General features: G+C 45.7%; 1 protein-coding gene across 1 annotated transcript; it reads left to right on the top strand.

The window, feature by feature from the left end:
* Positions 1-139,081: 139,081 nt before the first annotated feature.
* HAO1 (hydroxyacid oxidase 1) lies at positions 139,082-397,108 on the top strand. The gene is made up of 8 exons (XM_069234147.1): positions 139,082-139,242; positions 154,338-154,489; positions 263,154-263,409; positions 302,217-302,392; positions 338,248-338,339; positions 360,375-360,533; positions 360,614-360,683; positions 396,583-397,108. Exons 1-8 carry the CDS (start codon positions 139,106-139,108, stop codon positions 396,645-396,647), a joined length of 1,107 nt encoding a protein of 368 aa, XP_069090248.1. The 5' UTR covers positions 139,082-139,105; the 3' UTR covers positions 396,648-397,108.
* The last annotated feature ends 179,608 nt before the right edge of the window (positions 397,109-576,716 follow it).

The raw sequence follows: 576,716 nt of genomic DNA on the forward strand, positions 1-576,716 counted from the left end.
AAAGCCCCCTTCTGATCAGGCTCTCCTGCCTTTTCACCTTTTTCGAGCCCTTCGTCACCGTTACTTTCTTCTGGCTCTGTATCACTTTCAGCTGCTTCAGGTTCTTTGTCACCTTCAGCTGCTTCAGGCTTTTTGCTACCCTCAGCTGCTTCAGGTTCTTTGTCACCTGCAGCTTCTTCGTCGCTATCTGAACTTTCTCCTTGGCCTTCCCCAAGTGAGTCAGACTCTTCGCCCTCCAATAATATTTCCTTCTCTCCTGCTTCTGCTTGTTCGCTTTCAGTTCGCTCCCGTTCTTTCTCAGCACTCGGCACTGTTTTGTCAGGCACTGGTAGCTTCAGCGCTTCAACTTCCTCATCTGTGGGACACAACACCTTCTTTGTGTGACTGGCGTGAATCCAGTTGGGAACCCCTGCGCACTTCACAGCAGTAGTTGTCGTCAGGATCACTTGAAAAGGGCCTTTCCAACGGGGTTCCAGACACGATTTTCTCACGTGCTTCTTTATCACGACCCAGTCACCTGCTTTCAGTGCGTGTCCTGGACCTTGGATCAGTGGCAAGGTGGTCGCTTCCACCTGGTGAGAGAAAGAGCGAACCACGTCAGCCAGTCCTTTGCAGTAGTCTAACACCATATCATCTGTAATATTCAAAAGCATGTTTGCGGGAACTGCAGGAAGTCTCATAGCCCTGCCCATGAGAATTTCGTGCGGAGACAGTCCAGTTTTTCTATCAGGAGTGTTTCTCATTGACATTAGCACTAAGGGCAATGCGTCAGGCCATTTCAAATTTGTCGATGCACATATTTTTGCCATTCTCGATTTCAGCGTACCATTCATCTGCTCCACCAGTCCTGATGCTTCAGGGCAATAGCTACAGTGCAGCTTTTGCTCAATGTTCAGTGCTTCGCAAAGTAACTTTATCACCTCGTTATTGAAGTGACTTCCCCTATCTGATTCTAAAGAAATCGGGAATCCGAAACGTGGTATCAACTCCCTCAATAATAGCTTGGCAACTGTAAGGCTGTCGTTTCTACGTGTGGGGTATGCCTCAATCCAGTGACTAAAAATGCACACAATCACCAACACATATCTTAAACCTCCATGCACAGGCATCTCAATGAAGTCCATCTGCATACGACTAAAAGGCCCGCTTGTCCTACCAATGTGGCTCGCGTTCACAACTGTTCCCTTTCCTGGGTTCATCTGCTGGCAAGTGACACATCGATGGCAAACTGCTTCTGCAGCTTGACGAAATCTGGGATTAAACCAATCAGTTTTGAACAATCTTATCATGGCATCTCTCCCTAGGTGAGCCTGCCCATTATAGAACCGCGCAAGCTGCGATAAGAGACCATTTGGCAAAACAAATTTTCCCTCATGTGAAACCCATAGCTCGTCTTGTCTCTTTATACATTGTGATTTAATCCAGGAATCTCTTTCATCCTCCCTGACATTATTCTGTAGTGCTTTTAGTTCCTCTATTGTATCTACGACCTTCAAGGCAAATGCTTCAGCTGGTTCGAGTTCTGGTTCACTTATTGTATTCCAATCATCCCTTAGTAATATACAGTTCAAAGCACAAAATCTTGCGACTTGATCTGCATATGCATTTCCCAGAGACACATAGTCCTGTCCTTTCGTGTGAGCACTGCACTTTACCACTGCAACTTCAGCTGGCACTTGAATGGCATGTAACAATTCCCTTATTCTGTCCCCGTTCTTCACTGGGGATCCTGAAGAAGTCCGGAAACCTCTCTGTGACCATAGTTGTCCAAAGTCATGCACAATCCCAAACCCGTATTGACTATCAGTGTAAATGGTGACTTTCATCAATGCAGACAATTGACATGCTCTAGTAAGGGCTACAAGTTCTGCTACTTGTGCAGAATAGACTCCTTGAAGCCATCCCGCTTCCAAGACCCCTGTTACAGTACATACAGCATATCCTGCTTTCAAAATCCCCATCCCATCTCTTAGACATGAACCATCAACAAAAAGAATTTGGTCATTTTCATCAAGCTTAGTATCCTTGATGTCCGGTCGGGGTTTTGTGCAAAATTCAGTCACCTGAAGGCAGTCATGCTCGACGTCTTCAGCGTTCTCAATTTCAGCATTTTCTCCAGGAAGCAAGGTAGCTGGATTCAACGTAGTGCACCTTTTCAGCTGCACATTCGGTGAGCCCAGAATAATCGTTTCATACCTTGTGAGTCTTGCTCCAGTCATGTGCTGCGTTCGGGAGCGGGTCAAAAGTATCTCAACTGAGTGAGGGACCATGACTGTCACTGGGTGTCCCATCACTATTCCTTCACTCTGAGTGAGGCTGATACCAACTGCTGCTACGGCGCGCAAACACCCTGGGAGTGCTGCTGCAACCGGATCCAAAGTAGCTGAAAAATACGCTACTGGTCTGTTTACGCCACCATGGGCTTGAGTCAAGACAGATAAAGAACATGCATCACGTTCATGACAAAACAATGTGAAAGTCTTTGTGTAATCAGGCATACCTAAAGCTGGAGCCCTGCACATGCATTCTTTCAGTTCAACAAAAGCATCCATCTCGTCTCCTTTCAGCTCAATTTCATCCAAGGCATCCTTTTGGGTCAATTTCAGTAGGGGCTTTGCTAGAGACGAAAAGTTGGGAATCCACTGGCGACAATATCCCACCATTCCTAAAAACTTCCTCACCTCCTTCCTTGTCTTTGGTGGACTCATTTGGAGTATACTTGTAATTCTTTCCTTCATTATTCTCCGTGACCCTTTCTCTATTTGGTGACCCAAGTATTTCACTTTCTTCTGACAGAACTGTAATTTGGAAGGGGACACTTTATGTCCATTCCTTCCCAAATGATTCAACAGAGCAATGGTATCGGCTGTGCAGCCATTTTCCGTTTTGGATGCAACCAGTAAGTCATCAATGTACTGTACTAGAATTGACTCGTATGGCAATTCTAATTCTTCCAAGTCTTTCTTTAGAACTTGATTGAATATTGACGGTGACTCAGAAAACCCTTGAGGAATTCGACACCAACTGTACACTCTGTCTAGGAATTTGAAACAAAAGAGGAATTGGCTGTCCTCATGAAGAGGCACAGAAAAGAATGCCTGTGACAAATCGATGACTGAGAACCATTCAGCATCACAAGGGACTTGAAACATTATCACAGCTGGATTCGGCACGACAGGGCAGCACTTTATTATGATGTCATTTATTTTCCTCAAATCCTGCACGAGTCGGACTTTCCCACTTGGCTTTATTAGTCCCATTATCGGTGAATTACATGGGCTGCTTAATACTTCTTTCAGTACTCCCTGCTTGACGAATTCGTCAATAAGTTGGGCAACTTTCATGAGGGTATCTTGTGGCATGTGGTATTGTGGGGTCTGGGGAAAGATCGCATTGGGCTTTACCATCACTTTTACTGGTTCCACTCCTTTCATCAATCCCACCTCTTTCCCTGTCATGTCCCACACTTCCTTTCCGACTGTTTCCCGTAATTCTGCTGGGATATCTTCTTCAGTTATCATCGGGAAAAGACAAATCAGAGGATACTCTTCGTCGACTGTTTCCATCTCATCCCCCTCTACACTGTCCTCTTCTTCCCCATCATTGCTCGTCTGTATTGTTATTCCTTCGTTTGAACACATTATCGAGCAACCCAATTTACACAATAGGTCCCTCCCTAGCAGTGCTATCGGACTTGAGTCACATACCACAAACTGATGTACCCCTTGATAGTTACCAATGCTGACTGGTACCAGATCTGTAATTGGGTTCGTCAGATGTCTGTTTGCTACTCCCACCACTTGAACTGTCCTCCCTGAGAGTGGCAAATTTGGTACTTCACTGCTCTTAACAGTTGAACGTGTGGCTCCCGTGTCAACCAAGAATGAGACACGATGACCCATTACTCTTCCTTCTACGTACGGACCCCTTTGATCAACTTCTAGGGATGCCGCAAGCACACAATCTCCTTCCTCTTCTGAGCTTTCACTCTCCCATACATTGTTTATTCCACTCTCACTGTGTAATGGGAACTGTTGTACTGTACCGTTTGTACTCATTACCTGACCCGTTACCTGTGGAGGAACCATCACTTGCTGCTGACTCATTGGTGCCAAAGGTATTTGCATTTGCTGATTAGGTACCATAGGTAACTGCTCTTGCATCGGCTGCATTTGCGTCATCTGCATACGGGGCATCTGCATCTGCTGCGGCTGCATAGGTTGTAATCCCTGCAATTGATTTATGGTCTGAAAATTTGGGTTTGGACCTCTCATTTTCGGTCCTCTCATTGTCTGAAATGCATTGACATCATTGTTTTGCTGACCAACACCTACACCTGCACCTGCACCTTCCTGCACCACCATCGGGCACTCGCGTTTCCAATGACCTACATTTCCGCACGCGTGACACGGCATCACCTTCTTCATTGCCTGCACACCCGTCACAACAGTGTTCAAATCCGGACCATTATTCACAAAACCTCCTCTGCCTCTGCCTCTGCCTCTGGCCTGTGGTTGAAACGCCATGTTTCCCTGCAACTGCGGCTGCGGTTGCGATACCTGCTGTTGGAACCCTTGCATCCCTTGCAAACCTTGCAGACCTTGCAAACCTGTCTGGGCTGCCTTAAGCTGCATCATCATCACCTTCTCTTTCAGCTTTTTCTGTTTCACTTCAATTTCGTCGCTACAGTATTTCGCATAAGTCAAGACCTCATCAATCGGTTTCGACTGCCAGCAAATCAAATGCGATTTTATCATCTGACTTATCTCCGGTCTCAGCCCTTCCACAAATCTGAACACAAAATGAAGCATATCTTTCGCCTCGATTGCTTCCGTGCCACTATAATTCTTGAACGCCTTCAACAACCTTTCATAGTAACTATGAATCGATTCTTTAGCCTCTTGGGCAGTTCGATCAATTTTCTGCCAATCCACATTTTTCGCGGCAACCTTCGTCTTCAAATGCTCAATCACCTTATAGTACAAGCTCATCACCATAGGTGATGGTGCACCCGTCTCTCTGTCCCTCTCTGGTTCACTTGTCGGCCAACCTACAGCTCTTTTGCAATCCTCCCACAAATCTGCCGGAACCACAATCTCGAATAGAGTGTTCAGGTCTTCCCAGAGACATTTCGCAAGCTTCACAAACCTATCAGTCTGTTGATACCATTCAATCGGCTTCTCTCTCAGTTTGGGAAAATCATTCGTAAAAGACTGAATGTCGCTTCTGTGCCATGGTACATGTACTAATTTTCCCCCTGCTGTCTCCCTCATTGGTAACATTGTTACTGTATCACTACTCTGCGGTCCTTTCTCATTGTGTTCTGTAGCACTGTCCCTCCTCTTATCCTTCCTCTTTCCCCACCTGCTTTCCCACTTGTCTAAGCACCTCCACACTTGGGCACTCTGCAACAATTCTCTAAGGTGTGCCTTCATGCCTGCTGATCTCATGTGTTCAAAATCTGTGGTCCCAAAATCCAACCTATAGCTCCTGCTCAAGTGTTTCGTCTTGCCTATGTCAATCCCGTTTCTGTCCGCTACTTCCTGCAAACTTTTATGTACCTTGTTTACTTCTTTCGTGATCTTTGGACACAGATACCTCAGCTCTTCTTCCGTGTAGGACTCTAACCTATTCACACCCATATTCCCTTCCACCAATTCTTGTGCTTCCATGTTCAGCCTCATCCTATTCAAGTAATCTTCTCCTTTCCCACTGTCTGAACTTTGTGTGGAATTTAGACTGTTGAACCACTGGGTCAGCTGTTGCGCATTTACCCCCATCAGTGTAGCATTCACATCGACTGCCATAGATGGTTGCGGCAACTTTTCAGTATTCGATGTTAAAGGTATTATCAGTGGGGGCTCGACCTCACCAGTGTTGACTGAGCACATATGGGACTAAACTCCATCAGGGACCCAGACCCAGTTGGCTGAGCCGCTATCGGAGTTATCCCTGGAGTGTTTTCTATGCACCTTCTTTCTGTCCCATTCTGCAGCATTGATCCCTGACTGTTCAGACCCGAATTAGGCTGACTGTACAGAGGTACCGCTGGACCTACGGTAATGGGTAAGGATATCGCGTCTGGGTTCTGTCCATTCCCCATGTTCTGTGGCATGTTCATTCCCATACCATGGGTCATCATTGCCGGCATGCCCATCTGGCTCCCCGTCATTTGAGCATATGCGTTTCCTCCCTGCATCTGCTTTTGAGGCATCATAAACTGAGTTGATTCAGCTTGTGCTATTGTTGGGTTGTAACCATTCTGTACTCCCCTCACTGTTTGTCCTAGAACCATTCCTCCACTATTGTCACTGCTGTAGTACCCTGGCATCTGCGGTTGATAATTTTCTGCTGGTTTCAACACGGGCACATCTGGATATATTCTCCTAACCTGCGGTATCTGCGGGGTGAACAGCAGACTCGGGTCCTTAGACCCCGATGGTGCTCCTGAGCTCTGGGTTTCATTGTTCTGTACTAGTGTCTGAGGGGCAGAACTGGTACTTGGACCTTGTCCATTTTCTGCATAAGGTGGTGGACGGTCGTTCAGCAATTGTATTATTAACTCCTCATCCTCTAACTCCTCTTCTCTTCTCAACTTTTCCTCATCCTCTCTATCCTTCGAACACTTCCTGTCTGTTTTACAGGTAGCTTTCTTACCTGTCTCCTCTTCATCCTCAGTAATTGCGGGAAACAATTTTATTCCCTGCAATACATCTGACCTCCACACCTTCTGCGCATTATCCCACCTAGCATCCGCTAGTGTCTTTTCTACCTTCCTCATCCTTGTTTCAAACTTGTTCTTCTGTTGCTGTCTAGCCATTAATTCCCAGATGGCTAGAGCCTCAAACTGTGCTGGCCTTGGAGGCACCTTCATGTCGTACATCGCGAATCTCAAATTCTCTAGGATCCTTATATTGAATGTCCCATGTATCGGGAACGCTACGCTCCCATGTTTCTCTGTCAGTTTGTGCCATTGCTTTAGCCAAAGACACGGAGCTACCCCTTTCTCCTCCATTACGATGTAAGCTGGTGTACCTTCGGGTGGCGTCTCCTCTCCTACGCTCGCTTTAATGTAAGACTCCCCCTTCATCGCGCTCCTGAATGCTTTAAGGAATTTCATTTTCTCGTCTTTTATTTCACCAAGTTTATAGTCAATAGGTCACTTTTATTCCACAAAGTTTGTAATCAATAGGTGACTTTAATTCCCGGAATACTCTTCACCTGCCTTTCCCCTTCCAATCGAGTCCCACGGACTGCGTCCAATCCGTGCGCGACCCTTCTCTCCAACCAACCTATCCCAGCGCGGCTCCTAGTGACGTCACACTCACACACACTGCGGCTGACAAAGCCTCGCGGCTAGTCTTCCTTCACTCACCTCTTTTCGTAACAACTTCTTGCATATATTGCGAGCTACCAAAAACTAAAACAGATCTGTCGGTTTACTACAGGAAGGGTAACACAATCGCTTCAGGACCTTAGGGACTTTTCACTAGCCTCGGGACTTTTCACTAGCCTCTGGCCGCTATTCCGTCTTTCTCAGTCCCCCCATTCGCAAGCAAATCTGACCTGCAGACCTACTCTCAACTTGTCAATGATCTGTTCTAGTGCACTTAGAATCTTGTCAAAGCCCGAAGTCGAAGTTTCTTTCACTCCCTAACACACGTACCCACTCGTTGACCACGCCCGATCAACCTACTAAACCGCCCAGACCACAACATGGATCAACATACTCCGGAGTCTCTTGACCTCGCAGGGCCCGTCTCAACAACAACAACCACGTGGACCTTTTTATGCACAAAGCGCCAGACGCACATGAAGTTCGACGACTTCCCTACTCTCACACTCGGAGCCGCACCTCCGATATCTCTATGAAGTTCGACGACTTCTCTACTTCTACACTCGGAGTCGCACCTCCGCTATCCTTTAAAGAAAAAAAATCCTCGCAACCTTTTCACACACCCTGCGGCAATAAGCTGTGCAAGCGCAAAACCCTAACTTCACTCATACCATCACTAGTACCGCCAACGCTGTTTCCACATCTCCTTTCTCTCCATTCGCAAGCTCCGAGATCCCGGGAAAGTCGCGGTGGACCTAGCCCATCATCATTCTGTCAATCTGTTTTACCCAAGAAAAATCTAATTCAACTTCTCGAGTGGGGTCTCAAAAATGCGTAACCGCTAATCCAACACCATGTACTCTACTAGTACAGGGTCCCAAAAGACGTAACCGTTAATCCAACACCATGTACTCTACTAGTACAGGGTCCCAAAAGACAAAACCGTCCTCTGCTACCATCTACTGATAGAGCGAACCGTACTAATAATTTACCTGTGTTCGGACGCTCTTTAGGCCGATGAATCTTTTGACTTTGTGGAACACTCTGTACTCTTAATCGATCAGTCGCACCAGATCAATAATCAATAACGAACATAAGCAACACCTTGAACGACATAACACTTTACAATCAATCCAGAATACATTTCGGCGAACCCTGACCTTTCAGTCAGGAATAACCACACCAGTTTATTGCAAAGTTAGTGGATTTATTTCCCTATATTAACAAAGCTAGAACAATATAAATGTGTCTCAACACCAAATGATAAACATAAATGAACATTAATAGCTGTCCATAACGTCGAAACAAGTGTAATCTATGTAGCATTTGAATCACAAGACATTCGATAATGGCAATGCAAAGCACTAATACGATAATCTGTAATGAACTAATTGCGTACATTTAGTCAGCATAACAAGATCTTAAATTGCATCGTGCGACATACGGAATCCTCGTCTAACCTCAAATTAGCATCAGCATGTGGGACTTCATGCAAAAACAATTTAGCAACATAAATTTAGAAAACTCCTAGCTAGGGTCCTTATCAAAATCAGCAGTTGGTTACCTAAAAGAAACACAATGCAATTTTACAATTTCCTTTCATAATTACCAATTCCGATCAGCAATCAATGAAGTCTTCGTCTTACAGGTATCGTTTCTCAGTCAGCATGGGCACCGTTTCGATCGGCATGGGACTGGGCAAAGGGGCAGGGGTGAACGGGACAATTGCCTCACGGCGGCAAGGTAAAACTACTACTTCATGCAAAGGGACAAATCAAAGTTAAAGTCTCTAGGGCAAGAATCATTAAAGTCTCTTTCTCTCGATTAGAGAAAGCATCAAAGTCTCTCAAAATGGCGTCGCAGCAAAGTGGGCCATAATAGCTACGAAGTCTGCGAAATGGCGGGTATCGAGCTGGTAATGGCTACCTTCTTCTCGTGCACCTGGTTTTTATAGACAACAGTTCGAATCCAGTAGGGTCTCCATTGGAGGGTTCATAGGTTAGCTTCAAATTGACCAATCAAAAACGACAGTTCTCAAGCTTTTACTTAAGCATACATTATCCTTGGAGATGGGTACGCAAATCGCAACATTATCTCTCAATTAGCTCCCTTTCAGAGCCTCCATTGTCCGCACCTGCAAGTCGACCTTGAATTAAAGAGAAAATATGCCATGCTGGCACGAAACTTTAAGATAAGCATGTGAACAGTTTCTGTGGAAAAGTACAGCTTCAAGCAGAAATACACGTTTAATAGCACATTGGAAAAATACGAGCATCTAAACCGTGAGACCAGGCCACTAGGCCAAAGCCTCCGCTAAAGTAATGCTAAGCTAAAGCATTTCAAACAAGCAAATCGTAGCATACGTTTATGATTATGTCGGATTAGTGCAATTCTAATACACCACGTTACATAAAGCACTCATATAAATGTTGGCAAACTACTCTAAGGGCACATTTTGTCCCCGTACAATCTTTATTAGTTCGGTTAATGTCACACATGATTATCTCAGCACTACGTTTAAGCGTTAATAAATCAGAACCTTCATTTTCAGCTTCATCAGTTACATTTAGGAAATACATTTAAAAAAAACATTCAAAATTAATTGAAAAAAAACAAAGGTTACATGGACGTTATAGTTAGGCTCACATTTAACACGTACAAAACCAGTGAAATTCAGCAGTTATAATTACCTGAGCTAACTATAACTTGCACCCCCCGTAATGCACTGCATATGGTCTCACATATCACATCACTCATGACAGACACCACTGATGACATCTCAAATTAAATCACTGATTACATCATCCAGTGAGTGTAAGTTGTTGTGTGGCTGTGTGAGTGAGTATATGATTGAATGTATGGGTGACTGAGTGGTTGAGGCAATATCTGTTTGGGAGAGTGATTGGATGTGTAAATAGCTGTATGGGTGAATGTGTGGATTTGTGAGTGGCTTCAATGGTTTAGTGAGTGGGAGCGTGAGTGGCTGTACAGGTGAGTGGGTGTGTGAGTTCCTCTATGGGTGAGTGACTGAGTGTGTTTGTGACTGTATCAGTGACTGAGTGAGTCAGTGAGTGTATGGGTGAGTGAGTGGGTGAATCAGTGGCTGGATGCATAAGTGTGTGGCTGTGTCAGTGACTGTATGGGAGAGTGAATGGATGTGTGAGTAGCTGTATCAGTGAGTGAGTGGGTATGTGAGTGGCTGCATGGGTGACTAAGTGGGTGTGTTAGTGGCTGTACAGGTGAGTGGGTGTATGAGTGCTTGTATTGGTAAGTGTGTGTTAGTGACTGTATCAGTGAGTGAGTGGGGGGGTCAGTGAATTATGTGTGAGTGAGTGTATGACTGACTGTATACAGTTTTCATCCCTTTCCCTGCCCGCTAACAAGTGGGCAGGTAAAGACATGAAATGATTGGTCTTGCATGCAGGGAGCTGCTATTTGCACCAATGAACATGCGCTATAACTCATGCCCTCATCATGCATTGCTAATTACTCCACATATTACATCACTCATGACATCTTTGATAACATCATTTATGATAACCTTGTAACATTTGCAGTAAAATTATTGATGAGATAAGTGTGCATAACGAGGGCGCGAATTATGGTTACCATAGGGCACGAGTTACAGTTACTTGACCCTGTAAGGGTATATATATAACCCTGAAAGGATATATATATAAATATATATATGTCCACTAGAAGGCGTTAGCCGAAACGTGTAGTCATTTTGGTGGAGACAGTGTTGATTTGATTACGACTGATAATAAAGCTGATAATAAAGATGATGAACTACATTTGAAGAAATTGGTTTCTTCTGCCTCTTTTGATCGATGACTGATTTGGTGCAGCCGTCCGGTGAGCAGTCTCTCACCGTTTATGGATAATATGTATATATACATATATATATATATATATATATATATATATATATATATATATATATATATATATATATGTAAAAAATCCCAAACTTTTCTCTAAGTAATACAAAAAGTCCTCGGACAACAATGTATAATCAAAATTCTATATTTTTATAAAGCAAATACCACAACGCGTTTCAGCCGTAGCCTTGTTCACGTATGAAATAGTTTGTTCAGTCATCCTACAGCTATAAACACAGTCACCAAAACAAATAAAGGACTACCACTACAAATATACAACATTTCACCAATGCATTCTCTGTCTTTACAGAGCGCCATTTTGGAGAGTGGGACTCACTAAAGCATTTCAATCATAGTACATCTTAATTTTTACCATTAGTTCATATTTTTGACAAGCTGAATAGCACATTTTGTCAATATCAAATTACCTTCACATCTAATCACTCTATTAGAGTGTTTTAAGCATTATATAAAATTATATATATACACACACACACAGATATATATAAATGTATGTATATGTATTTCTATCTCTATATATGTATGTGTATATATATATATATATATATATATATATATATATATATACACACACACACACACACACATATATATATATATATATATATATATATATATATATATATATATATTTATATATGTATATATAGGGTTAGAGTGATGCATAAATTATGCAAAAAAAGAAGAGAAAACTCATGGTAGTTCCCAGGTTTAGGTGGAGAGCAGCTCCAGTAAGATGCACCCTGCAACACTAGAGACACTCTATATTTGCTCACCTCAAATGTCTCTTTTTCTAGCAACGTTTTTAAGCATAGGATCAGCACAGAGCTATCCACTCCGAGCTAGAAGGGAACAAAGTATTTTGCCATTTTTTCAGCAAAATCTTTGGGTATAGGATTGGAACAGTGCCATCCTTGCTGAGCTGTAAAATGACAAAAGCCTTTCACCACTCCAGGCAGAGTAAAACAACATTCTGGACAGCAGGAACAGGAAAAAAATACATGAGCATATGGAAGAACGCCTACAGAAAAACAATAGTACTGGCAAGACTACAGAAACGTTTTGTAATGTTTCTACATAATCTAAAGTTATTACTAAAAAGGTTAATAGGAAGCAGTTGATCAAGAGGTCACCATTAGCAGTTACTTAGTTTAACAAAGAAAATAGTGCCTATTCAACAAAAATATACAATGTCATAAGAACAGACAATATTAGAATTACCTTTCATTTCCAATGTATAAAATATATAAACTATGGAACAAACAACTAACAAGACTAAACGTTTGTGACATTTTTCAAGAAACTTAGAGACATACCTCAAACACTGAGCCATAATTTCATGAAGAGAATTACCATCAACAGAATAATTGTGCTACCATTCACATATGAAGGATGGTGTCATAAAGTGTTTCATGGAAATGTAATAGGGAAAGAAAAAAATGAAAGAAAATACAATATCTAGTGAAGGTTTTCAGGAAAAGGCAGAACCCACTATTTGAATGGAATTGTACTTCTATTTGTAAGATCTGAGACACATCTATTCAGAAGCTAAGAATACTTCTAATGACAATTAAAAAGTCATCACTATGTAAAAAATAACACTTCTCCAAAACATTGAGGTGTGTCCATATCTGATTATTACCAAAAATCAAGGACATTCTTTAGATTGTTTCAGAAATCCTATGTGTGGCTTTACATTCCATCATATCAAAATTCTTACTACACCTCATACAAAAGTCAGAAAACTTGTACAGGCATTATACTTGGGGAAAACACCATCATTTCAATTAAAATAAATAAATTATGCTTTACTTCATTTTAATCCACAAAAGCTAACAATATTACGACTCTATCCCTTCTTAATACTTAAATGCACTCTCTGACAACAATAACTGGCTACACTTTGGCCCTCATTCCGACCCTGGCGGTTTGAAACCGCCAGGGTGGAGGGCAACGGAAGCACCGCCAACAGGCTGGCGCTGCTTCCAGGGCTATTCTGACCGCGGCGGTAAAGCCGCGGTCAGAAAAGGGGAACCGGCGGTTTCCCGCCGGTTTTCCCCTGGCCCAGGGAATCCTCCATGGCGGCGCTGCTTGCAGCGCCGCCATGGGGATTCCGACCCCCTTCCCGCCAGCCTGTTCCTGGCAGTAAAACCCGCCAGGAACAGGATGGCGGGAACGGGTGTCGTGGGGCCCCTGCGGTCCCCTGCACTGCCCATGCCACTGGCATGGTCAGTGCAGGGGCCCCCTAACAGGGCCCCACCATGATTTTCACTGTCTGCTATGCAGACAGTGAAAATCGCGACGGGTGCTACTGCACCCGTCGCACTCCTGCAACTCCGCCGGCTCCATTCGGAGCCGGCTTCCTCGTTGTAGGGGCTTTCCCGCTGGGCCGGCGGGCGATCTTCTGGAGATCACCCGCCGGCCCAGAGGGAAAGTCAAATTGACCCCCATGGTCATTTGACCGCGGTGCGGTCTTTGGGCGGTTTCCACCCGGCGTGCGCCGCCCGCCGCCCGCCGGACTCGGAATGAGCCCCTTTGTCTTTAGTCAGAATGAATCAAAAATCCATTAATGGAATAAACCAATTACTAAATTGATATTCTATATTTCAAAGAAGCAATTTCTGAACTCCCTAATCAGATTTGCATTTGTTGCAGAACCACACTTTATAAGAATCAAGTAAAAGTAATTGATACCATTAAAAAAACTAAATTCTGGATAAATTGACATGGAGAAATCTAACTCTCTTTCTATTTGCAGAAGAAAGATAACAATCTCTGTTAATATCGTGTTATCTGCAATTACTGCCTTGGAACACTAGATCATAACTTCATGGCTTCAAGTGAAATTTATAAAAATTTAGAAATGTATCCAATCCCTTTAGAACGACTGCAGAATTTATATGAAATCATTTCAATTTAAATAGTGCACGTTTCTGAGATCCTACTTAGACTACAACCCAAATCTGGAAAATTTCAGCCACATTAATTAATACATGTACTGAAAGGAAAAGTTGTTTTCTGGTATTAAATTGCAACAAAAAGATGACCACTCTTGAAATTGAACACAAACTTAAGGAACTTTTACTGGTTTTAGTCACTGTAATAGTGTGAAACAAAAAAGTGGCAACAATTAATTGCCACAGAAAAGTTCAGAAAGCACTGCATTACCGTCATAAAAACAACATGAATCATACTGATTTTGATATAGCAAACTATAGCTTGTCTACATACTTACCATTTGAAAAAGAAAATCAAACAGGGCAATTTAAACAAATTACTGAAAAAGAAACTGTACAAATATATGAACACTATAGTGTAACCCCCTACACTCAAAAGACATGACAGGTGATGCTTTAAAACTGTATCACATGAAGGTCAGCTAAATGAGGGCCTATTAGTGTCTGGAAAAAAATACTAGAAGCAAGATGATATCCACATTCATTCCCCACTGGAAAAGGTGGATGATATCATGATTGCCCAGTCCACATGTATGTGAGTACTAAGCTACAAAATTATATTCTGCGGAACTACACTATCAACAAGATATTCCTTATATTTTCAGGCTACTATATGAAAGTGAACTTGCTGTTACCTCCTTTGCTGTTGAACATGTTATGTGAACTGTAGCTTGATTTAGTGATATTACAGCACAGGGTTTTATTGAAAAGATGCACAATAAAGATGATAATCTAAATATAACTTGTTCAAAATTATGGCATGTCAATGAAGGGCAAATGAATATTGGTTTCAAAGACTTAGAAATGTAAGTCCACCGACCTGGTTTATTACCTTAAGCTGTGCTAAATATACACTGGATGATTTGTATCAATTTTCTTGCAATGCTAATTCTAATATTCTACATGTTAACTTCAAAACAGCTGCAGAAATATGTTCTCTGGATCCTGCCAATGTTCGTGGATATTTCAATCACAAATTTCAAACTGTGCTCCACAACTTAACCAACAAAAAGAAAAATCCTGTTGGAGAAGTATTTAATTATTTCTGGCGGAAAGAGCATCAAACTAGTGGTGCACTACACATTCATATGCTTTTGTAGATCAAAGATGAACCTAAGTTTGGATACAACTTTGATGGATCTGTTAGAAATGGCATTGAATGTTGTGACTTGTGACATCCCAAAAAAAGATCAGACAAATAAACTATGTGAGCATTTTTTATGCTTTCAACCACATAAGTGAGGGAAATACTGCTTAGGAGAATATCAAAACACATTTAAATATTAGTCATAATGTCCCTTTGGATTTCCTAGACCAATTCTACACAAAGAAAGAGTCAACAATCTAATGTAATCTGTTTTATATGGGGCAGAGTCAGCTTCCATGCTGTAAGCAGTTTCTCGTGGGAGCTCCGTGGCTGCACCAGGGGCTCCTGCCTTGTTATGGTGGTTGGACCCTCCCAAAGGAAATTGGTCTCTGACTCGAAGATGTAGTGACCCACTTTTGGTGCCACAGACCTTTGCCTTTTCCTTACCACTATCCTTCCAGTGGAACACTGGCTGTGGCTGAGTTTAAAAGATGTTGGCCATGCTGGGGCTCAGTGCACCTGCCCACATGGGAGCTGTGTAAGCGCAGGACTGTGGTGCCATTGACTGTGGGTGCATCATGGGGGTGGGACCGCTACCCTCATCCCCACTTTACTGGTTCATCTCATTCCAGGTCAACTGTGGCCTTGGGATCTCCATCTCCCACTGGGACTTTGACAGCTGGGCACAATATTAACTTTCTAAGGGCTGACCCCTTTGTTTGCAGCTTCTCCCCTGCCACCCCTACCCAACAGCTGTGAGGCCTTCTGCAAGAGGCCTCTCTTCCCCTCACCTGTACCCAAGAGTTGATCACATGCTCTCACTTTCCCTATTGAAGATCCAACTTGGTGGAGCACCATGGGGCTTGGCCACTCAGAATGGTGACTCTAGGCGATCAGCTTATGGCCAACAACTACATTGTGAATCATTGAGTGCTGCTTCACACAGGGGTGTGTTCTCCAGCTGGCTCATCTGACTGCTTTTGCCCCATCCCTTCAACCCAGAGGGACCTGAGACCTTAAGGTCAGCCCCCAATTTCCACAACTGCCAGCCCTACTACCTTCACTCAGGTAGTACTGCATTGGGTGCTTCCCTCTTTGGGTTGTGCATTGGCCCTACAGAACTAAGACTTCAGCAAGCCACCCCGGGGGCTCCTGCACTAGCTCCATTGTTTCTGCCTTCACCACATTGGTGCTAAACTGCCTTGCTATGATTCAGCAGCAGCCCCTGGATCAGCCACTTCTGGGTACTGCCCTTCCTGGCTTGCTTCCTCCCTTTGTGTCAAACACCCTCTGCTTCTGCAGAACTCACAGCTGGGGGGAATGACATCAGTTGCATTGCTGATGTTGCTCTCAACAGGTCTCACTCTTTGCTTGCCACATCTCCGATTCAGAACACTGCCTGACTCTTCTACAATTGGATTGCAAACTGGGGATTAGTTGACACCTGGCAGGACCACCACCTACTGGGATCCTCCTGCTCATATTATTCTGTTTGTTTAGATACATTCCTGTACTCTGCCTCCTTACATACCCAAACCAGTGCTGAATACCTTGCTAAAACCCACACTGACCAAACCCTCTTGCTGTTGTCCGTTCCTGAGGTCGCGCCATATCCCCCATACCAACCTGTAAGCCTAAGCTCCTCACCATTAATGACCTTGTTTTTGGCATGGGCTGGGGGACACGATCAACAACTAATTCACTGACAATGAGGGAGACTTTCAAATTAGTGGTCCAAGGACATTATCTGGCTAACATGAGCTCAGCTCCATTGTCCTAGAAAATAAGCAGCAGGAGGCCCCCTAACAACTTTTTAGTTGCCCCTGGCCGGTGCCCCTGCCCCCAAGACTGCCTCCGAGCTGAACGTGAAAACCTAATGGTTTAGTTGAACACTTCTGCATTATTGATTTTAGGATGCCTGCCACTAGGACCCATAATGAGATGGACAAGACAGGGATTTTGTTGGTGTGATTACGCAACCTGGATTGACACGCTTTCCTATCCTCTGTTCGATTACATCCAATGATGGAGTGGTATTCACTCAAGCTAGAATCAATGAGGCCTTTGTGGCCTAGTATGTACAACATTGCACCTGATGGGAGGGGGCCTGCTTCCCACCTATGCATGATTATATCCTTACTGCTGAGATGCTGAGACTCCCTGCTGCATTGAAGCATTGCTGGGAACAGGGATGACAGAGCAGGAGGCATAGGGGGCAGTTGAGGCTCTGGCCTGGGGGAAGACTCCTGGGATGACTGGACTTCCGGCGATTTTTTTTTTTGGCATACATTGATACCCTGGCTCATATAATGGCAAAATATTTTAACACAGCATGGGACACCACCTTTCTCCTACTGACTTTATGCGAAGTGTTGGTAGTCTCCCTCCTCAAGAAGGATAAGCTTGAGGAGCTGATCAATTCCAATAGACCACTTTCCATACTGAATGTAGACTATATCATTTTAAGCATAGTCTTCTCCATGAAGATCAGTCGGGATTGATCTCTACACCTCAAATAATACACGCCCACTGGTACGGTTCCTGTACTCTGTTCCGAGCACCTACACAAAAGCTTTAGCGTTAGCAGTCGATATTTAAAAGGCTTCAGACTCTTTGTAGTGGGACTACCTAAACATGACAATGGCAAGCATGGGTCTGGGTAGTGGGTGTCCTTGCTGGACACACCTGTTGTAAACATTCCCGCTGGGCTGAGTAAAAATTTGCACCACCCTCGAAGTAGCACATGCAATTGGGAGAGGTACAGTCAAGGCTGTCCTCTTTCTACCATAATCTTTGTTTTGGCACTGAAACCCCTTGCCCTCATGCTTCATGCTGGTCACCATTACCAGAGGTTGCAGATAGATGGGACATCCCTTTATATCTCCGTCTATGCAGACAACCTACTCCTTTATACCCACTGTGAGTGCATCGATGTTGAGGGAGCAGTGGCCACTTTGCCAGAGTTTAGGCACCACTCTGGCTTATGGATCAATTGGGACAAACCTAACGCTTTTCTGCTATACATACCACAGACACGTGCCTCCCACCCGCAGTGGGTCAACCCTCTACTGGGAACCCAACACAATTTGATACCTTGGAGTTACAGTTTACCACACAGAGGCAGAGTTAATCGAGGAAAAATGTCAGGATGACACTTGTGGCACTACTTCACTCCTGTTCAGTTCTGGCTCGCCTTCCCCTTATCAGTCATGGATAGGGTTACTCTGTTGAAGATAATATTCCTCCCTCTGCTTTTCTAATATTTCACATCCCTCCCAGTACATCTTCCAAAACACGTTTTCAGCAAAATGGATAGCCTACTTATGCAGCTTATTTGGGGCTCAGGGTCATGTTATATTACCCTGAGTAAACTGCACCTTCCATCAGATGAGGGAGGGTTGGCAGTTTCTGATCTGGAGTTCTACTACCTGTCTGGGCAGCTGAAATGGGCAGTGCTATAGTGTAATGCACTCGGGAGGAGTGGAGCCTGGCAACCGCCTTCCTAGCCCCATGTTCTTGCCACTCTAGGGAGGTTGTGGGTCCTCTGCAGTCTAGTCTTCGCTTGACTTGGGCAGAAGCATTCCAGTGCACAAAGAAAAATCTTCCTTATGTCAGAGACCTCTAATCGGCATTACCGCGTTACTTCCTGCACACTGGGGATTGGTCTTTGTGAGTGGGAGTTTTGAGATTCACTTGACTCTGGGACTTGTATTTGAATGCCCAACTGTGGGACTTCTAGGACTTAATTGCTGAGTTTGATATTCCCCCTCATCAGTTTCTCTTATACGGCACAGTAGAGGCTATTGTTCGGCTAGTCTGGGATGCAAAGGGAATGGAACCTATGAAGCATGAGTGTCTAAAGACCATTTGCACAATGACGGGCCAGGCCTATGTGATCATGCTGCTAGATCTCTCTCTGCTCTCTTAGTGCAAGTGAAGCCTCTCTTCTTTACAGGATAACTGGGCCAGGGATGTGGGCTGGGAGCTGACAGATGGGAACTGGGCCAACTTCTGTTTTGTACTCCACAGACTTCCCGCAATGCCTCCTTTAAACTGATTTACTATTATTACTTGCAAAAGTAGTACTTGACTCCTAGTTGACTTACTAAGATATTCCTGGGGATCCAGGCAGGATGCCTCAGGTGGCAACTAGATGTCACTGACTTCATTCATGTGGTATGAAAATGCGTGACTCTTACCCCATTATGGGAGTCGGTGACAGCCATCATCAATACCGCTAGGGGCTGCACCCTTGAGAGCACACCAGTTGTGCTCCTGCTGGAATTGTTTCCCAGACCTCGATCCAGACTTGTCAGATCTATGTTTGGGATCCTGGCCTTTGTTCTAATGTACCAGAACATCCCTATGGCTGGGAGGTCTGTCGAGGGGCCCTTTCTACTGGAGTGGAGGCAGGAGTTGTGCAGATGGGCAGAATGTGAGAGCCCTGCTATGAAGCTGGAAGTAGAACAGGGCTGATGTAGTCCAGAACATGCTCAAGTGTGGGATCTCTTGCTACGGGATACCCCACTGGTAGATGTGGAAGACGCCTACTTCCCACTCCAGACGAGGCCCTGTCTGGCAAGAATTGATAATCTCCATCTGGTTAGAGTTTACTCATCCCATAAACTATGTAACTTCACATAACAATGTGCCGGCAAAGCCCTCTTATATCTTGTCCCTGACCCCTCTACCTCATGTCCCTCCCTGTTTTACCACCTTTCCAACTAAAAGATCCCAATGGTGCTCCTGCAACATCGTGCCCCCCTGTTCACCCTGTTGTTTGTTTGTTTATCTGATCCACCCTCTTTTGTCCCCTTCTTTTTGGTCATGATTCCTTTATATTGTTAGGACTCACTCTTAGTACTTATTTATTTCACCCATGTGGGTATCATAGCTTTTTCTTTGCATGTTATATCCTAGCTTATGAACCAGATAGGGTACTTTTTGAATTTTTTCAATGTGGGTGATTCACCTCTCTTGTCAGATGCATAAGTCGAGTTCACAGTGCATTACTTATCACTGTGACTATATATATATATATATATATATATATATATATAAATAAAGGTATATATATATATATATATATATATATATATATATATATATGTCCAGAGATGTTTGACAATATAAGGCATGAAATAATGAAAACGCCAAATAATTCTCTGTAGGTTGCTGACTTTGCTACATTCCACAATGACCTGTTGTGAGTGTGCTTTCGTTCAGGGCAACTCTTTTTTGTACAAATTTAACAGCCTGTCCAGCCGTGAAGGCAGCACCACTGCATAAAGGAGCAGTTCTAAGTGTGACTTTATGGATGATCACCTTCAGAGCAGCAGGTTGGAACGCTGGCAGCAAAAACGATTTTCTTCCTTTGAATTTGCCCACTGGGGTAATGAACTGTGTTTCATTATTTGGTTTGGCTTCAGCAACCCACTTGGGATATAATTTTATAATGTGCAGGACTACCTTTAACAGGATGCACTTTACAGCTCACTTGATGTCCACTGGGACAGAACTGGTATTCAACTGATATCAGGTGCCTGCAATTAAATCTGCTGAGCAGCCAAGCACTTGGCCTTTTAAACAGGAAGGAAATGTTTGTTCTCTGCTGATGAAGGAATGAACCCAGAAACACGTGTCCAGAGATGTTTGAAAATATAATGCCTGAATAAAGGAAAACGCCAAAGAATTCTCTGTAAATTGTTGACTTTGCTGCTGCATTCCACAATGACCTGTTGTGAGTGCACTTTCGTTCAGGACAATATATATATATATATATATATATATATATATATATATGTATATATATATATATATATATATATACGTATATATACATATATATATATATATATATATATATATATATATATATATATATATATATATACATATATATACATATGTATATATTGAAAATGGCAATAACGTTTGTTACAAATCAGTTAGACATGCTGTTACTGAGAAAATCACCAAAAAACACATACAATTTTTGAAGAACATAAGCAAAGAATCACAACAGATCAATGACTACAACCCTTTAATTCTGCAAATGTTGGATGATAACACAGATATACAATTTGTTGGCAACTCTACAGCTTTTGCATATTACATTACTTTCTACAGAACAAAGACCAAAAAACAAATATGAGTGAGTGTGGTAAGAAATATCTGCTGCACAAGCCTTAACTAAAAGTTTATACAGATTTAGCCTACAACTACTATCTCACTGTGAGGTATGTAGCTAAAAAGCATTTGACCGCTTAATTTACGCAAGCTTATATGGTAATCATTTGCCTCAGTTTAGCCTTGCCATCCTCATAATTAAGAGTTCTAAAAATTGAATACCTTGCACATTTTTATCCCACAAAGAAAGACATTTTGGAAACAAATACGTTGGACAGATACTACCCAAAAGAGAAGTCCATTGTTAGAAAAACTATCCCTCTATGAAGTTGCTCAGTTCTACACCTATAGAAGTAATGTGGCAGATAATATCAACACTGGAACTTTTTTAGTTGAAGATACCAATGGCTGTTTAATACCCATAGTAAACTAACTCTCATTAATCATTGTAAACAAAATTGTGACAGGAGGAAAGAGATAATTCTACTACTGAGCATTTTTTCAACTTTTTAAACTGTGGTCTAATGAGGGACTACTAATAGGTCGCGTTCAGTCTCATGAAAATGCATATAAGGTTTATAAGAATTACTTTACATTGCCTGAATTTCAGACATATTTACAAATGTTGAATCAAAAAAATATAAGAGAAAAATGTTAATGCAGAAATTCTATGAAATACTCTATCTACTCATAATACTTTGAGTTTCAAGACTGCTGACCCTCTTGAACAACCAATTATTTTTACTGAACTTATAGTTGCCATCAATGAGGTTCAAAGTGCAAAGGACTGAGTGAAAAGGACATAGGTCATTTAGAACATTTAGGACCTGATTTAGAGTTGGTGGATGGGGTACAAGCATGATGAACATCCCCTCCAGTGTATTACGATTTCCATAGGATGTTATGGAATCACAATGGGGGTCATTCTGACCCTGGCGGTAAAATCCGCCAGGGCCAACGACCGCAGGAGCACCGCCAACAGGCTGGCTGTGCTCCCATGGGTATTCTGACCGCGGCGGTACAGCCGCGGTCAGAAACGGAAAACCGGCGGTGTACCGCCGGTTTCCCGCTGCCCTGGGGAATCCTCCATGGCGGCGCAGCTTGGTGCGCCGCCATGGGGATTTCGACCCCCATACCGCCATCCTGTTCCTGGCGGTTTTGGCCGCCAGGAACAGGATGGCGGTAAGGGGTGTCGTGGGGCCCCTGGGTGCCCCTGCAGTGCCCATGCCAATGGCATGGGCACTGCAGGGGCCCCTGTAACAGGGCCCCACAAAGATTTTCAGTGTCTGCCATGCAGACACTGAAAATCCAGACGGGTGCAACTGCACCCGTCGCACCCCTTCCACTCCGCCGGCTCCATTCGGAGCCGGCATCCTCATGGAAGGGTGTTTCCCGCTGGGCTGGTGGGCGGCCTTCTGGCGGTCGCCCGCCAGCCCAGCGGGAAACCCAGAATACCCGCGGCGGTCTTTTGACCGCGCAGCGGAATTCTGACGGTTCCAGCCAGGCCGGCGGCTTCCGCCGCCGGCCGGGGTCAGAATGACCCCCACTATGATGGGATATCCATCACATTTGTGACGGAGTAACCCCATTCTCACAATTCTAAATCAGGCCCCTCAGTATTCAATTAAATAGTAAACAACTAGAAATAAACACAATTATGAAACAGATCATTGACTGCAACAATATACTACAAGATGAAATATATGAATGTCACATATGAACCTACATTACAATATGTGACCAGCAAAGCAGAAGCAGGGAAAAGCTTTCTTGTTAAAGTAATTACTGCTTATGTTCAGAAATTTACTAGCTCCAATTTATCTTGTATAGTTACTGCTTCTACTGGCTTAGCTGCTCTTAACATCAAAGGGATTATCTCACATCACCTACTTATACTACCTTTATAACCAATGGAAATACTTAAAATGATACATGCTAAGAACCTGGGAGAGTCCTTAGAAAAATAAAGGTTTTGACCATAGATGAAGTAATTGTGGCTTCCAACCTAATTTTGGTGTTTATTCATCTGCAAATGCAGGAGGCATTGACAACATTTTATGATGTGAGGTTTGGGGGCAAAGATGTGATTGTGTATGGAGACTTGCTACAACTAACACCTATAAAGGTTCAACTGGTTTTCAACAACTTTTTACAGGTCCAAACACAGAATTGTTTGGGACATGTAGGCAATGTCAACATTTAGTAGCATTTCAGAAACACAGATTTAACACAAAATATGAGGCAATCTAACAAAAAAGAATATGCCAAGTTATTGAAAAACATTCCACTTGGCATTGTAACAAATAAAGCAAAGATTATTCTAAGGCAATGAAACAAAATTTAATTATTTCCCAACCTTCACCCATCTGCTGAAGTTATGCATAATCTTCTTTCACAATCACAACCTGTTGCTTAAGCTAGTATGGCCAATCTGTAGTCATATTTGTAGAAAGAAATGCACATTTTTATTTTATGTAAACAATCTTTTCCACCTGTGTGTGTTTTTTGTATGCTTTTGGATTTTAAAAAAGTAGCTAACTATAAGTTTAAATTACGGACTATGTATTAATGTGTGTTCCTCTCAAAGAGGTCATGTCCAGGATGTTCCTGTCTTTGTAACGTTCAAGGTCTTTTGTGTGAGCCTTTTTCATGGGCTGTGCATATTGTTTCCCTGTATTACACATTCTTCATGTAATTTTTCCATTTGCTGTGCAGACATAATTCATTAATATGCAGTAGCAGTATGTGTTTCTAGATGTATTCTATTAAATGCATCTTATGTATAAGAATATTAATTGGTCTACTAGAATGCTACATTCCTGGTTCAACCCTGCTACGTTTCATCTCACCAGTGAATGCGTGTGACTTTTCTATTAAAAACCCTATATAAAATAATGTTTTTCAGATATGTGGCAGAATATTTTTGGGATTTACATGACTTTCTTTCCCTTTCTGAATGAGCAGACGTTTCAATGCTCGATGCTCACGTGATGTATGCTTAGTTTTTTCTGGCTTTCCTTTGGTGGCAAATTACATTGATTCTCTTGCTGTAGTATACTTAGTTCTGGCTGATTACATTCTTTGAAAGTATTAACAAACAGCTATGTATTAACAAACAACTTTTTGCCTTCTCTAATAATCTGAATTTTAAATAAAGCTATAAGGCTAAATATGTAACTCTACCTCGCTTACATTTATTTGTTTGGCTTGGACTCACTCAGCCTCAATCCTATATATCAACCTCTTTAAATATTTTAATTAGAGCATTGATGCAAGTAATGCTGACTAGCCAGCCATCCGGCTCTTCAGTGGCCAGTTTTCCAGCAAAACTCTACAAAACCCTTTGCATAATTGATGACTTACAGTCCCCTTATACAATGAATGCATCAGATCTGGATTTGATCCAAATCAATTTAAATGGGTCTGTCTCATCACATTGTTAAAAATATCTACATCAACCTCTCCAGTTTCTATCCAATCTCACAGCTCCTCTACATTTCTAAGCCACAAGAGAAAGTGGTTTTGATCAACTACATATTTATGTGGAGGGCAGCAGCTACCTCTATTCAATGTGAGCCTGTTCTCTGCCTGGATTTATTAAAGAGCACATTGTAATAGCTGACCTTGATGAGCTACACTGTTCTACCAATGAAGATCTTCTAAGCTGCTTTGATATTCCTTGATTTGTCAGCATTCTTTGACACACTTCACTACCAAATGTTGATGTTATGTTTGGGGAGATCAGTGTCAAAGATACTGTCTAGAAAATCTACTCAAATAGCAACCACAATTCAGGTCAGAGTGAAAAACAAGCACACCACAAATTAGGCTGTGCTTAACCTTCTGGTAGCTTGGCATAAAAACAGTAAGGCTTAACTTAAACGTAATGTTAAAAGTATTTATGCAGCACTTCAAACCATAATAAAGAGAAAACGCAACACAGTAAGAATCCCACACCAATTTAGAAAATGAGTAAAATTTAATAAAATGTTTGACACCAAATCGACAAAAAACTATAGGTAGAACCGGGTATATGCAATTTAAAAGATTTAATTAGAAATAGTGCTGAATACACAAATTGCCATGCCAACTGTGGTTATCTTGTTGTACCAGACTTGGACAAGATCACAAGTTCAGGCCAAGGCTGCTGGAGCACAGGCTAGATACACAGACCAAGTTAGGTCCGCTTAACAATGTACCTTTAATCCTGGTTGTGGAGCATTGCAAGGTCCCGTGTTGAGGATGAGTTGTGCAGTATCGGTTATGAGGAGCTACAGGGCTGCAAGTGAGGTCCTGCATTGAAGATGCATCACTCATTGGTGGTTCCTGGGGGCTGCAATATCCTATGTCGGGGATGCGTCACACAGTGACTGTTCCGATGCAGAGCTGCGAGGCATCTCTCTGTGTCGGTTCTGCTAGGACCATAGTTGGGCTAGCAGAGCACCTTCAGGACGATTTCCAAAGGTCCAGGATTGGGGTGGCACCACTCAGGGGACAGGACTCACAACAGGCAGAGTCCAGGTACAGGGTTCAGAGTGGTTGGAGCCTTTTCTGTCCCTGAGACTCTGATCAGGAGGCCAGCCAACTAGCCCTGGAAGTCAGTTTTGTGGTCATAGGTTGAAGCTGAAGGTACAGTCCTTGTCACTGAGGCAGAAGAGTAGCAATCCTTCTTACAGCAGAGCATCACATCTATCCTTCTTCTGAATCTTCCACAGGTCCAGAGATGTCCTGAAGAGTTTGGGTTCTTAGAGTCTGCTATTTATAGTTGGAGCTTGCTTTGAAGTGGGGATGCTTCTAGAATCCTCCCCTTGTAGAGGTGTCTGGAATTTCCTGTCTCCCTGACTAGTGTGAAACCCTTTGTGAGTGTGCTGAGGAAGAGTCTTTGTGATGTGAGTGTGGTAGGTGACAGCTCCGCCCCCCTATCAAGTCAGAGATGATCCATCCTATTCCCCATTTGTCTCACTGTCTGGGAGCAATACACAACTATCAACTGCCAGCTACACCTAGTGATGTGATCCAGAATGCAAGCAACAAATGTTTAGGACAAGAAAATGCCAACTTTCTAAAAGTGTCATTTTCAGAATTGTCACTTTAAATCAAACTTTACCATTAAAGAGTGTTTTAAAATGCAATAGAGATAAAACTCAACTTTCCTACCTGCTCCCTGCAGGCCTTGCAATAGTGAAAAAGAATTTGAGTGTTAATTACAAGGACATGCAAAACTTAAACATACATGTGTCACTTTTTAAATACACCGCACCCTGCCCTATGACCTGCTTAGGGCATACCCTATATGTGACATATGTAATAAAAAGGAAGGAGTAGGCCTGGCAACAGTTACTATAAACTCAAAGTCAAATTTATTAGCATAATTAATTAAAACCTTTGCATAATAAACATTCAAACTATCTTACTCTAAAAGAAAAAATATCATATTATTTTAACATTAAAATTGAAGTGTTCCAAAATTGTGTTATCTAACCAGTCATAAAAGTATTGCTATAAAAACATCTTTGTAAAAGAAAACTGTTAATATTAATTTAAACCTGTATACATAATTTTTTTTTTTTTTTTTAGATCAATAGGCTACAGACCTTCTTAGTTTGGAAAAGCACCTGTATCAACTGTTGTCCAGGCCTGCTGAGTCCTTTTCCTGCTGACTACTAATCCTTAACCCTAGGGCATGAAACAAAGTACCCATTAAGGTGCAAGCTCCTTATGCAAAGTAGTACTTAAAACATCGAAATTCTAAGCTAAGAAACTAGTATCTAAATAGACAATTTAATAACAATGCCCTAATAAGAGCAGGCTAGTGGGCCATTAAACACACAATTTATCCTAAAAAGCGATGAAGCACATTTTCCAAAATATATGTAAGTAGCTGACCTCTGAAGTGATTTGCTTGCACTTAAAGTTCGCACCTGACTTGCACCCGATATAGCCCATTCTTTTTAGACATTTCTTTGAGAAGCCACATTAAAAACTTTGCACCCCGTGCAAGCCAAAGGAATTCAGGTGCCACTTAACCAGTTAATCCCCGCTTGCCTGAACAAGAGGATGTACAAATTTATAATAATTTGTTTCAGATACTTTTTCTTTGTGCTGCAAGGACTGAACATACACAAAAAATTGGGGGTTTGTGGTTGAGATTTCCAGGAGGGGACAGACTCCTTTGTCTCATCATTCCAAAATAAAACAGCATGAGCTGGTGCTTCAGTACTTGCGAAAAATGAACTTAAAAGTACTTTTGGGGGCGCAAGTTTTAATATGAGGCTATCACGGTCCAAGCGTGCTGACTTTGTGCTAGAAAATTTTTATCTGTTAATTGGGACAGAGATCGGGTTGAAATATTTGTTAGGTGATTGAATGCTGATTTCCCCATCGTCTTCACCCAAGCGCATTGTGGGTCTAGTTCATGATTCTAGATTTGAATAGTGACCCTGGGAGCCTTTTAGATTACTTTGCTGTTGCTCCTTGTTAGACTTTTCATCCTTGGCGTGGTCTCCCTTAACTTTTTGCCTCTGTTCCCCAGGTTGTTGATGTGTGCTGGACTCTGATTTTACTGTTTTTGTTACTCTGGGCACTTAACCACTGCTAACCAGTGCTAAAGTGCAAGTGCTCCTTTACAAAATGTGTATGTGATTGGTTTATCCATGATTGGCAGATTTGATTTACTAGTAAGTCCCTAGTAAAATGCACTAGAGGTGCCAGGGCCTGTAAATCAAATGCTACTAGTGGGCCTGCAGCACTGGTTGTGCCACCCACATAAGTAGTTCTGTAATCATGTCTCAGACCTGCCATTGCAGTGTCTGTGTTAGCAGTTTTAACTGTAAGTTCGACTTGGCAAGTGTACCCACTTGCCAGGCCTAAACTTTCCCTTTTCCTACATGTCAGACACCCCTAAGGTAGGCCTTAGGTAGCCCCAAGAGCAGGGTGCAGTGTATGGTTAAGGTAGGACATATAGGGGGTTATTCCAACTTTGGAGGAGGTGTTAATCCGTCCCAAGAGTGACTGAAAAGTGACGGATTTACCACCAGCCGTATTACGAGTCCATTATATCCTATGGAAGTCGTAATACGGCTGGTGGTATATCCGTCACTTTACTGTCACTTTTGGAACAGATTAACACCTCCTCCAAAGTTGGAATAACCCCCATAGTAATGTTTTTTTTAAATGTCCTGACAGTGAAATATTGCTAAATTCGTTTTTCACTGTTGCAAGGCCTGTCCCTCCCATAGGTTAACATGGGGGATACCTTTAAATCTGATTAAAGTGTAGATTCCCTTTGGGAGCGGATGGACATGTGGAGTTTGGGGTCTTTTAAAAGCAGTTTAAAAATACATATTTTAGTAAAGTTGATTTTAAGATTGTGTGTTTGAAAATGCCACTTTTAGAAAGTGAGCATTTTCTTGCTTATGCCATTTCTGTGACTCTGCCTGTTTGTGGATTCCCTGTCTGGGTCCGTTTGACAGTTGGCCTGGTTGAACCTCACACTATTCAGTGACACAAAGGGAGCTGGGGTGTAGTCTGCATTTCCTGATGAGCCATCTGTGCTAGGAGGGAGGGAAGGAGTGGTCACTTACACCTGAAAGGGCCGTGCCTGTCCTCACACAATGCATTCTCCGACCCCCTGGTGAGTGTCTGGGGCCTGGTCTGGGCAAGGCAGGATTTCACATTCACTCGAGACTTTGCTTTGAAGTAGGCCTACTTCAAAGGAGAAATTGGGTATAAGAAGGGCACCCAAAACCACAGACTTTAGAACACTTCTGGAAACAAGAGGAACCTCTGCCCGGAGAAGAGCTGAGGAGAAGTGCTGCCCTGCCTGTGACTGTGCTTTTTGGAGCTATCCTGCAGTTGCTGCTTCTGCCAGAGTAAGAGGGCAAAGACTGGACTTTGTGTGCCTTCCATCTTGTGAAGAAATCTCCAAGGGCTTGATTTAGAGCTTGCCTCCTGTTGTTTGAAGTCTCAGGGACAGCAAAGACTTCTCTCTGCCAGCACCTAGAGTCTCTGGAGAGACTCCTGCTTTGACAAGTGGTGCCCTATCCAGTCCCTGGGCCCTTGAAAGGAAAGCTAGTGGAAATCCAAGGAAATCGACTTTGGACGACTTCGGACTGACGCCGCTGCTGAATACGGTGACGCAGCCTGCACCCGACACCGTGACATTCGCTGGAACGCAATGATCTTCGCAAGCCTGATGCCGCTGCAGCCCCACTGAAGTACGCGACTCTGAGGAAGTCGCTCCACCATGTCGTGACCGACGCCGCTCGAAGTGCGCGGATTCGACATTTTGCACTGATGCCGCGATCCCGACTTCGCGCATTGACTTGTTTTCACTCTTCACCAAAGGTGCTGTACTTGGGGGTCTACGCGACTCCGTGTGCGGCGCCGCTGGTGTCGACTTGTTGGGAACGACTCCGTCACAACGCTGTGTTAACACCTCATCGAAGCATTTTGTGTTTCTAAGCGCTATTTCTTAGTTTAATCTTTAAAAATTCATAACTTGACTTGTGTATGTTGGATGTTTGTCGTTTTGGTCCTGTTTTGTTTAGATAAATATTTCCTATTGTTCTAAACTGGTGTTGTGTTATTTTGTAGCGTTTTCATTAAGTTACTGTGTGTGTTGGTACAAATACTTTAGACCTAGCACTCTGAAGTTAAGCCTACTGCTCTGCCAAGCTACCAAGGGGGTAAGCAAGGGTTAGCTGAGGGTGATTCTCTTTTACCCTGACTAGAGTGAGGGTCCTTGCTTGAACAGGAGGTAACCTGACTGTCAACCAAAGACCCCATTTCTAACATTGGTGATCAGAGGTTGGGATTTGGACTTGCATTTGTACTTGACAGACAGTGATTAAGTGTACACTACTGTTTGAGTTCAGACCACTACGTGACCACATACTACTTGTTTGGTGATCTTTAGATTTTTTCTCTTTGGGACTGTTTTTGTTCTACTTCAATTTTTTTCGCTGATTCCTTGATTAACTTTCTTTGGAACTTCATTTGGGAACTTGTTTTTCTGCCTTTGGAACTTTGCACTTGTTTTTGAATCTTCATCATGTCTTAAGCTGGAGATGCATCAGTTGGAGCTGACTTTGACCTTGAGAAATTGGAGGGTTATACCAAGGCTCAGTTGAAGCAGTTCTGTAAAAGTTTTGACTGTCCCATTAAGAGCTTATCCAGGAAGGAGGAGCTGCAAAAGGCGCTGAGGGCCTGGGTGACAGCCAAGAGCACTGAAGGGCACACAGAGGATGAGGGAGATGAGGAGGAGGAGGAAGAGTGTTCAGTACACAATGGTATTGAGGGTGGGACTGTTATGTCCAGGGAGAAGGTCTCCAGGGCAGGTAGCAGTGTCACATCCAGGGGTCTGACACCTGAGGAGTTACAGGACAGACAGGCAGAAAGGGAGTACCAATTGGAGCAGAGAAGGCTAGCCCTTGAGGAGAGGAAGTTAGCGATGGCTCATGAGCTTAGCTTGAAAGAGATGGATCATAGAAGCCAGTCCAGTAGAGATGGAGGCAGCAACCCTACAGTGCAGCCTGAGAGTAGGTTGCACATTCCTAAAGAACATGTGAAAGATTACAAGAGGGAGGATGACATATACTTGTGGTTCAAGGGGTATGAGTCTGCTCTCCACATGAATCTGGTCCCTGAAGCTCATTGGGGGCGGGTCTGTGGAAGCACTTTGAGGTAGAGGGGAGGGATACACTAACAGCCTTAGGGGATGCTCAGAATCTCACCTACTCTAACATGAAGGATGCCTTGCTTACAAGGTATGGTCTTACCCCTGAGCAGTACAAGGATAAGTTTAGGTCCTACAAGAAGAAGGAATCCCAAACATGGTTGGAATTTGTTGATTCTTTTGCAGGTCACTGGATGATTGGGTGAAGGGCAGTAAGGTAACTACGTATGAGGGGCTTTACAATCTGATTGCTTGGGAGCACTTTTACAGTTTATGTTTTCCAGAGCTGCGCCAACACCAGATTGACGTCAAGCTGACTGACCCCAGGAAGCTTGCACACGAAGCGGACCGCTGGGAGAGCACCAGGGTCCAAAAGAGGTATGGGGGAGACCACGCCAAGGGTGGGAAGGGTCCCTCTTAGAAGAAAGGGGGGGTAAGGGTAAACAGGGGGAGTTCTCTAAAGGGACCCAAACTGATTCCCAGGGTAAGGATTCCCAACCCCCCAGTGAAAACAAGTCATGGTTCTCCAAAGAGAAGCCAGTGGCAGGTGGTCCCCTACGTAAGTGCTATGCATGTGACCAGGTGGGTCATGTGAGGGGGGGCCCCAAATGCCCCAAAAGTACACCGGCACCCACTGGTGCTCCGTCCCAGGGCTTGGCCAGTGTATCGCTTGGGGAGGAGTTGGTTTCAGGTGAGTGGGAACAAGCTGAGATTACCCTTGTCTCACTAGGGGTCAGTGAGATGGTCCAGAGAACCCTAGTGCCTGAAAACACTAAGAAATACAGGCAGTGGGTGACCATTAATGGACAGAGGATGGAGGCTCTGAGAGACACAGGAGCCAGTGTGACTACAGTGATGAGTCAGCTGGTGTCTGAAGAGCAGATTGATCCCCGGGTACTTCACCAAGTAGTTGCAGTAGATAACTCAGAGCACCTGTGCAGAGTGGCGCAGGTTCCCTTTGAATGGTGGGGTCTCAGGTTCCTTGAAGGTAGCTGTGAGTCCACACTAGTTAGGCAATGACCTGGAGGAGTCCCCTTGGAAGGAGGTGGAACACAGGTCTCACTTGGAGATGTTGGGTCTGCCTGGGTGGGTATCCGTATCCACCCAGTCAATGGCAGCCCGTCAGGGTAATCAAGAGCCCCTGGAGCCTGAAACAGTGGCCCAGGGGACTGCCAAGAAGAGGAAGGGAAGGGGGCGCGGGAAACCGGCCCCAGACGTTCCCACGGTTCGGGAGGAGGCGGAGCCTGAGGGTGACGCCCCGGAGCCTACAGGGGAACAAGTGGCTGAACTGGGGGAGGTCCCTGAGCTGTCGCAGTGGCAGCAGGAAGGGGGGCCCACCAGGGAAGCATTCTGTGCAGCACAGAAGACATGCCCTACTTTGGAAGGTTTGCGGCAGCAGGCTGCAGACCAGGCGGCTGGCAAGGAGCCAGCATCACACCTGATTTATTGGGAGGATGACCTCCTGTATAGCGAGCCTAAGGTTCCTGAGCCTGGGTCAGCCCGTTTGCTGGTGGTACCCCAGTGCTTCAGGGCCTTCCTACTGGGGTTGGCTCATGATGTGCGTTTAGCTGGACATTTGGGGCAAGACCTTTGAGAGGTTTGTCACCCACTTTTACTGGCCCCTAATGCGCAGGCACTCAGATGCACATTGCAGGTCTTGTCAGACTTGTCAGGCAAGTGGCAAGAGTGGGAGGAAATGTAAAGCTCCCCTCCAGCCTTTGCCTGTTGTCAGTACTCCCTTTGAGAGGGTAGGTATTGACATTGTGGGGCCTCTGGATCCCAAGACAGCCATGGGCAACAGGTTTATCCTGGTCTTGGTGGACCACGCCACCCGGTATCCAGAAGCCATTCCTTTGAGATCAATCACTTCCCCCATGGTGGGTCGTGCATTGATGGGGGTTTTTACCCGCATGGGGTTCCCCAAGGAAGTGGTATCTGATAGGGGTACCAACTTCATATCCACGTATATGAAATCTCTGTGGAAGGAGTGTGGGGTCACCTACAAGTTCACCACCCCTTACCACCCCAAAGTAATGGTCTGGTTGAGAGATTCAACCGCACCTTAAAAGGCATGATCATGGGCCTGTCAGAGCCCTTGAGGCGGAAGTGGGACGTCCTCTTGCCATGCCTTCTGTTCGCCCACAGGGAGGTGCCTCAAAAGGGACTTGGGTTTAGCCCCTTTGAGCTGATTTATGGCCATCCTGTGAGGGGACCGTTGAGTCTGGTTAAGGAAGCTTTGGGAAAAGCTCCTAGTAAACCCCCCCAGGATGTATTCAGTTACATGCTGGCTTTGAGAAACCAGACTGCCCGCTTCAGGAGTCTCGCTCAGGAGAACCTGGAACCAAGCCAGGAGGATATGAAACGGTGGTATGACCAGAATGCCACTCTGGTCGAGTTTCAACCTGGTCAGAAAGTGTGGGTGATGGCGCCAGTGGAGCCAAGGACGCTCTAGGATAAGTGGACTGGGCCATTTGTGGTGGTGGAGTGCAAGAGGGAAGTCACCTACCTGGTGGACTTGCGGTCTCCAAAGAACCCTTTAAGGGTCCTGCATGTCAACCGCCTCAAACCTCTCTTTGAGCGGACTGAACTGTCCATGCTCCTTGCGACAGATGGTGGGGTAGAGGAGGAGAGTGAGCCTCTACCTGACCTCCTATCTGCAGGAGAAAAAGATGGGTCAGTGCAGGGAGTGATCCTCTCCCCCTCCCTGACTGAGGAGCAGCAAGGTAACTGTCGCCACGTGTTGGGACAGTTTTCCTCACTGTTTTCCCAGATCCCAGGGGTCACACACTTGTGCACACATGATGTGGACACTGGGGACAGTACACCTATTAAACTGAAGGTTTCCAGGGTGACTGACAGGGTCAGGGCATGCAATAAGGATGAGGTATCCAAAATGCTTACCCTAGGGGTTATTGAGCACTCCAGCAGTCCCTGGGCCAGCCCAGTGGTATTGGTCCCAAAGGCTGCTGCACCTGGTGCCACTCCAAAACTCAGGTTCTGTGTGGACTACCGGGGACTCAATGCGATCAGCAAGACTGACGCACACCCCATCCCCCGAGCTGATGAGCTCATTGACCGGTTGGGAGCTGCCAAGTACCTCAGTATGTTTGATTTAACATCTGGGTACTGGCAGATTGCCTTAACTGAGGGGGCCAAGAAGAGGTCAGCATTCTCTACACCAGATGGACACTTTCAATTTAAAGTGATGCCATTTGGGATGAAGAATGCCCCTGCCGCCTTTTAGAGGTTGGTCAACTAGGTGTTGGCAGGACTGGTTGAGTTCAGTGCTGCCTACCTGCATGACACCTGTGCTGAAGGCACCTGACTACTCCAAGGAATTTGTTGTGCAAACAGATGCCTCAAAGCATGGTATTGGAGCAGTACTCCCACAGCTTAATGAAGAGGGCCTAGATCAACCCGTAGCCTTCATTAGCAGGAGGTTACTACCCAGGGAACGTAGGTGGAGTGCCATAGAACACGAAGCGTTTGCTCTGGTCTGGGCACTGAAGAAGCTAAGACCCTACTTGTTTGGGACTCACTTCCAAGTTCAGACCGACCACAGGCCCCTCAGATAGTTAATGCAGATGAGTGGTGAGAATCTAAAACTGTTGAGGTGGTCCATTTCCCTACAGGGGATGGACTTTACGGTGGAACACTGTCCTGGTACAGAGCAAGCCAATTCTGATGGTCTGTCCTGGTTCTTCCGCCTTGAAGATTTGAACTCCAACGAGGTTGGGTAGTTGCTCCCCACTTTCAGCTGGGGGGACACGTGTTAGACTTTTCATCCTTGGCGTGGTCTCCCTTAACTTTTTGCCTCTGTTCCCCAGGTTGTTGATGTGTGCTGGACTCTGATTTTACTGTTTTTGTTACTCTGGGCACTTTACCACTGCTAACCAGTGCTCATGTGCAAGTGCTCCTTTACAAAATGTGTATGTGATTGGTTTATCCATGATTGGCATATTTGATTTATTAGTAAGTCCCTAGTACAGTGCACTAAAGGTGCCCAGGGCCTGTAAATCAAATGCTACTTGTGGGCCTGCAGCACTGGTTGTGCCACCCACATAAGTAGTTATGTAATCATGTCTCAGACCTGCCATTGCAGTGTCTGTGTGTGCAGTTTTAACTGTAAGTTCGACTTGGCAAGTGTACCTACTTGCCAGGCCTAAACCTTCCCTTTTCCTACATGTCAGACACCCCTAAGGTAGGCCTTAGGTAGCCCCAAGGGCAGGGTGCAGTGTATGGTTAAGGTAGGACATACTGTACAGTAATGTGTTTTATATGTCCTGACAGTGAAATATTGCTAAATTCATTTTTCACTGTTGCAAGGGCTGTCCCTCTCATAGGTTAACATGGGGGCTACCTTTAAATCTGATTAAAGTGTAGATTCCCTTTGGGAGCGGATGGACGTGTGGAGTTTGGGGTCCCTGAGCTCACAATTTAAAAATACATCTTTTAGTAAAGTTGATTTTAGAAAGTGAGCATTTTCTTGCTTATACCATTTCTGTGACTCTGCCTGTTTGTGGATTCCCTGTCTGGGTCAGTTGGGCTGGTTGCACCTCACACTAGACAGTGACACTAAAGGAGCTGGGGTGTAGTCTGTATTTCCTGATGAGCCATCTGTGCTAGGAGGGAGGGGAGGAGTGGTCACTTACACCTGAAAGGGCTGTGCCTGTCCTCACACAAGGCAGTCTCCGACCCCTTGGTGAGTGTCTGTGGCCTGGCCTTGGCAAGGCTGGATTTCACATTCACTAGAGACTTTGCTTTGAAGTAGGCCTACTTCAAAGGAGAAATTGGGCATAAGAAGGGCACCCAAAACCGCAGACTTTAGAACACTTCTGGAAACAAGAGGAGCCTCTGCTTGGAGAAGAGCTGAAGAGCTGAGGAGAAGTGCTGCCCTGCCTGTGACTGTGCTTTATGGAGCTATCCTGCAGTTGCTGCTTCTGCCAGAGTAAGAGGGCAAAGACTGGACTTTGTGCACCTTCCATCTTGTGAAGAAATCTCCAAGGGCTTGATTTAGAGCTTCCCTCCTGTTTGAAGTCTCAGGGACAGCAAAGACTTCTCTCTGACAGCACCTGGAGTCTCTGGAGAGACTCCTGCTTTGATAAGTGGTGCCTTATCCAGTCCCTGGGCCCTTGAAAGGAAAGCTGGTGGAAATCCAAGGAAATCGACTTCGGACGACTTCGGAACGACGCTGCTGCTGAATACGGTGACGCTGCCTGCACCTTTGCTGGAGTGCAATGATCTTTGCAGGCCCGATGCTGCTGCAGCCCCGCTGAAGTCCGCGACTCCATGGAAGTCGCCGCACCACATCATGACCGACGTCGCTCGTAGTGCGCGGATTCAAAATTTCGCACTGATGGCGTGATCTCCGACTTCGCGCATCGACTTGTTTTCACTATTTACCAAAGGTACTGTACTTGGGGGTCTACCCGACTCCATGTCCGGTGCCGATGGTGTCGACTTGTTGGGAACGACTCCGTCACGACGCCGTGTTAACACCTCATCGAAGCAATTTGTGTTTCTAAGTGTAATTGTTTAGTTTAATCTTTAAAAATTAATAACTTGACTTGTGTATGTTGGATCTTTGTTGTTTTGGTCTTGTTTTGTTTAGATAAATATTTCCTATTTTTCTAAACTGCCGTTTTGTCATTTTGTACTGTTTTCATTAAGTTACTGTGTGTGTTGGTACAAATACTTTACACCTAGAACTCTGAAGTTAAGCCTACTGCTCTGCCAAGCTACCAAGGGGGTAAGCAGGGGTTAGCTGAGGGTGATTCTCTTTTACCCTGACTAAAGTGAGGGTCCTTGCCCGCACAGGGGGTAACCTGACTGTCCACCAAAGACCCCATTTCTAACACTCCTCAGTGTCTGCCCAACAGAAGTTACTGATAGAGCTATCCTAAGCAGCAAGGAATCTCCAACATAATTTAGTGTATGCATCCTTACGTTGGAATACTTGTTTTTTCATCCCAAATTCCAGTCATACTTGAGCTGGCGAAGCTGACTTTGGAATCCGTAACATGGATTTATAAACCCTTGTTTGAATTTTGTTTAAGAAGGCTATTTCGTTGCCCGGCATGACTTCTGCCCCATAGGACACTGTTGGCAATAGCTGGGCCATCATTACAGAGAGCAGATGAATAAATGATGGGCAGCACAGTTTCAGTTTCAGTAATTTGAACCCATATATAAGCGACAGAGCTTTAGCTTGATTTGCGGTGAGTTGATGTTTAAAGGTCATTTGCTGGTTGACTATAAACCCCAGGTATTTATATGTGAGGACTACTGTCACCTTTTTTCCTTTAATAACCCACACATAAGATTTATATTTAAAATCTACAAGCCGAATTACCTTGGTTCTATTCAAGTTTAACTCTAGTCCTTGCTTGTCCATATAAGTAGTTGAAGTGTTCATATTACACTGCAATCCAATCAGAGTTTGACACAGTAAGATGATGTTTTCTGTCTGTTGTAAACATTCTAATGCTTCACAAGCTAGCATGGGCAGATAGCTTTTGCAAAGCGGAACGAAACCTACCAAATCTGCAAGGCAGAAGTTAAAAGTGTTGGATCCAACACACATCCCAGTTTGAGGCCATTTGCTGCTCTAACTTTGTTCATGACTTGACCACCATCACCAATTTCAACCTGCGCCCAGGTTCCAGAGATTAGTTCAATAATTGCCTACGGGAGGCCACCAGGAAGGCTCCAGTCTTCCAGCTTTCGCCACAGTCGTGCTCGAATAACATGACCTAAGGCTGACTTGAGTTCAATAAAACATGCGGATAGCTGAGATTTCCTATATTTTGCCTTCTCAATTAAGAGGAATAGTGCTGTTAAACTAGTTAATGTGCATATCCCTGCTCCGAAACGGGCCTGATTTTGTAGTATAAGCTGTTTTTTAATTGCTCAAGCTGTTAAATGATGGAGTATGCAAGATGCATAGAGTTTTGCTTCAACATCAATGAGCGCAATAAGCCTGTAATTTTGTGGAAAGGAGGGATTTCCACCTTTATAAATGGAGTGAAAATATTGCCTTTCATGAGTCTGGTAATCGATTGGTGCGGTAAAGATAATTAAAAAGTAGTGCAAAGTAATAGGCCCAGTATATTACGTCTCCTCTGAATAATGCATTCGGAATCCCACTGGGACCGGCACCCTCTTCCAATGTCAATTTCTTTACAATTCCTTTCAGCTGTTCAATTTCCATGGCAGTGGAAGAATGCACATGATTTTTAAGGGCCTTTTGACTATCAGATTTCACTTCAAATCCGGTTAGCTGTAATCAAAGTTGTCATACTTTTAGTCGTTGGCTGCTGATTTTCCTTTATAATCTCCAACGCAGGCGCTAAATACATTGCAAGGACATGAGCTTCTCAAGTAATTTCCTCAATCTCTGCTTTGAACTGTCTGACTTTCTCCAGTGACAGCCCATTCACCAACTGTTAGAATTTTTTGCTATTCTGTGCTTTACTGGACATGAGGAGCTCAGTCCACAGTTCCTCTTGATGGTGTTTTTACTCTAACCAGCAGTTTTTCTTATATTGTGTTTTCATATAACAAAGTCTTGTTTTATCCGGATTTTTACAGAGGTTTAGCTCTTTTGCCATATTTCTTGTTTCCCACGTTTTCATAACTTACTTTGTTTTACTCCAAGGTTTATTTGCTTCATAGCCCAATTATATTTAGTGAAACAAAACACCGAGATGCCCCCTTTGGGGTGCCCACATTTCTGGGATTTTATTGCTGGTGCATAAAATCCAACATAGCCCACAATTTGTGTGGGCTCTGTGGACCAGGTTTCCTGCCTCAGGAAGATGTCATAATTCTGAAGAAAGACCCTCGCTTCTGCTTCTCGTAAAAAGTTCTTCAACCTGTGGGTGTTCCAAGATCAGATGCTTATGCTATCCTCCACCATTTCTGCCCTGAGGGACTTTTCATCAGGACCGACAAATGACTTGACCAATCAGAGGCCAATGCCCAGCACTGTTATTAAGCAATGAAGAACCTAAATACACTTGCTGAATTGGGCCCTGAAAGGGTGTACACAAGCATTTCACAATTGTTGGATTTTCAAATCTTCTCAGGGTATCACTAATTCCTACCGCTCCCCTTAAAACTGAGCTTCCTTTGATTGTTGTCGAAATCAGTGGACCCGGGTAGTGGTGGGGGGGGTCTATTCTTTGAAGCACAATTCCTCATTAATTGAGAATAGCTTCATTTGACAGAATTTGAGTTACTGTGTCCGGGGAGGCCCAGACTGTTAATGTTGCCTCTCTGTTGCTTTTATCTGGATGTGGTTTGAATTTCACTGATCACAAATCTACAAATGAGATACATGCTAAGGGCTGAATTTTGTTTATGAGTTTTCAGATAGTTCCTCTGTGTAGGATATCAAATGCCAACATCAAAATATAATAGGGAATTAACAATAGCTCACTAATCTCTGTGCACCCTCTTGTTTTCTGTGTCACAGAATCTTTAGACCTTGAAGACTCAGCCACTTGTAATTGTTGGCCCTTAACCAGCATTAGATGTTGCATCTGCCCTAGAGCACATGTAAATGTTTCAGCTTGTTGTAATTGATTAGTCCTCCAACTCATTGCTACAGTAGGTGATCTGTGGATCTGCTGAGCACTCTGGCCCTCAGGCTGTTAATAATTATTTTCCTGATCCAGGAACCAAATTGGTGCTTTAACCTGCAATATTTGGCTTGCTCCCCAACCCATTCCCCTATTTGATCTTCCTTTTTTGGATAGATGGTTTTGGTGACCTATGCTGTCCAAAGCTACTCTGTAAGTGATCCTTAGTACTTTCCTGCGTTTTAGCTCCATAATTCTTCTATTGATTTCTTATTTCCAAGTTAGGCTCCGACGAACTGCCTGCCACCTAAATGCCAAATCTAGATCATTTATTTGAGGCTCTGAGTTTTTTTTACCTGTACACTGGTTGTCACACCCAGGGAACTTGCAACTGTTGTTGTTTTACTTTCCTGCGTTTTAGCTCCATAATTCTTCTATTGATTTCTCATTTCCAAGTTAGGCTCCGACGAACTGCCTGCCACCTAAATGCCAAATCTAGATCATTTATTGCAGGCCCTGAGTTTTTTCTACCTGTACACTGGTTGTCACACCCAGGGAACTTGCAACTGTTGTTGTCCCCATTGGGCTATCATGCAAGTTTTCCTGTAAAGAAGCTTATGTTTTACTTTCCACCCTTTCCCCCCTCACTGGAATTGATGACCTGCGGGATTCTTGATTTTGAAAATAATTTCCAAGTACTACTTTGCGGCGCCACCTTGCCTTTAATATGAGCTTTCCTTTTCTTTTCCCCCTTGGTAATTAATATTCCTTTCTCTACTGCGTCTGTATCCACATGAACACTAATCTCCCTCTCGGTGACATCTACATCTTGTTTAGGGGGGGCTTGTTCCATTTTCAATTCTTATCATCCGGTCGCCTCAATGGAGGTGTGATTAGCATGTGAAAACAAATCTTTTGTCATTTGTAGATCTTTAGAGTCTTCTATATATTTCACATCTACTGTTTCTCTTTCCTCATGTTCTACAACTCGGTACCTATCACTGGATCTAGATGCTTGGGCCCTTACTTCTGTCAGAATGTCATTGAGAATTGATGACAATACTTGGAAATTGTCCCCGGAGAGCAAACACTGACATATGACTTGCTGGGCATATGAATGGTTTCAAGCCCTCCTTATCAAGTCATGAGCGCTTGCAGCTTCTTATCAATGCCCACTATGTGTACTGCCAAGATGCTAAGAACGTCCACCTAAAGTTCTTGTTTGTCTGCTTGATGGTGGATTGTTGTAGACATTGTGTCCATGGTAGACAGCAAGGCCCCCCACCTAGCCACTGGTTCGCTCATTACAGTAGGTTCAGAGATGTCCTTGCTAAATTTAACTGGAAGTAAAGAAGTGGAGGATGAACTACCCACTTCCTCTCGATGGTAGGAGCAATATCCTTTTGCTCACCCTACCTGTTCGAACTCCTGGAAGTTGCAGTGTCAAAGGCAGATTTCATCTTAACTGGGGAGCTAGTGCTACATGTAGAAACTTGACTTAAACTAACTCTAGTGATTTCTACGGGTCTCTCCTCCCCTTACAGGGGGACTTGAGGCAGTGCCAAAGGTAAATTAGTTGACCCTGAACTAAAAATCCTGCATACATAAATCTATTTCTGAAAGATCAATTAACAAGTGATCCTGAGACCTGGTGCCTACTGTTTGCCCCTGCTGATGGATTGAAGGTGACCTAGGACTGAGGTTATCCCAGTTACTAAGATCTAGAGATGGAAAAGACAAAAATTAATTTTCATTGTGAACATCCACTTGGATTGTTTGACTTGAGCTACTAGAATTAAGCTTCGGTGTTTTGCAAGCTTCAAACCATTAGTGACAACCTCATTATTGACAACCTCCTTTCACCGGAGAGGCCCCTTCACTTCCTGTTGGTATGTCTTTAGTTACTGGTCTTGATTTTGGATTTGGAGGAGAGCTGCTCGATATGGCAGAAGGGTTATCTAGAGTTTTCGAAGATATAAAATCTGATTTTTTTTCCCTATTTCTTATTTGTTGCTGTCATTTTTACTTTATTGGAGACTGCTATTGTGTGGGGCGTTTTCAAACCTGTGGAATCCCCCTGACATGTTGCTAGGTTCTCCTCTAATGATTCCGGGGGGAAACGTCCTTTATGCCGAAGTTTTTATAACAAAGTAGTGGTTAACGAAAGCGGAACAGCGCTTTCTTTAACCACGACTCCATTATTTAGTGCCTTAACTACGCATATCCTGAACAACGAACATGTGTGGTTAAGGTACAAACAAGGGAGTCGGCTAAGGAGGACGACGCTGGTGATGAGGGGACGACTAAGGTAAGTGGGGGTTTTTAGGTTTTGGGGAGGGGGCGGGGGTTAGGGGGTTTTAGGTTTAGGGGTGGGGTGTAATGTTTTAGGTTTTGAGGAGGGGGTGTGGGGTCAGGGGGTTTGGGGTGGGGTTGGGGGTGGGGCGTTTTTGGTTTTGGGGAGGGGTGGGGGGTCAGGGGGTTTTAGGTTTAGGGGCGGGGTTGGGGGGGTGGGGCGTTTTTAGTTTTGGGGAGGGGTGGGGGGTCAGGGGGTTTTAGGTTTTGGGGCGGGGTTGGGGGGTGGGGCGTTTTTGGTTTTGGGGCGGGGGTGGGGGGTCAGGGGGTTTTAGGTTTTGGGGTGGGGTTGGGGGGTGGAGCGTTTTTGGTTTTGGGGAGGGGGTCAGGGGTTTTTAGGTTTTGGGGCGGGGTTGGGGGGTGGGGCGTTTTTGGTTTTGGGGCAGGGGTGGGGGGTCAGGGGGTTTTAGGTTTTGGAGCGGGGTTGGGTGAGGGATGGAGGATCAATAGTGCCTATTACTAATGCTTTTATCAGGAATGCCTTTACAACGAAATATCGTTGTTAAGGCATTCGTGGTAAAGGCATTAGTATTAACAACGAGGTCGGTGTTCTGACCTCGTTGTTAAGGCACTCGTTGTTTCGGAAGTCGGTGTTCCGTCGTATAACCGATTCCGGGGAGCCTTGCCTCAGCCTGGTTTTTGCCTTGTACCTTGTCTGAGCCAATGTCATCCTTACTTTCCTGGACCTCATCCTTACATCTTTTCACTCAGCGATTTTGCAACTGCTAAGATGTGATGTCCCCGATGGGGTGATTTCCCAATTTATACCTGGTTATTATGCAGGAGATGGGGTTGAGGGAGGAGGAGGATTATATGGTTTTCAACTTTGTTTAGCTCAGGATCCTATTTTTCTGAGCACAATTTTATTGCCTCCAGATGAATTATACTGTGAAACAGACAGTGATTACACAGTGATTACAATAGGGCGGCGTCTCATTTCCAGGCTTTCCATTATTAAGCAGCCCTACAGGCATACACAAGCCGCACCGGTATAATGCCAACCACTTCAGTGCGATGCTTAGACTGGCTGCGGCCTAATGCCCTCATACCACAAGCACACCAACTCCTAATATCGCCCTCCACTACCACTCTTCACTTCAACCTTTCCTTAATGAAGGACTGCCTGTCCTTAAGCCCTTGGGTCCTCAAGTCCTTGTGGACTTGAATCCTTATATACTTTTACTACTGTGCCACTTGAATCCAGCACCGCCACACCCCCTCCGAGAACTCTGTAGCCACCTGAACCTCCTTGTCTCAGTCACTATACAAGTCCCGGAGGGGGACACGAGCGTGCTGTTAGTTGAGGGCTCACAAATTGAAGGAAGCTTACTTGAATGCTTGTTTGCTGTATCCTGGGTCGAGAAGCTGTATAGAAGGCTGATTTGATGCTGTATTGGAATTGCCCACTCTCGCCGTGGTCATGGTACAGGCCGCACCGGGACGCCGTGGAACAGGTGGCACACGCTCTGCACCGGGGGCTGGCTATTTGCTGCTGGCTTGCTGCTAACTGCCAGCTCTCCCTCCAGCCAGCACCCAGCCCACCAGTCTAACTGCCCGAATCTGCATCTGTGTGCCCTGCGGCTGTCAGTGGGTTGAGGACAGGGGTGGGGGCTGGGATCAAACAGATTTAGCCAAGGTAACTCAGAGCCAAGTCTCTGCCTGACTGCTAATACCAGCCTGTGACGTCCATGAAATGGGTCAACATCAGCGTCCACGCTAAAGGTTTATTTTGCCTGGTAGAAATGGGGATGTAAAACTGCACATACAGACTGCATGTTTGCCTGAGACATGTTTAAAGGGCTTACTAAATGGGTGGCACAGTAGGTGCTGCAGGCCCATTAATACCATTCGATTTACAGATCCTGGGTACAGGGAGTACCACTTTATTATGAAAAGCTTTGTTAGCGCATTGGTCCTTAATAAGTAAACTTACAAGGGGGCGCGTATAGGTCGATGAACCTTTTGACTCGTTTAAGATGTTCTTACCATAGTTCCAGAGCAGAAACAACAATCAATACACAATAATCAATGGAGTCAATAATTTTCACACACCATGACCTTTCAGCCATGAATAACTGCACCTTTAATTAAAGTTTAGTAAGTTTATTTCCCTATTATTAACAATACTAATGTCATGTTGCTTAGTCGCCAAGTCAAATCAAACGCAATTAATATTACTTGTTAACCAAAAAGATGCAAGAAGCATGATCTAATCAAGGCTTGAGTCACAAGACATTCCAGAGCATCAGCACAAACCATTAGTGAAACCAATTTCAATATTACTACGACATCCATAGTGTTCAGTAAAATAATTTGTCAACCATTTGTCCCTGCAATTTTTAGTCATCATGTGAATAGCCTTAACTAACTCAGATTAGCATCAGCATGTGGGGCTTCAAGCACAAACAATTTAGAACACAAATTTAGGAAACATCTAGCTAAAGAAAACTATTAAGACAGTGCAGTTGGTACCTAGAAAGAAAAGCCATAAAATGCAATTCAGTCACATTGTTATATCTACCTATCCACGGTATGGGTCAGCAAGCAGAATCAGTCTTCGTCCTCAGGACATCAATAGATCAGCAAAACATCAGGCTCTTAGTCAGAGAGTATGAGCCCAATGACAGAATCTCGAATCTCTTTGTCTCCCAAATATCGCATCTCATAACGGGGTAAGATCTAATCTGTCTGTCTTCTCCTCTGTCACATTGTTACATCAAATTCACCCAAACTATCCTCTAATTCCCAATTGGTCAATTCATCATATGTTACTACTCTGTTCAATAATTTTCTTATACCAAATCTATGAATTCTAATATTTCACACTTCACACATCGTTGATTGGTCTGCTTTACGATGTTCTCATCATCCCTCTCGTCAGGTATCGAATTTGTTGCATCTTCATCTCCAGTCAGTGTCTTCATTGTTTGCGTCCTGGGAAAGTACATCTCACACACATTACACACATTTTGATACATTACTAGAGACATCATCTCCTGTCCGTCGGCTCCCATAGAAAGCTTCGGTTAAGCATTTTAACAAGACAATGAGCATTTCACAGTTAGTTCACTCTGTCAGCATTTTTCATAAAATTTTAAGAAATACAGCTTCTGCATGAGGCTGGTCAAAACTAGGCCAAGACACTCACTAAGTTAAGGCCTATAATTAATAAGCTAGAACATATTTCATAACCCTTAATATGACATATTACTACATTAATATAATATATTTTAAATATTTCATGTGGATTAATCATTACTTAGTATATTTCATGAACACTGGTGGCCATTTTTCGAGGTCACTATTTCAAACGTTCACATTATTTGTCTATGTTATTCATTTTTCTACATAAGTCACTATTAAAAATACGTAAACATTCATTAATAATTTCTAATTAAGACATCTGCTTCAGCAGCTTCATGTTTTGGGATGTTTTCTTTTGGCCCCAGTCTATTGTTGCTAAACATAAACTTCCATCTTGTGTGAAATACTTCAGTGAAAATGTTGATTCTCCACATAATTTGTCCAACCAAGTAAAGTCAGTAGTCACCTTGTGTCTTTTGTCATTGCGTACCTTAAAAGAGATTTTAACTCTCTTTTTTTGCACAAAATTCAATTAAAGAATGCCCTAATTTCTGCCCATATTGATAACTGCAATACATGGGGCTTAATAGCAAGCTCCTGTGGCACAGATCAGCAGAGCAAGTGTCTTGCTGCTCTGCACCACCGGGAAAGAGCAGAAATGTGCTGTATCTACAAAATACAGCACATTGCTCTCCTCTCACCCTGCCCTGGCACTACAAATTAGCTGCCTAGCGCCAATAGGGGCACCCTTGCACCATAGTGCAAAGGTGCCTGCGTTGCAGGGAATGATGGCCTCTATGCAGGATGGTGTCCCTTCCTGCATATAAACAATATAAACAATCAATAATGGCAATTTGTTACACACATAGAAGTAGCAAACCATCTTTACAAAATGATTGTTTATGTGCAGGAAGAGACAGCTTCCTACACATAAACCATCATTAAAGGTATTTTGCTTTTTCTGTGTGTGCTGCAGAATGCACAGTGCCACTGGAGTATCACAGAAAGTGATGCTCGGGTTGTGCTAGGGGCATGCATATGAGCATCAATGTACTTAACTTTACCTTAACAGACTTACGATGAGTTTGAAAAGAAGTGAGCATATTTGTTTGGCATTGTCCATCATCCAGTGAGAGAACAAAGGGCCAGATCAACAAAAATGTGGAGCAGCACGGTGCTGCACTAAAATTGGCAGCACTGTGCTGCGTCACTTTAGAAACACAAGAATGCGTTTTATTTACTAAATTATGTTGCACACTTTGTTTCCCCTGCGCCGGCATTAAATTTAGCTGCCAGCATCAGTGAAACAGCCTTTCTCCATATTGCAAGTGTGTCTGCGTTGAGGAGAATGATTGTGAATGTGCAGGAAGGCATCCCTTCCTGCCCATAAACCATCTATAATGGTGATTTGGCACTTCTTTGTGTCCTGCAGAATGTCATTTTGAATGATTGTTTATGTGCAGGAATGGACAATTTCCTGCACATATACATTCATTAATGGCCTTTTGCTCTTTCATGTGTGCTGCAGCACACATGGAAAAAGCAAAAACGAGGAGGAATAAAAGTATTCCTTCTTCATGCTCCATGCTAATACCAACCTTGGGTTTTTGGCGCTGCCACAGATTTATGCCCTCTTGTAAATCATGGACAGCGTCAAAAGCAATGGGTGTTGAGGTGGAACACCCACAGCAATGCACATTGCACACCCCTCTGACACACAAAACTGTTAGAGGGGCCCATATTTACAATGTGGCGTTAAGCCACAAAAAGTGTAAATGTGGTGCACTGTGGCGCACTCCACAGAGCCACCAGAGTGTCACAAAAAGTGATGCTCCGATTGCACTATGGCCTTTTAAATCTGGAGCATACTCTTCCTACATCCTCAGGTCTTGTGCACAAAGTCCCACGACCATCTGTTATCACATTTGTCTGTTGGCACAACAGTGTCGCTATCTCAAATCAAAAGGAAGCATTTATACTCCAAATCCCCAAGGTGAAACTCACCTCTAATGGAAGAAGGGTATGTCTGCTCTTCCATTGCCTGTTCGCTCGGAATCGAATTTGATTAAATTAAAAAATCTCCGAAAACATTGCAGGTGTATGCTAATTATTTTAAAACCACGAAAAATACAAGTATTTTATGAAACGTGCTTCATACGAAATTACACATCTTACACATCTGACATCTGTGCGTTTTTCGAGCCATATACATTTGTTGTGGAGTGTATGCCTTGAGTGCAAAACCTCTGCTGGACTCGCTGTGCCTCACAGTGCAATGGTGAGCGTTTTGTAAAACACCCATTTTTAGCCTGAGCACAACGCACGAGCTAGCGACTCTCCCTACATCTGGTGTTGTGCTATTTGTTATTATTTGCGCAATGGAGCAACCTTTCACACAGAGCTTGCTAGCATGAAAGAGTAAGTCTATGCCTAAACAGTAGCTGAATTTTGCCTGATAATTTTTCATCAGGTTGAACTGTTTTCCGTCTCGTGGGAGCATATCGTTTTCTCTTTTTCATTTCTCCACCATACTTTCCGCACCCACTCTTTGAAATTGAAATATTTAACTTTAGGACCAATTTTTCTTCTCTTTTGAACTGTGCTTTGAATGCCAACTACAATAAAAACTGTTAAACTGATTTTCTCCTGACATCTAGTGGCGTTTTCTTGAAATTACATCAATAATTTCTGACTGGCAACTCTACAGAAAATGTAAATATTTTTAGCGCAATTGCTAGTACAACATAAGAAAATCCACTCCATGAGCGTACACAAAAGTGCACCAGAGCATCTGTATAGAAGGCACTGGCGATTTTTTAATTACCCCTGCAAAATTCTCTATATTTCTGATTAACCGGAAACGTCTTCAATACGCAACTTCACAAAAAGGTTTTTAACCCGAGCGCTAACCTCAGAATTAAACAGTCTTCTGAGAAACAAGAGGAAGAGGCAAGCAATGAGTGTTGCTGTGGTTGTTCCACAGCAACATCCATTGCATTTCCACGCTTCCCCAGATTTATGAGATTTCGTAAACCTGATGCAGTATTTTGCTCTTTCTATGTCTGCTGCATTCTGTAGCACACATAGAAAAACAAATTGCCATTGAAGATTGTTTTTTGTGCAGGTAGGTAGCACAAAAACAATCTCCCCTGCAACACAGCCATGGCACAAGGGTGGATGTGTTGGCGCTCCATCTAACTTGGTGCCGGCACAGGGGGAAACACAATGATGCGCCTTATTCTATCAAATGCGTTTCAGAAGTGACACATCTCAGCGCTGTCAATTTTGGTGCAGCTGCTGTGCTGCCCACTTCTTGTAAATATACCCCTACATCCGCTCAGAGAAAGAAATCTTATGTTACACTGACAAACCACATCTAGATACGAAAGTGTTATTTTGTTAAATGGGCTTGAAGTTCATGAAGTATCACCACAAACAAATCTGCAATTTGCTACAAGAGTATTCCTGACACAGCCGCCTTAAACCTTTTGCCACCTGATACCAAGTTAATCAGTGGGAAATGCACTAGCAGATATTATGAAACCTGTGTTAGTTAATGTACTGCAGAGGTCTGTATCTGTGACCAGAGCGCCAAAGAACTTGATCCTGGTTGGTGCAGTGGAGAATAGTGGCTTATCTATGTTTAGCGCTATGAGGATTCAGTCTGTGACAGAAAGCACCTTCAATATGTAAGTCATTATTTGAAACTTGCCTTACACACAGTATAAGGTATGCTGGTACAAAATGCACAAAATAAATTTAAGCTAAAAAGCCCTTTTAAAATATAGATTTTAGTAGTACCCAGACTGTACATAGTGCAACTTATTAGAAGTATTCTTTATAAGCACACACTTCACAGCTCAGCTGGTAACTCCCTGCAATACCACTGGAAAATGATAGACATGTGTCGTCAGGAAGCTTCAAGTGACTGCATCAATTAAAGCTAATACCGGTTTTCAAGCATCCTTTACATTTGCATGTTAATCAGTTGTGGACATTTATATTCTTTCAGGCTAACAGACACGCTTGCAAGCATGGTTGTTCCTTGTTTAGCTGTATGCCCCTCCTTTGTTTCACAGCACAGGAGTCTTCACAGCCTTACATGCCAGCTGAGGCTTTTCAGCTCTTGGATTTACCCATCCTGGGTTGGTTGTCTTTTCACAAAAACTAGAAGTACTGATTTTTTAAACAAAAAAAAGTATGGGCACGTCATGCCCTTCATATCCCACCCACTTCGACCACTGCTGCAACCCAGTCCTCTCCCACTCACATATTGCCATTGTTCTTTAAAGCCAGGGTCCGTTTGCACATGAAGGTGATTGATTGATTCTGTCCAGGTCCCCTAGCCCAGTGCTTTTCACTAGACAGCCATGCCTAGACAACTCCTTGTGCCTCTTCTGCCATCCTTCCTTTTGCACGCAGGACTTTAGTGCTAGATTCATTAGGCTACTGCTTGCACCATCTCTCCGTGAGTAGGAGAAGCAGGAAACAAGTTAGTAGATTTGTCAAGGGCAACTCCTCCATAATAGAGGAAGAGCATCACCCCCCTGCTCGGCACCAGGGAATAAAAAATAAAATGATAGTGAGACAATTTTACTATAATTTAATTTTTCATCCCCTGGACTGTGACTGAGTGAGCCACTGCTGCAAGTGTAGGGTGGGGTGGGGCTGGGCCATCCTCCATAGACAGCAGAGAGGAGGAGGAGTAGTGGGCCCGGTAAAGTGCACAAGTCGGTTTTGCCGGCCGTCTCAGGCTGGACAAACTGATATGCACACTTACATTTCTCCAACTTAGCTGTGTTACACAGCTGGGTTGGGGAAATGGCACAGGCTTCCTGTGCCTGAGCGAGCATCAGACCAGCCCACTCAGGCCAATCTCGGCGCTGCTCTCATGCTTGGTATAGCATGAGAACAGAGTCTGGATTGGGAGACTGTGCCCTAGTCACTGTCAGGAAGAAAGGACCGGTGAAGATGGTAGGCAGGGGGATGACAAGCCATATAAGTTTTAATTTTTTTTAAATGATTAATTCCTCTCACACCTCCACTCCCCCTAGCCCACATGCCTGCCCTGCTACCTGAGACTAGCGGCAGTCGCCACTGGGATTTGTGAAAGATTCTTGGCTAAATCGGCAAGGGGTTTGTGTCCAGATTGTGTGCCAATCACTGGACACAGCACTGCCAGGTTCAGAACTTGAGAGACCAACTACCACACAACCTGGACATGGTAGGTTGAGGGCAAGATACCACTGTGGACCTAATCTACGCAGTGATACCAGAAGCATTGAGCCTGTTCTCTACCATCCTCTGGAGTGAAGTGTCTTGCACCACCGTACAATGCCACTCGAAGAAGCTACAGACCCTAGAAAAATGTGGAACAACAGCCATAATAACTCTCTACCCTGCTATAACCAGCTGCACGCTCTGCAGGAGGAACAGTGTATATTCAACAGAAGGAGAGAGAGAGAGACATGAGTGTACATGAGAAGAGGAGATTGAAGCAGCTAGAGAGACGGGAGACCCAGAAAGAGACAGAATAGAAAGAGAGATCGAAAAGAGAGTCTGGTTCAGAGAGAGGACAAGAAGAGGAGAAGAAGAGAGGAGAAGTGGAGGGGGAGAAAGAAAGGGAGTAAGTGAGAGAGACTGCAATGTCACAAGTAATGATTTATTCTCTAGAAGTCCTATGTAAAAAAGTGTGGTTATTGATTGAGTGTGGTGGAAGCCCCACTCAGAGTCAATCACCACAATCTGTGTCAGGGTGAAGCACAAAAAGTCACTTAATTAAATTGTCCTTAACCCTCTGGTAGTTTGGCACAAAGCAGTCAGGCTTAACTTGAAAGTAATGTGTAAAGTATTTATGCAGCACATAAAAATGTAATAACATGAAAAACTGAAAAGATAATACAAAAAAAACACCAAACGAATTTCTAAACCAATAGTACAATTTAATAAATAAAATGATTCCAGAACAACAAGAATTCAATCATTAGAACAGGAGGTATTGAATTTAAAAATTTGAGGTAAAAATAAGATCAAAAGGCGCAAAGCGCCAACTGACGGCATCTAGGCACCTTTAGAAAAGGGGTCTCTATTTGGCAGTGCTTTGCACCCTCTCCAAGTCGGGACCCTCACTCTAGTCAGGGTAAGGGAGTCACACACCTAAGCTAACCCCTGCTCACCCCCTTGGTAGCTTGGCTCAAGCAGTCAGGCTTATCTCAGAGGCAATGTGAAAGCATGTGTACACACACACACACACACAGTTACACAGTGAAAACACTACAAAAGTACTCCACACTAGTTTTGAAAAATAGCCAATATTTATCTGTTTAAAAAAAAGACTGAAATTACAAAAATCCAATATACACAAGCAAAGATACACATTTTTAAAGATTAAATCTCAGTAAATCAATTAGAAACACTATGGCTCCCAATGGGGCTATCACAATGTCTTGACAGTGTCATTTCCAACACTCCAACGCCACTTCCGAGGGAGTGCCAGCTGGTCATGGAGTCGCATGGACTCCAAGTACAGTACCTTTGGAAAATGAGGAAACCAGGACATTGTACGGAGTCAGGGAGGTAAGGCGTCACTGGAGCCAGTGCTGTGCCAGTTCCTTACTGCTACTGGGGAGGTGAGGTATCAGTTCCTCACAGCTAGGGAGGGAAGGTGATGCTTTGGCTCCTCACAATTGAAGGGCAGGTGATGTGACATCGGTGGCAAGGCATAGTTTCCTTATGATCCACTAGGGTCTATGAATGTAGCTGGTCAAGATGCGAGGCATCGTCTTTGAGGTGTCGCAATCACACCTCGGGGGCATAGATGATACGGCGGAGTTGGAGTCGGGTGTCATGAACACCAGTGACACGGCACTCAGGACTCATGCTGTGAGAGGACTTTGGAGGTACTGCAGCAGTGTCCGGCCTGCAGCATCAATCGCAGCTGTTGCACTCAGCAGGAACCACAGCTCCGGTGCAGGCAGTCAGACAGTGGTGCTGGTTCCGAAGTCACTCTGCAGATGATGTACTTGGAGGCAGATTTATGAAATGTGGTGCTGCACTTAGTACAGCGCCACATTTCTAGCACCCCTTAGCGCCCCCCCGTGCCACCATGTGTGCACCATATTTAATATACGGAGCACCATAGCGGTAGTTAGGAACTAGCATTATAATTTTTTACGCTAGTTAGTCACTTTGCAAGATTAGCGTAAAAAATGTTGATGCTAATCCTGCAAAGCCCATTGAGGCCCATTGTAAACAATAGTGTGCCTCTTTTTAACACCTGCTCTGAGCAGGCATTACAAGTGCCCAAATAAATGATGCAAATAATTTTCTAGATTTCTTTGCACCATTTTTTTTGGCCCCCCAATGGGGGAATGCATTTTGTAGCACAAAGGTTTACAAAATGACGCAAAGCATGCATTGCACCACTTTGTAAACTTGGTGCTGTGATTTTGGTCTCGTTGGGCTACACTAGCATAAAAAAATAATGCTAATGTGGTGCTAGGGGCTCTTAAATATGCCCCTTGGTTTCTTCTTGGCTGCACCAGAACTTACTGCCCTGGGCCCAGGAACTGGATTTGGTACCACTTGGCAAGTCAGGACTCTCAGCAAGAGGGCCCAGGTGCTGGCAGATGAAGTATTTGGGGGCATATTTATACTCCTTTTGCGCCGGATTTGCGTCATTTTTTTTACGCAAATTCGACGCAAAACTAACTCCATATTTATACTCTGGCGTTAGACGCGTCTAGCGCCAAAGTCCATGGAGTTTGCGTCACTTTTTAGCATGGACACCTACTTTGCGTTAATGATATGCAAGGTAGGCGTTCCCGTCTAAAAAATTGACTCAGAGGCATGTGCGCTGTATTTACACTCCCGGGCAAAAATCACGCCCGGGAGTGGGCGGGTCAAAAAAAATGACATCCAGCCGCTTTTGCGTCGTTTTTTAGCGCCTGGTCAGGGCAGGCGTTAAGGGACCTGTGGGCTCGGAAGGAGCCCAGAGGTGCCCTCCCATGCCCCCAGGGACCCCCCTGTCACCCTTGCCCACCCCAGGAGGACGCCTAAGGATGGAGGGACCCATCCCAGAGAACATAAGTTAAGTTCAGGTAAGTAATTATATATTTTTTTTTTGTGGCATAGGGGGGCCTGATTTGTGCCCCCCTACATGCCACTATGCCCAATGACCATGCCCAGGGGACAGAAGTCCCCTGGGCATGACCATTGGGCAAGGGGGCATGACTCTTGTCTTTGCTAAGACAGGAGTCATTTCAATGGGGGTTGGGAGTTAAAAACAAATGGCGCAAATCGGGTTGAGGCGAAAATTTTGCCTCAGCCTGACTTGCCCCATTTTTTGGCGCCCAAGCTCCATATTCCCCTACGCCGGCGCTGCCTGGTGTACGTCATTTTTTTTGACTCACACCAGGCAGCTCCGCCGGCTAACGCCGGCTAACGTCATTGAATAAATACGGCGCCCGCATGGCGCTTCAGAATGGCGTTAGCCGGCGTTAGATTTTTTGACGCACAACTGCGTTGGCGCAGTTGTGTGTCGAAAAGTATAGATATGGCCCTTGATGTCCCTAAGATTTCTAAAAGGAGGCAAGCTGTTAGAATTGTGGTTTCTGGTTGGCTATGGTATGCACCTAAGCCAGGCAGAACCCACCCACTCTAGTCAGAGTAAGGGAGTTACACATCCAAGATAACCCCTGCTCACCCCCTTGGGAGCTTGGCATGAGCAATCACACCTAACCCGGAGGCAGTGTGTAAAGCGTTTGCACAACACACACAGCACATGTGACGCACTATCCCCACCACAAAGGAAACACAATACCAAGTTATATGAAAATATAATGTATTGTACACGACGCAATTTCTAGACCAAACATCACATATCAGTAGTATCCTGCCACCTTAGCAGTTGTTAGAACGTTACACATTAGTTAATCTGCAAACTAGCAGGAGTCACATATAACACACAGGTTACTCAGTATTCTGCACCATGAGCAGTAGTCAGGAAACACAGTATTACACTAAAGCTCTTGTCATAAGACTATCATAAACCCCCTTATTAGGAACATTATAAAACGTATGGCAAGTCAGAAAAACATATTATGCCCATAAAAGGAACATTTGCATACACATATGAAACATCTTAAAAACAGGTAGGCAACATATAAAGTAATAAACTCTCTAACAAGAACTTATGTTATATATATTGTCTCTTAGGAGTACCTGGTTTGGATGAGGGCACCTCCAGTGCCAAAAGAACGAAGAAGGGGCCTCTGGTGTTCCTCTGCGCAAAAAGGGGGCCTCCTGTGAGTTCTGTGGTAGAGGAGGGCAGCACACGACCCCTCTGCATTACTGACAGGCCCCTCCTGGGGCCTGCGATCACTGGGGGCCCCACCGGGCCTCCACCGGCCCTCACGAGGGGGGCCAAGATCAACAAATGGATTTGGAAAGGAGGGGGCACCACGCACCATCTCTGCTTTAAGGACGGGTCCCACCTGGGGCCTGTGATCACAAGGGCCCCCCCTGGGCCTCCACCGGCCCTCACGAGGGGGGCCAACGTCAGGCAGGAGTCCAAGGAGAAGGGGGGTGCCAGGCACCCCCCATTTGTTTTAATGACAGGCCCCTCCTGGGGCCCTCGAGCACTGAGGGCCCCCCAGGCCTTCACTGGCCCTCCGACAAGGGGGGGGGGGGAGCAACATCCAGGCACTGGCCCACAGGGGCCACACAAAAGGGACTGGCGGCGTGGGGCCTCTGATGAGGCTTCCGGACCGCCCGCGGTCCTGATGTGTCTCTCCTGGGCTCTGGCCAGGGAGGGATAGACTTCCTTTTCCCCTGCCCTTCCCAGAAAAGGAGAAAGGGGCCTGGTGGGGCAGGGGAGCATCCGTTGCAGCCTGCCCAGGCCGTTAGGAACAGCAGGCACCAAAGGAGATGCCTGCTATTCCCCCGGGGGACATCCACTGAGTGGGCTTCACCCCGGGGGCACGATAGGAGAATGCTTGCTCCAATCTTCAAATTTGTAGTTTTCCTTGTGCCCAGGCAGCACAGAAAGCAGCACGACTCCGTCGCTGCACTTAATACAGCCCGGGTCGTGGCGGTGATCTTTTTCACAGCGGTAAAAGCGCTCTTTAAGAGCTAACAGTATAAAAGAAGCAGTGCTTTCCTTCAAAAAGCACTAAAGTCTATTAAAGGTAAAGCGCTCTCCAAAACGATAAGTCTTTGTCCAATATTGAAGCACTCCTCATGCTTGACAAGGTTGCAGGGGTCAGGGACCACAGCACCATGCCCCTGGGGAGCAGAAATTACGGAGCAGGTCCACAGGTGAAGGGGCCCAGCAACAGGCCAGCACAAAGGGGATGCAAGCAGGTGGCAAGTCTTTACGGTGACCAAGCAGGTCACAGGTCAGCACAGCAGTGGCAGTCCATGGTGGTTCCTGGTGAGTCCTTCCAGCCTTTTGTGTCCCGTTCCAAAATGATTCCAAGAGTCTCCAAATTGTGGGGAAAACTCCCCTGTACTTATACTTAGTCCATACAGTGTTTTACAATGGTGGGGGAGAGGAGGTTCTACCAGTTACAACTGGTCCTGGGAGTGCCCCCTCTTTCCTCCTGCACAGGCTCCAAACATCAGTTGGGGGTAAACAACCCTATTGTGTGAGGCCAGTGCACAGGCTTTACAAATGTAGGTGTGCCTGCCTCTCCTTCTCTCAGCCCAGGAAGACTATTCAGTATGCAGATGCACCTCTGTGACACCTCCACCCTCCCTGCTGTCTGAAAAGTGTGCACAAAGCCCAACTGTAACTCTGCCCAGACATGGATTGGAGGCAAGCTGCAAAACACCAGTCATAAGCACAGAGAAAATGCACACTTTCTAGAAGCGGCATTTCTGTAATAGTAATAAAAAATACAACTACACCAGTAAGCAGCATTTATTATCACCATCACAACCATACCAAACATAAATCAGACAATACCCCTTACAAATAAGGCAGGGCATTTCTAATGCAATTCAAAGAGAAGGCAGCACTCACAGCAGTGAGACACCAAGTTAGGCTGTTTGTCACTACCAGGACAGGCCACACAACCTGGCACATGTCTTGTCTTCTACATACATGGCATCCTGCCCATAGGGCTAGCTAGGGCATACCTTAGGGGTGACTTACATGTAGTAAAATGGGAGTTCTGGGCCTGGCAAGTAAATTTAGACGCCAGGTCCCTGTGGCAGAAACCTGTGCACACAGGCCCTGCGCTAGCAGGCCTGAGACAGGTTTGAAAGTCTACTTCAGTGGGTGGCACAAGCAGAGCTGCAGGCCCACTAGTACCATTTAATTTACAGGCCCTGGGTATAGAGATACCACTGTACAAGGGACTTACAGCTAAATTAAATATGCCAATTAGGTATAAGTAAATCATACCAACTTTAGACGGGAGAGCACCTGCACTTTAGCACTGGTCAGCAGTTATAAAGTGCTCAGAGTCCTAGAGCCAACAGCGACAGGTCAGAAAAAATAGGAGGCAGGAGACAAAAAGATTGAGGTTGACCCTGCACAAGGAAAAAAGTCCAACACAAGCTCAGTCCAACCCCTTGGAGAACCTTTAGAAGCAGGATGTAGAAAGCAAAGTCTAGTTCTTTTACTCCCAGGATAGAAGCAGCAAGCAGAGGCCAGGACAGCACGGCAAAGCAACAAACAGAGTGGCAGTCTTCCTAGACCTTTCAGCTCTTCTTCCTGGCAGAATGTCCTCAGTCCACAAGGATTCCGAGGTCCAGTACTTATACTCATTTCTGCCTTTGAAGTAGGCAAACTTCAAAGAAAAGTCTTTGTAATGTACAAGACCCTACCTTTCTTGCCCTTGCCCCAGAAATAATCCAGGGGGTTGGAGGTTGTTTTGTGTAAGGACTGGCAGAGCGGTATTCAGGTGCAAGTGTCAGCTCCTCCCACCACTCTAGCTCAGGAAAACCCTTCAGGATGTGCAGGGCACACCTCAGCTTCCTTTGGGTGACTGTCTGGAGTAAATTTGCAAACAGCCCAACTGTCATCCTGACCCAGCCTGACCTAGATGTGTATTCCACAGACAGACAGAGTCACAAAATGGTTAAGCAATAAAATGCCCACAAACGAAAGGTAGTATCTTCAAACTTACAATTTAAAAACCAACTTTACTAAGAAATGTATCTTTAAATTGTGAGTTCAGAGACCCTAAACTCCACATCTCTATCTGCTCCAATGGGAAATTACACTTAAAAGATATTTCAAGGCAATTCCTATGTTATCCTATGGGGGAGATAGTCCTTGCAATACCCAAATTAGCAGTATTTCACTATCAAGACATGTAAAACACACCAGTACATGTCCTATCTTTTAAATACACTGCATCCTGCCCTTAGGGCTGCCTTGGGCCTACCTTAGGGGAGACTTACATTAGTGAAAAGGAAAGTTTGGGCCTGGCAAGTGGGTGCACTTGCCAGGTCTCAATGGCAGTGTAAAACTGCACAAATAAGGCCTTCAGTGGCAAGTCTGAGACATGTTTACAGGGATACTCATGTGAGTGGCACAGCCAATGCTGCAGGCCCACTTGTAGCATTTGATGTACAGGCCCTGGGTACACATAGTGCACTTTGCCAATACATTTTAGACAGAGAGCATATGCACAGGAAGAAGGCAAAATGTTTGGGGATAACCCTGCAAAAAGTGCCAGGTCCAACAGTCACAACGGACCAGGATAAAGTCACAAGTTCAGCCCAGCTGTGATGGAGCACGATGGGCCCAAGACCGAGGTCCACCTGTTAGGAATTGTACCTTATGTGTTTGATGCATGGTCTACATGGCATTGCTTTGAGAGGCTTTGTGATGCTCTGCGCTGATCCTGATGACGCTCTCGGGTGTGGAGCGAGGCTTATTGGTTCAGATGAAGCTTTCAGCTAGGCAGCGAGGCTTTGCAGGGCTTTGCTTTGGTTCCAATGAAGTGTCAGCTATGCAGTGAGGCATTGTGGGGCTTTTTTTCACTCTGCTTAGGTTAAGAAGAAGCTTTTATCTGAACAGCAAGTCTTTGCAGGAGTTCATGATAGATGGTGCCATATTTCAAGGAACCTTCAGTTAGGTAAGAAGGAATGCTCTCCGATGCCTGCCAAGGGTCCAGGACCTAGAGCTGGGGGCACCTCTTGGGGACCAGGAGTCACTCCAGAAGAGGCCAGCAGCAAAGCGCAGGTCCAGTTGCTGGTTCAGTTGCAGCAGGTATGCTGGGCTGTTGCAGGGAGGCCTCTGAAGCTTGTTGTGTCCATGTAGCTTACACAGGTCCACCAAATGACCCCTGGAGTCACTCTGGGCAGCCTGGGATGAAGGCAAGCAGGTCTAATCTTCCTTCTCAGACAGTAAGGCAGTCCTTTAATCGGCAGGATAGTCCTTCTTATGTAAATTCCACAGATCAAGGAGTGTTCTGATTAGTGGCTCTGGAGGTATAATAATTATACCTGGTGCCAGCCTTTGTGCTGCACGACGCAAGGCCCCTTGAAATTTAAGTGGGACTGGGTACAGTCCCTCCCTATGCATACAGCCTGATCACGGTATAAACAAAACCATATCTTTGAGAACCCCTTATCTGTACAATGAAGGAAAGGGAAGTAATAGCAACAAAGGGAGAGCTAAGATCAGAATGAAAGAGAATAGAAAGAGAAAATGAGAGTGAAATTAAAAGTGAAAAGGGGGGAAATAGAGGAACATTGCAGCTGTCAGATCACCAATATAAATGCAGGCAGTGTTAGATAGCATGAAAGGAGAGCATAACCATTGCATGGTTGTTAGAAATTGGGTCTTGGGTTGGCAGTCAGGTTACCCCCTGTCTAAGCAAGGACCCTCACTCTAGTCAGGGTAAGTCACACAGAATCCAAATTATCCTGTGCCCTCCCTCGGTTAGCTTGGCACTGAGCAGTCAGGCTTAACTTAGAAGGCAATGTGTAAAGTATTTTTGCAATAAATCATGCAATAAGATAGTATAGCACCACAAAAATACACCACACGGTGTTTAAAAAAATAGATAATACTTATCTGATAAGATACAGGTCAAAACGATTAAAATGCAATAAGTATATGTTGAGATATTACTGTAAAAGTGATATAAAGTGGCTTTAGTCTTTAAAAAGCAATAAATGTCTCTTTCAAGCACAAAGTACCTGGTTCGCGTGCAAAATCTCCGCAAAGAACTGCAGAGGAGGAGATGCGTGGAAACAAAGGGGGTGTACGTCGATTTCTCTGGCTGCACACGGCGATGCGTCATTTAGTTTTCATGCAGGATGGCTGTGCGTTGATTTCTGGTGCTAAGTCGTGGATCCTCTTTGGGTTGCGGGAGCAGAGGCCCTGTTTAAATACCTAAATGTGCCTTTGAAGTGGGGGAGACTTCAAAGAGTGGCTTAGAAGTGCACAAGGTCCACTTTCAGTTCAATCCTGTCTGCCAAGGTCCCAATGGGGGGGGTGGCAGTCCTTTATGTGAGAGCAGGCTACAGTCTTTTGACAGGAAAGTGTCAGGCCCTCCACCCTTCCAGCCCAGGAAGACCCATTCAAAATGCAGATGTATGCAAGTGAGGCTGAGTATCCTGTGTTTGGGGTGTGTCTGAATGAATGCACAAGGGAGCTGTCAACTAAACTCAGCCAGACGTGGATTGTAAGGCACAGAAGGATTTAAGTGCAGAGTAATGCTCACTTTATAAAGTGGCATTTCCAAAATAGTAATATTAAATCCAACTTTGCCGGTCAGGAGGAATTTGTATCACCATTCTGGTCATACTAAATATGACTTTCCTACTCCTTTCAGATCAGCAGCTACCACTCAAACAATATATGATGGCAACCCCAATGTTAGCCTATGAATGGAGCAGGCCTCATAGCAGTGTAAAAACTAATTTAGGAGTTTTACACCACCAGGGCAGGTAAACTACACTTGTACATGTCCTGTCTTTTGCCTACACCGCACCCTGCCCTTTGGCTTACCTAGGGCATACCTTAGGGGTGACTTTTATGTAGAAAAAGGGGAGTTTTAGTCTTGGCAAGTTCATTTAAATGGCAAGTCGAATTGGCAGTGAAACTGCACACACATGCCTTGCAATGGCAGGCCTGAGACAAGGTTAAGGAGCTACTTAAGTGGGTGGTACAATCAGTGCTGCAGGCCCACTAGTAGCATTTAATCTACAGGCCCAGGGCACACATAGTGCTCTTTACTAGGGACTGTTGGAAAATGGGTTATTGGTAGGGCAGCCTAGCAACAAGCCACTAACCTCCACATAGGTACAGTTAGGTCTCAGTAAATTAATCCCAGCTCAACCCTTGGTAGCTTGGCAACGAGCGTCAAGGCTTAACTTAGGAGACAAAGTGTAAAGCATTCAAATATCACAAAACAGTAATTAAATAAAACACAGGAAACAGTTTAAAAATCCAAAACCAATTTATAAAAAATAGTTTATATTTTTATCTTTAAAATGACACAAAAACGATTAAAATCGGTTCAGGGGAACCGGAGATATGAATTTTTAAAGAATTTTTACTTTTCTAGCGCTTAGAAACAAAAAGCGCCAATCGGGTCATCTGGTTGCACCTCGACCGGGGCAAAGTCAAACTTTCAGGCCGACCGCGATGGAGCCCTGTTCGGCTACAGGTCGCGGGAGGCCTCGGTTAAAAAGTTACCTTCTGACTTAGTCTTTATTTTGAAGTTTTTCTTCACCGGGACGAACCTGCCAGTTGAATCCGACCTCCTGGAGCCCTTGTCCGGATACGCGATGTGGGTTTCCTCGGTGGAGACTTTTACCTTCGGACTTAGTCGTTTTTTCGAGATGAAAATCCTTCGACCGGGGTAAACCTGGATCTTGATCCGACGTCCATGGAGCCCTTCTCGGATACGATGGCTGGGAGGTCCCGGTCAACTTTTTACGTTCGGACTTAGTCTCTTTTTTGGATGTTTTTCTTTACCGGGACGAACCACGAAGTCAGGCCGGGTCGCGGTTGAGGCAAGCCGGCTAGAATTTCCGCGGCGGGTCGGTCCCTCTCTGGAGCTTTTTTCCAAAAATTCTCAAATCTTTTCCAAACTTCTGGGGCTTCACCCAGATGTTCTTTTAAGGTTCTTTTGGGGTCCACAGCTCATCCCAAGGGTCCAGAAGTTCTGTGATGGTCCTTGGGGGTGCGGACTTCAACTCCCAGAATGCACCTGGCGCCAACTCCTTTTTGGCCACTGGACAGTGGTCAGCTGGTCACTTTCTTCAGGAGTTGGTGCAGGGGACTCTGGTTTAGCAATTTTTCATCTGTAGCAAACAGGGAGTCCCTCCTTGAACCAGTTGAAGCCAGGCAAAGTCCTTCTTGTGGTGAAGCCCAAGTGTGCAGCTGGTGCAGTCCTTCTGAGTGCAGGGTCCAGGTGCAGGCCAGGGGTCCAGCAGGGCAGTCCTTCTTCTTCTTTAGTTCCTTTCTTGTTGAATTCTGGAGGGGATCTGAGGCATGGGTGCAGGTCTGCCAGTTTTATCCTTGCTCCTGGGTGAAAAGCAGGGGGGCCCTGGTTCTCCAATCAGGGACAGGGTCGTCCCCCTGTGATGACCACTTCCTGGGAAGTGTGGCAAAAATCCATCCCTGAAGGCAACAGTCTCTAAAAATCCAACATGGATGAATCTGATTTTTGGAGGTTACATCTGGCTGAGCCCACCCACTGGTGTGGCTAAAAATCATAAACACACCCCTCTCCTGCCCTCTCCTAATCTAATCAAGGGGCACCTAATTGTCTGGGGTTGCAGGATGTGGGGGTGTTGCTGGGTGCTCCAAATGTCCTTCTCTGCCTTTGAAGACCAGTTTGGCAGCCCTCCCCCTTCCTGCCTCACCATCTGCTGAGGGGAGATTCTCTCCCCCAAGCACATTCCTTTGTGTGAAGTCAGGCCACTTCACACCTCATCAAGGTAGCCTGGCAGAAGCTGCTGCAGGCTGGCCAATCAGAGCACAGCAGCAAAAACAATGCAGAGCTGAAATTGGCAACTTTTTAGGTAAAGTCTAAACTTTTTACCTGAACTAGTTATATTAAATCCAACAACTGGAAGTTGTGGGATTTATTACAACAATCAATTTGATACCAAATTCTTGGTATGTAACATTTAAGGAGACTTTAAAATTTAAAATAAAGTCTGCCCATTCTAGCCTATGAAGGCCATTTACTTCAATGAGGGAAAAACGAATTTGGATGTTTTTACTTCACCAGGGCTTATAAATCTATTTTTATAAAGTCCCTGCTTATAGTTACATGGCACCCAGCCCTAGGGGCACATAGGGCACACCTTAGGGGTGACTTATATGTAAAAATAAGGTAGTTTAAGACTTTGGAAGTACCTTTAATTCCAAAGTCGAATTTGCATATAACTTTATTTTAAAAGCAGCCACCCAAAGCAAACTATCTCATCTAACAGAACGTTGAGGTGCAGCTGCGGATCGCGGATATACAGGGCGGCATCGTCCGCATACATGGAAATTAATATTGGACGCAGCCGGAATGCCAGGCCCCTGAAGATGCCAACTTTTCAACAGTGGCATTAGCACATTTGTGACTTAAAATTCATTCCTACCATTAAAGAGGATTTAAAATCACAATTCGTTTGAGTGTAAATAGAATATAACTATCTGCTCTCAATCTAAAGTTAGCACATATTAAATGTAATAAGGCACCCTGGTGTTAGTCTATTGGAGAGATAGGCCTTACAGCATTGAAAAACAATGTTAGGAGTTTTTCACTGCTGGGACATGTAAAACGTAAATACCTGTCCAAATATAATACACCCTACCCTTTGAACCATTAGGGCCAACCTTAGGGGTAGCTAATAGGCAATAAAAAGGAATCTTTATGCTTGAAAAAGCATTTATTTTGCCAGGTCAAAATGGCAGTTTAAACTTGTATTACAGAGAGGCCAGAGACATGTTTTAAAAGGCTACTTTAGTGGGTGGCGCTATGATTGCTGCAGACCTACTAGTATCATTTTTTTTTTTTATCCTGGACCTTTTACCAGGGGCTTATAGGTAAATTAACTATACCTACTGGGGATGAGCCAATGTTTCCATGTTTTAAGGAGGGATCATATGCAGTTTATCACTGATTAGCAGTGATAAAGAGCACAGAGTCCGAAGGCCAACAAAAACAAGATCAGATTAGCTTACAGCAAGTTAGTTATTCTGGAGGACAGTGGAGCTTCTAGCGTGTTATGGCATGAGAAGGCACCTCCTGCCACATAACCCTAATAAGCTCCAAAAATGTTTCACCAAAAGCGCAGCTCACCCGGGTGGCCCCTACAAATAGGTCAGGTCATGACCTAGGAAACAGCAGTGAGCAGGCTCAGGGTTCCATTGGACTGGCATGTTGTAAAAGAAAATCTCTCCACAAGCCAAATTGAGGTCTACAAAAGTTACTAGCTGAAGGCAAATACGTCTGTGAATCACAGGAATGGTTTGCAAGGGCATCTTCAGCACCATAAATAAACTGAAACTGCACAACAAACTTAAAGGGTTTCTTAGGCAGGGTTCCAGTGGAGATCATGTGAGCAAACTTAAAAAAAGACATCAGACATGTGTAGGCTTCCGAAAGTATGGAATGGAGCTTTACATGCATACAGAAGTGTAAGCTATTGCTGCTGAGCAAACTAATTTGAAATTTCTCGCCTTAGTTGCCTAATATGGAAACAAGGGTTTTCACATCATATGTGGGCACTACTGGAAGAAATGGTTAGGATGAACGGAAAGATGGCTGCAGCAGTTATTGTTACACTAAGGCATTTTTTTTTACTTCCATGCTGCTGAAATCCCGAGGAAAGATTTGCCATGAACCATTCTGAGGGGGGACAAGATGGCGAGGTCTAAACAGACTGTCACTAGTACGGATCCCTACAAAGAGCTGTGTACTGATGGAAAAACACATCATATCATAAAGACTCTACACAGAATGCCCAACACACTATTTGTTATAGTTAATCTGAAGTTATAAGCTATGTATAGTGCTGCATGGTGATCCCACATTAACAGAAACTATGAACGTCTGGAAGTACACAAAAGACTGCAATCACTTTACCTACTTTAGAGTCACCATCCCCACCTTCTTCGAGGAAAAGATGCTTGGAAACGTGTCAGATGGTTAGCTCAAATAATGTATTACTTGGAGGTACTCTGGAGGACGCACACAAAACTTGCTCAATGATCACTGAATGATTAACAAAACTGACTACCTTCTTTATGGTCAAAAGTTTGTTAAAGAAGTTGCATATGATTCTTTAGAATATTAGAGGACGTACAAGAACTATGTAATAGAGGATAAATATAACACACAAAAAATCATTGACTCCGCAAATGTCCACCAAATTCTATTATGTCTGACAGACTTTTTAGTTCTCAATTATAGACAGCAGAGGTGTAAGAAAACTTGAGGGGGCTTCCTGCAAAATACATGGAGGGCCCCCCTATGTTCGGAACTCAGTCAGGAGCTCTTAGGCCAGGGGCTTTCCCCCATGCATAGAGCAAGAGGGGCCTCTGGAGTTCAGGGGCTCCTCACCCTGCGGGGGCTTCACGAGCTACTGTTACACCACTGACAGACAGCTGTATCTGTCTCTAGGAAGCCCTATTGTTCCCAGTGCATCACATCTCAGTTGGCTGCTCTTTATTCAAAGGATTTCCTTTCTATTCTTGCATTTGTCCTGCAGAGGAGCATTTCAGTCTCACAGTGTACTGAGTGGATACATTTTGGGGCATATTTACAAGAAAGTGATGCATCGGGCCAGATGCACCACTTCTGTTGCGTCGCCCTTGTTCCACCTAACGACACCATGGTTGAGCCATATTTATGATACAGCACGCCATGGCGATCGTTACCACAACTGCGTCAATTTTTGACACTGCTGTAGAACTTTGTTGCACTAGTGTCAAAATTTTGAAGCTAGTGCAGCAAAGCACAGGAAGGCTTTTTGATTTTAATGTGTGTGTCAGTTTAATGCCTGCCTTGAGCAGGCGTTAAAAATGATGGAGAAAAATCGTGCAGTGAAATCTAATAAATTTAATTACACTATTTCCTTGGGCTTCTCTGCTTCGGAACTCCCCCGTGCATACATTATGCCGGGCTCAGGTATAATGTGGCGCAAGGGGGTGCTAATTGGCACGATACATGCATTGCACTACTTTGTAAATATGGCATGGAGAATGGGTACCTTAACGCCATCTTAGCTTCATAAAAATTACACTACGGCGACATTAAGGTGGCGCAAGGGGCTTGTAAATATGCCCTTTAAGCCTTCCATTGCATTCTTGATGGGATATTAATTGATATTTAGCACTTCATGGGAGTACATGTGTCTGCTTGCTCTCTCCCTATTTTCATTTCAACTCCCTTGCATGCTCTTTTTAGTCCTTCTAGCTGATGCTCCTTTTTTTGCTCCCTGTTATTTACATTTATTTTCTTGAATTTTGTTTTATGCAGCATCGGCACTTGAAAAGTGCTGCCGAGTTTTTTCGACTCCTAGTTTGTGCTGTTTCTTTTTTCAACTCCTCCCCAGAACAGCCAAGTAATTGATTTTTTTATTTGTTTTTACAGGGGCTGAAAGTACTGTCAGGTCGCTGGGTTCCTTATTTTTGCTTTTCTTGTGTCCTCCTGTTTTCTTTCTTTATATTTTATTTTACGATTCTGACAAGGCCATCTGCAGATACCAACCCACTCTATTGTGTGTCAATACATCTAAAAATGCTGCACTCAGAGCATGAAAATGCTCGTGCACCTGCAAGTCTTATGTACAACTGTGCATGGAAAATTCACACCAAAATCATTGACACACCAAATAAATCCCCGAAACCCTTTGCCATGGATAAGTAGCATGTCATATCTACACTTATAACCTTGTGATCAATGAACAACTCCGAGAGATAGATAGCATTACACGTGTACAGATTATAAAAAATGCATATCTGTTCAAAATCAATGAACTCTAAATAAAACAACCATTGGCAAAACCAACAGGTCCTGGCTTTTAGATACTGATTGGTCTTGCCAATGCTTGTTGATAGTGCTATGCAAACACATGGCTTTTAATCTTCGAACTGATTTTTTCTTAAGCAAGTCTGCGGAACATGAAACTATTCTTCAAGTCCAAAGTTACGCATTCCTTTGGTTGGAAAAATAAAATATTTCTGTAGCCTCACCAGCTCCTAATTATTCATACAAATGTGTGTGCTTGTTTACATACTTTCACAATTATAAATCATTCTTAATAATTTCGCAGCTTTTTATTTTATATCACTGCTGAGATCTGAGTGTTAAGTACAGGTCGCAGGTTCAAGTTCTGGCCGGGTCAACTAGACCGTGCATCTCACCGAGATTTATACATTAATAAATAATTATTACATTTGTTAATAGTAACGCCTGCTATTTACAGTACTATTAAGTGACAAAACCATGGCAGCAAGCACTAAATAAGCAAGTTAATAATGTATGCAGATGTGGAGTCTGGTACGGTAAATTACAATGAAAACATAAAAACATATGTAACCGGAAAAGCATTTCAGATCAAATCCCAGAGGACATATTTTAATCATTGTTGTAGCAGGAGATGAAGCACTCTACTCAGAGCAGTTATTGATTTGACTGCTGCTAACGTGTTTAGGAAGAGCCGGAGACATTCGGTTTACAAAGGTTCACAGCGAGAAAACAGTCGTTCTTTTTAGAAGAGCAAGATTTCCGAGTATGTAAAAGTACTCCCATGTGATAAAAGTCACAGAAACCTCTTGTTCATCCATTTAATAATTGCCGAGAGTTCCTATGCTCTGCCATCTGTTTTATTATGTAGCAATGTGTTTTGTCTGTCCCTAACATTAATTCTACCTTTGAAGAATTTGACTTGACTAATACTTTAAATGTAGTGGCAAATTTATGCCAGTGATTGGAAGCGGTGGAACATTTTTGGGCATAGGGGTGCGAGATCACAAAACCTTTTTGAGAGACGATGTCATGTCCTTGATGGTAAATTCAGATAGGGCTTATTCCAAACAACTTTTACCATTATAATATGAAATCAGGATTCCGAAGATGACAATGTATTACATCAATATCTGTGGCTGTTTGTTGTGCAGCATCTTGTTGTGGTTGTCATGTGTTCTGTTTTTTTGTACTGATGTGTTTTTGTGCTACACTCTTACAGAGCTATTTTGCCGTGTTGCACTTTTGTTTTTGTGTTCCATTGTGTTTTGACTTTGTTATTGTGCCCTGTTATGTTTTAATTATCTTGTTAGAGTGCTTTTTCTACCTCATTATGTTATGTTATTTATTTCAGAGATGTCAGCATTTCCAGCCAAAAGTAGCACACGCCTTGAGAATTCCTATGACACCTAAGAACTTACAATATCTAAGGTAGCAAAGAATAGCGCTGCTCCAGCTCTTCAACTACTTAAGATATCAGTCACGCCTATGCAATGGCAGAAACTATCTCACCTTAGCTCTCCCAGTGCTCACTGTATGTAATAGGGCGTTATTTTTCATTATCAAACTTTGCCCCTGAGCAATTGAGAAAAGCCATAAGGGGACAATCAAGGAGGGAGAGATAGACGGGTAAACATTGAAAATGGGAGAAAACAGGGATGAAAGAAGAACCTCTGTGCTTCAAGTGCCAATTTAAGAAACTGTGTCTGGCACAGTTTTAGTTTGACTGGTGTCCTAAACAGTTGAAGGGATGGAGCAGTGCTGTTCCACCAGCCTGAACAGGGGTAAATGGTTGTTTAACAGGCACACTTTAAAGCATGTTTTGCACTGGGCTGAGATTCAGCAGCGTTTGTCTACAAATCTAAAGTAAATAACATGCACAAACCACAAAATTAAAGCATGCCTTTGTATTCTGTAACCACGGCATTGGACAGCGCCTCTGATGGGTTCGTAAGAAAAACTTTAGGTTCCTGCTTTTATTTCTTTTCACGAAGCACTGTTTACATTTTACCTTATATTCAAAGATTGATGTCTTGTAAATATGTTCCACCTATATTCTTTCACAGGCTACACAGATTGATATAGTCTATGAATGCAACTGGTTGTTATTGGGATATACAACATTTCCACTAAGTGACCATTTTCTTATTGAAATAAACATGAAAAAGGTTTCCTCATAGCTTCATGGTGGTTGACGTACATATGTGTAAGAACATGGTAGTCCTGATTCACTTCACTGAACTCCTAACTATGCTGGTACTTCTTGCTTCGTTGCATACACTATTAGGCCCTGCTCTGTTTAGGTAGTAGTGGCTCCTGTAACACAAAATCACACATTTTGATGCCTTAGTAGTAATTGCTTCCTCACAAGTGCTCTATACCTGACTTGTTTGTGGTGTGTTTTTTAAGAATTGCTTTGTCTTTGCATTAAGAGTTTAACTCACGACCCCACTACGCTAGCCCTAAGCTACATCCATTCACAGGGATATTTTTCACCTAAGCAGGACTAAGGTGGTCTAATAGCTTGTTTTGCGGCAAAGGTTCATGATTAGTATTCACCATATGTTAATTTACTCATGCAAATGTTCGTTTTATTCTCACATATAAAATTTGTTAAGGGGTTAACTGAGGGTGATTCTCTTTTACCTTGGCTAGAGTGAGGGTCCTTGCTTGAACAGGGGGTAACCTGACTGTCAACCAAAGACCCCATTTCTAACATTGGTGATCAGTGGTTGGGATTTGGACTTGTATTTGTACTTGACATACAGTTATTAAGTGTACACTACTGTTTTGAGTTCAGACCACCACGTGGCCACATACTACTTGTCTTGTGATTCTGCTTTTTGTTCTCTGATGTCCTCCTGGGAACATTGCCAATATTTTTGGACTCTGGTATTTGTTTGTGAAGCCTTTGCAGAATGGCACCTATTTATCTATAAAAAGTCACAGCTTAAAGCATTCTGCATGGAAATGGGGACTGGCTGTGAGCAAGAAATCCAGAAAGGAGAATCTTGAGACAGCCCTGTTTCAGTATGAGTTGAAAAGTTGTCAGGCAACACCACCAAATGAGCCTGAGGAGGAGAACTACTCTGAGAAGGAAGACTACTCTGAGGAAGAGGGCAGTGGCCCTGAGGAGGGAACAGAAAGAGATGATTGGCTCCTAGCTCATATCCGGAGTCTGGAAGAGCTAGATGCAGAGTTTGAGAGGGCTGAGGAGAAGAGAGCCTTAGCCCTGGAAAAAGAAAGGATTGCAGCTCAAGAGCTGAGCTGTGAAGAGCTGAAGCTGGAGACCATGAGGGCTGAGTCCAGTTCAGATGGTGGCAGCAAAAATCTTTTATTTAGTACTGCTGAAGAAGTGCACATGCCCAGGGATGTGGTTCCCTACTTGAAGGAAAGAGGTAACACACACCAGGAGGTTCAGGGGTATGAGGTAGCTCCAGTGATGCACAGGGTCCGTGAGGTGAATTGGGGAACAGGCACGGGGAGTCATATTCCTACTGGTTGGAGGGACACTCTACTGACTCTAGGTGAGAGTGACTGGGAGAGGGGTGTACCCCAGGTAGAAGTCCTAGTTATGGAGTGTGAAGACATCCCAGAAGAGTGTGGGTTGAGTGTCAGGGACAGTCAGGTACTGTCTCACCAGTCTCAGGAGGGTGATGTGGGGTACTTTTTCAAGGCTGAGTCACTAGATAGTTGGGTGTGGGGTACTTTGGGTAATTCATGTGAGGGGCTGTGTGATGTAATTGCTGGAGAGCATATGTCTAGTACTTATTTTCCAGAGCTACGCGAACACCGGGTAGAGTGTGAGTTCTCTGACCCCCAGGGAACCTGCAATGGAGGCAGACCTTTGGGTGAGTACCAGAGAGTCTGAAGAGGCATTTGGGGGTGCTCCTGAGAGGAGTGGTCTAGGTATTTCCCAACCAGGTGAGATAGGAAAGGATTGTAGTGTCCCAGGTGGGTCCCAGTGTAGTGGGATGGGTAAGGGACCCCATGTCCAGTCTCAGAGGAGAGGGACTGGGGATGGGCTGAGGCCCAAGGTGCCCGAGATCCAGTCCTAGGTCCTGGAGGGTTCTATGAGGGAACACCAGGAGGGGAGCCTAGCCTATACCGTAGGGCCATCTGTTGAGGGAGACCCCACAGTGTCAGGGGAACTTGGGGGGTGGGAGGCTGTAGCCAGCGTCCCACCAGTCCTGGTGCCTGGCAGTACCACTCCTAGTGAGGGGGTGCAAAAGTCCAGACAGAGGGTTGAGAGGGGTGTGGGACCCCAGTGGAGAACCTGGAGGGTCAGGGGCCAGCTCTGAGAGCAGAGCCCCCCAGGAATGACCTTGGTGAGACAATTTCTGGTCCATCTGTCCATCTGTCTCTGTCAGATGGGCAGAGGTCAGGAGACCTGCGCCAGCCAGACTCTTGTGTGGTCCTTGGGGACGGTGTGTCCCTTGGGGGGGGTACGTGTGCCCCCCGGAAGTCCTGGTGTGCCAGGCAATGGTTTAACCACAGGGTGGTGACTCTGGGCTGAATAATCAGGTTCAGGGGTAAACTTTGTAGGTGTGCTCCCAAGGAAGTCCTGGTGTGCCAGGCAGTGGTTCATCCGCAGGGTGGTGATTCTGGGTTGGATGACCAGGTTCAGGGGGTAAACTCTGACCTGGTGAGGGGTAGGTGTGCCCCCAGGAAGTCCTGCGTTGCAAGGAAGTGGTCCAGTCTGAGGGTACAGACCCTAGACTGGAGGATCAGGTGCAGGGGGTAAACCCTGACCTGAAAAGGGGGGGGCAATTTGCCCAATCACCCCCCCGGTGTGATTTCTAGGGGTACTCTCCCTGAGGGGGGTGCAGAACCCTGAGAGTAGGGGCAGGGGAGAGAGAGACTCACCCCTAACCCCAGAGCAATCTAAGGGTACATACCCTGGATTGGAAGGCCAGGTTCAGGTTGTCCCCCCTGCCCTGGAGGAAGGGGCTACTGCTAACAGTGCCCCTACCATGTTGTCTTCTGGGGGGGCACTCCTAGTTGGGGGGTGCAGTACCCCAGAAGGGAGGGCAGGGGGAGGAAAGCCTCGCCCCTGGACCTGGTCCAACCTGAAGGCACAGACCCCAGGTTGGAGGACCATTTGCAGGTTAACATCCCTGCACTGGTGGGAGAATTCTGCAGGACTGCTTCTACAAGCACCCTGACAATTTTTGACTCTGGGGGTGCAGCTCCTGGAGGGAGGGTACAGAGCCCCAGAGGGGAGGACCAGGGTCAGGTTGTCATCCCTGACCTGGTGGAAGAGAGAGTGGTCAAAGGGTGCCAGGCACCTGGGGCTACCACCCCTCACTCTCCAGAGTCACAGTGGTTGGAGAGGCCTGAGGTCTGGCTCTCATCCCTGAAAGTTGCCAGGGGTCACTGTGGCTTGCTGTCCTGGTGGACAGGTTTGCCCCTGGGGGGGACGAGAGTCACATCCCGGAAGTGGAGTGGGCAACACCACTGTGTTGCCCCAGGTGGTACTATCTCCCCATTGGGATACAGCTGTGAGCAAAGTAAAGTTAGGTGCTGCACAGATGGTGTCTGCAGATGTGGAGAAGGGTTCCGCATGGGTTAGCTTAATGGGCCCTGAGAGTATGGACCGAGGGATCCAATTGGAGTCAGGAAGGCTTAGAACTGGAACATGCCCCTGCTGTTGTGGGCCTGGGTCCCTGTTCTATTGCCCCAATCAGGGAAGTACATCAAGGTATTGATTGTTCTCCCCTGGATTTAGGCTGGTAGGAGGTCGTATTGGACTTTTTTGCTTATGCAGGGTCATCCCCAATCTTTTTGCCTCCATCCTCCTATTTGTTCTGACCTGTTCTGTTGGCTTTTGAACTCTCAGCACTTTACCACTGCTAACCAGTGCTAAAGTGCATATGCTCTCTGTGTAAATTGTATGGTTAATTGGTTTATCCATGATTGGCACATTTGATTTACTGGTAAGTCCCTAGTAAAGTACACTCGAGGTGCCCAGGGGCTGTAAATCAAATGCTACTAGTGGGCCTGCAGCACTGATTGTGCCACCCACATAAGTAGCTCTGTAATCATGTCTCAGACCTGCCATTCCAGTGTCTGTGTGTGCAGTTTTAACTGTAAATTTGACTTGGCAAGTGTACCCACTTGCCAGGCCTAAACCTTCCCTTTTCTTACATGTCAGACACCCCTAAGGTAGGCCCTAGGTAGCCCTAAGAGCAGGGTGCAGTGTATGGTTAAGGTAGGACATATAGGCCCTCATTCCGACCCTGGCGGTTTCAAACCGCCAGGGTGGAGGACCGCGGGAGCACTGCCGACAGGCCGGCGGTGCTCCAATGGGCATTCCGACCGCGGCGGTAAAGCCGCGGTCGGACCGGCAACACTGGCGGTCTCCCGCCAGTGTACCGCCGCCCATTGGAATCCTCCAAGGCGGCGCAGCTAGCTGCGCCGCCGAGGGGATTCCGACCCCCCCTACCGCCATCCAGTTCCCGGCGGTTCTCCCGCCGGGAACCGGATGGCGGTAGGGGGGGTCGCGGGGCCCCTGCAGTGCCCATGCCACTGGCATGGGCACTGCAGGGGCCCCCGTAAGAGGGCCCCTAAATGTATTTCACTGTCTGCTTCGCAGACAGTGAAATACGCGACGGGTGCAACTGCACCCGTCGCACAGCTTCCACTCCGCCGGCTCGATTCCGAGCCGGCTTCATCGTGGAAGCCTCTTTCCCGCTGGGCTGGCGGGCGGCCTGAAGGCGGCCGCCCGCCAGCCCAGCGGGAAAGTCAGAATCACCGCCGCGGTCTTTCGACCGCGGAACGGTATTCTGGCGGCCCCCGACAGGCCGGCGGCGACCGCCGCCGGCCAATGTCGGAATGAGGGCCATAGTACTCTGTTTTATATGTCCAGACAGTGAAATATTGCTACATTTGTTTTTCACTGTTGCAAGGCCTGTCCCTCTCATAGGTTAACATGGGGGCTACCGTTAAATCTGATTAAAGTGTAGATTCCCTTTGGGAGCGGATGGACATCTGGAGTTTGGGGTCTCTGAGCTCACAATTTAAAAATACATCTTTTAGTAAAGTTGATTTTAAGATTGTGTGTTTGAAAATGCCACCTTTAGAAAGTGGGCATTTTGTTGCTTATACCATTTCTGTGACTCTGCCTGTTTGTGGATTCCCCGTCTGGGTCAGTTTGACAGTTGCACCTCACACTAGACAGTGACACAAAGGGAGCTGGGGTGTAGTCTGCATTTCCTGATGAGCCATTTGTGCTAGGAGGGAAGGGAGGAGTGATCACTCACACCTGAAAGGGCTGTGCCTGCCCTCACACAATGCGTCTCCAACCCCCTGGTGAGTGTCTGGGCCTGGCCTGGGCAAGGCAGGATTTCACATTCAAAAGAGACTTTACTTTGCAGTAGGCCTACTTCAAAGGAGAAATTGGGTATAAGAAGGGCACCTAAAACCACAGACTTTAGATCACTTCTGGACATCAAGAGGAACCTCTGCCAGAGAAGAGCTGAAGATCTGAGGGGAAGTGCTGCCCTGCCTGTGACTGTGCTTTGTGGAGCTATCCTACAGTTGCTGCTTCTGCCTGTGCAAGGGGACAAAGACTGGACTTTGTGGTATATTCCTGCTTGAGAAGGACTCTCCAAGGGCTTGGACTGAGCTTGCCCCCTGTGCTGAAGTCTCAGGGCCATCGAAGACTTCCTGTACCAGCACCTGGACTCTCTGCTGAGACTCCTACCCTGACAAGGGGTGCCCTATCCCGTCCCTGGGCCCTTAAAAGGAAAAGCTGGTGAAAAATCAAGGAAACCGACTTCAGACAACTCCGGACCGACGGCACTGCTCAATCCGGTGACGGCGCCTGCAACCGACTCCGTGATCTTCACTGGAACTCGACAACATTCGCAGGCCCGACACAGCTTTAGCCCCGCCAAAATCCGCGACTCTGTGAAAGTCGCCACACCACGCCATGCTGACTGCTGCTCGAAGTGCGCGGATTCAACATACGCTGCGATCCCCGACTTCGCGCATTGGCTTGTTTCTATTCTTCACCAAGGTACTGTACTTGGGGGTCTGCATGACTCCGTGGCCGGTGCCGCCGGTATCAGATTATTGGGAATGACTCCGTCACGACGCCCTGTTAACACCTCAGCGAAGCATTTTGTGTTTCTAAGCGCTATTTTGGAATTTAATCTTTAAAAATTCATAACTTGACTTGTGTATGTTCGATTTTTGTAGTTTTGGTCTTGTTTTGTTTAGATAAATATTTCCTATTTTTCTAAACCTGTGTTGTATCATTTTGTAGTGTTTTATTTAAGTTACTGTGTGTGTTGTTACAAATACTTTACACCTAGCACTCTGAAGTTAAGCCTACTGCTCTGCCAAGCTACCAAGGGGGCAAGCAGGGGTTAGGTGAGGGTGATTCTCTTTTACCCTGGCTAGAGTGAGGGTCCTTGCTTGAACAGGGGGTAACCTGACTGTCAACCAAAGACCCCATTTCTAACAAAATTACAACAGTATGGTGTATTTTGTGTGTAAGCAATCTATTCACCAGGGTACAGACTAGGCATTCCATGGTGAAGATGCCTTGAAAAGTAGATGAACACTCACAGTCTTGCATGTTTATGAGTATTCGCAGTGTATCCAACGGACATTCATCGCTAGTGTCATAGATTTTTGCTTTAGGTTTAAAGCATCAGGTTCCCATACATTCTGCCCAAGTTCTCAATGCTTTCTTTTTTATGATTTTAATTCACGATTGCCTGAATATTTAGTTCCTATTCTGAACACCGAAGGCAAAGTCCAATCGTGAAATAATGATAGCACCTACATTGAATGGTACTGAATAGCTGGGATGAAGGGAAACAAATAAAACATATAGGGGCATATTTATACTCCGTTTGCGCCGGAATTGCGTCGTTTTTTTTTACGCAATTTCGACGCAAAACTAACTCCATATTTATACTTTGGCGTTAGACGCGTCTAGCGCCAAAGTCCATGGAGTTAGCGTCATTTTTTAGCGTGGACACCTACTTTGCGTTAATGAGATGCAAGGTAGGCGTTCCCGTCTAAAAAATCGACTCCGAGGCATGTGCATCGGATTTATACTCCTGGGCAAAAATCATGTCCCGGGAGTGGGCGGGTCAAAAAATATGACGTACGGCCGCTTTTGCGCCGTTTTTTAGCGCCTGCAAAAGGCAGGCGTTAAGGGACCTGTGGGCTCTGAAGGAGCCCAGAGGTGCCCTCCCATGCCCCCAGGGACCCCCCCTGTCACCCTTGCCCACCCCAGGAGGACACCCAAGGCTGGAGGGACCCATCCCAGGGACATTAAGGTAAGTTCAGGTAAGTATTTTTTTAATTTTTTTTTGTGGCATAGGGGGGCCTGATTTGTGCCCCCCTACATGCCACTATGCCCAATGACCATGCCCAGGGGACAGAAGTCCCCTGGGCATGGCCATTGGGCAAGGGGGCATGACTCCTGTCTTTGCTAAGACAGGAGTCATTTCTATGGGGGTTGGGAGTGAAAAAAAAATGGCGCAAATCGGGTTGAGGCGCAAAAATTGCCTCAACCTGACTTGCCCCATTTCTTGACGCCCAAGCTCCATTTTCCCCTACGCCGGCGCTGCCTGGTGTACATCGTTTTTTTTAACGCACACCAGACGGCGCCGGCGGCTAACGCCGGATAACGTCATTCAATAAATACGGCGCCAGCATGGCGCTTCAGAATGGCGTTAGCCGGCGCTAATTTTTTTGACGCAAAACTGCGTTAGCGCAGTTTTGCGTCAAAAAGTATAAATATGGGCCATAGTTCATAATAACAGATATGATTAGTGAGTATACCTGGCATCTAAAATCATGTGTGTACAAAGCAACTCTAGACTATAGTCCATAAACTGAATGGATGGCAATGGTTATGCAAAGTCATCCAACAGAATCTTTGAACAGTGCAACATTTTATGACACTGGTCCCGTTTTTATTACAGAGATGACTCAGCACCCTTTCTGCAAAACTGAAAGCACTGATTGAGATGTTGTACTGGCACACTGGAATAGGAAATTCCATCAGTATAATGGAAGCATTCAAAGTGCAATGCAAGGGAACTGATTCAACAGGGACATCTTAAGGAATTTGTGGGTCCCGTAGCATACGTATTTTGGGCCCCCCTGTTCGGAACAGCTTTTCATTTATGACCCAAATTCAGCTTTTTAATGCCCTCATTGTCCAAGTCACTGACAGTGCACAGACACAGTTTTCCAAATTCCAATGGTGTATACATCTAATGTTCAGGGATAGTGACGTGCTGCAATGCAGCAGCAGCTCACTGCAAACAGGGGCATATTTACAAGCCCCTTGCACCTCATTGCGCCACATTAGACACATTTTTTTACGCTATATGGCATTAGATAGGCATTTCCGATGCACCATATTTACAAAGTGGTGCACCACTTTGTAACCTCTTGTACCACATTATGCCTGCATTCCACCACTGGGAGGCCCTAAAAAATGGTGCAGTGAAATTTACATTTCCCTGGGCCATTTTTCTGTCATTTTTAACCTCTCCTCAGAGCCATGGTGTGCCATGTTGTAAATATAGTGCAACCATGATGTTGTTAGGTGTAGCAGAGGCAATGCAAGAAAAGTGGTGCATTGGGACTGATGCGCCACTTTCTTGTACATATGCCCTACAATCTCTGTGACACCCTTCAGTTTCTCATATGTGAGGTCCTGTTTTGATCCACAAGAAATCTTTTTTCTGGATGTTGCATTAAACATAAACACATATTTCTCTGCAAAATGTCTGTAACAGACTTTCACACATCACCCATCACCCATACTAAAAGAAAGTAAAGGAAAATGGCATTTAAAACAATCTATTTAAGAGTTATTAAAGGTCATTAGGGCAGATCTCTGTGCAGAAACAGCTCAAGGGTTCCTGGGGGCTGAAAGGCTGGGCCCCTGGGTCAGAAACCACTTTGCCCATGCCTTAAAACTTTCTGATGATTCAGTGGTTCATGTCCCATTATGGCATGTGAGGTTTGGGAAGTACATTTCGCTAATGCACAATATAATGTAGTGTACTTCGAGAGTGGTCTGCCTTCTGCTTCCATCCAGTGTAAGATATTTGAAGAGGGATTGGAAAGTCCACTTAACTTTTCAGTGAAGCAGGTCAATGGGGAACAGTCAACATCCCATAAATTCTGTAAGGAAAGTCATGAAAGACTGATGGTTTGAGGCTGTGCATATTCTTGAGGGGGTCATTTTAGCAAGTTAGGTTGGGGAACCTGCATCTTATCATCTGAGTCAGAGCAGAGGGCCAACATTGTCTATTTTTTAGGTGTTTGGACTATTAGCTAAATATCTGCAACCTAAAGAAGCATTTAAATGTGATTCTGAATGAGTATTCCTTTTGGAATGTATAGTTTGTAGAACTGTTGTAGAAACCCAGTGACCTATTTTTATGTAATGGGCTCAAAAACTCCATCAAGATTGCACCTAGGGGAACCCATTTCAAGAAACAAATCATTTAAAATTGAAACTAATTTAGTAAAAAGAAACAAAGGTTAGTGTGAGAGTGTACATTTTTGTCAGAGTCTCGAGATCCTCAGGGTCTGCGAACGCTCCCAACACGTCCACCACAAGACAGCTCCAATACTCTGATTAGAATGTCACAGAGTCTAAGAGAGCCCAAGTGGGGAAAAGGGGATTAGGAAGGGAACAGCGGGGAAGGAGACCTGTGGGAAGCAAAAGATTAAACAACACAACATCAGATTCAAAACCACATTAGATTTATAAAAAAACTCTCTGTTGAATCTAGGGTTCAATGATACTTGGAACATGAAATAACACTCTATTGAGTCCAGAGTTCTATGACACTCGGAACATGAAATAACACTCTCTTGAGTCCAGAGTTCTATGACACTCGGAACATGAAATAACACTCTGTTGAGCCTAGAGTTCAGTGATACTCGGAACATGAAATAACACACTGTTGAGTCTAGAGTTCTGTGATACTCGGAACATGAAATAAAACCTAAAACTAAGGAAACATGAATGGCCTAGAACTAGACTCTAATTAGGCCTCACTAAATCTAGGTACCTGGAAAAGAATCAAAAATGGTTAGTACAATGTTTCATATGGAATTTTCATGAATTGAAACATACTGTTCTAGGAATACAAGAACCTTCCAGAACAATGTCCCAGAACAAACACGGCCTCATTACATGAGGATAAAGGCCATCCAAACATTCCTTGGAAAACAATAGGAATTGTACTAAAGACCTTACATGCACATAGAATATAAAATCCAGAATTCTAGCACTTTAGATTCTTAGAATGCAAGAACATGAATTGCGCACATTGCGGATTTCTACAAGAGTTTGTAAATGCCATAAAATAGTTGCACACAATGAATAACATGAATTAGGCACAAGAAATGAATCACGCATCTGGCCGATTTGAATGCCACCGTGGGAATGCCGTAAAATGGTAGCGCACACTGAATTTCATGAATTAAGCACAGGAAATGAATTGCGTGTCTTGCCGATTCGAAGGCCACCATGTGAATGCCAAGAAATGGTAACGCAAAATGAATATCATGAATTAGACACAAGAAATGAATTGCGCTTCTTGCCAATTCAAAGACCACCATGTGAATGCCAAGAAATGGTAGCACGCACAATGAATATCATGAATTAGACACAAGAAATGAATTGGGCGTCTTGCCGATTCGAAGGCCACCATGTGAATGCCAAGAAATGGTAACACACAATGAATATCATGAATTAGACACAAGAAAAAAATTGCGCTTCTTGCCGATATGAAGGCCACCATGTGAGTGCCAAGAAATGATAGCGTACAATGAGTAACAGGATTAAGCACAGGAAACTAATCGCGCGTCTTGCCGATTCAAATGCAACCTTGTAAATGCCATAAAATGGTTGAGCACAATGAATATCTAGATTTGTACTCGAGTAAAGAATTGCGCATCTTGCCGATTCAAATGCAACCTTGTAAATGCCATAAAATGGTTGCACACAATGAATATCTAGATTTGTACTCGAGTAAAGAATTGCGCTTCTTGCCGATTCGCAGGCCACTGTATGAAATGCCAAGAAATGGTAGCGCACACTGAATATCATGAATTAGACACAAGAAATGAATCGCGCTTCTTGACGATTCGAAGGCCACCATGTGAATGCCAAGAAATGGTAGCGTACAATGAGTAACATGAATTAAGCACAGGAAACGAATTGCGCGTCTTGCCCATTCAAATGCCACTAAGTAAATGCCATTAAACATCAAGCGCACTTTCACATGCACAAGAGCAAAATAGATTTATCATGCTAATTAGGCCTAAGAACTTGAAATCCTTCGAGAACGGGATCGGGGGCCCAGCCCGACCTCCGTCTTACCGCCTCTGAATAGTGAGCACATGGAGCCGGGCTGGCTCCCTTATATAGAGTTTTGGCCCAGCCAACAAACCACACCCCGGCATGCTGCAGGGAAAGCTTCTAGAAGGCCGTGGAAAGGGACCACACCCTGACACACTCTGAAAACCTGCAGCAATACATTGCAAATGAACAGTATTTAAAAGCACCTTGAACATAAGTCATCAGGATTAAACTCTGCAATGCAAAAGGTTAAACAAAAGCATGTCAGCACAATGCATAAATTACATTATCTTGAGAGTGCAAATCTTTTGCATTCCAGTCGCCCGTAGAGCGTGCACTGCCCAGATGTTGACAATTTTCTAAAATGTTTATCAATGATTTTGGTATACTAAATGTATAATGAATTAACGTGCAAAACGGGTGACTTTGGAAAATGGTTGCCACAATTCATTTTCTGTTCCTAACTGAGCAAAATTCTAACTAAATGTTGTGGTTATTTTCCATAATTCAATGCTTACATAAAAGTGTGTTTGGTGCTTTAATACTTGTGTCCACAGCTACCCCTAGTGGGTTACTACATTATGTCTTACAAGGCCATGCTTTAACTGAGCATTGCATAAGTTGAATGTTCAATTGTTTGAGAATGGAAGTGAAGTTTGCAACTGTAAAAGTTTCTTCCTGGGAAGAGAAGGTTAGATGAGATGGAACAATTGAGCTACAGACGAGGAGGAAGAGGAAAAGTTACTATTGAGAAAATGTTTTAGTTAATGTAGTATTGTCATATTTTAGGTTGTCAATTACATTTTCTATTGGCTGAAGCGTAACCACCCCATGAACTGCCAATCATAAGCTTGTTAGAGATTAGTACAACCAAGGTAGGATTTTCTAGAGGCAGATGATGATGAGAGATGAGAAGAGTCAGATGATAGATTGCAGATCGAGTGTTCCTGTAGCAGTGTGGGTTTAGCTGATGTTAAGCCCAATTCTACTGAAGACATATCTGATGGTGTCCCCTTGCTGATGAAGACTGCTTGTTGCTATTGTTTGGGGTAATGTATGACATTGTAATGTTATATGTGTCTCTTTTGCTTTCCAGGTACCAGCTGTTTTGTAACAAATGTATAGTTTTGGTTATGAGGATTTGTTTACATGGTTTAATTATGATAGTGATAGTTGCACATACATTAAAATAACATTGAAATAGGAAAACAGGATCTATAATGACTGTCATAAGGAGCATTAATACGATAAAAATAGGAAATTAATTTTGAAGATGCGTTGTGGAGTATGCTCCTCTAAAACTATTTAGTTGTGTACATACTAATACCACTTCAAAATGGCCATTACTTTCATGCGGCCGGTAGCGAACATCAATATGGACCAACAGATAAATAGGTGCTTTCTGAGATGGACTCTATGTGCAATAAATAAGATTGATTACGATACAATTTTGTTCAATTTATTTTGACCATCAATATTAATAAAAAGGTCAAATTACTTAGTCAGTTTAATTATAGATAACCATCACTTCAATATGGCCATTATAAATATACGGCCAGGAATCAATTGGATAACGGACCTGTTGAGGAGCATACGATCATTTATGCATATGATAACTTTCAATATACACATCATTTTAATGGCCCCCATAATAGTTTTTCATACACCAATAAAAACACTAATATCTGGTTTACATCAATTTTGACGATATATATTTTTCACAGCAATTTTAAATGTATAAGCACTCTAAGACATTCTTTTCTATGCTGGTATTTTGTATTTTATACTTAAAAATTAGATAGCCTATATATTTAATGAAATGGCAGTAATGGTTACATGACTGGGAGCGAACTTTGTGATGAACCTTCCAGATACAAGGAGACACATATAAATATATCAATATAAAGAGATATATGATGTTTCAAAATGACTATATATACATATTTCATTTGGTTAATATGAATTTTGATGAGTATATTATGTATTTTTATAATTCACACGGCATTTTCATTATATAGCACTTTAGGATTTAGGTATGTTTTCCATATTATTATTTTGAATTGTATATTTTATATTTATATTTTATAGCCCTGAAGAAGTCAGTTTGGATGAAGCGCGTTGGCTATGGAATTTGCAATTCTCAAATGGATTAAAATAATACAGTGAATTCACCTATTAGATTTTGAACCGTTTATTTGGGTGAACTCTGAAGACATGAATCAAAGTGCTTTTGCACATTAACAAACATATGGTTGTGCCGGGTCTTCCTTCTTTCAATGTTTAAAACCTATGTTTTTTTCGAGGCCTATGGGGTTGGCCCTCGGGACCTGAGCACCTATAATATTCTCTTTACCTGTGATCACAGATGAAAGTGTGGCAATTATCACCTCAACCCTGATGTTGTTTTGGAACAATATCTTTGATTATGTTGATTGTTGTTTATACTTACATTGCACATTGATGATATCCCCTCAAACCTACGTTGCTTCGATCCATTGACCTCTAGTGCAGAATCCACTACACAGTATAAATAATAGCTAGGATTCCATGGCGCTGTAGCAGTTTTTGGTAGCAGATTACGGTTACGTCATTGTTTGATGATGTCATAATAAGGTTACTGTAAGGTTCTCTTTGTGAAAATAAAATTTGTTGGGTTTTCTTTTTTCTAAAATGTTATGCGGATTTAACAAGATGAGTTGCTAGTTGCCTTAAGTGACTTTACATGGTTCTTGGAGACCCTCTAGGTTGAAGGGTATGTTACTAGCGGCGTTTGGTTGAATTGAGTGTAGTGATTTGTGCTTGCACAGCTTTAGCTAATTTGCAGATGATTGAGGTGAATATGTGTTTAGAGGAGTGGAGATACTCAATTAGAGTTTTAGATGGAGTGGGCATACTCGTATAGGCATGAGAGTAGGGAAAAGGCGTTCTTCATTTGAGTGTGGCGCTTGATGCAGGAAAAATTATCCACGTGGTTGATCATAACAGAACTAAGGAGAGAGGTCTGGGACTCCGGAGTATATAGACAAGTGTGGTGAGACACTTGGTATAAGTTGTAATTCGTTCATTTAATAGACCAATCCGGCGTGGTTGGTAAGTCGAGTTTGTGAGATGATGGGTGTGATTGGAACGATACTGAAGACTTGGAGAATACTAAGTGCACTAGGATGACAGTCCAAGGATCAGTTGAGAAGTGAAGTTCACAGGTCGAATTTTGCTCACGATTGTGGGAACTGTGAAAAAGAGCAGGCCAAAGCTGAATGTTATTTTGGAAGGTTCTGAAGCGATTGTATTACCCTACCTGAAGTAAAGGAGCAAATTTGTTTTCTTGGTTTAAGTTAGTTCGCAAATTAGTATTGCGTTGATTTTATGTGTGGGTTGTGAAAGGAATCGGTACAATAGGCTTTGTCAGTTTCTCAGCGAGAGAGCTGAGGAGGGGTGTATGTGTTTGTGTGACGTAAGTGGTGCTGCACTGGGATTGGTTGATTAGTGAGAAGAGTCGCGCACGGATTTGTCAATCAGTCCAACAATAGAGTAAGACTATTAGAAGGTGAAAGGGTCGAAGGGAATTGTGGGATCGTAGCCACTTTTCTTGATAGGCTGTTCTTTTTTTATTCGGTTTAATATTTGTATTTGCTTAGTTTAATTAAGTTCGGAAATAATTTTTGTTGTGGACATCAGATTTGAATACATTTCAGTTGAAAGTAAAGTTTTTCAAGGCTTTGAGAAGCGTGCTGAGAGGTGATGAGTGTATTTCGGCACTTGAAGGATAGGTTTGTCCGCCAGAGAATACTCCGGCATATATGTTTGAGGAGAAGGGAGCAGGAGCATGTCTTTGGTTGAAACATTGGGTCAAAATTACAATAAAAGAAGGTTGTTTCGCTTTTCCAGAAAATGGAACGTTCAATTTGAGAATTTTGGATAATTTGAGATTAAAAATGTAAAGTTTAAAACCTCCACTGAGCACAATACGAAGCTTTAGTGCTTTTGGAGCTGGTAGCCTGACATTAAAATTTGAAAAGAAAATTAGAAGAGTTGAAAAGACACTAGCGGAAGCTAGATGGGATGAAGAGCAGAAAAGGTGGAGAGTAGAAACATTACAGGGGATTAGATTATTTCCTGCAAGAACAAAGGAGGTGAGTATGAAACAAAAGATGGGAAGAAAAAGACAAAGGGTTCAACAGAGACTAAAGAACAAAATTTGAAGGACTTGAAACGTGTCATGTTTAATGATGATGGTGAGATGGGTGCAGATGAGATAGTTTCTCAGATTTTAGAGACTTATCATCCACCAAATGCGAATCAGCAAAGTGATAATGGATTAAATGGGAGTGGAATTAGTAATACAATTCCTACTGCACCATCCACATCAGAATTATCAAGGGGTATCTTGAACAACGAGAGAGTACAGATGCAAAGTGGTTTCAATGATTCATTGAACAACAGACAGCAGTTCAAAATAAACATTCCTGCAATACAACCAGAGCCTCAGATTGTGAGGATGATTACTAATTTGGTGTTGTCACAAGGTCAGCAAGGAATGAACATAAGAGAGCCTGTTCAAATACAGATTCCACAAATGCAAAGCATGGGTGCAGGACAGATGCAGAGGGCTGGATCCTTAACTAATTCAGATGCAATTACTGTACCTATTACGATGGGTCTGGTAACTCCATTATACACACGTGTAGAGAATAGTGGAGTGAGTTCATTGATTAATATTCAGAATGAAGTTTTGGAAAAATCTATTTCTAGACAAGGACAAAGCATGAATGAGACTAATTATTTAATAGATTTGTCTCCGGTTGAGAATTCTGGGACTATATACTATAATAATCAGGGACAGAGATTAATGGTTCTACAACAATGTGTGAGTTCAGAAAAAGAGCGAGATTTAGGTGCACAAGCTAATGGAGTTTCATTGAAAGGTTTGTCAGCACAGGAAATAACAAAATGGTTGGAAGATTTAAGTAATTAAAAAAAGCAAGAGAGAAAAGATAGAGAGGAAGAAACAATAAACAGAGTGAGATTGAACATGGAAGAAAATGGACTCTTGCAAGGGACCATGGGAATGAACAGACTTGAGTCCTATACTGAAGCTCAATTGAGATATCTATGTAAAATAATTACCAGAGGAGCAGAGAGGGTCTACCAGCAATTAGAAGAAGTAGCAGCCGATTATGACATTGATTTGTCAAAAATGAAAACTTTGAAAAGAAGTTACAGATTAAACATGGAGGAGGAAGATTTTATACACATGAGATCAGCTGGGATGAGAACACATGAGTGCATTAGATAAATGGGAAGGCACATGGGTCAAGAAAAGAGAAAGACCAAAGAAAGATGATGTGACACAGGTAGGAGAGACTGTTAAACTACTGCCAATGAGAGAAACACCAGGAGGGAATTTTATACATGTACCTTGGAATAGGAGTGATATTTTAAGTTTTACAAATAATTACCCGAGGTTGAGAGAGAAGCCAATGGAGTGGTACCAGCAAACAGATAGGTTTGTGAAACTTGCGAAGTGTCTGTCAGAAGATCTGAATAATCTCTTTGATAATGTTGTTCCAGCAGATTTGTGGATTGAATGCAAACGGAGTGTTGATTGGCCAAGGAGCAAACCGCAAAGAGATTTGAAAACAGGTGTGCCATCTCTTGAAGTAATGAAACATTACTATAAGGTCATTGAGTTTCTGCAAACGGGAGTCTTGCCGAAAAATGTTGATTGGCAACGCATAGATAGAACATCACAGGAAGGAAAGGAATCGGTTCATGCATATTATGAAAGGTTGTTGAAGGCGTTCAAACAATTCCGTGATGTGGAAACAATTGAGTAAGAGAGCATGAATCATTTGGTGTTCAGGTTTGTTGAAGGGTTGAAACCAGAAATAAATCAAATGATTAAGAATCACTTAATTTGCTGACAAGCAAAGCCGATTGTTGAGGTGTCGCAATATTCTAATATTGTAGTGATGAAATTGAGATGAAGCAGAAAAAGCTGAAAGAGAAGGCGATGGTGGTGCAGATCAAGGCTGCACAGACAGGGTTACATGGAAATGTTCAACAGCTGCTACAGGGAAATGGTTTGTTTCAGAGTCAAGGTCGAGGTAGAGGTGGAATGATGCTTCCGGTAGTTAATAAAAATGTGGATTTGAGTTCGGTGGTGATGCAGGATGAGCAGCAAAGGCGAAAGGTGTTACTTTGTTATATTTGCAGAGTAATTGGATATTGGAAGAGACAGTGCCCCAAGTTAAATCAAGGGGGAATTGTACAACAGACAAATTATGTCAATCCATATCAGAGCATGATAGGACCTAGGATGGCCGGGATCAAAATCAAAATTTCCAGAACAATGTGAATAATATGCAAGGTTTTCAGCCTTTATAGCCAATACAACAGGTACAGAATGCACAACATCAGGTACATCAGGTACAAATGCCACATATGCAACAAATGCAGCCACAGGTTCAGATGGTGCCTGTACAGCAAATGCACATGCCAATACAGGTTCAAAAGATACAGAGCCTTATGGATCAGCAACAGGTAATGTTTCGCAAATGGTCACAAATCAGGGTACGAACAAAAGTGTAAAAACAGCTGAACAGTTTCCTTTACACAGTGAGGATGAAATAAAAGCTGAATGACTGTTGGATAGCTCAGATGAGGAGGAGGACCTTATGTGAAAGGTGAAGTACATGGTAATGAGGTTAATTTTCTGGTCGATACAGGAGCGACACACTCAACAGTAAGAACTGTAGACGTTCCAGACATACTGATTTCAAAAAACACAGTGCAAATAGTAGGAGTTGCAAAGAAACATTTGGTCAATACTCTTACAGAACCAGTTCTTGTGAAAGTTGGACATTATTGAGTTTACCATAGCTTTGTTGTTTGTGATTCTTGTCCAGTGTCATTATTAGGAAGAGACTTACTGTGCAAAACAAATTGTTTGAATTTGTGTTCAATGAAAGGGATTGAATTGAAACAAACAGTGATGAAGAAGAATATTTGTCAGTTGATGTTGGAAATAAGACGGTGTCTCGAGAATTTGCTTTGCTAAATCTCGATGATCAGACAGATGAAAATGAACAGGCAAATGAGGATCACAATTCAGTAGATTTAATTAATTTCTTTCCATTTTTTTAAAAGAAAGATATGCGTATCGATCTACAAGAAAGAGTTAAGTCAAAAGTTTGGGACTTTTCAGGAAAAGATATTGGTTTGATTAAAGGAGTTGAAGGAGTTAAATTAACAATGTAAGAGAATGTAGTGTTTCTGCAGCCTGCACAATATCCAATGACAAATGAGGTGATTGAAGGGATAAGACTTTTGATAGAGTAGTTTTTGGAACAGGGAGTCTTGAAAGAAGTGATGCGCAGTCTGTGTAATTCACCAATAATGGGTTTGGAAAAGCCGAATGGGAAAATTCATCTTCTTCTGGATCTGAGGAAAATAAATGACATTGTGGTGAAATGTTGTCCAGTTGTGCTGAATCCAGCAGTGATAATGTTTCAGATGATTCCATGTGATGCAGAATGGTTCACAGTAATTGATTTGTGCTAAGCTTTCTTTTCAGTACCTCTACATGAGGACAGCAGATATCTCTTTTGTTTCAAGTTCCTGACCAGAGTCTATTGCTGGTGTAGAATTCCTCAAGGGTTTTCAGAATCACCATCAATTTTCAATCAGATTTTGAAAAAGAGCCTGGAGTCATTGGTAATACCTTACCAATCGACATTAGTGCAGTACATCGATGATTTGTTGATTGCATCAAAGACATAGGAAGGTTGTAGTGAGGATAAAAATGCATTGTTGAACTTTTTCGGAGCCAGTGGTCATAAGGTATCTCCTACTAAACTGCAGTACTGTCAGCAGGCGGTGAAATATTTGGGACATTTGATCGAGAAAGGGTCAAGGAGAATTTCAAGAGAAAGAGTAGCGGTAATAATGAAAATGAAAATACTGAGTTCACAGAAAGAGTTGAGGATGTTTCTAGGAATGGTAGGATACTGTCACCAGTGGATTCCAAAATTTTCAGCGATTTGTAAGCCACTGCAAAGATTGACACATGAGGATATTTCAGATCCGATAGTGATGGATGAGGAATGCATGAGAGCATTTACTGAACTGAGAGAGTTTGTGTCAAGCTCCAACTTTAGGTATGCCTGATTACACAAAATCTTTCTTGTTAATTTGTCATGAGCGAGATGGATGTTCTTTGTCTGTCTTGACACAAACACATGGTGGTGTCAATCGTCCGGGGCATATTTTTCAGCTACTTTGGATAATGTTGGAGCAGCCTTACCAGGATTCTTACAAGCAGTTGCAGCAGTTGAGCAGAGTATAACTCAAAGTGAAACAATGTGATGGGTTATCCTCTGATAATGATGGTACCTCATTCAATAGAAATTCTATTGACCAGCTCAAAAACATAATACCTGACAAAGGTAAGATTGACACGATCTGAGACAGTGATTCTTGGAGCACCAAATGTAATGATCAAAAGGTGCACAGTGCTTAACCTGGCAACATTGTTACCAAATGAGGGGGAAGATCCAAATAAAATAGATGACATTGAACATGATTGTTTGGTGGTGTCAGAACTGTGCACTAAACCAAAAGATGACTTTAAAGACACTTGTTTGGAAGATAATCACCAAATTCTCTTTGTTGATGGTTCTTGCTTAAGAGACAACAAGGGTGCCTTAAAAGCAGAATATGCAGAATCTACAGTTACTGACATACTAGAAGCTTTGTGGCTTAAAGGAGTAATTTCTGCACAAGTTGCAGAATTGGTTGCTCTTTCTATTATCAGACCAGATGAAAGTAACGATCTACACTGATAGTTAGTATGGATTTGGTATTATACACGATTTTGGGCACATTTGGTCACAAAGGGGGTTCCTGACTTCTTCAGGTTCACCTGTGAGAAATGTAGAAAGAATACATGATTTGTCACAAGCTGTACAGAATCCTGAGAAAATTGCTGTGGTGAAATGCAGTGCACACCAGAGAGGACAAGATTATGTAACATTGGGGAATGCTTATGCAGACCAGATTACAAAATGTTCTGCTCTGAATGGGATTTCATTCAAAGGAAATTGGGAATTGATGTCTGAAAATGATGAGGTGTATGCAAATTTTACAATGAAGATTGTTGAGACATTGGAGGAGACGAAAACCATACAGAACAATGTTCCGGAAGAAGAGCATAGGGATTGGATAAAACATTGTTGCATTCAAACGGAAGACAACATTTGGATGACAGTAGAGGGGAAAGTAGTCTTACCAAACAGTTTGTTGACACAAACGGCTAGATACTATTATGGTCAGACACACATAGGGAGAAATGCGTTGATCAGGAGTTTTAAACAGTTTTGGTACAATCCAAAATTCAGGCAAGTGGCTGAACTGATTTGCCATAGATGTGTAATTTGCCAGCAGATAAATGTCAGCAAAGGTTCAATTGTCAACATTAGACATATAGGTATGGCGGGAGGTCCATTCAGTGGAATGAAAATGGATTTTATTGAGATGACCGTGTGTGCTGGTTTGAAATACGTATTGGTGATTGTGTGCATTTTCGGTCACCGGATTGAGGCATATCCAACAAGGAGAAATGGCAGTCTTACAGTAGCTAAGTTACCTTTGTTACCTTTGCAAGAATTAACTCCACGTTTTTGTTTTCTGCTTTCAATTGAATCAGATAGGGGAACCCACTTCAATAATGAGGTGATAAAATTGCTTTTTTCAGCATTAAACATTCAGCAGAGACTACATTGTAGTTATTGCCCAGAAGCTTCAGGACTCATAGAACAAATTAATGGAACATTAAAATCATGATTGGCAAAAGTGTGTGCATCAACAAATTTAAAATGGCCAGATGCTTTGCCACTAGGGCTAATGCCAATGAGAAGTACTCCTGACAAGAAGACTGGGTTGTCTCCACACAAGATTTTGATGGGGAGAGCAATAAGATTGCCAGCAATACCTGCAAATACACTTGTGAATATTACAGATGATATGGTGCTAGATTATTGCAAAAGCCTAGCTGATGTGGTTCGATCTTTTTCTCATCAGGTGGAAGGAACAACAGTACAATAAACACAAGGTCAAGGCCACAGCTTGAGAGCTAGAGACTGGGTGCTCATACGGAAGCATGTTAGAAAGTCTTGCTTGGAACCACGGTGGAAGGGTCCATCTCAAATCGTGCTCATTACAACGACAGCTGTAAAGTGTGCAGGTTTACCGAATTGGGTGCATGCAAGCCACACGAGAAAAGTACACAATCCAACAGAAAGATAAGAAGAACTGTTGAGATTGCTAACAGTTGAAAACCCTGGGAGCAAAGAGGAAGAAAGTGAACAGAACATCAAACATGACAGAGGTGTGCCTACTCTTATAACAGACGAGAAAGAACAAAATACAAAAGAAGTTGAACAATCTGTAAAAGCAGTAGAAGAATCGGACCGAGAAGAAAGTGAAAAGACTGATTCTGACCCGAGGAGGGTGTACTCGAATGAGAATGATCAGAAAGAACAAACTGAAAGAAGATCTGCTCTGAGGAGGGTGTCCTCAGAAGCAGGTGGTTTGACATACCAAACTGAAGAAAGGACAGACCCCATTGGGAATTGAGGGTAGTCCCGCCCAAGTGGATTATACCCTTCCTGAACAAGTTGCCAAAACTTTCGAAGAAAAAGGTTCAAAGGCAAGTGAAGACTCAATCTTAAGAAAATTGTTGACGAAAAAGACATTGAAAGGAGACAATTGGCCAAAGAAAAGCTCAAAGAGTGGAAGGATTAATGTAGTTCCACCAATTCAAGAGGAAAAGGAAGTGTATGAAGGAGAAAATACTTTTTGGAGAAGACGGTAAAAGTGGCAGAAGTCGAAAAAAAGAAAAAGAGTTGCAAGCAAGAGATTTGCAGGGCCAGAATGGGTGTATTTAATTACAAATGACTGGCAAGAAGAATTTGTTAGCTATTGTTTTGAAAGAGACATTGACATTTTTACTTTGGCACGTGAAGAGAAAAGACTTTGGGAAAAGATATTGGAAAGTTATTTGAAAGTTACATTAATACTTACTGGAGTTGACAAATTAATAACTGGATTTGACAAGCTGCTATACTGAAATTGACAAGGAGACTGTCCAAAGTGAATTAATTTTTTTTTTGAAGAAAAAAACAAAAACACATCTTAGGAGGGATTTTTGATTGTTTGTTTTGATTTTGTTTATTTTTTTTAGTGATTTTTTTTTTAGACCATGGAAAACATGAGAAACTTACATAACCAAAACAGAAGAATTAGTTGTTGTAAAGTTCTAAGTATTGGATTGGCATTAGTGAGTGTGTCAATGTGTTTATTGTTGTTCATTGGGGTGGCTGTTTATGAGATGAATGGAGCCAACCAGACTCCGAAGATTGATAGTTCTTTGGCTATAACTGATATGTCACTAACAAGAGATACATTTTGAATAGATGTCAAATACTTACACGAAGAGAAAGAGCTTTCTTCTAATGTATTTTTGTCTTTTCTTTAAAAAAAAAAAATTATTTGGAAAAGAAAGAAAATTCATTTAACCACTTCGCTGCCAGGCCTTTTCCCCCTCCTGTGCCAGGCCTTTTTTTGCCTATTTGGGGCAGTTCGCGCTTAGGCCCTCATAACTTTTTGTCCACATAAGCTAACCAAGCCAAATTTGCGTCCTTTTTTTCCAACATCCTAGCGATTCTAAAGGTACCCAGACTTTGTGGGTTCCCCTGAAGGAGGCCAAGAAATTGGCCAAAATACAGTGAAAATTTCGTTTTTTTCAAAAAAATTGGAAAAAGGGGCTGCAGAAGAAGGCTTGTGGTTTTTCCCCTGAAAATGGCATCAACAAAGGGTTTGCGGTGCTAAACTCAGCAGCTTCCCAGCTTTCAGGAACAGGCAGACTTGAATCCGAAAACCCAATTTTTCAACACAATTTTGGCATTTTACTGGGGCATACCCCATTTGTGCAATTTTTTGTGCTTTCAGCCTCCTTCCAGTCAGTGACCGGAATGGTCATGAAACCAATGCTGGATCCCAGAAACCTAAACATTTCTGAAAAGTAGACAAAATTCTGAATTCAGCAAGGGGTCATTTGTGTAGATCCTACAAGGGTTTCCTACAGAAAATAACAGCTGAAAAAGAAAAATATTGAAATTGAGGTAAAAAAACATCAATTTTTCTCTACTTTTTACTCTGTAACTTTTCCCTGCAATGTCAGATTATCGAAAGCAATATACCGTTACGTCTGCTGGACTCCCCTGGTTGTGGGGATATATAGGGTTTGTAGGTTCATCAAGAACCCGAGGAACCCAGAGCCAATAAATGAGCTGCACCCTGCAGTGCGTTTTCATTCTATACCGGGTATACAGTAATTTATTTGCTGAAATATAAGGAGTAAAAAATAGCTATCAAGAAAACCTTTGCATTTCCAAAAAGGGCACAAGATAAGGTGTTGAGGAGCAGTGGTTATTTGCACATCTCTGAATTCCGGGGTGACCATAGTAGCACGTGAATTACATGGAATTTCTCAAATAGATGTCTTTTTTACACACACCCCTATATTTGGAAGGAATAAATGTAGAGAAAGACAAGGGGCAATAACACTTGTTTTGCTATTCTATGTTCCCCCAAGTCTCCCGATAAAAATGATACCTCACTTGCGTGGGTAGGCCTAGCGCCGGCGACAGGAAACACCCCAAAGCGCAACGTGGACACATCCTAAATTTTGGAAAAAAACAGAGCTGTTTTTAGCAAAGTGACTACCTGTAGATTTTGGCCTCTAGCTCAGCCGGCACCTAGGGAAACCTACCAAACCTGTGCATTTCTGAAAACTAGAGACCTAGGGGAATCCAAGGAGGGGTGACTTGTGTGGCTCGGACCAGGTTCTGTTACCCAGAATCCTTTGCAAACCTCAAAATTTGGCTAAAAAAACACATGTTCCTCACATTTCTGTGGCAGAAAGTTCTGGAATCTGAGAGGAGCGACAAATTTCCTTCCACCCAGCATTCCCCCACGTCTCCCGATAAAAATGATACCTCACTTGTGTGGGTAGGCCTAGCGCCCGCGACAGGATATGCCCCAAAACACAACCTGGACACATCACAGAAAACAGAGCTGTTTTTAGCATAGTGACTACCTGTAGATTTTGGCCTCTAGCTCAGCCGCCACCTAGGGAAACCTACCAAACCTGTGCATTTCTGAAAACTAGAGACCTAGGGGAATCCAAGGAGGGGTGACTTGTGTGGCTCGGACCAGGTTCGGTTACCCAGAATCCTTTGCAAACCTCAAAATTTGGCTAAAAAAACACATGTTCCTCACATTTCTGTGGCAGAAAGTTCTGGAATCTGAGAGGAGCCACAAATTTCCTTCCACCTAGCGTTCCCCCACGTATCCCGATAAAAATGATACCTCACTTGTGTGGGTAGGCCTAGCGCCCGCGACAGGATATGCCCCAAAACACAACGTGGACAAATCACAGAAAACAGAGCTGTTTTTAGCAAAGTGACTACCTGTAGATTTTGGCCTCTAGCTCAGCCGCCACCTAGGGAAACCTACCAAACCTGTGCATTTCTGAAAACTAGAGACCTAGGGGGATCCAAGGAGGGGTGACTTGCGGGGCTCGGACCAGGTTCTGTTACCCAGAATCCTTTGCAAACCTCAGAATTTGGCTAAAAAAACACATGTTCCTCACATTTCTGTGACAGAAAGTTCTGGAATCTGAGAGGAGCTACAAATTTCCTTCCACCCAGCGTTCCCCCACGTCTCCCGATAAAAATGATACCTCACTTGTGTGGGTATGCCTAGCGCCCGCGACAGGATATGCCCCAAAACACAACGTGGACATATCACAGAAAACAGAGCTGTTTTTAGCAAAGTGACTACCTGTAGATTTTGGCCTCTAGCTCAGCCGCCACCTAGGGAAACCTACCAAACCTGTGCATTTCTGAAAACTAGAGACCTAGGGGGATCCAAGGAGGGGTGACTTGCGGGGCTCGGACCAGGTTCTGTTACCCAGAATCCTTTGCAAACCTCAAAATTTGGCTAAAAAAACACATGTTCCTCACATTTCTGTGGCAGAAAGTTCTGGAATCTGAGAGGAGCCACAAATTTCCTTCCACCCAGCGTTCCCCCACGTCTCCCGATAAAAATGATACCTCATTTGTGTGGGTAGGCCTAGCGCCCGCGACAGGATATGCCCCAAAACACAACGTGGACATATCACAGAAAACAGAGCTGTTTTTAGCAAAGTGACTACCTGTAGATTTTGGCCTCTAGCTCAGCCGCCACCTAGGGAAACCTACCAAACCTGTGCATTTCTGAAAACTAGAGACCTAGGGGGATCCAAGGAGGGGTGACTTGCGGGGCTCGGACCAGGTTCTGTTACCCAGAATCCTTTGCAAACCTCAAAATTTGGCTAAAAAAACACATATCCCTCACATTTCTGTGGCAGAAAGTTCTGGAATCTGAGAGGAGCTACAAATTTCCTTCCACCCAGCGTTCCCCCAAGTCTCCCGATAAAAATGATACCTCACTTGCGTGGGTAGGCCTAGCGCCGGCGACAGGAAACACCCCAAAGCGCAACGTGGACACATCCTAAATTTTGGAAAAAAACAGAGGTGTTTTTTGCGAAGTGCCTACCTGTAGATTTTGGCCTCTAGCTCAGCCGCCACCTAGGGAAACCTACCAAACCTGTGCATTTCTGAAAACTAGAGACCTAGGGGAATCCAAGGAGGGGTGACTTGCGGGGCTCGGACCAGGTTCTGTTACCCAGAATCCTTTGCAAACCTCAAAATTTGGCTAAAATAACACATGTTCCTCACATTTCTGTGGCAGAAAGTTCTGGAATCTGAGAGGAGCTACAAATTTCCTTCCACCCAGCGTTCCCCCACGTCTCCCGATAAAAATGATACCTCACTTGTGTGGGTAGGCCTAGCGCCCGCGACAGGATATGCCCCAAAACACAACGTGGACATATCACAGAAAACAGAGCTGTTTTTAGCAAAGTGACTACCTGTAGATTTTGGCCTCTAGCTCAGCCGCCACCTAGGGAAACCTACCAAACCTGTGCATTTCTGAAAACTAGAGACCTAGGGGGATCCAAGGAGGGGTGACTTGCGGGGCTCGGACCAGGTTCTGTTACCCAGAATCCTTTGCAAACCTCAAAATTTGGCTAAAAAAACACATGTTCCTCACATTTCTGTGGCAGAAAGTTCTGGAATCTGAGAGGAGCCACAAATTTCCTTCCACGCAGCGTTCCCCCACGTCTCCCGATAAAAATGATACCTCACTTGTGTGGGTAGGCCTAGCGCCCGCGACAGGATATGCCCCAAAACACAACGTGGACATATCACAGAAAACAGAGCTGTTTTTAGCAAAGTGACTACCTGTAGATTTTGGCCTCTAGCTCAGCCGCCACCTAGGGAAACCTACCAAACCTGTGCATTTCTGAAAACTAGAGACCTAGGGGGATCCAAGGAGGGGTGGCTTGCGGGGCTCGGACCAGGTTCTGTTACCCAGAATCCTTTGCAAACCTCAAAATTTGGCTAAAAAAACACATGTTCCTCACATTTCTGTGGCAGAAAGTTCTGGAATCTGAGAGGAGCTACAAATTTCCTTCCACCCAGCGTTCCCCCAAGTCTCCCGATAAAAATGATACCTCACTTGCGTGGGTAGGCCTAGCGCCTGCGACAGGAAACACCCCAAAGCGCAACGTGGACACATCCACAATTTTGGGAGAAAACAGTGCCTACCTGCGGATTTTGGCCTGTAGCTCACCCGGCTCCTAGGGAAACCTACCAAACCAGTGCATTTCTGAAAACTAGAGACCTAGGGGAATCCAAGGAGGGGTGACTTGCGGGGCTCGGACCAGGTTCTGTTACCCAGAATCCTTTGCAAACCTCAAAATTTGGCTAAAAAAACACATGTTCCCCACATTTCTGTGGCAGAAAGTTCTGGAATCTGATAGGAGCCACAAATTTCCTTCCACCCAGCGTTCCCCCAAGTCTCCCGATAAAAATGATACCTCACTTGTGTGGGTGGCCCAGGTGCCTGCAACATAATAAGGCCCAAAACCTGAAGGGATAGAAGGGATAGCACAGCAAGTTTATAAGGGCATATTCTTTTATACATCTTTAGACGGACTCTGCTTTGGGGACCCACATAAGTGAGGTGTCATTTTACTTGGGAGACTGAGAGGAAAACTGGGGAGTAGGAATTTTGTGCTGGAGCGGTGATCCTACTAAGAAAAATCAGGAAAATATGCTTTTTTATGCAAATTGTGAGGTTTACAGAGGAGTCTGGGTAAGAAAATGTTGGGGGAGCCACACAAGCCACACCTCCCTAGACTCCTTGGGGTGCCTAGTTTTAAAAAGTTTCTGGGTTTTGTAGGTTTCCCTACATGACGGCCGCACCCAGGACCAAAAACATAGGTGGGCCCTCCCCCCCAAACACAGGTATTTTTGGAATATATCACTTTGATGTGTGCACATACGTCCATGATGTGCCAAACACTAAAATTGTGAAAAGAAACACACTTAGGTTATGTGAAGAAGACCCCTCACCCACCAACCAAGTTGGTGGCATGCTTCATCATCGGGGTCCCACCTGAGGCACCTAGCGTGTCTCAAGTGTGCTGCGACGCCTGATTACAGCGGAGCAGGTTTTGTCATTTGTACCACACATACTGGTTGGATTTGGCACGAGGGTGAGTGATGGTTCAGTAGATCAAATTTTATTAACAAGAGATTTCACAAAAGAGAAATGCACTGGTAATAACTGAAAGGCCAAAAAACTGAACCAATGACTCACAGCTCGTGAGCTGTAAAGCCACGACAAGGCACCAACCGCTTTACAGTCCATTCACACACCTTTCATACATGACATGCACTAGACCATTCACGCCGCCAGCCACGGGCCCAGCACATTACAAGACTCGCATCCACAGACAGCGCCAGTCAATGGCCCATCACTTTCATACGCCCACATGCCTGATACAGCAATCACACCAGCTGATGAGTGTGTGGACTGGCGTTTGGCCGGCACTGCCAGCCAAGCGCCACCCCACCCACACCACCAGCCAAGCGCCACCCCACACACACCGCCAGCCCAGCGCCACCCCACACACACCGCCAGCCCAGCGCCACCCCACACACACCGCCAGCCAAGCGCCACCCCACACACACCGCCAGCCAAGCGCCACCCCACACACACCGCCAGCCAAGCGCCACCACACCCACGCCGCCAGCCAAGCGCCACTCTACACATGCCATCCCCTTTTTTTTGTTTTTAAACAACAAAGAAACCACTAATCATAAATTAGTACAAAACTACAAACACAAAAGCTCTAACTGAATACATGACTAATGCCAACCGTGAAACCGAACATATAAAAATATAAAACACCAGTTTACGCTCACGGAATTTCCCAATAATTCTTCTGTGTGTGGTAGCTCCTGAAACAGCCACCCACACACAGCCCAGGCTTTGAAGGACAATCAGGGCAGTACATCCTAGTCTCCTTCCTGATACCTCTTCGAGCACAGACTCTACATCTCTTAGCAGGAAAGTTTTTTTTGGCCGTGGGAGGAATGTGCTCAGCAAAGTGACGATCTTTCAATCTAGCCACATCCTCCACCACTGCTTCTCTAGGAACTCTTGCCTGTTCCAGCACAACAAGGCTAGCTATGATAGACTCCTGAAATTTCACAAATGTCATCCTTGACTCTGGAGAACTATCCTTAAACACAACAAAAGCATTAAAAGTTGCCAAGTGGAACAAGTGAAGCGCTAATTTCTTATACCACACATAAGACTTACGAGCAACAGTGTAAGGTTCTAACCTCTTATCTACTCTATCAACACCACCCATGTGCTTATTATAGTCTAAGATGCACACAGGTTTGCGCACTTCGGCAACCTGACCCCAAACAGCCACAGGTGAAGTACTCTCATCATGGATGGTGCTTAGCATGTATACATCCCTCTTGTCTACAAATTTCAGAGCTAGCAGCTCATCATTCCGCAAGGCACTGCACTGTCCCTTCTCAAGTTTTTTACAGACAAGCTCTTTTGGATAGCCTTTCCGATTAGAGCGGATTGTGCCACAAGCAACAGTGTCCACTCTGAACAACTCCTTGAACAACCGAACTCCAGTGTAGAAGTTATCTACATATAAATGGTGACCTTTGTTAAACAGTCGTCTACCAAGTTCCCACACAATTTTCTCACTAACTCCAAAAGTGGGAGGACAACCAGGGGGGTCAATATTGGAATCCCTACCAGTGTAGACCCGGAAATTATAAACATATCCTGTACTACTTTCTGACAGCATATACAATTTAATTCCATACCGTGCCCTCTTGCTAGGAATGTACTGCCTAAAAACCAAACGACCCTTGAACAGGACCAAAGACTCATCTACAGATATTTCTTTCCCTGGAACATAGATCTCTGAAAACCGATCTACCAAATGATCAAGGACAGGTCTAATCTTAAAAAGACGGTCAGAATCAGGATGATCTCGTGGCAAGGCTAAAGCATTATCTACAAAATGCAACATCCGAAGAAGAAGCTCATACCGGTTACGACTCATGATGGCAGGAAATATAGCAGTTGCCATCAAGGGACTAGTAGACCAATATGAAGACAGCGACGGCTTCCTTATCAGCCCCATCAAAAAAGTTAAACCCAAGAACTTTTTCAACTCTTCCAGATTTGTGGGAATCCACCGGCTAGCTCTAGAGTGTGGCCTAAGTCTGGCAGCGTTGTCCCTCAAAAACTGCTCTGCATACAAATTAGTCTGCTCAACAATCTCTTCCAAAAATATATCGTCCATAAACAACTCAAAAAAGTTGACGGGCAAAAAGTTTTCCGTATTAACTCGACACCCTGGAAAACCAGTAAACGCAGGCAACTGTGGCTGCTCCATGTTTGGTGCAACCCATGCGTCAGGTCTTCCAATGGGAAGCCTTTCAGCCGCTGGCTCCTGCACCATTGGCACATCACTGTCCTCCTCTAAAACAGGCCCTTCATCAGCACTGAGAGTGGCTTCATCATCAGATGATTCATCTCTGACAGAAAATTAACTTCCAGAATCCTGCACTTCCTCCTCTGCCTCAGATGCAGAGTCAGTCTCATATTCATGGTCAGAAGATGACTCAAAAAGCACACTAACAACCTGCTGAGCGGTCATCCTACGGCTGGCCATGATCCTTCCTACTAAAATTAACTGGACAAATACACCACCAACAACCAGCACTGTGTAAGATAAGTAACAAAGTATAGGTTTATCACTAAGAATTATAAACTCAAAAACTATACTGCTCACTTGCCTGAAAAAGCTTGACTCACCAGCAACTACTCTGCACAGCCACAGCAATCACCAACGATATCCCACTAAAAAGAGAAAAAAAAAAGCAAATTAGACATAAGACAACACAATAATCATTGTGCATAACTCTAAGGACAATTTCACACACAATCCTGCATTCAGTACACCACCTACAAACATGTCATTCATGCATTGCAACAATACTCACTTGGAGTAAATTTATTTACTTACCTAAAACATGCAACTACGCAAACCGCAGGACAACTACTGCCAAAACTGCAACAAGCCACAGCAAAGTCAGCAAAAGCTTTGAACTAAAACAAAAAGGAGAAAAACTGTTATTATCATAAAAGTAAATACTTCGCCAGTTGACAAACACTCCGCCACTAACCATTTTTTCATTTTCCCGTGTCTAGTCTTCTCTGCTTGGGGGAAGATGGGCCTAAAAAAAAATAGGCCAATCTACCCCCAAGGGGAGGGGGCAGAAATCACCCAGATTACATTGCACCCTTTGGGGGGGGGCGACCCTTGCCCAAGGTGCCACACCCCCACACAAAGCACACACACACATACATAGTATCCCTGGCGCTATGGGGATTCTGCCCCCCTTGGGGACAGAAAGGCCTAAAAAATAGGCATATCTGCCCCCTAGGGGGGCAGAACTGCCCAAAAATACATGTGGGCCCCTGGGGGCGACCCTTGCCCAAGGGGCCACCCCCAACACAAAAAATAAAAATCAACAATAAAATCCCTGGTGTCTAGTGGCTTTCTGCCCCCCTTGGGGGCAGATCGGCCTAAAAATAGGGCCAATCTGCCCCCAAGGGGGGCAGAAACGACAATAAATACATTGCGCCCCTGGGGGGAGCGACCCTTGCCCAAGGGGCCACCCCCCAACACAAAGCACACATACATACATACTATTTCTGGCGCTATTGGGATTCTGCCCCCCTTGGGGGCAGAAAGGCCTAAAAAAAATAGGCCTCTCTGCCCCCAAGGGGGGCAGAACTGCCCAAAAATACATGAGGGCCCCTGGGGGCGACCCTTGCCCAAGGGGCCGCCCCCCAACACAAAAAATACACATCAACAATAAAATCCCTGGTGTCTAGTGGCTTTCTGCCCCCCTTGGGGGCAGATCGGCCTAAAAAATAAATACATTGCGCCCCTGGGGGGAGCGACCCTTGCCCAAGGGGCCACCCCCCAACACAAAGCACACATACATACATACTATTTCTGGCGCTATTGGGATTCTGCCCCCCTTGGGGGCAGAAAGGCCTAAAAAAAATAGGCCTCTCTGCCCCCAAGGGGGGCAGAACTGCCCAAAAATACATGAGGGCCCCTGGGGGCGACCCTTGCCCAAGGGGCTGCCCCCCAACACAAAAAATACACATCAACAATAAAATCCCTGGTGTCTAGTGGCTTTCTGCCCCCCTTGGGGGCAGATCGGCCTAAAAATAGGGCCAATCTGCCCCCAAGGGGGGCAGAAACGACAATAAATACATTGCGCCCCTGGGGGGAGCGACCCTTGCCCAAGGGGCCACCCCCCAACACAAAGCACACATACATACATACTATTTCTGGCGCTATTGGGATTCTGCCCCCCTTGGGGGCAGAAAGGCCTAAAAAAAATAGGCCTCTCTGCCCCCAAGGGGGGCAGAACTGCCCAAAAATACATGAGGGCCCCTGGGGGCGACCCTTGCCCAAGGGGCCGCCCCCCAACACAAAAAATACACATCAACAATAAAATCCCTGGTGTCTAGTGGCTTTCTGCCCCCCTTGGGGGCAGATCGGCCTAAAAATAGGGCCAATCTGCCCCCAGGGGGGGCAGAAACGACGTAAAATACATTTGCCCCCAAAGGGGAGCGACCCTTGCCCAAGGGGCCGCCCCCCAACACAAAAAATACAAATCAACAATAAAATCCCTGGTGTCTAGTGGCTTTCTGCCCCCCTTGGGGGCAGATCGGCCTAAAAATAGGGCCAATCTGCCCCCAGGGGGGGCAGAAACGACGTAAAATACATGTGCCCCCAAAGGGGAGCGACCCTTGCCCAAGGGGCCGCCCCCCAACACAAAAAATACACAGCAACAATAAAATCCCTGGTGTCTAGTGGCTTTCTGCCCCCCTTGGGGGCAGATCGGCCTAAAAATAGGGCCAATCTGCCCCCAGGGGGGGCAGAAACGACGTAAAAAGCATGTGCCCCCAAAGGGGAGCGACCCTTGCCCAAGGGGTCGCTCCCCTACACTAATATTCACTCACACACACACACATACAGAAATCCCTGGTGTCTAGTGGGCGCATGGAATGCTCAAAGAGACATCGAGGGAAAGGAAAACCCTTTCCTTTCCCTCGATGCCTCTCTGAGAGCACCCCCACCCCGCACGAAGGTGAAATACTCACCTTCTCCCTTGACGCGCTGGAAGCAAATGGCTTCCAGCGCGTCATTCCCCGTTTCCATGAAATCAGCGCGCGATCGCGCGCTGACGTCATGGGGGGGGGGGGGTGGGGGGGGGTGGTGGTCGTGAAAGGGATTCCCCTTTCAGCCCTGGCCTGGGGGTGTTGGGGGGAGGCCCTCGGGGGAAGCGCTAGCGCTTCCCCCGACTGCCAGTCCCTGGACGTAATGGTTACGTCCATGGCGCCACACGGGCGCTGCCATGGACGTAACCATTACGTCCGTGGCGGGGAAGGGGTTAAAAAACAATATGGAACAGGGAATTCAGCCAGTGAAGAAAACACAAATATATTCCAGTTCATAGCAATTCAAATCTACCTTACATATTTTTCCAAAATAAGCCATTAACATGTTCAAACCCATTCTCCAAAGTGCCCCCATATCTCCTGCTCCTTAATTCTTGCCCGCCTCCCCTTACGCTCATGCAGGGCAACCTCCAGATTATAAATAGATAACAATTTACCCAGCCACTGCTAACAAGAAGGGGGCCATGGATCCAGCTATGTAGATGATATGCATAATCGGTATACCACCATTGCCATAAATATAAAAATCCTATGTATTTCCCCCCCTTTCTCTGAAATCCATAAAAACACAATATCAGGGGTAAGCTCTACATCATATCCTACTACCCCCTTTAACACTCCCTGGGCCTCTTCTTTCAACAATGTCAGTTTCCCACAAGTAGCAAACATATGTATGATTTCTGCTCTGAATACTCCAGATCTCTGACAGTGGGTGCCCTCCGACCTTCCCCATTTAGCTATTTGAGCTGGGGTATAATATAGGTCATACAATGTCTTATAGTGCTGTGCCTGTTATGCTGAAGACAATAACATAGTATATCCAAGTAGTATCCCACTTCTTGCTGTATTTCTCAAGATCGTTATATTGTTCAGACATGAACATTGAATATATAGATTTTATTGATACCAAGTCTTTTCTATTATATTCTCCAAAAGAGGATTCTTTGCAAACCCCTGTACCCCCCCCCAGCTTTTTTGCTCCTGAAATCTCTTATATGCAAGTCCTTGAAAAAATCTCTCCACTTCAGTCCGAACTGCTCCCGGAGATCCTCAAATGACTTGACCGCTGAACCCTCGTAGAAATCTCCAAGTCTTTTTACCCCCAGAAGGGCCCATTTAGCAATATGATAATCTTTAAATATCGCGGGCAGGGAATGGGTATTATCTATTAACGTATAATGATTAAACCTCCCAAGTCCTGCCAGTTTCCGCCACGGTCACCAGCATTTATAGGTGGCTTCCAGTACCTTAAACCGTACTTTCTTATAATAACCGGGTTACATGAAGGCCAGCAAACCCCCATTAGCTATCGGACCAGTCAGCAGTTCATAGATATTTGGGGAGTATTCTGCCCCTGTCTTACCATGTTTCCCCACCAACAATGGGCGCATATATTGAAAAGCCGGTGCCATCAGGTATAGTTTCAGGTTCGGGAGAGACCACCCCCCCTTTTCTCTAGATAGAGACATATATTTGCTCATCGTTCTACACTTACCATATGCCCATTTAAATCTAATTACCAACTGATCCATCTCCCTAAACCGAGATTTTTCAAAAAACAGTGGGATTGCCCAAAAGAGATACAACTTGGGGAGAAAAATAATTTTAACCATATTACATCTCCCCATTATAGACATATGCAGATTATTCCACCTGTTAAACTCCTGCTTAGCTTTTCCTAGAATCGGGTCCAGATTTATATCTTCTAATATTTTCTATCGCTTATTGCATGAGTATGTTGATGTGATGGACGCAGAAGATTGTTATGTATGTACACAGATTCTGACTTAATTGGAAGAAGAAAGTACTTACCATTGTTTGCTTGTTACTTATGCTATAAGTTGCAGTCTTTTGCTTATGTGTTTCTATAATCAAGAAAATATCCAGTATTTCTATTCAAATTATGACATGGTATTATCATTTGTACCAGTCATAGGTTATTTGAATAGAATAGCCAAAGATAATAACATAGGGCCAGATGTACGAAAAAAGCAATTTGCGACTTGCAAATTGCGAGTCCCTGCGACTCGCAATTTGCAACTCGCAAATTGCTATGCAGTACGGTGTCTCAGACACCGACTGCAACTCGCAATGGGGTCGCAATGACCCACCTCATGAATATTCATGAGGTGGGTCGCAAATTGCGGCCCCATTGCGAGTATAGGCACTCGCTAACATGGAGGCCTGCTGACGTCAGCAGGCCTCCATGTTAGCGACCTGCTTGTCAATAAAGCAGGTTTTTTTTTTTTAAAGTGTAGCCCGTTTTCCCTAAGGGAAAACGAGCTGCACTTTAAAAAAATCCGAAACCTTTAGTTTCGGTTTTTCAGGGCAGGGAGTGGACCCTTGGACCACTCCCTGCCCTGAAAAATTAATATCTGGTCCAGTCACAGAGGGGAAGGGGTCCCATGGGGACCCCTTCCCGTTTGCGACTGGGTTACCATCCACTTCAAGTGGATGGTAACTGCGAGTCCATTTGCGGCCGCTTTCGCGGCCGCAAATGGAATTGCATACCAGTGCGAGTCGCTAATAGGAAGGGAACACCCCTTCCTATTAGCGAGTCTGAAATGCATTTTGCGAGTCGGATCCGACTCGCAAAATGCATTTCTGCATAGCAAACCCACGTTTGCGAGTCGCAAACGGCGATTTTCGCCGTTTGCGAGTCGCAAACGGGTTGCTACATCTGGCCCATAGTTATTATGAGAGATTTCTTTGAGCCTACTTTAACTTTTGGTATTGCCTTTGCTCACAGAAATAATTTGACATGTTTACTAACTCCTGTAGAAAATACATTTTTAGATAACACAGAAGATAGAAGAAGAGAAATAAAGGCAAAGATAGATAAGGGAATAATAAGTAGAAAACCTGGAGTTGATTATGCTTATACTGACATTATTAACAAGGAAAACTAACAATAGATGCTGAACACATGGGAAGACTTTGAATATTCAGACCTTGGAGTACGAATGAGAGAGTGTTTGTAGGAAAGAGTGAGTGTAGACATGTTTTTATGTTTAGGAGTGAGTGGGGTCTTATCATGAATGCACAGGACCCACCAGTACCTAAAATGTATTATATTTGTGGGAGAAATGCATTTTACCGACTTCCTAGAGGATGGTATGGAACATGCTACTTGGAAATAGTCTTTCCGAAAATGTATTAGTTGGAAGACTTCAGTAAGATTCCTGAAACAATGAAATTTCAAACGAGAGACAAGCAAGAATCAATTTCTAGCATTGTGAGAGGCATTTTTGGGGCTATAATTCCTTCAGTGGGAGTAGTCTGGAATTTGATCAAAATACAGAAGTTGTATACAATAGTGGATAACATGTTGACAAGATATTCTGGAGCTATTATTCTTCTAGACACAGAATTGGCTGCTACAAGAGCTATGGCACTTCAGAAACACCTTGCGTTAAATATTCTTTTAGCGAAAGAGGGCGTAGTTTGTAAATTACTTGGTTCGAATTATTGTTGCTCATTTATACCTGATAACTCAGGTAAGCTTAAAGAGTTGATTAAAAACGTAACAATCAATAAAGAAGATTTTAAAGAACTAACAGAAACTACAGTTTGGGAAAAAGCTGGCAAAGGAATTAAAGCTGTGCAAAATTGGTTTCGTAATGTGGGAAGAAGAAGTATTATTTTGACAATGGAACAATGCATGTCAATAATTGAATTTTGTCTAATTGGAATTTGGGGAACATATAAAATGATAAAATGTTTAAAAAGAAGAAAATTGGAAAAGAATAGAAGAAATTTTGAAATTCAAATGAAAAACTTTTATGGAGAAAATAAAAGGAGAAAGAAAAATAATGCTAAAATACACATTTTGAAAATTATTGATAATAAATGAATGTATTATAGGTTGATGTGATGACATAAATAATCATCAGAGGGGAGGGATTGTGAGAGTGTACATTTTCTAATATGTTTATTAATGATTTTGGAATACTAAATGTATCTAAATTTGTGTTTCTAAATTCTTTTTACATGAAGCCCAACATGTTGATGCTAATTTGTGGTTAGTGAGGGTATTAACTTAGAATGCTGATGATTTATATTGACATCTTTTGAGTATTGTACTAATATATACTTTGCCATTATTACCAGTTCTGGTATTATTAATAAGTATAATTCTTTTGGAGATTACTTGTTTGGTTGTTTTCATTAAACTTAGATATATAAGACGTTCTAATCAACCATTATTAATTCTATATGCTTACCATTTGTGTTTGAGAGTTATTTTCGTAACATTAGCGTTGTTAATCTAGGGGAATACATTTTATAATTCTTCTTAATAAACTGGTGTGGTTATTGACTGTGGTTCAATATCTTTGATTATGTCGATTGTTGTTGATGCTTACATTACACATTGATGACATCCCCTCAAACCTATGTCTCTTTGATCCATTGACCTCTAGCGCAGAATCCACTATACAGTATAAATAATAGCTAAGATTCCGTGGCGCTGCATCATTAGTGACCAAATAACACCAACAATGGCAAAAATGGGTTTAGGAAATCAAGGTTGTAGATTTGTAGAGGAAAAAAGCTTCTACAAAACACATTTGCAATCTAAACATCAATATTAGTCTCTGTGGCATATAATAAGGGGCCCTAAGCTCCTTTTGAGACTAACATGAAGGATAAAGAGCCTGGTAAACTTAGTGGTTCATCCCAGTCAACCGTTTTACCTTATAACTTCATTACCGAAGTCAACCACATAAAGGCATGAAGCTGTGGCCAGACAGAGCTCTATGAGATTGAGTATGTCGAATCCCAGGTTCAAAGAAGTTTTCAAGGTTGATGTCAAAATCTTCTTGTGTACAAACTTTAAAAATCTTGTAAAGTGTTGTATGTGAGGTTCACGGCTGTGATCACTTTGCACCCTTTACCACCATCCCATCCTTTTTCCTGTTAAGACTTGGTCAGTGTTTTGGAGGCCTAAATTTTTCAGTGGGGTATTCTGAGAGATTCGGCTGAGTAGAGGTTTGTGAGGTCAGATACTTGATTTCCGAAGTCAGTCACACAGGAGCCTTTAATCTTGTTAAACATATCTCAAGATGTATGAGCAAGGCAATCATTCCTGCCAAGAGTGCACAAAGAATAGATATTATTTGCAACTTGCACCGGTCCAGTCAGAATCCACAAAAACACCAAACTCCAACTGCACCAACCGTTGAATATTTTCTTCCGGGATGTATCAAGTTTTCTAAACCTTTCAGCAAAACTTCCTGGCACATCACTTCATGGATGTCAATGGGAGTTGAATTTTTAACCACTCTTTTCAAGGCCTCAGTCAGAGTTCCAATTCCAGCTTTTCCTGCTGTTTTCATCTAAGACAGATGACCCATTCTTTCCCATTGGCCTCAGGAAAAATTAGGGCACAACAGTGCCTCTCTAGGTTTAGTCCTAGATCTCACTTTTGGCTTAAAGGATTTGAAAGGGAACAGCTCTATTGGTCCTGAGAATGGCTTTCAGCTCTGGAGTTTCAAGAGGAACACCTTCTGTGGTGTCTTCAGCCTTCTACTAAATCTGTTACATCAAGGCTGAGAGTGTATTACAGTCAGCAAGCCTTTAGAGCGATACTGCAGTCAAACAGTGTGTTCTGAATGCATACTTGTGCTGGGCAACTCTATGGCCTAGATCATGCTGGTGTCTCCTCCATTGCCATTCTCTGGAGGGGCACTCAGCAACCTGCTAGATGCATTAGGTGAGAAGGATGTCACAGGAATTTTGAATATTGCACTGGGTGAAAGATTTCAAACTTGGGCTTCTTCCTTACATGCTTGGACGATGGAGTATTAGAAGAGAAGGGCTTGGCCAAACCTCATGAACCTCATGATCTGCCCAAAATGATGGTTGCTTCAGAGATTTTTGCATGAGGTTCGCAATCCAATCGGGGGCTCGAGGGCACTTCACCAAATAGTGCTTAGTAAATATAGTTTTTAGTGGTGTGTTTTAAAGTGCACTGTGCCATTAAAAACAAGAGGATAAAAATAGCATTCCATAGGCAAGAAGGGGGATTCACCCCAAGAATATTTTGGATGGTTAAAGGGGCAGCTTTAAAGATAGATATCAAAGAGAGATAATATAATTCTATTGTAAGTGGCACAAAAGTCTGAACTATGTCTAAATGTTACCTGGAGTCTGCAAAAAGTTGTTTCATTAGCCTACTTAAGAAACCACTCGTAAATGAAAGCCAATGTTTTTAAAAATGGTCTATGTAGTCTATATACCTAACCTTTCTGCAACATCAATGATATCAGCCGGGTCTGAACTAGTCTCACAGGAAAAATGGACCACGTCCAGTAGACTGCAGGTCAGAGCGAAGATTTTTCCATTTGGTGACACTTATGAATCTTGAGAAATCTAGGTTGCAGGGTTTCAGGGAAAACCGTTACAGGAACGCAATTGTAACAAGAGGAGCAGTGATTGCTTGTGCAAGGGAAAAGGGGTGGGGTGGTGCGGCACGGCATGTGGCGAGGAGAAATAAAATAAAATAATTCTTTTTAAACCCAAAATATACCTTAATGCCGCACCACCCTGCTCCGTTCCTCCGTCCTCGCTGCAGGCACAGGCTCCCAGCCTGCCCTGCGGCCAATCCTGACGCTGCTCAGAGCAGCATCAGGATTGGCTGGGAACACCCAGCCTGAGTGTTCCCAGGCAGGCTGGGAGCCTGTCCATGCTCTCTCCAGCCCGGCAACACAGTGCTGGGCTGGAGAGAGCCTACTGCGCATGTGTGTTTGGCTGTCCCGAGACAGCTGGCAAAACATACATGGACAGTGAGGGGGAGTGCTGCGCACTCCCCCTCAGTGCTTGGAAGAACTGTGGCCCGCCCCTTTTAATACAAAATGATAACAAACATAGTTAATTATCTTTTTGTATTAAAAGGTTTGCAACTGCTTTTGCTGGCCCTACGGAGGAGCTGCGCCTGAAGAGGAGTACTCTAATTTCTTGGAACCCATCTAATGCAGACCCAAAACTGGAAACCAGGTACCCCATTCAGCACTTGACTTTTACTTAGAAAGCTTGTGAAAGCTAGAGATTTTGAATATAGTCATAAAATTCAATCATACACAAGGTGGGCAAGAAGTAGGCATGGAAAGGGCTGAATTCCAGCATGTAAACGGGCAGAGGAGAATACATGTTAACTGGGCAGAATAGAAGAGTAATCTGCTGGGCAGTGTAGAACATAAATTTGACTGTGAAGAAGTTAGGTGGGCAGATGAATACTAAAGGTAGGTTGAACAGTGTAGGGCAGAAGGCTGAGAGACACTAGGAAAAGAAGAAAGGAAACTGAGACTCAAAAGGAGAGATGAAAGAAAGGGAAAAGATGAAACTGGGCACAGAAGTCTATTAGACAGAAGGAACGAGGAATCACGATGAGAAAAGAGATTTGAGAGACAGATGTGCAGAGATGTACAAGAATCAGATGAGCTGGTAGGGACAGCAGGTTGGCAGACACCAACCTTAGAACAGGACTTTTGTCAGTATACAGGAACAGGAAAAGAATGGGCAGAAAATGACCAAATGCTGGGCAGAATGTGGCTGTGCAGGTGGTAGCTATACACATGGTTAGGCACTGGGTGGCTCAGATGAACAACCGAGGAGTTCAGCTGGTTGTACCGGATTGTTCACCAGAGAGGGGCAACACTCTTCACAAACAGGAAAAACTGACATTTAATATGATTCAGGATCAATGAATTGTTAAGAAAAGACATGGTAGTGTATTTTCTATGTGTATCCAATCAAACGCTGTGTTTAAGTTTATCTTACCCAATGTTGAAAATAGTTTAAACAGTACAGATATCATGCTTTAGGAATTCTTTAACAGTAAATATATAGCACTTCAGATGAGAAGAAAGGGATTATTTTTGGATTTCAAATGTATTTAATTATAAGGTCTTAGTAGGACATAGTAAATGTATTATGGATCCTGTCTGACAGCACTACCTGTGCAAATAATAGGCTGACTAGTACATTGTTAGGCCTTGAGAGTTCCAGCTCAGCTCCATTTAAAGTAGAATCTTTCCATGAGTGGCATGAGGGTATTTACTGACAGCGGAGATGAAAACATCAGAAAATTCTAAAGGTGGGTGTGACCTCATACTCTTGCAGGGACCCTCACATTTTCAGAGCCTTAAATATCTCCCTGAGGTAGCAATACACCTATATGACAAGATACCTGCATGAGTTAATACTAGCTGTTGTTTTCTGGGCCATGTTAGAATTCTAGAATAACTCAGCATTTCATTGTTCTACTTTGGTAATTTCAGTATCATTGAAATAATTGAATAATAGTAACTCTCTGTTAGACCTGGCATTCTTGGTGTGGTTCCACCTGTTTTTGATAACTTTTATGTTGCTGGCCTTCTGATTCTGCACACTTTACTACTGCTTAGCAGTGCTAAAAAGCTTATACTCCTTTCCTAAAACATGGTAACTTTGGCATATACGCCAATTGACAAATGTAATTTACTTATAGGTCCCTAGTAATATGTACTACCTGTGCCCAGGGACTGTAAATTAAATGCTACTAATGGGCCTGCAGCACTGATTGTGCCACCCACTTAAGTAGCCCTCTAAACAGGTTTTGGGCCTGCGATTGCAGAGGATGCGTGAGCAGTTTTTAAGTTATTTTGACCTGGCAAATGAGTCTTTTGTCACGCCCGAACCTTCCTTTTTAATATACATAGGTCATCCCTATTGTAAGCCCAAGACAGCCCAGAGGGCATGTACTGGTGGTGAAATACTCTTAAATGTATTTTTCACCACTGCAAGGCCAATCTCTCCTAGGTTAACATTAGAATTGTGTTATTACACTTAAAAGGTGTAATTTCCAAATGGGAAGAGATAAACCCTTCAGGTTTGGTTTCTCTGGAATCACAATTTAGAATGCTAATTTATGATGATTGGATTTTAAACTGCAGTTCTAAAAATGTCACATTTAGAAAGTTGGCATCATCTTGCCTTAGAAATTTGGTGCCTGCAGTCTGTCTCTGGTCACTTGACTGGTGTAGTTAGCAGTCGGGCTTTGTTTATTCCTCCTAGACAGGCACACATAATGGGAGCTTAGGTTTGACATGATGTGTCATCTGTGACTTGATGACCAATACTGGGCAGGATGGCAGGGAGGAGCTGAACAGAGCCTCACTGAGACTGGAATAGTCTCTGTCCTGCCCCCAAACAAAGGGACGCATAGCCCCTTTAGTTAGTCTATAGCAAGGTCAAGGAGGGCAGAACATCTGTGCATTTCAAAGACTTGTTTCTGAAGTCTCCCCCACATCAAAGGCAGTACTGAGTATGAGAACTGGGCCTCAAACTCCACCACTTTAGTACATTTCTGGACCTGTGGATACTCTGCCAGGAAAAAGGACTGCCATGCTGCTGAAGAATTATAACTCTGCTGGACTGCACTCTGTTGGACTCTTGCTTTGCTGTGCTGATGTGTTGCTTGCTTCACTCTTGCCTGGATTGAAAAGGACTGGACCTACATCTCTCCAACCCAGAACTCCAAGGGCTAGTTGGCAGGCCTCCTGATCTGAAGTCTCAGGGACATAAAGGACTTCCAACCACCCTGCTTCTGTACCTGGACTCTGCCATCTGTGAGTCTTCCCTGCCAAGTGTGCCCCCCCAGTAAAGGCCCTTTGAATTGGCCCCAAGGGGCTTCCAAGCGGAACCAACACATCCTCTCCGCTGAGCGGCACATCTCTAAACAGAACCAACACATTTCTATAGCTGAGTGGTGCATTCTTGAGCAGAACCAACATATTGCTGCTGCTGCATATATTAGACCCAGCGCTGAAGACCTGCTTTGCCACCTCATTCCTTATCTTGGGTTTGACACATTGCCTCTGTGCAACCATTCCCTGGAGCAGGTCTTCACATTCTTCATCAGTGACAGCCTTGACATCGCTGCCAAAGCTCTGCATTACAGCCTCGCTGCTCACGAGAACTGATGCAAGTGAAGTGCTACTACATATACACAGGGACTATAAATGAAAGGCTACTAGTGGGCCCGCAGCACTGATTGTCACAGACACTTAACTAGCCTTTTAAAACATGCCTAAGGCCTGCCATGTCTCCGGCCTGTCACTGCAGCATGTGCATGCACTTGTAAACTGCAATTTCGTCCGGACAAAATAAACCTTTTAACATGCCTAAATCTTCAGTTCAAATACATATATGTCACCCCTAGGGTAGTATCTAAACAAACCATAGGGCAAGGTGTGGTGTATTTTACACGTTTGCAGTGTACTTTTAAGTTTTACATGCCCTTGTAGTGAAAAACTCAACATCGTTTTTCACTTCTGCAAGATCTACCCCTCCCATACAATAACATTGGACTCCCTTATTACCTTATGACATTTAATAAGTTATAACATTTGGTTGGGTGTAGGCAGGAATGTTGAGTTTGGTCTATAAAAATTGTAATTTAAAACTCTGTGTAATGATAAATTCAGAATTGAATTCACTGTTCTGAAAATAACACTGCATGTAAGTTATTATTTTCTTATCCTAACCGTTTGCTGTCTGAAGCCTGCTCCTGAGCCACATGACTAGGTATGAGTGGCAGTTGGCCTTTGTGTATTCCTTCCAGACAGTATCACAATGAAGGGCCTTGGTGTTGTCAGGATTGCTCACCCTGACTCAATCAGATCTTTTAGGCTCCTCCCTGGTGTCATATGCTGATGAATCACAAATCATAGTTTCAATTTCCAGGAATACAAATAAAACAGCAGATAGATTTTGCAACTGCATGGAAGAAGTGAAAAAGTGGATGGAGGAAAACTGTCTTAAATTAAACGTGGGCAAGACTGAAGCCCTATTTTTTGGCAACAAACCTGATGACTAGTCCCCCATTTGGTGGCCTCTGATCCTGGGGACACTGCCAACCCCTGTAAAACAGGTCAGAAATCTGGGTGTCATTTTTTACCACAAACTGACATTCAGAAGCCAGGTGAATGTACTCACCAAATCTGCCTTCAACACCTTAGGAACAGTACCTCTAGTGACATACTGAACATGTGACAGATTAACCAATGGGCCACCTAAGTCATGTATCCTCCCAAGGTCATCAATGCTGAGTACTCTTACTTTGCAATAGAGTTACAGTTGCTATTCGCATGGCTTGAACAGGCAGAAGTAAGGTACAAGTTCTGGATATTAATTAAATGACTATTGATATTATTCCTCTTATTATTACAAGTACTACTAGTAGTAGCAGTAGAAGTAGTATTACTATAATTAATATTCTGAGAAACTAGACACACTGCCTCATTATGAGTTTTGAGGTCCCACCACAGCACTGCCAAATCACTGGAAGGTTGCCGCGGCCCCAGCTGTGACGTTGTCCCTGAATGTATTACAATGTTCCAGCCGAGCTGACTGGTTGGAACAGTGCTAGGATATTGGCCTCGGCTCCCTTGACTGAGCTGAGGCCAATATCTTAAAATTCCAGGATCCTTGGAATGCACTGTCTGCAAAGCAAACAGTGCACATTCCAACAGTGCCCGACAGGGACCTCCTTCTGTCCCCTAGCACTTCCTTTCTGCCACCCTTTTTATGGTAGGCCTCCCACCATGAAAAGGTTGATGGAAAGAGGGGTTGTAATCAGCCAGGAGACACTGGTTGGCTGCCCACTGTCATGCAGTCGGGATCCATGTTCTCGGCGGGGACGGCAGTCCTTTGGCGTAGATGGCCATTGGACCAAAGGCCGCAGTCATCCGACCGCCACCATGAATTTGGCGGTCTCATGACTGCCAAACTCGTAATGAGGCCTACAGTGTTTTGTGTGGGGAGCAGTTAATGGTTTAAATCTGTTTTATTGTTATTTTGTACAACAAATACACAAGGTAAATATGCCTCATATTACATATCGTTCCCCAAGCACAAGGTCCCATAGCCCAATACGACAAGTCGAGTCTCAAGCGACATCAGGGTTTATAGTATAACAAAAGAAACATAATTACCAAAAACACAACCTCCCCAACTTCCCTCCCCCAGATCCAATGTTTGTAAGAAGAGAAAAGAACAGTTCTGGCACAGAGTAAGATCATTTCTCAGGAGTTAGCATTAAGGTTGGGCTGCATCCATCAAGTGTAGTACTGTCAGATATATGGGGCAGGTGAGTTCTCTATATTCCTGGAACAGGAAGTTGATACATGGCTTCCATGTCCTTTGAATGGAGATCTCCCAGTGGTCTAGGGTTGCTGTGAGATTCTCCTTCCCCAATCAATCAATCAATCAATCAGAGAACTTATTAAGCGCACTATGTACCCGTCAGGGTTTCGAGGCGCTGAGGGGGGGGGGAGGAGGGAGCTGCTAGCGTTCGAAGAGCCAAGTCTTGAGGAGTCTCCTGAAGGTGAGGAGGTCCTGGGTCTGGCGTAGCGAGGTGGGGAGAGAGGTCTAGGTCTTGGCGGCGAGGAAGGAGAAGGATCTGCCGCCAGAGGTCTTGCGCTGGATTCGGGGGACGATGGCGAGGGCGAGGTTGGCAGAGCGGAGATGACGTGTGGGGACGTAAAAGTTGGGTCTGGTGTTGAGGTAAGTGGGTCCGGTGTCGTGTAGAGCCTTGTGAGCGTGGATGAGGAGTTTGAAGGTGATCCTTTTTTCCACGGGGAGCCAGTGGAGGTCCTTCAGGTGGGGGGAGATGTGGCATCGGCGGGGTATGTCGAGGATCAGGCGGGCGGATGCGTTCTGGATGCGCTGGAGTCGTTTGATGTCTTTTGTTGGGATGCCTGTGTAGAGTGCGTTGCCGTAGTCAAGTCTGCTACTGACGAGGGCTTGAGTTACCGTCTTTCTGGTTCCTATTGGAATCCACTTGAAGATTCTGCGGAGCATTCGGAGGGTGTTGTAACAGGAAGAGGAGACGGCGTTGACCTGTTTGGACATGGTGAGAGCGGAGTCGAGGATGAATCCGAGGTTTCTTGCGTGGTTGGCTGGGGTGGGTGGGGGTCCGAGTGCAGTGGGCCACCAGGAGTCGTTCCAGGCCGAGGGGGAGCGTCCGAGGATGAGGACTTCCGTCTTGTCGGAGTTGAGCTTCAGGCGGCTGTTGTTCATCCACTCGGCGATGGATTTTAGTCCCTCGTGGAGGTTGGTTTTGGCGGTGAGAGGGTCTTTGGTCAGGGAGAGGACGAGCTGGGTGTCGTCGGCGTAGGAGATGATGCTGAGGTTGTGTTGACGGGCCACTTTTGCAAGGGGGGCCATGTAGACGTTGAACAACGTTGGACTGAGAGAGGAGCCTTGGGGGACGCCGCAGATGAGGTGGGTGGCTTTGGAGCAGAAGGGGGAGAGCCGGACTCTCTGGGTTCTGTCGGAGAGGAAGGATGAGATCCAGTTGAGGGCTTTGTCTTGGATGCCGGCTTCGTGGAGACGGGCCAGTAGGGTGCGGTGGCAGACTGTGTCGAAGGCGGCTGATATGTCGAGGAGGATGAGGGCTGAGGTTTCGCTGTTGTCTATTTGTTGTCTGATGTCATCAGTGGCGGCGAGGAGTGCGGTCTCGTACGACAATGCCATCTCCTATGCAGCAATCCCCAAAGTCATTGAAGCCACTCCCCATGTTCTGGGGCATTCTTTGTGTCACAAGGTGGAATTAGTAACTGTCTGGCCATACATTAGCCCATAGTTATAGTTTTTTTTCCTAAGGGATTGCAGTTGGTATGTCAGTGGATTGGGAAATCCCAGTATGGTGTATGTCGAGAATCATGGTATATCGGTGTGGAATATATCATCAATGCTCTTGAGCACTTCCGCCCAGTACTTGCTTACTCTGGGGCAAACTCATATGATGTGCATCAATTTTCCCGTTCCCTCACAGTTCCTCCAGCCAGCACATGGGGGGTGTGGTTGGGCACCATTTAGGTATATGTTCCGAGGTGTAGTACCAGTAATGTATCATCTTTAGGAGGACATCTTTGCCTGTACTACTAGTAGCTGAGATCTGTGCTCTAGTTTAGATGTTTTTCCATTCCCTATCCATCAGTTGTCGCTCTAATTTCTATTCCAATCACATTGTGCTGTTGAATGGTCTATTGCGATCTCATATCGCAAATGTTGATAGATGTCTGAGAGGATACATTTATTATCTAGATAAGCCAGGCCTTGAAGGGTACCAAGGCCCTACCTGCTGCACTTTTCATTGTAAGCTGCCTGACTCAGAGATGAATTTGACAGTAGTGTAACTATTCTGTCTCTGGGAGGTCATAGTCATGTTCTAATTGTTCAAAAGGTGTAATGCCTTCTGCATGGAATAGATCTCCCAACCTCTTGAAGTTGGCCTTTTGCCAGGCCATGTAGATAGCACTGGTTACTGTCAGTACAAAGTCAGGATTATCCAGTTTTGGGGTCATAGGAGGTGGCATTGCCGTACATCACTGGCCAGTGGGGCTCTTGCCCATGCTTCCACTGTTGATCTTCCAACTGGGGAAACATAGACACTTCGTGGTCTGTGTTTTTTCACTAGCCAGGGTACTTACCACATATGTTTGCCAGCTACTACTTGTCCATAAAGCACAAGTGCTTTTCAGAGGTGCGGCAATTACATTTGACCACATATTGAAGTTGTGTTGTGGGTTAGTAATCTGATAGGTAGGGAATTTCCGGACCTCCTCCTCTATTGCCTGGTAGGCCCTGCATCTCGACATGCAGGATTTCTTGCCCTCCCTATTTGTCACCCCCCCGATAGAGCAATCAGGATTGCTTGCATTACATACAATATTTTGGGGACATCAAGCTAATTCTAAATGGCCAAGCCATGCCAATCCCCCATTTCTCCAGTTATGAGCTACAGCACAGGTTGTCATGAGTAGTTTGTTGCCATTAAGTGTGACAGCCTTATTGATAGTAGGACAAATTATGATGCCCAGATATGGATATGGTTTTGTGCCCACAGCCGTAAGTATTTCTGAACAAGAGTGTCTTTCAGGTCCTGGGTTGTGTTAATGTTCAGGATATGGGATTTTAAAGCTAGGCACCCTGCTAAATCTTTTAAGTTCAGAATGAAATGCAGAAATGGTGGACTTGGGGTCTGTCAGTTTCACCATCACATTGTCTGCATAAAGCGCTGATTTTAAGTTGGTGCCTTCTGAACTGCACTCTTTTTATATTTTGATGTAATCATATTTCTCAGCCAATACGGGAAACGGGGTAATCCTGCCTCATTTCCCTACCCACTGCAAAGGGGCACAAGAGCTGGCCACTTACCCTAAATCTGGCTGAGGAGGCTGAGTAAGTGCTAAATATCCACCTCCTTAATTGGGGTTCCAATCCCATCTTTTCCAGAATCTGTACTAGACATGATCTGTGTACTCAGTCAAATGCCTTTTTTGGCATCAACAGACAGCATGAGCTTAGGCTGCCCTGTACATTTTACTTTGTCTGAGAAGTTGAGAATACATTTAGCTTTGTTGCTGCATCCCCTCTCAGAGATGAAGCCCATTTGGTCGGGGTCTGTCAACCGCTGCTTGTAAAGACCCAGTCGCTGGGCAAGAATCTCCATTAAAACTTATGTCCACATTCAATAATGACATGGGCCTGTATGTGAAGCAGTGTGTGGGGTCTTCCTTTGGCTTGGGTATAACAGTCACTATAACTTACAGCGTAGAAGGAGCCAGAGTGCTAGACTGTGTGAAGCTGTTACATTATTGTGTTAATATTGGGGCTAACAATGAACAGAACATCTTATAAAAAGCTATCATAAGGCCATCAGGGCTGGGCACCTTTCCTACTCACAGTCTGGTGATCACTGATATGACTTCTGCCACTGAGATATCTGCATCCAATGATTGTGCTTGTTTGGATATTATGGTTGGTAACATAACATCTGCCAGATAGGAGTGTGTGTCAGAGGGGCATAGTGGTTCAGCCGTGTATGGACTGGGTAGAAATTATTAAACATGTCTGCTGTGACACCGTAATGTCACTCACCTTCTCTCAAGAGCTTTGAGTTGTTGCTTGGCTTGTGTTTGTGTCGCCATGTGCGTTTGCATGCCATTTGCATTTGTGCCCTTTCTAGATCTGCAACTTTCCCTTCTAGTTCTCTAATCTAATTTCTTCGCTCCCTGTTTAAATGTGCTGCTTGTGAGATAAAATCCCCATAGGCCACTGCCTGTTAGTGATAAGAAAGTCAGTGATGACTGTTGCTATAACCTTGTTGTGTTTAAATAGGTTATCATTAAGTCTCCAGGTCTGAGTATGGGTATCTGTGGATGCAGCAGCATTGATTGTCATGGGCAAGTGATCTGAAAGGGCAGACGTTTCGATGTTGGTGGATATGGTCCTTGCATGTATGTGTGTGTGTGTGTGATGCAAGGAAAGTAGTCTAGCATAGTGTAGATTTATCAGGAGGCTGAAAAAAGGGTATAGTCATGTTGTGCAGGATCTACATTCTATTATATATTGACTATCCCCATGTCCATCATCCAGTTGAGGCTCCTTTTTTAAAGCATCCGGTTTGCCCCAACCTTTGGGTAGATCTGTCCATGTTTTTGTTGTTGACTATGATAATGTCTTCCCCAGTCAGTATGTCCCTGTCTGGGGATACCAGGACCTGTGTGAGGGCAGATTTAAGAAGTGATTCCTGGTTCTCGTTCAGGGCTTTTATGGTATCCATTATTAGGGTGGTGGAACCCATTAGTATGTGTACCACTAAAAGTCATCCTGGTATGTTAACAAATGTGTCTGGGAGTACATCCTTCAAATTTTTAGCCAGCAGAGTAGCCATTCACCTGAATGTTTTGGGTCAGGAAGAAAAAAGCCCCCTGGACAACCAGCATGAAGCCTTGGCCAATCTCACTTGTTGCCTGCAAGAGACGTATATCACAGTCAATATCTCTCAGGAAAGATAGCAAAAATCAGGTGCTTAACATGGGCATTCAGCTCTTTTATATTATAGCTTAGGACTTTCACCATTGCAGAATTGGAGGTGGAGTACAAGGACCCTTACGTGATCTAAGGCGTGATGTGTGTCTTGTCTAAGCATAAATGTTAACATTGTGAGTTTCACTCCCCCTTCCATGGAGTATCCAGTTCCTCAGTTTGGCTGAGAAGTTGGGCTCAGACTGTCCATGTCCAAGTCCCTTCCCCATCCCTCACCAGGGTGCCCCTCCCACTCCTGCCCACCTCTTACTGTAGTCATTTTACTTATTCCAATGCCTCACCCACTTCGGGTGCAGTTTGATGCGGCTGAACTATTCAGCAGTACTAAGGGCTGCTGCTTCAATTGAGTAACAGTCAACACTCAAACTCAATTGCACTGCTAGTTGCAGTGCTAACCAGTTACTTACCTGTAAATTACTCAGGACTGCTTGCCTCTCTGCTTGTTTGATATCAAGATTCAGCATCCTCTTTTCTGCTGCTCTAGTGTTCCAGTCCGTTGAGTGGTATCCTCTGGTGGAGGGCTGTCCAGTATGCCTGATGGGTCTAATACTGAGTGCTCCTCCGCTAGTCTGTGGATTGTATATGTGGAGCCGGAGACAGTGGACAAAAGGCAAATCAGAAGCTCCAATTAAAATGTATACCTTTCTCTGTGAGATACGCCATTACTGGGCAGAATTGTCACCAGTGTTGTAGGGTGTCTAAGGAAAGTTCCTTGTAGAGGTGCAAGGTAACCACATGAAATGAGATTGTTCCAACTACATGTGCTGCTGCCATGATCGCCTCCTTCTACTTGAAGTAGTGTACACAAGTGACTACGTCCAGTGGAGGTGTTCTAGAGTTTAATGTCTTGCCCACTCGTTGTGTGTGGTCAAGCTGGTCACCTCCTGCTCAAGGCCAGGGAGGACATGATGGAAGAGTTGCTTGATGTACTCTTCAAGTGCACTTGCTTCGATTTTACTGGGAATGCTCCATATTCAAATATTTGTTCTGCAGGACCTGTTTTCTAGGTTAGCCAAATGGCATGGGAGATTGATATTCTAGTCACAAAGTTCTAAGACCTCCCGTCTGACTGCTCTTGAGTTCTTATTTCCTGGAATCCCCTGCAGTTTTTAGTATGCAGTTTTGATTTCCCAAAATGCCCCAGGGCCTCATTTACAATCTTTTGGTGCAGGGCAGCCCCGCAAGTCTTCTCGCTGCACTGCCCTGCATCAAAAGAAAAGGGCAGGAATGCACCGTATCTATGACATACTGTTCATTCCTGTCATTTCTCCCTGCACTGGTGCACAATGGGCTGCCATGCAAAAATGCAGGCATAATTGCATCATGGTGCAAGGGTGTCTGTGTTGTAGGGGTGATTGTTTTTGTGCAGGAAGGGACACCTTCCTGCACAAAAACAATCAATGAAGCTGATTTCCTCTTTCGGTGTGTTGTGCAGAATGCAGCAAGCATAGAAAGAGGAAAGAATGAGGAGAAATATAGTTATTTCTTCTTGTTAAGCCCCCCCCATGGAGAAGCGTAGGCTTTTGACACATTACCAGGTTTACAAAATCTTGTAAGACTGGAAATGTGTCAAATGCCATGGGTGTTATGTGGAAATACCCACCATAACACCCATGACACAATTCCCCATCGCAGTGTGAGGCAACGCAGCGACTTGTCTAACTCCATATCTACAAGGACATGTAAAGCTATGCTTTTAATTGGTATTGTAGGTATGGATCTGCAGTGTGGATTTGCAGTGTCATAAAAGCGATGTTCCAGTTGCACAGAGAGGCTTGTAAATTAGCCTACTAGTTTGTTTTTTATCTCTTTCAATTCATTGGAAAAGTCATCCTGAAAGGTGGTGATGTTGTTCCATAGGTCACCAAAAAACTACTCCTTTAAGGTGCAGGTAAGAAGCGCCTCCTCTGTGTTTTATGACAGTCTGTGAGAGCTGCTCTGGCAAGAATGTCTTTCAGATTTGCATCTTTGTTTGTCTTTGGAGGAAGCCATGCTCAGTATGCCCTTACGGTGGCCGGTAATTCTGAGGGAGCCTGCACTGTGTGATGATGTGTCCCGTCTGTTGTATAATTGTTTTTTTGCAGCAATGTAGGGCTTGACACCTCAGTCTCATGCTGATTGAGGTCCGCTACTGTTATGTTCCGACTCTGCCATGGCCTGTCTTGAATATTTGGGGTTCTGATCCGAGTGAAGGAGCTTCTTCAGTCATTGTCACCCCTAAAGGTCCAGGAGGGACGAATATGCATGTTGGGCTTCCAGAACAGACAATTATTGCGTTATCTAGGGAGGAAGGTAATTGATACAATTGTTGGCTGCCAGAAAAGAGTGTCCCTGGGTTATCCCTCTCAGTGTTCCAATGTATTGAGGGCCGGTGCTCATATCGGCCTGGTCATATTTCGTGCTGGAGGGTGTCTCCACTCCTGAGCACCCTGGCCCATCAAGCACGAACAAGGACCGTTTCCAGCCCCCCTGCCTAGAACACTCATCTCACCACTGGGACCTCAGGCTAGAAGATGAAGGTAAGGTTGGTCAAAGGGGCTCTGCAGGATGTGGTCAGAAAAAAATCAAGGTAGAGGAGGAAGAGGCAAAGAGAGGTTGACTCAGCTTTCTCCTGCAATACCAGAAACACCAAAAGGGAGTGAAACCACACCACCTAGGAACCAGAGTTTCTTAACAAGTTGCATTGAGACCCTCACCCGCTCGTTTCTATCACTGGTGTATATGATCTCCACTGATGTACTTGTAATGGATCGTTTCATCATCAGTTCTTGCCTCCACCAGGAGGATACATTTCTTAGTATAGTATTATGGTGGGATCTGCAAGGGTAGAACAAAATGACCTCCTATGCCGAAGGAGTGCCAATTTGATACAACTGGAATGGTGGTAAGATTTAAAACGTTTAGATATGCTGGGGATAGGTTATTAATTCTTCACATCTCAATCATGGTCTACATGTTTCAGCCATCTTGCACTTAAATAGGTCATAGGCTTTCTTAGGATGACATTTAAGCTCTCTGCCACAGCAAAAACTGCTGAATTGAAATAAAGCATGAAGAGAGAACTCTACTTTACTCTAGGGTTGAGCGAAGAATTCCACTCCACCGGCAGAGTTGACAGAGTTTTGCCCACTCTGAGCAGAGCATGGAATTCCGAAAAACTCTGTGAAGCATTGTGGAGGGCAGTTTTTTCTATCACGCGGCTCACCAGCGCTAAGTTGGCAAGCGCAAGAAATCAATCAATCAATCAAAAATTTTATAGAATGTGCTGCTCACCCGTGAGGGTCTCAAGGCGCTGGTGGGGGGGGGAGGGGTAACTGTTTGAACAGCCACGTCTTGAGGGTTTCTCTGAAGAGCAGTAGGTCCTGGGTCTTGCAGAGGTTGGTGGGGAGGGAGTTCCAGGCCTTGGGGCAAGGTAGGAGAATGAGCTGCCTCCGGTGGTGGTGTGTTGGATGCGGAGGACTGTGGTGAGTAGGTCAGCAGAGCGGACGTGGTGAGTGGGAGTGTGGAAGGTCACTCTTTTATTGAGGTAGGTTGGACCAGTGTTGTGGAGGGATTTGTGTGCGTGGATGAGGATTTTGAAGGTGATCCTCTTTTCGATAGGAAGCCAGTGAAAGGATCTGAGGTGTGACGAGATGTGTTCATGGCGTGGGAGGTCCAGGATGAGGCGGGGGTCTGCGTTCTGGATTCTCTGGAGTTTGCGTTTGAGTTTGAGTGTGATGCCGGCATAGAGGGCGTTCCCGCGTCCAGACTGCTGCTGATGAGTGCGTGGGTGACAGTCTTTCTGGTCTCTATGGGAATCCATTTGAAGGTTTTTCACAGCATGCGGAGTGTGTTGAAACTGGAGGAGGTGACAGCGTTAACTTGCTGATTCATGGAGAGGGAGGGGTCCAGGATGATGCCGAGGTTGCGTGAGTGGTTTGCAGGGGTTGGTGGGGGGCCTAGGGCGGTGGGCCACCAGGAGTTGGTCCACATGGTTTTGTTGGGGCAGAAAATGATGATTTCAGTTTTGTCGGAGTTGAGCTTAAGGTGGTTTGCTGTCATCCATATGGCGGTGTCAAGGAGTACAGCGTGGAGGTTGGTTTTGGCAGTGGTAGGGTTAAGGGTGAGGGAGATGATGAGCTGGGTGTCGTCTGCAGAGGATATGATGGTGATTCCGTGTGGTTGGAGGATGTTGGCGAGCGGGGTCATGTAAATTTTGAAAAGGGTAGGGCTGAGGGAGGACCCTTGGGGGACTCCGCAGATGATTTTGGTGGCTGTGGAGTGGAAGGGAGGGAGGCAGACTTTCTGGGTTCTTTCGGTGAGGAAGGAGGTGAGCCAGTCTAGAGCTTTGTGTCGAATCCCTGCGTTGTGGAGGCGTGTGCGGAGAGTTTGATGGCAGACAGTGTCAAAGGCAGCGGAGAGGTCCAGGAGGATGAGTGCGATGGTAAGTTGCCGAGCGTAAGTGAGATTTCTCAATCCAGGAGATTGCGGAAGGCTGCTACCACTCACATTGAGGAAACTGCAGCTCGCATTGAGGAAGTTGCAGCTCAAGTAGAAAATCTGCTTTAGCAGCAGAAGGAAGTAAGCAACCTCTGGCGTTCTGTGTTCTGTTCATGCTGATTTTACAGTGCAGGAGAAACTCCTGGAGCTGAAAACCAGTACAATCAGTGCAACTTACCCGAATTCTGCCACTCGTGGAACTTCATGTAGTGCAACTGAGTTTTTTTAGCACTTCGCGGAGTCCCGCAAGGCAGACCTCCGTGAAGTTCACCCAGGCCTACTCTACTTTGAATATCAGCTTTTTAATAAAAAATAGTGGTTTCTAAAGTGTACATATTACAAAAAAGATGTATAGTTGACTTTGGATAGTTAGTTAATGAACTATCATAGCCATCCACCCACAAATCCTCTGCAAATCTGGGTCTGCAAAAAAATATGATTGAAACCTGTTGGCCCAATAAACATTTATTTCTTTCAATAACTGTGGGATATGAGGACCCAACTAATTGGGTGGCTGGTATTGAGAGATACATTTTGTTCATTGTCATGGTTAAATGCAAGGATATGTGGAACCAATGTCTTTAAGACAGAACTAAGGTGGTTAAAAGGTGTCAGGCAAAGCACACCCTGATCTCAGGAAGAAAGGATGTTTCCCCAAAAATGTAAAATAAAAGATATTTGCCACAGGGCTCCAGGAAAAGATTTCTACATCCAGCTACTTCTACTTTCATTGTACGTTTGCTAGGTTCATTAACCCAATAGCAAATCTGTGGCTTAACAAATATAGTGCAAGGTTATGACACAGAAGTTGTTCACAGTGCCTCCCTGCATCCCAGCTTCTGAAACCCACCCCCATTGTACAGGGCTAGATGCCATGTGTAAGAAATTGGGTTGTTGATTGACTGGGGTTGTGAGCCCTGGTCAAGCAGCAACCACAATTTATGTAAGGGTGACGCACAAGCAAACCCTAAATTCACCTATGTTCAGCCCTCTGGTAGCTTGGCACAGAGCAGATAGCCTCACCATAGAGGCAATATGTAAAGTTTTCGTGCAACACTTCAAACAGTAATGAAGTGATAACACCACACAAAAGCCATTCCACAAGAGCAAAAGAACAAAAATCCAATCAGTAGAACCAGAGATATGCACATTTAAAGATGTCACAGTAAATAGTGCCAAAAAGCACAAAGTGCCAATTGTAGGTATCTGGTTGCACCAGGCCGGGACAAGGTCACAAGTTCAGGCTGATCGTCAAGGATAAATCAGTTCTGAGATGCAGCAAGGCTGCAATGCAAAGTACTTAGTCGTCCTTAGGAGACCATTGACGAGGGTTTACAATGTGAAGTTTGGAAACAAGGATGCGTCTGAAGGCAAAAAGTTAAAGAGAAAACAATGCCGAGGATGCCAGGTTTAACACCATGTAAAATGGGGCCGGCCATTCAGTTCATAACTCACCCGAATGCTAGGACTTGGAGCCAAACCCTCCTATGCATAGCCAGAGGTCATGCGAAGTGCAGGTTAATTGCACTTGTACAGGGTCTGTCTACCAGAAGCAAACACCACTAACCCAGACCATGCACAGTGAGGGTTAACTCTACAACGGGTTAGGTCTAAGGGCTAGCTGCAGGGCCAGCCTCTGCAGCTCACATCTGAAGGCTGCATGCAGCAGGTGCTGCTTGCTTTCGCAATGCACTGCTAATTACCCCAGATATTACAGCACTCTTGACAACTTCTATAACATAATTAAAAATATAAATGAAGCAATGAAGCATTGGCAGTCAAATTAATGAAGAAAAAACTTGTATGGTGGGGGTGTGAGTTATAGTTACTTGAAATAACCCTGACTCCAACAGCTGGATTTCTATGGTTTTGAACAAGTAAATTCAGAAACTAACCATAACATCCCTGTAACCTTTGTTATTTTTTTTTTTTAAATAAAAAAAATAAAATAAAATAAAACATAAAAAGTGTATATATATATATATATATATATATATATATATATATATATATATATATATATATATAACATACTGGTGATAGCCAGTAGATATAGTTAGGACCAACTTTTTCCAAGATGGAGCGTTTTTATGTTTGCCACCAACTTTCGCACTATTCGACAAATATTCATGAAATTTTCTAAACTAGTATGACAGTCAGTTCAGCTGCTGGGTTGAAAGTGTTTTGGGTGACTCATCAGATAAACGGGGGGAGTCCCAAAACACTTTTCCCCCATTCTATGCCTATGGGATATTTTGAATTTCTGAGTACGACTACAGCCCCAAGCGCTGAATGGATTTACACCAAATTTGACTGGAAGCTAGATCTTGGTCCAGAAAGCATGGTTTTCATAATTTGGTGAAAATCCATTCAGCGGTTTTTGAGTTAATATAGATATCTAAGGACATAGATCCTTGGCGGATCTGAGGGGAAAAGGAAGGCCCTAATTGGCTGGCTGCAACATGAAAGGAAAGCTGCAGCAACCATTTTGTTTCTTGCACTGGCCTGGGGGAGGTAAAAAAAAATATAAGGGGGAAGGATACAGGCATTTTGACCCCATATGAAAGATGGAGGGGGCCCTTGTGAGCTGGAACTTGAGGACGGTGGTTCACTTCAGTGCCTGCTCTACTGCTCACTGGCTGAGGGCGTAAAGACCTCCCGCTGCTGCCTGCTGGACCCTTCTGTGCCTGTCTCACCCACTGCTCTTCCTTTTAATTCTCTGCTGGTGCCGTTCTTGTCAGTTGTACCATGGAGACCTGAGCCAAGCGTGGCAAAGTGCAGTGCGGAGTCTGCTGCAACCAGACCCTGCATGAGAATTTTACTATTAGGTTACCCGTTCATTGGCCATATGTCGGCAGAATCGTCACTCTATAGGGTAAGGGGGTGGTGTAAAAGATTTCTTTGGAAAAAAAGGGGGCTGCGAATGGACATACCTAAGGCAGGAATCCCAGTGTAACTAAAACTACAAACCTCAAAACTGTATGGAAAGGAATCTCAGTGTTACTTTTCTTCTCTTAAAGTGTACCTGGTGATGTAACAGTAAAAGCTTGGGTGTGACTGGAAGTTCGAAGGGGCTGCTCATCTTGTGATAACACAACAGAGAGACCAAGGGCCGTATTTATACTCTGGTTGCGCCGAATTTGCGTCGTTTTTTTCGACGCAAATTCGACGCTAAACTAACGCCAACTAACGCCATATTTATACTATGGCGTTAGACGCTTCAGGCGCCAAAGTGCCCGGAGTGGGCGTCATTTTTTAGCGTGAACCCCTTCCTTGCGTTAATGATATGCAAGGGAGGCGTTCCCGTCTTAAAAAATGACTCCCAGGCCTTTACGTGGTATTTATACTCCCGGGCAAAAATGACGCCCGGGAGTGGGCGTGGCCAAAAACGGCGCTTTTGCGCCGCTTTTTAACGCCTGGGTCAGGCATGGCGTTAAGGGACAAGTGGGCTCAAAATGAGCCCAGAGGTGCCCTCCCCTGCCCCCAGGGACCCCCCCTGCCACCCTTGCCCACCCCAGGAGGACACCCAAGGACGGAGGGACCCATCCCATGGACATTAAGGTAAGTCCAGGTAAGTTTTTTTTTTTTTTTTTTTTTGTGGCATAGGGGGGCCTGATTTGTGCCCCCCTACATGCCACTATGCCCAATGACCATGCCCAGGGGACAGAAGTCCCCTGGGCATGGCCATTGGGCAAGGGGGCATGACTCCTATCTTTACAATGATAGGAGTCATGTTGATGGGGGATGGGCGTCGAAAAAAAATGGCGCAAGTCGGGTTACGACGATTTTTTCGACGTAACCTGACTTGCCCCATTTTAAGACGCCCATACGCCATTTTCCCCCTACGCCGGCGCTGTCTGGTGTACGTGGTTTTTTTCCACGCACACCAGGCAGCGCCGGTCTGATTGCGCCGTCTAACGCCATTCCATAAATACGGCGCCCGCATGGCGCTTCAGAATGGCGTTAGACGGCGCAAAATTTTTTGACGCTAAACTGCGTTAGCGCAGTTTAGCGTCAAAAAGTATAAATATGGGCCCAAGACTGGCCGTTTTTTTCACTCGGGCTCAGTAGATTGTTGCTGGAAGGTGTCAACCCCGATGCTTGCTCTAGGAGTCTCATTAACTGAGTTTTCACGTGCTCTGGCCAGACCTGTCACCTTACAAAAGGAATCTTACAGAGCCCATATTGCTCACACAAACACACACACAAGTGAGACCCTTCCATCTGCAATGTGGTATTTAAAATACGCACGCACATCTGCAAATTAATTGTGAACACATGAAGAGTGCAGCCATGGCAACCGAAAACTGCATTCCAAACTTGTGCTTTTTACAGCAGCCAAAGTGTTGGAACTATTTTGCCTTGCCCACTGATGATGCTCTTTATCAAAAGAGTGTAAAAGGCAGCGCTCAGTGACACGGACTGTGTAGGCCTTGTGCATAGACCTTTGCTGTGCATATAGATGTACAGATGCTCTGTTGTGCTGCCTTGATGTAGAAATTAATCTCTCAGACATAATACAAGCTAGTATCAATGTCCCAATCCGCTTTGGGCAATTAGAAATGTCCTGTTATGTGTTATTATCATTCTTGAGTGCGGGGAGGGGACATGACTGAGGAGAGGCAAAGCTAATAAGAGGTACAGATTGAAATTATAAAGTTTAGGTTTTGTTTACCATTTAGGAATAAATTGCTGATTATAGTAATAGACTATTTCTTTACAGTGTTTTTGTAATGTGCTTCTTCACCTAGATGTATAAGACCGCTGTACATTATAACAGTATTTGCGTATTAAGTACACGAAAATGAATACAGAAAAGATGTCACACATAATAGCAACCAGAGTGTTGTTAGGTAAGGGGTATTGAGAGGGGTTCGAAAGACTATAAAGTACTTCAGTAAAATGATTAAGTATTTGACATCATTTTACATAATCATAATGGTCAGAACCTGTACCTTTATGGTGTTCTGTGACTAAGCACATGCCTTGCAATTATGGATTGACAGCATTTACGCATGATTTGCATGAAAGAAAAAAGAGCATGCACTGCTAACTATCCCACATAAGTTATGACATCCACTGTGACATCATTGATAATATCACTGTAGTATTTCGAAAAAACCTATTGATGAGAAAACTGTGCATGGCGGGGACATGAGTTATAGTTACCTTAGGGCATGAGTTATAGTTTCTTGAGATAAGTATAACTATAACTGCTGAATTTCCATGGTTTTGTGTCTGTAAAATTTGCAGTTAACTATAATGTCATTGTAACATTTGTGTTTTTTGTGTGAAAGAAAATACACACACATATATATATATATATATATATATATATATATATATATATATATATATATATATAAACAGGTTTAGAGTGACGCATGAATAATGCAAAAAAGAAGAAAGAACTCTGGGTAGTTCCCACATTTAGGTGGAGACTTTGAGCCTTCCTAGCTCAGCGTGGATAGCACTGTGCTGACCATATACTTAAAAACGATGCTAGATCAAAAGATATTTGAGGTGAACAAACCCAGAATGTCGCTGGTGTTGCAAGGTGCTCCTTACTGTGGCTGCTCTCCAACTCAACTTAGGAACTACCCAGAGTTCTCTCTGCTTATGTATACAACCTACTGGTGGTCGCCAGTGGGCACTTATAGTTAGGACCTAGTTTCCACAGGAAAAGCATTTTTTAACTTGCCTATATCTTTGGCACAGTTTGACAAATCTTCCCAAAATGTTTCTAAAAAGGTGCTCTCTAGAATCTTATATGGCATAGAAAGTTTTGGGGTGATCTGTCAAATGGGGAGCTAAAAAAAGTGGGGTCACAAAAAGTGTGGTTCCAATGTTAATTCTCATAGACTCTTTAGACACGTCTGCAGCCAGAACCGCTAGACGGAATTACACCAAGTTTGACAAAATGGTACAATTTTGTCCACAGATGATGTTTTTAAATTTTATGTTAATCCGTTCAGTATTTGTGAATACTCCTGATCTCATGCAGAGATCTGATTGGCTGCCAACACTTCAACCAGGAAGTGATGGCAGCCATTTTGAGACTTGACTTCAGCTGAGTCTAAAAAAAAAAAAAAAAAAAAGAAAAAGACGAGGGGCAGGGCACTGTTACCCTACCTCCGTAGCCTTGGTGCGGGGTTGCCGAAGGGACCACCACAGAGCTAACAAGCATTTTTTTTATTTTCATAGTAGTCAAAAATATTCATAAAGTTCACTGTGGATTCAAAAAAGAAAAGCAAGAGTGGTCTCTCATGCTTGCTTTTCATTTAGACCCTGGGTGGGCCAGGTCCCAGGGCATTGATAAAATATAAGAGGGGGACGCAGAGGCCCACTTCCTAAGGCCTATTTTAAACCCCCAGGGACCACCACTTCTCCATGGCAAGATAATTATAATATGTGGGGGCTGCATTCCCCTCCTGCACCCCGGGGACTGCCACCTCACCACGGCAAATGCTCATAAATCTATGCACTGTTGCCCACGAGGCCCCCAACGCCCCAGGGATTGCCACTGCCCTGGGGCAATCAAATATAGAGTATGCTTCTCCCTGCAGCCCTGGGGACTGCCTCTTCTCCAGGGCAATCAATATAATGTATGGGGGGATGCATGCCCCCCCTTCCCCAGGGACATCCACTTCTCCAGGGCTCAAAAAACTTAATGTAGGAGGTCTGTTGTGGACCACCACCTCGTCAGGGCTAAATTCACATGTTGGATGAGGGCCCCACGGCACCCCTCAGTGAGCCATAAATGGCCCTGGGGACCTCCACCACTTCTACCTCCTGAGGTGATCACCTTTGGGAAGTAGCTGTTTGCTTTTGCTTTGTGGGAGCACACAGCTCCCTCGAAGCAAAAGCAAACATAACTCTGCTTTCAGCAAGTGGAAGCTGTCAAATAGCTTCCTGTAACTGTGTTTTCATCCCTTTTCCTGCATGCAAATATGTGTGCAGAGAAAGAGATGAAACATTGCTATTTAAAGCAGCTCCCTGCTTGCAGGACAATGCCGGCTTCCACAGAACAGCGGGACCGTGGGGGCCTTGAGGCTCCCCCATGGTCCTATCACTTTGTCTCTCTCTCTCTCTCTCTCTCTCTCTCTCTCTCTCTCTCTCTCTCTCTTCCACCCTATAATGGGTTGGAAGAGAGAGAGACATTGTTATTGCAGTGGTCTCCCCATACTAATACTTAACAATGTCACACTAGCAAGATATTTGGATGTAATGTTATACTTACCTGTTGATGCACAGCCAAATAAAGTCACATCTGGCCTACTGGTAAAGCTCTTGGACTGTCACTCAGTAGGTTGAAAGTTAAAATCCTGGTATCTCAAGGAAGTGTGTCCGTTTATTTACTTGTGTTTTAAATGCTAATCATTCCTCGTCCTTGGTATGGAACATTTACGTCTTTTTCCCCATCATCCTCTTTAGCTTGAATGTCAGAGAAATGTCTGGACACTGTTTACTAAGGAATCACCTGTGGCAAAGTTGTTAAGGTCTCAGACCTATACAGAGAAGGTTGAGGGTTCCTGTCTAGGTGTGTCAGTTGTCATTTCTCAGCTTTAAATTCCTTTCAATTTCATAAATTTAAGGTACCTACAGAAAGGGTGTCCAACTCTTTTTACTTGTCAAATACATTTTTTTTCCTATTTGTCAGAATATTTATCATTGTAAGTGGTGCGGGGTTGGGTGGTTATAGGGGTAGGCAGCAGGGCCATGCCAGTGCCCTGCGGCCAACCCTCACCATGCATGGCTGAAGGCTGTGCGTGGCACAGGTTGGGTGGCTATAGCGGATTGGCCACAAGGCCTGGCCATGGACCAGGACCTGCAGCCAACCCCCACCGAGCACAGCTGAAGGGCAGTGCATGTTGTGGGGTTAGAAATTCACTGAAAAAAACAAAGGTTACAGGGATGTTATAGTTAGGCTCTCATTTTCAATGTACAGAACCATAGAAATTCATCTGTTAGAGTTAGCGTTTCTTCAAATAGCTATAACTGGTTCCCTATTGTAACTATAACTGACGCCCTCGCCATGCACTGCTAATTACCCAGATAATACAGCACACATGACACCTTTTATAACATCATTGATAATATCACTGTAGCATTTGTTGTACAATTATTCATAACAAAATTGTGTATGGTGGGGGCGTGAATTATAGTTACTGAAACAACTATACTAACCTTATTTGAGCCTAACTATAATGTCCCTGTAAACTTTGGCTTTTTAAATGAATGTCTATGTTATTTTGAATTCTATTTCCTAACTATAACGTCACCATAACCTTTGGTTTTGTCAGTGAAAAAAAAATATATACATATATTTTAACATATATATTACCTACCGGCAGTCAGGTAGTTAGGACCATGTTTCCATAGGAAAAGCATTTTTTGACTTGTCTATATCATTAATGCCATTTGATGGATCTTCACAAAATTTCCAAAAAAAGTGTGTCGATGATACCAGTCATCTAATTTCGAGTGTAATTGATAAATCATTTGGTTAATGGGATTGTGATTCAATTTTTTGTAATTAGATTGATCATTTAATTGTCTATATGCCTCAGCCATATAACTTTTTGTGTCAAGAATCACAATATTTCCACCTTTATCTGCGGGTTTAATTATGATGTTATTATTCTCGATTAATGATTTTAAAGCCAATCGTTCATTTTTTGTTAAATTTTCTGATTGTCCATGATGTCTGACATTTTGTAACCTTTCCAAATCTTCCAATACTAATTCCAAAAATATGTCAATCTTATTTCCAGGTGATAATACCGGGCACAATTTGGATTTTTCTTTGAAATTACTGAAGTGATGTTTATTAGTATCTATTTCCAATTCTCGTAAAAGACTTCCAATTCAGAAAATGTTTCGTCCGGCAAATCATAGTATAAATCAAATAATGTTTTCAAATCTTCAATTTGATCAATACACAAGTTCGATTGATTTAAATTGTCAATTATTATTTCATCCTGAGCTGTTTCAATTTTTTTTCGAATGCATAGAATGGTATTTGACCAATTTTAACTTGCGAATAAATTTGTAAATGTCAATTTGAGTATTCACATAAATAAAATGTTTTTCCGGGCAAAATTATAAACCTTTATTCAATAGTTGACGTTCAGATGATGTCAATTCATAATTTGAAATATTTATTACTAGTTCTGGCTTATCTATTATTGTTTCTTCTGGCTCCTGAGGGGATATTGTCTCTTTCCACTTTCTTTTGGGTCTTCTGATTTTTCTCTTCTGTTTTCTGTTTGTTCTATTTTTCTTCCACCTCCTCGGTTTCGATTTCTTCCTCTCCCCCTCATTAATCTTTGATCCAGATATAGTACTTGCATTTCCTCTAAAAAAGTGTTTCTACTTGACGTGTCCATACGTTCTGAGGAGCTTTCCCCTTCACTAATATCAGATTCACTCGGAGTATCTTCATTATTTGGAACAACCTTCAAATCCTTTCGTTGTATGTCAAATTTGAGACTCTCAAATCTTCTTGCAAACGTTAGAATCCTGCCATATTTATAATCTTTTTCATCCCGTATAAATTTATTTTTCTTACGTTCCTGTATTTCAGTCTCATATTTATCCAGTCTACTTTCCATATTTGTCCTAAATAATGATTGTTCATCTTTCTCTTCACTTTTATTAATCTTTTCTTCCACATCCTTGATTTGGTTGTAAATCTCTTCTAAATCTGATTTAGCGTATTTAATAAGAATTCTCATCATATTTAAGGAGCATTGTGTATTGTTTTCCTCCCATTCCTTAAATAATTCTGAATTTGCTCCTGAATATTTTGGTATGGCGTAAGCCTATCGGAATTCTTTTAACCGCAATATATTTCTCTAATGATAGAATTTCCCAGCTTTTCCTGATCTCCTTTTTGTAATGTTTTTCTAATTGGAAAAACAAATGTTTTAAAGATGAATTCCTCTGTGTTGGTGCATTTCCTGATATCGGAGTAGAAAACTCATTATCAAATAGTTTTGTGGCCACTGATAATCGTTTAGTTTGTCTTGCTTCCATATTCAAATGTATGGCTGTTAAAGTCTGTTTAGCTGGTTACAAATAGTACACCGAATGCTCGTCCAAATTATTTTAACTCCATTTTAAGGGCTGAACCGCCCATCCGTTAAGGGAAGGCATATTTCCTTTACACGAGGGGCCGCTTCGGCAGGTAACGAGTTTCAGTATGGACATAAAAGATATAAAAGTATCCGTTAACTGCGGTCTTACCCTGTAATTTCAGCTGTTTACCTGAACGGTGTCCTCCGACGCCGGTCACGCCAAGCTGATCCAGGGGCCGCTTCACTGGAGTAACTCGTAAGATGCCGGGCGCTGTCGTGTTAGTTCAATAATTCCAAACAAAGCATGCCAATGATTCCGACGCGCACTACAGCTGGTGCGAGGCAGGAGAGTTGGCCGAACCCTCATATATATATAAGTATATATAAATATATATTCATATTTACTGAAAAAAACAAAGGTTACAGGGACGTTATGGTCAGGTTCTGAATTTCCTTTCACAAAACCATAGAAATTCAGCAGTTATAGTTATGGGTAATTCTAATATTCTAATACCTATAACTTACGCCCTTAGGTAACTATAACTTGCGCCCCCAGCATGCACAGTTTTCTCATTAATAATTTTATTGCAAATGTTGCAGTAATAATATCAGTGATGCCATAGACATTGTCATCAATGATGTAATATGTGAGGTAATTAGCTGTGCATGGCACAGGCTCAGGTTATAGTTACCTTACTGCCCAGCCTTCCCACAAGTGCCCAACCCCTGCACCCAACCCCCCCCCCCACTGCACATGGCTGACCATTTTAAGGTCCTCTGACTTACAGGCTTTGCCAAAATCTATAAATATCAAATAATATTTTGCAGCACCACATCAACACATAAAGCATACCCAATGGCCTTGGCAATAGTTTCCAACAACTGTAATTAAACTTATATTACATAAATTCACACATTGCATTGTTTAATACAGATTATTGTTTCAATAATACTTTCAATAAAAACCTTTTAAAAATACATTAACATGTCTGAGTCTTTTTTAAAAAAAAAAAATTTTTCAGGTCATGCATTGCTGCCATAGAGCCATCCATTAGAGGTTGCTGCATTTCAGCTGAAGAGCATACAGCTCCAGCTCAAAGTGCTTTTAGAAAACTTGGTAAGCTCTTGGGGGGACTTAGGGGCATATTTACAAGCCCCTAACAGCACCGGAGCATTACTTTTAGAGACTCTCCGGTGGCGCTGTGCACTGCGCCATATTTACAAGGTGGTGCTAAGCCACTTTTTTTGGCTTAATGCCGCCTTGTAAGTATGGGCTCCTCCGATGCAGCTTTCTGTGGCAGAAGGGCGTGCAATGGTTGTTGGTGGGCATTCCACTGCAACACCAATTGCTTTCAACGCTGCTCCAGATTTACAAGGAATCTTAAATCTGAGGCAGCACCAAAAACTAACCCCACCCCAGGGGTGGCATTAGCATAGAACAATGAGGAGAAATACTTTTATTTCTCGTTGTTTTATGATTTTCCTATGTGTGCTGCATTCTGCAACACACATAGAAAGAGCAAATGGCCATTAATGATTGCTTATGTGCAGGAAGGTGAAACTTCTTGTACATAAACAATCTTTCAATAATGACGATTTGCAGGATGCAGCACACATAGAAGTGCCAAATCACCACTGTAGATTATTTATGTGCAGGAAGGCACACCTTCCTGCACATAAACAATCAATCCTTATAACACAGACACCCTTGCACTATGGTGAAAGGATGCCTGTGTTGGCACTAGCAGCTAAATTTAGTACCAGCCCTAGGGGAAAGACAGGGTTGCTCCATATTTTTGTAATGGGATGATTACATTGAGGCAGTTCAGAGGTTGAGCAAAAGGTTTATCGTACTACTAGTGTTTTACTGGAATGCTACAATTTCTTTAAAAGGACACAGAACTTAGATGAAAGTGTAGAACAGTACATTTCAGCCCTAATGAGTGTAGAATCTAACTGCAATTTTGCGACTTCGCTGGATGTTCACATGAGAGACCAGTTGTGTTATAATTGCTCATCAAAAAATATACAGGAAAGTGTTCCTTAGTTGTAGAGACCCATCATTCAATGAAGTGATAGATATGGCAAAAGAAATTGAATGTGCTATTGTTTCAAGCAAATGTATTACTAATGATATATCCAGTAGTGCGACATTTATTATGGTACAGGATAAAGATTCTGTTAATGTGCTTTCTTTCAAAGACAGGTCTACCAAGTCTATTCAGAAAAAAACTGGTACAGCAGGTTTCAGGTGTGGGTCATTTTATCACTTAAGCATTGGTCCGACATGCACCTCAATTGGGAAGAGATGCCCTAAATGTCACAGAACAGGACATTTCCAAAGTGTATGTAGAGGGAAGAATGTGATTCAAGTGAGCAATATACAAATAGATAGAGATGGTGAGCAACATTGTGCGTATGATGTTCACAAAACGGTACTTACTGTTGATGCAGGTCTTCAAATGGGTCAAAGAGGCAAAGGCCCATTTTGTGAGGTGACGATTGATGATTTAACATTGCACATGATGGCTGAATTGGGTGCTCCTGTTACTATAATTTTGGATGTGCTATATACTCAATATTGGTCTAATGGGGAACCCTAATAACTGCAGATATTCTACCAGAATTGTATGGTAACCAAGAAGTTGACATGTTGGATTATTTCTTAGAAAATGTGTCATGCCTTGGTAAATGTGACAAGACTAAGGTTAATGTAGCAGTGAAAGGCAAAATCATAGTGAGTTGGCAGGATTTAGCTAAAATGGGTTTAAAACTGTTGCCTGGGTCACAGAATCAGGTACAGTTGAATGACACATGCACTGCTCTTGTTAATGATTTACATGATGATGATGATTGAACAAACTTCTAGGAAGTTAGCCAGAGTGTTTGATACCAAAATTTTATAAATTACCAAGTTTTATCACTTAATCAAGCTTAAACAAAATGCCATTCCTTTGCTATGTAAGGTTACACCAATTCCACTTAGTATGAGGAAGTATCTCAAGAAATTGTTAAACAAATTGGTGGAAGAGAGTGTAATCATTTCCACAGATTTTTTAGAATGGGTCAGTACCATTGTGGTAGTCTAGAAAAAGACTGTAGATATTTGTTTGTGCACAGATTTACACACCGTTAATAAAAATATAGTGCTGGATTACCACCCACTCCCGAAAATTCAAGATCTGCTTACCATTATTGGAGATGCTAATGTTTTTAGTCTTCTAGACTTGAGGTCAGAATACTATCAGATCCCATTAGCACCCAACTCATGTGATCTTACCACCTTTGTAACACAGTTTGGGGCATTTAAATTTCTGAGATTACCCTTCGGATTATCCTCTGCGGCAAGCGTGTTTCAGAAACAACAACATTTTAGCAGGGATTATTAGTGTCTAGGCGTATTAGGGTGACATCTTGTTATTTTCTGAGTCAGTGACAGATCACAAAAACATTTTGAGGAAGGTGTTGAACATTTTTAAAGACGTGGGAATCACAGTTAAAGAGGATAAATGCAAATTGTGAACAGATACGGTGGATTACTTTGGACATACCATCACAACTTTAAGGATTAAACCCAAATTCTCACTCACTTAGGCCATTTTAGAGTTTGCTCCTCCAAAGGACAAAGAGGATCTCTGATTATTCCTAGGAACTAGTAATATTACTACAGGTTTGTTTCACAATGTGCCCAAGTGGACCACTCCCTATGCAACCTGTTAAAAAAGTAGTAACATTTAATTGGGATGTCATCACTGATGAGGATTTTCAGAAAATTAAACAATTAATTCTCAATAGTACTGCACTATCACCTTATACATCTCGTCAAAAATGTTTTGTCACAGTAGATGCCAGTCAGTATGGTAAGGGTACTGTTTTGTCTCAAAGAGTATCGAGCAGGGAGCATTCTATTGTCTTTTCATCAAGTTTTCTAAATCGAGTGGACGTTCACTACAGCACGTTTGGGAGAGAAGCTTTTGCCTGTTCATGGGGTGTAGAAAAATGTAAAACATTTAATGGGGGTCGAACGTCAAGATCTTTACAGATCACAAACCACTTTTGCATTTGCTTAATGACAATAAAAGAGACAATGCCTCGGCAAGGTTGGTGAGATTGTTATCACAGTTACAAGAATTTAATTCTGTGATTAAGTACATTTCTGGTGGATGCAATATAGGAGCATACTGTCTTTCTAGAATGCCATTAGAACTTGATTCACAGGATGAAGTTCAAGATGAAGTAGAGTGTATGGTAGACACTGTAGAAGACCGGCTTTGGTCCTGTGGTGTTGTGCAATGTAAGGATTGGTTGGATGCCCCACAAAAGGATTGTGTTGTACTCACCGACAAGGATTTGGTAAAGGAAGTTTTGCCTAAGAAGAGACCTTTGCCATCACCACTTAAATCACACTAACATATGACCACTGAAATATCCCATAGTGTTAATTTATCACTACTTTAAATGGGTCTATTTTAATTTCACATCAGCATCCATCACATTGGCAGCATAAAATCTTTGAGCAAAATCTTAAATATTGAAGGCACTTCCAAAGAATTGGTGATGGGTAATGACAAACATTAATACATTATTTGTGTCCTATCATATCAAACATCTGAGAGTAGCTCTTTATTCACTGTCATCCAATGGTCTAGTGGAAAGGGTGGGAAGGTTTTTGAAGGAGGGTATACAAACAGCTTTGGCCATCAATACTCTTGTGGAATTTTTTTATTACATCACTCCACACTCAACCACAGGAATCTCTTCACTTCAATTGTAAAAAAGGGATCCCAGCACCAATGTGTGTCCAGATTGAATCAAGGCATCGAATTCCAAGTCCAGTTGTTGTGCATGTGTTGATAAAAAGAAGATAATACACGCTACCTCTCAACAACGGTCACTACACAAATGTATTTTGATACCAGGCACAGAGCGAAAGATCAGAATTTTTCAATGGGAGACTGGGTTGTGATTAAAAGCCCGACTTTAGGTTAAAAAGGGGCTGTCTATAGTCTCTTCATCTGCTCAAGTCAGGAATGTATTGAAAGGTTCTTTGCTGTTCAAAAAAGGGGTGGTGGCTTTTAAAGTGCCTAGTCAAATTCTCACGCCAGCAGGCAAGGAGGATCTTGCAAGATAAAAATTTACAACATGAGAATTTGTTTGACAATCCCCACTGGTATGCCTCCAACTCAGTTTCTACTGCCAGGAGTGTTAGTGGTACTCCTGCTGAAAGCCTTAATCAGCCTGATCAGATTGAAGAACCAGGAACTCTACTACCACTGATGCACAGACAAGTTTGCAATGTGCTCCTGCAGATGAGCCACAACAGGTTGTGGTGGATCAATGTCCAGCTACTGGAGGAACAATGCAAAATGAGATGAAGACTATGACTAGAATGTTGCATGTTGCAATTCCTGTAAAATACAGACTTTTTCCTTCATTTGGTGTTTGTATAAAGTTCCTTGCTCTTTTGTTGAGGGGAAGAAGACGCAATGGTGCATATATATTGTTTGTCCTCCCTTCATTATTACTATGAATGTAATGGAACTGCTCCTTAACTTAGTGGCCCGTACTTGGGCACCCGCTCTTTGCAGTCCATGTTATAAAAGTGTTATGGTTTGACTTAATGGTCCATGGCTACCCGCCCGCTCTATGGATTCCCAGCGCTACCGCCAGGCAGTTGATACAGGAAATCACAGGACACTGAGGCACTCTGTGGACTTCTGCTTTTGCTCAATAAACTTCCTCTAAAAGGAATCCTTACTGCTTTGGTGATTTGCATCATCTTCACAGCAGTCTTACACAAATAAGTAAATACAGGTTCGGGGCTGATAGGAGCACTTCTCCATAATATTAACAGCTGTAAAAACAAGAATTCTGTTTTGGAGTAATTCTACAGAAACGAATTTCTGAATCGATGTCTTGGTATTCACACGTTTAATTTTGGATTGTGTGAAACTTACAGACAGCCTTAAGAAAAAAGGAGGTTTGCCAAAATGATTTCAATTTAAAGATCTTCGATCAAAGGGCTTCTTTTAATGGCCACTAGTACACATGCAGCAGATGTGGGAAGAATGCTGACAGTGTCCCTGCTATGACATCTCCCACATCCAGAGATAGAAATCACCGGTGTGCTCAACACATATTGTAATAACGTATTTAAATTGACACTTGCCTACCGTGGGACAGAGAATAAGCAAGTAGTTGTAATTAAGATGGGGTTACAAAAACCTATGTTGGCCCTGGTACTTTCTCTAATAGCAGCATGTGTAAGATAGAAAAATGACAAAGTCCAAAATAATGAGTGATGCTCTTTAGGTTGCGCAAGTAGAGTAAATAACTGAAGGACACACTTTGGAAGAATCTCCAATTAATTATTGACAGAGCAGAGTAAAAACATTCAGACAGACAGAAAAGGGCACCAAAAAACCCGACTCTCCTGGAGCATGGCTGGAAAGCTGCTTTCCGTGGATGATTTCGAGCAGTATGCAAAAAAGGCTCTTCCGAAATCAGTATATGATTATTATCGTTCGGGAGCAGACGACCAGCAAACTTTAGCAGACAATGTAGATGCCTTTGCAAGGTAAGATTAAATATATACATGAGGTAAATCCCTCGTTGAATTAAAGAAAATAATGCATGTGGACCTCGTAAAAGTCAAATACATGAGTCATTGCATAAAACAGAACACAACACAAGAACTTTACAGGTGCGTGTTCACACTCCTCAGTTCTAAGAGCAGCTGGTGACTCGTCTGAAAAACCAAAAGAGATTCTTCCCTTTTTAAATGTATTCTAATGATCTTGTCAGCCAGCATAAAAACAATGTTTCATCATCAGTGCGTAATAATTACTCACTTCTGAGATTGGAGCAACTCCCGATTTCTCTAGTGATATGATTGCATATTTAGTGGTGAAACCGAGCTACCGATTTTTCTTTCAAAAATGCAAAACGTCCTGAAAACAGTGAATGTAAAATAGGCCGAAACTGACGAATTTCAGTTGCAATCAGATGCAAAAAAAGTGATATCTGTTGTAGGTTTCCATTTGTTAAAACAGTTTGGAATGACATGGCGTGCAACAGCTTGGTGTGACACCTATCCATACAATCAGTAATTTGAAGTTGGAATTAGCATATAGGTACTCCTGGTTCACTGGTACTGAGGGCCTGATGGACCCTTTTTGTATGGGGACATCTTATTCCTCAATGATATCTTATTACTTTTTTTGGTAGGTGCAAATAGTACTACTAGCCCAGGATCCACTGTGTTTCCGATATCTGTTCATGTAGGTTAGTGTTTACCTGAGTTTGATGGGGCATACAGTGGCGTAGAAAAGCCTAACATACACACATAGATACAACTGATATTTCACATACAATAAGGAAGTACCTTACTTGGCAGAGGAAGAGGGATATATATCTGAGTTATGTATTAAGCAAATTAACGGTGTATACTCACTTATCGTGTACTGGCGGACAAAGAGTCTAGGGAAGTTTAGGCTCTGGATTTATGACATATTGCATATTGTGAAATGTCTCTTGAAGCCTGTGGACCAATGATATGCACAAGCCCTGAGTTTGTCACAGCATATGCAAATATAACTGTGGCAGTTCGTGAATTAAATTACTATGTAGGAATACAGACCACCAGTGTTTATTTCCCTGGAATATATTTTAAAGAAATAGCTACTTGTTTGATTACATATTCAAGGATCACCAATTTCATCTATTTCTCTAGAGATTTTGTATTTGGTGTTAGCGTTTCTCGTGAAAGTAAAGAACAAAATTCAATGTGGTATTTGCAGAAATATAGTAGTTGGGCCCACTCCAAGTGGCCAACCACTGCAGCACACAGTTTACGGCCATGCTCAGCAGGGGTTGGCTGCCTAGTATGGTCTACAGCAAAAACTGGAGGTGTCTCTATGAATTAACTGATGTCGGTTGGAAATGTTGGAGGAGAACCAATGAAGGACACTACTCAGGCTCAAGGCACCGGTGTGTATGAGGGTGGGATTGTCTATTACGTATAAGATAGCAGTCTTGGTGCTGTGGCATGATCTGAAGTCAGATTGGTAGTCACGTAGAGTAGCAATGAATTTTATGTTATGAATGTGCTTTTTTTATGGAACAGCCACCTTTTGAGGTGATGGAAGTATACAATTTCAGTAAATGAAAACCTACACATCTCATACTTTTTTATTGTTTTGGTTGAGTAAGAACACATACACAAAAACACAATCTGACCCAAGTACAAAAAGTGCCCACTTCCCCTATCGTGTCTAGAGTTTGAGTATTTAAGTATTTAAATTGATCCTGTAGTTACAACATACTCAAATGGTGGGTGCAATCCTCAAACCTTGTACAAAGTCTGCAAATTATGCAAGGTACCTGTACAGATACTGTGAACAACAGTAGAGAAACATACATGGATCCACAAGTTTCATAGTTTTAAGAATCCATCCCATCTTTTTTTTTTTTTTTAACTGGAGGAGGTTTGTAGCACCCATCAGGGATACTCACTATACTTGATCTTTTTCAGACTGGTGATTGATGTGGTGTGTGTTGCATGAACGATTTGGGGGTGTCAACCAGACACCTTCTCAATATGCAAATGACACTTTGTTGTACCTGAAGGACTTCATATTCAGATGACACTTTGTTGTACCTGAGATACCCAATTCAGTTGGCATCAAATCTTTGGCAAGGCAAGTGGATGAGGCTCCAGACCAACTGGACACAATCTAGGATGATCCTCACAAGAGGATGGGCATAGGTGCAATGTGTGGCATGGCCATTCCTTGGACAACAGTTTCACACAAGAGCACAACAAAACCTAAATATTAGTCTCACGTATTATACGAAGAAATACATTGACCAGAACCTGTGAAAGGTGATAAGTGGAAGTCGCGACTCCATACAGTTCTGGATGAGATTACTTCTCCCTATGATGGGCAAGATTGCCTTATCACAATGGTAGTACTGCCTAGATCGTTTTGGGGTTCAAGGGGTTATTCTCCGAAAATATTAAGAGAACTTGATAGCCTATTGAAATTCCTCATATGTGTGTGAACATGCCCATATCGTAAAGCTGAGAAGCTTTTGAGAGGGGAGACTGAGATTTCGGACCCGGATTGTATTTTCCTGATTTTAGACAACGCTGGCAGAGATGGGCAGCTGTAAACGGGCTGCCAATGCACTAAGGAACTTAAATACATGTTGCTGTGGGTTGTTAAAGGAGACCAGAATTTGATCTTCTTGACATGGCAAATCTATGAATGAATGACCAAACAGATTGTAAAAAAGACCCTTTTTGTGGGAGATGCCCCACTTTGGGGATCTAGGGGATTTTGTAAACTGTTTCAGGAAGCTAAGGCTGCATATTGGGTTGTGGTGGGGAAGGGATAAACAATGGCAACAGCCATGAGAGTGAGGCTATATGTATGTTGGGGAGGACAGTTAGCCTAGCGGAGTCCATGGGGACTGGTGAGGGTGGTGCATGACATATGGAACGTATTTCCAGGCATCAAATCAGTCATAGAGTCATGAAGCTGCTGTTCTTGATGCAGGGTAGATGGCCTTTGTCAACCCTCTATCACATGCTGAGTGGAAGCACCTGAAAAGTGATTTGAGGGTAAGAGCCAAGTGGAATGTGGAATGCATCTGATGGACAAAGAACGCGAAAGTGGGTTGATGAACAAGAATAACAAACAAGGTTTGATTCTGTGTCACACATTTTAAGAACTTGCCTTACTTCACCCTAACTCCTTTGAGTACACTGTACTGGGGAGCTGCCCAAGAGGTCACGAGGGGGCAGCAGACTGGTGTAAGAAAATGCCTCTTTTTGGCATAAACACCCCCATTTTTATGGACTGATTCTGCTCATTTTCTGACTCCCAAGGAGACCCCAGTGCATGACTCTGACCCCTAAAAACATGTTGAAAAATACTCCTATTTGGCCAATTTAACTTACCTATATGTCCTTAAGTCCTAGAGAAAGAAAGAAAGAAAGGAAGGAAGAAAGAAAGAAAGAAAGAAAGAAAGAAAGAAAGAAAGAAAGAAAGAAAGAAAGAAAGAAAGAAAGAAAGAAATAGAGAAAAAGAAAGAAAGACCACCCCTGCACCTGGCAGACATAGAAAACCCATTCCGGATCCTGCTCTTACCAAAAGTCGCAGAACCTGGTATACCAGAGGAAACATCCACCCCATGCACCCCACGAACCAGTCATCAAATAATTGGGCATGAAGAGACCCAACACTCAACAGGGCAACCAGTGCATCATACTAATTTATAGATATCCGCAGGGATGAATCACATGACTTACTCAGGAGAAAGTGCCAACACGCTCCTGTTAGAGTTTGGGGAAGTAACAACTTCAAATATCAGATATCTCTTCAAAAACCTGCAACTTGTCATTCTACTTATAAATTAGTCTCTAAAAAAGTGTCACATCGTATATTCTCTCCAGCCAGGTCTAAAATGAGGGGATGCAAGGTAACCTCCAGCGACAAAGGATTTTCATTTTGCTCATGCCTAGGGCTGTAAAGAGCCATCTGTTAAAATGTTGTGTCAAAGGAGAGAAGACTGTGAAATCAGGTAACAGGACCAGATTGATGGTCATCGGCCTGGACAATTGCAGCTCCCCTTTCAGAATGTTCCAAATTTGTTTCTAAATCTCCAGAAGTGAAAGTCTACACTGCCATGCCAGCAATGAAGAATCTTGAAATACCTATATTTTTAAGCTGTGCCTCTCTTAGCCCTTTTCTAGTGTCTCCCAAAAAGGTTTCCCACTTGTCCTACAGGAATTGTGAGTTAAGCCATGCTTTTCACCAAGTATGAAGTGATTCAGAAATTACATCAGAAAATAAATACTCAAAGTGGTGTACAGACCTTTTATGACCCCCACCAAAGTCTTTCCAGGTGTGGATGTAATGAGTAATGAGGGATTTGGGTAGATCAATTAGTTCTTCCCCAGAATAGCAAACAAAGCATGGGGCAATTGCAGTGTATTCACAGCACTTGGAGCTGGCAATGTCATACTTCCTTTGTAGATCCCGAAGTACATGATTTGAGGGAGCCAGGCTAGAGTAGGCCTTCAATATAGTAAATGCAATGCATTTTCTAAAAAAGACCAACTGATTCCCTCTCCCCCAATGGTAAAGGCTGCATTACATCCCAGCAGAACTTTGGAGTGCACTCGGACTGGGACTTCTATCACTGAGTGGGCCTCCTGTCAAGCCTATTGTGAAGCATGGATGATGGGGTTAGAGAGGTGGTTACAGAGGGGGGTTATAGTTGGGTTTGAAGTATAATATATGGCGAGATCTCCAGAGGTTTCCAATATATGCCACTCTGGTAAGAGCCAAATTGAAGCTGTTTGAAATGTGGGCAGCAGATACATTGAATAAGCCAATGTGGCAGATGCAGACCGCCCTTCACAACTATGGCAAACGGCTTAGCGTCCTTAAACCGTGGTCTGTTCGATTCCCAGAAAAAAACTGAGAAATGTTTAGTGTGATGCCCTGAAAGGTGGACTGGGGTATTCTAAGGGGGAGCATTCTAAATACATAGTTACATTTGGGGGTGACATTCACCTTGATGATTTGGTACTTACCTTACGAGGACAGATTGAGATTGTGTTTCATATTGTCTATAAATGGTTGAACATTTTTGAAGACCATAGCCCACAGTCCCTGGTTTATGTAAATCACCAGGTATTTCAGAGTGTTGTGTATCCACTTAAAAGGCAAAGCAGTCACAGAGGCACTCATAGTGGTACGTATTAGAGGTAGAGTCCCGCATTTGGACCAGTTTATTTTATATCTGGAGAACTGAGATAAGTAGCCCAAATGAGCCATCAAGAAAACTGCTGAGGATAAAGGCTGAGAGAGAGTCAGAAGAATGTCATCTGCATAATAGAAGGCCTTGACCTTCCCTGCTGTCATTGGACCATATGGCGGCTGCCAGAGGCTACGGCGCCAATAGGAACAATAGAAGGAAAGAAGGCACCCCTGTCTTGTGATGCGGTGTATAGGGAAGTATAGAGTAGAAGCCCCCGCAGAAAACTGAGGTAGTAGGGTTATACTACATGCCTTTGGCAAGGGTGAGACAATCCAAGGTGATACTAATCCTCTCTATGGTCCTAAAAAGGTAACCCCACTACACACAATCAAAGGTCTTTTTGGCATCCAGGGACAGAAGGACCTTCTTGTCCCTTTCCTCATGCACTTGTCAGAGTGCATGAGAGGGAGTGAACATGTGATTAGTGGAGGAACAGTTGGGCACAAAGCCCATCTAGGAAGGCATGTATTAGGCTGTGGTGACTTTATTCAGTCATTTCACTGGAGTCTTGGACAAAAGTTTAACATTAACATTGATTAGTGATATTGGCCTGTTTTTGGGAGTCACTGAAATCCTGGCTCTCAGAAAATATGTGGAAAAATGTCTTTGATCCTGAACCTCTTTGTATACCGAGCCAAGGATAGGGATGGTGTGAGACTTTGTGGCTTTAAAAAAATAACAACGGGAGCCATCCTCCACATGGCCTTGCTGACTGGCATGGCATCAATCACTGCACCAACTTCATATGCATCCCCAGTTCCTCCAATTGTGCTGAAGTCAGTTGTGGAAGAGTGATGTTTTGAAAGAAGCATCTGGGACAGAAGAAGCGACAGCGGTGTGTTACGATCACTAATTCCCACGTCCAAGCATGTACCTTATGTTCTCCAACTCATCACTTTATAATTCATGTAGCGGCTCCTATACCTCACACACCTGAAGTTGGGTATTTGTGCAGAGTTTGGTGTCACTGTTACATATACCAAACCTTTGGGTTATCTTCATGTTTGCAGTGTTCCATGTGATTGTAATTATCCCTATGTTTGACTAAAAGGCCTCATGTTTTTGTTCCACATGTTTGTACGTCTTGCTTCAATGGTGATCTTTATTCTGTTATTGTAATTATTCACATGCTTGATAATTATCCATATGCGCACAGTCAGGGACTTTCCAGAGTGATTCATGTGCCACCAATAAGGTGACTTTCCAGTCAGGGACTTTCCAGAGTGATTCATGTGCCACCAATACAGGGACTTTCCAGTAAGGTACTTTCCAAAGTGATTCATCTCCCACTAATATGGGGACTTTCCAGTCCGGGACTTTCCAGAATGATTGATGTGCCCTTCTAGAAAGTATTATCTAACTATAAATACTCAGTCAAACCCCACTTGGGTGCTTGGCTTTATTTTCCAAAAAAGAACCTTTATCCTTCCCACTCTCCTGGATCATCACACCCTCTTCTCCCTCGCCCAAGATTCCTACACCAACCCAGTGAAATCTGCGCCTGCAGTCATCTCTGAGCAGCTCATCGGACTTCTCTGATGCCCGCATTCCAGAAAAAACCTACCTTGAGCGACGGTGGGGAATCCTCTTTGTGGCTGCAGCCGTTCAGGAACTAGCACGTTGTTCATTCCAACATGAAAATTTCATGAATACATATCGCCGTTCAATATCTGCACAAGGATGGAGCATTCTGTACAGAAGGCATTTATGGACCAGGATAGCAACTCCCCATTTCCTTGGGAAGTGTTTCGCTCCTGATTTGCTCTCTGGTTGAACCAGGATATTGGTATCTATAAGCCCACCCAACCAGTCTCTCTGTAATTTATTGCTTTCTGATGAAGAAAGATGGGTCTCCTACAAGAGAGCTATATCAGGTTTACTCAGGCCGTGGAAAATGAGAATTTTCTTCTGCCAAACATTGCAGGATACCGCAATCAAGGCCCTCTGTAGAGGTTGTTGCATCTTGACGTTGGGTAAAGAAAAATGAGTTCTGTTATCTCCAGAGAAGGGAGGTGTGGCTGCAAGATCTGGGTGCTCCAATAGAGGTCGATCCAGTACAACCTTATCCATGACTAAGGACTAAAAGTGAAGGGGAGATAAGTGACCATGTAGTTCAGTGGTTCCCAAACTGTGCGCCACAGCACCCCTGTGCACCATCACAACTGGCCAGGAGCGTCGTGCAACAAGCACACAGATTTAAGGGAACATGTGACAACGCAACTGCTTTGGAAGCACTGGGATTTGCATCAGTGCTTGAAGGCACACCAAGCAGCCCGTTCTGAGGTAGAATTCGGGGGTCCTTGCAGCCTTTTAATTTATGCTTGTGTACCACCATAAACTCTCGAAAGAAACAAGGATCTGGTCCCTGGGGGCGCCTCAACAGCAAGAGAATTGAGCTCCCCAAGTAATTGAAATAACGTATGAAAGGATGCAATGGAAATGCGGTGCTGCAGATAATGCCTCTTCATTAGTATTTATGGGCCGCCTCATTAAATCATTTACAAAATAAAAGAATGTGACACAAGGAAGACCTCACGGACGTGCGTCTCCAATAAAGAACGGTTAAACTTTGTTATGCCAATGCATTTCTCTGTAGAGCCTGCCAAGTGTTATCTGTTCTGTGGGCGATGGATGTTTCACATTTCCTCCGCTTTACAACTGCATGTTTGGTTATTTTCTTAGATTGGGTCAAATTAGCAATTAAATCATTTTACAACATTTTTTACAATGGTATGTTCCATTTCTTTTAAAATGGTACCATACATGTACTTTTTTAAAAATAGAAACATAATTCTGCTTGCGTGAACATGTACTCTTTGCATTTGGCAGTTGCACTTATGTAGCGCAAATGAGGTGATGCACTGCCCTTCGCCGTAAAGCACTGTAGTGATGTAATCTGGATGAAACAGAGCTATATCTACGAAGACAGATAGACACACACACAGGGCAGAGTGAGGGCTTGACGGTGATTTATTTTAGAGCGGAACTGTAACTTTCCATTTAGTTTTTTTATTCACTATTTTGACAGTACTCTAGGGGCCAGATGTAGCAAAAAAATATTTTGCGACTTGCAAATTGCGAGTCATAGCGACTCGCAATTTGCAACTCGCAAAATATTATGCAGAAAGGTGTCTCAGACACCTTCTGCGACTCGCTATGGGGTCGCAAAGACCCACCTCATGAATATTAATGAGGTGGGTCGCAAATTGCGACCCCATAGCGAGTCCCTGCACTCACAGGAATGGTGGGCTGCTGGAGACAGCAGACCTCCATGTATGTGACTGCTTTTTTTAATAAAGGAAAACGAGTTGCAATTCAAAAAAATAATGAAACCATTTGGTTTCATTTTTTCAGAGTAGGCAGTGGTCCATTAGACCACTGCCTGCTCTGAAAAAATATTTTCAGCAACATTCTCAAAGGGGAAGTTGTCCCATGGGGACCCCTTCCCGTTTGCGAATGCGTTACCACCCACTTCAAGTGGATGGTAACTGCGAGTTGGTTTGCGACCGCTTTCGCGGTCACAAAGCAACTCAGCATCGCGATGCGGACGCAAATAGGAAGGGAACAACCCTTCCTATTTGCGAGTCGGAATCACATTTTGCGAGTCGGTACCGACTCACAAAATGTGACTCGCAGTTTGCGACGTGCAAAAGGCTTCCTACATCTGGCCCTAGGTGTTTTAAAATAGTGTTCCACAACATCATTGTGAGGACCATTTCATTGGTTGCGTGTTTAAGTTGTACTTTTACTAAATACTGGGAGTGTGAAAACAATAACTTTGGTGCTGAAATTATGTGAGAGTTTTGGTTGAAGATATTTTTGCTGCACAATAACACTCTTGGAAATAAAAATGAACTCAGGCACCTCATTAGATTTTCATGTATCACAGGGTTGAATAATAATACACCCTCATGTTAAAGCTGCAAGTGAAGGCTCACTTAGAGGGCAGTAAACAAACAAATAAAAAAAACACACAAGGTGAAAAGGTGCATCGAGAGTCTGCTCTAGGAAACCCCAGAAAATGAAGATGTTAGGGATTGTGGGGTAACTTGCAGGTGTGGTCTTAGATATGTGGACTTAATTACCGGGTATTGGGCGTGCTTCTAGGCTTTCAGGACGTATATGATTTTAATACCTTCATCATCTTCATCCCAGTTATTTTCAGAGATTAAAATGGAAGTACTACTGAGGCCGGGCTTATATTACCCCACTGCCCAAAAAAAAATTAACATAATGGGGAGCCGCGAACAACCTCCTATAGGTCAAGGGACCCGCAGGTTGAAAAATTTTGGGAACCTCTGATATAGTTGACAGAAAAGGAAGAGTCCATGGAATGGGGACTAGTGGGTGTGCAAAGGTCTCAGGCAGAATCTGAGGCTCCCCTAGACCCGGGGCCAACTCCTATGGTCTGAGAGCAAGAGAAAGGTCTGTCACCTAGAAGGGTGGGGGCCGCCCACCAGTATGTATACAGTAACAATGAACCGGCCAAAGGACAGGGTATCAAGCCCTGACGCGTTACAAACACTATATGGAGGAGGAACTGGGCTGTATGGATAAGTGAACCACTCCCTGAAAAAGACAGTAGATGAAATAGAGACAATAGAACATGCAGATGCACATACCTGCTCTCCCACTTCCAAATGTACCCCCTCATCCAGGCATCTTCAAAATATTGAGAAACAAAAAATAGGCAGGCAAAGGTGGAGGGGAGTAGACAAGACAGATAATATGAGGACGGATAATAGGATGACGGATAACACAGGAAAACAAACAATTCAAGATTTGTGGGGAGATCAAGATGTATCCCTAGGCTGAGCAACCTTACCAGACCATGGTCTGGTTAGCAGGGACCATTTTTGAGTAACTGAGTCCAAGCACTGCAGTTCTTCTTGTACAGAAGTATCTGGTCAGTTTGGGTCCTGTAGACTCACTAGCAGGTTTTTAGAGCATTCTTCACCAGATGCAGTGTCCACTGAGTTGTCATCCAGTGTGTCCAGAAATGCTTCCAGTTCATGTGGGTCATGATATTGCATTGTGCAGACCATGGAAGGTGATGATCATGGTGAATGGTTCCATTAGGCCATATTTAATGTCCTTTTCCTTTGTGAAGGTCAGAGAGCCAGGAACTGCTTCCTCTTAAAATTGGTGGGAGCCAAAAAGTCTTCCATAAAAGCTATTTGTGTGTTCCGTTACCCGTAGGGCATATGTTTCTTAATCTGTTGGAGGATTTGATGGGCCATTTGTTGTCTCAAGCAGCATGCCAGAACATGTTTTGGATGTGAGTCACAAGATGATCATCTGGAGCTCACTCTGTGGGCTTTGTGGAATTTGAGCTGAGGAGTAATATAACATTCATAAAGGTAGGAATCAAGGCAACAAGAAAATGAAACATCTTCCTCAGCCTGCTCCAGAAGGCTAATGATCAGTATTTTATCCCTTGTGACTATGATCCTCCAAGTCGATGGCTTTCTGTCAAAGGTGCCAACTCCCCTGCCCCCAGTTTGGCAAGGTGTCTAAGCAGGATTTCACATCTGCAATCCATTCTTCAGTGGTAGTGAGTCACGCTTGAAATTTGTTCATGTGTCCTTGTAGGGATTGCACTTCAAGATTAGTCCCAGTGACCCCTAAATTAATTCGTGTGGATGAGCCTTTGATATCTACCAATTCTTTCATGAGTGTTGTGAGGGTCATTTCTGGAATGTCTGGGGCAGGAAACAACTTAGAGGGCAATGCTTTCGGCAACCCACTATTCACCATGTCTTCTGAATTTGAGTGTTTGCATATGTGTTTGAATTTTGACATACGGCAGCCTAGTGAAGAGAAGGATACCAACAAAGGAAGGCAATGTGGTGTCAGGCATCCAAGACAGGGGATTAGGCAAATCAGCCCTGCTGTTCAAAAGGGATAAACCTAAGATAACTATTTAACCTGCTGTAGGAGTAGGAGAGCAGGACTTCAGGACATATCCAGCATGGGCGAGGTTGACAGCTCCTATACTAGTTCAATGGACAAGTAGACATTACAAGCCACAAATCTGGGTTATGGAACATTCAGGAGGAAGCAACAGGCTGCATACCGTATGGTGGACCAGCTCCCTGAATTGCAGTCAAGATTATCAGTAAGGCAACCTGTATCAAGTAATCAGCTCCCCTCTTCACAACCAAGCTGGCTCTTAGTGCCTATTGAGTGCAGTGTCCATCATCAAGAGGAGGTTCATATGCTGTAATATTCAGGTTTACTTAAGGGTCCAACATTCACTCACTCAAATCTAACAGGCTCCAGTGATCTCTTTTTCTGTCAAATATCCATATTACTGGTCCCAGCTCGCCATGTGTCCATGCTACAAGAAGATGGGTTCACCTCAGCAGAGGAGATGAGCCCTTATGTCAGAGGAACTTGAAGGGATGCCACTTACAGAGGGGACGTCACTGATGGTTTATGGATGCTCTATTAACTCCCCCTGGTTTAATAGTCACAGTCTCACTTGCCCGAGGGTCTATCAATTCAGTGAAACCATTCTTATTCATATGGTAGACTGGCAGTTTTCTTCTAATTCTGTAATGGATGCTTTCCTCTCATGTTGTGCCTTTCACTATGAGGATGGATGTTGACACCTTGGCCTGCCACCCACTAAGAGAACTACGGGTGTGCCACCATTCTTCCTACGCCATCTTGTATCTCCCAATTAGCTATTTTCACTGTAGCAGGGTTAACTGCTCCATAGGAAAGCATTGGAAGCAAATGTTTAAATTAAAGAATGCTATCTCCGCCTAGGAAGCAGATAAAAATGTACATCTTATTATAATATTTACTACATATACAATTCATTGGCATAGTCGGATTGTTGGCAAATATTTTACAAAAGGTACTTTTAAAAAGTTACCTTTAGCCTGTCTAAAGCCTCTATAAACCCATTTGTGTCAGTTTCTAACTGTCACATAATAAATAATGCATTTGTGCTGCATGAGGTTGATGAGAGTCAAAACCTTTTTTGATGGGAGGGAGGAAAAGGCATGACTATCGAGCCAATTTACATATTTTTTGACAAATGCTAGAAATTAGTCATCATGGACTTACTCTATGCACACTTTAGGTTTCTATCATTACACAAGCACCCGTGGATTGTCCACAGTATATGGTCTTAAGTGTTCTGAAAAAGTTGCAAATCTGCATCTCTCCTGTTCTACATTCTGCAGCCACATTGCGTTCTGTAGATTGGCTGATAAAAGGGAATGGGGGGAAAAGGCCATATTGCTTATGTTTTAATTGTGAATTTAAATTAATGCACTGGTGTTATGACAAATAGAATTCTAGCATTAAATTGTTTGTAGAAGGGAATAGATGTTCATTGAAACAAAATTGATGTAGGATTAATTGGTGCAAGCATTTTCTTGTCAATGTTCTTTGAACATGAACAGCCTATGCCAAAGTCGGTACACATAGCTCTTGAAATGTTGAACTTAATTGCATGCCACATCATTGTTGCAGAAGCTTCTGTTCCCTGATACAAATGACACTTCCTGATACGTTTCCTTATTAAATTCCAATTTCACTATGTTTTGCATTGTCTCTTTGTACTTGACAGACAATTCAACTTTCATCATAATGAAAAATCTCTATAATTGCTCTGTGATTTTCCACTAATTAAGACTTAGCTAACGCAGTTAGTACTTTACATTGAAATTGCTTTCTCTTTTGTCCATCAGATTGTTGTTTCAAATGCATTTAACAGCTCTCTAATACAATCAGACAGTTTGTTTATATGGGCATGAAAAATAATCTTTGTGGTGCCAGAAATGCAATAAAGCTCAAACTAAGGACCTGATTTATACTTTTTTTTGCGCCACATTAGTGTCATTTTTTGACACAAAAGCGGCACAAACTTACAAAATACTGTTGTATTTTGTAAGTTTGAGTCGCCTTTGTGTCAAAAAAAGACACAAATGAGGCACAAAAAAAGTATAACTATGGGCCTTCGGTCTTATTTAAAGTTTAGTGCCCAATAGAAATGCACCATAAAGTGGTTGATGTTAGCCTATTTAGAGGTCCTTAACCCTCTAAAAGGGTAGACATGGTGACGTAAAGTCCTACGGTCCAACTCTATTTTTAAGTAGGCCTAACTCCATCTTAGGTAATGGAAGTTCCCATCTTCTCAATTTTAGTTAATGGAAGCCACAATTTTTCTCAACTTACACAGAATCACTCTCATGTCTGTCATTGATGCAGATGCTGTTTGATGTTATCTTTCTAAGAACTGCGAAAGTCTTTTGGCTAATGAAATAGACATAACACCTGATGCATCATCAGTCTGGGATTACTTATCACTGTGTCAAGGTCAAGAAAAAAAAACAATTACAGTCAGATAACCACAACAGTGTAATCTGAATTGACTCTTTCCCTTTATATGTTCATAAGGAAACATCTAGGGTGTACACCTTGATGCACATAATCTATGTTAGACATTCCTAACGCTATATTAGAAATTTCAATCTCGGGTAACATGGAGTATGCGGACTGCCCCTTGACCACTTGTCAGGAGAGGTCCTTCACCCACATATTCACACAAGAACCTGCCAGAGACGGTCTCACCTACAGCTAATCCACTACATCTGCTACATCTCACCTGCTGTTGATAGAGCTGAGTCCTAGGAGAAGACTGCTACTGCAGCAAGTTTTTGCCCTTCGCAGGGAACACTGCTTTCACGCCTCCACTTATAATGGCAGCTCTTGTTGTCAAAAGGTATGCAGTGCATGTCTTCTCCCTAAGAAACTCTAGAGTGCAAATTGTTCTACTTTCCATGTTCTTTCAGTGTAGCACACAGAAGTAGGCTTTAGAGTGCTAGATTTTAGATTACATTTTGGCCATGTTAGAAATCTTCATTTTATTCTTGTTACTCACAAGGTACCTTCTTGCTGTTTTTTAAATTTCCCAAGTAGTCAATTTAGATGTCCTGAGAAACAGATTTATCCTGTTGTAATAAATGCTTTTAGTAGTCTATTTTTCATAGTGTACCATGTGTAATAGTGTGACAATAAAATAAGTATGTTTCTGTTACTACAGTGCCCATTGCAGGGATTGTAAGTAGCCCAAAAGCAATAATTCTACTTCAACAGTGTAATTGGTGAGGTTCTGTGGGGGCTACAATAACCTGTCTTTCACATTCAGCACTGGTGTATTGAACAGAGCTCACTTGGTCATCAGTGGGCGGGAAAGCAAACCTTTTAGAAGGTTGTAGTTTACGCAACAAGGATTTTTACTGTTGCAATAAATGCTTTGAGTAAAAACTGTCTATTTTCCATAGTGCAGCGTGCGTGTGTGATATTGTGAAAAATGAAATCTTTTTTTTCTTTTACCACAGTGTTCCTGATACAATTGCAGGGAAAGTCAGTAACCCAAAATAAATATTTCTACTTCAACAACGTAATGGGCGGGGTTCTGCAGGCTTACAGTAATCTGTCTTTCACATTCAGCACTGGTGCATTGAACAGAGTTCACTTGTGTCATCTGCATGTGGGAAAGCAAACCTTGTAAAAGGTCGTAGTTTACACAACAAGGGCATCTGAAAAGTTTTGATGGTTATCCCACATCCTACAAACTCTAAACAAGGCCCTGACATTTTTTAGTTTTCTGTGATTTTGTATGTAATACTTTACACTACTTGCAATTAGTAATTACTTGTTTGGTGATCTTTTACAAACTGATTTGTGCTTCTTCATGCCCTTCCTTACAAGAAAAATATGTCTTTGTGGAACTTTCTACCTATTTCATGCACAGTTTTAAATGTTTTGTACATCTTCATTTCTTCATGCATGTATTATAAATTATCTATGTTTTGGCAGGTGGAGATTGCACCCTCGGAGGTTGCGGGATGTGTCTTTATTAGACCTATCAACTTCTGTATTAGGACATAAGATAAGCATGCCAATATGTGTTGGAGCTACTGCAATGCAGAGAATGGCTCACCCTGAAGGAGAAACAGCTACTGTAAAAGGTATACATATTTTAGCACAAAATGCATTTCCAATATTGCAGTACACATCTAAGTAGTAATAATATTTTTTATCCAAATGCCTCCTTATCTGTCAAGGATGGAACAAGTTTGTGACAAATGGGAGGCCATTATCATAAAAAAAACATGCAAAGCTAATGCACTCAATCACTGAATTATTTTTAATCTAGAGACTATTTTGAGGGAAATGTAAAAAATTGGGGCAGGTGTTTGTGTGTAATGTAAAACCACAAACCTAGAAAAATAAGTAGATATAAAGATTGTGGTATTGATAAAATATGTTCTGCCTTTGCATTCATCCACATCTTTTCCAACAACTGGATGTTTTATGGATGAGGTGCCAGTATAGTGGTCACTGTTGTTAAAATGTCACCTTAGTTGTTTTTTTATTTTATTGAATCCCAAACCCTCCTGGTAAGCAAGACAGGACCTGATGATGGTCAGGGTCCCTCACAATTGCCACTCTAAACCGGGACTAGTTGTGTACAAATACCCTTGGTGCTGCTCCAGTAGAAATAATCAAACCTACATTTTCAAGCCAGGTACCATGCAGATGGGAACACAAGCAGCCCATGCCTGGTTCTGGACTATTAAGTCCTTTTAGTAAGGTGTATCTTGATTTCTATAGCATAGTGGGCCTTTGGCAGAAGTTTGTGCACACCTGTAGCATATACAACAGCACACCAGGGAAAAACGGTGATGTGTGGAATGCTTAATGTGAGAAAATTGGTTGCTGGTTGAGGGGGGTGTGAGACCTTCTCAAGCTGCAACCACAATTCTTGGCAGGGTAAACAACAAAAGTCACTAAGTTAACCTCTGCTTAACTTACTGGTACCTTAGCATGAAAGTAATCAGCCTTAACTAAGAGACAATGTGTGAAGTATTTATGCAGCACACAAATAGCAATAACGTGAAAACACAACACAAGAAAAATCCCAAACCAATTTTAAAAAATAGAGTAAAAATTATCAATATTTGACACAAAAACAACAAAAATATCATCAGTAGAACTGTAGATATGAAATGTAAATGTCTTAGGTAAACTTAAGCCAAGAAGTTTATAGTAACAGCTGTAGTTGTCTGGTTTCACCAACCGGGATAAAGTCACTGGTTCATGTGTTCGGACTGGATATAGAGACCAGGTTAGTCCCACTGATAACCGTACCTTATTTTCTTGATGAAGAGCAATGCATCGTCCTGAGTCGTTTTGATGAGGAGCTGCGAGGGCTGCAATACGTGGTACTGCATGAACTCTGTCACACTGCATCAGTTCTGAGAGGAGCTGTGAAATCTGTGATGCAATGTCCTGCCCCCCCTCCCCCAAAGTTGTGTCAGTTCTAAGGAAACCCACAGTTGGACCTGGAGGAGTACACTCTGATGCCCGTTAAGTGTGTAGGACCTTACATCACTTTTGGCAATCTGCACTCACTCTAGCAGAGGCCACCAGCAGGGTACAGGGAGTTCCAGTTGAGCCTCGGCAGCCGAGCAGATGCAGGGCAGGTCTCTGGAGCTTGTTATGTACCTGTAGCTCAGACCAGGATGCTAGTCAACTTGCCCTTGGAGTCACTCTGGTGGTTCTGAGTTCAAAGAGTGTCGTAGTTTGGACTCTTGCTCTGGGCAAGACTGCTGGTTTAAGGATGACAGTACTTATGTTTGTAGGCAACTATGCCTATCCTACAACAAGTCATGGCTGTCGTCCCAACCCTTCCGGCTCACTGGCAACACCTCACCAAAAACACAAACAGTAAAAGGTGATTTGTGGCAGCCTTTACGCATGGACTCGAGATTAAGACATCTCAGGGAGTGTTGTGGTTAAACGGAGATTACCCCGTTCTCACAGATACATCATGTCTCAACCAAACACAGGCAATACCGAAGATGCTGTAAAGTTTCAATAGTTTTTATTTAACACAACTGCACTTTGCAATAAGTTGCATGGGCTGCAATGATCAGGATAATGAACAGTGCAAGAAACAGAATTGTGAAGACAAGAGTCATTATTACAAAGACCCCCACCATCTTGCAATAGCACATAAAAGACATAAGATGTGTAATATGTCCTATTATCCTAATGTGATAGGCCTAACCTCTTACCTAAAGGAGAGCTGGGTTCGCTAAACCTAATCTGCCAATGCCATGTTCATGAGAGGAGCCGCCAACCCTCATTACCTTGGAATGAGGTCTCTATCTCAGACTCCGCAGGGACGCGAAGACTGGGTCAGCGTCAAGACGACGTGCAGCATCGATATCAGCGATGGTGGCAATGCCCTCTGGTAGGAATCCCTCTGATTATCTGTCTAAAGTGAGATGTATTTATACAGATCTACCAGGACCCCTGACGTAGGTGTGTTTCCAAACAATAGAAAACTGACATGCTTGAGGCGGCAATTATTATAAACAAATCCCTCGAAAGTATAGAGAGGGAAAGTCCCTAAGTGTGAACACCTACTGTTTGTTTGTTTTTGTCACTTGATCTTGATGCCTTAGCGTGGTGGCACTGATAATGCAAAGCATAACAAGTGGCCTACCTATAAACAAGGCAGCCATCTTAGATGAATTAAATATTTAAATGGGCTAAGACAGAGCAAGCTAAGTAGGTTAAAAGTCACTAGGTGACTGGGCACGGGTCTGCAGGCCAAAGGCTAAGCTAACTCCTGTTATCACATTCAAACAAGCTAGGATTCACTACAAGAGCAGGCCCAGTCTTCCTCAGGCTGCAGGCAATCCTTCTTGCAGGAGGGCAGCAGAGCAGTAATTCTTCTGAGTCTTCCACAGGTCCAGAAGTGATCTTACGAGTGAGTCTGAGTCTCTAATATTTTTATCTGGTGCCAGCTATGAAGCGGGAGACATTTCTGGAGGCTTTTCACCACAGATGTGCCTGGAGTTTCCCGCATTCCTGCCCTGGTCCCATTATGTCTAGAGTCACAAAAGGGCTAGTGTGAATTGTTTTGGGTCTGCCGAGGAAGTGTCTTTGAAGTGTAAGTGGAACTGTGCTCAACTTTGCCCCACAATCATACTTGAATGTCCCATCCTGACAACACCCAGTCCCTCTATTGTGGGGATGTCCAGGAGGAACACACAAAGTCTAACTGCCAATTAGACCTAGACATGTGGTGAAGAAAGAGGCTACAGACACCGAATGTTTAGGACAAGAACATGCTAACTTTCTAAAAGTGGCATTTTCAGTTTTGACTTAAAATTCCTTAGACACCAAACTTGAAATTTCCATCTGCCCCCAAAAAGAAGTTATTGCTTATTAAATGTAATAAAGTAACCACATTTTATCTCATGGGGGTAGGCCTCAAAGTAGACAAAAAAAAATTTGAGAGTATTTTCACCACCAGGACATGTAAAAAATAAACTTATACATATCCAACTTTTTAAGTACAATGCATCCTGCCCGTTGACCAACTCTAGAGGTGACATGTATTAGGAAGGTTTAGGCCTAACAAAGGTTTGTTTTGCTAGCTCAAAATGCAGTTTAAAACTGCACACATAGGCTGCAATTGCAGACACGAGACATGTTTACAACGGCTGTTTAAGTGGGAGGCATAATACGTGCTGCAGGCCAAATAATAGCATTTATTTACAAGCTCTGGGTACATGTAGTAACATTTACTATGGACGTATGATTAGATTATATGTGCCAATTGATTGTAACCCTATTTTATCATGTTGAAAGGAAGGAGCACAATCACTTTTGCACTGGTTAGCAGCAGTAAAGTGCATAGAGTCTTAAAGCCAACACAATCAAATTCAGCAGAACAGGAGGGGTGAAGGCAAAACGTTTGGGGTAACCTTGCTGAGAGGGCCAATCCCAACACTTTATTAATGCTCATTGCCTTGTAATTAATTGGGGTCTACAATCAGACAATTTGACAGAGACAGCTCTATGCAAATCAGCCTTGGTCATTCTCCAATAGAAGCAGTCCAGGTGAAACTGCCAGGTTGGGTGTCCCTTCCATGTGGGAACACAAGCAACCTAAGAGTAGTTTCAAATGTTTAAGGCGTCATTATTGAGGTAGATGAACAACGTCTTGCCATACCTATCAATTATAAACATGAATGTACACAGATTAACTTCTGGAAACTATTCTGACTATTAATGTTTGGTATGAATTGTCACCCATTGACAACAGCTATGCCTGCTGTTAAAATGATATCATTTGAGTTACAGTAAAATAGCAACATGTGGATGTCTGATATTTGAGATTGCGTATTTTATGATTGCTTTCGCCACAGAAAGATGGGCTGCAATGCTTATGAATTATGCCCTCATCAAAAGTTTACTTTTTGAAAATAAACAGGGAGAAACAGAAACAAATAGCAATGTTAAAAAGGCCAGTCAGTGAAATTGCAAAAGCCTAACCAATCTTACATGATCAACAGACACCAATATTAAGGCTTCTGGATGGTCCCTTTGTTTGATCAAGTCTCTTTGAATTGCAAAACTATTGAAACATCATTCTCTGAATGCCTAAGAAGCTGCACATTGCCCTCTGCCGATGTCTCGCTTTCATGTTCCCGATTTGATGGCTTGATGGTTTTTATCTCTATTCTTATGTGTATCTCTCCCAGAAGCATTTTGACCTTTCAGTGATTTGATGAGCTCTACCCTTTCACTACACATGTGAGTGGACTCGTTTCTTATTCATATTGAGCTCTCCATTGGAGTGTATGTGTTTCTGTGCTTTCCCTCACAGAAACATCTCAGTCTTACCTTCTTTCTATAAGCTGTCTGGGTGTATCCATCTGCCACCACAGGAAAGCATGAGGGACAACTTAACATCTAAAATGGACACTATTAGATGACTCCTTTATTTCATCTTTGCAATGTTTTCACAAAAAAACCTATTTGTGTGTTCGCACCTCCCTCTTGCCCTTATGAGTCCAAGCATTGTGTTTACTCCTCCCTCGAGACAGCATTAAGTCAGAAGACTCATTCTCTAAACATTATGAAAGTCATGGAAATCCTAGTCAACATCTTGCAAGTCCTTGAGATGAGAAAAATGGTGGTCAAGGTGAATTGATACCGCACCTTCTTCCTTAATTATATATATACAATTTATGGCACTTTTCGGTGCACGGGTCATGAGGGCCAACCCCCTAGACCTCAGATAGCCGTAGGCTCATAACATTGAAAAGGAGACCCAGCACGTCAAAGTGTCCATTGATATCCACAAATATATTATCACATTTCTTCACAAATCACATAATTCAATAGAGTTATTTTGAAAACTTTTTGTTCTTTGTTCATCCACAACAATAATTAATCCATCATAGCCAACACGTTTCGTCCTCACGGACTTCTTCAGGGCTATACACTTGCAAGTCCTCTTAAGCTTCCATGACCTCTAGTGAGGGAAAAATAAATTTAAACTGTCTTTTATTTAAATAACGCATTTGTTTTCCCTGGGTGTATGTAGTGTATGTTTATGGGTTTTGTAACTGTGTGAGTGTGGCAGTGTTGTAAACGTCAATAAAAGGTCTCCTTTTCTCTGCATATGTTTTATTTTTAGAACATTTTTTTTTAACCACATGGCATTTTAAATTCACTCATTTGTACTAGATATATGTGTTTATATTTTTTAGCGCATTCACCTCATTTGTGCACTCGTAAATATTTAAAGTTCCTTATGGCACAGCATGGGTCCCCTATTTTGTATATGTTTCTTTCTATAGTCTTTGAAGAAAGAATGGAAATTTCTTCATGCAACACAAAAAAATCTTGTTTATTTTTATCAGCTAATGTTCCCTGGAGGTACTACAAGTCATTCGTGCCCATAAAAAGAACAGTATGCTCTCTTAAAAATAAGCATTGGACAAGCTCCCAGAGGATTTGTGTAGAAAATTATTTTGCTTCACTGGCTCTCTACAACAACCCAACATAATACCTGTTGTATTTGCCTATGCTTATTTGGTATTTGGTATTGGGCATATGTTTCCTTCCTCTCTAACTCTGCTTTCTCCTGATCATAAGGGCCTCCAGTGCCCTCTTTTTACATCCTCATGCACTACATCCTGCTGCCTGCCTCACTTCCCATCCCGCTCCTTGTGTTACAGCAGTGGTTCCCAACCTGTGGTCCGGGGACCCCTGGGGTTCCGCAAAGCCTTCTCAGGGGGTCCGCGAGAGCCTAGAAAATTAAAACATATTAACAAATTTTGAAAAATTAGGTCCCCAGCTTCCAGTAATGACTCAGGCGGGGGTCCCCGGATTCCAATGATGATTCAGTGGGGGTCCCTGGGTTCCATTAATATTAAAGTAGGGGTCCACAGAACTCAAAAGGTTGGGAACCACTGTGTTACAGTATTTTTTTTTTTTTTAATTTGATGTATTTATTGTACACGGGCCCATCAGCTGCAAAGTACTGCAGGGTCACTCAATTCCTATTTTGTGTTTGTGTGCTTTATTTCACTTTTTAGTTTTCTTCCCTAGCATGGCCATCCACTGTAGCCCCTATGCAATTGCTAGTTTGCCAGCCATGTTAGACTTAACTGATGTGATGTATTTTCATGGCATTGGCAAAAATCATTAAAAAAGCCCATTGTTCTGCCTTGTAGTACCGAAACGCACTGGTTTTGCACTGACTTCAAGATCGTTAAAATAGTGAGTTAAATATGGCATATTTAAATATATTTATGTCTGTAAGAAATTCACCAGAATTCTATGGAACGCAGAAGTGAGTGACATCAAATGACTTTTGACTGTGAATCTTCCCAGGAAGGGATGTCACATGACCCTACCCCCATGACATCACAATAATTGTCATTACTGAAGTTCCTTTATAACTGCATGATTACTCTAAAAATGCAAAACAGACAAACGTTGTTTTAGATAGCACTATACCAGTACCCTAAAAAAGTGATTAGCCAGTGAAACATGACTCATTTTCCGTTGTATTATATAAAAAATGATGTGTTCACCTGAAGAGTATATACTATTACACACCACAGAACAACGCAGAGGACCTCAACTATTTATAGTATTATCATGGTTAAATAGTTTCATTAGTGCATACTGCAGGAAATATATTGATAAATCACCCAAGATGAAACAAAAGAGATTAAAAAAATGCATTTTTATTTATTATCATTTGGCGGCACAATCTTTTGAGTGAAGCTTTTATTCACACACATTACTTTCCTGTAATCACACACATGGCAACGACTTGTTTAAAATTTATTAGGATTTCAGTTCATTTTGTTGATTTAATATGAATTCTGTGTGTTACATTGCTGAATTGAGGGCTGGCTTTAGCGCTTGTGGCGCCCTGTGCGACAGACCTTTTTGGCACCCCCTCCAAGATCACCTCCTCGGATCCCCGCACTACCATCCAGCAAATGTGCCCCCCCTTCACATTCATTCCTTTGTTTTAAAGCACTTGTAACAGCTGACTTTACTAATCCAATCAGCTATCCATATAAAATATAGCTCTGTTCTTTGCAGCAGGCATATTAACTTACTAACCTACTCCATGGCGAGTCAAAGCTGCCGCTAGACAAACCTCCCTTTTCTCACCCTAGCAGGAATATTAATCACAAGAGGTATCTTGACATTTTAATTGCTTCCTAAAGGCTGGACGCAAAAGGCACTTTTCAGCAGGTGCTTTTAAATCGCATGTTTCCAAGTTATTGCTAAACACAGCGCCCCACTGAGGTCAGCACCCCCCCACACAGATCAGAACCCGGTGCGGCTGCACCTTTTGCATCGCTCTAAAGCCGGCCCTGGCTGAATGAATTTATTTTACAAAGCCCAAGCATAATGTACCTGTCACAGTGAAAGCTGCAGAAAGTATACTGCTCATCAAGACATTGTTTTCATTTTGTTCTTGCTGTGGGCTGGTGATCCTGAAAGTGATGTGGATTTCCCAGCTACCAAGGCTGCTTTTGGTTTTCAGTGAAATTACGAGCAGTGCGCATGGCGCGCTGACACCATTTCACTGAAAGCAAAAGTGAAATGAGCCAATCGTCTCATTTTACTTTCTCTGTGCTCAGGAGGCTATTTCAGCCCCTGAACACCTAAGCAGATGGGAGAGGTATCCCAGGAAAGGGTAGAATCTCTCCTTTCCAATGGTATCCTTCCATAGTGAATCACTGATTGGGGATCACTGCAGTAGAGTGATCTCCAAGCAGGGATCCACCCACTAGTCATTAGGGAGGGGGAGCAGCCACTTGGGCAAGGGATTTTGCTCCCTCTTACTTTTGTGCATATCATCAGACTTTCTGCCCTCCCACCCCAGGGGAACAGATGGAGGCTGTGAAGAGTAGTGAGAGAGTGATGCAATTGAAATTCTGGAGGGTTCTCTTAGAGAGAAATTCTTGAAAACATGGGATAACTTAGTATTTTTTAAATAATTTTACATGTAAATTTGCTTTACAAAAAAGCCATGGGCTCTTAAAGGGCACTCATTCAATACTTGTCATAGTATGCCAAGACAATGACCCCTGATCCTCCGTAGAAGTGGACCCACTTTTCTTTCAAAGTATGGTCTCATATGTTTGCCTGGTCAACTGCATCCTGTTTTATTATCAACACCTCATTAAAAACATCAGGGATAAAAAAGTAAATAGGCATGTTAGAATGCATTATCATGTTTCAAACCTAAACACCAATGCTTGTAGAGTTTTGACAAATAATCTATGGAATTGTCTCCCTTTGGAACATTGTTAGGTGGTAGATCATGCTAAAGATCTTTTTCTTAGGAAAGAAACTGACCACAATGTTTTTGTTTAATACTGCTCTTTCCTAATGCAAACGCTAGTCTGGGGAAGGGGTCACCCTTCCCTTTACATGTAAGCAACAACTAAACAAATTAAGTAATACATAAATGAATAAATAAATAAATATTAGTTTACTGACTCTGCATGATTATGAATTTAAGATGAGTTCTTGATAATATTTAGGAATGTTTATTAATGCCTCTTTACTTACATTCCTCATTAAATAAATATTTGTGGAGCTCTCCTGAAAGTACATTTAGTAGATAGCTGACTACCGCTGAGCTAGTTACAGAAGATTTGAAGGCATCTTTGAATACGTACTAGTACCTTCCCTTTTTCATTGTCTATATATGTTAGACTTGGCCCTTTTTGCAGGGTTATCCCCATTCTTTTGCCTCCTTCCTCCTATTTTTTCTGACCTGCTTTTGTTGGCTTTAGGACTCTGGGCACTTTACCCCTGCTAACCAGTGCTAAAGTGTATATGCTCTCTGTGTAAATTCTATTGTTGATTGGTTTATATATGATTGGCATGTCTGATTTACTAGGAAGTCCCTAGTAAAGTGCACTAGAGGTGTCCAGGGCCTGTAAATCAAATCCTACTAATGGGACTGCAGCACTGATTGTGCCACCTACATAAGTAGCCCTGTAAGCATGTCTCAGACCTGCCACTGCAATGTCTGTGTGTGCAGTCTTACACTACCAATTCGACTTGGCAAGTGTACCCACCTTCCTTTTTCATACATGTAAGGCACCCCTAAGGTAGGTCCTAGGTAGCCCTAGGGGCAGGGTGCAGTGTATGTTAAAGGTGGGACATGTACTTATTTGTTTTACATGTCCTGACAGTGAAATACTGCCAAATTCAGGTTTTCACTGTTGCAAGGCCTATCTCCCTCACAAATTAACATGGGGGCTGCCTTTAAATGTTATTAAAGTACAGATTCCCTTTGAAAGCAGATAGAAATATGGAGTTTAGTGTCTCTGAGCTCACAATTTAAACATTTTTCTTTTAGTGTAGGTGGTTTTTAGATTGTGTGTTTGAAAATGCCACTTTTAGAAAGTAGGCATTTTCTTGCTTAAACCATTCTGTGTCTCTGCCTGTTTGTGGATTCCCTGTCTGGGTTAGTTTGACAGTTGAGCTGTTTGCACCTCTCTCTAGACAGTGACACAAAGGGGGCTGGGGTGTAGCCCGGATATCCGGATGAGCCATCTGTGATTGAAGGGAGAGGAGGAGTGGTAACTCACACCTCAAGGGGCTGTGCCTGCTCTCAGACAATGCAGTCTCCAACCTCCTGATGTGTGTCTGGGGACTAGCCTGGACAAGAAAAGATCTTACAAACACTTGAGACTTTGCTTTGAAGTTTCCCAACTTCAAAGGCAGAAAGGGGTGTAAGTATTGGACCCAAAACCCCAGACTTTAGATTACTTTGAGAATTCAAGAGGAACATCTGCTTGGAGAAGAGCTGAAGAGCTGAGGAGAAGTGCTGCCGTGGCCTGTGACTGTGCTGTGTTGTGCTATGCTGCAGTTGCAGCTTCTGCCTGTGCAAGGGGACAGAGACTGGACTTTGTTGCATTCCTCCTTGAGAATTGAGTCCAAGGGCTTGGAGTAGAGCTCGCCTCCTGTTTTGAAGCCTCAGGGACAGCAAAGGCTTCACTAACCAGACCTGAGACTACTTGCTGTGGACTCTAGCTTGCCAGAGGGTGCCATTCCAGTTCCTGGACCCCTGGAAGTGAATTCCTGGAGAAAAAACAGTTTAATAACAACAGACAACACTGTGCGACTTCACAAAAGACACTGCTGCCCGGAACCACAACGCTGCTTGCCCTGAGGCCCTGGACCTCGTTGAGTGTGACGAATCCGATGATCCTGTGAGGTGACCCCGCTACCCCAGAACCATGACCTCACCTGCCCCGAGGCCGTGGACCTCCTAGAAGTCCGATGACCCTTTAGGCCTCACATCGCTGCAGCCACTGATCCCGCCCGACTTCACTGACACCGGAGTGTTGCAGGTACAACGTCCGTTATGCCCCAACGGCATCACAGTGCCTGCAGCACTGTGATGTCATTGTGACCCCGTGAGGTCATCCCGCAGCATCGTGGTTCTGCCAGACTTCACATCTGCTGAAACCGATGGACCGACTTGGCATCTGCTGCCATTTCACCTCCACCGCCCTGTAGTGAGGACCCGACGCCGCTGCGCGACGCCTCTGTTCTTCTGCCCTGTGGCACCTAAACCGACAATGCATCGGACCCAGCGAAGCCGCTCTCCCCGACTCCATGCACCGGCCTGTTTCCTACTTGTTTCTTAAGGTACTGTACCTGGGGGTCGAACAACTCCATGAACTGCGCCATTGACATCGCATTGTAGAAAACGAGTCCTTCACAATGCCACAGTTTTTTTTTATTTTAAGTGCTAAATATGTATTTTGTAACTGTACATTGTGGATTTTTATCGTATTTGGTCTTGTTTATTTAGATAAAATATTTACTATTTTGCTAAACCTGTATTGTGTAATTTTGTAGTGGTTCACTGTATTACTGTGTGTGTTTGTATAAATACTTAACACATTGTCTCTGAGTTAAGCATGCCTGCTCGTGCCAAGCTACCAAGGGGGTAAGCAGGGGTTAACTGAGTATGACTCTCCTTTACCATGACTAAAGCGAGGGTCCTTGCTTGGACAGGGGGTAACCTGACTGCAAACCAAAAACCCCATTTCTAACATTGATGATCTGCGGTGAGAATTTGAACTTGTATTTGTACTTGACATACAGGGGCTCATTCCCAGTCCGAGTTCCAAAGACCCACGACACCCGCTCCCGCCATCCTGTTCCTGGTGGGTTTTACCACCAGGAACAGGCTGGCGGGAAGGGGGTCGGAATCCCCATGGCGGCGCTGCAAGCAGCGCCGCCATGGAGGATTCCCTGGGCCAGGGGAAAACCGGCGGGAAACCGGCGGTTCCCCTTTTCTGACCGCAGCTTTACCGCCACGGTCAGAATAGCCCTGGAAGCACCGCCAGCCTGTTGGCGGTGCTTCCGTTGCCCTCCACCCTGGCGGTTTCAAACCGCCAGGGTCGGAATGAGGGCCACAGTGATTAAGCTTGCACTACTATTTTCAGTGCAGACCAGTACGTGACCACATACAGTTTTTCCTTTTTTGTTCTCTGCTTTCCTCCTGGATATATTGTTGAAACTTTGACTCTGGTTTTTGGTTGCACCTGTGAATCTTTTGCAGACTGGAAGACAACTTCTGGCACTTGGAGATCTATTCAAAGAGGGAGCTAAAGGTTTTCTGCAAGGAAAGGGGGCTGGCTGTGAAGAGAAGGTCCCAAAGTTGGGTTCTGGAGACAGCCCTGTTTCAGTATGAGATGAAACGCTGGGAGGCAAACATACCAGATGCTTCTGAGGAGGAGGACTACTCTAAGGAGAAGGGCAGTGGCCCTGAAAGGAGAAGAGAAAGAGAGGAATGGCTCCTAGCTCAAGAGCAGAGGCTGAGAGAGCTAGATGAAAAGCTTGAGAGGGCTGAGAGGGCCTTAGCCAAGGAAAAGGTATTGTGTGTAGCTCAGGAGATGAGCTGTGAAGAGCTGAAGCTGGAAGCCATGAGGACTGAGTCCAGTTGATATGGTGGCAGAAAAAGCCTTATGTTCAGTGCTGATGAAGAAGTGCACATGCCCATGAGACTTGGAGCCCAACTTAGAGGTGGAGATTTTCACACACCAGGAGGTTCAGGGGTAGGAGGTAGCTCCAGTGATGCACAGGTTTGCTGAGGTGGTTTTGGGGAATTGGCATGAGTAGTCACATTCCTTGAAGTGGGAGGGACACTCTACTGCCTCTAGGTGAGAGTGACAGGGAGAAAGGTTCCCCCCAGGTAGAAGTCCTGGTTATGGAGTGTGGAGACGTCCCAGAAGAGTGTGCGTTGTGTGTCAGGGACAGTCAGGTACTGTCTCACCAGTCTCAGGAGGGTGATGTGGGGTCATTTTTGCAAGGCTTAGTCACTGGATGGTTGGGTGAAGGGTAGTTTGGTTAATTCATGTGAGGGGCTGTGTGATGTAATTGCTGGAGACCATATGTTCAGTCCTTGTTTTCTAGAGCAACGCCAACACCGGTGGAGTGTGAGTTCTCTGACCCCCGGGAACTTACACTGGAAGCAGACTTCTGGGTGAGTATCAGAGAATCTGAAGAGGCATTTGGGGGTGTTTTTGAAGGGAATGGTCTAGGTGTTTCCCAACCAGGTGAGGTGGGAAAGGATTGCAATGTCCCAGGTAGGTCCCACTGTAGTGGGATAGGTGAGGGATCCCATGTCGAGTCTCAGAGGAGAGGGAATGGTGTGGGCTGTGTCCCAGAGTGCCCCAGATCCATCCCAGGAGGCTTCCATTAGTGAACACTAGGAGGGGAGCCTAGCCTGTACCATAGGGCCATCTGCTGAAGGAGACCCCATAGTGTCAGGAGAATTTGGGGGGGGGGGTCTGTAGCAAGCGTCCCACCAGTTCTGATGTCTGGCAGTACCACATCTAGTAAGTCCAGAAAGGAGGTTGAGAGGGGGTAGCAGGCCCCAGTGGAGAACCTGGAGGGTCAGGTGTTAGCTCTGAGGTCAGACCACCCCCAAACAATGATCTCAGTGATACCATTTCTGGGCTGGCAGGAACCCGACTCTGCCAGGTGGGCAGAGGTCAGGGGACCAGTGCAGCTAAACTCTCATGTGGCCCTTAAGAAAGGTGTTGTGGGGGGTAGGTGTGCTCCCCAGGAAGTCCTGGCTTGCCAGGCTGTGGTCCAGCCTGAGGGCACAGACCCTAGACTGGAGGGTCAGGTGAGGGGATAAACCTCTACCTGAGGGGTGGTGGTTGGCCCAGTCACCCCCAGTTGTGACTTCTAGGGGTACTTTCCATGGTGGGGGGGGGGGTGCAGTACCCTGGGAGTAGGGGCAGGAGAGAGAGAGAGAGACTCACCCCTGGCCCCACTTCAATCCAAGGGTACAGACCCTGGGCTGAAGAGCCAGGTTCCGGGTGTTCCCCCAGACCTGGAGGGAGGGGCTACTGCTAACAGTACCCCTACCATGTTGCATTCTGGGGGGTCACTCCTAGTGGAGCGGTGCAGGACTCCGGAAGGAAGGCCAGGGAGAGGGAAGCTTCATCCCTGGTCCAGCCTGAAGGTACAGACCCCAGGTTGGAAGACCAGTTTCAGGTTAACATCCCTGCACTGGTTTGAGAATTGAGCAGGACTGCTTCCACAAGAAGCCTGACAATTCCAGACTCTGGGAGTGCCGCTCCTAGGGGAAGGATACAGAGCCCCAGAGGGGAAGACCAGTGCCAGACTGTCATCCCTGACCTGGTGGAAGGGAGAGTGGTCAAAGTGTGCCAGACACCTGGGGCTAGTGACCCCCACTCTCCACAGTCAGAGTGGTTGGAGAGCCTTGAAAGGCCTGGGGCCTGGCTTTCATCCCTGACAGTTGTCAGTGGCCACTATGGTTTGCTGTCCTGCTGGACAGAATTCCAGTGGGGGGGACAGGAGTCACATCCCTGGGGTAGAGTGGGCCACACTACTGTGTTGGCCATGGTGGTACTGTCTGCCCCATGGGATGCATCTGTGAGCAGAGTAAGGTTAGGTGCTGCACAGATGGTATTCGCAGATGAGGAGAAGGGTTCCCCATAGGTTAACTTAGTGGGCCCTGAGAGTATGGACAGAGGGATTCAACTGGAGTCAGGAAGGCGTAGAACTGGAATATGACCCTGCTGTTGTGGGCCTGGTTCCCTGTTCTATCGCCCCAGTCAGGGAAGTCCATCAATTTGAGGTGGGGGGTGATGTGGCTGTGGCGGGGTGCGTTGGTGATGAGTCGGGCTGAGGTGTTTTGTATGCGTTGGAGCCGGTGGAGGTTTTTTGCTGGGATTCCTGCATAGAGTGCGTTGCCGTAGTCCAATCTGCTGCTGACGAGGGCGTGGGTCACCGTCTTCCTGGTGTCGGTCGGGATCCACTTGTAGATCCTGCGGAGGGTGCGGAGGGTGTTGTAGCAGGAGGAGGTGACGGCGCTGACTTGTCTGTCCATGGAGAGTGCGGAGTCGAGGATGAATCCCAAGTTGCGGGTGTGGTCGGTGGGCGTCGGAGCCGTTCCAAGAGTGGTGGGCCACCACGATTCGTTCCAGGCGGAGGGGGATGTCCCGAGGATGAGGATTTCTGTCTTGTCGGTGTTGAGTTTCAAGCGGCTATTTCTCATCCAGTCGGCGACTGCTTTCATTCCTTCGTGGAGGTTGGCTTTGGTCGTTGGTGAGGGAGAGGATGAGCTGGGTGTCGTCGGCGTAGGTGATGATGTTGAGGTCATGACGGTGGGCCACTTGTGCGAGGGGGACCATGTAAATGTTGAACAGCGTTGGGCTCAGGGAGGAGCCCTGGGGGACGCCGCAGATGATGTTGTTGGCTTCTGAGCAGTAGGGTGGGAGGCGGACGGTCTGTGTTCTGCCGGAGAGGAAGGATGAGGTCCAGGCTAAGGCTTTTTCCTGGATGCCGGCTTCTTGGAGGCATGATAGTAGGGTGCGGTGGCAGACCGTGTCGAAGGCCGCTGAGAGGTCTAGGAGGATGAGGGCGGAGGTCTTACCGTGGTCGAGTTGCCATCTGATGTCATCTGTGGCGGCGATGAGGGCGGTCTCGGTGCTGTGGTTGTGTCTAAATCCGGTTTGTGAGGGGTCGAGGTCGTTGTTGTCTTCGATGTGGCGTGTCAGTTGAAGGTTGACGATCTTTTCTGCGACTTTTGCTTCGTAGGGGAGGAGGGAGATGGGGCGGAAGTTCTTGAGGTCCTTGGGGTCGGCTTTGGGTTTCTTGAGGAGGGCGTTGATGTCTGCGTGCTTCCAGCTTTCCGGGAAGGTGCCTGTTTCGAAGGAGGCATTGATGATCTTGCGGAGTTGGGGCGCGATTATAGAGTCGGCTTTGTTGAAGATGTGGTGGGGGCAGGGGTCAGTCGGTGATCCAGAGTGGATGGAGTTCATGATTTTGCGTGTTGCGTCGTCGTCGACGTTGGACCAGGCGGTGATGGGGTTGGCGATGCTTGGGTTCGAGGTGGTGATGGAGGTGGGCGAGGTCGGGGTGTTGAAGCTGCTGTGGATGTCGGCGATCTTGCTGTGGAAAAAAGCGGCGAGGGAGTCGCAAAGTTCCTGAGAGGGCGGGATGTCGTTGACGTTGGCGCTGGGGGTGGACAGTTCCTTTACGATGAGGAAGAGCTCTTTGCTGTTGTGTTTGTTGTTGTCTAGGCGGTCTTTGAAGGAGGACCTCTTGGTGGTCCTGATGAGGTGGTGGTGTCGGCGGGTGGCGTCTTTGAGGGCTACGTGGTTGTCCGGTGTGCGTTCTTGGAGCCATTCCTTTTCCAGTTTCCTGCAGGCGCGTTTGGAGGCCAGGAGTTCGTCAGTGAACCAGGAGGCTTTCTTGCTGGTGAGGTTGCTGGGGGGTTTCTTCAGTGGGGGGAGGATGTTGGCGCAGTTGTTGATCCATTGTCTGAAGTTGCAGGCCGCGGTGTCTGGGTCGGTGGGCTCGTTCGGTGGGTTCTGGGAGAGGGTGCTGAGAAGTTGTTCTTCAGTGACTTTGCCCCAGTTGCGGCGGGGGAGTTGGCAGCTGTGGTGGTGTGCGGTGTTTTTGTTGTAGGTGAAGTGGATGCAGTGATGGTCGGTCCAGTAGGGTTCGGTGGTGTCTTTGAAGGTAACGTGGTCGCTGGTGGAGAAGATGGCGTCCAGTGTGTGTCCGGCGGCGTGGGTTGGTGACGTGACGAGTTGTCTGAGTCCGAGGTTCTTGAGGTTGCTGATCAGCATGGTGGAGTTGCGGTCGTTGTTGTTCTCGAGGTGAAAATTGAGGTCCCCGAGGAGGATGTACTCCGTGGAGGCGATTGCGTGGGTGCTTGCGAGGTCGGCGATGGTGTCGCAGAACTGGGCCCGTGGACCGGGGGGTCTGTAGACGAGCGTACCTCTGAGGGTGGTGTTGGGGTCGGTGTGGATCCGGAAGTGAAGAAGCTCTGTGGTGTTGAAATGCTCGTCGGTGTGGGTGGTGATCTTGAGGGAGGATTTGTGGACGATGGCGAGTCCTCCTCCGTAGCCGTTGGTGCGGTCCCTGCGGGAGATCTTGTATCCATCTGGGATGGCGATGGCGATGTCTGGCGCGGATGAGTCGTTCCACCATGTCTCGGTCAGGAAGGCTACGTCCGGGGTGGTGCTGTCGAGTAGGTCCCAGAGTTCTACGGCGTGTTTGCGTGCGGAGCGGTGTTGAGGAGTAAGCAGTGGAGGTGGTTCGGTCTGGTGGTCGTTGGTTTGGAGGTTCGGTCGCAGGAGAAGTGGCAGTTGCGGCAGGCGAAAGGTCCGTGGGTGTGCTTCGGGGCGGCTTGGTAGCAGTGTTGGTCTCGGCCGTTGTTGAGTGCATGGAGGGAGGCAGCGTCGTAGCTGAGCCTGGGTGGTGTGCGGTGCGGGGTGCGAGGTCCAGGGGTCTTGGCGCTGGGCGCGGGCCAGGCGCGGACGGGCGCAGACGGGCTTGCCTCTGGCGCGCCCGATGCGCGCGGTCGCGCAGTGACCTGCATTAAGAGGGGGTGGAGGGAGGGAGGAGGAGCTGGGGGCAGGAGGGGGGCGGGACGAAGCGGCGGGAAAACAGGCGAGGGAGCGGCGAGTAGGGGGGTGAAAAAAATGCTAGGTAGCTAGAGGGGAGGGGGAGGTGGGAGGTGGGAGGGCAGGGGGTGTAGGCTGGGAGAAAAGAGTCAGTGAAGCGGGCGGATGGCGCTGGATTGAGGGCGGGGGGTCAGAGGAGGAGGGAGACGCGCAAGGGGAGAGAGCAAGAAGCGGTACAACACACAAAATAACTAGACTACTAGGTAACAGATACAGATACTAGGACAGAGGGCACAGATGGAATAACAGTGAATAACAGTGACAACGTGATTACAATACAATACAGAGAATACACAACAGGGAGAGACGGTGAGGAAACAGAGACAGACACGACAGAGCAAACCTTACTGCTTCTGCTCCATCAAGGTATTGATTAGTCTCTCCTGGATTTAGGCTGGTGAGGGGTTGTGTTGGACTTGGCCCTTTTTGCAGGGTCATCCCCAATCTTTTTGCCTCCTTCCTCCTATTTTTTCTGACCTGCTTTTTTAGCTTTAGGACTCTGGGCACTTTACCACTGCTAATCAGCGATAAAGTGTACATGCTCTCTGTGTAAATTGTATTGTTGATTGGTTTATCCCTGATTAGCATATCTGATTTACTATTAAGGCCCTAATTCTAACCTTGGCGGACGGCGGAGGCCGTCCGCCAAGGTACCGCCGTCAGAACACCGCACCGCGGTCGAAAGACCGCTGCGTGATTCTGACATTTGCCCTGGGCTGGCGGGCGGCCGCCAAAAGGCCGCCTGCCAGCCCAGGGCAAATCAACCTTCCCACTAGGATGCCGGCTCAGAATTGAGCCGGCGGAGTGGGAAGGTGCGACGGGTGCAGTTGCACCCGTCGCGTATTTCAGTGTCTGCTAGGCAGACACTGAAATACTTTGTGGGGCCCTCTTACGGGGGCCCCTGCCGTGCCCATGCCATTGGCATGGGCACGGCAGGGGCCCCCAGGGGCCCCGCGGCACCCCCTACCGCCATCCTGTTCCTGGCGGGCGAACCGCCAGGAACAGGATGGCGGTAGGGGGTGTCAGAATCCCCCATGGCGGCGCAGCAAGCTGCGCCGCCATGGGGGATTCTAAGGGCAGCGGTAAACCGGCGGGAGACCGCCGGTTTACCCTTTCTGGCCGCGGCTGAACCGCCGCGGTCAGAATGCCCTGCGGGGCACCGCCGGCCTGTCCGCGGTGCTCCCGCCGACCCTGGCCCCGGCGGTCTTGTACCGCCGGGGTCAGAATCACCCCCAAAGTCTCTAGTAAAGTGCACTAGAGGTGCACTGGGCCTGTAAATCAAATGCTACTAGTGGGCCTGCAGCACTGATTGTGCCACCCACATAAGTAGCCGTATAAACATTTTTTGCATTAAAAGCCAAAACGCCAAACACAAGCCAGGAGGACCCAAGATGGAGAATGCGGGATAGGAGAGCTGCCAATGAGCCATGTGCCAGTCAGGATGGACGGACAGACTCACAGGAGAAGTGGAAAAAGAAGAGAAAGTGTTGCTTCAGTGAGGAGGAGAACAACATCTTGATCACAGAGATGACGGAGCACCAGCACCAGCTCTTTGTCACCTCTAAATTGCCAAAAGATAGGACAAGACCATATGGCAGTCCATAGTTCATAAAGTCAACAGTGTGGATGAGGTCAAGAGGACTGTGACCAATTGCAAAATGTCCTGGCATGATTGCAAGAGCAGAACAAAAGAGAAACTGGCCAGCAACCAAAAGGCAGCACTGCAGATTGGAGGTGGAAGTCCGGCACCCCAGGAACAGCTGGATGAGCTGAAGGAATTTGCGGGGGGCAATGTTGTAACTAACAAACGGCAGAAGGGGGACGCAAATAGGACCCACTGTATGCATGCAAAAGGGTTGCATGAGGGCATAATAATGGCTAACCACATGTAAAGTGCACTGACCCCCACCATAGGCACAGTCCATTTCTCAGCCCTCACACCACTCCATTCACTGTGGCAACTGCACCATCTTCCCTTGTGTAACTCTCCTTGGGCATAATGTACAAGGCTTGTTGCGCAGGGTGGGGCAGCAAGAATGGACACTAGTGGGAATGGGCAGAAATTTAATATACCCACAACATATGGGGCAACTATCTGCGTTGCTGCAAAGGTTGCTACCATGTACCCAGGCTGCAAGAGTACCTGTGTAGTGAGGGAGGGTTGGTGTCTTTTTGTCTCACTAGGGACTCTGGCGGTCATTCTGACCGCGGCGGTTGGCGGTCGCCGCCCGCCAAGCGGTTCCCGCCGAAAGACCGCGGCGGCCATTCCGGCTTTCCCGCTGGGCCGGCGGGCGACCGCCAGAAGACCACCGGCCGGCCCAGCGGGACAGCCCCTTCAACAATGAAGCCGGCTCGGAGTGGAGCCGGCGGAGTTGAAGGGGTGCAACGGGTGCAGTGGCACCCATCGCGATTTTCACTGTCTGCTAAGCAGACAGTGAAAATCTTTCTGGGGCCCTGTTATGGGGCCCCTGCACTGCCCATGCCAGTGGCATGGGCAGTGCAGGGGCCCCCAGGGGCCCCACGGCACCTGTTCCCGCCATCCTGGTTCTGGCGGTGGACACCACCAGAAACAGGCTGGCGGGAAGGCGGTCGGAATCCCCATGGCGGTGCTGCAAGCAGCACCGCCATGGAGGATTCCCTGGGCCAGCGGGAAACCGGCGGGAAACCGCCGGCTCCCCTTTTCTGTTGGCGGTGCTTCCGCCGCCCACCGCCATGGCGGTCATGGACCGCCAAGGTCAGAATGACCCCCTATATCTAGAAGGCCTGAGCACCACCCTAGCTTCATTTTTTTTACACTAATGTGTCCTTAAGGTACCCATTCTCCTTTGCCATATTAACAAAGCGGTACAATGCATGCATTGCTCCATTTTGTAAACCCTTGCGCCACAAAATGGCTGTGCCAGCCATAATGTATGAAAGGGGGCATTCCCACGTAGGGAGGCCCACAAAAATTGGGCATTGATAACTACAAGATTTCAATGCTCCATCTTTTAACGTCATTTTTAACACCTGACAAAAACAGATGTTTAAGTGATGCACCCATTGTAATCAATACACCTCCCTGTGCTCTGATGCACTAGCACCATAATTTATGATGCTAATGCAGCAAAGCACCACAATAGTGCCATAAATTGTGAGGCTAATGTGGAAATGACCGCCATGGTGTACCGTATTGTAAATATGGTGCTACCTTGATGTTGTTAGGTGGGGCAACAGGGGCGCAAGAAATCTGGCACATCAAGACCGATATACCACTGTCTTGTAAATAGGACCCTATGTGTGAAGCACAATCCAACACACATAGACATATTAAATTACTGGGATATACATATATCTCACCACTCTCTTGTCACTTCTACACTCCCCCTGAGTTGTTGGATAAAACTGAAGAAAACCCAAATGTGAAAATTTGTAAGGCATCAGAAGCTGGGTGAGTCACACATATGTTGCATGGGAATAGCCCCAGCAATAGACATGGTATGCCAACTACATGCAGTGTCAGGTGTGAAAGAGGCACATAGTTACCAGGGTGTGATATGACATGCAGGGGGCCTTTCCTTGGCATGGTAAATATAAGCTACTACACTGCACCACTGGAGTGTCATGTAAAAATATGCACTGGTGGAGCATTATGATGTCAGTGTCTGTGAAATGTGGCACATAGTTGCCCATATATGATGAAATGATGCAGAACAATTCAGCAGCCCAGCTTGCTGTGTTGAGCAGCATACTTTCAAATGTGCAGGGATGTGTGTTGTCACTGACATGTAATGCATCCCCGTACTACCCTTGGTGATGGGCCAATAAATGCTGCCCTATACTAACACAGGCACACATTCAGCATGGTGTAGGGGTGCCTCTGCTGCAGGTCTAAATGCACATGTGTGGAAAGGGACACATCCTGCAACATCAACTAACAGGAGTGCTGTCTGCCACTTACAATGACTGATGATGATTGCAACACACATTGAAAGATGCACAAACTAGGCCCACAACAATGTCAGTCCTTTGCAGCAGTACTACAGTGCCTCCCCTGAGGTGGTGTAGCAACCCTATGCATCCACACATGCACAAGATTGGAATTGTGTAAAGTCATTATGCCACCCCATATGTGCTGTAAGAGTGATGAAAGGGAGTTAGCTGTGCACATGCATCCTCCTTTTCACCTCAAGTCAAGTAGGATGTATGTGGACAGCTCACCCCCTACCATCACCCTTACAACATATGTGAGCTTGCAGAGGAATCTGACACTTAATCGAGAATCATGAACTGCTAATGCAACAGATTTCCTATGCTTCCATTGGTGTTGCGTGGAAAAATCCCAAACAACCGCTATGGAATGCAAATGTCACACAGTCAAATTAATTAAAGGGTTACATATGTAGAAGCCAACGAAAGGCCATGCAAGGTGGGCTTAACAGACTGGGTAATGGGGACTGGCAGATTGTGCCAATGGAGCGCTACAAAAAATGATGCTCTAATGTCACAGTGTGCCACTAAGGACCCATAAATGAGGGCCTTTATGTGTGGCTCTGCATCATGTAACTAAGGCACCAGGATCAAGAACCTGATGACTCATGTGAACAGCTACTACAGCCCAACAGACATATCACTATCACATTGTGGAGGATGATGCCTTACCTCCTGCCGAGCTGCCTGTCCTGGATTTCTCTGATGAAGTGGATGACCAGCTGCAGACCATCAATGCCAACACCCTACAGGACATCCTGGTTGCCATCCAGACACTATCTCCAGTTGCAGGGAGGACACACAGCATTGTGGGTCTCCATTTTACTCACCCAACAGAGAACACACACCACTGGCCACCCCAGCCACAGCCCTGGACTCCCAAAACCCAGATATTATCTTCCAAAAAACAGCAGTAGGATTCCAGCAGGAGCTGGCACAGCAAGCATGGGTGGGGATGGAGACCATAGCGGGTAGTCTAGCTTGAGTCCACAGGTGCCTCAGTCCGAATAAGGACAACTTTGCTGCCATCAGAGGCACACACTCTTCGCTATGTGGACACAAGTAGCCCCTGGCAAACATAGCTGGTATCCTTAGGTAGAGGGTTGAACAAATCCCCTCCTAAAGTGGCACCAGCATAACTGACAACAGGCTGGGGGCTATCCAAACTGTCCTGGAGTCAATGCAGTGGATGCTGGGCTCTCTCGGTGACAACCTGGCTGCCTTCCACTGTTACGTTGCTGCTGTGTTGCAAATCCAGCAGTACCTCCTTGCTGCAGTAATACCTTTCATCTTTCCATAGGTGACTGCTGCTGGGACCTTTGAATCCAGAACTCCAGCCTCTGATGTGTGCGTGCCCCCTCAACTTCAACACCAGCAACACCCATGCCATGGAAGGCACCACACACATCATAGGATGAAGATGTGGAAGGAACATCATTCACCTGAAAAAACACCTGGTAGCTACAGTCTGTGGCACATGGACAGTTTCTCCTTAGTTCTGAGCTTAAGATTGTGACGGTGTTGTGGCAACATCCCCTCTTCACTCTCCCACTGTTGATCTATCACACATGGACTGTCATTGTGGGCAATCCTACCTAATGGCAATGTGAACCCCTCCTCACTGATGCACTTCTCTCCTTCACATGTCTTATGACATGTCTCCTCCCACCCCCTGGACTCTGTCTGGACATCCAATGGCTTGGGATCTCTTATTGGGTCAATCTCCAGTACAATGTACATTATCACAAACAGAGCTTGCACATGTAAATTTGTGTTGAATTTGTGTCTGAGGCAGTAACTGTTTGAACTCTATGCATTGTAGGAAGCCAATACACTGAGGGCCTGATTACAACTTTGGAGGAGGTGTTAATCCGTCCCAAAAGTGACAGTAAAGTGACGGATATACCACCAGCCGTATTACGAGTTCCATAGGATATAATGGACTTGTAATACGGCTGGTGGTATATCCGTCACTTTACCGTCACTTTTGGGACGGATTAACACCGCCTCCAAAGTTGGAATCAGGCCCTGAGTACGTCCCAAAAGGATATGCGTGGATTTGTGTCAGACACCAAGCCACACACAATGACTGAAACATGATTGAGGTGACTGATAACTATGTGCACTTGGAAGTAGTTCCTGAGCCTCTCAAGCATGTCATGTAACAGGTAGTATGCATGTACTGCACTGGCTGTTATGAAATACTACACAAGAGGCTGGGTAAAGCAAGGATGCTAGCACCTGTACAACATTGATGAGAAACCCAAATCATACATGTGTATGACTGTGAGGGGCAGCCATGAGTGTGCCAGCAACAATTCCTAGATTTAGGTGGAGTGCAATGACAACAACTTTATAACAATGCAAGTTCCATTACTTACCAATGCAGAGAAATGGTGTAAGATATCCTGTTTTGGGATATGCATCCATGCACATCCAGAGTGTCACGCACATTGCTGAAGAATGCCTTGAGTGGCTGATGTGATACCATTGCCAACCTGACAGGTACTTGACCATAGGTGATACACATATTTACACATATAAATAACTACTTGTTGCAAAACCAAAGGAATGTGTTTAACCTGACCTGTGCAGACATGCTACCACACAGACAGCAAATTGAGGGAGACCACATAGTAGTAAATAACTAGATTTAATAATACTATAAATATCAGCCTTAAAAACCCTAAAATAACTCACCTACCTACACTAACCTAACCTATACTATTTTATCATAACTTATCCCAACAGCAAACTTATGTTATATTAACTTTTCCTATACATTTAACGCCAGATGATAAACATCAACCCAAACGCTCCCTCAAGAGACATCCTTATACAAGGACAACAGTAACTACAGCTAACCATTGACTAACTAAACATATAGCCTAAACAAAGATACATGTTTTCACGTGTTTTTTTTAAATGTGTTTTTTTAACAAACACACATACCCAAAACATTACCCACCCCCCTAAAAAAACAGGATTAGTAGATGCCCATAAACCCACCTCTCTAAGAATAAACACTATGGTGGTCTTTATGACATTGGAAGTCAGCTGACCTCCACGCAGGCGATGGCAGTAGTACCATCGGTAGGCAAGCGGTAATAACCATCGCGGTGATCCCTCCTATAGACAGCCAATGTACCACCCCAACCACCAGTGTGGTACGACCACTGAACACAGCAGCACCTTCAGGCAGGCGGAAGACAAGGATCCGCCCACGATATTATGACATAGCAGACCACCAGGATTTCTGGGGCGTTAGCAACGCCACCAAAAGCCTGGTGGAAACACATCATATAAAAGGAGACACTCACCTCCAAGGACATAGAGGAGTCCGCGGCCGCCATGGAACACAAACTGGAAGTCTTCCCGATGCTGTACCATGCCACGGCGGTCCAATAGCACCAACGGCAATGAAGACGACAACGGTGAGTACAGCCACCTAAGACACAAGGGAGGGAGGAGAGAGTCACACACACACACTCACAACACACACAATATACAAACATATACTCAGAGCAATCTGCAGAGTAAACAACAGCAACTTCAGCCAGTAGTAAAGAAAGCCAGGACACATGCCTTAGGTCCACCCTCTGTATTTCGCTGGATCAGCGCCCACAACAACTCAGTCAACTATATACAAAGGTCCATTGGCCAGTCCAATGTCAGCCATTAGCCGCAGGGCAATGTAAAAGGCCCAACTTGACTCCTGACAGCCCAGTCACTCCACTGGGCAGGGCATCATAGAGATGGTAGGTAGGCACCTCAGGGGATTGAGGTGGTGGGGGTTGGGGGGTTTCTTCTTGGGAGGGGGGTCCTTGGGCTTGGGAGGGGGTGGGTCCTTGCCCTTTTGTTTAGGGGGCAGAGGAGTGGCCTTGGGATGGGGGGCCAGAGTGCCACCCTTCTTCACCTTAGTGTCAGGAATACACTTAGGGGGAGGAACAGGAGTCAATTTGGAGCTGGAGTTACTGGGCTGGGGGGTGGGACTTTTCTCTTATGGGCGGGGGGGTGGAGGAGGGAAGAGGTCAAGGAGGGAAAGAAAAAGCTTCTTAGGACCAATGGGGTGGGGTGTGGGAAGAGGAATGGGAGTGGAGGTAGAGGGAGTGATTGTTGGAGAAGGAGGTGTGTTGGACTTGGGTGCAGGTGCATGGACAGTGTGCATGTGTGAGGTGGATGGCTGTTGGGGGTCTGAGTGGGAGCGTTTGTGTGTCTTTGGAGGGGACAGACAGGGTGGGGGAGGACAAACAGGATTTGTGGATGGATGTGGTGGTGCCTGCAAGTGAGGTGGGTGTGCTGCATGAGGTGGTGATGGTGGAGGTGGTGACTGTGGATGTGGTGTGTGGGGTGCATGTCTGCGGGTCTGCTGTTGTGGTGACTGTAGGCAAGGCTGTACAAGTAGCAAGATCAGGGACTGTTGATGCTGTGCATGCAGGTGTGAGTGCTGATGTGACTGTGAGGAAGGAGGAGAAGGCGGGGGAGACAGTGGAGACAGCGGCTGTGTGTGTGCTTGTGGAGTGAAGTGCGGTGCCTGTGTTTGTCTGTGTGAGTCCTGTCTGTTGTTTTGGGTGCATGCTTGATATGTGCATGGGATGGGTTGGAGTAGAGGAGACAGGGACTGGGAAGAGGTAGTTGGAGGGGGGTTGGAAGAAACAGGGACACTGGCTGCCATCAGAGAGAAGGCCAGAGCCTGAAAGGATCTCTGTAGGGCCACCAAGCCACTGTGAATGCCCTCCAGGAAGGCATTACATTGCTACATCTGGGATGCCAGCCCCTGGATGGCATTCACTATGGTTGACTGCCCTACAGAGATGGATCTCAGGAGGTCAATAGCCTTCTCACTGAGGGCAGTAGGGCTGACTGCGGCAGGGCCTGAGGTGCCTGGGGCGAAGGAGACACCCACCCTCCTGGGTTAGCGGCATGGGGGCATGGGCAACTGGGTGGGGGGCTACTGGGAGGGTGGTGTTGGTACGGGGGTTGGCGGAAGATCCTGTAACTGGGGTGGTCCCAGAGGGATCTGCCACCACCAGGGAGCTTCTATCGGAGGAGGAATCAGAATCAGTTGTATCAGCTCCAGTCTCCCCTGTGGTGGTCCCCTCGACCTCTGTCCCACTGGTCCCCTCAGGGTCAGTGGACCCTGCCTCCTGGGTCCCGTTGACTGCAGCTCCCTCACTCACTGGTGCCCCTGCTCCTACGCCAGATTATGCTAATGCCCACATGGACAGGATGACAAAAGGAGAGGGGGGGGAGAAAGGGAGCACAGGGTCAATGACAGCACCAACAGCACAGATGGCATACACATCACAATCAGTCCCTGGGACTAAGACTGGGCAGAATGGACCACAGTTACAAATCATTGCCTAGGTACTACAGCAGCTAAGAACCCAAACAATGCACACCTAGTGGGACAAACTAAGCCCTGTCTGCCATGGGAAGCTAGCTACCTAGCCATAACAAAACCCTACATAGCTAAGCAGGACCAGACAAGAATGTCTAAACCGGCATATTGGGGCATCCACTAACTAGAAGTGTGCACCCAAATCCCATGCTGGGCAACTAATAATGAATACCACACACACTGTACTCACCCCCTTGTGGCTGCTGTGTTGCCCTCAAGCGCCCATCCAACTCACGATTGGCCACTGCCAGTATGCTGACCATTAGGGGGGTCGGGCTCTGACGGGCACCCTCCCTCGTTGGGAGGCAGTCCCCAGCTGAGTCTCTGCGGTCTTCCGGGCCCAGTGTTTCAGTTTCTTCCACTGTTTCCTTCAGTGGGTTCTCTGCCGGCTATGGATCCCCAGGGTCCTCACGTCCTTGGCGATGGCACGCCTCAACCCCTTCTTCTCATGGGCACTGATCTGCAGAGGAAACAGACAGAAGGACACAATGAACCATACAATCCAGCCTGACACACAACTGGCCTACATACTCCATTTGCCCCTCATCAAGCACACACATGACCCGTATCTCTGCATTCACAATGCCTGCAGCCATACCCCCCAATGACACACTGCTAGCACACACTTACATCTACATGCAGCCATGTTGCATGCAACGTACTCACTTGTTGGTCTGGATGCTCATACTGGGGTAGGACCCCATCCACAAGCCTCTCCAACTCCTCCCGACGTGAAGGATGGGGCCTTCTCCCCTGTTGCACGGGCCAGAGCACGGGCCATGGCAGGTTCCAGACATAGGTCACAGCAGCACATGCAGTGGAGATGTCGTTGAGTGGAAAGTCAGGAATCAAGTGAAGTGGTAGAAAGAAAATGGCAGTCACGTTCACCCCTGGCGTTGATCATCATTGGTTCCTGAACTCCATAGAGCCCCAAGTTATCCAATGAGGAATTGCACGGCAGTGCAGACTGCCTTTTGCCATGACGCCTAACGCCGGCGGAGTGAGGTCACTTTCACCTGTCTCTGCATACAGGACAGGCGATTGCCATTTCCTACTGCTAGTACTCATGTGTTGAATTAAAATGTGCGTCATTGGTGTCGACTGTACACACCTAGACAATTCTAGTGTCCTACATACATACATGCTCTGTGTACTCTGATGTTGTGTGTCCATAGGTTCTGTAGTCACACCCATTTTACTTTTGGCTCACTTAGAAACCAACCACTGCAGGGGAATAGGAAGAGGAAGCAAGCACCCATGTACAGATCCGTTGTGGACTTGACTACACTGGAGGACAGGAACATCAGACTTACTTATTGTCTGGACAGGGCCACAATCACACAGCTGTGTGCACAATTGGAGCCTGATCTGCTACATGCTATCCGTTGCACCACAGTAATTCCCCCTCTTGTTCAGGTACTGTTAGTGCTCCATTTCCTGGCAACTGGTTCTTTCAAGGTGACTGTGGGCTTGGCTGCAGGAATGTCACAGCCAATGTTTTCGATTGTGCTTGGAAGGTTGATGATTTGCCCACTGTGAGAGCTGGATTCTACACCATGGGACACATACCACAAGTCATCGGGCCATTGACAGGACCCATATTGCCTTAGTTCCTCCCAGGGCAAATGAACAGGTGTACAGGAATAGGAAGAGTTTCCACTCTCTCAATGTCCAGACGGTGTGCCTTGCTGACCAGTACATGACCCACATCACTGCCATGTATCCTGGATCTGTGCATGATGCTTTTTTATTGAGAAAAAACAGCATCCCACAGGTGATGGCATGACTACAGACGCACAGCGTGTGGCTTATAGGTGAGCTTGAGTCCCCACCCAATGTATGTCAGTGTATGCCTACTGGAGTCATACACCATGCCATTGTGCATGGCTAATGTGTGTCCCTCACTTCTTCCAAGTGGCTCCGGCAACCCAAACCTGTCCTGGCTGTTGACCCCTGTTAGGAATCTGAGAACAGGGGCTGAAAGTAGGTACAATTATGCTCATGTGCATACCAGGGGGATTGTGGAACACATCTTTGATCTCCTAAAAGCCATGTTCAGGTGCTTCCATTTAACAGGTGGATCCCTATGCCTCTCCCCTGAGAAAGTCTGCAAGATTGTGGCTTTCTGCTGCATGCTGCACCATTGGCACTCAGATGCCATGTGCCCTATCTGCAGGAGGAGAGGGGGTGACAATGCACATGTGGCAGCAGTGGACACTGAGGACAGTGAGGAGGAGGAAGAGGAGGAGGATGTGGACAGCAGGACACATATCATTCAGCAGTACTTCCAATGACACTCAGGTAAGACTGTTTATCTATAGATTTCTCCATTTAAGTGATGTGCTGTGTGGCTGTAGTATTATGCCAGTCACTTCTTTGCATCCCAATTGACTGCCACCTATGCCTTCCTTTATTGCAGATGTTGGTGTGGTTACAGCAGTGTACTGATGTGATTCCTACAGACTGCTGCTACACATTTGTTGGATGGATTCACACATTACAGGACATTTGCACAGGATCATGCAGTTCAATACAGTTCAATACATTGCACATTTCTGTCTGATAAAGCACTATTACTCAAATTGTGTTCAAGGGTGTTTATTTGTATAACAAAAAACAATGGAAATTGCAAGAGAGTGGGGTGATGGTTGGGAAAAGTACAGTGTAGTGGCCCAGCCTGTTTGTAGCACAGGTCTAGTGTCCATGGGGCCATAGGAAGAGGAGCAAGGGCAGTCCAAAGTGAACAAGATGGATCAGTGGAACACAAGGGGGATATTCTGGAGGGCCTCATTTACTGGGGTGGTCTTGGTCTTGGCAATTGTTTCTAGTGTCTGGGTCGCAGGGAATGTTTGTGGGGTGGTTCACCTTCAGCAGGGGGAGGGGTGCTGGTGGCCTGTGATTCCTCTGGCAGGGCCTCCTGTCCACTAGCTGCAGCAGATTTGGAGGGATGGTCAGTACACTGGCTGGTGGTAGGGGCCCGCTGGTGTGCTGTGTACTTCTGAATGGTGTTCATCATGTCACTCAGCACCCCTGCAATAGAGGCCATGGTGGTATTCAAGGCCTGCAATTGTTGAATGACCTCCTGGTGGTGTTAACCCTGCAACCACTGGTTCTCCTGCATGATGTTGATCACCTGACCCATCCTGTCCTGGGATTGTTGGTGTGCCCCGAGGACTTTTGATAGTGCCTCCTGGGCAGTCGGTTCCCTGGGACTGTCCTCCCCCTGGTGCACAGCTGTCCTCAGGTGTTAAAAATCCCGGAAAAAATGAGGTGAAGAAATCTGTTAGATTTATTTGTGCCACTTTATGCCCCCCCAATGGGCTAACGCTCCTTTGCATACATTAAGCCTTGTGCAGGCATAATGTAGCGCAAAGTGTTACAAAGTGGTGCAATGCATGCAGTGTGCCACTTTGTAAATATTGCACAGGGTTTTTGACCTTCTAATGCCACATTAGCGTAAAAAAAATGACACTGATCTGGCACGGGAATGGTGCTAGGCCCTCTTAAATGTGGGCCTACGTGTATGATATGGCAAGGGCAGAAGTATGGACACACTGCTACAATGAGTCTACACGTGACAGGTTGTCTATGTGAGCATGTAGGGTGTTTTACTCACACATGTGAAACAGAGATGCATGAAACCACTCCCATATCCACTAAGCTCACTACATGGTGGGCTGAGCCATGACTACATGCATAGTCTTAGAGCAACTTAAAGTATTCCACTATGCTGTCCATTGCCTGTATATGTGCCAATAAGGTCAGGTCAGTATGTGGCACAACAACGGTCAGCACTGCCATCTCATATGTGGGTACATGCATGCCCCACATCTTATCTGCACAATGATCGAGCAACAGCACTGGCAAATACCGTTCATTGTGTGAAGCAGTTGCAATGACATCATGGACACTATCAGGACCAGACCTATCTGAAGATGTACGGAATACCGGCATTTAGATAGACAATGTTGTATGGACATCCCTCATGTCATACACACATGTCAAGATCTGTGAGGATGGTATGTGTTGGCAATTTGCCACATCCAACATAGAGTATGGGGTATAACACAACATGGGTTTCAATTCAAATGCAGTGTTCATATGTGGTATGTTGAGCACTGTCCTGACAATTTAAGGTGCTTATTTACAAGCCACTTGCTCAGCCGGTATGTCACTTTTCATATGTGAAAAAGTGACACACTGGTGGTGCAAAGGGCTTGATAATAAACCCCTTAGTGACCTATTCACACAGTTCTTAAACCTAACATGCCCTGAGTTACTGTGTGCTACGCATAGTACAAGTACTGTTACCAACATATTGCCACCCTGCATACATGTGTAGGACCCAGAACACCAGACACATGTCTTGACTGCCATCACTATGTTTGGCCTCGTGAACCATGTCCAACAATTACAAGGCCCTTGCAGCACACATTGCTGCTAGTTCATCATTTTGTTTTAATCCACTTCCCGTATGGACATACTGTCCATATCCAAGGATGGAAAATTGCCATACATGCACTTTTTCCATGGCACTGCACACATCATACAACATCACACACAACTCTTGCACTACACATTAGACATACAGGATTACACTTATTGGTAGCATCAGTGTCTGAAAAGCATGCCACCTCTCCAATGGTGTAGCGGGCGGGTCCACCTACAAGGCATAACATGAGACATAGCACTGTGAATGTTGAAGAAAACTACCATGGGTAACTTTTACACATTACACATGATTTGCTGATAGACATAGAAGACTTAGGTTAGGGAATAGTCAAGTGAGCAATTCGACATATCCCTGTGACAGCCATTGGTAGGCAGGCTACCATATACAGATATATGCTGGAACCATACATACATACATCCCTCAGCTACACTGGTAAAAGTTTACAGAGGAAAGTCCGCTGACAAGTTTTACAAGCATAGCCCATTGTAGTGGTACTCTGCACATACATGACTCGTGAAACACACTCATCCCTGACTCCCAATACTCCTGTGTCACTTTTGTCATCACAAGTACATGACCATGCAACATACTACAGTGGTCAGGCCCTTAATGGACATTGGCAGCTGTCTCTGTTACCCATGTACCCTTACACCACAGCACATGTGTGTTGGCATTGGTGCACATCAAAAACTTGTGGCTAAGCATAGGGAACAAAGACAGGAATATGCCATCTGTCTGACTGATGGTGCATTGCTGCTCCTGTCATGGATGCAGGTTGGCGCAGACACACTACTCGCAGCCCTGGCCTTTGTCGTGGCATGGTAAAGTAAGCCTCATGGCGAACAGACATGCAAATGCAAAGCAGGTATCAGCCACATATATGGTGTACTCACCCACAGTTCTGCCGACCTCAATTCTCAAGTGGCCCAGGAGGTCCTGTTCCCTGGCAATGAGGTCTGCCCACAGATGCTTCAGCTGGTCGTTGGTGCACTGGACATTGAATACGTGGGTGAGTTGGAAGAGGACCTTGCCCCAACGCAGCTCCCATGCCTCTGTTTTTAAGCCCCTGGCCACTATTTTAGGCAGGTAGTGGCTAATGAGCCATATAAGACCCCCAGCTAATCAGCAGTCATACAACATGCCCTTCCGTTCCCCACCATGTCCCTCCCAAAATCCACTGCACCCCAACACCCAAATAAAATACCCCCAACTACCCTAACAAACTAATCTACCCCAGAGACAGACATCCGACAATACACAGTTAAATACAACACATGATAAAAAACACTACAAAAAAAGATTTTAAGAATAAAACGCAGACAGCAGACAGACAAAAGACTCACTAAAACCACTTCTCACACCAGCACCACACAACTTCTCACAAGCATAGACTATAAGACTGTGAGGGTAAAATGAAAGTAACTTCACATTTTCTGGTTTGCAGCAAGGAAGTGCCATTGCATCACTTCTTGGGTCTATGCATCACGTTTTGATGTAATGTGTCATTTTTTTGGATGCATGATGGTCATGCCTGTATTTTTCATGGACGGCTGGCAGGGCACACTGTATTCATTTTGACACGTGGCTACGATGCATCATTTTATCGAAAAGGGGATGGCTGAAAATGACCACATGTGTGTTTTTTTTCTGCATATGGTCAAATGTGTGTCTTAATGTATGTTGGTATGTGGGATGCATGGGAGGAGTGACACGGATTGAAAGTGTGCATGCGTATGGTTCTATTTCCCACATTCCTGTCATGTGTACAATGTGTGTACTGTGAGTGTACATATGTGAGGGAACATGCATTAGTGGTATCACATTACGCAGATGGCACATTTCCTCTCTTTGTTTAGCCACGCAGCTTAGGATAGAAGGCCCATGTGCGAAACATGTTCATGCACATGATACCCTTGACAACTGTATACACAGGGATGCTGGTGATGTACCCCCAGACCTATGACAGTGTATGTGTGTGACAATCTATGGTGTGTCCCAAGTGGCAGACATCATGATGTAAATTACAGTTCCCTGTGCATGCATGTTTTTGGATGTGGTAGGCTGACATATGTCATGATTGTTTTTTGTCTGACATGCTGGTGAGTGGTATGTGTCCTTGATGTGTGATCTGTTCTGCCTACTACAGTGGTGTGTTTAGGGATGTCAGTTCTACAATCCTTTGAATTTCATGGGTAATTGCGCCCCTCAGAGGAAAATCTTTGCTCATATCTGTGAATGACATGTTTCCCTATATATACACATATGACCTGTATCTAAATGTTCAGAGGAGGTTTTCACAAACACCATGCCATATGTTGCAACTTTTATTCTGTCCATGCACAACTTTACAGGCGTCACAGAGCCTGGGGCACCTAGAGGGTAGATGAAGGTTGCATTTTCTGTCCATGTTGTTTGCACCTACACTTTGACTGTACAATTCCTCACCATGTAGTTTTGCACAGACTTCCCTTTTAGCACACAGTCTGCATGGCAGGGCTGCTGTCAGACAGGAATGGCAGGCTACACATCCGTGCACCAGTGGCATAATAAATACCCCTACAGTCCCCTTGGTGCTGGTGATGCCTCAAGCTCAAGGGGGTAGCCCCTCAGCACAGTCAACTGTGCACAGGCAACAGGCCCCTGACTGTGTACAGAGTTGATGGGTGGTTGGAGCCCCCTCAGGGGACTTTGTGGGGGGGTATCCTCAAATTTTGTAATGCCTTTGTAGTGCACAGTCAAGTGCAGGAATCCACCTAAACTCCCATGCCCTATTATGTACCAGGGACGTACAGGTTGTTGATGTCAGCCTTGCCCTATTATGCACTAGGGACTTACAGGTTGGTTATGTTGTACTCGTCTTAGCATTTACTAGAGATTTACATGACGATGTATTTTTAGTTGGTATTTGTTCCTCTTATGTTGTTAGGTCATTGGTAGATAGTGGAACAGGGGCATGTCTGCAGAACCAAAGTACAGATAGTATCAGTTCCCACTTGCCTCACTCATACTTATTTGTGCAGGCGAAGAACACAGGTGGAGTTGCTGACAATGATGTTTACTGTCCTACACAATGTGTGTGGCTGTGCATATATAGTTACACGGCTACAATGTTGTTTTGTGAAGTGAGTTTTTGACAGTGTATAATCATTCCCACACATTGAAGACAGATTGTATACTGTAGACTTCTAGGGCAACGTTGCTGGCACAGTTTGTGCAAATTGTCTTTGTTCCTCATCTTCCTTATCCTCACTCTCCAGTCCTTCATGCACATCATAGTATTTCAAACATGTGAAATTTACCAAAGGACATTGCTTGTTCTACAGGCTAAGCAATATTTACCATTCCATTTCCATTGTTTGGAAGATGGGAGACTGACACCCACACATCTCTCAACTCCAGCCACAGCACTTGTTTTGTCTGTTAGTCACCTCCACATATTGGCTGACAAAGTTAAGTAGAGGAGTGTCTCAGCTGTCCTTCCACATTTGTTTATTTCACATGAGCAGTCACACACAACTTCATTCACCATACTTTGTCACATGCACTATAAGTGTGGTTGGATTGTGTGAATAGTCTTGACAGCTATGAGTAGAACATACATGTTTCAACATGTCTGTGTCCTTATTCACACATACAGTTTGTCAAGGGTTTGTGACTTGCTGTGACATTGCTTGACATGCATGAACGATGACAACTGATTTGATCCTGACAGACCTAGACACACAGGTGCATTGTCCTCTATATGTAACTCACTATTATTAGTCATATATGTGAGTACCACTGAAGGGTATTTTGTAAGCTGTCACCTGTGATTGTAACATTCAGACATTGAGTTGTTACATAGCAGACACTGTCAAATCAAAATCAAATCAAATCATTAACATTTATAAAGCGCGCTACTCACCCGTGCGGGTCTCAAGGCGCTAGGGGAAAAGGGCGGGGGGGGTTACTGCTGCTCGAAAAGCCAGGTTTTTAGGAGCCTCCGGAATGCGGAGTGGTCCTGGGTGGTCCTGAGGCTGGTGGGGAGGGAGTTCCAGGTCTTGGCTGCCAGGAAGGAGAAGGACCTCCCACCCGCAGTGGAGCGACGGATGCGAGGGACGGCAGCGAGCGCGAGGCCCGAGGAACGGAGGAGACGGGTGGGGGCGTAGAAGCTGAGGCGACGGTTGAGGTAATCCGGTCCCTTGTTGTGGAGGGCTTTGTGTGCGTGGGTCAGAAGTCGGAAGGTGATCCTTTTGCTGACTGGGAGCCAATGCAGGTGTCTCAGGTGTGCGGAGATGTGGCTGTTCTGGGATACGTCGAGGATGAGGCGGGCCGAGGCGTTTTGAATACGTTGCAGGCGTTTTTGGAGCTTGGCGGTGGTCCCAGCAGAGAGGGTGTTGCCGTAGTCCAGGCGGCTCGTGACGAGGGCGTGGGTCACGGTTTTTCTAGTGTCGGCGGGGATCCAGCGGAAGATCTTGCGGAGCATGCGGAGGGTGAGGAAGCAGGCGGAGGACACGGCGTTGACTTGCTTGGTCATGGTGAGAAGAGGGTCCAAGATGAAGCCGAGGTTGCGGGCGTGGTCTGCGGGGGTCGGTGCGGTGCTGAGGGCCATGGGCCACCAGGAGCCGTCCAAAGCGGACGGGGTGTTGCCGAGGATGAGGACTTCCGTTTTGTCAGAGTTCAGCTTTAGGCGGCTGAGCCTCATCCAATCTGCAATGTCCTTCATGCCCTCTTGTAGGTTGGTCTTGGCGCTGGCGGGGTCCTTGGTGAGGGAGAGTATAAGTTGGGTGTCGTCGGCATAGGAGGTGATGATGATGTCGTGCTTGCGTACGATGTCGGCAAGGGGGCTCATGTAGACATTGAAGAGTGTCGGGCTGAGCGATGACCCTTGAGGTACGCCGCAGATGATCTCGGTGGGGTCTGAGCGAAACGGAGGGAGGTAGACTCTTTGGGAGCGGTTTGAGAGGAAGGAGGCGATCCAGTCCAGGGCCTGGCCTTGGATCCCGGTGGAGCGGAGGCGGGTGATTAGGGTGCGGTGACAGACGGTGTCGAAGGCAGCCGAGAGGTCGAGGAGGATGAGGGCGACTGTTTCACCGTTGTCCATCAGGGTTCTGATGTCGTCTGTCACTGAGATGAGGGCGGTTTCAGTGCTGTGGTTGGTTCGGAATCCGGTTTGTGAAGGGTCGAGCAGGTTGTTGTCTTCTAGGAAGGTGGTCAGCTGTTTGTTGACGGTCTTCTCTATTACCTTGGCGGGGAAGGGGAGGAGCGAGATGGGGCGGAAGTTTTTCAGGTCGCTCGGGTCAGCCTTAGGTTTCTTTAGTAGTGCGTTGACTTCGGCGTGTTTCCAGCATTCGGGGAAGGTAGCAGAAGAAACAGAGGAGTTGATGATGGCCTGGAGGTGCGGGGCGATGATGTTGTCGGCTTTATTGAAGATGAAGTGAGGGCAGGGGTCTGATGGAGCGCCGGAGTGGATCGAGTTCATGGTGGTTTTGGTTTCTTCGGTGTTGATGTGGGTCCAGTCGTTGAGGGTGATGGTCGGAGGTGTGGGTTTGGTGATGCTTGGTTGGGTCTGGTGTCCGAAGCTGTTGTGGAGGTCGCTGATCTTGCAATGGAAGAAGGTGGCGAGGGAGTTGCACAGATCCTGTGAGGGCGTGACGGCGTTGGCGTTGGCGTTGGGGTTGGAGAACTCCTTGACAATGCTAAAAAGTTCTCTGCTGTTGTGGCTGTTTTTGTCCAGTCTGTCGGTAAAAAAGTTCCTTTTGGCAGCGCGGATCAGGTGGTGGTGTTCGCGGGTAGCTTGAGGGCGGTCATGTTGTCAGCGGTGTGGTCCTTGCGCCAGGCCTTCTCGAGGGCGTGACAAGTTTTCTTCGATTCTTCGATTCTTTGAGGGTGTCAGAGAACCAGAGAGGTTTTTTGGTGTTGGCCTGTCGATGCGTGCATTTGAGGGGAGCAAGGTTGTCTGCGCAGTTGGAGATCCAGTTCGTGAGGCTGAGGGCTGCGTCGTTGGGGTCGGTGGTGAGGTTGGGTTGGTTGGCGGCGAGTGCGGAGAATAGTTGCTCTTCGGGGATTTTGTTCCACTGTCGACGAGGGATGGGTTGAGTGCGGAGGTGGCGGGTCTCACGTCGTAAAGTGAAATGTACACAGCTGTGGTCGGTCCAGTGTAGAGCGGAGGTGTGGCTGAAGAAGACATGTTTGCTGGCGGAGAAGATAGGGTCAAGCGTGTGTCCGGCGATGTGGGTGGCGCTGTCCTGCTGTTGTAGGTGCTGAATACTTTTTCCTACTTAGGCCAGACATCTGAACAGCAGTCATCACTTGTTTTTTCAATTTGGCTGCTGTCAAATGTAAACCAGACACACTTGTGTTATATGTGTGTTGCTATGTAACATGTATATTCAACAGGCAATGCATACATTACACCCGCACATCATATATGTAGTTGTTTGGTTTTCATGAGCGTGTTCCTAATTGATTTCCAAGTGTTGTGGCCTAGTCATGCTTTCCAAGATGTAGGAGAGTTGATTAGGCATGTGAATATGACAAAAGTACTCAAAGACAAATCTGTATTCAAGTGATTTATTAAAGGAATTGTGCTCAGTGATGAATGAAGTACAGTCTGTAAGTGAAGAAGTTGTAAACAATATTGTCTCCTCTGTGTGGTCCAGCAGCAGAGGTTTGTGCTTTCCCATCCTCTTGTTGTGCATCATTGCCCTCAACCTCCTCCCTGGTGACCTTGGTGCAAACACAGATTCTGTGCAAAATTGCACAGTTTAGTATTATTTTGCACACAAGGGGTGGTGCATATAACAGTCTTCCTCCAGATATATCAAGGCACTTGAACCTGGATTTCAGGACGCCGATTGTCCTCTCCACAATATTTATGGTCATTTTGTGTGCATCATGGTAAGCCTTCTGGGCATCAGTATGTGGGTTTCCGTATGGCGTCATGACCCAGGGCTGGATGCTGTTACCTTGGTCAGCTGTAGTGGACAAGGAAAGACAGTGTCAGACTTGCACTTGTGTTTCTTTCTAAATGGCCTGGCACAGTATTTGTCAATGGAGTAGTGAATCAGACATGCATCTGGTATTGTGTGAATTCCTGTTTGCATGCATGATTGTATTGGTATGTGGTGGTGCACTTTCGAGTCAAGGGTACAGTCTCACGGACAGGGTGATTGTTTGCTTTGTGTGGCATGAGAGTTCACTCATGCAGGATATGTGTGATGCTGCAGATAATTGTACATTTGTCCTATAGCTTATGACTTGCAAAAGAGTCTTGTAGTGTGAGTTAGAATCTATTTTGTGGGGTGTTTGCCATGAGACAGGTTTTGTGCCCTGTGTGTTGCATGTTAACTGCCCCCTTGGACATTGTACACCTCCCTTGCACACAGAGCTGTCATCAATATTTCATGGCTAGCATGCATGTGTATACAGACATCATGCAAAGTGTGGCATAGTAGCTTGAGATGTATTGCCATGTATGTGACTACTCTAGTACCCACTGTGGCACCGGACAGGGCATGAGGTGGTTTGCTGCATTGCCCTGCACCACCGATAAAGGCCAGCAATGTGCCATATCTCCCTGACATGGTACATTTCTGTCCTCTACCTGTGCGCTGGCAGTACATTTTCTGCCAAGATCTAATGTAGGCACCATTACAGCATGGTATAAAGATGCCTTCTTTGCAGAGTTGATTGTTTTTGTGTAGTGAGGTGTCCCTTCCTACACATGAACAATCAATGATGGCAATTTCCGCTATTTATACTGCAGTATGCAACATACATGGGAGAAGTATACACAATGAGAGTATCAAGTATTTTTCTTCATAGGTCAATGGTAATGACACCCCTAGGGTGGCATTATTTGTTGGTGCTGTCTTTGGCTTACAGATTGTTAAAAATGTGGGGCAGTGACAGAACTTCAAGGTGTGTTATAGTGCCATGCCCACTGCAAAACCCATTGCAGACCACTTCCACACTAAATGATGGGTGTGAAGTGGCCGTATTTTCAAGGCAGTGTTAGGACACAAGTAGTGGCTTGACACCACCTTTTAAATGTGGAGAGGGCATTGCTTCACTAGAGCATCATTAAAAGTGACAGTCCGGTGTAGCAAGGGGCTTGTACATGAAGCTGAATGTGAGGGTGATGTGTGTTGGATGTGTGGAGTGATGCATGTTGCATATGTGTTGCTCATCAGTCATCCATGCTTCCCTGTCCATGTGTATTGAGTGTGGTGTGTGTATTGTTTGCCCAATATATTTTGTATGTTGTATGTATCATGTAGTAGCTGCTTGCTTACCGACAAGTAGGCCATTGCCATATTGTCCATCCTGGAAGTGTTGGTTCATTATTGAGTACCTGAAGGTGTAGGCATCATGCATGCTGCCAGGATATTTAGTAAGGATGTTGTTGAATATCCTGCAATGGTCCACAGTGGCCTGCACATTAATGGAGTGTGTGTGCTTCCTGTTTCTATAAAGGTGGTGGGACAAGTTGGACATGAGTGCAATCGATTGCACCCAGCACATGCAGCAAGCCAGTGACTGGTAGAACCCTTGTTTTGTCTCCTGCTGCAGCTGATGGCTGTTGGGGAACAGGATGTGGTGGGGAGTGAGGCAGATGATGGTGTCCAGTACCGTAGGGAGGAAGGCAGAAAAGCATGGTTGAGAGATACCACCAACTTGTGCTGCAGTTTTCTGAAATGAGCCAGAGGACAGCATGGGGAGCACAGCCAGGAGCTGGTCAAGTGTGATATTGTTGTTGAACTTTCCACTCTTGCCGTGATGTCAGGAGCAATTTGTTAGAGCAGGGTACTATGGATTCCCACTTCAGACAGCAGTGTCTGATGTCCTCTTGTTCTCTGAGGCCAAGGATGGATGTCCGTTGATGCTGTCGTCGTCTCTGGGTGCCAAGCTGTAGCAATAACAGGTCAATGTTGTCCTGTTGTTTGCCAGAGTGCCTTCTGTGAGTGTTCCTTATGTACTTATGACTTAATTCCTGGTCTGACCAGGTGTTCAAACTTTAATGCAAGTCAGAGTTTGCGTCATTTTGCCTAAGCGATCCTAGGCGTGTGTTATTTTTCCTAAGGCTCGTAAATATGGCGCTAGCAGGTTAGCATCATTTTTCAAGAGGGAACACCTACCTGGCATATCATTGTCAATAAACGACGCAAGATAAAGCGGCGCTGCTAAAAAATGACGCAAGCCAAGGAAAAGTTGCCCTAGACAGCTCTAGCTCCACTTTATAAATATGGCGCTGGGTTAGCTCCGCCTTTGCCTCAAAAAAAAAAATGGCGCAACAGTGGCACAATATTTTCATAAATATGGGCCATAGTGTTTATGCGTTTTCCAAGAACTTGAGGTACCCAAAGCCAATAACTGAGCTGCACCTTGAAATTGTTTTCTGTTGTGTGCCAAGTATAGACCAAATCATATAGTAAAATATAAATAGAGAAAAATAGGTATCAAGGAAACCTATGTATTTCCGAAATAGGCACAAGATATGAAGTTTATAAACAGGGGGTATTGTCACAGTACCTTAATTTGATTCCCTCAGGAGCAGAAGATAAATCCTTAGTCCCAACCCAGACTACTCACAACAAAATAGATTCTCCGTGTTGAGCACCGTGGAAGGGGAAAGGGGAATGGGATTTAGAGAGACTGCCGCAGAGGGTTTCGTCAAATACTCGGTTTGCCTCCTCACTAGTTGTTTGACTGGATAACGGCACCTGAAAGATCACAATTACGATTACTAGGGACACACTATTGAATTATATTATTCTTTCTCACTGACTAACAATTAATTTCACTGACAAAAAATATCACACTCACTTACCCTGAGTTCTCTGAGGAATTGCCTCTCTCTTTCTGTGTAAATGTTTGATATTGAATAATAGATAATGAGTTCCTTAGAAATTGTTCTCAATTTAACAAGAAGATTAGTCTGCTTCTCAACCTTTGTGATTAAATGTAAATTTTGAGTTTGTTTGTCTTCTCGTTCTCAATTATTTTGAATGGTTGCTATATAAATATATATATATACATATAGTTAAGAGTCAATCATGGTTGTATGAAGCGTAGGAAGAATTTCCTCTAGTCAAGAATAAATTATATGCCTCTTTGAAGAAACGTTGTATTAAACTTCCTTCTGTAACTTTCTTGAACTCCTGTTGTTTGTATATTGATGACTAGATTATCAAATTGATCTTATTTAAGAGCCCCTAGCTCCACCGGAGCGTCACTTTTCGTGACGCTCCTCTGGTGCTAAGCACTGCTCCATATTTACAAGGAGGTGTAACGCCACCTTTTATGTCGCGTTACGCCTCCTTGTAGATATGGGCCCCTCCAAAGCAGTTTTCTGCATCAGAGGGGCATGCAATGGGTGTTGCTGTGAGCATTCCACCCCAACACCCAGTGATTTTGCACTAGTAATCGTAAATCTGTGTCAGAGCCAAAATCTTTCGCCACCCCAGGAGTGGCATTAGCATGGCAAAACGAGGAGGAATGCTTTAATTCCTCATCATTTTTTGCTTCTTCTATGTGTGCTGCATTCTGCAGCTCACATAGAAGAAGCAAAATGCCATGGACGATTGTTTTGTGCAAGAAGGGACACTCCTGCACATAAACAATCATTCAGAATGATGCTTTGGTACTTCTATGTGTGCTGCAAAGTGTCAAATCGCCACTATAGATTGTTTATGTGCAGGAAGGGACACCTTCCTACAGCTAAACAATCTATTCCCTCAAAGCAGACACCCGCGCACTATGGTGCGAGTATGCCTGCGTTGGCGCTAGGCAGCTTAATTCAGAGTCAGTGCGAGGGGAAAAGCAGCGGTGTGTTTGGCGCAGTTTCGTGCTGCACCTCTTTAGCATAAATCTGGGCCTTTGTGTTCGAACCTGTTGCATCTGACATCCTTAGCGTGGTTTTCCCAACACATTTTACCTTCAATCTTTTTGCTTTGCTAATTTCTTTTTTGTTGGCCTTAGAACTCTGAACAATTGAGCAATGCTAACCAGTCCTAACATGCTTGTTCTCTTCTCAAAGCATGGTAACATTGCCTTACACCCAAGTGGCATAATTAATTTACCTTTAAGGTCCCAGTGCAGTGGTACTACATGTACTCTGGACGTATGTATTAAATGCTACTAGTGTCCCTGCATCAATCAGTGTGCTCCCCTCATAAGCAGCACTTCAAATATGTCTCAGGTCTGCCATTGCAACTTGTGTGTGCGGTTTTAAACTGACATTTCGGCCTAGCCAAATAAACCTGTTTGCCAGGCCTATACCATAGTTTTTAATACATATAAGTCACACCTAAGATAGGCCCAAAATAGCCTATACAGCAGGGTGCAGTACATTTAAAATGTTGGGAATCTACTTTTAACTTTTACATGTCCTGGTAGTGTAAAACTCTTAAATTAATTTTTCACTAACGCAAGACCTTACTCACCCATAGTATAACCTTGAGTAAACCTGTTGCATTTAATAAAAGAGACCTTTCAAATGGGAGTTGCTGGAAATGTTCCTAAAACGTATAAATTAAGACCCTCTTTAATAGCAAAGTCACATTTTAAGTCACAAATCTAAAAATGTCACTAGAAACTCTTAGAAAGTCAGTATTTTCTTGTCCTAATCATTTGGTGCATGCAGCCTGTGTCCTGGATCACATGACTTTGTAGCTGTGTAGCTGGCAGTTGGGCTTCCTGTATTGCTCCCAGACAGTTGGTCAAAAGGGGAATAGGTGTTGACTTGATGAGGGGAAGGAGCTGTCACCTTCCACACTTGCACATCACAAATCCTCTGCCTGAGCACACTCACACATGTTTTTAGCACTAGTTTTTTGTGCCCCTAGACAAGCTAGGGCTATGGTATCAAGGCAGGAAATTCCAGACACAGCTGGGGGTGTAAGCCCTCAGAACCTTTGCTTACTTCAAAGTGGGCACCAGGTATGAATATTAGATCATCAGACTCAACACTACAGTACATCTCTGGACCTTGGGAAAGGCTCAGAAGAAGTGCTATGCTGTTCTGCATGAAGGACTGCTACTCTACTGCCATTCTGCAGGTGGAGTGCACACTGAGGTCTTCCTCCCACCTAGGATTCAGGAACCACTCACGTTCTGGTGAGATGCCACAACTTCTCCCATACACATTAGAGGTCGACCAGATATTTGGACTCAGTGAGGAGTGTGGTAATCAGATTCATTCAACATAAATCAATAACACAAGAAACCTAAACAATTTTAAACACCATGACCAATTTAATCTCAGAATCACGACTCCAAACTAAATAAAGTTTTGAAGCTTTATTACAACCACAAAGTCTGTGTAACATAAATGGTGCGCAAAATGAAGTTATAAACAGACATGAAAACCACAGGCTGACCAAAAAGTCTAAAACGATTAAACCCACTAAACATCAATACTGTTAAACACTCCAAGAGGATAAAACAAATGAACAGAACTATAATAAGCACGTAAAAATAAGATTTCAAAACAGATGCTGGTGAAATCCGTAAATCATCAAAATTCAAATAATACCAATTAGTTTTTGGGGCTGGGCAAAAATTTGGAAAACCATGTAACTAGGGTAATCTCACTAAATAAATATACTAGTGTAACCATCTAAGCCACATTACAGATTATACCTCTCCTCATGGGACAGCAGACTGGAAAGATTTGTCAATCCAGAGTGGTCACAGCTTCTTAGGATCAGTAAACAACAGCCTCAGGGGTAGTGCAGAACACAAGCTGCATATAGGGCTGGTCAGCAGTTTAAAAAGTTTAGGGCATATTAGTACCGAACAGCATAAGCAAATTGAGTAATAGGAAGGATGACTTTTAATTCTTCAGAAGACATCTAAAGGTCATAGGGATTCAGGAGAAGAGAGGGGGCAGAACCACATCAAGGGGTGATCAGCAAGACTCGACTCTACTTGTTTCTAAAAGTCTCAAAAGTCTCTCCCTAATTAGAAATGTACAAAAATGTTTGATTGGTCCTACATGTGGGCTCATCTTGCGCAAATTAATCAATATCCAATGGAAAATCATTGACGACATCAAGTTCACAACTATTCCGGATTTTCTTAGGGAGTGTGCAAAGTCATCTCGATGAATTCAGACAGTTCTGCCAAAATATAACACTTGTTCATCAATTGAAACTGTGCGATTCTTTCTCACAGTGCACAGGATGATTCTAACAGTTCTCATGTGAATGAAACAATACTTCCTGTCTTGTTCCACAGCTAGAACAAATACTGTTACCTTTGTTATTAATTAAAACATGTTCTCTTTAATACAATAGGACATTCACCAAAACATCAGCAACCTAGGAATTAATACAGGTCAAAGGAAACAGAATTAATTAGTACTTTTCCTCTACTGCTGCAATAATGAATCTTCAAGCCTAGTCTAGCTAAGAAGTCTTAAATACATATTGGTCCAACTAATTCATATAAATCCTATTGAGCACCTTATAATTTGAATCAACTATGACAAACAAAATATTTAATTGCAATGATTATTTGTGACGTTAGAAACAGTTTAACCTTGCATTTATTTTCTACACACAAATAGCTCACATTAATAAATCATTTATATCAATATAAGTATGATTCATTCATGTTTGTTTAATGTTCATAATATATCCTTCATCCCTACTGTTTTTTAAGCATAATACTTTTAATATTAATTAATGTCAGTAGTTCACTGGAATATAAATGCACAACATTTTTCATGGCAAAAGACAATGTCAAATAGAAATGGAGGTCACAATGTCCACCATGTTTCAAACATGCACATAATTACATTTCATGTTAATTTCTCTTTTAAGCTTTTAAATTAAGGTTTATAGGTCGCCATACGCTAACATTTATGCCACTAATATGTTAGAAAAATTTGATCTCTGTTACCTCACTGGTGCATGAGTGAGATGGACTGGACATGCATCTTGAACCCAGTACCACCAGAGTGAATCCAAGGGATAGTTGGCTGGTCTCCTAATCAGAGCCTCAGTGACAGAACAGGCTCCCTGCACCTGGACTCTGCCTGCTGCAAGTCTTGCCCCCTAAGTGGCATCACCCCAGTCCTGGACCCTTGGAAGTAGGCCTGAAGGTGCTCTACCAGCCAGCTGTGGTCCACAGAACTTACACAGTGCTATGCATTACTGCACAGCTACTCAGAAACACCACTACGCAATGCATCTCATCACAGCACCTAACATTGTAGCCCCACAGCTCTTGGGAAATGCTGCTGTGCAATGCATTTTGACACAGAGGGGGTCATTCTGACCTTGGCGGTCTTTTCGCAAGACCGCCGAGTTACCGCCGCGGTGAAGACCGCCGACCGCGGCGGTATGCCGCTGTGCGCATTCTGACCGCTGGGAGCGTTCCACCGGAAAACCGCCAGCAGCCACACTGGCGGTCGGCGGGAAAGTGGAGACTGGTCAACCTCCACCGCCACGCCAGCAGAACACCGCCCACAGAATTACGACCCACATTTCTGTGTGGCGGTCTTCTGTTGGCGGTCTTCTGTTGGCGGTCACCTCCCCATGGCTCCTGTCACCTCCCGGAGGACCAACGCACAAGGTAAGTTGATCGTCCGTGAGGGGAGGGGGTGGGGGGGTGTTGTGTGATGTGTGCGTGCATGGGGGTGTGCGTGTGAGTGTGTAGAGGGGGTGTGTGAGTGCGTGCATGCGGGCGGGGAGTGCTGCTGTGCCTATGGGCAATGTGTGTAGTTCGGCGGGTGCGCATGTCGGCATGTATGTGTGCGGGTATGTGTCCCCGTTGTGTATGTGTGTGTGTAGGGGGTGTGTGCATGTCGGGGTGCGTGTATGTGCATGTCGGGTGGGGGTGGGGAGGGGGTTCGTACCACCTCTGGGGGGTGGCAGGGGGGTGGAGGGTGTGGGGGGAGGACTCGGGGGGGCAGTGGGGGGTGGGGGAGACCCCTATCAGTGCCAGGGAAGGAATTCCCTGGCCCCGATAGTGCCTACCGCCATGGTTCGCATGGCGGTTCCCGAACGCCAGAAACCGCGGCGGTAAGCAGGGTCATGATACCGTTGGCGGTCTTGGGTCGACCGCCGGACCGGAGTGCGCAGACTCCAGCCCGTCGGTCATGACCGCCGTGGCTGTCGGAGTGGGGAAGTGGCGGTCGATCGCGGCGGTGACCGCCGCGGTCAGAATGCCATTTTTAATACCGCCGGTCTGTTCGCGGTCCGACCGCCGCCTCTCCGCCGACCGCCAAGGTCAGAATGAGGGCCAGAATCTAGTGTCACAGCCCCGCAGCTCATTGGAACTGCTGCTGCATGACGCATCCTCTATGCAGGACCTTGCAACATTCTGCAACCCATATCTAAAATACTTTGTTCAGCGGGCCTAACTTGTTCCCTCTCTCCAACCCATGCTCCATTTTGATCAACCTGAACATTGGGGTTCATTACAAGTTTGGCAGTCTATTGGCAAGACTGCCGGGGTGGCAGCCGCCAGGCCCTACTACGGACAACACCCCTGGATGTTCGGACACTGAGGATGAAGCTGACCCATCAGGGACACCTCGTCAGTCAACAACTGTCAACCTCACCTTGCCCACACCGACTCTTCCCAGCCCTGTTGCCTCCACATCACAGGCAACCATTCATTCCCAAACCTGTGTCCAAAGGACTGTTTCTACAATGTGTGTCCCCCAGTACAGCTACCTGAGTCTCCTCTTGTCACCCATGACAATGATGGTCCTGCCACCAGTGGGAGTGGGCACATTGTGCCAGGAGCCCAGGCACATGGGGGTAGGATGCATGGGAATGATGGTGTGTGCCAGAAGTATGGGAGCTCAAAGGGACAATATTGACCAGAAAACCATCTCCAAAGTCTTGGGAGCCTACGTAAATTCCCAAGGCATGATGGGCCAGGCAGTCACCATGATGAGGGAAATCCAACAGCTGTAGAGGGCCAACTACCAGGAAGTCATGCAGCAGTGGCATGCACAAAATGCCATCCTGGCTTCCATTGCTGGGATATTGAGGGACATCAACACTACCCTGAGTAGGTATGCCACACAACATCAGGCCTCTTCCACTAGTAATGAATCTTCCGGCCCTTCAACATCTGCGGCTGCTAGTGGAATGGAGGCCCTGCCAAGGGAAAGACATGCCTCAGACACCTCACCCTCTGTAGCAGAGGACCCCCCCCGCAAACATGGACGTCCACCAAGACATCCAGGAGGAGCAGATTCCAAAACCAAACACAGTGCCAGGAAGTGAACCTCTCCTGATTGTTTCCCCTTGAGTGCCATAGATACACCCTGTTGACTGTTAAAAAACCTAACTTCTTTTTCCTATGGTGCAAGGACACTGGACTTGTGTTTCCAAATGCTGTAGCAGCTACCCTGATGATTTCAGCCCTCACCATGACTGAACCATTCACTGTTTACTTTGTGTTATTTCTTTTTCAATTCATACATACTCCCCAATAAACACAACTTAAAAACAGGTTCTATATAAGTGTAATTTATCAACCATGGACAATTGTCATGTATGACAACTCTATTATCAATATGTCCCTCTTTATTGTACAACCTTTGTTATGGATATCACACATGTACTATATCACGAGGAGGCTCATTACATTGGGATTGTAATATAGACATAAGCCAAAACAGCTGTATTGGGCATCTCCACACATTTATTTCTAGATTTGCAAACAGAGGATAGAGTAGTACTTCTAGTGATATCAGACTGCCAGCTTTGGTGCCATACACTACTAATCTATAGGATACAGAATTTATCCTACAAGCCTGGAGTCATACAGATTGATCCTTTGTAAGTAAAGCCTTATTACATACCCCGACCTTATCTTCCTAATAATCATTCCCCTTGATACAGACAGAGATCAGTACTGATGTTCCCAGTCCTTGAACCTTTCACTTACCATTGTCACGTACCTGTAGGCTTGCCACTCACCTATGTCAGTCCACAAAGACATGCACATTGGTCTGCAAAGTAGTAACACAATGACAGCTATGTTCAATTTAGGTCACATACAACAGAAACCATTATGATGGTAGAGGCTATAGTTTAAGATTTTCACATGTGTCACACACATATGTACACACACATGACACCATTTGACCACCTCCAGTACCAAACAGGTCTTCCTGGTGGAAAAACACACTTCCACCTGAGTGTCCTGACAGTCGGGCCATATTAGTTACAATCCACATACTCATGTGAATCAGTACCTAGTTTCATTCATGTCCACTTCTCATTCTGTCTGCAATTCCCATCTGCCTCTGACACTGTCTGTGACTTGCCAATGATGAAGTCAGAAAAAACTCTGCAAATCTGTGATTGACTCAGGTAAGGCATATGACATATCTGTAAACAAACATCAATTCTGACACGTCATTTGTACAAGTGTGTCTTTGCTTGTGCAGTAACATCTCAGGATACTGTATCCACAATGTACTGTACACAATACTAACTTACCATCTACATGCATATCTGACTCATTGGCATTGGAACTAACTAAGACCTCACAGATGATGGTAAATAGGAGGTGACATGCCAGCCATCAATTGTAGGTTGCGACACGAAATCTTGCTATTAAGAAGACATCACATACCTAGAGTTATTTGAAGTACTGATCGATGAGATTTGCCCTGTAGTCTCCGACTTCATCTTCATCTGTCTCATCCTCACTTGGCAAATCTGCATTTCTACCCACAGGTTCTGCTGGGCTCCCCCTCATCTGGTCTGAATGTTATCTGATGTCTCATGGCAAGGTTGTGGAGCATGCAGCAGGCAACAATTATTTGACATACCTTTTTGGGTGAGAAGAAGAGGGCTCCCCCAGATATGACCAGGTAGCAAAATCTTGCCTTCGGGAGCTAAAAGTCCGCTCCATGACACTCCTTGTCCTTCCGTGGACCTCATTGTAGCAGACTTCGCCTAGCGTGGTTGGGTACCTCAACGGTGTTAACAATCAGGGTGGTTTGGGTAGCCAGAGTCCCCTGTAAAGAATAATTACAACAACACAAACATATACCTTTTACATGCACGTTTGTGATAGCACAAGATAAACTTTGCAAACACAAATGTCAAATGTGACTTACCAACCAGCCAGGCCCTCTCTGTGTAGATTTGTGCCATCAGCAATGGGATATTGCTGTTCTGCATGATGAAGGAATCATGGAATGGTCCTGGATGCTTTGCACAGATTTGTGAAATGTACTGGTCTGCCAAACACACCACTTGGAAGTTGATTGAGAGATAGTTTTTCCTGTTTCTGTATACCTGTTCATTGGCATTTGGGGGAACCAAGGCTACATGGGTGCCATCTATGGCTCCAACCACATGTGGAATGTGTCCAAAAGCATAAAACACTGACTACACATAGGCCAAATCTACACGTTGGGGAAACCTGATGTAGCTGCCCAGGTGTTTCAACAATGCACATGGTACATCCTTCAAAATCAGACTGAATATGGGCTGAGACATCCCTGCAGTTAGGGCCACTGTATTTTGAAAGGACCAGGTGGCCAGGAACTGTAGCACTGACATTACTTGAACAACAGGAGGCATGCTATTAGGATTGTGAATGGCTGGCATCAGATTTGGCTCCAACTGATCACAAAGGTCCATGATTGTAGGCCTATTCAGGTGACAGATCTGTATAATGTGTCTCTCCTCCATGGTGTCCAGGCCTACTAGTGGGCGGTACACTGGAGGTTGTCTTCCTCTCCTCATGCCAGGGTAACTATGTGGGAAAAAATTTGATTGTAGGAGACTTTGACAATGTACACATAATGAATATGTTCAAATAGAAGTCACACATATTTCCATATGATGTCAGATACAACGCATGACATTAGATGTACAGCATATTGCTATGCATCCTATGACAGTCCCCTTGGTTCACATTCCTTGGATCTCCTGATGTACTATACATGCATATTTATTTGTGACTGTTAGTGTTTGATAGTCCAACCCAGTTTATATGTGAAACAGATTTGTTGTACCTATATTCTGTTGTTGTCGCACATAGGATGTTGAGAATAGGTTATTATTTCCATTACCACCAATTCCTCTGTTACCCAGATTTCACTACTCACATGCACAATTAGACTACTAAACATGAAGGCAGCACTTACTAATAGTTCACACAATATATAGAATCATTAATTACGCAGATTTCATTACTTTTCCACACGTACAATTGCCTAAAAATGTCAGCTGCCTGACCTACTGTACTAGACATGAGGAAGTGACCTAACTCCGCCAGAGGATGTCGTCATTGCGGTAGGCGGTCACAATCGCGGTTCACATTGCCATTGGAACACATTGCTGCCTTTGGAAGACCTGGGCCAATGGCGATGTCCGCCGGCGGTGACGGTCATTTATATGTCTTCTGCAGTATTTCTCACTTGACTTCTGACACTGCTGCCATCAAGACCTCCACTACCAGAGCTGCTGTGTACTGCCTCTGTGAGCTATCATGCCACGTCCTTTCAGGTGACAGAGCCCCAGTTTTCACTCCTGAAGAGCTCAACAAGCTTGTGGATAAGGTTGATGTTGACAAATCATTTTGTGGAGGTATAGTTTGTGCTACAGCTGTACTGATAGTATGGTGAAGTAGTGGTCAGATAGTTGGCTTATGTTGTATGTGACATTCTTGTCATAATGGGTTGTGGAAAGCATGTTGTTGTGACATGATGTTGGCTCAAAATGGTCTCTACCTGGAAGTGTTTTACACATAGATGTGATGTTACTGTTGTGTATGGTGTAACGTATGTGCATGTTGAGAATGTGATGACCCTACCTCTCTCTGTGTTTCTCAGCATCAGCAGGAGAAGGAGATGGGGCACAGACAAGTGGGGAAGCTAATGGCCATGGGGCCCAAAGTCATGATACCACCGACACTGACACTCCTATGTGCAGCACCTACACCATACCCGCAGTCAGCACCCAGTCACCCACCCAACACGGCATCCCCCAGCACCTCCATCCCCTCTCAGTTCTGTACACATACACACTCTCACTCTCCCACCCAACAGACACCCACCACCCACAAGCATACCTCCCACAAATGCACAGCCACTACACCCACACATACATGTAAAAAAAAAACTTCCTCACTCTTCACACCCAAACCTCTTTCTGATGACCGCCACTGTGTGTCAAAAAAATTGTTCCTTTCATGTTTTAGCCTTTTCCCTACTTCCCTTCCCCACTATGAGACCCCTAAATGCTCTGTTTCCCTCCCCAGGCCCGTCCCTTCCACCTCCAAGGCCTCCCTTACCCCCCTACAGGTACCCATGTTCCTCCCCTGCCAAGAAGTCTACCCCTCCAATGAGAAACAAACCCTCCCCTAAGCCTAGACCTAAATGCCCCCTTCCAAGCCCAAACCCAAAGGATCCCCTCCTAAACTTAGCCCCATGCCCCCACACCCCTCTAATAATCCCTGAGGTGCCTGCCTGCCCCCTTGATGCCTCTACCTGTTGAGGTTACATGCGAGTCAGGAGTCAAGTTCCAGGTACACAGATGTGTATGGTGCATGTTGCACATTTTCAAATTGGACTGTCCTTGGACATTTCATTCATTTTATTATTATTAATACATCTTTGGATCAGGCAATTGTTGGTTTCAACGTTACATGTTTGTCTTGCATTTCTTTTCTTAGGGCAGATATGGGAATGGCTGACATTGTGTGTGAGTATTTGTGTGTAAGTGGTGCTTGTGCTCCTTGTTTTGCCTGGGCAGCATGTGAGGTTGTGTTCAGTGCTTTTGTCCCCCAGTTTATGGTGGATGTTGTGTGACAGGCATGTGTGTTTTGGGGGACATGTTGTTTTCATGGTATTAAGTGGTGTTTGTGTTGACATGTGTTTGTTGCAGTGTTGTGTGGCTTTATGTGCTTTGACTGTGTGTATGTTTGGTGCATGGTATGTCAGGTACGTTGTGATGTGGGTTTGCTGTTTATGTCGATTACTGCATTGTATGGTTGTGTTACTGTATGTGTTTGTTCCCTGTTGGTGGTATGTTGTGTTGTGTTTGTGATTTGTCCCTGGGTAGTGTCTATTGTGGGTGCTTGCCAATGCACTGATGGTGTTGCAGTTGTGGTGTTGCAGTGACACGTTGTGGTGTTGTGTTTTATTGTGTGTGACTGGGCTGGTGCTGTGTTTCTGGGAGTCGGTGGGTGTGTTTGACATGTTTGTGTGTGTGTGATGGCCGTAGTGTGTGTACTGTGTATGTGAGAGTGTGTATATGGCTGTCTGGGAGTGTACGTGTTAGGGTCAGGTTATCTGTGTGCATCGTCCTTATCCCTGTTCCTGATGGTATGTTGTGTGAGCTTCTGAACTTTGGCAATTTACAACAGTTAAAGGTAATTATGTGTACTTACGCTTGCTGTTGTCATCTTGGGTTGATTCTGGAGTCTCTGGCTGAGTAGGAGCAGCGGAATGACTTGGAGTTCTGGTTCCTTGGTGGCTTCGGATGAGTATGGATTCCTGAAGGTGAGTGCCCCCTTTCATGCAGTTTGTTTCTGCCTGGGTTTCTGTGGTAGTGTGACTGCAGCAGAAACCCTGGCGGTGTCCAGTGGAAACATGGTCTCTGCTGAGCTGCAGGTGGATACCGTCGTCCGTGGCAGCCATACTGCTGTGCTGGTGTCAGCAGCGCTTTGGTTGTATTCTGTTGTAAATACCGCCAATGTCATAATTTGGTGGTCTTCTCCATCAGCCTGTTGGCGGTATGACCACCATCGCCAACATACCACTCCTGTGACCACCAAACATGTAATGAGGCCCTTTGTCTTGGTACGACAAGATAAACACAGATGGTGTTTTGTGCTTCTAAATAAGGTTTTCAGTTAAATCTTTTAAAATTGAATATCGTGGCACTGCTAATTTATTTGTTGTCATTTTGATTTCAAATAATGTGTTACATTTTACTATATTTTTCTAAATTGGTATAGGATTTATTTTGTGTTGTGTTTTCACTTTGTTAGAACTGATGCACACATAATTTACACAATGCCTGACTGCTTTGGTGCCCAAGCTATCATAGGGTTAAGACCAGGAGGGTGTGATATTCCCATTATTGTGTATCGTTGTTGAGTTGTTTTGTTGGATTTAAGAACAACTAAATGTGGTGTGATGCTTCAGTGTCAGGTGTGCCTCTTACTGCAAAGAGGACAAATTGTAAGGGAATGATCACATTTATTATTGCTTAGTGATGAACTAGCAGTGTTCTTTTGTTTCTGACCTGTTTAGTTGAATTACAGTTTGTTGTTTTTTTTTCTGTGATTTGCTAGTTAGAGGGTCACAGAAGCAATGTTAAAATATGTTTGTTGTGACAGGCAGGAGAAAATTAGATTGGTGCTAATTATCCTCTGTGTGGTCAAAAGCTGTTTTTTTTTAGGATTAGTGCGCAAGTCAGAAATGCACTGTATCACTATTTGTTCTGTGGGTGAAGCAGGGATTACATTGCATATTACATATCCGTACTGAATAGAGAAAACGAAATACCTAAGTCTTTCCCGAGACTCAGCTCCAAATTAAAAAAGAGATGGTTATTACTACATCCAAATCTACTAATTTTATGTATATTGGAATGCTGAAAGCTAAGCGAAAAGTGTTTACATTTAAAAATAAGATGTACAATATATATAGACCAAACTTCACAATTCATCACACCTTGTTATTACACATGGATTAGAATGTGTGACCTACAGATTACAAGTGAATCTATGTACCTGCCTCTCATCTGCCCCTATACCCTTCAAAGTGACCTCATGGGATTGCAACTTGTCACCTCTTCTAGTGCCTGTAAGGATTTTTTTATAGTGTTAACTTGATGGCCACATCCACTGGTCGCACTATGGATATTACCCGCTCTCAAATTATCTATGAGCCTCTGTCAGACTTTCGTCACAATGAAATTTCGGCTACTTTCAGCTCTCTACTAGTTTCTAACAAACTACACTGCCTTCTTTGTCAGTTCAGTTCAGCTTTTCCGGTGCCCCTGCTGCACGAAATGTACATTTCATTGAGAAATGTGAACGTGTTTCAGCAGAAAGAAACTCCACTGTCAGTCCTACAATCAAGTCAGGATCCCCACTATATCCGTACCCAGTTCATAGCTTTCATCTTTTCCTCCCCACTTAATGCCCTGACACAAAGCTGTTCAACACCTCCTTACTGGCAGGCACTCTCTTCCACTGCTTGACACAGGCTCATCTTCTACTACTTCTCATAAATACACTCAGAACCGACTGTTCGGAGCAACTTCAAGCATATTTAAGCTCTACCTTCCCACTTCAAACTTTTAGATAAACAAGTCAATTGCCAACTCTCAAATATTTAGGAGCTCAATGATATTCTTGACTAAGTGCAATCAGGATTTAAAGTGCTCTCCTCTTCATTTTTAGAGATTCTGCATACTTCTTTGGTTGAAGAAGGTCCTGTTAGCTTCATTTTATTAGATATGGCATTGATAATCGATATGGTGGCTGTAGGCGGCTGGCTCAGATTATGGTGTACAACTATGCTTTAGCACCTTTTACTGAGTCCAGGCATAGTGTTTAGGTGTCCAGATAGCAAAGGCTCTCTAGGGGTAGATGTGGGGAGCAGCTAAAACCTATCCAGGGAGTTTAGAGCATTTGCAATACCATAATAGTCAGTCAGTGACTGTCACACAAGAAAGAACCACACAGTAGGTGTACTACTACTATACTAACATTGTTATATCTCCATTTGGAGATATCTAAACACCAAATATACACTTAGCAACTTGCAGGAAAGCATAGAAATACCTGGGACCCTTTGGCGGCAAACCATATATGAACAAAGTGGTATAAGAATGGAGGTGCCCAACCAAGGTAAGTGTGTTAGAATCCCAAGGGGGGGGGGGAGTACGGAATACCCAGAGGTAAGTATCAGAAATCCTACCCTGGGTGCAGAGTAGTTATTGGGACGGGTGTCCCATACGCTTACACAGGACTGTTGCGGTTGGAATTTAAAGGATTCAGGACACTTGCCAGAGAACCCAGAGGAAAACAGTTGGCACCCAAGAAGGTTGGCTAGTACCCCCATCCGTGGATACCCAGAAGATTGGAGTACCTACACCAGGGAGCCCAGGTGGATAGGGGTGAAGTGACACCAGAAACCCTTGTTGGAGTCAATGGGAGCCTCAGTTGTCCAGCTGCTGTTGCGACCCAGGGACCAGGTTGTGGAAGCCAATGGTGGAATCCAGGTGAGAAGAACCTGAAAAAGAAGAAAACAGTTTCCAGACCACTTGGAGATGTTGCGGCAGTGCAGGCAGGCAATGTGCACCCACCCAGAGGTGAAATTCCTGCAGGGCTGTGATGGAAGAAGTCCTGCTGTGGAGTTCAGGGGATGCACTGAGTCACCCACAAGCTGTCCGACGTCTGTTGTGGGATTGCAAGAGGTTCCATGGTCAGCAGGACCACCAACAAGCACTGGCAAATGCAAGAAGAAGTTGCAGAAAGTTTGCAGGATTTTTGGGACCAGCAAGGTCCAGAAGCCTCGACTCCTGCAGCGGGGTCAGGTCTGACCCTCAGCACACAGAAGAGCCAGAGGGATTCATTGGATCCACCATGAGTGACCCACAGGCAGCAGGCAGAAGGAGTCACAGGGAGGCTTCAGCAACACAAAAAAAGGAGTCCCATGTTACAGCAGCTGCATAGGGGAAGCAGAACTTGAAGTCACAGAGTGCTGGAGGCTGGGGCTTCTTGGAGTTTGAAGATCTCTTGTAGGAAGAGTCAGAAAGCCTTGGTAAGAGCAACAGTTGTTGTGCACAGGGGTTCCATTCCAGTGGCTGCTGCAAGGCCCCACTGCCTTTGAAGTTGGTCAGAGGACAAGATGGACCTGGAGAGAACCACAGAACCACCACCTGTGTAGCTGAGCCTTTCAATGTCCGTGGCACAGCAGGATCCATCAACCAGTTGTTGTTGTCTTAAGGTGCCTGCGGGTGAAGCAGAGTGACACCTTCCCTCCTATCAAGATTCCTCCTTGCTTCTTGGATGCAAACAGGGTCCCTTTGACCCTGGATGATGCACAGCCATGGATGTTGCAGAAATCTTGCAGAAGCTGGAGAAGCAATGTTCCAGTGGGAGCCCTCCCAACAGTATAGTCTTGTTTCAGTTCTAAAAGCAGACCAGCAGTGGTTCTGTGGGCCAGGAGCAGAAGATGTCTTGCAGAGAGTTCCTTGTAGAGCCTTGCTTAATGAATCTGAGGACCTACCCTCAGGGGAACCCTTAAATAACCGTAAAAGGGGGTTTGTCACTATCTTTAGTGAGCTACCTATCAGAGGGGGGCCAGGGACGTGATCCATCTGGCCTAATCATTCAAATGCTCCCAGGGGTCTCTGCAGATCTTGTATCCAAGATGGCAGAATCAACTGGTTACCTGGCAGACCTTTGTGCACCTCCATAGGGGAGGAGTTTGACAGGGGCATGGTCACTCCCCTTTCCTTTGTGTGGTTTCACACCAGAGCATGAACCGGGGGGCCTGGACTGGTGCAAACCAGTTTATGCCAGGAGGGCACAAAATGTGCCCTTCAAAGCAATCTGGTGGCCCTGGGAGGCCTCCCCAACCCAGCCCAGAGACACCTACTTCTAAAGGAGAGGAGGTCACACCTCCCTCTTACAGAAAACCTGTCAGGAATAAGGCCATGCGTGGTCCAGGTCTCGCCAGAAACTCCACTGCGCGGCTCTGCGGCACCTTCTGCGCACCACTTGTCATCCCCTCTTGCTCCAAAGGTGGCCATCAGCGTCGTCTGCCCTGTGACAAAGCTCATAGAGCTGCAGGTTCAGGACATTGGTGGACAAGATGCACTTATCAGTGCTATTCCGTGAAGGGACTACAATTCCCATGTTTTCAGAGGCAGCAGCCATCTTGGGGTGTGGCAGGCCTATAAAGCCCAGCCACACCCAAGCACGTTGCTCACTATTTTGAAGACTTCGATTCAGCCAGACCTCGTGGGGGTTTCTCTGAAGAAGAGCAGAGTTCCTGAATGGCAGAGTGGCATCCAACCGAAGTATCCTTGTTTCTATGGTGCTTATAAAAACGAGTAGGTCGTACTCGTAGCGGTAAGGCCTTGATGAATCCAATTTTGGAGGAAGTTGTTATTTCCAAAGGTAAAGCGTCCCTTAGCACAAAGAGCAAAGGCGTTTCAGTTCATAGATGTAAAGTGCTCTAGGCACAGCAATTCAAGTGCTTTCGTTCACAGATGTAAAGCGCTCTAGGCACAGCAATTTAAGCACTTTCGTTCACAGATGTAAAGCGCTCCTGGCACGGCAATTCAAGCGCTTAATTCACAGATGTAAAGCGCTCTTGGCATGGTAATTCAAGCGCTTCAGTTCACAGAGGCAAAGCGCTCTTGGCACGGCGATTCAAGTGCTTCAGTTCACAGAGACAAAGCACTCTTGGCACAGCAATTAAAGCACTTCAGTTCACAGAGGTAAAGCGCTCTTGGCACGGCAATTCAATCGCTTCAGTTCACAGATGCAAAGTGCTCTTGGCACGGCAATTCAAGCGCTTCAGTTCACAGAGGTAAAGCGCTCTTGGCACGACAATTCAATCGCTTCAGTTCACAGATGTAAAGCGCTCTTGGCACCATAATTCAAGTGCTTCAGTTCACAGATGTAAAGCGCTCTTGGCAAGGCAATTCAAGCGCTTCAGTCCACAGGTTTAAAGCGCTCTTGGCATGACAATCAAATGATCAAAGGTTTACGTTGTGAATGCATAGATGTTACAGGATTGATATTCTGAGTATAATCATAGTCAAAAGTTCTTGCCATCTCTTGATTCTGAGGTCATAGTTTACTCTTGTTCCATGTTTCAAAGAAGGGGCTTTGCCCACATTTCAAAAGGGGTCTCCATCTGATATCTCGGAGATGCATTTAGTCAAGAGTCTATTGATGAATTACATTTCTATGAATGAGTAAATGCATATTTGTTTTAACCTTTACTTTTCAGATCTCTCTCCCTGCTGTTCCCTACCCTAATTCCATTCCCCCGACTGGCTTCATCATAACTCTGTGCTATAATAGCTTTCTGAGTTGGTGATGCCGGAAGGTGGGCCTTTTGTTCAGCGACATGTAGATCCCGAGGAAAGGATACTGTGACAAAACCCTTTGTTCTGCATTACCCTCCTCCAGATAAGCTCAGCAACAGGAGGGCAGAACAGTGTCTGGACGACTGCAGCAGCACGGGCTGGCAGGCAGACCCAGCAAGGCTGTACAAGTAGCTCTGGGGAATCTTCTAAGGAACACCCAGAATACATGGTATCATGCAACTAACACTGGAAATTTTGTAGTTGCACAATTCCAACATGTTTGATACCAAACATGGCTAGGTTCAGAGAAGCCATTATGTAGTTGGACTATGCGTGCCGACCAGTGTCCACTATATACCTTAAAATGGCTGCCCCGTGCATACAAAGCCCAGGGGATGGAGTCTGGGGTTTGTTGGGGCACCTCTGCTCATTCAAGGGTGCCCTTACACTCAGGACCATGCACCCTGCCCTTGGACTCAAGGGCCTACCATAGGGGTGACTTAAGTGTCCAAGTGCAATGACAGTGATACAAGGTAAGCCTTATATCTAGAGTGAAAGGTGCATGCACTATTCCATGCAGACTGCAATAGCAGGCCTGCAGACACAGTTTGCATGAACTTCCATGGGTAGCATAATACATGCTGTTGCCCATGGGAGACCTCTGATGCACCAATGCCCTGGGTACCTCAGTACCATATACTAGGGACTTACATGGGTGCACCAGTGTGCCAAATGTGGGGTGTAAAATTTACCAAACAACTACATTTATAGACGAGACTACAGACACTGGGGTCCTGGTTACCAGGACCCCGCTGTACTACAGTTTAAACACACTGCCACCAGGCAAACAGTGGGGGTATCTTTGACAGAAAGATGCTACTTTTCCTACAGTGTCACACTTCTTCCTCCTTTATGGGCTGTCCAAGATCAGTGTTGAAAAATATCCCATGACTTGGATTGCTTCTTTCAAGGCTGTTGGTCAGGCTGTTGATGTTAACGGAATCAAAAGCTGTTGAAAATGAATGAAAGGTGTATGAAGTAGCCTTCTCTTGATACAAAAGAGAAATAACATCTAGAGGATTCTGTAACTGTCCTCAACACCATGAAATTGTTGAAACCAAATGGATTAAATGGAATTTTGTTATTGTCATTAGCCTATATCTCTAATTCATACATATTCAATTTAGCAAATCAAGCCAGATCAATTTCATGAATACCAATTAAATGAAGGTTAGATGGTAGTTGATGGGAGAGGTTTGTGAATCTGAAATGAAGTGGACCCAAGTCAACTATCTGAAGTTCCGTATCTGATCATACAGGACCTGAACCGGATAATATGCTGTAGGGCCTAGTACTTGTTTCTAAAGATTGATGTCTAAAGGCCATTCAGTCCAGGGGCACAATTTAGTTTAAAGGTGTTCGCAGTTTTAACTGTCATTTCATAAGATACCTCTATAGTGCTATGCCTAAGAGTACCACTATCAACATAAAGGGGGCATTTTAGACATATAAAATGATGAAATATAAGCATAATACATCTCCGGGGGATGCTAGTATTTGCTTCTGTACTCATACTATTCTTATCAAAGTGAATGAAATAGCACCATATTCAAAGAGAATCACTAGCTTGGTCCATTTCTGTTCAGTTGCCAAATTGAGTTTTAGTTTGGGCCTTTGTGACAGCTTTAGCTGTGTCTTCAGACTACTGTCTTTCAAGAAAAGTATACATAATGCATACAAGAAGGGCAGTCGCCAGTGTATTTTCCACCTTTTCCCAGTTCCTCTGGAGGCCTGGGCAGCACCATATAATATGCAGAAAGGAGCCTTCCATCCTGCAGTTTCTCTTGCATTTCGTGCTATCCATCCATTCTATCTTATATAAAAAGGTACGGGTGTAGTACACCGAGTGTAGTATTTTAAGCTGGATAAGCTGAAAACTAGATTTTATTGCCACCTTTTTAGGGAATTCCACTGCCTCTGCCCAACCATCCTCTTCTAGGTTCCCTGTATCTATTTCCCACCTCTCCCGCAGTTTCGGCAGTGTATCTTGTGTATTCCTCATCAGGGTGCCATATGTCAATGATAACAGTTCCTTGCCAACTTTCCCGCTTAGCAACCTGTTTTCCAATTGGGAATTCTCATGCGTCTCTTCCTCTGGGGGAATTCTGGTTTTCAGGGCATGGGATAGTTGTCTGTATTGGAGCCACTGATACCCGGTCATCTTATATTCTGTCTGCAGGTGTGAGAATGGGACTATCCCATTTGCATCCCATACTGCCACCAACGTGGATATGCCAATGTCATTCTATCCTTTGAAAACCTGCAGTGATGAGACCTCTTTCAGCCTTGTACCTTCCCATAGTGGGGTTGTGGGAGTTAGTCTCCCACCCCATCCCATATCCTTTGTCAGTTTCCTCCAGATATCAATCACCCTTTGTGTTGCCAGGTACATATTCAGAGGGGTTCCTCCCCCGTATAATGCAGGTAAGTAGCTGTGTGCCCCAATACCTAGTTTATCCCCCCAGAATGCTTGGTTATCGAGCTCCGTATAGGCCCAATCATTTACTACACTGACTTCCGCTGCTTCGTACTATTTCCACACATTGGGCAGTCAATTCCCCCTTCATACCTAGATCTCTACAGTGTTTTTAGAGATATTGTGGGTTGTGCACCTGCCCATAACAACTGTCTTATCAGGTTATCTATCTTAGTAAAGAACCTCTCTGGTATCTTATATGGTGTATTTTGTATCTCTTATAGCATTCTGGGGAGCGCCATCATTTTAAACATGGCTGCCTTTCCTAATAGGGATAGTGGCAGCGACTTCCAATGTTCCACGTCTTGTTCTAGTTGTTGCAGTAGGGGTGTCATATTTGCCTCACAATACTCAACTTCAGTATGCGGTATCCATATCCTTAGGTAGTTAAATTTGTTTCACTCCATGAGGAGTGGCAATCTGAGATGTGTACCATTCATATCATCTCCCAAGGGGAACACTAGTGATTTATCCTAGTTAAATGCAAAACCTGAATGTCTACCATATGTGTTGAATATTTGTTGGAGCCTGTACAACGTCTGCGTAATGTTGGACAAGTATAGTAGGATATCGTCTGCGTAAAGTGAAATGCAGTCCTCTGTTCCCTGATTAACTGGCCAGCACAAAATCAGGGGATCTACTCTTAACCAAGCGGACAGAGCTTCAATAGCCAATGCAAACAACATCGGCGATAGGGGGCAGCCTTGTCTGTAGCCCCTCATGATAGAAATCTTCCAGGACAGATGTCCATTGACTCAAACCCTGGCGATTGGATGGTCGTAAAGGAGTCTGACCCATCTTATGTAGTTCGGCCCAAACCCATCCCCTCTAAAACACCAAACAGGTAGCTCCACTCCACTGAGTCGAATGCTTTATTTGCATCTAGGGATGCAATTACTTTGACCACTGGTGCCTCTTGCGCCAGAGCCAGCTTATTGTGTAGGCACCAGAGGTTCAGTCTAGTCGATCATTCCGGCATGAATCCATTTTAGTCCTGGTGCACTAATTCTAAATTCAGCTTCTTCAGCCTGTTCGCCAATACCTTAGCCAATATTTTAATGTCCCCATTAATTAATGATATGGGCCTGTATGAGTCACATCTATGTGGCGGTTTCCCTGCCTTTGGGATTAATATCACCGTCACTGTGCTCAAGTCCTCTGGTAGTTTACCTAATCTGTATGCCTCTGTCAGGGCCTTGTGTAATGGGACCTTCACTTGTGTTTGCAGTCATTTAAGTAATTTGATTGGGAGTCCGTTCGGCCCGGGAGCTTTGCCTGATTGCATCTGTCCCAAGGCCTGTGTGATTTCCTCCACTGCAATATCTGCTTCTAAAGCTACTTTGTGGGTGTTACTCAGTTTCTTTATTGGGCAGTCAGCAATGAATGCCCGGATTTCGTTTCGGGAGCTGTTATGTGGGATTCATAAAAGCCTTCCAAATATGTAGCTAATTCTTCAGCTATCTCTCCGCTTGTGCGTGTCCGATTCCCTGATGTCTGCCTAATTTCTTTTCTCGTCATTTTGTCCCTTTCTTTTCTTCCCAACCACGCCAGAAGCTTACCTGTTTTATTTCCTCCTTCATAGATTCTTTTTTGCTTTGCTACGTAGGAGGTTTTTGCCTCATTTTTTGGCCAATATTTGGTATTCAGCTCTTTTCAAGTCATCTGTACTCTTGTTAGTGTGATCCCCCTTCTCCGTCTATGTCTCATCTAGGCGTGTGATTTTGTCCTCTAATTTATCCATTACAGCCCTCCTTGCCTGTCTATCCTGCATCTCCCCTGAAATAATTGTACCTCTTATTGTTGCCTTATATGCCTCCTATAATATTGTTTCGCTTTGTACTGAGTTTCTATTTTCAGTAAAGTAGACCTCCGTGGCCTTGGTCAAGTGTTTGACCTCTTGTTTATTAGTGAGTCACCATGTTTCCATTCTCCATGGTTGTTTGGGCCTTTGGGTTTGGAGATCTAACAATATACACATTAGGAAGTGATTGCTTATTCCTCTAGCCAAATATTTTGCCTCCCTAAATCTGCTGAGTGAGCCACCTGTGGTGGAAAAGTAGTTCAGACGTGAGTGCAGTGAGTGTGCCCCCGAGTAAAAGGAGTAGTATGTTTCCTCTGGGTGTAAACTTCTCCATATGTCACATAAACCTGTTGCTTGCGTGAACCCTTCTAGTCTACCTCTTGTCCCACTTCCCTATAACCAGGAGCTATTTCTGTCTCGGCTGGTATCCATGACAAGGTTAAAAGCCCCTTCCAGTACTACCAGGACGTATGGGGCCTCACCTAGTATTTCTAGTAAGCAACCTGTTTTGAAGGCCTGGTGAGGCATATACATTCATTAACAGTATCTCTTCTCCTTCCAGTTCCCCCAATATGGCCGTGTATGATCCCTGTCTGTCCGTCCAGGTTTGTTTTTCGTGAAATGGCAGTGACCTCTTGATCAAGTGAGCCACTCCTCTCGACCCAGAGGTGAACTGTGCCCAGCTGCCCAGTCTATATCTCCCTCTATCCATGCACTGATGTTATTGGTCTATTTAAGTGTGTCTCCTGAAGGAGCACTATATCCGTTTTTTGTCTATTGAGTGCTCCATTTGTCTCTGTTTCCCAGCCCATTAACATTTCATGTTTTTAGCGATATGCTTTGTGTCCACATCATGGTGGATGTAGTCCATATGTGTTTACGTGACCTCCTCTATATTTTGGTGTGGGACCATCTTTCATTTTGTTGTGAGACTGAACCAGTTTGTAACTTGCCTCCCCCACCTTACCGTATGGTGATTCCTGAACTAACCACCCCCAACTCACTGTATGTGTCATCCCCAACCTCAAAATCAAACAAACGTTTTGTGCTTTCATCACCTGGGCGTGGTGGCTCCCCTTTACGACGTGTCCATAAGGGGTGGTTCTCTACTTCCCCATTTTGTATCAAGCATCTATGTGTTCAAACCGTTTTGCCGATGGGGGTATCGGAGCCCGAGGCCTGATCCAGCTCTTTTCATCTATTCCAGTTCTCATCTTCTTTCTTTTTTGTTTTTTACCCCACGTGTTCTGATGTCATAGGTATCACTACAGGTAGTTGTTCCTCTTCTGTTTCCTAGCCTATTTCCGTGCAGTCAGTGTCGCTTTCATTGCTTTCAGGTGGCAGTACTCTCCATTTATTATCCGTTTGGGTAAGCATGTGCATTTGCAATCTTTTGACAACCTTATTCTGCATCTCTTTTATCTGTTTTTTAGTTGGTGTTGTGATGCTCCTTCTCTTGTCTTTGTCCCAGCGTTTGACTGATGTGCGGTTTCTCCCATCTCCCTTTTTTGTCCTCAGTGTTGGTCCTGTTCCCAAGCATTGGTCTTCTAGTCATGTACAAGCTTCCTGTTCAGTTTGCAGAAAGTATGTTTTCTCTTTTAATTCCATGCGTAGTTTTGCTGTGTAGATTAGGGAATATTTTACTCCTTGCTGTCGCAGTATCTTCTTTATTGGTAGATACTCCATTCTTTGGCGCTGCACCAGGTTTGTGTAGTCTGGATATATGTGGATTTCAGCATTTTCAATAGTCCACGGGCTGTGTTTCCTCACCATCTGTAGGATGACGTCTTTGTCCTTGAAACTCATCAGTCTTACAATAAATGGTCTGGGGGGAGCTCCTGGTTGCCGAGCCCTGGTTGGGATTCTGTGAGCTCTTTCTACGGAGAAAAATTTGGATGGCTTGCCTTGTAGTACATTATTTATTAGCCAGTCCTCCATGTACAACTCGATATTGTGTCCCTCTGTTTTTTCCGGCACCCCCAGTAGCCTTACATTGTGGCGTCTTGACCTTCCCTCTGCATCTTCCAGCCTGGTTGTCACCTGTTGTAACCCCAGTTCCAACGCCTTAGATTTCTTTATGAGATCTGCTACTTTGGGTATGGTCGTCGTTATCTGCTCCTCCGTCTCTTTGACCCAGTCTGTTAGTTTCCAATGGTCGTCTCGGACCAGACCCACTTTGCTTCCCACCGCTGAAAGTTGAGTCTCCAATGACTGTTTTGTGTCTTTGATCGCCTGTAATATAGTTTCTGTGTGGGTTTCCATCACTCCTTGCTCTGTCTCCTTGTCCATTTCACCCGCTCCCAGCGGTATACTTTTCCCTCCTTCTCGGGGTCTCACCATTTTGTTATGTGTCTTGTCGCCAGCTATTCATGACTATCTGGGAGTTTCAGGCCCCTGTGTTTACTCTTTGCCTGCTTAACCCCTCTCGCAAAGTTGTGCTCTGTGGTGCCGTGTTGTGTTCTCTCCCCCGAGGGCCCTCTTTTCCCCACCGCCGGTATGCGTCAGGCCTATTCGTCCGGTAATCTTCCCACTAAGGCCCGGGAAGTAGGTAATGTTGCGCTTCGTCTGTGTGCAGGTCGCATATTTCTGGTGCCTTCGAACAGCCGCAGGGGGCTCGGTATCCTACCTGCTTATGGCATTTGCAGAGCTTTCGCCTCTGTCTCACTCCTCTCTCCATGGCTCCAAGGTGTGCCAGGTAGAAGGGAGCACTCTCCAGGTGCCGCTGATCGCTGGGCGCACTCTCTCTGCCCCTCCTCACCTCTGGATCCCACAGTGCTTTCCTCTTTGGGGTATCTTGTCTCCAATTGCCAGCCTACTCACAGTTGTGCCCGTTTCCGTCTTTGACTGCTGCCGCTCCGTCCGACTTCACAGCGATGTCTCTTGGCGGCTGCCATATTGTTTTTTCCTTGCTGCCGGCTCCGGATCTCACTTTCCGTTTTCTCTCCTCATTCTCCAATACCACCATGTCTCCATGAAAACAGCTTGTTTTCAGAAGGCCAGTGTTGGAAAATGGGTTATTGGTAGGGCAGGTAGGTACCTACACCTAGCAACAAGCCACTAACCTCCACATAGGTACAGTTAGGTCTCAGTAAATTAATCCCAGCTCAACCCTTGGTAGCTTGGCAACGAGCGTCAAGGCTTAACTTAGGAGACAAAGTGTAAAGCATTCAAATATCACAAAACAGTAATTAAATAAAACACAGGAAACAGTTTAAAAATCCAAAACCAATTTATAAAAATAGTGTATATTTTTATCTTTAAAATGACACAAAAACGATTAAAATTGGTTCAGGGGAACCGGAGATATGAATTTTTAAAGAATTATTACTTTTCTAGCGCTTAGAAACAAAAAGCGCCAATCGGGTCATCTGGTTGCACCTCGACCGGGGCAAAGTCAAACTTTCAGGCCGACCGCGATGGAGCCCTGCTCGGCTACAGGTCGCGGGAGGCCTCGGTTAAAAAGTTACCTTCTGACTTAGTCTTTATATTGAAGTTTTTCTTCACCGGGACGAACCTGCCAATTGAATCCGACCTCCTGGAGCCCTTGTCCGGATACGCGATGTAGGTTTCCTTGGTGGAGACTTTTACCTTCGGACTTAGTCGTTTTTTCGAGATGAAAATCCTTCGACCGGGGTAAACCTGGATCTTGATCCGACGTCCATGGAGCCCTTCTCGGATACGATGGCTGGGAGGTCCCGGTCAACTTTTTACGTTCGGACTTAGGGGGTCATTCTGACCCTGGCGGCCGGTGACCGCCAGGGTCACCGACCACGGGAGCACCGCCAACAGGCTGGCGGTGCTCCCGAGGGCATTCTGACCGCGGCGGTTCAGCCGCGGCCAGAAAGGGTAAACCGGCGGTCTCCCGCCGGTTTACCACTGCCCTTGTGAATCCTCCATGGATTCTGACACCCCCTACCGCCATCCTGTTCCTGGCGGGTCTCCCGCCAGGAACAGGATGGTGGTAGGGGGTGCCGCGGGGCACCTGGGGGCCCCTGCAGTGCCCATACCCATGGCATGGGCACTGCAGGGGCCCCAGTAAGAGGGCCCCGCAAAGTATTTCAGTGTCTGCTAAGCAGACACTGAAATACACGACGGGTGCAACTGCACCCGTCGCACCCCTGCAACTACGCCGGCTCAATTCTGAGCCGGCGTCCTCGTTGCAGGGGCATTTCCTCTGGGCCGGCGGGCGCTCTTTTGGAGAGCGCCCGCCGGCCCAGAGGAAATGTCTGAATGGCCGCCGCGGTCTTTTGACCGCGGTGCGGTCATTCAGCGGCGGTACCTTGACGGACGGCCTCCGCCGTCCGCCAAGGTCAAAATGACCCCCTTAGTCTCTTTTTTGGATGTTTTTCTTTACCGGGACGAACCACGAAGTCAGGCCGGGCCGCGGTTGAGGCAAGCCGGCTAGAATTTCCGCGCGGGTCAGTCCCTCTCTGGAGCTTTTTTCCAAAAATTCTCAAATCTTTTCCAAACTTCTGGGGCTTCACCCAGATGTTCTTTTAAGGTTCTTTTGGGGTCCACAACTCACCCCAAGGGTCCAGAAGTTCTGTGATGGTCCTTGGGGGGTGCGGACTTCAATTCCCAGAATGCACCTGGCGCAAACTCCTTTTTGGCCACTGGACAGTGGTCAGCTGGTCGCTTTCTTCAGGAGTTGGTGCAGGGGACTCTGGTTTAGCAATTTTTCACCTGTAGCAAACAGGGAGTCCCTCCTTGAACCAGTTGAAGCCAGGCAAAGTCCTTCTTGTGGTGAAGCCCAAGTGTGCAGCTGGTGCAGTCCTTCTGAGTGCAGGGTCCAGGTGCAGGCCAGGGGTCCAGCAGGGCAGTCCTTCTTCTTCTTTAGTTCCTTTCTTGTTGAATTCTGGAGGGGATCTAAGGTGTGGGTGCAGGTCTGCCAGTTTTATCCTTGCTCCTGGGTGAAAAGCAGGGGGGCCCTGGTTCTCCAATCAGGGACAGGGTCGTCCCCCTGTGATGACCACTTCCTGGGAAGTGTGGCAAAAATCCATCCCAGAAGGCAACAGTCTCTAAAAATCCAACATGGATGAATCTGATTTTTGGAGGTTACATCTGGCTGAGCCCACCCACTGGTGTGGCTAAAAATCATAAACACACCCCTCTCCTAATCTAATCAAGGGGGCACCTAGCTGTCTGGGGTTGCAGGATGTGGGGGTGTTGCTGGGTGCTGCAAATGTCCTTCTCTGCCTTTGAAGACTAGTTTGGCAGCCCTCCCCCTTCCTGCCTCACCATCTGCTGAGGGGAGATTCTCTCCCCCAAGCACATTCCTTTGTGTGAAGTCTGGCCACTTCACACCTCATCAAGGCAGCCTGGCAGAAGCTGCTGCAGGCTGGCCAATCAGAGCACAGCAGCAAAAACAATGCAGAGCTGAAATTGGCAACTTTTTAGGTAAAGTCTAAACTTTTTACCTGAACTAGTTATATTAAATCCAACAACTGGAAGTTGTAGGATTTATTACAACAATTAATTTGATACCAAATTCTTGGTATGCAACATTTAAGGAGACTTTAAAATTTAAAATAAAGTCTGCCCATTCTAGCCTATGAAGGCCATTTACTTCAATGAGGGAAAAACGAATTTGGCTGTTTTTACCTCACCAGGGCTTATAAATCTATTTTTATAAAGTCCCTGCTTATAGTTACATGGCACCCAGCCCTAGGGGCACATAGGGCACACCTTAGGGGTGACTTATATGTAAAAATACGGTAGTTTAAGACTTTGGAAGTACCTTTAATTCCAAAGTCGAATTTGCATATAACTTTAATTTAAAAGCAGCCAGCAAGGCAGGCTTGCTTTTAAAATGACACTGGGCACCTCAGCAGTGCACCTAGGTGTGCACCACCTATGCTGTGATCCCTAAACCTACATGCCCTACCATATACTAGGGACTTATAGGTAGGTTAACTTAGCCAATTATAATTAGCCTAATTTGCATATCCATTTTACACAGAGCACAGGCCCTGGGACTGGTTAGCAGTACCCAGGGCACCATCAAAGTCAGGAAAACACCAGCAAAAAGAGGAAAATGGGGGCAAAAAGTTATGGGGCCTCTGCAATCAGCCCTGTTTTCTCACACAACCCCCCCCCCCAGCCCACACGCCCAGGAGACTCAGCCCAACCCTGGGAGAGTCTTCCTGGCTTGTTAGGCGAGGAAGACAGTGAAGAAAACTGGCTGTCCCTTTGCAGGGCCTACTCTGCCTTATATCATCCTGTCAGGGTCACTCCCTATGGGTAGTGAAGCCATCCCAACAGTAAAAGGACCCAACGCAAACTGAAACTTTCCTCTAGGGGGGTCTCCCTCCTTTCTCTCAGCCAACTTGGGTAGTGAGGTGCCCACCTCCCCTACTCCAAACTTTGCTAGGGCAACACCTATCTTACCCAAAGAGGTCACCCAACACTTGAGCAACCCCACCATGACCAATAGGGTCAGGGGGCCTACTTTGCTATTGGCCCTGGGGTCTGCCTCCCAGGCCAAGTACATTGCTGCCAGGAAGGCTAGCAACCAGCAGAGGCTACTGACAGCTGTCAGTACCCAGAACCACACCCTAAGCTCTCCACTGACAGGTGGCTGAGCTGCTTTAGGGGCTTCTTTGGGGTCCTGGCACCCCTCTTGCTGTCTAGAGTGGGGGGCTACCACCTCCTGTGGCAGACACCCTCCTTCCACTCTCCCTTCTGTCAGTGCAGGGGCAACACCTTGCATCTGGACAGCTGCCTGACTACTCAGGACTTCCTTGGGGTCAGGTGAGGCCTCACCAGTGCCAACTCTGGGCTCCCCCCTTACTGGGGCAGAAGGCCCTTGGCTCCCTGGAACTCTCTTTAAGAGTGGCCTACACTTCCTTTTCTTCTTTCCTTTTCTTGGGGACCCCTGTCTCCTAACTGTAGGGACTGACTCCCCAGGACTTTGGGTTGGGGGGGCGCCCTGGGCGACCACACCATCTGTGACCAGACTCACCTCTGGGAGGTCATTGCCCAGGATACAATCTAGGGGAAGGTCAGCACTGACTACCACCCTAATCCAGTCAAGGATACCCTCCCTCTCTAGGGGCACTATGGCTACAGGTTTGGAAGTGACCTCCCCTGTGGCTATCCTGACTTTCTTCGTCTTTCCTGGGACATACATGTCTGGGGTCACTAACCGGTCACTCACTATAGTGTGACTGGCACAGGTGTCTCTCAGGCCAGTGGTAGGGATCCCATTCACTTGAATGTGGTGGAAGTGCCTACTCCCACCCTCAGGGATCACCAGCTTACCATCTGGTCCTGTCTCCCAGCTCAATGCTAGGAGGACTTCATCATCTGAGGAATCCTCCTCTATGGCTACACTGGACAGCCCAGTGCTAACCACCTTCTTTGGACAGGCTGCATCTCCTCTGAAGTGACCTGTCTGCTGACAGTCAAAGCAAGCCCTACTGTCCAAGAGCTTTTTTAACCCTTGGTCTAACTGTCTCTGCTGGTCTGAGTGGGAGTGGGATTTACTCTCCTCCTTCTTAGGGTTCTGGGATACAGAGGGAGTCTCTGTGGTGGGCTTACCACCTCCCTCCTTAGGTTTTTGGGGACCTGTCCCCCCCTTCTTGGAGTCTCCCCCCTGGGACTTGACAACCACCCTGGTTCTCAACCACTCATCAGCTGCCTCCCCTAGCTCTCTAGGGTTGGTCTGCTTAGAGTCCACTAGATGCTGGCGTAACCTTTCTTGGGTACAATTGGTCAAGATGTGCTCTCTCATGATCAGATTGTATAACCCCTCATAAGTATCTACTTTGTTACCAATAATCCAGCCCTCTAGTGCCTTTAGTGAAATGTCCGCAAAGTCAACCCAAGACTGGGTACTGACCTTCTGGGTGTCCCTGAACTTCATTCTATATTGCTCTGGGGTCAGACCAAACTTCTTGGCTAAGCACCTCTTCATACTAGGGTATGAATCTGCCTCCTCCCCCCTTAAGGTCAGAAGCCTATCCCTCCCTGAGTTGGGGACCAACTCCCACAAAAGGGAACCCCAGTATTGAGGCCTAACCCTTCTCATTTGGAGTGCCCTCTCAAAGGCCCACAGCCACTTATCTATGTCATCCCCCTCTACATAAGCAGGAACTACCCCCTTGGGTAATCTGGGGCAAACTCCCCCACCCATGGACACCTCAGCTTCTTTATCGCTGCTTCCATCTCTTTTCTCTTTGTATGCCCACTTTTTCTTTTCTAGGGCCAGCTTCTCTGCTTCCAAAGCTATGTATGCTAGCTGGGCCTCCAGCTCTCTTTCTCTGATGGATGGGTTCTCTCCTCCTGAAAGGACCCCCTTCCCACCACTAGCTTTGGATCTGCCCCTAGTGACTGTATTTACTGAGGACCGTTCTTCCTCGTCCTCACTTAGGGTCAGATGCCTTCCCTCCCCTGAGTGGTTAGAGCTTGCATCCTCCCTTCTTTCTCCCTCTTCTGGAGCTTCTTCTGACTCTACCTCTTGGGCCTCAGCCCATGCTGTCAGGGATTTGATCAGGATTTGATCCTGAGATCAGTGGTTGCAGGCAACCCTCTTTCAATACACAACCCCCTAAGCTGGACTACTGTCAGTGTGGGTAGGCGAGCCAGATCAAGCTCCATGGTTCCCTAGTTTTGTGTCAACAAAAACTTTTTGCAAAAATTGGAAACAAGAATTTAGAAGAATTACAAAAATTCAATAATTGAAATGAATCCAAATTAAAAAAAAAAAAAATGTTGCACTAGGACAATTTAAAGGATTTTTAATTTGTTTTACCTAAAACTGTAACGTGATATTGAACACAAGTACAGGATCCCGTCGCTGCTTCCAATTATGTTGGAAAATGGGTTATTGGTAGGGCAGGTAGGTACCTACACCTAGCAACAAGCCACTAACCTCCACATAGGTACAGTTAGGTCTCAGTAAATTAATCCCAGCTCAACCCTTGGTAGCTTGGCAACGAGTGTCAAGGCTTAACTTAGGAGACAAAGTGTAAAGCATTCAAATATCACAAAACAGTAATTAAATAAAACACAGGAAACAGTTTAAAAATCCAAAACCAATTTATAAAAATAGTTTATATTTTTTATCTTTAAAATGACACAAAAACGATTAAAATCGGTTCAGGGGAACCGGAGATATGAATTTTTAAAGAATTATTACTTTTCTAGCGCTTAGAAACAAAAAGCGCCAATCGGGTCATCTGGTTGCACCTCGACCGGGGCAAAGTCAAACTTTCAGGCCGACCGCGATGGAGCCCTGCTCGGCTACAGGTCGCGGGAGGCCTCGGTTAAAAAGTTACCTTCTGACTTAGTCTTTATTTTGAAGTTTTTCTTCACCGGGACGAACCTGCCAGTTGAATCCGACCTCCTGGAGCCCTTGTCCGGATACGCGATGTGGGTTTCCTCGGTGGAGACTTTTACCTTCGGACTTAGTCGTTTTTTCGAGATGAAAATCCTTCGACCGGGGTAAACCTGGATCTTGATCCGACGTCCATGGAGCCCTTCTCGGATACGATGGCTGGGAGGTCCCGGTCAACTTTTTACGTTCGGACTTAGTCTCTTTTTTGGATGTTTTTCTTTACCGGGACGAACCACGAAGTCAGGCCGGGCCGCGGTTGAGGCAAGCCGGCTAGAATTTCCGCGGCGGGTCGGTCCCTCTCTGGAGCTTTTTTCCAAAAAGTCTCAAATCTTTTCCAAACTTCTGGGGCTTCACCCAGATGTTCTTTTAAGGTTCTTTTGGGGTCCACAGCTCACCCCAAGGGTCCAGAAGTTCTGTGATGGTCCTTGGGGGGTGCGGACTTCAATTCCCAGAATGCACCTGGCGCAAACTCCTTTATGGCCACTGGACAGTGGTCAGCTGGTCGCTTTCTTCAGGAGTTGGTGCAGGGGACTCTGGTTTAGCAATTTTTCACCTGTAGCAAACAGGGAGTCCCTCCTTGAACCAGTTGAAGCCAGGCAAAGTCCTTCTTGTGGTGAAGCCCAAGTGTGCAGCTGGTGCAGTCCTTCTGAGTGCAGGGTCCAGGTGCAGGCCAGGGGTCCAGCAGGGCAGTCCTTCTTCTTCTTTAGTTCCTTTCTTGTTGAATTCTGGAGGGGATCTGAGGTGTGGGTGCAGGTCTGCCAGTTTTATCCTTGCTCCTGGGTGAAAAGCAGGGGGGCCCTGGTTCTCCAATCAGGGACAGGGTCGTCCCCCTGTGATGACCACTTCCTGGGAAGTGTGGCAAAAATCCATCCCAGAAGGCAACAGTCTCTAAAAATCCAACATGGATGAATCTGATTTTTGGAGGTTACATCTGGCTGAGCCCACCCACTGGTGTGGCTAAAAATCATAAACACACCCCTCTCCTGCCCTCTCCTAATCTAATCAAGGGGGCACCTAGCTGTCTGGGGTTGCAGGATGTGGGGGTGTTGCTGGGTGCTGCAAATGTCCTTCTCTGCCTTTGAAGACTAGTTTGGCAGCCCTCCCCCTTCCTGCCTCACCATCTGCTGAGGGGAGATTCTCTCCCCCAAGCACATTCCTTTGTGTGAAGTCTGGCCACTTCACACCTCATCAAGGCAGCCTGGCAGAAGCTGCTGCAGGCTGGCCAAACAGAGCACAGCAGCAAAAACAATGCAGAGCTGAAATTGGCAACTTTTTAGGTAAAGTCTAAACTTTTTACCTGAACTAGTTATATTAAATCCAACAACTGGAAGTTGTAGGATTGATTACAACAATTAATTTGATACCAAATTCTTAGTATGCAACATTTAAGGAGACTTTAAAATTTAAAATAAAGTCTTCCCATTCTAGCCTATGAAGGCCATTTACTTCAATGAGGGAAAAACGAATTTGGCTGTTTTTACCTCACCAGGGCTTATAAATCTATTTTTATAAAGTCCCTGCTTATAGTTACATGGCACCCAGCCCTAGGGGCACATAGGGCACACCTTAGGGGTGACTTATATGTAAAAATAAGGTAGTTTAAGACTTTGGAAGTACTTTTAATTCCAAAGTCGAATTTGCATATAACTTTAATTTAAAAGCAGCCAGCAAGGCAGGCTTGCTTTTAAAATGACACTGGGCACCTCAGCAGTGCACCTAGGTGTGCACCACCTATGCTGTGGTCCCTAAACCTACATGCCCTACCATATACTAGGGACTTATAGGTAGGTTAACTTAGCCAATTATAATTAGCCTAATTTGCATATCCATTTTACACAGAGCACAGGCCCTGGGACTGGTTAGCAGTACCCAGGGCACCATCAAAGTCAGGAAAACACCAGCAAAAAGAGGAAAATGGGGGCAAAAAGTTATGGGGCCTCTGCAATCAGCCCTGTTTTCTCACAGCCAGACCTATGTTTTACGATCTACTTGTCCATATTTTCAGGCCCCCGTCTCCTCCCGGAGTTCTAAACTCTGCATGCTACTGCCCCTAGGAGTATGTAATTTTAACTATCACTTCATAAGATATCGCTGTTGTGCTATGCCTAATATACTACTATCAAACACAAAGGGGCTATTTTAGACTCATAATGATCTAATATAAGCATGAGACATCTCTGGGGGATGCTAGTGTTTGCTTCTGTACTCATATTATTCTTACCAAAGCAATTGAAATAGCACCTGTCTCAGAGCCCTTAATGAGACAGAATTGCTCATGATCATCCTTGTTTTCACTTAACATATGTATTACTTTATTGAGTTATTTTTTGCTTGTCCAAGTTTATAAATGAACATTCTTATATTTAGACTGGTTGATGAGTGTTAGGATTTAAGGCATGATTTAGATCTCGGCCGAGGGGTTAATCCGTCACAACAGTGATGGATATCTTGTATGCCAAAATCGAAACACGTTATAAAACGATGGTATTTATATTTTGGCGGACGGGCTATCTGTCACCATTGCGACAATGTATCCCCCTCTGCTGAGACCTAAATCGGGACCTGAGTGTTCTATTACAATTGGTGGGGCCAGGGATGTAGTTTCCATTGGTGTAGGAAGTGTAGTGCCACCAGGGCCCTAACGGACCCACCGAAGCCTGATTATTGCTGTATTTCATAATTTACCAGCATCCAGGCATCCATTTCCTTGCTTGTACTAGGGCCAATGATGCACTGGCTATGCTACTGGGTAGGGTGTGTATTAGGAGTACACTACCAAAGTCACGTATCATGGGATCCCAGGAGGCCTCATAAATGAACACTGTTGACTGAACTGTAACTTTGCCATTGCTGAGGTACAAATGTTTCAATCCAGGTTTGCATTTGATATTCAGTTAGAATCATCCATTTTATTTTCTTTAATTGTTCCACTTCCGCATAGCCCCCCACGTTCTATAAAAAATTGTTATTGACAATTGTCTGTTTATAGCAAACATTTAGGGCAGATGATCACTCTTATTTGCACTGTCATTTGACTTACTTCTGTGATCATACCAACTGACACAAATGTTTAGTCTAAAACAGCACTTTTAAATTTTGAGATGTGGTACAGCAAACTGGCATGTCAGTGGATGATTGTCCACTAGTGTACGCAAACCAATGCTGCACACTGTATTAAAAAAGGTTGCACCTATTTTCTCCTCCATTTGCACATACCTGACAAATAATGGGTTTTCCAGTATAAATTATCAACACAATACAGATCTTCAGGTTCTTCACCGTAGGTTAAGGTATAAATCCCCCATGATAATAATAATGCAGGTAGCACATTGATTTCTTAAACCTTCAATAAGTGTCAACATTTTTTGCAATGGCTGCTTAGGAACTTCGAGAGGGACTTTAATAGATATTATACAAAAACATAATGACATAGGCGGTCATTCCGACCGTGGCGGTCGGCGGTGAAGCGGCGGTAAGACCGCCAACAGGCTGGCGGTCTTTTTTCTGACATTCTGACCATGGCAGTTACCGCCATGGCCAGGCGCCGCTTCACCGTTCCGACCGCCACGGCGGTAACGACCGCCGGGCTGGAGACCTGGGTCTCCAGCCCGGCGGTCGTCACATACTGCCGGCGGTATTCCGACCCACCTGACCCCGGCTTACCTCCATGGATTTCATGCCGTTTGGGACCGCCATGAAATCCATGGCGGTAAGCACTATCAGTGCCAGGGAATCCCTTCCCTGGCACTGATAGAGGTCTCCCCCACCCCCACCCCAACTCCCTCCCCTACCCCCCCACCACCCCTGCCACCCCCAAAAGGTTGCAGGACCCCCCTCCCCACCCCGATCCCCAACATGTACACAGACATACACACATACACGCACGCATACATGCACACATTCATGCACATACACACACACCCCCCCGCATTCATGCACGCACTCTCAACATACACACACCCCCCGCATTCATGCACGCACTCTCAACATACACACACACCCCCCTGCATTCATGCACGCACTCTCAACATAAACACACACCCCCCGCATTCATGCATGCACTCTCAACATACACACACGCACACTCCCATGCACGCACACAACTCACAACACCCCCCCACCCCCTTTCCCTAACGGACGATCACCTTACCTGTTCCGGTGATCCTCCGGGAGGGAACGGGACCCATGGGGGCAGCTCCGCCGACACACCAACAGAACACCGCCACAGCGAATCACAAGTCGTGATTCGCTGGGTGGTGTTCTGTTGGCGTGGCGGTGGAGCTACCTCCACTTCCCCGCCTGCCGCCAGTATGGCTGTTGGCGGCTCTTCGTCCGGAAACGGGCGGAGTGCTGCCAACGGCCGTAATGGCCCGTGCGGAAGACCGCCAGCACTGGCGGTCTTCCGTACGGCAGTCCCTCGGTGGTCTACAAAAAAGACCGCCAAGGTCAGAATGACCAACATAATTTTTTGTGATACTCCACAGTGTCGTAGTTGGACTCTTGCTCTAGGCAAGACTTGGTTTAGGGATGACAGCACTTTTATTTGTAGGTGACTAGGCCAATCCTATAACAAATTGCAACTGTTGGCCCAACCCTCCCAGCTCACAAGTAGTACCTCACCAAAACCCCAAACAGTCAAAGGTGATTTGTGGCATCCTTTATGCATGGACTCAGGAGTGCGACATCTAAGGGGAGTCGTGGTTAAATGGAGATTATTCTTTTGTCACATGAGCAACAAGTCTCAGTCGTACACAGGCAATGAAGGAAATGAAGTGAAGTTTTCAATAGGTTCTATTAACAAGATTGCAATCTACTGTAAATTGCATGGGCTGCAATGATTAGGATAATGAACAATGCAAGAAACAGAATGGTAAAAACAAAATTCATGAATACAAAGACCCCCCACCATCTTGCAAGAACATGAGATGTAAATTAGGTGTGAAATAAATCCTAATCGCCTAGCATGATGAACCTAATCTCTAACCTAAAAAGAGCTAGGTCTGTTAAACCTAATCTGCCGGTACCACGTCCATGAGAAGAGTCCCCCCTCCATTGTTACCTTGGAATGAGGTCTCTAGATCAGACTTAGTGGTGACACGAAGGCTGCATCTGCATCAAGGCAACATGTAGCATAGATAGCGTTGATGGCGTCTGGTAGGAATCCCTCTGATAATCTTGTCTGTGTGAGATGTATTTATACAGATCTTGTAGGACCCTTAATGGAGGTATGTTCCCAAACAATAAATAAGAAAGCATGCTTGGGACGGAAATTATATAAACAGTTCCCTGAAAAGGTACATTATGTTACTGTCACACGAAAGTGGGAAAGTACATGATGTGAATACCTATGTATCTCATTTATCTTTGATGCACACAGTGACGCCTTTACAGAATGGCACAGATAACGTGAAACTAAAATATCTTCTTAACTATAAACATAGCAGCCATCTTGGAAGAAATAATTAAATAAATGTGATAAGACAGAGCAAGCTAAGTAGGTTAAATGTCACGAGGTGGTGGGGCACAGGCCTGCAAGCCAGAAGGCTAAGCTAATGTCCTGATTTCGATTAAAACTAAATAGGATCCACTACAGCACTGGGGCAAGATCCATCTCAATTTAAATATCAGGCTTAGACTTGCCAATACCCCATTTAAAATATCCTAGGCAGAATAAATAAGTACATAAAACAGTCTAGAGGGATTTCATTAAGTACCAGACCCTTTTGAAGGACTGATATAACAAAAATGGTTGCACATGTTGACAAACCAATATCACTTGTACTATTTGCACACTCTCAATTTTTCAAGTGCAGATTTTCAGGTTATTCTCTACACACGATTCCCTGATCTTAGTTTGTATTGAGTTGCTTACAAGAGAGAGTCCTGTTTTTCTCCCATTGGTTAAAGCTACTTGTTCAATCACCCATTTTCTCAAAGTTGGTCTAATTTTCAGTGGCACCTTTTTCCTCAAAAGCATAGACATTTTTTAATTTTCCTCCAAGTTTTTGTTTTCAGAGCTTTTGCATATTTCAGTATCAACAAATAGCCAGAATTTCTGATGCAACTTTATTGCAACTGTCTCATTGATAAACAGTGTCCAAGGTGAGATCTCATTGATTAGGGACCTTCAATAGCCTATAACCCCCTCTAATCCTGGGTTTAAAATAGCTTGAGTTTGAGTTACATATTTGGAATCTTTAATACCAGAACAAATGTGTGCAGTAAAGGAAATGCTTACAATTGCAATAGTGCAAAAATGACAGATTCCTCACATCCTTAAGTAAATGAATGACATTTCCCCTGATCAATACATTGAACAAACCTCTCCAAGAGGTTCAGTACATTTATAGTTTATTTTCATTGCCAGTTAGTTTTGAAATCTGCTTACTGGTTCCCTGAAGGTCAACTGTTCCAAAAAATGGTTCCCATTTAATGCATCATTTTATCATTTTGACAGGTCTACATCACTATCATGCAGGACTTGCATTACTTGGTGATTTGTCATTAAGCCTTGAGTACTGTTTTCTTACTGTGAGGTTTGATAACTGTAACCCAAGAACCAAAGATTATTGGTGTTATACTTTTTCAGTGTATATCTAGAGGCATTGTTGAAGAGTATGCTGGAGAGTATCGGAGTTGCTCTAAGTTGCACTCGTATGTTAATGGATGTAGGTACTTCACCTTGTCTATCTTCAACAATTACTGCCCAATTTGTTGTACTGCCGATACTCCTTTTTGCATCACTTACACTCTTGGGCGAGATGTCTAACAAGATATAGCACATTCCTGCTCTACCCATGTGCTTGGGCACTGTGTGCTGTATAACACTAATGTAGACACCCTTGCACTATGGAACAAGGGTGTCTGCGTTCCAGGCAGGATTGTTTTTGCGCAAGAAGGGACATCTTCCTGATCCAAAACAATCATTAGAGGCACTTTCCTCTTTCTAAGTGTGCAGCAGAATGAAGCACACTTAGAAAGAGGAAATAATGAGTGTTAGAAATTGGGTTTTTGGTTGTCAGTCAGGTTACCCTCTGTCGAAGCAAGAACCCTCACTCTAGTCAGGGTAAGTCACACACAATCCAAAATTAGCCTGTGCCCACCCTCTGGTAGCTTGGCACGAGCAGTCAGGCTTAACTTAGAAGGCAATGTGTAAAGCATTTGTGCAACAAATCATACAATACCATAATATATCACCACAAAAATACACCACACAGTGTTTAGAAAAATATATAATATTTATCTGGGTATTTGTAGGTCAAAACGATCAAAGATGCAATATGAATTTGTAAAGATATCACTGAAAAGTGATGTAAAGTGACTTAAGTCTTTAAAAAGCAAACAAAGTCTCTTTCAAGCACAAAGTACCTGGTTTCTGGTGGAAAATCTCCGCAAAGGGCCGCAGAAGAAGAGATACGTGGAAAAATAGTGTGTGCGTCGATTCCTCCCCAGCACGCACGGACTTGCGTCGTTATTTTTCACGCAGGGAAGTTGTGCGTTGTTTTCCCGCACACGGACAGTCTCTTTCTATGGGTCGCGGGATTACCAGATGTCCCGGGTCTGTGCGTGGATTCTCTGGCTTCTTTTCCGGCTGTGCGTCATTCTGCGGGGCTGGGCATTGCAGTTTCGCTCTCACGGCAGGCGTTGCGTCGATTGCTCCTCTGGAAGTCGGGCAGCGTTGTCCTTGCGAGGCCGTGCGTCGAAGTTCCGGTCGTCCCGAAGGGGTCGCGTCGATCAGCGTCAGTGTGCGGCGTTTTTCTCACCACGGAACAAGCTGTGCATCGAAAATTTCGGCGCACGAAGCGTCCAAGTGAAAAAGAGAAGTCTTTTTGGTCCTGAGACTTCAGGGAACAGGAGGCAAGCACTATCCAAGGCCTTGGAGAGCACTTTTACAGCCAGACAAGAGTTCAGCAAGGCAGCAGGCCAACAGCAAGGCAGCAGTCCTTTGTAGAAAAGCAGACAGGTGAGTCCTTTGAGCAGCCAGGCAGTTCTTCTTGGCAGGATGTAGTTTCTGGTTCAGGTTTCTTCTCCAGCAAGTGTCTGATGAGGTAGGGCAGAGGCCCTGTTTTATACTAAGTTGTGCCTTTGAAGTGGGGGTGACTTCAAAGAGTGTCTAAGAAATGCACCAAGCCCCTTTTCAGTTCAATCCTGTCTGCCAGAGTCCCAGTAGGGGGTGTGGCAGTCCTTTGTGTGAGGGCAGGCCCTCCACCCTCCCAGCCCAGGAAGACCCATTCAAAATGCAGATGTATGCAAGTGAGGCTGAGTACCCTGTGTTTGGGGTGTGTCTGAGTGAATGCACAAAGAGCTGTCAACTAAACCTAGCCAGACGTGGATTGAAGGGCACAAAAAGATTTAAGTGCAAAGAAATGCTCACTTTCTAAAAGTGGCATTTCTAGAATAGTAATATTAAATACGACTTCACCAGTCAGCAGGACTTTATATTACCATTCTGGCCATACTAAATATGACCTTCCTGCTCCTTTCAGATCAGCAGCTGCCACTTCAACAGTGTATGAGGGCAGCCCCAATGTTAGCCTATGAAGGGAGCAGGCCTCAGAGTAATGTAAAAACGAATTTAGGAGTTTTACACTACCAGGACATATTACCACACAGGTACATGTCCTGCCTTTTACCCACACAGCACCCTCCTCTAGGGGTTCCCTAGGGCACACATTAGGGGTGACTTATATGTAGAAAAAGGGGAGTTCTAGGCTTGGCAAGTACTTTTAAATGCCAAGTCGAAGTGACAGTGAAACTGCACACACAGGCCTTGCAATGGCAGGCCTGAGACAAGGTTAAGGGGCTACTGAAGTGGGTGGCACAACCAGTGCTGCAGGCCCACTAGTAGCATTTAATCTACAGGCCCTAGGCACATAAAGTGCACTCTACTAGGGACTTATAAGTAAATTAAATAGCCAATCATGGATAAACCAATCAATAGTACAATTTACACAGAGAGCATATGCACTTTAGCACTGGTTAGCAGTGGTAAAGTGCCCAGAGGTCAAAAGCCAACAACGACAGGTCAGAAAAAAATAGGAGGAAGGAGGCAAAAAGTTTGGGGATGACCCTGTCAAAAAGCCAGGTCCAACAATGAGGATAAATGAAAATATTTCTGCTCGTTGCATCTCTTGTGGAAAGGCATACAATTCTGATGGATTCTTAGGTTTACCAGTGTTGGTGCTTCAGAATACGTGGATGGAGTCATGGGAACACCAACAAGGTGGCCTTGCGTGGCTTGGAAAATCTCAGTCTAGTTTTTGCATTGCACTTTATGATTTTGTGAACTGCAACTTTGCCAGTGCTGAGGTACAAATGTTCCAATCCAGGCTTTAATTTGATACGCAGATAGGATCATCTATTTTCTTTTCTTTAATGGTGAAGTAAAACCTTAATAAATCTGGGCCCTATTGTCTACATCTGAAATTTCAGAAGTGACATAACTGTGTGTGACCCGCATGTTGTGAGATTCTTTCACATAAACTCAGTGCTTAGTTTGTAGACAAAAACGTGCTAGTGCCCAACACTCTCCTTTGAAACATGTGGCTGCTGCAATTAAATGTGCAAGCACAGAATACAGAGGCAGCATAATCCTAAAGCAATCTCGGGCCTCTTTAATCCATTTACAGCCACTCCCTTCCCCTTCAGCTCACTCTTGCTGCTTTCTGCTTTCTCCCTTTGTGACGCCTTTTCATTTTCCTCATCCTTCTCTTTCCTACATGCATCTTTTGCTCACAGTAAATTCCTGATCCTGTAAAATAAGTGCCGGCTCCAAAAATAAATGCTGTGCCCTCCACCGGAAACCACCGGCTTAAATTAAGCACTGCTTAAATGTTTTTACAATCATCAGGATTTCAGGTAGTAAAGATGGAATCTGTTTGTAAGAGAATAGTTCCAGTGAAAACTCTGGGGGCTTTGAGAAACTCAAAACCAAGAAATACCTTAGCTTCTTATGTCATATTTTTAAGCAGCAGAACTAAGTAATTTGAGTTATGTTATTTATATCCCATTTTTATTCTTTCCTGATTCTCTTTGAAATTCGATGTGCTTGAATGGGCACCGAACTGATCGAGCTGAACAGTTGTTCTTCACAGGAATATCCGAAAAGAGCTCGGGAACGATTGAGGCTCTCCAACTTATAAACTATGGTCATGTGTGTCACTATGATTGAAACATTTGATGGATTCAGTGAACATTTTTACCACCTCAGAAATCTTGAGTCCTTTTAATTTCTTTGTAGAAACTTATTGAAACTGGCCCCCGGCTGTAGTTTCCCCTTTGATGCTTCTTTTGTCTCAGGGGAGACTGAGGTCTTTGCATCACTGAGGTTGTCCTGCCCAAAAGTGTTGATGCAGTTCTATAGTGTAGTAGTCGCTGGGCATTGGGGAGTGTATTTTTAGACCATTATATGGTTAGTCATAATGGCTTCATGTTTATTCATATTTTATTTTAATCTGGCACCCCTGTTTGATTGATTTAATCATTCTGCCAATTTAAAATATACATATTGGGCCATGTTTATGGCCTTGTTCGCTTTGTGACACAAACCTTAAGTGAGGTTTATGGAGCCCTGCAAGGCTGCCTTGCATGGCCCAGCATGGCTTCATATATCTCATGTAATGTAACACAGCGCCAGGGAGGCGTTTACATGAGTGTTGCATGGGTGTTCAAATGCAACATCCATGGATTTTGATGCATTCCCAGATTTACAAGAACTTGTAAACATGGGAATACACCAAAAAGATATGCATCCCCACGAGAGGCTTAACAAGGAGAAATATGTTAATTTGTCCTAGTGTTATCCTCTATGTGTGCTGCATATAGAAAGAGCAAAAAGACTCTCAGGATTGTATTTCTGCAGGAAGGTATCCCTTCTTGCACAAAAACAATCCTGCATGCAACACAGGCACGCTTGCACCATGGTGCAAGGGTTCCTGCGTTGGTGCTAGGCTGCCAAAAGAGTGCAGCACAGGGGGAAAGCACAGGTATGCATATTTGATAAATACCGTGCATTCCTGCTCTTTCCCTGTGATGCAGGTCAGTGCAGCAAGGTGACTGCTGCACTGTTGTGTGCCATAAGACCCATAAATATGGGCCTTAGGGACTCATTTATAAGCCCCTTGCGCCTCCTGTGCATCAATTTTTACATGGAAAAAAGTGACACACCTGCGGCACAAGGGGCTTGTAAATAAGCCCCTTAGACCCAGAGAGAGCTGGAGAGCACCATATTCTCATACAAATGGAACTCTTCTCTCCTCTCCCTAGCGCCGGCGCTGATTTTAGCTGCTGTGCACCACCCACACACCTTAGCGTCACAGTGCTAGGATGTGTGCGTTAGTCTAGCATAGGCTTTGTACAGGATGGGTATCCTTCCTGTGCGAAAAACTATGCCTACATAAGTGCAAATGCTTTTCCCACTTTGTATGTGTGCTGTACAGTGCAGCACACGTTCAAAGTCAGAAGAGAAAGGAGAAATGAAAACATTTCTCAGTTTTGCACCTGATTTTCCTATTTGTGTTGGTTTGTGAATGCCAAAAAAAGTTTAGTGTTGGCTTAGCGTTAAAAAAAACAATTCTAAACCGACACTAGAGCCCTGATTTATTCAAAAGTGGTGCCAAAAATAGCAGCATCATGCTGCGCCACTTTTGAAATGCAGGGATGCACTGTATTTACAGGAAAACGGGGCACCTCAGTGTTTCCCCCTGCGCCAGCACTGAATTAAGCTGCCTGCGCCAATGCAGGCATCCTTGCACCATACTGCAAGGGTGTCTGCATTGAGGGAATAGATTGTTTATGTACAAAATTCAGCAGACATAGAAGTACCAAAGCGTCATTTTCGAATGATTATTTATGTGCATAAAGGGACACCTTCCTCCACATAAACAATCACCACTGTCATTTTGATCTTTCTATGTGTGCTGCAGAATGCAGCACACATGGAAAAAGCAAAAAACGAGGAGCAATAAAAGCATTCCTCCTCACTTTGCCATTCTAACGCTATTTGTTGGTGCTGCAACAGATTTACGATTTCTCGTAAATCTGGGGCAGCATCGAAAGCAATGTGTGTGGCGGTGGAACGCCCACTGCAACACCCATTGCACGCCCCTCTGACGCAGAAAACTGCATTGGAAGGGCCCATATTTACAAGGAGGAATAACCATCACCTTGTGAATATGTAGCAGTGGCGCGCTCCGGTGGCGCTAGGGGCTCTTAAATCTGCCCCTAAACCTCTGAGAATCTGGGCCTTTGTATTAATGCTTCTTATTATACACTTTGCAAATTGTCAACTGTAGTGAGTCACCTATTTATTTACGTTGCAGCATGTGGTTCTATACACAATGATACCGATGAGGGCACATCAACCTCTTCCACCTATCATCACGTTACTTCCCTTGCATCCCGCGTTTAGCCACCCTTTTTAGGTAGGGACACAGCGCTGCATAAGGTTTTACACGTGTTAACCATAAAGTTACGCTATGATTCTATTTATTTGAGCCTTTTTTCAGTTTTTATCATACACTTGACTCCATTTAGCCCAGTTTATTCTAACTTCGGTATGTGTTTGCAAGTTGTTTCAATCCATTCGTTCTGCCAAAGCCCCCCGTGTGATGCCCCTTACAAAGAGCATTTAGGGGTGATTGGTCTCATGTAGGTATATTTAAAAAACGCAAACAGACACACTACTAACAAAAAACATAAAACTGCCATTGGTAATGCAAGCCCTAAATCTGCTTGTTTCGCTCGGTCATTATATATTATATTTATAATGAGGATTGTTTCTTCATTTTGAACCATATTATCCCTAGCAATAGTGTTGTGTGCTCTAGGGGGTGCTATAACACTACAAATAGAATAATGCACGCGCTAGTTCTTTCACATCGCACTAGCTTTGCTATGCATAAAACAAGATCTGAAAGATGTTGCCTCAGAACTTTAATGGCAATACTACTCAGTGTCACAAGCACTTTGCCTTTTATGTGACACACAGGACTTTTACATTGTATTTTTATGTTTCTATTCGTGGAAGTATCGCCCATTTGTTTAATTACGGAACGTCCGCGTTAAATACCAACTCAGATGTAACTCTGATGCATCCTGACGTCTACTCTCCTTTTCCCCTTTTCACTACTTTTCTTGTTTGTGCAACCAGAGCCTCTTGAACACTTTGTAAAATCCCTTATAATACATTGGTGTTCCGTTTTCAGTAGTCACTACAGAGCAGTTTCTTTAGGTAGATGGTGTATTCTACGTCCCTTATGTTTCTCATACTTAAGTTGGTACACCCTTCTAGTTCCAGTAAGTCTACCACGGCAGATAGTTAAAGTCATCTAAAGCACATCATTCCATTGTTAGTCTTTGATTGGTGCTTTACCACTTTGTTTTGTACTTTTTAGTGATGCCGAATTGGCGCATCAGGTTAAGACTCCTTCTTACTGCTGGACCGTCTGTAATAGAACCATTGCCTTTCTAGAACTATGCTTGACAAGGCCGATGGAGGCAATAGAGAAAAACAAGCATTGGCAAAACCAATTGATCTGGCCTTTTACATAGCTACAGTGACCTCAAGTCATTGCTACGTGTCCCTCACAAGTTAAATCAACTTGCAGTTCCACTAGTCATCACCAAGTGTCCCTCAATAGTGTAATGGAAATGAATTAAAATCCTTCCATGAAGTTGTAGTTCCACAAATCAATCATAGGTGTTCCCTCTAGTAAATTGCAAACTCATTGAAATATTTTTCATAAAGCTGCAATTCCACTTGGTTTTAATAGAGGTCCAGCTGAAGTCAGAAGCAACTGCTTCAAATGGCCTGCACCAAGCCAAGGAGTGTGACTTTATTATATAAACTTGCATACATAATAATGAGTCCAAATTACAGAGTTCAATTCATTTCTTGGCTTTTTTAAGTGAGTGATCACACCCTATTGATAGGAATGCTCAATCATTGGTAAGTACAACACTATGAAATAGTTTATTTTGGTTGTTTATGTTTTGATGACAGGAACGTCTAATGCACTCCATGTGGACGTTTGCAGGAGTTTGTGATTATTTTTGTACTCTTCCCCTAGTGGCAAGTGGTGCTACTGCAGCCTTGTAAGGCTTCTTTTAGGGGTGAGTGGTTTTAATGCAGCCTTAGTGACAGTCCCTCTGGGGGTGAGTGCCAATACTACAATCTTGTAAAGAATGCCTGCACCAAGCTGAGGCAGTGTGGCTTTAGTATATAAATGTGCATACACACTTTTGCTATTTTAACCAGTCATACGTGTTTTCCATAGAGATTTTAATACATTTCTTGATTTGTTTCTTAAAGTTCATGCCCAACAATTGATGGGAACTTTAGTTCACTTAGAACTTCAACTCACTTAAATAGTTTATATTGTGTGTTAATGTTTTGGTGACAGGAAGGTCTCACTGCTCCATGTGGGTGTCTGCCATTATTTTTGTAATCTCTATCTGTGGGCAAGTGGTGTTAATGTAGCATTTTGAAGCTTTCTCTAGGGTTATTGACACTCCCTCTAAGGGTGAGTGGTATTACGGCAGCCTTATAAAGCTTCCTTGATGCTAACATTTGAAGCTCCCTCATTGTGAGTGCTCTAGCACTTTACTAGGCAGTATCCACTGGGTCGTCCCCCTTACTCCTCCACGTTAACAAATGTGTTCCTGACATTTTACATAATGAGACCTAACAGGTGCTGTCAACACTAGCAATGCTTAAAAAAAGTCTCACTTTGACTCTAATACTCTGAGTTCATGCAAGACTCAAAATGTCTGCTGGCCCTGCTTCAGTCTTACTTAGCTGTGGCCTGCAGAGGTTTTCAGGAGCTGTGGCATATCGAAGCACATATGGCGATGAGCGAGATACACCACAAGTGCAATTAACAATGCAGGTTTCCACTTATAGACTGTTCTCCCAGACAGTACATGTGACGAAGTGTCTGGTCTTTGGAATGAATGTTGTGGGTGTGGAGTCCTTTGAACTGCCCACTCTTCATTCCTAGAGGCATATTTATACTCTGTTTGTGCTGAATCAGCGTAATTTTTTTATGCTAATTCAGTGCAAACTCAACACCATATTTATATTTTGACGCTAGACCTGTCTAGGGTAAAAATATTGGTGTTAACGTCATTTTTCATATGCGTGAAACCTCCTTGTTTCAATAAGATGCAAGATAGGTGTTTCCATCCAAAAAATGACTCAAACACCCTAGTGCGGTATTTATCCACCCGGGCATAAAAGACGTAGGGGTGGGAGGCAGACCCAAAAAATGAGGTTTACACAGATTTGCATAAAAATTTAATGTCTGGGTCAGGGCAGGTTTTAAAATGAAACAAACACACCACTACTTATGGAGAACACACAGAAGCAACATTACCAACCCACAGGAGAAGATGGGGGTGATAATGATCCAGCTTGCAAGACAGCGCAGAGAACAGCAACAACTCCAGCAATCACCACCAGTACAACGCGGCCCACAAAGGCAACGCAGAAGGCAGAAGAGGGTCTTCAGAACCAGGACAACCCTTCTTGGCATCAGGGACCTGTTCATTATTAGGACCTACAGACTGAACGGGCAAGCCTTACTACACCTGCTGCCCCACATTCAGCCACAAATTACAGCCAGCCTGCAGACCCCACACAACATACCACCTGTGACAAAGCTGCTAGCTGTCCTGCACATGCTAGCAAGTGGTTCCTTCTAAACAACGGGTGCACTGATTGCTGGAGTCTCATAGCCGTCATTCTCTGCATTCTTGCCAAAGGTGTTAGACGTTATCATTTCTCTGACACACTGCCACATCAGCTTCCCCAACACCCAGCAAAAGTAGCAGGAGAACAAACAGAGGTTCTATCAAATCCATGGCTTCCCGCATGTGCTCATTGCAACTGACTGCACCCATGTCCGGCTTGTACCACCTGCAGCAACAGAGCACTTACACCAAAATCGCAAGCACACGCATTCCATTATTGTGCAGGGTATAGTGGACCACCGGCGACTATTCATAAATTTGTTGGCCAAGTATCCTGGGAGTGTCCATGACGCCTACATATTCCGGCACAGCAGGATCAATGAACAATTCTTGGATGGACAATTTGGAAACGGCCTACTTGTGGGTAAGTCTCCAAATCTAGCAATATACACACAACACACCAGCCCTGTCAGACACACAAGACATAAACCACTACAATAACACATGACCAGGACAACACACATGTGCAGGTGATGACACATAGGCACCACTCTGCAGTACAGCACAATCAGTGCACACCAGGAACACATACACCAACATGTGCGTAACACACTCACAACTTGACAGGCACACCACGGGAAGGACAGGTGCAGACATGTACCCTTTGCTAACAGAAGAACTACACAAACCACTATAAGTGCCCACAGGTTGCCTACTACATACTCTTCACATACAGTACACCAAACAAAGAATAGCACAGACATGTAAATGACATACACCATGCCCTTGTCATGTAAGTTCCATATAGGCACAGATCCCTCAAGTCATGCTGTGTAAATCACTGCCAGAACAAATATCAAATACCAGACAACATGTGTCTATACCAACCACATCTCATCAACACATACCTGACTTACCTGTAGTGTGCAGAGACATCTGCCTAACACATTGGCTCACACACACAAGTGGAATACAAGATCAATGCCCATCACATAACATGTTCCAAATGTGTGATAAGTGGTACCACACCTACTGTAGTGCCACCTCACATGCAACTCTCACTGATTCACAACATCATCATGTCTGTACCAGATACAACTAAATGGCCCAATACGGGGCAGAGTCTCTGTCAGACAGTGCAGATCATGGATGTCATAGTGGGACCCAATAGGAGAAAACAGGACATCACTGACCTAATATGCACACTGCCAAGGGACACATTTGCTAAGTAGCTGAGCTCCATCTCATAGCAGGCACTATGCATGTGTCGACAGTATAACTGCTGAGTAATGTTATGGAAGATAGAAGAGACACTGGTAGTTATGTTGATCATCCTGTAACAATGGGATATACACCCTTGGACACCTCATGGCTGTCACAAACATTAGCTGCCACTCTGGATCACTAAGGGACTGTTGTAATATCCCTCAGTACCATTGTCATGGCCTGCACTGCATGTACAACTTGGCAGATGACCATTTCATAATGACTTCAAGCCACATTGTAAATCGGCCACCCTCCCATGCTGTATGTAGTGTGGAAGGGGTTTGCAATGTGTGTTGCTGCAGCTCTGTCACGACAAGATACATAGCATGATGAAGCTGACTCACATGTAGCTGTCACCCAAAACCTGAGGAAGTGCCAACAACAAACACCACCCCAGGGTTGCTGTCTGCAGGTTGCAATAAGGAAGTAGACTGTGCTTTGAACTCAGATGATTGTGCCACCAATGCATGCTGCATACTGCTGCACACACAGAAAGAGCCAATTGGCCATCAAAAGAAACATTTGTATAGGGTGGTGTACCTTCCTGCACTGATACATCCACCTCCACAAGGTAGCTAGCCAAGTACCCTGGTGCAAGGTAGGTAATGTCGGTGCATGGCTGCATATGAGCACAGGGGACAACAAAGGGTTGCCAAGTAAAATGTCACACATGGGGCATTCTTATATGGGTGAAATGTTGCAGGACAGTGCAGTCAATTTTGGAGACGTATTGTGCTGTCTCACTTACCAATTTTAAAGGCCCTAAGTGTCACACATCACCTGCAATGACACATGTCAAAATGGATGGGATGTCCAGGCTCTGTAGTGCTACTATGTTGCTACCACATCTGACCCTATTCTGTTGTGAGGATGCGTCATGTCCCCTCTAGTGATAGCACACCGAGGCACAGGTGCACTACACAATGCATGGTACATACATTATGACCATCAGTTTGGAATCCAAATCATATGTCCCAGGTCTTTGAGCCAAACACAAGATTGTCATGTACAACAACCTAGTGCTGAGGAGACATTATACAAGGATAGGAACTCACACCATACCACAAATACATATGAGTCACAACCATCTCACAATATCAACTGCCATGCAACATGACATACCTGCTGCAAGCCCTAACAACTTCTTACTCCTTTAATCTTTTGCAGCGGATCAGGGTTATGGCATACAGCCATGGATAATGACTCCATTTCCCAACCCAAGCACAGCAGCAGAGTGTGCCTATAATGAGGGACAACGGATGACACAGACTATAGTGGAGAGGACATTTGACATTCTGAAGTCCAGATTCAGGTGACTGGACATCACAGGAGGCAGCCTCCTACATGCCCCACACATTGTCTGCAAGATAATTATGACATGTGGCGTCCTGCACAACATATGTGTGCGGATGATCATCCCCTTATATAAGCAGGTTGATGACCTGCCTGAGGAGGAGGAGGAGGATGGGTGAGAAAAAAATGAGGGGGAGCAGCACAACACAGCTGCTGGGATAACCCTCAGACTGCACATTGTTGAAAACGTCTTCACTTAATAATCACGTAACTCCCCTTGCACATTTTGTCAATAAACACCTCACTTATTCACAAACTACAGTTTTGGTCTCTTCAGTCTACACAACATATACCACAGGATTGTGAGTCAAACCTCAGGGAGCATGTCACAAACACTAATCTGCTGAGTACAGTAGCAACATCACATGTGATGTGTAAGATTCAACTGCTACCATGACACATGTTACAAATAGCCTCATCACTTGAATGTGACAACTGAAGGACACAATCTATGGACCACAGCATATTATTTACATCCATGTTGACAACTTGTACAACAATAGCTCGTCACACACAACGACAAAATGTCCAAATAGGAGGGAAACAAGAGGCTCACACATGAGGCAGTGGATGTCAAAATATGGTGAGACTGTAATGTTTGAGCAGACCACTGATACAACTCAGTGTGAGAGTTGCAATGGCTGCATGCAGCATGTGTGACAAGGGGGGATATAATTGGTGACAATGGTCATCATAATTAGCCCAGGTATGACAAGCAATGGAAGAAATTGAGCCTGTGCAGTACATCTATGGAAATCAGTTCTGCCACTGCCATGCCGCCCAGTCCTGACACGGGTACATATGACCTCACACTTTGCAAGGACACGTCTGTGGAATGCACATCAGGATGGATGAGAACTGTTAGAAATGGGGTTTCTGGTTGGCTAGGGTATGCACCTCAGCCAGGCAGAACTTACCCACTCTAGTCAGGGCAAGGGAGTTACACGTCCAAGATAACCCCTGCTCACCCCCTTGGTAGCTTGGCACGAGCAGTCAGGCTTAACCCGGAGGCAATGCGTAAAGCGTTTGCACAACACACACATACATGTGACGCAATATCCCCACCACAAAGGAAACACAACACCAGATTATATGAAAATACACTGTATTGTACACCACGTAATTATTAGACCAACATCACATAACAGTACTATCCTGCTACCTTAGCAGTTGTCAGAACGTTACACATTAGTTACTCTGCAAACTAGCAGTAGTCACACATAACACACAGGTTACTCAGTATTCTGCAACATAAGCAGTAGTCAGGAAACACGTTATCACATTAGCACACTTGTCATAAGAATATCATAAAACGCCCATAGTAGGAACATTAGAAAACCTATGGCAAGTTAAGCAAACATATTAGCAAGTCATGCCCATAAAAGGAACATGTGCACACATATGTAAACACATCATAGGACAGGCAGGCAATATAACATAATTACAAAGTCTGTAAAAAGAACTTTAAATCAACGTTACATTAGTCCGTTTTAAAGTACCTGAAAAATGATGAAAAGGCACCTCCAGTGCCTAAAACGAATAATGGGGCGGCACTTCCAGTGCCTAAACAACCAATGGGGCCCCCGGCGCTCCTCTGCGCAAAACGGGGGCCTCCTGTGCATATTTGGGCCAAAGAGGGGCGGCACGCACCCTCTCAGCGTTCCTGACGGGCCCCTCCTGGGACCCGTAATCACTGGGGGCCCCCCGGGCCTCCACCGGCCCTCCTGTGGGGGCCAAGGTCAGGGAAATCCTGAGGATCTGGAGGGGGGCGCCACGCACCCCCTCCACTCTGCGAACGGGCCCCTCTGGGGGCCCGCAAACTCCTGGGGTCTCCCGGGGCCTCCGCTGGCCCTTTCAGAGGGGAGACCCCTTCACAATTGCCCTGGGCCCACGAGAAAGCCGGCGGCACGGGCGAGCCTCCGATGAGGCTGCTGCCCCGCCCGCACGCGCCGAGAGAGCCCTCCGGGGCTGGAGCAGGTGAGGGAGAGGCGTCCTCCTCTCCCTCCTGCTCGCACACAACGCCGGCACCCGGTCGGGCCGGCCGGTGCCCCGGGGGCGCTCCTCGGAGCGATCCCTACCCCGGGGGCACCGCTAGGAGCAGGCTTGCTCCTTGTCACGTCCCAGGTGGATTTCTTGTGCCCCGGGGGCACGGAACGGAGCGCGATCCTCGCGCTTTACAGAATTAAGTTCCCCGGGCTGCGGCGGTGATTTTCTTTCACGAAGCGCTTTTCACAGCGCTTCCGAAAATTATGCAGCCTGGGCTGCGGCGGTGATTTCCTCTCAGCAGAAACGCGCTCCAGGAAGCGCAAGGGCACAATTTAAAAGCCCGGGCTGCGGCGGTGATTTCTTTTAGGAAAAGAAAAGCGCTTTCCAAGCGCTATAGTGCATCAGCAGCCCAGCACTTAAAAGAATGCCTGTTTCTCCTCCAGCATCCTGTCAAAGATGTAGAAGATCGTTGCAGGGGTCAGGGGCCACAGCACCCTGCCCCTGGGAACAACTTAACAAGAGGGAGCACAGGGCTGGTGGGCTCAGCTACAGGCCAGCACAAAGGGTGCAGATGGTGGCAGTTCCTCCTAGTGACCAGGCAGGTCACAGGTCAGCACAGCAGCAGCAGTCCATGGCGGTTTCCTGGTGAGTCCATTCATCAGCGTTCTGTGTCCAGTTCCAAGTTCCAAGAATGTTCAAATTGTGGGGAAAATTCCCCTGTACTTATAGTCCATTTTTACAGTGTTTTACAATGCCAGGGAGAGGAGGTTCCAGCCAGTTACAACTGGTTCTGGGAGTGTCCCCTCTCTCCTTTCAGCACAGGCTCCAAACATCAGTGGGGGGTTAACGACCCTATTGTGTGAGGCCAGGGCACAGCCTTTACAAATGTAGGTGTGCCCCGCCTCTCCCTTCTCTCAGCCCAGGAAGACTATTCAGTATGCAGATGCACCTCGGTGACACCTCCACCCTTCCTGTGTACAGGCTGTCTGAAAAGTATGCACAAAGCCCCAACTGTCACTCTGCCCAGACGTGGATTGGAGTCAAGCTGCAAAACACCAGAATCATAAGCACAGATAAATGCGCACTTTCTAGAAGTGACATTTCTGTGATAGTAATAAAAAATACACCCACACCAGTAAGCAGTATTTATTAGCACCATCACACCCATACCAAACACGCCTACGCTACCCCTCATAAATCAGACAATACCCTTTACACATAAGGCAGGGCATTTCTAATGCAATCCTATGAGAAGGCAGCACTCACAGCAGTGAGACACCAAGTTAGGCTGTTTGTCACTACCAGGACAGGCCATGCAATATGGCACATGTCCTGCCTTTCTACATACATGGCACCCTGCCCATAGGGCTAGCTAGGGCGTACTTTAGGGGTGACTTACATGTAGTAAAAGGGGAGTTCTGGGCCTGGCAAGTAAATTTAGATGCCAGGTCCCTGTGGCAGAAAACTGCGCACACAGGCCCTGCGCTAGCAGGCCTGAGACAGGTTTGAAAGTCTACTTCAGTGGGTGGCGCAAGCAGCGCTGCAGGCCCACTAGTAGTGTTTAATTTACAGGCCCTGGGTATAGAGATACCACTGTACAAGGGACTTATAGGTAAATTAAATATGCCAATTAGGTATAAGCCAAACATACCAACTTTAGATGGGAGAGCACCTGCACTTTAGCACTGGTCAGCAGTGAAAAAGTGCTCAGAGTCCTAGAGCCAACAGCGAGAGGTCAGAAAAACCAGGAGGAAGAAAGCAAAAAGACTAGGGATGACCATGCGTATGGCCAAAAGTCCAACAAGAACATATACAGCTAGGGCTGCAGGTCCACTACACAAAAATTAATATAACACTGCTAAATGTAATTACTTTGATCTGACTATTGTGTTCAAAACATGATATGGGTGGAATGAGGCAGAGTGTGTCAATCACAGTATGTACCAAATATGTACATATGTCAGACATATATGTAGTCCACACACAAGTCACTATACTCTCAAGATGAACATAGGGAGACAGTTATCGGGTAACATTTGCTAGATAGCATTCATTAGCCATCATCAACAATGCCCGAGCTGTTTATGTCGTCTGAAATGTAATGCTCTGCAAGACAACTACACACATCACATAAGTAAACACAATTCACAATCACATTCCATAACTGTTGCATAGTCCTGACTGCAATACATATGTGGATACACTGTTGTCACACATGCATACATATCCATGACGTAAATACATTTGCATTCTGTCGATTCTGTAACACACACATTGGTGTGACAGACCAATCACACTCAAATCACATTGTTGTTTGGACTACCACATGTGGCCATACACACAATGTCACACTGCAGCCAGCACATTCAATTTGTATGTTGATACAGGGTGCATCCATAGACAATGGACAAAATCACGCAATCAGGAATAGAGTAAAAAAGAAATGAGGCAAATGCGTTGAAAACATCTGCAGACACAAAGTATATGACCCATGGGCCATTAGCGTGAATTCCACCTTTGCACTCATCTCAATGCTGATTTACTGATAAATCGTCGCATAAAGTTAATGCATCAATAAACAAAGATGCACGTAGGTCATGCGTCAAAAATACTGACGTAAATATCAGATGTGTCAAATAAATACACGCATTACAGAAAACGTGACGCACGGGGACAGGAAGTGATGTAATAGGAAATCCTGTTGACAGGCATGGTACAGTGGGTTTTCTTCACTTTCTCTTTACAGTCTGTGCCGCTTTTGACTGTGTGGTTGTGTCTTGGAGTTGGTGGTGTGTTCTTGCTCTGTATTGTATCTTGTGGTTTTTCTCCTACTATGTTTTTTGTGGTACTTTATCCCAGTTTTAGTGAATGTGTGTGTTTTTTGTATTTTTCATTGTACTTGAACTATGGGGTGTCTGTCCCTGATAGTTAAGTTGAGTTAGTTGGGATTGTTATTTTTGGGCCTTAAGTTTCCTTTACTTAATTTTTGTTTAGAATCATCATTTTTTGTCAACCTGTACCTTAGAGATATGTCTAGTAGGGGGAAGCTTACTAGTATGGGGGAGGAGGAGCTGGCAGGCTTTGTGTGGCTGGTAGCCCACTACCTCCCATTAATTTTGGAGATGGGGGCCATGTGATCCAGAGCTACGGGACGGAGGCAAGGCGGCTGCGGTGGGGCAAGGTGCTCCACCACCTGAAGAGGGTGTACCGCAGCAGCCGCAACGAGCACCAGCTGAAGCATCGCTGGGCAGATCTGGTGGCCAGGGAGCAGGATCTGCTTGACTATCTTGGTGTGGTGATCGGTGGCCCTGTTGGTGAGTCTCCCATTGGCAAACTACTTACTGTTCACCACACTTGAATGACAGTAGCAGATGTGTTGCTGTGCTTCTTGCAATGCTTGTGGACAGGTTGCATGCAACCAGAATGAAGTGTAACTGCACCAGTATAGACATGGAGTTCACATATCCTACCATTATACCAATGCAAGTCAGATGCTTGGTGAGTCATGCACAACCATCACTAAAACATACATTTCAGGGGCCAGGGCAACACCTGTGCCCCAGCATAGTGTCATGTATGATAGGCCAAGACACTACCAGCATACCATATGTAACTGGATTGTGATAACAAAGTAGGGCAATCCATGTATGGTGTTACATTGTAATATTTTCACACACATCATTCCTGCCATTATGTTAGCAAAGGGGGCATACCCGCCTTAGGGGGCACTGGCAATGGTGCATTTGATACCATCAGACAACTTTCACACATCAGTCAAGGATTACTCAAGGCATGAACATTGAAGACTAAAACTTGAGCCGCTTGCCCTTCAGAAAGTGCCTCTGTGTGCCTTGAAGGACAAGCCACAATACCCGAGTCAGTTGTCTTGCAGAGCACCATGGTAGTGTCATGTATCTGTCACCCAACTTCCCCTCGTACCATGGAGTTCCGTCTTCTACAGATTGCCCACATATGGTTGTTGCAGGGTGTAGCACTACATGAGTCTCAGGTAACTGTGCAGATGTGTGGCTCTCCCTCACCTGAGTGTCAGTGTCATTGTGAGTTTGCAGTGGTGTGTCTGTTGCACTGTCCTCAACCTGGATAATTAGTTCACTTCTCTAAAATAGTACACACTGTAATACGTTGTCCACTAGTAGTGACAGCAATATGATACTAACCATGGTTTTCCATCCATATCTTACAGGTGGACCTGCCTCCTACACCATTGGCAAAGTGGCAAGATTTGAGGACCCACATGTATCCAGTACGTGTGATTATATCTGTCCTGTGTAGTGATTAAGGCTTTTATGTGAGTGAGTCATGTGTGTTGCACGCAATGTTAGAAGTGATGAGCTGTCAAATGATAAGATATCAAAGTAGGCTGGATGGTGACACTGTGTCCCATTTAAGAGTTCCCCATGCACGAGCAGAGAGTCATATCTTATGAGGCGTGTGGTGCTCAATGGGCAGCATTGTGTAAACAAGGTGATGACAAGCCACATGTAGGCCCATATGTGACTTAGATCTGCACCGTTGTGAAAATATTGGCACTGGGACACACTGTCATTCTCACAACACAGTGATGCACCATTTTGTACACAAATTGGTGCATCCCTGTATTGTAATGTACATGTTGTACTGGGAGGGCAATTATCCCCCAGCATGGTGTCACATATGTTGTACTCCACATACGTGACACTTATATGGAATGTAATAGGCGTGCATGCAGGTCAAGCCAAACATGTGCTTGCATGGATATCGGTGTGTAAGGAATGGTATTGGCTGATCAGGTATTGATGGGTGTCTACACCTGGACACATGAATATAGATGTGAAAGACCTATGGATACCAGCTTCGTAGTTGTCAACCCTTTTAACACATGGTGCACTCCCTGACTCCATGTATGAGTGAGCATGCCTTGGTGGATGACCTGGACAACTGAGATGATGAATTGCATGGCCATTCCACCTGAGGCACAGGGGGTGAGGACAAACACATTTGTAGGTAGATGTGATGCTCACAGTATAGGTGACAATCTTTTGGATCAGGCTAGCATGTCTACTTATCAACACTGACCCCTTATGGTTACCCACTGCATCCCATACTCCCAATAACAGATTCAAGCTACTGGTGATGTATGGTTGAAAACTGACACAGATGGCCCTGATCTATATGAAGCCTACGCTGCCTTTGCATTGTTACACATGACACAAAATCAATGCACATCTAATTTTGCTTGTTTCCTAATCTTGTTGTGTGTGACTTTGGTGTCAATGAAATGATGCTAAGGCAGCGTTTTCATTTCATTCATCAGGGCCATTGTATTATCCGGAATCTGAGTTGGAGTGCATGTGCAATTCGATTAACAGTGTAGGCAAATAATCTGTACATATTCCACATAATGCTGACACTGATGGTTGCCTGTCTCAATTTAACAGCTGCCAACTTCAACAACGAGAAACTGTGGGCTTTTCAGAAGAGGGCAATCCGCTATAGGCAGATACTGGCAGTGCAATTTGCCCACTATCGCACGGAGCAATCCACCAGGGAGTGGCAGACATTCACCCAATGGGGACCCACACTGCCCACACAGACCAAGCACCACAGCTGTGCAGGAGGCCACAGCTGCCACCATCACAAAAGCCCCCGCTGCTGCGCCCTCACCATCCGTGCCACAGTTGACCTCACCTGCTGCCATGGACATGAGTGCTATTAGGGACTTACAGAGGGATGTCAAACTGGTCCTCAGAAAGTTCGACACTCTTGAGAAGGAGGTAGAGAAAAACACAAAGAGACACAAATTTATCAAGAGAAAACTCAAGAGGGCCAATCTGTGAATGGCTTAATGACTCTCACCCCCCGTTCAGTACCCTCCCTCCTCATTTGTTTTAATGTTTTATAGTGAGTTTTAGGGGGTTAGTGACAGGTTAGATTAGGTTAGTAGTTTAGTTAGAATAAGTAGGTTTGGGGGTGGGTTTTCAACTTTTTACATTTTGCTATGTGGATGGGTGGGAGGGTTTGTGATGTTATGGCTTTTATGTGTTATAATAAAAATAAAAAGCTAAAAATTGAAAAAAATATATACCCCAAAAATATATGTTTGTTTAGTTATAGGTAGTATATGTGTAGTTTAGTATATGTTGTCCTGCATGTGTCTCGTGATATAAGGGGGATAAGTGGCCAATGTTTAGAGTGTGTCATTAAATGTGTTAGGTAAGTTTAGCATAGAGTAGTTAGGGTCAGTTGTTGGTTATGTATAGTTAGGATAGGTTAGGTTAGGTAGGATAGGTGTTCTTCATTCTTTTTAGTTTAGTTAAATTCTAATTAAAATTCTTTGGGTACTCCCTTACTTCATATATCTTTTGCATGGGTCTCAGGGCCTTCCCATGGGTGTACAGTGAAAATTGTGTGTTGGCCTAGGGATTCCATCCTGCCTCCAGATCCTTCTCTTGACATGTTCATCACCTTCTTACAACTGAGCTGTCACATTGGCAGCTACAACACATCTACGTGTCTGTGCATCTGCCATCCAGTGTACCCACCACTCAAGATGACTATGTTGACCATGTATAGGACAGGTAGGTATGGTAATTCAGCTGGCATTGTTTGGGTCCTGTGTCGGAATTTTGGGTACTGTGGGACATCTGACAACAGCCTACATTTCATATTTATCCTGCTAAACTGACCAGTGGCAATTACGATGAGGTTGAGTCCCTCTGTGTCACACCAATGTGTTCTACTGGTGCTCCTAGCTGACAATATTTCCTGAGAACTGTTTCACAGTCATTTCTGCCATATGTAGTGGGTGTAGCATACATGTGTTCAACATGTTTGACATACTCCGTGAATTGCTTTTAGGGGATGAGACCAGCATTGACGTTCATCATGTAGGTACTATGTGCATAGATGTGTGCCTGCATATTCATGCACACTTGTACTGATACTCTGTGACTAAAGACATGTTACACACATCACAATTCCTAAGCGTGGTAGATGTGTCACAACACACAAAGACATGCTGGTTGTGTAGGTGGTGTTTAATTACAAGTGTCGTAGTGCAATATTTACAATATCCAGGTCTGTGACTCTGTTCGTGGAATCCATCCAATTGTGACACAACACAAGTCTAGGGTTGAGGGACATGTCATGGGACATGCTTTGCTAAAGTGTCTCTCAGTGCAGGGGAACATAACTTGCAAATTGAAAAGTTAGAGACAATTGCAGTCCATAGCAGAAAGGTGAACAGTGTTTCGGTGAAGAGTGCCTATCTGCAACAGTGCTAACACTGACATGATGTCAAGCACAGGACAAAGGAAAACACTGCCCATGTGACATGGGCTAGTGCTACTGGGAGCGCCTACAGATGAAGATGATCTGTTCCACATCTTCATCCTTCGATGTGTGTGGTGTCTCCTCTAACTTCGATGGTGGTAGTGGGGAGGTGAAAGGGGGCCACACACAGTTCAGTGGTTGGAGATGTGGACTCCCAATTCCCGGCAGCTGCCTTCTGTGGAACTACAGATGGCATCACTGCAGCAAGTAGGAGCTGTGGATTTCTGAGTATAGCAGCAACATCCCTGTGGTAGGCAGCCATGTCTGCCCTGAGTGAGACTATTTCCCAGTGCATGGAGTCCATCTTGTCCTCAAGCACGCTGATGCTGGTTCGAGAGGGCAGTTGTTATGGCCTCTCCCTCATGGCAGTAGCTATGTCCCTCAGGCACTCCTGGACTCACTGCATTGGGGAGTGTGTTCCTCAGTTGGCTGCAGTCTGTTCAGAAGCCATAACTAAGCATGTGCACATCCCCTCCAGACTGGCTGCCATAGTTTGCATCCCCACCTCCCTGGCCAGCTCCCGCTGGACTCCTACCACTGTCCTCTCAAAGCTGGTCCCTGGGTCCTTGGAGTCCTCAGCTGTGTCGGTGGTGGCAGGTCGTACTATTGGGGTGCTAAGTGGGGCCTGTGGGATGTATGCTACATCAATACTCCTCCTTGTGACAGAAGGTGGTGTCTGGAGGTTTACAAGGACTTCTTGGAGAGTCTCTTGGCTGATGTTTGCCAGCTGGCCATCCAGGTCATCAGGGTACTCCAGGACAGGCAGATCCGCAGGAGAGCCATCATCCTCTGCAATGAGATGGTGTAAAATCAGTCTATCTGTGTTGTGGCAGTTCATATGTCACGCCACTGACTTGATATTTGAGGCTCATTGTCATCTTAGGGCCAGATTTATGAAAAAGTGGTGCAGCACGGTGCTGTGCAAAAATTTGCCAGCGCTGCGCTGCATCACTTTAGAAACGCAGGGATGCACCGTATGTAAGTGAATACGGCACACCCCTGCGTTGTCCCCCGCGCTGGTGCAAAATTCAGCTGCCAGCACCAACACGGGCATCTTTGCACCATTGTGCAAGGATGTATGCGTTGAGGAATGTGATTGTTTATGTGCATGAAGGTGTCCCTTCCTGTACATTAACAATCACTAGTGGCACTTTGGCACTTCTGTGTGAGCTGTAGAATTCAGCACACACAGAAGTGCCAAAGCGTCCTTTTCAAATGATTGTTTATGTGCAGGAAGGGACATTTTCACGCACATAAACAATAATTTCTGGCATTTTGCTCTTCCAATGCGTGCTGCAGAATTGGAAAAGCAAAAAATGAGGCGGTATAAATGTATTCTTCCTCTTTGCACCCTGCTAACGCCATCCCTGGGAGTGGCGTAAGATTTTGGCGCTGCCTCAGGTCTACAAAATTCCATTAACCTGAGGCAGCATCAAAATACAATGGGTGTTGCTGTGGCACGCCGACAGCAACACCCATTGCAGGCCCCTTCCACGCACAGTGAAGGGGCCATATTTACAAGGTGACATTAAGCCAGAAAAAGTGGGTTAACGCCACCTTGTCAATAAGGGGCAGTGCTTAGCATCACAGGAGCGTCACTGAAAGTGACACTTTTGTAGCGCTAGGTGCCTACGATGTTCCCCTTAGTACCAAAGGATTGTTCCTGTACATCATGGCTGCAGTCTACAGCCATATGCCCCACCTGCATGTCACATGAAGGGAAGCTCATTTGGCACAATTGGCTGCATCATATCTTCTAAGTGTGATGTCTATCCTTTTTGTGGCTTGACACCATCTTTTCATTATCTACCCTCCCTATACATCTATTTGCATGGTGAGGCCTTGCAATGGGTGTTGCTGTGCTCATGCCACAGCACCACACATGGCAATTTTCACCTGTCACAGTCTTACATGTTTCACATATACCATGCTGTGCTGAGACCCTGCACCGCCCCAGGGATCGCATTGCCAGGACACTATGCTCTTGTTACCATTGATGGCTCCTCATGTTGTTGTTTGTGTTTGTGTGCTATATTGCATGGCACTCATGGACCTGACAGAGTTGAGTTTCATCTTCTGTCTGTGTAGGTGTGTTTGCCTTACTAAACACCTATGTCCTCCCCCTCAATGCAGCGCTCCTTGCACTATGATACATGAGTGCAGCATGGTGACAGTACAGCTCATTTGACACAAGCACAGGGTTAGACCCAGGGATGGGCAGCATGGGTATGAAATCTCTGCTGTGTATATCATTCTGTATGCAACAGTGCGTGATGTTAAATGAGTCTATGGACATAGCCAGTTAACAGGAGTTGTACTTAGGTCAGGGCCTGAAGCTAGTTAAAGGTGACTCTGCAGGTAGACATACTGGTCCCTCATTTCAAGTGTGTCTGTCCTATGGGCGCCTAACTGTCATTGTGTATTTGACCGCCCCCAACAGCACAGGTGGTAGTGGCAACTGTTGTCAATGTGGAATGTCCCATGGGCCAATGGCCTGGACGTGGCAGATTTCCAGCAGCTTACGGACTGGCTATGCCATCTGTCCTGTGACACCAGACCAGTATTGCGTTCAACACTACCCTACAGGTCTGTTTCTGCATTACCACCAGCCTTTGCATGGCCGTGAAGCCCCCATGCAAAGGTTGTTGGTGATGTGGTATGGTGTGGCCCTGGGTGCCCCTGCACAGCCCATGCACTTGGCCTGGGCAGTGCAGGGGGTCCCATGCCCTGGCCCTTTGCCCTTTCCACTGCCTGATTTGCAGGGATGAGTGCACCGTGTCCTGTTACACCCAATGCAGCCCAGTAGTGGCACTGAGGGGGTCATTCCAACCCTGGCGGTCAAAGACCGCCAGGGCCGCGAATGACGGAAGCACCGCCAACAGGCTGGCGGTGCTTCCTAGCCCATTCTGACCGCGGCGGTAAAGCCGCGGTCAGAAAACCGGGGCCGGCGGTTTCCCGCCGGTTTACCCCAAGCTGGGCGAATCCGCCAGGGCAGCGCTGCAAGCAGCGCTGCCTTGGGGATTCTGACCCCCTTCCCGCCAGCCTGTTTCTGGCGGTTTTCACCGCCAGGAAGAGGCTGGCGGGAACGGGCATCCTGGGGCCCCTGGGGGCCCCTGCACTGCCCATGCCACTGGCATGGGCAGTGCAGGGGTCCCCTAACAGGGCCCAGGGCGGCTTTTCACTGTCTGCTTAGCAGACAGTGAAAAGCGCAACGGGTGCAACTGCACCCGTCGCACCGCCGCAACACCGCCGGCTCTATTCGGAGCCGGCTCCTGTGTTGTGGCCCTCATTCCCACCGGCCCAGCGGGAATGTCAGAATGCGGGAAGCGGTATTTTGGCCGTGTGGCGGACAAATGGTGCTTCCCACCTGGCGGGCGGCAACCGCCACCCGCCAGAGTTAGAATGAGGGCCTGAGTCTATTTGATCCATCAAGAATGATTTGCTAAGAGCAACACAGATCTACCACGAGCAGACAGATTTCCAGCCTCTATCCCAATGTGCGACTCATACTGCCAAGTGCAAAGGGTACACTGCACTGGCAGTCTTAGCAACACCGGACTTGCCCATTCACAATCCCCCGCCCGTCATAGTGGAATCATACACCATTATGTTCACAGTCATAGCCCATGTGTTGTATGTGTGTGTTTATTTCCCCATTCTCATGTGTCTGACATGGTTGTGTCAGAGTAGTTGTGGACAAAGCCTGTGACTGTTGTGACCTACTGTTTGCTATCTGTGGTACATATTTTCTGTAGTGTCACATTTCAGTTCAGCATTAAGATGTGTGGTTCAACACTACTTCAGTTTAGTTGGTCTGGGTAGTGGCATGTTACCAATGATACAGGTCCAGTCTGTAATTCCCCCAGCGCTTGTTCAGTTCATTGTTCCATGCACCCAGGGGACACCCTGACTGCATGATGAGTGGTGGCTGCCTCATGTGGATGTGTTGTCTGTGTGCGGTGTGGTGGTGCTACCGGCACATGCCTGGGTACTGTTGGGACAGTTGCAATGACTTGTGTGCTGTGAGATGCAGCACACATGTGTTTGGGCAATGAGGCAAGGCAGTTGCAAGGTGTTACTGCAAGGGACACCACTATGACGTAACCACAGGAATGGTATTGACTGACTACATGGTATCTGAGGTCTTGGTCGTGTTGGTGGCGTTGATATGACTACATGCAAGGGATGTTGTGATGACTCAACCAGTGGAACAGTGATTATATATGCCATCCATCCCATGTGCTGCATATGTACATGTAGGTATTTAGGCCTGGTGTTCAACATATGTCCAGGTTGTGTAAGTGTCATGGTGCATTGCACTACCAAGGAGCAGGTATGTGTGTAGCTTATGTCCGCATAGTACAACTTGCTTAATGTGCATTGTGTCCCTCTGAGCTCCTTTGACATGCATTGTGTGAGTCCTATGTGCCTCCCCCTTCTTGCACTTTATATTTTAGCATAGCTTTTCCCCATGCAACTTACCCTGAATGTGTGGTGTTTCCTGGTAGTCTGTGCTGTCCTGAGATTCCTGCAACCATCTCCTCCATCTCGTCCAAGTCCTCTTGTGGTGCTGGAGTCCCACCTCCAGTTTGCAGTGCTGCCTTCCTGTTCCTTGGCATTTTTTCCTTTGTCCTTCGCTTGCAGTCATGCCAGTGTTTCTTGCACTCAGTTACAGTTCTCCTGACCTCTGCCACACTGTTAATCTTATCCACTATCTGCTGCCAAATTGCCTCTCTCCTTCCAATTGGCAATTTTGAGGTGATGAAGAGTAGATTTTGATCCTCTGTCACCTTTCTTACCAGTTTTTTGTGCTCCTCTGCGCTGAAACAACACTTTCTCTTTTATTTCTCTCTCCCCTGGGTCTTGTCAGTATCCTCCTGGCTGGTTCCTGGTTGAATGGGGTCTCCTTGGGGTCTCTACTGGCTTCCTGGATCCATTTTGCCTCTCCTTTGCACTGTTTGCTCTGTTTGCATCTGTATTTGATGCTATTGTGGGCAAAAGTGGTGCAGTTCCATTTTGCGATGTGTTCACATGTCGTCAACCAGATTAGAGTCATTTTTCCTCCATTAACATCATTTTGCCTTACGACAAGGCACAATGGTTAACATCGTAAAAAATGACTCTAACCTATTTTTAGTGCCACCCAGCATCATAGTATAAATATGATGCCCGAGTGGCATTAAAAAATGGCGCTAGTCAGCGCTAACCTTTTAGACGCAAAACTACGTTAGCTCAGTTTTGCGTCAAAAAGTATAAAACTGGCACCTTGTCTTTCTCAGAGGGCAGTTGTCCCAGCATTGGTGGCATCAAAATTGATGGACCCACAACACTGAACATGGATACTGTTTCAGGGTCAAACCAGGTTGTCTGCTTCATTGTTGTACACTTCAGAAATGTTTAAGGGCCTAGCCTCCCTTTTTATGTATCTGTGTTTCTGTAGTGTCTGCATTATCAGACCCATGATCTACTATAGATGACACTGTTTCCAGACCCCACTTGTCAGCATCCTTCCTTAATTATAAAAACCTTTGATGTGCACAGAAGATGCTCTGCTCCCCTCCTTTCAGTGTATTCTCTTCAACGCCCCCAGGAATGTCAGCAATCCATTTCTCCTGTCTGGCTTTCCACTCCACAACTCCATCTTAGCTCTCCTAGTTTTCCTAAAACGGAAACCCCAAGCCTCCACTTGAGGCACACACATGCAACGCAAAACATGCATGCATTCATGCGTTGTAAGGTGCTACATACATTCACTGGGTAGGCCAAGGCAAGTTAAATGGATAGTAGCTGAACTTTACATGAGTGGTCCTGAAGGCAATACTGTTCTGGGTTATTTATTGGTGGTGTTCACTGTTGGAGTACTGTGTATGCTGGAATTAAGTATATGATTCCAGAGCTTGGGAGGATTCTAAAGAAAGCAGTTGAGACCTGGCTAAAAGGAGCTGTTAGTGGTGATTCATGAACTCTATCATGAACACTACTTTTACTTTCACTTCGAGTTGTGGTGTGATTAAACACTAGCGACAAGTGATGTCTGATTGGGGAATTATGCCATTCACCACCAGTTCTCATGGAATTTGAGGATCTCATTTCTGAGCCCACTTCACCTTCACTTCGACAGATGCAAATATATCTCAATATATTAACTGGGACACACTATAAATTACAGTGTACCTGCTAGTAATGGTGATGGATTAGATGTCTGGTTTTCATTGCGATTCAAATTCTGGTGCATGCTGACTGCACAAGACTTCTTCTAGCAGCAACATGTATGCATATGCTGAGCTTTGATACTAGGAGATCCACTTTTGTCACCAATGTTCAAAACCAACTTAATTAAGTTGGGCGGCTATATTGGCTTGGGATGAGGTTGACATATGATGCCATGCAAATTGTAGGGTGACACTGGTAGATACACTCACATCACTGCTATTATATGTGGCAGTCATCTTATACTGGGACGACTTTACAATTTAGTTTATGTGACAAAGCACAAGTTGCATTGTGTGGGTTTAACTTCACACATTTCTTTACACACTTTACAATTTGTTCCATTTTGGACTGGGCCCAGGATAGTCTTATGTATTTCACTGGAGCAATTACAAAAGCAATACAGGAGCAGGAATTCAGTCGTATGAACTCATCTTCTCTGCAGCTTAAGTCATATTACTCAACAACATTGTTGTTCAGCCAAGCCTTGTGGAGGTACTGTATAAGGCAGTAAATTACCTTTTTTTTCACCATCTATTGGAATGTCGGTGACTAATGTGTCTCAGTCCCCTGTGTTCTTCTCTGACAAGGATAACTACATATTACTGTGAAAACATTGGGGAAAATTATTTGATTCCTATTTCAATGCAAGCAGTGGGGAGAACATTTCTGCCGCAAGAACACATGTACATTTGTTGCATAACTGGGGGATTGAAGGGAGAAATATCTATGAAAGTATTGATGTAATACCTATTGGGAGTGGAAAGGTAGAACAAGCAGACATTTATGGAAGGTCATTGAAGATGCTTGAACAGTATTTTGCCCCCCTTATCAATATAGTTATGGTACAAATGTTTCCCCAACTCCAAGGAACATCTGAAAGGTTGGCTCCCTAATTAGTAATCAGTTGGTAAAGTGTCATAACTGTAATTGGGTTCCAGAGAAACTATTGGCCTGGAATCCCTATCTCATTGAAGCTGTGGAAATTGTGGAAAGTATGGGAAATATTTCTGTGCGAGTGAAAGAGATGAGAGGTCAGACGTCCAACAGTGGTAACTGTGAGCAGAGCAGCTTACATGTTATTTCTCAGGATTATGTTGATCCAGAGAATGAAGATAACATTCATAGAGTGATAGCTGGGGGTGTTAACACTAAAACCCCTCATGGATTTTCAGGACATAATGGTGAGTGCTACAGATGAGGCAGTTCTTCTCATTTATCTAATAGTTCCAATGCCTGGTTTTCCACTTGTAAGTATGAATTCAAAGCACATTATGTTTGTATGTCAGACCTTGTTCTCTGGTGCCAATTTATTTAGTGTTAAGGGTCTGTTTTCAGCATACCATACCACCAGGTAAGGCTCAATGAAAAGTCAAAATATTTAACTTCTTTTGTTACACCATTGGGCGCCTGCACATTTGTCAGGATGCCTTTGAAAAGTATAGGCTTTGCACAGTATAGGCTTTGCATATGGCTGTTGTCAAAGTATAATGCACATTGTCCTGGGAGGTATACCACAGGTGTTGCTTTTCCAGGATGACCTTTTAATCTTTGATAAAGATCAGTGCAAGCATGATGAGGTCGTGCTCTTAGTCTTGGGAAGATTATCTGAAAAGAACACCTGGCATTCTGCCACCCTCCTGTACCACACTCAGCATTAACCCCCTCCCAACATATTCAAAAAGTACCTGGTGTCCCGCCACCCATCCACATAAGCCACTATCCATTCCATCTTTTTTCACCCTTAATTCAGAACAATAATACCTGGTCTGTTGCCACCTACCCCGACCACCCTCTGTGCCTGGCCTTCTTATCCCAGTATGAAGCTTTACTCAGTGCACTCCATCAGGAGAGAGAGCTAGTGCTATATTGAGAGGCTCTAATGAGAGGCCTGGAGTGCTATACTATGTAGTAACAATGGAAAACAAATGTTGTTTCAGATTTGTGCTATGCAGGCACTAAATAATTCAAACTACTGGCTCACAGCGCATGCCATACCTGACATAGTTATTATGAATATGACAAAACAAAGACATAGGCACCTGTTCACAAAGGCATTTTGGAGTACACAAAACATTACTCCTGTGGGGCTTTTTAATATACTTTTGAATGCCTTTGTGAATTGGTCAGAAACATCCAGAATGGCAATATCCGAATAGAATGAATACAAATAGAAAGAACTCTGGTCTCTTTGTTCTTTTACTAATAAGGAGTTGGTCCTTTCGGACCGATTCAGAAAGCCATGTAGGTGCATGTAAAAGAGAACTCCTGTGGCAAAACGTACTTACTCATAAACGCTTTTGTAAATTGCACCAATACATTTTCGCTAGAAAATAATTAGGTATGTGACAGAGCTAGAATTTGTCTCCCAATCTTCTTACCTAGAGGACCGTTTTTTCCTCATTTTTGAATTTCAATGCACTTCGAGGTGAGAAAGCTAAAATAGAGTATGAGTGGCTTACCTCATATAAGAAAAGGAAATTGATATAAATGACGTAGCAACATTGTTTCTGTGTTTTGATGATACATTGGTCAAGAAGAAAATGTAATAACAGAAGAACTGAGGTGTTTTTAAGTTTTTTAAGACTGAATTTAAAGGTAATCATTTTTAGAAATTACATTTCTGAAATATATATCATTAGCTGAAAGTTGGAAGGCTACATAGCTCAGTGATAAGTAACTTTAAAAATAGATGTGGTCTGGCAGAATTGTTTGCACTATTTTGAGTTATTAAAACGTGTCTTTTAGCATTAGGAACACCGTGAGTCCTGAAGCATTGCCTGATTGTGTATAAAATAGTTTTCTTACATTTCTCATACATATATTGCAGTATTTTAAAGTCAGTGCAGAGTGACTTACTTTTTTGACTATCAATGTAGATCAGGTTAGCAAAGTTGAATAAGATGTACCTTTTCTGCTATCTGTTGTTAGCTTGCAGGTCTATTGGAACGGGAATGATGCTGAGTTCCTGGGCTACTTCTTCTATGGAAGAGGTTTCCGAAGCAGCCCCAGATGCCCTCCGCTGGATGCAGCTTTATATCTACAAGGACCGTGAGCTTACAAAGTCCTTGGTGCAGCGTGCTGAGAGAGCGGGTTATAAAGGCATCTTTCTGACTGTAGACACTCCGTACCTTGGACGGCGCTTTGATGATGTTCGGAACAGGTTTCAGCTTCCTCCTCATCTTAGGTATGATCAGATTCATTAAAGAATGCTTCATTTTGCACCTTTCTCTAATTAGATTTCTTTTTCAGTTTTTAATTGTATAGTGTATGTGCTACACACGTCGCATGTCATAAATCAAAGTTTTAGTCCATAGCGCTGAAATAAAGTTCGGCAGAGTTTTAACTCATAAATTGTTGGGGATCTCCCCTGGAAATCTGGACAGCCTCTCCACCACATTTCAACGCAGGGGATCTGCCAGGTTTCCGAAAGCCTTGACCCAGCAGTCTGACAGCTAAAACACTGTTGGGTTGCAATGGGTAGCTCTGCCCGGCACAGGATATAGGGTCATATGTACGAACACTTTTTCCCATAGACATAGAATGGGTAAAAAACTTTGCTACATCTGGCCCATAGTCACAATCACTTAATCTACTTAGTTTTGTTAAGTGTGTGGCTCTGATGTATAAGGAGAAAACATTCTCCTTGTCTAGGTCTCTCTTTGGAAGCTTGTTTGAGAAAAAGAAAAATGAATATCGAGTGGGTGAAAACAAAAGATGTCACCCATTAAGCATTTAGCTGTGCAGACATAGCATCCATCACGCCAATTAATGCACTGTAGTCACAGTGATTCCTAGCAGACACCGGGGATCTCTAAATATGGCAGGTTATCCTCTGCTAGTGGGTAGAAGTAAATACCTTTTCTAACCTAGTGGTCCTCTAGGCAGGACACCAAAGCCTAAATCAGCTTCTATACCTCATGGTTGTCCAATGTACAATGTTAGTTCTTAGTTCTTGATTTAGACTGTTGCAGTGATGGAAGTGTTTAGGTTAGGAGGTCTCCATGCCACCTCCATCCTATCACTCCTGTCACATCTGAACAACAGGGAAAGCATGTTGCCTCATTTAAGAAGTTAGCACAGTGGGCCCACCGTCTAGGTCCATGTGTAATTTTTGCTACATATTTGCATCATTATATTGCTTCCAATTATTGGGCTAGCCAAAGACCCTTTAATTTTCCCTTTCTCTTATGCTTCAACCAACCACATACCTTCCCTCTTGTGGTAGATGTGGGTTGAGCATAAATATCTCAAGACAACAGTGGAAATAAATGTGTTTCATGGCTACACATGCAGTTTATGTGAGAATTTTTAATGCTGCACATACCCAACCATATCAGCGCCTCAAGAAATCCCATCTTCCCATATCCTGACATGCTGGCAAGTTTAGGTAGAGGGATTTATTGAGGCTCCCTGTGCAGCCCAATTCTTTCTTTACTCTAACCTGCTATTTTTGGCACATTTGTTTGACAGACTTTCACTTTTCATACACTTTTGGCTCAACAGTCTTTGTAATCCTCTCTAAACAGAATCCAACTAGACCCTTGTTCTGATGATCAGAAGAACTACAAATGATCTTCTTGTTTATCATTTTTATTTGACATATATATATATATATATATATATATATATATATATATATATATATAAAAATATGTATATCTCTGAATGTAATTAAAATACAATTGTAAAAGGAAACAGTAATGCTAGAGGCCTAGTCATAAAAAGTATTTGGGATGTTTTTGATCACTTTTGCCCATCTCATGAAATGCAGTAGCAAACTAAAATGTTTAATTTTTTTCATTTTAAGAAGGGTAAGGGTAGCAAAATCAGGGAAGATGTATAAGTCTGTCTAATAAAATTAATACCTGCATACATGCTCCTTTTTAAGATCTCTTCTGAGTTGTTCTGATTTACTGAGAGGTTCAAATAGAACACCATACCTTATTCATTTTGCAACCGTATCACATAGAGGGTGAAGAGAGGCAGATTTGACCCCTCCACAGCTTGTCAAAGAACACAAAGTCCTACAAGTTACACCTTAACATGTGATGTGGATATCATCCTCCATACTCATTTTATCAGTATAGAATAAAATAGCTTGCAAAGAAAAGACCAATTTATTGCAATGATACATCAAGCAGCAGATTACATTTCTAAAATTATGATTCTAAAATGTAAACTCAGCAGTTATAATTCTGAAGTTAAGGTATGTTGTCTGCTCTGTGTTCAATACCTTTGTATCCATAAGCTTGCATAAAGTGTAATCTGCCTAAACTTAGCAATTGCTCAATTGCTCATCTTCTGATAAATGCAGGACCTCACAAAGCACAACAACTGGGTTTTGAGGTACTCTTTTTCTGTGGGCCTAAATGGGTGCTTTGCTCCATCCCGGTCGGCTTCAACTTGTGACTCTGTAGCGGTCTAGCATGACTAGATATCCATAGTTGGCACACTGTGCTTTTTGGTGCTATTTTCAGAGCATCCTTAAAAATTCATCTCTCCAATTCTACTGATTGAATTTTTGTAATTTTTGTCTTGTTTTATCCATTAAACTCTCCTTACTTTTCTGAGCTGGTGTGAGATCCCTTTTGTGGTGTGTTGTCATTTATTACCGTTTGAAGTGTTGCACAGGACTTTACACATTGTCTATGAGTTAAGCCTGACTGCTCTGTACCAAGCTACCTTAGGGTTTAGCACAGGTTAATTGCTTGCTAGTAACTTCACCCTGACAAAGGATTGTAGTTCCTTTTTGAGTAGGATTTCATCCCCTTCAGCCAGTAACTCAATTTCCTACACTGGTGTTCAGCTGTAAGGATTTGGACTTCTGCTCATGTAGTTCCATAGTCATTTTGTGTTGCACTACCATTCCATATAAATAACTTGAGACCCTAATCTTTCCCAGGTGAATGTCAGCAGCTAAAGCTGCCACAATGTACTAGGGGAAAAGTCCTAGTAAGTTAAGATATATGTGGATGTTGGTATGGAAATATCAAAATCCATTTGTTCATCTACGTTTAGATGACAGAAGTAATTTATTGTCCTTGAGAAATACTGATCATGGAGTACACGCTTTTCTTAGACTGATAAATAACGTGCCCACCACTAGGCAACTCGTTATAAGGGCCAATGTGTACTAGCCTGCATAGTCCCAAATTACTTTTTATTCTGACCCCTGCTTAAAAAGGCTTTCTCTTTTAAATTTTAAAGTCCTACATTAAAAAAAAAATTACAAAGATTTTACTGGAGTGATTTTTTGGTTTTGCTTACAGACAGCTTTAGCTGCCTTGTGAGAACTCATGTTACCACAAATCATACTCTCACAATACACAACATATACATATAGATACATGTACTTATACGTAGACACAGCAAGCGGCTTTTGGACAGCCCCTGTCAGCCATTAGCTGCTGTAAATCTGCTGGTGTTTGACTTTCGCTATATGGCTGTCCATCACCCTTGGAAACAGTCGAAGGCATTTTGAGAATATAAACACTTTTAAAGATGTTCACATACGAGTTATTTTTTATTACTGATATCTTTTTTAAGTTTTGGAGGACGCTTAAACGTTGGTCAAGTACAACCCCTTCAGCACTTTTCTCTTAGTGGCAGTGATTTACAACAAATAGCCAAGGCACAAAAAGTAAAACACACTCTTTCATTTTACATCATTTCTTTCAATCGTCTAGCACAGTCTCCAGCTTTTATCTTCCAAAACCATCTACCTCTTAGCCACAGAACATCAAATATATTAGAGACAATCCATTCATTTATAGTGAGATGCACTCATACACCCTGTCTATCAAACAAACAAGTTGCTGAAAATCAAATGGCCATATTGTCCAATGAAGAATGAAATGTCATCTCAGAGTTTTGTTTCCTGTACAATTTAATTTGCCAAGTTCAAACAGCATCACTCCAGAAGATGCGTTTTGTTCAATGGCAAGGGCAACTTTTCCAGGGCTCTAATTAATTCAGATGCCCAAAATCTTATGTTATATATCTGGTTTTATATTAAAATCTAGTTCCACACCTGTGACAACTTGAATGCTAGAACCCAATATAAAAAATCCATGTGCTCAGCGTATTACGACGTAAACATAATAGAAGAACGTCTTGCTATTTGCGATATGATAAATCATTCCCAATTCCATTGTCAATTTCTTAAGGTATACCTTCTACATTGTACATGTACTATATCAGACAAAACAAAACTAATTTTTTTCCAGTTCTAAAAGTGGCGATTGGCAATCTAATACATTGGTTTATTTATACATTGCATCATAAATACCGAAAAAAGATTAATGTGAAATGTTTGCATCACTACAGCATCCATGTTAAACATATTCAAATATACATTGCTTTGTCCACATTCACTGTTACTCTGACAATATTGCATCTAAATAGATAAGATATAGCAGATGCAAAACTTTGGTAGCCTAATTATTTCAATTAGAAAGCAATTCGAAACATACATAATATGTTGCACATGAATGACCTCATCCCCTAAATTGCAGTGTTCGGGACGATTGTACTATTAAAATGGCTTTGCTTTTTGTGGAAAAGAGTCAATTCTAGTCCATTTGTGTTAGAAATGGGGTCTTTGGTTGACAGTCAGGTTACCCCCTGTTCAAGCAAGGACCCTCACTCTAGTCAGGGTAAAAGAGAATCACCCTCAGCTAACCCCTGCTTACCCCCTTGGGAGCTTGGCAGAGCAGTAGGCTTAACTTCAGAGTGCTAGGTGTAAAGTATTTGTACCAACACACACAGTAACTTAGGGCCAGATGTAGCAACTTTGCAAATTGCGAGTTGCAATTTGCGAGTCCGAGCGACTCGCAAATTTCAACTCGCAATTTGCAATGCAGAACGGTGTCTCAGACACCGTCTGCGAGTCGCAAAGACCCACCTCATTAATATTAATGAGGTGGGTCGCAAATTGCGGCCCCATAGCGACTATGGGCACTCACGGGTATGGAGGCCTGCTGGGACCAGCAGACCTCCATGTCCGTGACTGCTTTGAGATAAAGCAGTTTTTTTTTTTTTTCAAGTGTAGCCCGTTTTCCTTCAAGGAAAACGATCTGCACTTAAAAAAAAAAAAAACGAAACCTTTAGTTTCGGATTTTTTCAGGGCAGGTAGTGGTCCCTTGGACCACTGCCTACACTGAAAAAATATTGGTGGGTCCACTCACAAAGGGGAAGGGGTCCCATGGGGACCTCTTCCAATTTGCGAGTGGGTTACCATCCACTTCAAGTGGATGGTAACTGCGACTCCATTTGCGACCGCGTACGCATACCAATTTGCGACTCTGAAATGCATTTTGCAAGTCGGTCCCGACTCGCAAAATACATTTCTGCATAGCAAACTCCGGTTTGCGACTCGCAAACGGCGATTTTTGCCGTTTGCGAGTCGCAAACTGGTTGCTACATCTGGCCCTTAATGAAAACACTACAAAATGACACAACACCAGTTTAGAAAAATAGGAAATATTTATCTTAACAAAACAAGACCAAAACGACAAAAATCCAACATACACAAGTCAAGTTATGAATTTTTAAAGATGAAACTCAAAAATAGCGCTTAGAAACAAAAATGCTTCGATGAGATGTTAACACGGCGTCGTGACGGAGTCGTTCCCAACAAGCTGACACCAGCGGCGCCGGACACGGAGTCGCGTAGACCCCCAAGTACAGTACCTTTGGTGAAGAGTGAAAACAAGCCAATGCGCGAAGTCGGGGATCACAGCGTCTGTGCGAAATGTTGAATCCGCGCACTTCGAGCGGCGTCAGTCACGACGTGGTGCGGCGACTTCCACGGAGTCTCGGACTTCAGCGGGGCTGCTGCGGAGTCGGGCCTGCGAAGAGCGTCGCGTTCCAGCGAAGGTCACGGCGTTGGGTGCAGGCGGCATCCCCGAATTCAGCAGCGGCGTCGGTCCGGAGTGGTCCGTAGTCGATTTCCTTGGATTTCCACCAGCTTTCCTTTCAAGGGCCCAGGGACTGGATAGGGCACCACTTGTCAGAGAAGGAGTCTCTCCAGAGACTCCAGGTGCTGGCAGAGAGAAGTCTTTGCTGTCCCTGAGACTTCAAACAACAGGAGGCAAGCTCTAAATCAAGCCCTCAGAGAGTTCTTCACAAGATGGAAGGCACACAAAGTCTAGTCTTTCCCCTCTTACTCTGGCAGAAGCAGCAACTGCAGGATAGCTCCACAAAGCACAGTCACAGGCAGGGCAGCACTTCTCCTCAGCTCTTCAGCTCTTCTCCAGGCAGATTTTCCTTCTTGTTTCCAGAAGTGTTCTAAAGTCTGTGGTTTTGGGTGCCCTTCTTATACCCAGTTTCTCCTTTGAAGTAGGACTACTTCAAAATAAAGTCTCTTTGGAATGTGAAATCCTGCCTTGCCCAGGCCAGGCCCAAGACACTCACCCGGGGGTTGGAGACTGCATTGTGTGAGGGGAGGCACAGCCCTTTCAGGTGCGAGTGACCACTCCTCCCCTCCCTCCTAGCACAGATGGCTCATCAGGATAAGCAGGCTACACCCCAGCTCCCTTTGTGTCACTGTCTAGTGTGAGGTGCAACCAGCCCAACTGTCAAACTTACCCAGACAGGGAATACACAAACAGGCAGAGTCACAGAAATGGTATAAGCAAGAAAATGCTCACTTTCTAAAAGTGGCATTTTCAAGCGCACAATCTTAAAATCAACTTTACTGAAAGATGTATTTTTAAATTGTGAGCTCAGAGACCCCAAACTCCACATGTCCATCCGCTCCCAAAGTGAATCTACACTTTAATCAGATTTAAAGGTAGCCCCCATGTTAACCTATGAGAGGGACAGGCCTTGCAACAGTGAAAACGAATTTAGCAATATTTCACTGTCAGGACATATAAAACACATTACTATATGTCCTACCTTAACTATACACTGCACCCTACCCTTGGGGCTACCTAGGGCCTTCCTTAGGGGTGTCTGACATGTAAGAAAATGGAAGGTTTAGGCCTGGCAAGTGGGTACACTTGCCAAGTTGAATTTACAGGTAAAACTGCAAACACAGACACTGCAATGGCAGGTCTGAGTCATGATTACAGAGCTACTTATGTGGGTGGCACAACCAGTGCCTCAGGCCCACTGGTAGCATTTGATTTACAGGCCCTGGCACCTCTAGTGCACTTTACTAGGGACTTACTAGTAAATCAAATATGCCAATCATGGATAAACCAATCACATACATATTTTGTAAAGGAGCACTTGCACTTTAGCACTGGTTAGCAGTGGTAAAGTGTCCAGAGCAACAAAAACAGAAAAATCTAAGTCCAGCACACATCAACAACCTGGGGAACAGAGGCAAAAAGTTAAGGGAGACCACGCCAAGGATGAAAAGTCTAACAATGATTCCATATAATAACTGTAAATTAGGAATATGAGAGAGTTATAATAGCCCATCAACGAATCTCGATAGCAGTAATGTGTAAGGCTTAAAAATGGTGTACAACTATGGGAAAAGGATGTCATCTATCTATGGACTGATGGTCCAAGAGTCATATAATTAAAATCAAAGGCACATAAAATTTGGACCTCATTCCCAAGCTTCATCTTTTACCCTTATCTGCATATTGTAAAGTAACTACTGTCTGACGCCTGGCACTGGTAGATCTTGACACCTCCGGGTAAATAAAATGTGCTTGCCAGTATAGACACTTTGCAGTTGTGCTCTCGCATAAATGTATCATTATACTGCAAATGGTGTTCAGCACTGCACTCGGGTTGAGAAGTGGGTTAGTTGGAACTTTGTAGTAAAACGTCAGACTGACCCTGATTATCAGAGCTAAAAGGCAGACATGACATTTCTCGAGGTGTAGAGAGGCTTGATGATGAAACATACCACAATTTGTGGGTTGAGGGCTGTTTGAAAATCTGTCTAAGGTGACTCAACATACACTAATTGGTTTCTAGGCCTAGCTATATCCATATGTAAGTGCTAGTTTACAAATACAGAGGAAGTAATAGCTGGATATTAATTTTCTCTCTTCTTATTTCTATACTGAGTGTGTGGCACAGGACAGCTGCTGGAGTATAAATACACAAATTTGGCTTTAGCACCATCTCTTACTAAACAATAATTAGGACAATCTAGTGATTGCCCAAACAACAAGAACTTGTGTATTGGGGGTCTATGGCTACATCCAATTTGTCTGCTCCCAGACTGATAGGAGAGACAGCCGTTTCTCAAGCAGGAAGAGGGTTGGCATTCCATCACTGATTTTGAGAGTATCTCTGATCAAACACTACTACTACAGCACTCTGAGGCCATGATCTTGGCAGATGGTGTTGTTCTTTCACAAGTGTGATGGATATTCATTTGACCGTATTACAATTCCATTATATCCTAGGGAAATTGTAATATAGGGGAGGAATATCCGTCACGTTTGTGATGGAGTATTCCATCTGCCTAGATCGTAATCAGGTCCTTAGTCACAAATGTGCATCATATCTTCCTGGATAGTATCGTGGTGTACAAGGGACTGGCTTATCCCTATTATAAACATTACAAAGCATTTATCCGTTTCCCTTTTGATAAAATGGAATATAACCACTTAAAGACTCATTCAGAAAAAAACTATTCAAAATAAACTGGAAGTCAATAGAGAGATGACTGAATTCAAATAATTCTTCACATAGCTGGAAAAAAAACCTACACCGCAAAAAGTCACGAGGAAGTTCCCACAGCAAACATCCCTATTGAGATGAATAATACTGCAAACAGTTATCAAAGATGACCTCATATAACTCTAATCAGAATACATCACATAGGGACAGCAGGTCCTCATGTCTACCAGTAGCAATAGCAGTGATGAGGCTAGCTACAAGGGAAGAGCTAGATTTCAAGCACATTTTTGCCAAATGTACCCTTCGCCAATAATGTACCTTCTACCAATGCACCAATGATCATTTTTTGGATGACCAGGAAATCTTTTGTTTTGATTTCACACCATGTCCATTTTAGTACATCCCTGAGGGAGGGGAACAGTAAAGCGAAACTGCCAAAAGAGGCAAAAGATACAAAGGGAAGAAGTAAACCAATGTATTACCAGGAGCATGACTTGAGACACCCAACCGTGGTTTGGCAAGTAGACAACGTAATAGTAAACTTAACTTCTTTGGAGTTTACCAACAAACAATGGATATTACTGAATAAAGGCACAGCTTAAGTCTCACAAATACAAGTGACACTGTCAGATGTGAATTACCAGGATTCTTCTGATGAATAAAATTCAAAGTGTTTTTTTTTGCTAACAAGCACACATATGAATTACAATCGAGTAATACAGGTTTGAGGAATAAATCTCTTTCTTCACCTCCACCCAGACGTATGCTGATTGCCACCGAGAATTTAGCCTTTGAACAAGCTATAACCCACACAGTTGAACAAGATGACCACAACAGAAATTATTCTTTTTTTCACCTCACAAAAAGTGAAAAACAGGCTTACACAAACTGAAATCAAATAGGGTCCTCATAATGAAACCTACTGGTTATCCAAACTAGAAAACATAAATACACCAATATGTTAGACCCTGGGTGACACGAGAAACTACAATATTCTCACATAGGATACAACTAATATCAATGAAGCAGTGATCAAAATGTGGATAGATGAAGCAATGGGCATTAACTAGAAGATGAGACAGACTTCCTGTTACAGAGAAATCCAAGAAGCCCTTACTTCTACTGTCTTCTGAAGAGTCACAAATTAACAAGACCACCACCCAAATGCCATAAGGTAACAAAAACTCACTCTCCCATTATGCACAGTTTTCTCATCAATCATTTTACAGCAATTGATGCCATAGAAGATGTTGTATGTGATGGGATATGTGGGATAATTAGCAGTTGTTAGAAATTATGGGCCAGATGTAGCTAGCCGTTTGCATGTCGCAAACTGCAAAAAATGCAGTTTGTGCCATGCAAACGGCCTCCTGAGATGCTCATTCCCAAATTGCGAGTCGGTACCGACTCGCAATTTGGGAATGCGACTCGCAAATAGGAAGGGGTGTTCTCTTCCTATTTGCGACTCGCATCACAATTCAGACTTGCTTTGTGACCGCGAATGCGGTCGCAAAGCAACTCGCAGTTACCACCAGTGTCACACTGGTGGTAACTCATTCGCAAAAGGGACCCCTTCCCCTTTGTGAATGTCGACAAAAATATTTTTTCAGAGCAGGCAGTGGTCCTATGGACCCCTGCCTACTGTGAAAAAAAGAAACCAAATGGTTTCGGTATTTTTTTCATTTTGCAACTCGTTTTCCTTTAAGGAAAACGGGCTGCAAAATGAAAAAAAAAAACTGCTTTATTTAAAAAGCAGTCACAGACATGGAGGTCTGCTGACTTCAGCAGGCCACCATCCCTATGAGTGCAGGGACTCGCTATGGCGTTGCAAAATGCGACCCACCTCATTAATATTAATGAGGTGGGTCTTTGTGACCCCATAGTGAGTCACAGAAGGTGTCTGAGACACCATTCTGCATATGCTTTTGCGAGTCTGAAATTGCGAGTTGCACCGACTCACAATTTCAGACTCGCAAAAGCATATCTTGCTACATCTGGCCCTAGGTCTCTAGTTGGTAGAGGTTTGCACCGTGTCCAAGTAGAGACCACAATCCTAGTAAGGGTAAATCAGATACACACCCTAAATGAACCTCTGCTCACCCCCTGGTTACTTGGCACAGAGCAGTCAAGCTTAAGTTAAGAGGCAATGTGTCCAGTATTTGTGCAACACTTAATTACAGTAACACAGAGAAAGACACCACAAAAAGACTCAATGCCAATTTAGAAAGATATATAATATTTATCTGATTAAAACAAGACCAAAATGACAAATATCCAATACGTAGATCCTGAGATATGCCATTTTAAAGATTTCTGTGAAAATAGTGCGTACAAGCGCAAAGCACCAATGGTTGGTTATCTGGTCATGCTGGACACGGACAAAGCCACAAGTTCAGGCTGACCAGGATGGAGTGCAGGCCAGCTACAGGGACCCACTGGGCCAACTGAACACATTACCTTAAATCCTGATGCACAGTCTGCACAGCATTGCTTTGAGAGTCTTTGCTTCATTCGGTGTTGGTTCCGAGAAACTGTGCTACAAGGCTTTATGTTGCTTCACGTTGCTTAGCGGCAGTTCTGATGAAAACCACAGAAGGCAGTGCACCTTAGGCCCACTTCCAAGGGTCCAGGACTGGGGTGGCACCACTTGGCAAGGTAAACTCACAGATGGCAGAGTCCAGGTGCTGTATCAGGTGAGTTAGAAGCAGTCTTTGATGTCCCTGGTATTGCAGAAGAACAAGGGGCAAGACAACAAGCCACTGGAGACTCTTGGATGCAAGGATATAGAGAACAAGTCCAGTCCTTCTCGCTGCAGGACAGAAGCAACAGGCCAACACAGCAGAACAAATAGCAAAGTGGCAGTCCCTCCTACAGTAAAGCACACTGCAGCAGTAGGCTGACACAGCAATACAGTTGCAGAGTGGCAGTCCCTCAATCCTTCTTCCTGGTGGAGTCTCCTTGGTTCCAGAAGAGATCTGCTTTGTTGGGGCTTAGGGTTCAGTATTTATACTTTGGTGTCCTGGTTCAGGAAGGAGGGAGATGCTTCCAGAAGCATGCCTTTGAAATGCACAGACGCCCTGTCTCTCCTGTCCTGGCCTTAACTGTCTTAGTGACATTACAGGGTTGTTAAGCCCTATCGTGACAAGACAAGTCTTTCCAGGTGGAAGTGAGGCAGTGCTAAGCTCCCCCCCCCACCAAGCCAGCTCATGGCCCATTACAGCCTAATCTCCCATTGTGTCTGGCTGTTTAGAGGGAATGCACAGAGCCCAGCTGTCACCTGACCCAAATGTATATTTTGAGGCAGGTAGAGGCAAGGAATGGTTAAAGTAAGAAAACACCAACTTTCCAAAAATTGCATTTTCAGATTTACAGTTTAAGATTCAACTTCACCATAAGTTGTGATTTCAAGCTGTGAGTCCAGAGACACCAAACTCCACATTTTTATCGTTTCCCAAATGGGAATTACACTTAAAAGATAGCAGGCAGGCAGCAGACACACACACAAAGGCAGGCAGCAGGCATGCACACAATGGAGCTGAGAGCCATGGAAAGCAGTGAGAAGGAGGGGCAGGCAGGCTACAGGCATCCATAAAATGGGGCTGAGACAGAGGGGCAGGCAGCAGGCATTCACACAACGAGGCTGAGAGCCCTTAGAAGGCGGTGAGAAGGGGCAGGCAGCAGACACACACAGCGGGGCTGAGAGCCCATGGAAAGCAGTGAGAAGGAGGGGCAGGCACGCACATAACAGGGCTGAGAGCTGGCAGAAAGCAGTGAGAAGGAGAGCAGGCAGGCAGCAAAGGCACACAAAATGGGGCTGAGAGCCTGGGGAAAGCAGCGTGAAGGAGGAGCAAGCAGGCAGCAGACATGTACACAACAGGGCTGAAAGCCTGCAGAAAGCAGTGAGAAGGAGGGATAGACTGACAGGAGGCATGTACACAGCAGGGCTGAGAGCCCGTTGAAAGTAGTGAGAAAGAGGAACAGGCAGGCAGCATGCATGCACACAATGATGCTGAGAGCCCAGGGAAAGCAGTGAGAAGAAGGGACTGGCAGGTATAAGGCACACACACAATGGGGATGAGAGCCCACAGAAAGCATTCAGGAGGAGAGACAGACAGGTGGTAGGCCATGGAAAACAGTGTAAAGGAGAGACAGGCTGACATCAGGCTGTACACAATGGGGCTGAGAGCCCACAGAGAGCAGTGAGCAGGAGGGACAGGCAGGCAGCAGCATGCACACAATGGAGCTGAGAACCCGGGGAAAGCAGTGAGAAGAAGGGGCAGGCAGCAGGTTCACACATACAACACAGCTGAGAGCCAATGGAAAAAAGTGAGAAGGAAAGACAAACAAGAAGCAGGCACACACACAACGGGGTTGAGAGCCCAGAGAAAACAGTAAGAAGGAGGGACAGGCAGGCAACAATATGAAGGACCGTGGATGCACAAAATGGGGGTGGGGAAGCAAGAAGAAAGTAGTGAGAATGAGAGAAAGGCAAACAATAGACAGCACACAACAGGGCTGAGAGCAACAAGAAAGCATTAAGAAGAAGGGAGAGTCAAGGAGCAGGCACACAGAAGATGGGGCTGAGAGCAAGGAGAAAGCAGTGAGAATGAGGGAAAGGCAAGTAGCAGGCATGCACAAAATGGGGCTTGGAGCAAGGAGAAAGCAGTGAGAACGAGGGAAAGGCAAGCAGCAGGCACGCACAAAACGCGTCTGAGAGCAAAGAGAAAGTAGTGAGAAAGAGAGAATGGAAGGCAGCAGGCACAAACAAAATGGGGCTTTGAGCAAGGAGAAAGCCGTGAGAAGGAAGGAGAGGCAAGCAGCAGGCAGCACAAAACAGGGCTGAGAGCAAGGAGAAAGCAGTGAGAATGAGGGAAAGTCAAGGAGCAAGCACGCAAAATACTGGTGGTGGGAGAAAGCAAGGAGAAAGCAATGATCCTGAGTCAAAGGCAAGAAGCAGGCACACACAACACCCCCATTTTTTGTGTGTCTTATCCTTGTTTTTTTCTCGAAGGCTGTGCACTGCATGCGGTTGGATGCACACACATGGGTTGTATGCACAAGGGGGTTAACTGCAGGGCCCTGTAGTCTATCCCTCTCTGTACATTAAAAAAACATAGAAATTCACTGAAAAAACAAAGGTTACAAGGATGTTAGGCTAAGGAAATAGAATTAAAAAACACCTTAGAAATTTACTAAAAAACAAAGATGTTATAATTAGGTTAGGAAATAAAAATAAAAAATACCTTAGAAATTCACTAAAAAAACCAAAGGTTACAGAGATGTTATAGTTAGGAAATATAATAAAAGCACCTTAGAAATTCACTAGAAAAACAAAGGTTACACATTATAGTTAAGACATAGAATTAAAGAAAACCTTAGAAATTCACAAAAAATCCCAAGGATACAGGGACGTTATAGTTATGAAATAGAATAAGACAAGTCTATCCAGGTGGAAGTGAGGCAGTGCTAAGCTCCCCCCCCACCAAGCCAGCTCATGGCCCATTACAGCCTAATCTCCCATTGTGTCTGGCTGTTTAGAGGGAATACACAGATCCCAGCTGTCACCTGACCCAAATGTATATTTCGAGGCAGGTAGAGGCAAGGAATGGTTAAAGTAAGAAAACACCAACTTTCCAAAAATTGCATTTTCAGATTTACAGTTTAAGATTCAACTTCACCATAAGTTGTGATTTCAAGCTGTGAGTCCAGAGACACCAAACTCCACATTTCTATCTTTTCCCAAATGGGAATTACACTTAAAAGATAGCAGGCAGGCAGCAGGCACGCACACAAAGGCAGGCAGCAGGCATGCACACAATGGAGCTGAGAGCCATGGAAAGCAGTGAGAAGGAGGGGCAGGCAGGCTACAGGCATCCATACAATGGGGCTGAGACAGAGGGCAGGCAGCAGGCATTCACACAACGAGGCTGAGAGCCCTCAGAAGGCGGTGAGAAGGGGCAGGCAGCAGACACACACAGCGGGGCTGAGAGCCCATGGAAAGCAGTGAGAAGGAGGGGCAGGCACGCACATAACAGGGCTGAGAGCTGGCAGAAAGCAGTGAGAAGGAGCGGCAGGCAGGCAGCAAAGGCACACCAAATGGGGCTGAGAGCCTGGGGAAAGCAGCGTGAAGGAGGGGCAAGCAGGCAGCAGACATGTACACAACAGGGCTGAAAGCCTGCAGAAAGCAGTGAGAAGGAGGGATAGACTGACAGCAGGCATGTACACAGCAGGGCTGAGAGCCCGTTGAAAGTAGTGAGAAAGAGGAACAGGCAGGCAGCATGCATGCACACAATGATGCTGAGAGCCCAGGGAAAGCAGTGAGAAGAAGGGACTGGCAGGTATAAGGCACACACACAATGGGGATGAGAGCCCACAGAAAGCATTCAGGAGGAGAGACAGACAGGTGGTAGGCCATGGAAAACAATGAAAAGGAGAGACAGGCTGACATCAGGTTGTACACAATGGGGCTGAGAGCCCACAGAGAGCAGTGAGCAGGAGGGACAGGCAGGCAGCAGCATGCACACAATGGAGCTGAGAACCCGGGGGAAGCAGTGAGACGAAGGGGCAGGCAGCAGGTGCACACATACAACACAGCTGAGAGCCAATGGAAAAAAGTGAGAAGGAAAGACAAACAGGAAGCAGGCACACACACAACGGGGTTGAGAGCCCAGAGAAAACAGTAAGAAGGAGGGACAGGCAGGCAACAATATGAAGGACCGTGGATGCACAAAATGGGGGTGGGGAAGCAAGAAGAAAGCAGTGAGAATGAGAGAAAGGCAAACAACAGACAGCACACAACAGGGCTGAGAGCAACAAGAAAGCATTAAGAAGGAGGGAGAGTCAAGGAGCAGGCACACAGAAGATGGGGCTGAGAGCAAGGAGAAAGCAGTGGGAATGAGGGAAAGGCAAGTAGCAGGCATGCACAAAGTGGGGCTTGGAGCAAGGAGAAAGCAGTGAGAATGAGGGAAAGGCAAGCAGCAGGCATGCACAAAACGCGTCTGAGAGCAAAGAGAAAGTAGTGAGAAAGAGAGAATGGAAGGCAGCAGGCACAAACAAAAAGGGGGCTTTGAGCAAGGAGAAAGCAGTGAGAAGGGATGAGAGGCAAGCAGCAGGCAGCACAAAACAGGGCTGAGAGCAAGGAGAAAGCAGTGAGAATGAGGAAAAGTCAAGGAGCAGGCACGCAAAATACTGGTGGTGGGAGAAAGCAAGGAGAAAGCAATGATCCTGAGTCAAAGGCAAGAAGCAGGCACACACAACACCCCGATTTTTTGTGTGTCTTATCCTTGCTTTTCCCTCGAAGGCTGTGCACTGCATGCGGTTGGATGCACACACATGGGTTGTATGCACAAGGGGGTTAACTGCAGGGCCCTGTAGTCTATCCCTAAAAACATAGAAATTCACTGAAAAAACAAAGGTTACAAGGATGTTAGGCTAAGGAAATAGAATTAAAAAACTTAGAATTAGAAATTTACTAAAAAACAAAGATGTTATAATTAGGTTAGGAAATAAAAATACAAAATACCTTAGAAATTCACTAAAAAAAACAAAGGTTACAGAGATGTTATAGTTAGGAAATAGAATAAAAGCACCTTAGAAATTCACTAGAAAAACAAAGGTTACACATTATAGTTAAGAAATAGAATTAAAGAAAACCATAGAAATTCACAAAAAATCCCAAGGATACAGGGACGTTATAGTTATGAAATAGAATAAAACAATCTTAATGCATGTCTTATGACCTCACATATTGCATCACTCATGACATGGTTAGTGACATCACTGATAACCTCACTCATGACATATCAAGTGACATCACTGATGACATCATTCAGTCTGTGTAAGAATGTAAAAAAAATGTTTATATGAGTTAAACATAAATACTAAGAAATTGCATCGGTTAAATTAGTACTGTTCCAATGCTACTGATCAGTGACAGTATGTAATGTATGTCATCTGAATCAATATGTGTGTCTGCATTTGTATGTGAGTGGTTATGTGAGTGGCTGTACAATGTGTCAGTAGCTGTTTTACTAACTGAGTAGGTTTCTGTGTAGCTGTATGGGTAAGCAAGTGGATGGGTGAGCAGTTCTATATGTGAGTGAGTGTTTTTTCAGCAGTTCAAGTGGAAAGTGAGTGACTGAGTGCTTCTATGGCTGAGTGAGTGACTGTTTGAGTGGCTTTATGATTGAATTAGAGGCTGTGTCAGTATCTGTATTGGCGAGTTAGTGGGAGTGACTGTATGTGTGAGTGTGTGTGTATCAGTGATTGTGTGGGTGAGTGTGTAGTTGTACCAGTGACTTTATGGGAGAGTGAGTATATGCACTAGTATCTATATGACTAAGTGAGTGGGTATGTGAGTAACTGTGTGGGTCACTGACTGGTTGTTTTATTTGTTGTATGGGTGAGTGAGTGTTTGTACAATTAGTTGTATGGGTGAGGGACTCATTGTCTGGGTAGCTGTGTTTGTATGACTGGGTGTCTGTGTCACTGTATTTCTGAGTACATGGGCGTATGAGTGGGTGTATGGGTGTGTGAGTGGCACAGTCAGTGGCTAAGAATTTGTGAAGATTGTGTCAACTGAGTAGCTGTCTAAATGCCTTTATGTGTGTATAAGTTGGTGTGTGAGTAATTGCTTGGCAAAGTGAGTGGTTATGTGACTGGCTACATGAGTAAGCGAATGGGTATGTGAGTGCACTTTACAGTGGGTGAGTGTGTAGTTGTATAAGTTTGTGAATGAGTGAATAGCTGTGTAAGGGTGTGAGAGTCTTTAGGTGAATGATGTCATCAGTGATGTCATCACTGTTGCTCGAAACACAATGTACCCGAAAAAATCAATAGACAATGGGCGCCTTGCAAAACAGGAATGGGATATTTAATTAAACATTATCGTCAGGACAGCAACTACAGAACCGGAGTTTGAGGACTGTCTCTCAATGTACATTGGATTGAAGCAGGTTTTTATACAGTTCTCTGAGTACAATAGAAGAATAAAAAAAAAATCTTTCTTGGTAAAAACTGAGTCATAAATATAGTTTCCAGATAGTAAATGCAGGTGGGCCTCGACCTGGCATGGACACAATGTGGAATAATGAGTACTTGTCCAGATTTATGGACAGGAGGTGCTTTGTAGATGCATGTGCTGTGTGTGCTGTGTCCTGATTGGCTAGGTGTCCCTAACTACATGCAACAGCTACGTTTATGCTGTTTTTAAGAATGCACGCATCCCTCTGGCCATTTGTGTTTTATTGGGGCCAATCTCCGGGGACCACTGTGGCGCTGCTGTGCCCATCTGTGGCATCTGATCTAAGTTTTCCTGTTTGTGCATTTGTCTGCCAACTAAGTGTTACCCCACCTGTGACCTTTTAGTTCTTAACTTTAGCCTCGGGTCTCAGAGGCTACCGACCATGTACCTAAGTGCCCGGGTTGGCAAACAGTTCACGAGATGGGAATCCAGTAATGATGATGCAACTTTGTTCGTGCTTACAAATGTATTGCTGTACGCATCAACAGTGATTAATCCAATATTAACTTCAGTGATGTCACTGACCATGTCATGAGTGACTTAAAATGTGAGGTCATAAGCAGTGCATTACTGAGGCATAAGTTATAGTTGGTAACTATAACTGCTGAATTCCTATGGTTTTGTGTGAGTAAATTCAGTACCTAACTATAACATACCTGTAACCTTTGTTATTTTAGTGAATTTTTAGATTTTTTAAATTGTATTTCCAAACTATAACATCCTTGTAACTTTTGATTTTTTTTAGTACATTTCTGAGATTTATTTTAATTCCATTTCCTAATTATAACGTCCCTGTAACCTTTGTTTTTTTTAGTGCATTCTTAAGATTTTCTTTGATTGTTTTTCCTAACTATAACAACCCTATTACCTTTGGGTTTCAGTAAAACAATACATATATATATATATATATATATATATATATATATATATATATATATATAAGCTCACTTAAAGAAACAAAGGTTACAGGGGCATCATAGTTAGGCTCACATTTTAAAAATACAAAACCATAGAAATTCACCTGTCATAGTTAGAGTTATCTCAAGTAGCTATAACTTGTGCCCTAAGATACCTATAACTTCCTGCCATGCACAGTTTTTTTGTCAACATTTTTACTGCAAATGTTACATTGATATTATCGATGCCGTTATCAAAGGTGTCATGAGTGCTGTAATTTGTGTTGTATTTATCAGTGCATGGCGAGGCAGGGGTTGACTGCAAGGCCAGAGCTACAGCCACACTCTGCAACCGACCCCCTGAGCCCCCAATCCCATGCTGCACACGGACTTTTGGCCATGTGTGGTGGGTGATCACTGCGGCCTGTCTTTCGGGGTGTGAGAATAGGTGTGAGAGGGTGTATCTGGAGGTGAGAGTGGCTGTGAAAGTGTCTGGTGTGAGAGTGGCTGCATCAGTGTCTTATTGGATGTGTGAGTGTCTGTGTAGGTCTGTGAGTGGGTGTGTGATAGTCTGAGTGGGTCTGTGAGTGGGTGCATGAGGGTCTGAGTGGGTCTGTGAATGGGTGCGTGAGTGTCTGAGTGGGTCTATAAGGGGGTGCAAAAGGGTCTGAGTGGGTGAACGAGTGGGAGAAAGACATCGAAAAAGAGAAGTTAAGAGAGAGAGAGAAAGAGAATGAGCAGGAGAGAGATAGAGAGTTTTTTAGGCTTTGATGAATGATATACTTAAAATTAGATATTTCTGAGCAAAATGAAAGAAAAATGTATTTGTCAATTAAAAAGAGTGAGATCACCATTCAGTATGAAACTTTTGAAGTTTAAAAGAAATTAAAAAAGGAACTTGACCAGGGGCACACCTGGAGTAGAACCCTCAACTTTCAATGTGAGGGTCTGTGATCTTAACCTTTAGGCCAGAGGTCACTCCTCACTTTGGTGGGAGCTGTCAGTTCCCACCAAGTAAAGAAAACAGCTATGTCCCGTGGGTGGGCACCCTGGGACATAGCAGGAGCTGGGCCTCTGGGGTTGTGGTCCCCAGGACCATTATTGGCTCCTTGAGGTGGGACATGTGGCCCCCCCTTCAATGAGCATTGCCCCAGGGAGGTGGTCGTCCCCAGAGCTGGAGGGTCAAAAACAGACCCCTTTTACTCTTTAATTGCAGCCCGGGGAGGTGGTGGTCCTGGGGTGGGCTGGTGTATGGGGCTGCACAGCCCCTGCATTGTATTTATTTAAAGCCCTGGGGTGGTGGTGATCGCCAGGGCTGTGGCGCCTTATGCAGGCATTAATAATAATGCTAAAAATGGTGCAGTGAAATCTAGTAATTTCACTGTGGCCATATTTTCCGTGCCTCCCTATGTGGAAACACCCCGTTGCATACATTATGCCTGGTCCAGGCGTAATGTGATGCAAGGGTTTAAAAAGTGCCACTTTGTAAATATTTAGCGTGGGAAATGCCACCTTAATGCCAAAAAAAGACACAAATGTGGCACAAGGGAGTGCTAGGGGAATCATACATATGCCCCTCCATCTTTTATGTTTGATCCCTGCACCCTTCAGAAATTCTTCCATCTCATATGAGACAAATTACACACAATTGCCAGTGAGCAGTTTAGAAAGAAAACCTTCTCTATCCAACACATCAGTGAGAAAAGTGATAACACTTCTGGTGCTAGGCTCAGAAATTAATTTCAATTCAAGCCATTTAGACAAATGGTCAATAAGGACAAGAGCAAAATGCTGACCTTGAGGCAAAACATGGAAAGGGCCAGGAACATTAATGCTCTCTCCCTCCAAAACCTTCTGAGGAATCTCAGGAATAGTCATCAGTGGAGGCACACACTTCAGACCTTAATCACTCGACAAACAGTTCATACATTTACAAGTCCAATCCTGCACATCCCTATCCATTCCTGGCCACCAGAAAGTTTCCTTCAGCCTCTTCATAGTCATTGTCAATACTAGCTGACCCTCATGACTTATACTCAATAGTCTCTCTCTTGGAGGAATTCATTTATCCATCCTGAATAACTGCTCATCCTCTAAAGAAAGTTGTACCTTGCTATAAGTTTGGAATTCCAGAGAAAGATTACCTTCCCTTGGCTAATCCTTCCAAGTGTATTGTATAACTTTGTTCAACACTAGACCCTGGCTGAGGACAGATCTCCATTCCTTTTCCTCGCTATATTTAGGGACATATTTAAGAGCCCCTAGTACCATCTCAGCACTGCCATATCGTCATTTGTTTTACACTAAGACAGCGCTAAAGTGACTTTTCTGCCACGCCATATTTACAAAGTGGTGCAATGCATGCATTGTGCCTCTTTGTAACCCCTTCTACCACATTATACCTGCACCAGGCATAATGCATGCAAGAGTTGCATTCCAGCACTAGAAGGCCCACAAATATGGTGCAGTGAAATTTAAAAGATTACACTGATCCATTTTTGGCATCATTTTTAATGCCTGCTCAAAGAAGGCACTAAAATGACACACTCATTAAAATCAATGGGACTCCTTGCACTTTGCTGCACTAGTGTTGGAATTTTTTACACTAGTGTAGCAAAGGGCCACAATAACGTCAAACAATTTGAAGCTATTGTACTAATGACCGCAACGTTGCACTGTATTATAAATACGTTCCAACCATGGTGTTGTTAGGTGACTGTAGGGGGGGCGCAAGAAATACACCATGTGTGCGCCACTTAATATTCTTAAGTATGGTCCTTAGGATTCAACCAAAATAATTTACCAACAAACATTCCAAATCCTGTTGGTCATCCACCTCTCCACCTTCCTCACTGTCACCTGGAATGAGTAGCGTGGATAGACAATCATGTTTTTTTATTCTTCCCACCTGGCAAAAGTTAAACCACAAAATCATATTCAAGTGGTTTTCACCCACACTCACCAATCTGGCAGTGGTTTTAGCCGCATGTACATTACTCCCAGTCAGTATAGGTATTAGTGGCTTATGATCTGACCTTAGTCTAAACCGAGGCCCTGCTTTATACTTTTTGGGGCAAAACAATTTCTGTGCACCAGCCGGGCACCAAATTAATGGAATGGTGCAAGCCGGTGCAAAGGGTAATGCTAGTGTAAAAAAAAAGTTACGTTAGTCAGGTGGGCTGGCAGCATGGAAGAAAGGGGGTTTGCACCAAAAAATGACGTTAGGCAGGTTAGAGTAAAACAAAAAAAATACTCTAACCTGCCTAGAGTCATCTTCTGATGCAAAACCATCCATACCACATGACTCCTGTCAAGCCCACCACCCCAATGGCCAGCACAGGGGACCAGGGTCCCCTGGGCATGGCCATTGCACCCTGTGCCATGTATGGGGGCCCATTTTTGGGCCCCATCTGGCACTTTAAAAAATAAAAACAAATACTTACCTGTACTTACCTGGGATGGGGCTCCCCATCCTCCGCTGTCCCTCTGGTATGGGTGGGGGTGTCCCTGGGGCCTGGGGAGGGCACATATGGGCTTATTCTATGGTGTTCCACTGCAGAAATAGGCCCACATGTCCCTAATGCCTGCCCTGACCCAGGCATTAAAAATGGGGCAAAGCAAGCTTTGCACCATTTTTTGACCCCTCATCCCTCCTGTGCACCATTTTTGCACTGGAGTATAAATATGGCGTTCAGGCCATAGAGTCATTTTTTGCATGGGAACGCCTACCTTGCATCTCATTAATGCAAGGTAGGTTTCCATGTCCAAAAATTACTTTAACTCCATAAATTTGACACTAGGTGGGTCTAGCGACAAAGTATAAATACGGAGTTAGTTTTGTACCGAATTAGAGTTAAAAAAAAATGAGGCTAATTCGGTGCAAACAGAGTATAAATATGCCCCCTAGTCTCCCACACATGTGCTCTAAAATGCTCCACCACCCAGACACATGTGAGCATTTTACATTCAATGACTAAATATTGTCTTTCAAGTGGCTTGAACATGCAAGATGCGAATGCAATGGTGCGCTCATTATCTCCTCTCCTCTGAGACATCACTGTTTTAATTAAAACTCTACTTGCATCCACATTTACAGTCAACAGCTCAACAGGTATTAACGGACTTAGCAGAGGCACATTTGCCAAACCATTCTTGATTTTTCCGAAAGCAAGCATTTGTGGCTCACTCCACACAAAGTTGACATTTATTTTAACACTGCTAGGAGAGGTTCAGCCACAGGGGAAAATATATCTTATAAATTTGACATAAAACTCTCACATTCCCAGAAAAGCTTTTAATTTCTCTTTGTCCACAGGAATAGATACTTTTTCAATAACTTTCAATAAACCATGGTGTGGGCCAATCCTCTTGCCAGTAATCACATGACCTAGATATTTCAATCAATCAATCAGTTTTTGCATAGTGCAACTATTCACCTGTAAGGGTCTCGAGGCGCGGGGGCAGACAGAGCCTCATTTGAAGAGCCAATTCTTGAGGTTCTTCCTGAAGATGGAGAGTGATTGTCTGAGGTGCAGAGGTAGGTTGTTCCAGCTCTTTGCTGCAAGGTAGGTGAAGGACCTTCCTTCGGCGGTGGTTTTCCGTATGTGCGGCATGGTGGCCAGTGCTTGCTGGGCAGAGCGGAGGGATCTGGCAGGAGTGTGAAAGGAGACACGGTGGTTCATATAGGCTGGTCCGACATTATGTATGGCTTTGGACATGTGGAGGGATCAGCTTGAAGGAGATTTCTTTTTCTATCGGGAGCCATTGGAGGGCCCTCAAGTGCTGGGTGATATGTTCTTGGTGTGGTAGGTTGAGGACAAGTCTGGCAGTGGCGTTCTGGATGAGTTGCATCTTTTTGATGTTTCTCGTCGTCGTGCCAGTGTAGAGAGTGTTGCAGTAGTCAAACTTGCTTGTGACTAGGGATAGGTGACTACCCTGTGGCAGTCTGCTGGGATCCATTTGAAGATTTTCCAGAGATTGTGGAGCATGTGCTAGCAGGAGGAGATGACTGAGTTTACCTGATGGGTCATAGATAGGGAGGAGTTGAGGATGATGTTTAGGTTGCGGCGTGCTCAGTTGGTGAGGGGGGCGTGCTGAGAGATGTGGGCCACCAGGAGTCGTCCCATGGTGAGGTGGCATTTCCAAAGATGATGAGCTCTGTCTTGCCAGAGTTGAGCTAGAGGCAGCTTTCTCTCATCCAGGTGGTGACGGCTTCTTTTCCTGAGTGGAAATTCCTTTCTTCTGTACCTGGGTCTTTGGTGAGGGAAATGGTGAGTTGTGTATCATCGGCATATGACACGATGTTCATTCCGTGGCTTTGGACGATGGCTGAGAGTGGGGTTATGAATATGTTGAAAAGAGTTGGACTCAGATAGGATCCTTGATGAACTCCGCAGCTGACTCCTGTGGGTTTAGATGCATAGGGAAGAAGCCTGACCCTCTGAGTTCTTCCGGAGAGGAAGGAGTGGATCTATTTCAGGGCTGTTCCGCGGATTCCTACGTCGTAGAGTCTGGTGCATAGTGTGCTGAGGGACACCATGTCGAAGGCCGCTGAGAGGTCGAGGAGTATGAGTGCTGCGGTGTGTCCTTGGTCTAGAAGTGATCAGATGTTGTTGGTGGCTGCAAGAAGAACTGTCTCTTTGCGGTGGTTGCTGTGGAACCCCGTCTGGGAGCTGTCCAGAGAGCTGTTGACCGTGGTGAAATTTCGTAGTTGTTTGTTGATGGCTTTCTCCAGTACTTTGCCGGATAGGTAGCAGCGAGATGGGACGGAAGTTCTTTAGTTCTGATGGATCAGCTGTGGGTTTCTTCAGGAAGGGGTGTACTTCAGCATGTTTCCAGGCCTCCGGGAAGGTGCCCATGTTGATGGAGTGGTTTATCGTGTTCCACACTCGGGGTGATGGATGTACTGGCTCTGATGTAGATGTGATGCGGGAAAGGGTCTGTGTGGGGCCCCAGAGTGGGTGCTGTTCATGATGCTTTCTGTTTCCTCCATGGTGATTGCGGACCAACTGTGGATGGTCTGGGTGGGTTTTGGGTGGATGGGCCTGTAGAAGGTTCTGGTGCTGGGTTGGTTTTCTGGGAGGAAGCTGTTGTAGCTGTCTTGGATCTTGCGGTGGAAGAAGGTGGCGAGTTTGTCGCAGAGGTCGTGCGACAGGGGGATGTTGGTGGCTTCAGAGGAGGGGTTTGTGAACTCGTTGATGACTGAGAAGAGTTCCTTCATGGTGTGTGTGGAGTTGATGCATTCCCGGAGTGCCTTCTTTCTTGCATTCTTGATGTGTCTGCGGTGGATATCGGTTGCTGCTCTGATGGAGGCGAGGTCTTCGCTGGTTTGGCTAACCCTCCATTTTTTCTCCAGGCACGGGTGCATTTGGATTCTTGGAGTTCAGTGGTGAACCAGCTGGCCTTCTTTGGTATGCTGTTGCCCAATGTCAGATGGAGGAGGGCTAGTGTGTCGGCGCATTTGGGGATCCATGGGTTGAGATTACGAGCTACGGTGATTGCATCTTTGGAGGAAGGTGGGAGGGATTTGCTGACAGTTTTGGTGAGTTGTTCATTGGTTGTTTTGTTCCATTTCCTGTGGGGGGCCCTAGGGGCACAGATGCAGCTACTGGTTGCAGTGATGTTGAAGTGTAGGCAGCGGTGGTCCGTCCAGTATGGGGTGGTGATGGTCTCGATGGTAATCTGGTTGCTTGAGGTAAAGATGGGGTCCAGTGTGAGTCCTGCAATGTGTGTGGGCACAGTGATCAGCTGTGGGTGGCGAGGTTGTTGAGCAGAGCAGTGGTGTTTGGATCATTGAGGTCCTCGAGGTGGAAATTCAGGTCACCGAGGAGGAGATAGTTGTCAGACGCCAGGGCCTGGGGGGGTCGATGTCTCCAATGTTGTTGATGAATGCTGGATGGGGGCCGGGTGGTCTGTAGACCAGGGTGCCACGGATAGAGGAGTTCTGATCGGGGTGGACCAGGAAGTGAAGGTGCTCCATGGTGGTGCACTGTTCTTCTGAGTTGGCCTTGATAAGTAGTGAGGACTTATGTACAATGGTGAGTTCTCCACCCGGGCAGGAGGGCCGGTCCCACCTTAGGATGCTGTATCCGTCCAGGATGGCGATGCAGTTGGTCCAGGTCTTGGTAAGGAACGCAATGTCCGGTTGGACGGTATCGATCAGATCCCAGAGTTCAGTGATGTGTTTGTGGAGGGAGCAGCTGTTTAGGAGGAGTCAATTGATGGGGGTGTGGGGGGTGTTGGTGTTTCCGGGTGTGGGGAGTACCTTCTGCTTGTTGTGGCTGGCACTGAAGTTGCAGTTCTTGTACAAAAACGGTCTGTGGGTGTCCTTAGGGAATGTGGTGCAGCAGTCACTTAGAGGTCCGGTGTTACGGCAGTGGAGGGTCACGGCATTGTAATGAATGCTGACCGGGGAATGGCTTGATGTCGATCCAGCGTTCCTGGCAGGAGAAAAGGAAAGAGTAATGGAGAGTTAGAGAGAGATATTTACTTGCTGATCACCACTAGACCACCAGGGATGAGGCGCAGGCAGGAGGTGGGCCTCAAACAGCAGCCAGAGGAGTTGGGGAGGGCGGCAGACGCTGATATTTCAGTTCATGCACCACAAAATCACACTTGTCTATCCTCATTTTCAAACTTCTCTCACCCAATGCAGTCAAAACACCATCCACTCCAGCCTGTTGCTCAACATGAGCCCTTCCAACAACTAAGACATCATCAGGAAAAACAAGCATGCCCTTTAAACCTTTCACTATTTCATGCATGAGTGGAAGCAAGTCCATAAAGCATCCTGCAAAACTGATACATAGCGTTGGATGTAACACTTTAGCACCAGATAAAGTACACATCATTTCCTCGATTTTGGGCAAGGGATTTCCGTTCTCCCAAATGGCTTGATTCAAACTTCTAAGATCAATACACATTCTAACTTCATTGTTCTTTTTCAGACCAACCACAATGGGTGATAACCAAATGAAACTATTGGTTCAATTAAACCATCTTTCCATAAAGTATCCAATACCTCATTCAATTGTCTCTCACACTCAATGGCTTCACAAGAACACTCCCCTCTTTTAACTTAATGACATGTTAAAAACCAATTGTTCTTTAAAGATATCCTTGTACTTCTTAAGTAAGCCTTGTAACGTGTTGACATGTATATATGGTTGACTTTCAGCAACAGTTAATATTTGATGCATGCCACCATGTTATTGTATACTACCTAAACAAGCTTGATGATGCTAGTCAATAATGTCTGGCTCACAATGCGAGACATACACTTTTCCTTGTACTTCACAACACCTGAAACACATCACAGTTTAAAAGAAACTCACCAGGTCAATCGTGGTGCGATTATATCCTTGAGGTGTGACATCAGGAGACAACAGTACCTCATTAATATTGTTATTCAGAGAAGTGTCTTTGGAAATTATGGTCAGTTTGGACCCGTTCATTAGGAAAAAACAGCGGGGGAGAAGTTGGGGAGAATATGGTGGCTGTTAGCTAGTGGCCGCGGGAGGAGCTCTGTGGGACTGCACAAGCTAAGGAGGGGAAATGAAGGAAGAAGCGAAGCAAATCTCGGATTGTGACGTGACTTTGGAAGGGTGCCTTACTTTTAGGAGGCACCGCTGTAGGAGCTGCGATGGAGGGGGCCTGAAGCAACGGAGGTCCAGGGTGAGCAGCGCTCTCAGGGAGAGCAGCCACAGACATTAGGAGAGGATGGGAGGCAGCTGCTAGGATTCCCCTCCGGGGGAAAAGTGGCAGAGTCAGCACAAGTGAATCTAGCTTGTGGGGGAGATCAAGGAAGGTTGGAGAAGCTAGTAGAGCTGTTAGCTCACTGCTGGATGGTCAAGGTAGTGTGCATACCCCTAAGGTTTTAGAGGAGCGGTGTTTGGGGTACATTGAATCCATTGGGGATCAGAGTACTGTAAGGTCCACAGGGAGACTGGCACCTATAAAATTAAAAGGGGAGGTAGTGGCAAAGAGGAGGTTTGGCAGGAACACTGTGTATGCTTTGAGCAGTAGTAAGAAACTTTTTGGGGTTAAGGAGAGACTGAGTGTTAAAGAGATGGTGAGCGAATCTTCAGAGGCCCCAAAAGGTGTTGGTGAGAAGGCAAGTGATAAGGGCGCACTCCCTTCGGATAAGAAGGGGTGAGAGCACATCTTAATAGCTTGAATAGGCTAAAAGTCACTCCCTCATTAAGAACATATTTTAGGGTGCTACCTAGGAGGTTCTCTTAGACCAAGCTGGGCAGCGTATTGCTGGCATAGAAATGGCTTCCTCTGGAGAAGGTGAGAGTGCTGGGGAGCTCTGCATGACTCTCATGGCAGGTACTTCAAATAGCTTTTTACCTCTGGCTGATAAGGAAAGGATGGAGGGGGATGAGGAAAGCCCCTCAGTGTTAGCGGGGAGCTGGTCTCTCGACAATAACTCCCTAGAATTTATGGAGGAACTAGCAGAGCTGTGGGGAACTCAAGAGCAAACATCCCTGTCAGGCGAGCCCCCCGTCTCAGAGGTACCAAGGAAGACCGGCGTCAGAGAGAGGCAGATAGCCCTCTTAGTCAATCTATCTAAAAAATGTTGAAACAGTTGATGCTGGGAATTAAGGAGGGGTTTTGAGCATCAAGCTCCAACCAATGGGTGACTAGAGGCCTATGCGAGGGGGGAAAATAAATTGATGATTTGGTAGGCAGGATGGCTGTACTTGAAGAGGAATTAGGCAGCTTAAAGGTGGCTGTGAAGAAAAATAAGGTGGTTATTCTAAGTTTGAGGGCTGGAGAGGAAAGTGTTGAGCAAGTTGGAGATGTTGGAGATTCACCAGAGAAGGAATAATTTAAGGTTTCTAAAAGTTCCAGAAGGGACAGAGGGCAGTGACTTGAAAGGCCTTGTGGTTCACCTGATTAAACAAGGGTTACAATTAGAGGAGGTAGAGACTGACATCATGAAGGATACAAAGAGTACACCAAGACCCCTTAAAAAATCATCAAACAGAGAGTCTCCGAGGAAAATTCTGGTCTGTTTTCACACATACTCAATTAAAGAAAAAATATTGATAGCAGCATTGAAAAAAAAATACTTTCGGCAGGAGTTTCCTTTGAAATCAGGTCAGATCTTTCAAGTACAACTTTCAGTAGGCCGTGGGAGCTTGGCAAGAGAATTGACGCCCTCCGGAGATTAGGTGCTACGGCCCAGTTAAAATTTCCAGCCTTATTGAGAGTGATGGTGAACAATAAAATGTAATACTTTAAAGAGGCAAGAGAGGTCGTTGACATGATAAAAACATTAGAAGAAGCCAGTTAAATTGGGGGTTATTGTTGCCCGTTATATTTGGTCTTCCCCTCCAAAATTTGCTCAGTTAAAGCTTTTTGTTTGGTTGTATGTATTAAGTTTTAAAGTCCCAGCAAGGCCCTCCCACCTTTCCCCCACCCCAAGGCGTTACGTCTAGAAGAAGAAGTTTGGGGGGTTCTCCCAAGAGGTTTTGGGGGGAAGGGAGAGGTAGCAAGGGGCAGAGAGGGGAATGGAGCAAAGGGTAGGGAGCATGTGGGAAAAAAGGAAAAAAAATGTCCTCATAGTGATGATCATTAGAGGAAGCCTAAGTGGGATAACAGCTCTTCTACTAATAAGTGGTGGATAATGGGGCAAAAGGAATTGAGGCTGCTAACTTCGACTGTGAATGGTTTACAGGTGGTAAATAGATAAAGGAAGTTGCTGCAATACTTGAAAGATGTTACAGCGGATAGAAGATCCACCTCTCTAGACAGGAGAGTTTTGAGCTGTTCAGGTCATGTAGATGGGTGTAACAGATAATATGCTCAGGAAAGACGGAGGTAGCAAGGAGGTTGTGGTTCTTATCAAAAATCATCCTAATATCTCCCTTCAGGAGGATCCGGTAGATAGGGCTGGAAGGTGGGTCATAGGGAGAATGGTTGCATTTAATAAGGCATTCACAGTGGTGAGTTACTGTGAGCCCAATAGGGATGATATTGTGCCATTAGTGGAATTATTTCAGCATTTATTACTTACGTCAGATCCTATTATTTGGATGGCGGATTATAATGTGGTATTAAATTATGGTTTAGCTAGGTCATCAGGGAGTAGATCTAGAATTAATGGGAAGATGCAACGCCAGGTACTGTTTATTATGTCCCAGTTGGGATTATGTGACATATGGAGAGAAAGGATTAACTCAGGGGTATACGTTAAACAAATATACAGGCATCAATCCAGGATCAATTATATTCTAATAGACAGGAACTTGGCACAAAGTGTGAAAGAGATAACTCATGTGGGAGTTCATTTATCCGATCATTCCGCCATCTGGGTGAATATTGGTCTGACAGGGTATAGGGATCGGGGCAGGTGGACGCTCGATAGGACCTTGCCGCTAGATGAGGTGCTGGTAGCAGAATTACAACCTGAGGTAAAGGACTTCTTCATGCTGAACGTTGACTCTACTTCCTCGGCGATGGTACGGGAACCCCTTTAAGGCGTTTTTACGTGGGAGGCTTAGAAGAATGGCCTCATTTAAGAGGCGATTGTATAATGAAGAGCTTTGTAATTTAGAAAAACAGATACAACAAATAGAGGAAAAATTTACACAGGTCAGACTTAAGGAAGAAGAAGAGAATCAGTTGTGCAGGGTAGATCGTAGGTTGCGGTCTGAATTGAATGCTGTGATTGAGAAGAGGATTAAGAATAGATGTGAGGCAAACAGGCTGGCCCATTTAGAGTATGGCGAGAATTGTGGTAAATTGTTGGCATGGAAATTAAAAGCTAACAGAGAAAGAAATATGGTGGTAGAGCTATGAGATCCGGTCTCAGGAAGTGTGAAGAGAGGTGACGAGGAGGGAGGCAAAGTATTCTGAGTCTTTTTTTCAAAATTATATGCAGAAGATCTAGAGGTACCCTAGGAGCAACGGTAAAGACCTGGTTAGAAGAGTTAGGCTTGGACTCCTTGAGTGAGGAACAGTGTAGAGGCCTTAACAAGCAAGTTGGGTTGGAGGAATGGGATTGAGTTTTAAAAGTAGGGAAGGTGGGGAAGGCTCCAGGCCTGGACTGTCTCCCATTGGAAGTATATAAGACCCTGGGAAGTACTGTAAATAACTTTTTGTGGGGCTCTGCAATGACATCTTAGAAGGTAGAAGAATGATGCCTCCATCCTGGAAGGAAGCAAGTATTACAGTGATTTTGAAGCCAGGGAAAGACCCAAGATCCTGTGATTCATACAGACCAATCTTCTTAATAAATAGTGACTACAACACTTTTGCAAATGTTATGGCAGACAGATTAAGCAGGGTTGTAGGCAAATATATGTATATATATATATATATATATAGGTCAAAGGAGCTTTATAAAGGGCAGATTAATGCACCAGCTGATGCACACCTTGATTGGCTTGATCGATTTGGCCACTACGTGTCAGGATCCGATGGCGGTAATAATGGTGGATGCTACTAAAGCATTTGATAGGGTTAATTGGGTTTACTTAAAAGCAGTCTGTGAGTTTCTTAAATTGGGTAGAAATTTCATTGGGGTGCTGCAGAAGATTTACCAAGGTCCTATTGCAAGAGTCTAGGTTAATGGTGTGTTAACTGACCCTTTTAAAATTTAAAGGGGAACAAGACAAGGATGTCTGTTGTCCCCGTTACTTTTTAATATCTATATAGATCCCGTGGTGTGTATGCTTAGGAAAGACCAGAGGATACTCCCTTTTCAATGTGAGAACTGGAGTAAAAAGATTTCCCTATATGCGGAAAACTTGTTAGTTTACACAGCAGACAGGTCAAGCATCAACAGCACTGGAAGAACTCACAAAGGAGTTTGGTAAAATTAGTGGTTTGCAGTTAACAGCGAAAAATCTGACGTTATGGTGTGAAATATGTGGGTGGATGGGATATCTGTGAAGAAAGAGGTGAAATATTTAGATATGACTATAAGTCAAGATAGAAGCAGAATTGCTGAAACTAATTTCAAGAAGGTTTTGAAAGAGTCCACCCAGTTAATGAAGAAATGAGTTAGTCTCCCTCTCACCATGATAGGATGGATTAATTTAGTCAAGATGGTGATTCTGCCTAAGTTTCTATTTATTTTTAATGCAATTCCTTTGTACTTTAGAAATGAATGGCTAGATAAACTTCAATGCAAAATTAGCAGGAAGGTTTTTTATATAAGTTTGGTAATCCTAAATTTCTCAAAAAAATAAAATTCAAGATGCTCTTGCACTCTTTAAAAATCTGGTGGAGTGTGAGGAAAGCCACTAAGTTACCATACTACAGCAAGTATGTGCCAGTGTGGAATTCTCCAGGCTCCCCTGAATGGACAAGAGATAAATTAGCTCTCCCGTTGAGGGAGGCAGCTTTTTTGGATGGGAGTTTACTTAGGGTTGGGGGTCTGGTCACTTTTGAGTCCCTCAGTGGGGCAATGGGGGGCAATTTTTCAAGGTTCAAATAGCTTTGAATAACTAACTAGCTGCAACATGTAAAAGAGAGGGTAGGGGTCTCAAATGACATTGAGTAATTTTTACAGTTAATTCCCCCCCCCCCCCCCAAGAAAGGAGGTTACAAAATTGTACTGGCTGTTGGTAGAGGTTGTGGATGGAGAGTTCACCCTTCCGGAGGAGACTTGTGGAGACGACTTGCCTGGACACCGGATGAGAGGCCATTGGGAAGTATCTAATTCGCTTCTATTTGACACAGTTCAGCCTGCGTCTTTAAGAAGGAATCATCTGTTTTCTATCCTTAGGACCTATTGGACTCTGGCTAAGTTATCTAAGATCGGACATGGAACTACAGTGGCGTGTAAGAAGTGCAGGCTGCCTAAGGCAGATGACCTGCATATGTTTTTGAGGTGCCCCCAGATTACATGTTTCTGGAAGGAGGTGGTGAAGGTAATAGAGGAAGTTTTCTCTATGGCTTGTCAGGTAAGCCCTTCCCTAGTTTGGGTTGTTGCAAAATCAGAACCAGTTGACAACTAAGAGGAACTCTGCAAAATTACTCCTTTATATGATTCTGTTGGCCATATGCGAAATTTGTAAGAAATGGGTGAGACCTTGCCCCCTGACAATTCAGGAATGGAGGGACGCACTTCTAGATACTTTAAATATGGATATTAAGAGGATAAAGAGGGGCCAGAAATTCTGGGCCCCTTTGAGAGGTTGGCTGGATAGAATTGAACAAGAGGTAACTGGTATTTGTTAGCAGGTACGGTTTTGTCCTATGATTATACTGCTTACTGACTCTTATGACTCTCTCTGTGGTCTCAAAGCAGCTCACGATCATAAACTCAGCTTTAACCCGAGACAGGACCCTCTCGCCAGAGAGTGGTATAGGGCAGAAGGGGGTCTCCCGGTTTTCTAAGGGTTAATCCCTTTTGAGTTAGATTGTGATGATAAATAAGGACAAAAAAAAGGATCATTAGATTTGGGTGCATCAGCTTCATGAACACATTACAATGAATTACTGATTTCAGTGATCACAGCCTCTTGCGTTAATACTGTACTCTCAGAACCATGACCATGTTGTTTTTGTACCCTCACACACAATAGCTAATTATTCATACCATCAGATAGGTTCTGGTCAGAATCTTCAGTTACAAAATTTCCTTTTCCTTTTTTGACAGTCAAAGGACACATTCTGGCAAAATGACATCTGAACCCACACATGTTACATTCTTTGGTGAGAGCTGCACATTATTTAAAAGTAGCAATATGGAATTTGGACCCACACCTATAACGCATGTTGCAATAAACTGAAAAGTGTCCTCCTACCAACAGTTTTGTTCTTATCCATTGTCTAGTTTAATTAAGACTTATTGCCTTTGATTATTAAAACAGCATCATCGGACATATTAAGTTGTTTAACAGAATCCTTTGAATCCTGGATCACATGGGCTATCTCTAGTGGCTCATCTAATGGTGTATTTTTACACGCGAGTAACCTTTCTTTTATCTTTTTGTTATGACATCTAGTCACTGGTTGATCTCTGATCAACTGATCAGTGAAATTTCCAAATGCACATTTAGCTGCCAGTACTTGCAAAGAAGCTACATATGTGTCTACAGATTCAGTAGCTGTTTGCTTCCTGGAAACTAACTTGTGTCTCCTTACCAATAAGGTGACATGGAAAAATGTTTCTCCAACTTCTTTATTACCTCCTAATACTCATCCTGTTCTTCATCATCCTCAGGCGTACATATAGGAAGATTAACAAATATTTCCTGACCCTCCAGACCCAAAGAGTGTTCAAGTAACCATCTCTTCAGGTTTGAAGTTACAACCATCAATATCTCCAACATACATAATAAACGCCCTAAACGACTCTTTCCAATGAATTGTGGGCTGCCCTGGTAATTGTAAAAATTGTGGAGTAGGATTATTAGTGTGCGTGGTAACAGTAATTACAAAATAGATAGAGGTTAAAAAAAGAACATGTGCAAAAAATAAATAAATAAATTCATATGTTCCAAACTGTGAATAATTGGGGTGAAGGACCTTCTGTAATCACTTTTTCACACTGGTGATTGACTCTGGTGACACAGCAACCCTATCTTAGGTTGTTAGTGATTCCAACAACATGCAATTATATTCCGTTGATGAAAGTTACTCTTTATGTTCACAAAGTAAAATATAATCTGAGAAGTAGGAGTTGAATGTCAGTTGTCATGAATGTAACTTGGACCCTTCTACCAATTATGACAGTAGCAGAGAGAGATATAGTTACACTAAGGCCACTGCCTAATAGCATCACCACGAAAGAGTGTCAGATCACAACATATACTCTCAAAATGACCTTTTTGTGTGGTGGAAGGGCAAGAATGACACAATGTTGTTTTGCTTAGGCCTCTGAAATTCTTGCAGTGTAATTGATGGAAGTTGGCATTAATTCAATTTTCTCCAATATAAATTATGTTTTAGACTTAATTTTCACATAAATGACAGCAGTTACCATGACATGCATGTTCCAATAGATGACCAGTAGATATGAATGCACATCATTTATATAATGCTCTTAATGTCTTCAACTCTTTGGAAAAAGGCGTGCACATGTGGTCCTAATGAGCGTTTTGCACACTTACCTCTGCGAGGTCCATGTTATATTTTCTGGTTCCTTTTATCAAAGTGGCTTTTTCTAGGTGAAACTTAGGGAACAGAAAAATCTAATATTCTCTCTCACATTACGCAGGCACACAACCCAATCAATGTATCACAGTTGTGCACATTGGGCATGCATGGCATTTGGGGAAAGCTGCATTGTTATATCCTCCTGCAGGGCCATACTTATTTTGAACCCTATTACAGTGCTTGGCATAATTATGTGGAAAAGCGTTTTGCTCTGACTACTGCTGTGTACTTTACTAATGAGGCTGATTGTTCATGTTTATGTTGTGGCTAACATTCACTTAAAAAAAAAAGTGTTTATCTGAATTGTGTGACTTACACTTACCTTTTGTTCCCAGTACCTGTGTTTTTACTTTACAGTCTGATGTGGAGTTTCCTTTTCTCCCTTTCTTTTCCCCCTCCTCCTCAGAGAGACAGCATGGGTGTTTAGATGAAGGTGCTGGATTGAGTGCCTTCCTGTTGTGTCTTCCCTGTCTATTCCTATTAACTCCTAGGGCCAGAGCCCTGATAGCACTACTTCTAGAGACAAAGATTTCAAAGAGCAGGGCGGTGCACAAGAGTCCTGTGCAGGCCAGTGCACAAGAGGCCTGAAACAGCAGCTTTTACTTTCTCCTGCCATGGTCGTTGGCAGTGAAAGCTGCCGTTTCAGGCCCTTTGTGCACTGGCCTGCCCCTCCGTATGCCTACAGAAGAGAAACAAAAATGAGGGTCTTACCTGGGTCCAGGTCGATTGCATGGTCCCCTTTGCCACTTGCCAGCGGTCTGGCTCTCTGCCTCCCTCTGCCCCCTGCTCCCGGGCGGAGGGAGGCCTGGATGGCATTTGGAAGTAGGTGAATGCAAGAATGAGTCAATGTGTAGACGAATAAGAACAAATATGAGTGTCATAACGCTTGGATTATGAATGAAAAGACAGATGGATTACCGACTGCAGCATTCAGCCACATACAGTAATAAGACAGACCTATGGTTTTCCGAATGCTTGCTAAAGAAAGAGCGAGTCCTTTTGGTTCTGTCAATGTTTATTTATTTGGCATGCGATCCTATAAATACTGCAACTTCCGATATGGCATGAAAACCCAAATCAGTGTTACAATCCTGCAGAGACGAGAGTTCAAGACAGAAGATTTAACTTAGTTCAGTTTCTTTTTATAATAAAAAGATTGTAATATTCAAACTCTTTTGCCTTCCCTGAATCACCGTTCTCTAAACTGGGTCTAATAACAAAATGTTTTTCTTGTGTGTCGTGTTTTATATTCTGGACTCCCCCAAGTGGAAATGCAAATAAGTACATCCCTTCCCTTACGGGAATCGCTCTTAATGATCTCAATTTGCATGCGGTATCAAATTATCTGATAACTTGCTCTTGGCCCCCAGCTCTCAGTTACATTTTACGACAGCAACAAGGTGCTGCTATGAACAGAAATTCATCTGAAGGCAACTTTCATTCATTCAAGTGCTGGTCTGTGTTTCCCAATCCAAGAACGACACCACTTATTCATACACTGTTTCCGTGTTTCTGTTTTTCCTACCCGCCCTCTCCAAACAAGCAAGGCTCAGATTCATCAAGGAAAGGTGGGGAAGCAGGCCTTTGAGTGATGTTGTTTATATCGTGCAGTGATAGCCAATACAGCAGATAAGAATGTTTCCTCTCAATCGTAAAAACGTTCTATTAAGAATGTCCATTCATAAATTGTAGATAATGGACACGTGTGAAACGTGAAACATAAATAACGTGAACATTCTGAAGTTTAAAATGTTATATTCATGGATTCCTAAACAGCAACAATCGTGAGCACCAGCTTTCAAAATCACTTGAATGTAAACAGAGTTAGATTTTTTAGGTTAATTCATACGACCAGATACAGAAACAGTGAAAAATAATAAAAACAATGATTGATCGATTAAAATGTAAAATTCCAAATGATAAAGGTATTAGTGCACCAAAGGTAAATTTAGGGTGGCATCCACTTTAAGGGAGTAAACTCACATTTAACATTTCAAAAACATTAATTATACTCATAAATTGATTTGTTTATGTGCAATACTATAATGGTATAACATTATATACAAGAAAATCTATTGCCAGGGACGAGTTATGGACATTCCAGAACAGGAATTCTTGTTTATGTGAAGAACCACAAAAATCGACCTTTTGGCACGCCCATTTGATCTCTGAATATGATTGAATAGTTATCCTCGCTTTTAGAACAGCAATCACAAGTAATTCCCAGTAGCTGGTTGAAAGTAGGGCAGTATGAAATTTTGATTACGCCAGCGAAATTTATAAATTTCACCCATTTTGGATTAAACAAAGCACACACATTTCAGAGAATTTCATAGGTGTTAATGTTTATTACCAAAAACTACCTGCAGCATATTGGGTTGAGGAGAAAATGTATTGCATAAGACAAGTATTAGGAGTAAATGGCGCACAATGATAGCATTTTTAGGAGGATGACAGGGAAACAATGACATGATCCCTGCCAAACAGTCGTCTTATAAATTCTGGACAAAAATCAAACAATCTTTATGGCAAGCTATAGAACTTACGGAGATGCCTGCCACTGATTGCGAATGTTAAGACAACTAAAGACAAACTAGAGTCTCTTGGTTGAGGCAGGCCATGCAGGCAGGCTATGCAGGCAGGACTGCAGCAAGTATTTTAGTAAAATAATTTTAAACTTGGTGCGGTCACATATAAAAAGTGTCATTGTAATTTAAAGGTAACTTTATGAGTGTGGTCTCCATGTTTGTCTTCAAACACCTTATGTAGAAGAAATGTTATTGCTACCCCTGACACCACAGTTATCATATATATGTGACAGACTTTGAATTTTGTTAATCAAAGTACTAATAGATTTGTTGTGAAGTGGTGCACTGAAAGCTATATTAATGTGCATTCACTGTTGGTTACTAGACTAAAGGGTTGTAGTATAACCTTTAAACTTTATGTTTACCCAGTTAATTCAATAATGTGTGAATCTGTATGATGTTACTCAATACTGTGCACTAAAACGATGAAAGAATCCAAGAGAGAAAGGTTTAAAGTATTACTTGCAAAAGTTAAAGTTTGCAGTTCTGAACCATATAACTGAGTTTTTTAGTTTTAGAGCTACTGTACCATGAACACTGGCAAAGATTACTAATGTTAAATTCATAATTTTGAAATACTTATTTTGCATCATTTTATGCGCAGTTTTAATTAATTTTACTTAGCCCAAGTGAGGCATGCATGGCCGTTTCCGGACTGTGCAGAAAATGTTTAGTCATTCTTGCTAACATGAACTCTCCTGTCAGACTTCCTTCCCATGAAATGCTAGCTTGGTAATAAATTATTTATTGTGATAAACATTGTGAGCCTGAGAAACTAAGCTTGAGCATAGTACATTCAGGAATTGTGGAACCGGACTTTGCATACATAAGTTTCAACCCATACATATGAGCTAAGGCTAATGCCATCTACATGATGGTAAAGGGAATCTTCATCGAAATTGCAGTTCTGTGTCGCATGACCGATTTTCGTTGAACAATTTCTCTTTTTTGCATCATGTGGAGTGATGGATGAATGAATCATCTTGCACTGTGAATTTTCATATACTGTTCCTTAGCTGGATTTGCAGCAGTCTTCTGGCCCTTCTCGTTAGGAGCTGACCCTTGGACTCTGAGAGGTACCGTCCTCTCTAACCTTACCCTTTATTCCAAAGTTTTGCTGAGACACCTTGGTCAACCCTTAGGGATGATTTATCTTTATAATTTTGTTTTGAGAATTTTCTATATGACTTTGAGTCTGAGTTTGTAGTAAAACCCCTTAACCCCATTTCAGACTGGAGTTTTCCTTGTGTGGCCAAATGGGCCATACTTTGACCCTAAATTGATTTGTTATGAAGTTTTGATGCCTCATGTCTCCACACCCTTATGCTGGGTGAAAAGATTTATTGACCTCGTTTAAAGCATGATCCAGAGTAGGAAAATGCTTCAGCACTCCCTATGAAATATTCTTATATAATAGTCTTGTTTTTTTTATTAGAATAGAGACAGGTAATGATGTCTAAATTTCTTCAGGTCTGTTTGTCAAAGCATCTTATAGTGTAATTCACAAACGTTTAAAAAAAAGTATTTATGTAGTTACCCATATCACAATTCATGCATTTTATTTTCATGAAAGCTGCTTTTGTCAATGTTTGTTTGAAAAGTAAAAAGTGCCAAAACGATTTAAATACATTTGAAAATTTGAATTCCCTGGATTCCATATGACTATTCTGGGACTGGCATGACATTTTTCACTTTCGTACTCATTTCATAGGCTTGCTATATTGGAATATGTGAATTCTTAAAACAATATGATTTTTATTTGCACTTCTAGAATGAAAAATTTTCAGACATCAGATTTAGCATTTGCTTCTGAGAAAGGCTATGGAGAAGACAGTGGCCTTGCTGTATATGTTGCTAAAGCAATCGATCCATCAATCAAGTGGGTTGACATTGAATGGCTAAGAGGATTGACTTCACTTCCAATTGTTGCCAAAGGAATTTTGAGAGGTTTGTTTTGTAACCTTTAAGGATTTTGTACCTAAATATGTATTGTTCTAAAGATGATTTATTATTTGTAGAGATAATTTTGATAAAATCTGTAAATGTCAACCCTGCATCCATAGACATGAGACAAATTAAATATCCTACAATTAATTGTAGAAGTAATTATTAATTATAATGCCTTCTATCATGCTGCATGCACAGTTTGCCAGAATGTCAGGAATACTCCTAATTTGTTATCCATTTTTTCAATGCTGTCTACTGTACTTCTTCCTTGCCATTCACGTTAGTTATAGCTGATATTGCATGTCCCACAATGTTTAGTTCCTTAGAAGAAATCATTACAGGACCCACAGACCTTGTGAGTGAGGCACTGTATTATGCCACCCTGGCCAGAAGGTACATGGAGCAGCAGGAAAGAATGTAGTAATAAGAAATCAGGAGTGCTTTACCACACATAGGGGCATATTTACAAGAGAGTGGAGTATCCGTCCTCATGCACCCTTTTCTTGCGTAGCCCCTGCCCCACCTAACGATGACATGGTTCCACCATATTTACAATACGGCTCACTATGGCAGTCGTTAGGAAATGGTGTCAACATTTTTGATGGTATTGTGGCTCTTTGTTGAACTACCGTCAATACTTTTGACGCTAGTGCAGCAAAGCACAGGGAGGCCCATTGATTAAAATTAGTGCATCATTTTAATTCCTGCACTGAGAAGGCGTTAAAAAATATCGGAAAAATGGCACTGTGCAATGTTGTAAATTTCCCTGTGCCATTTGTTTGGGCCTCCCTGCATCAGAACCCCCATGCATACATATATTATGCCCTGCACATGCATAATGTGGTGCAAGGGTTTACAAAGTGGTGCAATGCATGCATTGCTCCACTCCACTGTGTAAATACAGACGGGGAGAAAGGCCTCCTTACTGCTGCTGTAGCATAAAAAAAGAATGACACCTGGGCTGTGCAAGGTGGCCATAGGGGCTTGTAAATATGCACAATACTTACTCAAACTGGCATAGATCATGTGCTGTGACAAAAGAATGGATGTAGGCACAGAAGATACTAGTGGAATGTGAAGTGAGGTGGATTAATTTATCCACACAAGGAATTATCCTGAGATAAGGGTGAACAAAACAACACCCTCTAGCTACATTTTGTTTACTCATCATAGACCCTACTTCTAACTGAGCATGGCAGAACTACTTTGCAGATTAAAACACAAAGATGATCACATCAGTAAAATGTCTCCATTGCCATTGTCACTTTCTCTGGTAGTAAGCCCATGAGTACAGTAAAACTGTACAATACCACTTCGCCTTGTATGTGGAGTGCTCTGACTTTCCAATAAGCTAATGGTAAAGTTAAGCTGATCTATTCATTAGCCAGCACAAAGGAAAAGCTGAGGAAGCTTTTTGCCACAAAAGGCTACATTTTCTGCTGCTAGGCATGCGTATCTTCTCATCTTTGCTGCATACTCATTTCCCTTCTCTGTATACTTGTTCCTTTCTTTGTTTGGAACTGTCACTTCCTAAAAACACTAAATTGTGCCCCTTTGATAATTTCAAATATCATTTAATAGAAGTGTAACAAATCCCTATTCAACATTCCAAATATGCTAAACACTCATTCCCATGACTCTGCACAGTAGGTGAAAACAATGTAACTAAATCCAGGAAGAATTGCAAACCTTTTTTTAAATATGCAACTTAACTTTGCTGACCCCAGCATGCCCTTTAAAAAAGAAATGATGAATTACAAACTTCCCTTTAACTTTTAGGATGTGAATATTTTCAGTAGTCCAAAATGTGTATGCTATCTAAAGTTAATCTACTCTAATCAATCAAAATGTTGCTGCTGGTGATGGAATAATTATGTAAAGTACAGCAACAGAGACAACAAGCTTAATATGAATTCTATTTTATAGAGCAATAATTTTTCAGTCTTATGTTTTTATGCATGATTATAAGTTGAACATCAGAACATTTCAACTACTGCCCAAAATAAATAGAAGAATTTGGCTAAATATGTATCGCTTTTGCTACTGTTTTGTTTATGTCCGTCCGTTAGAGGTCTTAAGGGATAGAAACTGTCAGAATCCATTCAGAGGGCCACTGGAAAAGCAGGGGCTACTGGGCCTAACTGCAGGGGTTGAATCCTTATACTCTTGTAGTCACGAGGCCTGACCTACTATGGACCCTGAGCAACCGGGCAAATTAACCCTTCAATACTTGATTCTCGGTGGGTCGAACAGTCCAAGGCTTTTCAAGTGAGAGGAGAAGGTAGACATGAGGGGGAGGTGGATACAAGCTCAGAACTAAAAATTTGTTCAGCAGTAGCAATAAATGATTGTCCAGTCAAATACCTGATTTTGTGGAAAAAGGGAGTATTTATATATGCATACAAAGCAAAATACAGCATCCACAAACAATACACATATTTCCCTGAGGTCAGGGCTCTTTTACTTTATGGGCGACTAGAAGTCTGACTCTCAGGAGTCCTACTCTAACTCTCAATTAAAGTCAAAAGTGTACCAGCCCGAAGCACTATATTGCTGGCAGGTTCCCCCTGGGCTGTCTGGCCTTCAGAAAGCTGTCTGTCACAGCAAGAGTGACTCCAAGTCTTAAAGCCCCACAAATCAGGTCAGGAGAGGGAGTAGAGGTTTACACTTGAATAATGTTAGCGGGCAGCTGGTAACCTTAAAAAATGGTGAGGCGAGCAAAGTGCTCCACCACTTCCCAAAAATTAAAATGAAATACCGACTCTCTGAGAGCCCTTGATGAAACACCCTCTCCCTCAAAAACCCAAGATAAAATACCCTCTTCCTACAAAAGCCCATAATAAAACAACCCCTCCCTCCAAAACTCCAGCTTCAAAGTACCATGTTAGATTAAAATAAAAGGCACTTACCGACCACAGGACATCCTCATCGGTGTTCTGGAAACTGCAGTCTGCTATAGAGCTCCCTTGACCAATCCAGACACTGCTTTCATGCTGTTACCCAGCATGAGAGAAGAACCTCGATTGGATGGAGCGAGCAGGCTGTCTGGACGCTCCTTGAGGCCTTGGAGGTCAGTGTCTTAAGACAGCTGGGTTGAAAGCTTCAAAGTGTGCAAGTCACTTTGGCTGGTGGGAAACAGCCGGCCAAAGTGACATGCACACTTTGGAGCATCGAGCGAGGACACGCCTCCGTGTCTTTTGTTCAGGGGCACTGTCTATAGCACGCACATCTGGGAAAAAAATAAAATGGCAATGAAATAATTTCATTACCATTTTATGTTTGTCACCCGTGGTTCGAAGTGAGTGGGGGTGGCTGTGATGCTCCCCTGCCCTCCCAAAGAAACTGCTGCTGAATGTTAGCCACAGTGATCTGTGTATCAAAAGGTCAACCCAGGGCCTGATCCCTACTCTTTATTTTCTTATCAGACCCATCTCCTTCATGAGATGTGTGCTTAGGACCTTCTCAGTGATCATTCCTGAATCAAAAAGCACTTTTTGAAGTTGAAGAACACTGAAGAGCCTGGCTGTTCCTTCCTACAGTATGTCCTACCCAGCTCACAGGAATGCAGCAATCCAAAAACTCTGTCTTGGGGGATTCCTTTGTGTCCTGGTGTTTGTCCAGCTCAGCTAGCCCTGGGTCCCCCAAAATGGAACCCAAAATCTTCCATTTATTGTACTATTCACAGGCACGCATACACTCATCACATGCATTTAACATGCACACTGCACAGCACTGCATCATCCCTGCACTGTACTATTCACAGGCACACATACACGTAGCACATGTAGAACACATAGGCACTGTCCAGTACTAAACACAAAACCAATGCAGGTCATGGGTAAGTTAAGCACATAGCACTGGAACTATAAAGAAGTGAGCCTGCAGGCCTCACTCCAGTGATGCAGGTAAAAAGGCCTTATCTCATAGAGACATCTAGTTGCAGATTCCTTATCTTAGAATTACCCCCAGCTGTCAGTCTGGATCAGGAGATTTTGCTTGAGCAGTACTCCTGTGCACTGTTAGGTGGCACTGACCAGCTCCATGTCTGTCGTCGGCATTGCCTGCACTAAAAATGACATAATTGGTCCTATAATGGCAATACCCCAGTGCACTGACTTCAGTTCCTTTTGTTCTGTGCCAGCCAGCACTGATCTGAAGAGAGCTACTCCTCAGTCAATTTTTTATTGGCTTTTTCTCAACTTTTATTGAAGCTTTTTCAAGTTGTTTGAACTCCTGGTGTGTTGAAGATGTTCACAAAGATCAGGTTCAAGCCCTGGGGTTCCTGTCATAGTCGATGTCTGTGACGGATCCGCACCTCGTGTGTCTCTGGTGCCTGGTTGTGACCATGACCCAAAGTCGTGCTCCAAGTGTCGGGCCATGCATCCTAAGGCTTTGAGGGAGCGGTCCCTGAAGCTGATGGCGGGCTGATGTTTGACTCTGCACAAGTCAAGATCTTGGTTGAAAGGAAGGTTTCGGGATCGGTTGCTGAGTCCCCTTCATTGTCTTCACACTTCAACACTTGGGGATGATCAGATAAGTCAAGGCATAAGGAGGACTTGTAGAAGTCAAAGTGGTCTTGGATTTCTCCTCATCCATTGGCGAACGAGAAGAGGGAGAATCATTGTTCTAGGCCTTCCTCTGCAGATGCAAAAACAACAAGTGATGGACGGAATGCTGAACATTGTCAAACATTCACCCCCAGTCACAGATCTGGGTTTAATCCATCGTTTTTTTGCTGCCCATGCCATTCCAGTTTGGACCCATCCATATGCAAATCAGTCTTGACCCTGTTCCCCATGGGAACAGTCCAGCCCGAACTGCTAGGCCAGGTCTTCCCTGGACTGGAAACAAGCATCCTGGGACCGGTTTCGGGGTTTCACCCCTCATCAGCCAGGCTAGCTTGAATCCAGTGGCATGGGAAGCACGGGACCCACGTCTGGGCATACCCTTCCCACTTAGGGCGACAAATGCAAAAACAACAAATGTTGCTTCCCATGCCACTGGATTCAAGCTAGCCTGGCTGATGAGGGGTGAAACCCCGAAACCGGTCCCAGGATGCTTGTTTCCGGTCCAGTGAGGACCTGGCTTGGCAGTTCGGGCTGGACTGTTCCCATGAGGAACAGGGTCAAGACTGATTTGCATATGGCTGGGTCCAAACTGGGGTGGCATGGTGAGCAAAAGAACGATGGATTAAACCCAGATCTGTGACTGGGGGTGAGTGTTTGACAATGTTCAGCATTCCGTCCATCACTTCTTGTTGTTTTTGCTTCCTCTGCAGAGCCTGTATCTGTGCCGACTCTGTGCCTTGCCGAGTTTCTAGGACCCAGAGCAACTCCTGCTTAACTAAAGAGGTTTTATGAAGCCATGCGCCTCATTTGTGGGCAATCAAACACCGCTGGCATGTCTTCGGGCCCCACGGAGTCAGAAGGGGCCCCTCCAGGTTTTGCACCATCAACTTTGGGACCAAGGGGCATCCATGCATTTAGGCCTGGATCCAGACCGGCATCATTTGTGCCACCTGTGCCCCAAGCGTTACCACCCCCATTATTTTTGCCAACTCTGATATGGAGCCAGATGGGCACTTTACAATGCCATCTCCAGCACTGGCAGGTGCCTTGCCTTCTATGTTGGATACTGAGGGGGTTATTCCAACTTTGGAGGAGGTGGTAATCCGTCCCAAATGTGACGGATTTACCACCAGCCGTATTACGAGTTCCATAGGATATAATGGACTTGTAATACGGCTGGTGGTATATCCGCCACTTTACCGTCACTTTTGGGACGGATTACCACTTACTCCAAAGTTGGAATAACCCCCTGAGTCCCTTATCTATGGGCTCGGGTATGGAGAAGATGGTGAGGGGTCCCTGGACCCTTTAAAATACCAGCTCTAAGATCCTATGAACTTGCACACAGACCTGGGTGAGGCCGGCGGACTGGACACTGCTCCAGATTTTGGTATTCTTTATCTCCCTACCATGGCTATGTAGGAGGGAGCTTCATATTCAATGGTGGTGTGAAGAGCAGCTGCGGTCCTGGACCGTAAATTGCCTTCGGTGGCAGACAGGACTAATCTCCTGACAGAGGTGCTTCAACCTGGAGCTTCATCCTCCAAACCCATGCTCCCATTCAGTAAAACCCTCACAGATGGCCTACTGGGTACCTGCTCCAAACCTAGCCCAGGGGCTCCTGTGAACAGGACAATTGCCCGCTGCCATCACCCCGCTCTGGGGGACCCAGGGTTTCTGATGCAACACCCCAACCCTGAGAGCTTTGTTGCCCAGTCCTCCACTGCCCTGGGTGAGTTCCCTTCCACACCCCTGGATAGGAAATTAAAAAGCCTGGAAACACTTGGGAAGAAGATTTTTTCTTCCACCACCCTTGCATTGTGGTCCATGAACACTGTGTGTTTTTTGGGCCTTTATTCCTACACGTTGTGGGATATGGTTGTGCAGGTGCTGCCACAGGTTATAGAGGAGGCCTGGGCTGTACTCTGTCAAGCAGTTGCTGGTGGGAGAGCCTCAGTTCATGATCTGATGTGGACTGGAAATGACTGACTCACTGGGCAGAACAGTTTCATCAACAGTAGCCCTGAGGCACCAAGCCTGGTTGAGGGCATATGCCTTTTCTGGGGATGTCCAAACCATTCTGATGGACATGTCCTTTAATGACACCCATCTCTTTGGAGACAAGGCAGAGTTGATGCTCGGACTCTTCAAACATTCTTGTGCTAGGACCAGGTTATAGGGCCACGCGGTGGCCCCTTCTCCCCCTCAGTCTGTCTTTCACCTCTTTCTTGAATCAGAAAGGAGTGTCCAACTACATGCGTTCCTGATGAGCCACCATGCAATGCATGCAGTCCAGCCTCACAGTGGCCGGGGACATGGGACTCACTGACCTCATGGTCCAGGGAGCCAGCAGTTTGGCCAGTCCGCTGCCCCCCTTCTCCTCTGCAGCTGCCTCCAAATCTTCCTAGTCTGATGTTTCCCCACCAGGGACCAGTCAGAGGCAGGATTCACCATCAACTGCTCTGCTGGCAATCCATCACACAGACAGGTCGGTTTTGCAGATAGTCCGAAGGAACTACTCCCTCCCCTTCAAGGATACTCCTCCATCCATGCCACCATACTATGATCAGATGATGGAGGATCACTTGGCACTTCTCCTAGTGGAAGTAATGACTCTCTTGGCCAAGGGAGCCATAAAGAGGGTTCATGTGTCAGAAGTCGGTCATGGTTGCTATTCCTGCTACTTTCTGGTAACCAAAAAGAACAAAGCCAAACTCCCTATCCTAGACAAATGGTCTCTCAATCTCTTCCTCAAAAAGGAGAAGTTAAAATACTCAGTGTGGCTCAGGTTCTATCTGTCCTGGACCCAGGAGGCAGGATGGTAGCATTCGACCTGCAGGAAGATTTTTTGCATATTCCTATCCTGCCAGCCCTCAGACGTTATTTGCAGTTCATGGTCCACTGTAGGAGGTTAGCTCTTTGTATAGTATACATAAATTATGTGCACCATGCAGATAGTCCATGCAACCCCTCCTTGATATCCAGAAGAGTTAAGTAGACCACCTAATGCTCTTTTCAGTGGTAGGTTGGTCGAGCAGTTAGGCTAATCTTGTAGAAGTGCTAAGCATTTGTTGTACTCACAGTATCAATAAATGTGAACACATACTCAAAAGAATAACTCAAACCAATTTACAAAAATACTTCAGATTTTTGTAAAACGTTTAAGACAAAGATTATAAAAATTGGGTTAGTACTTTTTGAGTTAAGATTTTTCAAAGTTTGGCAAAAATAGTCTTTTTGTGCATAATTATGCACTGTAGAAATCAAGTACAGAAAAGTTTAAAAATGCATATAAAATCAGACAACTCTCTCACAAATGTCACCTTCTATTTTTAAGTTGAGGCCGTCAAGATGTCATGTAGGCCAGCCCGAGAAGTTTGGGTGGTTCCTAGTTCAAGCAGGAGCAGCAGCGGAAAGTCTTGGAGCTATTGCAGAACGGAGAAGGGCACCACTTGGAAACACACTGCACAGGAGGATTTAAAGGAAAGTCCTGTGGGCCTCCTTGGTGTGTAGAGGTCACAAGGAGTTGGGGACCCCTAAAGCACAGCTGGTTTTCTGATGCAGGGACCAGGGAGGCCAGGTGCAGCGCAGAAAGGGCAGTGAAGGGCTGTGCCTAAAGGAGCCTTTGGAACCATGGCCAGGACAAGTTGAGGGTGGATTGCAGGTCAGCAGGGCCACTCGGTGGGGTGGATCTTGGGAGTCCTAAAGTCCCTTGACTGGTGTTGTTTCAGGTCCTCAGAGAGTCCGGAGTGGACTTTGCTTCTGGGTTTCCAACATTGGGGGGGTCTGGTACTCCGGGCAATGGCATGTCTCGGTCACTGGAGATCACAGTGACACCAAACTTGGCACACTGGCATGGTTTGTCCTCTGAGTCCCTCAGGTGGAATTTGGTCTGGCTGCTGTGTCCAGTTCATTGTTCAGCTGCCGGTCAGTGAACTGGACTTCACTGGATCTTGCTTGCTGAGTGTAGGGAGTGAGGCCTTCACTCTGGAGGGAGGTTATTGGCAATTATTAGAAGGCTGGTGGTCCTCTGGGTTTTTTTAAAGTCTGTTTGTTGTCCAGTCAGCCTCTCAGCAATGACTGCAGAGTCCTGGTTGCATCCAGCAGGGTTTGGTGCCTTTTTCTTCTTGGGCCAGGACTTCTATTCTCAAGCCTTTGATCTTCCTTGTCACTAGCCTTCTTGTGTCCATCAATTCTGAGATGCAGGTCTAGGGATGCCCATTAAAGACTACATTTAGGGGAGTACCTGGTAGTGGTCAATGTGCTGCTTACCTTAGGGTGGCCACACTCACTATATGACCACTTCTTGTGGGAAGAGGTCACATCCCTAACTCTGATTTTCTTGCCATCCACAATGGAGGAAAATGGAATGGAGTGGTCACCTCACCTGATACACCTGGGGTTTGGTGCAAGTTGAGGGGGACCACTCCTCCTACTCTGACTAGGTTTTCCCGCTCAAAGTGGAAGAAAAAACCATTGGACAGCCATGTGCTGCTATCAGCAGAGTCAGAGGTCAGATTTCAAGGGTGTCAAAGCCTTTGAAGCTAACCGCTCGGCCTGGGTGCCTGCCTATGCTGGGAGGCGTAACACTTCCACCCAGGAAAGGATTTGTGTTCTGGCTCCTGAGAGCAGGGGCTATCACCCCACGAGTCCAGATCTGTGTCACGTGGTGGTAGATTGGCAAAAACCAGTTCAGCAACCATGTCAGGGCTGGTAGGTTTTGCAGGGGGCACCTCTACGTTACCCTCTGGGTACAGGTTATAATAAATCCAACACTGGTATCAGTGTGGATTTATTATTCTGAGTTGTTTGATACCAAACAACCCATATTCAGAGGGTCCATCATGTAGCTGGCAAACTTGTAATGACTAGTGACCAGCACATGTACTTGCTATGGAATCAATGTATACTTACTAAGAGGCATATCTGCTCATGCAAACATATGCCCTCACATGCATTATAGTGCACCCTGCCTTAGGTCTGTAAGGCTTCCCAGAATGGTGACTTACCTTTAGTACATGCAGTGTTAGTGAACAGGACACTCTTGGTGAGTGCCATGTCGAGTTTGCAACTTTTAAATACACCTTGTCATGCACTTCCAATGGCAATCTGTATGAGGCTGGTGTGGGGGCCTCTCAGATTGGTACAATTAGTGCTACAGCTCTGGGGGCCCTCTTCACTACCCATGCCTTGGGTACCAGGGGTACCATTTACTAGAAACTTACAAGAGTAGCTGAAGTCCCAATACATAATACAGTTTTGGTGTAAGAGATCTGAGCCTGGGATCCTGTTTAGCAGGTGCCCAGTGCACTTACAATTTTGAAACCAAATCATTTTCCAGGCAAAACGGGGGGGAGGGGGTCTAACCATGTCAAAAGAGCACTTTTCTCACAGTCACAAGCATTTTCAGTTCACATTGATCCTCTTTGGCCTTACCAGTGCCCCACTGGTGTTCACCAAAGTGATGGTGGTGGCCTCAGCTCATCTGTGCAGATCAGAGGTTTCAGTCTCTCTCTGCCTTGACGACTGACTGTTGAAGGCGAGCTTGCCCCACGCTATTGTCTCTGACTTCCAGACTACAGCAGACCTCCTGCATTCACTGGGGTTCACTATAAATGTTCTGAAGACACACCTGACTCCCTTTTAGATGCTCCTTTTCATCGGAGCTGTTCTGGAAACAGTGCATTTTCTGGCTTATACTCCTGAGTGGTGAGTCTAGGATATTCACCCTATTATATCAATGTTTCTGCCTCTTATCCTGGATTTCATGAGTGAATGCTCAGCCTCAAGGCCTCCTGCATCATGCTAGTGACACATGGCAGACACGATATGCGGGCTCTGACTTGGGGCCTTAAGCTCCAGTGGGTGCAGGATCAGAGGAATCTCTCTGACACGGTCCAGATCTCGGAGGGAACTGCATTTGATCTGAAGTGTTGAAGTAATGAACTGCTATTGGGTCAGAGGTAGAATCCTCTCCCTTCCCCAACCAGACCTGACAGTAGTGACAGACACGTCATTCCTGGAATGGGGTGGCCATCTCGGAGAGGAGGAGATCAGAGGCATCTGGCCTTCGTTGGAGTCCAGACTCCACATCAGCTTGTTGGAGCTCTGTGCAATCCGGCTGGCACTGAAAGCATTTCTTCCCTCTCTCAAGGGAAAGGTAGTTCAGATGCTCATGGACAACACCATCGCCATGTGGTACTGCAACAAGCAGGGCAGGGGAGGGTCGTAGACCCTTTGTCAGGAAACTCTGCACCTCTGGAACGGCTGGAACTGCAGGGCATATCTGTGGTTGTTCAACACCTGGCGTGGCCTCTGAACATCTGAGAGGACAAACTCAGTTGACAATGTTTAGCCGATCACTATGGCATCTCCATCTGGAAGTGTTACAAGGTATCTTTCGGCAGTGAGATGAGTCTTGTTTAGACCTGTTCGCCTCCGCAGAAAACTCCCAATGTGAGCAGTATTGCACTTTGGAGTTTTCAAGGTGGCAATCGCTCAAATTTGCTTTTCATCTTGAGTCGAACTCACGCCTCCGGCATGCCTTTCCACCTATACAACTTCTGCCCAGAGTTCTAAAGAAGATCAAAAACCACCAGGCCCAAGTAATCCTTGTGGCTCTAGTCTGGTCATGGAGAGTCTGGTATCCTGAGCTACTGAGCATGATCATCGATCCTCTGATCAGATTGCCCCTTAGGGAGGATCTTCTATAGCAGGAACAGGGGAGGGTTCTTCACCTGAACCTGTCCACTCTACGCTTTCTTGTGTGGAGACTGAGCAGTAACAGTTGATAGCCTTTAACCTTCCTCCTGAAGTCTTTGATAGAATCTTAGCAGTCAGGCGCCCCTCCACCGACACAGTATATTCCTATTGTTGGAAGAAATTTGTGGCATGGTGCACAGAAAAGTCTGTTGACCACCTTTGTGCCCCTCTTTCTGTTGTTCAGCCTTTCTGCTCTTATCTGCTATTTCTGCTTTTTTGAGGTTGCCTAATTAACCTTCTTTGTTTAAGTCTCCTATTGAAAATAGGTTCCTCAAAGGACTTGCACATATGTTTCTCCCTTCCCATTCATCATGCCTCATAAGAACTTGAATTTGGTTTTGACATTTCTGATAGGTGCTCCTTTCAAACTTCTCCCCAATTGTCCTCCCAGGCTTCTTTCTTTGAAAACAGCCATCAAACCTGCTTGCATGGTGTGTGAGATGCAGGTACGGTCATCTAAGCCCCCCTACCTTTCCACCTATTCTGACAAAGTGGTGCTTTGCACTAGGGCTTCCTTTTTGTCAAAAGTGGTCACCCCCTTTCATGTAGGCCAATCCGTCACCTTGCATACTTTTTACACACCCTCACATCCTTCTAAGGAAGAGGAAAGACACCACCACCTGGACCCAAAAAGAGCGTTGGTGTTGCATCTTGAGCGTACAAAAGCATTTTGTGATGGATGATCAAATCTTTGTCGGTTATATGGGTGTGAACAAAGGTCAGGCAGTGCAGAAGCAGACCATCTCCAGATGGGTCATATTCTCCATCAAGATCTGCTAAGCACTGGTCAAAAAGCAACCCCCTGAGGGTTTGCATGCTCATTCTACCAGTGCTAAACATGAAACCACTGTGTTAATACACAGAGTTCCAGTCCTTGACATCTGACAGGCAGTAACATGGGCATCTCTGCACAAGTTTACTAAGCGCTACTGCCTGGACAGTCAGGTCCGTAGAGATGGGCACGTTGCCATTTGGGCCTACAGGACTGTCTAGTATGGTATTGCTTAGGTATCTATTCTAAGATCAGATGAACAAGTTAATTACCTTTGCTAATGCCTTAGATGGTAGAGAAAATATCTAGTTACAGATTCCTTACCAACCCACCTATCCTCTCCACTACGTTTAATGATTTTTAGAGGCGGGGACTTCCCTTTCAGGGCCTGAGTTTTGACAGACCAGTGGTTAGTGTTCTTCATAGCTCTGTACTTCTGGCATGGAATGACATGAAAAGAAACTGACATCAGAACACTGGGGTGGTGCCTATAAAGGACCTGCAATGCTATTTCCAGCACAGTGATGCTGATGACAGATATGGAGCTGATCAACTCCTCCTAACGACATGGAGGGGTAATGCTCAAGAAAAGTCTCTTGATCCTGATTGATGCCTGGAGTAATTCTAAGGTACGGAATCTGCAAGTAGATATTGTCACTACCAGATAAAGGGCCTCATTATGACCCTGGCGGGCGGCGGAGGCCGCCCGCCAGGATGCCGCCCTCCAAAATACCACGCCGCGGTCAAAAGACCGCGGCGGGTATTACAAGTTTTCCCCTCGGCTGGCGGGCGGTTGCTGAAAAACCGCCCGCCAGCCCAGGGGAAAACGACCTTCCCACGAGGATGCCGGCTCGTAATCGAGCAGGCGGAGTGGGAAGGTGCGACGGGTGCAGTGGCACCCGTCGCGTATTTCAGTGTCTGCAAGGCAGACACTGAAATACTTTGCGGGGCCCTCTTACGGGGGCCCCTGCCGTGCCCATGCCATTGGCATGGGCACGGCAGGGGCCCCCAGGGGCCCCGCGACCCCCCCTACCGCCATCCTGTTCATGGCGGCTTTCCCGCCATGAACAGGATGGCGGTAGGGGGGGTCGGAATCCTCATGGCTGCGGAGCGCGCTCCGCAGCCATGGAGGATTCACACGAGCAGCGGAAAGTCAGCGGGAGACCGCTGACTTTCCGCTTCTGACCGCGGCTGAACCGCCGCGGTCAGAATGCTCGTTGGAGCACCGCCAGCCTGTTGGCGGTGCTCCCGTGGTCGGTGGCCCTGGTGGCCACCGGCCGCCAGGGTCAGAATGACCCTCAAAGTGTTACCAAAGGTAAGTAACTTGTTCTTCACTCCTACTGATCACTACATCGTATGCTGCCACCACAGATTTATGCTGGTTAACTCCTGGCAAAAGCAGTAGCCTTTTGTTATTATGAGGGGAGTGATTTGGGGCCCCTTCTAGTCCAAAAAGGCAGCAATCCATGAGAAAGGGCTAGGTCATGGAGCATATGCATGATCCGTGTTCACCCATGACAGCAAAAATTAGCATCACAGATTAAGATATGATTACAGTTGAGGCACTCAGGGCAAGATTGCACATCGAGCACCATATGAGGGATGCTTCTGTCCCAAGAGGAGCTGCTACCTATGGCTTGCACTTTTCTACCCTTGGTCTCAAGGCTGGAGGCAGCAAAAGGATCACACAGTGGCTAGTGATCTTAAGCCTTGATTCCAAGTACCCCAGAGAACTTGGTGTTGTTAACCACTACTGGTAAATGTTGATATTCTAGGGTTTAGAAGTTATCAGATGCAATAAATAGCAATATTAGAAAGTTTTATCCTAAAATGTGGCATAATATGTAGTTTTGGTGCAATCCACAGCAGAATCTGCCTGTCCCAGTACTTACCTTGCCTTTTTTTCCATTAAGTTTGGCATTTTAGAGGGTATGAACGTAACTGCACCACTTGCAAATGTGACAGAGATGGTTACTCTGGGGCAGCACTCAGTCAAGGTTGAAGAGCTCTGATTTTGGCTATGTAGAAATAGGGATGAAACCCAGCAGTGAGGTACTTACTGGGTGCAGTAGATATCATCTGTTCTGAGTTCCGTAGGATACAATGAGGTATAAATTGCTGAGTCAGTATTTATTGCATTAAAGTTCTTGTTTCACCTCCTTCACACACCTTCACCCACAATACATTTCTGCATGTTTGATCTTTCAAAATCTGTGTACAGAAAATAGAAGGGTGTGCTAATCATTGTAGAAAATCATCACACAACTGTGGATTCAGATAAATTTGCAGACATATTTATGTCCAAACTCAGAATCAGAGATCTGTTTACATTCTCACCTCCCACTCTGTTTCCTTTTAGCCCAGAGCACAAAGTAGGTTATTTTGTGAGGCTAGGTGTGAAACAACGGGTTCAAGAGTAGCAGTTCGACAGGCCAGTTGTTATTTTTATTCCAAGTGTGGGGCTCCAAATCTGCTATTCAAAAGAACTGTCCATTTCACAGTCTGTTGTGCGGCTACTCTGGATAAGGTATGAAATCCATCCCATTCCTTTTGTCCTATAGAACTACCAGTGTTTGTAGTTGGAATCACAATGCTGGAAATATCAGTAGGCTCCCAAACAAAGTGACCCAGTGTGCGGATTTGGGCAACCATGATGGGCACCACCAAGTGGTGGATCATGAGCACTTCTTTAAATGGCAGCTATCGGTAAGGCCAGATGGTCCACATGTAGCTACAGCCTTTGAAAGTATAATAGCTTTAAATCCACTCCATTGGTCACCATACTGCACCTAAGTTTTTTTAAGTACTGTGATAACAACTGCAGATTGTCTGTACCTCCTCCAGAACTGCTCCTAAAATTGCTCCAAGTACTGCTATTATGTGACTGTCTCTATTTTGAAAATTGTTCCAAAGGCTGCTCCTGGGTGACTGTCTCTATTTAAAAAATTGCTCCAAGGGCCACTACTGTGTGAATGTGTCTATTTTAAGAACTGACCAAGTGTTGCTACTGTGTGACTCTCTCTATTTTACCTTTTAATTTGGGGGGGATGTTCCTTTTGGGTGTACTTTGCGTTGCTAGGGGTGAAGGGCAGGGGACATTTATCTTTTTACTTAACCTGTGGCCATGTTCTATGCCACGGCATTCACTTCCTGGTTGTCACTCCAGCTTACATTGGCCCAGACTACTACTTAAGTGATTACGTGGTGCAGACATGAAGTGGATGAGTGCAGTGGGTGCGCAAAAGTCAAACCCATATGTGCCCTTTTATCTCTGGACGGGGCCAGGGGCCAGAAACTGTGCCCTTTTTTAAGATGCCTGTAATCTACATCTCAGACAAATTGCATTAAATTAAGACACAGATAACAAACAAATGCAGGAAGGTATTGCCTCTGCGAGATACTCCTACCATCTGCACCAACTGTAATTGAAAGGCAGAATACCTCACTACACCAATAGTTGGTACTAATCTTCCTAAACCATTGTATCTTTTAAATTGTAGATACCTTCCTAAACCCATCTCTGACCTGTTTATTTTCCTAGAGGAGAAGAGACTGGATGCTATGTTTCCAATGACAACATGGCTAAAAATGAGTCAACCCTAGCCATAGCTATGACTCTCCCATCAGGCTATATGATAACCAGTAAGATTATAGAAGACAAAGTCATCAAGGGGGTCACCATCATTTTCAAAAACAAATACACAGACAATTTAACTTATAATAGGTTGTGAGAGTCTCCAGTTCTCCCTGGAGTTTGCCCCTAATTTTGACCTTTTCTTGAATTGTAATGTACCACCTCACCTCTGGTGTCTCCTCTCAGTTTGCAGCAGCCTTACCAGAGTTGATGGTGGAGTGAGCCTCCAATAAGCTAACTTTACCCTACTAGGATACTTCAACATACAGTTTGAGCAAACTGAGAATGCTTCTGTTGAGGGGCTTATTCATGATCTCGAGGCACTACAACTTCATCTAATTGTAAAGTCTTACACACACAATAGAGGGCATCTAGACACTGTGTTTACAAACTTCTAGGTGCCTTTGGTCTAAACCTAATGTAAGGGAGTGGCTGGAAGCTTTTTGTGAGATATCTCTGGCTATAGAGGGGTGCATAAGCGAAAGATAAATAAAATTTGATCAATGGATAATTAACTCTTAAGAGCCTAGAGTCCCCATCAAAACCGCCAAATTAAATCCGACAAAAGACAGAGCATCCTGGTACATATCAGAGCTGACCTTGTTAAAGAGGGAAGGAAAGAAGAGGGAGAGAGAGTGGAGGAAAGATTATAATGTCAACAGAAAAAAATGCTATAGAATAGCCTTGAAAAATTATAAAAGGGAGATAAAGGCAGCAAGAATTGCTCATTTTGAGGGAAATATAGAGAAGGCCCTGAACTCCTCTAATGAACTCTTCAAAATAGTCAATGAAATGATTAACCTCCTCTTGTGCTCATCAGGTCCCCCACCCTCAGTGGAGCAGTATGACTAGTTTGCCGCCTTTTTCATTAATAAAGTTAACAAAATATTGTCATCTCCAACTATCAGCTCACAGAATAGCATGGCTCCAATAAAGCAAAGGCTGGGTCCTATCCTTTTTTTTTTTAAATATATTTTTATTGTTATATCACTCAACAGATAACACAAAAGAAAAATACAGGTAATTATAATGCGGTATAAGGGGTGATACACTCCGCTCTACCCTTGGCGGCCACATTCACCATTCCCGGGCTGGTGCCCCTCCCCCCGACCCCACACGCAATTGCGGGAGCCCCCGCATAGGTGCGCCCCAGGCCAAAGGGGCAGGGCCCGAGCGAAGCGTTATTCTAATTTACCTTGTGAAATAATAATCTACAAACAAGGGGGTGCAAAAGAAGAGCACAGTGAGAAGGTCGGGGGGCTTAGCGAGCACACACGGGGAGGGGGGAGTATGGGGGGGATATAGGAGTGAGAGGCCACAGACCCCCATTCATGTTCCCGCAATCCCATCCCTGAGCATTAGTTGTGCCGCCAAGCGCGCTGCCCGGGGGCAAGCAGAGGCCCCCAAGGGGACGAAGTCCACGGGCGGTTGGGGGTGGGGGGGGTATCCTCTGGCAGGCGAGAACGGCCAAGGACGCGGGTCTCTACAGGGCAGGTAATACTATAGTGTGCGCCCCCACGTAGTTGGTTCGGCCCTAGTGCTATCACTGTGTGGCCCTTTTTTTTTTTTTTTATTGTATGTTTATTTGCTGGTAGTGTGACTGGGCATCCACATGTGGCAGTGTCACATTGGGGGTCATTCTGACCCCGGCGGTCTCAGACCGCCGGGGCCAGGGTCGGCGGGAGCACCGCCGACAGACCGGCGGTGCCCCGCAGGGCATTCTGACTGCGGCGGTTCGGGCGCGGTCAGATGCGGGAAACCGGCGGTCTCCCGCCGGTTTCCCGCTGCCCTGCAGAATCCTCCATGGCGGCGGAGTGCGCTCCGCCGCCATGGGGATTCTGACACCCCCTACCGCCATCCTGTTCGGGTCTCCCGCCAGGAACAGGATGGCGGTAGGGGGTGCCGCGGGGCCCCTGGGGGCCCCTGCAGTGCCCATGCCAATGGCATGGGCACTGCAGGGGCCCCTGTAAGAGGGCCCCACAAAGTATTTCAGTGTCTGCTATGCAGACACTGAAATACGCGACGGGTGCCACTGCACCCGTCGCACCTTCCCACTACGCCGGCTCAATTCTGAGCCGGCGTCCTCGTGGGAAGGTTGATTTGCCCTGGGCTGGCGGGCGGCCTTTTGGCGGCCGCCCGCCAGCCCAGGGCAAATCCCAAAATACCCTCAGCGGTCTTTCGACCGCGGAGTGGTATTTTGGTGGGGGAAGTTAGAATCAGCCCCATTGTGTATGTTGGAATACGACTTTGTAGTATTTGTAGTGAAGTCTGGTAATTTTTAATGTGTTGATTGTAACTTTCGCCCGGGCGTTGCCGGTTAGAGAAATAACCAGGGAGGTCGCTCGTCGTCTTTGCTTTCTATAGCTATCACCAAGGAGTTCCAAGTATTTAGGTCTTTGTCCAAGAGAAGCTGCAGCATCTGCGCCTCGGCCTTGGCCCAGCGCAGCAGTTCAGCACGCCATTGATCAATGCCCGGAGCAACCGGAGCTTTCCAGTGCATAACTATGAGGAGTCTGCCACATCACCAGCGCTAGAGCTATGCATCTGAGTGTTTGTTTCCGTTTTTTGGGACATGGTCCTATTCCCAATAAGCATAATTTGGTTGTGGGGGACAGTGTGACGGCTGTACATTCAGCCAGCAATGTTATTATGTCGTTCCATACATTTCGGATTTGGGGGGCAGTCCCAAGTCATATGGAAGAAGGTGGCTTCGGTGGTTGCGCATCTGGGGCATGTCTGCGTCGATTGAGGGAACATGCGCGTTATGCGGTGGGGTGATAGATATGTTTGGTGCAGATAATTGAACTGAGTGTAACGGAAACACGGGTTGCGTGATACCTCTTTTATCATTTTCATAGCCTGATTCCATGCGGGCTGTGATAGGGGTTCTGACAGCATGCGGTCCCATCTATTTTTTGCTTGTTCTTGTCTATGTTCAAGGTGGGTGGTTAGGATTGTGTATGTTCTTGATACATTTATTGGGGCGACTATGCTTCCTAGCAAGTCGTGCAGTGTGGGGGAGACATTTGGTTCGGAGTTTCCGCATTTCCAGCGAGAGCATAGTACCTGTCGCACTGCTCCAAATGCTATAAAACTACCCAGGTTGTATTTGTCAGATAAAGCCTTGAAAGTTAGGAGGCGTCCTTCATTGTATATGCCGCCGACTGTGCGTATGCCCTTGTCGTACCACCCTCCCAGGCCCACCTTGGTAGCTATATTGTCGAGTTTCGGGTTGGTCAGTAGTGGAATCCAGGGAGAGTACTGTGGTGTTTTATCACCAGTTAGAGCGTGTCGGGCCCATATCCAGTGCGCGGTTTTCAATAAGATATTTCGCGGGTTTTTGGGGCACTCGCGATTCATGAGGTAATGCAATACTCCCGTGTTTCCCAAAGTCAAGAGGACCGACTGTGATTTTGCGCTATCGGGGCATCCAAGCCAGGTAGATATCCATTGCAAGTGAGCTGCTGCGTAATATAATTAGAATCTGGGTGCCCCTAGTCCGCCCATTATTAGTGGCTGGTATATTTTAGATAATGCCACGCGCCGCAGGCCATTGCCCCATATTCTAGCTGTTAATAAGCTATTTAGAGGTTTGAAGAAGGAGGCGGGTAATGCCAGTGGGAGGGCCATAAAAAAGTACAACAGGCGGGGTAGAATTATCACCTTTGCTATGGCAACTCTGCCCATAGGCGAGAGTGGAAGCGAGCACCAGAAGGGCAGGGAGCCCCTAATGGATCTGATCGCTTGCCCGAGGTTGCCGTCCCTCAGATCCCGTGCGTCGTGGTATATGTTTATTCCCAGGTATTTAAAAGTGGTGTAGCACCACTTCAGGTCGCCCGGGTTAGAGGGCAACCTGTGTGCTTCAGGAACTGGGTGCATGGGAAATATACATGATTTTGACCAGTTCACCTTCAGCCCAGCCAGCGAGGCAAATTTACGCAGTAGTTTCAGCAAGTCGGGCAGGGATTCAGTGTGATCTCTGAAAAAAATTAGTGCATCGTCTGCGTATAGGGACACTATACGGTATGCATGGTCATCGCGGACTCCCCACGACGGGGCCACCGCCCGCAGACGAGCAGCCAGTGGTTCGATGGCAAGAGAAAATAAGAGTGGGGATAATGGGCATCCCTGTCTGGTTCCTCTTTCTATATTGAACGATTGAGAGATCGTGTCACCTGTTTTGACCCTCGCTGATGGGCTAGTGTAAAGCACCTTTACCCAGTCAATGTATGTCCATCCGAAGCCCATGCAACGTAGTGTTTCCATCAGAAAAGGCCACCCTAGCTTGTCAAACGCTTTTTCTATGTCTAGTGACACTGCTACTTGGTGATAGTCGCCCTCTGGAGAGTTTGCCATTAGGCGTAATAGATTCCGAATGTTGCTGAAAGTATTACGGCCAGGTATAAAGCCGGACTGATCTTGGTGGACCAATTCTGAAATACATGGGAGTAGGCGATTGGCTAAGATTTTACCAAGTAGTTTGCAGTCTGTATTCAATAACGATAGCGGCCTGTATGAGCGTACATCTAGTGGGTCACGACCAGTTTTAGGCAGTACTGCTATCAGCGCCTCCCGGCATGTGTCAGGCAGCTGGCCACGGTTTAAGGCCTCAGATAGCATTGCAAGATATGGGGTTAATATTTGAGCCGGGAATGTGCTGTAATATTCAATAGATAGGCCATCGCTACCGGGTGCCTTGCCTTGTGACAGTTGTTGTAGAGCCCGTTGTATTTCTGTGATATCTATAGGCCTATCTAGGTCCGCTACCTGCGTGGCAGTTAGGCAGTTTAGCTCATACCATTGAAAAACTCGCTTAATAGTGCTGCTTGCTTTGTAGAGTGTGCTGTAATACTCCCTAAAGGCACTGTTGATATCTGCTTGGGCATTTACTATTGATCCTGTGTCAAAGCAGATGGCTCCTATGGGGGAATTCCGGCGTTCGTTGCGTGTGAGCCATAACAGTAGTTTGCCTGATCTATCCCCTTCCACATGCGCACGGGCCATGTAGTGGCGATAATCAAAGAGCCCGAGCCGATTATCTACTTCGTTCCATTGCAAACGTGTTCTAGTGAGCTCTGCCCGTGTGATTGTGCCCCTTGCGAAGTTGCACTCAGAGGAGTGAACTTCACTTTCTAGTTTTCGGAGCTCGCTTACTAGTGTTTGTCGTACTCCTACTGTCATTGAGATGCATGCTCCTCTTATGATTGCCTTGTGTGCGTCCCACTCGTTTGCTCTGGAGCTCGTTATCCCATCATTTTGGGTGAAGTAAGAAGAAATGTGTGCGGCTATCTCTTTTTTAAATGAAGGGTCCTGTAGTAGCTGGGTTTGTAGGCGCCAAGTTGGTATACAAGCGCGTGGTCTACCCCATCTGATATGGACAATAAGTGGGCAATGATCCGAGATTACCCTGGCAGTATATTCCGCGCCTGTTATTCTATGTGTTAGGTCCTGTGAGGTGAGAATGAGATCTATGCGGGTGTGATGGAGATGTACCGGGGAGTAATAGGAGTATTCCCTGTCCTGAGGGTGTAGGTGTCTCCATGAGTCTGTTAGGCGGCCGTCTGTCATCCATAATTGTAGCATCTGTGAGTTTTTAGTTATTGGGGTGGCCGCTATGGGGGGATGCGATCTGTCCATGTCTGTTTGTGGAACACAGTTCATGTCCCCTCCCCAGATGCAGGATGAGGGTAAGTCGTTTGATAAATGAGAGATCGTTCTTTGTAGAAATTCGCCCTGTCCGACATTCGGGACATATAGCCCGTTAATCACTAACATCTCCCCATCCAAGTGGCCCACTAATTGTATATACCTGCCATCTCTATCGGTTACGCTGCGTTGTACCACATAGGGGACCCCTGGAGCTATCCAGATCAAGACCCCTCTGGCAAAAGATGAATTTCCAGAGCCATAGACCTGTCCCACCCATCTCCTTTCTAGCCGTGGGATATCTTCAGGGGTGATATGTGTTTCTTGGAGAATGGCTATGTGAATATGGTGTCGTTTTAGATGTGTGTGTATTCTATTGCGCTTTTTTACTCCCGCCATTCCCTTCACGTTCCAGGTTATTATATTGTATATTGGTTCCTTATTCATTTTGTTGTATTGAGTTATGAAGCGCCATGTGTTGTGATCACAGCCCCAGTTTTGTCTGCTAATTGCCGTTAGCCTGTTACGCACACCCCCGTCCGCACCCCCCGCGTGCCCCGCACCCGCCCACCAACCACCCCGGCCCGAAGGGGGAGGGTAATGCAAAGATGGGATGGGAGGAGAGGAAAGAGAAAAGATAACAAAAAAAAGGATATTTCGGGTAAAGCCCGGACTTAAACAAAGTGGCACAACCGGTGCCTAAACTGCAGTCTGGGTGGTTAAGTTCCATACGGGTATAGTTAGGGTGGTGGGGAATGTGGATTGGTTGAGGCCGGGCATCAGGTGGCCCACCTCCAGGATAGTACTTTCCCTGTGTGCTCCTAGTTGTGGCCGCGTCTTCCAGTCGTGGTCCGATGAGGTTCCAACGGGGCGGCAGTCAGCCGGGCCTCATCCCGGGACAGTCACGAGCCTCCATGCGCGGCTACGGGGAGAGAGGGGCCCGCACCCATACACTTAGCACTGCAGAGGGTGCGACGGGCACATGCTCTGGGACCCTAAAGTTCGTCCGCCGAGCGCGGAGTGAGGTCGGGCTGACCAGAAGTGGGTAGAGGGATGGACTGGATTCCCCTCCGGGAGAGCCGCTGTCGGTGATGTCTGCTTCACTCCTGGTGTCGGTTTGTGATAGGGTGAATGTGCTGGTTTCCCTGAGAATTTGTGCTTGATCCGCTCCCATTTGTGATTTTGTTGGATGCAATGTTGCCTTGGCTTTTTTTTTCCTTCTGGCGCTGGGGGTGATCCATTCATCGGTTGCTGCCTTTTCCTTGGGCGAGCTGACCAGACTCTTAGCGTGGATCCATGTCCATGCGTCCTCCAGTGTGGGAAACATGAGTGTTTTCTCATTGGTGATTATATGCAGGCGGGCTGGGAACATAAGTGAGTAGGTAATACTATGTTCCGCAGAAGTTGTTTGATCTTGACGTATGATGCTCTTTTACGCTGCACTTCCATCGTGTAATCCGGGTAAGCAGATACATTGCTATTTTCCAAGCTGATTGGGTTAGAGGTTCTGAAGTGTTGGAGGACTGAATCTCTTTCTCTATGGTTTAGGAACCAGGGCTATCCGAGGACGAGGTGGTGCTCCGGGCCGCGGGGGTCTGCCCGGGATTCTATGGGCTCTCTCTATCACTGGAGCTTTGGTGGCGTCTTGTATTTTCATTATGTCTTTCAGCCAGTTCTCTATGAAATCCTCAGCTTAAGGTTGCTCCAAGTGTTCCGGGATGCCGATGAATCTGATGTTGTTGAGTCTTGAACGACCTTCCGCATCCTTGGCCCTACGTTGCAGCTGCTCCAGTTCCGTTTCCATTTGTTGGATTTTGATTTTCATTTCTGCCACATCTGGTTGAACAGTTTTTCACGCCAATTCTGTGTTGTGCACTCTATCTGTTAGTTTGCGGTGGTCAGTGTGAAGCAGCGAGACTTCCAATGCTGCAGCATCAATTTTCCCCTCTAGCGATGTTTTGGTCTCCATTATTGCTTGCATGATTTTGTCGAACTGTAGAGAGTGTATACGTAGTGTTTCGCTCAGTTGGAGCAGTCTTGAGGATTGCGTGTCAGAGTGACCTGCAGGAGGGGGGATCCCTGTCCATGGGGGACCCCAATTTGGGGTGTTTCGGTTTAACCATGTCGCCTCCCGAGCAGCCGGGCAGGACCGGGTTGTGCGAGGTCACCAGCGGGCCCAGACAGATCAGAACAGAGGGCCTGCGTGTGAAAACTGGATGATTTGTGGGGGGCGTAGGGTGTTACAGTGGTTGAGCTCTCATGAGGGCTGCCCGGAGCTTAACTTTTGAGAGTCACTTCTTGATGCTTTGTGTTCTTATTGTTTCTATGGGCCCTTCTTTTTCACCACCACCTGTTTAACCACTGGTGTCACCACCAGCCCCGCCCCAGTGGCAGTTGTTTCTCCTCGTTGTGGTTTGTTGGAGTATTTCTTGTTTCAATTGTGACCTTGTCCGGTCTCTCTAATATTTTTATTGATTTTTTTATTTTATTTGTATTTTTTATTTTTTTCTTCTTTTAGTTTTTTCCTGGGTTTTCTTTTCCCTTTGTATGGTTCTCCTCCTGGCCACCGCCGCGGTATCAGGTCGCCGCACCCAGCCCATTTTCCTCCCAAGGGCCATGGACAGGCCCGTTCAGTCCTCCGTTGTAGGGGTGGGGCGACCGCCACCAGCAGGCCGACACACCCGGCCCAGGCCCCAGCGCGCACAGCGCCCGTACCAGGAGGGGGCCCGGGAAGAAAGTCTGCGCAATCCCTCCGCAGAGAGAGCGCCCCGGCGGGCCACCCGGGGCTCAGGCCCCCCACAGGTGAACGCGCACAGTCCTTAGTTTTATGTGGGGGGGCAGCCGGCTCCGGCTGGCCAAAACGCCCGGCCCAGGCTTCAGCGCACTCAGCGCCCGCTCCAGTAGAGGCCCGGGACTCGCGGGGAGAGCCGCGCGAGTAGGCCACTCAGGGCGCCACCCCCTGATCGGAGGCCGCGCCCACCTACCTTGTACTCATCGATCCGTAGGCCACCCAGCCAGGGCGCGGTCGGGCTGGGGGTGCGGCGCTCGCGAGTCGCGCCCCACGGAGACGCCTCTCGGCACCGCCGTGTGGTTATTCGGGCGTCTCAGCCCCAGTGCCTAGGAAGAAGTTCGGGGAGGTCCAAGGGGGCTGCTCTGATGCTGAGTCGTCGCTGCTCCCTCCTCGGCTAGAGCAGCCGGTCCCCCGATCCGCAGCACCGACCGCGTTTCCCTCTGCACTACTCGGCGGGCCAACGCGGGATCAGCGGCCGCGGCTCAAGAGTCCTCAAGGCTACCCCCAGGCAGGGGGGAGAAGCCTACTTGCTAATTTGCACAGCAGGGAACAGGATGATTGTACAAAAGGTGGGCCGTGAACGGAGCTCTTTGTTCAAGCGTCAGCTCTGGCCACCATCTTGGCCACACCCCTAGGCTGGGTCCTATCCTGTCCAATTTTTTTTTGCTGACCCTCCAAAATGTGGAAGCCATAGTAAAATCTATCAAATCGGGGTCCCCTCTGGATCCAGCCTCATCCGATGTTTTAGGGAGAAGTGAGAAGATTCTCTAAACCATACTCCTGGAGATTCTCAATTATTCACTGGCAAGCAGCTGTATTTCTCAAGCTTGGAAACATGCTATAATATAGCCACTGCTAAAAAATACCACAGCGAACTCCCTCATGGCAGAGAGCTATAGACCTATTTCCTTGCTCTGAGTAGTCATCAAGATTATTGAAAAGCATGTAAACAAACACCTCTCCAGCTTCCTGGAAAGTCATGGTATTGTCCACCCTACAGGTTTTAAAAATGGGTAGGAGCACGGATACTGCACTATTAGTTGAAAATGAGGAAATTTTTGCTATTCTAGATCAAGATGGCTTGGCAGCAATGATAATGTTGGACCTTAGCACCACCTTCAATAGTGTGTAACATTGCATACTCATTCACAGAATGCAGGAAGTGGGAATCTCAGGGGATGCTTTCAAGTGGCTGAAAGCTTTTCTAGGGAACAAGAGTTTCCAGGTGTTTGAAGGTTTATTTCATTCTACCATCCACCACCCACACATAATTGGGACCCCAGAGCTCATCACTGAGCTCTTATCTTTTCAATTTGTATGTACAGCCTTTAGCAGAGATCATACAATCTCATGGCCTTAACTGTCATGGCACTGACCCCAGAGACTAGTCGGACCTCTGTACAATTAAATTATTTCACACAATAGATGCCTGGAAGTTGTCTAAATCTCAGCGGCAACAATACTGAGGTACTTGTGATCAAGAACAACAAATCTAGATGGTTGGAGCTGGGATGGCCTAAACAAATTGGAGAATCAACCAACCCTCTTTCTGCAGTCAAGAGTCTAGGCTTGCTTAGATAAGAAACTCACTATGAAAATTAATTCCAAAAATCTTGTGGGATCCTGCTTTAGGATCCTTTAATCCCTCAGGAAGCTCCTACATAGGTTACAACACTTCTCTAGAATTTTTTTGCCTAGTCTATGGAAACTCCCAAAATATGTGACAAAACAACTCCAAATTGTCCAGAACACAGCTGTCAGAACCATTTATAAAATACCGAAGCACCAATCTACCAGACCTGCCCTACAAGCCCTTCACCGGCCCTGGAGCTGAAAAAATAATTTGTTTCAAAGCAATATGTATTGCACATTAGTGAACACATAGGAAAGGCCGGTTATAATCTACAACCTACTGATCTCCTAAGTCCCTGGAAGGCCCTTTCACTTGAGCAATCAGTGGCTTTTGTCAGTGCCCAAAGACAAAAGAGCAAGAAGTGGTGGACGGTCCTTTGTCTTCCTGGTTCCCAGGCCTTGGAACACCCTCTCCGTCTCCATCAGAAATCAGCAGTCTAAACCCATTTTTAGAAAACTTCTTAAAACACAACTTTTTGAAGCCTAAGTTTGGTTAGAGTCCATACTGCAGTTTGGAGTGGTTGTTAGCAAATACTGGGAGGCCCAGGAGGGTAGCTAAGCACGTTCAGAAAACAAGTTTGAATTGAATTTAATTCAATTGACTCAACAAGTTTAAAATTCAAAATGATTTAAGATCCTTTCCACTAATTCTCCCTCAATCCTTAAAAGGTAAGAGCATGTTAATAGGATATATGACTCAGTAAATTAAAAGTCAAATTGTAAATAAGGAATTCGTTTGCACAACATGATTCTTGTAAATTGGAAAATTGCAGAAAGAATGTCATAAGAAATTTTGGCCCATATTTAAAAACAAATGGCACATCAGCTCTGATGCGCCAGTTTTTCTGTACCCCCCTACTGACACCTAATGCTACCATGGTTGTGCCATATTTAAAAAGCGCGATTGTGGAGCTTTGCTACACTAGCATGAAAAATGTTGACGATAGTGTACCAAAGTGCAAGATGGCCAATTGATTTTAATGTGTGCATCATTTCAACCCCTACTCAGAGCAGGAGTTAAATATGACCGAAAAAAATGGCGTAGTGAAATCGATAAATTTCACTGTGCAATTTTTTTGAGCCGCCAAGCGCTGGAACGCTTCACTTGCATACATTATACCTCGCACCGGCATAACGCGGATCAAGGGTTTACAAAATGAAATATGGTGCAGGAGAAATGGCACCTTAATGCCACATTTGTGTAAAATAAATTAGGCAAATGTAGTGCAAGGTGGCACTAGGGGCTTCCTAAATATGGCCTTTTGTGTGCTAGACGGTGCTGAATTCTACAGCCTCCAAACTACCTTTAGAGTGAGGAGGATAGAGTGGTCACATCCTTATATCAACAAGTGGAAATCCCTCTCATGCTTGCAAAAGAGCAATTTCCTTTTCTGGATTCTAATTTTGGTTGCAAGGGTAGAGTTCCCCCTTTTAAACAAGATTTTTTTTTTTAACGACAATCAGCTTGCCATACAGCTAACATCATCAAATATAAAAGTGAGAGCATTTGGAACTGCTGAACTGAAACCAAGGCCTGGCTTCAATCTGATCAGTGGCTGGGGGCAGTGTTTGCCCATAAGCACCAATTTTGATCAGAAAGGTTCGAGTGGCGATTCTGACTCCCCTTTTCAATAGTACCTCTCTCTAGTGGCTTCGGCTTCCTGTTCAGGGGTTTCTGCAGTAGGTCTATCCTAGTGAAGGAAACCACATCACTGGGCCTCAGCATTTGCCCAGGCCCCTCCTTATATCTGGGAGTCTTTCTGCCCCACACGGGGTGCATAAGGAATGGAATGAGGTGAAGGAGGCCTACCCTGTCCTTTGGAGACGTTTACAACCCCACACCTTAGGCAGTCTTTCTGTTCCAATAAAGAGTCTTTCTTCTCTCATAGGAGACCAGTCTGGAGGGTTCACTAAAGATGAGATAGAAAAAGTGAGTGGTGGGGCTAGCCAGTCTCTGACATTACAGACATACCTCAGTCCCGGTCACCATTCATTCTATCCATATTGGAAGGCAGAATGGTGGTTCATCCTCTCTCTGCCATTCCAAAAGCCAAAGCTATAATCGACAAAATTTCAGATTTGCTGTCAGTTTCCGTGGGGCATGACTGCAGTATTTTTTGACTCTGCCAGAATCCAATGCATTTGGAATGGGTGACACCGGGTGGACACAATGTAAGTGACAGCCCCACATACATAAACCTAGGTAATTCAGTCCTTTTAATGCCTGTCAGGTGTGTGAGTCATCAGACTCCACTGCCATGCCATGACTTCAGCATTTGGAGCTGCATCAGCCAACACCCACAGAACTCAACAAACACTGAACATTTCTAAAAACTAGAGGCCAAGGAGAATTAGGATGGTGTGGCTTGCATGGATCGTGGGACCCATGGAGCCCTGCAAATGTCAAAGGATGGATCAGGAAATGCACATTTTTATGTGAACGAAAACATGTTGTATTTTTAGAAACAATTCTTTTTATTTGAGTTAACATTTACACCTACCTTCAACTATCATTCAGCAGTGATCTTCATGTGCACAATCAGTTGAATATTGAGTTGAATAAGAGACAGAATAAACAAATAAATGAAGGAAACACATAAAGGAACAACCCCCTCCATCTCCCAGCCTCTTTGGCCAGTTAGGACACCAAAGCACACCCTGACATGAATATATTATCAGTAATGTGTTAACATTGTCATCTGAGTTATTCAGAGGCAACCTTAGCACTGGGTCCCCACAGCGAATATCCCACTGTGACTACCATTGATATCACTGATAATCTAGGAACCCTGAGATATTTGAGGCTCATGATTTTCCCTAATTCAGTGGAAAGGAGCATTAAGTATGTCTGATACGCTATATGTCAAAGAGTTATGATTAGGTATACAGGTTGTCTCACATGCAGCCAGAATTTTATGTTTTGCGCTTTCCAAAAGCACTAATGTAATTTTCCCCTTGGGTGATGTGAGAGGCTAAGTAAGTTAATCTGGCAGATTTAGAATTATATACACTGGGAATCTCAACAGTGTAGTTCAGAATAAGTTATCAATGTCATCTAATACTTACATTTTGACAGTGCCAAAGTAGGTGCAGAAACATACCTGTGTTCCCACAACCCCTTCAGCACTCCTTTGATCTAGTGTTAACCCATCTATATAGCCTCTTTGGAGTATAGTGCAAGTTTAGTGTTTTTTAATGAGTGTTTCTTGGATGGAGGTGCTAGATGAAGAGATCTTTACCTCTGATAGATGGAAGATCACTTTTTGGTGAACGGCTACGACCCAACTCTCTCCCCAATCTCTTCAGGCCTTCCTGTAAGTGTTGGTATACTTCTGTTAATGTACACTTGTCCTGCTTTTTGTTATCAGACCATTCTCAAAGGGTGTTGATGCATGGTTTGCTACCTTTTCTAGAGCATGCTGTGCCACCCAAAGCTGGATTTGAAAGTATCTATGCCTTTCTTTTTCAGATATGTTAAAGTCCACCTTGAGCTTTTGAAACATTTTAAAACCCTCTATGTCAAACAGATCTCCTATTTTGTGGCAGTTCTGCTTTTGCCAAATTGAGAATTCCATTCTTGTGGCTGCTGAGTCAGCAATCAATCAATCAGGATTTGTAAAGAGGAGCTAATCACCCACAAGGGTAACCTTGTGCTTGCACATCACGGAGAAAGCAGTGAAAATGAGGGAAAAGCAAGGAGAGGGCACACAAAAAAATAAAATTCCAAGAAGAAAGCAGTGAGAATGAAGGAAAAGCAAAGAGAGGGCAACAGTCTAGGTTGTCAACAAAAGAAGTGAATAGGGAGAGGCACATGGAAAGCTCTGTATTTATTATCACTGTGTCCCATTTTCTCAAAGTCATCTCTGCTACTAGTGATGAGTGAAGACCCTGGGGTCTATTTCACCTGGTCAACCAAGGTTCTCCTTGTAGGAACTCAAGCCACTGCCTGGTCCATGAAGCACCAGTGTTTATCACTCTTCTTGCATGCCCAATCCCTCTCTCCAGAATGAGTCCTCTCACTAGTCCAGTCCAGTAGTCCTGCATTGATTTAGTGATGATTGGCTTTCTCCTATTGTGTTGTAAAGATAATCCCATCTAGAATGGTAGTCATATCTGTTTCCTGTATATTTTCAGCATTAAAGAGTTGTTCAATATTTTGTCATCAGAGAGCTTGATTTGGGACTCCTCCAATGACTCTGTTTTAATGGTTGTTATGTGAATATGTGCTTCTTGAGCCCTTTTACCCTTGTGAAAATGTTTTTGCTTAATCCTCAGCGGATCAGAGTCTGTATTTGCATTTGTAAGTGCTGTTTTCTTTCACAGCGCTCTATTGTTCTTAACACCTACTAAAATTATTGTGCTGTGTATAGTAGCTGTAAGCACTTCTCATAACATTTGTATCTGTGTCTCCTCTTTATTCTTCACCAAAAAGAAATCCTTGAGTGCCTTTCTAATTTCATCTTTATTAGTTTTGCTAAAAAAAAGGTTCTCCTGGAGGCTCCAAGGGCACCCACAGGTTCATGTGTATCTGTGTGTGGTTTCAGTTAGTGGGGATGTATGTTGTCATGTGCATAGTTGGGGGTAGATGTCACCATGCATTCAGGAAGCATACATTTTTCATCCATTCTTTACCATTCTTTACCAGAAGAGGATATAGCGCTAACCTGTTCCACGGTTGTAAGAATCTATCCTGGTCACATCACTAAATTAAAATCAAAATGAAGTCCAGTTTACTGACTGGCTGCTGACCAAGGAACAAGACATAACAACTAGACCAAATTCCACTCAAAGAACCCTGTCAACAAAACCTGTAGGTGTGCTACGTTTGGTGGCACTGCAACCTCCAGTGGCTGAACTGTGCAATAGCCTGTGGTACAGTATCCCCAACGTCAGACCCTTAGAAGAAAAGTCCACTCTGGGCTTCCAAAGGACCAGAAGCAATCCCCAGTCAAGACACATAAGAACCACCCTCCAGAGTGGCCCTGATGACCTGCAATCCACGCTCAAAATTACCTGCCTCATGCTTGCAAGGGCTTCTTTGCGCACAGCTCTTGGCTCACCAATCTACTCTGTACCCTGCCTCCCTGGACCTTACACCGGAGAACCAGATGTGCTCTAGGGGGTCCCCCATCCCCTTGGGATCTCTAAACACCAAGGGAACCCACCAGACTCACCTTGAAGTCCTTCTGTCCATTGTTTCTCCAAGTGGTCCCCTGCAATGGTCTTGTACCAGCTCCAAGGACTTTTCTGCAGCTGCTCCTCCCGAAACCAGGAGCTGCCCAAACTTTCCCGGCTGGTCCAAGGACATCTCAAGGACCTCGACCTGAAAACAAAATGAGACATTGGCAAAAGCATTGCCTGATTTTATATGCATTTTTAACGTTTTCTCCCATTGATTCCTGTGGTGCACATAAAGATTATTTTTGCTAAACTTTAAAAAATCATAACTTAAAAAGTACTCACCCAATTTGATCATATTTGTCTTAAAAATGTTCTAAACATCTGAAGTATTTTTGTAAATTGGTCTCAATATATTCTTTTGAGTGTATGGCCACATTTATTGATACTGTCAGTAAAACAAATGATTAACACTGCTCCAAGATTGGCCTAAGTTCTCAACCAAGCTAACATAAAAATTAGAGCATTAGGTGTTCTAGTTTTTATCTCTGAAAACCAAGGTGAAGTTGCTTCAACTCTCTGATTCTACATTATATAGAGAGCCAGCCTCCTACACTGGTGGATAAGAATTTTCTTCTCCTTAGTCTCGACCTCTGATGGCTCCTCCAAGTTGACCCCCATTTTAGTTTCATGTACAAGCCCTGTGGTTATCTCCCCTTCCCTCAAGTGGTGCTACCAGTATAGATGCCTTTAGGTACTCAGAGGGTCACTGCGGAAACATAATTGTGTCTACAGGGTCTGCTGCTCCACTTCCAATATATCTTTCAACAGTTTTGGAGGACTCTGAATGTTCTTTGCCTGTATGAGCTACTTGGTTAGGGTGACTCACTTGTGGATCCTCAAAGTTGAACAGCTGACGGGCCACCGTCACAAATCTTAGATGGTGTTGCATGCCACACATGAAAATATAATGAGGAAGGGATGCCCCCATTTATATTTGACTTCTTTGCTTCTCAGGAAGTCAATGACCACTTTTACCTCCATTCTCTTCAATAGAGTGATGAAAGCTAGGTCTTGAAATAAAACAATTTTATGTCCTTCAAAAAGAATATGCTTCCTATTTCTGGCTGCTATCAAAATAGCCTCCTACTGTTGGAAATAGTGCAGACATGTCAAGATATCCTGGGGTTGACCTTCAGCGCCTTTTTTCAGCCCCACACAATGTCTGCAGACTAGTAGTATCTCTTCTTCTTTTAGGGTTGGAAGAATATTGTGGAAAAACTTTTTGACAAATGCTTCAATGCCCCATCCCTCTGTGTTAAGTGGGCCACCTCTTATGCAGATGTTCTGCCATCTCGATCAGTTCTCACAGTCTTCCTAGAGGAACTGAGAGTTTGTTATCTGGTCTTTATGCAAGAGCACCAGTGTCTCATTTGGCATATCTTTGTGATTTTCAGGGAACTGACTCTATCTCTGAGGTCCATGAGATCTTGTTTAAGAGTTTAAGGCCCAGATTTTAGAGGGCCTAGCGCCATCTTAACAACACATTAGCCTATTTTTTTTATGCTAATGTGGCATTAGATGGCCAAAAACGCTGCGCCATATTTACAAAGTGGTGCAATGCTTGCATTGCACCACTTTGTAAACCCTAGAGCCACATTATGCCTGCACCACGCATAATGTATGTAAGGGGGGCATTCCCCCATCGGGGGCAGGGAAATGGCACAAAGAGATCTAAGAGATTTACTTGTGTCAGTTTTATCAGCATTTTTAATGCCTTCTCAGAGCAGGTGTTAAAAGGAGGCTCCTGTTGTTTACAATAGACCTCTGGCTGCTTTAAAGGATTAGCGTCAACATTTTTTATGCTATTCCTGCAAAGCACCGAACTAGTGTAGAAAATTCTGTTGCTAGTTCCCTAAGTCCCACCATGGTTCATTGTATATTTAATATGGCACACACATGGTGGCAGTTAGGGGGGTGCTATGGGGCGCAAGGAAATGTTGCTGCACTAGGCGCAATGCCACTTTTCATAAATCAGCCCCTAAAAGCCTTGTTTATCCTCAGTTTTCATTCCCTGGAGGTCATAATGTAAGTTCTTGCACAAATCCTTCATAAAAGTACAGGTCACCAACGGTTCCTGAGATTCCCCATGAGAATTGGCTATGTGTGGGTAAGCTACCTGATGGTTTGGTAGGGGTGTTCTGTCTGTTCTGCCTGGATACTCCCAATTTGGACAACATATATCTAATAGAAAAGTATTTTTTTATATCTGGCCACTCCCAAGTTGTATGTTGTGAAGGATTCATCTGCAGTAGCTAGTGATTCACTTTTATAAGTCAGCCTTGAACTTCTCTTAACACCAAAAATTCAAGGAATCCTTGGTAGGGGCTCTGCCATGTGCCAGTTGGTCCTGTATACTACTTTCCATATGCACTGTGAACTTTGATGGACGATTTCACCCCTTTTCATTGTGGTCAGGGTGTTGCAATATGTGAATGTGGAGAGCCCTGTATCATGAAACTAGAGGAATTCCCACTATGGTCCCTCCTCAGGCCTCCAATGGACATCTGCACACTTGACGGAACATGTGCAAGAGTTATTTATGCCCCTAGATTGACCCCTCTGACCCTTCATCCCTGCAGAGGTGGCACAGTTTTGAGAAGCTTATAATTTAAATTAAATAGCACCCCTCTGGGTTCTATTTGCTGCTCCCTAGTATCCTGGGGTCTCTATATCATTCCACTAGTCCTTTACTTCTGATCTTCACAGCAGCCTAGGGCCCACTGCTGCACCGCAAAATTTGGGTTTGCTGCTCCCGTTACCCAGATCTACTTCAACCACCACAAAAGTCTATCTTATCCAAACATTATTTCCTCTCTTCTCATAGCCGTGTTTTGGGCCTTTCCTGTCCCTTGCAATAGTTCCAACTGAACATATGGGGTGCCCTTTTTTGTTGAGAGAAGTGTGGAAATGAATAATGGTGGGTTACTTATTATATGTTTATAATTGTATATCACTGCACAAAAAAAAAAACTTTTGAAAAAGAACCCTCAGAATGCTCTGTGGGATTATGAGTAATGCAATATTTGGAGAGGTAGAAACACTCCATGTCCTTAAGGTTAGACTCTTAGACACAGTTAAAAAAATGCATAAATTTTCCTAATACACATTTGCTAGTCATGTAAGCTTGACTTGTGTAATTACTTATGAAATATATCAGTCTCTACCGCAAAAACATACAAATGAAATGCATTTAATCTATTTCTCCTAATAAACTTCACTATTTTTATGTGAACTATGTTTTTTTGTGAGCAATCTAACAAATGACCTTTTGCATTTCATAATTATGTCTTCTTTTCCAAAAAGTATGGCTTTTCAGGCTCGCCATGGGTTCCACACTCATTCTTTAACTATTTGCGAGGAGGTATAAACCACAAAAAATAAAATATTGACCACCACCTAAAATTTTACAAACTGCTGAATTTTTTTTCCACTCTGTCTGTTTCTGAAAGTGGAAAGAGAGAGAGATATTAGCACAGAGAACTGTTTGCTTGTGCTATTTGTGGGAAAAATCACTTTCTTACAAAATACTTTGTAAAAAAAAAAAAAAAAAAAAAGAAACACCACATTTTATTTATTTTTCATATCCCTCCATATCCCTACAATTGTATTTTGTAAGTTTGCGCCGTTTTTGCATGAAAAAGTGGCGCAAATGCGGCGCTTAAAAAGTATAAATATGGGCCAGAATCCCCAAAGAGGGCTCAAATTTGGCCTTGATATCTTTTGCAGAAAACTCAGTTATGCAGGTTTAATGGTGGCATGTCCCATGTTAAAATCGGCTCTGCATTTAGAGGAGTAAACATCTGTTAACCCCATTTAAAAGGGTTTTTTATGCTATGTGGTCATTTCAGTTTCATTTGTAGAATGCATGTTCATCAAGGTTGGAGACAAGAGCAGACGATCATTTGGACAATGGCGGCCCATCATTAAGGAGGAAGAGCCCCACTTTCCACCTTTTGCACAGCCTGATGAGAATCTGTCAAACGTCACCTGACAGACATTCCTAATGGTCGGGTCAATCAGCCAGGTGCTGGATGCACATGTGCCTGGCAGCCTGAGCTAACCTTACCTGAACTGAAGCTTTCATAGCTCTGAGAGCTTGACCTAATCAGCCCTGCAAAGTTCTTTGAAATCCCACCCCACATCATGACAGCTAGTAACTGATAGCCACAGACCTCATGGGTGCTTCAGTTTTCCTCATGGGTGCTTCAGTTTCCAGTTGAATGCCTTTCCTGACGCCTTGCCACAGAATGGGTGTTAGCAACTCTCGCCAACCTCATCACACATTGTGAGGAGGTAGGAAAGGTCCTCCTCTCATTGGTGACCCCTGACAAGGTCAACCCATGACAGGAGACAGTGGTCTCATCTTCTTTTGAATCAGTCTGATTTCACTCCCACCGCCTGCTGGACCAGCAAGCACCTAGTAAGTATCTTTTTAAATGTTTGGGTGCATGCATGCATGTGCGAATGTCTATGTATGTGCACTTGCGTGCTGTGAATTGGTATGTGCATGAATACGTGCTTGTGAACAAACAATGTATGTGTGCACAGTGGTGAATAGATGTGTGACTGAGTGTGCAACTGAATGTGTGAGTATCTTTGTGCCCACCCTACCACTACGTCACACTACAGATCGTCGCTATATAAGGAGACTCATCTGTATAACAGAATGACAAAAATAAAACACTGAATGATAACAATGATTCTAACACTTTCCCGAAGTTCAAGACACAACAAGTAATTCCAGCATTAGCATAAATATTTTTCAACAGATAAAATCATTATAGTTTTGTAACTTTTCTTCCTCTAAATGCTGTCTCACATTCCATGGTGCACTCGCTAATGTGAAACATTAACCTATGTTTGTTACAGCGGACGATGCTCTGGAAGCTGTCAAACATGGTGTTGATGGGATACTAGTTTCCAACCATGGAGCACGTCAACTGGATGGAGTTCCTGCAACCGTGAGTAATCACAGAACTAGCACACAAGTATGAATATTTTGTCAACCAATTTAAAACACTGCTGTGTGTGTTCGTTTACTGTTCTTGTTTTTTAATTTGTGCAATATCTAGAACATTTGCACAGGTTTTCACTCCAGATTCATGCATTAACTTCTCATGAATTTCCGAGGATTAACTTCTCAGGTTCCTTATTCATGAAGTTGGGTTCTATCTGTATGTAGTCAGATTGAACAGCATATCGAAGACGCGAGTTTGCCACAGCCATGTAGGTTATATTTTAAGCTTTATGATTTTGCCCTGAGCTACCAACACTGACCCGTTCATTATGAAACTGAAAGCATGAGCCGTACAAAGTGTTTTGGATTTTTAACACTACAATTAAATCTCTTTCTACTACCCTGTAGAGAGACACCCTATGGCTTGCCTAAACTGGAGTCTGTGGGGTGTGGACTAGGCCTGTTTAGGACGCGCTCTTGACTGTCCATGTTAACCACACATTTGAAAGCACCATTCTAATGTTTGGATGTAACAGTAGGGTAAATATTCAAGTTCAGAAAGCTTAGAAGCTTAGATTTATTTTTCTTTATCCTAAATTAAAACAAACAAAATAAATTGAGAAATATACATACATATATATATATATATATATATATATATATATATATATATATATATATAAATACACTTAAAAACCCAAAGAAACTAAGGATACATGGATGTTAAGTTTGTCTCACATTTGACATGTACAAAACCTTGGAAATTCACCTGTTATGGAGTTATTTCAGGTAACTATAACTTGCGCCCATGCCATGCACAGCTACTTACCCCACAAATAGCAGCCTTCATGACATCTTTGAAAACATCATTGATAATGTCACTGGAACATGTGCAGTAAAATTATTGATCAGGTAATTGTGCATGGCGGGGCACAAGTTATAGTTACCTTAGAGCGTCGGTTATAGTTACTTGATATAACTATAACTATAACAGGTGAATTAGTATGGTTTTGTATGTGTAAAATGTGAGCTGACTATAACGCCCCTGTAGCACTTGGATTTTTAGGTAAATTTCTATGTTTTTTTAAATTCTATTTCCTAACTATAACATCACTGTAACATTGGTTTTTTTCCAGTGAATTTCCACATATTTTTTAACATAAAGTAACCTTCATTACTATACATTATTCCACCCACCACCACACACAGCCTTTGACTGTGCTCAGTGGTGGGTGGCCGCAGGACCTGCAGCCAACAACTATAATAACCCAGCCCCTAAAATAACCCATACCTGCACTGGCCATGGCCTTTGGTGGTGTGCAGTGGTGTTTGGCCGCTTGGCCTGCCCTGCAGCCAACTACTATAAAAACTCAACCCCATGCTGCTCACGGCCTTCACCCATACACAGAAAAGGTTGGCTGCAGGACCTGCCCAGTGGCCAACTCTTATAGCAACCCAACCCTGAGCTGAACGTGGCCTTTTGCAGTACCCAGCAAGAGGTGGCCACAGGGCCTGTAACCACCCAACCCTGTGCTGCACACAGCCTTTGGCAGTGGGGGTTGGCCACATAACCAGGCCCTGCAGCCAACCCCCATAACCACCCAACCCTGCACAGTCCACAGCGGGGGTTGACCACCATGCCTGGCCTATGGCCAGGCCCAGAGGCTACCCCTCCTGCATGCACCCAAACCTAAGCTGTGCCCTACCTTTGGCATTGTGCGTAGCATGAACTTTGATACAGTGGGTGATTTTTTCCATTTTTTTCCTGGATCCATGGATCAACTGGTGGATGCGCATAACGTAGATCCACAGATCCAGCTGTTAATCCATTGATCCACAGATTGGGTGAAAAAAATAATAATTTGACAAATGTTTTGCCCTAGAGAGGTCCCTAAGGGCCCCAGTTACGTGTCCTATGGGGTCAGGATACTTGTGTCGTGACCCCTTATGTGTTTTTTCACTGATCGTTTCCCACCCCCTGAGCCAATGCGACAAAAGAAAATGGCAGCCTCAACTTTTCTGCCAGGTTGTGGCCAGCCAATCACGGCCTTGCTTTTTACCCTGACCTGCAGATCTGGGGACATATATAGCTATAATATTTAAACTCTAATATCTCAGAAATTACTGAATAGACTTACACCAAATCACAAAAAGTGTGCTTTCAGGACCAAGATCTAGCTTTCTGCCAAATTGTGTCTAATTCTATTTAGCAATTCGGGCTGAAATCGTATTCAAAATTTTGAAAAATCCTGTTGACAAAGAATGAGAAAAAAGTGTTTTAGGGCCCCCTTTTTGCTCTGCTCCTGCTTAAAGGATCACCCCAAACCTTTTTGAAAAGCAGGTAAACTGGCCAAAGTATGAGTTTTTAAAGTTTCATGAAGATTCGTCAAGTGGTGCCAAAGTTATTGGCAAAACAAAAAAAGCTCAGTATACAGTAAAAAAAAGTAATTGCTATAACTACCTAGTTGGGACCGCCACTACTTAATATATGTGTGTGTGTGTGTGTGTGTGTGTGTGTGTATATATATATGCATTGAATAATTTATAGAAATTACAAAAAAAACTATTGATCTGAAATTAGCATAAAAGTAAACAAAATATTTAAACAGGATAAAATATTCAATTATTAAACCCCATTACATAATTTACACAATGATATAATCAATGTCCAAATAACATATATTGACATATTGTTAAAAGTATCCATTAAATAACTGAAATAGTTACATAATTATATTATTCACTTACAAACATGTATTATGAACAATTAAAAAAAATAAAAAATTAAAAACCTTCCCACCATATTCCCCTACAAACCTTACACTCATAAACATACTTAACATTAAAATAACTAATACCACAAAAAAAATTAAACCTGAAATAAAAAATGAAAAAATATACTATGTTTAACTACATTTAAAAGAATATATAAAAGATTTAAAAAATTGGTATTAATTCCTGCTATATTCTGTCCCATGATATTTGTGTTTCACAATATTTTTTGACATTGCTGTACTTTAAGAGAATACCTTATATGGAAGTGGTAAAAAGTAACTAGGTTGTACTTACTTTTGTTAATCACTCACTGGACAAGCATAAACATATTCCTGAAAATCAGAATTAACAGGTGACTACAAAAAAGAATGTAATGCTAAATCCAACATAGTGTTAACTCCTCTGTGCACAGAAATGGCAGTCATGGCACATTCTTAGCAAATCCAATAACAGTTCTTTAGTATAACTTTACTGGCTACTGGCTAGTATGAATATGGATGGCTTAAAATAGAAGTATTTGATTGTACTGAGTGTAAAAAAAACCTCTTCCATTCTATCATCCTAATGGAATGCTTTCTTCGTGTTTTAGCTATGCATAATTCTTTATGAACTGACAATACAAATGTGGGAAATGCAATTAACTTTGCGTCTGTGTTATATTAAAAGGTGAGTGTCAATCTAAAATCACTGAAACTTTCTACAAATCCTTGGAAATTGAAGAAGAAAAGCCATCTAAATCCACAATTTCAACTTCTACTTTCTCAGGTTTACTAAATTAACGTTACTGAAATCTTGCTTATACCAAATTCAAATGTTCTTGATGTTCACCAGAATAGTATTCAAATGGAGCTATTCTAACTGGTTCAAGACATCATACACTATTGAACACATAGTTCATTGGCAAATGACAGGCACATTAAAGGATTCAAATGCCATTACACCATAATCAAAATGCCTAACTTTGTTTTGAAAGGCTGTTTTTCACCTGTTGCCTTTTTTCATAACCAATAGGAAGATCCTTGTTTTCTAAAATGTTTTGCTCTGTGAACTATTTATAAATTTTCCTTTAAGTAAGGAATACCTATCCTTGATGGTGATCTAATGTAAACACTTATCATTGATAGATGGTCTTAATTCTTCTAACATACGAAAAAGATGCTTCAGTAGATGATCAGGGTTGTCAAATTTGCAACTGTTCCTGCAAATAAGGCTTCTATGTCTCCTTCTTCTTTTCAGTTAAAGGGTAAACACCCAGCAGGAGCAACAGCACTATGATCTGATTCCACATGAGGAGACGCAACCTTACATTTAAAAAACATGACAGTAAGCATACTACTGCAGTGCCATCAGTGAGATGTTAGCCACTATCAAATTCAAAGTAGAATCACTACTATCATCCGGAGGAGACAAAAAGTTTCCGTAAGCACAATTTTTTTTCTGACAAATCTGTGATGACAGAGATATTACTGGAGAAGACCAACATGCATACAGATTATTCTAATTTACTGGGAGAAACTGTCATTTATTAAGAGCTTGCAGTGAAAAATAGGCTTCATATATTGGATCTGGAATTAATGGTGAACCATCAACAGTTTGAAACATTTCAGGATACTTCTTAAGTTTCTGAGAAATGTTATTCTTAGCGGTCCAGTTTCTGATTAATCAACACTCCACAGCTGGCACTATCCTATAATGCAGACCCATTACCAACTTTTTTATTCTTCTGTCCTTATAGCAATTGTTAGAAGGAACAGATTATTATCAGTATCATCTATCATATGGAAGACGACACACTCATTTCTTCTTTTCCTTTTGATTGAACTCTTCCTGGAATTGTCTGAGGCCATTTATCACAAGCTGAATAACATGTCTGCATCACCACAATAGAGACACAGCCATACCTTTCACTAGCATTCCTTTCCTTCTTTAGTTCAAGGTCCTCAGACTGCCCCACTTTTGTTGTGGTCCTAGTTTGAGTGGAACCTCCGAACAAGAAGGTGAAAATTCTCTTGACATACTAGAATAATTAGAATTTCTTTCTTATTGTATGTCTTATAATCTAGGTTCAATTAGCAGTGATGAAACAATACATTGAGAAGAGGACTCAGGACATTGAGAATAAACCAGTGTACCCTTTCTTTTCGTCACTCAAGCCATTCTGTAACAAAGTAAGAGTAATCAACTTTCTTTCAACCCAAGTTGTTTGAGCAGCCAACTAACAAAAGGGACTCACATAAGTCAAAACATATATTCAACTTACGGGAAATTTGGCACAGGACTTCCTCATCAGAATACACCAAGTAAGCACAATCATGCATTGTTTTAAATGCTGAATTAATCACAAAAACATTGGCCCAGGACAACGCGGGTCCAGTATGGGAACCAATTAAAAATTCAACTTTTGCTTGATCTTGACTAAACTGTAAAGGGATGCAAAATACTCTGTGAGAGAAACTAAAACATCTCTTAACTTCAATGAATCTCCATAATAGTCTGAGGCACTTGAAGGAACTACTGGGTTATCAGTAGCCCCCTAAATCAAGGTTTGCTTTTAAACCAAGGTCCATATTTATACTCTGTTTGCGCCAGATTTGCGTTATTTTTTTTACGCAAATCCAGAGCAAACTTAACTCATATTTATATTTTGATGCTAGACCCATCTAGCGTCAAACATATGGAGTTTGCGTCATTTTAAGGATGCGTGAACCAGCCTTGTGTCAATGAGATGCAAGGTAGGCATTCCCGTCCAAAAAATGATTCAAACACCTTAACATCATATTTATCCAACAGGGTAAAAATGACGCACAGGTGGGAGGCAGACCTGAAAAATTACGCTAAGCCCGATTTGTGTCAAATTCTAATGCCTGGGTAAGGGCAGGCATTAAAATGAGGCAAATACACCACTACCTAAGGGAAACGCACACAAGCAACAGCATCGCTCAATAAGGACAACGTGGAGGTGCTACTGATGCAGCATGCTAGATGAGGCAGAGCACAGGACCAACAGCAGCAGCCACCACCACCCCAACATGGCCCCCAAAGGCAATGCAGAAGGCAGGAGAGGGTCTTCAGGACCAGGACAACCCTCCAGGGCCTCAGGGAACAGGACATCATCCGGAGGTAAAGACTCAACTGCAAGCCATCCAGCAGCTGCTGTGCCAAATTGAGCCACATATAACAGCCAGCCTGCAGACACCGCACAATATACCACCGGTGACCAAGCTGCTAGCTGTCCTGCACATGTTGGCAAGTGGCTACTTCTAAATAATGGGTGCCCTGGTCGCTGGGATATCACAGCCCCCCTTCTCCGCCTTCCTTCCCAAGGTCCTAGATGCCATCATCTCTCTCACATCCAGCCACATCAGCTTCCCAAACACCCAGCAGAAGCAGCAGGAGATCAAACAGGGTTTTTATCAAATACATGGCTTCCTGCATGTGTTTGGTGCAACTGACTGCACCCATGTCCGGATTGTACCACCTGCAGCAACAGAGCATCTATACCAGAACAGAAAGCACACCCACTCCATAAATGTGCAGGCCATAGTTCGACCACCAGGGATTATTTACCAACATCTTGGCCAAGTATTCTGGGAGTGTACATAATTCCTTCATCTTACCCACAGCACCATCAATCAGCACTTCCAGGAAAAATGAGATGGCAATGGCCTTCTTGTCGGTAAGTCCATTAACCTAGCAATATACACACGGCACAGCAACCCTGTAGGACACACTATACATACACCACTACATTGACAAGTGGGCAGGAAGACACTGAGGTGTGACACAGGTAGTTATGTTGTACACCCTGACACAATGGGATACACACCTATGGACAAATGACAGCTGCCAATAAAATTAGCTGCTACTCTGAGGTACAAAGGCCCAATGTCAATGCACACAGTGACAATGACATGGCCTGCACTGGAAGTACAACTTGGAAGACAAACCATTTTCTACTACAGCAGGTCACATTGTCAATCCCACGCCCTCCCAAGCAATATGTACCATGGAAGGGGTGTGCAATGTGTGTTGCTGTAGGTCAAACACCATGGGACACAAAGAATGATGATGCAGACTCACATGTACGTGAGATGGAAATATCGAGGCAGTCCCAACATCATATATCACTCCTGCCAGGTAACAATAAGGAAGGGGACTGTGCTATGAACACATATTGATGTGCCACTAATGCAAACTGCACACTGCTGTACACACTGAAAGAGCCAATTGTCCATCAAAATAACAGATGTACAGGTAGATGGCCTTCCTGCACAGATACATCCACCTCCACAAAGCATTCAGCCAGGTTACCTGGAGCAAGTTGGGTAAGGTAGGTGCACGGTTGCACATGAGCCACTGGCATAGGGAACTACAAAGGTTTACATAGAACCAAGTCACACATGGGACAGGTGTGCATTGTCAATACTGAACACCTCAGTGCTGCCAACTTATGGAGATGTGTTGTGCATTGTCACCAAGCCTAATCAAAGGTCCTCACTGTTGCATTTAATCTGCAATGACACATCTCCAATTGGATGGTAGTCCATGTAGTGCAGCCATGTTACCACCACATCTGAATCTGTTGTGTGGGTGTGGATGTTTCATGTCCCCTCCAGTGAAAGCACACTAAAACATGTTGCTCACTACAAAACGCATGGTACATACATACTGACCAGCAGTTTGGAAACAAAATCATAGATACCAGGTCAATGAGCCAAACACAAGTTGTCAAGTCAAACCACCCACTGTAGAGAAAACCTCACAGAAGCCCAGGATCTCACACAATACCACAAACACATATGAGTCACAGATGACACAAGATATCAGCTGCCATGCTACATGACATTACTGGTGCAAACACTAACAACATACTTACTACTATTTTATTTTTCAGCTGATCAGGGTTACTGGATCCAGCCATGGATCATGACTCCATTCCTCAACCCAAGCACAGCAGCAGAGTGTGCCTATAATGAGGCACATCGGAGGACATGCACCATTGTAGAAAGGACCTTTGGCATCCTGAAGTCAAGATTCAGGTTCCTGGACATCACAGGAAGCAGCCTCCTATATGTCCCAGAAATGGTCTGCAAGATCATATTGACTTGTGCCATCCTGCACAACATTTGTGTGAGGAGGAACAATCTCCCTATATGAACCCGAGCAAGAACAGCCTGAGGAGGAAGAGGAGGAGAATGGTGTCAGGGAAAATGAGGGGGAACATCCAAAGCTAGCTGCAGGAATGTGCCCCGGACAGCAAATTGTTCAAAACTTTTTTCACCAATAGTCACTTTAAACACCTTGTCAGGATATGTAATTAAACACCTCACTTTATCACACATTCCTGCTCTGGTTACTTATTTCTCCATCACATTTTCTTTAGGAATGTGAGTAATACCTCAGGGAGCCTGTCACAAAGACAAATCTGACTACTTCTGATGCAACATCACATGTGATGCATATGTTTGTTTAGCAAACATCACACACACATAAAAAAATAATCTTTTGAATTTCACATATGAAGGAAAAAATCATAGGACCGCAGCATATGACACACATTCCCGTTGCCAATATGGTCACTGTAGCATATGACACACAACTATGACATCTCCAATCATAAGGTAAATAAGCGCCTCATACATGAGGCAGTGGATATGAAATATCAGTAGTAACAGGAATGTATGAACAGACCCCTGACATTAGTAAGTGTGACATTTGCTATCTCTGCAAGGAGCTTTTGTGACAAGAGGTGCATCATTTCTGAAAATAGCATGAGTGTCCCAGGTATGACAAGCAATGTTCACAACACATGCCCTGAGCAGTCAATCCCTGGAAATAATTCCTGCCACTGCCATGTGTTACGTCTCTGTCCTCCCATTTGTAGGGGGAGCTGTAAATGGACTATCTGTACCCTCGGAATTATAATTAACACTCACCAGACTCCCATTCTGACTCCTGTTTGCTTCCCTTTTCCATATGGCATGCTATAGAAGAACTACATTAGCCTGCATGAACTTCACGTCCCATAACGCACTGCCTGGTAGTGGGTAAGACCTGTAATCTTCTGTCCATTTCCTCCTATGGGAAAAGTTAGGTTGTCCCTTTATACTGGATTCTCTCCTCCAGGACTTGTGAGAGACTTAAGCTGCACACACCTGTGACCTCTCTTGTGCAGCCCAGCGATGTGACTCTGCCCTGGCCATGCTGTTGCCTGGAACTGCTTAGAAGCTGCCATTCCCTGAAGCTCCTCGTCGTGCATTGGAGTACAATTCATTTGTGTTCCAGACCCCTTGTTGGATTGTGTTACAGTCCTGATTATGCCTGAACCTGCTCTCTGTTTACCCAGTGCTGTTCCTGCTTATTCCAGTCAGACTCTGCTCCCTGTTTCTCAGCCTTGTTCATGGTTGTTTCTGCCAGAACCTGCTTTCTGCTACCCAGACCTGTTCCAGCCTTTGTGTCAACCAGAGCCTGTTCCCTGTGCCTGGCTTTGCCTCCTAGTTGGTTCCCTTGCTTTCTGTTTCCTCTTGGGGTATCATGTCTGGTAAGTGTACTATCAGTCCTCACCTGCCTAGAAGTGTTTAACTTTGTATTTGTTCTGGTGCCTGGTTTCTAGGAGGCTACTCCAGCCCCCATCCATTGTCTAGTGTTGCATGTAGTCATTAGTGCCTAACAGTATCAGTGTGCTATGGCTGTAGTCCAGGAATTGTTACTGTGCCTCCAGCCAGACCAACAAGGGCTAGTCTCGTGTTGGTAAGTACAATCCTTGTTTGTGCCCTAAGGGTCCAGACACAGATTCACTTCTGCTGCCACCTTTCTATGGGGCTTGAGTGGTGAGTAGCTGTGAGATTAATCTGCACAGAGGGACTGACGTTCCCTGTTGCTGTGGGAAGTTCTGGGCCCTATCCTGTGTACAATCTTAGTGATAAGCCCTGCATGTTTGTCCATTACTGACACGTTCCATATTTGTCCATACTAAGGTTTCTCTGCATTCACTCTTCTGTATTATCTACCTTACCATAGCTGCCCTATCCCCTTGTATGCCTTTAGCTGTTCTTCTGCTTTGGTACACTTCTTCCTTCAAAGATACTCTGTGGACTCAAGGGTTGCCCCAACAGACTCCTGACTAGACCCGCAAGAAACCATAACACCATAGAGCCCAATCCTGACACAGGGTACACATGCCCACACACTTGAACAAGACATTTCTGTGGAATTCACATCTGAAAGTATGTGAACACATGCAGCCAGGGTAGCAGGTCCACCACAGCAACATGAGTAACATAGGTAATTTTCATGACTCAAACTGACATGCACCTAACAATTGTATGAGTGGAATTAAGGCACAATGTTGCAAACACTGTATGTAAGAAACATGTACAAATGGCTGACATATGGGTAGTTCACACACAAGTCACCACAAAGCCGTAGCCAACAATTAATGACATGTGAGGGGTAACATATCCGACACAGCCCCTATCAGCCATCCTCAATCATCCCTGTGTTTTGTTTGTTGTGTGAAATGTAATGTCCCCAATGTCTAACAACTAAACACATCAAATGAGTCAACACATAATACAAACACATATCATGACTGTTGTACATCACTGATGTAGATACCCATTTGTTACACATTCATACATGAGCATTACGTCAAATGTATTGCATGTCGTTCCTTCAGAAGCACATATATTGTTGTTACAGTTCATTCACACACAAAACACACAGGCCATGATTTATACTTTCGTAGCGCCGCATTGCCATCATTTATTAATGCAAAAGCGGCGCAAACTTACAAAATACATTTGTTTTTTGTAAGTTTGCCCTGCTTTTACGTCAGAAAATGAAGGAAATGCGGCGCAAAGATGGTATAAATCTGGGCCACAGTTGCATGCTCTACCACATGTGGCCAACCACTATACCACACACTGCAGGCCATACCATCCTATCTCCATCTTGATACAGGGACAATGCATGTTCATTGAAAATCACGCAAACACAGATTGAGTCAAAATATTTATGCAAATGCGTCGAAAAACAACGAAAACGGTAACTAAACATATATGGGCCCTTAGCGCTAATTCCACCAGCACACCTCACGCATGCGGATATCCATTCAAATAGAGATTTCCCGGTAATGCATGGTATTTTGCCACACATGTAGGTTATGTGTCGAATATATTCATGCAAACATCGTATGCATGAAAACAAATCCACGCAAGACGAAAAACTGGCCGCAAAGGGGACAGGAAATGATGTAATAGGAAATCCTGTTTACAGACATGGTACTGTGGATGTACTTTCACTTTACATCATGTGCTTTTTCTTGACTGTGTGGTTGTGTCTTGGTGTTGCTCGAGTCTGGATTGCATTTCTTGTATCTTGTGGTGTCTCTCTTTTGTATTTTTGTGTATTCTATTTGTATATTGTACTTGTTTAAGTGCTTCTGTGTAGTTTAGTGTTTTTTAGATTGTATTTGTATGGTTGGGTGTGTGTTTGGGGGTTACATTAGGTGGGTTAGTTGGGGTTGATATTTTGGGTTGTAAGTTTCCTTTTTTCAGATTTATTTTCCTTCCTTTTTCCCCTTTTCTGTTTAAATTGTTGTGCCTGAACATGTTGGGAAAGGTGAGGCTGACCTGCATGAGTGGGGAGGGGCTTGGGACCTTTGTGTGGCTGGTGTGCCACTTTCTGCCGATAATGCTGGAGATCAGTGGGCGTGTGATACAAGGGTATCACAATGAGGCAAGGCGGCTGCGTTGGGGCAAGGTGCTCTACCACCTCAAATGTGTCTTCAACACAAGAAATGAGCATCACCTGAAGCATCGCTGGGCTTACCTGGTGGCCCGAGAACAGGACCTGCTGGACCACCTGGGTGTGGTGATCGGTGGCACTGTTGGTGGGTATCTCATTGACAAATGTGTACAGTAGAATGTTCCTGAGTGACAGTAGCAGATGCCTTGAAGTGCTGCATGTAATGTTTGTGGCCATGTTGAATGCAAGTAGAACAAACTGTTAGTTTCCCAGTACTGAGATGTATTCCACATGTCTATACATGTTAACAATGCAGTCCTGTGCTTTGTTGAGTCATGTCCGACTATTACTTAAGGCCACATGTATCAATCTATTTTTAATTCTCACAAACGGCCTAGTTTTCAGATTTATTGTGTTTATGTCAGGAAGAATGTTGATTCAAATGTACCCCCCCAATGTTGCCATTCTGCTATCACATTGCCCAAAAACAAAACAGGGTTTGCTAGTGGCATTTAGGATGGGGCGTGCCTTTCCTATTATCGAGACGCAGTCCGCTGATTGATTCTTTCTTGACCGTAAATGCTGGCACTAGACAATTGCAGTTACCAGCCTTTTCTAGTTGGTGCTAACCCATTTGCTAAAGGGGAGGGGTCCCCATGGGATCCCTTCCCCTTTGTGAATGCATGTCCAAATATTGTTTCTGAGCAGGACGGTGTCAAACGGACCACTGACTGCTTCGAAAACATTATTTGAGTCGTAATATTGACTTTTGAAATTCTTTCTGTTTACCCCTGCTGAATAAAGACAGCATTTATGAAATGAAAATATACATCCCTATTTGAAAGCAGTCACAGACATTGTGGTCTGCTGAGCCCAGCAGGCCAGCATCCCCGTGAGTGCTGCCATTCCCAAGGGGTCTGCAAAATGAGACCTACCTCATCAAAGTTCATGAGGTAGGTCATTTGCTACCCCATTTGTGAAATTGCAAACAGTTTCATTGACAGTGCAGTACCTCAGATCATCCTACTTGCAAGTTGCCAGTTGCTAAGTCTCGCAATGTGTGACTCACAAAACCTGATCTTGGTACATGTGGCCCTGAATAAAACATTTCAGGTGCAATGACAACACCTGTGCCCATGCATTCTGTCAATGATGATCAGCTAAGACACTGCCAGCATACCACATTTCACTGTATCGGGACAGCAAAGTGGGCTATCCATGTTTACCGCTACCTTGTCATCATTAACACACATGATCCCTGCCATCATGTTGGCAAAGGGTGCATAGAAGGCTTAGGGGTCACTGCAAATGGAGCATTTGTTTCCTACATACAACTGTGCCACATCTGGTATGGATCACTGAATGCACAATAATTTCAGACTGAAAATTGACCCACATGCCCATCTCACAGTTACTCATTGTCCCTTGATACACAAGCCACAATACTGAGTCACTTGTATTGAAGTGCACCAGGGATGCGCCATTGAAATTGTCAACCAATTACAAATCATGACATGGAGTACCATCTGAAATGGAATAGCCACAAATGTTTGTAGTCAGGTTTATCACCACATGATTGTAAGGCCCAGTGCATGTGCGCATTTGTGTGTCTATCACTCACTGAAGTGTCAGTGTCAATGTGAGTTTGCAGTGGTATGACTGTTGGAGTGTATTTTGCACGATCAGCAGCTCACTCATATAAAATGTTACACACTGTGATGTGTTGTCCACACGTTTGTACAGTGATCTGACATTGAGCATGTTTTTCCTTTCCATGTCTTATAGGTGGACTGGCCCCCTATACCATCAGGGAAGTGGCTCGATTTGAGGACCCAGACGTATCCAGTTAGTTTGATAATGTCTGTCCTGTGTAGTGATTGCAGCTGTTGTGTGAGTGACTCTTGGGTGTTGAACTCATTGCAAGATATGATTAGCTGGCACGTGATCTGATATATTACTTGACTGGATGTTGACATAGTGTTCCATGCAAGGGTTAGACATTCACAGACAGAGAGTCATATCTTGGGAGTCTTGTGCTGTGCAATAGGCAGCAGCATGTGAACAAGGTGATTAGTAGCCACATGTAGGCCTACATTTGTCTTGGAAGCGCTCCAGTGTCAGAATATTGTCACTGAGTCACACCTCATTTTCACAAGACAGTGATGAATCAGTTTTCTGCACAGATTTGAGCATCCCTGTACTGTAATGTACATGTAGGACTGTATGGGTAACTGTCCCCCAGCATCTAGCCCCATAAATTGTAATCCATTTACGTGACACTTATGTGGTAGGTAATAGGCGTGCATGCAGGTCAAAACCAGCCTGGCATCAATGTGGGTGATTTTGGAATTGTGTTGGCAGATCAGAAGTTGATGGTTGTCCACAAATGGAAACATGAATGTAGATGTGATTGAGCTATGGATACCTCGTTCCTAGGTGGCAGCCCTCCTCACACGTGTTTCACTCACTAAATCCATGTACAAGTGGGCATGGCTTTGTGGTTGTCCTCGACAGTTGTGATGATGTATTACATGCCCTTACCCCCTGAGGCACAAGGGGTAGTGGAAGAACATATATGTAGGTAGATGTGATGGTCACAGTGTAGATGACAGTCATCTCATTCAAGCATGCATGTGTCCAAAACTACACTGACCCCTTATGATTAGCAACTGCATACCATCCTGCCAATTACATCTACAAATCACTGGTCTTGGGTGCGTTGAAGTTAACTCAGATGATAAGGTTTAGTCGGCCTGGCCCATGTGAAGTGCTTGCTGCATTTGCATTGTGACACATTGCACTACATCAATGCACAGATCACTTTTTTGGTACACCTCTTGTTGTGCTTTGATGTGTTGTTAAATAAGTGATGGATAGGCAGCGTAGCCATTTCATTCATCAGGTACATTATATCATCTGTACTGTGATTTGTACTGCATGTGCAATTTGAGGGAGAATGTTAGATTACTATCTGTACATGTATCACACAATGATGACACTGATGGTTGCCTGTCTCATTTTTACAGCTGCCAACATGAATGCAGCAGAGATCAGGGATTTTCAGAGGCCGGTATTGAGGTACAGACACATCTTGGATGTTGAGTCTGGGTTCTGGAGGATGGTAAGACACTATCGGAGAGAGAGAGCCACAGGAGAATGGCGGGCTTTCAGCCAAGGGGGACTGGCATTGGCCACAATGGATGGAGCCACCACCACAACTGCAGCCAGTAGCATAGCGGCCTCCATAATATCAGCCCCACCTTCTGCACCTTCAACCTCGGCACCAACACCCACCACACCTGCTGCACCTTCCACTTCAGCACCACCGACTACCACACCTGCAAGAGCAACTACGTCTGGAACACAGACCACCACATCTGCTGCTTTGGACATGGCCGCCATTTCACAGCTCCAGAGGGACATGCATAAAGTTATAAGAAAGCTTGACACTCTCCAGAGGGACGTGGACAGAAATAGCCAGAGGCTAAAATCTATAAAGAAAACCCTGAGGAGGGCAAACCTCTGAACTCCTGCCTTCGCTCACCCCTAATTCTGTCCCCTCCCTCCTTATTCCTCATCCAGTTTTGTAGTGGGCTTAGGGGGTGTAGTGATAGGTTAGAGTAGGGCAGTAGTTTAGATAGGATAAGTAGGTGGGTGTGGTGTTTTCATATTATTACATGTTAGTTTGTGGGTGGGTGTTAATGATTGGGCTTTTGTGTTTTTTAATAAAAACAAAATATATGTAAACATTTTGAAAAGTACTAAAAAATATATATTTGTTTAGTATTAGTTAGCATCTGTTTAGGTTAGTATATGTTGTCCTACATGTGTCTCGTCATATAAGGGGGTGGGGGCAAATGTTTGGAGTGTGTTGTTAAATGTGGTAAGTAAGCTTAGCACAGGGTAGTTAGGGCCACTTGTGGGTAATGTATCGTTAGGATAGATTAGGCTAGTATAGGTGTGTTACATAGTTTTAAGTTCTGTTTTATACATAGTTATTCAAGGTTTAGCTACTCTCTTACTGCATGTATCACATGCTTGGGGATCTGGATCTTTGCATGAGTGTACAGTGCCAATAGTCTGTTGACCTGTATATTGCATCCTACATCCACATCCCACTCTTGACATGTTAATTCCCACTTCCAACTGAGCTGTCACATTGGCAGCTACAACAAATCTAAGGGGGTTATTCTAACTTTGGAGGAGTGTTAATCCGTCCCAAAAGTGACGGTAAAGTGACAGATATACCACCAGCCGTATTACGAGTTCCATAGGATATAATGGACTCGTAATACGGCTGGTGGTAAATCCGTCACTTTTCCGTCACTTTTGGGACGGATTAACACCTCCTCCAAAGTTAGAATAACCCTCTAAATCTCTATGCATCTGCCATCCATTGTACCCACCACTCATCGAGACTATGGTTCTCATGTATTGGACAGGTAGGGGTTGTTTTGAAGCTGTCATCGTCTGGGTCCTGTAACAGAATGTTGGGCACTGTGGGACATCTGCCTGCAGCCTGACGTTCATGTGAACTCTGCTAAACTGAGTAGTGTCAATTTCAGGTGAGGTCAAGTGTACAAATGTCATGCCTATGTGTTTCAATTCTACTCCAAGCTTACGTTATTGGTTCAAACACTCTTACACAGCCATCCCTGCTGTATGTTGTGGGTGAGGTATTTACGTTTTTAAGCAAATGTCACATACACAATGACTTTCTTGTAGGGGATGTGGCCAGCATTGAGTTTCATCTTGTAGATACCTTGGCCCAGAAATATACTATTATTGCACTGGATTTCCCTAATTATTTAACGCAAAATAAGCCCAAACTTACAAATTACAATAATATTTTGTAAGTTTGTGCTGCTTTTACTTAAAAAATTAGGCATGTGCAGCGCAGAAGAATTAGAAGTCATGGCCCTTGTGCGTAGTTATCTGCCCACATTATTTCTGCACTCTGGTATTGACACTCTATGAACATAGATATGTTACATGCATCACAAATCTCCAGTGTTAGAAATGGGGTCTTGGTTGACAGTCAGGTTACCCCCGTTCAAGCAAGGACCTTCACTCTAGTCAGGTTAAAAGAGAATCACCCTCAGCTACCCCCTGCTTACCCCCATTGGTGGCGCCAGACACGGAGTCATGTAGACCCCCAAGTACAGTACCTTTGGTGAAGAGTGAAAACAAGTCGATGCGCAAAGTTGGGGATCGCACTTTGAGCGGCGTCAATCACGACGTGGTGCGGCGACTTCGATGGAGTCGCGGACTTCAGCAGGGCTGCAGCGGCATCGGGCCTGCGAAGGTCGTCACACTCCAGCGAAGATCATGGAGTCGGTTGCAGGCAGCGTCACCGGATTCAGCAGCGGCGTCGGTCCGAAGTTGTTCGAAGTCGATTTCCTTGGATTTCCACCAGCTTTCCTTTCAAGGGCCCAGGGACTGGATAGGGCTCCACTTGTTAGAGCAGGAGTCTCTCCAGAGACTCCAGGTGCTGGCAGAGAGAAGTCTTTGATGTCCCTGAGACTTCAAACAACAGGAGACAAGCTCTAAATCAAGCACTTGGAGATTTCATTACAAGATGGAAGGCACACAAAGTCCAGTCTTTGCCCTCTTACTCTGGCAGAAGCAGCAACTGCAGAATAGCTCCACAAAGCACAGTCACTGCAGGGCAGCACTTCTCCTCAGCTCTTCTCCAGGCAGAGGTTCCTCTTGTTTCCAGAAGTGTTCTAAAGTCTGTGGTTTTGGGTACCCCTCTTATACCCAATTTCTCATTTGAAGTAGGCCTACTTCAAAGTAAAGTCTCTTGTGAATGTGAAATCCTGCCTTGTCCAGGCCAGGCCCCAGACACTCACCAGGGGGGTGGAGACGGCATTGTGTGAGGACAGGCACAGCCCTTTCAGGTGTAAGTGACCACTCCTCCCCTCCCTCCTAGCACAGATGGCTCATCAGGAAATGCAGACTACACCCCAGCTCCCTTTGTGTCACTATCTAGTGTGAGGTGCAACCATCCTAACTGTCAAACTGACCCAGACAGGGAATCCACAAACAGGCAGAGTCACAGAAACGGTATAAGCAAGAAAATGCTCACTTTCTAAAAGTGGCATTTTCAAACACACAATCTTAAAATCAACTTTACTAAAAGATGAATTTTTAAATTGTGAGCTCAGAGACCCCAAACTCCACATGTCCATCCGCTCCCAAAGGGAATCTACACTTTCATCGGATTTAAAGGTAGCCCCCACGTTAACCTATGAGAGGGACAGGCCTTGCAACAGTGAAAAACGAATGTAGCAATATTCCACTGTCAGGACATATAAAACACATTACTACAGTATATGTCCTACCTTAGCCATACACTGCACCCTGCCCTTGGGGCTACCTAGGGCCTACCTTAGGGGTGCCTTACATGTAAGGAAAGGGTAGGTTTAGGCCTGGCAAGTGGGTGCACTTGCCAAGTCAAATTTACGGTTAAAAGTACACACACAGACACTGCAATGGCAGATCTGAGACATGATTACAGAGCTACTTATGTGGGTGGCACAACCAGTGCTGCAGGCCCACTAGTAGCATTTGATTTACAGGCTCTTGCACCTCTAGTGCACTTTACTAGGGACTTACTAGTAAATCAAATATGCCAATGATGGATAAGCCAATTACATACACATTTTGTAAAGGAGCACTTACACTTCAGCACTGGTTAGCAGTGGTAAATTGCCCAGAGTAACAAAAACAGCAAAATCAGAGTCCAGCACACATCAACAACCTGGGGAACAGAGGCAAAAAGTTAAGGGAGACCACGCCAAGGATGAAAAGTCTAACATCCAGCAAAGTAGATGTGTCACATTACTCAGAGACAAGGTGGTTGTGTGGGTGCTGTTTATTTTAAAGTGCTGTAGTGTAATATTTACATAGTCCAGTTTTGTGAGCCCATTAGTGTAAAGCATTCTATTGTGACGCAACACAAGTGCAAGGTTGAGGGACATGTCATTGGACATGCTGAGATGAAGTGTCATTCAGTGCAGAGGAACATGAATTGCCAATTGAGTAGTAAGAAACAATTGCAGTTCATAGTGGTAAGGTTAACAGTGTGTCAGTGAAGAGTGCATGTCACCAACTGTAGCAACACTGGCATGCTGTCAAGCACAGGACAAAGGAAAATCAGTGCCCATGTGGCATGGGCTGGTGATACCGGGTACTCTTATGGGTGAATATGATCTGTTCCACATCTTCATCCTCTGATGTGTGAGTCTTCTCCTCTGCCCTTGATGGTGGTTTTGGTGGGTTTGAGGGGGCAACACACACTTCAGTGGTTGGAGAAGTGGACTCCAAATTCCCGGCAGCTGCCATTTGTGGAACTAGATATGGCATCACCGCAGCGAGGAGGAGCTGCTGATCATTGAGTATGGCAGCAACATCCCTGTGGTAGGCAGCCAGGTCTGCCCTGAGGTAGTCCAGCTTGTTGTGATTCATGCAGCTGCACAATTGGGATGGCAGGTGTTGTAGCAACTCCCTTACAGCAGTGGTGAGGTCCCTCACACACTTTTGGACTCCTTTCAGTAGGGATTGTGTGACTTGTATCGCTGCTGACTGTTCTGCGGACATCATCATGCACATGCACTTCCCCTCAAGGCTGGCTGCCATAATTTGCATCCCCACCCACACTTCCTTGGCCAGTTCGCTCTGTACTCCCACTACTGTCCTTTCAAATCTGGCCCCAGTGTCATCAGAGTCCTCAGCTGTGTTTGAGCTGGCAGATCGTACTTTTGGGGTGGTGGGTGGGTCCTCTGGGATGGCTACAACATGTGTGCTCCTCCGTGCAACTGGAGGTGGTGTCTGGAGGATTCCCAGGACATCTTGGAGAGTTTCCTGGCTGATGGTTGTCAGCTGGTCATCCAGGTAATCATGGTTGTCCTGGACAGACTGATCCACAGGAGAGTCATCGTCCTCTGCAATGAGATGTTGTACAATTAGTGTGTCTGTGTTGTAGCAGTTGTAATGTGATGCCACTGACTTCCTATTGGTGATACATTGTAATCTTGGTTCCCGTGCATTGTTGCTGTCATGAGTGTTTGCAGTCTCTCAGCCCTATGACACACCTGCATGTCACATGCCGTTTGGGCAGTTTGGGGAATTGTCTGCGTCACATCTTCTAAGTGTGGGTTCTATCCAAATTGTGGCTTGTCACCTTCTTGTCCTAATCAACCCTCCCTCTGCTTTCATTAGCATGGTGAGGCCTTGCAATGATTGTTGGTGTGCTGATGCCACATGCACCACACATGACAATATGGCCCTGTCCCAGTCTATCATTTTTCACATACACATATATGGTGCTGATCCCTAGCACCATACCATGTATTGCATTTTCATGAAACAATACAGGTGTCACCATTGATAGTTTCTCATGTTGATGTTTGCGTATGTGTGCTACATTGCATTTCACTGATGGGCCTGGCAGAGTTCCATTTCCTCTCATGACTGTGTGGGTGTGTTTGCCTAACTACATACATATGTCCTCCCCCTCAATGCTGTTGCCTTGGCACTATGACACCTGAAATGTTGCATGGTGGCATTGCAGCTATTGTGACACAGGCTCAGGGGTAGACCCTGGTATGGGCAGCATGGGCATGAGATTACCACTTTGTACTTCATAATGTATGTGACAGTGCCTGATGTTTAATGAGTCTATGGACATGAGCAGTTGACAGGCGTTGCACTTGGATAGGGATTGATCACATAGTCATACTGATCCCTCATTTTGAGAGTGTTTGTGCCAGGGGCACCTAACTGCATTTCCTAAGTGACCAGCACACACAGCACAGGTAGTAGTGACAAGTGTTGTCAATGGTAAATGCCTCTTGAGCCAATGGCCTAAAGCTGAGCATTGTCCTCTAGTTTGCATTCTGATAATATCAGCTGTCCTGTGACAGCAGCGCAGTGTTACGTTCTACCATACCTTCCTGGTATGCTTAAGCAAAGGCTGTTGGTGTTGTGTTGTGCTGTGCTGTGCCCCTGGATGCCCCTGCTCAGCCCATGCACATGGCATGGGCAGTGCAGGGAGTCCTATGCCATGCCCCTTTGCTCTTTCCACTGCCTGATTTGAAGGGCTGACATGCATTATGTAGTATGTATGTGCCTCCCCTTTCTTGCACTTGACATTTAGGCATTTTGGTCCCCCATGCAACATACCCTGCATATGTGTTGTCTTAAGGTAGTCTGTGTGGTCCTGTCCTGTGAAACCAGTGACGATTTCCTCTGGGATGACGGCTGCAACCATGTCCTCCATTTCGTCCAGGTCCTCTTGCGGTGCTGGACTCCCACTTCCGGTCTGCAGTGCTGCCTTCCAGTTCCTTGCCATTTTCTCCTTTGTCCTGTGCTTGCAGTCATACCACCATTTCTTGCACTCCATGACAGTTCTCCGGACCTCTTCCAAACTGTTAATCTTGTCCACATATGTTGCCAAATTGCCTTTCTCCTCCAAATTGGCAATTTAGAGGTGATGAATAGTTGCTGCTGATGCTCCGTCACCTCTCTGACCAGTATTTCAAGGTCCTCTGCGCTGAAACGACACTTCCTCTTCTTCTTGTCTCACCCCTGGGTCTTGTCTGTGTCCTCCGACTGGTTCCTGTTTGTGTTGGGTCTCCCTGGGGTCTCTCCTGACTTCTGGGATCCATTTTGGGGCTCCTTAGCACTGTTTGCCGCGTTTTCGTCTCTTTTTGACGCTATTGAGGTGCAAAATGGTGCATATCGGTTTTGTGATGTTTTTCTATGTCGCAAACCGGATTATAGTCATTTTTCCTGTGTTAACGTAATTTTGATTATGACAAGGTGCAATGGATAGCATCAGGAAAAATGACTAACCTGTTCTTAGCACCACCCTGCGTCAAAGTATAAATTTGACACCCGGGTGGCGTTAAGAAATGACGCTAGCCAGCGCTAAACTTTTTGATTCAAAACCTTGTTTGTGCAGTTTTGTATCAAAAAGTATAAATATGACCCCATATTCTCACAGTGAAATTGTTGCAGTTAATGGCCCATGTCCTGGAAAGGATCCAAAGTACAGGCAATCTAAAGAGTCATTGGCGTGCAATCAATCAAGGATTGATCATAAAAATGGTCTGTTCAATCACCTTCATGATCACCTAAGAAAAGGCAAAATCCTCCTAGTAGCCACAGTGTCACCCTGCAGTTGACAGTACACTTGGAAGGTGTCAAGGATCTCCTTACCTGGGACCCTCTTGGAAGCAAAACATTACATAGGATAGAAAACTTGTATGGACAATCCTGTGGCTCTTCAGTAGATGGAACAGCAAGGCACGAAGAAGATCTTTGTGGTACTATTTGGCTGTACTTGCTTTTAGTCATAAGTAGAAAATAAGTTGACTGATGCTGTAATGGTTGATGGTATTTAAAGGAGGCCTGGCAGTGTCAGTGTGACTAAGGAATATGTATTGATTTGTTATTAAAACAGATTATTTTGTGAAATGATTGTCCCTATTTTACTGTTTTGTTTGCTTAGATTGATGCCTTACCTGAAATAGTTGAGGCTGTTAAAGGGAAAGTGGAAGTATACCTGGATGGTGGAATCCGAAAAGGCACAGATGTCCTGAAAGCATTGGCACTTGGTGCAAACGCTGTCTTCATTGGAAGACCAGTTCTTTGGGGATTAGCATATCAGGTAATTAGTCTTTCTGTGTGGAAATGTTGTGGCTACATATTGTGCACTTCATCACAGTTTTTTTTTTTTTTTATAAATAGGGTGAAGACGGAGTCCATGATGTACTTCAAATGCTGAAGGAAGAACTCAGACTATCTATGGCTCTTGCAGGTGAATGCTGTCTACTCCTTTTCTTTCAAATACATGTTGATGCAGCCAATCCAAAAAGACAACTCAATGAACAAACATTCAGTGTTGTAATTTTTAACATAAAAGCAGAGAAGTAACTAAAGATAAAATATACAGATGTTTGCCTAACTTTGTTTACTTGTCTTTGCTTCTTGGCCATTGTCAAAATAGTGACATTAAGGTTTCCAGGACAGCAATAATGATGACAATGTCATTTCTTTTCGGTTGGTATTATGCAATTCTCATATGCATAGCAAAATCAGTTCACTTCCTCCAGCTATCACCCAGCATTTCTCAAATCTCTCATCTCCAGCTTGGTTATATCCAGGCTGCAGATGTGCTGTGAATGTCAGCCTGATAGGTTGTGATGCCTCTGTAAATGTGTAGCTGGCTATGAAGATGCTGTGGGCTGGCAAGAGCAGTCAATTAAGATCCAGTGTGGTGCAACCATGTCATCATATATTGCCAGGCCCTTGATAAGGTAGAATGCAGCCTGTAGGGTACCCTTAAGTGGGAGGGTAGAGGCAGTGTGAAATCTAGGAAGCTTTGGAGCAGGGTATTTCCACCATCCAGAGACAAGACTCTGAGGGATTGTACAGCAGTTCTGAAGTAGAATTCCTTGGAGAAATTGTGAAGGTGAGGCAGTGCATGCAAAGAATTTGAGTGACATCATCCATCACCTAAGCCCCAGTAGGAAGGCCAATGCTGCACAGGCACCAGTGGGTGTGCTTATTATCAAGTGTGGATCCCACACGCACGGGATGCACCCAGGCATCATTGCCTGGAACAGACTGGGCTGGACCATCCCCCACCCTTGGCTTTTCTTCTTCAACCTACCACATCATTCAGGTACGTTGTGTGTCTGTGGGTTTGCTTAGCCTATCTCAGCACTTGAGCTCCTGTGTTGTGTGGAGTGTTGTCTTGTACAGGGATATCTTCCATCTTTGGATCATATAGTGGGGTGGGGAGGCAAGAGTATTGAAATAAAGTACATTTTTATAACTAACTTTTAAGCCCTCACCTCCTGTTTTTCTGCCCTCCTTCCACAATGGGAAAATAAAAAACTAGTTCTGTTGTGACACAGGCCCAAGGACATACTACTATCAATAGCTTTTTTTTGCTAGGACAGTGGGGATTAATTGCAAGGAAATCAAATTGGGTGAAAGGCGCCTTTCCCGTTCTGCTGATGTAACTCATTTATCTCAAACCTCAGTCCCCCACCCCAGTGCCCCAGCCAATAAAGAGACCTTGTTTTGCCAGGTATAACAGCGATTACTGTGGACACCCCTATTGAGGGAAGGAATGAGGTTGTGCCAACTTGTGTGGAGTCTACCACCAGATCTACCGGGGATGGTCTTATGGCCAAATACTGAAAGGGAACTCAAAAGTCCAAAGAAGTAGTACCAAATAGTGTACAGACCTCAGAGCAATTGACTATGACCTCCACGTCTCCTACTTCTGACCCCTTGGATACAGCATTTGGGGATGCTTTGGGGGAGGAACTTTCCACCATCTTTGATTCTAAGCTGCAGCCTATCTACTCCTGTTGTGCCGTCATAAAGGAATCATTGAACATTGGTGATGAGGGGCTTGCCGAGGGTCCCACAAAGCAGTCATTTTGCCTGGATGGTACCTTAGCCCAGACAGTTTCCCAGCCTCCAAACAGGGACATGCTCACAAGAGGGGCCACTCTTGGGTATGCTTCTGGGGCTTCTGGGTCCCATCCTAGTGTGGACAGACAGAACAGGACTCAAAACACAGCCCCACCTCAGGAGGCCATCTGAAATCACCCGACAAGCGACAGATTCATCTTAACCCCCTCCCTCTGATCTACCTCCCTCCGTAATAATGCCTGTAGTATGTGTATGTGGTAGTGCTGACAAATGTATCTAGTCTGCGCTGTGGAACCATGGAGTCCACATCACAGCGAGAAAAAAAACAGGTGAAACATTGGCTCTACTCTAATGTGCAGTGTGGCACCAATTTGTTTAAAGAGATCTTTTTTGTACACACAAAAAAAGGGGAGCACACTGCCTCACACTCCAGCATAAAATAGCCCCTATGCATCATGGTAAATGCAGTCATTTGATTTAAAGATAGAGACATTTTTCAAAAAGTCTTTCACCTTAAGTAGGTGCAGCAAGTGCCGTATCTCTGGACACGTGTTTCTGGCTTTCGGCCGTCATCAGCAGAGAGAAAATATATCTGAAGGGGTTGCTTGAAGTGCCGCCGAACGTCTTCACAGGTTTTTGTACCACTCAGTAGGCGAACAGGTGCATCACCAGAGCTCGTCAGCTCGTAGGCTCACGGGAGCCGTCAATTAGACACACAAAAAAAGGGGAGCACACTGCCTCACACTCCAGCATAAAATAGCCCCTATGCATCATGGTAAATGCAGTCATTTGATTTAAAGATAGAGACATTTTTCAAAAAGTCTTTCACCTTAAGTAGGTGCAGCAAGTGCCATATCTCTGGACACGTGTTTCTGGCTTTCGGCCGTCATCAGCAGAGAGAAAATATATCTGAAGGGGTTGCTTGAAGTGCCGCCGAACGTCTTCACAGGTTTTTGTACCACTCAGTAGGCGAACAGGTGCATCACCAGAGCTTGTCAGCTCGTAGGCTCACGGGAGCCGTCAATTAGACACACAAAAAAAGGGGAGCACACTGCCTCACACTCCAGCATAAAATAGCCCCTATGCATCATGGTAAATGCAGTCATTTGATTTAAAGATAGAGACATTTTTCAAAAAGTCTTTCACCTTAAGTAGGTGCAGCAAGTGCCGTATCTCTGGACACGTGTTTCTGGCTTTCGGCCGTCATCAGCAGAGAGAAAATATATCTGAAGGGGTTGCTTGAAGTGCCGCCGAACGTCTTCACAGGTTTTTGTACCACTCAGTAGGCGAACAGGTGCATCACCAGAGCTCGTCAGCTCGTAGGCTCACGGGAGCCGTCAATTAGACACACAAAAAAAGGGGAGCACACTGCCTCACACTCCAGCATAAAATAACCCCTATGCATCATGGTAAATGCAGTCATTTGATTTAAAGATAGAGACATTTTTCAAAAAGTCTTTCACCTTAAGTAGGTGCAGCAAGTGCCGTATCTCTGGACACGTGTTTCTGGCTTTCGGCCGTCATCAGCAGAGAGAAAATATATCTGAAGGGGTTGCTTGAAGTGCCGCCGAACGTCTTCACAGGTTTTTGTACCACTCAGTAGGCGAACAGGTGCATCACCAGAGCTCGTCAGCTCGTAGGCTCACGGGAGCCGTCAATTAGACACACAAAAAAAGGGGAGCACACTGCCTCACACTCCAGCATAAAATAGCCCCTATGCATCATGGTAAATGCAGTCATTTGATTTAAAGATAGAGAAATTTTTCAAAAAGTCTTTCACCTTAAGTAGGTGCAGCAAGTGCCGTATCTCTGGACACGTGTTTCTGGCTTTCGGCCGTCATCAGCAGAGAGAAAATATATCTGAAGGGGTTGCTTGAAGTGCCGCCGAACGTCTTCACAGGTTTTTGTACCACTCAGTAGGCGAACAGGTGCATCACCAGAGCTCGTCAGCTCGTAGGCTCACGGGAGCCGTTAATTAGACACACAAAAAAAGGGGAGCACACTGCCTCACACTCCAGCATAAAATAGCCCCTATGCATCATGGTAAATGCAGTCATTTGATTTAAAGATAGAGACATTTTTCAAAAAGTCTTTCACCTTAAGTAGGTGCAGCAAGTGCCGTATCTCTGGACACGTGTTTCTGGCTTTCGGCCGTCATCAGCAGAGAGAAAATATATCTGAAGGGGTTGCTTGAAGTGCCGCCGAACGTCTTCACAGGTTTTTGTACCACTCAGTAGGCGAACAGGTGCATCACCAGAGCTCGTCAGCTCGTAGGCTCACGGGAGCCGTCAATTAGACACACAAAAAAAGGGGAGCACACTGCCTCACACTCCAGCATAAAATAGCCCCTATGCATCATGGTAAATGCAGTCATTTGATTTAAAGATAGAGACATTTTTCAAAAAGTCTTTCACCTTAAGTAGGTGCAGCAAGTGCCGTATCTCTGGACACGTGTTTCTGGCTTTCGGCCGTCATCAGCAGAGAGAAAATATATCTGAAGGGGTTGCTTGAAGTGCCGCCGAACGTCTTCACAGGTTTTTGTACCACTCAGTAGGTGAACAGGTGCATCACCAGAGCTCGTCAGCTCGTAGGCTCACGGGAGCCGTCAATTAGACACACAAAAAAAGGGGAGCACACTGCCTCACACTCCAGCATAAAATAGCCCCTATGCATCATGGTAAATGCAGTCATTTGATTTAAAGATAGAGACATTTTTCAAAAAGTCTTTCACCTTAAGTAGGTGCAGCAAGTGCCGTATCTCTGGACACGTGTTTCTGGCTTTCGGCCGTCATCAGCAGAGAGAAAATATATCTGAAGGGGTTGCTTGAAGTGCCGCCGAACGTCTTCACAGGTTTTTGTACCACTCAGTAGGCGAACAGGTGCATCACCAGAGCTCGTCAGCTCGTAGGCTCACGGGAGCCGTCAATTAGACACACAAAAAAAGGGGGAGCACACTGCCTCACACTCCAGCATAAAATAGCCCCTATGCATCATGGTTAATGCAGTCATTTGATTTAAAGATAGAGACATTTTTCAAAAAGTCTTTCACCTTAAGTAGGTGCAGCAAGTGCCGTATCTCTGGACACGTGTTTCTGGCTTTCGGCCGTCATCAGCAGAGAGAAAATATATCTGAAGGGGTTGCTTGAAGTGCCGCCGAACGTCTTCACAGGTTTTTGTACCACTCAGTAGGCGAACAGGTGCATCACCAGAGCTCGTCAGCTCGTAGGCTCACGGGAGCCGTCAATTAGACACACAAAAAAAGGGGAGCACACTGCCTCACACTCCAGCATAAAATAGCCCCTACGCATCATGGTAAATGCAGTCATTTGATTTAAAGATAGAGACATTTTTCAAAAAGTCTTTCACCTTAAGTAGGTGCAGCAAGTGCCGTATCTCTGGACACGTGTTTCTGGCTTTCAGCCGTCATCAGCAGAGAGAAAATATATCTGAAGGGGTTGCTTGAAGTGCCGCCGAACGTCTTCACAGGTTTTTGTACCACTCAGTAGGCGAACAGGTGCATCACCAGAGCTCGTCAGCTCGTAGGCTCACGGGAGCCGTCAATTAGACACACAAAAAAAGGGGAGCACACTGCCTCACACTCCAGAATAAAATAGCCCCTATGCATCATGGTAAATGCAGTCATTTGATTTAAAGATAGAGACATTTTTCAAAAAGTCTTTCACCTTAAGTAGGTGCAGCAAGTGCCGTATCTCTGGACACGTGTTTCTGGCTTTCGGCCGTCATCAGCAGAGAGAAAATATATCTGAAGGGGTTGCTTGAAGTGCCGCCGAACGTCTTCACAGGTTTTTGTACCACTCAGTAGGCGAACAGGTGCATCACCAGAGCTCGTCAGCTCGTAGGCTCACGGGAGCCGTCAATTAGACACACAAAAAAAGGGGAGCACACTGCCTCACACTCCAGCATAAAATAGCCCCTATGCATCATGGTAAATGCAGTCATTTGATTTAAAGATAGAGACATTTTTCAAGGCGGCATTTCAAGCAACCCTGCCAGCTACACATTGCTCTTCGCTGATGACGGCCAAATAGCCAGAAACACGTGTCCGAAGATACGGCACTCGCCGCACCAACTTATGGTGAAAAACTTTCAAAACTCTATTCAAATTCGTGCTAATGACTGCATTTACCATGATGCCTTGGGGTCACAAATGCTGGAATGGAAGACAGGGTGCTCCCCATTTTGACTGTTGTAATTAAGGCTCCCGTGAGCCTCTGAGCTGACGAGCTCAGGTGAAGCACCTGTGCGCCTTCTTGAGTGGTACTTAAACCTGTGAATACTTTCAAGGCGGCATTTCAAGCAACCCTGCCAGCTACACATTGCTCTTCGCTGATGACGGCCAAATAGCCAGAAACACGTGTCCGAAGATACGGCACTCGCCGCACCAACTTATGGTGAAAAACTTTCAAAACTCTATTCAAATTCGTGCTAATGACTGCATTTACCATGATGCCTTGGGGTCACAAATGCTGGAATGGAAGACAGGGTGCTCCCCATTTTGACTGTTGTAATTAAGGCTCCCGTGAGCCTCTGAGCTGACGAGCTCGGGTGAAGCACCTGTGCGCCTTCTTGAGTGGTACTTAAACCTGTGAATACTTTCAAGGCGGCATTTCAAGCAACCCTGCCAGCTACACATTGCTCTTCGCTGATGACGGCCAAATAGCCAGAAACACGTGTCCGAAGATACGGCACTCGCCGCACCAACTTATGATGAAAAACTTTCAAAACTCTATTCAAATTCGTGCTAATGACTGCATTTACCATGATGCCTTGGGGTCACAAATGCTGGAATGGAAGACAGGGTGCTCCCCATTTTGACTGTTGTAATTAAGGCTCCCGTGAGCCTCTGAGCTGACGAGCTCGGGTGAAGCACCTGTGCGCCTTCTTGAGTGGTACTTAAACCTGTGAATACTTTCAAGGCGGCATTTCAAGCAACCCTGCCAGCTACACATTGCTCTTCGCTGATGACGGCCAAATAGCCAGAAACACGTGTCCGAAGATACGGCACTCGCCGCACCAACTTATGGTGAAAAACTTTCAAAACTCTATTCAAATTCGTGCTAATGACTGCATTTACCATGATGCCTTGGGGTCACAAATGCTGGAATGGAAGACAGGGTGCTCCCCATTTTGACTGTTGTAATTAAGGCTCCCGTGAGCCTCTGAGCTGACGAGCTCGGGTGAAGCACCTGTGCGCCTTCTTGAGTGGTACTTAAACCTGTGAATACTTTCAAGGCGGCATTTGAAGCAACCCTGCCAGCTACACATTGCTCTTCGCTGATGACGGCCAAATAGCCAGAAACACGTGTCCGAAGATACGGCACTCGCCGCACCAACTTATGGTGAAAAACTTTCAAAACTCTATTCAAATTCGTGCTAATGACTGCATTTACCATGATGCCTTGGGGTCACAAATGCTGGAATGGAAGACAGGGTGCTCCCCATTTTGACTGTTGTAATTAAGGCTCCTGTGAGCCTCTGAGCTGACGAGCTCGGGTGAAGCACCTGTGCGCCTTCTTGAGTGGTACTTAAACCTGTGAATACTTTCAAGGCGGCATTTCAAGCAACCCTGCCAGCTACACATTGCTCTTCGCTGATGACGGCCAAATAGCCAGAAACACGTGTCCGAAGATACGGCACTCGCCGCACCAACTTATGGTGAAAAACTTTCAAAACTCTATTCAAATTTGTGCTAATGACTGCATTTACCATGATGCCTTGGGGTCACAAATGCTGGAATGGAAGACAGGGTGCTCCCCATTTTGACTGTTGTAATTAAGGCTCCCGTGAGCCTCTGAGCTGACGAGCTCGGGTGAAGCACCTGTGCGCCTTCTTGAGTGGTACTTAAACCTGTGAATACTTTCAAGGCGGCATTTCAAGCAACCCTGCCAGCTACACATTGCTCTTCGCTGATGACGGCCAAATAGCCAGAAACACGTGTCCGAAGATACGGCACTCGCCGCACCAACTTATGGTGAAAAACTTTCAAAACTCTATTCAAATTCGTGCTAATGACTGCATTTACCATGATGCCTTGGGGTCACAAATGCTGGAATGGAAGACAGGGTGCTCCCCATTTTGACTGTTGTAATTAAGGCTCCCGTGAGCCTCTGAGCTGACGAGCTCGGGTGAAGCACCTGTGCGCCTTCTTGAGTGGTACTTAAACCTGTGAATACTTTCAAGGCGGCATTTCAAGCAACCCTGCCAGCTACACATTGCTCTTCGCTGATGACGGCCAAATAGCCAGAAACACGTGTCCGAAGATACGGCACTCGCCGCACCAACTTATGGTGAAAAACTTTCAAAACTCTATTCAAATTCGTGCTAATGACTGCATTTACCATGATGCCTTGGGGTCACAAATGCTGGAATGGAAGACAGGGTGCTCCCCATTTTGACTGTTGTAATTAAGGCTCCCGTGAGCCTCTGAGCTGACGAGCTCGGGTGAAGCACCTGTGCGCCTTCTTGAGTGGTACTTAAACCTGTGAATACTTTCAAGGCGGCATTTCAAGCAACCCTGCCAGCTACACATTGCTCTTCGCTGATGACGGCCAAATAGCCAGAAACACGTGTCCGAAGATACGGCACTCGCCGCACCAACTTATGGTGAAAAACTTTCAAAACTCTATTCAAATTCGTGCTAATGACTGCATTTACCATGATGCCTTGGGGTCACAAATGCTGGAATGGAAGACAGGGTGCTCCCCATTTTGACTGTTGTAATTAAGGCTCCCGTGAGCCTCTGAGCTGACGAGCTCGGGTGAAGCACCTGTGCGCCTTCTTGAGTGGTACTTAAACCTGTGAATACTTTCAAGGCGGCATTTCAAGCAACCCTGCCAGCTACACATTGCTCTTCGCTGATGACGGCCAAATAGCCAGAAACACGTGTCCGAAGATACGGCACTCGCCGCACCAACTTATGGTGAAAAACTTTCAAAACTCTATTCAAATTCGTGCTAATGACTGCATTTACCATGATGCCTTGGGGTCACAAATGCTGGAATGGAAGACAGGGTGCTCCCCATTTTGACTGTTGTAATTAAGGCTCCCGTGAGCCTCTGAGCTGACGAGCTCGGGTGAAGCACCTGTGCGCCTTCTTGAGTGGTACTTAAACCTGTGAATACTTTCAAGGCGGCATTTCAAGCAACCCTGCCAGCTACACATTGCTCTTCGCTGATGACGGCCAAATAGCCAGAAACACGTGTCCGAAGATACGGCACTCGCCGCACCAACTTATGGTGAAAAACTTTCAAAACTCTATTCAAATTCGTGCTAATGACTGCATTTACCATGATGCCTTGGGGTCACAAATGCTGGAATGGAAGACAGGGTGCTCCCCATTATGACTGTTGTAATTAAGGCTCCCGTGAGCCTCTGAGCTGACGAGCTCTGGTGAAGCACCTGTGCGCCTTCTTGAGTGGTACTTAAACCTGTGATTACTTTCAAGGCGGCATTTCAAGCAACCCTGCCAGCTACACATTGCTCTTCGCTGATGACGGCCAAATAGCCAGAAACACGTGTCCGAAGATACGGCACTCGCCGCACCAACTTATGGTGAAAAACTTTCAAAACTCTATTCAAATTCGTGCTAATGACTGCATTTACCATGATGCCTTGGGGTCACAAATGCTGGAATGGAAGACAGGGTGCTCCCCATTTTGACTGTTGTAATTAAGGCTCCCGTGAGCCTCTGAGCTGACGAGCTCGGGTGAAGCACCTGTGCGCCTTCTTGAGTGGTACTTAAACCTGTGAATACTTTCAAGGCGGCATTTCAAGCAACCCTGCCAGCTACACATTGCTCTTCGCTGATGACGGCCAAATAGCCAGAAACACGTGTCCGAAGATTCGGCACTCGCCGCACCAACTTATGGTGAAAAACTTTCAAAACTCTATTCAAATTCGTGCTAATGACTGCATTTACCATGATGCCTTGGGGTCACAAATGCTGGAATGGAAGACAGGGTGCTCCCCATTTTGACTGTTGTAATTAAGGCTCCCGTGAGCCTCTGAGCTGACGAGCTCGGGTGAAGCACCTGTGCGCCTTATTGAGTGGTACTTAAACCTGTGAATACTTTCAAGGCGGCATTTCAAGCAACCCTGCCAGCTACACATTGCTCTTCGCTGATGACGGCCAAATAGCCAGAAACACGTGTCCGAAGATACGGCACTCGCCGCACCAACTTATGGTGAAAAACTTTCAAAACTCTATTCAAATTCGTGCTAATGACTGCATTTACCATGATGCCTTGGGGTCACAAATGCTGGAATGGAAGACAGGGTGCTCCCCATTTTGACTGTTGTAATTAAGGCTCCCGTGAGCCTCTGAGCTGACGAGCTCGGGTGAAGCACCTGTGCGCCTTCTTGAGTGGTACTTAAACCTGTGAATACTTTCAAGGCGGCATTTCAAGCAACCCTGCCAGCTACACATTGCTCTTCGCTGATGACGGCCAAATAGCCAGAAACACGTGTCCGAAGATACGGCACTCGCCGCACCAACTTATGGTGAAAAACTTTCAAAACTCTATTCAAATTCGTGCTAATGACTGCATTTACCATGATGCCTTGGGGTCACAAATGCTGGAATGGAAGACAGGGTGCTCCCCATTATGACTGTTGTAATTAAGGCTCCCGTGAGCCTCTGAGCTGACGAGCTCGGGTGAAGCACCTGTGCGCCTTCTTGAGTGGTACTTAAACCTGTGAATACTTTCAAGGCGGCATTTCAAGCAACCCTGCCAGCTACACATTGCTCTTCGCTGATGACGGCCAAATAGCCAGAAACACGTGTCCGAAGATACGGCACTCGCCGCACCAACTTATGGTGAAAAACTTTCAAAACTCTATTCAAATTCGTGCTAATGACTGCATTTACCATGATGCCTTGGGGTCACAAATGCTGGAATGGAAGACAGGGTGCTCCCCATTTTGACTGTTGTAATTAAGGCTCCCGTGAGCCTCTGAGCTGACGAGCTCGGGTGAAGCACCTGTGCGCCTTATTGAGTGGTACTTAAACCTGTGAATACTTTCAAGGCGGCATTTCAAGCAACCCTGCCAGCTACACATTGCTCTTCGCTGATGACGGCCAAATAGCCAGAAACACGTGTCCGAAGATACGGCACTCGCCGCACCAACTTATGGTGAAAAACTTTCAAAACTCTATTCAAATTCGTGCTAATGACTGCATTTACCATGATGCCTTGGGGTCACAAATGCTGGAATGGAAGACAGGGTGCTCCCCATTTTGACTGTTGTAATTAAGGCTCCCGTGAGCCTCTGAGCTGACGAGCTCGGGTGAAGCACCTGTGCGCCTTCTTGAGTGGTACTTAAACCTGTGAATACTTTCAAGGCGGCATTTCAAGCAACCCTGCCAGCTACACATTGCTCTTCGCTGATGACGGCCAAATAGCCAGAAACACGTGTCCGAAGATACGGCACTCGCCGCACCAACTTATGGTGAAAAACTTTCAAAACTCTATTCAAATTCGTGCTAATGACTGCATTTACCATGATGCCTTGGGGTCACAAATGCTGGAATGGAAGACAGGGTGCTCCCCATTATGACTGTTGTAATTAAGGCTCCCGTGAGCCTCTGAGCTGACGAGCTCGGGTGAAGCACCTGTGCGCCTTCTTGAGTGGTACTTAAACCTGTGAATACTTTCAAGGCGGCATTTCAAGCAACCCTGCCAGCTACACATTGCTCTTCGCTGATGACGGCCAAATAGCCAGAAACACGTGTCCGAAGATACGGCACTCGCCGCACCAACTTATGGTGAAAAACTTTCAAAACTCTATTCAAATTCGTGCTAATGACTGCATTTACCATGATGCCTTGGGGTCACAAATGCTGGAATGGAAGACAGGGTGCTCCCCATTTTGACTGTTGTAATTAAGGCTCCCGTGAGCCTCTGAGCTGACGAGCTCGGGTGAAGCACCTGTGCGCCTTCTTGAGTGGTACTTAAACCTGTGAATACTTTCAAGGCGGCATTTCAAGCAACCCTGCCAGCTACACATTGCTCTTCGCTGATGACGGCCAAATAGCCAGAAACACGTGTCCGAAGATACGGCACTCGCCGCACCAACTTATGGTGAAAAACTTTCAAAACTCTATTCAAATTCGTGCTAATGACTGCATTTACCATGATGCCTTGGGGTCACAAATGCTGGAATGGAAGACAGGGTGCTCCCCATTATGACTGTTGTAATTAAGGCTCCCGTGAGCCTCTGAGCTGACGAGCTCGGGTGAAGCACCTGTGCGCCTTCTTGAGTGGTACTTAAACCTGTGAATACTTTCAAGGCGGCATTTCAAGCAACCCTGCCAGCTACACATTGCTCTTCGCTGATGACGGCCAAATAGCCAGAAACACGTGTCCGAAGATACGGCACTCGCCGCACCAACTTATGGTGAAAAACTTTCAAAACTCTATTCAAATTCGTGCTAATGACTGCATTTACCATGATGCCTTGGGGTCACAAATGCTGGAATGGAAGACAGGGTGCTCCCCATTTTGACTGTTGTAATTAAGGCTCCCGTGAGCCTCTGAGCTGACTAGCTCGGGTGAAGCACCTGTGCGCCTTCTTGAGTGGTACTTAAACCTGTGAATACTTTCAAGGCGGCATTTCAAGCAACCCTGCCAGCTACACATTGCTCTTCGCTGATGACGGCCAAATAGCCAGAAACACGTGTCCGAAGATACGGCACTCGCCGCACCAACTTATGGTGAAAAACTTTCAAAACTCTATTCAAATTCGTGCTAATGACTGCATTTACCATGATGCCTTGGGGTCACAAATGCTGGAATGGAAGACAGGGTGCTCCCCATTATGACTGTTGTAATTAAGGCTCCCGTGAGCCTCTGAGCTGACGAGCTCGGGTGAAGCACCTGTGCGCCTTCTTGAGTGGTACTTAAACCTGTGAATACTTTCAAGGCGGCATTTCAAGCAACCCTGCCAGCTACACATTGCTCTTCGCTGATGACGGCCAAATAGCCAGAAACACGTGTCCGAAGATACGGCACTCGCCGCACCAACTTATGGTGAAAAACTTTCAAAACTCTATTCAAATTCGTGCTAATGACTGCATTTACCATGATGCCTTGGGGTCACAAATGCTGGAATGGAAGACAGGGTGCTCCCCATTTTGACTGTTGTAATTAAGGCTCCCGTGAGCCTCTGAGCTGACGAGCTCGGGTGAAGCACCTGTGCGCCTTCTTGAGTGGTACTTAAACCTGTGAATACTTTCAAGGCGGCATTTCAAGCAACCCTGCCAGCTACACATTGCTCTTCGCTGATGACGGCCAAATAGCCAGAAACACGTGTCCGAAGATACGGCACTCGCCGCACCAACTTATGGTGAAAAACTTTCAAAACTCTATTCAAATTCGTGCTAATGACTGCATTTACCATGATGCCTTGGGGTCACAAATGCTGGAATGGAAGACAGGGTGCTCCCCATTTTGACTGTTGTAATTAAGGCTCCCGTGAGCCTCTGAGCTGACGAGCTCGGGTGAAGCACCTGTGCGCCTTCTTGAGTGGTACTTAAACCTGTGAATACTTTCAAGGCGGCATTTCAAGCAACCCTGCCAGCTACACATTGCTCTTCGCTGATGACGGCCAAATAGCCAGAAACACGTGTCCGAAGATACGGCACTCGCCGCACCAACTTATGGTGAAAAACTTTCAAAACAATATTCAAATTCGTGCTAATGACTGCATTTACCATGATGCCTTGGGGTCACAAATGCTGGAATGGAAGACAGGGTGCTCCCCATTTTGACTGTTGTAATTAAGGCTCCCGTGAGCCTCTGAGCTGACGAGCTCGGGTGAAGCACCTGTGCGCCTTCTTGAGTGGTACTTAAACCTGTGAATACTTTCAAGGCGGCATTTCAAGCAACCCTGCCAGCTACACATTGCTCTTCGCTGATGACGGCCAAATAGCCAGAAACACGTGGCCGAAGATACGGCACTCGCCGCACCAACTTATGGTGAAAAACTTTCAAAACTCTATTCAAATTCGTGCTAATGACTGCATTTACCATGATGCCTTGGGGTCACAAATGCTGGAATGGAAGACAGGGTGCTCCCCATTATGACTGTTGTAATTAAGGCTCCCGTGAGCCTCTGAGCTGGCGAGCTCGGGTGAAGCACCTGTGCGCCTTCTTGAGTGGTACTTAAACCTGTGAATACTTTCAAGGCGGCATTTCAAGCAACCCTGCCAGCTACACATTGCTCTTCGCTGATGACGGCCAAATAGCCAGAAACACGTGTCCGAAGATACGGCACTCGCCGCACCAACTTATGGTGAAAAACTTTCAAAACTCTATTCAAATTCGTGCTAATGACTGCATTTACCATGATGCCTTGGGGTCACAAATGCTGGAATGGAAGACAGGGTGCTCCCCATTTTGACTGTTGTAATTAAGGCTCCTGTGAGCCTCTGAGCTGACGAGCTCGGGTGAAGCACCTGTGCGCCTTCTTGAGTGGTACTTAAACCTGTGAATACTTTCAAGGCGGCATTTCAAGCAACCCTGCCAGCTACACATTGCTCTTCGCTGATGACGGCCAAATAGCCAGAAACACGTGTCCGAAGATACGGCACTCGCCGCACCAACTTATGGTGAAAAACTTTCAAAACTCTATTCAAATTCGTGCTAATGACTGCATTTACCATGATGCCTTGGGGTCACAAATGCTGGAATGGAAGACAGGGTGCTCCCCATTTTGACTGTAGTAATTAAGGCTCCCGTGAGCCTCTGAGCTGACGAGCTCGGGTGAAGCACCTGTGCGCCTTCTTGAGTGGTACTTAAACCTGTGAATACTTTCAAGGCGGCATTTCAAGCAACCCTGCCAGCTACACATTGCTCTTCGCTGATGACGGCCAAATAGCCAGAAACACGTGTCCGAAGATACGGCACTCGCCGCACCAACTTATGGTGAAAAACTTTCAAAACTCTATTCAAATTCGTGCTAATGACTGCATTTACCATGATGCCTTGGGGTCACAAATGCTGGAATGGAAGACAGGGTGCTCCCCATTTTGACTGTTGTAATTAAGGCTCCCGTGAGCCTCTGAGCTGGCGAGCTCGGGTGAAGCACCTGTGCGCCTTCTTGAGTGGTACTTAAACCTGTGAATACTTTCAAGGCGGCATTTCAAGCAACCCTGCCAGCTACACATTGCTCTTCGCTGATGACGGCCAAATAGCCAGAAACACGTGTCCGAAGATACGGCACTCGCCGCACCAACTTATGGTCAAAAACTTTCAAAACTCTATTCAAATTCGTGCTAATGACTGCATTTACCATGATGCCTTGGGGTCACAAATGCTGGAATGGAAGACAGGGTGCTCCCCATTTTGACTGTTGTAATTAAGGCTCCCGTGAGCCTCTGAGCTGGCGAGCTCGGGTGAAGCACCTGTGCGCCTTCTTGAGTGGTACTTAAACCTGTGAATACTTTCAAGGCGGCATTTCAAGCAACCCTGCCAGCTACACATTGCTCTTCGCTGATGACGGCCAAATAGCCAGAAACACGTGTCCGAAGATACGGCACTCGCCGCACCAACTTATGGTGAAAAACTTTCAAAACTCTATTCAAATTCGTGCTAATGACTGCATTTACCATGATGCCTTGGGGTCACAAATGCTGGAATGGAAGACAGGGTGCTCCCCATTTTGACTGTAGTAATTAAGGCTCCCGTGAGCCTCTGAGCTGACGAGCTCGGGTGAAGCACCTGTGCGCCTTCTTGAGTGGTACTTAAACCTGTGAATACTTTCAAGGCGGCATTTCAAGCAACCCTGCCAGCTACACATTGCTCTTCGCTGATGACGGCCAAATAGCCAGAAACACGTGTCCGAAGATACGGCACTCGCCGCACCAACTTATGGTGAAAAACTTTCAAAACTCTATTCAAATTCGTGCTAATGACTGCATTTACCATGATGCCTTGGGGTCACAAATGCTGGAATGGAAGACAGGGTGCTCCCCATTATGACTGTTGTAATTAAGGCTCCCGTGAGCCTCTGAGCTGGCGAGCTCGGGTGAAGCACCTGTGCGCCTTCTTGAGTGGTACTTAAACCTGTGAATACTTTCAAGGCGGCATTTCAAGCAACCCTGCCAGCTACACATTGCTCTTCGCTGATGACGGCCAAATAGCCAGAAACACGTGTCCGAAGATACGGCACTCGCCGCACCAACTTATGGTCAAAAACTTTCAAAACTCTATTCAAATTCGTGCTAATGACTGCATTTACCATGATGCCTTGGGGTCACAAATGCTGGAATGGAAGACAGGGTGCTCCCCATTTTGACTGTTGTAATTAAGGCTCCCGTGAGCCTCTGAGCTGACGAGCTCGGGTGAAGCACCTGTGTGCCTTCTTGAGTGGTACTTAAACCTGTGAATACTTTCAAGGCGGCATTTCAAGCAACCCTGCCAGCTACACATTGCTCTTCGCTGATGACGGCCAAATAGCCAGAAACACGTGTCCGAAGATACGGCACTCGCCGCACCAACTTATGGTGAAAAACTTTCAAAACTCTATTCAAATTCGTGCTAATGACTGCATTTACCATGATGCCTTGGGGTCACAAATGCTGGAATGGAAGACAGGGTGCTCCCCATTTTGACTGTTGTAATTAAGGCTCCTGTGAGCCTCTGAGCTGACGAGCTCGGGTGAAGCACCTGTGCGCCTTCTTGAGTGGTACTTAAACCTGTGAATACTTTCAAGGCGGCATTTCAAGCAACCCTGCCAGCTACACATTGCTCTTCGCTGATGACGGCCAAATAGCCAGAAACACGTGTCCGAAGATACGGCACTCGCCGCACCAACTTATGGTGAAAAACTTTCAAAACTCTATTCAAATTCGTGCTAATGACTGCATTTACCATGATGCCTTGGGGTCACAAATGCTGGAATGGAAGACAGGGTGCTCCCCATTTTGACTGTAGTAATTAAGGCTCCCGTGAGCCTCTGAGCTGACGAGCTCGGGTGAAGCACCTGTGCGCCTTCTTGAGTGGTACTTAAACCTGTGAATACTTTCAAGGCGGCATTTCAAGCAACCCTGCCAGCTACACATTGCTCTTCGCTGATGACGGCCAAATAGCCAGAAACACGTGTCCGAAGATACGGCACTCGCCGCACCAACTTATGGTCAAAAACTTTCAAAACTCTATTCAAATTCGTGCTAATGACTGCATTTACCATGATGCCTTGGGGTCACAAATGCTGGAATGGAAGACAGGGTGCTCCCCATTTTGACTGTTGTAATTAAGGCTCCCGTGAGCCTCTGAGCTGACGAGCTCGGGTGAAGCACCTGTGTGCCTTCTTGAGTGGTACTTAAACCTGTGAATACTTTCAAGGCGGCATTTCAAGCAACCCTGCCAGCTACACATTGCTCTTCGCTGATGACGGCCAAATAGCCAGAAACACGTGTCCGAAGATACGGCACTCGCCGCACCAACTTATGGTGAAAAACTTTCAAAACTCTATTCAAATTCGTGCTAATGACTGCATTTACCATGATGCCTTGGGGTCACAAATGCTGGAATGGAAGACAGGGTGCTCCCCATTTTGACTGTTGTAATTAAGGCTCCCGTGAGCCTCTGAGCTGACGAGCTCGGGTGAAGCACCTGTGCGCCTTCTTGAGTGGTACTTAAACCTGTGAATACTTTCAAGGCGGCATTTCAAGCAACCCTGCCAGCTACACATTGCTCTTCGCTGATGACGGCCAAATAGCCAGAAACACGTGTCCGAAGATACGGCACTCGCCGCACCAACTTATGGTGAAAAACTTTCAAAACTCTATTCAAATTCGTGCTAATGACTGCATTTACCATGATGCCTTGGGGTCACAAATGCTGGAATGGAAGACAGGGTGCTCCCCATTTTGACTGTTGTAATTAAGGCTCCCGTGAGCCTCTGAGCTGACGAGCTCGGGTGAAGCACCTGTGCGCCTTCTTGAGTGGTACTTAAACCTGTGAATACTTTCAAGGCGGCATTTCAAGCAACCCTGCCAGCTACACATTGCTCTTCGCTGATGGCGGCCAAATAGCCAGAAACACGTGTCCGAAGATACGGCACTCGCCGCACCAACTTATGGTGAAAAACTTTCAAAACTCTATTCAAATTCGTGCTAATGACTGCATTTACCATGATGCCTTGGGGTCACAAATGCTGGAATGGAAGACAGGGTGCTCCCCATTATGACTGTTGTAATTAAGGCTCCCGTGAGCCTCTGAGCTGACGAGCTCGGGTGAAGCACCTGTGCGCCTTCTTGAGTGGTACTTAAACCTGTGAATACTTTCAAGGCGGCATTTCAAGCAACCCTGCCAGCTTCACATTGCTCTTCGCTGATGACGGCCAAATAGCCAGAAACACGTGTCCGAAGATACGGCACTCGCCGCACCAACTTATGGTGAAAAACTTTCAAAACTCTATTCAAATTCGTGCTAATGACTGCATTTACCATGATGCCTTGGGGTCACAAATGCTGGAATGGAAGACAGGGTGCTCCCCATTTTGACTGTTGTAATTAAGGCTCCCGTGAGCCTCTGAGCTGACGAGCTCGGGTGAAGCACCTGTGCGCCTTCTTGAGTGGTACTTAAACCTGTGAATACTTTCAAGGCGGCATTTCAAGCAACCCTGCCAGCTACACATTGCTCTTCGCTGATGACGGCCAAATAGCCAGAAACACGTGTCCGAAGATACGGCACTCGCCGCACCAACTTATGGTGAAAAACTTTCAAAACTCTATTCAAATTTGTGCTAATGACTGCATTTACCATGATGCCTTGGCGTCACAAATGCTGGAATGGAAGACAGGGTGCTCCCCATTTTGACTGTTGTAATTAAGGCTCCCGTGAGCCTCTGAGCTGACGAGCTCGGGTGAAGCACCTGTGCGCCTTCTTGAGTGGTACTTAAACCTGTGAATACTTTCAAGGCGGCATTTCAAGCAAACCCTGCCAGCTACACATTGCTCTTCGCTGATGACGGCCAAATAGCCAGAAACACGTGTCCGAAGATACGGCAGTCGCCGCACCAACTTATGGTGAAAAACTTTCAAAACTCTATTCAAATTCGTGCTAATGACTGCATTTACCATGATGCCTTGGGGTCACAAATGCTGGAATGGAAGACAGGGTGCTCCCCATTATGACTGTTGTAATTAAGGCTCCCGTGAGCCTCTGAGCTGACGAGCTCGGGTGAAGCACCTGTGCGCCTTCTTGAGTGGTACTTAAACCTGTGAATACTTTCAAGGCGGCATTTCAAGCAACCCTGCCAGCTACACATTGCTCTTCGCTGATGACGGCCAAATAGCCAGAAACACGTGTCCGAAGATACGGCACTCGCCGCACCAACTTATGGTGAAAAACTTTCAAAACTCTATTCAAATTCGTGCTAATGACTGCATTTACCATGATGCCTTGGGGTCACAAATGCTGGAATGGAAGACAGGGTGCTCCCCATTTTGACTGTTGTAATTAAGGCTCCCGTGAGCCTCTGAGCTGACGAGCTCGGGTGAAGCACCTGTGCGCCTTCTTGAGTGGTACTTAAACCTGTGAATACTTTCAAGGCGGCATTTCAAGCAACCCTGCCAGCTACACATTGCTCTTCGCTGATGACGGCCAAATAGCCAGAAACACGTGTCCGAAGATACGGCACTCGCCGCACCAACTTATGGTGAAAAACTTTCAAAACTCTATTCAAATTCGTGCTAATGACTGCATTTACCATGATGCCTTGGGGTCACAAATGCTGGAATGGAAGACAGGGTGCTCCCCATTTTGACTGTTGTAATTAAGGCTCCCGTGAGCCTCTGAGCTGACGAGCTCGGGTGAAGCACCTGTGCGCCTTCTTGAGTGGTACTTAAACCTGTGAATACTTTCAAGGCGGCATTTCAAGCAACCCTGCCAGCTACACATTGCTCTTCGCTGATGACGGCCAAATAGCCAGAAACACGTGTCCGAAGATACGGCACTCGCCGCACCAACTTATGGTGAAAAACTTTCAAAACAATATTCAAATTCGTGCTAATGACTGCATTTACCATGATGCCTTGGGGTCACAAATGCTGGAATGGAAGACAGGGTGCTCCCCATTTTGACTGTTGTAATTAAGGCTCCCGTGAGCCTCTGAGCTGACGAGCTCGGGTGAAGCACCTGTGCGCCTTCTTGAGTGGTACTTAAACCTGTGAATACTTTCAAGGCGGCATTTCAAGCAACCCTGCCAGCTACACATTGCTCTTCGCTGATGACGGCCAAATAGCCAGAAACACGTGGCCGAAGATACGGCACTCGCCGCACCAACTTATGGTGAAAAACTTTCAAAACTCTATTCAAATTCGTGCTAATGACTGCATTTACCATGATGCCTTGGGGTCACAAATGCTGGAATGGAAGACAGGGTGCTCCCCATTATGACTGTTGTAATTAAGGCTCCCGTGAGCCTCTGAGCTGGCGAGCTCGGGTGAAGCACCTGTGCGCCTTCTTGAGTGGTACTTAAACCTGTGAATACTTTCAAGGCGGCATTTCAAGCAACCCTGCCAGCTACACATTGCTCTTCGCTGATGACGGCCAAATAGCCAGAAACACGTGTCCGAAGATACGGCACTCGCCGCACCAACTTATGGTGAAAAACTTTCAAAACTCTATTCAAATTCGTGCTAATGACTGCATTTACCATGATGCCTTGGGGTCACAAATGCTGGAATGGAAGACAGGGTGCTCCCCATTTTGACTGTTGTAATTAAGGCTCCTGTGAGCCTCTGAGCTGACGAGCTCGGGTGAAGCACCTGTGCGCCTTCTTGAGTGGTACTTAAACCTGTGAATACTTTCAAGGCGGCATTTCAAGCAACCCTGCCAGCTACACATTGCTCTTCGCTGATGACGGCCAAATAGCCAGAAACACGTGTCCGAAGATACGGCACTCGCCGCACCAACTTATGGTGAAAAACTTTCAAAACTCTATTCAAATTCGTGCTAATGACTGCATTTACCATGATGCCTTGGGGTCACAAATGCTGGAATGGAAGACAGGGTGCTCCCCATTTTGACTGTAGTAATTAAGGCTCCCGTGAGCCTCTGAGCTGACGAGCTCGGGTGAAGCACCTGTGCGCCTTCTTGAGTGGTACTTAAACCTGTGAATACTTTCAAGGCGGCATTTCAAGCAACCCTGCCAGCTACACATTGCTCTTCGCTGATGACGGCCAAATAGCCAGAAACACGTGTCCGAAGATACGGCACTCGCCGCACCAACTTATGGTCAAAAACTTTCAAAACTCTATTCAAATTCGTGCTAATGACTGCATTTACCATGATGCCTTGGGGTCACAAATGCTGGAATGGAAGACAGGGTGCTCCCCATTTTGACTGTTGTAATTAAGGCTCCCGTGAGCCTCTGAGCTGACGAGCTCGGGTGAAGCACCTGTGTGCCTTCTTGAGTGGTACTTAAACCTGTGAATACTTTCAAGGCGGCATTTCAAGCAACCCTGCCAGCTACACATTGCTCTTCGCTGATGACGGCCAAATAGCCAGAAACACGTGTCCGAAGATACGGCACTCGCCGCACCAACTTATGGTGAAAAACTTTCAAAACTCTATTCAAATTCGTGCTAATGACTGCATTTACCATGATGCCTTGGGGTCACAAATGCTGGAATGGAAGACAGGGTGCTCCCCATTTTGACTGTTGTAATTAAGGCTCCCGTGAGCCTCTGAGCTGACGAGCTCGGGTGAAGCACCTGTGCGCCTTCTTGAGTGGTACTTAAACCTGTGAATACTTTCAAGGCGGCATTTCAAGCAACCCTGCCAGCTACACATTGCTCTTCGCTGATGACGGCCAAATAGCCAGAAACACGTGTCCGAAGATACGGCACTCGCCGCACCAACTTATGGTGAAAAACTTTCAAAACTCTATTCAAATTCGTGCTAATGACTGCATTTACCATGATGCCTTGGGGTAACAAATGCTGGAATGGAAGACAGGGTGCTCCCCATTTTGACTGTTGTAATTAAGGCTCCCGTGAGCCTCTGAGCTGACGAGCTCGGGTGAAGCACCTGTGCGCCTTCTTGAGTGGTACTTAAACCTGTGAATACTTTCAAGGCGGCATTTCAAGCAACCCTGCCAGCTACACATTGCTCTTCGCTGATGGCGGCCAAATAGCCAGAAACACGTGTCCGAAGATACGGCACTCGCCGCACCAACTTATGGTGAAAAACTTTCAAAACTCTATTCAAATTCGTGCTAATGACTGCATTTACCATGATGCCTTGGGGTCACAAATGCTGGAATGGAAGACAGGGTGCTCCCCATTATGACTGTTGTAATTAAGGCTCCCGTGAGCCTCTGAGCTGACGAGCTCGGGTGAAGCACCTGTGCGCCTTCTTGAGTGGTACTTAAACCTGTGAATACTTTCAAGGCGGCATTTCAAGCAACCCTGCCAGCTTCACATTGCTCTTCGCTGATGACGGCCAAATAGCCAGAAACACGTGTCCGAAGATACGGCACTCGCCGCACCAACTTATGGTGAAAAACTTTCAAAACTCTATTCAAATTCGTGCTAATGACTGCATTTACCATGATGCCTTGGGGTCACAAATGCTGGAATGGAAGACAGGGTGCTCCCCATTTTGACTGTTGTAATTAAGGCTCCCGTGAGCCTCTGAGCTGACGAGCTCGGGTGAAGCACCTGTGCGCCTTCTTGAGTGGTACTTAAACCTGTGAATACTTTCAAGGCGGCATTTCAAGCAACCCTGCCAGCTACACATTGCTCTTCGCTGATGACGGCCAAATAGCCAGAAACACGTGTCCGAAGATACGGCACTCGCCGCACCAACTTATGGTGAAAAACTTTCAAAACTCTATTCAAATTTGTGCTAATGACTGCATTTACCATGATGCCTTGGGGTCACAAATGCTGGAATGGAAGACAGGGTGCTCCCCATTTTGACTGTTGTAATTAAGGCTCCCGTGAGCCTCTGAGCTGACGAGCTCGGGTGAAGCACCTGTGCGCCTTCTTGAGTGGTACTTAAACCTGTGAATACTTTCAAGGCGGCATTTCAAGCAAACCCTGCCAGCTACACATTGCTCTTCGCTGATGACGGCCAAATAGCCAGAAACACGTGTCCGAAGATACGGCAGTCGCCGCACCAACTTATGGTGAAAAACTTTCAAAACTCTATTCAAATTCGTGCTAATGACTGCATTTACCATGATGCCTTGGGGTCACAAATGCTGGAATGGAAGACAGGGTGCTCCCCATTTTGACTGTTGTAATTAAGGCTCCCGCGAGCCTCTGAGCTGACGAGCTCGGGTGAAGCACCTGTGCGCCTTCTTGAGTGGTACTTAAACCTGTGAATACTTTCAAGGCGGCATTTCAAGCAACCCTGCCAGCTACACATTGCTCTTCGCTGATGACGGCCAAATAGCCAGAAACACGTGTCCGAAGATACGGCACTCGCCGCACCAACTTATGGTGAAAAACTTTCAAAACTCTATTCAAATTCGTGCTAATGACTGCATTTACCATGATGCCTTGGGGTCACAAATGCTGGAATGGAAGACAGGGTGCTCCCCATTATGACTGTTGTAATTAAGGCTCCCGTGAGCCTCTGAGCTGACGAGCTCGGGTGAAGCACCTGTGCGCCTTCTTGAGTGGTACTTAAACCTGTGAATACTTTCAAGGCGGCATTTCAAGCAACCCTGCCAGCTACACATTGCTCTTCGCTGATGACGGCCAAATAGCCAGAAACACGTGTCCGAAGATACGGCACTCGCCGCACCAACTTATGGTGAAAAACTTTCAAAACTCTATTCAAATTCGTGCTAATGACTGCATTTACCATGATGCCTTGGGGTCACAAATGCTGGAATGGAAGACAGGGTGCTCCCCATTTTGACTGTTGTAATTAAGGCTCCCGTGAGCCTCTGAGCTGACGAGCTCGGGTGAAGCACCTGTGCGCCTTCTTGAGTGGTACTTAAACCTGTGAATACTTTCAAGGCGGCATTTCAAGCAACCCTGCCAGCTACACATTGCTCTTCGCTGATGACGGCCAAATAGCCAGAAACACGTGTCCGAAGATACGGCACTCGCCGCACCAACTTATGGTGAAAAACTTTCAAAACTCTATTCAAATTCGTGCTAATGACTGCATTTACCATGATGCCTTGGGGTCACAAATGCTGGAATGGAAGACAGGGTGCTCCCCATTTTGACTGTAGTAATTAAGGCTCCCGTGAGCCTCTGAGCTGACGAGCTCGGGTGAAGCACCTGTGCGCCTTCTTGAGTGGTACTTAAACCTGTGAATACTTTCAAGGCGGCATTTCAAGCAACCCTGCCAGCTACACATTGCTCTTCGCTGATGACGGCCAAATAGCCAGAAACACGTGTCCGAAGATACGGCACTCGCCGCACCAACTTATGGTGAAAAACTTTCAAAACTCTATTCAAATTCGTGCTAATGACTGCATTTACCATGATGCCTTGGGGTCACAAATGCTGGAATGGAAGACAGGGTGCTCCCCATTTTGACTGTTGTAATTAAGGCTCCCGTGAGCCTCTGAGCTGACGAGCTCGGGTGAAGCACCTGTGCGCCTTCTTGAGTGGTACTTAAACCTGTGAATACTTTCAAGGCGGCATTTCAAGCAACCCTGCCAGCTACACATTGCTCTTCGCTGATGACGGCCAAATAGCCAGAAACACGTGGCCGAAGATACGGCACTCGCCGCACCAACTTATGGTGAAAAACTTTCAAAACTCTATTCAAATTCGTGCTAATGACTGCATTTACCATGATGCCTTGGGGTCACAAATGCTGGAATGGAAGACAGGGTGCTCCCCATTATGACTGTTGTAATTAAGGCTCCCGTGAGCCTCTGAGCTGACGAGCTCGGGTGAAGCACCTGTGCGCCTTCTTGAGTGGTACTTAAACCTGTGAATACTTTCAAGGCGGCATTTCAAGCAACCCTGCCAGCTACACATTGCTCTTCGCTGATGGCGGCCAAATAGCCAGAAACACGTGTCCGAAGATACGGCACTCGCCGCACCAACTTATGGTGAAAAACTTTCAAAACTCTATTCAAATTCGTGCTAATGACTGCATTTACCATGATGCCTTGGGGTCACAAATGCTGGAATGGAAGACAGGGTGCTCCCCATTTTGACTGTTGTAATTAAGGCTCCTGTGAGCCTCTGAGCTGACGAGCTCGGGTGAAGCACCTGTGCGCCTTCTTGAGTGGTACTTAAACCTGTGAATACTTTCAAGGCGGCATTTCAAGCAACCCTGCCAGCTACACATTGCTCTTCGCTGATGACGGCCAAATAGCCAGAAACACGTGCCCGAAGATACGGCACTCGCCGCACCAACTTATGGTGAAAAACTTTCAAAACTCTATTCAAATTTGTGCTAATGACTGCATTTACCATGATGCCTTGGGGTCACAAATGCTGGAATGGAAGACAGGGTGCTCCCCATTTTGACTGTTGTAATTAAGGCTCCCGTGAGCCTCTGAGCTGACGAGCTCGGGTGAAGCACCTGTGCGCCTTCTTGAGTGGTACTTAAACCTGTGAATACTTTCAAGGCGGCATTTCAAGCAAACCCTGCCAGCTACACATTGCTCTTCGCTGATGACGGCCAAATAGCCAGAAACACGTGTCCGAAGATACGGCAGTCGCCGCACCAACTTATGGTGAAAAACTTTCAAAACTCTATTCAAATTCGTGCTAATGACTGCATTTACCATGATGCCTTGGGGTCACAAATGCTGGAATGGAAGACAGGGTGCTCCCCATTTTGACTGTTGTAATTAAGGCTCCCGTGAGCCTCTGAGCTGACGAGCTCGGGTGAAGCACCTGTGCGCCTTCTTGAGTGGTACTTAAACCTGTGAATACTTTCAAGGCGGCATTTCAAGCAACCCTGCCAGCTACACATTGCTCTTCGCTGATGACGGCCAAATAGCCAGAAACACGTGTCCGAAGATACGGCACTCGCCGCACCAACTTATGGTGAAAAACTTTCAAAACTCTATTCAAATTCGTGCTAATGACTGCATTTACCATGATGCCTTGGGGTCACAAATGCTGGAATGGAAGACAGGGTGCTCCCCATTATGACTGTTGTAATTAAGGCTCCCGTGAGCCTCTGAGCTGACGAGCTCGGGTGAAGCACCTGTGCGCCTTCTTGAGTGGTACTTAAACCTGTGAATACTTTCAAGGCGGCATTTCAAGCAACCCTGCCAGCTACACATTGCTCTTCGCTGATGACGGCCAAATAGCCAGAAACACGTGTCCGAAGATACGGCACTCGCCGCACCAACTTATGGTGAAAAACTTTCAAAACTCTATTCAAATTCGTGCTAATGACTGCATTTACCATGATGCCTTGGGGTCACAAATGCTGGAATGGAAGACAGGGTGCTCCCCATTTTGACTGTTGTAATTAAGGCTCCCGTGAGCCTCTGAGCTGACGAGCTCGGGTGAAGCACCTGTGCGCCTTCTTGAGTGGTACTTAAACCTGTGAATACTTTCAAGGCGGCATTTCAAGCAACCCTGCCAGCTACACATTGCTCTTCGCTGATGACGGCCAAATAGCCAGAAACACGTGTCCGAAGATACGGCACTCGCCGCACCAACTTATGGTGAAAAACTTTCAAAACTCTATTCAAATTCGTGCTAATGACTGCATTTACCATGATGCCTTGGGGTCACAAATGCTGGAATGGAAGACAGGGTGCTCCCCATTTTGACTGTAGTAATTAAGGCTCCCGTGAGCCTCTGAGCTGACGAGCTCGGGTGAAGCACCTGTGCGCCTTCTTGAGTGGTACTTAAACCTGTGAATACTTTCAAGGCGGCATTTCAAGCAACCCTGCCAGCTACACATTGCTCTTCGCTGATGACGGCCAAATAGCCAGAAACACGTGGCCGAAGATACGGCACTCGCCGCACCAACTTATGGTGAAAAACTTTCAAAACTCTATTCAAATTCGTGCTAATGACTGCATTTACCATGATGCCTTGGGGTCACAAATGCTGGAATGGAAGACAGGGTGCTCCCCATTATGACTGTTGTAATTAAGGCTCCCGTGAGCCTCTGAGCTGACGAGCTCGGGTGAAGCACCTGTGCGCCTTCTTGAGTGGTACTTAAACCTGTGAATACTTTCAAGGCGGCATTTCAAGCAACCCTGCCAGCTACACATTGCTCTTCGCTGATGGCGGCCAAATAGCCAGAAACACGTGTCCGAAGATACGGCACTCGCCGCACCAACTTATGGTGAAAAACTTTCAAAACTCTATTCAAATTCGTGCTAATGACTGCATTTACCATGATGCCTTGGGGTCACAAATGCTGGAATGGAAGACAGGGTGCTCCCCATTTTGACTGTTGTAATTAAGGCTCCTGTGAGCCTCTGAGCTGACGAGCTCGGGTGAAGCACCTGTGCGCCTTCTTGAGTGGTACTTAAACCTGTGAATACTTTCAAGGCGGCATTTCAAGCAACCCTGCCAGCTACACATTGCTCTTCGCTGATGACGGCCAAATAGCCAGAAACACGTGCCCGAAGATACGGCACTCGCCGCACCAACTTATGGTGAAAAACTTTCAAAACTCTATTCAAATTTGTGCTAATGACTGCATTTACCATGATGCCTTGGGGTCACAAATGCTGGAATGGAAGACAGGGTGCTCCCCATTTTGACTGTTGTAATTAAGGCTCCCGTGAGCCTCTGAGCTGACGAGCTCGGGTGAAGCACCTGTGCGCCTTCTTGAGTGGTACTTAAACCTGTGAATACTTTCAAGGCGGCATTTCAAGCAAACCCTGCCAGCTACACATTGCTCTTCGCTGATGACGGCCAAATAGCCAGAAACACGTGTCCGAAGATACGGCAGTCGCCGCACCAACTTATGGTGAAAAACTTTCAAAACTCTATTCAAATTCGTGCTAATGACTGCATTTACCATGATGCCTTGGGGTCACAAATGCTGGAATGGAAGACAGGGTGCTCCCCATTTTGACTGTTGTAATTAAGGCTCCCGTGAGCCTCTGAGCTGACGAGCTCGGGTGAAGCACCTGTGCGCCTTCTTGAGTGGTACTTAAACCTGTGAATACTTTCAAGGCGGCATTTCAAGCAACCCTGCCAGCTACACATTGCTCTTCGCTGATGACGGCCAAATAGCCAGAAACACGTGTCCGAAGATACGGCACTCGCCGCACCAACTTATGGTGAAAAACTTTCAAAACTCTATTCAAATTCGTGCTAATGACTGCATTTACCATGATGCCTTGGGGTCACAAATGCTGGAATGGAAGACAGGGTGCTCCCCATTATGACTGTTGTAATTAAGGCTCCCGTGAGCCTCTGAGCTGACGAGCTCGGGTGAAGCACCTGTGCGCCTTCTTGAGTGGTACTTAAACCTGTGAATACTTTCAAGGCGGCATTTCAAGCAACCCTGCCAGCTACACATTGCTCTTCGCTGATGACGGCCAAATAGCCAGAAACACGTGTCCGAAGATACGGCACTCGCCGCACCAACTTATGGTGAAAAACTTTCAAAACTCTATTCAAATTCGTGCTAATGACTGCATTTACCATGATGCCTTGGGGTCACAAATGCTGGAATGGAAGACAGGGTGCTCCCCATTTTGACTGTTGTAATTAAGGCTCCCGTGAGCCTCTGAGCTGACGAGCTCGGGTGAAGCACCTGTGCGCCTTCTTGAGTGGTACTTAAACCTGTGAATACTTTCAAGGCGGCATTTCAAGCAACCCTGCCAGCTACACATTGCTCTTCGCTGATGACGGCCAAATAGCCAGAAACACGTGTCCGAAGATACGGCACTCGCCGCACCAACTTATGGTGAAAAACTTTCAAAACTCTATTCAAATTCGTGCTAATGACTGCATTTACCATGATGCCTTGGGGTCACAAATGCTGGAATGGAAGACAGGGTGCTCCCCATTTTGACTGTAGTAATTAAGGCTCCCGTGAGCCTCTGAGCTGACGAGCTCGGGTGAAGCACCTGTGCGCCTTCTTGAGTGGTACTTAAACCTGTGAATACTTTCAAGGCGGCATTTCAAGCAACCCTGCCAGCTACACATTGCTCTTCGCTGATGACGGCCAAATAGCCAGAAACACGTGTCCGAAGATACGGCACTCGCCGCACCAACTTATGGTGAAAAACTTTCAAAACTCTATTCAAATTCGTGCTAATGACTGCATTTACCATGATGCCTTGGGGTCACAAATGCTGGAATGGAAGACAGGGTGCTCCCCATTTTGACTGTTGTAATTAAGGCTCCCGTGAGCCTCTGAGCTGACGAGCTCGGGTGAAGCACCTGTGCGCCTTCTTGAGTGGTACTTAAACCTGTGAATACTTTCAAGGCGGCATTTCAAGCAACCCTGCCAGCTACACATTGCTCTTCGCTGATGACGGCCAAATAGCCAGAAACACGTGGCCGAAGATACGGCACTCGCCGCACCAACTTATGGTGAAAAACTTTCAAAACTCTATTCAAATTCGTGCTAATGACTGCATTTACCATGATGCCTTGGGGTCACAAATGCTGGAATGGAAGACAGGGTGCTCCCCATTATGACTGTTGTAATTAAGGCTCCCGTGAGCCTCTGAGCTGACGAGCTCGGGTGAAGCACCTGTGCGCCTTCTTGAGTGGTACTTAAACCTGTGAATACTTTCAAGGCGGCATTTCAAGCAACCCTGCCAGCTACACATTGCTCTTCGCTGATGACGGCCAAATAGCCAGAAACACGTGTCCGAAGATACGGCACTCGCCGCACCAACTTATGGTGAAAAACTTTCAAAACTCTATTCAAATTCGTGCTAATGACTGCATTTACCATGATGCCTTGGGGTCACAAATGCTGGAATGGAAGACAGGGTGCTCCCCATTTTGACTGTTGTAATTAAGGCTCCCGTGAGCCTCTGAGCTGACGAGCTCGGGTGAAGCACCTGTGCGCCTTCTTGAGTGGTACTTAAACCTGTGAATACTTTCAAGGCGGCATTTCAAGCAACCCTGCCAGCTACACATTGCTCTTCGCTGATGACGGCCAAATAGCCAGAAACACGTGCCCGAAGATACGGCACTCGCCGCACCAACTTATGGTGAAAAACTTTCAAAACTCTATTCAAATTCGTGCTAATGACTGCATTTACCATGATGCCTTGGGGTCACAAATGCTGGAATGGAAGACAGGGTGCTCCCCATTTTGACTGTAGTAATTAAGGCTCCCGTGAGCCTCTGAGCTGACGAGCTCGGGTGAAGCACCTGTGCGCCTTCTTGAGTGGTACTTAAACCTGTGAATACTTTCAAGGCGGCATTTCAAGCAACCCTGCCAGCTACACATTGCTCTTCGCTGATGACGGCCAAATAGCCAGAAACACGTGTCCGAAGATACGGCACTCGCCGCACCAACTTATGGTGAAAAACTTTCAAAACTCTATTCAAATTCGTGCTAATGACTGCATTTACCATGATGCCTTGGGGTCACAAATGCTGGAATGGAAGACAGGGTGCTCCCCATTTTGACTGTTGTAATTAAGGCTCCCGTGAGCCTCTGAGCTGACGAGCTCGGGTGAAGCACCTGTGCGCCTTCTTGAGTGGTACTTAAACCTGTGAATACTTTCAAGGCGGCATTTCAAGCAACCCTGCCAGCTACACATTGCTCTTCGCTGATGACGGCCAAATAGCCAGAAACACGTGTCCGAAGATACGGCACTCGCCGCACCAACTTATGGTGAAAAACTTTCAAAACTCTATTCAAATTCGTGCTAATGACTGCATTTACCATGATGCCTTGGGGTCACAAATGCTGGAATGGAAGACAGGGTGCTCCCCATTTTGACTGCAGATGTTTTTTGTATGTTGGGTAGGAGGAGTGGGGCCTCCTGCCTAAGACTTATACAGGGGAGTGCATCATTGTTAATTTTGCCCTCTCCTGGCTGCGGGAGAAATTTTGGCTCAAGCAAGGGCAACAAGGATTTCACCGCCCCAGAACACATTTTTGCATCCTTCTAGCCTTGAAAACAATGACAGATGGGGCACTGAGGGGCATAATGGCATCACTGTTTTGGGCCCTTGTGACCCTCTGAGATTGTTAGTGTGTGCCCACAAAGCATGAGCTTCCTTTCCCTCTAAAATCCCTCTGGAAATGTGGGTACACAGTGTGGGCAGTGTAGTCCCCACCCAGTAATTGTTTTACTTGCTGCCTTTCCCTGCTTGGCAGGTGAGCAGGGTGTGGATAGAGGGTTGACATACCTTGCTTCAATGCTACACAATCGTGATCATGAAGCCAAACCATAATCCCAGCCCAATGCACTGTTAGAATGCTGCTGGTTTGGTCTCAAAGATGTTAATTGAAGAATATTGTGCGTTTATTAACAAATATAATATTATTTTTTTGCAAGAGACCTGGACCACAGGTGATGTCTTTTTTGATGGGTACGCTTGTTATAATCTTCACACCACTCCCACGCATTCTGGCCAGGCAAAAGAGGGTTTGGCAACTTGGTTCGAGGTCAACATTGGTTGTAATATTATGAAGTGGCATTTGGGGCTTTAGACTTGAAGTGGGGCTCCATTTTTAGCCTGGTTTTAGTAAACTTTTATAATAATGATTTCCAGTGCGTAACAACCAGATTTTATGTCAGCCTTGTGAGTTTGTGGAAATAGTGAACAACAGAATTAATGTGGTGGTCTACCACTCAATTTGACACTGAGTGGTAATTTTAATGCTAAATTGGGGGCTGCTCCTATATTGTCATCATCCACTTTCACCCCTTATTCATTTAATTATAGATGGGAGAAAAAGATGTATCCTGGAGGAGGGTCTTTTATTTACTTTGGGGCATCCCACGACCCGGAGAGTGGTATAACTTATCTCTCTCCAGGTCAAATCCCAACATATACTGGTAGTGGGCCAAGATCTGCAATTGATTAGATTTGTATTTCTAGAAGTGCGCAATCATTTGTATCCAACAGGGATCTTCTTCCTGTCTTATATAGTGATCATAATCCTATAATGCTTGCATTTAACATCCCTGTAACGGGGTCACAGAGAAAAAACAGATACAAGGAGCTTATTATAACATATGATGGAGGGCGTAGATTAGTATAGCATTCCCCAAAGCCGATGATGATTATACATAAAGTTGTTGAGGGGTGTTGGAAGCCTTTCAATTTTTTCTTAGCTGAAGTAGTAGGTCCTAATGTGAGGTTGGCCAGCTTCGCAGAATTAAACTCTCATATCAGGGAGTTGCTTATGTAGCCCACAAGGAATAAAAAGATGTGCAGCAAATCCTGGTTTGACAAGGCATGCAGAGAAGCCAACAATCACCTGAGAAACAAACTGAACTGCACTCCCAAGGACCAGCAGTTGATACGTGCTTGTAAGAAGGCTTATACCCAAGCACTTAGGAAGAGAAAGACCAATATAAAGTTGAGAAATGGGAAGTCTTGGTGTATGCCTGCCATGCTAATGATCTGCAGGATTTTGGAAGGCTGTAGGTGCTGGCCTCCCATCAGGGTCTGCACCTAATAAAGTCATTAATCACATAGGCCCAGAGGGATGGGTTGGTCACTTTAGCATAATTTTCTATTCTATTGCCCATAATAATGAAAGTGGTCCTGATGATTGTTTGTTCCCTCTGGACATTCAATTTTCTCAGGAGCAGATATTCAATGCCATTGTTAAAAGCCCCTAAAATAAAAACACCTGGCTTTGATTGGATTCCCATTTCCATATTTAATGAAACCCTCAGGTTGTGGCCACTTCTGCTTACCAACCTCATCAATTCGACCTGTAAGGTAGGATTTCCATCTTCCTGGCACTCCTGTATGATTGTGTCAGTGGTTAAAAAGGGCACGTGTAGGACCCTAAGTGATATCGTCCAATCTTGTTTTTGGACTCTACTGTTAAAATTATTGGCAGAGTAATAGTGGACAGGTTGCTCCTGTGGTCCATGGAAAAAACATCTTTTTTGAGGTCCAATTAGACTTTAATAAAAGACGTGGGTGCACTGAACAATATCTAAATCTACACCTTCTAGTTTTAAAGTACAAGCATACTGAATCTAGTCCCATCCACTTGGCAATCATGGCTTTATCATGTGTATTTGATTGCGTTAATAGATCCAAGCTCTGGGATACTTTAAGCACCAAGGACTTGGAGGAGGCTCTTGTGGCCTTTCTGTGGTATCTTCATATGGACTTGGTTGAATTCATGGGGTATGGAGATGGAGGTGAGTGCTCAGTCACCTTTCAGTGAAACGTGGTGGCCGCCAGGGATATGTGATGGCTCCCATTTTGTTTTTACTTTATATTAATGGGTTGGAAGTTATTTTAAAGAGTTCTGAGGCTGATGTCCCATCGGATAACAAAAAGCTAGTTTCAGAGCTCTTATATGCAGATGGCGCTTTGATTCTTGCAAGACTGCTAAGAGTTTAAAGATATTGATTTCTTCCCTTGTGCTGCTTATGAAACATTTAGAGATAGAAATCAATTTATCAAAAACCTTTAATATGGTTTGTGACCCTAAAATTGCCAAACCTTGCCCCTTAATTATTGGGGGGAGGGTTATTGAGAGAGTGACCCAGTTCTCATATTTAGGTATAATGTTTGATAAAGGGTGCGCTTGGACCCCATGAGCCAACAATAAGAAAAATGTATTTTTGTATGCGGTTGGTATAATGTTCTCCCTTGACTCTTCAATAAGAAATAAGCCCATTCTTCCCTTGCTCAAAATCTGTAGGAGGAAGTGTCTGCCCATTTCACCTAGGGGACAGGGATATGGGGTTACAGAGATGTGAGTAATATCCAATATGAGGTGAACAGGGTGTGCCACCATCTTCTGGGGGTCGTTCTACCATCATCCCATTTTGCTATCTGGCTATAGAGTATATTGAGGACCAGATTAAACTCGACCCCCTGTTGTTGTGGTGTTGGGTTTGGCACAAGGATGAAGCTACCCTAAATAGAGACATCATCTTGGACTGCCTTGCATGTGACCATGGGGATAAGATACCTTGGCTTAAATCTATTTGAATGACAGCTTAGGCTCTAGGCTGTTCCCAAATTTATGAGAAACCTTCTGCCATTTGTAAAATGTGCTGAGGTTGGATCAGGGAGTGTTTTCCAACCAACAGAGGGGTTCAGAGAGAGGGTAGAGAACTTTCAAAGCCCTCAGTGAGGGATTACTGCCGTATACAAACCACACTGGGGCTGGCACCCTACTTGGTACCAGGCTCTTGGGAGCGTATGCTGTTATCCCACTTTAGATTAGGCTCAATTAGGTGGCTACTCTGTTTCTCACAGGGGCAATTTGCCTCCTCTGATATTTGCACATGTCCCTGCAATGAGCTGTCACCCCAGACCTTGTTGTATGGTGTTTGTTTGGTAGGTTTTACCTCCCCTTGATCAAGCATTATTTGACCATCTTAAGGAGGCATAATTTTTACAAGTGTAGAATTATGTTGCTATATTTGTTGCAAATGGACTGTTTTGATGATTGCATGTCAGTATGCTCTTTTTTCAAAAAATCACTTCATCTGTATAACTCAATGATGTTTTAATGCCATTTGTTAACTCCAATAGTTACTTTTTCATGTTTTTATCATGTTTGCATGGGTTGCTTTTATTCATTTTGTGTATTTTAATAATCTTTTAATCATTCTATGTATAGTGTGTCTTTTATGACCCGCTTTGTAAGTGATTGAATAAGGAATTAATTGAATTTAATTGAGTGACTTGTCATTGGGTGAAAATTTAAGTTGAAATACATCCAAGCTCAAATAATTGAACAACCTTAAAAAATAATTTGCTGCTTGTTGTTCTTGTTCAACACTATGATTTATGTCTCTCTGGGGATGAACTTTAAGTAGGGACAATACATCCATGTTTGTATAAGGAGAAGGCAGTCTTTGAGGCATTGAATGTCTGGAGCTGAGGAGACATTCAAGTAGATATGTGAGTTATTGGTGTATTTGTGAACTTTGATGCTGCTATTAGTGAGTAGAATCCCAAGTAGATCTACGAAAGGTTGAAGATGACACAGGGACAAGATGAAACCTTGGAAGACTCTGAGGTACAAGAGATCTTATGGGACCTAAAGGGACCCATGTGAATAAATTGGAGTTGGTTGTATAGATAGGAGAATTAGTGAAGGTCACTGCCTCTTAATCCCATTTGAGACTTCAACATGTGGATGAAGGTATGATGATCAACAGTTTGAAAAGTGGTGTGGTGATTATTCTACATGATTTATCGTGTATCAATATCTGTTCTCCAGTCTGACCTGGAGGCAGATTGGTAATCATGCAGGAGATGACATGAACTTGCAGTGTACATAGAAGTGATGATTTTTCCAAATGAGGGTAGGTGAGTAATGTGCCTTTACCTGGCAAGTTCATCAAGACCTCTCATGGGTTTCCGGCCTGTCTTGAGAGTTTGTTTTGATGGTAGGTCTTCTCCATTGCCACACCTAGAATCTTGAACTACATACCCATTGAAATCACAACCATTTCAATCTTCATACAGTTCAGGAAAAGCTGAAACAATTGCTTGAAAGAATGCTACATTCTGTCACACTAGGCCTCACTGTGCCTCATCCGCTCCCATGTGTATCCCTATTGGGCTTAGCCTTTGTTAAGCTATCTACTACTCTTTAGATATATTTGTGCTCCACAAATACCAATAAAACAAATGCCACTAGTAGTAACTGCAAGGGTAAACCATTACTGCTACATACCCCTTTGCATCACAATAATAGCAACAAACATTGCTACATATAGCACAATAACCACACTATGAGCCCCATTCACAAAACTGTTTATGCGACTAGTTGTGTCTTCCTCTGCCCTAGAACTGGATTACTCCTGAATTTTCTGCCTTATTCTCGAAACATTTTCTCTATGTGAACTTACTTTTGCCTTACACATGAATCTATAGGAGTCTAACATTCTTACTGAGGCCTTTGATTCACAAACATTTTTCAATCGGTGCTCCTAGAGTATGATACAAGAGTCTATAAATTAGAACTGCAATGTTTGGAGAAATTGACACATTGGACAGAAGTAAGTCAGACCTACATGGGCTCAAGTAGAGTAATAACACTCTACTTGGGCTCAAGTAGAGTGTTATGTCCGGCAATTTTATTCACAATGGAGAATTAATACTATTGCCAATTATGGCAGGAAAATGTATTCCTTTTATTTATCCACATTTTGAATCATTCCTAAATATTTGTTACTTTCTTTTTTAGGTTTCCGCAGCATAAAAGAGATTGACAAGACCTTGGTTCGAAGATCTGTATTTCCTAAAATGTAGACAGTCTCCATTTTAAACTCTTGTAGAAATGTTTCCAAAATGAATGCAGTACTGTATCCAAAAATATGAATTTATAACTAAGTTGAAAAATGTGATATCTCACAGTTAAAAAAAAAAAAAAATCACAATTCTTAACTTTGGATAAAACTATACCTTTGATCGGACATGGGGAAATGAGTAACCTCGAAAGCAATTGGCAGTGTTTTTTTAGAGCAGTTGTCGGAGTATCCCTGGAAGTCCGCAAGGCCTACTCAGGGAGTTTGCAATTGGTTTACAAAATAAATAATTCTTACTAATACTTTAGATGAATAAACTATGTACAAATAAAGAAGCAAAATTTAAAATGTGATTTTTTTTTTATATTTGATTGTGAAGTAACCAAAATATTTCAATCTTTGAACATTTGTTTGGTGTATGCTTGTTTTTGTATTTTGTGTTCAAAATAAATGCATTGCTGAGGATGGGGCTTCCAATGATGGCTCAATGGGGCAGTCCTGGATTCCAGTATTGATTAAGTGAGGTTAGGAACCACTGCTCTAGTGTAATTAGTATACAAACAGCATCTGATTTATTTACTTACTTTTCACTACCCAAAATGTCTGTAGGCAAATGGTTTCAAGTGATGAACTGAAGAACATTTGTGTTAGCATTACCTTGCAAGTAAATTAACTTCTCAAATTCAAGTCTTCATAAGCCCTGCTTCAGCTTTTTTCAGGATAATTCATTACATGAACTTCATTTAAATAGACTGAGGAAAATAGAAATGGTAGATTAGAATGCAAATAATCTAACTGAGGCCCTTTAAGGTCCAAAGGGGCTTTTAAAAAACAGTCTATCCCCTTAATTTCTAACATTCAGAAGGAGTGGGAAACAAAGACATTCAAACAACATCCCCCCTTTAACCTCAGCACATGATACTCTCAGTCATTTTTGTTTTAAGATAGCCCAAGCAGACAGTCTGCATGGATTCCCTTTGATCACTTCTTGCTGCATCTGTTAGGGTTCTGTCCACATATGGACAGGTGTGCCCATAATCTATATGCACCATGTGCCCACTGGGTCTGTGTGCCCCTTTAATTAAATAAATGTGCATTCCACTGCAAGGTGCTTGCAATCACTCATCACTGGCACAGGACAACTTGCGACAGCCATTCACAAAATTATGGGTGAACTTACAACTCTATTGGTAGATCTGCAGGGTTTCCCTTACAACTGAGTAGGGACCTGAAAGTGACTGTTGCAGAGCACTCTTGTTTACCAGGTTTATGCATGTGCAATTCAGCCACTCCGTTGTTTATTTTATGCATTCTGGGATTGCTATCCCCTGCAAGCATTATAAATCAGGACTACAAGTCCACAAATACTTGGACTGAAAATGTAATTACAGAATGCTATTTATGCATGGGCCCTGGCAAACATGTTCCAACCAGACCCACAACATTGGACGCCCTCTTTAGAATGTTACCAAAGGGGCTCCAACACAGTGCCCTAGCTTGCAGCTCACAGGAAAAATGCCAGAATGATGAAATTATCAACCTAGGCATAGCATGGAACTCAGAAACATGCAAACTCTGCCTGTGAGGTTGGGAGTAGTTTCAGATGTCGCCAATCTTTGTATGAGGCCTTTGTCCACACTTTAACCTGAAGTAGGCAAATAGCTCTCAAGTAGACCAATCCAGCAGGAGAAATATGCAGGCAAAAATTGTTCCATCAAATTTTCACATTTGCTCTACTGAAGACAGATATAAAAACATTTTTTGCTGCTGAGCAGCATTGGCTGGCAAGATATGTAGTCATAAAGCATAGCCATACACACATATTTACTACCCTTAAATAGGGGTGGACAAAATATTCCACATCCACCTGCGGAGATCATGGAGTTTTGTCCACTCTGCGCTCTGCTTGAAGGGAGGAGTTCAACCACAACTCCAGCAACCGCCATGTGGCGGAGGTTTTTCTAGCACACTGCTTGCCAACATTAAGTTGGCGAGCGAGAACTTGTGTCCCCTTGGCGGTCAGAGAAAGTCGTGACCATTTGCGTTGAGAAAGCTGTCGCTTGAGTAGAATATCTACTCGAGTGGCAGAAAGAAACAGCACCTTCTGGTGCGCCGCGGGGCGATTTGCATTTATCTTATATCATGGAACAAGCTCCTGGCACTAAAAAACAGTGCAAGCAGTGTGAAGTGCCTGAATTCCACCTGCTTGCAGAACTCCACAGAATCTCACAGAGTTTTTATGGAACGCTGAGGAATTCTGTGGAGTGAAACTGAGAGTTCCGCCCAGGCCTACTCTTAAAGAACTATCTAGAAGAACCCCAAAAGTATGTTTACCTATGGAACCCAGAATACACTGCAAAGCTCAAAATAATTGGAATGAGCCAGGGTAAAATTGTGAGGAGGAAACATCTCTCCCAAATCATCTTCCACCACGCAGACTTTATAAATGTTAAGAAGATGAGAGATACAGATAATGATTTTCTGCCCAAGTCCTGATGTGAAAAGACAAGTAAGTTCGAGTTAGGAGCCTGTCAATGACTGTCCATTGATGTACTACCATTTTGTCTGTATGAATCAGCACCACCTGAATTTGAAGAAGAGTAGAAACCCACATGAGCATGAGGAATTTCCACTCATTGCCTCAGTTCAAATCACTTTTTTTCATGGAAGGAAGCTATTGCTCCTGGGCTGGGAAGGAAGTGAGAGTTGCACCCCATCCCTGTTTGTTGTTGTCTGGTGTGATTACTACAGGAGTGGGGAGGGACACAGAAACTTCTATTCTTAAATTTGCCATAAGTACTTACTACTGCAGATTTTCGTAAATGCTTTTGGATATGGAGGGCCTGATTTACAAAGGTAAATGCAGTTGAGAATGATAACTTTGCACATCAAAAGATAGGCCTGTCCTATCTTTGGATGTACGGAGTTCTCCACCTCGACTGTGGAGTTTCCGCAGATGTAAACTTACCATTAAAATACAGTTTTGTGAATACTGAAAAAGTGTAAAATTACACAAAACATGTATATTTTCCTTTATGAATCAGGCCCAGAGTCTTTATGTCTCTGGGTAAAGGAAACCAATGTTAGTGAATATATACCAAACCAGTGGATCAGGTGTAGGCAAGCCCAAGCCAACACAATCAATAAAGAGGCCTAAAGAAATGAAGGAACACAAAATTCTCTCTAAAAAAAGACCTCCCTGAACATGGAGTGTCTTGTAAGAAACATTTCCTTCTCCTTAGAAATGGACCCATCATGTCATCTTGGACCTGAAGCCCATTTCTGGCTGGAGTAAAGTTGTTTAGTAGACTGGATAGCCATTGTTACAGTTGAAATGAACTCAGAATAGGAAGAAACACTGCTGACCTCTTTGTCCTGAACATTGCCATCATGAATTCCAATACATGTGTTGGACTCAAACATGACTTTATTAGACTGATGAGAGACCCCCTTTCCTGCAAGAAATAACAAACCCATTCAGAATCCCTCGGGTTCTCTGGATCTAAAAAAAGATTTACCAATCTAGTCCTCTAGCGAAGAATGTACAACAATTACGGTGTTGTGCAGAAGAGTAACCAAGAGAGCCATCACCTTTGTGAATATTCTGTGAACAAAAGTCAGGCAGAATGGAAGTACCTACAAATTTCCAAGAACACAAAATCTTAAAAGCTTCCTTCAACCTGAAAGTAATGGAATATGAAGGGAAGCATCCCAAGGATTCAACTATACATTTCCTCGAGGCTTTCAGAAATAGTACTTGATGAACTGGATCTCAGGGCCTAGGAGTAGAAATAACTATTGAGCCTGGAGAGTTTTAAAAAAGACAAGTTGTCATTCATAAACAAACATCTCCAACACTCAAGTAGTTTTTATAGAACTTTCCCAAGGCCAGATAGAAGTAGAAGGGGTGAATTACCACTGCAACCCAGGGTGACTGATCATCATAGTCAGGATTAATGCTTGTTCTCTGTTGATTTGGGGGCTGGGTGTTGGTTTTCTTGACCTCCAAATGAAGATGGTAGGCAATGACCTCAACCATTAAACATGAGACTATGGGGGTCATTCTGACCTCGGCGGTAAAAGGCGCTTACCGCCGGTCAGAAGACCGCCATAACACCGCCGCGGTAAACCGCCACGGTCATTCTGACCCGCAACTGGCAAACCGCCAAAAACCCGACATCCACAAAAGTCTGCCACACCAAAGGCCAGCGTAAAACTGCCGATGACCAAACCTCCTCCGTCACGCCAACAGAAATACACCCATTCCATTCCGACCCACGAATCCACGCGGCGGTCTTTCAACCGCGGTAATCCATTGGCAGTACACGCCGCCGCGCTCAAAATACACACACATCTCCAAAACACAGCCACATTGGACAATTTAAAATACACACACCTGATACACATACACACAACACTCCCACACACCCAATACAATATAAAACACACACCCACATCACCCACAAACCCCTACGACAAAAAAAACCGACAGAAAGCCAGAGAGAGACAACACAGAATAGAGAACACCATCACACAGAGGCAAACCACACCATCACCCACACAATATCCACGCACAAAACAATACACATCACCACACTCACCACACTCTACAACACATACACCACCCCACACCTCATCCACACCACCCCATGGCACCCCAAAGACACCCCCGGTTTTCAGACGCTGAACTCCGGGTCATGGTGGAGGAAATAGTTCGGGTTGAGCCCCAGCTCTTCGGGACACAGGTGCAGCACACCACCATTGCCAGGAAGATGGAGCTATGGCAAAGAATAGTGGACAGGGTCAATGCTGTGGGACAGCATCCACGAAATTGGGACGACATCAGGAAGTGCTGGAACGACCTACGGGGGAAGGTGCGTTCCATGGTATCAAGGCACAACATCGCGGTGCAGAAGACTGGCGGCGGACCCCCACCTACTCCACCAGAATTTACAGCATGGGAGGAGCAAGTCTTGAACCTCCTGCATCCTGAAGGCCTCGCCGGAGTAGCTGGAAGAATGGACTCTGGTAAGTGAAATCTTTACTACTTCATCCCCCCCACCCCACCTGCATCCCAAATCATTCCCCCACCCTCACCCCCACCCCCATCACCCCAAATCCTTGCAAATGGCTCACCATCACAACCCACCCATCCCAACACCTAGCCCTGCATGCGTCCACCAAGAAGGGACACCCATCACCAAAGCAAGCCCACTGCACATACACATCTCCCTCACAAACCACCCACACAAAAGCCCCCACACAGGAATGCCAGCCCTGGGGTACACGGGCACCCACCCATTGTACGATATGGCACACACTGAAGCAATATACCCCTGCAGGACCCGAACGCCACCACACTGCCCAGGAGGGTCCAGAATTGTCCATCCCACCCCCAGAAGAGCCCACCAGTGATGACAGCAGCTCTGTCTCCCTGGACCCTGATGACCAGCCCGGCCCATCGGGGACCTCGGGACAGTCGGTTCCCCTCACACAGCTACAGGCCACAGCAGACCTAACCCCCTCTGGGAACACCAGCACAGCTCCCACCCAGCAGGCCCATGCCTCTGTCTCCAGGACACGTCAATCAGCGGTATGTCCACCACTACAGGGCACCCAGGCTAACCCACCACCCCAACAACAGGGACCTGGGGGCAGTGGTAGTGGGCACACGGTCCAGGGGACAGAGGCCCAGGGAAACAGGGGAACTGGGAGGGCTGCTGTGCGACGGGGGGGACAGGCCCAGGGAACCCACTCTCCACGAGGCCCTCACCTCCATCATGGGAGCATACCACCACTCCCAGGAGACGATGGCGACGGTAAACTGGCCAGGTTCCAGGAGATCCAGGTCATGCAGGAGCAACAGTACATGGGGTTCAGGGAAGAACTCCGAAGCATCCGTTCCGCAATGGGCACCATCGTCGGGGCACTCAACCTGATTGTCACCACATTGCGGGACCATGTGGCACCACACAGGGCCCCTGTCACTAGCATGGACCAAGAACAGGCTACCACCTCCGCCGGCGCTAGTGGACAGGAGGCCCCCACATATCAACAGGCCACCAGAACCCCACCCCCTGCAGAAGAAGAACCACCCCGCAAGCGGGGCCTGAGATCTCGAAAGAAGACAGAGTAGGATGCCAAGACACCTGCCAGCAAAGGATACCCCCTGATGTCATCCCACTGTCCCACATTGTCACCCTGTCCAACCTTTAACTGCCCCTGCTCCATCCTTCCACAGGCATATGGACAATGCACCTGTGAGACTGAAAAGCTGGACTCTGCCATGGACATTCCTCCACCATCACCCATCACCGATTTTCAACCATGTCCCTAAATTGAGCACTTTAATAAAATCCCTTATTGCACAAAAATAATCAGGAGTCTGCCTGTATTTGGAACAAATGTATTAGACATAACGGTGCCAAAATGTCCAGTTACATTGTGATGATAACATACCACTTTCACACAGCTGTAGTCCATAGGGAAACAAAGCAGAGGTCACACAGTGGGGCACACATCTCTGAAATTGGAAGGGAAAGTCACAACTCAGTTAACATACACTGGGGGAATAGGCCAGACAGTAGAGAGGCAGGAGACTGTAAGGAATTGTAAAATGCTGGTGTTGATTCTTACCTGTGTGTTATTGAAAATACTGTAGTATCACTCTGTCCCTGTTGTCTGTGTCGTCCCCGTCGTCTTCCTCCTCTTCACTCTCCACAGGTTCCACCGCTGCTACAACACCACCATCTGGACCATCCTCCGGCAGAAAAGGCACCTGGCGTCGCAAAGCCAGGTTGTGAAGCATACAGCAGGCCACGATGATAGGACACACCTTCTTCGGTGAGTACATTAGGGATCCACCTGTCATATGCAGGCACCTAAACCTGGCCTTCAGGAGGCCGAAGGTCCGCTCGATCACCCTCCTAGTCCGCCCATGGGCCTGATTGTACTGTTCCTCTGCCCTGGTCCGGGGATTCCTCACTGGGGTCAGTAGCCAGGACTGGTTGGGGTAACCAGAGTCACCAATTAGCCACACACGCTGTCTCTGTAGCTGTTCCATCACATAAGGGATGCTACTATTACGCATGATGTAGGCGTCATGTACTGACCCAGGGAACTTGGCATTTACAAGGGAGATGTACTGGTCAGCCAAACAGACCACCTGGACATTCATCGAATGATAACTTTTTCTGTTCCTGTACACCTGTTCACTTTCTCTGGGGGGAACCAAAGTCACATGTGTCCCATCAATGGCACCAATGATGTTGGGAATATGTCCAAGGGCATAGAAATCACCCTTCACTGTAGCCAAATCGCCCACCTCTGGAAAAACAATGTAGCTCCGCATGTATTTCATCAGGGCAGACAACACTCTGGACAACACCTTTGAAAACATAGGCTGAGACATCCCTGATGAAATGGCCACTGTTGATTGAAATGACCCACTTGCCAAAAAATTGAGTACTGACAGAACCTGCACTAGAGGGGGGATCCCTGTGGGTTGGCGGATGGGTGACATCAGGTCTGGCTCCAGCTGGGCACACAGTTCCTGTATAGTGGCTCTGTCAAGCCTGTATGTTAGTATGACATGTCTTTCTTCCATTGTCAACAGGTCCACCAGTGGTCTGTACACGGGAAGATTCCTCCATCTCCTCGCAAGTCCCAGTGGACGGTGCCTAGGAAGGACAACATGGAGCACAGAGTCAATCAACCCACAGGTACGTTCCCACAGCTTGCACAGTACACAATTCTCTATGCAGTGAATGGCTTGTATGAGTGGAAATGCAAGGCCTAGGCCTGTGTGACGCAGTACAAATTATGCCATGTGGGCCCTTGAAATGGCGGCTGCCTGACCTGTGAAGTGTGACAATGGGATGTGAGGTCAATGCGCTGGCGTGGCACACCGTGGTGGTAGGCGGTCGAAGACCGCGGTGCAAAGCCGCATTGGTTAACCACTTCGCTGCCAGGCCTTTTCCCCCTCCTGTGCCAGGCCTTTTTTTGCCTATTTGGGGCAGTTCGCGCTTAGGCCCTCATAACTTTTTGTCCACATAAGCTAACCAAGCCAAATTTGCGTCCTTTTTTTCCAACATCCTAGCGATTCTAAAGGTACCCAGACTTTGTGGGTTCCCCTGAAGGAGGCCAAGAAATTGGCCAAAATACAGTGAAAATTTCGTTTTTTTCAAAAAAATTGGAAAAAGGGGCTGCAGAAGAAGGCTTGTGGTTTTTCCCCTGAAAATGGCATCAACAAAGGGTTTGCGGTGCTAAACTCAGCAGCTTCCCAGCTTTCAGGAACAGGCAGACTTGAATCCGAAAACCCAATTTTTCAACACAATTTTGGCATTGTACTGGGGCATACCCCATTTGTGCAATTTTTTGTGCTTTCAGCCTCCTTCCAGTCATTGACCGGAATGGTCATGAAACCAATGCTGGATCCCAGAAACCTAAACATTTCTGAAAAGTAGACAAAATTCTGAATTCATCAAGGGGTCATTTGTGTAGATCCTACAAGGGTTTCCTACAGAAAATAACAGCTGAAAAAGAAAAATATTGAAATTGAGGTGAAAAAAACATCAATTTTTCTCTACTTTTTACTCTGTAACTTTTCCCTGCAATGTCAGATTATCGAAAGCAATATACCGTTACGTCTGCTGGACTCCTCTGGTTGCGGGGATATATAGGGTTTGTAGGTTCATCAAGAACCCGAGGAACCCAGAGCCAATAAATGAGCTGCACCCTGCAGTGCGTTTTCATTCTATACCGGGTATACAGCAATTCATTTGCTGAAATATAAGGAGTAAAAAATTGCTATCAAGAAAACCTTTGCATTTCCAAAAAGGGCACAAGATAAGGTGTTGAGGAGCAGTGGTTATTTGCACATCTCTGAATTCCGGGGTGACCATAGTAGCACGTGAATTACAGGGAATTTCTCAAATAGATGTCTTTTTTACACACACTCCTATATTTGGAAGGAAAAAATGTAGAGAAAGACAAGGGGCAATAGAACTTGTTTTGCTAATCTATGTTCCCCCAAGTCTCCCGATAAAAATGGTACCTCACTTGTGTGGGTAGGCCTAGCACCCGCGACAGGATATGCCCCAAAACACAACGTGGACACATCACAGAAAACAGAGCTGTTTTTAGCAAAGTGACTACCTGTAGATTTTGGCCTCTAGCTCAGCCGCCACCTAGGGAAACCTACCAAACCTGTGTATTTCTGAAAACTAGAGACCTAGGGGAATCCAAGGAGGGGTGACTTGTGTGGCTCGGACCAGGTTCTGTTACCCAGAATCCTTTGCAAACCTCAAAATTTGGCTAAAAAAACACATGTTCCTCACATTTCTGTGGCAGAAAGTTCAGGAATCTGAGAGGAGCCACAAATTTCCTTCCACCCAGCATTCCCCCACGTCTCCCGATAAAAATGATACCTCACTTGTGTGGGTAGGCCTAGCGCCCGCGACAGGATATGCCCCAAAACACAACGTGGACACATCACAGAAAACAGAGCTGTTTTTAGCAAAGTGACTACCTGTAGATTTTGGCCTCTAGCTCAGCCGCCACCTAGGGAAACCTACCAAACCTGTGCATTTCTGAAAACTAGAGACCTAGGGGAATCCAAGGAGGGGTGACTTGTGTGGCTCGGACCAGGTTCGGTTACCCAGAATCCTTTGCAAACCTCAAAATTTGGCTAAAAAAACACATGTTCCTCACATTTCTGTGGCAGAAAGTTCTGGAATCTGAGAGGAGCCACAAATTTCCTTCCACCTAGCGTTCCCCCACGTATCCCGATAAAAATGATACCTCACTTGTGTGGGTAGGCCTAGCGCCCGCGACAGGATATGCCCCAAAACACAACGTGGACAAATCACAGAAAACAGAGCTGTTTTTAGCAAAGTGACTACCTGTAGATTTTGGCCTCTAGCTCAGCCGCCACCTAGGGAAACCTACCAAACCTGTGCATTTCTGAAAACTAGAGACCTAGGGGGATCCAAGGAGGGGTGACTTGCGGGGCTCGGACCAGGTTCTGTTACCCAGAATCCTTTGCAAACCTCAAAATTTGGCTAAAAAAACACATGTTCCTCACATTTCTGTGGCAGAAAGTTCTGGAATCTGAGAGGAGCCACAAATTTCCTTCCAACCAGCGTTCCCCCACGTCTCCCGATAAAAATGATACCTCACTTGTGTGGGTAGGCCTAGCGCCCGCGACAGGATATGCCCCAAAACACAACGTGGACATATCACAGAAAACAGAGCTGTTTTTAGCAAAGTGACTACCTGTAGATTTTGGCCTCTAGCTCAGCCGCCACCTAGGGAAACCTACCAAACCTATGCATTTCTGAAAACTAGAGACCTAGGGGAATCCAAGGAGGGGTGACTTGTGTGGCTCGGACGAGGTTCTGTTACCCAGAATCCTTTGCAAACCTCAAAATTTGGCTAAAAAAACACATGTTCCTCACATTTCTGTGGCAGAAAGTTCTGGAATCTGAGAGGAGCTACAAATTTCCTTCCACCCAGTGTTCCCCCAAGTCTCCCGATAAAAATGATACCTCACTTGCGTGGGTAAGCCTAGCGCCGGCGACAGGAAACACCCCAAAGCGCAACGTGGACACATCCTAAATTTTGGAAAAAAACAGAGGTGTTTTTTGCGAAGTGCCTACCTGTAGATTTTGGCCTCTAGCTCAGCCGCCACCTAGGGAAACCTACCAAACCTGTGCATTTCTGAAAACTAGAGACCTAGGGGAATCCAAGGAGGGGTGACTTGCGGGGCTCGGACCAGGTTCTGTTACCCAGAATCCTTTGCAAACATCAAAATTTGGCTAAAAAAACACATGTTCCTCACATTTCTGTGGCAGAAAGTTCTGGAATCTGAGAGGAGCTACAAATTTCCTTCCACCCAGCATTCCCCCACGTCTCCCGATAAAAATGATACCTCACTTGTGTGGGTAGGCCTAGCGCCCGCGACAGGATATGCCCCAAAACACAACGTGGACATATCACAGAAAACAGAGCTGTTTTTAGCAAAGTGACTACCTGTAGATTTTGGCCTCTAGCTCAGCCGCCACCTAGGGAAACCTACCAAACCTGTGCATTTCTGAAAACTAGAGACCTAGGGGGATCCAAGGAGGGGTGACTTGCGGGGCTCGGACCAGGTTCTGTTACCCAGAATCCTTTGCAAACCTCAAAATTTGGCTAAAAAAACACATGTTCCTCACATTTCTGTGGCAGAAAGTTCTGGAATCTGAGAGGAGCTACAAATTTCCTTCCACCCAGCGTTCCCCCACGTCTCCCGATAAAAATGATACCTCACTTGTGTGGGTAGGCCTAGCGCCCGCGACAGGATATGCCCCAAAACACAACGTGGAAATATCACAGAAAACAGAGCTGTTTTTAGCAAAGTGACTACCTGTAGATTTTGGCCTCTAGCTCAGCCGCCACCTAGGGAAACCTACCAAACCTGTGCATTTCTGAAAACTAGAGACCTAGGGGGATCCAAGGAGGGGTGACTTGCGGGGCTCGGACCAGGTTCTGTTACCCAGAATCCTTTGCAAACCTCAAAATTTTGCTAAAAAAACACATGTTCCTCACATTTCTGTGGCAGAAAGTTCTGGAATCTGAGAGGAGCCACAAATTTCCTTCCACCCAGCGTTCCCCCACGTCTCCCGATAAAAATGATACCTGACTTGTGTGGGTAGGCCTAGCGCCCGCGACAGGATATGCCCCAAAACACAACGTGGACATATCACAGAAAACAGAGCTGTTTTTAGCAAAGTGACTACCTGTAGATTTTGGCCTCTAGCTCAGCCGCCACCTAGGGAAACCTACCAAACCTGTGCATTTCTGAAAACTAGAGACCTAGGGGGATCCAAGGAGGGGTGACTTGCGGGGCTCGGACCAGGTTCTGTTACCCAGAATCCTTTGCAAACCTCAAAATTTGGCTAAAATAACAGATGTTCCTCACATTTCTGTGGCAGAAAGTTCTGGAATCTGAGAGGAGCTACAAATTTCCTTCCACCCAGCGTTCCCCCACGTCTCCCGATAAAAATGATACCTCACTTGTGTGGGTAGGCCTAGCGCCCGCGACAGGATATGCCCCAAAACACAACGTGGACATATCACAGAAAACAGAGCTGTTTTTAGCAAAGTGACTACCTGTAGATTTTGGCCTCTAGCTCAGCCGCCACCTAGGGAAACCTACCAAACCTGTGCATTTCTGAAAACTAGAGACCTAGGGGGATCCAAGGAGGGGTGACTTGCGGGGCTCGGACCAGGTTCTGTTACCCAGAATCCTTTGCAAACCTCAAAATTTGGCTAAAAAAACACATGTTCCTCACATTTCTGTGGCAGAAAGTTCTGGAATCTGAGAGGAGCCACAAATTTCCTTCCACCCAGCGTTCCCCCACGTCTCCCGATAAAAATGATACCTCACTTGTGTGGGTAGGCCTAGCGCCCGCGACAGGATATGCCCCAAAACACAACGTGGACATATCACAGAAAACAGAGCTGTTTTTAGCAAAGTGACTACCTGTAGATTTTGGCCTCTAGCTCAGCCGCCACCTAGGGAAACCTACCAAACCTGTGCATTTCTGAAAACTAGAGACCTAGGGGGATCCAAGGAGGGGTGACTTGCGGGGCTCGGACCAGGTTCTGTTACCCAGAATCCTTTGCAAACCTCAAAATTTGGCTAAAAAAATACATGTTCCTCACATTTCTGTGGCAGAAAGTTCTGGAATCTGAGAGGAGCCACAAATTTCCTTCCACCCAGCGTTCCCCCACGTCTCCCGATAAAAATGATACCTCACTTGTGTGGGTAGGCCTAGCGCCCGCGACAGGATATGCCCCAAAACACAACGTGGACATATCACAGAAAACAGAGCTGTTTTTAGCAAAGTGACTACCTGTAGATTTTGGCCTCTAGCTCAGCCGCCACCTAGGGAAACCTACCAAACCTGTGCATTTCTGAAAACTAGAGACCTAGGGGGATCCAAGGAGGGGTGACTTGCGGGGCTCGGACCAGGTTCTGTTACCCAGAATCCTTTGCAAACCTCAAAATTTGGCTAAAAAAACACATGTCCCTCACATTTCTGTGGCAGAAAGTTCTGGAATCTGAGAGGAGCTACAAATTTCCTTCCACCCAGCGTTCCCCCAAGTCTCCCGATAAAAATGATACCTCACTTGCGTGGGTAGGCCTAGCGCCTGCGACAGGAAACACCCCAAAGCGCAACGTGGACACATCCACAATTTTGGGAGAAAACAGTGCCTACCTGCGGATTTTGGCCTGTAGCTCACCCGGCGCCTAGGGAAACCTACCAAACCAGTGCATTTCTGAAAACTAGAGACCTAGGGGAATCCAAGGAGGGGTGACTTGCGGGGCTCGGACCAGGTTCTGTTACCCAGAATCCTTTGCAAACCTCAAAATTTGGCTAAAAAAACACATGTTCCTCACATTTCTGTGGCAGAAAGTTCTGGAATCTGATAGGAGCCACAAATTTCCTTCCACCCAGCATTCCCCCAAGTCTCCCGATAAAAATGATACCTCACTTGTGTGGGTGGCCCAGGTGCCTGCAACATAATAAGGCCCAAAACCTGAAGGGATAGAAGGGATAGCACAGCAAGTTTATAAGGGCATATTCTTTTATACATCTTTAGACGGACTCTGCTTTGGGGACCCACATAAGTGAGGTGTCATTTTACTTGGGAGACTGAGGGGAAAACTGGGGAGTAGGAATTTTGTGCTGGAGCGGTGATCCTACTAAGAAAAATCAGGAAAATATGCTTTTTTATGCAAATTGTGAGGTTTACAGAGGAGTCTGGGTAAGAAAATGTTGGGGGAGCCACACAAGCCACACCTCCCTAGACTCCTTGGGGTGCCTAGTTTTAAAAAGTTTCTGGGTTTTGTAGGTTTCCCTACATGACGGCCGCACCCAGGACCAAAAACATAGGTGGGCCCTCCCCCCCAAACACAGGTATTTTTGGAATATATCACTTTGATGTGTGCACATACGTCCGTGATGTGCCAAACACTAAAATTGTGAAAAGAAACACACTTAGGTTATGTGAAGAAGACCCCTCACCCACCAACCAAGTTGGTGGCATGCTTCATCATCGGGGTCCCACCTGAGGCACCTAGCGTGTCTCAAGTGTGCTGCGACGCCTGATTACAGCGGAGCAGGTTTTGTCATTTGTACCACACATACTGGTTGGATTTGGCACGAGGGTGAGTGATGGTTCAGTAGATCAAATTTTATTAACAAGAGATTTCACAAAAGTGAAATGCACTGGTAATAACTGAAAGGCCAAAAAACTGAACCAATGACTCACAGCTCGTGAGCTGTAAAGCCACGACAAGGCACCAACCGCTTTACAGTCCATTCACACACCTTTCATACATGACATGCACTAGACCATTCACGCCGCCAGCCACGGGCCCAGCACATTACAAGACTCGCATCCACAGACAGCGCCAGTCAAGGGCCCATCACTTTCATACGCCCACATGCCTGATACAGCAATCACACCAGCTGATGAGTGTGTGGACTGGCGTTTGGCCGGCACTGCCAGCCAAGCGCCACCCCACCCACACCACCAGCCAAGCGCCACCCCACACACACCACCAGCCCAGCACCACCCCACACACACCGCCAGCCCAGCGCCACCCCACACACACCACCAGCAAAGCGCCACCCCACACACACCGCCAGCCAAGCGCCACCCCACACACACCGCCAGCCAAGCGCCACCACACCCACGCCGCCAGCCAAGCGCCACTCTACACATGCCATCCCCTTTTTTTTGTTTTTAAACAACAAAGAAACCACTAATCATAAATTAGTACAAAACTACAAACACAAAAGCTCTAACTGAATACATGACTAATGCCAACCGTGAAACCGAACATATAAAAATATAAAACACCAGTTTACGCTCACGGAATTTCCCAATAATTCTTCTGTGTGTGGTAGCTCCTGAAACAGCCACCCACACACAGCCCAGGCTTTGAAGGACAATCAGGGCAGTACATCCTAGTGTCCTTCCTGATACCTCTTCGAGCACAGACTCTACATCTCTTAGCAGGAAAGTTTTTTTTGGCCGTGGGAGGAATGTGCTCAGCAAAGTGACGATCTTTCAATCTAGCCACATCCTCCACCACTGCTTCTCTAGGAACTCTTGCCTGTTCCAGCACAACAAGGCTAGCTATGATAGACTCCTGAAATTTCACAAATGTCATCCTTGACTCTGGAGAACTATCCTTAAACACAACAAAAGCATTAAAAGTTGCCAAGTGGAACAAGTGAAGCGCTAATTTCTTATACCACACATAAGACTTACGAGCAGCAGTGTAAGGTTCTAACCTCTGATCTACTCTATCAACACCACCCATGTGCTTATTATAGTCTAAGATGCACACAGGTTTGCGCACTTCGGCAACCTGACCCCAAACAGCCACAGGTGAAGTACTCTCATCATGGATGGTGCTTAGCATGTATACATCCCTCTTGTCTACAAATTTCAGAGCTAGCAGCTCATCATTCCGCAAGGCACTGCACTGTCCCTTCTCAAGTTTTTTACAGACAAGCTCTTTTGGATAGCCTTTCCGATTAGAGCGGATTGTGCCACAAGCAACAGTGTCCACTCTGAACAACTCCTTGAACAACCGAACTCCAGTGTAGAAGTTATCTACATATAAATGGTGACCTTTGTTAAACAGTCGTCTACCAAGTTCCCACACAATTTTCTCACTAACTCCAAAAGTGGGAGGACAACCAGGGGGGTCAATATTGGAATCCCTACCAGTGTAGACCCGGAAATTATAAACATATCCTGTACTACTTTCTGACAGCATATACAATTTAATTCCATACCGTGCCCTCTTGCTAGGAATGTACTGCCTAAAAACCAAACGACCCTTGAACAGGACCAAAGACTCATCTACAGATATTTCTTTCCCTGGAACATAGATCTCTGAAAACCGATCTACCAAATGATCAAGGACAGGTCTAATCTTAAAAAGACGGTCAGAATCAGGATGATCTCGTGGCAAGGCTAAAGCATTATCTACAAAATGCAACATCCGAAGAAGAAGCTCATACCGGTTACGACTCATGATGGCAGGAAATATAGCAGTTGCCATCAAGGGACTAGTAGACCAATATGAAGACAGCAACGGCTTCCTTATCAGCCCCATCAAAAAAGTTAAACCCAAGAACTTTTTCAACTCTTCCAGATTTGTGGGAATCCACCGGCTAGCTCTAGAGTGTGGCCTAAGTCTGGCAGCGTTGTCCCTCAAAAACTGCTCTGCATACAAATTAGTCTGCTCAACAATCTCTTCCAAAAATATATCGTCCATAAACAACTCAAAAAAGTTGACGGGCAAAAAGTTTTCCGTATTAACTCGACACCCTGGAAAACCAGTAAACGCAGGCAACTGTGGCTGCTCCATGTTTGGTGCAACCCATGCGTCAGGTCTTCCAATGGGAAGCCTTTCAGCCGCTGGCTCCTGCACCATTGGCACATCACTGTCCTCCTCTAAAACAGGCCCTTCATCAGCACTGAGAGTGGCTTCATCATCAGATGATTCATCTCTGACAGAAAATTCACTTCCAGAATCCTGCACTTCCTCCTCTGCCTCAGATGCAGAGTCAGTCTCATATTCATGGTCAGAAGATGACTCAAAAAGCACACTAACAACCTGCTGAGCGGTCATCCTACGGCTGGCCATGATCCTTCCTACTAAAATTAACTGGACAAATACACCACCAACAACCAGCACTGTGTAAGATAAGTAACAAAGTATAGGTTTATCACTAAGAATTATAAACTCAAAAACTATACTGCTCACTTGCCTGAAAAAGCTTGACTCACCAGCAACTACTCTGCACAGCCACAGCAATCACCAACGATATCCCACTAAAAAGAGAAAAAAAAAAGCAAATTAGACATAAGACAACACAATAATCATTGTGCATAACTCTAAGGACAATTTCACACACAATCCTGCATTCAGTACACCACCTACAAACATGTCATTCATGCATTGCAACAATACTCACTTGGAGTAAATTTATTTACTTACCTAAAACATGCAACTACGCAAACCGCAGGACAACTACTGCCAAAACTGCAACAAGCCACAGCAAAGTCAGCAAAAGCTTTGAACTAAAACAAAAAGGAGAAAAACTGTTATTATCATAAAAGTAAATACTTCGCCAGTTGACAAACACTCCGCCACTAACCATTTTTTCATTTTCCCGTGTCTAGTCTTCTCTGCTTGGGGGAAGATGGGCCTAAAAAAAAAATAGGCCAATCTACCCCCAAGGGGAGGGGGCAGAAATCACCCAGATTACATTGCACCATTTGGGGGGGGGGCGACCCTTGCTCAAGGTGCCACACCCCCACACAAAGCACACACACACATACATAGTATCCCTGGCGCTAGGGGGATTCTGCCCCCCTTGGGGACAGAAAGGCCTAAAAAATAGGCATATCTGCCCCCTAGGGGGGCAGAACTGCCCAAAAATACATGTGGGCCCCTGGGGGCGACCCTTGCCCAAGGGGCCACCCCCCAACACAAAAAATAAAAATCAACAATAAAATCCCTGGTGTCTAGTGGCTTTCTGCCCCCCTTGGGGGCAGATCGGCCTAAAAATAGGGCCAATCTGCCCCCAAGGGGGGCAGAAACGACAATAAATACATTGCGCCCCTGGGGGGAGCGACCCTTGCCCAAGGGGCCACCCCCCAACACAAAGCACACATACATACATACTATTTCTGGCGCTATTGGGATTCTGCCCCCCTTGGGGGCAGAAAGGCCTAAAAAAAATAGGCCTCTCTGCCCCCAAGGGGGGCAGAACTGCCCAAAAATACATGAGGGCCCCTGGGGGCGACCCTTGCCCAAGGGGCCGCCCCCCAACACAAAAAATACACATCAACAATAAAATCCCTGGTGTCTAGTGGCTTTCTGCCCCCCTTGGGGGCAGATCGGCCTAAAAATAGGGCCAATCTGCCCCCAAGGGGGGCAGAAACGACAATAAATACATTGCGCCCCTGGGGGGAGCGACCCTTGCCCAAGGGGCCACCCCCCAACACAAAGCACACATACATACATACTATTTCTGGCGCTATTGGGATTCTGCCCCCCTTGGGGGCAGAAAGGCCTAAAAAAAATAGGCCTCTCTGCCCCCAAGGGGGGCAGAACTGCCCAAAAATACATGAGGGCTCCCTGGGGGCGACCCTTGCCCAAGGGGCCGCCCCCCAACACAAAAAATACACATCAACAATAAAATCCCTGGTGTCTAGTGGCTTTCTGCCCCCCTTGGGGGCAGATCGGCCTAAAAATAGGGCCAATCTGCCCCCAAGGGGGGCAGAAACGACAATAAATACATTGCGCCCCTGGGGGGAGCGACCCTTGCCCAAGGGGCCACCCCCCAACACAAAGCACACATACATACATACTATTTCTGGCGCTATTGGGATTCTGCCCCCCTTGGGGGCAGAAAGGCCTAAAAAAAATAGGCCTCTCTGCCCCCAAGGGGGGCAGAACTGCCCAAAAATACATGAGGGCCCATGGGGGCGACCCTTGCCCAAGGGGCCGCCCCCCAACACAAAAAATACACATCAACAATAAAATCCCTGGTGTCTAGTGGCTTTCTGCCCCCCTTGGGGGCAGATCGGCCTAAAAATAGGGCCAATCTGCCCCCAAGGGGGGCAGAAACGACAATAAATACATTGCGCCCCTGGGGGGAGCGACCCTTGCCCAAGGGGCCACCCCCCAACACAAAGCACACATACATACATACTATTTCTGGCGCTATTGGGATTCTGCCCCCCTTGGGGGCAGAAAGGCCTAAAAAAAATAGGCCTCTCTGCCCCCAAGGGGGGCAGAACTGCCCAAAAATACATGAGGGCCCCTAGGGGCGACCCTTGCCCAAGGGGCCGCCCCCCAACACAAAAAATACACATCAACAATAAAATCCCTGGTGTCTAGTGGCTTTCTGCCCCCCTTGGGGGCAGATCGGCCTAAAAATAGGGCCAATCTGCCCCCAGGGGGGGCAGAAACGACGTAAAATACATTTGCCCCCAAAGGGGAGCGACCCTTGCCCAAGGGGCCGCCCCCCAACACAAAAAATACAAATCAACAATAAAATCCCTGGTGTCTAGTGGCTTTCTGCCCCCCTTGGGGGCAGATCGGCCTAAAAATAGGGCCAATCTGCCCCCAGGGGGGGCAGAAACGACGTAAAATACATGTGCCCCCAAAGGGGAGCGACCCTTGCCCAAGGGGCCGCCCCCCAACACAAAAAATACACAGCAACAATAAAATCCCTGGTGTCTAGTGGCTTTCTGCCCCCCTTGGGGGCAGATCGGCCTAAAAATAGGGCCAATCTGCCCCCAGGGGGGGCAGAAACGACGTAAAAAGCATGTGCCCCCAAAGGGGAGCGACCCTTGCCCAAGGGGTCGCTCCACCACACTAATATTCACTCACACACACACATACAGAAATCCCTGGTGTCTAGTGGGCATTCCTGCTGCCCGATCGCATCGCGATCGGGCAGCAGGAATGCTCAAAGAGACATCGAGGGAAAGGAAAACCCTTTCCTTTCCCTCGATGCCTCTCTGAGAGCACCCCCACCCCGCACGAAGGTGAAATACTCACCTTCTCCCTTGACGCGCTGGAAGCAAATGGCTTCCAGCGCGTCATTCCCCGTTTCCATGAAATCAGCGCGCGATCGCGCGCTGACGTCATGGGGGGGGGGGGGCGGGGGGGGGGGGCGTGAAAGGGGAAGGGATTCCCCTTTCAGCCCTGGCCTGGGGGTGTTGGGGGGCGGCCCTCGGGGGAAGCGCTAGCGCTTCCCCCGACTGCCAGTCCCTGGACATAATGGTTACGTCCATGGCGCCACACGGGCGCTGCCATGGACGTAACCATTACGTCCGTGGCGGGGAAGGGGTTAACATTGAACCCTATGGGTTTCAGGAGCCAATGACGAAGTGCGCCGGCGGTCGCGGTACGCACGCCGCGGTACGCACCGCCGCGGGCGTGACCGCCATTTTCTATCTGCCTAATCACTCGAGACCTGATCATCCACAGGAGAGGACCTATACTGCAAGTGCTGCTGTGACCTCGGTCTGGAAGAGACAATGGCTGCTGCGACTGGGGAAAGGGCCCCTGCCTTCACTTCAGAAGAATTAGACAAACTCGTGGATGGGGTCCTCTCCCAGTATGTGCTACTCTACGGTCCTCCAGACCAACAGGATAGTACACTGGGACCATGCTTTGTGGCCAATGCCTGGGTTGAGTGGGGTGAATGAACGATGGTGCGGAGGGGAGCGTATGAGGTATACATCAAACAACTGATGAGAGCATGTGCCACATGGCAAGGGTGGGGAGGGGGTGCCACTCACATCGAGCATGCAGAAAATGTTGATATTTTTTTTTCTCTCCCTGTACGTGTCACATAGGTCAGCGCCCATCAGAAAATAGACATTTGGCGTGCCATCGCCAAGGACGTCTGGGCCCTGGGGGTCCACAACAGATGGGGCACCCACTGCCACAAGAGGTGGGAGGACATCCGCCGCGGGAGCAGAAAGACCGCGGAGGCTCTGCTGGGGATGGCCTCCCAACGTAGGAGGGGTGCCAGTCGTCAATTGACCCCCCTGATGTCCCGGATCCTGGCGGTGGCCTACCCAGATTTGGATGGGCGCGTGAGGACATCACAGCAGACACAAGGGGGTGAGTACAAGCACATTCTGCTATCTTAGCGCGCAGTGGAGGTGTCTGGGTGGGGAAGGAGGGATGTGGGTATCCCTAGGCCAGGGCGATTTCTGTAGGCTAGTCCCCTCGGTAAGGCATGGCCCTGTGCCCCCGCCCCCCACCTCTGTAGGGTGCCAAGTACAGCTATCCATGGCCCTGTGTCACCTATGTGTGCAGTTGCCGTCCTTTGGCTTGAAGGCCAGGTCTTACTGATTAAGTAGTGTACCCCAAGTGTGCGGCGTAGTGCAGGGGGCTTCGGTGTCTGTCCTCTCCGCCAACTGTGTTGCCAATGCATGCACTCAACATGTCTTTATGTTCCCCCCCCCCCTTTTTTTGTCTGCTCTTCCTGTTCATGTATGCATTAGCATCATCTGGCGGAGGAGAAGTGGCATTGGAGCACGAGGGAGCTGCATCTCACATGGCCCCAGAGGGCCATGCAACGGACTCTGATTTCACCAGTGAGACAGAGGGCGAGGGGGGCTCCACAACGGGGACACGTGGAGACATCAGAGACACCGACACGTCCTCGGAAGGGAGCTCCCTTGTGGTGGCGGAAACATCCGTGCCCACCGCAACAACAGGTACAGCCGCCACCCAGCACACCAGCTCCGCCCTCCAAGCAGCCCCTCAGTGATCGCCCCGTGCCCGCTCGCACACCAAGGCGGGCATCTCCTTCGCCCCAGGCACCTCAGGCCCTGCCCCAGTTACCCCTGCTGCCCTCAGTGAGGAGGTCATTGACCTCCTCCGGACGCTCATTGTTGGGCAGTCTACCCTTTTGAATGCCATCCAGGGGGTAGAAAGGGAGGTGCATCGGAGCAATGCATACCTGGAGGGCATTCAATCGGGTCAGGCTGCCCATCAGCGATCGTTCAACGCTCTGGCCTCAGCACTGACGGCAGCCATTGTCCCTGTCTCCAGCCTCCCTCCACCCAGTCCCACTCCCCTGTTCCTCTGCCTATCCCAGACACACCTACAGACCAGCCTGCACACACATCAACACCCAAGGGCAGCTCATCCAAACATAAGCACCACACATCCCACAAGCATTTACACAAGCAACATCCACATGCAGACATGCCAACAGCCACTGCCTCCTCTGTGTCCCCCTCCTCCTCGTCTCCCTCCTCCCTCCCTGTGACGTCTCCACTCACACTTGCATGCACAACATCATCATCCACTACGTCCATCACCAGCACACCCACCAGAAAACTCCGCACACGTGCAGTCACCACCCCCACTGCCATTTACACGTCCCCTGTGTCCTCTCCCACTGTGTCTGTCACCCCCTCATCCAAACCACACAAACGCAGGCAGCCACCCACCCAACAGCCATCCACCTCACGTCAGCCTCCGTCACAAGCACCTGCACCCAAAGACAGCACACTTGACTCTCCTACAACCACATCCTCTTCCTCCACTCCCATACCCACTCCACCTACCCTTCCCATTGCTCCGAAAAAAAAATTCCTCTAAAAAATTAACCTCTTTCCATCACCTGACCCACCCCCTCCATCTCGTAAAAGTCCAATCAGCACCTCAGCCACCACAACCCCTGGACCTACAAGGACCATAGTCCAGGTATATTGGAGTCCACCACCTTCGAGGGCAGCCACATCGGCCAGCAGCAAAGGGACAGCCAGCCCACCCCCTGGGAAAAAATCTAAAAAAGGGAAGGCCCGACGCGAGAGGCCAGAGACGGCAGCCTCCACAGCCACCACCCTGGCACCGTCAGGAAGTGGGGTGCCACCTGGCACATCTACAAAGGGAGGCAAGGGCCACAGAGACTCACGGAAGGATGGCAAGGGCAGCATGGCCGACAAGTCCGGCAGCAGGCGAGCAGCCCAGGAGGGCCCAACCAGCCCCATTCCTGGGGTGAAGGAGGACACCCACGGACACGGAACACCAGCACAGGAGGGCCCCGCAAGCGAGAAGTCAGATGGCGAGTGAACACCATCTATTGTCCGGATCTGGTGCCCTGGAGACACATGTGACCAGCACCGCTGAACAGGGCCCATCAAGACCAGCACCGCTGAACAGGGCACCGCCGTCTCAAGAACCGCTGAACAGGGCCCATCAAGACCGGCACCGCTGAACAGGGCACCGCCGTCTCAAGAACCGCTGAACTGGGCCCATCAAGACCAGCACCACTGAACAGGGCCCATCCAGACCAGCACCGCTGAACAGGGCCTATCAAGACCAGCACCGCTGAACAGGGCCCATCCAGACCAGCACAGCTGAACAGGGCCCATCAAGACCAGCACCGCTGAACAGGGCCCATCCAGACCAGCACCGCTGAACAGGGCCCATCAAGATCAGCACCGCTGAACAGGGCACCGCCGTCTGAAGAACCGCTGAACAGGGCCCATCAAGACCAGCACCGCTGAACAGGGCACCGCCGTCTGAAGAACCGCTGAACAGGGCCCATCAAGACCGGCACCGCTGAACAGGGCACCGCCGTCTCAAGAACCGCTGAACAGGGCCCATCAAGACCGGCACCGCTGAACAGGGCACCGCCGTCTCAAGAACCGCTGAACAGGGCCCATCAAGACCAGCACCGCTGAACAGGGCCCATCCAGACCAGCACCGCTGAACAGGGCACCGCCGTCTCAAGCACCGCTCCGCTGGGCCCTTCATCTCAAGCACGGCTCCGCTGGGCCCTTCCTCTCAAGCACGGCTCCGCTGGGCCCTTCCTCTCAAGCACGGCTCCGCTGGGCCCTTCCTCTCAAGCACGGCTCCGCTGGGCCCTTCATCTCAAGCACCGCTCCGCTGGGCTCTTCCTCTCAAGCACCGCTCCGCTGGGCCCTTCCTCTCAAGCACTGCTCCGCTGGGCCCTTCATCTCAAGCACGGCTCCGCTGGGCCCTTCCTCTCAAGCACGGCTCCGCTGGGCCCTTCATCTCAAGCACGGCTCCGCTGGGCCCTTCCTCTCAAGCACGGCTCCGCTGGGCCCTTCATCTCAAGCACGGCTCCGCTGGGCCCTTCATCTCAAGCACGGCTCCGCTGGGCCCTTCCTCTCAAGCACCGCTCCGCTGGGCCCTTCCTCTCAAGCACCGCTCCGCTGGGCCCTTCCTCTCAAGCACCGCTGGCCCATTGGCAGAAGGGGCAGGCCCGGATCAGTGTCGGGCAGGGCTGCACGATACACTCTGGGCACCAACACTCCTCCAGTGCCAGTGGAGTCTGTCATCCACTTGAGAGACTGTGGCTTTGCACTCCCCAGGATGGTCTAGTGGGCAACCCACCCACTGTAAAGACTTGTGAGACTGTGGCTTTGCACTCCCCAGGATGGTACAGTGGGCAAACCACCCACTGTAGAGACTTGAGAGACTGTGACTTTGCACTCCCCAGGATGGTCTAATGGGCAACCCACCCACTGTAAAGACTTGTGAGACTGTGGCTTTGCACTTCCCAGGATGGCACAGTGGGCAAACCAACCACTGTAGTGACTTGTGAGACTGTGGCTTTGCACTCCCCAGGATTGAACAGTGGGCAGGCCACCCACTGTAAAGACTTGTGAGACTGTGGCTTTGCGCTCCCCAGGATTGAACATTGGCCATGGAGGCCGTCTGAAGAACCGCTGAACAGGGCCCATCAAGACCAGCACCGCTGAACAGGGCACCGCCGTCTGAAGAACCGCTGAACAGGGCCCATCAAGACCAGCACCGCTGAACAGGGCACCGCCGTCTCAAGAACCGCTGAACAGGGCCCATCAAGACCGGCACCGCTGAACAGGGCACCGCCGTCTCAAGAACCGCTGAACAGGGCCCATCAAGACCAGCACCGCTGAACAGGGCCCATCCAGACCAGCACCGCTGAACAGGGCACCGCCGTCTCAAGCACCGCTCCGCTGGGCCCTTCATCTCAAGCACGGCTCCGCTGGGCCCTTCCTCTCAAGCACGGCTCCGCTGGGCCCTTCCTCTCAAGCACGGCTCCGCTGGGCCCTTCCTCTCAAGCACGGCTCCGCTGGGCCCTTCATCTCAAGCACCGCTCCGCTGGGCTCTTCCTCTCAAGCACCGCTCCGCTGGGCCCTTCCTCTCAAGCACTGCTCCGCTGGGCCCTTCATCTCAAGCACGGCTCCGCTGGGCCCTTCCTCTCAAGCACGGCTCCGCTGGGCCCTTCATCTCAAGCACGGCTCCGCTGGGCCCTTCCTCTCAAGCATGGCTCCGCTGGGCCCTTCATCTCAAGCACGGCTCCGCTGGGCCCTTCATCTCAAGCACGGCTCCGCTGGGCCCTTCCTCTCAAGCACCGCTCCGCTGGGCCCTTCCTCTCAAGCACCGCTCCGCTGGGCCCTTCCTCTCAAGCACCGCTGGCCCATTGGCAGAAGGGGCAGGCCCGGATCAGTGTCGGGCAGGGCTGCACGATACACTCTGGGCACCAACACTCCTCCAGTGCCAGTGGAGTCTGTCATCCACTTGAGAGACTGTGGCTTTGCACTCCCCAGGATGGTCTAGTGGGCAACCCACCCACTGTAAAGACTTGTGAGACTGTGGCTTTGCACTCCCCAGGATGGTACAGTGGGCAAACCACCCACTGTAGAGACTTGAGAGACTGTGACTTTGCACTCCCCAGGATGGTCTAATGGGCAACCCACCCACTGTAAAGACTTGTGAGACTGTGGCTTTGCACTTCCCAGGATGGCACAGTGGGCAAACCACCCACTGTAGTGACTTGTGAGACTGTGGCTTTGCACTCCCCAGGATTGAACAGTGGGCAGGCCACCCACTGTAAAGACTTGTGAGACTGTGGCTTTGCGCTCCCCAGGATTGAACATTGGCCATGGAGGCCCCTCGTGGAACTGGCGTCGTGGACTCATCTGGCTGAGGTGCCCCCCCTTCCCTTCCCCCTGAGGTGCCTGTAGTTTTCCTATCTGATGCCCCTGCAGTGTTCTCTCCAATGGAATTGGGTCTCCTGTGTGGGCTTTGCCCATGTGTTGAGGACCATTGGCCCACTTCCGATGACTGTAAGACAATTTTCACGGGACAATTTACATATGTGTATATAGTTATAGGATGTTCAAATTACTTATTTCCTTAGCCTTACAATATATTTGGAGTTCGATATCATATTATTTTGTCTTTGCATTCTTCCGGGGGGCTTTGGGGGTGTCACTCTGAGTTGTTGCTCTGCATTGGTGTGTAGGTAGTTGGGGGGGGGGGTCGCGTATGTGTGTGCCCGTAATCTTTTCTCCTCCCCCCTCCCTTGTGTCGTAGGTGCAGTACTCACTGTTGTCTTCTGCGCCGCGTTCGTGCTCCTGGTAGAGGAGCAGGTAAACAATAGCTGGTAGGAAGTGTAGTTCTGGTTCCATGCTGTCCAGATTCCTCGTGGAGTGAGTGGAGGTGGGCGTTTTCCCATTCGTAGTCTGTTTTCGCCGTGTTTTTATCGGTACTGTTGTACCCCAGGGGCTGGGTGGCGGATTGGTGAGTTGTGATAGGGTGGGCGGTACATTGTCTGCCGCCTGTCTGTTGGCGGTGACTGCCGCGCTGTTTGTTTGTCCCGCCATGGCGGTCGGAGTGTTAAAGTGGCGGTCTCTGTTGGCGGTTCCCGCCAGGGTCAGAATTCCATTTTTTGGACCGCCTGCCTGTTGGCGGGTTGGCCGCCGCTTTAACACCGACCGCCAGGGTTGGAATGACCCCCTTTATGTAATAATGACTGAGGGGGGAGTGATAAACAAATTTAACAGGTTTTTGGCTGGGATTTAAAAATGCTTGCATGTTTTAGCTTCTTGAAAGATTTCATCCGTATAACTTCAGGTTTAGTCCTAAACAATTAAGTTCTTTAAAAACGGTAGACACATCAAACTTGCCTTCGGAGCACTTTCCTTCTGGTCAAGATTGTTAGTCAATTTCTAAAATAAATGCTATCTCAGGCTGCAACACTGTTTGTAGTGAAAAAGCTGAGGCTTTTAATACATCACAAGTTCCATCCAAGAAGAAATTTGAAGTTTGATCAGCCAATAAGTTGTACAGTCTTTGCCAGTTTAAACTAGAGCTTTAATGATCTGGAAGGCTTTAACAAGATAGTGGTAAGAATATATTACATGCATATCTGCCTTTGAAGCTAGATCCAAATCATCTATTTATCTTAAGAGCTGATTTGACTTCCACATTCACCACATCCAACACAGTCTGTCATAACTAAAGACATTCCTGACAGTCTGGCTGGCATCAGACCCACCTTGATCACAGCACAATGACCCAAATCTCCTATGCCCAAAGGATACAGGCTCTCCTTATGACACTGGAGGTAAATCCCGCTTACTGCCGCGGTGATGGCCGCCAACATACCGTCGCAGTGACACACACACACTAAAGCAACAGAATACTGCCACAAACACATATCCACCAGACCAAAAGTTAATGTTAAAGTATCAGTATGAACACTCACACCTTTACACCAACAAAACAATGTCCTCCACATAATGACCCACAAATCACCACAGCGGACATTCAATGGCGGTAACCCATTGGTGGTATACACCGGTGCTGTCAGAACGGCCACCCAAATATAAAACAACTCAACATTGGCCAATACTAAAAACTCACACCTGACACTGACAAAAACACAACACACACCCACCCACAGCACTATAAAACAAAACTCAATGTTAGAAATGGGGTTTCTGGTTGGCTAGGTTATGCACCTAAGCCAGACAGAACCCACTCACTCTATTCAGGGCAAGGGAGTTACACATCCAAGATAACCCCTGCTCACCCCCTTGGTTGCTTGGCACGAGCAGTCAGGCCTATCCCAGATGTGGTGTGTAAAGCATTTGCACAACACACACAACACATGTGACACACTATCCCCACCACACCCCCCGGGCCTCCACTGGCCCTTCCACAAGGTAGGTGCCCACAACAATGACCAAGAGCGCAGTAATGGGGCCCGGTTGTGCGGGGAGCCTCTGATGAAGCTTCCACCCTGCCTGCCCTTCAAGATACTAGTATCGGGCCCACGATCACTGGGGAGGCCACAAAGGGAGACCAGCAGTATGGGGAGCCTCCAGTGAGGCTTCCGCCCGCCGTCACTGGCAGCACAGGACTGGCTTCGTTGGGGCCAGGAGGAACCTCCGATAAGGGCTTCGTTCCCACCGCCTGGCTTCACTCTGCACCCTGCGGCCCGCCCGGGTTGCAGCTGAGGGCAGGCACCAAAGTAGCAGAGTACACTTGACCCCGGGGGCACGATAGGAGCACGTCCGCTCCTTTTCTTCCGACGAGGGTGCCCTAGGGGCACTGAAGACAGCAAGACTCCGGCGCTCTTAAATAAACAAAAGCTGGGTCGCGGCGGTGATATTTTAAATCGGCACAAGCGCTTCTCAAAGTGCAGAGGGCAAGTTATCGATCCCGGGTCGCGGCAGTGATTTCATGTAATGGCACAAATACTTCTCAAAGCCCTGAGGGCAAATTATCGATCTGGGTCGCAGCGGTGATTTCTTGCGACAACAGAAAAGCGCTTTCTACAGCGCTAGACTATAATTCAACAAGAGCGCTCTCAGCGCTGGATCATAAACAGAAGCTCTTTCTGGGTGCTTCACCTGATGATGGCAGGGGTCATGGGCCACAGTACCCAGCCCCTGGGGTACAACAGTACCAAAAAGGAGCACAGGGCGGCAGGGCCCAGCAGCAGGCCAGCACAAGGTGAATGCAGGCAGTTGGCAGTTCCTCAAAGTGACCAAGCAGGTCACAGGTCAGCACAGCAGCAGCAGTTCATGGCGATTCCTGGTAAGTCCCTCCAGCAGCATTGTGTCCAGTTCCAGGTAAGTTCCAAGAGTTCTCCATTGTGTGGAAAAGTCCCCTGTACTTATACTCATTTTTACAGTGTGTTACAAAGTAAGGGGAGAGGAGGTTCCAACCACTTACAGCTGGTTCTGGGAGTGCCCCTCTCTCCTCCAGCACAGGCTCCAAACATCTTGGATGGTTGGGGTAAACGACCATATTGTGTGAGGCCAGGGCACAGCCTTTACAAATGCAGGTGTGCCTGACCTCTCCCTTTTCTCAGCCTGGGAAGACTATTCATTATGCAGATGCACCTCTGACACCTCCACCCTCCCTGTGTACAGACTGTCTGAAAAGTATGCACATAGCCCAACTGTCACTCTGCCCAGACGTGGATTGGAGTCAGGCTGCAAAACACCAGAGTCATAAGCACAGAGAAATGCTCACTTTCTAGAAGTTGCATTTCTGTAATAGCAATAACAAATCCACTTACACCAGTAAGCAGAATTTCTTACCACCATTACAACCATACCAAACAAGCTTACATTACCCCTCATAAATCAGACAATATCCCCTACACTTAAGGCAGGGCATTTCTAATGTAATCCTATGAGAAGGCAGAGCTCACAGCAGTGAGACACCAAGTAAGGCTGTTTGTCACTACCAGGACAGGCCACACAACGGGGCACATGTCCTGCCTTCTACATACATGGCACCCTGCCCGTAGGGCTAGCTAGGGCCTACCTTAGGGGTGACTTACATGTAGTAAGAGGGGAGTTTTGGGCCTGGCAAGTAAATTTAGATGCTAGGTCCATGTGACAGAAAACCGCACACACAGGCCCTGCACTAGCAGGCCTGAGACAGGTTTGAAAGGCGACTTCAGTGGGTGGCACAAAAAGCGCTGCAGGCCCACTTGTAGCATTTAATTTACAGGCCCTGGGTTTAGAGATACCACTGTAAAAGGGACTTACAGGTAAATTAAATATGCCAATTAGGTGTAAGCCAATCATACCAACTTTAGATGGGAGAGCACCTGCACTGTAGCACTGATCAGCAGTCAGAAAGTGCTCAGAGTCCTAGAGCCAACAGGAAAGGTCAGAAAAAATAGAAGGAAGGAGGCAAAAAGTCAGGGGATGAACCTGCCACAAGGGCCAGGTCCAGCACCCACATTACCCACAACCCTTTCCTAACATGAAAAATAACCAAGAGATAGCAACGCAAATCACATACGCAACTACACACACACCACAAACACCCATTCATCGGTCACGCTCCCCACACCCCACCACATTACTCAACACCCACTGCACAACACACACCACACAACACCCATGTCCCCACAAAGGCACCCCCATTTCACTGATGAGGAGTTGCGGTCATGGTGGAGGAAATAGTCAGGGTAGAGCCACAGCTGTTTGGAGCACAGGTACAACAAATCTCCATTGCAAGGAAGATGGAGCCATGGCGGAGAAGTGTGGACCGGGTGAACTCAATGGGACAGCATCCATGAACAAAGGATGACATCAGGGAGAGGTGGAATGCCCTACGGCGGAAGTTACGTTCCATGGCAGCAAAACACCACCTCACTATCCAGAGGACTGGCCTTGGACCCCCACCTCCTCCCCAATAGCTGGCAGCATGGGAGGAACAAGTCTTGGCAATACTGCATTCTGAGACTCTCACTGGAGTAGCCGGAGGACTGGACACTTGTGAGTCAATATCACTCCACTCCATCCCACAGAGTGCACCAACACTAACAACAATCCTAAATGCCAAGCCCTGCATGCCATACCCACTGCATGCACATCCCTCCCAGCCCTGCATGTACACCAACCACCAATGCATGCATGGCATGGAGAACTAACATTCCCACAGTACATCACCATACAAAAAGGTGGCAGGGCAACAGCAACAATATAGGGGAAGCTAGGGATGCAGAATATGTCAGAGACATGTAGCATAATACACCACTTACATCCCCACAGGTGCCCCAGCCAATCTCAGCGGCAAGGAGGTGCCACAGCTACCCAGTACCCCACCAGAAGATGCCCCTAGTGATGACAGCAACTCTGGACTACTGGATCTGGATTAACTCCCTGGCCCATCAGGGACCACTGGTCAGTCGGATACCCCAGTCCACACCCAGTCCACCACAGAGCCTCCCCCATCAGTATGCAACACCACAGCAGCCATCCAATGCCCCCACACATCTGTCCCGAGGACACGTCAATCAGCAGTTTGCCCACCTGTACAGGGACCCCAGTCCACACCTCGCAGCCAAGACAATCAGGGTCCTGGGGTGAGTGGCAGTGGGCACACTGTTGAGGGGACACAGGCACAGGGGGAAATGGGGACACGAAGGACAGCTGTGTGTCAGGGGGAGGACAGGCACATGGAACCAACTGCCCAGGAGGCACTCACCAATGTCTTGGGGGCTTACCAACAATCCCAGGACAAGATGGGTCAGAAGTTAAACATCATGCAGGAGAACCAGTGGCTGCAGGAGGACCACCACCAGGAGATCAGGAAAGAATTGCAGGCCCTCGGAACAACCAGGGTCTCCATAGCAAGGGTGCTGGGTGATATGGTCAACATCATGAGGGAGTACACCGCACACCAGCGATCCCCGTCCACTAGCCAGTCAACTGAATAGCCCTCCACATCTGCTGTGGCCAGCACCCCTCCCTCTGCAGAAGGTGAACCACCCCACAAACGTTACCGGCGACCCAGACAGACACCAGAGACACTTGCCAAGACCAAGACCACTGCCAGGAAATGAGACCCTCCTGAATGTCCCCCTTGTGTGACACTCTGTCACCTTGTCCACTTTGAAATGCCATTGCTCCACTTCCTATGGCACCTTGGGCACTGGACATGTGCTACAAACAGACTTGAGCAATGTCCTGGATTTTTCTCTACCATCACCCTTTTCCATTGCACTATTCCTTCATAATTTTCACTTCAATTACACCCTTGAACACAACTTGAGTGATAGTGCTTTATCTGGCAAAAATGTGCAATGTGTTGAACTGTTTCATCTTCTGCAATTGTCCTGAACGTTGTGATTCCATCCACAAAATGGCCTGTAGCAGTTTGTAGTCATCACATCAGTACACATTTGTAACCACACCAACATCTGCAAAATGGGAAGGCATATTTGACAGTTTGTTGGGTTGGTAAGGAAGTGACTGCCATCATGTTACAGCCACACAGAAAAATAATTAATCAGAGGAATGGTCAGTTTTACTGTCTTACCTGTGTGTCATTGGACGTACTGCTGTATAACTGATGACCTATTGTACACATCCTCACCCCCTGCCTCCTCATCCTCATTGTCCTCAGGGTCCACTGCTGCCACAGGAGCATTTTCACTGTCCTCCTCCTGCAGATATGGCACATGTCATCTGATGGCCAGGTTGTGCAACATGCAGCATACAACAACTATCTGGCTGGCCTTCTCCGGGGAGTAGCAGAGGGGTCCACCTGTCAGATGGAGACACCTGAACCTGGCCTTCAGGAGACCAAAGGTCCTCTCAAGTATTCTCCTGGTTCGCCCATGACATCATTATACCTATTCTCAGCCCTTGTCCTCGGATTCCTTACAGGGGTCGAGAGGCAGGACAGGTTTGGGTAGCCAGAGTCACCTGCAAGAAGTGAGGGACAAACATTAGCCTTGCACAATGGCATGGGGGATGAGCCCTGAAGGCATACACTGACATGCTTTGAGTGGGGACTCAGGTTCACCTATAAGCCACACCGTGTGCCTCTGTAGTTGTGCCATCACATGTGGGATGCTGCTATTCCTCGAAACGAAGGTGTCATGTACCGACTCAGGATACTTGGCAGTGAAGTGGGAGATGTACTGGTCAGCCAGGCACACCATTTGCACATTTAGTGAAGGGAAACTCTTCCAATTCCTGAACACCTGTTCATTGGCCGGGGGGAACACATGCTATATTCGTTCCATCAATTGCCCCAATAACATTTGGGAAATGTCCCATTGCATAGAAACCAGCCTTTACATTGGCCAAATCATCCACTTGGGGGAAGGCGATGTAGCTGCACATGTGTTGTGAGCAAGGCAGACAAAACCCTTGCCAGCACTATTAAGAACATTGGCTGTGACATTCCTGCAGCCAAGCCCACTGTCACTTGGAAAGAGCCAGTTGCCAGGAAATGGAGCACTGATAGGACCTGCACAAGAGGGGGAAGCCTAGTGGGTTGACGGATAGCAGACATCAGATCAGGCTCCAATTGTGCACACAGCTGTGTGATTGTGGCCCTGTCCAGTCTATAGGTTAGGCTGTATGTAAGGACCAGTGTAAGTGATGTAACTCTGCCGGCGTTGGGCGTCATGGCAGAAGGTGGTCTTGCACCGCTGTGCTATTCCTCACTGGCGAAAATGGGGCTCTATGGAGTACAGTATCCAATGAGGATCACCGGCGGTGGTGATGGTGTACACTGCCACGGATGTGACTGCCATTGTCTGACTATAACCTGACTTGATTCCTCACTTTCCACAGGACAACGCCTCCACTGCGTGTGCAGCTTTGACCTGTGTCTGGAATCTGCCATGGCCCGTGTGACAGGGGAAAGGTGAAAGGGGAGTTGGAGTGCCTGGTGGATGGGGTCCTACCCGTATATGAACTGCTGTTTGGGCCTCCAGACCAACATGTGAGTACACCATGGGGACGATGCGTGTGACAGGGTTGCATGGAGATGTGTGTGTGTGTGCTGGCAGTGTGTAATTTGGGTAGGGGGTATGGCCGGTGGTAATGATCATGCAGGGCTCGGGGTGATGTGTGTGCCTGATGTGGGGAAATGCATTGTGTGGGCCATACGTGTGACAGGCTGGATTATATGGTTAATGGTGTCCTCCTGTCTGTGTTTCCTCTGCAGGTCTGCGCCCATCAGAAGAAGGGATTGTGGCATGCCAACACCAAGGACGTGTGGACCCTGGGGATCTATAGCAGACGGATCACCCACTGAAGAAAACGATGAGAGGACCTGAGACGCTGGGCCCGGAAGACCACGGAGGCCCAGCTGGGGATGGCCTCCCAACGAGGGAGGTGTGCCCATTGGAACTTGACCCCCCTGATGGCCCGGATACTGATGGTGGCCTACCCACAGCTGGATGGGCACTTGAGGACAGCCACAAGGGGGTGAGTACAGCGTGTGTAACACCCATCTTTGTTGCTTGGCATGGGATCCTAGTGGTGGTTTTCAGTCACTGGGTGCCCCTTAATGCCAGCTCATACATTGCTGCGTGGTTTAGCTCAGGGTAAATGAGTGGATAGCAAAATCAGGTTAGCTAGCTAGGTGGCATTCCATGTCAGACAGGGCTTAGTAGGTCCCAGGAGGGGTGCAGATGGTGGTGGTTGGCTCTCATCTTGCTGTGGTACCTAGACAATAGAATGTCAGTGCAGTGCATTCTGCTTAATCATGGTCCCTGTGTGTGATAGTGATGTGTATGTCATCTGTGGTGTTGGTGCTGTAATTGACCCAATGCTCCTTTTCTTTTTCCTCCCATTTCTTCTGTCATCCTGTCCATGTGTGCATTAGCATCATCTGGAGGAGGAGCAGGGGCACCGGCGTGTGAGGTAGCTGCAGCCCACAGCACCCAGGAAGCAGAGTCCGCCGACACCAATAGGACCAGTGGGATGGAGGGCGAGGAGAGCACCATGGCAGGGACAGGAGGTGACAACATTGACTCCAAATTCTCCTCAGATGGGAACTCCCTGGTGGTGGCAGACACCTCTAGAACCACCCCGGCTACAGGTATAGATGCCACCCCATACCAGCACTGCCCTCCCAGTAGCCCCCCACCAAGTTGGCTGTGCCTGCTCACCCAGGAGGGTGGGTATCTCCTTTGCCCCAGGCACCTCAGGCCCTGCCCCAGTGAGCCCTGCTGCCCTCAGTGAGGAGGCTATTGACCCCGGAGATCCATCTCTGTAGGGCAGTCAACCATAGCGAATGCCATTGTGGGGCTGGCATCCCAGATGCAGCAATGCAATGCCTACCTAGAGGGCATCCACAGTGGGTTGGCAGCCCTACAGAGATCGTTTCAGGCTCTGGCCTCCTGTCTGATGGCAGCCAGTGTCCCTGGTCCTAACGTCTCCCCTTCAACTACCACTTCCCAGTCCCAGTCCTCTCAAACCCAACCCATCCCACGCACATATACAGACAAGCATGCACATGAAACATCACACAAGAGGGGCACAGACAAACACAGGCAGCAAACCTGAAGTCACAAGCACTCACACAAACAACAGACAGTTGCACACACAACAACATGCACTGCGTCCACTGTCTCCTCTCCTCTCCTCCTCCGTCACAGCCACATCTGCACTCACACTTGCATACACTGCATCAACAGCCACCATCACCATCACCACATCATGCAGCACACCCACCTCACTTGCAGACACCTCCACAACATCCATCCATATGTCCTGTTTGTCCTCTCCCACCCTGTCTGCCTCCCCCTTAAGAAACACAAACGCTTGCACTCAGACACCCAACAGCCATCCACTTCACACATGCACTCTGTCCATGCACCTGCACCCAAGTCCAGCAAACATACACCCCCTACAACCACTACCTCTACCTCCACCCCATCCCTCCTTCCACATTCTGGCCTACCGTCCCTAAGAGGCTTTTCCTTGCTCATCTTGACTTCTTCCCTCCCCCTCCTTCCCGTCCTGTCCGTACTTGCAGTATCCCAACGACCCAGCCCAGCACCTCAGCCAAAATGTCTGCCACTGCTCCCACAAGGAAATCTGCTGCTGGCACTAAGAGGCCTGTGAGTGTGATGGCAGCCACTCCCAGTAAGTCCACAGGGTGGCGAAACCTAAGGGACATAGGACGGGGTCAGTGGAGGCACCTCTTAGACCTGGAGGCAATGACACAAGTCACATGACAAAGGCCAAGTGGGCTAGTCACAAGAAGGAACCCAAGGATCCCTCTCTACCATCTGAGGGCAGGGGTCCCACTCCACCATCTGAGGGCAAGGAGCCCCCACCACCATCTGAGGGCAAGGAGCCCCCTCCACCACATGAGGGCATGTAGCCCACCCTCCAGAGACTCTGGCCTTTCACTCCCCTCCAGAGACTGTTGGGCAAGGAGCCCCCTCCAGAACCAGTGGCCATGATACCCACTCCAGAGACTGTGGCCTTTCACTCCCCTCCAGAAACTGTTGGGCACGGAGCCCCCTCCAGAACCAGTGGGGTTGATACCCACTCCAGAGACTGTGGCCTTTCACTCCCCTCCAGAGACTATTGGGCAAGGTACCCCCTCCAGAACCAGTGGGCATGAAACCAGCTATAGCTGAGGTGCCACCCCCAAACACCCTTCCCCCTGAGGTGCCTGCCCATTTCCAACATGATGCCCCTGAACAGTGGAGTCCGGATATTGTCAGGAGTCAAGTTGGGGCTTGGACTATGCCCTGTAGCCATGTGGCCCTTTGGTACGTTGGACTGGCCATTGGCCCAATCTGTACATTGACATCTGCATTTTGATTTCATAATTCATTATGGTGGCTGTTTGCAGCAAATTACAGTGTTCATACAGATTTTTTGTCCTTGCATTATTTGCTTGTGTTTCCTGTAACACTTAATTTATTCTGCAGCTAGTTCTGTGTGTGTGTGTATGTTGTGGGTTGTGCATGTGTGTGTTACTCTCCTTTTCCTCCCTTTCTCCCTTGTGTGTACTCACCGTTGTCGTCTTCATCGGCGTTGGTGCTCCAGGATGGACATGGCGTAGTAGAGCATCAGGAAGACTTGGAGTTCCGGTTCCATAGCAGCTTCGGAGTTCTCTGTGTCCCTGATGATGAGTCTTTTGGTTTCTGTAATGTGTTTCAACCAGGCTTTTGATGGCATTGGTACCGCCCAGGAAATCCTGGCGTTTTACTATGTCATAATGTGGCAGGCGGTACCTTGACTTCCACCTGGCTGTAGGTGGCTACCGCTGTGGTCAGTGGTGTTAACAACCTGGTGGTTGGTGGGGTGCATTGGCTGTCTATGGGAGATATCACAGCTATTGTCATAATTTGGCAGTAATTACCGCCATACTGCTGGCAGTAATACTGCCACTTTAACAGTGGCGGTCAGTACAGCACCAATGTCATAATGACCACCATAGTGTGGTGATGAATCTGGGAGGCTCAGCTTTATCTGGATCGTTCAATTCTTGCGGTAATCGATCATGTACTTCATTATTAATTGGAAAGTGAGGAAGTGAATGCGCCTTTGTTTAAGCACGCTGGAGCTTGTAACTTCTCCCCTCTTGGAAGTTTTACACTTTCCACAAAATAATTGATGACTGAAGGGAGCTCAGGATGATACACAAACTGACCCCTTGGAGAAGGATAAACATCAGGTAGGTCATTGTCATATTCTAGGGATGGTAGGATGAAACTGAAAGTGAAGAAACATCCAGAAAGAAACAGAAGAAGAGGAAGAGAACAGAAGCCACAGGAGCACAGTGCTCTCTTACGTCCTACCCTCTAGATCTATGTAAGGCTTAGTGAGGGAAGTAATCAATGGCTGAACTTGATCAGCAGGGATCAAAGAAGTACCAGGATGAATTCTGAAGCACTTACTATTTTGGGAAGTATGTTACTACTTAGATGAGGGTTTGTGGTGCTTCCCCCCACAACAGACAAGGACCCTTAAATAATCACTCTCCAACACAGTTCTTAGAGGTATGTAAAAGACAGGCACCCAATCCACCTGCTGCACAGCAAAAGGTAGGAGAGGCCAATATCTACATATCCCTATAAAGATGAGGTATTAGAAAAACTCATATGTAACTATTTTCTCTATCTAAATACCAGGAAACTGTTAATATTTAAAGAAAACATGCAAAACAAACCAGTCTGTAGTTTTAATTTTTCTTACAGAACAAGTTATTTACCTTCAATCCAGATCCCAAGAGAGGGGCTTTTTCCCCTCCTCTTAGTGGGAGCTCCCACTTATGCTCCTTTTATTCTCATTATCTATCTTAGACCCCGCCCATAGACAACCAGCAATGGAGCCTAAAAACTAAGGAAGACATCTTTCCTGTCTGTAGCATTAATGTGGGTGAATGGGGCGTGTCTCCTCTCCCACGTAGCAGGAGATGAAATGAAGGTAGGGAAGCAGGCCAGCGTTTTGATTTTCTGTACTCGTGTATCAACCCTTTGTAATTCCCGCTTTCTTGCTTACTCACCTAGGCGTCAGGTTCAGAAAAAAAAGTACTTGCTCTGCACTAAGGGGAAACAACCCTACTCGTAATTAATGAGAATAATAGATTTAAAAAAACTTCAGGAGCCCCCCCCCCCTCATAAAATGAAAGCTAAATGGAAAATTGGTCCGCCCAGTCTGAGAGGAAAAGTCCTTAAGAGGTATTTCCTCTTTGCTGAGCCTGAGGAGAAGATTTTAAGGACCAAGGGAGTTTTTCTTTGAATGGCTAAATCAAGTGTCGCCCGAGAGGAGTCGAAATAATTTTACAATTAAAGAATAGGAATAGGATAGCGCTACGGAGGTAGGAACGAATTATCAACAGTAGCATAGCGCCGCCTAACCGTTACACGTACTTAAGACTTCAGTGTGCGATTTGGTACAGAATGAAAGAAAGAAAATCTTGTGAACGGATTCGGATTAAATGCGGGCAAAATGGACTGTAGGTCTGAAAATAGATGCTTCCTGCTACTCCTTTTGGAGCAAAAATTGTATTTTAATATTGGCCACTTGGGTACAACATAATTCCTTGTTCACACGTAATCAGATATTTCCTGTCTTTAGCTCCAAGTTTCGGAGCCATCGGGTTGTAACATATAAAACGATAAAAACGTTCCTTTCTTTACGCACAAATTTAATTTGTTACTGTCATTTCCACCCAACAATACTGATATCTCTTCCCCTTGTTCTGAAATATAACCACGTTTTTTTATTTGTAAACGTGCTAATAAGCAGAAGCACACCAGTCTCTTCCCCAAAGAGGCCTCAGCAGTATGTGTACTCGTAGAAATAAGTTATGCCAAATGAATCACTCAAAAGCAAACATGACCTTTTCTCTTCTACCACATACTCTCATTTAACTAAATGTTGATAGTTGACGAAATAGCTTCAAAAGAACGTAATCTCTTTTTTTTTAAAGTGTTTTTTTCTGAGAACATACATTGGTTGAAAAACGCTTTTCTTGTTTATATAAAGGGTTGTTGCATTGCAGTTGCCTAGTAACAAAACAAAGTTTACCTGCCTGTGAATATATGAAAGTTTGTGCGACTAGGAGCATATAATTTTTGCCCGTTAACTGCATTTAGCATATGTGCTGCAGTGCTCAGTGTGTTAATTACAGAGCGAAATGAGGGTGATGGTTTATTCTGGATAATATAAACGTAGCTTACAAAATAAAAGGCCATGGCTTCGTGTTTACACACTTAAAATCTGGATCAGAAGCTCCAAAGATGTAATTTCCTGGTCTTTGCTCTCCCTTAATGTAGAAATCATTACCTTGCACTCAGCCTGATTGCCTAGGCCAAAAGTAGCCTTATCTGTGCTAGGAAAACAGAATTTATTCCGTCTCTAAATAACTCTTTCCACGTTCATATTACGACTTAATAGTTGGTTTGCCCTTTTTTAACTGGATTCGTCAGCTGTGCCCCAAACTGAAATAGTTGGGTTTCTTAGAAAATTCAAGAAAAAGCCAATTAAGAAATTAAAAGCCATAAACTAGCCTGCTTTAGTCGACCGGCAAAGACAAATATGTTTTTTATGAATCTATTAGGCTGTTCGTTTTTGCAGATTATAATGTGGACTTTTATGCAGATTTCTGTTAGAAAAGGATGTCTAAAGTGACGTAAAAGATTATACACGTAGGGGCATATTTATGTTTTTTGCCGCAAAACTGCGCTAACACAGTTTTGCAGCAAAATCCTCACTGCCAGCTAGAGCCATTCCATAGTAGCAGCGGTGCACCATATCTATGGAATGGCACACACAGGCACTAGGGATAGGCTAGCGTCTAGAACAAAGACGATAGCCGCGGGGTGGCGGTAGGGCAAAAGGCACCAGAGGGTCGTAAACAACGCTAGGATGGATAGCAGCAATAAATATGCCACTAACCAGCCTAGCGTCATTTTCTAACGCACTAGCACCCAAAAATGACTCCTGTCTTAGTAAAGACAGCGTCATGCCCACCACCCCAATGGCCAGCACACGGGGACCCCAATGGCACATTAAAAATTTTTTTTGAATAAAAATAAGATTAAAATACTTACCCATATTTACAAGGGGTGGGGTCCCCATCCCATGGTGTCCCTCTGGTGTGGGTGAGGCTGTTCCTGGGGCTTGGGGTGTGCATCTGTGGGCCGTTCTATGGTGTTTGCCCATTAAAATGGCTCCAGAGACACCCTAACGCCTAGCCTGACCCAGGTGTTAAATAATGGCACTTAGCAGGATTATTGCCATTATTTGGGTCTGCCTAATCCGTGCACGTTGTTTCTGCGCCAAAGTATAAATATGTTGGTATGGGGTTAGCGTCATATTGTGGACTGGAACCTACTTTACATCTAATTAGCGCAAGCTAGTTTGCCGCATCCACAATATGATGCTAACTCCTATATTTTTTCGCTAGACGGGTCTAGCGTCAAAATTTAAATATGGAGTTAAGTTTGTGCCATTTTAGCATTAAATAAATTATGCAAATGTGACGCAAACAAACCATAAATATGGGCCATAATGTGCAGTAAAACACCTGATATGGTAGGGTCATTTGAGAGAGACATATTCCTGCTCGTGGAAATCATAGGAGGATGGCTTGGTGTCGAACACCCTGAGCACACGTTCAAATTTTGAGAAGTGAGGGTGTGGCTGGGTGAAGCCAGGGTCAATAGCGGCAAAGTTTTTGCCGCAGTCATATTCCATGACATGGCCTGATGTGAAGGCCACTCCAACTAAATATCTCTCCGAAGCACAATGTGGGTAGTTGCTTACAGTATAAAGTTAGGTTGTTTGGAGGTGGTCATCTAAGGATTATTATTAGCACCTGCCCTACTCCTCAGTATAAGTTATGTATGTGTAAAACATTTTTAGCATCTGTGAAGACCAAGTAGCAGGCAAGGAGAGAATTGTTTTTAAAGCACCTCAGCCACAGTCTCACACCAAACTAATATCCCTGAACTCCATAAAACGTTCTGCAATCCCATTAAAGAAGAGAATCCACCTTCACAATGTGCAGAGAAGACCAAACCTAACATCTTTCTCACATAATCAAATAAACATTTACACAACAGCCAATAATGGAACAAATCAGTGAACCCAGAATATCTAGAGTCAAAAGCAAAGAGAGATGAAATAAAACTGCAAGGATGAACCATAGTAGCATATCATTAGGTACCCTCTACCTAGAACCTTAACAACAAAAACATTAAACTTGAGACCCTAGAATAGCGAACAGCCTTATGGATGCAAGAAACCTTGAAATAAGTTGATGATCAAAAAATGCTAAGAACGAGATAAAGGGCCTTATTTAGATCTTGGCGGACAGGGTTACTTTGTCACAAACGTGACAGATATCCTGTCCGTCATATTACAATTTTATTATATCCTATGGGAATTGTAATATGCGGACGGAATAACCATCACATTTGTGAGAGAGTAAACCGTCCACCAAGATATAAATCAGGCCCATAGACTTTCAGGTTCCCTGATCTCCTTGAGATACTTCTAGCATTTTGCTGCTGCACCCATTAGAGCAACTTAGTTCTATTCCTTCTCCATAGGAGTAGCTCATGTTGACATTATTGTTATCCACATTACCATTTTCACCCATCTGTCCTCCGTTTCCCTTCAAACCATTGCACAATGAGACATGATTCATGGTTCAAATTCTAGCATTGTCTGTCCTCACAGCATTTTTAACACGCTTACCGCTTGTAGTGGTTTGGTAAATGTTGACCAATTATCTGCCCCTACAAGCACTTTGATCTTAACCCAGTCACCCACCTTCATCAAATTCACTTTGTTGGTCTTTGTGCAAGTACATTGTTCCTTCTTCTTCTCTCTCATTCTCACCATTGTCTCCATTCATCCTGTACCAACACGGTGACCCAACCCTTGTGCCAACCCATCCAACTGTGCCATTCTGTGTAGCACAATTCTACTTCGTAGCTCAGTCTTCCAATCCAGATCACTCACCATAGTTATTTGGCTACTCTTCTTTTGTAAAATCACTCAACTATGCTGATGCACTCCAGATATCTTAGAGCACCGTTTTTCTGCACCCTTCCACAATTACTCAGATATTCCTTCACTTCTTTTGACCAAAATTGTACTGTATTGTGCGTCAGAACTGAAGTGGGAAAATACTCCCTGTGAATAAAATGTTATCTACGAACCATTTGACACCACCAGAACTGGTATCTTTCAACCACAGCATGTCTGGTCAACTGGAATACATACCAGTTAACACAAAAAGTCATGGGGTAGCATTTTCCACCTTCAACTGCCCTATCAAAGCTAACAGGACCACCTCCCAAGACCCACTTGGGAGTCTGGGGTGTTGCATCAGTTGATTATTTATTTTGCACGACTCAGCTTTCATGCAGCACTTTCAGCAATCGCTTATTGCACTTTCCACTTCAAGATTTAACCACAGCCACCAAAAATCAAGTTTGATTCTCTTTTCCCTTTTCTAACCCCCCATTAGTCCTTGGTGGAATAAGCAGATCAATGCTCCTCTAAATGAAGATTAGTCTTGCTTATGATCAAATGTTTAAACAGACTTAACAACATATCCACTGTATTTATAGTCAGATGTAATGGTGTCTCAATAGTTCTATAGAATCAATGATAGGTAGTTACACAGAGGTTAAACTCAGTTTATATATGACAGTATTTAAAGAAGTAAAAAAAAGTCACCACATGCCTATCAACTTGTAAAGAGTTCATGTACCCCTTGCCAATTTGATCAATGAATAGGCAACAAGAATGCTATTTTAAAGAGTCTCCAAACAAGATAATTATCATCAGATCCATTCTGATGCACAATCTCCAATTGATCCAGGATCCATCTCTGAGTGGGGACCGGAGTACCAGGACATGGGCCTTCATTGAATAAAGGGAATGTCATTGATCAGTCCCATAGTGATAACATATGAAAAGGGTTGAACCTTCTTGCCATGCAGCTCCAAGTATCACAAATAATCAAGTAAAACCTCAATAGAAGGAAGAGGACCAACTTCAAAATACAGGTTGTGCCAAAGACATGACAAATTAGGAATATCTATGCCTATTCAAACTTCTAATGGACATCATCAGTAACCTAATATGCTGTTTCATACCCTAGATATCACCTGTGAAAAACCTGCAGTATGGTGTGGGATATCATTCTTTACTAATGAGACTCAACAGACAGTTTCTAGTGATAAAACTGGCTTAGAATTTCTACCTTGTGGATACTATAGCAAATACAAACAGCACAGGCTGAGTTCAATAACATCTAGGACTTTATTCTCAACATAGATATAATTAAATGCACACAAAAAGATGTAAAAAGCCCACACTTTGCTTCATAATCTATGACAACCACAAATATGCACTGCTTTAATATACAGTTGGTATGTGTTCCAGAACTTTACTTCATCACATACTCTAAGCTTTACTGGCATGATGGAGTCACCTTGGCTGTAAGACTCAGACAAAAGGTGTGTACCTAGTGACTTGTGCATACAGTCACACCTTTAAAAGCCCTGCCACCAACATCTGAAACCACTCACTGTTCTGCAACTAGTGACAATTGCTACCATTTATACACATGGCTCATGACACTGTACCACAACCAAACCACAAAAGAAAAGAGTACCTAAAATATGGCATGATAGGACTCATCATGACATGCCATTGTAAAACCTAATCTGGTGCTCAAACACAGATTGCTGTCCATGCCTAACAGAATCTGTTGGAGCCAAATCCACCCAATTAAGGCAGAGGGTCTGTTTTATTCTCATAAGCATTACCATGAGCCAACTATAAATCTTTGATGTCCCTCAAAACTCCAACAGAGACAGTCACAACAATTAATGATCGGATCTATAGCAAATATCTGCATCAGTACTGTCGTATCATTGTCACTGAGCTAAGAACTGTGTCATTAACTTAATGCTGTATCATTAATACATGCACAGGTAAATGCTAAATCAAGCCAAGTATCGTCTTACTCGAGTTACCTGAGTACTAAGAACATACAGGTGTCTCCTGGGTATTGCTAACAGAGGAAGAAACATGGTCATGCCTTCTTCCTTTGACTTGGGAGCCAACTAGTGCAATGCACTCAAACAAAATGCAGCATGCCTATGGACATCAGAGAGTCCAAGGGTAGTTGCAATACACAAACCAGTGCTCAGGCAAATACAAACATGTAATGTCACTAATGTTGGTGATAGGAAGTTGGTACTAGCAGTCACACTGGCTTGAAGAATTTGTGGTTATATGTTGAAACCACAGTGCTTCAACCACCCATAGCTCAAAAACGCGTTTGGAACAACGACCTCGTTGGTATCACTAATTCCTTTGCCACAAATGCCTTTACAATGATTTTTCGTTGTAAAGGCATTCCTGGTACAGGCATTAGTGATCAGCATGCATGGTTCCAGCATGCATCCCCCCTAGCCTCCACCCCTAAAAATGACTGTGACCCCCCCACCCCCACAACCACCCCAACCCCCACCCCCAAAATAACCACAACCCCAACCCCCTCCCCTAAAACCTAAAGCACCCCAACCCCCCCAACCCAACCCTAAGACCTAAACCCTCACCCCCCTCCCCGCCCCTAAACCCTAATCACCCCGAGCCCCCCACCCCACAAAACTAAAAATACCCTGAGTCCCCACCCCGCCCCTAAAACCTAAAGCACCTCAACCCACCCCTAAAACCTAAACCCCTTCCCCCCTCCCCCAAACCCTAATCACCCCGAGCCCCCCACCCCCCCCCCCCAAAAAATAGCCCCAGTCCCAGCCCAACTTACATCCTCCTTCACCGCGTCGAATTCCTTCTTTTTTGCCTTAACCATGCATGTACGTGGTTCACACATGCATGGTTAAGGCCCGAAAACAAGGAAGTCGTGGAAAACGAAACCGTTGTTTCACTTTCGTTTTCCACGACTTTGTGGTTTAGGAGTCATTGTTCCGGGTGTTTCCCAAATTTGTACATGCACAGCAGCAGGGAAAGTATCCACTTTAACTGTGTCAGAGGGGCCAGGACAACTCACTACCAGCCTGCATAGTACTCCTGTCCATTCTGTTGCTATTACTGGAAAATACTTCTGATAATTGGACAGTACCATACATATTTACCTGCATCCTTCAATCGTGGTTGTGAGCTCAACATTTTACATAATCATAACTCAATGGATTTATGTTAACACTGCAGTAACTGTCATATTGCTGTATAATATACTGCATTCAAAACCCAAGTATTGCCATTATCTCCCAGAGTGAAATCCTTCGGGCCTTGTGCGTCATGTTGTTTTTCATCTCTGTTGTGTGAGAAGCAGGCAATGCTCTCCATTCATGCTATGTTAGGTACTCTGCAGAGACTGATACTGCTCATGTAGGCCACAGTGTTACCCTCAAATTGCACACAGCTCTATATTTGTTTGCTACATGAATGCCAAACTTTGTTTATCCACATCAACTTTTTTCTTCATGTGTCTGCCTACTATTACTTTTCGTCCTCATGACTTTCCTTTGCCCTTATGGCCTCTGCATATATATCAGCTATATTTAATTTAATTTAGTAATGCAGATTTGTTCCAAATCCCTCCCTGAGATTCTGATCTGAAAACAACCCTCTCCCCAACAGACCATATTATGAGTGTCCACATCATCCATGCCATCCTACTCTTAACACCTGCAGACAGTACCCTCACAGTTTGCTCATCTGTGGTATCAGCATTGCTCTACTAAAATGCCCTGTTTGCATTTCTTTCCTGTGGTAAGTTTGTAGCTGCTGTACGATGTAACCAAAGAATGACTGGTGAGCTTGACTGCTGGACACTGCCACGTGGAAATCCTACTTGGTAAGAACAGGAAAACATCTGAGATGTCATATTGTTACATTTAATCATAAAAATTCACATGGACAATGATCAGTGGGAGAAAAGCAAGTGCCAATGAGAATCAATTAATAAAAGAAGGAATTTGGTCTCAAATATATGTGTTTGGTGGGACAGTATGGAACTTAAAGGCAGACAAAATACTTATGCTATAGCACACCTGCAAGTTTAGGAACTAATGATACATTGGACTGTTCATGTTATAATAGCTACATGTCTGTGGGATGGCAAGTTCAGAAGCAAATTGGATGTGGAACAGTAGAAGAAAAACACTCTATAATCATCTTCTGAAACTCCATGTCTTCTAGATATAGCTGGTCCCAATTAGTTACTTAAGTCAGTGGAGCCTTCATTTCAAAGTAGAGGGAGAGAGGATGCCCATGCTATGGATATTTTCAACTAACATCCCAACTCTGAATGCAATACATCAGAGGCCATGCAGACCCACCAGAAGGCTTTTGCAATGTCTGTTTTGCTGTATAGGTCACAGCTGTTGGAACTGTACTACCACACCAGACAGTGGCTCTCACCAGCATGATGCTATGCATATGACTCACTTTGTTTTGAGGCACCGAGCAAGGGTGTCCACTATGCCTTTGTGTTTAGTGGTCCCCTGAAGTAGTGAAGTAGTTGAAGAGTCAAATCAGGAACTCCTTGGTGCCTCTACTTGGGGAAAGGTACAAATGGTTTCCATCATAAATATGGGGTCAGGGCAGCTAAGGTTAAGAGTACTGTAACTACAACATATGCTTGAGGCTTATTAAATGCCAGACCAGAAACTACTAACCATCTTCCTTACATGTACATTGACAGGGTGTCTTTAGTCCCGAATGTGTGGACCACTACCCTAACAAGCACACAGCATTTCCTGCTTTCTAGGCTAGCGCTAGTTGGAATCCCATATTTTGCTTGCTTAAAGCAGGCAAATTATCTGGGAAAAAATCCAGGCAGAAATTGAGACAAGTGTAAAGGAATCAACAAAAAGGAATCAGTGGCGAAACACCAGTACCTACATATTATCACCCGTTTACTTGTAAATAGAGGTAATCACCTCCATTCCCTGCGGAATTACTGATTCTCATGTTGGATGTTGGTCTGTGGCAGTAGTAAATAGTGGGCATAATTCTGGCCACCTGATGATTGGTCCCATGGAGGTGTGATTTTTACTGTTTGGAAGATGTCTTGAACAAAGTTGTAGCTGGTGCTAAAATCCAGGTTCAACGTGTTAGGAACTCAGTATAAATACTTTTTCAGTTAGATAGAATTAGGGCGAGACAAGTCTGAATGAGGGATTGTAAAAGAAAGGATGAATGTAAAGTATCCCCCTTTCAATCTGAGTGCGAAAAACAAGCCAATATAGATTAAAGAAGACATTTGAAGTGAACCAAATCACCAAAACATTCATTATTTCTGGCACCAGTTACTTCTGCCCATCCTACTCCACAGCAGAGCCATAAGTCAGCCATCAAGTAGTTGCCAAGCAAAACTGTCAGGGATGCTGTGGAGGATATTTGGGAATTTATATTTTTGTGCATCATTAACAATGTATAGAATATAGTGCTATTGTTTTTTAAACAAATATCCTATTATGTGTAGGAATGTGTTTTCTTTACTCTTGACAACTAGGGCTCAATCTGGGCCTAGAAGCATACATTTTTTAAAATAGTTGTCACCTTTGTTCTCCCCCCGTACACATCTCACTGGCTGTCATGTCTGCAGAAAATAGTCAAGCTGAATGTTTTCTGTTTATTTTCACTGTCATTGTTCATCTTGTTTTCACAAACTGAAACTATATTTCAAGGTCATTTTGTTAGCTGATTGTACCCCAGTCATTCATAAGGCATTCATAATAAATTGCTATTGTTCATGTATCTTGTTTGTTCTATCTCATCCGAATGGCATTAGCATAGAATGGGCAAAATAAATGTTCATTTATTTGAATATCACTTCGGTGGTAAGGTAATATGACATTTAAAATGTCTGTGCTTTGATATGCTAATGAAATTATAAATTTCCTCACACCAGACTGATTCTGCAGTTCTGTTAATTTCACAATGTTGGACCTGACCCTCTCTGCAGGGTCAACCCCAAACATTTTGCCATTTACCCTCCACTTTTGACTGAATTCGTTTTTGTTGGCCTAAGGTCTCAGTATACGTTACCCCTGTTAACTAATGCTAAAGTGCTCAAACTCTCTCCCTAAGCATGCTAGATTGACTTACACACAATTTGCATAATTTACGTGTAAGTCTTTTGTAAAGTGGTGCTACAGGCTCCCAGGACCTGTAAATTAAGTGCTACATATACGTCACCCCTAAAGTAGGGCCTGGACAGCCCCAAGGGCAGGGTGCAGAGTATTTAAAATGTGGGCCATCTGATGGCAGAATAGTGGTGGGAGGGGGCGAGCTGAACTCAGTCCCACTTACACGTGACTAGCCTGCACACTGCATTCACACAAAGGGCCTAACAACTCTTCATTGTCACTTCTGTCAGCTTGGAACCAGGGGAGACAGAAAATTCCATACATTTTAAAGCCACTGTTTAGAAGCTTCTCACACCTTCCAGAACCAAGGCACTAGGGTATAAATAATGGACCCCAGACACCAAATCCTTAGTACACTACTGGACCTGTGGATACTGTCACGAAGTAGGGCTGCTGTGCTGCTACAAGGACTGCCACTCTGCTGGTCTGCTGCTCTGAAGAAACTGTTGCCTTACCTTGCTGCCTGCTGTCTCCTTGCCTGGGGAAGGAAAAATGGATCTGCAACTTCGTCTTGAACCCAGGGACCCATAGTGACTCTGAGGGCTAGTCTGCTGGCCTCTTGATCTGAGCTCCGGGCTTTCTGTTTTGAAGTACTTTTAGGAGTTCGTTCATCTAGTGCCTAGACACCTCTGGGTATTAGCAGCTCTGCACAAATATTCTTAACATAACATATCATAAAAAGCTCTTCAACCAGCTAGAGTCCGTTCTCCACCCCCAAGTGGTGCATCTCAGGTCCTGGACCCTTGGTGTGGCTCACATACTCATAACATCTAGCTTTTGGGCTCTTCACAACTGTGAACAGGCCTGTTTGCAACAGAACTGTGCTGCTTGCACACAAATTCAGTGCAAGCTACTGCCAGCCTGTCTATTCACACAGCAAGTATTGGTCACCTGCCAGGACCACCATTGTGAAGCACTAGCCTTCCCATCCACGACACCCGGCCTGGTCTTCGTGCCACACCAGTCACCACCCATGAGGCTCTTCTTGCCTCCCACAACCCTCTCCAATACTAACAGGACTCATGGCGCAAAACTTGAGAAAATCAACTTCAGCTGGACCAATCCAGTACTGTAGCCTACCTGTGCTCCATCGCCATTGGCTTGAACTTTTGACTTTAAACCAGTCGAGAGTGATCAGATAGCCGTGGTTGACTCGTTTTGCTTTTAGGCGCTATTTTACAATTTATTATTTAAATATCATAACTCTGATTCTACTGATTGGAATTTTGGCGTTTATTTCTTGCTTTATTTATTACACTTTGCTTTACTTGTTTAACCTGGTGTGGGATCTGTATGTGTGGTGTTTTCACTACTTGCACAAATACTTTACATATTGCCTCTAAGTTAAGCCTGACTGTTCTGTGACAAGCTACAAGGGTGTTGAGCAAATGCTAATTTGGGGATTGATTGTGCCTTACCCTGACAAGGATTGTGGTTGATGTTAAATCAGGGCTCACATCTCAGTCAACCACTAACCCAATTTCTAACACATATGTAAAAATAACATATAAAAGCCCTTGAGTTGGGAAGAGCCAGAGACTTTCCTGTTCTAGTAGGGATGCTGCCCATTTCCCTCCATATTTTGCTGTCCACTTGGGACTAAGAATATTTTTCATTTTGCTTTTCTCTGTAATGCTCTGTTTGCTGGGAGTCTTTAGGGCAATTAGCTTGTATTGCAATTTAGAATTTTTGAAATAAATCTTTAAACTATTCAGCTGACCAAGAACTCAGTTATTAAGTAGAACCTTTTACTTAATCCACTGTATTTCTACTATTTCTGATGGGCTCAGAGGTGCCTTATCTTGAGGAAATGTTGCCTGATGACATTGAGGTTTTAGACTTTCTCAGATTCATCAAAATTGTGGGTGCCCAGTGGGGGGAAATTATCAAGTGTCAAAGCTGCAGGGTTCTCAGGCCCACCATAGCTTTATGAGCACCACAGCAATGCCAGAGGGAGCAGGACGTCAATGAAATAAACATGTACTGGAGAGGCTAAGCATCTCAATGTGACCAAACATATTTGTGTGAGTTTGCCTCATTATGGAGGGTTTCCCAAAGAAAGGCTGTTGCGCTTTAAAAAGATAAGCCACTCAAAACACAAATCCAGTCCAGCAAACATTTTCAGCGAACACTCATGTTACAAAAGCGTTAAATCCACACAAACAGTGCTAATCCCAAAATGCTCATATGGATATTATGATGAAAAAAGCAGTACCTTCTATTGACTCTGCCTAAAGATGTTACAAATCTACTGCTAGCCTCTAGAAAGCTTTACCTTCAGTACTCTCAATGAACCTTCTGATAGAATGCTCTATAAAAACCACCATCTGCTCAATTGAAATGTTCCAGCTTTTCACTCCACAATGAATCAAAGGAACTCAATGAAACCACATAATGGCTCACCTCCTTGTGGGTGTACGTTTATTATCTACTCAGTTAACAACAATTACATTTTATTTTCCTATTTGTTGCTTTCCCTTGGAAAGGGTGAATCAGGACACAACCATCAACCATCCTCTTTTTTATGTCACTCTATTGTGGGAGATTTCTCCTGTACTCTTGTCATTCAGGTAAGGTCACGTTCTACCTAATGTTGGTTTGCATTTTATCCTTTGTGCCACATTTCAACTTAGATTACTGAGGAATGCTCTTGTTTCAGTTTTCAACCTCTTGCACTGTGAGAGGTGGTGAATGTTGCCTCATATGTGGGCATGGAATGTTGGTTTCTTTTCTGTGCCTTTCCAAGGGTCCTGCAGGCTGTATTGGAGGGCACATGATCCACTTAGCAGTGGAGTGACTTGCAATCCAGCAAAGGATCATGCACAATATTCCAAGAGTTGCACTGGATTTGAGGTGATGTTTTCTTTTGTTTTATCAGTTGCAGTCCCTATTTGATGTAACTATACCGTTTGTGGCAGAAAAGAGCTTCCCATTTCCTCCTTCTGCTGTTCCATCAATATTGTGATTTGTATGTCAGAATATAGATAGCAAAAATATTATCTGACCAAAATATTGTGTCCTAAATATCTTTTACAAACCTATTGTTCCGCTGTGTGTAGAATGTCTATTATGGACTCCAACTGGGCAATATTTTTGCAAATATTAATTAGGATTCAGTAATTCTGTCAGACATTATTTTATTTAAAAATATTTGGGAACTGTACCATTGTGTTCCTGCCTGCTTTGCGAGCCTGGGGGTAGGGATTGTGATGATTTACTTGCAGATGAAATGGAAATAAAGGAAAGTGAGAAGTAGATATACGCTTGCCTGGGATACTTGGTGCCTAGCTTCATCCTCATCCTTGTGTTCCAGGTGGTGGAATATACATCTTCTTTTTTAATGACCTCTTTGTACTATTATCTTCATCCTCCAAGTCCATCTTATGGTTTGACCCTTCAAGAATTTATACAAAAGTCCATTCTACTTGAGAGGAAGAGGCGAAAAAAAATCTGGCTGTCAATTGCTTGTGGGGGAAAAAGTATTATCCAAGTGTACTGAGCTCTTTTGAAATTCTCAACAAGTAAGCTCTTGTTACAAGTGGACCATAAAATATTGAACTCTGCAAATGCTTGTTTCTGCTGGGTCTTGAAATGTAAATTGCATGGATTTTATCACATCTAGTAACGACCAGCTGCAATAAATTATGTCTTTTAGAATGACATTTTGGCAAGTAAAAACTGCTGGTAAAAAATTTGCAGTAATTACTGGGACATGTACCTTTCAGTGTGGTAATCATGGAAATCAGAAAAACATGTCATATGTGTTTTTTTTCACACCCAATTATTAACTATCAATAGCATATATTTCTGGTAGTATAAAGGTGTGATAAAAATTGCACTAAACACCAGGCCACACATAACAACAACATTAGTGCTCTTTGCTGCTGAGATTCATTGATACGTTTTCAATAGCTACGGATGATACCAAACCTCTTAAATAAATATAAATTGATCAGAATCTACAGATGTTTAAAAGAAAGTGTACATCTTTCACCTTTGCCATAAGGGATAATATGTAGGCCTCCTAAAATGCTGTTTGCATTGAAGACCAGCTGTATCTCAGGATGAAAAGTACATCTATGGGCAGTATCTGCACTCAACATCTGCTGAAGTTATATATACATGACTTTAAGACACCCTACATCCACACACCTACCACCCCTGTACACACACAGATAAAGCTATGGGGGTGTTATATTGATGATTTTCTGATTATAAAATAGGGTACCAAAGACACTAAATCACTTTTTCTGACTTGGTTAAACAATTTGAATCCACATTTGTAGTACACTGGCCAATACAGTAGTGTGAACCTACAATTTTTGAATATTCTAATGTATGTTCGAGACAGAAGGCTTTCCATTGAACTATATAGGAAAACCACAGATAGGAACTGTTTGCTACTCTATGAAAGCTACCACCCAAGAGCATTGAAGGTGAGCCTTCCAGTAGTCCATTCTTCACTGAGGTATGCTACCACCCTTAAGATTCTATTCAGACCTGTTTCTCCAGGAGAGAGAACACCTCAAAAGGGTTGCTCATGCGCCCTCATAAACACTATTGGTGTCATGCTTCATCACTGGGTCTTACCCTGGATTGACTCAAATATTTTCCAAGAAGCTCTCTGAATATTATTTCTAGCTGGGCCTACAAGATTAAAAATGCCTAATGGATACCCCAGCTTTCCTTTAGTCTTGAATTCCTTTGCTGTAGTTAAACATGTGTGTGTGTGTCTGTCTCTCTCTCTCTCTATATATATATATATATACACACATATATATATATATATATATATATATATATATATATATATATATATATATAGTTAGATAGATATATAAATATATGTAAAAAAGGGCCTTGGTTTGATATAAATAAATATATATATATATATATATATATATATATATATATATATATATATATATATATATAGTGTTCTTAGGGGTGGGAAGTACTACCCTTCCACCTTAACTTAACTTTTCCTCAAAATTGTTTCTGTCACGATCTGCCTTCCGCTTACCGCCCTGGTCAGATGAAGCTGGAGTGCGACCTCGGTTCTTGTAGGTTCTGCTCTGGCCGAGGTAATGGCGACCCCTTCCGGTTGCCACGGTGCTGCTGACAAGGGTACGCCACAGCAGTCTGTGCCCTCCAGAAGGAGTCCCAGAGGAAAAACCCCTAAGGGAAAAAAAACTCTTTGACAGGAAATCCCTGGAACAGAAAAAGGACGTGTCAGAATATCAGGATTTCTTGGCCAGGAAAAGAACAACAGGGTGAAGCTTGAAAAAACAGGAACAGGACTGGAATCAGAGAAATAACCAGCTGGAGTGTGATCACCACCTAGGGAAGTGTTTTAACTCAAAGAGAACAATAATCTGGCCCCTTATATACCACTCAACAGGAAATGACATTGTAGGAGCCTGGCCTGGCTTATAGTAGGTACCTTGTGGTACTTACACTTTGTGCCAGGTCCATTTATACCTTATTAGTAGATTAGTAGTGTTCTAGCAGCTTAGGCTGATAGAGGTAGTTATAGCAGAGCAGCTTAGGCTGAACTAGGAGACATGCAAAGCTCCTGCTACACCACTTATACCACTTAGCACTATATCATAGGAAAACACAATACTCAGAGTTACTAAAAATAAAGGTACTGTATTTTAGTGACAATATGCCAAAAGTATCTCAGAGGATATACTCCCTTAGGAGGTAAGTAAAATATACAAAATATACACACAAACCAAAATCAGGTAAGTAAACAGTTAGAAAAGTAGTGCAAATACTGTAGAACACAATGGAATGCAATAGGAGACAGTAGGCCTAGGGGCAACACAAACCATATACTCCAAAAGTGGAATGCGAACCACGAATGGACCCCAGGCCTGGTGTAGTGTGTAGAGGGTTGCTTGGAGTGTAAGAAAACACTAAGGGTGTCCAAGATACCCCAACCCAAGACCCTGAAAAGAAGGAGTAAAGTTACCCTACTACCCCAGAAAGACAGTAAAGTTGAGATAGGGGATTCTGCAAAGGCAACCACTGACTGCAAAGCACTGAAGACGGATTCCCTGACCTGAGGACCTGTAAAGGAAGGGGACCAAGTCCAAGAGTCATGCAAGTGTCCAAGGGGGGCAGGAGCCCACTAAACCCCAGAGAAACGTGCAAAAGGGCTGCCTCCGGGTGGAAGAAGCCAAAGATTCTGCAACAACGGAAGGTGTCAGGAACTTCTCCTTTGGTCAGAAGATGTCCCACGGCATGCTGGAGGATGCAGAGTTGTTTCCACTCAGGAAGACCTCAAACAAGCCTTGCAAGCTGCAAGAGTTGCGGTTGAGGATTTTGGGTGCTGCCAGGGTCCAGGAAGGACCAGGAGATCACCCTTGGTGGAGGAGACAGAGGGGGCACTCAGCAACACCGAGAGCCCACAAGCAGGCAGCACCCGCAGAAGCACCTGAACTGCCATTCAGAAGATCTGAGCACAACGGTTGACTCAGCACAACAGAAGAGGATCCCACGAAGTCGGAATCCAACTCAGTGAGTTGGACAATGCAGGACGGAGTGCTGGTGACCTGGGCTAGGCTGTGCACAAAGGAAGTCTTGCAAAACTGTACAGAAGCCCGAGCAGCTGCAGTTCACCCATACACAGGATTACTGTCTGGCGTGGGGAGGTAAGGACTTACCTCCACCAAATTTGGACAGAAGCGCCACTAGACTGTCAGGGACACTTGGACCTAGCTCCTGCGTTCCAGGGTCCACGCTCCTCAGGATGAGAGGGGGCCCAGAGGACTGGTGATGCAGAAGTTTGGTGCCTGCGTTGGAGGGAGAAGATTCAGTCGACCCCCTAGAGATTTCTTCTTGGCTTTCAGTGCAGGGTGAAGGCAGACAGCCCTCAGAGCATGCACCACCAGGAAACAGTCAAGAAAGCCGGCAGGATGAGGCGCTACAATGTTGCTGGTAGTCTTCTTGCTACTTTGTTGCGGTTTTGCAGGTGTCCTGGAGCAGTCAGCAGTCGATCCTTGTCAAAAGTCAAAGAGAGAAGTGCAGAGGAACTCTGGTGAGCTCTTGCATTCGTTATCTGAAGACAAACCCACAGGAGAGACCCTAAATAGCCCTCAGAGGTGGATTAGCTACAGAGAAAGGTAAGCACCTATCAGGAGGGGTCTCTGATGTCACCTGCTGGCACTGGCCACTCAGAGGTGTCCATTGTGCCCTTACACCTCTGCATCCAAGATGGCAGAGGTCTGGGACACACTGGAGGAGCTCTGGGCACCTCCTCTTGGGAGGTGCTGGTCAGGGGAGTGGTCACTCCAGCCAGAGCAGGGCTGGGGGATCCCTGAACCGATGTAGACTGGCTTATGCAAGGAGGGCACCATTTGTGTCCTTCAAAGCAATTCCAGAGGCCAGGAGAGACTACTCCTCTCAGGCCCTTAACACCTATTTCCAAAGGGAGAGGGTGTAACACCCTCTCTCAGAAAAAATCCTTTGTTCTGCCTTCCTGGGACTGGGCTGCCCAGGCCCCAGTGGGGCAGAAACCTGTCTGAGGGTTGGCAGCAGCGGTAGCTGTAGAGAAAACCCAGGAAAGTTAGTTTGGCAGTACCGAGGCTCTATGCTGGATCCCCGGGGATGCATGGAATTGTCACCCCAATACCAGAATGGTATTGGGGTGACAATTCCATAATCCTAGACATGTTACATGGCCATGTTCGGAGTTACCGTGGTGATGCTACATATAGGTATTGACCTAAATGTAGTGCACACATGTAATGGTGTCCCCGCACTCACAAAGTCCAGGGAAATTGCCCTGAACAATGTGGGGTCACCTTGGCTAGTGCCAGGGTGGCCTCGCACTAAGTAACTTTGCACCTAACCTTCACATAAGTTACTTACGTGCCGTGTAAAATGGCTGTGAAATAACGTGGACGTTATTTCACTCAGGCTGCTGTAGCAGTCCTGTGTAAGAATTGTCTGAGCTCCCTATGGCTGGCAAAAGAAATGCTGCAGCTTATAGGGATCTCCTGGAACCCCAATACCCTGGGTACCTAGGTACCATATACTAGGGAATTATAAGGGTGTTCCAGTGTGCCAATCAGAATTGGTAAAATTAGTCACCAGCCTGCAGTGACAATTTTCAAAGCAGTGAGAGCATAAACACTGAGGTTCTGATTAGCAGAGCCTCAGTGATACAGTTAGGCACCACACAGGGAACACATACAGGGCCCACTTTATGAGCACTGGGGTCCTAGCTAGCAGGATGCGAGTGACACAGGCATAAAACAAACATACATACAAGTAAAAATGGGGGTAACATGCCAGGCAAGATGGTACTTTTCTACAGACATGCAGGAAGAAGTAAGAACGCCATCTTAGATTGGGAAAAGCGCTATAGGAAAAAGCAGAAAAGGCACCATCATCGAAAAGGAAACTGATGCATCAGGGAAAATGAGAACAGAACTCTGGGAAGGAGAGAAAATTGGCCACACAAAGGAAGAAGAAGAAGAAAAAATAAAAGAGCCCTAGATCAGGGCACCAGGTAAGTGAAGGGCGGAGGGGGCGCGCACACCCTGCAGTGATTGCTCACGCCATGGGATGAACGTGGCGAGGCCCGATGCCCAACCCTGGGCCTCCGACGTCACAGCAGGCAACAGTTCATACCAAGGCCAATGAAAAAGGCCGTGGCAAGCCCAACGACCTGCAAAACAGACCGCCTACACCCACTGTGGCCCGATCAGAAGATGCAGCAGGAGCCGCAGCGTGACAGTTTCTGCCCTCTGAGTGGCCTCTCAAAAGATTTCTGGCTTTTGTCAGGATTAACCCTATATTGTTGCACCATACTACTATTTGTTTTCTGTTGCTTTTGTCCCAGTCTTCTTATGTCAGTTAGTGTATTCATGCCTGTTGTCATCCGATATGCAGATCAATCAATGGGGAGAAACAAACACTTAAGAAATTATGGTTTCATTATTTAAACAAGTTGAAATGGGTACAGAAGACATAAAACAACACAGTTATGCCATGTGAATACAGTATGAACACCACATTATTGCATGCTATATAACACAAGAAAAAAAGCTTCCTCTGTGAAGGTGGACGGAACAATATATAAACCTGCCAAAGATGTGTATATGTAAGGTTGTAAGATACACTGCAAAACTAGGTCCTCTGAAGTAGATCACTGGGCATGTGTAGGAGAGTGCTAGCATATTGAATGCATATTTTTGTGGCAGTAATTATCTTATTCTAAATAGTGTATAATAGCACCATATAGGGGTTGGCTCTAGAGAAACAGGTCTCAACAGAGTCTTAATAGTGGAATGGAACTTCAATGAGGAATGAATGGGATAGGGAGGCATTATTCTATGATTTCTCTATACATATAAAGAATCTCTCTCCCTTCCTACATGGACATGTGGAATAAAAGTATATATAGAGTGCAGTGCACAGCCATAGGGGTTATTTCATTGAATGACAATACCAACATTAAGGAAATTAGGGAACAAATTGGTTCCTCATTTTCACACTCTAAATTAAGAATGCAATCAAAAAGTGAAGGGACCTCCTAAAATTAAGGAACATACGAAAACAATCACAAATGACCAAAAAACAGGTCTTTGGTACACAGATGAGATAGCAGCACAAATTCTTTTACAACCCCCGCTATTGTGTGAAGGCAACGTAACACAGGCTCTAGCACAGGTTGAAGGTTTGGATAGTCTCAGCAAATTAAAGAAAGAACAAGTCATAATACTGTTGCCCGGAGCCAAAATTACAGAATATTTATGATCAAATGCAGCACCTAATGCTTTGATAGTAATGAACCAAAGATATTTTTGGAGATAGAACAAACCTCCTCCAATTTGACGATACACATCAAAGAACATTAAGAGAAAAACTATCAATAGGCCAGTTCTTAAGTTTACGACCTAATTGTTCAAATCTGGATGAGTATAAAATTGAGGCAAAAATACAAACTGACAAATCGAAAAATAGGAAGTACCTGCAACACTTGGTAAAACAGCAAAGAAACAGGCTAGATATAGCAAAAGGGAACATCTAGCGGATAAAGAAAAACATGTCAACCAGCAAATCATTTGTGTTAGCACATACAGTAACAACTGTAACCAAGTGAAAACAAAAATCAGGAAACATTGGAGGATACTCAACAGCAGTACTCTCGAATTAGAAATACCCATGTTCCTTTTCAAAAGAAACACTATTTTGAGGGAACTGTTAGTTCACGCATGCCAAATGAAAGTGGGAAGGAAAGAGGAGAATGCACTTTGGGGTGTCTCTCCTGTCACAGGCCACTTCCTGAGTGGCGACAATTCAGTTTGCCATATCCACACCATAGAACTAGGTCTTCAATACCCTTGGGAATAGAGAACTGACACTAATTTCAACTAAAGCGATGTAATTTACCTAATCAAATGTCCCTGTGCTCTAATGTACCAAGGCATGACGAGCAGAAAGATAAGACTGCACATTATTGAACACCATAGTACCATCAGATGCCACCGTAATACAACAAAAAGGGACATACTTTTTTGTCCAGCAGTTATAGTGAAAATGGCATATGGACAGTAATCAATAAAGTGACAGTGACAACAAATGTAAACAAGATCTTGAAAGAGCGGGACCAGAGATGGATGTATAGACTTAGGACCCATGTCAATGTGTTAAATTCCCTACAGACATAATGCAATCATTCCCTGTCATTACTGACATTGGTCAATACTGCGCTCTCTTGAGGAAGGCATCTCTCTGTTTTAGGTTGTCACCCCAATAGGCACCTCAGATTCCCTCCTCCTTTTTGAATAAGGCATTTGGAACGTAATAGTATGTCTCATGATATATTATCTCATTGAATTAAAAATTGGCATATGATAAGAAACAGAAATGGCCTTCTCCCTATTGGCACAGGTGATTTATGGACCAATAGGTAATATGGTGGTGTGTTACCCTTCTGAGGGGTGAGTGACATAATTTCTTAACATTGCATACACATCAAGGCAGTTTGAAGAATATTTGAAAGGGATTCGTGCCCATCTTTTTTTAACATACAGAGTGTGACAATAGGAATGCACCTCCACTTGCTACTATCATTCAAGTATGCTTTGAGTATGCTAGTACTCTCCAACACTTGTGCAGTGTTCCTATTCTGAGGATCTAGTTTTGCAGTGTATCTCATAACCTCATAGATACACTTGTCTTTGGTATATTTATGTATTGTTCTGCCCACCAATACAAGGAAGACTTGTCTGATTGCATTATGTAGCATACAGTAGTGTGATGTACATAGTGCATGCATAGGGCACATGTCTGTTTGTATTTTGTGTACTAGACTTTACCTTGTTTATATCAATGAAACCATAATGTATTACATATTTATTTCTCCCCTGTTAGACCTGGAACCCTTGGCGTAGTCTCCCCAGACGTTTTTCCCTCTGCTGCTTATTTTTGATTGAGTGCTGGACTTTGTTTGTGCTGGTTTTGGTACTCTGGCCACCTTACCACGGCTAACCAGTGCTAAAGTGCAAATGCCCTCTGTGTAAATTTCATGTGTAACTGGCTTTTCCATGATGGGCACATTTGATTTACTAGTAAGTCCCTGGTAAAGTGCACTAAAGGTGCCCATGGCCTGTAAATGAAATGCTACTAGGCGGCCTGCAGCACTGATTGTGCCACCCACATGAGTAGCTTTGTAAACATGGCTCAGACCTGCCACAGCAGTGTCTGTGTGTGCAGTTTTAACCTGCCAATTCGACCTGGCAAGTGTACCCACTTGCCAGGCCCAAACCATCCCTTTTTATACACGTAAGGCACCCCTAAGTAGGCCCTGGGTAGCCCCATGGGCAGGGTGCAGTGTATATTAAAGGTAGGACATATACCAATGTGTTTTACATGTCCTGACAGTGAAATACTGCCAAATTACTTTTTCACCGTTGAAAGGCCTATCTCTCTCATAGGTTAACATGGTGGCTGCCTTTAAATCAAATATCTTTTAAGTGCAGTTTCCCTTTGGAGTAGCTAGACAACGGGAGTTTGGGGTCTTTGAACTCACAATTTCAAAATACATATTTTGGTAAAGTTGGTTTTTAAATTGTCAGTTTGAAAATGCCACTTTTAGAAAGTAGGCATTTTCTTGCTTAAACTGTTCTGTGACTCTGCCTGCTTGTGTATTACCTGACTGGGTCAGACAGTTGGGCTCTTTGTGAATCTCCACTAGACAGTTACACAAGGGGAGCTGGGGGGTGGCCTGCATATCCTGATGGGCCATCTAGACTAGAGCGGAGGGAGGAGTGGTCACTTACACCTGAATGGGCTGTGCCTGCCCTCACACAATTAAGTCTCCAACCCCCTGGTGTGTGTCTGGAGTCAGGCCTGGGCAAGGCAGGATCTTGTGAACAAGAGACTTTCCTTTGAAGTTTGCCAACTTCAAAGGCAGAAAGGGGTATAAGTATTGGACCCAAAACCCCAGATTTTCAGATTGCTTCAAGGATTCAAGAGGAACCTCTGCCAGCTGAGGAGATGTGCTCCCCCTGCCTGTGACCGAGCTTTGTTGGGCTATCCTGCAGTTGCTGCTTCTGCCTGTGAAAAGGGGACAAAGACTGGACTTTGTTGTGCATTCCTGCTTGAGAAGTATCTCCAAGGGCTTCGACTGAGCTTGCCTTCTGTTTTTGAAGCCTCAGGGACAGCAAAGGCTTCACCAACCAGTCTCTGTGTCTGCTTGCCAGAGGATGCCATTCTAGTTCCTGTGCCCCTGCAAGTACATTTCTGGTGAAAATCCTGTGAAACAACACCGGACAACTCTGTGCGACTTTGCTAAGGACACCACAGCACGAAGCCTGCAATGCCCCCTACACCTGGATCCGTGGACCTCGCAGAGGCGTGACGACCCCGCCATCAATGTAGGCCCAATGTCACTGAGCCGCTGATGTCCACACAAACTTGTGAGTTGGAGTGTTGTACCCCGATGGTCGTGACACCCGACCCCATGACTCTGTACTATTTTTGTGTTTTTAATTGCTAAAATCATATTTTTACTTGTTTATAGTGGATTCTTATTGTATTTGGTCTGGTTTTATTTAGATAAATATTACTATTTTTCTAAATTGGTGTGGTGTCCATTTTGTACTGTTTCACTGTATCACTGTGTATGTTGTTACAAATACATTACACATTTGTCTCTGAGATAAGCCTGACTGCTTGTGCTGAGCTACCAAGGGGGTGAGCAGGATTTATCCTAGACAAGTATCTCCCTTACCCTGGCTACAGTGAGGGTCCCTGTTTGGACAGAGTGCAAAATGACTGCCAACCAGAGACCCCATTTCTAATATCCTGGTTGATTGATCTACATCACATCAGATGACAAAAGGCAATAATACATGCCAGAAAATCTTGAGACAGGCAAGTAGGCCTGCCTGAATACATGTTTTGTGTTATATATGTGTCCACTGTTCAACATAGGAAGACTGGAACACAATTGGGTTAGCCCTGAAGAAAGCCTATGATCTTTTTAGAGGCCATTCAGATGGTTGAAACATGTTGACGAGAAGTTAGGGTGGAAGTGTAGTAACCCCTCCTAAGAACACACATACATATACACTTTTTTTTTAACTATACCAATGGAACCCAAAAATAAAGCGAAAACGGGGTGTCCTTTGGTATTTTTACTGTTTTTTACCTCACTCAGAGTAATATTCAAAGAGCTCCATCGAAGATGGCTGAGCCCACCCTGATTCATAGAGATCGAGGTGAGACCTGATGATGAAGCATGACACCAAAAGGGCGTGTGAGGGTCCATAAACAACACTTTTGGGTTGTTCTCTCTTCAGGGGAAACAGGCCAGAATGGAGTCTTCAGGGTGGTAGGGTACTTCAGTGAAGAATAAATTAGATGGGGAGGCAGTATGCTGTGATTCCCCTAAACATATAGAGAATCTCTCTCCACTCCCCCCACAAACTTGTGGGATAAAAGTATAGAAACATTCAAGTAGTCCAATAGACCAGAGCACTTTTGCCAAACATGCAGACATCCTTTTCAAACAGCTACAACAGTGTGCCTGACCTGCACATTTCACCAAGAGAGCGAATGAAAGTGCTAACCCTAACCCCCAAGCTTTCTTGAAATCACATGCTAAAGAAATCACCAAAATGGTGCACATTTAACATGCTCATGTATTTTGTGTCAAAATAAATTGAATACACTGATTGCAAGACACTGGCACATTTTCAACTCAGGCCAATTATCCTTTTCTAAGCCACTCTTTTTGTTTAAACACAGTCAAAATTTGATGGCACATACACAACCAATGAATCCTGGGGGTTCTCAGCCAAGTGATATTCTGGGGCTTGCCCAAATTAATACAGAACTACCTGTGTAGATCATGTGCAGTATGCCAGTTCACTGAACCCTGGACACATATTGCTTTCAATCTAAAACATCATGGGAACTACACAGTCTAACCAATTATAACAACGAAGCAGTATTGTATCTAATCTCATGCCTGTCTCAACTCTGGTACATAGGGATGATAACGAGAAAGATTCACACAAGAATCATGAAGCACAGAAGCAATACAAGATGCAAGAGATCAACCACCATATTAACTAATCACTGTAACAAACAGGACCATATAGAAGATGAGTTAAGGTGGAGAAGGACTGCCAAGCCCCACTTGAAGGGCCACACTAGGAATATGTCCAGCTTCCTTTTTTGTAAAAGAACAACATTATATTCACAGATCACACACTGATGAATGGGACAAAATTATGATATGCCATGGATGTCTTTATCTCAGATACGTTGGTGATGTCCACCAGTTGATCGCCCTATATGGCTCAAAATTGATGACTTGCATCCTCAAGGATTTCACTCTGAAAGGATATGATTATTGAACCATAGTATCATGAACACATTTATAGCTATGTATAGAACGAGATACACCATTTCATGGTCCTTTGAACTAACGCCAATATAATTAACAGTGATCTATACCTCTGATCACCATATGTTTCTTGAACTATCAACATGTTAACTCCTAGTGTTTGAAGCAATCACAATTTTGTTTGTCCTTTAGTGTCCTGATAGGTGCATAGTTCCTTATGAACAATTATCACCCTGTATATGTGTAACCTATGATAGTCATCACCACTTTAAAAGCACCACTGCTGACTTAGGATGAGGTTACTCTTGCACTCTAAATTAATACAAATGAGAGATATGTATCCTTAAATATTTATATATCATATAACAAGATATTTAAATCATGACTAATAGAAGGTGTCATCAATTATACTTATAAACATGCAGAACCTGCTTATTACATTGGAATTGGAAAGAGATTGTAGTTCTTAATATTCCTACATCCCTAATAGTCTACATTTCCCAGCTAGCCGACACAACCTTTATGTCGCACTCTATGATGTGAGGATGCCATGTCAAAGGATCTGAACATGGACTCTTTACACACTCCTTGTGTCCTGGCTGATGTCTCCTCAGCTGGATAGAAGAATGCCATGCTGAGGCACAGGCAATGGAGGCAGCAGCAGCCGCTGCAAATCTCACGGGGAGGGGCGGGGTAGGTTAAAATAAAAAAAACTAAAATAAACTTACCATGATGCCGCCACGCTTGTAGCACCTCTTACCTTGATGTGGTGTCCCAGCATTCACTAGGACACCAGCACAGGCTCCCCAACAATCCTGGCACTACTTTCATACTAAACCTAGCATAAAAGCAGCACAAGGATTGGTTTTAGTAGCGTTTTCTGCCGCTCGGACACAACTCTGGGGTCTGTGCAGTTTCTCCAGCCCAGCTGTTCAACACATCCAGGTTGGAAAAAGCTAAGTGCACATGTGTGTTTGGCCGGCCTGAGACGGCCAGCCAAACACACATGCGCACTTAGGTGCACTCTCTCCTCCTCCCACTACTACTCTTTCCCATGGTCCAGCCCCACCCCTCCCTTCACATGCTGGTTTACCCAGCAGCAGAAAAATAAAATGATAGTGAACTATAATTTTATTTTTCTGCTGCTGGCTCAGCTGGGGGGGTTACGCTCCTTCCCCATTGCAAAGGAGCCACCCCTCAATGGAGGTAAGAAGACTTCATGAGCAGAGATGCAGACCTCCACTTTCACAGACTCTTAGCTCCGATCTAGTCAAATTGTACTTTGAGGCTTAGGGGAACGTGATAAGCATTGTCCCTGGCACACTCTTATTGGCAATTTTTCAACATATCTGTTTCATGTGCTTTTTCTCAATAGAGGGTTGTGGAGATTTAAGCCACAACATTGTATCTGTAATAATATTCTGCTTGAAACATCACAACGCTCCACTTCATATTGTCTTGTTTATTTACAACTATAATTAGAGATTCCATCTTCCTAATTCCACCTCTGAAAACAGATGATTGGAAGAGATAAACTGAGTAAGACTTTAAGCAATGTACATTATAAAGTCTGCAGGGTTCACTGTTTTCACCACCATAGAGCCTGTCACCATGGTGTTTTGTTCCTTTGTTATAACTGCTACTTCTGAAATTAACCATGCTAATCCTTCTGACCTTGATTCCTATACAGTTTATCAGAGCCCTGAGGGCCAGGGCTTCAACAGGGAGGATTTACAAACAATAACGTAGACCTCTGGTAGTAAATATTTATTTCATACATTTTTTTCTCATACATTCACCCAGCATAGAGGGGCACAGAGTCCTGCATAATGACCATACACCTCCACTGAGGGTTACTTCAGTCAGAAATATGTCGATCTCTGTCAGTTGGATGAAATAAACCCCACTACTTTTACTGGAAAACCAATAGAAGCCTCACTATCCAACTAATAGGTAGTTTTACATTGTAATCCAAACTTATTGCCCTTTGCAACTCAGCCCATTATCTCTTATAACCCAGACACTTGCCAGAAATCTCCCATCCTGTTCCCAATCATTAACTCACTTCACAAGCTCCCCAATATCATGGTGATAGCTAACACCTGGATCTTTCGGACCTGAAGAGTGGCCAATTGATTAACCCTTTTGGTAGGTGAGGGCCTTCCATCCTGAAAACATAAGTACTCTCTGGCTTTTTCCGCAGTCTACACAGTATTAACACCTTTAGAAAGGAGTACTTTTATGTGTGAATATAATATCTACTGTATAATCCTACATTCCTGGGAGATCACTCAATCCTCTTCAGTTCATTTGCTTCAGGTCCCCAAGATTAAGAAATCTTTCTAGGGAGGCCACTCATTCTGTCATCTGGCCCCCAAACTTTAGAATACTCTCCCTCCCAAATTGCGTCAGCTGACTAACAAAATCTCTTTTTACAAGGCCCTTAAAACCTGGCTTTTAATCAATGGATCTCCCTCTCAGCAGCATATTGGCTACATCGATGACTGTTCTAGTGCAGGGAGGTCTAGTGGTACCCATAAGCTCTACAAGAACCATGGAATAGAATAGACTAGAATAGAATCCAGGGTGTCTGACCCCGCTTTCTTCATCCTCTCCCTAGATTGTGATATGATGACCTCTTCCTCCTACACATCTTAATCCCTTTTATATAATGCAATGCCCTCCTGATGGCTCTTTTGGAAGGCCCCAATTTAACACTGTTTTTAAAATAATTGAGAAGCAAATTAATTTGCTGTGTGTTGCATCCTTTGACTTTGTCATATGGCAACCTTCATCTCAGCTGTAGCAGAGGTGTAGACTAGCAGGCACTTTTGGTTAAAGACTATGACAGCAGACTACTGCCATGAGACTAATGAATACTCTGTGTGCAAGCCGATTTTTGGGAATGCCAGGAGGAACGTATGGCATGAAATAATAAACTATGTAAAAAAAAACTGCTCCTCCTAAAGTATTTTGTTTTGTTTTTTCTTTTTTTTACTTTATCATACATTTTAATGATGTTTATGATTAATCAATCAACATATTATGAGTACGACTATGTCAGTTCTCTTCCTTTCCATACCTTGGGAGATTGCCAGTGGCAGTGTCTGTAATATAACTTTCCTCCTTCCATGCTGACAACATCCCCAGGTCTATTTTCAACTTCAGGATCTACGCAAAGTGTAATGAGATCTGCTTTTTCTCCAAGAAAATGTTAAGTCCACCTTCATGTAAATTCAACAAGGGTGTGCGCTCCTGTTTCCTGTTTGTTTCAATGTGCTTTGGACAAGAATCTTTCTGGTGAAGTAGGTCTTAGTGAGAGGGCACATTATAGTAGGCATGGTTTATTGCCTACATGTAAGCATCTTCACCTAACCAATCATATGGGTTTTCATTGTTGCACAAAACCCAAATGTATGAACTGCTCCTGAGTTATTTGAAGTGTTAATCTGTTAATTCTAAAATATTACATTCAAGATAAGATTGACCCTGGCAGCATAGAAATATGGTATTTATTCACTGACGACTTAAACCTTATTCACTGATGACTGAAAGCTGAGATGATTGTAAGCATCTCTTTGTAACATGTTGTCGAATTATGACAATACCTTCGATAACATAATGTAAAAGCATTTCTTTAAACAACGTGTGTTTTAGTAAAAAAACATTCATATTTTGTGAATGAATCACCACAGTTTAGAAGTCATGGATTTAACCATGTAGGTATCTCAGATAAATAAGTTTATCAGCATACGGGTAAAAATGTTATGATAAGACAATTTATTAATATAATTATTAAAAACTTGCATGCTAAAGAATAGCCATAGAATTACAACACCTATCAATACCTGATCACCAGTCGCAGCTCACTGGAAGGAAGAGGGGCAGGTCGTTGATGCGCGTTGCAGGGGGAACAAAAAAAATATATAATATATATTTCTTTAATTTAATGTAACATTCTTGCTGTGCCACGCTGTTCAGATCCGCTCCTCTGGCTGCCAGAAGTTGCAGGCACAGGCTCCCAGCCTGCCCTGTGGCCAATCCAAACACTGCTTTCATGCTGCTGGCAGCATGAAAGCAGCGTTAGGATTGGATGGAGCGCCATGGCTGGGTTCCCTTGTGGAAGTCTGTGCCTGCTGTCTCCAACCTGGCAACACAATGCCGGGTTGGAGAGAGTCTAGTGGGCATCTGTGTTTGTATGGGTCTAATGCCAAGACCATCAGAGAAACAAGGCACCGAGCCAGAATTGATAATTCTGTCTAGCCCATTATAAAAGTAATACTCTCCTGAAGAAAGGCAGCCAGCTCTCATATACTAGATATGTTCAAATAATAGTTAACATACAAAACACATTTAGAGATAGCCAGATATTCCATCCACCCATATCTGCATTTCCCTGTTTCACTTATTGGGGGTTATTACAACTTTGGAGGAGGTGTTAATCCGTCCCAAAAGTGACGGTAAAGTGACGGCTATACCACCAGCCGTATTACGAGTCCATTATATCCTATGGAACTCGTAATACGGCTGGTCGTATATCCGTCACTTTACCGTCACTTTTGGGACGGATTAACACCTCCTCCAAAGTTGTAATAACCCCCATAGTGTTTGGGAAGAGGGCTCTTAATGGTAAATCGGCCCTAAGCTCTGCAATCAGGGTCACTCTAGAAGTCATGCAAAGATGGGAATGGTCTCAAAGGGACCACCCAATTAAGGACTGTCCCTCCATCATTCACACCTTTCTGTCCAGTGCCACCATTGAAACCATGGTGATCCCAGAATGGAAAGTTTTAAATGTGAAGTACCTTGTGGAAAAAGACCTGTCAGCATATGGAGGACATTCCCGGAAAAGGACCTCACTTTTCAGATCTATCTATAGGTTTCAGTTGAATTACATTAATTCTGACATGAAGCCAATGCTAGTTGGATTTGCCACTATGTTTTTTTATCCAACAGAGCAGCCCTTGTAATGTAGACATTAGTATGTCAGAGGCATACGTATAGTACACTAGGCATCGTCTGAGATAGAGCACCATTATTACCAGTGTGCATTGCACAATTGGGAATTGTTGACTGGTCAAGGAAAGAGCATTTGCCATCTGAGACATGCATATAAATCAGCCTGACTCAGTATTGAATCCGGCCAAAAGTATCAATAAAAATGCTCAATTACAGTAGGGCAGATGGCATTTCCTACATAATTTATTCCAGTTTTATATGCTGTATATAATAATAAAACGTTAACAGAACACACCACATTCTTACAGGTGTGCAAAGAGACAGTTGTCAGCTGTCCTCCAAAGCTCATGTAATCAATACAAAGAATAAAAAAGCAGCATAAAGAGAGGGGCTTACATCCCTCCCTCTGAATGCTTTTGATTGGCCATCTAGACAGTAGTTCCATTGCTCATTACTGATAGATACATTGTTAAATGAGGGCCTGTGCCATATACAGTAGGAAGGGGGTTTTCATGGAGTAACCCTGTGTCAATGTCGTTGGATAGTCTTTTACGTTGTCCAACAGAGAAGTCTTCTAACGCACATATCTAACTTAGAAGGAGCTATTGTGTACATTTGTCATACTATAAGTAATATTATGGTATGATTTAGATTTTGGCGTACGAAACGGCATCATAGTGGGTCCTGTCAATGTATTAAAAGTTTGATTGATGGTAGAGTAAAAATAATGGTACTGCCTGCCAAACCTTTAGCATGTTTTTGTATTTTTAAAAATAAAATACCAAAGCCTGATTTTGTTTTTGAAAATACAAAAACGAATGACCCTCACACTATGCGAGTTGTCTTCCATGGTGTGGGGGGGTCATTTTGCAGGTTCTACTGCTCCTTAACACCAGGTTTGCAATGAGTGGCAGTGAAAATTAGACATTCAACACCCCACTCTAAATTGGGTGGGTGGTAGACTCCCCAAACATCCAACAGCCCATCAGAGGAATATGTCAGTGGTGGTGAAGGATCAGTCTCTGTAGCTGACATTCTTTAGGTTCTCCCTTCTGGATATTGGAGCATCTTCTCTACCAGACTCTAACTCAGCTCCTTCGTTATGTGTCAGTTAAAGTACTTTTTAAGTGTTATTGTCTGCTTTCCTTAGATTTTCATTTTTACCACCTCCCAAGATAATGCTTGGGCTGCTCCGCTTCACTATTCTGACTGTCAACTGCTAACAGGATGTGTTTAGTGCTCAGTTTAAGTCCACGTGTAAAGTGGCTGCATTGCTATGGCTCTGACCCTCTTTTTCTTTACAGGAATTAGATTGGACGGCAGATTGTTCATCAGCCTTTGATGTTCTGTTCCTTGTAACTGATAAAATATTGTTAAAGCAGGTCATGTGTCTAATATAGCAGGAAATGGCTTTGTGAAATCTGTTACAAATGCAGTATGAACACGTGTTATATGATGAAAACCATGAAAAACACAATGTAAGCAGCCAATACATTGCTTTACATGGAAACCGGTTTACTAAGGTCAATAGTTCATGAGGGTCTGGAGAGGTGTGATACAGAAAGAGTAACATTCTGTCACCACCCATTATCACACCCCTCAGAGACAAGTTGTCACACATCACCTAAGCACTCCCACAGCCAGTGGCTAGAAATCACGCGGTATCTGAAGCACTATCACACCTCTCACAATCTCACAGCAAAGCCAGTAGTTCTGACAGATATCTCAAAGGGTTTATCATTGATTGGCGAAATTGTGTTTCAGGCAATGTGGGAGTGAAGTAGGTGGACGCAAGAATGAGTCAATAGACTGGTGAATAGATGTATGAGTACATGAATGGATAGATGAGTGATTTTGCGAAAATGAAGCATCCAGGCGCTTTCATGTATAAACCAAATCGATTAGCTTTGTCAGTGCTTGTTTCTTTTTCTTACTAAGTTTATTTCAGTGACGTAATCAATGCAGTCCTATGCCACTGGGAAGTTATTACACATCTTGCTTTACCTTTATTGCTGATTGCACAATGTACAGTCGGCCATTTCTGAAATATTCCTCATCACATAAGACTACTGTGATAAATCTTCTTAAAGGTACGATATAATGCTTACAAAAATGAGCTGCCCATATGTAATTGTGAAATCTGATATTCACAAACACGGTACGCGTTTCAAAAGCAAAGACCTGTATTGCTTTTTCAGTAAATTACCCTAGAATGTGTGTTACTCTCATTAGTAATGCCACACACAGAGATCATGATTGCTTGACTCTCTTAGTATTTATAATTACTTTTCAGCTGAAAGCTCAGTTCCAGCAACTCACTGGGCGCATCCTTCCGACCTCATGCATTTGTTCATTAGGCCAGCTGCCATTTTACAAGGAGGAAGGCACCCTTCACAACCGGTTGCTACTATTTTTCAAGATTTGGAATGAAATATGATTTCATAACCATATGGGAGAAAAAATGATGAAACAATTAGACAGAGCTAGGGTTCCGTCCTTGTAAATATGCACTTCAATATGTCTCACTGGACCTGAAAACGAACCTTACACCACTTGTTGATCAATATGACACTGACAACTTGAAATATTAAAAGGGAAAAATACATTTACCGTTAAATAATAGTCAATGGTATGAATTGTGTATGAATATATGTATATACATATAGTAAATATGAAATAATCATCATTTTGCAAATCACAGCAAAGTTCCATATCAATAAGAAACTCTGTTGTACATTCACATATTCTAATTAGGGTAAAGGCAATAGTCGTAATTCACATGGGTAAGTGTAAATTACACTTTCGAGTACGTTTACACTTTTGTGTAAATTTTCATTTTCGAGTAAGTTTACCACTTTTCAGCATTCACTAACTTTGTAGCAACTTACACATTTGTAGTACGTCCAACACTACCCAAGGCCAGTGATTGGTAGGGCAACGTCCTCCCATAAAACAAATTAAGGTAGGGCCTTTCTACAAAGTGAAAGTTACTACAAAAGTGTAAGTTACTACGAAAGTGCAGTTTGATATATATATATATATATATATATATAAATGTATATCTTTATCTGCATAAACTCCTCAAGTCCCTTTCTATTTTTCCTTGATGAACTGGAGCAGAAGCAGTAATAATTTTGTTCGATGTGGATCAGGCATGCTGGGAGAGTTGCCGTCTGCGGCTGCTGTCCTATTGGGAGGTGGAGCGTTTGCCAAAGGAGCACATTAGACACCATAAACCCTTCCAAAAAGCAAATAAAATCATCACTCACACAAGGCAGTTGCAGTGAAGTGCAAAAATGTCAGAGTTTATTTATTGCAGCTTAACCACATGACGCATTTTGGCCTCACCTGACCTTGATCACATGACCAGCAGTGACTTTTACTCACCTTAGAACCATGTGAAGATATGAATGACAAAGTAAAATATACAAACAGGGGTGCCATCTTAAAGTGTCCTCAATCCACCGAAGCGGAATACAATTTCAAATACAATTGCTCCAATATATAAAGTGAGGACACACTCTATATACGTTCAAAGCTGGGAATATCGACAAAATGTCTATAAATGACATATCATTAAAGTACCTAAATATAGCCTCATTGTTGGCTGGAAATCAAAGTGTTGGGAAGGTATTGTACAAGGAGTACAAATTAATACATTTGCCCCGAGTCTCAATAAAGTGCACAGTGAATAGTCAGCATATGCCAGCACCTCCAGGGGACTAATACACACAAGTGAGCAAACAAATGCAGCAAAATTAAGTAAAATTCAACAAAATGATCGTACATCGGTGCTCTGTGGCCTCAGAAAATCTCACTCTGACCCCCCCCACACTCCAAAAGGCTAAGCATAATCATTTGTTGGTCCCAACTACAGATCAGCTAACCTGTAAAGAGCTGCATTACATCTTTCAGCATAAATCAGATATCCCTGACAGTAATACTCATAGCAATGTCTGAAACAAAATTAACAAAACGTATATTCTGAAAAAAGTGCTCTAAATACCTAGGTGAACATTAAAAGGAAAGGGTAGGGGGCAGCCACTCAAACAACCATCAAGCTACTAAGACAGAGGGCAATAGAGTAAAAAAGCAGAAAGGTTTAATTGTCTCCCAGGTGCACTTTCATTTCGTCATCAGTGTTCTGCCCTGCAGTGAATGTAGTCTCCAAATCAACTACATACCTAGATTCCTTTCTTCTAAGCATCAGTGTCTAATACCACCTCAGATAGTATGACAGATTTGTTCAACTGGAAAGAAAGATAGCTTGTTTCTGTCATATCTATAGCCCTCGTGTGTACGAGAACTCTCTTTTTGACTGGGTGAATGCTACTTCCAAGGTATAGTTTGTTGCAAGAACACAGTAAGATATCTACCATAAATTGAGAACTGTAAGTGAGAAATTGGGTATTGGTCTTAGTGTCATTACCATTTGGGAGCAAAAACTCCTTTTCAGTTTTACTGTTCCTGCATGTCTTGCATTTTCTAGAAGGGAGAACAAACTTTCAGGTTTTTTGACTTTGGTGGTACTGACTGTTAGGTCACTGTGAACCACCAGGACCCTAATGGAGTATCCCATCCAGTAGGTTATTCTGGTATTGTCATCAAGTAATCTAAAACGGACAGAATCACATTTCATGATATCCCAGTTTCTTTGCACCTACCTAGTGATTTATTTAAATCTACTATTAAAGATAGTTATTAATCTAGTTGTCTTTCTTTTCAGTGGATGTGATGAGTGTGTTGTGTAAAATAATGGCTTCTCTGGATACATCCCTTGACTCTTTTTGAGAACACAGTAAGGATAGTCTAATTACTTGACTCTCTGCCTCATAATGTCCTTGTTTACTCTATATATTTCCTCTGTGTTGCAGTTTCATGTCACTCTCAGCCATTGTCAATAGGCAATACTATATATGAGAGTTTCAGGGTGGCTGCTGAGGGAATGAAGAATGCTATTGCCTGCTGTGGGTTTCCTATACAAACTAGTAAGGAATCTGTTTCCTCTGACTTCACTCAGAATATCAAGAAATTCTAGCTTGTCCTTACTGATGGTGTAAATGAAGTCCAGGTTGTGGGTATTTGTTGGACTTGGCACTTTCTACAGGGTAATCCCAAAGCCTTTTGCTCCTGTTTTCTGAATTTATTTCTGTTGAACTTAGGACTCTGTGCACTTTACCACTGTTGACCAATGCTAAGGTGATTGTGCTCTCTCCATAAAACATGGTAAAATTGTCTTACTTATACTTAATTGGCACATTTAACTTACTTATTATATGTCCCTAGTATATGGTTCTACATGTGCCACTAGCATGTATTTTAAATGCTACTAGTGGGCCTGCAGCACTCATTGTGCCACCCACTAACGTATCACTTTAAAAGATGGTTCAGAACTGCCACTGCTGTAGTATCATACTGCCAATTCGACCTGTAAAAATAAACATTTTGCAAGGCCTAAATCTTGTCCCAAGGTGACTTCCCTGCTGCTTGATGCCTGACCTGTTCTGAGAAGGAAGACTGAACCTGCTTCCTTCATCCCAGGCCAACCTGAGTGACTCCAAGGGGCATATTTAAGAAAAGTGGTGCCTTTTTTTTTGGGCCCATTATTGCCCCACTAACGACACCATGTGTGTGCCGTATTTAAAATACAGGTCACCATGGCAGTAGCTAGGGGACTAGCATAAAAAAATGTTATGCTAGTCCGGCGCTTTGCAAGATTAACGTCAACAATTTTGATGCTAATCCTGCAAAGCAGCCAAAGGCCCATTGTAAGCAATGGAAGCATCCTCTAAGCAGGCATTAAAAGTGCTGAAAAAAATGGTGCAAGGAAATCTTTTAGATTTCCATGTGCCATTTTGTAGGCCCCCCTTAATGGGGGAACGTTCCCTTTGCATACATTATGCCTGGCGCAGGCACAGTGTAGGCCAAATGGTTACATAGTGGCGCAATGCATGCATTGCGCCACTTTGTAAATATGGCGCTGCATTTTTGGCCTTCTAACGCCACATTAGCGTAAAAAAATTATGCTAATGTGCTGTGGGAATGCCGCTAGAGGATCTTAAATATTCCCCCAAGTGTCAGTTGGCTGACCTTCTGTTCTGAGCTACATAGACACAACAAGCTCCATAGGCCTTCGGAAACTGCCTAGCTGACTTGCTGCAATTGGACCTATTTGGCCTGCCTGAGCCCGGATGGCTTCTGACCGAATGAGTTCCTCATGTTCAAGATGTGCCTCCTCAGGTTGTGGACATTTGGCTGGCATAAATGTGTACTCCACTAGAAGGAAAGGCCCAATCCAAACGTTTTGGGCTCCTCAAGACCTCCTCCACCGGGAAATGGTAACTTTTCAGCAGTACTAACCTGGTTCCTTTATCTGACCCGCATTCCATTGTGGTCTGCCTAAACTTGTAACTGTTGGAAAGTGGATAATGGGTAAGGGCATGAAGGTACCTACACTAAGATATAGGCCACAATTCCCCACTAGGTCCTGTCAAGGTCTCAATAAATTAATCCTTGCTCAACCCTTGGTAGCTTGGCCCACAAGCAGTAGGCTTAATTTAGGAGACAGATATGCAAAGCATTTAATATCAATAAAACTGTGAATCAGTAAAACACAAAACACAATAAAAACCAACAACATTTTATAAAAATAGGACACATTTTCATCTTTAAGATGACACCAAAATGACAAAGACCCAATTTAGGAAACCATATAAATTTCCCTACAATGGATATTTAAAAGATTTACATTTTTTAAGATTAAAAGTAAAACTAGCACTCAGAAGCAAATAGCACTGAAAGGGTTAAAAATTTTAAAATGGACAGGACCAAAGTCCAGAGTTCAGACAAGCCACAAATGAACACTTTTACACTTACTTACAGAGGTATTTCTTGATTCAGGAACATGGTCCACAGCACCAGCCAAGGGTTCAGAGGCTCTGGTGTGCCTCTTGGTGTCTGGGACAACAACTCTCACAATGCATCTCTTCAGCTTATGAAACGTTTTTACAACAGTTGCTCCAAACTTTCTAGATCTTTTTTCCAGAGGTCCTTTTTGGGTCCTTGAAGTGTCCACAAACATGTTCCAAGGTTCCAGAAGCTCTGAGTTGCACTTTGGAAGTTCGGACTACAGTTATCAGGAATGCACCTGGTCAGAATCCTTAGATGGCCACTGGACTCTGGTCAGTTGGGCTCTTCTTGCAGGACTTGAAGTATGGGACTCTGGTCAGCTCCTTTGTAGCTTAGAGGAAGTCCACTCCTGGAGTTGCAGTTACAAGGCAAAGTCATTTTCTTGGTGCAGCCCTAACTGTGCAGCTGGTGCAGTCCTTGTGAGTGCAGTTCTTCATTTGCAGGCCAGGGGTCCAACAAGGCAGTCCTTATTCTCCAGTATCTTCTTCCAGCGGGGATCTGAATTGTGGGGCAGGCAGCTCTGCCATATTTATCCTTGCTCCTGGGGTGGGAAGAAGGGGGGTGCTCCTGTCCAATGGGGTGCATGCCACTACCTTCTGGGGTGACCGCTTTCTGTGAAGTGTGGAAAAAACAATCCCAGAAAGCAACATTCCCTAAAAGTCCAACATGGAGGAAATTCCTCCTTAGAGGTTAGATCTGGCTGAGTCCACCCACTGGTGTGGCTAAGTCTACTTAACACACCCCGTTCAGTCCCCCCCCCCCCCCCCAAACATATCATTGGAGCTCTCATCTGTCTGGAGGAGCAGGACATGGGGGAGGTCCAGTTTCTGTCCCAAGTGGCTTTCCCTCCTTTAAAGCCAGGTTTGGCTACTCTTACACATCCTCCTCTGCCATCTGCTTCAGGAGTTCCTTTCCCACCAGTTGCTGAATTTGGTAACTTTCAGAAATAGTTCTAAAACTCTTTCTCTGTGCTGCCTATAATAAATTAAACATTGACAAGTTTTTGGATTTATTATAACATTTAATATGATACCACATTTGATATATTTAGCTCTTCTCTTAAGACTTTACTATTTAAAAGTAAAGTCTCCCAATGTGAGCCTATAGAGCCCATTGACTACAATAGGAAACATTAATTTGACTGTGTTTACCTCAATAGGGCTTATAAAACATATTTTATAAAGTCTCTGCTTATATAAACAATGCACCCAGCCCTGGGGGGGCACATGGGGCACAATGTAAGGGTGACCTATATGCAGCAAAGCAGGTCTGCCTCTCCAGTGTCACTGGGCATCACAGAAGTGCATCTATGGCTGCACTAACTATAGCGGGGTCCGTAAATCACATGCCCTACCATGTATTGGGGACTTATAGGTATGTTGTCAGAGCCAATTATAATTAGGCCTAGTTTGCATATACCATTTCAAACAGAGCACTAGCCCTGGGACTGGTTAGCAGTGCCCAAGGCACAATCAGTGTAAGAAAACACCAGTATCAGCTATAAATGGGGGCGAAAAGTGAGGGGGCTTCTGTAATCAGCCCAGTTTACTCACAGTGACTTTCCCCTACGTTTAGGGAAACCAGATGACCGTTGGAGCGCTTTGTGCTTTTAGGCTGCACTTACCTAAAATTGTGAAATTCACTAACTCAGTTCTACTGATTGGATTTTGTTGTCGTGGTCTCATTTTATTTATTAAAATGTTCTCTATGTTTCTATATTGGTTTCAAATTTTTCTTGTGCTGTGAATTCACTTTATTACTGTTTGTCTGCTCTATAAATACGGTATACATTGCCTCTCAGTTAATCCCAACTACTCTGTGCCAAGCTACAAGAGGGCTAAGCACAAGATAATTTAGGGACTTTTGTGGTTCATCCTGAAAAGGAATGTGGTTGTTGCTTGAGTAGGGTTTGCACTCCCTTTAACCAATTTTCCAATGTCTTACAATATTAGTTTTGAGCACTTTCTACAAACTCCTTTGCTGATTTTTCAGTACCTGTCAATATAATGAACAGATCAGCCCCATGATGGCATGCTCCCTCTCAGCTGTTTTGGGTGCAGTTTAAACCTGCTCCTCCCACAAGCCTATGAAGAGATCCACAAAGCAGGGGGTGAAACAGGCACCCATTGCAGTTCCAATGACAAGTTTGGGTGATTTATTAAACAAAATGTAGTGGTAAAAAACCCATGTTTCACAAGCAACCATAGAAAATGGAAATTCTTCATAGCTCCCTTTAAAATGTGGATTTCATCATCATAAAGATAGCCCCAAAACCTCTCTGCACCAAGGTTTTGCCATTGCCTTGGTTACTAGGATTATGTGACAAGGAAAACCAAATGATGCACCCCAAAATGCTAATTATGCAGTACTTCCTCTGGCAGTATTATTTCCTATATTTTAGCTGTGAACAACACATTTTGCAAAATATGTAGCAAATGCAGTAAATTAAAAATAAGGTGGTAACTGCAACAGTCACAGAATCACAGAATCCTCTGACCGCATAATTTCCATTGTTTTTTTTAAGTAAATTCTTGAAAGGTAAACCTAAACATTCTAATTGATATTGGTGCCCATTGTTAGCAGCAATTTGAACAAAGCAGCTGGTTTAAAATAATCATGCATTATAAAGTTCTGTAATGGATGACGTGTAATATACTTTTATATTGCCATCTTGGAGTTCTGGTACATCTACAAATCACCTGACCTTCAGCCTTGTGATTTATGGTGTCACCAGAATCCCTCCAATAGCACTATTGTATCAGATTATAAGGTTATCTGTTATGTATTGTATCTCTTCCTCTTCTCTCTCAATATAAATATATCTATACCTTTCCTAGAAATCTAGTAATACAGACATTCGAGGTGAGACATTTTAGAGTGTTGTTGGTGTTGTAGGATGATCTAGGAAGCAAGGGATTGTGGGTTGTTCCCAAGTTTAGGTAGAGAGCAGGTCCTTTGTTGGGCACTCTACAGCAGCTGCACATATGAAAGGTTTTGCTGTAAGCGCATTAACACAGCCTCAGAAGAGATGGTGAATGTTTCCACGTTCAATTAATATGTTCAAAGTGTTGACCGGGCTAAATCAGTTTTGCATTGTTTTACATGGGGCCGAGGGAGAGATGCTGATGGAGGAATGACTGGCTACTTGAAAGCCTTAGTGACCTTAAAAAGAGATGCAATCACTGAGGGACTGGGACATATACCAGGTGCTATTAGTCTGGAAGGAGCCTAAGGCACCTTCTTCTCGGTGGGTCAGTCAAAAAGAAGGAAGAAAGATTTTTCGGAGGGGCATTTGGATAAAGGTTGCACTGCACCTTTTTGCACAAATGGTAGAATTACTTGCCATGAAGCTAAGGATTGTGTAGCTAAGAAAACACAGAATCTTTGTCGCTCAGTGGAACATGAGTGTAAAAACTGCCTCTTTTTTAGGCCTTTAAATTAAAGCTGCACAGATGGAGGAACATTTTCCTCCCCACCAAAGTAGAGGGAAGTTAGGGGATGATCTTGAGCCAGGAGAGGAAGAATGAATCTGACTTGATTTGGGGAAGAGCATTTTGATTTTCAATCTGGTTCATCTCTGGAACAAGAAACCTCAGGAAGAGAAACTCACTTTGTGAAGGGAAAGCACACAGGTCTTGTTAATGAGGCTGGAAAGAGCATTGAACCCACAAGCAAGCTTTGCCAGGTGCTCCTGATAAAGCAATCATGGCTCCACACCTGATATGGGTTTGGTTGTCCCATTATATTAAACACTTTTGTTTTTCAACAGAGATAACATGTTGTTGGATGAGGACTTCTGTGTGTGGGTGCTTCACAGTTTGGACATGAAATTTGCCTCATTAATGCATATCGCCCTTCCTCATCATCATGCTAGGGCAATGTTTTGAGTTAGTTTATTACAACAACTCTTTCTATGTAACACAAAAAAACATAGCAATTCACTAAAAAACGGAGGTTAAAGTCTTATTGAAAAAAACATCAACATGCCCTTCTGGCTTTTTTAGACATTTCTCAGGCCACAAAAACACTTCTGCAGAGAGCTCCAACTCAGGATGCTTTAACAAATATGCTAAACTCTCATGGGGCCCCTTCAAGGAGCACCAGCAGCATGATAATATAATTTTAAAAGGGCCTACAACATTATGGGGTGCTCTCTGCTGAAGCAGTCAATAACAAATGAGCAGCTCCTGCTTCTCATTTATTATTTGTTTTTGCATTTTTTCCATATTTTTGAGTGCCCACGAGTTTTGACCACTCAATTTCCCACCTCTTCAGGACTATACAAGGGAGTGTGGCCCCACAGTACTCACCCCCAACTAATCATGGTCGGACCTTTTATGTGGGTAAAACAAATGCTTCCTACATCAGGTACTATCCAGGGTGGAATGCCCTTGTGCCCAGCTAGTGACTTTGGAGTCAGACATTGCCCTCTGTATAATGGCCTTAGGCACACCCTTGAGGTTTGGGGGGTGCCAGTAGAGGTCTAACTGATACTAGTTGCAGGCAAGTACAGCGGGCGCACTCCTTTGTATAGGCCTGAAGAGGCCACAAATTGAATGGCCAAAATGCTTTGACTGTTATCCAAGAGAAGTCTATGTTGATAATGAAAAAGGAGGCCTGATGCAAGAATTACAGGCCTCAATACATTGGATGTCCAGTATGTGCATGTTAGAAATGGGGTCTCTAGTTGGCAGAGTCATATACCACTGTCCAAGTAGGGACCAAATTCCTAGTCAGGGTAAGTCATACACAACACAAATTATCCTGTGCCCACCCTCTAGTAGCTTGGCCATGAGTAGTCAGGCTTAACTTAGAAGGCACTCTGTAAAGTATTGGTGCAATAAATCATGCAATAACACAGTGAGGAGACCACAAAAAGACACCACACAGGTTTAGATAAATATAGGATATTTATCTGATTAAATTAAGGTCAAAATGATCAAGATTTGATAACCACAAGTTGAAATATCACTTTTGTAATGATAAGAAGAGTCTTCAGTTCTCAAAAGCAACAACTGTCAAGTGCAAGCAAAAAGTACCTGGTTTGTGTCAAAATTACATGCACGAGGACCGCAGAGGAAGATATGCACGGTAAAAGGTAGGTGTGCGTCAGTTTTCCGGGCCCACACAGAAGATGCATCGATTCTTCTCCACGCGGCAAAGGCTTTGCATCGATTTCTGGCACGCAGGCTTGAATCCTCTTTGCGAAGCAGGGTATTTTGACACCCAGGGATGATGCATCGAAATCCTTGGCGTGCGGAGCGAAGTCACAGCGGTTGCGTCGATCCAGTGGGTGATGCAGTGGAATTTCTGCTGCTCAGCTGCTGCTGTGTCAGTTCCTCTTGCAGTAAGTCAGGCTGTATTGATCTTCACTTGGGGAGCCGGGCTGCGTCGTTCCGGTTCGGTGATGTGGTGATTTTTTTACCGCTTGACAGGCTGTGCGTCGATTCCGGCAGGCTGTGCACCGATTTTTCCCCGCACAAGGAGGTTTCTTGCAGAAGTGAAGTCTTTTTGGCCCTGAGACTTCATGAACAGGAGGCAAGCTCGATCAAAGCCCTTTGAGAGCACTTCTCAGCAGAAGCAGAGGCTAGCAAGGCAGCAGGGCAACAATAAGGCAGCAGTTCTTTACAGCAAGGTAGTCCAGGCAAGTCCTCTGAGCAGCCAGGCAGCTTCTCTTAGCAGGTTGCAGGTTCTGGTGAAGAGTGTCTGTCCCAAGAAGTGTCTGAGTTGGTAGAGTCAGGGACCCAGTTTATGTACCCAAATGTGCCTTTGAAGTGGGGGAGACTTCAAAGGGTGGCTTAGAAATTCGCAACATCCGTTTTCAGTACAATCCTGTCTGCCAGAGTCACAGTAGGGGGCTTGGCAGTCCATTGTGTGAGGGCAGGCCACTGTCCTTTGAAATGTAAGTGTCAGGCCCCCCGCCCTTTCAACCCAGGAAGACCCATTCAGTATACAGATGTGTGCAGGAGTGACTGAGCATTCTGTATTTGTGATTGTCTAGGAGAAATGCACAAGGGAGCTGTCAACCAGCCCAGCCCACAGGTGGATTGGAGACAGGCTGTGAGGCACAGAATGATTGTAAGTGCAGAGAAATGCTCTCTTTCTAAAAGTGGCATTTCTAAAATAGTAACATTAAATCCAACCTCAGCAGTCAGCAGGATTTTGTATTACCATTCTAGCCATACTAATTATGACCTGTTTACCTCTTTCTAGTCAGAATCTACCACTCAAACAGTTTATGAGAGTAGCCCTAATGTTAGCCTATGAAAGGAGCAGGCCTCACAGCAGTGGAAAACAAATGTAGGAGTTTTCCACTACCAGGACATATAAAACACACAGATACATTTCCTGCCTTTTACCTACACAGCACCCTGCCCTTTGGGTTACCTAGGGCCTACCTTAGGGGTGACTTATATGTAGAAAAAGGGGAGTTTAAGGCTTGGCAAGTACTTTTAAATGCCAAGTCGATGTGGCAGTGAAACTGCACACACAGGCCTCGCAATGGCAGGCCCAAGACATGGTTAAGGGGCTACTTATGTGGGTGGCACAACCAGTGCTGCAGGCCCACTAGCAACATCCAAACTACAGGCCCTAGGCACATGCAGTGCACTTTACTAGGCACTTACAAGTAGATCAAATATGCCAATTGGGTATGAACCAATGTTACAGTGTTTTAAGGGAGAGAGCATATGCACTTTAGCACTGGTTAGCAGTCCTAAAACCAGCAAAACAGTGTCAAAAAGTGGAGGGAGGCAGGCAAAAAGTTGGTGGTGACCACCCTAAGGCTGTCAGGTCTAACAGTGCATATTAGGCGATGGGTAGAAAGAATGGAAAGAGGACTACTTCATGACAGATCCAACTATAAATAAAGTTTTAGTTTATCTATTTATTGATATAGATATATGAGGACAGTGTATCTTTGATTTTAAAGTTTTTTATTATTTGATCTATTACAAGCAAGCATCAATAAATATAACTTTGATGTATATCAACACTCAAGGAAGTGTTGGGATGGATTAATGAGTTTGAATAATGTGTTGATTAATAATGATATGATCCAATAGTAATTAATTTATTATTGAAGAGGCTATCAGGTTTATCTATCCCACTAGAGTTAATGCTTTCTTGGCTCTGCATGTACCAAACCCTTCGTGAGCAGCTAACACCACACCACATATGACTTTTGGCCATGTGCAGTGTGGGGTTGGCCACAGGGCCTGGCCTGTGGCCAGGCCCTTTATTGAATCCATCACAGACAAACAACCCCTGCTACGCACAGCCTTCCGATATGCACAGCATTTTGTTAGGCTTGCAAGTCCTGGCTGCTCTCAGGCAGACTTACCGACTTTGTGAAAGAGTAAGAACACAATCAATATAAAATGTGAGCTTATTGGCCTTATCAAGGGGTGAGCATATCAATATATATATAAAGCACATCTAGCATCTTTCTCCAAAAATTGCTTATATTTGTAATCCAATATATTTTTCAGCAATTCATACAATGAATTATTATAAACATTATTTAGAAAATGTTGAAAAAAGTTAAAAAAAAATATGTATTTGAGTCTTTCTTTTAATATAGTTTTTATTACTAAATTTTGTGGGCTGACAAATGTTAAAAAAGAGAATTCCAGGCATGCTGCTACTTTGCTTGCTGTTCACCTGCTATATGGCTCAGTACGTGTCATGGTCCTGTGTTATACTGTGATCACTTCGTACAACTGCTTTGGATTATCGACCTGGCTTGCATCCTTCTAATTTGGTTAAGTGGATGTCTGGTTGCTTTACTACTGAGTCGTATATAAAAGAATCTTTTGCTATGTGAACAGTTATTTTTATGTGGGTGACTTCACATTAACAGTCTGCTGCTACCCCTTTTTTTGTCAACTTGCTGCCTTGAAAAAGTCACAAGTGATGAAACACAGGTTGGCTGTTGATGTGTTATTTGACAAATGGAGGACTGCTTTTCCTGATTGAAACTGTTGACATCTATCAATTTGTAAGAACAAAATTAGGAAAATGGCCTTTGTCTATTAAAAAGAGTGGAATTTCCGTGACTTCTTTTGTATTCAGTATACTACATTGGAATTATATCAAGTGCTGTGGTTCTGCCTTTGGTTTATTGTATTATATGTGCTCTGCTGAGTACAACCCCCCCACAATGTTAAATAAAGGCTTGGTGCTGCCACTTCCTATTCTAGGGACGCCACCAAGCTAAAAAAATTATAAACAAGAAAGCCCTTGCAATAGGGTGATCCTAGAAAAAGCAGTGAATAATAAATGAGTGGCTCCTGCTGCTCATTTGTTATTCAATTTGGTGTTCCATGACCCCGCTCCTTGAGCTTTTATGACCCTGAGAACCCCATCCCTGTAGGCTTCTCTTTTCGTGTTAAGGAGAGGGGGGAGTACAGCCCTCCTCCCTGACCCTTTACAAGCCCAGGGGATCCAATTCCCTGGTGCCTTTCTTTTATTTATTGAGGGGAGAGGAGGGTGACAGTCTTTCCCGAACATTTAGAACCCTGTGGAGGCCCTGGAGAGTTATGTGAGTGTCCCCGTGCCCACTCGGGGCACCCACAAAACACTATGTTGGGACTCATGGGGGAGGGCCAAGGCTCTAGCAGCCCCATCAGCTCCTTGCATGCACATATCCTAGGTGCATCAGCATTGCGCCTGTCCAGCGAGAGCAGCTGTCTTTTCATGCTCCAGCCATCTGAGAACAATCTCAACTTTCCTTCCTGTAAGAGCACAGGCAGGAAAACCTAAGTCTGCTTCCACCCGGTGGGAGCATTTTGAAAGATCCCACCAGGTAGAGCAGACACATGTCCATGTCGTGCTCTTGCAGCTAGGAAAACTCAGATTGTTCAGGGAAACAGTGTCCTGGGGGTGAGTCCCTCGGCACACCACAATGGAGTCGGCCACGGAGGATGAGGTTCCTAGGGCCTTAGGAGGCTCTGGGAGGAGGGCCTCACAGCCACAGCCACTTTCCCTTTAATATTAATGCTAACTCCAGGTGATGGGGTGCCCTGACCCCTTACAGGCTCAGGGAGAGCAGTGTCATGCTCCCCCTCTTTGATATTGAACTTTCAGCCCCAAGAGATGGGGTCTCTTGGGCCTTTACAGGTTTGGGAAGAAGCTGTGCACCCCATCCCCTTGCCGAAGATTTGAACCACAAAGCAATCCACTTAAAATCCAGAAACAAGCATTCATCAAACACATACACAAAATAATAACACATTTTTTAAAATTATAAATATATTAAAAAAAAAAAAAAATCATGGGAAGATTGAAGCTTTTCCTAATTCAATTGAAGCCACACATCATCCTTACAATATTCTGCTTAATGCACCTGCACTGCTCCCATTAATCAATCTGAGGATGCTAGTTTAGTTTTAGCCTCCAATTTCAAATTCCTTGACATTTACAGTACTTTTTACAAATTTCATTTGTACATTTAGCCACTTTATTTATATACACTTTATACATCTGTTAATATCATTTTATTTCTAAGCAGTCATGGACCCCCTGAGGAGGTTTCATAGAGCCTCATGGGTTCCCATACCATAGGTTGGGGACCACTGTACCAAGCTACTGAATAATTGTAATTACTATTTTTTTTGTACTAATAATGAGTAATACTATCTCTAACAGAGGTTATCTGATCTCTAGTCCTGTTTTTAAACCTGGTGTACTATTTAACAGTGAACTAGCCTCTGTACTGACACATGTCCCCTGCTGATGTACGTGTATGGTAGAGTTCTGCGACAGTCTAAGCTGTTCGTTCAGACTTCAGAGAACTAAATTCAAAAGGACTACGGAGCCCACTGGATAAATTATCCTATCAGAGGAGCAGACAGCATCTAAGTGATCTCCAAGGAGCACTGATACCTGTTCTAGGAGGGTCCCCTGATGTAGAAAGATACTATGTTAGTGTGAGATACTATTGATTTATTACACAGCACATTATAAAGAGTATTTTCACTCTCATAGTGAGGGTTAGGCTTTGAGATAGGTCCGTTGAATCGCCACCAGATTCACAAGACTGATTTTAGGCGAGAAACATGTCAACAGAGATCCATATATCTGTAGGGTAAGGATTCCCCCACACACAGATTGTTTCTGGATTTAAACCCTCAAATTGAGCAGTAGTTATATTTTCTCAATTTTGTTAGGGAATCAGACCACTAAACACTGAGTTTGCCTTGTTTCTGTTTTTAACCTTGATATGGGGATTTGTGTTCATTAAAGAGAGTTGTCTTTGGCATCCATAGTCAATTTTATTATATTTTTTCGGCCCCTCTCACATTCACTCATTACCAGCAAATGTTCTATAAAAGAACTTCATCAAAGAGCCCTCTAGTATGGCCCATCAGGCATTGTGGTGCCAGCCTGATGAGGAGAATGGCCCGCTGATGAAGCATGTCACCTATAGGTGAGTGAGGGCTATTGTTCCTGTAATATTGATGCGTTAGTGCGCCGCTTGAACTCCTACCTAGTTGGTAGTATTGAGTCTACCTACTTGGAACAGCACATCTCTAGTGAGTTAAGGTTAATTATAGGGAGATTGATGTGCTGTGACAGCTCAGTATAGTTCTTTTTTATAACATATCAACCAGTTTCCTTAGATCTCTCTCTCACTGTCAATGTATGTGCAATATGAGTAGTGGGTACAAAAGTGCCTTTGAGGGAATGTAACTTGGTAAGTGCCTACCTGATTGTGTGAGTGAGTGTAAATTGCATACTATTAAATTATATACTATAAGGAAGCACCACATCTAATTTCAAACACATTCATTTATAGTGGATTAATAAAAACAGCTATATTTTCAGTATAGCAATTTCTCTTCCTAATTGGCAACTCGTGTGCCCCCTTCTTATATTTTCAATGCCCTCGAACTGGCCCATCTGGGGGCTTATTAAAAAACAAGAGCTGGAGAGCACACTTTTCTTTTTTAAACACTTTTTTTTAAAATGTGTATTTTTGCTTTGGCCGGGTGCCTCTGGTACCTCAGCACCAGAGCTAAGGGATCAGGGTGTCTCTACTGTGGCCCCTTTTGCTTTTTTTGTGTTTTTTGGTGGTAATCCGCTAAAGCAGAGTCCCAAGATGTCTGCCAACAGTTCCTGGTTGAAGTGTTGGCAGCCAATCAAAGCTCTGCATTTCCCTGCACAAGCTCATCATTATTCACAAAATTGTCATGGCAAGAGATATACAAATGTGTTTTCCCTTTAATTTCTCAAAACCTACTTAACGTATTTGCACCAAATAATCGAAAGTGTAATGTGTGACAGAAAGCTAGCTTTCTGCCAAATTTGGTGCAATTCTGTCCAGTGGTTTGGGCTGTAGTCATGTTCAAAGGTCCTATAGAAATTAACATGGGAAACACAACTTTTTTGACACCCCCCTTTTCTCAGCCCTTGCACATATTTTTTGGAAACTTTTGTGAAGATTTGTCATACGGTTATAGTCAAGTCAAAAAATGCTTTTTCTATGGAAACATGGTCCTAACTATACCTACTGGCAATAGCCAGTAGGTAATAAATACATTTATATTTATAGGACCATGAATGATTATGGTGATTCAGTTGTGCATAACCGACTTAAAGGGGTAAACTGCTGCATATTGCATGGGAGCATTTATACCGGGCATTGGAGAACATCATCGGGATGCAAGCATTCGGAAGAAGTTATTGGAATCTATTTTGTAGTGGACTGAATGAGTATTTTGTATGGATATAGAATAGTCTTCCCTGTTGTGATCAACAAACAAATTCAAAATGGAGGATAGGTGAGCTAAATGGAAGGTGGAGTTGGAAAATGCTTTTGGTGAGAAATCTATAGTAATGAGGGGAACGAAAGACCCCATGGGGGATAAGACCCCACACAACTGACTAAAGAATTGGAGAAGGAAAGGAGAGTAAAGGTCAAACAATGGTGGGAGATGACCTCGTTAACCAAGTATTTCAATGTAAGCGGATACTGAGGGGTTTAAGAATCACGTTACTCTCAACTTATGAGGATTTGGTAACAGAATGGTGTGGGAATACTGAGGAATGTTCCTCAGAGTTGATGAGGTCACTGATAAAGCATGCTAAGAGGAGAATGGAGTCGCAGTCAGCTATAACTGATTTGCTCACTAAGGATTTAGAGAGGAGAAGGAGGAACAGGGAGTGAAGGAGCATTTGGAGAAGATGGAGAAGCGTTTGCAGGAATATGAAACTGAGATTATGGAGAGGAAAACAAGGAACTTCACTAGAGATAAGTTGAATTACTAATATGGTTGGGTGTATTCTTTTGCAAAGAAATTCAACAGTTTGAGAGCAAAAGAGAGAATGGAGACACCTAGTAGTAAGCTGCCTAGGGACAGTGAGTTCAGTTTGGATCCTTGATCAAGTGCTGGCGAATCCTCTAGAGAGAAGGGGGGTTTTCAGAGGCAGCTTTGCCTCCTATGTATGAACATGGGCAAAGGGGAGAGGCAGAGCCCAATGGGGAAGCGAAAGAGACAATGTAAGACAAGGAGGGCCAAGAGGAACAGACTGGGACCAAAACAGTGACAGAAGTCATTTATCCTGGAGTGGATGTTGGAACGAACATCCTATTGTTAGTTGTGAATATTTTATCTACTCAGTTGACATTGAATAAGGAGAGAATTCTTAATTTTGTCCTAACCTTTTGCCCCACTGTGGCTCCATATTTTGCAGATATAAGGACTGAACTATATAATTATATAAGGAACCTGAAGCTTTATAAGTATTAGCAGGTGAAAACAAAGAAGTTAATAGATAATGTGAATTCTGTTGTATCATCTTCACAGCTTAGGATTGCGGACATTCCAGATATACTGACTATACATGATCTACAAAAGGAGGGTTCCCAAATGGGTTCTGATATAAGGACTATATCTCTCGTGCCTGAGGAGGAGAGTGGGGTGAAGGAAGCAGGCAGCAGGGGAACCCTCATTAGTAATATTATGTAACAGGGAGCATTCACAACGACCCATCAAAGGAAGATCTTGAACGAGATGTTTTGTCCTCAGTTGCCACCTGCACTAAGATTGAACTGTTTCAGGAGTTGGTTATTGATGATATGAACAGTCCATGAAACGGGTGGCGGAAGAACATGAGGAAGAGTTATTTATCACCAAAAGATTGGAAGGATGTTGCTTTGTTGAGAGATAACACCACATTGATAATTAAACCATCTGATAAGGGGGGGGATAGTGTCCTGATAGATCAGGATAAGTATCTTGTTGAAGGCAAGTAGACATTTGAATAACACAGTACATTATAAATGCCTCATCCAGAATCCCATAAAGCAGCTGGAGAGAGATTATCATCTGAAGTTGCAAAAATGGTTTAAGTTATTGAAATAGGATGAATATAAATACTTACGAGTAGAGCAACCTTGGATGGCAACTACTATTTTCATGCCTAAAATTCACAAGAATGAAGCATTGCCAGCATCGCCACCTGGTAGACCAATAGTGAGCTCAATTGGGTCCTTACTTGAGACCACTTCACAATCTTTGGATTTGCATCTCCAGCATTATGTGGCTGAGTTACCATCTTATTTGAAGGATTTAAGTGATTTTTTACAAAAGCTGGATGGGATCCCTTGGAAGGATGAGTACCTTATGGTAACGTTGGACATTGTGTCCCTATACATGACAATTCACCATAAGTGTGGGATCTAAGTATGCGAGTATTTTCTTAGGGATTAGGCCCACACAGTATCTGGAACACACACAAATGTTGATTGACATGCTCAGATATTGTCCTATCAATAATGTTTTTTTTTTTTTATAAGTATTATTTGCAGCAACAAGGTACGGCAATGGGCACCTCTTTCCTCCCCACTATGGCAATCTGTTCATGGGATGATGAGAGAAGGAGGTGGCATGGGCCGATGGTAATGATCACTTTGTGGTAAAGGTGGCACTATGGACACACATCATGGACAACTTGCTTGTACTATGAGAGGGAAATGAGATGCATTTGCTTAATTTTAGTGAAAAATTGAATTGTAATGACCTTAATATTCTGTTTATGAGTGAGTATAGCAGAACCCATTGTACTTTCTTAGATGTGTGAACTTGGGGTGTGTGATGGAAATTTGATCACCAGAATTCAAAGGAAAACAACTGCCACTAACTCAATACTTCATGCCAACAGGGGGCACCCAGGGACGAGGAAAAGCTGCTCAAATGACAAGAAGTTTGATAAAGAATTATGTAGGATGGTGGAAAGGTTCCTGGCAAGGGGTTATCCACTGAGTGTTATGGAAAATGCAAGATATAGGGTGTGGGAAAAATTAGATACTGTACCAACAGAAAGTAGAAAAGTGACAGGGTGATGTGAAAAGGCTATTCTTGCAATATAATGAAGCAGACTCTGATGTTGAAATAATTGTACAGAGGATTTGCCCTGTATTAAGATGAGCACTTGAAAAGTATAATATGCGAGGGACCACGTGTAACATCTAAGAAGACTAAGGCCCTCATTACAACATTGGCGGTAAAAGCCGCATACCGCCGTGCAGAAGACCGCCAACACACCGCCGCGGCTGTGGAAAGCCGCCACAGCCATTATGACCCACAGCACAGAATCCGCCAAAATTCAGACACCCACACAAGTCGGCCACACCAAAGGTCAGTGATAAACTGACGAAACAAATCCTCCCCCGTCACGCCAACAGAAATACGCCCACACTATCATGACACACGAATCCACGCGGCGGTCTTTCAAACGCGGTATTCCATTGGCGGTACACACCGCTGCACTAAAAATACACACACATTTACAAAACACCACCACATTGGACAATTCAAAATACACACACCTGATACACATACACACACCACTCCCACACACCCAATACAATATATAACGCACACCCACATCACCCACAAACCCCTACGACCAAAAATCACGAACGAAGGCCAGAAAGAGACACCACCATCAACAATACGAGCATCCACAGGCACACAACACCATCACCCACATAACTCCCACGCACCTCACACTACACACCACTACATATCAGCACACTTATCACCCCACACACCACCACACACATCACCTACACCACCCCATGGCACGGCAAAGACACCCCAGGTTCTCAGAGGAGGAGCTCAGGGTCATGGTGGAGGAAATCATCCGGGTAGAGCCACAGCTATTCGGATCACAGGTGCAGCAAACCTCAATTGCAAGGAAGATGGAGCTATGGCGAAGAATAGTGGACAGGGTCAACGCAGTGGGACAGCACCCAAGAAATCGGGAGGACATCAGGAAGAGGTGGAACGACCTACGGCGGAAGGTGCGTTCTGTGGTCTCAAGACACCACCAGGCGGTTCAGCGGACTGGCGGCGGACCCCTACCTCCTCACCCACAACTAACAACATGGGAGGAGCAGGTCTTGGCGATTCTGCATCCTGAGGGCCTCGCAGGAGTAGGTGGAGGAATGGACTCTGGTAAGTCAAATCTTAACTATTACATCCTCCACCCTACCTGCATACCAACACATGACCCCACCCTCCCACCATCACTTTAACTCCTCACAAATGTCCCAACATCACAAACCACACATCCTAACCCCAAGCCCTGCATGCAACAACAAAGCATGCACACCCATCACTAAAGCATGCCCACTGCACATACCCATACACCCCCTAAACCATCATCACACAAGGTTCCACACAGGAATGCAAGCACTGGGGTACACGGTCAACCACCCATTGCACACCATGGCACACACAGATGTAATAAACATCCTTTTATACCCCTGCAGGACCCCTACCCAACGTCACCAGACAGGAGGGTCCACACATGTCCACACCACCAACTGAAGAGGCCCACAGTGATGACAGCACCTCTGTCCAACTGGATCTAGATGACCAGCCCAGCCCATCGGGGACCTCCAGACAGTCGGTTCCCCACACCCAGTCACAGGTCACCACGGAGCTTCCCCCCCCCTCTGGAAACACCAGCACAGCACCCACCCAGCCGGCCCATACCTCCGTCCCCAGGACACGTCAATCAGCAGTGTGTCCACCACTACAGGGAACCCAGGCTAACCCACCACCCCAACAACAACAGGGACCTGGGGCAGTGGTAGTGGGCACACGGTCCAGGGGACAGAGGCCGAGGAACACAGGGGAACTGGGAGGGCTGTTGTGTGACAGGGGGCGGACAGGCCCAGGGAACGCACTCTCCACAAGGCCCTCTCCTCCATCATGGGAGCCTACCACAACTCCCAGGAGACGATGGCAACGGTACTGGCCAAGTTTCAGGAGACCCAGCGCCTGCAGGAGGACCAGTATATGGGCTTCAGGGAGGAACTCAGAACCATCAATTCCACCCTGGGCACCATCGTAGGAGTGCTGAAGGAAGTACTCAACACTAGGAGGGACACTGTGGCACTACAATGGGCCCCTGACACTAGCCTGGACGATGAACTGCCCACCACCTTCGCTGGCGCTAGTGGACAGGAGGCACCACCACACCAGCACCCCACCCCCTGCAGATGGAGAACCACCTCGCTAACGGTCCCCGAGATCTACGACAAAGACAGAGAACGATACCAAGACCCCCACCAAGAAATGAGACCACCCTGATTGTCATCCTACGGTCCCACTTTGTCACCCTGTCCATCCTTAAACTGCCCCAGCTCCACTTCCTATGCCCATTTGGGCAATGCACCTGTGAGACGAATAGACTGGATGCTGCCATGGACATTCCTCCGCCGTCACCCCTCACCTTCTTGTTACCCCCTCCAATTTTGAGCACTAAAATAAACACCCTTAAAGCACAAAACAATCTGGAGTCAGTCTGTGATTTTAGAATACTGTATTAGCAATTACTGTGGCAAAAAGCTCTTTCATTTGTAATGTCAACATACCTATGTCACACAGCTCTAGTCCATGAGGAATCCAAGCAGATGTCACACTGTGGGACCCAGATCTGTGAAATCGTAAGGGAAAGTGACAACTCAGTGACCATACACTGAGTGAAAACGACAGACTGCAGAGAGGTAGTAGTGTTTAAGTACATGTAGAAGGCAGTTTTGTATTCTTACCTGTGTTTCACTGGAAATATTGCTGGATCACTGAGTCCCTGGTGTCCATGTCTTCTTCCTCTGCTTCCTCGTCTTCACTGTCCACAGGCTCCACAGCTGCAACAACACTGCCATCTGGACCATCCTCCTACAGAAAAGGCACCTGTCATAGCAAAGCCAAGTTGTGAAGCATACAGCAGGCCACTATGATCTGGCACACCTTCTTTGGTGAGTAGAATAGGGATCCACCTGTCATATGGAGGCACCTGAACCTGGCCTTCAGGAGGCCGAAGGTCCGCTGAATCACCCTCCTAGTTCGCCTATGGGCCTCTTTGTAGCGTTCCTCTGCTCTTGTCCTGGGATTACTCACTGGGGTCAGTAGCCATGACAGGTTGGGGTAACCAGAGCCACCTGCAAATGGCGAGGGACAACTGTTAGACACACGCTAACCTAGAGGGATCTCCCCAGACCCAGACAACCATTTCCACTGACTAGCTTTGAGGTGCTCACCTAATAGCCACACACAGTGCCTCTGGAGTTGACCCATCACATAAAGGATGCTGCTATTCAGCAGGATGTAGGCGTCATGCACTGAGCCAGGGAACTTGGCATTCACATGGGAGATGTACTGGTCGGCCAAACATACCATCTGTACATTCATCGAATGATAACTCTTCCGGTTTCTGTACACCTGTTCACTCCTAAGGGTGGTACCAAAGCCATGTGGGTCCAATCAGTGGCACCTATGATGTTGGGGATATGTCCCAGGGCATAGAAATCACCTTTCACTGTAGGCAAATCCTCAACCTGAGGGAAAACGATGTAGCTCCGCATGTGTTTCAGCAGGGCAGACAACACTCTGGACAACACGTTTAAAAACATGGGCTGGGACATCCCTGATTTTATGGCCACTGTTGTTTGAAATGACCCACTTGCAAGGAAATGGAGCACTGACACCACCTGCACTTGAGGGGGGATTCCTGTGGGATGGCAGACAGCTGACATCAGGTCTGGCTCCAACTGGGTACACAGTTCCATGTATTGTGGCACGGTCAAGCCTGTGTGTGATTATCACGTCTTTCCTCCATTGTCGACAGGTCCACCAACGGTCGGTAAACCGGAGGATGCCGCCATCTCCTCACATATCCCAGCGGACGGTGCCTATGAAGGACAACAGCGAGCACAGAGTCAAAGAACTCAGAGGTACGTACCCACAGTTCACACAGAACACCAATCATAATCTACAAAGTGGCCTTTATGTGTGTTTAGTCAATGCTTCGGTATGTGTGACGAAGTCGAAAATTAAGCCATGTGGGCCCCTGAAATGGCGGCTGCCTGACCTGTAAAGTGGGACAATGGGATGTGAGGTAACTGCGCTGGCGTTGTACACCGTCACGGTAGGCGGTCGAAGACCGCGGCGCAATGCTGCATTGGTTAACATTGGACCCTATGGGTCCCAGGAGCCAATGACGATGTACGCCGGCGGTGACGTTACGCACCGCCGTGGACGTGACTGCCATTTTCTATCACTTAAATCACTCGATACCTGATCTTCGACAGGAGAGGACCTACACTGCAAGTGCTGCTGTGACCTCTGTCTGGAAGAGACAATGGCTCGAGTGTCTGGGCCCCTGCCTTCACATCGCAGGAGTTGGAGAAACTCGTGGATAGGGGACTCCCCCAGTACACGCTACTCTACGGTCCTCCAGGCAAACAGGTAAGTACACTGGGAGCATGCTGTATGGGCTATGCCTGTGTGGAGAGGGGTGGATGTAAGAAGGAAGGGGGGAGAGTGTGGCGTGCATGAAACAACGGTGAGTACATGTGCCACATGGCAAGGGTAGGGATGGGGGCCAATCACTTTGACGGTGCAGTTGGTAATAAGTTTCTCTTCCCCCTGTACAAATCATGTAAGTCAGCACCCACCAGAAAAAATATATTTGACGTGCCATCGCCAAGGACATCCGGACCCTGGAGGTCTACCACAGACGGAGCACCCACTGCCGGAAAAGATGGGAGGACATTCGCCGCTGAAGCAAGAAGACGGCGGAGGCTCAGCTGGGGATGGCCTCCCAACGTGGGAGGGGTGCCCATCGCACCATGACCCCCCTGATGTTCAGGATCCTGGCGGTGGCGTACCCGGAGTTGGATGGGCGCTTGAGGGCATCACAGCAGCCACAAGGGGGTGAGTACACTCTCATTCTGCTGATTTTGCATGCTGTGGAGGGGTCTGGGTGGGGGAGGTGGGCTGTGGGTTTCCCTAGGCCAGGGCGTGTTCCGTAGACAAGGTCCCACCGTAAGGCAGGCCATGTGGCACCCCTGTAAAGTACCAACTACACCTAGTCATGGCCCTGTGTCATCCATGTGTGCAGATGTCGTCCATAGCCTAGTAGGCCATTTCCCAGGAATTGAACAGTGGAGCCCAAAAGCGCGGCGTAGTGCAGGGGGCTTCTGTGTCTGTCGTGTCCGTCAACGGTAGCGGTAATGCATGCACTCAACATGTCTTTCTTCTGTCGTTCCCCCCCTTTTTGTGGTCTCCCTGTTCTTGTGTGCATTAGCATCATCAGGCGGAGGAGCAGTGGCACCGGAGCACGAGCGGGTTGCATCCCACATGGCCATGGAGGGCCACACTATGGAATCGGACTTCACCAGTGAGACGGAGGGCGAGAGGAGCTCCACGACGGGGACAGGAGCTGAGACCAGTGACACGGACTCGTCCTCTGATGGGAGCTCCCTTGTAGTGGTGGCAACATCTGTGCCCCCCCCATCTACAGGTACAGCCGCCATCCCCCTGTCCAGCACCGGCCTCCCAGAAGCCCCTCAGCCTTTGCCCCATGCCCGCTCACCTGGGAGGGTGGGCATCACCTTCACCCCAGCCACCACAGCCCCTGCCCCAGTCACCCCTGCTGCCCTCAGTGAGGAGGCCATTGACTTCCTCAGGTCCCTCACTGTTGGGCAGTCTACCATTTTGAATGCCGTCCAGGGTGTAGAAAGGCAGTTGCAACAAACAAATGCATTCCTGGAGGGCATTCATTCTGGTCAGGTGGCCCTTCAGCAAGCTTTTCAGACTCTGGCCTCAGCACTGATGGCAGCCATTGTCCCTGTCTCTAGCCTCCCCCCTCCAACTCACAGACCCAATCCCCTGTACCCCAGCCTATCCCAAGCACACCTCTAGACCAGCATGCACACACGTCAACACACAAGGGAAGCTCAGGCAAACATAAGCACCACACATCCCACAGGCACTCACACAGGCATCAGACACATGCAGACACACCAACATCCACTGCCTCCACTGTGTCCCCCTCCTCCTCTTCTCCCTCCTCCCTCCCAGTCTCGTCTACACTCACACCTGCATGTACTACCTCTACAGCCACTACTACCATCACCAGCACACCCACCACCACACCCCACTCACGTGCAGTCACCACCACCACTACCATTCACACATCCCCTGTGTCCTCTCCCAGTGTGTCTGTGACGCCCCCTCCCAAGATACACAAACGCAGGCACACACCCACCCAACAGCCATCCACCTCACGACAGCCTCCAGCGCATGCACCTTCACCCAAAGTCAGCAAATGTACACCTCCTACAACCACAACCTCTTCTTCCACTCCCAAACCCCCTCCAGCTACCCGTCCCAGTGTCTCCAAAAAACTTTTCCTGTCCAACCTTGACCTCTTTCCCACACCTCCCCCACCCTGTCCGTCTCCTAGGTCCTGTACTAGCACCTCAGCCACAACATCTCCGGGACCAGTGGTGCCTGTAGTCACCAGAATCTGGAGTGCTCCGGCCACCAGGGCAGCCAGTGTGGCACAGAGCCACAGCACAGACAGTCCCCCACCTGTCAAGCATCAGAAGTTAGCCAGTGCCCGGCGGGAGAGGGGGAAGACTCCAGCCACCAAAGCCGCTCCCAGGGGTGCAGGTGGGAGTGTGGAGTCAGCTGCGACACCTTCCAAGGTGGGGAAGGGGCACAAGAAACTCAGCAAGTCTGGGAAGAACAGCACAGCGGAGAAGACCACCATCATCCCCTCTGCCCAGGAGGCCACCGCCAGCACCAGCCCTGCTGCCTAGGAGGCTATCGCCAGCACCAGCCCTGCTGCCCAGGAGGCCACCAGCCCAGCTGCCCAGGAGGCCACCGGCAGCACCAGCCCAGCTACCCAGGAGGCCAGCACCAGCCCAGCTGCCCAGGAGGCCACCGCCACCAGCCCTGCTGCCCAGGAGGCCACAGCCGTCATCCCCGTTGGTACAGAGAGGGCCACCAGCAAAGGCCCCACTGGGACAGAGAGGACTGCCAGTACAAGCCCCGCTGGGCCATGAAGAACCGCCAGCACAAGCCCCGCTGGGACAGAGAGGACCGCCAGTACAAGCCCCGCTGGGCCATGAAGGACCGCCAGCAGCTGAGTCACTGCAAAGGAGCCCGCCGCTCCAAGCACCGATGAATAGGGCACCACCGTCTCAAGCACCGCTGAACAGGGCACCACCATCTCAAACACCGCTGAACAGGGCACCGCCGTCTCAAGCAATGCTGAACAGGGCACCGCCATCTCAACCAACACTGAACAAGGCACCGCCGTCTCAAGCAATGCTGGCCCATGAGCTCCAAGGGCACTGACGCTACTGAGTCCATCACGGGCAGAATGAAGCACTCTGGGCACAAAGCCCCCTCCAGAACCAATGGAGAGATCCATCCACTACCTCTGTCCTTAGTAGGATGAAGCACTCTGGGCACAAAGCCCCCTCCAGAAACAGTGGATAGATCCATCCACTACCTCTGTCCTTAGCAGGATGAAGCACTCTGGGCACAAAGCCCCCTCCAGAACCAGTGGAGAGATCCATCCACTACCTCTGTCCTTAGCAGGATGAAGCACTTTGGGCACCAAGCCCCCTCCAGAACCAGTGGAGAGATCCATCCACTACCTCTGTCCTTAGCAGGATGAAGCACTCTGGGCACCAAGCCCCCTCCAGAACCAGTGAAGAGATCCATCCACTACCTCTGTCCTTAGCAGGATGAAGCACTCTGGGAACAATGCCCCCTCCAGAACCAGTGGAGACTGCTATCCACTTGAGAGACTGTGGCTTTGCACTCCCCAGGATGGAACAGTGGGCAACCCACCCACTGTATAGACTTGAGAGACTGTGGCTTTGCACTCCCCAGGATATGGCAGTGGGCAACCCACCCACTGGAAAGACTTGAGAGACTGTGGCTTTGCACTCCCCAGGATATGGCATTGGGCAAACCACCCACTGAAGAGACTTGAGAGACTGTGGCTTTGCACTCCCCAGGATATGGCAGTGGGCAACCCACCCACTGGAAAGACTTGAGAGACTGTTGCTTTGCACTCCCCAGGATTGAACAGTGGGCATGTAACCATCTTGTGGATTTGGCGTTGTGCACTCAACCGGCTGAGGTGCCCCCCCTTTCCCTCCCCCTGAGGTGCCTGTTTTCTTGCTCTCTGATGCCCCTGCAGTGTTCTCTCCATCATGGTCGGGGATCTTGTGTGGGCCTCGCCCATACCGTGTGGGCCCAGTGTTCCACAGACTTAATTGGAGCACTACCTGGACTACTATGCTTGGTGTTAATTTTGTTAATGGTGTATATATATATATTTTTGCCTACTTGATTTTAATATATTACAATGGTTACACTCATTTTCTATTGTCTTTGCATTCTTCCAGTGGGCTTGGGGGGGTGTAACTGTGATGTATCAATATGTATTAGTCTGTGTGTTGTCGTGGGTAAGGGTGGGGGTCTTTCGTGTGTGTGTCCCTGTTTTTTCGCTCCCCTCTCCCCTGTGTCGTAGGTGCAGTACTCACCGTGGTCTTCGCCGCCGGCGTTCATGCTCCTGGTAGAGGAGCAGGAAGACTATCGCAGGGAGAATTTGGAGTTCCGGGTCCATGGTGTCCTAGTTCCTCGTGGGGTGTGTAGAGGTGAGCGTTTTCCCTTCGGAATCCTGTTTCCGCCGTGTTTTTATCCACGGTGAATCTGCCCCGGAAAAGGTGGCGGATTGGTAGGTTGTGATACTGTGGCCGGTACATTGTCCTACGCCTGTCTGTTGGCGGTGACCGCCGCGATGTTTGTTTGTACCGCTGTGGTGGTCGGAGTGTTAAAGTGGCTGTCTTTGTTGGCGGTTTCCGCCACGGTCGTAATTGCAAACTTTTTAAAGCTGGCCTGTTGGCGGTCTTACCGCTGCTTTAACACCGACCGCCAGGGTTGTAATGACCACCTAAATCACTAGGTGATATTCTAACAAACAGCTGTTTGAACCCTGTGGTGAATAATTGGTTGCAGCAGAACATTAGAGGGTTTACAAAGTGCAATTATTGCAAAGCATGTAGATACGGGATAAACCAAAGAGCTTATCATACATTTGAAGGCCAAGTAACAATTAGGGACAGGAGCACCTGCAATACTGATTATGTAGTTTACATTTTGTGCTGTGGCTGCGAAAAACAATATGTGGGCAGCATGATAAATAAGTTAAAAATAGATATTCTGCAACACGTGTGCTATTAAGCAAGGTGACAGGACTTACCCTATTGCCTCTCATTTTGAACAGTATCATGGTCGCTCCTTGGCGAGTTTCCGTTACTTTGGAATAAAGCATGTAAAAGCTCATCCATGGGAGGGTGAGAGGGGAAAGGAATTGAAAAGAGAGGAGTCATGTTTGATTTTGACCCTGAGTACTGAGGTCCCCTATGGCCATAACAATGGTGCAGAGCTTCAAGTTAATTTATGATATTTTAGTTGGAATGATGTATGGCTTGAGGTGCAATATTTTGAGTGATGTGTGTTGTTTTGTGCTGTAGGAATTTTAATATCAGTTTTTCATACCTTTTCTCTTTCCATTCCCTTTTGCATCATTTAATACAGTGATGCCACTGACCATGTCATGAGTGATGTAATTTGTGAGATCACAAGTAGTGCAAGTTATTGTTAGCTCAGGTAACTATAACTGCTGCACTGGTTTTGTACAAGCGAAATGTGTGTCTAACTATAATGTTTCTGTAACCTTTAGATTTTTCAGTGAATTGTTTATATATATATATATATATATATATATATATACATATATATATATCACTGCAGTTCCTCCAAATAATATATAGAAGAATGCCCGGACAACAAATTGAAGTCCAAAATACTTTAATACCAATTGCTTCCTCCCATCAACCCAAATTGGGATTCGGCAACAAATTACCAAATCGCAGTTTGGGCTTTGTACATCACAAAAAGTATTTTTCTAGTCGCAAATGGGCTGATTGAGTGCTTTGTACATCTGGCCCTTAGTGTTTTGTGTTTTCCAGTATAAATCATTTGCTTTTCTTTCACTTTGATGCAAGCCACTGCACTGCACGAACTGGTGTATTTTCACCACATTTCTTGAGTATTGCTCATTAGTACTTTACCCTGGTTCCGCTATTTATGAATGAGTGAGCGAGCACACCTAAAGGGCATCGAAATTTTTCAAGCATGTTAACACTTCTCTAAAATTGCTTACACTTGGAGGCCCGTGGATAAGTGACTATTCTGTCATGTTTTGTATGTATATAGACTTCAGAGACATTGTAAGGTCATTTCAAAGCTTTGGAGCCGTAGATATTACGCATAAGCCACAGAAAGGGGGAGCCAAGTTTACTGACGTGCGAAACAGGAAGGAGTAGAGTTCAAAAAGGCAACCATTGCAAAGGTTGCTGGCACCTTGAGTCATGATGTATCTTCTTCAGCTCGAGTATGGGTTCCTGTCACAGGACAAGCAAGCTGGGGAGAGCAGCACGTGGTGATTTACAGAACTAGAGGAGAGCGATTATAGCAGCTCTTCACGGGGCAGGAGGACAGTTGAATGTGGTTCATGCTGGAAGAGCAGCATCTACAGCTACTGCTAATTGGAGTTGAAAGCTAAGGTTAACATTCGTTTTAATTCCTATATGTTTAGTAGTAACAGTAAATCTGGCTTTGAAATAACAGGGAGGCATGTGGTCAGACTTCTTGCAAACTGTGGTTTTAAAACAAAATAACATCCTCTTTTTTAGAGCGAAAAAGCAGGCACGGTCGCTCTTTTTTGGATTAGTCCAGGAGTTTGAGACACGAAATGAAATGTTAACACTGGTGTCTGAAATTTTCAATTCCCATTTCTGTTCAAATGCAAATCGAACGTAATAGTCTGGCTCTTTGCGTCACAACGCTGCCCAGTGAAGCCTCGCTGTAATATTAGTTCGGCCCAGCACTTGCACTTTTGCAGCCCTAACAGTAAATAAACCATAGTCCTGGTTGTTTGTATCGGCCTCTATGTCCTCCTGCCTGCAATGTGTCCTGCTGCCCATCCCTTCCACCAGGTTATTACATATGACGGTGGTGTCTCGAGGTCCACATTCTGGACTTAAGGTCAAGGACGGCTGTAAGGGGTTGCTCCCAGGCCTCCCTCCTTTAGTGCTATCATGCTCTCTGGATACTTTGACCCATGCCAGCATTTAGGCCCATGAGGTTTCTTTTTTCGGGGCCATGACGCTCAATGGCAAGAGCAGCAAGAAAATGTTTAATTGCCACAATGGAGAAAATGCTGGAAGTATGCAGATCCCTACTGCAGCAATTTTCTGGGAAGATACTGAAACGGCCGATGACAGGTTAGTAGTGACAACTGTACTCAGTGTAAATGTCATATCAAAGGCGAACACTGATTTAATTTTTGAACATTTCTTTGCAGGGCCAGTTTACATAAAATGAATCAACAGACCTTTATAATATGCAATTGCGATAAGAGCGCGTATGATCTCGGGGAGATGGAAGAATATATGTGCAATTGCATCATTGAGGGGTATTGAGCGGAATACATGACTGCTGGTACCTTTTTAAACCTGCCTGGTTACAGTTTTTAATATTGCCTTTCATTTGTTTTTAATCTGTTTTAATTAATATGGTGCTATATCGTTATTAAACTTACTGCTAATTGAGATTGTACTCTCTTTATCTCACCCGTGATATCCGTGTTCAGAGGTATTAGTTGGGTTTCAGCAGCCTGGGGCAGCAGTGCTAACTTTCATTCCAGAATTCCACAAAAGTTGTACTAAGTAGCGCTTAGTTTTACTTTTCGGGGTGAGGACCGGGGAGTTGATTAGAGTGGGTTAGGGAATTTCAGCAGATTCGCAAGTTAATCGCCCGCAACTGGACCATTCTTCTTCCTCCTCTGGGTGCCCTTTTAGAGCTGCCATTTTGAGCTCCAAGCTAGTTGTTCTTTTGCGGCCTCTCCAATCCCATATGAGGGTCACGATGCAGTGGTCGCGCAGCTGAATACATGACTGCCAGTACCTATTTTAACCTGCCTGGTTACAGTTTTTAATATTGCCGTTAATTAGTTTTTAATCTTTTTAATTATTATGGTACTAGATTGTTCTTAACCTTACTGCTAATTGAGATTGTAATCTCTTTATCTCACCCCTGATATCTGTGTTCAGGGGTATCAGCTAGGTTTCAGTTGCCTGGAGCAGCTGTGTTAACTTTCATTCCAGAATTCCACAATAGTTGTACTAAGTAGCACTTTATTGTACTCGGGGGAAGGACGGGAGAGTTGATTAGAGTGGATTAGGGAATTTCAGCAGATTCGCAAGTCTATTGCCTGTAACGGGTGCCATTTTTCATCCTTGTCTGGGCTCTTTTTTAGAGCTGCCATTTTGGTACCCAGGCCAGTTGTTGTGTTTGCGGCCTCCCTGACCCCATATAAGGGAGATGATGCAGCGGACTCTGGCGCGCCGAAGGCACACCTATGGTAAACCCGTCTGCGCCCAGGACCAGGGGCCAGAGATGCTGCTGCTCAGCATCAAGGAAAGATAACTTATACTGCCAGTCAACTGTGTAACCTTAGAATTGCTACACCTGAGCCTGGTCTTTCCTCTATCGACCCCAGTTCAGTGGTCAGGGCCTGCAAATGATGCAATCTATTCTCCTGGCCAGAAGCTAGCTGGTCTCAAGGGTACAACGAGGTATCAGTTAGGAATCTTCTGTTAACTAATTGTTGGTCCTTATCTGCGCACAAACTTGATATTCAATATATATTGAGAGACTTGGCCCTAGATGCTTTCTTTTTGACAGAAACATGGCTCCATGAGGAGTCCACCCCAGACGTTGCTTTCGCATTTCCTTCAGGTTACCTGATAAGCAGGTTAGATAAGGAAAATGCCAGGGGTCGATTGGGATTGCTGTCATCTATAGGGATACAATTGAATGCTCCTCCAGTTCCTTTACTATTCCTGGCCGTGAAAGTATGTTTTTGTTTAGCATTGAATCAAACTTTTCATTGCCACAAAGGGGAAAAGGCTGGGATTTTAGTATACCGACCCCCTGGCCCTCATGATCATTTTATTCAAGCCCTTCCCGAGCTGGTCTCAGATTAGTTTTTAACAAACCTAATTTTACCCTTCTTGGAAATTTCACCATTCATATGGAGGATGTGAACAATGCCGCCGCCAAGAGCCTTCTCTCTGATCTTGCTGCGCTGGACCTCATACAGTTGATCAGCATCCCCACACATATCAAGGGGCACACAATTGATCTTGGAGTTAGTAATATCACTGATCCCACTTGCATGGTCTGACCATTTTCTAATTGCATTGAATCTTCCCATTCCCTTCGCCTCTATCCATCCGCTTTTGAACTGGTGGCCCAGCCGTTGCTGGCCCAAGCTTAATCTTAGAGAATGGATTACTATACTTAAGAATTCTAGACCTTACTCCTCTGATTAAATTACCCTATTGTCAGACAGATTCAGTGAATGGATTTCCAGGATTTCCTGCTAGAGGCCACTACAAGAGGACTTCGCAATAGGAAATCTCCTTGGTTCACCCCTCACTTATGGCAGTTGAAAAAGGATTGTAAATGCTTGGAGAGAAGGTGGATAAAGTCCTACGATAACATCACTAAATCTGACTACAGGAAAGCAATTTGAAATTTCCACACAGAAATAAGATCCACTCAGGCTACCTCCTATGCAACAAAAATCGAACAGTCCTCTAACCTCCCGAAAGACATCTTTCACATTTTTAAAGAGATTATTCAGCCTGCCTCTCCTACTGACCTAATAGAGGCTTCCATGGAAAAGAGTAAAAATCTTGCCTCCTTCTTTTAAAAGAAGATATTGGATATTTATTCGGCCTTCCCTGACAGGCCTGCCCTGGTAGTCGACCAAGTTAGCCGGGTTATGGCCCGACAATAGATGTCCTCTCTCTTGGATTTCCCTCTCCTCATGGAAGATTCCATGACAAGTCCTCTCCAGTACATAAAATCTGGGTCCCCCTTGGACCCGGCACCTCCTCACATTCTTGCTTTGGGGTCAGTTTTTATTGGCCCCATTCTTACTAAATTACTTAATCTATCCCTCACAACATGTCAGATTCTGCCTGCTGGAAACATGCAGTAGTCATAGGACCACTGCCTGCTCTGAAAAAATATTTTTGTCGGCATTCACAAAGGGGAAGGGGTCCCATGGGGACCCCTTCCCTTTTCCGAATGAGTTACCAGTGTGACACTGGTGGTAACTGCGAGTTGGTTTGCGACTGCATTCGCGGTCACAAAACAACTCTGTATAGCGATGCGAGTCGCAAATAGGAAGGGAACACCCCTTCCTATTTGCGAGTCGCAGTCCCAAATTGTGAGTCGGTACCGACTCGCAATTTGGGAATGAGCATCGCGTTAGGCTGTTTGCATGGCGCAAACTGCGATTTTCGCAGTTTGCACCATGCAAACAGCTACCTACATCTGGCCCTTAGTGTGGCCTTTTATAGCATAGATCATACTATTCTGATACAAAGAATTTCTAAGGCTGATATCAATGGCTGTGCTTTAAAATGGCTGTCTTCCTTTCTGAAGAAACATACCTTCCTGGTTTTTGAGTGATCTTGCCTTTCCAACAGCCTGTGCCTTAACTGTGGGGTGCCTCAGGGGTCTGCCCTGAGCCCCACACTGTTTAATTTTAAATGTGCCCATTGGCAGAGATTGTAGAACCTTATGGTCTGTGGTTGGTTTCTTATGGCGTTGACACCCAGTTGGTGTTCTCATTTTCCACAAATGTGAACTTGGAGCAATCTTAACTAACACCCTGTCTTCAAACTGTAGCCAGATGGATGGCTGACTGTAAACTTAAACTAAATGAAGATAAGACTAAGTTGATGTTATTAGGTAATCATTTTCTCCGTAGGTCCCTTTTCCCAGGCCCTGAAGGTCTGGAAATATTACCTCCTCCAAAAAGAATAATACGTCTGGGAGTGTGTTTGGACTCCTGTCTCACCATGGACCATCAAGCGAAAAAGTGGGCTGCCACCTGTTTCGGACTGTTAAGGCTATTAAGGAAAATGTTTGATGTACTCCCTTTCTAGCCAGTAAGCTTATAGTCCAAGTCCTCATATTATCACGTTTGGACTATGGAAATGCTCTGTTCTTCAGCTCACCCCAGTATGTGGTAAAGAGACTTCAGATTACCTTGTTAATAATGAGGGGTTAATCTCCATCATGTTAAATAATTTAGAAAAAGTTGTAATGTTGCATTACTTTGCTCAGTGGACCATGCCTCTTCTTGAAATCAGACATTACCTGGGACATTTTCTCACTAAAAACTTAGAAGCATGGTATAAAAAGTAGAACATTTGGGTTGGCCCTGGCCCATACCTGTAGATTTCGAAAATAGAGGCGATATGTCCACCTTCTCTATATTCAGCCAAACAAGTTTGCCTTCTCAGTTTCAGTCCAAGGTCTGCTCCGGTCTTGAGCCTGTAAGTAAATGGAATGATTGATACTGGGGGCTCCGTTGATGGATCTGATTTCACAAAGTCACTATCGCCAATTTAGCCCTACACCAAGCTGAGGCAAACAAGTGTGATGATTTTCACTTGGGGAAGGGGTACTTGGGGGGTCATTCTGACCTCGGCGGTAAAAGCCGCTTACCGCCGGTCAGAAGGCCGCCACAATACCGCCGCGGTCAGCCGCCACAGACATTCTGACCCACAACTGCAAAACCTCCGAAAATCCGCCCTCCACTGCAGTCCGCCACATCAGCGGCCAGCGGTAAACTGGAGAAGACCAAACCTCCACCGCCACGCCAACAGAAATACGCCCATCCCATTATGACCCGCAAATCGACGCAGCGGTCATTCAACCGCGGTATTCCATTGGCGGTACACACCGCCGCGGTCAAAATAAACACACCTTTACAAACCCCTACCACATTGGACAATTTGAAAGGCACACACCTGAAACACATACACACACCACTCCCACACATCCAATACCATATAAAACACACACCCACATCACCCACAAACCCCTACCAACAAAAACCAGAGACGAAGGAGAGAGAGACACATCAGAGAATAGAGAGCCAGACACACAGAGGCATACCACAACATCACACACACCACATAGAAGCACAAACCACCACACACCAACACACACATCATCACATACACCACCCCACACCTCATACACACCACCCCATGGCACCACAAAGGCACCCACGCTTTTCGGACCAAGAACTCCGGGTCATGGTGGAGGAGATCATAAGAGTGGAACCCCAGCTCTTCGGCTCACAGGTCCAGCACACCACCATAGCAAGGAAGGCGGAGCTCTGGCAGCGGATCGTGGACAGGGTCAACGCGGTGGGACAGCATCCCAGAAATCGAGAGGACATCCGCAAACGATGGAACGACCTACGGGGGAAGGTGCGCTCGATGGTCTCGCGACACAACATCGCAGTGCAGAAGACTGGCGGGGGACCCCCACCCACTCCACCCGAATTCACAACATGGGAGCAAGAGGTACTAAACATCCTGCATCCTGATGGCCTCGCTGGAGTACACGGAGGAATGGACTCTGGTAAGTACAAGGCCAACCACTTCACCCCCCCCCCAGCATGCTAACCCCCACCCTCACCCCCAACCCCCCAGCACACATCCTCCCTGAGAATGTCTCCCCAGCACAACCCACCCAACACCAACCCCTGCATGCCACCCCCAAACTATGGACACCCATCACCTAAGCATGACCACTGCACATACCCATCCCCCCCCCACAAAACACCCTCACAACACCTCCCCCAAGGGAATGCCAGCACTGGGGGACAAGGGCACCCATAAAACGCAAGCTAATGCACACACAGAAACAATAACCATACCCTCTTACCCCATGCAGGACCCGAACGACAACACACCGGTCAGGAGGGACCAGAAATGTCCATCCCACCCCCGGAACAGGCCCCTAGTGATGACAGCAGCTCTGTCGACCTGGAACCTGACGACCAGCCTGGACCATCGGGGACCTCTGGGCAGTCGGTTCCCCTCACCCAGACACAGGCCACTGCAGACCCAACCCCCTCTGGGAACAACAGCACAGCTCCCACCCAGCGGGCCCATGCCTCTGTCTCTAGGACAGGTCAAGCAGCGGTGTGTCTACCACTACAGGGCCCCCAGGGTAACCCACCAACCCAACAACAACAGGGACCTGGGGGCAGTGGGAGTGGGCACACCGTCCAGGGGACAGAGGCCCAGGGAAACAGGGCAACTCGGAGGGCTGCTGTGCGACAGGGGGGGGAGGAGAGGCCCATGGAACCCACTCTCCAAGAGGCCCTCACCACCATCATGGCAGCCTACCACCACTCACAAGAGACGATGGCGACGGTACTGGCCAGGTTCCAGGAGATCCAGGCACAGCAGGAGCAACGCTACATGGGGTTCAGCGACCAACTCAGCAACATCTCAACCGCTATGGGGAGCATAGTCCAGGCCCTGAACCGTATAGAGGACACGTTTCGGGACCATGTGGCATCACACAGGGCCCCTGTCACTAGCCAGGAACAGGAACAGCCTACCACCTCCGCCGGCGCTAGTGGACAGGAGGCCCCACCACAACGACAGCCCACCAGAACCCCACCTCCTGCTGAAGAACAACCGCCCGCAAAAGGAGCCTGAGATCAAAAAAACCGACAGAGTAGGATGTCAAGTCCCCCGCCAGCATCACATACCCCCTGAAGTCCTCCCACTGTTCCACATTGCCACCCTGTCAAACCTTGAACTGCCCCTGCTCCATCCTGCCACAGGCATATGGACAATGCACCTGTGAGACTGAGAACTGGACTCCGCCATGGACATTACTCCACCCCCACCCATCACTGTTTCACTATCATGTACCAATATCTATGCACTAATAATAAATCACACATTGCACTGAAATCAATCAGGACTCAGCCTGTCTCATTTACAAATGTATGACACATTACATATCAATTACGTATTATTAACATTGTGAATTACACATACCGAGGTAACTTAGCATTAGTCCATGGGCCAACCAAGCCGAGGTCACGCAGTGGCTCATACAGCACAGAAAAGGGAAGGGAAAATCAAACATCATGTTTATAGGTCTGGGGGGAAATCGACAAAGTTGAGATGCAGGAGGTTTTCAGGAAATGTAAAATGGAATGGGTGATTATTACCTGTGTGCTACTGGAAATACTGTTCTATTACTCTGTCCCTGTTGTCTGTGTCGTCCTCTGAGTCTTCCTCCTCTTCACTCTCCGCAGGCTCCACAGCTGCTTCAACACCACCATCTGCACCATCCTCCTGCAGGAAAGGAACCTGACGTCGCAATGCCAGATTGTGAAGCATACAGCAGGCCACGATGATGTGGCACACCTTCTTTGGTGAGTACATCAGGGATCCCCCAGTCATATGCAGGCACCTAAACCTGGCCTTCAGGAGGCCAAAGGTCCTTTCGATGATCCTCCTAGTTCGCCCATGGGCCTCATTGCACTGTTCCTCTGCCCTGGTCCGGGGATTCCTCACTGGGGTCAGTAGCCAAGGCAGGTTGGGGTAACCAGAGTCACCTATTAGCCACACACGTTGTCTCTGTTGCTGCTCCATCACATAGGGGATGCTGCTATTTCGCATCACATACGCGTCATGCACTGACCCTGGGAACTTGGCATTTACATGGGAGATGTACTGGTCAGCCAAACAGACCACCTGGACATTCATCGAATGATAACTTTTTCTGTTTCTGTACACCTGCTCATCGTCTTTTGGGGGTACCAAAGCCACATGGGTCCCATCAATGGCACCAATGATGTTGGGGATATGTCCAAGGGCATAGAAATCACCCTTCACTGTAGGCAAGTCACCCTCCTCTGGGAAAATGATGTAGCTCCGCATGAGTTTCATCAGGGCAGACAACACTCTGCTCAAAATCTTTGAAAACATAGGCTGAGACATTCCAGATGACATGGCCACTGTGGTCTGGAATGACCCAGTTGCCAAAAAATGGAGGACTGACAAAACCTGCACCAGAGGGGGAATCCCTGTGGGTTGGCGGATGGGGGACATCAGGGTTGGCTCCAGCTGGGCACACAGTTCATGGATAGTGGCACGGTCAAGTCTGTATCGAAGTATTACATGGCGTTCTTCCATTGTCGACAGGTCCACCAGTGGTCGGTACACGCGAGGATTCCTCCTTCTCATCGCAAGTCCCAGCGGACGGTTCCTAGGAAGGACAACATGGAGCACAGAGTCAGGCAAACCACAGGTACGTACAGACAGCTTGCACAGTTAAAGAATGGCAATGGGTTGAAAGGCGTGTATGTGTGGCAATGCAAGGCCTAGGCCTGTGTGTCGCAGTCAAAATTAAGCCATGTAGGCCCTTGAAATGGCGGCTGCCTGACCTGTGAAGTGGGACAATGGGATGTGAGGTCAATGCGCTGGCGGGGCACACCGTGGCGGTAGGCGGTCGAAGACCGCGGCGCAAAGCCGCATTGGTTAACATTGAAGCCTATGGGTTTCAGGAGCCAATGACGATGTGCGCCGGCGGTCGCGGTACGCACCGCCGCGGTACGCACAGCCGCGGGCGTGACCGCCATTTTCTATCTGATTAATCACTCGAGACCTGATCATCCACAGGAGAGGACCTATACTGCAAGTGCTGCTGTGACCTCGGTCTGGAAGATACAATGGCTGCTGTGACTGGGGAAAGGGCCCCTGCCTTCACGTCTGAAGAGTTGGAGAAGCTCGTGGATGGGGTCCTCCCCCAGTATGCGCTACTCTACGGTCCTCCAGACCAACAAGTGAGTACACCGGGTGCACATGGAATGGGCTATGCCTGTGTGGATTGGGGTGGATGTAAGTTGGTGGGGTGGGGGGCGAATGCGGAGTGCAACGCCCGACAGATGAGAGCATGTGCCATATGGCAAAGTTGGTGGGGGGGGCCAATCACATCTAACATGCAGGTCATTGATGATTTCCTCCTTTCCACCCTGTACATGTCAAATAGGTCAGCGCCCATCAGAAGATCGAGATTTGGCGTGCCATCGCCAAGGAAGTCCGGAACTTGGGGGTCCACAACAGACGGGCACCCACTGCCGCAAGAGGTGGGAGGACATCCGCCGCGGAACAAGGAAGACCGCAGAAACACTGCTGGGGATGGCCTCCCAACCTAGGAGGGGTGCCAGTCGCACCATGACCCCCCTGATGTCCCGGATCCTGGCGGTGGCCTACCCTGAATTGGATGGGCGCTTTAAGACATCACAGCAGACACAAGGGGGTGAGTATCAGCACATTCTCCTATCTTTCTGCGCAGTGGAGGCATCTGGGTGGGGGAGGAGGGCTGTGGGTGACATTAGGCCAGGGCGCTTTCTGTAGTGTAGTCCTCTCCCTTAGGCATGGCCCTGTGCCCCCGGCCCCCACCTCTGTAGGGTGACAAGTACAGCCATTGAAGGTCCAGCATCTCCCATGTGCGCGTTTGACGTCTCTTGGCCTGTTGTCCTAGTCAGTAGTACTGAGTAGTGTACCCCGAATGCGCGGCTTAGTGCATTAGGCTCCTGTGTCTGTCCTCTCCGCCAACGGTGTTGACATTGCATGCACTCAACCTGGTCTTCTTTTTTCTCCCCCCACCCTTTCTCTTCATCTTCTTGTGCATGTGTGCATTAGCATCATCAGGCGGAGGAGATTTGGCATCGGAGCACGAGGGAGCTGCAGGACACAAGGCCCCAGTGGGCCCAGGAACAGACACTGAGGGCACCAGTGATCCGGAGGGCGAGGGGAGCACCACGACGGGGACCGCTGGTGAGAGCAGCGACAGCGACACGTCCTCGGATGGGAGCTCCCTAGCGGTGGCGGCAACATCCGTGCCCCCCGCCTCTACAGGTACAGTCGCCACCCAGCGCACCAGCCCCGCCCTCCCAGCAGCCCCTCAGTCTTCGCTCCGTGCCCGTTCGCCCAGGAAGGCGCGCGTCTCCTTCGCCCCAGGCACCTCAGCCCCTGCCCCTGTTGCCCCTGCTGCCCTCAGTGCGGAGCTCATTGACCTGGTAAGGACGCTCATTGTTGGGCAGACGACCCTTTTGAATGCCATCCAGGGTGTGCAAAGGGAGGTGCAACAGAGCAATGCGTACCTGGAGGGCATTCATTCGGGTCAGGCTGCCCATCAACGAGCGTTCACTGCTCTGGCCTCAGCACTGACGGCAGCCATTGTCCCTGTCTCCAGTCTCCCTCTTCTAACTGCCTCCAGCCTTTCTCTGTCTCCTGTTCCTCAGCCGATCCCATCCACACCATCAGACCAGCCTGCACACACCTCAACACCCAAGAGCAGCTCATCCAAACACAAGCACCACAGATCCCACAAACACTCACCCAAGCAACACCCAGATGCAGACATTCCAACAGTCACAACCATCTCTGTGTCCCCCTCCTCCTCGTCTCCCTCCTCCCTCCCTGTGACGTCTACACTCACACCTGCATGCACCCCAACATCAGCCAGTGCTTCCATCACCACCTCACCCTCCAGTACAGTCCACACTCATGCAGTCACCACCCCCACTGCCATTTACACGTCCCCTGTGTCCTCTCCCACTGTGTCTGTCACCCCCTCTTCCAAGACACACAAACGCAGGCAGCCACCCACCCATCAGACATCCACCTCACGACAGCCTACAGCACCAGCACCTTCACCCAATGACAGCACACCTGACTCTCCTACAACCACCTCCTCTTCCTCCACTTCCATCTCCACTTCTCCTACCCTTTACCTTGGCCCTAAGAAACTTTTCATGGCTAATCTTGACCTCTTTCCCTCCGATGAGCTCCCCCCTCCATCTGCAAAGAGTCCCAAGAGCACCGCAGCCACCACCAGCCCAGCTTTGCGTGTCACTGTTGTGCATGGGATCTGGAGTCCACCCTTTGCCAGCAGTGACACATCGATCAGCAGCAAGGACACGTCCAGCCCCCCCCCCGGCAAGAGGACCCGCAAAAACAAGGGCCGCCGTGCGAGGACCGACAGGGCTGCCCCCAAGGAGCAATGTGCGGCCACTTCACCAGCCACACCATCTAGGGGAGGCAAGGGCCCGAGAGCCCCATCAAATGAGCGGAAGGGCAGCAGGAGCGCGGAGAAGGTGGACCCCACATGTCACATCCCAGCTGGGAAGGAGGACACTAAGGAGGCCAGGAGTCCGGCACCGCTGAACAGGGCCCGCGGTGCAGAAGAGCACCGCTGAACAGGGCCCGCGGTGCAGAAGAGCACCGCTGAACAGGGCCCGCCGTGGAGAAGAGCACCGCTGAATAGGGCCCGCCGTGCAGAAGAGCACCGCTGAACAGGGCCCGCCGTGCAGAAGAGCACCGCTGAACAGGGCCCCGCCCTGGAGAAGAGCACCGCTGAACAGGGCCCGCCGTGGAGAAGAGCACCGCTGAACAGGGCCCGCGGTGGAGAAGAGCACCGCTGAACAGGGCCCGCCGTGGAGAAGAGCACCGCTGAACAGGGCCCGCCGTGCAGAAGAGCACCGCTGAACAGGGCCCGTCGTGCAGAAGAGCACCGCTGAACAGGGCCCCGCCGTGCAGAAGAGCACTGCTGAACAGGGCCCCGCCGTGGCGAGGAGCACCGCTGAACAGGGCCCCGCCGTGGAGAAGAGCACCGCTGAACAGGGCCCGCCGTGGAGAAGAGCACCGCTGAAAAGGGCCCGCCGTGCAGAAGAGCACCGCTGAACAGGGCCCGCCGTGCAGAAGAGCACTGCTGAACAGGGCCCCGCCGTGCAGAAGAGCACCACTGAACAGGGCCCCGCCGTGGCGAGGAGCACCGCTGAACAGGGCCCCGCCGTGGAGAAGAGCACCGCTGAACAGGGCCCGCCGTGGAGAAGAGCACCGCTGAACAGGGCCCGTGGTGCAGAAGAGCACCGCTGAACAGGGCCCGCCGTGCAGAAGAGCACTGCTGAAGAGGGCCCCGCCGTGAGGATAGGCACCGCTGAAGAGGGCCCCGCCGTCTCAAGCACCGCTCCGCTGGGCCCCGCCGTCTCAAGCACCGCTCTGCTGGGCCCCGCCGTCTCAAGCACCGCTCCGCTGGGCCCTTCATCTCAAGCACCGCTCCGCTGGGCCCTTCATCTCAAGCACCGCTCCGCTGGGCCCTTCTTCTCAAACACCGCTCCGCTGGGCACCGCCGTCTCAAGCACCGCTCCGCTGGGCCCTTCCTGTCAAGCACCCCTCCGCTGGGCCCTTCCTGTCAAGCACCGCTCCGCTGGGCCCTTCATCTCAAGCACCGCTCCGCTGGGCCCTTCATCTCAAGCACCGCTCCGCTGGGCCCTTCATCTCAAGCACCGCTCCGCTAGGCCCTTCATCTCAAGCACCGCTCCGCTGGGCCCTTCATCTCAAGCACCGCTCCGCTGGGCCCTTCTTCTCAAACACCGCTCCGCTGGGCCCTTCTTCTCAAACACCGCTCCGCTGGGCCCTTCTTCTCAAACACCGCTCCGCTTGGCACCGCCGTTTCAATCACTGTTTATGGTTCACTGTGCCCACCATGCCTCCTCCTTGACCAGTGGAGACTGTCATCCACCTGATGGACTGTGGCTTTGCACTCCCCAGGATGGTACAGTGGGCAGCCCACCCACTGTAGAGACATTGAGAGACTGTGGCTTTGCACTCCCCAGGATGGTACAGTGGGCAGCCCACCCACTGTAGAGACATTGAGAGACTGTGGCTTTGCACTCCCCAGGATGGTACAGTGGGCAGCCCACCCACTGTAGAGACATTGAGAGACTGTGGCTTTGCACTCCCCAGGATGGTCCAGTGGGCAGCCCACCCACTGTAGAGACATTGAGAGACTGTGGCTTTGCACTCCCCAGGATGGTACAGTGGGCATGGTGGCTCCTCGTGGATCTGGCGTCGTGGACTCATGTGGCTGTGGTGCCCCCCCCTTCCCTTCCCCCTGAGGTGCCTGTAGTTTTTACATCTGATGCCCCTGCAGTGTTCTCTCCAAAGGACTCAGGTCTCCTGTGTGGGCTTTGCCCTTGTTTCTCAAAACTTTGGCCCACGGACATGATGAATTCGTAGGATTTGCAGGACTTGTTACTTCAGTTATACACTGATGTGTATGTCATTTGTTTTCTTGTGAATATCTTTCATGGTTGTACGATAATTTTCAGGAGCTTTTTGGTACATAAATATTTATTCCAAATTTGATTATGTCCTAGCATTTTTCAGGGGTGTTTGGGTGGTGTCACTGTGACTTGTTGCTCTGCTTTGCTGAGTACATAGTTGGGGGGGGGGGGGGTCGCATATGTGTGTGCCCGTAACCTTTCGTCCTCCCCCCTCCCGTGTGTCGTAGGTGCAGTACTCACCGTTGTCGTCTGCGCCGGACTTCGTACTCGTGGTAGATGAGAAGGTAGACGAGAGCAGGTAGGATGTTTAATTCGGGTTCCATGCTGTCCTCCTTCCTCCTGGAGTGCGTAGTGGTGTGCGTTTTCCCGTTCGTAGTCTGTTTCCGCCGTGTTTTTATCGGCGGTGCTCCCGCCCCGGAAAAGGTGGCGGATTGGTGAGTTGTGATAGTGTGGGCGGTACATTGTCTGCCGCCTGTCTGTTGGCGGTGACCGCCGCGCTGTTTGTTTGTACCGCCGTGGCGGGCGGAGTGTTAAAGTGGCTGTCTGTGTTGGCGGTTCCCGCCAGGGTCAGAATTCCATATTTTTTACCGCCAGCCTGTTGGCGGGTTGGCCGCCGCTTTAACACCGACCGCCAGGGTTAGAATCACCCCCTTGATGTCCCTGCTTGACGTTTTCAAACACTATGATAAATCATCATGTTCTTTATAACAGCATAGAGCAAGCTGTCCAGAGGATGCACTCAAAGGATCTGAATGTTTGCCTTAGAGTGTGCGATGCTTTAAAGAAAAGCAGAAGCTGCATGTTACTAACATGCCACATCTGACCTCCCTCTTCCACCATCCTGTTCCATTTAGTGTGTGAGTAAAATTGGATCCAGACCAGAAAAAACTAGAAGTGAAGAGCATCACTGAAAGCAGGCAGAATTTGGCTGGTTGCACCCCGTTGGAATGACAAATTGGTTGACTTACCAGACATTGGGAAATAACGATGAGTGTTTTTTGTCAGAAAACAAGCAGGCTCCAACTTGGCATAAATTCTGGCTTTCCTATAATTTTGGACGGGAAATGGGACAGTACTCTGCAGAGCATAAACTCTGGGAAGACGGTAGAGCTGAAGTCTGTTAATCCGAATGCTTAAACCACAATCTCATGTGTCATTGCAAACAATATACCAGGTTTTAATGCTAACATGTGCTCCACTTGTACCCAGCAACTCTTACCCAAATTGTTGCGGAGTGAAATTTGGAAATGTCATACCTGGCTCGTGCACTGAGCAAGGTATTCTGAACCCAAACTTTCTTTTTTTCTTTCTAATAACATTTCACATTCACAAAAAAGGTGACCCATTTGAACAGATAATTGCCATTCAATCCATTGACATATACACAAGAAGAAAAAGGCTAGTTTTGTCTGAAAGAATAAAAATACAGGGCCAGCTTTAGGGCAGTGCGAGTGGTCTGGTCACACCAGGTGCCGACCTGGTTTGGGGTGCGCTGATCTCAGTGGGGCGCTGTGTTTAGCACTGACTTACGAAACTTGCAATTTAAAAGCACCTGCTGAAAAGTTACTTATGCCCCCAGCCTTCCGGAAACAATTAAAATGTCAAGATACCTCTTGTGATTAATGGTCCTGCTAGGGAGAGAGATGAGAGTTTTGTCTAACAGCAGTTTTGGCTCACCATAAAGTAGCCAAGAGGGTTAATATGGTTGCTGCAAAGAACAGAACTATATTTTATGTGGATTTCTGAGTGGATTAATAAAGCTAGCCTTTAAAAGTGCTTTAAAACAATTGACTGTATGTGGAAGGGGAGCTTTGGAGAGATGAGGGGCACATTAACCAGGTGGTAGTGAGGAAATCCGAGGAGGTGGTCATGGGGTGGGAGGTGCCAAAAAAGACTGTTGCACAGGGCACCACCAGGGCTAAAGTCGGCCCTGTAAAAATATAACATTATGTTGATTAGCAGTATTTCAATTGAAATGTAAAATGACTCCATTATAAATTTCAAACAGGCAAATGTCAGAGGTACAAATGCAAGCTTTGGTATTACAACCATCTGGACTGGAATTTGTCTAGTTTACTGCCAATAGAAAATGTCCTTGAAACATCACTCCAGTAGTTAACTCTTTCCAGTCTGTGGATACATTAAGCAAGGTTAAAGTTATACTTGGCCAGATTTTTTTTATTTTTAGTGGAGTGTATATTTTCTGTACCCATTATTATTATCGAGCAAAAAACGTGAGTTTGACTTTTGATACAATGTCATGAGACTTTTAGTTGCCAGCATCAGGCAAGAGCAGGACAGTAGGAAAAGGTAAAACTCAGATTGACAGCTTACAAAACATTTGCATTCTTCGTCCAAATGTTGCTTTAGTGTAACAAAGGATCAATAATGGTTTGTAATGTCGCAGTCGCGGTGCCCAGTGCTCAAATTCTCATCATAAAGTCTAGAGATTAGGGAGGATGTATTGTTGCTGTCACATTCTCACCCAGCTCTTGTTGCCACGTTAGTATTTTTGTAACTATCACCTTTTTTTCCATTGTGAACAGGCAGGATCTGAAGCTGTCATTTTTTTGCCTAGCTTTTGGCAGAATAAATATGATATATAATACAACCCACACTATATAGCTTTGCTTTTTATTTGGTCTTTCACCTTATACTGAGGTCGTCATATGCTAGCAATTGATCCAGTACAGGCTGTGTTGCCACATACCTAGCAATATTGTAATTTTTTTGTTAAACTGCAGAATCTCCTGAGATCTAGAGAGACTTTTCTCAGGTATTTGAATTGGATTTGAAGTGGCTAAAGGGATAACACTTTCCACTGTACCACAAACTTTCCAATGCCGGGGTTGGACTCTTGCTCTAGGCAAGACTCCTGGTTTAAGGATGACTGCACTTTTGTTTGTAGGGGTCTAGGCCAATCCTACAACAAGTCACAACTGCCAGCCCAACCCTCCCAACTCACAAGCAGTGCCTCACCATGACGAGAGTCATGAATACAAAGACCCCCACCATCTTTCAATAACATGTAATATGAAATAGATGTGAAATAGGCGCTAGTACCCTAGCATGATGAACCTAATCTGTAACCTAAAGAGAGCTAGGTGTGTTAAACCTAATCTGGCAGTACCCTGTCCATGAAAAGAGCCCCCAACCTGCAATACCTTGAAATTAGGTTTCTAGATCAGACTACGCGATGACACGAAGGCTGGGTCTGCGTCAAGGCGACATTTAGCATAAATAGCAGATATTGTAGGACCCCTGAGGCAGTTATGTTCCCAAACAATAGATAAGACGGCATACTTGGGGTGGCAATTATATAAACAATTCCCTGAAAAGGTACATTATGTTACTGTCACATGAAAGTGGGAAAGTACATGATGTGAATACCAATGTAACTCATTTATTGTTGACGCTGATAGTCATGCTTTTACAGAGTGGCACTGATAATGTGAAACTAAGGCATATTCCTAACTATAAATATAGCAGCCATATTGGAAAGAATAATTAAATAAATATGCTAAAACAGAGCAAGTTAAGAAGGTTAAAAGTCACTTGGTGACGGGGGCACAGGCAGCAAGCCAGAAGGCTAAGCTATCTCCTGATTCCCAATAAAAGCTATATAGGATCCACTACACCAATTAATGTATGACTTGTTTGCGTACTGACCCATCCTGTAAGAATATCCCAAAAATGTGAAGGATTATGAAATGTGTGTTGACATCTACATGCAATTCTGATCTCTACTGGTGCTATGGTAAATGTGCCTTATGATCCACAGAGTCCTAAATGTTATTTGATTAAACTATTTGCATTGTTAGAACTTTAAGAAACATCTTGGTCTCAGTTTTGAAGTTGCTAAGTTTGCAACTCCCAGCACTAGAAGAACTTTCTGATAAATAGATGCAGCAGCCTCTTGTCCACAGCCTACCAATAACATAATTGAAATGCTTACAATCTAACCTGCTCAACTGTGTCTGCAAACCAAGCAGCTCAATAGTCATTCCAGCTTGCCTGTATTCCTAGATAAAACACAATTGTCAATTTTAGTTTGCAAAACAATTTGCTAAAACTGTAAATAAGAATGGTACTAAACAAATAAAGGGGACAGGGAGGCACTGCCATATTTATCAGCCTGCAATTGCCAATTAGAGATACAGGTTGATTGTGCCATATTCTGAGAACATTTGTTGTTGTAGTGTGTCTTCTTGCTATGTTCAACCATTATAGATAGGCTCTGAGTTATTTTGATACTTAAATAATACTGTTTCTGTTTTTTTTTATTAGAGAGCAGTGATACATATTTAGCAAAACTGGATTGTACAATCTGGGTTTTATTGAAATTCTACTTATAATAAGAGTGCTTGACAAAACTATTTGCTAAAGAATAGCTTCCATGAATCGACTTAGCGGAAGTATTTGTACAGACTGCAAAGTCGCCACTGCAGACTGTTTAGTTTTGCTTGTCATTACCTAGTAACCCAATTGTAGCATTTCTCTATGTTCCTATGATCCTTGGCTCCATACTGATGTCTCACCGTTTATATACGGAAGACCTCGGCTGGTGGGAGGTCCTTCACCTACCTCGCGGTAAAGAGATGGAACACCCTGCCCCTACACCGTAGGGAGTCACCATCACTACCTCAATTCAGGAAGGACATTAAAACCTGGCTCTTTAACTGATGCTCAGAGGACAAACCCCCTTAACGCCTTGAAACCCTTACGGGTGAGTAGTTGCACTTTTTAAGCCCCTATTGATTTTGATTTGATATGTGGCTGCCAGTGATGCTGTATGTAGACCTCTACATGCATGAAATAATCCCACAGCCCTTGCAAATTCAGTGAAATGGACTGTATATAAGAAAAGTAGTCCCTTTTATCTAGGCTTTTTGTACTGGTGTGCAACATATGCACAGTTAAAGATTTTACTGCGTCAAGCAGAGTTATAGCCAAAGGCTTCGTCTGAATTTCACTGTGATCACGGATCTAAACAATTGCATTAGCATGATCATGCCTTACATCTTGGGATAAACCCATGTCATTCATAGTAGTCAGGCTAAGGTATAAACTCTGTCATCATATGTGCGATGAGTTTTGCTTAAGTATTCACATCAGCACTGATCAATGTAACAGGCCTATAGGAGCTGCATTTCATGCTTTTGCTTCTTGCTAAAGATATTTGCTATATTAGAGTTGTTCATAAATGAGGAACTGTCTTGCCTCCCAAAGCAATTCTATCACATAAAGGAAAGATTCAGATAAGTTCTCTATGATGTGTTACACTTATATAGTCATGACACTTTCTTTTAGATAGAGATGATATAGCTGGTCAAACTTCATCAGCTATGAATCTGGTTTCCATCTGGGAGTTATTCTTAAGTTATTGTTGGTGTGACGATTGGTTTCTGACAGTCAATACATTGCTCCCGAAACAATCTGTTCAGACTGTGTACATGAGGAGGTATAATAGTTAGCTAATGTAGAAAAAATATCCCCTTGCTCCAGTACATTTCCATTCTTACTCTTCATGCAGTTATATAGTAACCTCTTATTACACATATTTTTAGTTTGAGAATGTTGTTCACTTTTTCACCTTGCTCATATAGTTCACAGAACTTTTAATATTTTCCTTATTTTTGAGGATTGTATATTGGGCTCATAGGGTTGTCTATATAATTGTGGCAATTTTAACAGCAGTGGACTAATTTGTCAACCTTTTATTGTGTACGTTTAATCTCATGTACATTAATTGCCTGAAGATCATGAGTTCATGGACTATTTTGACAGTTCTTGCAGTGCTTTACTTTAACCGGTTCTGTGCCTTGGACGAGATGATCTCGTCCAAGGCTACAGTTCCCCTGTGCCTTGGACGAGATCATCTCGTCCATGGCACAGGGGAACTTGGGTGCACCCCCCTTCCCCCCCCCCAAGTCGGGATGGAAGACCTTCCCCTTCCACCCCCGACCCCCCCCACCCCCCCCTGTGACGTCAGCGCGCGAGCGCGCGCTGATTTGTCACAGGGGCCTCCCTAGTCGCGCTGGAAGCTCTGCTTCCAGCGCGATTGAAAAAGAAAGGCAAAAGCATTTCTTTTTCAATCACTTGGGAGGCCCGGAGGGGCTTCAAAGGGAAGGAAAAGTATTTCCTTCCCTTTGAAGTCCCTCCGAGGGTTTCAAAAGCCGGATTGCTTGCATTCCGGCTTTTGAAACCCCACTAGACACCAGGGATTTTTTTTTTTTTTATTGAAAAGGGGTCGCTCCCAGGGGGGGCATTTTTTTGAGAAGGCCTTTTATGCCCCCCCTGGGGGCAGAAACCTTTAGGCACCAGGGACCATTTTTTTTTTAATTTTATTTTTTATGTTTCATTTTTTTTTTTTTTGGTGGGGAGCGACCCCTTAGGCAAGGGTCGCTTCCCTTGGGGGAAAATTATATTTTGGCCATTTCTGCCCCCCTTGGGGGCAGATTGGCCTATTTTGATGAGGCCAATCTGCCCCCAAGGGGGGTAGAAACCACTAGACACCAGGGAGTTTTTTCTTTGCGTGAATTTCACGCAAAGGGAGTGACCCCTTAGGCAAGGGTCGCTCCCTGGGGGGGAGGGCAATTTATTTTAGGCCATTTCTGCCCCCCCCTGGGGGCAGTTCGGCCTATTATTAGGCCAAACTGCCCCCAGGGGGGGGGGCAGAAACCTCTAGGCGCCAGGGCAATTTTTTTTTTTGTTGTTTCTTTTTTTAGAGATGGGGAGCGACCCATCAGGCAAGGGTCGCTCCCCTGGGGGGCAAATTGTATTTAGACCATTTCTGCCCCCCTGGGGGGAGATTGGCCGATTTTAGGTCAATCTGCCCCCAAGGGGGCAGAAACCACTAGGCACCGGGGATTTGTTTTTTGGCGCCAATGCCACGCAGGGGGAGCGACCCCGTAGGCAAGGGTCGCTCCCGGGGGCGGGGGTGGGGGCTGGGGGGGGGAAATTTATTTTAGGCCATTTCTTCCCCCCCTGGGGGCAGTTCGGCCTATTATTAGGCCGAACTGCCCCCAGGGGGGGCAGAACCCTCAGGGCACCAGGACAAATTTTTTTGTTGTGTTTTTTTTTTTGTTTGTTTGTTTTTTTCAAGATGGGGAGCGACCCATCAGGCAAGGGTCGCTCCCCTGGGGGGCAAATTGAATTTAGGCCATTTCTGCCCCCCTTGGGGCAGATTTGCCGATTTTAGGTCAATCTGCCCCCAAGGGGGCAGAAACCACTAGACACCTGGGATTTGTTTTTTGGCGCCAATATCATGCAGGGGGAGCGACCCCGTAGGCAAGGGTCGCTCCCGGGGGCGGGGGTGGGGGCCGGGGGGGGGAATTTATTTTAGGCCATTTCTGCCCCCCCTGGGGACAGTTTGGCCTATTATTAGGCCGAACTGCCCCCGGGGGGGGGGGGGGCGGAACCCTGAGGGCACCAGGGCAATTTTTTTTGTTGTGTTTTTTTTTTTTGTTTGTTTGTTTTTTTCGAGATGGGGAGCGACCCATCAGGCAAGGGTCGCTCCCCTGGGGGGCAAATTGTATTTAGGCCATTTCTGCCCCCCTTGGGGGCAGATTGGCCGATTTGAGGTCAATCTGCCCCCAAGGGGGCAGAAACCACTAGGCACCTGGGATTTGTTTTTTGGCGCCAACGTCATGCAGGGGGAGCGACCCCGTAGGCAGGGGTTGTTCCCGGGCAGGGGCAGGGGGGACTTGGGGGGGTCAAATTTATTTTAGGGCATTTCTGCCCCCCCCCCCCCCCTCCCGGGGCCGGCTGAGCTAGAGGCCAAACTCCACAGGTAGGCACTTTGCAAAAAACACCTCTGTTTTCTCTGAAAAAATATGTTCTGTCCACGTTGTGTTTTGGGCCATTTCCTTTCGTGGGCGCTAGGCCTACCCACAGAAGTGAGGTACCATTTTTATCGAGAGACTTAGGGGAATGCTGGGTGGAAGGAAATTTGTGGCTCCTCTCAGATTCCAGAACTTTCTGCCACAGAAATGTGAGGAACATGTGTTTTTTTAGCCAAATTTTGAGGTTTGCAAAGGATTCTGGGTAACAGAACCTGGTCCGAGCCCCGCAAGTCACCCCTCCTTGGATTCCCCTAGGTCTCTAGTTTTCAGAACTGCACAGGTTTGGTAGGTTTCCCTAGGTGCTGGCTGAGCTAGAGGCCAAAATCTACAGTTAGGCACTTCGCAAAAAACACCTCTGTTTTCTTCCAAAATGTTGGATGTGTCCACGTTGCGCTTTGGGGTGTTTCCTGTCGCGGGCGCTAGGCCTACCCACGCAAGTGAGGTATCATTTTTATCGGGAGACTTGGGGGAATGCTGGGTGGTAGGAAATTCATAGCTCCTCCCAGATTCCAGAACTTTCTGCCACAGAAATGTGAGGAACATGTGTTTTTTTAGCCAAATTTTGAGGTTTGCAAAGGATTCTGGGTAACAGAACCTGGGCCGAGCCCCGCAAGTCACCCCATCTTGGATTCACCTAGGTCTCTAGTTTTCAGAAATGCACAGGTTTGGTAGGTTTCCCTAGGTGCCGGCTGAGCTAGAGGCCAAAATCTACAGGTAGGCACTTCGCAAAAAACACCTCTGTTTTCTTCCAAAATTTTTGATGTGTCCACGTTGCGCTTTGGGGTGTTTCCTGTCGCGGGCGCTAGGCCTACCCACACAAGTGAGGTATCATTTTTATCGGGAGACTTGGGGGAACGCTGGGTGGAAGGAAATTTGTGGCTCCTCTCAGATTCCAGAACTTTCTGCCACAGAAATGTGAGGAACATGTGTTTTTTTAGCCAAATTTTGAGGTTTGCAAAGGATTCTGGGTAACAGAACCTGGTCCGAGCCCCGCAAGTCACCCCTTCTTGGATTCCCCTAGGTCTCCAGTTTTCAGAAATGCACAGGTTTGGTAGGTTTCCCTAGGTGCCGGCTGAGCTAGAGGCCAAAATCTACAGGTAGGCACTTCGCAAAAAACACCTCTGTTTTCTTCCAAAACTTTTGATGTGTCCACGTTGCGCTTTGGGGTGTTTCCTGTCGCGGGCGCTAGGCCTACCCACGCAAGTGAGGTATCATTTTTATCGGGAGACTTGGGGGAACGCTGGGTGGAAGGAAATTTGTGGCTCCTCTCAGATTCCAGAACTTTCTGCCACAGAAATGTGAGGAACATGTGTTTTTTTAGCCAAATTTTGAGGTTTGCAAAGGATTCTGTGTAACAGAACCTGGTCCGAGCCCCGCAAGTCACCCCTCCTTGGATTCCCCTAGGTCTCTAGTTTTCAGAAATGCACAGGTTTGGTAGGTTTCCCTAGGTGCCGGCTGAGCTAGAAGCCAAAATCTACAGGTAGGCACTTCGCAAAAAACACCTCTGTTTTCTTCCAAAATTTTTGATGTGTCCACGTTGCGCTTTGGGGTGTTTCCTGTCGCGGGCGCTAGGCCTACCCACACAAGTGAGGTATCATTTTTATCGGGAGACTTGGGGGAACGCTGGGTGGAAGGAAATTTGTGGCTCCTCTCAGATTCCAGAACTTTCTGCCACAGAAATGTGAGGAACATGTGTTTTTTTAGCCAAATTTTGAGGTTTGCAAAGGATTCTGGGTAACAGAACCTGGTCCGAGCCCCGCAAGTCACCCCTCCTTGGATTCCCCTAGGTCTCTAGTTTTCAGAAATGCACAGGTTTGGTAGGTTTCCCTAGGTGCCGGCTGAGCTAGAGGCCAAAATCTACAGGTAGGCACTTTGCAAAAAACACCTCTGTTTTCTTCCAAAACATTTGATGTGTCCACGTTGCGCTTTGGGGTGTTTCCTGTCGCGGGCGCTAGGCCTACCCACGCAAGTGAGGTATCATTTTTATCGGGAGACTTGGGGGAACCCTGAGTGGAAGTAAATTTGTGGCTCCTCTCAGATTCCAGAACTTTCTGCCACAGAAATATGAGGAACATGTGTTTTTTTAGCCAAATTTTGAGGTTTGCAAAGGATTCTGGGTAACAGAACCTGGTCCGAGCCCCGCAAGTCACCCCATCTTGGATTCCCCTAGGTCTCTAGTTTTCAGAAATGCACAGGTTTGGTAGGTTTCCCTAGGTTCCGGCTGAGCTAGAGGCCAAAATCTACAGGTAGGCACTTCGCAAGAAACACCTCTGTTTTCTTCCAAAATTTTGGATGTGTCCACGTTGCGCTTTGGGGTGTTTCCTGTCGCGGGCGCTAGGCCTACCCACGCAAGTGAGGTATCATTTTTATCGGGAGACTTGGGGGAACGCTGGGTGGAAGGAAATTTGTGGCTCCTCTCAGATTCCAGAACTTTCAGCCACAGAAATGTGAGGAACATGTGTTTTTTTAGCCAAATTTTAAGGTTTGCAAAGGATTCTGTGTAACAGAACCTGGTCCGAGCCCCGCAAGTCACCCCTCCTTGGATTCCCCTAGGTCTCTAGTTTTCAGAAATGCACAGGTTTGGTAGGTTTCCCTAGGTGCCGGCTGAGCTAGAAGCCAAAATCTACAGGTAGGCACTTTGCAAAAAACACCTCTGTTTTCTTCCAAAATTTTTGATGTGTCCACGTTGCGCTTTGGGGTGTTTCCTGTCGCGGGCGCTATGCCTACCCACACAAGTGAGGTATCATTTTTATCGGGAGACTTGGGGGAACGCTGGGTGGAAGGAAATTTGTGGCTCCTCTCAGATTCCAGAACTTTCTGCCACAGAAATGTGAGGAACATGTGTTTTTTTAGCCAAATTTTGAGGTTTGCAAAGGATTCTGGGTAACAGAACCTGGTCCGAGCCCCGCAAGTCACCCCTCCTTGGATTCCCCTACGTCTCTAGTTTTCAGAAATGCACAGGTTTGGTAGGTTTCCCTAGGTGGCGGCTGAGCTAGAGGCCAAAATCTACAGGTAGGCACTTCGCAAAAAACACCTCTGTTTTCTTCCAAAACTTTTGATGTGTCCACGTTGTGCTTTGGGGTGATTCCTGTCGCGGGCGCTAGGCCTACCCACGCAAGTGAGGTATCATTTTTATCGGGAGACTTGGGGGAACGCTGGGTGGAAGGAAATTTGTGGCTCCTCTCAGATTCCAGAACTTTCTGCCACAGAAATGTGAGGAACATGTGTTTTTTTAGCCAAATTTTGAGGTTTGCAAAGGATTCTGGGTAACAGAACCTGGTCCGAGCCCCGCAAGTCACGCCTCCTTGGATTCCCCTAGGTCTCCAGTTTTCGGAAATGCACAGGTTTGGTAGGTTTCCCTAGGTGCCGGCTGAGCTAGAGGCCAAAATCTACAGGTAGGCACTTCGCAAAAAACACCTCTGTTTTCTTCCAAAATTTTTGATGTGTCCACGTTGCGCTTTGGGGTGTTTCCTGTCGCGGGCGCTAGGCCTACCCACACAAGTGAGGTATCATTTTTATCGGGAGACTTGGGGGAACGCTGGGTGGAAGGAAATTTGTGGCTCCTCTCAGATTCCAGAACTTTCTGCCACAGAAATGTGAGGAACATGTGTTTTTTTAGCCAAATTTTGAGGTTTGCAAAGGATTCTGGGTAACAGAACCTGGTCCGAGCCCCGCAAGTCACCCCTCCTTGGATTCCCCTAGGTCTCTAGTTTTCAGAAATGCACAGGTTTGGTAGGTTTCCCTAGGTGCCGGCTGAGCTAGAGGCCAAAATCTACAGGTAGGCACTTTGCAAAAAACACCTCTGTTTTCTTCCAAAACATTTGATGTGTCCACGTTGCGCTTTGGGGTGTTTCCTGTCGCGGGCGCTAGGCCTACCCACGCAAGTGAGGTATCATTTTTATCGGGAGACTTGGGGGAACGCTGAGTGGAAGTAAATTTGTGGCTCCTCTCAGATTCCAGAACTTTCTGCCACAGAAATATGAGGAACATGTGTTTTTTTAGCCAAATTTTGAGGTTTGCAAAGGATTCTGGGTAACAGAACCTGGTCCGAGCCCCGCAAGTCACCCCATCTTGGATTCCCCTAGGTCTCTAGTTTTCAGAAATGCACAGGTTTGGTAGGTTTCCCTAGGTTCCGGCTGAGCTAGAGGCCAAAATCTACAGGTAGGCACTTCGCAAGAAACACCTCTGTTTTCTTCCAAAATTTTGGATGTCTCCACGTTGCGCTTTGGGGTGTTTTCTGTCGCGGGCGCTAGGCCTACCCACGCAAGTGAGGTATCATTTTTATCGGGAGACTTGGGGGAACGCTGGGTGGAAGGAAATTTGTGGCTCCTCTCAGATTCCAGAACTTTCTGCCACAGAAATGTGAGGAACATGTGTTTTTTTAGCCAAATTTTGAGGTTTGCAAAGGATTCTGTGTAACAGAACCTGGTCCGAGCCCCGCAAGTCACCCCTCCTTGGATTCCCCTAGGTCTCTAGTTTTCAGAAATGCACAGGTTTGGTAGGTTTCCCTAGGTGCCGGCTGAGCTAGAAGCCAAAATCTACAGGTAGGCACTTCGCAAAAAACACCTCTGTTTTCTTCCAAAATTTTTGATGTGTCCACGTTGCGCTTTGGGGTGTTTCCTGTCGCGGGCGCTATGCCTACCCACACAAGTGAGGTATCATTTTTATCGGGAGACTTGGGGGAACGCTGGGTGGAAGGAAATTTGTGGCTCCTCTCAGATTCCAGAACTTTCTGCCACAGAAATGTGAGGAACATGTGTTTTTTTAGCCAAATTTTGAGGTTTGCAAAGGATTCTGTGTAACAGAACCTGGTCCGAGCCCCGCAAGTCACCCCTCCTTGGATTCCCCTAGGTCTCTAGTTTTCAGAAATGCACAGGTTTGGTAGGTTTCCCTAGGTGCCGGCTGAGCTAGAAGCCAAAATCTACAGGTAGGCACTTCGCAAAAAACACCTCTGTTTTCTTCCAAAATTTTTGATGTGTCCACGTTGCGCTTTGGGGTGTTTCCTGTCGCGGGCGCTAGGCCTACCCACACAAGTGAGGTATCATTTTTATCGGGAGACTTGGGGGAACGCTGGGTGGAAGGAAATTTGTGGCTCCTCTCAGATTCCAGAACTTTCTGCCACAGAAATGTGAGGAACATGTGTTTTTTTAGCCAAATTTTGAGGTTTGCAAAGGATTCTGGGTAACAGAACCTGGTCCGAGCCCCGCAAGTCACCCCTCCTTGGATTCCTGTAGGTCTCTAGTTTTCAGAAATGCACAGGTTTGGTAGGTTTCCCTAGGTGCCGGCTGAGCTAGAGGCCAAAATCTACAGGTAGGCACTTTGCAAAAAACACCTCTGTTTTCTTCCAAAACATTTGATGTGTCCACGTTGCGCTTTGGGGTGTTTCCTGTCGCGGGCGCTAGGCCTACCCACGCAAGTGAGGTATCATTTTTATCGGGAGACTTGGGGGAACGCTGAGTGGAAGTAAATTTGTGGCTCCTCTCAGATTCCAGAACTTTCTGCCACAGAAATATGAGGAACATGTGTTTTTTTAGCCAAATTTTGAGGTTTGCAAAGGATTCTGGGTAACAGAACCTGGTCCGAGCCCCGCAAGTCACCCCATCTTGGATTCCCCTAGGTCTCTAGTTTTCAGAAATGCACAGGTTTGGTAGGTTTCCCTAGGTTCCGGCTGAGCTAGAGGCCAAAATCTACAGGTAGGCACTTCGCAAGAAACACCTCTGTTTTCTTCCAAAATTTTGGATGTCTCCACGTTTCGCTTTGGGGTGTTTCCTGTCGCGGGCGCTAGGCCTACCCACGCAAGTGAGGTATCATTTTTATCGGGAGACTTGGGGGAACGCTGGGTGGAAGGAAATTTGTGGCTCCTCTCAGATTCCAGAACTTTCTGCCACAGAAATGTGAGGAACATGTGTTTTTTTAGCCAAATTTTGAGGTTTGCAAAGGATTCTGTGTAACAGAACCTGGTCCGAGCCCCGCAAGTCACCCCTCCTTGGATTCCCCTAGGTCTCTAGTTTTCAGAAATGCACAGGTTTGGTAGGTTTCCCTAGGTGCCGGCTGAGCTAGAAGCCAAAATCTACAGGTAGGCACTTCGCAAAAAACACCTCTGTTTTCTTCCAAAATTTTTGATGTGTCCACGTTGCGCTTTGGGGTGTTTCCTGTCGCGGGCGCTAGGCCTACCCACACAAGTGAGGTATCATTTTTATCGGGAGACTTGGGGGAACGCTGGGTGGAAGGAAATTTGTGGCTCCTCTCAGATTCCAGAACTTTCTGCCACAGAAATGTGAGGAACATGTGTTTTTTTAGCCAAATTATGAGGTTTGCAAAGGATTCTGGGTAACAGAACCTGGTCCGAGCCCCGCAAGTCACCCCTCCTTGGATTCCCCTAGGTCTCTAGTTTTCAGAAATGCACAGGTTTGGTAGGTTTCCCTAGGTGGCGGCTGAGCTAGAGGCCAAAATCTACAGGTAGGCACTTTGCAAAAAACACCTCTGTTTTCTTCCAAAACTTTTGATGTGTCCACGTTGCGCTTTGGGGTGATTCCTGTCGCGGGCGCTAGTCCTACCCACGCAAGTGAGGTATCATTTTTATCGGGAGACTTGGGGGAACGCTGGGTGGAAGGAAATTTGTGGCTCCTCTCAGATTCCAGAACTTTCTGCCACAGAAATGTGAGGAACATGTGTTTTTTTAGCCAAATTTTGAGGTTTGCAAAGGATTCTGGGTAACAGAACCTGGTCCGAGCCCCGCAAGTCACCCCTCCTTGGATTCCCCTAGGTCTCTAGTTTTCAGAAATGCACATGTTTGGTAGGTTTCCCTAGGTGCCGTCTGAGCTAGAGGCCAAAATCTACAGGTAGGCACTTCGCAAAAAACACCTCTGTTTTCTTCCAAAATTTTTGATGTGTCCACGTTGCGCTTTGGGGTGTTTCCTGTCGCGGGCGCTAGGCCAACCCACACAAGTGAGGTATCATTTTTATCGGGAGACTTGGGGGAACGCTGGGTGGAAGGAAATTTGTGGCTCCTCTCAGATTCCAGAACTTTCTGCCACAGAAATGTGAGGAACATGTGTTTTTTTAGCCAAATTTTGAGGTTTGCAAAGGATTCTGGGTAACAGAACCTGGTCCGAGCCCCGTAAGTCACGCCTCCTTGGATTCCCCTAGGTCTCCAGTTTTCGGAAATGCACAGGTTTGGTAGGTTTCCCTAGGTGCCGGCTGAGCTAGAGGCCAAAATCTACAGGTAGGCACTTCGCAAAAAACACCTCTGTTTTCTTCCAAAATTTTTGATGTGTCCACGTTGCGCTTTGGGGTGTTTCCTGTCGCGGGCGCTAGGCCTACCCACACAAGTGAGGTATCATTTTTATCGGGAGACTTGGGGGAACGCTGGGTGGAAGGAAATTTGTGGCTTCTCTCAGATTCCAGAACTTTCTGCCACAGAAATGTGAGGAACATGTGTTTTTTTAGCCAAATTTTGAGGTTTGCAAAGGATTCTGGGTAACAGAACCTGGTCCGAGCCCCGCAAGTCACCCCTCCTTGGATTCCCCTAGGTCTCTAGTTTTCAGAAATGCACAGGTTTGGTAGGTTTCCCTAGGTGCCGGCTGAGCTAGAGGCCAAAATCTACAGGTAGACACTTTGCAAAAAACACCTCTGTTTTCTTCCAAAACTTTTGATGTGTCCACGTTGCGCTTTGGGGTGTTTCCTGTCGCGGGCGCTAGGCCTACCCACGCAAGTGAGGTATCATTTTTATCGGGAGACTTGGGGGAACGCTGAGTGGAAGTAAATTTGTGGCTCCTCTCAGATTCCAGAACTTTCTGCCACAGAAATGTGAGGAACATGTGTTTTTTTAGCCAAATTTTGAGGTTTGCAAAGGATTCTGGGTAACAGAACCTGGTCCGAGCACCGCAAGTCACCCCATCTTGGATTCCCCTAGGTCTCTAGTTTTCAGAAATGCACAGGTTTGGTAGGTTTCCCTAGGTTCCGGCTGAGCTAGAGGCCAAAATCTACAGGTAGGCACTTCGCAAAAAACACCTCTGTTTTCTTCCAAAATTTTGGATGTGTCCACGTTGCGCTTTGGGGTGTTTTCTGTCGCGGGCGCTAGGCCTACCCACGCAAGTGAGGTATCATTTTTATCGGGAGACTTGGGGGAACGCTGAGTGGAAGGAAATTTGTGGCTCCTCTCAGATTCCAGAACTTTCTGCCACAGAAATGTGAGGAACATGTGTTTTTTTAGCCAAATTTTGAGGTTTGCAAAGGATTCTGGGTAACAGAACCTGGTCCGAGCCCCGCAAGTCACCCCTCCTTGGATTCCCCTATGTCTCTAGTTTTCAGAAATGCACAGGTTTGGTAGGTTTCCCTAGGTGCCGGCTGAGCTAGAGGCCAAAATCTACATGTAGACACTTCGCAAAAAACACCTCTGCTTTCTTTAAAAAAAATGGGATGTGTCCACGTTGCGTTTTGGGGCGTTTCCTGTCGCGGGCGCTAAGCCAACCCACACAAGTGAGGTATCATTTTTATCGGGAGACTTGGGGGAACATAGATTAGCAAAACAAGTGCTATTGCCCCTTGTCTTTCTCTAAATTTTTTCCTTGCAAATATAGGAGAGTGTGTAAAAAAGACATCTATTTGAGAATTTCCCTATAATTCACATACTAGTATGGTCACCCCGGAATTCAGAGATGTGCAAATAACCACTGCTCCTCAGCACCTTATCTTGTGCCCTTTTTGGAAATGCAAAGGTTTTCTTGATAGCAATTTTTTACTCTTTATATTTCAGCAAATGAATTGCTGTATACCCGGTATAGAATGAAAACGCACTGCAGGGTGCAGTTCATTTATTGGCTCTGGGTTCCTCGGGTTCTTGATGAACCTACAAGCCCTATATATCCCCGCAACCAGAGGAGTCCAGCAGACGTAACAGTATATTGCTTTCCATAATCTGACATTGCAGGGAAAAGTTACAGAGTTAAACGTAGAGAAAAATTGATGTTTTTTTCACCTCAATTTCAATATTTTTCTTTACAGCTGTTATTTTCTGTAGGAAACCCTTGTAGGATCTTCACAAATGACCCCTTGCTGAATTCAGAATTTTGTCTACTTTTCAGAAATGGTTAGGTTTCTGGGATCCAGCATTGGTTTCATGCCCATTCCTGTCACTGACTGGAAGTAGGCTGAAAGCACAAAAAATTGCAAAAATGGGGTATGCCCCAGTAAAATGCCAAAATTGTGTTGAAAAATTGGGTTTTCTGATTCAAGTCTGCCTGTACCTGAAAGCTAGGAAGCTGCTGAGTTTAGCACTGCAAACCCTTTGTTGATGCCATTTTCAGGGGGAAATCCACAAGCCTTCTTCTGCAGCCACTTTTTCCAATTGTTTTGAAAAAAACGAAATTTTCACTGTATTTTGGCCAATTTCTTGGCCTCCTTCAAGGGAACCCACAAAGTCTGGGTACCTCTAGAATCCCTAGGATGTTGGAAAAAAAGGACGCAAATTTGGCTTGGTTAGCTTATGTGGACAAAAAGTTATGAGGGCCTAAGCGCGAACTGCCCCAAATAGGTAAAAAAAGGCCTGGCACAGGAGGGGGAAAAGGCCTGGCAGCGAAGGGGTTAATATATGACACAGTGCCATTGCCATTGTGTAGCAATAACTAGATCAGATTTTCCATGGGACGAGCATTTTTGTTTTTGCTAATAACTTTAGCTAAATTTCATGAATTATCCTAAAACCATTTTCCAAAAAAGGTTACTCCTCCTCAGCTCCAAGTTTCAAGGTGATCCTTCAAGTATGGACTGAGATAAAAATAAGAGGGAGGGGTTCCCAAACCATGCAATTTCCCATAGGAATTTCGTGGAAAAAATAGTGAAAAGAACAGCTGAGTAGAACTACACTAAAGTTGGCAGAAATCTAGACCTTTACTCAGAAAGTGTGCTTTTTGAGATTTTCTAGATGTTACAGTGAAAATACAGTGATATCAAGATGGTTGGTACTGCAAATTCAAAAATTAAACCATTCTTTGAACAAGAGTTTTTTTTTACCCACTGGTCCCACAGTACCATACCTGAGGGGCTAGGCAATCTGACTGGATAGCTCCAACTTAAACAGAAATGTTGCAGATGATATTTCAGGACTCAGCTGCTTCCCTTGTTTCTAAAAAAAGAAAAAAAAACCTGCGAAGTGACTGAACCTCTGTCCCTAGTGGTGGGGGTCACAGATGGACCCCCATATGGTCAAATTAAGATTTTCATTTTTTCATGCCATGGGTACCATTGTATTCCTTTGGGACCGAGTGTGGCTCTCTTGTGTGGTCTCAAGGGGTACCACAGGACTGTGCAAGCATTAAAAAGTAAGCTTGTAGTGTCCCATGGTACTTTTGAGTACCACTTGTGTAGCAGTAACGCAGAAGTACCAGTTCATCAGCTCTAGTTTATTGAGCTAACTCTAGCTTGCATCCCCACCATGCTCTGCTTTTAACCTCATATTTTACAGTACATATGACATGTTAAATTACATTACAATCATGAATACAAAAGAGTTATAGATAGGTTAGTGAAGTACAACTGGTGAATTTCAGTCATTGTTTTGGAGTTTTTAAACATTGCTTTTTGTGTTATTTTAACCTCAAACTACAACACCACTATTTGCTGAAAAAACAAAGGTTAAACCTTTGTTATTTTTAGGATAACTTTATTTATTCTTTCTATACAAACCAAACTTAAAATACACAAACATTACATATTCTTACATTATAGTTATACCTTAAATTTATAATATACACACCGAACTCTAAATTAATAAAACTTTATTTATTTTTCGTCTACAAACAAAACTGAAACTGCACAAAAATGTACATTTCTAAACTCACAACTTAATATATAATTTAATCATCACATTCAATTTATTATACCTCACGCACCTCCATACACAGTATATTTAACTCTGCAGCCAGACTACATTAACTATAACTCACGTCTTCTCCACACCACTTACATCTTTTTATATTCTCTCACCTATACCATCTCAAATAAATGTATTTAGAAGAACAGTTATTACATCGTAAATCAAACCTTTTGTGAAACACAGTGCATGGTAAAGTGAGAAGTTCTAGTTAATGTAGTGTGGCTACCGAGTAACACTACTTACACTATTCATGCTTACTACCAAAAATTACCATTTACACTTAATAATGTATTTTCCTGCCACATTACACCTACATCCATTCACACACTTTCACGCTACATCTGTTTCAGTTGCCATACTCCATTCTATGCCACTCCACTCAAAACTATTACACTCTACACCAAGCCTCTCCATTCTGTGCCACCGCATTGTACAATATTAAATTCTATACCACTCATTTTATAACACTCCAGTGTATGTCACTCTACTATGTGCCACTCCACTCTAAAAGCCATATGTACGAAACTCAGTTTTTACATTTCCTAAATAGCAAATCCTAATAAATTGCTATTCATGAAATGCACAATGGAATATACAAAAAATAGATTTCCTAATAGGGATTCCTACAGAATAGGAATCGCTATTATGAAATCGCTATTTAGGAAATACTACACCATGCATTCTCATGGCCCTAAAGGGCCATAGGTATGAATAGTTTTACATTTCCAAATTTGTGATTTCGTAACAGAAAATCACAAAGGAGGAAATGCAAAACCAACGGTGCCTATGGAGCCATGGCCCTCCTTGATGCACCCCGAAAAAAAATGGTGCACATGTAAAGTGCACAGATGCCCTAGGGGCACGTGGGTGCTACATGGCACTTTAGAAAATGCATTTTTTTTAAATTGTACATGTTTATCATCGACTTGGAGTCAAAGGCAATAGCATTTCCTAAATGCCCATTTCACATTTAGGAAATGCTTTGTACATGTGTTTCGGAAATCGCAAATGGGAAATCCCTATTTTCGATTCCCTATTTAGGGAATCACAAAATGCGATTTCTTCTGAGTAGAAAGTTCATTTTGTGATTCTCTATCTGCCTTTGCACATATGGAAAGTCAATTTAGCATTTTTTAACGGGCCAAAATAGTGATTCGGTCCATTATGAAATGCTGAATCCTTTCATACATATGGCCCTATGATACTCCAATGTATGCTATTCCACTGTATGCAACTCCACTCTATGACACAACACTCTACACTACTCCACTCTATGCCACTCCATTGTATGCCACTTCAGTGTACATGACTGCACTGTACACTGTTCCACTGTATGCCACTCCACCATACACCACTGCACTATTTGCCACTGCACTATATACCACCTCACTCTACAACATTCTACTGTACGCTATTACACTGTGTATCACTCCATTCTATGCCACTCCTCTCTATGTCACTCCCGTCTACGCAAATTCACTCTATGCTAATCCACTATATTCCATTTTACTTTGCGTCACAATACTGTACATGAGTAATATTCAATGTTATTCCGCTCTACACCACTCTATTGTATGCTACTCCACAATACACCACTACACCGTACACGACTTCACTGTACACCACTCCACTGTACACCACTCCGCTGTACACCACTCCGCTGTACAACACACCACAGTATGCTATAACATTGTATGCCGCTACGTATTACTCTACCCCGCTGCACTCTACAACACGTCGCACTATGGTACTTCACTCTACAACACTACACTCTATGCACTACACTGTATGTCTCTCCACTGTATGCCATTCCAGTCTACGCTATTCCACTACACCTCACTCCACTGTACTCCAGTAAACAGTATGCCACTCCACTCTGTTATTCCACTGTATACCGTTCCATTCTGTGCTTTTCCAATATATGCCACTTCATTGTACACCACTCAACTTTAAGCTATTTCACTGTATGATACTTAAATGTGTGACACGCTACTAAATGCTATTCTACTCTGTGCTAATCCACTATGCTCTAATCTCCCCTAGGCCACTATATTCTATGCCGCTCCACTATACATTATTCCACTTTACAACACTCCACTCTATGCTATTGCACTTTATTCAAAACAATTGTACCTTACTCCACTGTACGCCACTCCACTTTATTTCACTGCTCTCTATGCTACTAGACTGTACGCTATTATACTCTACCACACTTCACTCTTTGTCACTCAAAATATGCTATTCTACTTTATGCCACACCACTCTGCAACAGTCCACTGCGTGCTATTCCACGCTGTGCCACTCCACTGTGCACCTCTCCCCACTACTCCACTGTACACCACTCCACTCTGTGCTATTCTACTTTACACAGCTACACCCTATGCCACTCATTTCTATGCTATTCGACTCTGTGCAACTCCACTCTACCCCATTCTTCACTATATGCCACTCTACTAGATGCTACTCCAATATATCCAACTCCACTCTACGCTATCTAAATCTACACCTACTCCACTCTGTGGCACTCCAGTGTATGCCACTTCACTGTAGAGCATTCTACTCTACACTACTCCACTGTATGCTATTTCAGTGTATACTACTATGTTATATGATATTCCACTGTAGACCACTCCACTCTTTTTCCCTAAATGCCACTGCACTCTGTGCTATTCCACTGTATGTCACTTCACTCTGCTCTACGCCACTCCACTGTGTGACACCCCACTTTACACCACTCCACTCTACGCTATTTCAGTGTGTGCTATTCTACTGTACACCACTCTACTCTATGACACTGTAGTCTATGCCATTCCACTATAAGTAACTTAACTGTACACTACTACACTTTATGCTATTCACTCTATTCCACTCCACTCTATGCCACTCCACACTATGTCACTCCACACCATGCCACTCCACACTACCCAACTTCACTCTACTCTATTTCACTGTATGCTATTGCATTTTACACCACTCCAGTCCCTTCTGCTCCACTGTACACCACTTCACTGTACCAAACTCCATTCCACGCCACTCCAGTATGCTCTGCTCAACAACACTATACTCTACTCAACAGTCTATGCCCCTTCACTATACCACACTATACTCCACTGTATAGCACTACACTGTACTGCAATGAACTCCTCTCAATGCCACTGTACCCCACTCCACTCTGACACTCTACGCAACTTCATCAGTGCCACTCCACACTTCTTAGTATACTCTGTTGTATGAGGCACAACTCCATTGTACTTGACTGTACTTAACTACTTCACTCTAAGCTTTCCACTGTGCGCTACTCTATGCCGCTCAACTGTCTAACAGTCTATCACATTCCACTCTACCATACTGTAACACACTACTTTATTCAACTCCACTGTACAACACTTTAATCTACTCTGTGACCCTCTACTATGCTCCACTCTATGACTTTTTATGACTCTCTACAACACACCAGTCCACTCCACTGTATCACACACCACTCCACTCTACAATGCTTTACTCCACTGTATACTGTGTCACTCCACTGTACTTGACTTCATACCAGTTTACTCTAAACACACTACTCACCTCAACGCTATATCATTCAACTGGACTCCACTACACTGTAATTGACTATGCAACATTTTACCCCACTCAATGGAATTGTACAACAATCCACTGTACCACATTCTACACAACACTATGCACCTCCACTCTACAAGGCTCTACTACAGTCTGCCACTATACAACACTGTACTTCACTCTGTGTCCCTATACTGCACTGTACAACCCTCTACTTCACCCTATAGCACTTTCTAACACTCTATGGCACATGACTCTACTGTACTGTACAACAATTTACTCCACTGTATGCTATGCCACTCCTCTCAATGATACTCTACTCCACATCACTCTGCTGTGTCTCACTATGTTAGACCTGGCATCCTTGGTCTCCCCTGTCTTTTTTGACTCTGCTTCCCATGTTTTGACTGGGTGCTGGACTCTGTTTTTGCTGTTTTTGGTACTCTGGACACTTTACCAATGCTAACCACTGCTAAAGTGCAAGTGCTCCTATGTAAAATGTATGTGTAATTGGGTTTTCCATGATTGGCACATTTGATTTACTAGTTAGTCCCTAGTAAAGTGCACTAAAGGTACCCAGGGCCTGTAAATAAAATGCTACTACTGGGCCTACAGCACTGGTTGTACCACCCACATTAGTAGCCCTGTAAAAATGGCTTGGACCTGTCACTGCAGTGTCTGTGTGCGCAGTTTTAACCTGCCAATTCGACTTAGTAAGTGTACCCACTTGCAGGCCTAAACCGTCCCTTTTTATACATGTAAGGCGCCCCTCAGGTAGGCCCTAGGTAGCCACATGGGCAGGGTGCAGTGCATATTAAAGTTGGGACATGTACTGATGTGTTTTACATGTCCTAACCGTGAAATACTGCCAAATGTGGTTTTCACTGTTGCAAGGCCTTTCTCTCTCATAGGCTGCCTTTAAATATTCTTAAAGGGCAGACTCCCTATGAGAGCTGTTAGAAATGGGGTTTCTGGTTGGCTAGGGTATGCACCTCAGCCTGGCAGAACCTACCCACTCTAGTCAGGGCTTGGGAGTCACACGTCCAAGATAACCCCTGCTCACCCCCTTGGTAGCTTGGCATGAGCAGTCAGGCTTAACCTGGAGGCAATGTGTAAAGCGTTTGCACAACACACAACACACGTGACGCAAAATGTACACCACAAAGTGAACACAACACTGAGCTATGTAAAAATAATCTGTATTGCACAAAACATAATTAGACCAACATTACACGTAAGTAATACCCTGCTACCTTAGTAGTTGTCAGAATGTTACAGAAGTTACTAATACTCTGCAAGAATATGCAGTTGTCACATTAGAACACGTAAGTACTCAGGATTCTGCAACATAAGCAGTAGTCAGGAATTAGAGTAAAAGATACATGCACTTGTCATGAACAATTCCTAAATACCCATCAAAGGAACATTAGAGAATATACCACAAGTCATATAAATACATATCAGCTAGACATGCCCAGGAAGGAACATTAGCACACATATGTAACAACCGTAAACAGGGAGGAAACCTAAAACATTTATAAATCTCTATTAGGCTCCTAGAGCCTAGATTTCCTACAGAGTACCTGTTTCCAGTTGATTTGGGCACTTCGAGTGCCTAAAGGTGGGTGTAGGGGGCCCCTGGCGCTCTGTTGTGCAAAACGGGGGCCACGCGATGTTTTGGAGGGAAGAGGGGCGGTTGGCACCCTCTCCTCATGAACTGGCCCCTCCAGGGGCCTCCGTTCGGGGTGGGGGCCTGCCTCGGCCTCTGCACACCCTGTCCGTGGGATGGGGGCCGGGCACGGCCCACTAAACAATTCTGGGGCCAAGGCGGGAAGGGACCTCCGTTGAGGTCTCCCTTCCCAATCTTAAGAAGGAGTGCCCACGAAAAAGGAAAGGGGCGCTCCCTGTGCCTTCCCCGAGTCCTGCCTCACTTGTTCAATAACACTCGGACCCCTCTGGGGGCCCGAGGAAACACTCGCCCGTACCCGATGTGGTGCGCAAGTGAGGGAAGCCTCTCCCGAGCCGCCGGGAGGCTTCCTGTGGGATTGAAGGTGGCTGGTGCCCCGGGGGCGCTCCCGGAAGCGGGAGGTGCCTCGGGGGCGCTGAGAGGAGCACGCTTGCTTCGATTCCTTTTTTGATGTGCCCTGGGGGCACAGAGATGAGCGCGATCCCCGCGCTCCAAGTTAGTCAGTGAACCCGGCTGCGGCGGTGATCTAGGAGATCAAATAATGCACATTTCTCCAAGCGCTAGAGCCAAGCCTGCAGCCTGGGCTGCGGCAGTGATTTTCCCTTATAAATAAAAAGGCCAACTTTTGAAAAACGCTGTGGGCAAAGTTGTAGGGATTGGGGCCACAGCACCCTGCCCCTGGGAACAGGCCAAACACAACAAAGCACAGGGCTGGTGGGCCCAGCTACAGGCCAGCACAAGGGGTGCAGATGGTGACAGTCCTTCTAGTGACAAGGCAGGTCACAGGTCAGCACAGCAGCAGCAGTCCAAGGTGGTTTCCTGGTGAGTCCATTCATCAGCGTTCTGTGTCCTGTTTCAGGTTCCAAGAATGTTCAAATTGTGGGGAAAATTCCCCTGTACTTATAGTCAGTTCTTACAGTGTTTCACAAAGGTAGGGAGAGGAGGTTCCAGCCAGGTACAACTGGTTCTGGGAGTGCCCCCTCTCTCCTTTCAACACAGGCTCCAAACATCAGTGGGGGGTTAACAACCCTATTGTGTGAGGCCAGGGCACAGTGTTTACAAATGCAGGTGTGCCCTGCCTCTCCCTTCTCTCAGCCCAGGAAGGCTTTACAATATGTAGATGCACCTCTATGTCGCCTCCACTCTCCCCGTGTTCAGGCTGTCTGAGAAGTATGCACAAAGCCCCACTGTCAGTCTGCCCAGACGTTGATTGGAGACAAGCTGCAAAACACCAAACTTATAAGCACAGATAAATGTGCACTTTCTAGAAGTGGCATTTCTGTGATAGTAAAAAAAAAATACACCTACACCAGTAAGCAGCATTTCTCACCACTATCACAACCATACCAAACATGCCTACGCTACCCCTCATAAGTCAGACAATACCCCTTACACATAGGGCAGGGCATTTCCAATGCAATCCTATGCGAGGGCAGCACTCACAGCAGTGAGACACCAAGTTAGGCTGTTTGTCACTACCAGGACAGGCCATGCAACATGGCACATGTCCTGCCTTCTACATACATGGCACCCTGCCCAAAGGGCTAGCTAGGGCGTACCTTAGGGGTGTCTTACCAGTAGTAAAAGGGGAGTTCTGGGCCTGGCAAGTAAATGTAGATGCCACGTCCCTGTGGCAAAAAACTGCACACAGAGGCTCCGCGCTAGCAGGCCTTAGGTGTGACAGGCTACTTCAGTGGGTGGCGCAAGAAGCGCTGCAGGCCCACTAGTAGCATTTAATTTACAGGCCCTGGGTATAGGGATACCACTTTACAAGGGACTTATAGGTAAATTAAATATGCCAATCAGGTATAATCCAATCATACCAAATTTGTAAGAGAGAGCACATGCACTTTAGCACTGGTTAGCAGTGAAAAAGTGCTCAGAGTCAAAACGTCAGCCAACAAAGGTCAGAAAAATAAGGAGGCAAAAAAGCAAAAAGTCTTGGGAATGACCCTGTAAAAGGGCCAGGTCCAACAAGAGCAAATAGAAATATGGAGTTTGGTGTCTCAGAACTCACAATTTAAAAACACATGTGTTAGTAAAGCTGGTTTTTAGATTGTTAGTTTGAACATGCCACTTTTAGAAAGTTGCTTAAACCATTCTGTGACACTGCCTGTTTAGGGATTCCCTGACTGGATCAGACTGACAGTTGGGCTATTTGTGAATCCCCTCTAGACAGTGACACAAAGGGAGCAGGGGTGTAGCCTGCATATCCTGATGAGACCTCTGAGCTGGAGTGGAAGGAGGAGTGGTCACTTACACCAGAATGGGCTGTGCCTGCCCTCACACAATGCAGTCTCCAACCCCCTGGTGTATTTCTGGGGCCTGGCCTGGGCAAGGCAGGATCTTGTGAACAACAGAGACATTCCTTTGAAGTTTTCCAACTTCAAAAGCAGAAAGTGGTATAAGTAGTGGACCCAAAACGCCAGATTTTTAGATCACTTCTGAACCAAGAGGAACCTCTGCCAAGGAGAAGAGCTGAGAAGTGCTGCCCCTTCCTTTGACTGTGCTTTGTTGGGCTATCCTGCAGTTTCTGCTTCTCCCTGTGAAAGGGGACAAAGACTGGACTTTGCTGTGCATTCCTGCTTGAAGAAGAATCACCAAGGGCTTGAACTGGGCTTGCCTCCTGTTTTGAAGTCTCAGGGCTATTAAAGACTCCCTCTGTCAGCACCTGGAATCTCTGCTGAGACTCCTGCCCTGCCAAGTGGAGCCCTATTCATTCCCTGGGCCCTTGAGAGGTGAAGTTGGCCGAACAAGAGGCGAAATCCACACACAGAACGCCGTGCGGGAAGTTTTTTGACGTGCCATGTGCAACACAGCTGATAAATGACGCCACCCGCTTCACGGCTGAAATCTACGCTTCTGCCTCCATCACGGCTGAGAGATAGACGCATCGCAGCTCGAGAAATGATGCAACAGCCACTTGTGGCTGCTGATAATGAAGCAAACCCCACACAGTGTGGTTTTCTATTACTGTGCAACCGGATTTCTCATGCATCGTCCCTGGTCGTCAAAGTCACCATGAACCTGCATGGATCCTCGGTCCCCCATCCAGAAATTGGCGCACCGCTGACCCGACCCAAGAAAAAAATTATGCACGGCCTCACTTGTGAGTAAGGGTCAACGTATCACTGACTTTTCTGACGCACGTTCGCCCGTGCAGTTTTATTTTTGACACAGACCAGGTACTTTGTGTAAAATCAACATTTCCATAGTTTTTTATGGATAAAGACTCTTATTGTTTTGAAAAAATTAATATTTTGACTTGTGTCTGTTGGATTTTTGTCATTTTGGTCTTGTTTGATTTAAATAAATATTGCCTATTTTTCTAAACTGGTTTGGTGTCCATTTTGTAGTATTTTGACTGTATTACTGTTGTGTTGGTACAAATACTTTACACATTGCTTCAAGGTTAAGCCTTTCTGCTTCTGCCAAGTTACCAAGTGGATGAGTGGGGGCTAACCAAGTGTGCTTCTCCTTTGCCCTGACTAGTCTGAGGTTCATTGCTTGGATAGGGGGTAACCTGAGTGCCAACCAAAGACTCCATTTCTACCAGACTCTAATGGACCCCACTCCATTGTACAACACTCCACTGTATGCCACTTCACTGTACGCTATTCAACACTATACTCTACAACAGCACACTGTACGATACGCTCCTCCTCTCTACTATATCACACACCACTTAATGACACTCCACTTGATGACACTAAACTCTATGATTTGAAGCAAATTTGTAATAAAAAAAACTGTAAAATTCAAAGAAAAAAAACAGAAGTTAAACATTTGCGCCGCCAAAGATTGGTCTGGCTCTAATATTTAGGGCTGACTGACTCTCTCGGTCTCATATATATTTTGACTCCTCGGTTCCGTAAGCGGAGACGTCCGTGAGGCTGAGGGTTTCCGCCACCACGGGATAGGTACATCCTATTACTTAGTGGTTGGTTGTTCAAGCTTGAACTTTGAAAGAAAAAGCCCCATTATTGGTGTGCCTTCTCTACCCAGGTGCTGTTTTTTTACTAGATGGCGAATCCGGTAGTGGTGCAAGTAGCGCTTAATATGCGACACCCGCTCACAGGACATCTGATAGCACATGGACTGACGGTCCAGGGGGGTCCGGTCACTTTTGTGGTGGACGCCCATGCAGCCTATAGAACAGAACTTTTTTATTCTTGGGTCGTATTTCCAGCAGTTGATGGGGGTACAAACACTTTTCACGAATACACTGTTGCGAATGTCCCTGGACAATACAGGGCTTACGCATACTTAGAGATACCTTTATCTTATCAAGAACACCATAATTGGCTTCATTGCGCCCTCCCACACACAGTAGCACAAGTTAGGTTAGGTCCACTGAGTAATGATGGTCCTACCTGGCCTTTATTGGTTACATATACACCTCATCCTGCGGCTGCTCAATTGACAGTGGTTGAAGTTCGTCGTTTATATACAGACTTAACGGCTACATATAGACAATTAGTTCAGTTTGTCATGCAGACACTAAATACAAACGCAGCGCGTGCTGCTCCGGCGCACCCACAGGCGGTGGTTCCGGGTATCAATCCAGCCACTGTACACTCAGTTATGGGTAAGGTACCGGCTAAACGAGAGGAAACTCCATTTTGGCTGGCTCAAAAAATTAATACGCTGAAAGCAGTGTTTCCCCATATGGGACCTCAGGATAAACATAGAATATTGACGATGTGTTTGCCGTATGGGATGGTTCCTCCGGTGGACCTTTGTAATACCTGGGGCACGGTGTTTGCCGCGCTCTATACTACGGCACACGGTACACCTTACCAGGAGAGTAAAACATAAGAACAAAGCGATCATTGTGTATAATAGTTTCTACTCTACCTCTGCTTGTTCTAGTTCGAGCACAGCATGTTAAGCTTCTAGCTTGCCTGTCTGTATCACTGGGGAGACATCAGCCCTCATACCTGAGCAAAGGCCGGTGATCTTGGTTCAGCATCTGCAACGAGGCAGTCAGCGTCTAGTTGTGGTTCCCTGGTCGGAATCTCCCTCTTGCCTCAAATTTAATAGGATACTGCGGCTGTGGCTGAGGTTCGGCCTTTATTGGGATTACATGATAAGGTGATTGTCTATCCCACCCCACGTTATTTCTATATAGGGCGGGAGCCTGTGCTAGAGCCCATGTTTTACTATAGGACTCCGCTAGTTCTCTCGGAACAAGTGGTGAGAAGGAAGGTATAATAACCTCCTCCCCAACCGGACAGTCGCAAACAAAGTCAGGTGGCCAATCCTGTTTGGCCAGCAGAACATCATATGATTTTACCACATGGTCCCAAAAGATGGCGTGTGCAATGCGGTCAATGTCCCCTTCTAATCGCAGAGTCACTTTATATACTCTATCAGGATCAGAGACTCGCATATCTGCCGTTTCGACCTGTATGAAGTCATCAGTTGCTTTCACCTCCAGATCCTCTAGAAGACTCCGGCGAACTATTGTGACCTCTGCCGCGCTGTCTAACAGTGCCAACCCCCATGTCTTGTTCGTCAAGAGAACTCTCTTCTTGAGCGGCATGTCTAACTGAGACTGCTGCCACTTTCTTCTTTTTAAATTGCTGTTTTTGTTGCAGCGGTTTCTCTTCTTGTTTAATAGAAACCTCCGTTGAGCGTTGTGAATCCTGTCTTGGTTTCACGTACTCTGTTCTCCGCTCTGACCGCCCACCTCTCTCACTTCTCTTCTCTGAGGAGTCCTGAAAGGAACGAGATTGGCGTATATCAGTATATTGATATCTATCAGGCGTCTTCAAATTATCCCTATTCCTGAGATTATACCTATTCTGCGGGGTCTCCGGTTGCGGAGACTGTCCCCCATCTTTTTTAGGTTTTTGCTGTTTCTTTTCCCAGCGCTTTTTAGTACCCTCAGGTTGCTGTTGTTTAGCATTGTCTTTATTATTTTTACCCTGTAATTGGGGTTTTTGCGGTCTAGCCCCTAGGCTATCGCGACCAATACTGGAATATGTCTCTGCTATTATTCTCGGAAGTTCCCGCTCCTGATTAATCTGCGGAACGTCCCGAAGACGCATTCGCACTGCTAGTGCTACTGCCTCTCCCTTGAGATTACTCAAAATAATAGAAGAAACTGTGGCAAAATTGCCCATTAACTGCATGCCCAAATCTAAGGCAGGGGCAGCCCCATATTCATCTTGAATTTGTTTAAGCACTTCCGGTAAATTAGCTAATGTCGGTGTGCTCGGAAAAATGTTATGTATTCTTTCTATACAAAGTAAAATTAAAATACACAAACATTGCAAGTTAGAGATGTACTTTAAATGTATAATAATGTATGCAGCACCTTTAAATTAATATAATTTTATAGATTATTTACCCACAAAAAAATGTAAACTACACAAAAAATTCAATTTAAACACATTATAAGTAGGCAAAACTAAAGAACCGCTGACATTCATGAGGCACACATAAATGACATGAGTATACTTGCAACACTGTAGATTTCATGTCATCAGTGACATAATATGTGGTGTCATAAGCAGTACATGCTAGCGGTGCAAATCATACTTATGTCATTTATGTATACCTGGTGAATATCAGTGTTGTTTTGCTTTTACATTTTTTTATTATTTGAAAATTATATACAACTCCACTTCAACTGTCTTTATTTCAGTGAATTTCAAAGTTTTTTTTTTATATGTTAGAATCTTACTAGCTTATTTATTTATAACTCCCCTTTAATGTTTATTTTTTTCAGTGTATTTCTATTTTTTTTTAATTTAAAGTAACTTCAAATAATATCTGTTACACCTGGTATTCTTGATGTGGTTTCCCCATAACGTTTTGTCTTCACTCATTCTGGTTCTGCTGACTTAATTTTTCCTGGCCTTAGGATTCTTCAAACTGACCACTGCTAACAGTAAAAGAGAAAAACTCCCCAAGAAGAAAAAAACATTCAACACACAATTTCAAACATGCAATCCCTCCAATGATAAATCTCACATAAAGGAATCTATTAAAAATAACTATTTAATAGTAAAATCCCATAAATTTATAAAAATAGAATAAAACCTCATAGACAAAAGTAGACAATTTTTTTTTTTTTTTTTAGATAAGAATCACATATAAAATACAAAATCCAACATAAGGGAGACAAACGAAGACATCCACTATAGTCTATTGTGTATAAGCTGTCCCAGTTCTGGTAGATACAAGCCAATCGGTTTCTGTAACCAATTCCTGTTTGATTAAAGCCTGCTTCTCTAGGTCCAGCAATGCCAATTTGGTCAACGCGTTTCGGTGGTCTTTAAAGACCTTTCACCACCTTCTTCAAGACAAAAGAATGCCCTCCCAACCAACACTAAGCACATCTGTATCAAAAACAAGTCAAACAATCACCAACTGGTCAGTCATGACAATTCCATATGCTTATATATATAATATCCTTTGCTTCACAATAGTCTGTTTTGTCATAGTTTGGACTCTTGCTCTGAGCAAGACTGCTGGTTTAAGGATGACAGTACTTTTGTTTGTAGACGACTGCGTCTTTCCTACGACAAGTCGCAACTGTTTTCCCAACCTTACCGGCTCACTAGCAGCACCTCACCAGAAACACAATAGAAAAAGGTGATTTATGGCAGCCGTTTACGCATGGACTCGAAAATAAGATATCTCAGGGAGTGTCATGGTTAAACGGAGATTACCCATTTCTCACAGATATATTATGTCTCATACAAACACAGGCAATGACACAGATGCAGTAAAGTTACAATAGTTTTTATTTAACATAACTGCAATTTGCGATAAGTTGCATGGGCTGCAATGATTAGGATAATGAATAAAGCAAGAAACAATATTGTGAAGACGAGAGTCATTATTACAAAGACCCCCACCATCTTGCAATACATAGAAAAGATATACGAGATGTAATATGTCCTAATACCCTAATGTGAAAAGGCCTAACCTCCCACCTAAAGGAGAGCTGGGTTTGTTAAACCTAATCTGCCAATGCCATGTCCATGAGAGGAGCCCCCAACCCTCGTTACCTTGGAATGAAGTCTCTATCTCAGACTCCGCAGGGACACGAAGACTGGGTCAGCATCAAGACGACTGCAGCATCGGTATCAGCGATGGTGGCGATGCCCTCTGGTCGGAATCCCTCTGATTATCTGTCTAAAGTGTGATGTATTTATACAGATCTACAAGGTCCCCTGACGTAGGTGTGTTCCTAAACAATAGATAACAGACATGCTTGGGACGGCAATTAATATAAACAATCCCTCGAAAGTATAGAGAGGGAAAATCCCTAAGTGTGAACACCTACTGTTTGTTTGTCTTTGGTGCTTGATCTTGACGCCTTGGTGCGGTGACAATGATAATGTTACCCATATCAAGTGGCCTAACTATAAACAAGGCAGCCATCTTAGAAGAAACAAATAACTAAATGGGCTAAGACAGAGCAAGCTAAGTAGGTTAAAAGTCACTAGGTGACGGGGGCACGAGTCTGCAAGCCAAAGGCTAAGCTAACTCCTGGTATCCCATTAAAACGAACTAGGATTCACTACACCCTCCCCATTGCCGTAACAGGTATGACGAAGGCACAGCAATCCAAATGCTAAAACTTGCTTCCGAACTAAAAGCTAAAAGCAAAAAAAAACATCTGTAAAAAATCTGTTAAAATACATACGGAGATGTTAATGTCAACTACGACAAGCACAGCGTGCAAAAGCAAATGTCAATTTAAATGTATAATTTGGAATCGGGAATGGTAAGTCAATTCATCAAATTATTTGCTACACGCATGATCTTGAAGAGTGTTATTGAAGTCACCAAGCAAGGACCTCAAAAATGAGTCAACATCGTCCGATGTTAAGTCGAGTACTGGGATGACAAACAGATCGACAGAGCAGAAATGAGCCGTATTTCCTTGTGTATCATTATCCGTTGCAGTGTCCTCATCCATGGTAGATCTCAAAACAGAAGGTTCATAGGTGGCCTCGCGGAGCAACCTCAGTCTCAAGGGGCATGACCGTGTATGAACCCTCATCTGGGGACATCAGCAGTTCGTGGTCCACAGGAGATGTTGGTGCAACAGCAAGACAGACCATAGGCAGATGTTCAAAGAGACACCATATGCAGCGGAAGACTGGTTGTACGAACCAGAGAAGGGGCCGGAATGACAATGACCAGTCATGCTCCAGTTCCACCAGCAAAGGTGCACCAAAGATCCGAACCATGTGCTCACGGCACAGTGGAGTTGGTGGGAGCGGCTCCATTGCTCTGCGTTGCTGGAAAGAAACAACCACTGCGAATCAGAAGAAATAGCAGTAGTAGTCCGCCAATTAAAGTCAAAATAATCGGAAAGCCACCAAACACACTTGAAAAGAGAGAATGGATGGCTGATGGGATGACTCCGAAGACAGTCTGGAAGATGGACACGAAACCAGACCCGACAGCCTTAAAGAAATGAACAATCCCAGTGGTGCTTGAAGCATTAAATATTCTGGACACCAGGTCTCCAAAGTGTTTGGGGAAATCGGTATTTAAAAGGGATTGTATCTCGGCTGATGATCTCGCAATCTGGAGAGCATACGTCTCCTTTGCGGATGTCAAGGTGACCTGTTTTTGAAACAATAGCGCCTTTAGCCTACTCAGCTTGTCATAGTTCACATTAATAGTATCCATGTGGGGCCACATGTCAGATACTTTAATCTCTCGTGTGGGGGAAAACAAAACAGGTCCACAACACGTAACGACCTTCGAGACCGAGATTGTGTAGGCAATTCCGGGTCGCATGCCGCAACAACTTTGATCATTCAGTACAACATAACTTCCATTGGAAAGTACATGAAACACCGGACGAATCAAGGGGACGGGAGTACCCTTCAGAAAGCTATCTCCTAATTGCTCATATCGTCCCACTGCAAGATGTTTCAGGCAGCTCGAGAAACGAAAGGTCAAAATTGGTAAATGAATAATGCCATGTAAGAGCCAGATAGTTGAAGGACTCTCTGCTACCGTGAAGGGCAACTTATCTAATTTCTCTACTTGAAGCAGGGTGAAACTAGCCTCTCTTTTAGCCATTGTCTCTTGTTCCTTGGAAAAATTAAAAGCAGTGAAGAATTCACTCCCATTAATATACTTCCATGGAATGTGGCCACTTTTCCGTGTCTGTAATGTCCAGCCTAGCTGCATGATGGAGCGTAGCTGTGTTTGCCCATAATATAACCGGGACAAGTCTGTCTGAGTGATATCAATAGTAGACAACACTATATTTGATAGTGAATAAATCCTGTTGGACAGTGTATTCATGCCATTGTCGACAACAGCAAATGTTTTTTCCAAATGTTCCTTATCTAGTTGCCTTAAACGCGCAGCAGCCTCAATTTGGGAACGTTTCCAAATTTCATTGTACATAGCATATAAAAACCTTTTTGAGCGCTGTTTTCTAGGACCCAGCAGAAAATCCTGCAAGTCGATATTTTCAGAAAGAATGTTCAGGTGTTTCTTAACTGCGGCTAACGTGTTTGTTTGCACCCATTGCTGGCACAGCTTACCCACACTGTATGTTGTAACTATACCTGTATGTTAACCCAATATAAAGCGAGGGTCTGGCCTGTTAATTGAAAAACCCCTTGAGGTGTTCAAAAAACGTCTTTGATACTCATTAGTGTCTGTGGGCCATACCAACCACCCGCCGGGACTGGAAAGTGAAGAATTATAGGTACCAGCCTTAACCATTGCATCTAGCCTTTCCTCTGTGATATTAAGGAAGTATTGCCAATCTTTAAACCTTGCCCGAGTTGGTACACTGGGCGTGTTCAGATCTTTAATTTTTGCTAACCCCAGACAGGATGTCTGTTCAATAGTGTCATTTAATAAAATCATTTGCACAGAAATCAGGCATGCTCGAAACAAAGCCTCCCTACCCTGTATTTGCCAATCTTGCGTTCCCCATACACTTTTCAAGTCAATAGTGCTCTTCCAGTATTCGTAACCCTCAATCGAGAGCCGGGAAACAAAGGGATCTGAATAAATCAGTTTTGTATCTGTTAGCAACATTTTCCTAATTTGTGCCGGAGGTATTTTAAAATAATATGACTCTGCTTTTCTTGTATCATGCCCAGAAAAGTAAGTAAATTTATCGCTATAATACTTTGGACTCCCCACCAGTGGTGTAGAACAGTGTTCCTACTGTGTGTAGTTCAATACTGGTCTGCACAGTGTAGGTAGTGATGTCCACAATTGTTATAGCGGAACATTTCCCCATAATTCATTGAATAATCATATACATCATCACTTTCAAAAGCTGAATAATCCTTCATTTCAGTTAGCATGGAATCAACTGTTTGGACATCCCAATCATCAGAGACAACATCAGGTGTAATTACATCAGTCATTGAAATGTTGAACACGTATGGTATCTGAATAATTTCTGTAGGCCCGTATAAATCGAATGGAACTTTTTCCCACACAATCCCATCAGTAATCGGTATTGCCGTAATATTTACAGGGGACAAATCCCTTCGGACCTTATGTGAAGAATGATGTGGTGTTAAAACTTCATCAACAGGCTCCACTAAGGAGCGATCAGGAATATAGTGACCATTTATGAGCAAAAAGAAAACAATCACAAAACCAATCCATGCAATAAATGGCTAACAGAACCACAAGTAGTTCCGTGGGTATATCAAATAGTTATTTTTAAGCCATCGATACAGCTTACTACTTTTTGAAATATTGTCAATCACTGTAGAGGATGAATCCGAAGAAAAATCATCAATGTCAATGAAATAGCCAGAGGTAGTTTCTGCAAACACAGGAGCCGGTGTATTCTGATCCACCGCACGTGGAGGCTCTTGGTAGACAACGTCATCAGTCGTTGAAGTGTTCGTGTAAAATACAGCTAAATCTTGAAGCGGGGTGGTCACTGAAGATGTGACTGGAACCAACAAGAGTTCATTTTCCGCCCTCCCCATGGTCGAGGAAGTGTCTGGAACAGCAGTCGACATTGTTGCATAGTCTGTAGTAGTGATGTTCATCCTACTATGTAGATGGATATCCTGTTGGGTAGTGAGATGGGATCGGGAACCACCCAAGGAACCTCCTGGTCTACTGTGAAGGATCGGCCACATGGTGTAATTTGATGTCATCAATGGAGATGAATCTGTTAGTCTTAGAACCAGACTGGTGGTAAGATGACAGTCCTGGTGCCTTTTACTCCCAAGACCGGTACCGGTGCTCTGTATGATGGACCGAACTCCTTCTTCACAGCGATCTTCTCACGAACCAGATCCCCAACTTTAGGAATCCAGCCAGTTGAAGTTTTTGCCAAATCCCTTATTCCTAAGGTGGCAGCAGTTGCAGATGATTTATCATCACAAAATTGTTGAAGCTCCTGTAAAACAGTGAGACGTTCTTTTATGTCAAATGGTGTTTCTGCTGCCACCATACCAGGGGCATCAAGATCTGGGACATACATAGGTATCCCAAAGTAAACCTCATATGGAGAACGTCCCCCCAAGGACCGTCTTGGCATATTATTCCGTGCTCTCTGGACTCCATATAGGTGGTGTAACCAACTGCGGCCTGAACCTAATACTCGAGCTGTTAAGGACTGCTTTAGATCACGATTCAGCCTCTCCACGACCAAATTTCCCTTGGGATGGTAGGGTGAGGAGTAATGGAGTTCAACACCCATCGTCCCCATGGTGTCCCTGAATGCCTTAGAGGCAAATGCAGGGCCCTGGTCCGAATGGAATGCTGCAACCGCATATGTACCGATAAAGATCAGCAAATCTTTTCTAAGAGTCCGGGCGTCAGCCGACCGCTATGGCCATACCCACAGGAATCTAGAACAGGAATCCACAGCCACTAAAATGTATTTGTATGCACCATCAGGCTGTAAGGGACCACAATGGTCTAGGTACACACACTGAAGTGGCTTGTCGGACACTAAGAGGGATGTCTGCGGTAGGCGTTTGATAATAGAGCCCATGATCTGCTGGCAAATGTCACAGCAAAGGACATTCTGTTTTGTTCGTCTGCATAGACCAGGCCACCAGTAGCGTTGCTGTAGAATTGTTATTGTGGCCTGTATACCAGCATGTGCAGAAGCGACACCCTCATGCGGTGGTGTAATCAGATCTAATCTCTGGTCTTCATTGGGGGTCACTCGATCTCCAACCCCAGGATTCGTTGTATAAGCAATATTCTGTGCACTGATAGGGTAAGTATAGTTTGTAGGGTATCCTTTCGGAAGGGGCTTGCCTGCAGCCGAAGCTTTAACGGCAATCAATATTTCATTATCCAATCTCGTCCGAGAACGAGCCACTGCAGCCACAGAAGCCGTAGCTAATGATGCTTTGGCCGCTTCATCAGCCAATGTATTACCGGCAACGTGTACTCCTACACGTTGGTGTCCTAATGTATGGACTACATGGACACACGGTAGCTTATCCTTAAGATCAGCCACCCTTCCCCACAATGTTTTGTGTTTAATGGTGTTCCCTTTGGAATCTCTAAACCCGTTCAGTTTCCAATGATTGAGATATTCATTGTATGACTGGACGCAGTAATATGAGTCACAGACTATCAAAGTCTGGCTTCCTGTCTCAGTATGTTCGAGCGCTAGAATAAGAGCTTTAAGCTCAGCCAACTGTGCTGTGCAGTCCCCTAAGGTCTGCGTGTAGGTATTGAGAGGGTGGAAAACTCCATCTTCCATCACTCCGCTCACGGCTGCGCAAGCTGCCGAGTATTGATGTTTAGTACCAACAGCCGGCTGTGCTGAACCGTCATTGTATATGATAGTATGGTAGCTGTCTAGTGGCAAGATATTTAGAGGAGCGGGGTACTCCTGTCCATACTGGAGAAATTCTTGTGTTTGAAGTCTCGGATCGAATATATAATCGGCATCAGTGGCGGTCAAAGACGTTGCCCATTGAATCCAACGTGGATGTAATGCCTTAGCGTTAGGAACGCTCGCTTTAGGGACAGCCTCTAAGGCCAGCACCGGGGAGACAACAATAATAAGTTTCCCCTGGGCAAGTGGCCTCTCTTTTATGACGGCCATCTGAACTGCTGTCAAAATCTTTTCTGTGGGTGCAAAACGTTGTTCAGCATTTGAGTATAAATGTGATTTATATGCTATCGGTATCGTGTCATCTTCATTAAAGGTGACATAAGTAAATCCTATGGCACCAGCAATTACTCTGATGACCAAATTATTTTTATTGTCACCTGTGTGTAAGTGTTTGGCTTCTAGCAGGTCCTGTTGCATGTCCCTAAGGATGTCCGTGTGTTCAATTGTCCAGTGTCTGCTAGACAATTTGGGTTGAACTAGGTCATACAGTGGCTTGATGCGTTCAGCATAATCTGGAATGTATGTTCTGCCAAAATTGAAGAAACCCAGTAATGACTGCAATTTCTTAACTGTGTTCGGAGGCTGTAGTTGAGCAAATTTCTCTAGAAAGTGCGAGGCCAGGCACTTCCCTTCGTTTGATAGCTCATATCCCAGGAATAATACGCTAAGAAAGGCTCTCTTGCTTTTCTTAAAATTAAATTTATAACCGAGGTCTGCAAACCCTAAAACGATCCGATCGACCCTCGCAAGATGAATGTTGAGTACGTCGTCTGTGAAATATATGTCTTTCACATAGGACAATGCCTCAGAATCAATATCATGTAATATTGATGTTACACAGGCTGAAAACAGGCCTGGTCTATTTTTATAGCCTTGGGGTAAATGGCAAAAGCGTTTCTGAGAGCCAAATGAAAATGCACTTAGGTCCCGACTTTCATGAGCTAAATTCTGGCAGAAGGACCCATTAGAGATGTCTAATGTTGTTTTATATTTTTTACGCACAATACTGTTTATCAGTGCTGTGCTGTGTGAATTTTGTATAGCATACGTGCGTGTATGACTACTTAAGTGTCTATAATCAACTACTATTCTATATGAATGATCCGGCTTTGCAACGGGAAATAACGGATTATTCATTACAGATGTACAGGGCTCTATTACTCCCTGGTACTCAAGTTGTGATATGATCTCCTTTACCGGAGCTTTCGCTTCATGTTTAACAGGGTATTGTGGCTGCGGTTGGGGTGTAGACCTAATGGGAATAATATGACAAGGAGACTCCTTGTCCCAACCTACATGATTGCGGTATAGTGCAGGTGCCTGCGCTAAAGCCCATTCAGCAGCATAGGCTCCTTTTGCTGCTTCCGGAACAAGATTGGAGAAAGAATGCAAAATGACATCTTCCCCATGCGGGAGCTTGCGGACGTGTTCAGGTGGCCAGTCTCTTTTAGCCAATACGATATCACTAGTAAGTTCTGTTGGAAAATGGGTTATTGGTATGGGCAGGTAGGTACCTACACCTAGCAACAAGCCACTAACCTCCACCTAGGTACAGTTAGGTCTCAGTAAATTAATCCCAGCTCAACCCTTGGTAGCTTGGCAACGAGCGTCAAGGCTTAACTTAGGAGACAAAGGGCCTCATTATGACCCTGGCGGGCGGCGGAGGCCGCCCGCCAGGATCCCGCCCTCCAAATTACCGCGCCGCGGTCAAAAGACCGCGGCGGGTATTACGAGTTTTCCCCTGGGCTGGCGGGCGGTTCCAGTTAAACCGCCCGCCAGCCCAGGGGAAAACGACCTTCCCACGAGGATGCTGGCTCGTAATCGAGCCGGCGGAGTGGGAAGGTGCGACGGGTGCTACTGCACCCGTCGCGTATTTCACTGTCTGCAAGGCAGACAGTGAAATACATTTTGGGGCCCTCTTACGGGGGCCCCGCGACCCCCCCTACCGCCATCCTGTTCATGGCGGCTTTCCCGCCATGAACTGGATGGCGGTAGGGGGGGTCAGAATCCTCATGGCTGCGGAGCGCGCTCCGCAGCCATGGAGGATTCCAATGAGCAGCGGAAAGTCAGCGGGAGACCGCTGACTTTCCGCTTCTGACCGCGGCTGAACCGCCGCGGTCAGAATGCTCATTGGAGCACCGCCAGCCTGTTGGCGGTGCTCCCGTGGTCGGTGGCCCTGGCGGCCACCGGCCGCCAGGGTCAGAATGACCCTCAAAGTGTAAAGCATTCAAATATCACAAAACAGTAATCAAATAAAACACAGGAAACAGTTTAAAAATCCAAAACCAATTTATAAAAATAGTTTATATTTTTATCTTTAAAATGACACAAAAACTATTAAAATCGGTTCAGGGGAACCGGAGATATGAATTTTTTAAGAATTATTACTTTTCTAGCGCTTAGAAACAAAAAGCGCCAATCGGGTCATCTGGTTGCACCTCGACCGGGGGGAAGTCAAACTTTCAGGCCGACCGCGATGGAGCCCTGCTCGGCTACAGGTCGCGGGAGGCCTCGGTTAAAAAGTTACCTTCTGACTTAGGGCCTGATTCCAACTTTGGAGGACGGTGTTAAACCGGCCCAAAAGTGGCGGATATACCACCTACCGTATTACGAGTCCATTATATCCTATGGAACTCGTAATACGGTAGGTGGTATATCCGTCACTTTTGGGACGGTTTAACACCGTCCTCCAAAGTTGGAATCAGGCCCTTAGTCTTTATTTTGAAGATTTTCTTCAGCGGGACGAACCTCCCAGTCGAATCCGACCTCCTGGAGCCCTTGTCCGGATACGCGATGCTGGATTCCTCGGTGGAGATTTTTACCTTCGGACTTAGTCGTTTTTTCGAGGTGAAAATCCTTCGACCGGGGTAAACCTGGATCTTGATCCGACGTCCATGGAGCCCTTCTTGGATACGATGGCTGGGAGGTCCCGGTCAACTTTTTACCTTCGGACTTAGGCCCTCATTCTGACCTTGGCGGGCGGCGGAGGCCGCCCGCCAAAGTCCCGCCGTCAGGTTACCGTTCCGCGGTCGAAAGACCGCGGCGGTAATTCTGACATTCCCGCTGGGCTGGCGGGCGGCCGCCTTCAGGCCGCCCGCCAGCCCAGCGGGAAAGAGGTTTCCACGATGAAGCCGGCTCGGAATCGAGCCGGCGGAGTGGAAGCTGTGCGACGGGTGCAGTTGCACCCGTCGCGTATTTCACTGTCTGCGCAGCAGACAGTGAAATACATTTAGGGGCCCTCTTACGGGGGCCCCTGCAGTGCCCATGCCAGTGGCATGGGCACTGCAGGGGCCCCCAGGGGCCCCGCGACCCCCCCTACCGCCATCCGGTTCCCGGCGGTCGGACCGCCGGGATCTGGATGGCGGTAGGGGGGGTCGGAATCCCCTCGGCGGCGCAGCAAGCTGCGCCGCCTTGGAGGATTCAATGGGGCGGCGGGACACTGGCGGGAGACCGCCAGTGTTGCCGGTCCGACCGCGGCTTTACCGCCGCGGTCGGAATCCCCATTGGAGCACCGCCGGCCTGTCGGCGGTGCTCCCGCGGTCCTCCGCCCTGGCGGTCTTTGACCGCCAGGGTCAGAATGACCGCCTTAGTCTCTTTTTCTGAGATTTTTCTTTACCGGGACGAACCACCAAATCAGGCCGGGTCGCGGTTGAGGCAAGCCGGCTAGAATTTACGCGGCGGGTCGGTCCCTCTCTGGAGCTTTTTTTCTAAAATTCTCAAATCTTTTCCAAACTTCTGGGGCTTCACCCAGATGTTCTTTTAAGGTTCTTTTTGGGTCCACAGCTCACCCCAAGGGTCCAGAAGTTCTGTGATGGTCCTTGGGGGGTGCGGACTTCAACTCCCAGAATGCACCTGGCGCAAACTCCTTTTTGGCCACTGGACAGTGGTCAGCTGGTCACTTTCTTCAGGAGTTGGTGCACAGGACTCTGGATAGCAATTTTTCACCTGTAGCAAACAGGGAGTCCCTCCTTGAACCAGTTGAAGCCAGGCAAAGTCCTTCTTGTGGTGAAGCCCAAGTGTGCAGCTGGTGCAGTCCTTCTGAGTGCAGGTTCCAGGTGCAGGCCAGGGGTCCAGCAGGGCAGTCCTTCTTCTCCTTTAGTTCTTTTCTTGTTGAAATCTGGTGGGAATCTGAGGTGTGGGTGCAGGTCTGCCAGTTTTATCCTTGCTCCTGGGTGAAAAGCAGGGGGGGCCTGGTTCTCCAATCAGGGACAGGGTCGTCCCCCTGTGATGACCACTTCCTGGGAAGTGTGGCAAAAATCCATCCCAGAAGGCAACAGTCTCTAAAAATCCAACATGGATGAATCTGATGTTTGGAGGTTACATCTGGCTGAGCCCACCCACTGGTGTGGCTAAAAATCATAAACACACCCCTCTCCTGCCCTCTCCTAATCTAATCAAGGGGGCACCTAATTGTCTGGGGTTGCAGGATGTGGGGGTGTTGCTGGGTGCTCCAAAAGTCCTTCTCTGCCTTTGAAGACCAGTTTGGCAGCCCTCCCCCTTCCTGCCTCACCATCTGCTGAGGGGAGATTCTCTCCCCCAAGCACAATCCTTTGTGTGAAGCCAGGCCACTTCACACCTCATCAAGGCAGCCTGGCAGAAGCTGCTGCAGGCTGGCCAATCAGAGCACAGCAGCAAAAACAATGCAGAGCTGAAATTGGCAACTTTTTAGGTAAAGTCTAAACTTTTTACCTGAACAAGTTATATTAAATCCAACAACTGGAAGTTGTGGGATTTATTACAACAATTAATTTGATACCAAATTCTTTGTATGTAACATTTAAGGAGACTTTAAAATTTAAAATAAAGTCTGCCCATTCTAGCCTATGAAGGCCATTTACTTCAATGAGGGAAAAACGAATTTGGCTGTTTTTACCTCACCAGGGCTTATAAATCTATTTTTATAAAGTCCCTGCTTATAGTTACATGGCACCCAGCCCTAGGGGCACATAGGGCACACCTTAGGGGTGACTTATATGTAAAAATAAGGTAGTTTAAGACTTTGGAAGTACCTTTAATTCCAAAGTCGAATTTGCATATAACTTTAATTTAAAAGCAGCCAGCAAGGCAGGCCTGCTTTTAAAATGAGACTGGGCACCTCAGCAGTGCACCTAGGTGTGCACCACCTATGCTGTGGTCCCTAAACCTACATGCCCTACCATATACTAGGGACTTATAGGTAGGTTAACTTAGCCAATTATAATTAGCCTAATTTGCATATCCATTTTACACAGAGCACAGGCCCTGGGACTGGTTAGCAGTACCCAGGGCACCATCAAAGTCAGGAAAACACCAGCAAAAAGAGGAAAATGGGGGCAAAAAGTTATGGGGCCTCTGCAATCAGCCCTGTTTTCTCACAAGTTCATCCCAAAATATCACACTAATAGTGCGCTCCACGTCTTCCTTTATCTAAATTTTTAAGTCATAAACACTATCGGGGGAAGAACGCGGCCATCCGCTGTTTCAACCGCGATGTAATCGCTAGTTGCTGTCGCATCCAGATGATCTTTCAGACTCTGGCGACATATCGTGACCTCTGCCGCGCTGTCTAACAGAGTCACTGCCCACCTCTTGTTCCTCAACAGCGTTCTCAATTTTACTGGCATTTTAAAATGTCAGTGCTGCCACCTTCTTCTTTTTAAACTGCGGCTTTTGCTGAATAGTCTTTTCTTCTTTTTTAAGGGTAGACTGTTGTGAGTCTTTCTTTTCTTTCACGTATTCCGGATGTCGATCTTGACGGCCCCCTCTCTCGCTACGTCTATCCGGTGCGTCCTGAAAGGAATGAGAGGGACGTGAATCAGTATATCTGTCTGGAATTTTTATGTTCTCCCTATTTCTGAGATTATATCTCCTTTCGGAGTTCTCCGGGTGTGGAGAATCAGCTCTCTTATTTCTTCTTTCTTTGAAATCTTTTTGTTTGTCCCAGCGCTTCTTAGAGCCCTCTTGTGCCTGCTTTGTACCCTCCTTATGGGCGGTACCTTGTAATTCCAATTTTTTAGGTTTGGCTCCCAAACTATCCCGTCCCATTCTAGAATAGGTATCGGAAATTATTTTCAGTAGCTGACTCTCTTGTTCCCGATTTGGAGTTTCCCGGAGACGCTGGCGAATTGCCAGTGCTACCACTTCCCCTTTAATATTACTTAGTATAATTGATGACACAGCGTCAAAGTTACGCATCAATTTCATCCCCAAATCCAGAGCTGGTGCAGTCCCATGCTCATTCTGTATTTGTTTTAACACTTCCGGTAAATTGGCAAGTGTCGGGGTACCATGTGTGGTAGTATATATGGCAGCGAAGACTGTACCCCATGTGGCACAGTCATCCACCTAGGGAACCATCCCAAAAGGCAAGCACATAGGTGGTCATTCTGACCTCGGCGGTAAAAGGCGCCTACCGCCGGTCAGAAATCCTCCATAATCCCGCCGCGGTCGCGGAAACCCGCCACGGTCATTCTGACCCGCAGAAGGCAAACCTCCGAAAATCCGACCGCCACAACAGACCGCCAGACCAGCGGTCGGCGGAAAAGTGGATGTGACAAAACCTCCACCGCCACGCCAACAGAAATACGCCCATGCCATTACGACCCACGAATCCACGCGGCGGTCATTCAAACGCGGTATTCCATTGGCGGGACACACCGCCGCGGTCAGAATACACACAAACGAACAAAACCCAGCCACATTGGACGATTTGAATCCCACACACCTGATACACATACACACACCACTCCCACACACACAATACAATATAAAACACCCACCCACATCACCCACAAACCCCTACGCTAAAAAATTCGTAAAGAAGGCAAGAGCGAGACACCAGCATCCCAAAAATAACAGCCACAGCCACTCAACACCATCACCCACACACTATCCACACACAAAACAAGACACACCACCACACTCAACTCACTTAAATACACATACTCCACCCCACACATCATACACACCACCCCATGGCACCCCAAAGACAACCCCGCTTCACAGACGAAGAACTCAGGGTCATGGTGGAGGAAATCGTTCGGGTAGAGCCCCAGCTGTTCGGCACACAGATACAATACACTAGCATTGCCCGGAGGACGGAGCTATGGCAGAGGATTGTCGACAGGGTGAACGCAGTGGGACAGCACCCCAGAAATCGGGAAGACATCAGGAAGCGATGGAACGACCTACGGGGGAAGGTGCGTTCCATGGTATCCAGGCACAACATCGCCGTGCAGAAGACTGGCGGAGGACCCCCACCTCAACCCCCACAATTCACATCATGGGAGGAGGAAGTCTTGAACATCCTGCATCCTGACGGCCTCGCAGGAGTCGGCGGAGGAATGGATACTGGTAAGTTGAAGCTTCAATACTGCTTCCCCCCCACCTGCATGCCAAATCAGACCCCAACCCTCACCCCCATCCTCGAACCCCACCCTCACCCCCACCCCCATCCTCACCCCCACCCTCACCCCCACCACCATCCTCACCCCCACCACCATCCTCACCCCCACCCCCAGCACACCTATTCCCCGTCAATGTCTCACCATCACAACCCACACATCCCAAAACCTAGGCCTGCATGCGTCCACTAAGCATGGACACCCATCACCAAAGCATGCCCAATGCATATACACATCCCCCCCACAAGCCACCCTCACCAAAGCCCCCACACACGAATGCCAGCACTTGGGGACACGAGAACCCACAGATACACCCATATGCCACACATTGAAACTATAACCATACCTCTATACCTCTGCAGGACCCGACCGTCAACACACCGCGGCGGAGGGGCCAGAATTATCCACACCCCCCACCCAAGAGGCCGTCAGCGATGACAGCAGCTCTGTCGACCTGGACACCGATGACCAGCCCGGACCATCGGGGACCTCTGGACAGTCGGTTCCCCTCACACAGGCACAGGCCACTACAGACCCTAACCCCTCTGGGAACACCAGCACAGCTCCCACCCAGCAGGCCCATGCCTCTGTCTCCAGGGCGCGTCAATCTGCGGTGTGTCTACCACTACAGGGCACCCAGGATAACCCACCACCCCAACAACAACAGGGACCTGGGGGCAGTGGTAGTGGGCACACCGGCCAGGGGGCAGAGGCCCAGGGAAACAGGGGAACTCGGAGGGCAGCTGTGCGACAGGGGGGGAGGAGAGGCCCAGGGAACCCACTCTCCACGAGGTCCTCACCACCATCATGGGAGCATACAACCGCTCCCAGGAGACGATGGCGACGGTACTGGCCCGGTTCCAGGAGATCCAGGCACTGCAGGAGGAACACTATCGGGGGTACAGGGAGGACATCAGAGCCATCAACACCACCCTGGTTACCATGGTAGGGCTGCTGCAGGACCTCGTAAACACCAGGGCGGACACTGAACAACACCCAAGGGCCCCTGCCACTAGCCTGGACCAAGAACAGCCAACCACCTCCGCTGGCGCTAGTGGACAGGAGGCCCCCGCACAGCAGCAGCCCACCAGACCCCCACCTCCTGCAGGAGAAGAACCACCCCGCAAGAAGGCCCTGAGATCTCGCAAGAAGACAGAGTAGGATGTCAAGACCCCCGCCAGCAATGGATACCACCTGATGTCATCCCACTGTCCCACATTGTCACCCTGTCCATCCTTGAACTGCCCATGCTCCATCTCTCCACAGGCCTCTGGACAATGCACCTGTGTGACTGTTACTCTGGACTCTGCCATGGACATTCCTTCACCATAGCCCCCACCCACTTGAAACCACCCATCCCATTTTGAGCACTTCAATAAACACCTATTTTGCACCAAAATATCTGGAGTCTGGCTGTGATTTCAATAGATTGTAATTGACATGACAGTGCAAATATGTCCTTGTACATGGTGAAGTCAACAAACAGCTGCCACAAAGCTGTAGTCCATGGGGAAACGAAGCACAGGACTCGTAGTGGGGACCCCAGATCTGAAATAGGGAGGGAAAAGCCAAAACTCAGTCATCATACACTGGGGCAAATAGACAGGCAGCAGAGATGCTGGAGAGTAGTTAACATTTACTAAATTATCTTTGAAATGTTACCTGTGTCCTATTGGAAGTACTGTTCAATGATTCTGTCCCTGTTGTCTGTTTCAGCCCCGTCGTCTTCCTCCTCGTCACTCTCCTCAGGTTCCACCGCTGCCACAACACCACCGTCTCGACCATCCTCCTGCAGGAAAGGCACCTGGCGGCGCAAAGCCAGGTTGTGAAGCATGCAGCAGGCCACGATGATGTGACACACCTTCTTAGGTGAGTACATTAGGGATCCACCTGTCATATGCAGGCACCTAAACCTGGCCTTTAGGAGGCCAAAGGTGCGTTCGATCACCCTCCTAGTACGCCCATGGGCCTCATTGTACCGTTCCTCTGCCCTGGTCCGGGGATTCCTTACTGGGGTCAGTAGCCACGACAGGTTGGGGTACCCAGAGTCCCCCACTAGCCATACACGGTGTCTCTGTAGCTGTTCCATCACGTAAGGGATGCTGCTATTCCTGAGGATGTAGGCGTCATGCACTGACCCTGGGAATTTGGCATTTACATGCGAGATGTACTGGTCAGCCAAACACACCACCTGGATGTTCATTGAATGGTAACTTTTTCTGTTCCTGTACACCTGCTCCCTGTCTCTTGGGGGAACCAAAGCCACATGGGTCCCATCAATGGCACCAATTACGTTGGGAATATGTCCAAGGGTGTAGAAATCACCCTTCACTGTAGCCAATTCGCCCACCTCAGGGAAAATGATGTAGCTCCTCACGGATTTCATCAGGGCAGACAACACTCTGGATAACACCTTTGAAAACATGGGCTGAGACATCCCAGAAGCAATTCCCACGGTTGTCTGAAATGACCCACTTGCCAAGAAATGGAGTACTGACATGACCTGCACCAGAGGGGGAATCCCTGTGGGTTGGCGGATGGGGGACATCAGGTCGGGCTCCAGCTGGGCACACAGTTCATGGATAGTGGCACGGTTAAGACGGTAGGTCAGGATAATGTGGCGTTCTTCCATTGTCGACAGGTCCACCAGCGGTCGGTACACGGGAGGATTCATCCGTCTCCTCGCCCAGCCCAGCGGACGGTGCCTAGGAAGGACAACATGGAGCACACAGTCAAGCAACCCACAGGTACGTACTCACAGCTAGCACAGTATACGATTCTCTATGCAGTGAATGGCGTGTCTGAGTGGCTATGCAAGGCCTAGGCCTGTGTGACGCAGTTGAAATTGAGCCATGTGGGCCCTGGAAATGGCGGCTGCCTGACCTGTGAAGTGTGACAATGGGATGTGAGGTCAATGCGCTGGCGTGGCACACCGCGGCGGGCGGCGGGCCAAGACCGCGGCGCAAAGCCGCATTGGTTAACATTGAAGCCTATGGGTTTCAGGAGCCAATGGCGAAGGGCGCCGGCGGTGGCGGGACGCACCGCCGCGGTACGCACCGCCGCGGACGTGACCGCCATTTTCTATCTACTTATCCACTTGCGACTTGAACTTTCACAGGAGAGGACCTATACTGCAAGTGTTGCTGTGACCTCGGTCTGGAAGGGACAATGGCTGCTGCACCTGGGGAAAGGGCCCCTGCCTTCACTGGAGAGGAGTTGGAGAAACTCGTGGATGGGGTCCTCCCCCAGTATGCGCTACTCTACGGTCCTCCAGACCAACAAGTGAGTTTAATTCAATCTGGATTTGGGGACACTGGCTGGCTTGGGGGCGTGGCGGGGGGCCTGGCGGGGATGGGGGGCATGTTGGGCCTGGCGGGGGGCATGGCGGGGGGCCTGGCGGGGATGGGGGGCATGTTGGGCCTGGCGGGGGTCTGGCGGGGGGCCTGGCGGGGATGGGGGGCATGTTGGGCCTTGCGGGGGACCTGGCGGGTGGCCTGGCAGGGATGGGGGGCATGTTGGGCCTGGCGGGGGGCATGGCGGGGATGGGGGGCATGTTGGGCCTGGCGGGGGGCCTGGCGGGGATGGGGGGCATGTTGGGCCTGGCGGGGGGCATGGCGGGGATGGGGGGCATGTTGGGCCTGGCGGGGGGCCTGGCGGGGGGCCTGGTGGGGATGGGGGGCATGTTGGGCCTTGCGGGGGGCATGGCGGGGGGCCTGGCGGGGATGGGGGGCATGTTGGGCCTGGCGGGGGGCATGGCGGGGATGGGGGGCATGTTGGGCCTGGCGGGGGGCCTGGCGGGGGGCCTGGCGGGGATGGGGGGCATGTTGGGCCTGGCGGGGGCATGGCGGGGATGGGGGGCATGTTGGGCCTGGCGGGGGGCCTGGCGGGGGGCCTGGCGGGGATGGGGGGCATGTTGGGCCTGGCGGGGGGCATGGCGGGGATGGGGGGCATGTTGGGCCTGGCGGGGGGCATGGCGGGGGGCCTGGCGGGGATGGGGGGCGTTGGGCCACTGGAAAGGAAAATGCTGACAAACTTGAACGTGGTATTTCTCCCTCCCTGTACGTGTCACATAGGTCCGCGCCCATGAGAAGATCGGGATTTGGCGTGCCATCGCCAAGGAAGTCCGGACCCTGGGGGTCCACCATCGACGGGGCACCCACTGCCGCAAGAGGTGGGAGGACATCCGCCGCGGGACCAAGAAGACCGCCGAGTCTCTGCTGGGGATGGCCTCCCAACGTAGGCGGGGTGCCTGCCGTCAACTGAGCCCCCTGATGTTCCGGATCCTGGCGGTGGCCTACCCTGAATTGGATGGGCGCGTGAGGGCAGCACAGCAGACACAAGGGGGTGAGTACAAGCATTATCTACTCTGTTGTCGCGCAGTGGAGGTGTCTGGTTGGGGGAGGATGGCTGGGGGTCCCCCTAGGCCAGGGCGATATCTGTAGGCTGGGCACCCCCGTAAGCCCCTGTGTCCCCAGCCACCACCCTCAGTAGTTTGTCGGTACAGCCATCCCTGGGCCGTGTCATCCATGGGTGCAGTTGTCAACTCTAGGCGTGTAGGGCATGTTCCACGGAATGCGTAGCGGACCCCAAGTGCGCAACTTAGTGCAGGGGGCATCTGTGTCTGTCATGTCCGCTAACTGTACCGGAGATCCATGTACTCAATATCCCTTTATTTCTCTCTCCCCCCCCCTTTTTGTTTGTCTTTCTGTGCTTGTGTGCATCAGCATCATCAGGCGGAGGAGAAGTGGCATCGGGGCAGGAGGGAGCTGCATCTCACATGGCCCAGGAGGGCCATGCCACAGAGTCTGACTGGACCAGTGAGACGGAGGGCGAGGGGAGCTCCACGACGGGGACGACTGGAGCCTGCAGCGACACGGACACGTCCTCGGAAGGGGGCTCCCTTGCGGGGGTGGCACCATCCGTGCCCCCCGCCATTACAGGTACAGCCGCCACCCAGCGCACCATCTCCGCCCTCCCAGCAGCCCCTCAGCGTTCGCCCCGTGCCCGCTCTGCCAGGAAGCCGGGCATCTCCTTCGCCCCAGGCACCTCAGGCCCTGCCCCTGTTACCCCCGCTGCCCTCAGTGAGGAGGTCATTGACCTCCTCCGAACGCTCATTGTTGGGCAGACTACCCTTTTGAATGCCATCCAGGGGGTGGAGAGGGAGGTTCATCGCAGCAATGCGTACCTGGAGGGCATTCATTCGGGTCAGGCTGCCCATCAGCGATCGTTCCAGGCTCTGGCCTCAGCACTGACGGCAGCCATTGTCCCTGTCTCCTGCCTGCCTCTACTAACTCCCTCCTCCCAGTCTCCTGTTCCTCTGCCTGTCCCACCCACACCATCAGACCAGCCTGCACACACCTCAACACCCAAGAGAAGCTCATCCAAACATAAGCACCACAGATCACGCAGACATTCACACACGCAACATTCCGATGCAGACATGCCAACAGTCACTACCACCTCTGTGACCCCCACCTCCTCGTCTCTCTCCTCCCTCCCTGTGACGTCTACACTCACACCTCCATTCACCTCACCATCAGCCAGTGTTTCCATCACCAGCACACCCTCCACTCCAGTCCGCACACGTGCAGTCACCACCCCCACTGCCATTTACACGTCCCCTGTGTCCTCTCCCACTGTGTCTGTCACCCCCTCTTCCACACCACACAAACGCAGCCACCCACCCACCCAACAGCCATCCACCTCACGACAGCCTATCCCTCCTGCACATGCACCCAAAGACAGCAAACGTGACTCACCTACAACCACATCCTCTCCCTCCACTCCCATTCCCACTGTACCTACCACTCTCCATTGTCCCAAGAAGCTCTTCCTCGCCACTACTAACTTCTTTCCTGACCCTGAGACCCCCCCTCCTTCTCGTCGGGGTAAGAAGAGCACCTCAGCCACCACCAGCCCTGCAGCCCCCTTGACAAGGGTGCAGGGGTATTGGAGCCCGCCAGCCCGCATGTCTGGATCTTCGCCCAGCAGCAAGGGGACAGGCAGCCCACCCCCTGGGAAGAGGAGCAGAAGGCGGAAGGGGCGCCGCAGGAGCCCGCCTTCTACATCCCCCCCGGACACCACCCAGAGACAGTCACCAGCCACAGCTCCAAAGGGAGGAAAGGGCCACAGGCCGACGACTAAGGAGGGCAAGGGCAGCAAGTCGGAGAGGTCAGGCAGCAGGCCTGCTGCCCAGGAGGAGCCCACAACCCCCATAGCCGCTGCCCCGGGAGGAACCGGCACAGCTGCCCCGGGAGAGCCCACCACCCCCATAGCCGCTGCCCAGGGAGGACCCAGCCCAGCTGGCCAGGAGGGCCCCACCACCCACAGCCCAGGTGGGCATTGAAGGAGCACCATCCCCGCTGCCCAGGAGGGCACCACCAGGCAATTAGCAGTTGGCCATAGACCGGCCGCCGTCTCAAGAACCGCTGAACTGGGCCCCGCCGTCTCAAGAACCGCTGAACTGGGCCCCGCCGTCTCAAGAACCGCTGAACTGGGCCCTTCAAGGCAAGGAGCGCTGAACTGGGCCCCGCCGTCTCAAGAACCGCTGAACTGGGCCCTTCAAGGCAAGGAGCGCTGACCTGGGCCCCACCGTCTCAAGAACCGCTGAACTGGGCCCCGCCGTCTCAAGAACCGCTGAACTGGGCCCCGCCGTCTCAAGAACTGCTGAACTGGGCCCCGCCGTCTCAAGAACCGCTGAACTGGGCCCCGCCGTCTCAAGAACCGCTGAACTGGGCCCGCCGTCTCAAGAACCGCTGAACTGGGCCCTTCAAGGCAAGGAGCGCTGAACTGGGCCCCGCCGTCTCAAGAACCGCTGAACTGGGCCCTTCAAGGCAAGTAGCGCTGACCTGGGCCCCACCGTCTCAAGAACCGCTGAACTGGGCCCCACCGTCTCAAGAACCGCTGAACTGGGCCCCGCCGTCTCAAGAACCGCTGAACTGGGCCCTTCAAGGCGAGTAGCGCTGACCTGGGCCCCACCGTCTCAAGAACCGCTGAACTGGGCCCCGCCGTCTCAAGAACCGCTGAACTGGGCCCCGCCGTCTCAAGAACCGCTGAACTGGGCCCTTCAAGGCAAGGAGCGCTGAACTGGGCCCCACCGTCTCAAGAACCGCTGAACTGGGCCCCGCCGTCTCAAGAACCGCTGAACTGGGCCCTTCAAGGCAAGAACCGCTGGCCCTTTGGCAGACGTGGCAGGGCAGGATCTATCTCGGGCAGGGCTGCAGGATGTCCTCTGGCCAACTTGCCTCCTCCAGTGGCAGTGGGGTCTGTTATGGACTGTATGGACTGTGGCTTTGCTCTCCCCAGGATGGCCCAGTGGGCAGGCCACCCACTGTATGGACTGTTTGGACTGTGGCTTTGCTCTCCCCAGGATGGCCCAGTGGGCAGGCCACCCACTGTATGGACTGTATGGACTGTGGCTTTGCTCTCCCCAGGATGGCCCAGTGGGCAGGCCACCCACTGTATGGACTGTTTGGACTGTGGGTTTGCTCTCCCCAGGATGGCCCAGTGGGCAGGCCACCCACTGTATGGACTGTATGGACTGTGGCTTTGCTCTCCCCAGGATGGCCCAGTGGGCAGGCCACCCACTGTATGGACTGTTTGGACTGTGGCTTTGCTCTCCCCAGGATGGCCCAGTGGGCAGGCCACCCACTGTATGGACTGTTTGGACTGTGGCTTTGCTCTCCCCAGGATGGCCCAGTGGGCAGGCCACCCACTGTATGGACTGTATGGACTGTGGCTTTGCTCTCCCCAGGATGGCCCAGTGGGCAGGCCACCCACTGTATGGACTGTTTGGACTGTGGCTTTGCTCTCCCCAGGATGGCCCAGTGGGCAGGCCACCCACTGTATGGACTGTTTGGACTGTGGCTTTGCTCTCCCCAGGATGGCCCAGTGGGCAGGCCACCCACTGTATGGACTGTATGGACTGTGGCTTTGCTCTCCCCAGGATGGCCCAGTGGGCAGGCCACCCACTGTATGGACTGTTTGGACTGTGGCTTTGCTCTCCCCAGGATGGCCCAGTGGTCATGGAGTCCCCTCGTGGATCTGGCGTCGTGTACTCAAGTGGCTGAGGTGCCCCCCCTTCCCTTCCCCCTGAGGTGCCTGTCCGATTTTCTTTCTGATGCCCCTGCAGTGTTCTCTCCGTGGAGTTCTTGTCGTGGGACTGGGCCTTGCCCCTTTGCACAGGAACCCTGTGATCCACGGACAGTGGTTGGACTACATTTAGTAGATGTATATATTTTGTATATAGTTTATTTATTTATTGGGATTACTGGTGTCCATATTTCAATATATCTGCCCGTTTATGATCTCTTCTTTTGGTCTTTGCATTATTTCGGAGGGGGGTGGTTTGTGGGTTGTGACAGTGATCTGTGGGAATGCATTGATGTGTGTGTTGTAGTGGGTGTGGGTGGGTGGGTGTGTGCCGGTAATCTTTTCCCTCCCCTGTGTCGTAGGTGCAGTACTCACCGATGTCTTCCGCGCCGCCGGGCGTGCTCCTGGTATATGAGCAGGAATAGGAGTGCGGGGATGACCTGCAACTCTGGTTCCATGCTGCCGAAATCTCGCGTGGAGTGCGTAGAGGTGAGCGTTTTCCCGTTCGTAGTCTGTTTCCGCCGTGTTCTTATCGGCGGTGCTCCCGCCCCGGAAAAGGTGGCAGATTGGTGGGTCGTAATAGGGTGGGCGGTACATTGTCTGCCGCCTGGCTGTTGGCGGGAACCGCCGCGCTGTTTGTTTGTACCGCTGTGGCGGGCGGAGTGTTAAGTTGGCGGGCTGTGTTGGCGGTTCCCGCCAGGGTCAGAATTGCATATTTTAGACCGCCGGCCTGTTGGCGGCTTGGCCGCCGCTTTATCACCGACCGCCAGGGTCAGAATGAGGGCCATAGTGAGCAACCTATGTTTTTCCCGTGGTCCCGTATGGGGAAACACAGCTTCCAGCTGATTCGTTTTCTGGGCAATCCAGAACGGTATTTTTTCCCGTTCCGTGGGCACTTTACCCATAGTAGTATGCACTGTTTGTGGATTAATCCCAGCAGCCAATTGATAACCACCAGCTACTGGCGGTGCTGGACGCGCTGGTGTTGTGTTCAATGTTCACAGTACGAACTGAACTAATCGTCTATATAATGCCACTAATTCATTATATAAAACTTGTAAATCTGCTATTGGCATATTCTGTATGTCTGGATGAGGTGTGTATGTGGCGAACATAGGCCAGGTAGGTCCATCATTACTTAAGGGACCTAACCTCACTCTTCGTAGTACATGTGGTAGGGCGCCTTCAAACCAGTTCTGATGCTCCTGGTAGGTGAGCGATAATTCATGATACTGGTATGCTTGGTACCGTAAAGGTACGTTTGCAACTTCATATGTGTGAAATGTATGTGTTCTTTGGTCAACCTCAGGAAAGGCGATCCAACAGTAAAATGTTTCTGTTTGGTATGCTTCATTAGCTTCTATTATCAGAGTAACGTCCCCTCCCTCTTCTGTAAGGCCATGCGTTAATAAATGTTGTGTTAGTGCATGTCTAGCATTTTTCAGGAATGTCTATGGTATCAGCCATATTTGTTTAGAGAAATGGAACACCAGAAATGGGAAGTACATTCCTTTTATGAGTTCGAGCACGAAACAACCTACAGCTTAATTAGGTGTTACCTTTTCAGCTGAGGAGGATTCTCCCAAAGACCACGGACGTCTCTGTATAATGGTACTTAGGGTACCTGTTGTCTGTGAAACAGTAATAGTCAGGGTATCCGTAAATTAGTGCCTAAACACCATTGTTGGTGGCGCCATGTCGTAGTTTGGACTCTTGCTCTGAGCAAGACTGCTGGTTTAAGGATGACAGTACTTTTGATTGTAGGCGACTGCGTCTTTCCTACAACAAGTCGCAACTGTTGTCCCAACCTCACCGGCTCACTAGCAGCACCTCACCAGAAACACAATAGAAAAAGGTGATTTATGACAGCCGTTTACGCATGGACTAGAAAATAAGATATCTCAGGGAGTGTCGTGGTTAAACGGAGATTACCCTTTTCTCACAGATATATTATGTCTCATACAAACACAGGCAATGACACAGATGCAGTAAAGTTACAATAGTTTTTATTTAACATAACTGCAATTTGCGATAAGTTGCATGGGCTGCAATGATTAGGATAATGAATAAAGCAAGAAACAGTATTGTGAAGACGAGAGTCATTATTACAAAGACCCCCACCATCTTGCAATATATAGAAAAGATATATGAGATGTAATATGTCCTAATACACTAATGTAAAAAGGCCTGACCTCCTACCTAAAGGAGAGCTGGGTTTGTTCAACCTAATCTGCCAATGCCATGTCCATGAGAGGACCCCCCAACCCTCGTTACCTTGGAATGAGGTCTCCATCTCAGACTCCGCAGGGACACGAAGACTGGGTCAGCGTCAAGACGACTGCAGCATCGGTATCAGCGATGGTGGCGATGCCCTCTGGTCGGAATCCCTCTGATTATCTGTCTAAAGTGTGATGTATTTATACAGATCTACAAGGTCCCCTGACGTAGGTGTGTACCTAAACAATAGATAACGGACATGCTTGGGACGGCAATTAATATAAACAATCCCTCGAAAGTATTGAGAGGGAAAATCCCTAAGTGTGAACACCTAGTGTTTGTTTGTCTTTGGTGCTTGATCTTGACGCCTTGGCGCGGTGACACTGATAATGTTACCCATAACAAGTGGCCTAACTATAAACAAGGCAGCCATCTTAGAAGAAATAAATAAATAAATGGGCTAAGACAGAGCAAGCTAAGTAGGTTAAAAGTCACTAGGTGACGGGGGCACCATTCTGCAAGCCAAAGGCTAAGCTAACTCCTGTTATCCCATTAAAACGAACTAGGATTCACTACAGTTTAAGCAATTAATTTCATGGAATCCGTTATCTTATTTAGATAATCCAGAGGGGCCCAATTTATTTCAAACAGGTTCACAGCCTCTAATTGGGGTACTGGAGCTTCACTCCCGTCCTTTTCGTCTCATTTAGTCTAACTGCTAACCAGTGCTAAAGTGCAGTGCTCTTTTTCTAAAACATGGTAACATCGGTGTTAGGAATTGAGCCTCTAGTTGGCACAGGTATGCACCTTGTCGAAGTAGGGACTACAGTCCTAGTCAGGGCAAGTCAGTTACACACTATAATGTATTGTGAGCCGGCAACAGGGACCACCTTTGGCCTGCTGAAACAGTACCTGGGTGGAGGGTTGCATCAATGTCGAGTGGTGAGATGTGGGGAGCAGAGATGCGTGCGTCGGTACAGATCCTTCAGGATTTTTAGGGATGTCATTGTTGAGCTGCACACTTGGGAATGTGTCATTGTAGAGCAGATCTGGATGATAGTGATGCATCATTGTTGAGCTGTGCAGCCAGCAATGCAATGCCCTTATCCTCAGCCACAGGAATGATGCATTGGCATCAAGGGGAGATGCATCGGTTCTGACCGCCACAATCAGCAATGCACAGGTTCTGGCAGTTGCAGCACTCTATACCCACTTCCCAGGCCCCAGAACTCGACTGGCACCGCTTGGCAAGGCAAGACTTGCAGCAAGCAAAGTCCAACCTGAAGGACATGACCGGGAACTGGATGTGTCCTCCTGGTACAGAGAAAATAGACCTCTCTTTATTCCCCTTAGTCAAGGCAATCTGCCAGTACTCAGACATTAAGTCTAACATGCTGAGGAACTTGGGAGCTCCAAACCGATCTATGAGTTCATCAGCTTGGGGGATGGGCTGTGCATCAGTCTTGGTGACTGCAATGAACCCACCATAGTCCACACAGAACCTAAGTTTAGGTGTGACACCTGAAGGGGCAGACTTTGGGACCAAAACCACAGGCCTGGACCAAGAGTTGTTTGAGGGTCAATTACCTTCAACACCAGCATCTTGGAGACCGCCTCCTTGATTCTGGCCTACCACTTTATCAGACAACCTGCAATTTTTCTTCTTTACAGGTGTGCTGTCCCCAGCATTAATATCATGGGTACACTATATGGTGAGCCCTGGGGTAAGGGAGAATAGAGAGGCAAACTGCCCCACCAAGTGGCAGCAGTCTTTCTGTTGATCTAGGGTCAGTGTACGGGAGAGGTTTATATCCTTCACTGACCCATCCTGCTCCTCGGAAGATAGGAGCTCAGACCTCTCAAAGTGGGACTTGAGACAATTAACGTGTAAGTACCACAAAGGGTTGCTAGGAGTTTTGAGGTCCACCAAGTAGGTGACATCACTCTTGTGCTCTTCACCTCATAAGGTCCAGACTAGTGGTCTTGCAGAGCCCTAGGCTCCTTGAGATCTATCACACACAGTATTTGCCAGGTGAAACTCATTCAGAGTGGCATTCTGGTCATACCAGCATTTCATGTCCTCCTGGCTGGCTTCCTGGGTGAGCTTCTGGAAGTGCGCTGCTTGGTTGCGGAGGGCCAGCACGTAGCTGACAACATCATGTGGGGTTCACCTGGGAGGTTGCTCCAAGCACTTCTTTATCAAACTGAGGCACCCTCTCACAGGGTGCCCATCCATAAGTTCAAGGGGCTGAAGCCAACCCCCTTCTTTGGTACCTCCCTGTAGATGAAAAACAGACATGGCAGGAAAATGATCTACTTATGCCTCATGGGTTCTGGTAGACCCATAATCATGTCTAAGGGTTTTGTTGAATCTGTCAACCAGCCCATTGGTTTGGGGGTGGTAAGGAGTGGAGAACTTGTAGGTTACCCCACGATCCTTCTACATGGCCTTCATGTACCCGGACATGAAGCGGGTACCCCGGTCATATACCATTTCCTTGAGGAAACCCACATGGGTAAAGATCCCCATCAGTGCACTGGCCACTGTGGGTGCAGTCATAGTCTTTAGAGGGATAGCCTCCAGATACCGGGTGGCATACTCCACCAAGACCAGAACACATTTGTTGCCCATGGCTGTCTTGGAGTCCAGAGAAAGTTTTTGATGCCCACCCTCTTAAAAGGGGTGCAGATAAGAGGAAAAGGTTGCAAGGGGGCCTTGCACTTCACCCCTGTCTTGCCACTCTCCTGGCAGATAGGACAGGCTCTAGAGTACGGATCTGAGGCCTTCATCATTTGAGGCCAATAAAATTAGGAGACAAGCCTGTCAATGGTCTTTCCCCAAATGACCTGCCAGTGGCACATCATGAGCCAGGCCCAGTAGGAAGGCCCTATAGCACTGGGAGACCCCCAACACACATGTTGCAGCAGGCTCACAAGTCTCAAACTCACTATGCAGTAGACCATTCTCCCAGTAAATCAGGTGTTTGCCAAAGGCACCACCAGCTGCCTAATTCTACACAAGTAAGGCATCCCCACTGTACCTTTCAGAACACCTCCCTAGTGGTACCCCCTTCCTTCTGCCAGTTGGACAGTTCAGTCAGGATCCTCAGTTCTGCCACATCCTCCCTTGCAGGCTCTGGAACATCCCCCTCAGGGTCAGCCTCCTCCCAGACCATGGGAGCATCAGGAGCTGGTTTCTCGCTTCATCTCCATTCCTCTTTATGGTAGGACCCTGGGCCATTGTCCTAGGCTCCAGGACTTTCTGGTCACACTCTCAGGCTACCACGGGCCTTGTGGTCAGGTACATTCAATCAGGCATCCCCATCATCTTCAAATGTGACCTGAGCTCCACCTCCTTTCTGGCGATATGCTACAGGTCATTACCAAGCAGACAATCCACAGGCATGGATGGATTCACAGCTACCCTCAACGAACCTGAGACCCCCCATTCAAAGAGAACCAGAGCCACTGGGTAGCAGCTCTAACAGTTGTCAGGGACTGTCCAGGGTTTATCTTAGGGGGGACTTAGATGTATTAAAAAGGAAGGTTTGGTCTGACAAAAGGGTTAGACTGCCAGGTCGACATGGCAGTTTATAACTGCACACACATGCTCTGCAACGGCAGGTATGAGTCATAATTAAAGGGCTAATGAAGTGGGTGGCACAATCAGTGCTGCAGGCCCACCAATAGCATTTAATTTACAGGCCCTGCACACAAAAAGTGGACTTTACCTGGGTCTCATTGGTAAATTAAACATGCCAATTGTGGTGAAGCCAACGTTAACCATGTTTTAAGCAGAGAGCACATGCACTATAGCACTGGTCAGCAGTGGTAAAGTGTCCAGAGCCCTAATGTACACAAAACAAGTTCAGCTTAACAGGAGGTCAGAAGGCCAAAAAGTTAGGGGAAACTACACCAAGGATGCCTAGAATAACAATTGGCATATTCCCTATTGACATATTTAATTTACTTATAAGTTCCTTCTGTATTCATCGGTGCAGTGTTACCTGCAAGTTCTGTATGGATGTATATTATAGTTTTTATATAGTAACAACTCTGGACATGCACAAAGCTATAACATGGTGATATGAGTGATGTACACAATTGGAATACATCAAAGAACATATATTTATATATGCACCTGCCAGTGGAAGTCAAGCCTTTTGGAGACTAAAAACAAAAGGTTGTGTGTGCCATTATAGTTTGGTTATTTTAAATACAAACTGCACAAACTAGCTGTATTACTACTTACCAGATTGATGAAACATAGTGTATGGTGCTTAGAAATCATAACATATGGGGTAATGTACAGGATGTCATTACTGCTGAAATGGAACAATGCTGTTACACTTCATGAGTGACATGGAATATATAATTAGGTATTTACAGTATACATAATTGAAACCAAGGTGTTTTTCATTATCTTCCATACATGTGCAAATGAGAATATGTATGTCAGGAACAATTCCTTCTATGTTTGTTATGCGAATGGTACTCCTGATATGCTTCTCTCAGAGACTACCTTTTTTTTTGTTGTGAAGCTCCTTCTCCGGTGAAAAGACTTTTAAATCTGAGTTTCAAAAGTAATTTGTTCAAGTTCATGAAATTTTCTATGATTAGTCCACTGCTGTATAGGGCTCTGAAGAGGCTATGTTGGCATTTTCAGTGACACAACCATATCGTAGCTCTAACTTTGACATCTCATCCTTGGGTCTCCACTTCGAATTCTTCTATAAGTACTTGAAGTTCTGTCTCTCAAAAGATTTCCTTTCTGAGGTGGTCAATGTTGATATATGAACAGAGGATGTGTTTGGATGGATAGCTATTGTTGTCCAAGAAGAAACATGGATTCTAAATCCAAGTATGGCTTCCAAACAAATTAAGGTTGTCTTTCTGCAAAAGCTTCACAGGTTGCACATGGATGTTGCCTTATTGTCATTTTCTGCCCCTATCAAGTCAGAGATGGTCCATCCTGCTACCACCCAGACCCTCCTTTGTGACACTGCCTAGGAGGACTACACAAAGGCTAACAGCCAAGTACACATAGTAATCGGAGTAAGGAAACAGGTTGCTCACACCAAACTGTTAGAACTAGAAAATACCAACTTTCTAAGAGGCATTTTCAGAATTGTGACCTAACTTTGCCACTAAACAGGTTTTAAAATTACAATTCTTCAGACACCAAACATGACTTTCCAACCTGTTCTCAATCAAACGTTATCACTTGTTAAATGTAATACAGTAACCCAGTGTTATGCGATAGGCCTTGCAATAGTGAAAAATGAATTTCCAAGTTTTTTACTACCAGGAGATGCAAACCTTAGTGCAAGTATAAATCCAAATTTTTATAAACTATGCTCCATGCTCTATGACCTACCCTATGGTAGACTTAAATACATTTAAAAGGAATGTTTAGGCATGAGAATGGGTTTATTGTGCCAGGTTGAAATGGCAGAATAATACTGCACAAACAGGCTGCAATGGCAGGCCGGGCATTATTTGAAAGGGTACCTAAGAGGGTGACATAATCAGTGCTGCAGTGCAACTAGTAGAATTTCATTTACAGGGCCTGGGTACCTATAGTACCACTTTATTAGGTACGTACAAGTAAATTAAATGTGCCAGTTACGTGTAAGCCAATTTCACCATGTTCAAATGAAAGAGCACAAGCAATTTAGCACTGGTTTGCATTGGTTAGGTGTACATACTCCTACTGCCTACAAAAAAAATGTCAGCAAATAGGAGGGGCAAAGGCAAAATGTCAGGAGAAAGGCCACACTAAGGCTGAAAGGTCTAAAGAGTCCCACCCTCTTCAATGTTTACATACTCCTTCTTGCTCAACATTATATGCTATGGTGATGACAGGCAGACCATCATATCCTTTTTGAACTTTCTAAACTTAGTCCCATCAAACTTCAATTCTTGAAAGAGCACTGTTACTGGCTGGATACAGGAAAACTGTTTCTAACTAAACTGCAACAAGAACGTCGTCCTTTCTGTTCATCAACCCTCTGTTTGGTCTCTGAGATGGTGGCCTGCATAACTGGGACAGCCTCCAGTGGTTTCCAATGAAAACATTGGCATTACCTATCATCATCAGCTAAACTGACGAATCAGATATCCAAGATCTCTTTCTTTCTTCAGACAACTTGGGAAGATATAATTTCTGCTCTCCCTTCCAGTGCTTTCAGGTTTATTTTACAGAAATTCTCCCTTCATTCTCTTTCTGCAAAATTTCTTATGGTGCCTCACATTATCAAGGTTCACCAGGACAGCCTCTCTTTCTCCTTCTTTGCTTCTAAGCTTTAGACCTATTTGCAACTTTATCTCAAATCTATCCAAACCCTGTGATCCTCAGGAAAAAAATCAAAATGGACCTGTTCCTATAACCACCTTCTCTTCTCTTAGTCCTGATGCCGTCTCCCTTTTTCTCTCCTCTGAAACAACACCAGGAATCTAGTCAGTGTATTTGGAGAACTTAATGAATTCCTTAGCATAACAAAGTGAATTTTACAAAGTAAAAGGTTGTGTAAAAATTGTGTAATTTGCTTCTACTGAATAATGATAAAAAAATTATGCATTATTAAGGCAAATGCAAAAACACTAAGCTAGTATGCGGTTCTATATTTTAGCGTGAAATATGTGCCCACATCCAATTGGGTGTGAGACCACATTTCACACACAAAAATACCACGAAAATGCACAAGAGCCACAGTAGTAGCTCCTCATATTCGGTCATTTGTGTTGTTCCTTTGTGCTCATGCTAATTTTGGTCAGTGAGCATTGCTTAATCATGCAACATGATGCAATAGCACAATCTTGGAAATTTTGCATAGCAAGTGTAACATGTAATGACTGAAATGGCTTGATATTATGCCCGCATATTAGAAATTTCACCCTGGCCTTTACCTCCAGGTACATGCTCATATCGCCTGATGTTGTTGGTGTGGGCTTTTCTGCCAACAGCAAATAACTGCAGATGATGGACTCTGACGCCACTGCTGTCGGGAGAGTTTGTACACCCTGCTACTCACAATATGTTCATTTTTGCATTAAGTCAAGTGTTGTATTTTGTATCATGTTTGTTTTTCTATGCCTCTGTTGGGAAATGGGTTATTGTTAAGGGCAGGTAAGTACTTGCACTTAGCAATAGCCCACTAACCTTCACTTAGGTCCAGTTAGGTCTCAATAAATTAAACCCAGTTCAATCCCTTGGGAGCCTGGCATTGAGCGACAAGGCTTAACTTAGGAGACAAAGCGTAAAGCATTCAAATATCACAAAACAGTAATTAAAATAAACACAAGAAACAGTTTAAAAATCATAAACCAATTCATAAACATAAGAAAATATTTTCAGCTTTAAATGACACCAAAATGAACAAGATCGGATAAAGGGAACCAGAGATATGAATGTTTAAAGAATTGATGCTTTTTAATGCTTAGAAACAAATAGCGCCAATCTGGTCATCTGGTCGCACCTCGACCAGGGCAAAGTCAAAGTTTAAGGCCGACTGCGATGGAGCCCTGGTCAGCTACAGCCCGCGGGAGGCTGTGGTCAAAAGTTTACCTTAGGATTTAGTCATTTTTCTGGAGATTTTCTTCAGTGGGACCAAGTCGGCAGTCCAATCCGACCTCCTGGAACTCTTCCTCGGATATGAGTCGTGGAGAGGCCTCGGTGGAGATTTTTACCTTTAACCTTAGTCGTTTTTTCGAGATGAAAATCCTTTAACCGGGGCAAACCTGAATCTTGATCTGACGTCCTTGGAGCCCTCTTCGGATACACTGCCTGGTAGGTCCCGTTCAACTTCCTATGTTCGGACTTGGTCACTTTTTCGGAGATTTTCTTCACCGGGACAAACGTGCAAGTCAGGCAGGGTTGCGGTTGATGCAAGTCGGCTGGAGTTGCCGTGGCGGGTCCCTTTATGGATCTTTTTATTTGAAAAGTTCTCCAAACTTCTGGATCTTCTCCAAGATGTTCTTTTAAGGTTCTTTTGAGGTCCACATCTCACCCCAAGGGTCCAGAAGTGCTGAGATGCTCCTTGAGGGTGCAGATTACAACTCCCAGAATGCACCTGGTGAAAACTCCAATTTGGCCACTGGACAGTGGTCAGCTGGTCAGTTTCTTTAGGAGCTGGTGCAAGGGACACTGGTTAGCAATTTCTCACCTGTAGCAAACAGGGAGTCCCTCCGTGAACCAGTTGAAGCCAGGTAAAGTCCTTCTTGTGGTGAAACACAAGTGTGCAGCTGGTGCAGTCCTCCAGAGTGCAGTGTCCAAGTGCAGGTCAGGGGACCAGCAGGGCAGTGCTTGTCCTTCTGATGTTCTTCCTTGTAGGGATCTGAGGTGTGAGTGCAGGTCTGCCAGTTTTTTCCTTGCTCCTGGGTGAAAAGAATAAGGGGTCCTGGTTCTCCAATCAGGTGCGGGGTCATTCCCCCCTGTGATGACCACTTCCCGGGAAGTGTGGCAAAAATCAATCCCAGGAAGCAACATTCCTCAAAAATCAATCATGGCTGGAAATTATTTTTGGAGGTTACATCTGGCTGAGCCCACACACTGGTGTGGCTCAAAATCCAAAACACACCCCTCTCCTGCCCTCTCCTATTCTAATCAAGGGGGCACCTAATTGTCTGAGTTTGCAGGATGTGCTGGGTTGCTCCAAATGTCCTTCCCTGCCTTTGAAGACCAGTTTGGCAGCCCTCCCCCTTCCTGCTTCTCCATCTGTTGAGGGAAGATCTCCTCCCCTAGGCACATCTCTTTGTGTTGAGCCCAGGCTACTTCACACCTCATCAAGGCGGCCTGGCCAGGCTGCCAGAGGCTGGCCAATCAGAGTCAATCAATCAATCAATCAATGCATTTATAGAGCGTGCTACTCACCCGCGAGGGTCTCAAGGTGCTGGAGAGGGGAGGGTTACTGCTGCTCGAAAAGCCAAGTCTTGAGGCGCTTCCTGAAGGTGAGATGGTCCTGGGTAGTTCTTAGGTGTGCAGGGAGGGAGTTCCATGTTTTGGCTGCCAGGTAGGTGAACGATCTTCCTCCGGCTGTGGTTCTGCGGATGCGTGGTACGGTGGCGAGGGCGAGGCTCGCTGAGCGCAGCTAACGGGTGGGCGTGTAGAACGAGAGGTGGCTGTTGAGGTATTCGGGGCCCATGTTGTGGAGTGCTTTGTGTGCGTGGGTGAGGAGCCTGAAGGTGATCCTCTTGTTGACGGGGAGCCAGTGTAGGTGTTTCAGGTGGGCGGATATGTGGCTGTGGCGAGGGATGTCGAGGATGAGGCATGCGGAGGCGTTCTGTATGCGTTGTAGACGTTTCTGAAGCTTTGCTGTGGTACCTGCGTAAATGGTGTTTCCGTAGTCCAGACGGCTGGTGACGAGGGCATGGGTAACTGTCTTTCTGGTTTCGGTGGGGATCCATCGGAAGGTTTTTCAGAGCATGCGTAGGGTGTTGATGCATGATGACGAGACGGCGTTGACTTGCTTGGTCATTGTGAGGAGGGGGTCCAGGATGAATCCGAGGTTGCGTGCGTGATCCGAGGGGGTTGGTGCGGTGCCCAGAGCCGTGGGCCACCAGGAGTCGTCCCAGGCGGAAGGGGATTGTCCGCGGATGAGGACCTCCATCTTGTCTGAGTTCAGTTTTAGGCGGCTGAGCTTCATCCATTCCGCGATGTCTTTCATTTCTTCCTGGAGGTTGGTTTTGGCAGTGGTAGGGTCTTTGGTAAGGGAGAGTATCAGCTGGGTGTCGTCAGCGTAGGAGATGATGTTGATGTTGTGTTTGTGTGCGATGGCGGCGAGCGGGCTCATGTAGATATTGAAGAGGGTTGGGCTGAGCGATGAACCTTGGGGTACGCCGCAGATGATCTCAGTAGGTTCTGAGCGGAAGGGGGGAAGTGGACTCTCTAGGTTCTGTCGGAGAGGAACAAGATGATCCAGTCAAGGGCCTGTCCTAGGATTCCAGTGGTGCGGAGGCAGGTTATTAGGGTGCGATGGCACACGGTGTCGAAGGCAGCCAAGAGGTCCAGGAGGATGAGGGCGGTTGTTTCTCCGTTGTCCATCAGGGTTCTGATGTCGTCAGTGACTGCGATGAGGGCGGTTTCTGTGCTGTGGTTGGCCCGGAATCCAGATTGGGAAGGGTCGAGCGAGTTGTTAGCTTCAAGAAAGGTGGTCAGCTGCTTGTTGACGGTCTTCTCGATGACCTTGGCCAGGAAGGGGAGAAGAGAGATGGGGCGGAAGTTCTTCAGGTCATTGGGGTCAGCCGTGGGTTTTTTCAGGAGGGCGTTGACTTCCGCGTGTTTCCAGCTCTCGGGGAAGGTGGCTGTAGAGAACGATCTGTTGATGATGTTCCGGAGATGTGGGGCGATGACAGAGTCAGCTTTGTTGAAGATGTGGTGGGGACAAGGGTCCGAGGGGGAGCCGGAGTGGATGGTGTTCATGATGCTTCTGGTCTCTTCTGAGCTGATGGGGGTCCAGGCGTTGAGTGTAGTGGTGGGGGCTGTAGGTTCGGTGGTGGGGGGCAGGGTCTGGGGTGCGAAGCTGTCGTGTAGGTCTACGATCTTTCGGTGGAAGAATGTAGTGAGGGAGTTGCAGAGTTCTTGTGATGGTGTGATGACGTTGGAGCTGGCGCTGGGGTTGGAGAGCTCTTTGACGAGGTTGAAGAGTTATTTGCTGTTCTGGGTGTTGTTGTCTAGTCGCTTTTGAATGATGTCCTTTTGGTGGAGCGGATCAGCTGGTGGTGTTTACGGATGGCGATCTTGAGGGCTGTCATGTTTTCTGTGGTGCGTTCCCTGCGCCAGGTTTTTTCGAGGGTACGGCAGGATATCTTGGATTCTTTGAGGGCGTCCGTGAACCATGGGGGTTTTCTGATGCTGGTCCCGCTTGGGTGGTTCTTGAGTGGTGCGAGGTTTTCGGCACAGTTGGTGATCCACTGTGTGAGGCTGTGGGCTGCGTTGTTGGCGTCGGTGATGATGGCTGGTGGGTTTTGGTTCAGTGTAGAGAGGAGCTGCTCTGTGGAGATTTTGCTTCAGCATCTGCGGGGGATTTGTTGTGTGCGATGGTGGTGAGTCTCTCATTTGAAGGTAAAGTGGACGCATCTGTGGTCGGTCCAGTGTAGTTCGGAGGAGTGGCTGAAGGAGATGTGGTTGCTGGCGGAGAAGAGGGGGTCGAGTGTGTGACCAGCGGTGTGGGTGGGGGTGCTCACCAGTTGCTTGAGTCCGAGGTTGGCGAGGTTGTAGAGCAGGGTGGTGTTGTTGTCGTTGTTTTTCTCCAGGTGGAAGTACAGGTCCCCAAGGAGGATGTAGTCCGGTGAGGCTAGGGCGTGTGGGCTGATGAAGTCTGTGATGGTTTCGCTGAATTGGGTGCATGGGCCCGGGGGTCTGTAGACGAGAGTCCCTCTGAGGGTGGTTTTGGGGTTGGTGTGGATCTGGAAGTGTATGTGTTCAGCGCGCGAGGGGGGTGTCTTCGGTAGTGGTCGTGATGTTGAGGGTGTTCCTGTAGATGATGGCGATTCCTCCTCCGGTTTGGTTGACGCGGTCCTTCCGGGCGAACTTGTAGCCGTCGGGGATGGCTATGGCGATGTCTGGAGGCGAAGAGGCGTTCATCC

This window comes from Pleurodeles waltl, chromosome 5, assembly GCF_031143425.1.
Source record: "Pleurodeles waltl isolate 20211129_DDA chromosome 5, aPleWal1.hap1.20221129, whole genome shotgun sequence".
Taxonomy (NCBI): domain Eukaryota; kingdom Metazoa; phylum Chordata; class Amphibia; order Caudata; family Salamandridae; genus Pleurodeles; species Pleurodeles waltl.

Bases quoted from the DNA above. Each gene is read 5' to 3' on its own strand.
- HAO1 (XM_069234147.1), top strand. From the start codon at position 139,106: ATGGCTGGAAAGCTGCTTTCCGTGGATGATTTCGAGCAGTATGCAAAA. The intron at 302,393-338,247 runs GTTTGTTTTGTA...TGTTTGTTACAG, and splicing joins TGCCAAAGGAATTTTGAGAG to CGGACGATGCTCTGGAAGCT. The intron at 338,340-360,374 runs GTGAGTAATCAC...TTGTTTGCTTAG, and splicing joins TGGATGGAGTTCCTGCAACC to ATTGATGCCTTACCTGAAAT.